Raw genomic sequence first — 436,773 nt, forward strand, 5'->3', positions numbered from 1 at the left:
AGCCACCCAAATGCCCCTTGTTCTCATTTTCTTAATCGTACCCTACAATTTATAAATTTTAAAGATAAATATAGATATTAGAATGGGATAACTTAAAGCTTTTTTTGGTCAATATTTTTCAAGCTTAGTCAAGGCAAAAGGAGGGCCCAGGCACAGCCATTTAGAGCCCTCTGCCTTGCCCAGAGCATCCTGGAGGGTACCTGGAAGGGGCTGCTATGGCTCATGAATCCAAGGCTCCCATCCATGGAGTGAGACCCAGAATGGGTGCTGATTCTAAGCAGCTGATCAGTCAGATCCTGGGTTGAGGCTGACCTGATGCTAGTTGGTGGGCTGAGCTTCTACAGAGCTGAGGGCCTAGCAGAGTAGAAGCTGTGGCTCACTGAAAAGTTAGCAGAGAGAGCAGCCTTTTCAGAGGCCTGGGTGTGGGGCTGCAGAGAGGAGATCCAAGGTTTCCCTTACCCTGACTTCCCTTCCTCTTGCACTCAAAGACCCTCTCCTTGCTTGGTGAACTTCTCCTTACATGGTCCTAACTTCAGGGCTGCTCCAAGGGAGGAACATGGTGACAGAAGAGACGAGGTGAGGGAGGAGATGGATGATGAGGGAGCAGAAGGCAAACTGAGGACAAAGCACAATCTGACACCCACACCCCCTACACCCCCAGGGGTTTTTGTGACATTCCTCAGGCACTCCTGGCTGCCCTAAAACTTAGGGAAGAGAAAAACAAATGGTTAACTCATAGAGCTCACAATCCTGCAAGACATGAGTGTACCGATGACAGTGATTTACAAGGAAAAAGCATTCTTATCAATAGCCTAACCCATGACTCAATTTCCTGGAGCTCTAACATCACCCTCCCTTCCAAGAGCGATGTGGGAAAAGAAAGGGGCAGAAGAAAACGTAAAGGAAGTTGAGTTTCTTTGTGACCCGCAGCCTATTGACAGGACTTTAATAATAGAGTACAACATTCCTCCAGGAAGCTCCCAGTTGTCTTCATGTTAATACCTTACTAGAAGCAAAAACACCTTAACTTGACGGTAGCCAAGCCTTCAGTACCCAGAAAGTCTTCTCTAGCATGTGAAAGCCCTTCTGGACACATTTCTTCTTCCTTACCGCCCTCAACTCCCAAGTATATAATCAGCCATTCCTCACACCAAAGCAGCAACTCTTACTGCCCACAGGTCCTGTCCTGGTGCCTTCTTAAAATCATCTTTTGCACCAAAGACATTTTAAGAATTCTTTCTTGGCCGTCGGCTCCAGACCTCACCAAGGATGTAGTTCCAGAACTACATCCTGGGGAACCCTCCCCCCACGGTGCCTTCCTCTCCTTTCTCCAGGTCTAGAAGGCTTCAGCCTCATCCCCTGCAGCCCACACCAGCTTCTCACTGAATCACACTGCTTCAGCTCCCAGGAGGAAATGCTGAAAACAGCTCTTCTTCAAAGACAGAGGCAGATGAAGCCAATTTGACCACATCTCCTTAGTCTCGGCCTTCTGTGCCTGCATCTGTGTCTCCAGGAGCCCAGACCTTAGGAATTACAATTCCTGCATGCAATTTGCTGCAGGGGTATATGGGTCAGGGAGGAGGCTGGGACGTCGGTCTGTTTTTCAGAGTGTCATCTTGGCCAGAACACTTTTATTAGAAGCAATTGTGGAGAGGAGGTGAAATTAAGATGGGTTCTTAACTTTTCCAGACACAAGTCAGAAAATGGCAATTATAGTAAAGAATGTTGTATTGTGTACTTGAAATTTGCTAAGAGAATAAATCCTGTCTCATCCGTGAGGGTCCACACACACAATGGTAACTATGTGGGGTGACTGATGCATTAATTAGCTTGATTATGGTAATCGGTTTACAATGTGTACCTATATCACATCATCACATTGTACACCTTTTAACAATAATATCAAACTACCTAAATATATACAATTTTTATTCGTCAATCACATCTCCACAAAGCTGGAAAAAAATGAGGCAGAAGGTGATTGGGCAGTGTCCTTGGTGTCACAGTAGCTGCAACAGCCTCTATGGTGGCTTATACTTGAGTCCTGGAGCACCGCTGCAGACCCTCAGAGGCATAGTACTGGTAGGGTCTCTCACCACCCACCCCCCAACCTAGTGAGCAGACTGGATCCCAGATCTGTGTCAGGGAGTATCTGAGTGTGTTTTGCTTTAGAAATGTTTGTGAGTCGGGGGATCCCTGGGTGGCTCAGCAGTTTAGCTCCTGCCTTTGGCCCAGGGTGTGATCCTGGAGGCCGGGGATCGAGTCCCACGTCAGGCTCCCTGCATGGAGCCTGCTTCTCCCTCTGCCTGTGCCTCTGTCTGTGTGTCTCTCTCTGTCTGTGTGTCTCTCATGAATAAATAAAATATTTAAAAAAGAAATGTTTGTGAGGAATGTCTCCGGGCTTCCTCTAGCTTAGTCCCCTGATATATCCACTTGCTGCATATTACAAATGAAAGGCCTGCACATGAACTTCAACCTCAGTCAAAACATACGTTCTTGCCCTGGGCAGTTTGTGCCCCCAAACCCCTGAGAGACCCCTCCCTGGCAGGCCTGCAGAAAGCCCCCTCTCCACCGATGGCTGCAGCATGGTCAGTCCCTAAGCGTGGTTCCTAAGCAAAAGTGTGTTCTGAACTTAAATATACACAATCAAATATTTATCATGGCTCCCATGACAGTGCTAGTCTGGCTGTGCTCACTCTTGTGTGTGTGTGCGCGCTTGCGCGCATGCGTGTGTATGTGAGTGTGTGTGAGTGTGTGTGTGTGTGTGTGTGTGTGGCCAGCTCCTTCACCCGGGGGAAGAGGCTGTGTTGGAGCAAAATCCCTGGCCTGGGCTCGGTAAGTGCTAATGAGAAAGGGCAGGGTGGGAAGACAGAGGGGGATTCACAGAAGTAAAAGCATTTAACGTGAGAGGGGGAAGGATGAACTGAGGCGGTTACCAGGGACAGCCATCCGACCCCTATGCATGGCCTTAATATGCATCTGCTTAGGGTCCCTGGGTGGCTCAGTGGTTTAGCGCCTGCCTTTGGCCCAGGGCATGATCCTGGAGTCCCAGGATCAAGTCACACATCGGGCTCCCTGCATGGAGCCTGCTTCTCCCCCTGCCTGTGTCTCTGCCTCTCTCGCTCTCTCATGAATAAATAAATAAAATCTTAAAAAAATTTTTAATAAAATGTGCATCTGCATCCTCCACATTGTAGTGGAGGAAGTTTTGACTTTGCCCTGTTAAATATAAGCGTTTTAATGAGAGGTATACTAATGTTGACCATTTTTTAAAAGATTTTATTTATTCATAGAGATGCAGAGAGAGAGAAAGAGAGAGAGGCAGAGACACAGGCAGAGGGAGAAGCAGGCTCCGTGCAGGGAGCCCAATGTGGGACTCGATCCCGGGTCTCCAGGATCACACCTTGGGATGCAGGCAGCACTAAACCGCTGTACCACCGGGGCTGCCCTGTTGACGAATTTTTATCTAGAAACGGTTTTAGGAATAAAGCCTAAAACTGATAATAGGAATGGGAAATGGGAATCAGAGTAGAGGGGGAGGCTGTATATTCTTGTTCTGTTCCAATTGCTTATAATGGGAATGTATTTTTTAAATTTATTTTTTAAAAGATTTTATTTATTTATTCATGAGAGACACACAGAGAGAGGCAGAGACACAGCCAGAGGGAGAAGCAGGCTCCATGCAGGGAGCCTGATGTGGGACTGGATCCTGGTACTCCAGGATCATGCCCTGAGCTAAAGGCAGATGAGCTCGACCGCTGAGCCACCCAGGGGGTCCTATTTTTTAAATTTAAAATAAGAGAGAAAGGGGAAAAAGTACTTTCCAGAGAAAATTCAATGAATCCAGTTGAATTTCTTTATTGATTTTCAATAAAATAACATTGTGCTGTGTTTCCACTTATTTTCAAGTCTTTTCCATGGACCATGAAATTGTATCTATTATAGTGGAGGGGAGGACAAGGTTTTTCTCGATGACTGTCTTAGGTTCTTGACTGGAACTCTGTAATAGACAAATTAACAAGAGGAAAACACAGAGAGACACAGGCAGAGGGAGAAGCAGGCTCCCTGCGGGGAGCCCAATGTAGGGACTCAATCCCTGGACCCTAGGATTAGGACCTGAGCCAAAGGCAGACACTCAACCACTGAGCCACCCAGGCATCCCAGAAAGAAGTTTTCCAACAAGAAAGCCCCCATATGGGATATAGAGGGAGAAAACCATGTAGAGAAAGGGGTTGTTAGGGGATCCCTGGGTGGCTCAGCAGTTTAGCGCCTGCATTTGGCCCAGGGTGTGATCCTGGAGGCCGGGGATTAGGCTCCCTGCATGGAGCCTGCTTCTCCCTCTGCTTGTGTCTTTGCCCCCTCACTCTCTCTCTCTCATGAATAAATACATAAAATCTGAAAGAAAAGAAAGAAAGAGAAAGAAAGAAAGAAAGAAAGAAAGAAAGAAAGAAAGAAAGAAAGAAAGAAAGAGGTTGTCGAACAGTCCAGTGATATCAAGTCAATCCATGGTGTTAAAATTAGACCCACTGGTGTTTACATTAGAATTTTTGGAATTGGCTCATGGCACATTTAACTAATTAATTGTGTAGGCAATATTGTATGTCCAGGTTTGGAGAGCAGTGGACTTACTTAATAAGCATTGCATCTACTACCCGTGGGCTCTATGATTTTAGGGAAATGAAAAAATTCACAAATAGAAACATAACACCTAATAAGGTATGTTATTGAAGTGAACAATGGTCATCTCATATTGTCTGGAGGACTGTCTTTTCTCCAATATCTATATCTATTAAGAAAGGAAAATTTGACAGAGTAATTGGGACAGTTATTGGGAAAAAATAACTATCTCCTCTTTACCCCAAAAGGAGCTGGCTATGTTTGTAAAGGGTATAGCATAGAGTTCGTGGCCGGCAGGCCCCCAGAGCACAGCAGCTGCCACTGCCCTTAGCAGTGGGCTGCTGGCACTCCGGAAGCTGGCACTCTGGAAGCTATTTTGGTTTCAGGCAACAAAAGCCCACTTCATTTGGCTCAGAAAAGACTTTATCAAAAGGAGATAATTTGTCTTCAGCCACAGAAAGAGGAAAGTAATAATCAGTTAGAATATCTCCTTACAGGTCCATAGAAAAAGTATTGGGTGACATCAGGAAAGTCACAAAAGGCTTGCTGCTTCTCCTGCAGCCTTTGGTGCCAAACGGGATGGAGCAAGCCTGTAAGAAGCTGGCATGAGGTTAGGGAAGAAGTTCCCACAGCTCCAGAACACACTACTGGCAAGCTCCCAACCTTTCTGAGCCTTGGTCACTTCATTTGTAAAACAGGGATAATAATGATGGTGCCAGCTTCAGAGAAGTGTGAGAATTGACACCTGGCAAAGAGTAGGCTGCCATCGATGTCAGTCCCTTTTCTGTCCAGTTCCCCTTAATGGAAAGTGCAGCTTCGATAACCCAGTTTATTTTTTATTTCTTTAAAGATTTTATTTATTTATCATGAAAGACACAGAGAGAGAGAGAGAGAGAGAAAGAGGGGTGGGGCAGAGGCACAGGCAGAGGGAGAGCAGGCTCCATGCAGGGAGACCAATGCGGGACTCGATCCCAGGACTCCAGGATCACACCCTGGGCTGAAGGCAGCCGCTCAACCACTGAACCCCCCAGGCGTCATGATAACCCAGTTTAATACCAGAATTGATTCATAGAACTATTACAGTTCTGTTGAGACTCCTAATATAATGATGCTTTATTTTTATTTCTTTTTAAAGATTTTATTTACTTATGAGAGAGAAAGAGAGAGGTACAGAGGGAGAGCAGGCTCCTTGCGGGAAGCCTGATGAGGAGTTCTTGATCGATGAGCAGGAAATGGGACAGAGTTTGGCTCGAGTTAAAATTTCCCTCATTCCAGAGGCCAGAATGCAGACAGAGGGAAAGGATGGTAGCTCAGGGTGGTGTGTGCCTAAAGCTGTGGTCTAGAAAAACTTTTGCACCCTGCCACCCTGGCACACCAGGCCTTAGGGAAAGTGGCTGTGCGCTGGTGCACACATCATGAGCTGAGGAACCCAGAGTGGGTCTGGACCAGGAAATTGGTGGGCAACCCCCGCCCCCCCCCTCCCCCGGGGAGTAGAGCCTGCGGGTGTGTGCTCGGAGAAGCCCCCTCAGCTTCATTTCCCAAGAGGGAGCAAAGGGGCAAACCAGAGCAGATGCTAGTGGGGTCCACGGTCAGCCTGTCCAGACCACTTAGCAGTGGGCAAGGAGGACAACCCCAGAGCAGCATCGGTACTTCACCATCAGGGCTGCAGGACCAGAGCAGGAGGCCATAGACCGAGCTGGGATTGCCCATGCTTCCACAGTGACACCATGTGGCACTGAGAGAAAAAAAAGCTGAAAATCTTCACTAAAAGGAGGTTGTCCAGTTTCCTCTCTGCAAGATTTTTTCTTTAAAGATTTTATTCATTTATTCATGAGAGACACACAGAGGCAGAGACATCACGACCTGAGCCAAAGGCGGATAGGTGCTCAATCACTGAGCCACCCAGGTGCCCCTCTCCTCAAGATTTTAACGGCCAAGACCCTCCCCCCGCCCCCATCTTTGGACCAGCAAGCATCCCTGGTGATTTTGTGGTTATCACTGATGGGAGAAATCCAGGAAGGAAAGACATTTTTTCCTTCTTAAGCAGGCTCCATATACTGGGGTTTGAACTCACAACCCTGAGATCAAGAGCTGAGCTGAGATCAAGAGTTGGATGCTTAACTGACTGAGCCACGAAGGTGCCCTCAGTAAAGACATGTTTCTAAGCTGGACTAGGTAAAGGATTGAAGTCAACTACCTTGATAATTAAAAACAATATACAGGCTCCTGAGTGGCTCAGTCAGTTAAGACTCTGCCTTCAGCTCTGGTTGTGATCCCAGGGGTCCTGGGATCAAGCCCCATGGGGGGTTCTCTGCTCCCCAGGGAGCTTGCTTCTCCCTGTCCCTCAGCCTGTCACATTTGGTTAGGCATCTGCCTTCGGCTCAGGTCATGGTCCCAGGGTGCTGGGATTGAGCCCCATGTCAGGCTCCAGCTCAGCAGGAAGCCTGCTTCTCTCTCTCTCCATGCCCCCCCTACTTGTGCTCCCTCTCTCTTTCAAATAAATTAATAAAATCTTTTTTAAAAATTTAAAAAATAAAGAATATCATCTCAGCTAGGGGAGTGATTATATGCTATCACTCTGGGCACTAATCATCACCCCTCCATAGATAAAGATCATTTAAAAAGTTAGGACAATTTCCTGACATCCAGAAGTGCTCTCATCGCCTTCCCAGAAGAGATGGACTCATGATGCTCATACTTTTTCCAGGAGAGAGTGCTCCTCCTCTTCCTGTGACCTACTCCAGTAGCTAGATGCTTTGTCACTCACCTAGTTGCTCAATGGATTAGTCAGGACTGTCTCAGTTGTAGGTATCAGGAGCAAGCTTAAGCATAAAGAGCAATTTCTTGCCTCAGCTAAGCTGGGAGAGATAACTGGATTAGCTCACAAAATTGGGAAATGAAGACCTTGGGAGGCCGAGGAAGGATAGAATGCAGGATTTGAAGCAATAGAACTCTCTGTCCTGCCTCCATGTTTTCTTCCTCTGCTTCTCTTTCCCTTTGACCTCATTCTCTCCTAATGTGGACAGTCCCCTTCCGCCTGTGGGGGATACAGTCTTGGCAGTCCAAACCTAGCAAGCCCCACATCAAGGGAGAAGTTTTTTCACCAGGCACCCTTATCCTAGGGTAGGACTCCGATCAGCCGGCCCTAGTTCAGTCTCAGCCCCTTGGCTAATCCCAGTGTCAACAAGAAGACGTACTGTGATAGGTCAGTCCTGGTTACACCTTCCATCTCGCCTGAGGCCACTGGGCAGGGGTTGTTGGCAGGGAAGTGTGGTGGGTGAGCACAATTGAAGAGTAGTACAGAGTTCGCTACACAGATGCTGGTATCCCCAGTGTTTAAAATAAACTCTCCTTTGAAGCTTTGTGTGCATACACAAAAGTGCACGAATCGTATGTGTGCAGTTCAGTGAATTTTCACTGTTGAGCGCACCTACAGAATCGGTATTCTCTTTTTTTTTTTTTTTTTTTAAAGATTTTATTTATTTATTCATGAGGGACACAGAGATAGAGAGGCAGAGACACAGGCAGAGGGAGAAGCAGGCTCCATGCAGGGAGCTCGACATGGGACTCAATGTCCGGGTCTCCAGGATCGCGCCCTGGGCTGAAGGCAGCGCTAAACCGCTGAGCCACCAGGGCTGCCCCAGAATCGGTATTCTGAGCAAGAGACAGAACATTACCAGAATCCTTGAGACCCTCCTTATGCACTGCTCTCCTGAACTCCAAAGGTACATAGTAACTTGATTTCTTTTTTTCTTTTTAAGATTTATTTATTTATTCCTGAAAGACACAGAGAAAGGCAGAGGCACAGGCAGAGGGAAAAGAAGGCTCCAGGACCCTAGGATCATGCCCTGAGCTGAAGGGCAGACACTCAACTACTGAGCCATCCAGGCATCCCAGTAATCTGATTTCTAATATCATAATTCATCTCATCTATTTTGGAACTTTATATAACTGCAGTCATTCAGTATTCTTCTTTTATGCCTGGTTTCTTACACTCAACATGATGTTGATGAAATCCATCCATATTGCTGTGTGTAAAGGCACAGTGCTCATTTTTATAGCTGCATAGTATTCCATTGCATGATGACACCCAGATTTATTTATCCATTTTATTGTTGGTGGACATCCTTAGCCATAAAGAGAGAGAGTCCAAGCGCTATTGGGTTGAGATAGTAGTTCGATGAGAGGCTTTTTTTTTTTTTTAATCACATCATCAGGTGTTATTTTCTTTTATCTGTGGGTGATAGTGATAATTGATGACAGAGGCCTATAGACTCTCTGTGGGCTCTGGCTGCCTTGTCATTGTGACTCCTTGCTACTCTTGGGCCATTTATTTATTTTTTTAAAAATTTTTTATTTATTTATGATAGTCACACACAGAGAGAGAGAGAGAGAGAGAGAGAGAGGCAGAGACATAGAGGGAGAAGCAGGCTCCATGCACCGGGAGCCCGACGTGGGATTCGATCCCGGGTCTCCAGAATCGCGCCCTGGGCCAAAGGCAGGCGCCAAACTGCTGCACCACCCAGGGATCCCTCTTGGGCCATTTAAAACCACAGCTGGTGGGGTGTCTTGTTGGCTCGGTTGGTAAAGTATGCAACTCTTGGTCTTAGTGTCATGAGTTCAAGCTCTATGTTGGGTGTGGAGCCTACTTAAAAAAAAAAAAAAAAAAAACAACAACAAATAAACCCACGGCTGGGCCTGACCTCTTTAGAACTTTGTGTTAGCATTTGTTGCTCCAGTCTTCCAGAGCATTTCCCAAGTTGAACGTTCAAAAATGCCAGACTGTGGTTCTAAGCATATTCCTCTGGCAGACAATATGATTTCCGAAGTAGCTTGCCACACAACAATTTCTCAACCAAGCCCACCACAAGGCCAGAAGTCTTTAGATAGCACCTCATCATGCTCATCACCACCATTCTTTCAGGCTACAAACTCCATCAGCCTCTTCTATAGATCTTTACTGGCCTTACATCCCTGAATCTGGTCTGTCATAATGTTTGTCACTTTCTTTCTCTAGAATGTCCCTCAGGCTTCTCTGTGGTTCTCCTTGCTTGCTCACATTGATGAAGCCAGCTGCCATGTTGGGCCCTGCCCTGTGGACAGGTCTAGTAAAAGGAAACTGGGGGTGGCCTCAGGCCAATAGCCCATGGAGACCTGAGTCCAGCCAGCAGCCACATGTGTTGCTGGGAGGCAGAGTCTTCCCCAGCTGAGCCTTGAGCTGATGCCAGTGATAGTGATGGCCCAGCTGACACCTTGACTGCAGGGGGCCAGCTACATCATGCCTGGATTCCCAGCTCAACAGAAACAGAATGAGCTTCAGGAAATGGTTACCAAGAAATGGAGATGGCAGGCATCCTGATCTTGTTCCTGAACTGTAAGGAAATGAGTCTAAGATTTCACAATTCAGAATGACAAGGCATTTTTTCTTTTTCTAATAGATACTGTATTAGCATTATTCAGAGAAACAGAACCAACAGGTGATATGTATATACATATATATGGGGGGAAGAGGAGGGCAGAGAGGGAGACAGATATTGATTGATTTACTGTGAGGAATTGCCTCATATAGTCATGGCGTCTTTGTGAATCCAAAATCTGCAGGGAAGGCTGACAGGCTGGCAACTCAGGGAAGAGTTTCAAGGTGTCCAAGAGTTTCAATGCAGTCTGCTGGAAGAATTCCCTCTTGCTAGGGGAGGTCAGTCATTGTCCTATCAAGGCTTTCAACTGATTAGACGAGACCCATCCATATTGTAGAGAGTAATCTGTTATACTCAAAGTCACCGTTAAATGTTAATCTCATCCAAAAACAACCTTCACAGAAACGTCTAGAATACTGTTTGACCAAATATCCAGGCATTGTGACTCAGCCAAGTTGACACAATTAACCATCAGATACCCTATATCAGGTTAAGTAAATGTGCTTCCATCTCTAATTTATGAAGAACTTTTCATAAATCTTGAGTTTATGTTGAATTTTAACAAGCAGTTACTTTTACATTATTATTCTCATTTGGTCTACACATTGTTAAGTAAAAGTTGACAGGAAAATGAAATATCTTTCAATTCATTCTTTGCTGTTCCCACTGCCACCACCTGTGTTGAACAGAGCAGATTGCCAGCACAGGCCCAGGAGCAGTGATGAGGGAGTTGGAGGGCCTTCCTGCCCCTCAGGCATGCAGGAAGGCCCTCCAGGTTTAGGAGGGGGCCACAGGCTGCAGGAAAAGCCTTGCACAATCTCCGTGGAGCTCGGGTGGGCCTAACAGCTGCCTGAGTTGCAGTCCCCATTCAGACCAGAATGAGACCTCAGGTTGTCAGGGAACCTGGGGATCAGCAGCTGGCTAGTCAAGGGGTTGGGGTCATGCACCAGGTGTGGCCCTGAGCCTCAGCCCTGCCCACTCTGGGGCTGCATGGAACTCCTTGGCCCTCTCTCTGGCTTTAGGGAAAGTCATAAATAGAACACATCTTTGTTTTTTTCTACTTGTGCCCTTCTCACTTCAGAGGGGCTCTGAATCAGCCAAACTGCAAAGTTGAGGGTAGAGTCCCTCCACACTGCCAAGTCTGCCCAGGACTTCTGACCCTGCTTACAAGTTGCTTATCAAACTACCGCCTGACAATAGAACCCTGGCTTCAGACATCAGCCACACCTTCAGGGTTCCCAGGACGACCCTCTCTTCAGGCCAGCTGGCTGCCATTTCTGGGGTCCCCCAGGACCTCAGATTTGATAATTGGCCAGAATAACTCACAGAATTTAGGAAAGCTCTGTACTTACGATTACTGATTAAAATTTATAGTGAAAGGATACAGAGATGCACATGGCTGTGTCCAGGAGGGTCTAAACGGGGAGCTTCTAGACATTCATTTGCAATTGATTTTCAGTGAGGGTGTCAAGACAATTCAGTGGAGAAAGAACAGCCTTTTCAACAAATGGTGCTGGAAGAGCTGGATACCCACATGCAAAAGAATGAAATTGACCCCGTATCTCACACTGTATACAAGAGTCAACTCAAAATGGATCAAAGATCTAAATGTAAGGGCAGAAGCTATAAAACTATTAAACGAGAACAGTTGTAAATCTTCATGACCTTGGATTAGACAATGTTTTTTTAAATATGACACCAAAAACACAAGTAGCAAAAGAAAATATAAATGGCACCATCAAAATAAGAAAGCTTTTGTGCAACCCACAGATTAGGAGAAAATCTGTGATCCATATATTGGATCAGGGATTTGTATGTAGAAAATATAGAGCATTCTTAACAATAAGAAAAAGACATAACCCAATGAAAATGGGCGAAAGATCTGAATAGACATTTCCCTAAAGAAGATCTATAAAAGGCCTACCATATGTGAAAAGATCCCTAACATCATTAGCCACTAGGGAAATGCAGATAAGATATCACTTTATACCCACTCCAATGATTAAAATCAAAAGACAGACAATTACAAATGTGGGCAAAGACGTGGAGAAATTGGAGCCCTCCTGCAATGCCGACAGGAATGGAGAGTGGAGCAGGAGCTTTGGAAAACAGGCTGGCAGGTTCTCAAAAGGGGAAGCAGAGAATTATTATAACCCAGCAAGTGCACTCCTAGGTAGATGTGCAAAAGGACAAAAAACATTGTCCACATACAGACTTGTACGTGAATGTTCATAGCCACACTATTTGTAACAAAGAATGGAAACAACCCAAGTGTCCATTAACCAATGACCATAAGGTAAAATGTGGGCCACCCACAACTGAATTTTATTCAGGCATAGAAAGGATGAAGTACTGATGCTTGCTACCACATGGATGATCCTTGAACACATCATGCTGAGAGAAGGAAGCCAGACACAAAAGGCTGTATGTTGTATAATTCCATTTATAGGAAATGTCCACAATAAGCAAATCTATAGAAACAGAAGGTAGATTAGTCATTGCTAAGGGCTCGGGAGGGAGGGTTGAGGCTGACAGCTAATGGGTGAAGGGTTTCTTTTTGGGGTGATGAAAATCTCAAAATGACCGTGGGGAGGTTTGCACAACTCTGTGAATACATAGTAAAAGCAATCGAGTTGTACCCTATAGATGGACGACTTCTGTGGTATGTGGATTACATGTCACTGAAGTTGCTTAAAGATAATAGAAGAGTGAGGAGAGGAGGAGGGGATGAGGAGGAGATTCTCAGGACACGGCATGATGATGCCTGATGTCTGGAGCCACCTCTCGGTCAGGCCATGCCCTGCCCTGCCTGCCCCCACTCCTGGTCTGACACCTGCAGCTTGTACCCCAAATCTGTTTTGCCTGGCAGGAAAGTAATCACATGTAAACATTTGTCTGGTCGGACCAGATATTCTACACACTGATCTGGTGAGGAGTTACTTTCAGCTCCTCCCAAGCCAGTGATGAAGGTAAGGGAGAACTTGGGGTACCAAGCAGCCCGTCTGGGCCATGAGACCCACTGCAGAAGAGGCCAAGGCCTGGACAGCCCGGGAACTCCAGCCCAGTGAGGGCTGTGGCTGTACCCAGCTGTGCTTGGGTTAAGGCCCTAGCCCCTGGAGGGTCACCAAAGCGCTGGGGTCCCTGAGCAGCCTCAATTCCTCACTGTTGGAGGCCTGGTGCCCAGGGCCCGGTGCTCCATGGCAGTCCTCAAGGCCTGCAGAATGGCGCCCTGGCTGTTCCGTACATTGTAGTCACTAAGCTGCAGTAGATGATCAAAGTCCTCCTCCTTATAGGTCATGTTGAACAGGTAGTAGGGTGAGGTGGTCCCAGTGAGATCCACCTGGCTGGCTGGGAGCTCTGCGGGGCTGCGCTGGACACCTGCCCAAGGGTGAGAGGGGTGAGGGGTAGGACCCAGAGGCTCCCCGAGCTGAATAGAAGGAAGCCTCGTGGCTGGTCGTGGGCTTGGGCTGCTCCTCCCTGAAGGGGCTCCTCACTCTCCACCACCCAGCCCTCTGTTCCTTTGCCTAGAAATATAAATGTGGATAGCAGGGTACTGTTTGGAGATATGAAGGGTTGGCTGCTCCCCACACTTCCCTGCAGCAGATGCACTTCCACTACGTGGGCGACCCCATGATCTCTCTCTGTTTCACCTTCAGGGACAAGGTGGAAACAGCTGGACAACAAAATCATTCAGGCTAGTGAATATTTCTGAAAACTCATGATGGAAACACGAGTCTGAAAGCCAAAGGGATCTTTGTTTTGTAAGAACCAGTTTTGGTCAAGAGAGAGAGACAGAGATAGAGACAGAGAATTCCAAGATGTGGGCTGAGCTTGTTAAGGGTAAAGCTGGAAGGTTTGGAATTAGAGTGGGAACCAGAAAGCCAGGAATCACGTACAAAAACAGAAAATAGGCTTTCCCACCAAAACGGCCTGAGCAGTTGGCGGGAGGTAAGGATTGGAATGCATGTGATGATGGTTTACATCTAAGGGACCCCAGAGTAGAGGCCCAGCTTCCTGAGAAAAGACCACAAGCTGGGCCAGGGTGGAAAGGTAAAAGCCAACTGCAATCCCAGGTAGCTTCAGGAGAACCTGAGAGCCAGGGGCCTGGGGCCGCTCTGCCCTGGCTGTCTAGCCCTCCAACCACACGGTGCCCGGGCAGGGGTAGAAATGTCTATAGACAGGACACAACGCAGGAGGGCCTCTGGATACAGGGTTCCCACACACCACCCCAGAACAGGAGAGCAGAGGAGCCCAGGTGTAGTTGGGGTGTGCGGGCAGGGGATCGGCAGGGGGTGGGGAGGGTGGCAAAGGAGCCTGGGGTCCTGACCCGGGCCAGCAGCACAGTGACTCTGCCAGCAGAGAGTCCCTGCAGGGATGTGGCATCCCCAACGGATGTGTCCCAACGGGGTGGGACTAGCCTGCGGACCTCCTCCCTCTGCTGGCCACAGGAGCTCTGGGAAGGGTGAGCCAGTGCCTCTGAAGGTCCAAGCTGCCAGGCTGTTAGGAGGGGAGGGGACGCCTTACCGGGGGCTGAGTGGTCCTTGAAGGAGGCGTTGACCAGCGGGAAGTGCAGCAGGACAGGGGCATCAGGGCAGGTGGGGTCTGAGAAGAGGTGGCACTCTGTCGGCTGGCGTTGGTCCTGAGGGCTGGGGTCCACTCGAGGGAATGGCAGTCCCCGGGCCCGGCAGTATAGCTCAGTCTGCTGCAGGGCCTGGTTGGGGAGAGGGGAGCCCAGAGAGAACCAGCTACTTCCTGGTCATCTCAGGTCAGTGCTCTAGGAAGTGAATATTCCTCAGCCATTAGAAACCACAAATACCCACCATTTGCTTCAACGTGGATGGAACTGGAGGGTATTATGCTGAGTGAAGTAAGTCAATCGGAGAAGGACAAACATTATATGGTCTCATTCATTTGGGGAATATAAACAATAGTGAAAGGGAATAAAGGGGAAAGGAGAAAAAATGAGTGGAAATATCAGAAAGGGAGACAGAACATGAGAGACTCCTAACTCTGGGAAACGAACTAGGGGTGGTGGAAGGGGAGGTGGGCAGGGGTGGGGATGACTGGGTGACGGGCACTGAGGGGGGCACTTGATAGGATGAGCAGTGGGTGTTATTCTGTATGTTGGCAAATTGAACACCAATAAAAAATAAATTTATATAAAAAAAAAGAAAGAAAGTGCTACGATAGCTCTAGCCCAGACTGACTGCTCAGTGTTGAGACAACGTGGTCCTGACCCGTGTGTGACCAGCTAAGATACATAGTGCCTCAGAGGGAGGTGAAGGATTCCAGTGGTCTGCAATGTTGTTTGGTCAAAATCTTTAGGTGAGGGGTACAGACTTAGCACTCCTGCTCCCATTTGGGATTCTGTTGCTAGGTTATTCAAATCCCATAGCCTAGAGGGCCTCAGTAGGGGACCCACTTCTGTACCAGGACCCTATCCTCCCCTCACTGCCCGCCCCCGCCCCACCCCCACTGCCCTGGCTCCTAAGTCCCCAGGGAAGATTTGAGGGGATGGATGTGGGCAAGCCAGGGGCTCCTCCCAGCTTCATCTAGCAGTTCTTCTTGGGGTGGGTGTGTCCTGCTTCCTCCCTGCCCACCTGTCCTGGAAGCCCAGGGCCCCAGCATTCCCACAACTCCTCCCAACCAAGGACTCTGACAGGAGCCTGTCTCCCTTCTCTCCCTGTGGGGACCCAGGAGCCCTGCAGCATGGCCTGGCCTGCAGAATGTCTGGGGTTCCCAGGGGGCAACCAGACCCACCTCAAAGGGTGCGGAGAGGGAGTAATCCAAGGAGAGTATGAGGTCCAGCCTTCGGCCTGGCCGGAACATGGAGGGACAGCTAGTGTTGAGGAAGTAGCCAACATCTACCAGGCAGAGCCGGGGCTCCTGAGGGGTCAGCTGGCCAGGGGTGGAGTCTAGCTGGCAGTCTGATGGAGGAGGCAGTGACAGTCAGGGGCAGCCACTCCGCCACAGATCATCTACGCCTCCGACTGCATTTGCTTCCATGTCTCCTTCTGACCTCTGATGTCACTCTCTGTATGCACACGCCACTCAGCCCCTCCCAAGACCCTCTGCTGGCCAACCCAGAAGGGGATGCTTTGGCACCCCCAAGTCCTCTGCCAGTCCTAACCATGGTCCATCCCCCAACCCCCACCAGGAGCCCAAGCTTGTTACCTAGGGATACAGGACAGAGGCCCTTACCTGCCCAAGTGGAGAAATCTTTGTGGCTACAATAATCCTGGTGCAGTTGGAGGCCCCGGAGGAAGTTGCAGCTGTGCTGGTGGAGTGGCCTGCTTGTCAGGAAGCCCTTAAATGCCTTGGCCAGGGCCGTTCCAGGTTCCAGCCATGAGGAGGTCGTCAAGGAGGCAGGAGACTCCTCTGGGCTCAGAGAAAGACACTGGTCCAGTGAAAGGCCCTGCAATGCCTGGGCCTGCCTCCCCTCTGATAGCGCCCCTCCCCCAAGCATCTGAAGAGGAAGTGGCTTCATTCCAGGCTCCCCTCCAGACCCACTTCTTACCCAGGTTCCTGATCTTGTCCTTGATGTGCTGCTTCCAGGTGTCACCAGAGTTGGTGAGGTCGTACCAGGCATCCAGCAAGTTCAGGGAGAAAATGTTGCTCCAGATACCTGAAGGCCAACCACCCCCGGAAGTCAACCTCAGGCCTCAGCACTCCACTTCCCATCACCCCCGAGGGCCGGGTGGAAGATGGGAGGCAGGTGGGCTGCTCCTGCAATGGCCCTTCCCCAAGGCCCAACCCCAGCAGCCCCCAGGCCCAGAGCAGGAGAGCAGGAACCGTGCGCAGTCAAGGGAGCCTGGCTCAGGACTGGCCAGAATCTCGGGAGTAACCACCACTCACCTTCCAGAAAGCAGATGCGGGACTCCGGGAGCCTCCTCATCAGCCGCCCCATGAAGAACTCGGAGCCAAAGAGCTCCGTCGGGACAAAGGCTCCATACTTCGGGAACCCGACCTCATAGGGGGAGAACTCCACCCACTCTATGGACCAGAGGCAAGAGGCAGGAATGAGAGGAGAGTGGGCTGGGGGGAGCTCCAGCTCTGACACTGCCCCCCCGCAGGCCCCAGCCTCCTCCCTGCCTGGCTGACTCCTGGGCTGACCGCTCCCCCCTAGCACCCACACCACCAGGACAGTGAGCTCTGCTGCCTGCCTCATCAGTCCATCAGAACTGCCTCCCTTCCAGAAGGCTGAGCGATCTGTCTAGGAGTTTGCTGCTTGAATTCTCTGAAAACCAGTGGGGTGCACAGGAGGCATGTATGTGTGCGTGTCCGTATGAGTATGTGTGTGTTGGAGGGTTATGTGGGCGGGACTGAAGACTATACCCTTGAAGTCGAGGGTCTCCAGATCGTTCTCTTTGACATTGAGGCTCAAGTAGAGGGGCAGAGGGTTCTGGCCCTGCTCCAGTGCTGCTCTCTGTTCCGACAGCTTCTGATCCATCACCTGGGGTGGGAGGCATGAGGCTCTAGGTGCGGTTGGGAGCACCCTAGAGGCAGCAACCCTACCAGGACTTGGGGGGGGGGGCACAGGCTGAGCGTGAGGAGGCAGCTCACCATTGGAATTTGGGTGGCATGGGTGGGTGCACCCATCCGGTTCCCACTCCCACCCCCATATTCTGACCAGATGCAGGGTCACCACGTAGGCCTACAGAGGTTGCACACTGCATATCTCAAGAGAATGCCATTCACAAGGACTACAGTGTCAACAGTGACACTCCACCTCTGCTCCTGTAGTGCATTGCCCATCTTTGGGGGCTGAAGGGTGGAGGGGATGTGGAACCTGATGCACAGCCACAAAGGCACACAACGCACACACACGTATCACTTTCCAGAAAGGACAAGAATCCCTTTAGTATACGCTATAAGCTCTGTCAGGGGATGGGCTGCCCCTTCTAGGTTCACATGAATGCAGTCCAGGTCTCAACCCCTCTGAAATGTTTTCCAGGCATCCTTGCCTCCTCCTCGCCTGCCCCCCGCTTTCCTGCTTTGCACAATATGAAGTTGTACCCCACTGTTTATTCTTGCCCCTCTTTCCAATTTTCTCTTCAATAAAACTCAAGGTTCTGCCTTGATGGCAAGAACTATGACTTGCCTTTTGGGAGAGGCTCCCAGAGTTCTAGGGGCACAGAAAGGTCTCCTTCTATCCGGACCAGAGATGCCAATTGGGTTCATTTCCAGCATCAGCAGGGTTAATGGTGGTGGCTGCCTGGAGCCCTGCCTCGGGAAGGAGCCTGCCACAGATCCTGGCTGCTTCAGATAGAGTGGGACCACACATGCACTATCCCTCTCTTGGGCTCTCTCAACTGGAAGGCACCTCACTCAGCAGCTAGACCAAGGGGGTTCCCAAACTGCCCGATCAGCCCTTATTATCTGATTTACCTAGAGAATGTGCTATAGACAGGTTACTAGGTTTCTCCTGAGAATCAGCAGAAGCCACTAAGGAATCTATTTTTTTCTTCAACCTCTCCAGGTGATTCTGATGATCAGCCAAGTGTATGTCCCGGGATTCTAGCCCCACCTTTCCAATGAGGAGTCCCCCTCCCATAGCGGTGGCAAGGCCCCAGCATCCCCCAGTGTCCTTCCTCTTCCTGCAGCCCTCTGTCACTGATGTGTCATCCTGCCCGCCAGCTCTACAGTGGTACCTACAGGAAAAATTCCCAACTGCTCAAGCCCCTGGCACCTTGTGTCAGCTACACGTCAGTCCCGCAGATATGAATGTGTGTATGTGCTAAAGAGGGAGGGAGCCTGATTAATAACTGCAATTTCTCTTCTCAAAGTCTTTTTATTCAGGAATCCTGTTTACCTGCTCTTTTGACACATATGATGAGGTTAAATGTGTCCTTTTACTCCAGATGTACCGTTTCTGACCTGGGGTAAAGGGTCAGCACACCCCTCCATCTACTGAAATAATACCCAGTTTTCTTTTTTCCTTTTAATAGTTCGCCAGTGGTGGCAGGCCTCTGGATCTCCAGCCCCAGCCCCCCGCCCTGTTTCCAAATGAGCATCCCCAACCCTGCACAATCCTGCAGAGTACCACTATGATGACTCAAGGGACTCCCTGAGGTGTAGAAGCTGAGTGCAGTGTTGGCGATGCCTTGACAAGGTCTAGGCATTGCATGGGCAGGGGGGCAAAAGGCAAAACCTTTCTGGCCAGAATTGAAGGAAAACATGTAAGACCTTCTTAATTCAGGAAAAGACAAGAGAAAAACTAGAAGTTTCTTCCTGAGGCATGATGAGCAGCTTCTAAGCAGTTTAGTACTTGCCAGCAAAAGGTTAAAGAAAAAAGTTTCAAAGACATAGTTTGAGAAGCATTGATTAGAACTGGTATATTTTACAAACAATTTTTTTTCCCAAAAACTAAAGCACTATTATAGGAGGGTGTAGACTAATAAGGTTCTGTGTAAAGTTTAAGGTATACTATTTCTCTAATAATAATATTAATAACATTGTGATTTCTTATGGAGTTATATTTTCTGACATTTAAAATGACTTTTGGAGCTGTTCAATAGCATAAAATAGAGATAATAAATGCTTTTACCTGAAAACTAATTGGAAATACTTACTAAATTTGTCTGATTTAAGAATTATTTTAAAAAGCATACAATGAATGTTAGCTTTAAGAGATAAAGCATGATAGCTTAAAGAATATTTGAAAAGCTCTAATATTGAGACAAAATTTTTAAAACCATGTGAGCATTCATCTTTAAGGATACATTATTTGTTCAATAATACAAGATTTTTTTCTTGTGAATCAAAACCACCCCAAACCTTATTGTCTTTTAAAAAATGACTATAAATCTTGTGCATAACACCATGCATTAAGTCCTACCTGAAGGATCAGATTGTAATTAAATAAAAAGTCTTCTCTATAGCCTCAGGTCAAACTGATTTTTTAGCACTTCATAAAGTAAACAGTTAAAAAGAGCTTCTCCCAACTCTATAGTAACTAATTGCCTCCGCTGGGCAGAAAAGGCGTTAACAAAACACAATATCCTCACAACTGAACATTAGCTTAAAATGTAGATCAAAAGAATACATAGGATATATTAACAAGACAAATAACATTTCAATTAGTTTAACTGGTTTTACAAATTAAATGCCATTTCAATAAAAAATCTTTTAAAAATTATTTAATCTAGAGAGAGAGCACACGAGGAGGGCAAAGGGCAGAGAGAGAGGGAGACAAGCAGATTCCTTGCTGAGCAGGGTGTTATACAAGGGGCTTGATTCTAGGGCCCTGAGATCATGACCTGAGCAGAAACCAAGAGTCTGATGCTTAACCAACTGAGCCGCCCAGGTGCCCCTGAATAAAATTTCTAACATGTCTCGTGAAACTTGACTGGTGGATTCCATTACACGTATAGAAGAACAAAGGGCCAAAAGGAACCAACATAATTCTGAGAAAAACCAAGGTGAAAGATGGGGTTAAATCTGCCCTGTCAGATACCAACATGTATTACAAATGTAGTCTCTAAACCAGTACAGTATTGGCACATGTTCAGAAAATTTGTCCCATTAGAATGGAAAAAAGCGCAGGAAAAGTCCCATGAATATATGAAACCTGACATATGACATAAGTAGTAATGTGATTTGTAGAGAAAAAAGAATAAGTGACATTTGGAAAGTTTGCTATCCATATGGAAAAAAATAAAATTGGATTTGTGTTAACATAATACTTGAAGATATATTCTGAGTGAAGTCCTGTGAAAAACAAATCTTTAAAACTTTTATAAGGATACATAGGAAGATATTTTATAACTTTAGGAGAGGAAAAGATTTCTCTAAGAGGCCCCTAAAAGCACAATCCATAAAGGAAAAGAATGATACACTGGATTATATTAAAATTATACATCGAAATCCAGAAGAACAGATAAAGGATTAATATCCAGACTCTACAAAGAGTTTCTAGAAAATATTAAAGATGAATTAATAGAAAAATGGAAAAGGATTTGAGTAGGTGATCCATGGAAGAGGAAGTCCCAATGACAAATATACTTGAAAATATGATCGGTCTCACTAAAAATCAAGGAAATGGAAAGCTACAATAAAATTTTGTATAACACCCATAAAATGAACAAAAAATTAAGTCTGAAGCATGTGTAGAGAAAAAGAAACTATGATACTCTGATGGTGGGAGTGTGAATTAATGAAACCTTTTGGAGAATAATTTGGCAACAGATAGGAAAGCTGAAGATATGTGTACCCAATGACCTAACAATTCCACTGCCAGGTATGTATCTTCAAGGCTCAGAGAATCTCTAAAAGTTGTGCACAAGCAGACTTGTACAAAACCATTTGTACAAGTAACATATTTTTCTTAAGGATGTATAATAAAAGGTATACATAATAAAATATATAATAAAGGTAAATAAAGCATGTCATATAATTATACATTATGTATTATATAATATGATAATGTATACAGACTGAAGATATGAATGTGATGATAAACCTAAATTCAGGGTAGTGGTTACTTCTGGGGATGGGAGGGAAATGGGACTGGGGAGGCATCTGCAGGAGGCCTCAATTCTTTCTGTAACATACTATTTCTTAGGCTGGTTGGTAAGATCATGCATATCCGTTACATTATTCTTTGCGCTTTATGCATTTTCTTAGATCTGAAGATTATTATAACATTTAATAATAAATATTACTTTAAAAAATATATTACTTTTATAACAAATATTTTTAAACTAATAAATAAGAAATAAGAATTGTTGGTAATTTTCAAGTAGCATTGTTCTTACCAGCAAGAATAAAATTTTTAAAAAGATTTTAAAAAATTTATCTATTTGAGAGAAAGAGAGGACATGAATGGGGGGGGTGGGGGGGCAGAGGGAGAGGAGAAGCAAGCTCCCTGCAGAGTAGGGAGCCTGATGTGGGGCTCTGTCCCAGGACCCTTAGATCATAACCTGAGCCAAAGGCAGATGCTTAACTGACTGAGCCACCCAGGTGCCTCAAGAATAAAATTTAAAGAAAAAAATTCAAAGTAAATTCAGTTTTGGTTAGTTTACATGATAATCTTTCTCGGTCAAACTCCTGACACCCAAAGATAAGGTAAGAATATTTTCTCTGCTAATATATTTGTTAATTTGTTATGCATGTTAAAGATACTTTTTTTTGCATTTTAGTTGTTCCAAACGCTTTAAAAGAAAGGTTCAGATAATTATATGTGGTAAAACAATACTAGAAAAAAATTACTGATTTTAATAATTCTATCAGTTAATATAAGATTTAGCAATTGACTTACTAAACTTTCCTTAAAGAAGCAATTTGTAAAAAATGTTTCTGCTCAGTTTGGTCTTCATCGTGTTACAATAAACAGTAAAAAAATATAATAGCTAACAATGCTAATTCTAAGCCAAAGCTCCACTGAGTGCTCATAATAAGCCTGTGAGATCAAAGTACTATTCTCACTCATTGCCACTGAACAGATGAGAAAACTGAGTCCGGAAGAGGTTAGTAGCTTGTAACTAGTCGCTTAAAGAACACATAGGTAGTAAGAGGAACTGAGATTAAATCCAGGGAATCTGGCTCCAGAGTCTGTGCTTTTTTTTTTTTTTTTTAAGATTTTATTTATTTATTCATGAGAGACAGAGAGAAGGGAGGCAGGGGGAGAGGCAGGCAGGACCCCGGGATCAGGACCTGAGCTGAAGGCAGACGCTCAACCACTGAGCCACCCAGGTGCCCCTGGAGTCTGTGCTTTTAACACTACCATGAAGATATAGAAGAAGACATTCTATATTGCAGTATTAATAAAATTAAAAATATTCAGGCAATCTCACTGACAAAATGTGAAAGTTTTGTTTACTTAACTGATTCAGGCATTGACTCATCCCTAAGCTCCTGAGAGATCCAGAAATCTCTATTTCACGGCAATGAAGTGAAAAATAGCCTGACACAAAAAGGCAGCATCCCAAAGTACAGCAGATGCTGAGACACTGTGGTCCCCATGTCCTTTCCCCACAGATCCCAGCCTCCCGCACCCTGCAGGATATGCCCACGCACAATAGCTAAGGGTGCAACTGCCTTAGCCCCGAGGCTGGTGTGCTCACATCCTGCCGTGCAAGCATCGGTGCCCTACCTGGCCATGTAGCATAGACTCCAGCACGAGAGCCCACAGGTCCACAAAAGTTGTGGGGTAGCCCTGCTTGGCCCGCAGCTCCAGCTCCTGGCGGTAGCTTGCTAGGCGCTCTGGGGAGAAGGCCTCCAGCTTGCTCTTGGCCAGGTGCTCCCTGGCATATTTGATGGGTCCTTCAAGGTCCTTCTGTGACCACTCAGGGTCCCCGTAGAGGTGGGCCATGGCCCTGGGAGAATAAAGGGACAGTATGGTGGGAGACGGAGGCCCAGCTTGGGTCACTGCAACTCCTCCTTGCCACTGTCCCTCTTCTCCCAACATAGTGCTCCTGCAGCCCAGGCCCTGTCATCTGGAAAATATGTCTTGGGGCTTTCTCTCAGATCAGCTCTGTCCAATGTAAATATAATGTGAGCCACATATGTAATTTGAAATTTCCTAGTAACCACATTTTGAAAAAGCAAGAATAGAACAATAACAATTAATTTTAATAGTATATTTTAATTCGATATATCCAAAATTCTCATTGCACCATGTAATCTACATAAAAAATTAACATAAATGTGTATTTTTTCAACCTAAGTCTTCAAATTTTATATTTGTAACACATCTCAATTTGGACTAGCCACATTTCAGTTTGTTGATAACCACATGTGACTAGCGGCTACTCCACTGTACAGAGCAGATCTAGACCCTACACCCATCTTCATGGGCCTGTCCTGAAGAAGCCTTTTAAGACTCTGCTTGTCAATAGCCATCACCTAAAGTCCCCTGAATTTACTCCTCTTTTACTACTTAAAGTCACATTTCAATAAGACTCAAAGGAATGAATCTCTAACAGTGAAAAGTCCCACCTCATTATAATCAGGGTTGGGTATAGGGAGGTAGTGTTGTCTTTGGGTAAGATAGCATCTCTTCATTGAAATTTCTTCATCTATACTATAGGGACAGTAAATAATAAACTACCCTAGAGAGTGTTATGTGGGTTTAAATGAGGTAATAATGATTAAAGAAAAAAGGAGCTACCAATTTGGGGTTCCTGGTACATGTCAGACAAGGTAGAAGTGTTTTACTTGGGCTATCCTACTACGATCCTATGGAGTATGTACTACTATCACACCTATTTTGGAGATGAGTCAACTGAGAATCAGAGGAAATAAGTTGCCCAGTAAGTGCTGTTGCAGAAACTCAAACCCTAGCTCCTTCTGAATCAGCTGCCTTACTCACACCTCTTCTGTCGTGTGGAATGGATGTCCTACAATGCCTCTCTCACGGGAGGACCTCTGTGATATATACTTCCTCCCTTTTGAGAAAGCCACTTGGCACCCATCAAACCGTACTGCTCACACCCACTTGGCTTCCACCATAGAGGGTTCCTCTAGTTTCTACCCCATCCCCTCTGAGACCTGATCTCTCTACTCTTCCAATCCCCAGGGCCCTCACCATGTAGAGCCTGAGATGCCACTGAAGTAGGTCACACAGTCCAGGAGGCCCAGCTTCTGCAGGGCCAACAGGTGGCCGTAGAGAGAGGTCATGGCCCGGGCACCTCCTCCTGTGGCCATGATGCCCACAACAGGGACCTGGACCATACACAGACATTGGTTGGCTTAAGGACCAGGATGGAGCTGCTTCCTGGCTCCAGGGAAAGGACCTTGTGGTCAGGCCTGATGGAGTCAGGGTTAGACCTAGCACCCCAACACTCCCTAGCAAGTGACAGCTCTTATCCCTGGACAGGACCTGAAAGGGAGTGAGAACCCCAAAGCTTACCCCCACCCCGCATGTCCACTCCCATCTCTGCTGACAAGAGTGTCTGGAGAGGGCAGAGGAATCAGGTACTTCCTTAAGGCCATTCCAAGGTATTGCACCCACATTCCCCTGTACCCCCAAACCTCATCTTCCTGTAGGTCTCTGTCCAGCTGCAGGGTCTGCTTGAGGGCTCTGGCCACCACCCGTTTCCTCCTGCTCAGGAAAGCTTTCTCCTCGGCACACAAATCATAGCCCAGGCGCACAGCCAGCTCCTTAGGGCTGGGACAGTAGACGATCCAAGGGTCAGGGGGCACTACAGAGCTCAGCGGCTGCCTGGCCAAGCCCATGATAGCTGCCAAATTACCTCCCTGCTCCCAACCCCAGGGGCCATCCTTTCCACAGCAGCCCCCTGCCTCGCGACCACCCTGCACTGTCCCCCACAGATAGGGATGTCCCTTACCAGCCCTCAGCCTTGAGCTGCAGCCTCACTCCTGGGGTCTGAAATCAAAGCAAGAGATCAGGTTAAAATATTCTAGACCCTGGGGGCAATGTGGGTATCCCCTGGGGGCCTGGACTCCCCATCTTTGTTCTCACTGGCACTTTCCATGCAGTTGAGGCCACTTACATTTATAACAGGAACGTTAACAGTCACCTCCTTCCCCATGGCCAAGGACCTCAGGGGCACAGTGAGGTGCCCAGCTGACTTGTCTGAATTCCAGTCATTGCTTTCAGAGCTCTGGAGGGAAATATTCATTCATTCAACCAATCCTTACTGAGTATCTAGACAGTGACCCGGACAGAGTCCTTCTCTGATAATAGAAAAATAATCACAACACTTACAATTTTTATAATTCTAATTATTATAATTGCTAATTATTAAAATACTTGCTAATATTTTTGTTCTGAGGTATGTATATGAATTTATAACAAAATAGGTAACGAATGGATGTTAGCAAAAGTCGTAAAGGAAAAAAATGTAAAGGAAATAAGCAGTGTGATATGATACAATAACCAAAGGTGGGGTGTGGGAGGTCAAGGAGGGCCCCCCTGAAGAGGCCCCCTTTGAGCTGAGATCTAAAAGAGGAGGAAGAGGAGGAAGGAGAAGAGGAGGAGGAGGAGCTGGCAGCCTTGGAAGGAGGGAGAGACAGGAGAACACAGAAAGCACTTGGCATGTTGGGAAAGAGACAAACACTGGAGCGTCGTGAAAGGGGGGGAGCATGGAATCAGACGAGGCAGCAGAGCAGAGGTGGGCAGAGGCCAGGCCATGCAAAGCCTGGCAGGCACAGAGAGGGCATTTATCCGAAGAGCATCGATGCAGGAGCCATTGAAAGGTGCAAACAGAGGCTGACGAGGCACAGCAGCCCCTGTGCCCGCTCTGGGCTCCTAGTGAGTCTCCCTGTGTGCCAAGGGCTTAGCACCTAACTTGGGGAGATGGTGCTGGCCTGAGAGGGGCCATGACAGCTGGAGCTGGCCCAAAGTAGGAGAGCTCCGGAGGCAAGACCTACCCTCAGCCGCACACTCAGTTCTGTCTCTTGGGCTGCCAGGTAATGGAAGCGGAAGGCAGAGGCCGTACCCAGGGCAGATGTCTGCGTGTCCTCATATGACCCCTTCAGCACCAGCTCCAGCTTCAGCTGCTCCTCATCTAGGTAGCATAGCAAGTGGGCAGATTAGCCCGAGGGGAATGAGAGCCAGGCATCTGAGCCCAGACCCCAGGAAACTGGCAGCACTACTCCAACAGGTTTGGGACCTAGAAGCTTGGACCATGGTAGACCTGATTCTGGAAAGGGCCCTCCCACAACCCCCAATGGACTCCCACCTCCTGCAACATACCCTCCCCCAGGTCAGGGGACCCTCCTGCCCAGAGGAGACTTGTTGCCTTTGTGCTGTGTGAGCAAGAAGAAAGAGGTTGAGCTCTGCCTCTCACATTCTGCCTGCACAGGTTTCCCAGCCACCCCATCTAGCAGAGACCGGATCTGGTTCTGAGCAGACCTCACCTGTGACCCGGGCTGTGCTCTCGGCACTGTCCAGACGGACATCCAGGCATGACAGCTCTCGGGCCTAGGGCAGACCAAATCATGGGCAAGGGGCTCTGCAGAGAAAGCTGAGGTCCTCTCAAATTCACCCTCTGAGCCCCACTGTCCCAAATCCACCACACACAGAACAGGAAGTGGGGGCCAGAGTGGGATGGGAGACAGAACTACCACCCTCCACCCCCAATCTGCTACGACTGCTAGGTCAGATGTTCTGGAGCAGCCAGGAGAACCCCTACCTCCACCCCATGCACACCCCTAGCAAATCTTTCCAAGATTTGCCAAACTTCAGGGATCTCTGAAGGCCACCCAACCCTCAGGCACCGTTTGGCCTTCCTTGCATTTCTCTGTGGACTCAGCGTGGAGGGTGCCTTTCACAACTGCTTCCAGAACAGTAACATGCAAACCATGGGTCTACGGGATGACGGAACGATTAGGGAAGCCCTTAACATTTTAGCAACGACAGTATCTCCCGCTGGCCTGCCGCTGACCAGCTTGCCAAGTGAGCCTGCTGCATGCGTTGCAATGCATGTCATCTGATGCCCGAGCGCACCCAGCTCCTCACCGACTTTTTCCCATCCACCTGCTGAGTTTATCGACCCACCACTGGTCTTCATCATCTCAGATAAAAAGCAGCTGCCATAGGTATGACGATTTTAATGTGCATTTATTGAAACTAATACTAGTTCATCAAATAGGCATGGGTACAACCCTGAGGGCAGAGGCCTCCTGCAGTTTGGGGCTCTAGGTGACTTATCTCACATTAAGACTGGCTCTGCTCCCCCAAGTCATGCCTGTGATGCTGGCCTGTGACCTCTGAGTAGAAAGCTTCTAGTGCATTCTTTATCACCCATTCCTGTCCACTGCAGCTTTGTGAGCTTGCTCTGTTTTAGAAGGGCTGACCAAGACTCTCTACCATCTCAAGGAGGAGCTGACTGACCCCCTGCCTCTTACCCAGAGTCCCCAGGCTGGAAGCACAGCACCCTGGAAACTCCCTCTGAGCCTCTGCTACTTTAGTGCTATCATCCCAGCTGGGCCGGCTTGCATGGCTTCCTCATCACCTTCTGAGTCTAAGAACTAGGAGTCCATCACAGGTGATGAAACACTATCAGGAGCACCTAAAATTGCCCCGACAGTCCCTCAGCCACTGGATCTTGGGCCAGAAGCTCCTCCCAGTAGAGACTGGGCCTCCCTCCCTCCATGTTTCTGACAGGCCCCAGCCCCAGGGAACCACCTAGCTGGGAGGCCCGGGGGTGGTCTTACCACAAAGTCCTGTCCCCGCCTATCCTTTCTGCACCGCCCACCTCAGTGGGTGCTCTGGGGCCCTGCCCCTTGCTCCCTCTCACAAGCCTGGGGAGGGTGGGGGGGGGTGGTTACCACAAGGACGTTGTTGGTGATGAGGTTTTCTGGGCAGTCTGACCTGGAAAAATAAAAACACCTGGAGCTCAGCCTGACAAAGGCAAATGCTGCTTGCACTGAGCTGCCCCCAGCACCCATAGGGCCTCCCTGGGTGATGCTGAGGGACCCTAAGATACCATTCAGGGTGAGGGAAGTACTTCTGAAGAGTGCAAGGTGAGGAGAGAGGGGGAGAGTGGGGCCAAGGAAGCAGTGACCCCCTTCTCCTCATCCCTCCAAGAGGACCCCCCAGTGGTGGAGACACAAGGGACAGAGAATCTGGGTCAAAGACATTTCCCTCAGTAAAGCCTGGGTCTTGAGACACTCCCTGGGCTGTGTGATGATTACTAACGTTTTTTCCAGCAAGAACTCCACGTCCAGCTCCTCCTGTCCCTGAAATCAAAGATGAGCAAGTCATCAACTTTTACACCTATCTTTGGAGCTGACAGTTCTTGGACTAGGCACTGTCTCATCTCGAGCAGTCCCCGGGGGAGGCGCGGTATTACGATTCTTCCCACTTCGCAGACGCGGAGATTGAGAAGTGGGGAGAAGATGGGCTACTTGCCCAAGTTACCCACAAGCTGAGAAGTCTGCAGAGAACAGGTCTCCCTTCTGGCAGGGCTGAAGGAGATGAAGAGCACAAGCCAAAAGAGGCTTTTTTTTTTTTTTTTTTTAAAGATTTGTTTATTCATGAGAGACACAGGCAGAGACACAGGCAAAGAGAGAAGCAGGCTTCCTGAGGGGAGCCTGATGTGGAACTCGATCCCAAGACCGCGGGATCACGACCTGAACTGAAGGCAGATGCTCAACCACTGAGCCACCCAGGGGCCCCCAAAAGAGGCTGAAGGATGCCCAGGGCCCATCTCTCCCATTCTTCTCGAGAGGGGACCTGACCCCAGAACCCTGCCTCCCATTCCCTAGCCTTCACCTGCTGGAGAAGGAGGAGAGACCTTCAAAGAGCAGGCCTCAGGCACTGAGGCAGGAGAGATGGAGCCACGTCCCAACTGCCCCAAGGGTTAGTTACACTGAGCTGTGTTTCGATTGACATTCAGTTCATCACCACTAGAAACCTTCCTCCCACAGTTGGCTAAAAGCTCTTGGTTGAGTGATTCAGTCCTTAACAGTCTAGTAAAGGCTTCTCCTTTCCTATTAAAATGCAAATATCTCAGGGAGGGGTTTCCCTCTTGCTGAGGATGAGTTCCAGGCTGCAGCATCCCACCAGAAGGGAGAAGCTGTGTGACTTCCTCAGCCTGGGGCCTAGAGGGGTGGGGTGCAGAGGGGTGGGACCTCCCCACTTACCTGGGGACGCAGGGAGAAGGTCTTCCGGAGCAGCTCACCTGGCTGGACTTCTGAGACGTCATAGAGAACCTTGAAGCAGGCATCATCCTCCGTGACTGAGTCCTCATCATAGACATTTAGCTCCAGAACATTCTGAGGACCCGCAAACAGCAACTTAGCTCATTTACCCATTACTATACTTCATACCTGTTGAGCCTTTACTTGATACCCAGGGTCAGAAAAGATCATTAGGCCTGCACACTTTGTACTTCAAAATAAAAATAATAGTAAAACGTAAAAGCACTGAAAGGAAATCCAGCAGAGTTCCTAATCTCCCCCCGCTAATTTTTGTTTTTATAAAAATAACATTATTTCAGCCTTTCCTCACCTCTGTACCCTACATGCTCCCAAGGCACCATATGTCCTGCGCACTGTACTAGGAGTCTTCCATGCATTATGTCATTTAACCTCATAACAACCCCATCAGGAAGGTATTCTTACTGTCTCCATTCCGCAAATGGGCACAGAGAGGACCAGGAACTTGCCAGAGGTCAGGCTCACAACCACACAGTGGGTCCCACATTCGTTCCCACATGGCACACCCAGGCTGGGAACAGAGACACTCATCCCCAGGGCCTCTAAGCTGGTGGTGGGAGGGGAGTGTGCTCCCAAAAAAGGGTACAGCCTGTCCTTGGGTGCACGGTCCTGGCCTTTACCTTGACCTGACTCTGGATTAGGAAACTGAAGGTCTCATTCCATACAGGATGGCTGGAGTTGGTGATCGTTTTGGTCTTGAACTTTATTCCAGGTGCGGTTGGCAACTGCAGGGTCACATAGGGGTCTGCCTGGCTCACTGCCAACGTCAAGAAACCAGGGGGAGAGAGAATTCCTTACACTCCTCTCCTAGGGGCCTCACCAGGTTCTTACCGCGACCCTGGCAGCCCCTGTGGGCAGCCCAGCCCAGCCTCCAGGTTCTGGTGGGCCTTTCCCATAGGACCGGGTCGTCACTATACCCTTGGAGCCCAAGAAATAGCTACTCACACAGGTCAGTCCAGCCCAGGTTCCGTGCCTCCAGGACCCTCACAGTGAGCTGCCAGCAGGCAGAGGCCTCCCCCTGGAGAGAAATAACAGACAGCTCAGTCCCTCCTGTTACTCACGACGGGGCCCACCACTCTGAGCTGAGTAACGCTGCCAGGAGCTCTGGGACCAGCCTTTGCCACCACTGTCCTCAGGGCCGTGGTTCTGGGCATGGCAGACCAATCGGGGGTAGAATTTGTGGGGCTCCCCTCCCCTGCCGGGACAGAATTGGACAGCATGGTGGTGAAAGCAGGGAAATGAGGGCCTAAGGAGTGGCCACCACACTGGACATGTCAGTTTGGGGCTGCCCACCCCCAGAGCTCCCAGGGAAGGCAGCCCTTTGGTGAAGCACAGGACTCTGCTGCACCCCCCAGCGCCCTGGAGGGAGGTGGGACTAGCAGGCAAGCTGAGCTACTCCCCCTCTCTTCGGTATGAAATAGGAAACTGCAGGAGCATCAGGCCACTAGAGGAGCATCAGGCCACTACGGTGAACAGGAGGCCATTGTGCATCTGCCCACTGACAGGCCTGACAAGGAGGAAGAAGAAACTGCGAGGTCACAGGCTCATGGGGGCAGACGGAGCAGAGGTGCTGAAGGAGAAGGAAGGCAGACGGGGAGTGCCAAGTCCTTCTGGGGACAAGCACAAAGGGCCTCTCCTCAAATCCCTACTGCTGATGCCCTTCACACTGCCTGGAACCCTGGGACCTTGGGCTTCTGTTCTTGAGGCCTAGCTATGTAGCTTTTTCTGGGCGCCCTGCGCACGTTTCTTATGGAAAACCCCTGCGATCAGAGACCAAGGTAGCACTGTGCTTGTGGGACAGACCTGTGGCCTCGTGGGGCCTCGTGGGGTTTCATTGTGATGAAACCAAAGAGCTTTTCTGCCCTGTGCCCTCCAATCACCGGTCCCCTCCGTGCCTGTGGCCCCAGAGTCTCCTGCCAGGAACCCGCCCGGGCTCTGCACAGGGCTGGCTCAGTGTGCACTACCAGCTCTCTATTCCCATAGAGAAATTTAAAGGACGATGGGCCCTAGCAGAGGCACTCAGGACTAGTGCCCTGTGGGTCCCCGCCTCACTCTCCTGCGCCTTCCTGCCGAGTGTCTTTATCATTCCTGTCAAGTTTCTGGTAGAGCACTAGTGATGCTCCAACCCTCTATGCATCCTCCCCTTGCCCCTCAAAAGTATACTTGTTTCTCCCCTCTTGGGGATTAACTCCAGTGCAATGTTTTGACTCTACAGGCCTTAAGCCAGAGCTCATAAATGGCAGAGACGGCTTCTTAGACCCCTGGTTCCATTTCCTCCCTGCACCCAGATTCCATCACTGCCTGCCACAGAGAAAGTGCTGGCCAGGATCCTGTGGCCCTGGAGGGAGGGAGAGCCCAGACGCCCCCTCCTCCGGACCATAGCCTGTGGGCTGCTCTAGAGCCACCCAGGGCTACCAAGTGCACCCGGCTGCTCCTACCCAGCCAGTCACCATGCCCAGTTTGAGCATCATTGTCCATTTCTCAGTCTGGTCACCAAAGCCTCTCAACCTTAGGAAACCCATTGTCTCCTGGCAGGATATTTTCCCCAGGGTGAAGCCCCATTTCTCATTGCCTCTAAAACCATCACTAGCACAGAGCACCACAGGATGGGCTGTGACAATAAATACAATGTCAGGTCATTACTCAGGGAGGTGGAGTGGACTGGGCAAGGCAGGCTCCCAGCCAGGATATTTGGACCTTAACCTTGGTACTCTGCTAACTTGCTGTGTGACCCTGACAAGTCACTAAACCTGTCAGTGTCTCCATTTCCTCAAATGTAGTGGGACTAGTTAATAGAGGCGAAATGTATTAATTCCTGTAGAATGCTTAGCAAAAAAAAGAAAAAAAAAGCAGTTTCTAGATAATTGCTCTTATTACTATTTATTCAGTGCTTGTCATATTTCTAGGTGCTGTACTAAGCTGATTACATATCCCAACTTAATCTATCTTCCTGACAACCTCCTAAGGTGGTACATACAAGTGGTACTCTCATTTCCTCCCATTTTACGGATGAGAGGATTGAGACTCAGAAAGGACAGCTTCATCAAGATAAGAAGCTTTTGCACAGCAAAGGATACAGTCAACAAAACTCAAAGACAACCTACAGAATGGGAGAAGGTATTTGCAAATGATGTATCAGATAAAGGGCTAGTTTCCAAGATCTATAAAGAACTTCTTAAACTCAACACCAAAGAAACAAACAATCCAATCATGAAATGGGCTAAAGACATGAAGAGAAATCTCACAGAGGAAGACATAGACATGGCCAACAAGCACATGAGAAAATGCTCTGCATCACTTGCCATCAGGGAAATACAAATCAAAACCACAATGAGATACCACCTCACACCAGTGAGAATGGGGCAAATCAACAAGGCAGGAAACCACAAATGTTGGAGAGGATGTGGAGAAAGGGGAACCCTCTTGCACTGTTGGTGGGAATGTGAACTGGTGCAGCCACTCTGGACAACTGTGTGGAGGTTCCTCAATGAGTTAAAAATAGACCTGCCCTACGACCCAGCAATTGCACTGTTGGGGATTTATCCCAAAGATACAGATGCAATGAAACGCTGGGACACCTGCACCCCGATGTTTATAGCAGCAATGGCCACGATAGCCAAACTGTGGAAGGAGCCTCGGTGTCCAACGAAAGATGAATGGATAAAGAAGCTGTGGTTTATGTATACAATGGAATATTCCTCAGCCATTAGAAACGACAAATACCCACCATTTGCTTCAACGTGGATGGAACTGGAGGGTATTATGCTGAGTGAAGTAAGTCAATCGGAGAAGGATAAACATTATATGTTCTCATTCATGTGGGGAATATAAATAATAGTGAAAGGGAATATAAGGGAAGGGAGAAGAAATGTGTGGGAAATATCAGAAAGGGAGACAGAACATAAAGACTGCTAACTCTAAAAAAAAAAATAAAATTAAAAAAAAAAAAAAGACTGCTAACTCTGGGAAACGAACTAGGGGTGGTAGAAGGGGACGAGGGCGGGGGGTGGGAGTGAATGGGTGACGGGCACTGGGGGTTATTCTGTATGTTAGTAAATTGAACACCAATAAAAAATAAATTAAAAAAAAAAAAGAAAGATTCCTTTAAAAAAAAAAAAAAAAAGAAAGGACAGCTTGCCATAGGTCACAAAGGTCAAGGCCAGAGCTCACATCTCCTATGCTGTTCTACCTTCCCAGGATTTTGCTCCTTTGTAAAAGCATGCAAATTTCCTCCAGTGCCCTGGAGATATGGAAACAGTAGAATTTCACAGCTTTGTTTTAGACCAATATGAATATTGAACTAACTAATGTGATTCTCCTGAAGGCTTTGGGGCTTCTCTTTCTCTGTTGAAATGCCCCTCCCCCATCTGAAATACTGCCTTAATTGATGACTGATCCTGAATGCTATATGCTATGGAGGGAGGGCTTTTCCAACAGGGATCCCCCCCAACGCCCTCCAACCCCCCCCACCCCCACCTCCGCTTCCTGTAGGATCCTGAGAGTACTTTCCTGCTGAGAGTCTCAGCCACTTTTCTCCCAATGCAGGGACCCCAGAGCCTCCTCTAGCCTCCTCCCTGTGTAGAGGTTCAGTGTTGGCTCTTGCCCATCACAGGGGATGGGACCCAAGCAAGTATGACAGGGCTGGAGTCCCCTTACAGGAGTCCAGACCATGGGCTCTGTACCATGGGGTCTTCACCAGGAAGAGAAAAATGAGCAAGCTGCCTTTCGGCCTGCTGGCCTCCATTGGCCCACTGTCGTAGGGGAGGTTGGAGGGAGGAGGAGTGGAAAATTCAAGAACAGCCTCAGGCCCTGTATCTCCTGAGTCATGCTGAGCTGATGGTCCTGGATCACACAGCAGGCTTGTCCCAGAGCAAGTCCTAGATGGCAGGCCTGCCCTGTCAGCCCAGCTCCAGCAGGAAAGGCCTGGGTGAAGCCACTGCTGAGGCTGCCCTAGGAACCCACTTGAAGGCTGAGGGTTAAGTCCTGATCTTGGAGACTCAACCAGTCCCAACAACATCAGCTGGAGACAAGGTACCTTCCAGGCCTATGGGCAGACTCAAGCTCCCAGGGTCACTGCACCATAGGCTTCAGTTTTGCCACTGGGCTGGGTCTAGGGCAGGCAGAGGGCAGCAGGAAAATGATGCCCAGACTTCTCCAGGAAGATGAGGATGAAGACAGATACTGCAGAATCCTCCACAGCTGGCTTCTGGGGCTCAAAGCCCTGATGGGAGGAGCAGATTGAGCCAGAGCTGTCCAGCCCCTCCACTACCCTGCTCCTGCAGCCCTGGATTCTTCCCAGAGTCCCATCAGGGCGTTTTCACTGGTGTCCACCTTGGTGGGTGGATGCCGTGCAGGGAGGGTGGGGGCATCCTCTAGACCTCAGGCTGATAGGGGCTGGGGCAGCAGGTGCTGTCCTTCAATGGAGGGGTCCCTTCTATATTTCCTAGGATTGCCTGGTACCTGGCTTGAGCCAGGCAAGTCTTCTCCAGGGACACCAGTCTGGAGCTGCTTGACTGGATTTGACGCGGGTCTGGGTTTCCAGAAGCCTGGCAAAGTCTGAGAATGAGGATAGTGAGCTTGATACACTTAGCCTCTTTCATGGCACTGTGTAGGGCACCAGGAGAGACCTGAAGAGCCAGTCCCTCTGGCCGGGGTCCATAGCAGAGGATGAGAAATCTGGGCTGAGAGGAAGCATGTGGAAGGAGTGGGGTTAGCAGTTTGTAGACTTCTTTGACCTGGTTGCAGCCTCATCTCTTGGCCCAGTAAATAATTGGCTGTGGATAGGGAATTGGCCTGGCAAAACTCTTGAGACACACAGGGTGGTTCCTTGGCCCCAGCCAGTTCCAGAAAGTCTACTACCTGCCGTGATGAACTGTGGGCCTGGTGGGGCGTCCTTGTGTGACACGCAGCCACTGTGTTCTCTGACGCGGCATGTGAGCTTTTGCAGAGAGGAGGGTGAGAGGCTCTAAGGGGGAGGCTGGCTGGTCACTCATAGAGGAGAGGGTAGGCTCTGGTCTCCCAGGCCCTCACTTCTATGGATGCTGGTCATCAACCTACCCCACCCACTCCCCCTCCCCATCCCCAAGCATAGACTCTTTTACCCCCTGCCTCCCATCTTTGACCTCTGCCTTGTCAGAGACCCCAGCTCTGGTACCCGGGCCTTCTGCAGAGGCCAGAATCACCTTGGTTTTAACTGTGTCACGCTTCCCATAATGCATCCCAGCCCCAGGCCTTGCCCTGAGTGATGCCCATGGGCTTGGCGACACTGTTACCTGGTGAGGATGGCCAGGTGGTCCCCTAGTTGTCAGTCTTTCCATACCAACCCTCTGGATCCACTCCAGGACCAGCTCCTGCCAAGATGCCAGCTCCCTGGCTGGCTGGAAGCAACTATTCCAATGGGATAGGACTGTGACTCTGCCAGCCTCCGAGGAGCCACGATCCTATAAACAGGTTAGAGCTCCACCCCTGGGTCACTCCCTTAGCCTAGCATCTTCTCCTCTTCCCCAAGAGGCTGGGCCAACCAGCATCTCCAGAAACTCCTGGCAGGGCTCCAGGACCCGCAGGTGGAGCACCCCTTTCAGACATGGGGCATCAGGACTGCAGATGCTGCAAGGAGAGGGGACAAGGCCTAGGAGCAGTGGCAGGAAGCTGGTTCCCCTGAGGCTGAAGGTCTGGGCCAGGGTAGGGGCAGAACTGTGGAAACCCTGCAGCCCAGCCCCAGCCTGAGCCAGGCAAGCCTCCTAGCGAGGAGGGCTGAGCATATGAGAGCAGACAAGAAGCCTGACCTTGGCAGCTCTCTGCAGCCAGGATCCTGGGTATCATAATAAAGGCAGTCACCGTGGCATGTCCTGAGCAGAACTTGGAGAGTACAGGGGGCTCTAGACTCTCTGGTTCTAAGCCTTTCACCCTCAACTATACCCTCACTCCTTCCCTTTGGCTCCTCTGAGGAGTTTAGAGGATTTCCATTAGACTCAAATGGCAAACTTTGTAATAAATGTAGCAGAGACCAATCAGGGAACTTTTAGACTATGAATAATACAGAAGAAAACTTTGTGAAGTTACCTGTTTAAACTATTTAGTGTCCACAACAACCTTAAGGGTTCTCCTGAAATGACATGAATTTAGTTGTGAAACAATAGGATTTGTTTTTCAAGGCAAATGAAACTGAATTAGTACAAATAGATCTAAAAAGTATTATTACAAAACTGGCCAAAAACAAAAAATTAGTAATAGTCTATGAAAAAGTGAAAAATCATTGAATGGGAAATATTTCCAATTTGCATGAACCAGCTGTAAAATCTAATGAAAAAGTCGATGTAAAGTGTAGAAAACTGTGAAGAACAGCGTATTCCAAAGTGGGGCATACATGAAGCAATGCTCAGAGTTGCACAGCTGGTGAGTGGCAAAGCCCAGGATTACGCTCTCTGGACTAAAAGTCTGTGTCCCCTTCCCTAGTTTGGGCTTAGCCTAGCCTGGAGCCTGCCCATCCTCCAAGGCCTGGGCCAGTCTCAGAGCCATCCTGGACTGCAGGAGTCCTGAGAAATACATCTTGCTGAGGAGTGAATTAACATCTCCTGAAGTGATGGGGCCTCATCTGGAACCAACCACCAGCTTGTCGGGGGGAAGCTACAGAGGCAGAGCTGCTGCATCACCTTCCATGAGGTAACCCCCAGTCCCAGCCCTTCACACATGTACAGTAGGGCCAGGCACCCCCACATCCCCAGAGGCCCAGGGCCCAGGACTCAGCTGGTTGGACTAGAAGGAGAGCTTGGGGCTCAGTTTCCCCATCTGCGCAGTGACAATGTGGTTGATCCTGAGCCTAGTAAAAACAATGACATTTCTGACTCAGAGATTCTTAATTTGGGGCAAGGGCCCATGGATGGGATTTGGAGCACTCTCAGTAGTTGCTGAAGTTATATACAAAATTATGTGGGTACGTATGCATGTGAATGCTTCTAGAAAAGGTCAGAGCAGCACTGTCTAATAGGAATGTCATGTAAGCCACAGAGCCACAGTTTAAGAAGTAAGATACAGGAGAAATTAATTTTTTATTATTTTTTAAAGATTTTATTTATTTATTCATGAGAGACACAGAGAGGCAGAGACAGGCAGAGGAGAAGCAGGCTCCATGCAGGGTGCCCGATATGGGACTCGATCCTAGGTCCCCAGGATCACACCCTGAGCCAAAAGCAGATGCTCAACTGCTGAGCCCCCCTGGTGCCCCAGGAGAAATAAATTTTAATGATGTCTTTGTTTAACCCAATAATCCAAGGTATTATCAGTTCAACATGTAGTCGACATATGAAATTATCATTATTATTATTTTAAATATTTTATTTATTTATTCATGAGAAACACAGAGAGGCAGAGACACAGGCAGAGGGAGAAGCAGGCTCCATGCAGGGAGCCCGATGTGGGACTCGATCCTGGGTCTCCAGGATCAGGCCCTGGGCTGAAGGCGGCGCTAAACCACTGAGCCACCTGGGCTGCCCAACATATGAAATTATTAAGAAATATTTTATATTACTCTGACAGTAAGTCTTCAAAATCCACTGTGTATTTTATACTTAGAGCTTATCTTTTGGTTTAGATTTCCTAGGCTATACTTTTCGTCTCCATGACTTATTTATAACTAGAAGTTCATGCCTCTCAATCCCTTTCACCCATATGCCCCTCTCCCAACCCTCCAACCACCAGTTTGCTCTCTGTATTTACAATTTTGTTTGTTTTTATTTGTTCATTCATCTGTTTTGTTTCTTAAATTCCACTTATAGGTGAAATCACATGGTATTCCTTTTTCTCTGTCTGATTTATTTTGCTTAGCACAATGTTCTCTAAGTCCATCTGTGTTTTCCCAAATGATAAGATTTCATTCTCTCTTATGGTTGGGTAATATTCCATTATATATATCTATCTATACCACATCTTCCTTACCTATTCTCTGTTGATGGACACTTAGGTTGATTCCATATCTTGGCTATTATAAATGATGCTGCAAAAAAAGATGCATCTTTTTAAATTAGTGTTTTCATTTTCTTCAGTTAAGTGTCCAAAAGTGAAATTACTAGATTGTGTGGTACTTCCATTTTTAATTTTGTGAGGACCGTCCATACTGTCTTCCACAGAGGCTGCACCAGTTAGCTTTCCCACCAACAGTGCATGAGTGAGTGTCCCTTTTCTTCACATCTTCACCAGTGCTTGCAATCTCTTGTCTTCTTGATACTAGCAGCCATTCTGACAGGTGTAAGGTGGTACCTCATTGTGGTTTGGATTTGCATTTCCCTGATGACAAGTGATGTCAAGCATCTTTTCATGTGTCTGTTGGCCATGTGAATTAACTTCTTTGGAGAAATGCCTATTCAGGTCCTCTGCCCATTTTTTAAATTGAATTGTTCATGTTTCTGGTGTTGAGTTGTATTTCTTTTTTATCTATTTTTGGATTAGCTTCTTATCAGATATATCATTTGCAAATATTTTCTCTCATTCAGTTTTGTTGATTATTTCCTCCACTGTGCCAAAGCTTTTTAGTTCAATATAGTCCTTCTTAGTAGTTTAGTTTTGCTTTTGTCGCCCTTGCTTGAGGAGACAGATTAAAAAAAAAATAGTACTAAGACCAATATCCAAGAGTTTACTGCCTATGCTTTCTTTTAGGAGTTTTACGGTTCCAGGTCTCCTATTTAGGTCTTTAATCCATTTGAGTTTATTTTTGTGTATGGTGTCAGAAAGTGGTCCTGGTTCATTCTTTTGCATATAGCCGTAAGTTTTCGCAGCACTTAGAGCATATCTTAATTCAGACTAGTTACATTTCTTTTCCTTTCTTTTCTTTTCTTTTCTTTTCATTTCGTTTCATTTTGTTTCATTTTTAAGATTTTATTTATTTATTCATAAGAGACATAGGCCGAGTTAGAAGCAGGCCGGGAGCCCGATGCAGGGAGTCAATCCCAGGACCCCAGGATTACAACCTGAGCCAAAGGCAGACGCTCAACCACTGAGCCACCCAGGTGCCTCCAGACTAGCTATATTTCAAGTGTCATAGAGCAGCCACATGTAGCTAGTGGCCACCTTACTGGAGAAGGTGTATGGAGGGGCCACAGAGTTCGGCAAGGACAAGAGGAAATGAACTGTGTGCCAAGATTTAGGATTGTACTAGGTTCACACTCAAAGTTGGAAAGGGGAGACAAAGAGCAGGAGAGCAAAGTTATTGGCCTAAGTCTTACTGATCTCCCCTACCCCCTGCCTCCCTGCAAAGGCTGTGATTAGGGAGTAGGGCCAGGGAGAGGTGGTCCACAGAGGACAAAGGTCAGGGTGAGAGGACAGAAGAGAGGCAGAGGAGATTTGGGGGCAGTCAGTCTGAAGCAGGGCTGGCAGGAATAGCAGGGTTTGGCACGTGTTGCTCACCCAGGCCAATGAGACCCTCAGAGGAGGGACATGCCTGCCTAACCTATCAGGATGGGCCCCACCCCAGCTGCCAAGCTGGAAGGGATCTTGGACATCTCTGTCATCCCTTCTCCTTTGTTGGTCTTCCCTCTTCCTTCTACTCTCTCCACGCAGAGTTTGCTCTACACCCACAGTAAATGAACATCTATTTTTTTGTTCTACATTCATAGACCCTTTAATTTTCCCCAACTCCCTCTGTGGAAGCCCCTTTCCCCACTCTCAGCCCCACGGTTTGGGTAGTGTTGTTCCATCTCTAGCCGCAGGAATGCAACCTGTGGGGCATGGTTCGTTGGACTCATGACTCAAGCTGGTATGAAGGAAATCCTGGTACATGAAGTACTGTGCTTTGTCTTTCCTGCCAGACAAGAACCCGGCAGGATGTGAAGCTGGAGTTACTGACGGTAGACGTCTTGCCACCACAAGGGGAGGGCTCTCAGAAAACAGAGCCAACAATAATAGTTAACACTTAAGCAACTCTAACTATATGCAGGCAGAGGTGGGCTTACTGTGAAGCTAATATTGCTTAAGCTTCTTGCACACGCCCTTCCAAGTCTCTGAGAGGATCCTAGCAATAGGTTCCGGGCTCGCTGGCTCCTATGTGTTAGTCAAATTTGCAAAAAAAGCAAGCTTCTTAAGCTACAACTGGTTGAGACCCCTGTCTTCCCATTCTTTCCTCTCTTCTGTTAGCACTAATGTGACTGTGTATTTTTAGGATCGGGGCTAAGGAGAAGGTGAGTCGGAGATACAATTAATTTTTATTTATTGGGACATAGTTACGTGGTTTGCACTCAGTTTCATGTATACTGATGTTACTGCTAGCCTCTATGACTTAGGAATAATTTTCAAAGATACTCCTACCTCCCACTGTGCCAACTCATCTGGCATTGTGGCACCGAGGTACAAGTCCAGAGGTTGTACAGGTGTGAGGAGAACAGATTAGAGAAAGACAAAAGAGGTCTGAAATATACAAAGCCAGAGAGTAGTCTGCAGAAAATTTGTCCAGTTAGACACATAAAGTCCTAAGTGCAAGATTTAGTTTTCACTGACACCTGATGAAAACAGAATTCTCTCCTGAAGGAGACGTTTTCAATGTCTGGAATCTCTTTTTCCTTTATTTAATGGAAATCTCAAGAGATGGAAGTTACCATATTCCTATACTGTCAGTAACTAGCACATCTACAATAGCTCAGATATGAAAGACACTTGATAGATTTGATTTTTTTCTAAAGATGGTTGCAACATCTCTCATCTCTCATGCTCTTCTAAAACCTTGCCACTCCGTAAGCAAAAGAGGGCAAATTCCCCTCCTCTTGACGATGTGGGCTGCAGACTCTGATAGGATGTGAGGGACTCATACTGCTTGGCTCCAAGGTTAGCTCATAAAATGTGAAGCAGCTCCTCCCACTGACAGCCATGTGAGATGCCCAAGTTCCCCTGTGGTTGCCTGCAGTGAGGAAGCCAACCCCTGTGGAAAGGCCATGAGTTAGGGCTGGACTCGGCAGTTCTGTCTCCAAACCCTCTCAGCCCAGGCCCAGGCTTGGGGACAAATGAGCCTTCAAATGGATCCAGCCCAACTGTTGAGTCACTCCCAGCCTGTGCCCTTTCTGGATTTCTGGCCCACAGAACCTAAGAGCTTAATAAAGTGATTGCTGTTTTATGCCATTGGTTTTTGTGGGGGGTGGGGAAGGGAGGTTGTTACAGAGCCATAGTCACTAAATCAAAGGTTTTCCCAAATTTGCAAACAATCCTAAAGTTTGACATGATACAACTGAAGAAGTGTAGTGAAGCAGAATCTACTGAAAATTAATTATACCACCAACAATTTTTTTGAAGTTTGTACTTAAATTTCTGTTAGTTGACATATGGTACATCATGTGTATTATTTTCAGGTGTACAATGTAATCATTTCACACTTCCACAAAACACATGGTGGTCCTCACAACAGGAGTACTCCTTAATCCCCACCACCTATTTAATCCATCTCCTCACCCTATGACCAACAATTTTTAAAAATCCTCAATCAACCAAGCTAGAAGGAATCCTGCTTTCTATTTGCTCTAAAGAAAACGAAATTGCAAAATTGGTGTTGAATAAAGAGGAATCAAAGATTCCTAAACAGCTAAAGGAAGACATAGGGATTAATTAATGGCAATTAATTAGCACAAATAGTTACTTTTTAAAAAGATTTTATTTATTCATGAGAGACACAGAGAGAGAGAGGCAGAGACACAGGCAGAGGGAGAAGCAGGCTCCATGCAGGGAGCCTGATGTGGGACTCAATCCCAGGACTCCAAGATCATGCTCAACCGCCAAGCCACCCAGGTGGCCCCACAAATAGTTACTTTTAAATTTTTGTGATATTTTGGCACTTATCAGCCTTTTAAAATTTGTATTTTTGTGTGATTTATCATTCCAAATAAATACTTTTGTACCTAATTTTGTATCAATATCAGGCTCCATGGATCGGGAGTGTAGGCCATATATTGCACCGTTCAAAGCACTTTATATATATATATATATATAACTTTATATATAACACACATATATATAACTTTATATAACACACACACATATGTGTGTATATATATATGTGTGTGTGTGTGTATATATATATATATACACCATACTTATTCATCCCCTAAAACTCTATGAGGCAGGTGTTATTATTATCTTCACTTGAAAATGAGAGGACAGAGGCAGGGATTGGTGAGGGACTGCCCCCAGGTCACTCTGGGGATCTAGTCCAGAGACAGTGTTCTTAACCATTACCTGCAATACATTCTCTCGCCAGCAGAAGTGCAGGCAAGGAGGAGCATGAGCTAGTCTCTGGATCCAGCCTTGCCTGGAGGAGTAGATCTAGTTCTGGGCTTTTCATTTGGGTCTCAGCTCCTCCTTCATCTACCTTAACTCCAGGAAAGAAAGGTTCAGTTACTCCTCTCCCTCTGCCTTTCCCTAGAAAAGCATTTGATGACAGTGTCATGGAGGAGAGGAGGCACCTGACAGAGGTGGAGGAGGAGACAGAGCTGATGCCTAGCTGAGTCTCAATTCTAGGCAAAAGTCCTGAAGCAGGTGGTGGGACAGGTGGCAAGATGTCTCGTGTGAGGCAGGGATGACACATGCTTCAGCATTCAGCGCTAATTACCATGTCAAGATCAAGGCAGAGGCAGGTGTGCTCTCTTGCCTCATGAGGAAGTAATTCTTTACTCTGTTGACAAGAGAGAAAGGACCACTTCCTGTCTACGACTGCTCAGGACCAAGCAGGAAAGAAGCACTGGCCCTCATTCTGGGGCTATCGGAATGGATAAGTCCCTCTCTAAGCAATGGACAGGCTACCACCCAGCCAATCTGTTCATTCATCCGACAAATATTTATTGAGTGTCTACCAAGTCCCAGAGAGAGAGAGAGAGAGCCAGGGGAATAAAAACAGGCCTGATTCCCATCTAAGGAAGCTTCTGTCAGGCATGAATCTGCTTCCACTCCATGTCTCTCAGCCAATGGAAGAGACGTTGTCTCAGAACCTAGGACATTACACTGCAGGTTCGGGAGTGCTGGGGCAGGTAGCTGACCCAGAATAGAGCCTCTGGAATTTTGAAATGAAGAGCCATGAAAGAGCTGTAAACAAACATTATTCAGCTAATTAATTTTATCTGGAGGCAGTGGTAGCAGGTACATGAGCTTCAGGATAAGTTAAGAAATAAGAGCATGTCCCAAGAACTACTGATGTAATCGGACCAGCCGGCCTTCGAGACTCCTCTGCCTCCCTCACCTGGCTGCCTTCATCTCTGGGGGGCTCTGCATGACCCCCACTCTGCCTTATTGGTCTCTTCCTCTCAGAGTCCTCTTTTCATAAACCTTCCACGCATTGGAAATGTGTGTGAGCATTTTCAGCTTATTGTATTTATAACTTTTACATTCTAGTTCGTAATTTTAAAAAAGATTAGTTAAAGCCTTTATACATTTCAAAACACAAAGCAAAACCAAACTGTCATAAGCATGAATGAGGCCCTCTATTTTTATTTTTGTGCATTAGTTTATCTTAGTAGAAAAAAAGTCTTTCTCTAAAACTCAGTGGTGACCCCCCCCCTCACCCCATATCACCAGATTTCACAGGAAATTGCTACCCAGAGTGTCCAGTGTCCAGAATTTTAGGTACCCTGCTCTGCTGCCAGGAGTTCGTATGAAATCTACTCTTCTTTCTCCACCCAGCACTGACTCATCTGAAATGTGGTAGTCTTCCTGTAAACACCCAACAACCCCAAGGGGGGGACCCTGAGACAATGGTCAGCTTGCCAGGGTTTGGGAGAGGTGTGGGGTGAACCAGTGCTACCTGCAAGTCCTGGGGCCCCAGCCAACCAGACCACTTCCTGTGACCAAGTAGAGCAGCGCCTGCGGCTCCTCTCTTGTGCCAATAAGTCTTCCCTCCCTCTTGCTCCACAGAGGCTGCAGTGAGCGATTGAGATGGAACTGAGTGCTGGGGGTCAAGCTTGGGCCCCCCATCACACTCCTCAGCCACAGCTACAGTTGATATCTTTCTCATATAGCAACATTTTTTTAAAAAGATTTTATTTATTTATTCATGAGGGACACAGAGAGAGAGGCAGAGATACAGGCAGAGGGAGAAGCAGGCTCCATGCAGGGAGCCTGATGTGGAACTCCATCCTAGGACTCTAGGATTGCGCCCTGGGCCGAAGGCAGGCGCTCAACCGCTGAGTCACTCAGGCATCCCTCATGTAGCAGGATCTTAAATATATATGTAAATGCGTTTTTGATGATTTGATCCTTTCTCCTGCTCATCTTCCTGCTCTTTGGCCAGTGGCACCTGTTGTCAAGGCTGGAGATGAGAACACAAAAGCCGCCCCCACCCCACCTTCTATTTCAAGTCTCAAAGTTAACTCCCCATAGACAAGGCCCCAGACTGGACACTGTGAAAAAAATAAAGTTGCCTTTACATATCACAAGCAAAACTTTGAAATGTGGGTCCTGTGTGCTTAGGGAACACATGCACCTAACATAAAGATGAATGGAGGGATGCCTGGGTGGCTCAGTCGGTGAAACATCTGCCTTCAGTTCAGGTCATAATCCCAGGGTCCTGGGATGGAGCCCTGCATGGGGGCGGGGGGGGGTCCCTGCTCAGCAGGGAGCCTGCTTCTCCCTCTCCCTCTACTCCACCCCCCTGCTTGTGCTCGCTCTCTCCACTCTCTCAGATAGATAAATAAAATCTTAAGGAAAAGAAAAGATGAATGGAGAAAGGTCCTGTAGTTCCAGGATGAGGAGCATGGAGAATAATAAGTCAGAGAGTCATGTATCTCATCTCTTGCCTTAGCCCCTAAGGGGGCATTATGCACAACTGTGGTCTTGGTCTTCTTTCCACAGATGCATCCTGGAAAAAGTCACATCCCCTGAGAGAAGCATCTGTTCGACCTGGTGATGCCCATGGTGTTGTTAGAAATGACTGAGAAAGGGTCTAGGTAGGGCAAGAGCCAGCAGTGGTGGCCCCCAATATCTCTAGGCCCCCTTATGGTATGGAAGAGATCTAGGAGTCTCCTGAGATCTCAGAGTGTAGAAGGTAGCTAAGCTGAGAGCCAGGCTCGTCCCTGAAAGGAGTGAGGTGTGACAGAAGCTTTTGGGAGGCCAGCCTGAGCCAAGGGATGGACAGGGTCTGGATGATGCACAGAGTGTTCTCAGCTCCCAAGAGAGCTGAGGTAGCTCCAGGTCAGTGGGGTCCTGACCCTGACCTGGCCAGCATAAAATAGGACAGTTGTCCCACTAGCTGTGGTATCAGTTATGGGGCAACCAAGAGCCCAAAGACCAGGCCAGGGAGATACCAGAAAACCCCAGGTAGATTCTGGGCTACATCCCCTCAGGCTGCTGAAGCTCCTCGTTATGCTTAGCTGCCATCTTGACTACAAGGATGCGGGTGGAGATTTCCAAAATAAGCATTTCCTAAAAGTGGTTGAGTTCATCCAGAACTAAGCCTGAAGTTAGTTTACATTAAGTGGCAGATTTTAATTCCTCCCAGCCAGCTCATTACAATCTCCCCCTTACACAACCATCCAGAAGCTTGGGGCTGGGATATAAGATGACACAAGTTATCAAAATGAAAAGAAATCTAAAAAAAAAAAAAAAAAAGAAAAAAGAAAGAAATCTAAATGCGACGTCTGGAAAAAAGCTCCACAGAGGAGGAATTCCTTAAGTGGAGACTTAGAAGATGAGGTAGTACTTATTGATCATTGCAACACCAATTTACAGTATTCTGTGCTAATTAAAAGTGAAGTACCAGTATATTTATGGTAGAAAATGCTATTTCAGAGGTCATCCACCTGCAGTGCTCAGGCTTTTGGGCTGTCTGCAGCCCCTCCCACTTCCCTGTCTACCACTTTCCAGACCCTCTCCTCACACCCCTTCTAGGCCTTCTTCATCACTCTGTTCCTACAACTTCTCCTGTCTTGCCCATATCATATTGCCAGGCCTTCCCATCCCTTCATTTTCCGAGAAGGCTGAGGAGAGGAGCCCTGTGAAGCAGATGCTTCCCACTAGACATGAGTCAGGTACCCATGAGACCCTTCCACACACCTCCCAGTGCAAAGGAGTGGCCTGGAAGCAGAAGTCCTGGGAGCCCCATTCCTGGAAGGCTCAGACAATAGGCAGGGGATGAGCTCCATCCGGGGCTACTCCTCTGAGGACACTGGGTGGGAGGGCACTGAGATCAGAGGTGGTAGAGTCACCCATTCTTTTGGTATCTAAAATATGGAAGCAGAAAATGAAATCAGTCTCTACATCTTAAAACAACTATCAATGACTTTTGTCCCATTTATACTGAGAATACTTGCTGAACACAACATTTCCCTACACAGTCTGGCACTGAAGTAAAATTCTGAATCAAACTGAAGTACATTTTGTCTAAAACATATTTATCTATACTTCCTTCATCTTTAAGAAAGGAAAATTATTAACAAAGCAAAGCTTCTACTTTTTTTAAAGTTTTTATTTATTTATTCATGAGAGACACAGAGAGAGAGAGAGGCAGAGACTCAGGCAGAGGGAGAAGCAGGCTCCATGCAGAGAGCCCAATGCAAGACTTGATCCCCGGACCCCAGGATCATGACCTGAGCCAAAGGCAGATGCTCAACCACTGAGCCATTCAGGCATCTCATTCACCTTTTATATAGTGTTTAATTTGCTACTTTAAATATTTTGATTGATTTTTTATGCTAACTATATATATATGTTTATACATATATATTTAATGTTAATATTTATGTAAATGGAGGGCAAGAGCAGTGGAAGCAGATGTACAGGTGATGCAGCAGCCTGACTATGGGCAGCTCAGCACTGAGGGGTGGACTGGGGGGAAGGGATGAGACCACTAAGTCAGAATGAGTCTCCTTTTCACCAGCCTAAAATCTGCTGACCCTGGAGAAGTTCTCAGTATTCATTGGATCAAAATGGCTTCGGAGAAATGAGAAACAGGGACAGAGAAACAGACCTGCTCAGATCAAAGGATGCATCCATGACAGAGCCAAGAATCTAGACCAGGATCTCTCACACATGTACACATACATACTCTTTCACACACATCATTTCGCTTCTGGAATAATAAGCCCATATTTGCATGGGATGGCAGCTGGACAATTGGCCCAAGTTCAAAGAGCTAACTGTGGATAATTAGGGAGGAAACTGTGCACACCCATCAGCAGGAGCCATGCCAGTATGGGTCTATCATCCCGTAGTCTTCAGGAGGCTGAAGAAGGCACTGAGTTGTGAGGGGGGATGGAAGGGGCTAGAGAGCCAAGAGAAGGAGCCAAAGGATGGTAAATCAGAAGCCAAGACCAGCAACTGAAAACAAAGTACCAGTACAGACATAATGGTGAGTGAAGGAAGCCAGACACAGAAGAGTACACACTGCATGATTCTATGATTATCAAAATTAATCTTTGGTGATAGATGTTAAAATGTGGTGACTTGTTCAGGATTATTTTCTGGGAGGAGATACAAGGGAATCTTCAGATGAGATAAAAATGATCTATGTCTTGACTGAGGTGGTGGTTACTCCAGATGTATGTTTATGTAAATATTCAACCAGCTGTATATCTATGATTTTATACCTTGCTGTATAAGTTACACTTAATTAAAAAGTTAAAAAAAATCTAGGAGTCTGCATTTGGGAGTGGCGTCAGAGAGTAAAAAAAATAAACTAATCGGTGGTTTAAAACATTAGGAAAGGGATGCTTGGGTGGTTCAGCGGTTGAGCGTCGACCTTTAGCTCAGGGTGTGATTCCGGGGTCCAGAGATTGAGTCCTGCATCAGCCTCTCTGCGAGGATCCTGCTTCTCCCTCTGCCTGTGTCTCTGACTCTCTCTGTGTGTCTTTCATGAATAAGTAAATAAAATCTTTTAAAAAACTAAAAAAAAAAAAAAAAAAGTTAGGAAAGCTCAGGTACCTCTAAAGGTAAAAGTGCAGATGAACCTGAAAATAGGATGATGGATTGGAAGCTGGTGGAAGAATCCTAGTCCCACAGATTTCCTACCAAATCCCGGCAAAAGAGAAAATTTACTGTAGGGAGAGGAGGAAGATTTGAGGACAACAGATGGCTGTGAACAGGCAGTCAGTTTGAAAGGGAGTCCGTGTACTGAGATGTGTATTACTACCTCCAGACTTCTTCCCCCAGTCAGCCCTCAGGATGCTAGCAGCCAACCATAGGCCTCTCCTGCCACCAACCATTATCATCACCACCACGTAAGAGAATAGAGAGTCCCTTGCAGGGAAACTGAACAACAAAAGAGAGAAAGCTACCAATATTAACAGGTAAGCGTTTTACTTCACAATTTTAGGTCTCTGTCTAATCAACCCTATAGTGAGGTCCCTACTCAACCAGGTCAGACTATATGCACAGGGCTTCTGAGGCCACTTTAGTGCCTCACTCTTATTTTTTTTTTTTTAAGATTTTATCTATATATTCACGAGAGACACAGAGAGAGGCAGAGACACAGGCAGAGGGAGAAGCAGGCTCCATGCAGGGAGACTTGATCCCTCGTCTCCAGGATCACTCCCTGGGCTGAAGGCGATGCTAAACTGCTGAGCCACCCGGGCTGCCCGCCTAGTGCCTCACTCTTAATGTGAACTAACAGTCAGTTGTCACCAGACATTTGAAGAAATCCTCTAAGTCTTCTACTGACGACAGAAGATAAAAACTACAAAGTAAATAAAGAGACTTAGAGGAAACAGACAATGCAGGAGGGAGAGGAAAACTTAAAAAACAAAACAAAACTATAACTTGGGGCACCTGTGTGGGTCAGTCAGGTAAGTGCCTTCGGTTCAGATCATGATCCTTGGGGTCCTGGAATGGAGCCCTGAGTAGGGCTCCCTGCTCAGTGGGGAGTCTGCTTCTCCCTTTCCTTGTCCCTCTGCTCCTCCCTCCCCTCACGTGTGTGCAAGTGCTCTCTCTCTCTCTCAAATAAATAAATAAAATCTTTTAAAAACCCTTTTATTTTTGGTGAAATAAAAAATATAATTTATCTATGCAAGAAAAAAATGGGACGTCATAAAATGGAACATTCAGAGAATATAAAGAACACATTAAAAATATGATGGCAGAAATGAAATTAATAGAAGAATTAGTAAAGTTGAGAAGAATCTTTCTAGAAGCAAAATGGAAATATGAAGAAATGAAAATAATAGATCTAAGATAAGAAAATTTAGAGAAGCAAATCAGGAAGTCCAATATCTTTCTAGGAGTTCCAGGGCAGATAATAGAGGAAACAATTGGAGAAATGATACAAGAAGATATTAAAAACCAGAGTCTTCAGATTAAAAGGGTTTGTTGAATATATAGAATGATCAACAACAACAACAAAGACTTTCACCAAAGCACATTATTATGAAATTTCAGAAACCTAGAAATAAAAGTAAACAAAAACCACAAAATGGTCACACACAAAAACCTGGAAATTGGGAGGTGTGTGGGGGGTTGGGGTGACTGGATGACGGGCACTGAGGGGGGCACTTGACAGGATGAGCACTGGGTGTTATGCTATATATTGGCAAATCAAATTCCAATAAAAAATATACAACCCCCCCCCCCAAATTACAACATAATTAAACTTAACGGCAACACTGGAAGTTAGAAGACAATGGGAAATATCTTGAAAATTCAGATAGAAAATGACTCCCAACTTAGAATTTTATTTCCAAGCTATCTGTCAAAAGTGAAAATAGAATATAGATACATACAAAAATGCAAGTTCTCAAATTATTTTTACCCCTCTTGTGAGCTCTCAGTGTACTTACTAAGCCTTAAAGTACACATGAATCACCTGGGGAACTTGTTAAAATGTAGATTCTGATTCAAGATATCTGGGGTGGAGCCTGAGATTCATCATTTCTAACAAGTTCTTGGATGATGCCATAACTGCTGGTCCATAGACCATACTTTCGGAAATAGGTACTTTAAGAAATAAGGTCCAACCAAAATGAGAGAATAAACAAAGGAAGAGGAAGGAAGAGGATCCAACATAAAAGTAAATCAAAGGAGGGAAAATCCAGAAGCATGCTGAAGGTAAGTCCCAGGACATTACCTACAGGGCAACCAGTAAATTGGGACATCAAGGAAGTATCAAAGGGGAAGGAGGTTAAAGAGGAGAAAATAATGAACTTGATAAATCACCTGACATAGCAAGAGATTTATATTTCTAGTGAAGAGTTTGAAGACAAATTAGTGACAGTAACAGAAAATGAAGTGAAAATGTAAGGCAAATACTAACGCCAAGGAAAACTAAAAGTTAAGAATAAAAGAAATATAATCATATACTATATAGTTAGAATAATATAAACAATAAATAATAACCAAAAATTATAACAATACTGAGGAGTTGAAGGAGGGTAGGATAAAAGAACTAAACCCTCATCTTCCATAGGAGAAAGTCAACAAAAATCAAGAAATAACAGCATAAGTATGTTGTTTAGAAATATAGAGGTACTGGCATCTGGGTGGCTCAGTTGATTGAGTGTCTGCTTTCAGTTCAGGTCATGGTCTTGGGGTCCTGGGATCAAGCTCCAAGTCGAGGACCCTCCTAATTTCTCTCCCTCTGCTACTCTCCCTGCTTGTGTGTCCTCTCTCTCAAATAAATAAGTAAAATCTTTAAGAAAATAGAAATATAGAGGTAGATACCTAAAAAAACAACTAAAAGAATTCAAAGCAGCTGCTGCTGGGTGGGTTGGAGTGGAGCAGGGAATTAATGCTGTTTTCATTATAAGCTTTGTAAAACTATTTGATTTTTTTAAAAAAACTAAGTACATTAATAATTTATTTTTTTAAAGATTTTTATTTATTTATTCATGAGAGACACAGAGAGAGAAGCAAAGACACAGGCAGAGGGAGAAGCAGACTCCCTGCAGGGAGCCTGATGTGGGACTGGATCGAGGACTCCAGGATCACACCCCAGGGCCGAAGGTGGGCACTAAACCACTGAGCCACCCAGGGATCCCCACATTAATTTAAATAAAAATAAAGAAAATGATTTGAATGTTTTGTCACTAATGTTTTGTCATTAATAATAAATCACTTACAATACCTGTCACAATGCATTGCCATTCCTCAGGAGCAGGAAATATTTGGGGGTACATCAATAACAAGTTCCAGAGATGGTTCTGAACCCCCTGCCATCCAGGAGGACACTGGATAAGATAATACTATACCGTTCCTACTTTTTTCCAAAGGAGAGACTTTTCGCTCTTGGGTTTCCTATTTCAGCAAGCAGCAATGTCCACCCAGTTGCCCAATGGATCAGCCAAGGTTTTTTCAGTTGCAAGTATCAGTATCCAAATTCTGACTGATTTAAGCAGAGAAGCAACCCATGGTCCTGTGAAGCCCATGGGAAACCCTGGGAGAAGCCCTGTATCCAGTCCTACCTTCAACATTTATCATTGTGCAACTTGGACAAGATACTTAAAATACCTATAAAGTGGGGGTAATAAAAGTATTGTTGTGAATATGAAATGAGTTAAGATTTTAAAGTACTTTGAATGGTGCTTGATGTATAGCTAACACTTAGTAGATACAAGCTATTATAATTACAAACTATTGTCCAGGAATCACCTCAAGTCTGGAGGACAAATAAGAATATTCATCCTTGATACATTGTAGTGTAACAGCAGAACACCAAAGATAAAGGAAAGAAGTATTGAAAGCTTTCAAGAAAAAGAGACAAGTTCCCTACAAAAAAATGGACAATTAGGCTGGAGTGGGTTTCTCAACAACAGTAATAGAAGCCAGAAGATCATAAAATAACTTTAAAAGGCTGAGAGAAAAAAAATTGCCAAATTAGAATTTTAACACAGCCAAACTATTTTTTAGGATGGAATACTAAATGAAGAAGAATTTACCAGATCAACAACGACTCATCAAGCATGTCTAAAGAATCACTCCAGGAAGAAGGAAATAGAACAAAGGATGACATGCAAGAAATATTGATGGGAAAATAAGTTAGCAAGCATATGGTCAACTAAGATTGACTATACAAATAATAATCATGATGATGACTAATATGAGGAATAAATTAAAAAGAAGGAAATAAAACAGAGAGCAATGACAAGTAAAATAGAAGTTGTGATGGGGCTGAAGAATTCTGAGGATATGGTATTGTTCTGGAGGAGAGTGAAAAATCAACTTTAAACTTTGCTCATTTAAGTAAACAGGTTAAAATTTCAGGGTACTTTTTAAGAGCATAAAAGTAGAGCATACAAAGCCCAAAATAATGAAGAAGGGTGGGATAATCAAAAAGAATTCAGGAAGAAAAAAAAAAAAAACAGAAAAAGCAGAGCCAATATAACATACAAAATAAGATGGTAGTAATGAATCCAAATACCTCAATAATTGTAATAAATATTAATGGACTAAATGCATCAGTTTAAAAACATAAATTTACTTTTCCATCTGATTGAAGTTGATCACAATAAAACATTTTTAAATGGGAGATTGTCAGCCTAGAGTTTCTAAAAATACCTGTTTTCAAGGGTACACTAAAAACATAAGAACACAAAAAAGTTGAAAACAAGTCTAGAAAAAGCTGCACTAGGCAAACTCTGATCATAAGAAAATTGGTGTACACATAGATAAAAGATACTTTAATGCAAAAGTAATTAGGGCTAAAGAGAATTGCTATGTAAAGATAAAAGGAATAATTTACCCTAAAGATATGATAAGTTCAAAATACCCTAAAGATATGATAAGTTCGGGATCCCTGGGTGGCGCAGCGGTTTGGCACCTGCCTTTGGCCCAGGGCGTGATCCTGGAGACCCGGGATCGAATCCCACATCAGGCTCCCGGTGCATGGAGCCTGCTTCTCCCTCTGCCTATGTCTCTGCCTCTCTCTCTCTGTGTGACTATCATAAAAAAAAAAAAAAAATAAGATATGATAAGTTCAAAACTTGCATGTACCTAAGTAGCATGCCTTAAAATGTTCTAAGCAAAACTTGACAAAAACTACAACTGACAAATCCACAATCACGTCTTTCACTAATAGATAAATAAAAACATACAAAATATCAGTAAGAATGTAGAAGATTTGAATAACACAGTTAACAAAGTTGTCTACGGGACAAGATATAGATCCCCTACAGCCACAACATTTGGAGAGTACGCTTTCTTCTCAAGCACAATGGAAAATTTATAACCATTGATCATAAACAAGCCTTATGGTAAGTCTCAAAAATCTTAGAGGTAGCATAAAGATAACATCATTTCACCGAGATGTAAATAAACTAGAAATCAGTTACAAAAACATGCCTTCAAAAGATCTAGGATTTAAAAAATATGAAACACATTTCCACATGGGACGTAGAATAAACTTACTTTAAAAAAAAACAAACTTGGGATGTCTGAGTGGCTCAGCACTTGAGCGTCTGCCTTTGACTCAGGGCATGATCCCAGAGTCCCAGGGTTGAGTCCCACATCAGGCTTCCTGCATGGAGCCTGCTTCTCTTTCTATATCTCTGCCTCTCTCTCTCTGTGTCTCTCATGAATAAATAAAATAAAATCTTTTTTAAAAAATTAAAAAAAATTATTTTTGAGAACAGAAGAATTGTGAAGTACAGAGTGCTCACATACCATGTGCCCAGTTTCCCTGTTACCAACATCTTACATTACTGTGATACATTTATTACAATTAATTGATATTGATACATTATTATTAACAAAATCTTTTATTATAAATATTTTATTTATTTATTCATGAAAGACCCAGAGAGAGGCAGAGACATAGGCAGAGGGAGAAGCAGGCTCCTCACAGGGAGCTAGATGTGGGACTCGATCCTGGGACTCCAGGATCATACCCTGGGCCAAAGGCAGGTGCTCAACCACTGAGCCACCCAGGCATGCCTATTAACAAAATCTTTACTTTACTCCAATTTCCTTGGTTTTTACCTAATGGCTTTTTTCTGTTCCAAGATTCCACGTGGGATATGACATCACATTTAGTAAATCTTGTCTTTTTAGCCTCCCTCTGGGCTATGACAGCTTCTCTGACCTTCCCTTGTTGTGATGACCTGACAGTTTTGAGGAGTACTGGTCAGGTATTTTGTAGAATGTCCCTTGATTGAAATCTGTGTGATTTTTTTTCATGATTGGGGTTATGGCTTTTGGGGAGGAAGACCTCACTGGTAAGTGCCATTTTCTTCACATCACATCAGGGTACATACTATCAACATGCCCTTCCTTTGTTGCAGTTGACCTTGATCACCTGGCTGAGGTAACATTTGTCAATTTTCCCTACTGTAATTTATTTTATTCCTCCTTTTCATACTGTACTCTAGTCACTGAGTGTAGCCCATACTGAAGGGATTGGGAATTATGTTCTATTTCTTTCAGCAAGGAGTAGCCACATAAATCCTTTGAAAATCTTCTGTATAGGAAATTGGTCTGTCTCTTCTCTCTGATTGATTTATTCAATCATTTATTTATATCAGTATGACTCCGTGGATGTTTATGCTTTGGATTATAAATACTGAGCTATTTTGTTATTCAAATTTATGTGTATAAAGTATGTTATATATTTAGTATATTATATATGTATATATAAACCTGTGTGTATATAACATATCAAGCCATATATAGACCTATACCTATAATTATTCCTGTATCTATCAGTATTTGTATCAAGCTAAATGTGAGTTCATATTCATCGAGTCTCTAGTTCTTTTTTTTTTAAGATTTTATTTATTTATTTGAGAGAGAAAATGAGTGAGAGAACATGAGGAGGAGGAGAGGGCAGGGGCAGAGCAAAGGGAGAGGGAGAAGCAGACTCCCTACTGAGCAGGGAGCCCAGCCCTGGGTTTGATCCCCGGACCCTGGAATGACCTGAGCCAAAAGCAGACGCCACCCAGGCATCCCACTGAGTCTCTAGTTCTAATCCCGTCCTATGTGCTTCACTCTAGTCATCTAGAAGTTCTTTTTAAACAATAAACTAGTAATTAGGGCACCTGGGTGGCTCAGTCAGTTAAGCATTTGTCTTCGGCTCAGGTCATGATTTCAGAGCCCTGGCATCAAGCCACACACTGGGCTCCCTGTTCTGTGGGGAGCCTGCTTCTCCTTCTTTTTCTGCTCCTCCCCACCACTCATGCACATGCACACTCTCTCTCAAATAAGTAAATAAAAATAATTAATAAACAAATAATAAACTAATAATTGAAAATCTAACAACAAAAAAGAAACTTAAGACCCAGATTATTTTATGGCAGGTCTTATCAAGCAAGCACTCAAGAAATGGACACAATTTTATTTTTATTTATTTATTTGTTTTGGACACAACTTTATTTTTTTTTTTTTTTTTTTTTTTTTTTTTTTAAATTTTTTATTTATTTATGATAGTCACAGAGAGAGAGAGAGGCGCAGAGACACAGGCAGAGGGAAAACAGGCTCCATGCACCGGGAGCCCGATGTGGGACTCGATCCCGGGTCTCCAGGATCGCGCCCTGGGCCAAAGGCAGGCGCCAAACCGCTGCGCCACCCAGGGATCCCTGGACACAACTTTAAATGTGTATTTGAAAGGTATTAACAAAGACCTAAAAATTGGAAAAAATATACTATGTTTCTACACAGAAAGACTTCATATCTAAAGATGTTGATTCTTTCAAAAAACAATCTATACATTTAATGTCATTCCAAATGAAGGCCCAGAACAGTTTTCAGTGAAATTTGACAAGTTGAATCTAAAACTTATATAGAGGGTCCAAAAAACAATAGCAGCCAAGAAAAGTTTAAAGAGCAACAGAAAAGAGAGTTGTCTTACTATAAATTAATTAAAGCAGCTAAGTCTCAGTGCAGTAGACACATAGAAAAATATTAGCGGAATATGGAATCCAGAAACAACTCCACCCATATTGGCACTTATTAGATGGGAAAAGTAGCCGTGTAGATCAGAACAGAAAAGATAAACTAAATAGTGCTGGGAAAAACATAATTTAGGCCCTTTATTTTAAAAGCAGGGAGGTTATTTACAGCATCAGGATAAGGAAGGATTTCTTGATCAAGAAACTCAAACCACAAAGGAAAACAATTATATACACAATTACATTAAAAGATAAAACTTGGGGCACCTGAGTGGTTCAGTGGTTGAGCATCTGCCTTTGGCTCAGGTCGTGATCTCCATGTCCTGGGATCGAGTCCCTATCAGGCTCCCTGCAGGGAGCCTGTTTCTCCCTCTGCCTGTGTCTCTGTCTCTCTTTGTGTGTCTCTCATGAATAAATAAATAAATTTTAAAAATCAAAACAATAAAACTTCTTTTTAATAAAAGACACATAAAGTTGAGAAAATAAGCCACAGACTAGGGGAAGATATTTGCAATGTATTTAGCTTTAAAAGTATTAGATAAAAAATATTCATATGTTTATATACAAGTCAGACAGACAAAGCAAAACACTGAATAGAAAAATGGACAAATATATCCACAGGCATATCACAGAAGAGCAAACCAGAATACTGAGAAACACACAAAATACATTTAATCTCACTAGTATTCAGGGAAATGCAAATTAAATCCACAGAGAGATAGTATTTCATAAACATCACACTTGCAAAAAAATCAGAAACCTTATAAGATTTTTAAATGATGCAGTAAATTCAGCATTTTCCCCTTGGAAGTCATCCAAAAGCAACAGGATAAAATAATAACAGAAACACAAACCTCACCTTTGATGAGAGTAAAAGAGATTTATTTGGATCCCAAACTACAAAATGCTTGGAAAGACTCCCCAGAGCAATAATGATGGAGCAAGAGTCAGCAGGTAGAGATGCAGGGAGGTGGGCAAATGCTGAACTCGTGGACTGGGGAGGGGGTGGGATATGCTGACGGCGTGTACCAAGGTGCAGAACATGCCCTGAATTGCAAAGCCAGATTAAGGAGTGGCTGCATGGGTTTGAGGAAAGAACTTTCTTGGAATCAGTTTAGTTATGAGAAATGTAGGAGGTAGGGCTGACTGATAAATCCTGGAAACGAGCTCCTCAAACCAGAAGCTGAATATTTCTAAAGCTGAGCAGGCCAACAGCTGCCTCTCCTTAGGCCGAGTAATGGTGTCCAGATATTGGATGGCTGGAAACACAGGCTGATTGACAACTGGATGGGCCACACTACTCATCTGGTTGTTCAGTCCTTCTTCTCCAAGTGGTAGGCACTGTCATTAGCTCACAGATGCTCACCCTTTGAGCCTGCTCCCTTAAGTCCATCTACTTCCCTCCGAATTCTCTATCCATCCTCTCCCCTAGATCTCTCTGTTCCCCATCTTCCTTCTCCCCAGGCTTTGTGTCTTGCTCATTTCCACCGCCCTGTCCAGAGGCACCCAGCTGAGGGGTGAGTGAAGGCTGATACACAGCTCCTGCTCCAATCATCAAGTTGGTGTCCTGGCATGGGGCTGGTTGAGAATTAAAGAAGAGGCACATTTTGTATTTTATCCACCCAGAAGAGATGTTTCTGCATTTGCTAGCCCAGAAAGGGAACTGCTTTGTACTTTGCTTGTCCACAGGGGGTGTTTTATGCAATTCTTCACAAAGGCTCTGTGAGCCCTTGATAGGGGACAGAATGAGAGGGTCTCATCATAGCCTATAAACTCTTCATCATTTTAATCAAAAAAGCAAAATCCTGATTCACCAGAAATAGAAAGTGTAGCAGTCTGGGTCCAATCAAGAGTAGTTCAAAATGATATAAAAAATTGTTAGAATAACTACAAGATATAAAGGAACTTTGCACAGTCCCCTAGCACTGTTGGAGAAGTCAGGTTCAACCCACCGGATGCCAGAGAAGTTCGCTGGTTCGGCCAAGCCAGAGTTGAGTCTGGACTTGCTTGGCAAGCATTAGGCACAGCTCCAGAATTTAGAAGGGGGAGCAGGTGACCAGCAACTGGTGGCGTGAGTGTGAAGTAGGGGCTGGGTACCAGAGGGGCAAGGAGTGGGTGCACCCACTGCACCCTCAGAGGTTCTGATTTGCATACTGAGAGGGTTGTGGAAAGGTTACGGCCAGGCTGAGGCTGCAAGGTTGGAGACAGCAGTCATCTGGGCCCCTGGCCTGGGCCCCACCAGGTGTTCTCACACCCACGGTTGATCCTCAGCCTTGGAAAGAGTGGGAGAGTGTCTCCTCCAGTACTTTCTGCTCAGGAGCTTAACATCATGCTCCCCCTAAAGGAGAGATGCTTAGGGGAATCCCGTTGTCAATCACAGGGCATATACAGTGAAGGGGACGTTTGGAGCTGAGGGGCAGTAGTAAGCCAATAACTGACAAATCATCCAGAACCTTCCAGCACCGGCTGTCCCCTCAACACCGCCACTCCTTTAGTGTCAGGCCCCGCTTGAGAACCATCTTGTGATTCTCCTCTCTTTTGTCTCTACCCGATGTGTCACAAATTCACATATTCTATCCCTGTAGAAAGACTCTCAGACGTGTGTGCCCTCACAACGGCCATCGTCCAGCTCTGAGCTCTCCTTCCTCATTCCCCTTCTCCACGGCTCTGGAAGAGGCTTCCGAACCCCTGCTTTATATTTCATCCCTGTCCCACTGACGCACACCCTCCATGGGGACACGTAGGCCTTCAGCCTACCATTGAGCCCAAACCCTCCTGCCGACTGGCAGGGCCTCCACCCCCTGGCCCTTGCTGCTCCCTGGACAGCCACAGGACTCCCTCCTCTCCTCACACTCCCCCCCCCACCGCCCCTTTACCCTGGTGTTCCCTACCCTCCTCCCCACTGTCCCTTGTGACCAGATTGGGCCCCTTCCTTCCAGAAGTCTTCTTGCGCAGGATGCACCCACCTCTTCCCTTTCCCCTCACACATGCAGCCGGCACCAGGCAGGTCACCCCTCAGTGACCAGCTCTGCTCCGAGCCCCGAGTGTCTTCCCACAGAAACTGGTGAATGAGTTCTCAACTTCACGGGCTGAGTTCTGACCCCGATCCTAGGACTATGGCCACGGGGGTGGCTCCGGAGTAATTATCTGCGAGACGGGAGGGTTGCTCAGCTGTGCAGCAGACTGGGGAGAAAGGGCCTGCGTGGGTGACTACCAGCCTGCTGGGCCTTGGGGCCCGGACCGAGCAGGGGATCTGCCAGCTGGCTCCGGGCCTGGCCCAGGGTGGGCCCAGGGGCTACAGGGATGCCTTATGCAACGCTCAGGGGAGCCTGTAGCTGGGCACCTGACAGCGGCCAAGTCACAGTCCTCACCCAGGGGCCGGGGACCTGGGTATAACAGCAGCTGGTCGGTCAGTATGAGACACCCCTCCCCCCACACACATTGTCCCTGGGGCTCAGCCCAACCGGCTCTGGTGGCTCAAGGGCACACCCTTCAGCGCAGCATCTGGCTTTACTGAAAGCTCCCCGGGTACAAAGTCTCTCTCCACCCCTCTCTCTCTTTTAACCTGTGCCCTGCCTAATGTTCTCCACACTCACACCCAGAGCAGGGCAGGTGAAAAAGTAAGTGCTCAAAGATGTAAGGTGGTATGGAAGTTAATTGCTTGGGTTTGGGTATTATAAAAAAAAAAAAAAAAAAAAAAGGCCCTGAGTTCAAGACCTGGTAATATTCCTGGGTAAGTGACTAACTTCTTTGGGGCTCAGTTTCTACATCTGTAAAGTGGGAATAATCATACTACCTCCCCCATAGAAATGTTGTGAGGATAAAAGAAAATATAAAATATATATGTAAAATGTGTAGCACAAAATAAGCATTTGATAGAGGAGATATAGTCTTATAATTAAAAATAAGAGCTTGTAAAAGAAAAAAAAATAAGAGCTTGTGATAAGAATGGGGAAGGCTGACAGCAAACCCAAAACAAACGCAGAAGAGAAAGAAACGGGAAATGCTGAGGACCCAGTGGCAGCCGCGTGGATGTTCAAACCATTTTCAAGAGGACCTCCTGTGGGGGGTAGAAGCACCCGCTACCTTCTGGAACACCACTGTGTTCAGGCTAAGGCCACGCTTTCTCAGGGCTGCTCCCAGCCGCTGGTGGACTCGGTGGGTACTGGTGCTGGCCCATTCCTGTGGGATGGGACTCCTCTACTAGGCAGCTTTGGTACTGGGGCTCCCTATCCACCAGGCTGGAATTTTCTTAGAACTATGCTGCAGACTCAGGCTCTTTTTATCCAATCCTCCTTCCCCCTCTCATGTCCACACAGTATTATGCTGTGAAGGCTCTTCCCAATCCCTTTCCTTTTTAATTAACAGGTGTTTTCTTAATAAATCTCTTGCCCAATAAAGCAGCGGGTTCTCAGAGGACTGAACTAACCCAGGCCCCAACCCTAAAGCTGGGCTTCCTTGGAGGGAGGGCCTTCAAAGGAGAGGCTGTCCCAAATGCCCGCTGTGCACCACATCTTAACTCTCCAATCCACCTGTTTTATTTGTTCTTTCATCCGTGACTGCTTGCTGACTTTATAATTTTCTTCAAACAAGAAAATGTATAGAAAAATCATGTCTGTGACTTCATTTTTAAACTCCTTGCTCAGGTCACCACTGCATTTCAGTTGTATTATAGTCCAGTTCTTCTTATCAACATTAAAACCTATAGCAATCATTTCAACTCTATTCTGCAAATTGTATAAGAATAAAAGTTACAATTAACAATTTATTTTATACAACAGTGGAATTTTCTGTCATGAGTAATGTGCTTGAGTCCCTATAATCTATAGACATGTGATAGCAAAAGAAACAAACCAAAGCCAGGAAAACACTCATTTTTGCCTTGAATGTGTAAATGGGATTAATTTTGTCCTGTGCCTTATGTGGAAAAGACCCTCTTTGGTTTTCCCTTTTATTTTTTTATTTGTCTGTTTTAGTGGAAGCATGTGCAGGAGACATACATATCATCCAAGTGCCCTATGGTGTCACTAAAAAGGGACAGGACCCTTTAGAGGTACCTGTGAGGAGAGGGGAGCAGGACCTCTCCCTCCTCCAGATTCCTACCTTCTACTGCCAGCTCCCTGCAAGCCTTCGTCCTAAAATGGAGCCTGGACAGATAGGGCACAGGTTGGGGGGTGCTGGGGGAAAGAGACGAGAAGGTGATCTGTGAGTCCTGTGTAAATTTGTACATTGGAATATTTATGTTTGTGTACATATCTGGTGTGTGAGTGTATGATGAGCCAGTAAACCAGACTGTGTGGAAAAACAAAACCAAAACCACCTCTCCTGGGGTGAGGGCAGCCATGGCCATGTGATGACCATGAATGGTAAGAGGGAAGTGAGTGCCCTCAGGACATGCTGTGATGCCCCAGGCCCAGTGACATTCTGTGCTTGAGTGGCCTCTGGGGCCAGGCAATCCCTGACTCTTGCTGCTCCCACGCCCTGGGCTGACTCTCAGGCCTGTGCTTCAATCTGTCCTGCGCAGACACGAGAATCACTCCTGTGAATATTGTTTCATTGACCAATATTCTACACAGGCCGGAGGAAGACTTTATTGCCAGCTCCTCTCAAACCAGCTGCGGACGTAAGGGAGGGTTTTAGCCAGGATGCAGGTCCTGGGCATTGTGAGCAGCTGCAGAGGTGGCCCAGGCCTAGGACAACTGGGAATGCTAGCCCAGGGACATGCATGGCTTTGCTCAGTGTAGATTGGGTTAAACTTCCGAACCTTTGTATGGCAGAGTGTGGCCTTCAGGGTTTCTGGGGGCCTCCTTCTGCACTCACCCCCGACAGCCCATTGTGTCAGGGAGGCCTCAGGTCTGCAGCATGTGCTGTGGCCACACAGGTGACCAGTTGTCAACATCTTTCCCTTTGGACATCATATAGGAAAAAGAACAGTGTGAGGAGAATTGAAAATGTTTTCTTGGTTGCCCTGGACATTGACCTCAGTGGGGAGAGAAGGAGGTAAGGAACAAGTCACAGAAACCCCACTTAGTTGGTAAGAGGAGGCTTCCAGGTTGAGCATAGGCTGGGCTTTCTGTGTGAAACTGGAAATACTTGGGGACTGGTCCCCCCTGAGAATTCAAAGGAGCAATTGCTGTTTAATTTCCCTTTTTCCTGGAACAATAAAAGTCATCAGTTCTATGTTCCATCTTTATAATCATTCACTGACATCCACTCTCTACCTGTTTGCCCATTGCTTGCTACATTATACCCACTTGACAACATCCAGTCCTGGTGGAATCTGACCTTTGGACTACTTGCACTCACACAGCCAAATGTCTCACTTTAACTCCATGACCATGAGCCTCAAGTGGGTTCTTGTGCTGCCTACAAGCCTAGCCCATGTTCTAGTCCCTTCTCTCTCCCACTCAAACCATTTGATCATACTTTCTCCTCTATCCATAAGCCTCCAAAACCTCCTCCAAGCTTTCAGCCAATGACCTCAATCCCTATTTCATTGAGAAATAGAAGAAATTTAGAAAAAAACTTTCCTAAGCTCCCACCACCCACCATCTGTAGCCATGTGGTGTCCCAGCTTTCCCTTCCATAACTGGAGGCCAATCATCCATCTAGTAAGACCAATCACCTGCTTGTTTACTAGGTTCCATTCCCACTCCCCTACTCAAGGACACTGGTCCAGAAAGTTTCCATTCTCTTCTTGCATCATCAGTTTTTCTCCTGTTGGATAATACCCATCAGTGACTCTTTCATTGTCAAAACACACAGTAATCTTTCATTGTCAAAACAAAAACTCTCTTGCTGCTTGCATAGCTCATCCCTTTAGCTATTTCCTCATTTCTTTGTTTTTCTTGATAGCTTAGGTCCTCAAAAAATGTATCCATACTGTCACCAATCCCTCTCCTCCCATTCTTCCCTGAACCTGTCAGGTTTCTCTCCTAGTGTTCTGCCAAACTGCTTGGTGAGGCTCTGGTGAGCCCACGAAGCTGATCCAACAATGGGTCCTCACTCTCCCCGGCCTTTCAGCAGCATGTGATGCCATCAGTGATCCTCTCCCACTTCGAGTGTACTCTCCTCACTTCCTGGACCCCTCACTAACCCAGTATCTCTCCTACCTCACCTGCTGCTCCCCTTCAGTTACTACAGCTGTTTCTTGCCTTCCTGACATCTGCATATTGGAGTCCCCGTGGCTCTGCTCTTAAACTGCTTTTTTCCCCCTCTGTCTATATTCACTCACTTAACCATTCCTTTAGGTCTCTTGGTTTTGGTGATTTCCACACTTATGTCTCCAGACCAGAGAGGGCATGTCTACTTGCTAGTGGACCATGTTCTTTGTGAAACACCAGAACTTCAGGCTGATATAGGCTGTGGTGGCAAGCCCCTGGCCATATTGTCCCTCAAAGAAAGGAGATCTCTGACCGTGGGACCTCAAGCTACCTCTCATTCTTGATTTCTTGATTTCCCGAGGGTCAGCCTGACTCCACGAGCAAGCTTCTCTGGGAGTTTCAATTGGAAGCTGTTTGTCTAGACCCAGGTCAGGCCTAGATTCCAAAGTCAGGGCTCCAGAAGCCAGACACAGTCTGGGACTGGGGCAAGGAACCTCAGGGTAGTGGCCCTGGCCACATGCAGGCCAACATATGGGACACCAGAAGACTTGAGAAGGCAGCCAGTCTGCAGTAGTTCTTGCTCAGAAGAAGAAAGCACAGATCAGGAGAGAGGTCTACTAGGGCTTCTACTGAGAATGAAATTATCTGGTGCACGTGGGAGCCCCTTGCCAGCCCGATGAGGGCAGGGAAGGGAGCCTGTGTAAAGGTTATGGCCTCAGCTATTGATCCCAGCAGGTAATTCAAGGATATTATGACAGAGGAAGCCCAGGTGGTCCTTTGGGTCCGTAACCCCCAGTCCTTCCATCTGTGGCCCTCCTGTTCAGCACTGCCACCAACCCGGTACACCAGAGTAAATGGACAAGTCCATAGGGAGCCAGAGGAGAATGGCTGAGAGGGCCCCAAGCGCCCAGGCCCTCCCAGCCGCCTAGAAGGCTGAGGGGCTCCGTGTCTCCATTCTGGAATATTGGAGAATAGCAGCCAGCGGCTAGGAGGCCCTGCCCTGGCCTGCTGGCTCACCCTGCCTGACCTTCCAGCCCTGGCTCTGACTCTGCCCCAAGCCCATCTGACAGATACCTGTTCCCTGGGTGGTGGCTGCGATGTTCCCAGCTCAGCACGACAGGGATTTGTGAGACTGGAACTCCACCCTCTGGGTGGCTCCCATGCCAAGGGCTTTTTCCTCACATCTTGGAGGTCAACCAGCACCACCAAGAACCTCTAGTACCTCTAGTAGTACAACTACTAAAAAAAAAAGATTAAGTACATACATGTGCACACGGGGACACATGTAAGTGCAACACCTTCTCCCAGGCTGGGAGGAGGGAAGGAAATGAGGCAAATTCACAAGGAGCAAGTCCTGTGAAACATCGCCGATGTTTCCCCCCGGCCCAGGGGAGGGTTTGGACCAGAAGTTTAGTCACTCTGCCCAGCATAACCAGCCCCCCACTCCCCAGGAGAGTGGCAGCAACAAGCCCAGGTCTGAGCTAGACTGCTCATATGTACCTGGCAGTGTCTGGGGAGCTGTGAGGACCGAATCACTTAGGACTGGCCAAGAGGCCACTCCTGGCAGCTCAGAGCACTCAGCACCCTGTGTAGGAGTACCGAGCATGTACTGAGGACACACAGTGTGCTGGCCACAGTCACAGCATGTCACACACTGATTCGTCTCACCCTCACAGTGCCCTGCAAGCGGCCTCGGAGAGCCCTAGGGAGGCTGGTTGCTCTCACACCAAGAGGCTCCTTACCCTTGAATGTGTCAGATCCAATGGATCCTTCAGAAGAGAGACTATTAGTTCAGATTGATGGTGCATTTGGTGATAAAAAAAAACACCTCAGATATTATTAATAAAATACAATTTTATGTAATAATAATAATAATATCTAAAATTTCTTCATTACTTAAGATATGCAACAGTTAATTTAACCTAAATTGTTTCTTTAAAAGACAAATTCATGGGGACGCCTGGGTGGCTCAGTGGTTTAGCGCTTGCCTTTGGCCCAGGGTGTGATCCTGGAGTCCCAGGATCAAGTCCCATATTGGGCTCCCTGCATGGAGCCTGCTTCTCTCTCTACCTATGTCTCTGCCTCTCTCTCTCTCTCTCTCTCTATCTGTGTCTCTCATGAATAAATTAAAAAAATAAAATCTTAAAAAAAAGACAAATTCATAAAATTTACTGTGTAATTAAAAATCATTAATTTTTTTTAGTGTTGGAAAGTAAAATTGGAAATTCTCCTTGGTAATATTTTACTTACCACCAGCACCAAATCCATCAGATTAACAGTGGAAAAGGGACACCTGGGTGGCTCAGTCAGTTAAGCATCTGCCTTGGGCTCAGGTCATGATCCTGGAGTCCTGGGATCAAGCCCCACATTGGGTTCCCGGCTCTGTGGGGAGTCTACTTCTCCCTCTCCCTCTATCTGCTGCTCCCCTGCTTGTGCCTGCTTGTGCCTATGTGTGCCTGCTTGTGCCCTTTCTCTTCCTCTCTGTCAAATAAATAAATAAAATCTTAAAAAAAAAAGATTAACAATGGAAAAGATATAAACAGATTAATACATTCAGAAGCCATGATTCAAAACAAGAAAGGTAGCTGTTTAAGAATCAGAAACCCTAAAAAGAGGGCAAATCAGAGCCTTAGCAGTATGGGGCACCATGCTTGCCTTGGCTGCAGGGCCCCCAGGGGCTGCAGCAGGGCTCCCGGCCCTCCATCCCACTCCTCTCCTAGTCCCAAACTGCCACCTGGAGGCCACCATTGCCAATTGCACAGCAAATGATGAGCAGGAGCCATCACAGCCTAGAGCGTGTATAGAACCCTCTCAGAGATGAGATTACACCCAAGAATTATCAAACATATAACACAGGCAAAGTCTATGAAGGAGGGGCAACAAAGAACTTATCTCAAGGAAAAAGTTCACAAAACATTCAGGAAAATGTTTAAAAATTCAAATGTTAACACCATCTGAGTTAAAGGAGCACATCAATACAGTGAAAACAGGTAGTTTTGAAGATCCTATTAGAGAATTTAAATGGAAAAATGTGATAGTCGAAAGTTAAAAATCCCCAACAGATGGATAAGGAGCAGATTGGATACAGAGGAACATTGTATTCTCAATTGAGAAGCATGCAAAGAAAATCTCCCCAAAACAGCACAAATGAAAAGACAGGATATGTAAAAGTTGAAGGATATAGAGACTCAAATCAGTTTGAGTTTGAAAGGAATTCCAGAAAGAGAGAATGAAGAAGAGTAGTGTTTTTGATAAAATTGGTAGACAATTTCTTAGAGCTTCAAAAAGATGTGAAGCCAGGAATTGAAAGATTCACTGGTATTTTTTTAAGGTCAGAAAAATCATAGGGATGGTTTTGAAAGTCAAAGAGGAAGCCCTAAAAGTTAAAGACAAATTACCTACAGTGGAGTGAGAATTAGACTGACATCAGATTGCCCATCAGTGATATCAAATCAAGAAAGCATTAAAATATGAGTAAAACTAAGTTTGAGTCAAGAGTTTTATATCCATCCAGACTATTATTCATAAGTCAGGTCAAGAAAAGATAATTCCAGATTTATAAGAACTCAGAAAGTTTACTACCTATACACCCTCCATTAAATACCTATTCAGTTTTGAAATCAACAGAAATAAAAATAAACCCAAAAGGAAGGAGTTATAAGAAGCAATAAGTGAATAAGTCAATAAAATATATTGTAAAGTTGAAATAAATATTTCTATTTTGAAGTGTTTTTTAAGATTTATTTATTTATTTGAGAGGGAGAGAAAGTACCCAAGTGGGGGGGCAGAGGTTAGGGGAAGAGGAAGAAGCAGACTCCCCACTGATTGCAGAGCCCAGTTCAGGACTCAATCCTGGAGGACCCTGAGATCATGACCTGAGCTGAAACCAAGAGCCAGACGCTTAATCCACAGACCTGTCCAGGCGCCCCAACTATTTTGAAGTTTTTAAAACACTGTAAATAAAATTCAGGCAAGAGCTCCAAGGTGATTTGTGGAAGGTTTGGTGGGTGGGGAGCCAGATGTAGGACAGAAATGTAGAAAATGTGTTAGCATGCTCAGGTTCTTGTCCTATTTGAGGAGAGAAAATGGAGACTGGTTTTTTAAAAGCGCTTTTAAAAAATAAAAGTTTAAGTTTAAAAGCTTAGTAAGAGCCCCAAATTGGAAATAATCCAAATTTCCATCAGCAAGTGAATGGATAAACAACCTGTGGTATATCCACAAAATTCCTACTTAGTAATAAAAATAAATGAACTACTACTAGTACGCACAACAGCATTGGTGCATCTCAAAAGCACTATGTTGAGTGGAAGAAGCCAGACCCCAAAGACTACACACTATATAATTCCATTTATATAAAACTCTGGAAAGGACACAGCTGGTCTATAATGACAAAAAGCATATCAGTAGGCACTGGGACCAAGGGTTGGAGATTGATTAGGATGAAACTCAAAAAAAAAAAAAAAAAAAGGATGAAACTCAAGAGAACATTTTGGGGTCATGGAAATGCTCCATATCTTAATTATAGTGATGGTTACATGTGTATGTAAATTTGCTAAAAGTCATTGAGTACACTTAATCTTTTTTAAAAAAAAGATTTGAGAGAGAGAGAGAGCATGCATGCAAGGGGGTGGAGAGGAGGAGGGAGAGAGGAGAGGGAGAGAATCTCAAGCAGACCTCCTGCTAAGTGTGGAGCCTGACAGAGTTCCATCTCACAACCCTGAGATCATGACCCAAAGCCGAAATCAAGAGTCAGCCACTCAACTGACTGAGGCATCCAGGTGCTCCGAACTGTACACTTAATCTTATACATTTACTACTTAGAAGAGGTGCACTATATTATTCTAAACATAGAAAATAGAACTTTCATACTAGCAGAGGGGGATAGTGGAGGAAAGAGAATTGAATCAGAAAGCAAGAAACAGGAGGCTTAGGTGGTACCAGGTGCCCCTATAAAATAAAAGTTTTTTAATATGTGTGAGTTCAGGGCTCCTGTGTGGTTCAGTTGGTTGAGCATCTGCCTTCGGCTTAGTCCATGATCCCAGGGTCCTGGGATGGAGCACTGCATTGGATTTCGGGCTCAGTGGGGAGTCTGCTTCTCCTCTCCCTCTGCCGTTCCCCATGCTTGTGCTCTCTGGCTCTATCTATCTGTCAAATAAATAAATAAAATATTAAAAAATATGTGTGGACTCTTACTTGCTTAATATTTCTTGTGCCTCACTTGTCCTAATAGAAAAAATTTAATTTCCACCCCTGAACTCTGGTGACCAGCCTCCCTGATTTGCAGGACAGCCCCAGTGTAGACTCTCTCTCTCTTGCATGGGGAAGTCCTGGACTCCCTGCCCTGTTTTGTGTTCCTGTGGCTTTTCAATTGCCATAGAGTGGGTACTGAGGGGAAAATAGGTGCATGCAGAGCAATGCAGGTAATCCTCCTTTTCTCCTTTCCAAGAATGACTCCATCTGAAATGAGGGGGCTTTCATTTAAACTCTCAACAAAAGAATGGAGTAGCAATGAGGAAATCAGCTGCAGGGACTGAGCTCTGGAGAAGGTGGGGGCACCTCTGCCAACAGCCACCTGCCAATACGGGAGGCCCCCCTCCTAGTGCTGTGCCAGCCAACGAAAGAAGAAAATGCTTCTTTCTTCTTTCTCTCTCTTTTGCTTCCTTCTCCCTTCCTTCCTTTTTTCCCTTTCCCCAACCCCACATCTGCCCTGCACCTCTTTCTTTTTTCTGCAGGAGACTTTTGTGAATGCCCAGAGATATATCTGAAGAAGCCAAGAGACCTAATATTTGAATGTGTCTGTTCTCATGCACCTTGAGCTAAGACCGTGACCCCAGGGCTGCCATGTGGTACAACTGCACCAGGAAAGTTCACATTGTCACTTCCTGTGAATGGCAGCCCCTGGAATTGTGTAGTATACAACCTGTGCAATCATACATGCAGGCTTGGTGGCCATCATTTTCTTCCTTTACCTGATGAAGGGGTCTAACAAGTTAAGGAATGACATCCCTGCTCCTGTGTTTCTGCCCAGCCTCAGAATGAATCAAGCCTGTAGCTGTGTTATTGTGGTCAAATCCCTTCAGCCTGGTCACCCTTGGAACCTTGCAACATCTTTCTGGCCATCTTGGGCCAGGGTTAGAAATGGGGCAGAAATACATTAGAAATAGACTAGATCCCTCCTGACCTAGGAGCAGGAGCCAAACTGGCCAGGTCATCTTTGACCCCCCACTCCTCACTCTGGTTGGCTCCCAGATTCAATCCTGGTGATGGTTCCTCATGCTCTAACTGAGCTCACCCCTGACCAATTTCTTGGCTAGAGAATTGGACCAGCGTCCCTATCCTAGCCCTCCACCCTTGTCTCATTACATCTTCCCGAACCTGATCTGAGCCAAGGTGGCATTTCCTACACTTCTGTATGAATCAAGGTAACTCCCAACTCTGCACAAGCCCAGGTGTTTGCTTCCTGCATAAAACTTGCTGGCCTGGGAGGGCAAACACCAGTCCCCTACCCCCTGGGGTGGTGATCACATAGTAAAACAGAAACCTTGTTGTATGCAATTTTGCATATGTACATGCATTTTTCTTGGGAGAAGATCTATGGCTTTTATCAGATTTTTTAAAAGGAGCAAATGGATTAAGAACCACTGGAATACAGTGTTGCACATCTTTTCATGGCTGGTGGGTAATGATCCACTTCTCTAGAATGTAGGATCCCATTCATTTATTTGCCAAATTTTTACTGAGCATCTACTATCTGCTAGCCATTGCTCTAAACGCTGAAAATACAGCAGCGAACAAAACAGAAATTTCTACCCTCAGGAAGCCAGAGACACCCTATGGCTATTTGAGGCATTAAAGACAGAATGACTGAAGATTCTAAGTTTTGAGCTCCACAAAGATCTAAGAACTCAGAACTCTCTGAGTTCCAAGTTCTAAGAACTCTACAAAGTTCTAAGTTGTGAACTCTGTGGAGGTCTTAATAAGTTACTGATGACATCATCACAGCAGGGGTGATGATGACAGTGACCATAGCGGGAGCTCAGGAGCCAGCCTGGGGCTACGCCAAGGGAAACCTCTCATTGCTGAGCCAAGACAGGGATGATGGTCTATGATGGACAGCAATGGTGAGGAGGCAGGAGAGAACCAAACTCTCTCCCACCCCATGCCAGTCAAAATCACTGGCCCTTCTGGGCCCTGGCTCCTTCAGTCCTCTCCGCTCTCATCCAACTGGAGGCCTGGGGGTCCCAGGCCAGGCCAGGCTGGGGGCACAAGCTAGGACCTTCTTCCAGTTGGGAGCTAGAATGAGGGTTTTCTTCTCAGAGTTGGGACAAGTGAGATTTCCTCTAAAGGAATCCCTGACTGGAAGAGCCATTGTGGCTTTGATCAGAGACAGGAAGGAGGGGGAAAGCTGCAGCCCAGGATAGCACTCTGGAGGAGATGGTAGTAGAAGCGAGTGTTCAAGAGAGGATGGCACCCGGGCCACTGAAGGGACCCAGACAGCTCCGTATAGGGTGGGATGAAGCAGCTATGGAGGCCTAGGGCTTGAGGGCTCCTAGATGACACCCAGTCAGGGTGGATCTCCTCCCCAGTCAGGGTGGATCTCCTCTCCACAGACTTAAAATCTGCCCATGCTGGAGAGGCTCCAGCTATTCAGAGGGTCTCAGCTGGTCAGGGTGGATGAAAACCAGGGAGAGAGAGGGCCAGGTTGTCCAGATCTTAGCATGTATCTGTGAAAGAGCCAGGAACCCAGGCCTCTGGGTTGCCAGCCAGGTACCCTCTACCAATGCCCATCCCTGCCAACAGACAGGTGCTCACCAGCCCCACCCTCACTAGGAACATGCACACACTTGCAGGCACACATTTACTATGCTCCCTGATAAACAGATACACCTTCTAGACACACCCATTAAGCTTCTGGGAATGGCAAGGCTATTTGCAAGAGATGGCAGCTGTACACATGACGAGAGTGTGGCCTGAGTTTAAAGAGTGATGCATTAGTAATAGGCAGACAGGAGCACACCCATCAACTGGAGCTCTGCCAGGATGAGAGTACCATCCCACAGCCTTCAGGAGGCTAAGCAGAGAAGGGTGGTGAGCAGTGAGGGAGACAGAGGAGGCCAGAGGCCAATGAGAGTCAGCAGGCTGAAGGATGAAGGTAGTGATCCAAACTGGGAACCCCCAAGATCCCCCTTTATTCTGATAGCATTGAGCACTGCATCTGGGATCCTAGCCAGAAAAGTGTGGATTAGATGGATGAATCTTTGCTTTTGGTCTCAGCTTAAGGAGAGGAACCTGTCCCTCAGTTCTCACAGCTCTCCGTCTGGTGAGGGTTTGAAGATCTGGGTCTTCTAAGATCCTTCTGGGTTTGGGGCAGGCCCTGGGGCTAGATTGTCCTCTGATCCCCTCTACACTCCAATGTAAAATGAGCACTGTCACCTCTGGCCCCCATCCCCAGGAGCCCTAGAGAGGCCTGCTGCCCCATCATCTCCCAGAAACACAAAGAAGGGTCCAGCCCCAAAGCCAAGCTGCCATTCTGCAGGAACTTTCTGGGGAGTAGAGGACCTAAAGCAGGTCTCTGTAATGTGGGAAGCAGGAGCCCCACAGCATCTATCATTCCTCCTCTCTCAATCCCTGGTCTGGAGCCCACGATGGCTCCCCTCTCTCACAGTCCTACGACTCCAGCCTGGTCGGCCTCTGGCCCTGTCCCTAGCCTGTTGCTGTTCCAGAGCCAGCCGGAGGGCATGCCTCATGGTCTCCGCGTTGTTCAGAACATTGTATCTACTCAGAGCCACCAGCCGCTCAAACTCCTCAGGCTCATAGGTGAAGTTCATCATGCCATAGGGAGTGTCTGACCCGTTCAGGACAAAGTCCCCACAGGCTATCTCCTCAGCTGTTTGTCGCTCCACACCTGTGGATGAGAAGTGGAGAAGAGACCAAGCTGGGGCACTCTGGGGGTAGGAGCCAGCCCAGAAGCTCCCCCTTGCCCTAGGACATCTGGTTGGACCCACATTTTAGCTCTCTTGACCATCAGGAGGAACTGGGCCAGTGTGAATGCTGGGGCCCCAGAAGAGGGTACCAATGGCCAGCTTGGGCCCTCCAGGAGGCACGCTTTGGTATGCTGTCCAGGAAGCCCACTCCCAGAAAAGCACCCTACCGCCATCTCTGGGCTGCGTGAGCCAGACCCTGGTCCAGGGTCTCCCCTTACCTGGGGCCAGGTGTGTGCGGAAGGTACGGTTGACAAGGGGGAAGTGCAGCACAATGGGTGAGCGGGGGTCCTCGGCCTTGGCAAACAGGTAGCACTCACGGGGTTCCTCCAAGTCCTCAGGGAGCACCTCAATCCTTGGGAAGGGGATGCCTCGGTCCAGGCAGTACTTCTCTGTCATCTGTAAGACCTGGGCAAGGAGGCCAGCTTCTGACCCTGCATCCTACCACCTGCGGTCACACAGCCCCTCTACTAGCTGAGTGACTACAGGCAAGTGACATCATCTTTCTGAGCCAGTTGCTTTATTTATAAAATAAAAATGTGGAAAACCCTATCAGCCAGATTAACGACAATTGCCAGCATTCTCATGGTGATTCTTCCCATAACCACCCACTGGTTCCCTTCTCTGATGCCTCCATGCTTCCGAGTAGGGGCTGATTTCAGTGGACATGGAATGATTACAGAAGGTCACATGGGAAGAGGCTTTATCCATCATCTAATCCCAGGCTCTTGTTGGACCCCGGAAGTTAAGGAGGATAAGAGAGAAGGGCTGGCCCAGCAGCACAACCAGAACCCTCATCCAGATGGTAGAACCTGTCCACTACCCCACAGGACATGAGGGAGCTGTCTCGAGACACTCTTTGGGGGACCTCATGGCTCTGTTGTTACTACAGTAACTAAGGGACAGTAGATCCAGATCCAGATGGGAGCAAAGAATGCTATCAGACATAGGCAGGGGCCGGTACAGGAGCCTTCTCTTCACCAGGATGGAAGACTCCTGATGACCATCTTTGGCCTCTTCTCCCAGCCCCCACTCCATCCCATAACCTCAGCAACCCCCTTCCTCCAGTTGGGGAGTCCAGTGCCACTAAAAATCTTCACAAGGCACCTGCCTGAAGATTAGAAGCCTGGTCCTCCATGAAGCACCATCCCCAAATCCCCAGCTAGGCCACCTCAACAGAGATCCTCACTTCATCCCCACTGTACACCTTACCTCAAAAGGGGCCTCCAGGGAGTAGTCAAAGGACAGAATGAGGTCCACTGCTCTCTGGGGCAGCAGGTTCAGGGGGAATGGAGAGTTGATGGCAAAGCCCCCATCCACCAGGCACAGGCGATCCCTCATGGGAGTGAGCTGGTTGGGGAAGGCGTCAGGGTGCGTAGCTGCAGCAGGGACAAATGCTTGCTCTTCTCTTCCCATTGGGAACGGAACATCCCTCTCTGTAGAGATCTCTCCTCCCCTTGTTCTGAGGGCAGCAGAGTCTCCTACCCCAACCCCTGGCCCTGCCTTCTGGCAGACATCCCAGTCCTTCCCTCTCAGCCCCTGGGTGGTAGGAGCCCACAGCCCAGCCCCCAGGAGAAAAGGCAGCACTGGCCCCAGTGAGCCCCACCCAGAGCAGCACCCACCTTTCCAGGCCACGAACTCCTGGCCAGCTACATAGTCTTTGTGTAGGCAGAGGCCCCTGGTGAAATTAAAGTTCTCTGCAGAGGTAAAGCGGGAGGTGAATATGTCCAGCACAGCCTGGGAGAAGGGGCCCTGGGGGGTGAAGAGCCTGGTTCGCAGCTGTGTGGGGTCATGTAGCTGGAGCTTCTGGCAGTCATCTAGTGGGGGTGGGAGGGGTGAAATACAGTGAGAAGTCCTTCCTTTGTCCAGTGGCCTTTATGACTCAGGGCACCCCCTCTATTTCCTCCCCACATTCATCTCTCCTTCCCCCTGGCTCCCAAGCCTCAGACCACTACTTCTCAGAACCTCTTTTAAATGATTTCTTTCTTCTTTCTTTTCTTTTCTTTTCTTTTCTTTTCTTTTCTTTTCTTTTCTTTTCTTCTTTTCTTTCTTTCTTTCTTTCTTTCTTTCTTTCTCTTTCTTTCTTTCTTTCTTTCCTTTCTTTCTTTCCTTTCTTTCTTTCTTTCTTTCTTCTTCTTTCTTTCTTCCTTCCTTCCTTCCTCCCTCCCTCCCTCCCTCCCTCCCTCCCTCCCTCCTTCCTTCCTTCCTTCCTTCCTTCCTTCCTTCCTTCCTTCCTTCCTTCCAAGATTTTATTTATTTATTCATGAAAGACAGAGAGTCAGAGACATAAGCAGAGGGAGAAGTCCCTAGGGAGCCTAACGCGAGATTCGACCCCAGGACTCCGGGATCATGACCTGAGTCAAAGGCAGATGCTCAACCACTGAGCCACCTAGGCATCCCTTAAATGACCTTTTCTTTCAGCTTATCTATATTTTGAAAGTTGCCTATGGCACTATATTTGTAAAGTGATAATTTATTTTCTCCTCTTGAAAAAAAGTTGTATATACAACTTCTGAATAGAATTTCATCCATCAAATACCCACTGAGGAGTACTGCATGCCAGACACCATGCTAGGCTTGAACGGAGATGGAAGGTGAATAGGACCCCGGCCTACTTGGGGGAGAGCCACATAAAGAGATCATAAATCATAATGATGCCCTGAGGTAAGGACAGTGGTGGAGTGTGTACATAGTCCTATGAGACTTTGGTGGTAAGACCCTTGATCAGCCCGGAGGGATGAAGGAGAATAGAGAAGGTCCCTGACAAAATGATGTCTGAGCTAAATCTTAAAAGCTGAGCAGAAGTTATCCAGAAAAGATAGGTGGATAAAGGTATTCTGTGCAGCAGGGAGCTCATACATAGGCCACGTAAGGAGCAGTGTGAAGAGGAGCCCTGAGGTGTGTGGACAGATAAGCATGAGATGCCCCATGGTCCTGGGCTGAGTTGACATAATTGGAACCCAAGCAGAGAGTTTGAAGCTATAGGCCTTACCACAGAGCACTCACAACTCCCACTGGCTTCTCTGACATGGGCTTTCCTCCAGGCCCCAGCCACACTGCCTCTGCAGACTTCTGGGCATCTAGAGACCCTAAGCTAGAAGTCATTTTCTCAGGACTTCTCTGAACCCAGTGGGACAGCCAAGTCCTTCACCACCCCCTCCCTCATCCTTCGTGCCTCAGCCATGGCACTGGTGCCGGAAAAGAGGGTCTGGGGAGGTCAGGGTGTCTACCCTCACCTGTGATGTTTACTTTCCATCTGTGCCCATCTAGGAAGCTGAGGCCTGAGCCAGCAGTCTTCAGGAAGATCTCATCCACGCTGGCTGCAAAGGCACTGCCCCACATACCTAAGGAGAAAGGCAAGGTCCTGGGCCCTCACAACTCCAGCCCATCTCAGGTCCTGGCCCAGTCCCTGCCCTGTCCCCAGCCCTCCAGCCCAGACTCACCTTGCAGGTAGCAGATCCGGGGCTCAGGCCGGGGCTGCAGCAGATGCCCCATGAAGAACTCAGAGCCAAAGAGCTCAGTGGGAACATAAGCACCATACTTGGGCAAGCCGACCTCATGGGGGGTGAACTCACACCACTCTGGGGGACCAGAGTAAAGGGGAATGTTACCAGGGCCTTTCTACCAGGATACCAGGGTTCCCCTCACACCTGAGTGCCTGAGCAGGAATCAGACTTGCCGAGAGCAGGAGGCAGCAACACCATTGTGCTCCAAGGCTCCCGTCTGTACATTACTAGCACTGGCCTCTCACACCCTCCCACCAACCACCACCTCCACCTGTTTCCCAGGTCCCCACATCCACACCGAGGCACCTGCAAAGTCTTCCCCGTTGATGTTGGTGCGGACATTAATGCTGGCATAGATAGGGTAAGGGTTCTGGCCCTGGCTGATGGCCTCTTGCTGGTCAGACAGTCTGGCGGGGTTTTCCTAGTGGGCATGAAGGGAGGTATTTGGCTTTTGGGGGAATCCCCTTACCCCATGGGGATGGCCCCATGGCCTGATACCCTGCAGGGGATGGCGTGCCCACCAGAGGCTGCAGCTGCCAAGGCCAGTACTCTAGAGACAGCTAAGGGCCTTTAAGCAGCACAGGTAAGGCCACTGTGAGTTTTGTGCAATTCCGGGGACACTGGGACTCCTCTCCTTACTTCTTTCCTGTTGAAGAAAGCAGATTAGAGCCCAGGGGAATCAGTGGACATTTGTTAAAGGAAAAACTGAAAATCCAGTTTACTTTCTTTAAAAGACAAATCATTCAATGGGATGCCTGGGTGGCTCAGCAGTTGAGTGTCTGCCTTCAGCTCAGGGTGCGATCCCGGAGTCCCAGGATCAAGTCTCACATCGGGCTTCCTGCGGGGAGCCTGTTTCTCCTTCTGCCTGTATCTCTGCTTCTCTCTCTGTGTCTCTCGTGAATAAATAAATAAAATCTTAAAAAAAAAAAAAGATAAATCATTCAAAAACATGAATCCTTTTTGTGAGAAACTACTTGTGATATACATCCACAACTGAGAACCACACCAGGGGGCCAGGTCCCCAGGGCTGAGAACCTCCCTCAGCTCTGACTCTTCTCATCTCCTGACTTGTGCTGGGCACATAGCTCTAGGAGCTGCAGGGCAGCTTGGTCAGTGGGCGGGAGTGGCATTCATCTAGGCTGCAGGTCTGAACCACTTGGAATGCTCTCAAAACACAGGTGTGCTAGGGCCTAAACCCAGATCAGCCCAAGTCAGTATGCAGAATTGGGGCCCAGGCCCAAGTGTTTTTGAAAAGCTGTGTAGGTGATTCTAAAATACAGACAGATCTGAGAATGGCAGACCAGGCTCTCCTTTCCTAGGAGTTCAGGGCCAGGAAAGATGAAGCCCTGTCAGCCCTCCCTGGGTTCTTACCTCTTGTCCTCAGCGAGCTCAGACCTAAGGGATAGTTTTGCAAATCTTAGTAACTAAGGCAGAAGTAAATGCTGGTGGGGCAGCAGTGGAAAGGAGCCAGATTTATTTATTATCTGTTCTTCTCTCACCTCCTGGTATAGGAAATATTCAATGAGGAGACCCCAGAGGTCTATGAGGGAAACACTGCGGCCACTGCTTTCCAGACTCCCCAGTTCCTGAACATAGTATTGTAGGCGCTCTGTGGACATCGCCCCCATCTTACTGCTGCAGACTCGAGCCTGAGCACGCTCGATGGGGCCCTGCAAGGACACCTGGGACCAGGCTGGGTCTTTGTAGAGTGTGGAGATGCACCTGGGCAGAGAGAGAATTAGGGGCAGTGGTGCAGGGAGCACAGCAAGGGGAGAGAGGGATGCAAGGGTCTGCGAGTGCCCCACCTCTCCATCCCTTGTCCCCACTGCCCTGCACCGCCCACTCAAGGAGGCCTGGGAACTCACTGCCTTCCTGCCTCTCCTAACCCCCTTGGAGGCAGGAACCCAGCATCCCTTCAGGGAACCCACCATTCACATTCCTGCCCCTTCAGGGCTCTCCTTTACTCTGGGCCCTGTCCCCACCTCACTTACCAGGTAGAACCAGAGACCCCACTCAGGTAGGTCACAGTGTCCAGGAGGCCAAGTTCCTGCAGCCCTGCCAGGCTGCCATATAGGGAAGACATGGCTCGGGTTCCACCTCCCGAACCCAGCACAGCTACCACAGGCACCTGAGCAGAAAGCGATCATAACGACATTGACCTAAGAGCCTTATATGTATTGTCTCACTGAATCCTCACAGCACCCCAGTGGGATCCCCATTTTACAGATTAGGAACCTGAGGCACAGGAAGGTTGGATAATGTGCTCTCAATCACACGGGTGGTAAGTGGTGGTTATGAAACTGAAGCAATATGACCCCAGAGATGACTCTTAACCAGGAAAGTGTGTAACTGGAAGGCATACTGGATTTCACTCAAAACCATTAAAGCAGGGTTTCTTAGTCTTGGAACTGTTGATAATTTTGGACTGGGTCATTTTTCGTCATGAGGAGCTGTCCTGTATGTTGTAGGATGTTCAGTAGCATTCCAGGGCTTTCCCTAGTAGAAGCCAGTAGCGGCCCTCTTCCCTGCCCCTACAATAAAGTATGTCTCTAGACATTGACAAATGCCTGGGGGTAAAATGCCCCCGTCCCCCAGTTAAGAACCACTGGGTAAAGTGGCAAAGACCACCAAGCAGCCTAGACCTGCCCCAGACATGAGAGGTGCCCAGATGTCTCTTCAGTATCAGAGGTGCCTGCTGGGATCAGACTAGAAGCTTTTTGGCTCTTCAATTTTTCCATGAAGCTTTAGCTCATTCTACCCCAACTTTTGGTTCCTTTCTCTGCCCTCCTTTCTTCTGTCTTGAAAGAAATGCTCCCTGGCCAGTGCTCAGCAAGGGCACAGCCCCTTCGGAGTGTTGAAGGAGACAGAGCTCCCTAAAAGCCAGGTCTACGTCCTCTTTACCTCCCACCTCTGGAGTGGAAACCTGGCAGAGAGCAAGCATTACCAAATGAACGGTCTGAGCTTGCTCACCCAGTCAGCACGGGGAATTGACCCCAGTTCCCGAGCACACCTGCAGCGAGGAGGAAGCCACCAACTTGCTCCTGATTTACCATCGCTCTCTCCCTTGGTACTGCCTTTCCACCTGCCCTCCCGCCCCAGGCTCCCATGGACCCTCCACCTCCAGATCCCTTTGTCTACTGTGACTGACTGAACTGTGCTCCTGCAAATTCACATGTTGAAGTCCCAGTGAGACGACATTTGTAGAAAGGGCCGGTAAGGTGGTTATATAGGTTATGGAAGGTCATAACAGTGGGGCCTTTATCTAACGGTATTGGTGTCCTTGTAAGAAGAGGAAGAGAGACATTCCCCTTACCCTCTCTTACAGGCACAGAGGAGGAGCCATGTGGGGGCACAGCCAGAAGGTGGCTGTCCACAAGTCAGGAAGAGAAGCCTCACCAGAAACCAACCCTGATGGCATCTTACTCTTGAACTTTCAGACTCCAGGTGAGAAAATGAATGTTTGTTGTCTAAGCCAACCAGTCTGTGGTGTTCTGTTACAGCAGCCCAAGGGGACTAAGACACCTCCTTTGGCCAGGGCTGTTCATCCCTCCTTACACACAGGGTCCTGACTCTCCTGATTTTGCCTATCAGCTCTGGCAAACAGGCCTGCCCCTTCCTCCTCTGTTCCTCCCCCCTCCTCAAGGCTTCCTGTCCTGACTTGGCCACACAGTCCTCTCAAAGAAAGAGGCTGGACTTGGTCCTGGTGACCCTGGGCTCCAACTCCTCCATTTCATACCTGGCTGCTGTCTGGAGCCTGGCTCAAACCCAGTGCTTGCTGCAAAGCCTTGGACACGATCTGCTTCCTCTTGTCCAGAAACTCCCATTCGCCGTCACACAGGCCAAAGCCAAGGCGCAGGTCAAGGTCTCCAGAGCTGCCTCAGGTGGGGTAGGGGTGAGGTACTGGGTGACTCTTCACCGGAGGAGAGCCTCAGACCCAGCCCATTTTTCACAGTAGTAGACCCACATTCCATGGAACCCCTTAGAATGGCCTCACTGGAACCAGACATGCCCTCCACCATCCAGGCTTAGTCAAGTAGGCAGAAGAGGCCGCCTACACTTCCTGGGTAGCCCAAGAGCCTTCCTCTGAAGTCAGCCTTCCTCACCTTATTTCTGCCTTCATATTCAGAACCACCTCCTGGTCCTGAAAGAGAAACAGCCCAGTCCCTGAGTATCTTGAGTGGGATCCTCCCACCTGCAGGCCCTGTTGCTCTGGTAGCTCTGGCCCAGATATGGACACCATGGCTGAACTCCAGGCTGGGCTGATTATGACCCCTTCCCTCTCAGGCCCCTTGACTTTCCTTTCAGGCCCCTCCCCAGCCCTCTTTTGGTGGTCACAGAGCAGGCAGGGGTTCCTCAGGCACCCAGAGAGAGTCTTACCTCCCCCAGGGCCACGGAGCGCTGTTCCTCCTGGCCTAAGGTCAAAGAAGATAGCAGGATACCCCCCTGGCCCAGCTTGCTGGTCTGGGTCTCTAGTTCAGCACTTGGGCCGCTCTGCAGAGAAGAAAACACACCCAAGGAACCTTCCATGGTGAAGGAAAACATGCCTCCGTGGTGGCCCTGGGACGCCCCTCTAGGCTGGACTGATTCTACCAGCCACACCTTCTCAGACTTGGGCCTCACTCACCTGCAGGACTGTAAGCTCCTCCTCCAGCTCCACATCCAGCCTGGAGCTGATCACTGGGTTCATGTGAAAGGTGAAGGTGGCTGGGAGGCCTCCCTCTTTGGGGCATTGCAGGGGTAAGAGCTGTGGTTTCTCGTAGGCCCCAGGCACTGTCAGCCAAATCTGCCTAGAGCCTGGGAGCAGAGGGCCCAGGTGAGGGGGTGAGAATGGAGTGCGTGTGTGGCATGTAATGGTAGCACCCTGAATGGCAATTCCCCTGTCTTTCCCCTTGGAAATGCCAAATTACCACCCTGCTCACTCTCTGGCTCTGTGACCCATAGCAAAGGCATCATGAAGGACACTCGGGTCCTTTAACCTGCCCTGGTCAGACTTGGGAACGCGGGGAGAGGGCTAGGAAACACAATGCCTGGGGAACGGGAAGAGCAGGAAGGGAGAGGGCTCCTTGCTCAGAGTTTATGGGGCTGATGATTTTGAGATTATATTAAGTATATAAAATATAATTCTATAATAATTATAATGTTATAATTGTCACACATTGTTATATTAATTACCAGTCTTCCACTGGTAGTTCCCCCATCTCTTGCCTCCATTCAAGCTCTGTGCTCATCACCTTGGGGAAGGTTTGTGGCCAGGGAGAAGACAATAGATAGCAAGTTGTCCTGCCCTTTATTTCCAAAGTGTAAGACCTTGGAAGAACAGAGGGTGTGCAGAGAAGATGAGAGGAAGTGGGTGGGTAGAGGCTTCGAAAAGCAGGGGAGAGCCAGGCTAGAAGGAGGCAGAGGGAGGCCTGTGAGCCCACATTGCTCTGAGCAGCTTTCTGGGAAGGAGGCAAAACCCTAGAGAGGAATGTGCATGACAGACAGAGGGGGCCGCAGACTGCCTTAAGCAAGTTTCTTGTTTGAGCCAAGGTTTCATAAATTATGAGGATAATAGGTGCATTTTATGGGGTTGTTATGAGAATTAAAGATAAAAGACACATGGAATGTTGAGCACAGTTGCCTGGTTCACAGTGAGTGCCAGGCGTTATGAGGACTCCCTCATCCTGTGGGCTCAGACTCTCAGCGTCAGAGGGGACCTTAGCTGTCCCACAGCCTCTGCTCTGCTGCTGCATCTGGACGTTCACCACCCCACCTCCTGCCCCCTGTCCCTGATCTTGAGCGGCTACCCTCTGCAACACACTACATCAGTGGCCTAACTGGAACCAGACATGCCCTGGTTCTTCCACTTCCACTTCTGAAATTTCCACATGTTGCCATGTGACTTCAGTTCCTCCTGCAGAGAGGCCAACTATATTGCTGCCCCCCAGCTTTAGGGTCAGCCTTGTGACTTGTCTTGGAGAGCAAAATGGCAGTTAGTGGCTGTGATGTGACCAAAGGCTTAAGACCACCTGCTCATTTTGGCCTGCTGCTGTGCCTCTGGCTGATACCTTAAGAACATGATCAGTCCCCTGGTCATAGAAGGTGAATTAGGGCCACATGGCATGAAGCCAGCTCACTCCTACCAAGCCCAGCCTAGATCAACCACATGCCAGCTGACCATCCGACTTGTGAGCTAAATAAATGCTTCCTGTTGTCTGCCACTGAGATTTAGGGCTGCTTTTTGTGGAGCGGTAGTTGGACTGGTACAACCCTCATGCTTGAACACTTCCAGGGATAGGAAATCACTACTCTCAGAGGCAATCCGTCCCATCCTTGGTCAGCTGTGAGTGGTGAAACATTGAAGAACTTTCTGCCTCAGACCCACCTTATTGATGTCTGAGGCCTCAGCCCCCAGGAGAGAAGGCAAGACCCAAGGTCGTGGACCAGACTCACCATACTCTCGATGTGGAGCTGTGCCACCTTCCCCGAGGGTGCCCTGGATTCTCAGACAGGGGGCAGCCTGAGGAAAGCAGAGGCCTGTGGGAACCCACTGTTCACAGACCAGGGTGGAATGAGGGGTTATCTGGGGCAGGGCCCAGCTAACAACTTTGCCAGGGCCTGTGCCTTGTGGGTAGGAGTTCTGTGGGAGCCCTCCTCCCAGGCCTTGGAAAGGGAAGGAGGAAAAGGCCGCTGAAAGTGGTGCCTCCAGCAGTCCCAGCAACCAGGGGCCCCAGTGCACAAGATAGGAAGGTTGGCTTCCTATCTGGTGCTTCCGACTTGAGGTAGCTTCTTGCCCCTGGTCCCTGGAGATGCCTCCCTAGCACATTTCCCCTCTCAGGAAGGCCTGAGTGTCCTTCAGAGGCAAGGGGACATGACAGTCTCAATTGTGGAATCTGTACTTCCCCCCCAGCCCTGGACAGCCCTAACCCACCTTCCCTACTCACCACCAGGACCCCATTGGTGATGACTTCAGATGCAGGCACTTGGCTGCAAAAGATGAGGAGCTCATGGGACATCTAGCTCCCCTTGAGATGACTGTTACTATAATAATATGACTAAAGCTAGGCTCCACCCAGACTTACCTGTTCTCCAGAATGAATTCCACCTGCAGCTCTTGTGAATCCTACATGAATGAAGCAAGGAAGCATTCATTTTCAAAGAGCTCTGAAAGCATCAGAGATTGTCCCTGCCCCCTACCCGGCTCAGCAACAGGGATTACAAGAGGTGACTGTTGTTGGGGCTTCCTTGGGCACAGGAGGGGTAAGTAGTATCATCTTCATGAGGAGCTTCATGCATTCAAGACTGTCTGCTGGGCAGATACGGAGGGTTCAGCAGTGACCAAGACAGACAAAGCACTCTGCCCTCAGCTCACATTTTGGCACTCAGGGAAGAAATATTGAGGGAAATCTTTGGAGGGTTAGTAGTGTAGGATAGAGGAGGGTCTGTATTGGAGGCCTGGCCTGTGCTGCCCAGGAGCCCTCACCTCAGTGCCCTGTGCCAGACCTTTCCTTGAGTTCAGTTCATTGCTGCCACAGGTAGGGTGGCTCACCTGGTGCTTGAGTTGGAAGGTATGTCTGTGGGGTTGGCCAGGCTTGAGGCTCCTCAGGTCAAACAGTAACAGGGAGAGCTGGTCACTATCCAGGATGTCCTTATCATACAGGGTGAGCTCCAGAACGTTCTGGGAATGGTGGGTAAGAGGTGGGAGCCTGAGACAGGGCAGGAGGGCAGGAAGTAGCCCTCTCCTCTCCACTGCCCTTTTCTGGCCCTCACTTTCATAGCACCATGAATCTGGTAGTGGAAGGTCTCGTTCCATTCGGGGTCACTGCAGTTGGCTATCATCCTTGTCCGGGTGGGACTGGAGGACGCAGTGGGCAGGCACAGTTGCACATAGCAATCGGCTTTGGACACTGCAGGTGGGATTGGAGAGGGGTCCTCAGCCTTTAGCTCCTATTGCTGTAAAGGTTGCCTGGGGAAGGCTGGGGCAGGAGGGGAAGGAGCTGGGGGTGGGGGGAAGGAGGCTACTTGTGCGGGGCAAGGAGATGTGGGGAGAGCCAATGTCCTTAACTCCATCTAGACCACTTATACCTCCCATTCAGCCCATACACCTCCCATTCAATCCTGCAGTGGCCAGTTGAAAAGACCACATGGCTGCACAGACCACTGCCCCTGAAAGGGCATGATTCAGGCAACAAAGTCCCCTTCCGTGACAAGCACTGGTGTGGTAAGCTGCTGGAGAACAGACCTTGATTTGTGGCAACAGTTGGCTTCACATGCTCATCCAGGCTGGCTCTGCTCCACTTGCTAGACTCAATCAAGGAGGAGTCCAAGGTCTGTACATGTCTCCCCTCCAGCCCCTCCCTGCCTGCCCTGGGGCTCCCTCACCAGGGAGGACTCCTTCATGGTCAGCATTAGCCCCTCTGCCTCACTCAAACACACACACACATTTCCAGACAGCCCTTGCTGCACTCTGGGGAGGCCCCGGGGAAAGGAAGGGGAAGAAGGGTGAAATTGGGGGTCACTCACGCAGATCTGTGCCCTGGATATTTCTGGCCCTCAGCACCTTCACCTGGAGGTCAAAGTATGGGTGGGTTTCCCGCTGAAACAGAGAACTCTGGAACTCAGTCCCAGGAAGAGCCGGGCCTGTTCTTCCCGTGGTGGTGCCCAGCTCAGGCTTCCCTTGTCCCCTCACAGAACAACAGCCTGGCCCAGGCTCACAGATGTTGCTGTGCTTGGGAACTGAGAGGCCTTGGCAGGGCCCAGCCGTTGGGACTTCAGCATGTCGGGGATGAGCCTGGACCTTGGAATCGTTCAGGCTGGGTTCAAATCTAAACTCCACTATGTACTAGCTGAATGGCCTTGGGCAAATTACTTGATTTCCCCTGTGCTTCATTCTCCCCATCTATAAATGGGGTTTTACAATCCCATAGGGGTGTGGTGATTTTTAAATGAGAAGTTGTGTAGAGTGCCTGGTATTAGTGCTTAATATATGTAGCCACTGTTACTAATTATGTTTGTGATGCACCAACTGGCAGCTCCCCTCACTTTTTCGTGCTGCTGCTATAGCTTGGGAGCCTGAGTGCAAGCCAGGGTGATGTCCCTAGGACATTAGAGATTAGAAGGGAGATTAAAGATTCGTAGAGAAAGTCATGATAGACCCCACCTGCTAGCTCAGGAGCTCACTGATGAAAGCCACACCTCCTAGGAGGCAGCAGGTGAAGGGAAACCAGGCGTCGCCCAGCTTGTACTGGTCTGGACGAGTCGTTAAAGAGATAACAACTGGGTCCAAGAGAGGTAACAGCAGCCTGCAGCCTCCTAGAAGTGGGGCTATCCCCTCAAAATCCCAGCAAGCACCCTCCTCCTTTCCCCTGGGGCACTCTACAGCCAGGCTGGTACATTCTGGGCAGAGCCAACAGCTGAAGTATCACATGACCTCACCCTCCATTCCTGATCGAGGTGAGGTGAGGATTATATCTAAAAGCCAAGATCTTGGCCAACCTCTTTACGTTCTGCCAGGTTGGCTAGAGTAAATTGGTCCTGGCCCAGATCAGAACCCAATTCCCTGCTGGCCTCTGTCCTCACAGGGGACTGTGATCCCAGGGCTCCTACACAATTCCCAAGGAAGACCATGTACTTTACCCGCCATTGCCTCCACTGAGGTCCCCTCTTCTCTCTCTTCTGCAGCAGCACTGCCCCCAGGAGGGGCAGCCCCTTGCCTGCCAGCCACCTTGGCCAGAGCACCCAGTGCATGGCCAGGCAGAGCAGCTCTCAGCTGGAAGCCCTGCCTGCTTTCCAGAGCCACCCTGCTCTCCTCCAGCTACACCTGCTGCTAGCTCAGGTCTGACAGGTAACCGAGGTAGGGAGGGTGGAGCTGGCTGCTCTCTGGAGGACTCAGAGTTGGGTGGCCTGCTGGGGCTGGAGGTGGGGTTTAATGTGCTCCAGGAAGTGACTGGAATCCAATTCCCTCAGGCAGGAGGCACTTCAGCCTGTCTCCAAGAGGATGAGGAACTGGTACTCTGGTTTCCAAACCCCACGCCTGGTTATCATTGGGCTGCTTTTGGAAAAGATATCTGAGCCTCACCCCCTGGATGATTTGCTTTAGTGGGTGTGGGTAGAGCCCACATGTCCACATTTCCAACAAGCCTTCTAGACAGTGCTGACACAGCAGGCCCAGGGGATGGAAGCCAGGAAGCGCTACATCAAGCCTTATTTTCTCCAGCTGGAAAAAAAGTTCTAAAACCATCTGCCCTTCAAGTCCCACCTGGCCCATGACTCTTAAGCAGAAGCATAGAAATCTCTGGTTCAGTTTTAGCTGGACTTGAATGTGTTTCTAATCTGTGACCCCTCTCATTTATTCTTCAAACACTGACAGCCTGTTGTGTACCAGACCAATACTGGGCTATGCAACCAAAGGTGAGGAGGATCCATCTGTATCCTGAGGAAATTCACAGCCTCAGGGCTCTGTTGGCTTTTGCCCGAGACCTCTTGCTAGATCAGTGGATATATTTGGATGCCCCAAGTAAACAGGCAAGGAAATGGTCAGGTGGCATCAATGACAGCTTTTAGCAGGTCTGTTTATCCTTAAGCTACTGGAGATAAGGCTTTGGAGAGTACTCTTTGGACCATCGTAAGCCTTAGGCTACCGATGAACGTCATGTCCCCTTTTCTGTGGACTGTGGCCATCTGGATGGCCAAGATAGGCAGTTTCCAGGAGAAAGGATCTCTGGGGCAGTAACCTATTGGGAGATAATTTCTGTTCTTCAACCAAGATTTAGTCATCTCTACTCTTCCCCCAGGCTTGAGGTGGAGATTGAAAAAAAGAACATCTACAAACAGGTGATTCAACTCCAAAATGAACCCTGTAGGCAAGTTTAGACCAGAAACTCTCAGAAAACAAAGGCAGATGATTGCCACTGGCCTGTCTCCAAGGGAAGGGCCTATTTCTGCTTAATTTGGAGCATAGAGCCAAGACACATGCTGGCGTCTGAGATGCCAGAGTGCCACACCGCTGCTGGTACCCATGCACAGCGTGTGGAGGAACTCACCTCAGAGGGGCCCGGGTGAGGGCAGGGAGCTACCTGGGGCACACAGAGTGCTCTGACATCCCATGCTCTGAGCTGGATGATACTCTCTCCTGGAAGTCACGTGCTCTGGGCTTCAATAAAGAAAACTCAAGATGACCACAGATGGCTCAAGAGGGGGACACAGAAGGACCAAACTGCCTTTTTGGAGCTGGCCAACATGAACTATCCTTTCTCCAATTCTCAAACATCCTTAGTCCCTTCAATCCCACCAATTCCATACCTTTCTTTCATGATTCTCCTAGTCATTAGGAGCTGCAGGAAGAGGCATGAGGCCCTAATATGTGAAGTGCAGGGGGAAATAGTAGGGATTAGCTGGAGTTCCAGTATGTTCAACAGAACTTGGTGATGCTGGAAATGTTCTGTACCTGCACCGTCAAACCATTAGCCACCAGCCACAGTAGCTGTGCTCTATGGCACAGATGGAGACATACATGACAGAGGTGTCATACTGACTTTTTTTGTCGTTAATTGGCTTATTCTTCTCAATTCTTAGCTAAATCATTATCTCCTCATTGTTATTTCCATCAAACTTCACAGGAAGGGAAGAAAAAGAGATGCAAATTGGCTGGCTCCTTACTTTATGATGTTTATTATAAGAGATCCTCATAAGTCATTACAGAGCTTTCCAGTCTCTAGCCTTCTCTGTACCTCCAGAGAGGGCAAAGAGAGTCCAGGGAAGGAAGAATGGAGTTTGGGAAAACTGCGCGGTTTATGTATTCCAGAAAGAAAATACACATTCTTTATTGCTTCAAACACATGTGCCACACAGGTTGTGGGAATGGAAGATACAAACACAGCAAGCCAGGAAGACGGGGTTTGAGTCGCAGGGTGGGTTTCTGCTGCAGAGGGCTGGCTTGATGACTTTACTACTGCTCACATGGGAAGCTTCTTTGAGCTTGTGCAAACAGGTCCAAGGGTAGCAATGCTTCTCGTGCCAGTTAGGATGTGGCTCTTCAGAAGCACCACTTTGCCTCCCAAACCTGAGCAGAGCCCCTATCTGCATGTGTGATGCTGAGGGCACATACTCTGTACCTTCAGACCCTCCGAGACAGTGTGCCAGGGAGAAGCCTAGTCTACAACACCGGCCAGCTGGCCTACAACACAGGCCCAACATGGCACAGAGCATCGGTTTAAAAAGAACCACAGCATGTCAAGGACAGGCTACTAAAACACTGTCAGGGCTGGGCGCCATTGCCCACCCTTCCCACCTTAAAAACACAGCAGCATCAAGGCTATGTCTGCAAATCACAGGGAAGACAGGATGCAGGGCCGCTCTGCCTGTAGATCCTCGGTCTGCAGTGCTAGCCACTCCTCCTGTGGGCCTTCAGTGCTCTGTTGGGAGGAGGGGGGTCTCCCTGCCTCCTGCTCCAGGGATCTGGCAGTGAGTTCCTTCATAAAACCATGTGCTGCCACTACTCCCACCTCCCGCAGTGCTCTCAGCTGTCCCTGGGCACCTCACAAACATGCCTGACCTCACATCCCTGTCAGTTCCCCATCTGATCGGTCTTGTGTGTAGCAGAGATCCACCTACCTGTGACATGCCAGTGCAGCCTCCAACCCCAGCAGAACAAAGCTGGAGAAGGACTGCCAGGCTGAACTGGGAGGTAAGCAGACCACACTGGCTGCAAAGAGAAAGGTGCCAAAGTATGAAGCACTTGGCTCACAGACACTCAAGCAGCAGCCTAGGAGCAGGCACCGCTGCAGGTGTCTGCCTAAGAGGTCTTATACCTAGTGCAGGCCGTCCTTAGAGCCGCTGTCACATACGGCTCCAGGGGGGATGGAGGACAGTGCTCCCCTAAGCTTCCAGGCATACAGCTCTTATCCAAGGAGGACCTATTTACAGCATACCTGACAATCAATGATCAAATCAGTGTATGCTGAAAACTGAGATGTCCTCTTGCTTCTCATTTTATCTTGTTTATATCACTTATTCCCTGCATGGGAAAAATGGGAGACAAAGTGTGTGTGGGGGGGAACAGTGAAGGGAGATAAAGGAAGACAATCGATAGCGAGGACTGAAACAGGAAGAGATAAGTGGGGAGACCCAAGGGGATGAGGGTGGGGGGGAGAGAGGGAGGTGTGCGGTTGTGACTATGGAGAAATGACTGCTGTCACCTGAGAGCCAGGGCCAGCCAGTGAAGCGAGGGGAGCCCTAGGACTGCTCTCCTCCCAGACTCCAGGCCACCATGCAGAGAGTTCCACGTCAAGTCCTGCACGTGTCTTAATAGAAAACTCTGCATAAACAATCTCGGGGGTACGGACACTTGAGACACTTTCCTTGTTCAGGTGATCGGTGTGCAAAGGCAGGAGGATGCCCTTCCCTACCTCTTTCCGTCAACGGGGGTAGTAAATTCTCTGAAACTGCCTGCAACATAATGGTATATAAGGTATAGCTAATATCTTCTTTTTCTATCAAAAAGCTGGTAACACCAGACCATAAGTCTGATAAATTCAGAGATATTCCAGGGCTCAAGGTAGCCAGTCGTGTCCAAATGGGGAGACACCTGGTGGTGGATGTAGCCAGCCCCCCAATCCTAAGGCCGGTGCTCCTTCTCCTCTCTGGGATAGCTGAACTGTCCATCTGAAGAATCCTTGGCATGCTGGGCTCAGGTGTCGGCTGGGTTTACCTCTTTGGAACAGAAGTAGTGCACGACCACTCCATTGGGGTATCTTGCAAATGCACTGTATGGAAGAAAGACTGCTCAGGAGGGAGAACAACTTCTAAAAGAAGACCACTTCCTAGAAAAGGTGTTTCACCCAGGTGTCATCCCAGAAGCAACCCACCCTAACCACAAGAAAGGACCCATCCTCAGCGTCTTCTGGATTTACATAGCAACCGTCTCTGCCAAATAATCAAACAGAGGGTGAGCTCATGCAGTTTGAAGACTGTTTGAATATGAGAATACTTCTTATTAAGTCATCAATGTGAAATCCAGGGCAGATGGAACCGGCTACCAGCCTGCCTCAGCACCAGTCTAGGGAGAGCTGACAATGCCCATCAGAATAAGTTTTAGGCTAATTCTAACAATGGACAGCAAGTTAGGTCTTTCTAAAGACAAAGATTCTTCCACCCACATAAGAAAAAGGACAAAGCACCCTTGCTTCTCAGGAAAGGGGAGACTAGAGTACATGCTTTAACAAAATGACACTGGCTTAGGATTTTACTCAAGTCATGAAGCAGCAGATGGAAAGATCTTTTTCTTCCTTAACAGGCACACCCTAAAAGATAAGAACTTTCTGCCCACATACAACTCACACACACCCACTCGCTACATCACAGCATCTAGCTGCCAGAAGGGAAGGGCTTTTCAGGCAAGAAGTCAAGAGTACATGCCATACATTTCAAGTCTTTAAATCCTCAAAGCTAACTCACAACAGACAACATGGATTGCTCTTTGGAAGCTCAGGAAGTAACCATGGCCAAGATAATCAGCAGCCATGCTTTCCCTTTAGTTAAGGGGAAGAAATCCATCCTGAGCAGGAACCACATCAGAGCTGGGGCTACACAGTTGTGGAGAAAAGGCTCACCTGTTCCCAATCTTCTTCTTACACACCATACACACCTTCTCCTCTGTGATGATGCACTTCACCTGCTGGTGTAAAATCCGCTCTTCCTGGACCTAGAAGAGGAGAGTGACTGGGACAGAAGCCCCATAGTCCAGCACACAGAAGGCAGAGGCTGGCACAGTCTCATCCTTCAGCCCCCACAGATGCCTCTCACTGAAACCCCTGCAACTAAATGTCAAGTTGGTTACTGTGTCAGTTTGAGCTATAGTGTTAAAGGAATATAAAGCTCTGCTTTTGTCTATAGGTAATGTGTGTCTCATGCTAAAAGGTACAACCTCACCCTAAAGTCTGGAAGGTTCTTACCCTCAGAAATTCTGCATGGAGGAGGTTCTTGAGCACTTGATTGAACCGTTTTTTTTGTGCATTTTCTTCCAAGACCTTTTCCAGAAAGATACGTATGTCATTAATCTGAGTGTTTGCTGGTAGAAGGTTGATGGCCTAGGGACAGGAACAGAGATGGGAACAGGATGAGCCATAACAGGAGTGAACCTGAGGAAAAGTCTGAAGCCACACAGCTCTCAAACCCCAGTGCCTTTCTCAGTGCCCTCCTCTCATTCAGCGTGCCCCCAGGTCCCTCCCATCTGCACAGAACTCCTGACCTTAGTGGTGTCCAGCTTGCTGTGGTGCAGCTCGAGGACCTGCAGGGCAGCCTGGAGGTTGGCCTGTGGCTCCAGCAGTTCCAGTTTGATGGGTCCCAGGCAATGAACACTAGGGGGCGACAGGTACATCCGGAGCAGGGACAGATACACCTGTCTCATACAAGTCACATAGGTCAGGCTGGCAGTAAGCCTCCCAGGACCCGCCAGCATGACCACACCTAAAAATAAGAGGGTTTATAAAACCTGGGCTGCTCCGTTTTTCACATTTTAAAAGATTTTGGTAAAGCCAGTCAACTGAAGATGGTAAGAATTAAGAACTGTTTTTCCTGAGGAAAAAAAAATCAAATGCCTTATGTTAATTATACATTTTGCTGCTGACAAAATGCCAACACTGCAAAATGACACAAAAAGATCTTTCCTAGGGGATCCCCGGGTGGCTCAGCGGTTTGGCGCCTGCCTTCTGCTCGGGGCGTGATCCTGGAGTCGCAGGATTGAGTTTTGTATCGGGCTCCCTGCATGGAGCCTGCTTCTCCCTCTGCCTGTATCTCTACCTCTCTCTTTCTCGGTGTTTCTCATGGATAAATAAATAAAATCTTAAAAAAAAAAAAAAAAAAAAAAGATCTCTCCTAGGAATCTGGCCTTGAGGCTGTGACCCTACCAATTTTGGCAGGTGAGGATTAACCCCAAGCTGAGATGCCATCTTTCCTACTGGTACCAGTAACACGGGGTTTCTCAACCTCAGCACCCAACATTCTGGGCTGGATAATTCTTTGTTGAGGCTGTCCTGTGCACTGTTTAGCAGCAACTCTGGCCTCTGCCACCTAGATTCCAGTTGTCCCTGTATTCCCAGACATAACAATCAAAAATGTCTCCAGACACTGATGAATCCACATGCATTCTAGACCGAGTATATAAGTGCACCTGACTGCATCCATCAGATACCCCTCAATAGGCTGACCATATAATTTATTATACAACCTGGGACTCTTTTGAAAGTAAAAGGGCAGGCATGCTACTGATAATCACATGCATGACAATAAGCCAGAACTATCCCAAGGAAACCAAGATGTATGGTCACCTTGCCTTCTTCCTCAATACACACATTCAAACCGTGATCTCAGCTACTCCCACCAGTGTCACCTGTGGCCAAACCCAAGGGCATGAGGTGTGCTACGAGGGACAGTGAAGAGCGCATGTGCTCCCTGGGGCCAGTGTCACTACTTACATCTTTGTTGCCATCTCTGTTTTGGTCGTAATGCTTGTGGCAGTACCTGCAAGGGAGAAAGTGGTGAGACTAGGCCAGAGCAGCCATGTCTAAAGAGAGGTCATCAATTCTCCCCGCGGGAGCAGCCTCATGATGGCACCACAATCAGGGGCCAGGATGGGAGGCAGAGCAGAGGGGAGGTGGCTTTCTGCCTCTGTCTCCCCCGCCTCTCCTCTGTCTGTGGAGCCTGCTGTCGGGAGTCCTTGGGTGGTGCGGTGGCAGGGTCAACGTACTCCTCAGCCATCTTTGTGTCCTTCAGGATGTGCACGTAGATGAAGAGCGCTTGCTCATGCTTTCCCATGCGCCCCAGCAGCAGTGCACGCTCTTCTAAGAGGCCTGGGAGGAGGAAGGGGTGTGAGTAATCATCACCACCACTGTGCAAGCACAGGCCAGAGGCTAGGCTGTTAGGTAAGTGGGTGAAACTATTTGTATTACTTGGGATTTTTTCAAGGAGAAAATTGCTAAAATTTAAAAGAGGGCAGAGGGAGCTATTTTTTAGGAGGTACTTTATACCATTTTGTTTGTGATTGCTTCTAATTTGGGTAAGAACTCTCATCCAACAACCAAATGCATAATAAGCGCCTGCAATGTGCCAAGCACTCCAGCTAAGGAAAGTAAACACTGGGCTTTGCTCTCCCAGAGCTTATATATCAGAGAAACGTGTGTCTTTTTCAGACAAATTATGCCAGATCACAAATATCGCTAAATAATGGACGTGGCCAAGACACGTACTGATGCCACCGATTGCCAGGTGGTTCATAGCCAAGGAGACTCCTCTCAGTTATGGAAAAAAAAGTGAGTCTTCAGATGGGACAGAAACAACTGGCCTCAAACATGTGTTTTTTTCCATTACCTTCCACTGATGTGGCTTCTGGCCAAAAGCCAGACACTCACCATCAAAAGGAAAGTCACAGATGAGCCGGCCTGGATCATAGTAGCCAGAAATTTCCAAGAATATAAGGAGCTTCCGTCGGTACTCTCCCAGCTCACCCTCTTCCTCTCCAGCAGGGACTGGAGTTTTGCCTTAAAGGGAACCAAGCTCGGTATGAAAGGATGCTGCTGGGCAGCAATGTGGGCTCATTGAGAAAAATGAAGAGGATGGGGTTCGATGACATCACCACAATGATCAGAAAGGGCCTCCAGAGTGGGTTCCAGCTGGGCTTTTCTTAGTTTATGGTCTCTACGTGACCCCAAAACATCAGCTTGAGACATAAAGAAAACCTGCACACTCTTGTATGCAAACCCATTCTCAGCACAGCTGACAAATCTGTTCCTTCCCCTTCACACAGGGGTGATGCACGGAGATGCCCAGATCCAGACAAGAGCTCTTGAGTCTCCTATGCTGGGTCACTTAGTTGCCCTGGCTGCTCAGAGGAACGTCCCACCCACCAGGGCCCATAGAGAACAGTAAGGCCTGCTTCCCTATGCCACAAGACACCCTTGGGTTCCAGGTCACCTGGCTTTCTAGGAGAACTGGTACCTGCAGGGAAGGACAGGAGATACTCCTTCATCAGACCTTGCACCTTCTCACAGTACAGCTGGATCAGGCAGTTGTGGAATCGAGAGCCCGTCTCCTCCCAAACGTGAATGACATGCTCCTGAGGCAAGACACAGGTCTACCTGGTATCCTGTAAGCTGTGACCCATCTCCGTCACCCAGTCTCCCTCACATTTTTAAGGCCTGACAGGTCCCATCCAAACCATCTCCTAATTAAGCGACAGCTCTTTTAAAACCACCAGGAAATTTTGGAATACAGCCCAGCAACATTAGGGATTATCTTCTTAGATTTGCAATCTAAGTTCCTTTATTAATTTGTCCCATAATCCTCCAAACTCTCACATCAGCCCATGTAGTTAAGGTTAAATAATAGTTGCATCCTGGTACTTAAAACCAATCTGGTTGCCCAGTGGTCACAGCTGAATCTGAATGACCATACAAATGTGGCTTTCAGATGTTTTTCTCGAACATCATTCTCTTTTATCCCTCTGTACTTTACCCAGATTTAGAAGGCATTCAACCCAAGTAATATTGCCAACTTGATCTACCAAGATCTCTTTCCTCAGAAGATGCTGAAATAATCTTCCTTACTCTTCTACCAATCCCCAAGTGACACAAACCCCAATCTGAATTGCCCGACAACTGACCCATGTGGTCCTGGTTCCCACATTGAAATGTTTTTAGTTCAGACCAAAAAAGATCTTACCAGATAAGGAATAGCTAGACCCTTAAAATTCTCCACTAAGAAGCAGAGCACTCGGTCTCGTGGCAGAGATTCCACCTCCGGGAGGTCTTCGGTAAATATCTGTGGGAACAAACCTGAGTTCCAACAGCAGAACCATCTGACTGCAATGCGGCCAACCAACCACATACACACACACATACACGGTGGAGGGTCAAGTGGACTTCTGAAGGGGGAAGGGTATACCAGATGGCACCTGTAGCAACTGTGCCAGACTAGGTGGCAGATGCCAGCTTCCAGATGTCTGCACAAGGCATTCTCCACTATACTACACTATCGGCTGTTTCCCAGGCTACTCATCTGAACACCAGAGAAACTGCATGAATCCTTCCTCCCCCTCCACCCATCACTGTCCTCAGTAGAATCAAGACCAAGCATGGTATGAGATAAATCCAAGACCCCCATGATCTACCTTCAGGCCATCCTCTGGGAAGTCTCGCAGCACCCATACCGAGTACGAAAAAATCAAATGCAGGTTTTCTGTGCCTGGAAGGGAATAGACTTGTCAGCAGGTGAAGCCTGCCCCGTCCACAGGACTGGGGAGGCGGGTGCAAAGGTTGCCCCCAAATTTGCTTTCCAGGGCAGATAGTTCTGTCCCAAGCACCAGTCACTTGGCCCTACTAGGCTGGCTGCATACCGAGGGGGTGTCATAGTTCCACTGTAGGGGGGAAACAAAGCCGAGTGAACAAGGGAGGGAGGGGACTGACTAGCTAGAATCAGAAATGGAGGGAGATCTGGTCCATGTGAATACAATCCTTTCCTACTTCCCTTTCAAAAGTTGGACTTACCCAAATGTTGCAGATACTGCACTGTCCTCTCATGGCCTTTCAGAGGGGAGTTTGCTTTCTTGGACTGGTCCACCAGCACCTGCAGAGCTGGCCATGAAGCACCCCCCCACCCCAAAAAGGTCATGAGCCTCTTCCAGAAGGCACATCCCCACGGAAGAGTTATCATACTTCAGTAGGTCTCCCCTATGACATAGAGACCCTCCCAGATCAGGGAAGCCCCTCCTCCGGCCACCTTTCTCATGGAGCCCCTTCTTCTCATACAGGATTATCAGTTCACTGTACTTGTGCGCCTTCTTCAGCACATGCTCACTCTCCTCGATGTGGCAGTGATTGTTCTCCAGGCGCAGCAGAGGCGCCACCAAGGCCACGTTCGTCTGCAGAGGAAGCAGGACTTCAGGGGACGCTGCATCATGGAGGAGCACCCCCACCCGTCCCCCACCTAGCCCAGGTTTGCTTCAGGCTGAAAGGTCAGGGATGAAACACAAGCAAGAATAGGCAAACCACCCTTCTTCAGGACTACAGGTGTGGCTTTTACAGCATTATGTATACTCTTTCACACAGCAGGTTTTAATGTTCTGGAGGGGAGTAGGAGGAGGAAGGGGATATATTCAGGAAACATTGTCTCTTTATTCTGTAGCACTAACTCCCAGTCTTAGCAGAGAAGACCAGCCTACTACACATTCTGGGGCAGTATCTTGCCTTATTTTCTTAACTGCTAGAAGCTCAGAGGTGTCAAGCAAAGACTAGGTGGTTCCCATTATCAAAGATTTCACTCTAATGGCAGGACTCCAAAGTAGCACTTTCCCGGTTTCAGGGGACTGGGCAATTGTGGGTACTGAGAGCTCAGAGAACTCACATGGAGGTAGCACTTGAGCAGGGTGGTATCAATGATTTGCAATAGCTTCTTCTTTGATTTGATGGTCGGAGTGCCTTCCATGAGAGGGGAGGTGCTAGACTGGTGATCAGAGTCATTCAGTTTCTTTACCAATTGGCTTCGTTTCTGCAAAGGCCCAAAAAAGTGGGATTAAGGCCAGGACTAAATCATCCTAATCACCTGAGCTACCAGGTAATTCCAAATATCTCCAACATGGCTCATACTTATCCACCCTGATTTCATATTAGCATATAGTCTTTATCAGGGATCAAAATAGATGAATGCCAAATTGCCACAGATACAGTAACAATTATTTATCAGGGGTTACTACATACCAGGCACTGTATCAAGAATTTTATGTCATCCTATTTTAAACCTACAACAAATGCAGGTATTATAATCCCTATTTTACAAGCCAAGAAGCCAAGGCACAGGTATTAGATCTCTCACAAGTAGCTGAGGCAAGTTTCAAACTAGGGTCTAATTCCAAAGCCCACTTTATTAAAAAAAAAAAAAATCAACTTTCTTGAGGTGTAAGTAGCATACAATAAAATGTACCCTTTTAAAGTATGAAATCCATTTTGACACATACACACATACACATAACCAAAACCCTAATCAATGAAAAGAACATTTCTAACACCCCAGAAAGTTCCCTTGTGCTCTTCTCAATTTCACCCAACTCCTACACCACAGATCTGGTTTCTATCACTAGAGATTAGTTTTTACCTATTCTAGAACTTCATATAAAGAGAATAATCCTGTTTGTACCATATTGTGCCTGGCAATGCCCTTATTCTTATATGCTCAACCATCTCTCTGACACAATGCCAATGTCAGTTAACTTCACACATTCCAAATGTCAGCGAGAAGTCCAGGGAAAAAAATGTGTGGTCAGAGTTGTAAAGCAAAGACACTGGCAATAAAGGGCATTCTTTGATGCCACAGGCTTAGGAGATATTTTACTCCCAGGAACCTTTTCCACTTGGTACGGCCATATGAGCTGTGCAAGGTGGAGACAGAGGCAGGTCTGTGTGCTCCTTGCAGGCTGCCAGCCACGGCTGGGTACTCCTGGGTCCCAATGTCAAGGAAGTGCCAAGGCTATGTATGCCAGATCAGAGCTGTGGGACATTCACTAGCCCAGAAGCAGGTGGCAGATAGCTGGCTTACAATTTCCTAGCAGTATTTCTCAGTGTCTGCCCAGGGGACCTCTTGTAGAGGTCTTCAGAACACTAATGAGGAAAAGATTTACTAAGTTATCTGACTCTGAGTGAGTGTTCAGGAAATAAAAGCCCTTGTGACAAATGGGGTGAAGAATCTTTAATGGAGACATTAGTTTTAGTGTTCACTTGAAAATTTCACTTATCTTTCCATAACAGTAAACTGAAAAAAACACTTAAATTTAAATACTCCCTCTAAAAAAAACCAGGTTATAGAAGAATATTTATTGACAGGGAGGGACTTTCTCAATATACAGCTACATTTTTAAAAAGCAAACCAGAGAACTTTAGTTTGATATCCATTGGCAATAATGACCTAATAAATAAATTTTTATTTTTAAATTTTTAAAGATTTATTTGAGAGAGGGAGGGAGAGAGAGAGATGGAGTACATGTGAGTGAGGCGAGGGGCAAAAGGAGAGGGCGAGAGAATCCTCAGACTCCCTGATGAGCACAGAGCCTGATGCAGGGCTCAATCCCAGGACCCCAAGATCATGAGCTGAGCCAAAACCAAGAGTCGGCCGCTCAACGAAATGAGCCACCCAGGGGCCCCAGTAAATTTTTAAAAAACCGAACTCACAAATGGATATCCAAGCAGAACTCAGAGACATTGTGGGTTTGGTCCAGACTATTCTGATAAAATGAGTATCTCAGTAAAGCTAGTCAAATTAACTTTTTGGTTTCACAGTATATACAAAAGTTATGCTTACATGATATGGTAGTATTCTCTAACAAAATATGGATATACTTTAATTTAAAAATACTTCATTGCTAAAAAATGCTAATTGTCATCTGAGCTTTCAGTGAATTGTGATCCTTTTTGCTAGTGGAGGGTCCTGCCTCCATGTTGATGACTCAAGGTTGGCGTGCTGTGACAATTTCTTAAAATATGACAACAAGGTTTGCCACAGAAATTGAGTCTTCAAGAATTATTTCTCTATAGTATGTGATGGTGTCAGGTAGCATTTTAGGCATAGAACTTCTTGGAGTCCATCCTTTCAAACCCTGCTGCTGCTTTATTAACAATGTTTATGGAATACTCTAAATCTTTTGTTGTCATTTTTAACAATCTTCACAGCATCTCCACCTGGAGTAGATTCCATCTCAAGAAGCTCCTTTCTTTGCTCATCCATAAGAAGCAACTCCTCATCCATTATAGTGTGATCATGAGATCACAGCAGTTCAGTCACGTCTCCAGGCTCCACTGCTTATCCTAGGTCTCTTGCTATTCCTACCACATCTGTAGGTACTTCCTCCACTGAAGTCTTGAACCCCTCCCTCAAAGTTATCCATGAGGGCTGGAATCAACTTCTACCAAATTCCTGTTCATATTGATATTCTGACCTCTTCCCATGAATCATGAGTGTTCTTAATGGCATGTAGAATAATGAATCCTTTCCAGAAGGTTTTCCATTTACTTTGCCCAGATACAGAGGAGTCATTATCTACAGAAGCTATAGGCTTGTGAAATATATTTCTTAAATAAGACTTGAAAGTTAAAATTACTTCTTGATCCACAGGCTGCAGAATTGATGCTGTTAGTATGAAAACAACATTAATCTTACTCTCATCTCCATCAGAGTGGGTGACCAGGTGCGTTGCCAATGAGCAGTCATATTTTGAAAGGAATCCTTTTTTTCTGAGATGCAGGTCTCAACAGTGGGCTTAAAATATTCCATGAACCATACTGTAAACAGATGTGCTGTCACCCTGGCTTTGTTGCTCCACTTACAAAGCACAGGCAGAACAGATGTAGCATAATTTTTAAGGACCCTAGGATTTTCAGTGGTCAAGAAAGACTGCTCCAACTTCAAGTCACCAGCTGTATTAGCCCCTAACTTGTCCTTAGAAGCTTTGAACCCAAGCATAACTTCTCTTCTCTAGCTATGAAAGTCCTAGTTAGCATTTCCTTCCAACAGAAGGCTGTTTTGTCTACACTGAAAAATCTGTTTAGTGGAGCCACCTTCATTAATGATCTTAGCCAGATCTGGATAACTTGCTGCAAACACCTACATCAGCACTTACTGCCTCACCTTTAACTTCATGTTATGGAGATGCCTTCCTTCTTAACCCTCATGAACCAAACTCTGCTAGCTTCACAACTTTTCTTTTGCAGCTTCCTCATCCTTCTCAGCCTGCATAGAGTTGAAGAGAGTTTTAGGGCCTTGCTCTGGATAAGGCTTTGGTAAAAGGGAATGCTGTGGATGGTTTGATTTCTATCCAGACCACTAAAACTTTCTACACATCAGCAATAAAGCTGCTTTCACTTTCTTATTCATGTTCACTGATGCAGCAGTTTTAATTTCCTTCAAGAGCTTTTCCTTTGCATTCACAATTTGGCTCACTGGCACAAGAGGCCTAAATCTTGGCCTATCTTGGCTTTTGACATGCTTTCCTCTAAGTTTAATTACTTTTAGTTTTTGATTTAAAGTGAGAAATAGCAATTCTTCCTTTTACTTGAATACTTAGAGGCCATTTTTTTCCCCCTAAAGATTTTATTTATTTATTCATTTATTCATGAGAGACAGAGAGAATGAGAGGCAGAGACACAGGCAGAGGGAGAAGCAGGCTCCATGCAAGGAGCCTGACGTGGGACCTGATCCTGAGTCTTCAGGATCACGCCCTGGGCTGAAGGCAGCACTAAATCGCTGAGCCACCCAGGCTGCCCCCATTGTTATTGACTTAATTTCAATATTATTATGTCTCAGGGAGTTGGGAGACCCAAAGGATAGGTGAGGCAGGGAATAGCCAGTTGGTAGGGTAGTCAGAATGCACACAACATTTATTAAGTTTCCTATCTTATATGGGCACAGGTGGTGGCATCCCAAAACAATTATAATGGTAACATAAAAGATCAGTGATCACAGATCACAATAACAAATACAATAATGAAAAAGTTTGAAATGTGAGAGTTATCAAAATGTGACACAGAGACACGAAGTGAATAAATGCTATTGGAAAAATAGTGCTGACTTGTTCAATGTGGGTTGGCACAAATCTTCAATTTGTAAAAAAAAAAAAAAAAAAAAGCAGCATCTGTGAAACACAATAAAGGAGGTATGCCTCTAGAGGTCTAAAGGACAACACTATAATGTTGGTGATTTTTCTCTGGGTGGTAGAGATATTGGTGACTTGTACTTTTGCTTTATACTTTTCTGTGTTTGCCCAGTCTCCTGCATTGAGCAAGTATTTTTCCACAAGTATGTATGTTCCAAAAAAGTGTTTCAAAAAACTTAGTATTTCTTATCAACTAAAATCTATCCTTTTTAGTTCCCATAACAGCTTAGTGTAAATTTACCAGAAATCACATACATTTCCTGGTATAAAGATTTGGCAACAAGCAGCTCACTGGTATGAGCAGGGAGATGAAGGAGAAAGAAATATGCTCAGCGCACCATCACTTTTACATCATTCATTTATGGAATGCCTGTAGAGAGAAGGCCCTCACTTCTCTGCAATAGAAAAGCAGGTGCTGGAACTCCCAGGTAAACTCTTCCATACTCCTCTGTATCATACCTACCTGTGTCAGGTAGTCAATCAGAGCTAAATGTGCCTTCTCCAATTCAGCCCCCGACAGCACTGGCAGTGGGTTAGGATACTGCAGTTGCTTTCTGTAGTCTGTGGGCAGCAGGTCTGGGTATAGGCCCATCACATGGGTAGGATCTACATAGAGGTAAACATGATTTCCCAGAAAGAAGCACAGCAATTTGAGGATCAAATAAAACAAGACTATTACTATAGCAAAATAAGTTCCAGATTGATTTTAAGGATTTTTTTTTTTAAGTTATCTCTATACCCAACACAGGCCTCAAATTCACAACTCCAAGGTCAAGAGTCGCATGCTCTACCGACTGAGCTAGCCAGGCACCCTCAGACTAATTTTTTTTTTTTTTTAAAGAATGCCTCTAAGTTCATAAAGACTCAATGAGCTCTATACTTATATAATTTGAGCACTATTTATATATACATTTCACTAAACCAGTACAAAAATGGCTTGACTCCATATTCCAAGGTATACACACATACACATATGCAGAATTAGAACTGAAAATTTACAAACTGTCTGAAAGTGGAGGAGAAAAAATTTTCTGCTAAGACATTAAAGCTGAAAAGATCAATAGCCTTAAAAAATAAAATAACTATGTCAAAAAAGGAATATGACTAAAACAAATTATTATTATTAAAACAAAGCCAGACAATAGGCTAGGGCATATATTTGCAGCATATATGACAAGAGGCTTATAATTAATTATTTAAAACATAAATTGATAAAGAGATTTCATCAGATAATACGCAAAAGACATGAACAAATGACAAGAAAATATAAATAAGTGGGAAAACATTCTGTCACATTAAGAATCAAAGTAGTACATTAGTAAAATTAGTAAAAAAATTTTTATATAGTACCCGGTGCTTGCAATATTATGAAACTGAATCACTCTTACACTGCCAAGGCAAAAAAATATTGCTACCTCAATAAGGAAAAAAGCACTTGGACCCACTAATCCCACTTCTAAGAGTTTGCCCTAGAAAACAATCTATAAGATGGAAGGGAGAAGACATCCGAATGAACAGGTCACGTAGGGAGCATTATTTGTAACAGTGCAATTCTGGAAACAATGTGGAATTCCTTCAGCAGCAGACTATAGTCTATTTAACTAAAAGACTATAATGCAATCATTATAAATTATAATTATAAAGTACACACAGCAAAATGGAAAAACACTAACAATATTAAGTAACAAAAGCTGTAACAGCATATACAGTCTTGATTATAATTATATTGAGATGTATATATGTGGAAAAAGCTTGGATGAAAAAGACAAAACGAGAATCAAGATCTAGAGTAAATTTTTCTTCCTTTAATACTTTAACAAATGTTTTGTCCTAGCATTACTTGATTTTCATTAAAAAAAAAAAAAAAAAGTTGGAGGAACAAGAGAAGGCCATGTTCCTTCTACAAGGAGCTGAGCTCCAGGCCAGCAGACCAGAAGAAAAATTCACAATCTTGCCTTGAACCCTCCAGAACCCATAGTGTTCCCAAGGAACCTGGGTCACCATATTTCTGCCAAGCCAGGAAGACTGTGTTCCTTAAAATCTGAGAATTATGATGATGTGAAAAAGACACTCATGACAAGTGCCACCTGAATGGGGCAGTTGACAGATCTATGTGATGGCCACACAGAAACACAGTCTAAGAAACGAAGATAACTGCTGGGGACCTGGAGTGAATATATGGCCCTTGCCTAGGCTTCGTCAGCCCCCCTCATCACAGAGTCTACAGATATGGCTCTAACCATATCGCTCTAATTAAAAACTTGTGATGTCTCCTGAAGCCTACAATACAATGTCCAAATTCCCTCACAGTATTCAAGGTCCTCTAAAATTTGGACCCAACATCTCTTTCTCATATGACCTATTAAGTACCACAAACCTCACACTGGACTGTGGCTCACAGACCCTCAGCCATCACTGGGTCTTCCTGTCACCCTCCTTCCTTTACGCTCTGCTTTTCCTTCTACCTTCCAGAGCCCAGTCACCTCCTCTCTCTCTTCCTCTTAAGACCTCCTAACTTACTTTTCCACAATCCTGAAGAACTCTTTTACACTTGTTTCACAATGTTTTACTGAATGGTTTTACATGCAAACTCTCTGTGGACATATAACGGGTCTTATTTATCTGTGAAGCCCAAAATTGAAGGTAGAGCTGGCACTGACAATGCTTACCTGATTTGCCTTTGGGCCACATGTTCACTGAGTGGAGGATTATATTATCATACACTGAATCCCAGTAATATAGACTAGTAATTGACAATGGGATTATATTCCTTATGCAGATCAACTGCATATTCCTTATGCTGATCAACAGATCAACTCTGCTCTAGCCACATGGATCCGGCTGCTCCTGGACCACACAAGGCAGCATTCCAACCTCACCACCGTGGCACTAGCCATTCCCTTTGCCTGTAGGGCACTTCCCCAGACTCTGCCACTTCATTAAATAGCTTCCTTGAGACCCTAATTTTTCAGATCTTATCTTTCCTGATCTTATCTTAAATTGCAATCCTAATTCCTATTTTTAGTACTCCTTTCCTGATCATCTTATCTTAAATTGCAATCCTGATCATCTTATCTTAAATTGCAATCCTAATTCCTATCTTCAGTTCTTCAGTACTCCTTATCCCTATTCCCCTGCTTTGTTTTTCTTAGGACTTACCACTTCCATATATATATATATATATATATATATATATATATATATATATATATATATATATTTATGATAGTCACAGAGAGAGAGAGAGAGAGAGAGAGAGAGAGAGGCAGAGACATAGACAGAGGGAGAAGCAGGCTCCATGCACTGGGAGCCCGACGTGGGATTCAATCCCGGGTCTCCAGGATCACGCCCTGGGCCAAAGGCAGGCGCCAAACCGCTGTGCCACCCAGGGATCCCTTTTTTAATTTGACTTCCCAATATATTATAAATTTGCTAATTTATTTTCTTGTCTGCACTCTATCAGAATATAAGCCCCATTACTTGGTACCCAGAATAGTCTTCAAGGCATGATAGAAGCTTGATAAAAATTTTTACTAAGTAATGAATATATATAGTATGTGAACCAATTCAAGAATCTAAGGCTCAATTTCAAGATCTAAATATGGATTTCAAGAAATTTAAAAACTGGGTGCCTGGGTAGCTCAGTCGGTTAAGCGTCTGCCTTTGGCTCAGGTCATGATCCTGGGATTCTGGAATCTAGTCCCATGTGGGGCTCCCTGCTCAGTGAGGAGTCTGCTTCTTCCTCTGCCTCTCTCGCCCCTATCCCTTCTCATGCTCTTTCTCTCTCAAATAAATAAAATATTAAAAAATATATAAAAACTATCTTATTCACATTCTTGCCATTCCATGCATTATGCTTGACCACCAAGAGTCCAAAGCCCCATGGCCTCAATGCAGTGTCTTATCAAACCCTAGTACAAATACCTATAGTACTTACCTTGCTATCTTGCATTAGAGCTTTTTATGCATAAGCTGTGGGCTGCCGCAAGGAAATAACTCTAAAATATTGGTTCTTAAACATTTTAAGGATCTAAAACATTGGGGGATTTGATAAAAAGTACCGATCCTCTCTTCAGAAAAACTCACATATGAAAAATATTTTACATTAAGTCTAGGGTGGTTCACAAACTTGATAAAGCCCACTTAAAGGCCGTATGTCCCCAGTGGGAACAGACAGAGCTTCTTCCTCATTCACAAGGGGTAGAAAAAGGCCCCCCTTATAAGAAGCCTATCTGTGGAACAAGTAAAGGGAGGGGCAGGAAAGCAAACCTGGGCCCAGTCCACCCTACACTATGGGGACCAAAGGACACTGGGCCTGGTAGTATATTCCAGCCATCTGGCTAGCCTCCCTCTGCTCAGAAGAAACATCCTTCCACAAAACTTTTCTGCTCCTATTCCATGCCTCCAAAACAGTTTTCTGACTTGGCATCCCAGGTACACTCTGTTCTGCTACAACTTGAGTTTCTTTCATGTGAATGAGTTCATGCACAGCTGGTAAATAGGAATGATATGAGGCATAAGTTGTGTTGAGGGGGGCACCTAGGTGGCTCAGTCGGGTAAGCATCTGCCTTTGGCTCAGGTCATGATCCTGGAGTCTTGGGATCAAGCCCCACATTGGACTTCCTGCTCAATGGGGCGTCTGCTGCTCCCTCTCCCTCTGTGCTCTCTCTCTTCCTCTCTAGTAAATAAATAAAATCTTAAAAAGTTGTGTTGGTTTGTATGCAAATTTCTCCAGCTTGTTAATGTTTTGAAGTGACCAGGCAAGCTTCTTCACAATTAAAGAGAAAGCCTTAACTACACAGGGAGACCTTAAAGAAAAGAACTGAAAGTCCTATAGAAATGACCTCTTTTGAGCTGATGAGAAGCTTCAAAAACCACTATACTTTCTATTAAGTTAAACCACCTGGAAAAGCTGAGAGTAAAAATAAAGCAAGGATGTTCCCCACATATTCATTTTCTGGGGGGTCTCACAAAGAAGTCTATATCCAAGATCAGACTTTTTATTTTGATGAAACTAGTTTTTATTAGAAGCAAATATTCTCAAAGATGTGTATCTTAAAAGAAAAAGCATAGCCTCAGGATTTAAGGCTGCAAAGCACTGACATGCTGAGTACCAAAATCAATGGGAATTTAATTTTAGTAGGATTGTTATTGTTTTCATTAGTATTCCACATAAAAAAGCATAGCCTCAGGATTTAAGGCTGCAAAGCACTGACATGCTGAGTACCAAAATCAATGGGAATTTAATTTTAGTAGGATTGTTATTGTTTTCATTAGTATTCCACATAAAAGGCTGCCTATGTCTTGAGTGGTCTGTCTCAACCTCATTTTTCCCATAAGCCCTGTTATTTCCCATGAGTATTTATTATAGAATATCAGGTTTTGCTGGACCACATTCAAGGCATCATAGCAAAAATGCCTGTACCTCGATATACATAAAAAGGAGTGCCTGGGGTGCCATGTATGAACATTCCAGCCACTGGAAAGAGACCTAGCCTCTCTACTGTAAATAAAGGGATAGTGGAAGTCTGTGTTTAATGGGTGAGACCAGATATACAAGATGAGGACTATAAATATATAACCACTGTGGCCATCCACAGGATCCTGTGAGGCACAAGGATCAACTGAGATGAGCAGAAACTTTCCCTGGTCTCAGACATCCAGCACCATTTCTCCCATGCTTTCCAGTTTCACCTCACTCCATTAGGTCCAACCAAGGCCAAACCCATGTGTTACCTGTGCCAAGCTTAGCAAAGACCTGCATGGACTCATCAAAACGCTTCTGGCAGAAGAGGTTGAAGGCATACAAGTTCTTGATGTGATGGATCTGTTGCTGCTTTTCGCTGTCCGAATCTTCTTTCATTTCCTAGTAAGAGAGTAGGATAGGTAAGAGCTCACTCATTCAACAAATATTTATTCAGTATATACTATGTATCAGACAACATCCTGGGAGGTCCACATGCCAAAGTGTACAAGACAAGCCACATGGCATGTGCCCTCATGGACTGTCCTAACATTCTAACCACAAGACTGAGAAGAAACTATGCAATTATAAGGCAACAGAGTTTCTACAAAATACCTGAGCAGTACTCCTGAAAACTGTCAAGGTCTTGAAAATACAAGGAAAGTTAAGAAACTGTTACAGATTAAAGGACACTAAGGAAACACAACAACTAAATACAACGTAATTTCTGGATCTGAAACCGTAACAGAGAAAGGGCATTAACGGGAAAACTGGTGAAAACTGAATAAAGTCTAGAGTTTAGTTTAAAACACAAAAAAATCAAAACTAAAACAAAACCAGCGTGAGGTCAGAAGCACATGGGAGGGGTACCCAATCTAGTCTGAGTGGTGGGCCTGAGAAGGAAGCCAGGAGGAATGTGACGTGAGACACAGAGCCAAGCTGGAGTTGGCCAGAGGAGGCCAGTCAGCTGATAGAAGGGAAGAGGGCAGCACATGTGTGATGCCCTAATGTGACAAAAGGAACATGGCATATTCAAGGAATGAAGGGCATTTAATGTAGCTGACACAGCTGTGAACAGTCCTGTTTGCAGTAAGAGCTAACTTAACATGGCTATTTATTATCTTTCTTTCTTCCTTATAACCTTTTGGTCCTCTTACATTCTTTTTAACCAATCTTTACTACATTTAATTTCTTCCTTCAAAATGTCTTTGCATTTTTTCCCTTCTTTTCTTCTCCTGTTCTGTAGCTGTCACTCTAGTCCAGACCACCATCACCACATGGCCACACCCAGTCTAAAGCCCTCTTGGTGCATTACAGGCTTTCAGAACCTGGCACAGCCTCCTTCTCTAGCTTATTCCCAGACACTCAAGCATCACTCTCCGCTCCAGTCAGGATGGTTCCAAATCATTTCCACACATTTTCACTTCTTCAACTTCCTCAGGCTCTTAATTTTCCCTGTTTTCCCACCTGATCCTGATACCACTTATTCAGCGGTCCACCTGTGGGATGCCTTGTCCAGACCACAGGGAACTATACTCTGGCTAAAATTTTGCTCCACATTTGGTCAATGGCGGAGTTTAATATGTATTCACCCTCTCAAAGTTTCATGTATGTTTTTTGGTTTATTTATCCCAGATAGGTTCCTCAACAGCTGAGATGTTATCAACTAACCTTCTTTCATCATAGCGTGGAACATCTAGTAAGTACAAGTCTAGAAAAGAGAAGGAAAAATGGAAACCCACTTGCACCTATTCTACCGAAGATTAAACACACAACCTGCAGCAGGAAGATCCCTGTAAAGATCCAAGGCCTTCCTGTGAAGAAAATAGATATTAAAAAAGCTATGTGCTGCATGATACCCTTTAAACTTCAAAAACTAAGTAACATATTCAAACACACATATATATGTAATGACTAGCAAGAAATCAACTTTTAAAATTTATTAACTCCAGTATAATTAACATAGTGTGATATTAGTTTCAGGTGTACAATGTAGCAATTTAATTCTTCCATACAACACTCTATGCTCATCACAACATGTGCACTCCTTAGTCCTTATCACCTCTTCCCCGCATGCCCCCCCCCCACTCACCTCCCCTCTGGTAACCATCAGTTTGTTCTCTACAGTTAAGAGGTCTGTTTTTTTGGTTTGCCTCTTTTGTCCTTTTGTTTCAGTTCCACGAGTGAAATCATATGTATTTGTCTTTCTCTGACTGATTTCACTGAGCTTTATATCTTCTAGTTCCATTTATGTCATTGTAAATGGCAGGATTTCATTCTTTTTTGGCTGAATATATATTCCACTGTATATATACACCACTCCTTCTTTATCCATTCATCTATCAGTAGACACTTACATTCCTTCCCTATCTTGGCTATTATAAATAATGCTGCAATAACCATAGGGGCGCATATATCTTTTTGAATTAGTGTTTTTGTATTCTCTGGGTAAACATGCCTAGTAGTAGAATTACTGGATCATATGGTAGTTCTGTTTTTAATTTTTTTAATATTTTATTTATTTATTCATGAGAGGCACAGAGAGAAAGAGAAGCAGAGACACAGGCAGAGGAAGAAGCAGGCTCCATGCAGGGAGCCCAATGTGGGACTCGATCCTGGGTCTCCAGGATCAGGCCCTGGGCTGAAGGCAGTGCTAAACCGCTGAGCAACCCGGGCTGCCCTGTTTTTAATTTTTTAAAGAACCTCCAGAGTTTTCCACAGTAACTGCACCAATTTGCATTCCGACCAACAGTTCACGATGGTTCCTTTTTCTCCACATCCTCACCAACACTTGTTGTTCCTTATGTTTTTTATTTTAGTGATTCTGACAGGTGTGAGGTAATATTTCATTGTGGTTTTGATTTGCATTTCCCTGATGATGAGTGATATTGAGCATTTTTTATGTGTCTCTTGGCAATCTGTACGTCCTCTTTGAAGAAATCTCTGTTCATGTTTTCTGCCCATTTTATAGTTGGGTGATTTGTTTTTTGGGTGCTGTGTTGTAGAAATTCTTTGTTTTGGATACTAATCCTTTACTGAATGTCATTCATATTCAATAAATTAATTCTCCCATTCTGTAGGTTGTCTGTTAGTTTTGTTGATGGTTTCCTTTGCTGCACAGGTTTTTATTTGGATGTAGTCCCAATAATTTATTTTTCCTTTTGTTTCCCTTGTCTGAAGGTACACATCTAGAAAAATATTGCCGTGGCCCATATCGGAGAATTTAATGCCTTTGTTCCCTTCTATGATTTTTATGGTTTTAGATTTCACATTTAGGGGACGCCTAGGTGGCTCAGTGGTTGAGCCTCTGCCTTTGACTCAGGTTATGATCCAAGGGTCAGGGACTGAGTCCTACATCAGGCTCCCTGCATGGAGCCTGCTTCTCCCTCTGCCTGTGTCTCTGCCTCTCTGCCTCTCTGTGTGTGTCTCTCATGAATAAATAAATAAAATCTTAAAAAAAAATTTTTCACATTTAGGTCTTCAGTCTACTTTATTTTTGTGTATGGTGTAAGAAAGCGATCCAGTTTCATTCAGCATGTTACTGTCCTGTTTTCCCAACACCTTTTGTTGAAGAGACTGTTTTTTACCCATTGTATATTTTTGCCTACTTTGTCGCAAAGTAATTGGTCATATGATCATGGTTTATTTCTAGGCTCTCTATTCAGTTTCATTGATCTATGTGTCCATTTTTGTGTATCATATTGTTTTGATTACTACACCTTTGCAGTGTATTTTGAAATCTGGCATTGTGATACCTCTCCTCCAGCTTTGTTTTTTTGTTTACTCAAGAGTGTTTTCACTATTTGGGTCTTTTGTGGGTTACATACAAATTTTAGTACTGTTGGGTTTTGATAAGGATTGCATTGAATCTACAGATTACTTCTGGTAGTATGGACATTTTAACAATATTAATTCTTCCATTCATGAGCATGGAATATTTTTCCATTTGTGTCATTAAAGTTTTTCATCAATGTTTTCAGAGTACGGGTCTTTCACCTCCTGGGTAAGTTTATTCCTGGGTATTTTATCCTTTTTGGTGCAATTGTAAATGGGATTGTTTTCTTAATTTCTCTTTCTGCTATTTCATTGCTAGTGTATAGTAATGCAACAGATTTCTGTAGATTGATTTTGTATCCTGCAACTTTACTGAATTCATTTATTACTTGTAGTTTTTTGGTGGAGTCTTTTGGGTTCTCTATATACAGTATCATGTCATCCGCAAATAGTGATAGTTTTACTTCTTCCTTACTGATTTGGATGCCTTTTATTTCTTTTTGTGTCTGACTGCTTTGGCTAGGACGTCCAGTACTACATTGAATAAGAGTGGACAACCTTTTCTTATTCCTGACCTTTGGGGAAAGTTTCTCAGCTTTCCCCACTTAGGATGATATTAGCTATGGGTTTTTCATACATGGCCTTTATTATGTTGACGTATATTCCCTCTAAACCTTTTTTTTTTTTTTTTAATCATGATTGGATACTGTACTTTGTCAAACGTTTTTTCTGTCTATTGAACTGATCATTATGGTTCTTATCCTATCTCATATTGATGTATCACACTGACTTATTTGCAAATCAGGAAGATTTGCAACTCAGGGAGAAATCCCACCCTCACAACCCAGGAAGAAATTCCACCTGACTGTGGTGAATGATTTTTTTTTTTTTAAATGTACTGTTGGATTCAGTGAGGTAGTATTTCACTGAGGATTTTTGCATCTATGTTCGTCAGGGGTATTGACCCAGGGATATTGTAGTTCTCTTTTTTTTTTTTTTTTGTAACATCATTATCTGGTTTTTAATATCAGAGTAATGCTGGCCTCATAGAAGGAATTGAGAAGCTTTCCTTCCTCTTCTATTTTTTGGAATAGTTTGAGGAGAATAATATTAACTTCTTGAAATGTTTGGTAGAATACATCTGTGAAGCCATCTGGTCCTGGACTTTTGTTTTCTGGAAGTTTTTTGATTACTGATTCAATTTCATTGGTGGTAATCAGTCTGTTAGAATTTTCTATTTCTTCTTGATTCACTTTTGGGAGGCTATAGTTCCTAGGAATTTATTTACATCTTCTAGGTTGTCCAATTTGTTAGTATATAATTTTTCATAATATTCTCTTATAATCCTCTTCATATTTCAGTTGTGTCAATTGTTATTTCTCCTCTTTCATTTCTAATTTTGTTTGAGTCTTCTCTTTTTTGATGAGTCTGGCAGTTTATCAATTTTGTTGATCTTTTCAAAAAATCAGCTCCTGGTTTCATTGATTTGTTCTACTTTTTTTTTTTCTTGGTTCTATTCCATTTAATTCTGCTCTAATCTTTATTATTTCATTCCTTCTGCTAGTGTGGAGTTTTGTTTGTTCTTCTTTTTCTAGCTCCTTTAGGTGTACAGTTAGGTTGTTATTTTGAGATTTTTCAGCAAGAAACACACTCTTAAAGAGCATGATAAACACAAATTTAGGAAAATGGCTGTGTCTGGAGGGGAAGCAGAAGGATGAGATGGGGAGGAACATATAGATTATATAAACTGTTTTTCTTGGGTAGGATGGTGGGTTACTGGGTATTTATTATTATCTTTTTAAAGATTTTGTTTATTTGAGAGAGAAAGTGAGAGATAGCATGAGCTGAGGGGGAGGAGCAGAGGAAGACACAGAACCAGATGCCCTGTTGAGCAGAGAGCCCAACGTGGGGTGATCCCTGGACCCTGGGGTCATGACCTGAGCTGAAGGCAGATGCTTAACCAACTGAGCCACCCAAGCACCCTGATATTTATTATTTTAAAAATGAAAATAAAGTAATTTAGGGCAATGAATGAGTGGCAAAAATAAAATAAATTAGTAAGATACTGAAATGAAATGCCTCAAGACAGAAACTATCTTTATGGCATATTAAATATGTCTAACTGTTAAGATTGGATCCAAAATGTATACATCCTACAATGGAATATCACTCAGCCATTAGAAATGACAAATACCCACCATTTGCTTCAACGTGGATGGAACTGGAGGGTATTATGCTGAGTGAAATAAGTCAATCAGAGAAGGACAAACATTATATGGTCCCATTCATTTGGGGAATATAAATAATAGTGAAAGGGAATAGAAGGGAAGGGAAAAGAAATGGGTAGGAAATATCAGAAAGGAGACAGAACATGAAGACTCCTAACTCTGGGAAACGAACTGGGGGTGGTGGAAGGGGAGGGCGGTGGGGGTGAATGGGTGACAGGCACTGAGGGGGGCACTCGACGGGATGAGCACTGGGTGTTATTCTGTATGTTGGCAAATTGAACACCAATAAAAAATAAATTTATTATTTAAAAAAAACAAAAAAACAAAAAAGAAACAAACAACAACAACAACAAAAACAAAATGTATACATCCAGGCAGCCTGGGTGGCTCAGTGGTTTAGCACCGCCTTCGGCCCAGGTTGTGATCCTGGAGACCCAGGATCAGGTCCCACGTTGGGCTCCCTGCATGGAGCCTGCTTCTCCCTCTGCCTGTGTCTCTGTCTCCATCCCTCCCTCTCTCTCTCTCCCTCTCTGGTCTCTCATGAATAAATTAATAAAAAAATCTTAAAAAAAAAAAAAAAAGAAAATGTATACATCCAAGATAAATGTTGCCCTTCAAAAGTATCTACCACATGTGACTATAAACACAAATTCCAAAATTTGTGACCACTGTTTTCCTTTCAGAAATAATTTACAATATACTCTAAAAACAATGCTTTTTAATATTATCTTCAAAAAAAATCTTCTCTTTTACTAAATTAGGACTGCCCAGTTTAATGTCTAGGATCAGAATGACCTTCGGTTGTTTCCTCAAAACAAATCCACTCTCTACAGACAATAATCACCACTGAGGATATTTAAAAGAGTAAGACAAGTATCAGAAGTCAGTCTCCAAGAAGTGTGCTGGCAATGAGAGAATCACCAACACAAAAGCATGGGCGCTACGAGGCTGTGCATATCCTTGCAAACATTCAAGGACAGTGACAGCCATAAATGTAAGAGAGCAGCCCTACTGAATGCAGCAACTTGAGGTGATTACAGAATACCTGAAGAAGGCCTGCTTATCCAAAGACAGGGATCTACTGTTGAAAGAGATTTTAAAAAGCCCTCTAGTTGTTACATTCAATCAGACCATAGTTTTACTTTCTGATTGTTATTTTAATGCTTGCACCTTCTTTAATTTTTCAAGGCTGTAACATATTTATTAAATTATTTTATTGTTTTATAAATTCTAACAGGTCCTATTTTATAATTGGCATTCATTCTACATTTGACAGATAAGCAATCTGAAAAAGCGAAATTACTTAGAGTTAAATGGATATTTAATGGCAGAGTCAAATCCTGAATCCAGGTCCTCTAATTTTCAGCTCTGTGCTTATTCTACCAGTCCAAACTAAATATAAACAACTAAATCAAAATCACCTACTATGGGGAACAATGAAGAGGTAGACTCACAGCCAAATCTCAGAAATAACACTTACTGCGAGCTGTAGAGCCAATTCAAACTGCTTGTCCTGGAGAAGCTGTTGGATTTGGGTTGCCATGGGGACAGGAATGAGTCTCCAAACAAAATGATTGCTAGCCACATAGATTATGTTTGATCTGGAGGCAGGAATAAGAATATTAGCAAAAGAGCACAGGCTTTATGATGACTTAGGTGATTTTAAAGCTTTGCAATAATATGGCAGCTACAGTAAACAAATTCCTTACCCTCCAGAGGTAATGAAGCGGGGCCTTTGCAATTCAATGCTCTGGACCAGAAGCCTTGGCTCAAATGTTCGGATCTCCACATATCGAGGCAAAACTGCAATGATGTAGGGAGGCTGGTGCTCTGCACAAGAAAGAGAACTTTGAGTTGTAGATCTGGTCTAAGGTTTATGGACTGCTTCAGCTTCCCATTTCTAAGCTGCATTCAAATGGGATCTCCAGATAGTCTACTACTCAAATAACAAGCCAGGATCCTATGCTGTGATATCCAAAGGAAAAAAATTGTTTTGTCCAAGTGACACTAAGAGAAATCTCGTGCACAAGAAGGATGCATCCAGCTTTGGTGAGAATGACCTCATCCCACTCCTACCATCTCCTCCAAAGAGCTGAAAGCTTCTGCTCCCTTTCTCATCATAGAGAGATTAAGGCCAGCTGCAGCTGCCCTTACCAACACATCAGGGGAGAAGAAGATTATGTGACCTCTTCTTTCATTTTCTTAGAAGGGCAAGAGGAAGGCAACTTCTTTTTTCCCTAAAACGAGGCTAAAGAAAGAGTTCCACATTTCTGGCCACGGTTATTTCTGCTGGAAATTTTCACAGGGAACAGATGCAAAACTCCACCTGAGCTTAATGGTTCACAGAGAAAGCAGCTGGCTGGCATTCTCAGCGTGGCAGTTCTCTACCACTTATATGAGGTCTCTGGAGTCTCAATCACAGAAACAGAAAGTAGAATGGTGGTCACCAAGGGCTACAGGAGGAAGAAGAGGGTTGTTAATAGATATGGAGTTTTATTGTTGCAAGATGAAAGTTCTGAAAATCTGCTGCATGACAACGTGAACATATGTAACTAATGAACTGTACCCTTAAAAATGGTAAAGATGATAGATTTTATGGTTTGTTTTTTTACCAAAATTAAAATTGAAAAAATTTTTAAATGCAAAAAAAAAATCAGTAAAAAATGAACCACTAGATGGCATAATTATCATACAGAAATTTAACTTCAAAGAATATATTCATAGTTTCTTAGTGTGGCTAACTTGCTATGGATTTAGTTTTCTCATTTACTTTCTTTTTTTCTTTCTTTCTTTCTTTCTTTCTTTCTTTCTTTCTTTCTTTCTTTCTTTCTTTCTGTTTCTCTCTTTCTCTCTTTCTTTCTTTCTCTTTTCTTTTCTTTTCTTTTCTTTCTTTCTTTTTTAAAGATTTTATTTATTTATCCATGAGAGACACATAGAGAAAGAGGCAGAGACACAGAAGTACAAGCAAGCTCCCTGCGAGGAGCCTGATGTGGGACTTGATCACGGCCCCCAGGATCATGCCCTGAGCCAAAGGCAGATGCTCAACCACTGAGCCACCTAGGTGTCCCTCTCATTCATTTTCTGACAAAAAGTTTTTTGTATTATATTTGCAATTTATACTCTAAATACAGTAAAAAAAAATTAAAGCTGGAAGGGAACTGGCCTAAGTAACAGTCCCATCACTTTGAATGCTATTGCTGTTATTAATGTTGGTATTTTTTATCTTACAAAAAAAATTTAAAAATGTTTTGTATTGATTTTTTTACTTTACTTTTTATGCTGGCCTCATTTTTAAAAGCTAGTATAATTCCCTTTAGTGTTAATTTGTATAAATATGTAAAATTTCTGTCTCCTTTAATCTGACCCACTTTAATATTAAAGGTCTAATTTAATTTAAAAAAGTAATCTTTAATAGAAAGGCTTTTGATTGTCATATCGTATCATTGTCCCATCTCCCCCACTCTTTGACAACAGAGATGGTCTGGATCTCTTTGTATCTTCAAAACTTGGCAGAGTGGGTGGTAAATAGCAGACATCTAATAAATGGAAGATAATGACAGTGATTCATCTATTCAGCAAGCATTTCCTAAATGGCTAGGTTTCAGGCCCTACTCCAAGTGGATCAAGACATGAGTCCAGAGGTCACAGAGCTCCTACGTGAGCAGAGGAGACAGATGACTCCTTGCATCCAGTGGGACAGTGTGGGTATCATGACAGAGAAACCTGAAGGGCTGTGGAAGCACCAAGGGGGAAGTGACTCATTCTGCCTGCGTGTCAAGAAGACTTCAGAGAGGAAGTGCCACTGAACAGGGCCTTGTCATATGAGTAGGACAGTGCTGGGCAAAGAAAGGAAGAGGCAAGAGCACGGGTGATGATGGCTAGGTGCAGGGGCGTCCAAGATGACTGGAGCCTAAGTGAGGTGGTCAAGTTGGGAGCAGAGTATAAAGGAAGTTTAAAATGCACACCGTTGAGGAAGTTTAGTCTTCATCCTGTCAGATGGTGGTTCTCCTAACCTGCCTAGAGAGAACACCCTGCCCTCTCCTTTCCTCAGTGTGTTAAGGCACAGATATATTTTTAAGAAACACTGCCAAAGGCACTGGGTGCTAACAACGCTTATAAAACAGGAACTCTAACACTAGGGAAACAGAAGCATACTTCAAGCATATTACACATATCTCATCACTTCTCGCACAACTCCTCTTCTGAAGGGAACACAAGGGCCCCCCAGAACACCATGAAGCTTCCCAAGAAGCTCTTAGCCTTTCAAACTTGTTAATAAACATAATCTTGAGCCTTATATCATCTTTTTTATTTATCTTCCTTCTGATCTGTTCATCTCTAGCCATCACCACAATAATTACCCTGGAATATGATGGTTTTACCAAAACACTCTCCCAGTTAGAATCTACGGGCCTCTCAGGCCTTTGCAGCCTCTAACAACCGGCCTACCCTCATTTCTCTGTAATTCAGACCACATGCTCTACCCAGGTCAATCTCTATAATGCTCCTTCACAAATTAGCATTTCCAATCACCTTTCAGACTATTTTTCTGCCTAAAATGACAGGGACTTTTCTTCAAGCCAGATCATAAACTCCCTACCCAGTCTAGTCCAATCTTACATATGTAATGAAACTTCTTACTGGCAAGCTGAACTCTCTGAACGACTGAATCTCAACCCATCTCTGAACAACTGATAAAGCAGTGCCTTGCTTTATCTCTTTATCCAAGATGTAATCCTTACCTCCCCAGCTAGAGTCCTTAAAGATGGCATGACTGCATGCTCCACTCCATAGCAGTAACGATTTTTAATATGCTCACTCTTTTGACTGAAAATAAATTGCTGCAAGAGTGGTCACACACCCTTTCAGCAGTACCACTGCTGAGAGCCTGAGGCAGGGGTAGGAGCAGAAATACCCAATGGGTAGGCCAGAGACTGCCTTTAGATGCAATCTGCACCTCCAAGCTACAGGACAACAGAAGCAATAAACATTACATCAAAAGCACCTCAATACTGGGTTACATGTATTATAGGAATAAATAAATAATTTCCACTAATTTCCAAATGTGGTCTATCTGGCAAAGGACACAATAAAACCATTACAAAGAGGCAAAATAAAAAGGAGCAAGAAGTAAAAATATATGGCAGTAGACAATCACTTCCTAAAACATGTAACTCTGTTTATATTTTTCCCTCTCTGGGACACAACCCAGCTTCCTAAAAAAACCAGAATATCCCATTTTTAATGATCTTAAACACTCATCTACTTATAAGAAGGGGAACAGAGTAAATGACACTGTAAACCACAGTCTGCTAACACTATGAATGGGATTCCATTCTGTTGAGGATGGCACACAACCCCAGGCCAAAGTGGGAAACAGCCGCTATGGTGGTCTCACCCATGGCCACTGGGATGTCTGTCCAGTTCAAGGCACATTTCTGTGTGCAGATCCCCTCCTCATTGAGCACCACGGTGAGATCATCCTGACCCACAGCCACTTTTCCATCTGCCAGAGGTGCAACTAACGGCTCCAGTTGTTTTCCTGTTGGAAAGAGCTCTTTGATGGACCCTTTTCCATCCACCTATAGGAAGACATAAAGTGAGTCAATCGACGTTCTCTCACCAGGGGCCTGAACATGAACATGGCCTGAAAAATCCAAACAAAACCCCAAATCTACAGAAGCCAATAATATTCCTAAGGAAATACTATACTGTGTTTTGTCATCACAACATAGAGCCAGGCTTCCTTTTCTTTAACACAGGAGACAAGCAACTAGCCTGGCAACTAACAATGTCAAGTGCTGGTGAGGGTGCAGAGTGACTGGGACTCTCACTCACTGCTGGTGAGAATACAAAATGGTATGGCCATTTTGTTTGTCGGCTTCTTATGAAGTTAAGTATATACTTACCATACAACCTAGTAATCCCATTCCTTAGGCACTTGCTCAAGAGAAATGAAAACTTATGTTTATGTAAAAATCTGTATGCAAATGTTGATAGCAGCTTTATTCATAATGACTAAAAAGAGGAAAAAACTTTGTCCTTCAACTGATGAACGGATAAACAAACCGTAGTACATTCATACCATGTACTACTTAGCCATAAAGAATATAATGACTTGCACAACAATACAGATGGATATCAAATTATGCCACGTGAAAGAAGCCATATTCAACAGGCTACATACTGTAGGATTCCATTTATATGATACTCTGGAAAAGGCAAAACTATAAGAGATGAAGAACAGATCAGTGATTACTAGAGGTTGGGGCACAGGAAGAGGGGTTGACTTCACAGGGGAGCATGAAGGCATTTTCCAGGTGATGGAACTGCTCTGAATCTTGATTTTGGTGGTGGTTAGATGACTCTAAGCTATGTTAGAACTGTATAGCAAAAAGAAAGAATTTTATTGTATGATATAAATAAGTAATTTTTTAATAGCTTGGGCCTAAACCAAGATTTCCCACCCTCAAAACACTGTACCCTCATGAAGATGGTGGCAGCATTCAAGGTAGTCAGAGGAATGAGAGCCTACTGCAGCTTCTGGCTCTATATCCCCATCCCTCACAGACTTCTTTCAGCACCTACAGGTCTAGCTGCTATTCTGCTCATCAGTCAGCTGGATAGCAGTGACTCCTTTACGAGTTTGCAACTCTGATGCTGATAAAATCAGGACATCCCAATAACGTAAAAATGGAACAAATATATTAACTAGATAAATAAAGAAGAGCTAACAAGGTAGGGAGTAGGGAAGTGGGGAGAAATGGAGATGGAGAGAAAGGCTTCTAAGAGAATTGCCAACCCTGGAATATGGGAGTGATATAAAGCTAAGAAATTTGGGTTATTCTATGAAATGAATGGTATATTAACCTTTTCTACATACAGTATGCATACTGGAGGAAAACCAACATCATGGATATTTACCACATGGGTTAAGAAACAAAAGGGTCACAAAATAATGTTTAACATGCTATTTTTAGGGATTATTTCTGAGTGAAGGGATTATGGGTAACTTGTATTTCCTTTATTTTGCTTGTCTTTATTTCCTTATTTTTTAATATTAACACATGTGGCTTTTGAAATTAAAAAAAATAAAAATAACTTTTAAAATAAATATGCTAAAAGCTTTTGGCATGCAGAAAACTCAAAGTCTTAAAAATACTTAAGTTAATACGAAAATTAGTTTATAATTCCTGAGCACTGAAGCCTTAAGATGGCAGCCCTAACTATCTGTTCTGATAATTAGATACATGATATGGATAATTAGTTATGTAGAGAATTGAGAGTTGATGCTGCTGGGCATCAGACATCTATTTGTAGAGATTCTGAGAAGCATAAAAAATAGCCAAACATACAAACACAAACCCTGTTATGCCAAAACGCTACTTAAGGCAGTCTCTTGACCTGTAATTCAGATGATCATGTGACCATCATCCCGAGGTAAACCTATGATATATGCAAAATAGTAAGTTTTACCCTTATTAGGTAGTAGTCTCTCTTGAAACCCACACAGATGGAGTTTTCACACCATGCCATAGACTTGGGCACATCTGGTACACTAAAGTCCCCCTGAAGAAAGAGAGCAAGAGTTCAAATGGAAAGATGTTAACAGGAAAACAACAACAACATGATTTTCCTGTCATTCTACCCCCATGCTGCAAAATCACCCTCACCCCTATCTAAACACAAGCCTACAAGCATACAGGTAGGAAACCACCTAACAAAAATTTAAGCCACCCATGAACTGGATTGTATTAGATATCCACTTTGAAATAAACCAATCCATTTAACGTTACAGAACTGTATCTCCCCTGCCTCCGAAGACCAGGAAACTCTGATGAGTGGCCATGAATAGGCTCTCATGTACCCGTGGCAGAGCCTTCATCTGGAGAGAGCTCCAGGTCAAGGTCCTGACCTTCAGTATTACTGAACAGGAAGTCTTTCAAGGTGGGAGTCAACATGGACCAGGTAACATGGACTTTACCTGCAATTCATGAAATTCCCTATCCTTCCAGAAATAGAGCTGCAGCTTCTTTTTCACGGCCACACACATCCGCAATACCTCCTCACCAGTCTCTGTGTGCTAGGAAGAGATACCCAGAGAAAATGAGATGTGTATACAATGACTCCATAACTGAGTGACAGCTAAATTAATTAGAGATTTTCTACCTTGAAATGGCTACTAATCTGAAAATCCCCTGTAATACAAAATCACACTGCCACACAAACTGAGTGGAAGAATGCCAGTTTTCTAAGATGTACGGAAGAGCACTTCTTCCCCAAGGGCTGCTAGTCAAAGCCCCAATCCCCATAAATCTCCTGGACATTCATAATTCACACAGGAAAATCCCAGGGCAGGCCTTCACTTATGTAACTGCTTACTCCTTTTGTTCTTAAATGTTTCTCACTCATGGCTGTCAATACATGCTGGTCAGGGATCAGCATGTGTCAGTGCTCACTTTCAATCCCTTAAGGAGTGAGGAGAAAAATGTCTAAGCATAAAACAGTGCAGCATCAATGTAGATCACGGATGCTAAAAAGTGATCAAAGCTGAGTAGAAGGGCAAGGCAGATTTTGAATAATGTAAGGATGATGAATTGGCAAAAATGAGAAATGTCTTTCCCAAAAAACAAAAAACACCCAACAGACAAAGAATACAATAATATGTTTGTGATACTGGTTAAGCCTGGTTTTTCCTACTGATGGTTTGTCCATGGCAAGGGCTTTTACTGTGTGTTAGTTGCCTCTCGCCATACAGATGTCTGGTTCTCTAATTAGTACACACACAAGGAACCCAAATCTTTCCCCTTCAGACCACATACAAAGGGAGACATTTCTCTAATACAATCCAAAATCAAACACTTTCTTTGGAGTCTCTGCTGGGTTTGGATATCAATGTTATTCTTCCCATCTAATGGTAGGAATAATATAAGAAAGACCATATTTATTAAAACATGAAGTCAAACTTCACCTTGCCTATACTTACTTGGAGGTCACATGTGAATAGTGATGCTCCCTTTGCCTTTGAAACTGTGGTGATTTGTTGAAAGGTCAATAGGTCATGAACATAAATGTTATTTTCTGTTTGGAAGGAGGTACAACAACAGTATAAATTAGCACAATTCTCTACACACAAAAAAATAACCAACAATCAGAAGAACCAAAGGGCAAATGTTGGTTGAAGATGTATCTGCGGTTTCATTAACAAGGATTTATTCTGGTCTGTTCTCAGAATCACATTACCAAATGTTTAAGAGGTCACTTCTGTTCCTTTACATTTGGACTGGTTTATGTAGAAGAGCTCTTTCACAACCCAAGCACTCTTACACTCTGTCTTTCTCAAGTCTGGAAATTTATGATGCAATATTTGTATAAGAACTGGCTTTCAAAGCTCCTTCTATTAACAAGCATCAGTAAAAGAAAGGAAATCCTCTGTGGATTTGGTACAATCCCATGGCATGGATTTATTTTTTAGCAAAGCAAGCAAAATAGTTTCACTCAGGTCTCCTATCTAGTTTTACTCATGAAGATTTAGTTACTTTAAGAGTTTTTCTTTCCTCCTCGAAACTCAGTTTAAAATGATTCTACCTTTTGGGCTCTGGGCTGACCAGTACAAAGCATGAGGCAAGTTTCTAGTCTTCTGTTAAGAAAAGGCCTCACTGGCTACCTTCAATCAAATCTATGGCTTTTCAAACAGGGCCTGAATAGTCTGGCCTTGATCTTTCTCTCCCCTATCTGTTGCCACTCTGCCACTCTCCAACAGACATCCTAAGTCTGGCCAGACCCCAGGACCTCTGCCTAAAATGCTCTGCCTTCCTTTCTCTTCCTGTCATAATCCCTAGATGATGTTGTCCCTCCCATTACTAAGATCCACACATTTTTTATAAATTGCCATTGTAACTTATCACACTGTATCATGATTACTTTCTGTCATTTCAGTCTTCACAATCAGAACACCAATCTCAAAGACAGAAGTCCTGTCTCATTCAACTTGGTATCCCTAATGCCTGGAGCAGGAGTCAGTATCTGCTCAATGACTGAATGAATGAATTACATTCCTTGGAGAACAGAGCTCAAATTTATGAGGGATGCTGTTGCCCTTAATACTTGTGTACCATGCTGTGTCTGGTTTAGAACGAGTTTCAAGGTCTATCAATTTAACCATGAAAGAGTTAATCAGGTCATAGCTTTTATTTTTCACCAGAAGAAATACAACTGCAACCCGTTTTCTTACCTAACAAGCTGACCAGAATCTTAAACTGGGAAACCACATGGATCTAGAAAAGAACAAATCATTAGACTCAATTAACATTTCTGACAAGGCTTAACAAATGTTCATTTAAGTACAGTACTAAAAAAAGGGACTAAAGAGTCTATGCCAATGGTAGGGATCTGACTTTTATGTATGTGCAATCTCAATTTCTGCTCATTCTAGGGGATCTCAGGCACATGATGGATGGACTAAGATCCCTGCATAAATGGGAGAACAGACAGCAGAAAATTCAGAATTAATAAATAATGTCATTGAAGTTCTAGTTTTGATAGGGTCTCACAGAAGTCAAATATTCTTGTAGAGACCATCACTGCCTACCTGCTGAATCTTTTTGGAGAAGTTTTTATTGGATTTCTCTAGTGTCACTTCAAACCTGTTGCAACCTATAGAAAAGAAACAAACATGTACAGTTTCAAACACAAGGATATGTGTAAAAATAACCACAACAAAAAATGCTGCTCTACACTGCTCTCCTACATGAGTCTAAAAATTCCTGAAAGACTGGAAGCCAGAGACCTACACTGGATAGCTGTCTTTACTGAGTGCAGGAAGTTGCTTTCAACTCCAAGTTTAGAACAAGGTGTTTCATACACCTAGCAGAAAAAAATCACACCACAGTGAATACTGAAGCTGCAAGGTACCTGTGAGTCTGAAAGTCTCATCCTACAAAATAGTACTTTGGCTAAGTGTTTGTAAAAAGTTACAATCAAATAAAAGAGTCCAAGCAATGAAACCCAGCCCGAAGCATCCTTAGATCTAGACCAGCTAAATCCCAGCAGCTACCATACGTCCTGCATCATGGGGATAGAGCAAACACTCAACACTAAAGCAATTTAATGCATCTATACTTACTGCCGCTTTCAGGAGATGCTACACCTGTTAACACTGCTACAAAAAGGGAAGAAATTACATACCATAAAAATAGTGATGCCAGCCTTATGCGGATGACAAAAACATTCTGTCTCAAAGGTTACCAAAGAGTCAAAAAGAGAATAATTATCATAATAATTACAGCAGCTATCACAAACTATGTCATAACTAGGTGCTAGGTTCTGGGTTTAAAAATTTACACATATTTTCTTTTTTTTTTTTTTTAAGATTTTATTTATTATTTATTCATAGACAGAGAGAGAGAGAGAGGCAGAGACACAGGCAGAGGGAGAAGCAGGCTCCATGCCGGGAGCCCGACGCGGGACTTGATCCCGGGACTCCAGGATCGCGCCCTGGGCCAAAGGCAGGCGTTAAACTGCGAAGCCACTCAGGGATTCCCCACATATTTTCTATAACCTTACAACTACCACCAAGAAGTACGTATAATTATTCCAATTTCATACTTGAGGGACCTGACCGGTCAAGCAGGTAGCAGCCAGTGAGAGACAGCCCAGAAGCAAACATGATGAACTCTCACATCTGCTTCTGCACTGAATATTTTGATAGTTTTGATTGAAGGAGAGGACAAAAATCTTCCCTCACATGGACATATAGTTGGAATACGGAGGAATATTTTTTTTTTATTTTTTCCAGAGGAATATTTTTAAAGCTTTTTCAGATAACTGTACATCATCTTTGATACTATACCAAAACTTGACAAATAGAGTTTCTTGCAATGTGAAATCTGAACCTATTAATGAAACTTTCTGTCAAATTAAAGTCAATTAGTCTTACACTTTATTTATTTATTATTTTAAAAATTTTCAGTAGGCTCCACACCCAGCATAGAGCCCAACATGGAGCCCAATATGGGGCTTGAACTCGTGACCCTGAGATCAAGATCTGAGCTGAAATCAAGAGTCAGACACTTAACTAACTAAACCACCCAGACACCTCTTGTACTTTAAGTACAGTACTAAATGGATCTTTTACTCATGCATGATTTAGAACTTTTAAATGGATCTTTTACTCATGCATGATTTAGAAACTTCAAGCACTGGAAAATACTGTTCACTGAGTTATACAGATTCTCCAGATGTTGGTACATTTTGTTATAGGACATATATATATGTAAAATCATACTCATTATCACCTCCAATGTCATCAGAAAAGTATTGAGAAGCTGTCGAGCTCATAGAGGTGGATATAATTTTTCCACAATTCTAATTTTCTATGGAAAGCCCCAGCCTTACTTTTAGCAGCATATACTTCCAGTTGTTTTCTTTGAAATGACAGACTCCTTTGTTCGTTTTAAGAAAACATGTACCAAACACCCAAATGGTCTGAAAAACCATAATCTGTCATTCTTTTAAGCAAAAATGATGTCCCACAAAAAAAAAAGTGGCCAGTTCTGCTTAAAACTCAAATAAGTACTTTTTCTCGAGCCAGCCACTGTGCTTCATACCCAGGCACACAGCACTTCTTACTACATCAGAGATTATTAAAAAGATGTGTTGTCAAAGATTAGATATAATAAAATAATTTTTACTGCCTCACAAAGAACATTCTTAAGTGAAACTTGGCTTAAAATACCAGAAACCACAGTGAGTGCGTGCTCTATAGAGAACAACACATCAACTACTAGAACAGTTATGTACCAATAAGCTCATTAACCACTATCCTGAACTTATGCTAAGGACCAGTTCTAGTACTATCACTTCTGTACCATCAGTGCAAATGTCAATACGTGTCCATGAAAAAACAGTTTGAGCTGAAGGCAACTGAGAAGAAGCAGATAAAAAAAGGCTCTCTCCTTCCCTTCAATTTGCCTAAAAACAGAATATACATTTACAAAGGTGTCCCTCCTCCCCTCTCTACCAAGGACAGAATTTAATCAGTGGAAATAGCTCTAGATTTCATTAGCCCTGAAAGGACACTAGACCAATCTACTAACAAACTTTACTTACTCATCATTATTACATTAGTTCCCCCATGTGTCTGCCTTCTAACAATTTGCCATCCTAGAAACTCAGGGTCCTTTTCCTTTGTCTTATCACTTCTCTAAAAATTTGTTGTTCATTTGTTGTTAAGATAAGCCCAAATTTCAACCACCCCTTTGAGTTACCCATCACTGAATGCTCCCATGTGTATGTATAATACACATGTTAATACATTTTTCTCCTGTTAATCTGTCTTTTGTCCAATTTATATGTTCCCACCCAATGAACCTAAAATAGGTAGAAGAAAATTCCCCCCCCATACACCCTAGAAAAATGCCCCTTTTTCCCATGTTACCCTTTCTCCAGGTTCCAAAACAAAGTATCTATTTCCATTCTAACCTTAAGCTATTTACTACAAAAAGTTTTTTAAGTTGAAAGTTATGAAATTTTTTTTCTAATATAGTCAAATAATGACAATTTCATATGGTTCAACACATTCTGGCATTAACAGCAGATTTCTACAGACTCTGTAGCTCCAACATACATTATCCAAACACATCAATTTTCCATGAAGAGAACAAAGAAATAAAATGAGGAAAAGAGAGTTGAGGTGTTTTTTCTCTCCCCAAAGAGGAAACCCTAACAAAATAAATTTCACTTTAGTTATTATTCTACATTTTAAAAATTTTATTTAAGATTATTTATTTATTTGAGAGAAGAAGTGAGCAAGAGGAGGAGCAGGTGGAGGAGGAGGAGTAGGCTTTCCACTGAGCAGGGACCCCGACCCAGGGCAAGACCCCAGGACCTTGAGTTCATGACCTAAGCTAAAGGTGGAAGCATAACTGACTGAGCCACCCAGGTGCCCCTATTATTCCACATTTATCACTGATAAAGTCACATTTGATTGGAGCTTTACTTTTCAAAGTCCTTGCATTTGACCCCAACAATTTTGTGAGACAGTTTATAGAAGAGGAAAATGACATTGGAAAGGACCTACTCAGTCATTTGGCCCAGGAGAAACCTGGGCTCAAACCCAGACCTCCTCTCTCCTAGTCCACCCCTCACAAGTTAAGAAAGGTTTTTAAATCAATAGTTCCTAACTTTGTTTCCTACTACCACATCATTCACAAAAAAACCTTATTCCCATCAGTGATATTTCCTATTTCTGACAGTCAGTCTCCAAGAAGTGAGGAGGGGAGGAACATTCAACCCCACTGATGAAATCAGGGTAGGGGAACAGAGTCTGAAAAAAAAAAAAACAAAAAAAACCTAGAGACTTTTCTCATGCTTCTCCCCACTTTCCCAACATACTGTCTCAACCCCAGTTATTTTTAATGGTCCAGGAATCACTGATTTCATAGCTGTATACTAGCTGACTATCAAAATTTTTTGCATGAGTAGTAAGTCACCTCTTTCTTGATGCTGGAGAGCTGCCACTTACCAGCATCCTTTCGGATCCTATAGAGAAGAAGATGTCCTTGTTTGGTGCCAACAAGAAGCCATTCTTCTAGAAGAGAAAACAGCGGTGAGAAAGGTCAATCAGCTTTAGTAAAACCCTATTTCTTGAGCTGGGGCTTATAATCAGAAATCAAAGGGTCAAGAAAATGAATTGTTTTTGATAGCAGCCGTTTTGCAAAGCTAAGGAATATTTATATTCATAAAGTGTCTGAGGGCAGCCCCGGTGGCCCAGCAGTTTGGCACTGCCTTCAGCCCGGGGCGTGATCCTGGAGACCCGGGATCGATTCCCACATCAGGCTGCCAGCATGGAGCCTGCTTCTTCCTCTGCCTGTGTGTCTCTGCCTCTCTCTCTCTGTGTCTGTCATGAATAAATAAATAAAATCTTTTTTAAAAAAGTATTTGAGAACCAGCCAATCAAAAAAAGTATTACTAGACATATTAGAGAATAATAAATGTTCCTGCCTTCAGTGTTTCAAAATTAAAATGACCAAAAATAGGATAAATATATATAAAATCATAAAATGGATAGTATAAACAGGAAACTAGGTAACTATCAGAAACAAAGCTAAATGGCATCATTTAAAGGTTTTATGATTTTACTTTAGGGAAAATAACTGTCATGGCATATTAAGTTCACAGAATTCACTATCTTAAAGGATGGTCTAGCAGATAAAATTAAGTGTTGACGAAGATGTGAAGAAACTGGAACCCTCACACATTGTTGGCAGGGATATAATAAAAATGGTGTGGTCACTCTGGAAAATGGTCTGGCAGTTCATCAAAAGATTATACATACAGTTGTCATATGACTCAGCAATTCTACCCTTGGGCATATACATAAGACACATGAAAACATACGTCCACACAAAAACTTGTACACAAATGTTCAGAGCAGCAGCATCTGTAACAGCCAAAAGGTAGAAACAACCCAAATATCCATCCACTGATGAATGGATAAACAAAATGTGGCAAAGCCATACAAATGGAATAGTAGCCGACTATTAAAAGGAATGAAATGCTGATACATGCTAAAATAGGGACGAATCTGACATTATGCTCAAGAAGCTAGATGAAAAAAGCTACTTATTTTATGCTTCTATTTATATAAAATGTCAGAATTGCCAAATCTGTAGAGACAAAAAGACCAGACAGGAAAATGGGGAGTACATACTAATGGATATGGGTTTTGGTTTTTTTTTAGGGTGATGAAAATGTTCTAAAATTGACTGTGGCAATACCTGCACAATTCTGTGAATGTACTGAAAAACACTTAACTGTACACTTAAAATGAGGAAATTGTAAGGTATGTGAATTACATCTCAGTAAAGCTCTTATTTAAAAAAGAAAAAAGAGGGGATCCCCGGGTGGCTCAGGGATTTAGTGCCACCTTTGGCCCAGGGTGTGATCCTGGACACCCGGGATCAAGTCCCATATCAGGCTCACTGCATGGACCTGCTTCTTCCTCTGCCTGTGTCTCAGCCTCTCTGTGTGTGTCTCTCATGAATAAATAAATAAAATCTTAAAAAAAAAAAAAAGAAAAAAGATGGTCTAGGCTAGTGACTCTTTGGTATATATCAGAATTATTTGAGGATTTGTTAAAACAGATTGGTGGGCCTTGCCCTCAGTTTCTGATTCAGTGGGTCTTGCAATAGCCTGAAAATTTCCATTTCTAACAAGTTCTCAGGTGATGCTAATGCTGTTGGTTCAAGGACTGCATTCTGAGAGACACTCGTCTATACTAAAAGAGGCTCCAAAAAGCGTTTAAATAATTACCCTGACAGATCTATACTAACTTATTAAGAGAAGTTACACATGTACAGGTACTTCCTCATCTTTTTGATACTGTGAAAGGTCATTCATTTCTTTCATAAACTCTCTTGATCCTTTGCAAGATAAAATACTGGATAATGGTACAAATAGATAAAACTTTATTGAGCATGCAATGTGTTCCAGGACATGCTAAGCACATATCATGTGTTACTTCATTAATCCTCATGACTACCATTTGAGGTATGTTCTTCTTATAAATCTCCATTTTATAGATGAGGAAGTTGAGGCCTAGGGGATAATTTGTCCAGAGACATACATATAGGAAGATGTGTGTAGAAGCATCAGGATGTAACCACAAGCTGTGATGCAATGACTAAGGTAGCCTACATCAAAAGAATGGGTGTTGGCCAGAGGTTGTCTGAAAGGCACTGGTTATATTTATAAAAACAGGTTAGAGGTCACATCAGGAACACTTCTCCAGGTTGATGTACCCAGTCTTCCAGAAAAATGTAGTGAGTCTGACTTCCTTTGTGTTTTAAAACCAAGGCAGGACACAGAGAGTAAGACAATGCATGCTCTTAATGACATAAGAGAAATCAGAAATAAAACTAGCTCTCAAGGAATGCTGGAGATTTATGTTGGAGAACATAGAAGACAAAAGAAACAAGTTCATGATGCTTGCTCTGTAAAAGATATTGTGCTTAGAATTCTACTTCTAGATATCACTGTATTGAGCAATTGATAAGTCTCAAGTTGATTTTTAGGACACTCACTGCTACTTCAGATATAAATAAAATGAAGTGGAAAAATTTTAACTCACTTATAGCATACCTAAAAATCTATAACCAAAAAACCAAAAGATTATTCACCATCTTCCCCCTCCTTCTCTCCCTACTCTGCTCCCCAAATCCCTAACAGCTCCTGTTTTTACCTAACAGCTTCATCTTACACTCGGGTCTGTAAGACCTATCAATTTTACCTCTACAAGGCACCTCGCAACAGCATATCCCAATCTCCCCAGGGACCCTAGTGATGGCCCCAACTGGTATCACTATGTGTCCTTCCATGTTTGCTGCAGGTTACCTGAGAGCAAATCTGTGATACTGTCACAATGGGGCTTAAATCCTCATGAAGCTGCACTACCAAAATATGAAGTCAAACTTATAAGCATGACATTCAGGGGTCTACTCTTCATTTTATTTTATTTTTTTTTAAAGATTTTATTTATTTATTCATAGAGATGCAGAGAGAGAGAGAGAGGCAGAGACACAGGCAGAGGGAGAAGCAGGCTCCATGCAGAGAGCCCAACGCGGGACTCGATCCAGGGTCTCCAGATCACGCCCTGGGCTACAGGCGGCGCGAAACCGCTGCGCCACCAGGGCTGCCCCTACTCTTCATTTTAATCGAGATGTTTACTTGCCAACAGATGTTTGTTATCAAACGTCTATTAGTCATAAAATTGAGAATCAGACAAATACATTAAAATAAAAAAATTTAATTGAAGTTTTATTTAACCCTTTTCACATTTTAATTTGAAGGTGCTGAGAAAAAAATGCATTGATCATACATGCAAAGTACTGTAACAACTTTCTTTAAATAGTAAAAGTACCACACACACATTCCTAATGCTCACACTCATTCAGGGAAAATAGTACATCATCTAGATGCACTTATGGCACAGAACCCCTGAGGAGGCTTGATTTGGTTAAGAGAAGTCAGTGGGGGCTCAGGTGACCAGAGGACCTGCCCCATGCTGGGCCTCCACATTTTATGGCACACCATCATATAATACAAATCGTGGATGCAAAACAGAGAATGAGAAGCTTGCAGAGCAGGCACAGAATAGGGTAGACAGTCTCTTCTGGGATCCAGTACAGCAAACCAGAAAGTGGGACACACTACATAAACGTTATAGTCTGTGGGTAACACACACGTAAACAAATGTGAACCAGCCCTAGAAAACTCCTGACAGCTTCATCCTGAGCCACAAGGTTGGACTTTATTCCTCCTGGGAAGTGAGTAAGTGCTAGGCCATCATCTCCTAATTACCCTAATGAAGCTCTGTCCAACAGTGCAACTCAGCCCAAGCTCATGTGATAAACCATTCCATTCCTGGCCCAACACTGGCCACTGCAGAAATGAAAAAGGTAGTGGTCACTTCCCCTTTTTTGGGGTCATAGGGCAAAGAATAGTGTTTCTTAAAGCATCAGCCTGATTAGCTGCATCAGAGTCACCTGAACTTATTAAAAATGCACATTCCCGAGTGCTGTTCCCAGATTCTTTTTTTTAAAGCATTTATTTATTTATTTATTTATTCATTCATTCATTCATTCATTCATTCATTTATTCATTCATGAGACACACAGAGAGAGAGGTAGAGATACAGGCTGAGGAAGATGCAGCCTCCTTACAGGAAGCCTGATGTGGGACTCGATCCCAGAACCCCAGGATCACGCCCTGAGCTGAAGGCAGATGGTCAACTGCTGAGCCACCCAGGCGTCCCCTGTTCCCAGATTCTGACACAATAACTAGGCAGTGGTGAAAATCTGTATTTTTTAATTCAATTTTTAAGTTATATGATGCAGGTATGTAGTTTTAATGCTAAAATTGTGGTAAGTGTAGCTTCCACCCTTGTCCACTCTCCCTGTTATCTCCCTCTCCTATAAGCAACCATCTAAGTCCTTTTTCTTTCTATTGTTTCTTTGGAAACTAGAAGAATGATTGTGTAAACACACATACAGATACACATACATTATACATGTCAGCATTTTTTTTTTTATAGGCTCTGAATATATATTAAAGTTTGGGAAGCAGGGGCCAGAATCAGACATTATTTACTGGATACATGACCTTGGAAAAATTAAATTCTCAGGTTATTCCTCTGCAAAATGGAGTTATTATTTCATAAAAGTTGAATAAAGATTAGTATTCAATAAGCAGAAGCTATTACTATTAATATCATTATTCATTTATCCGTTAAACAAAAAGATTTAATGAATACCATTACAAGGAACTATTCTAGAACTACAAATAAAGCAATGTATAAAACAAAGTTCCTGCTCTGAAGGAAATCATATTCTAATATGGAGAGACAATAATAATATAACATAAAATAGCATTAGGTAGCAAGCTATGATAAGAAAGATAAGGCTGAATAAGAGAATAGCACATTGTCTTTCATATAGAATAGTTAGGGAAGGTCTTGCTGATTTATGTGACATTTCAGCAGAGACCTGAAGGAAATGAGGAATGAGCCATGTAATATTTAGGGCAAGAGAGTGCCTGGAGGAGGAAAAGAACAAGTGCAGAAGCCCTAAGGTAGATATGTGTTTTGTGTGCTATGGAAATAAGAAGACTGTGTGACTAGTAGGAGAACGGATGGGGAGCGCAGATGGGGTAGGTGAGGGGAAGTAACCAGAGGCCTGATGATGTCAGATGTAGAAAGCAGAATAAGGACCCTGGAACTTATTCCAGTTGTGACAGGAAGCTACTGAAGGATTCTGAGAAGAGAGATGTGATGAGATTAAGTTTTCAAGGGCTCACTCTACCTCTGTGGATAAAAGATGGAAAGTGTGGAAGTCTGGGTGGCTCAGTGGTTAAGAGTCTGCCTTCGGCTCAGGGCGTGATCCTGAGTCCTGGGATCAAGTCCCAAATCGGGCTCCCTGTATGGAGCCTGCTTCTCCCTCTGCCTATGTCTCTGCCTCTGTGTGTGTGTGTGTGTCTCATGAATAAATAAATAAAATCTTAAAAAAAAGACTGAAAGTGGTACAATGAAAAACACAGGGTGATCACTCAGAAGACTACTACAGTAATTCAGATGAGAGAGGTGGTGCTTTCAACAGAACAGAAATAGTGCAGCTGGAGAGAAGTGATTGGATTCGAGACTTATTCTGGAGGTGGAGCAGAAAGAATTTGCAGATGGATTGGAAGTGGCATACAGAAGTGAAGAACGACTCCAAAATCATTAGCAAAATGGGTAAACAGAAATGTCATTTGCTGAGATGTGGGGTACAGGGGGACAAGCATGTTTTGGGAGAGTGAAATCAAGAACCATTACAGCCATGCTATTAGACATCCATATGAAGGTGCTGAAAAGGCAGCTGGATTCTACAACCCTGGAGTTTAGGGAGAAGTCATCATCATCAATATCCTCATTTCCATTTCCCAAGGGATGGATTATGGTGTCTCTCGATTATTGTCTGGCCCTGCATGATCTGGCTTCTGGAGGTTCCTGGATGAATTTTTGGTAAAGGGGGTAACGACTAGATAGAGTAATACTCACTGCTGCTTAAATCTGAAAACAGCTTTGAGTCAAGAGGTGGTAAGTAGCCTCCTGTAGCCCAATACCTACCACGGCACCCTAAAAGGTAATGAGCATTTCCCCTGTAGGGTGGGGGATCATGGTAGACAAAAAACTACGCAACATTTCAAAATTATTTTTCTGAAAAGTTCAAGTACAAGGAATCTTTACTGTGACAAAGTAGATTAGTGAAAGGCTGAGATACATGTACTACTCATTCCACAAGGCATCAGTCAAGGACTCTGGCAAGCTAAGTAAAGCACGGTAGGCAGCTGCATTCATCCTTTTCAGAAGCATATGTTCTAGGCTGAACTGGGTACCCCTCCTCCCTGTTTCTATAACAGGCAGCAAATGCTTCCTGTATCAATTATCTTGTATCATTATCTGTTCCTGTCACTTTGTCCCTCACTGTGTGTCCTAGGAGCACAGCCACTGCTTCTTATTCATCCTTTTATCCTTCTCTTTAGCAGAGAAACTGGTCCACGTGTGCATTTGGTACATATTTGATGTGGAGTTAGAGGAATGTGTGTCCCTTTGTAGCAGTGTCAAGTCTTTCATTTTTAAAAATTTTTTCCTCTATTTTTAATTTTTGTTGAGCATTTAACAACAGAAAATAGAGAGGATTTTTTTGGAGATATCTGGAGGAAGCAAGATTCTTTCCCTCACCCAAGGGACTAGGACAGCTTACTGTGGAGGTGGGATTTTAAAGGAACCCAGGGCTGCTAGAGGCAAAGACTGTGCACATTAACATGAAGACCTGTAGTGAAAGCACCCTACTGAAGAGGCTGTGAGAAACTCTGCAAGACTGACTGGGTGGCACTGTCCATAAATGATGCAGAAGATGCTAGCCACTACCATGATTTCCACCAGGCCTCTCTTGGGTCCCTGGCTCAGTATAAGATCTGATTAAGAGTTCTGAGTCACCTTTGTGTGGCCCTTGATTTCTAGGACCTGGACAGTAACAAGAAAGACTGAAATTATTTGTTTGGTCTTTGATGACTGTTATCAGACACAACCACTCTACAAGTATAATGTTCATAATTAAGAGTCAAGGTTTAGCCCCCTGAAACCACTTGTATTCTAGAGCATACAAGAGATGCCGGACCCTGCTTTCTATACTGGCCAACTGCAGAAGGATTACACAAGTTTTTAATAGGTTAGATTTCATGACAGCCTGGACTGACGCTCTTCTACCTACACAGTTAGGTAACTTGGGCACTTTGAATATAAGGCAATCGACTACTCGCCTGGATTGAATTTAAAACAATACGAGTTACCTACAGTAATGAGAAGCGAACGATGAATGATCACTGAGGGGAAAAAGGCATATGATGCTAAGCAGTTAGAGCCTCCCAAAATAGTGTCGTCTTTCACCTAGAAAACAACAGAATCATCTGGACAAGTTGAAAACTCCCCACTGTTTGCCCCTCCCAAACTGAAGACTTATTGGGAATCGAAAGGAGCCAAAGCCGAGCACCGTTAACAAGAAAAGCTCAACCTTCAACTCGGTACCGAAAACAAGAGTAAACGAACCTAAAACGGCCGGGTCCCTGAGGATTACCCAAACAGCGTTCACCGTCTACAATACTACGCCCTTCCCCACCCCAGGCCTCTCTCCGACAGCGTCCGACCGGAGTTCATACAGCCAGACGCCTGTCCACTTTCCTACTTTGTGAGAGGTCGGAACCGCTTCTGCGCTGACCCTGCCTCGGCCCCTTGGGCCCTCAGCTCACCCCAGGCAGCCAGACAGTCGATCTGCAGAGGCAGCTTTTCTAGGATCGGCACTGGCTCGAAGGCGTCGTGCATGGCGGCGAGCAGGGTCACCGCAGCAGTTTCACCCGGAGTGGGCCGGGCCGGGTCCTCGGCCGGGAACCAGCCCAATGAAAGGGGGTCAACCGCGACGCCGAAGCGGCACCCCAGCCACAGGCCTACGCTCCACAGCCATCAACACAGGACTTCCTGCGGGGCTAAGCCCGCCTCTTCCGCAGAAAGCCCCGCCCCTTCCGCCCTAGCTTCTAACGCACATTCGAGGAATGCGCCGGCGTTTGGGTCCCCGCCTTATTTGGGACTTGGCGCCTCTTGGTCATGGAGCCTGACTAGCGTCGGGGTTTAAGAAAAAGGGAAAAAATAACTTAAAACTGTCTCAAGTAATATAGCATGGTGGTGAATTCGAGCTTTGGCTTGTTAGCCGGGATGGAGATCTCCTTCCTATTTAGGAAACTAGCTGTGACGTTTAATCTCCGGAGGCTTTATTTTCTTATCCGCAAAAGGATGGTAGTGCTTTGCACTAACCTAGCGTCGTGGGCGCCTAGCAATTCTTGACCCCCTCTGAACACCTAGTAAATGGTGGTTTTTGCATTACCATTATAATCCCAACCAGTTTTTAAAAGGTTGTCCTAGGCCAGTGCTTTACACCAGTAGCATCAACATCACCTGGGAACTTGCTGGAAATGCAGTCTCAGGCCTCATTCTTTCCCTACTCAATCAGAAAATCCAGAGTAGGGAGATTCAGCAGTCGGTGCTTTTTAGTAAGTCCCTAAAGTGAGTCCATGCACTTTGAAGTTTGAAAACTACTGCAATAATGAAGTGAGTGAATCTGGCAACTCCATCCTGCTCCAGCAGGAAACAGAGGAGGTAGGTCATAAGAGTAATAAGCATTTGGGTCTAAAAAATGTAAATGAAAAAAAGGGTGAGTCTATGATAAGAAGTAAAAAAAAAAAACTGGCCTTGGTCACTTTATTTACTCTTTCCCCTTCACTACATTTTTATACATCAGTTCCTCACCTGTAAATTAGTATCATTGTCCCTCTTTACCAAATGCTGTATCTGATAATCTAGTGAAATATTTTCAAGGTGTTAATACACAAAAGTTGCTAAATAAATCAAGTGTTGTGGCTGACTTTCACCACAAAAAACGAACACCTTAAAAATTTAGAATTGCCAGCTGCTGTTCTGGAATAAGTCCTAATGCCTAGTAGTGTCAGGCCCAAGGACTAAGAACTAAACAGATCAATGTAATACTGTAAATTACTTCTGAACCAGTTCTAAGAAATGATACACTATAATTACAGTGACATACATCATTAAGAGAAAGAAGAATTATCAGGGGGCAGCCCTGGTGGCGCAGCGGTTTAGCGCCGCCTGCAGCCCAGGGCGTGATCCTGAAGACCCTGGATCGAGTCCCATGTCAGGCTCTTTGCATGGTGCCTGTGTCTCTGCCTCTCTCTCTCTCTCATATGAATAAATAAATAAAATCTTAAAAAAAAAAGAAGAAGAATTATCAGGTCCCAGTCTATATAATTTACTATACACAGTATGATTTTTTCTCTAGTCTTAAGTCAACATCTAACCAACCTCAAAAAATATTTGACCAACTATCTTGCTGCATTTTAACTATTTTTCACCTGCTTAGTTTCAGTATGGAAGAACAGATGCACACAATAAATAGTATCACTAGCCTTTTGCTAGTAGGTTAACCTGAGAACATAGTCAATTCTTCATATTGTTCCTTAGAGATACTGCCTACGTGACTTTTTTTGTTAAATCACCACAGCAAACAGCTATAGAGAGAGATTAAATAAATGTAAACACTTTCACTATTGTATGAGTTAGTAAAGATTGCATGATGTGATCACTGGTTTCAACAAATAGTAAGATGATGAAGAACAAAAGCCACATAAGGAAAATTCCCACAAGGGTTTGAGAGGAAGAAGGGTCTGTAGGGACAAGTTTGAAAAAAAATGAGGAAAATACATTAATTTTGTTAAAACTTTTTTATATTAAAAAGTGGCATGAACTTTCTATGTAGAACAAAAATCTTGGGAAGGCAAAATTGGACAAAACCATTAAAACAGAAATATAGTGCTTCAAATGAATCCCATCACCTTGTGATGTCTCTTATAAACAGTCTTTAAATCAACACCAGGTATAAGAACAGTCAATCCTAAAGAATGAGCAGCAGTCCAGGGCCTCCACACTACTTCATGCAGGAAAAACTGTTTCAATTAAGCCAGAAGGACCTGTTTCCTTTGTATTAGCTCCTGCTTAAGCATTACAGTTCCTTTAGCAGGGGGCTCACTCAAAAGCACTGAGATGGAGTGCCTCTCTGCATCTAGTGCAACACCCAGTGAATGGTATTGAAGGCAAACAAAGCATTGCCTAGGATTCTGCAATGCCGCCACCTTTGGAGGCTTACAAAACAGTAGTTAAAAGTTCTGGAGTGTGCACCACATTGCCAGCAATGGGATGTGTCACAATAGCAGATGTCAAGAGTTAAGCTAATATTTCTCTCTAAAGTACATCTGAAATAGAAAAATCTTTAATATACACCATTTGTAAACAAAATTGCACTTGATTTTTTTTAAATGATCTGAATCATACTGTAACAGTTTTTGTACACTCTTCTTTTTGTTTTAAATCGACAGAACCATGGCTCCTTAACTCAGGACTCTTTTTCTCCAAACCACTTCTGCGAGATGTAACCTTGGCTTCTCAGGAAACGGAAAGATAATTAACAATTTCCCCCATCACCTATGTAACTCCCTAAATAAATAAAAATTATAGGCAGTTGCTCCTGGAGATTACATATTATGGTGTTGATGTCATAGTTCTTTAAAAGATGTTAAACTTTTTAGTTGGAAAGATTAAACAATTTAAACATTATAGAAGGCTCAGGAACAACACACATAAGTTGCATAAACATCCATGTCAGGGTGTGGAAGGGAAAGGGGCATCAATGTTGTAAATAAAACACTTGTAGATTTTTCTCATCCTATGAACTTGTTTTCAGCAAGATGTTCTCCTTGTTCTGACACTTCTCACCGGCTCCAATGCACAAAGGTCAAGGAACAGATCAGGTTTCACTGCCTCCTCTAATTCCATGGAGGAGTGTAGAAGATTGACACAGAAGCTGATCTCTTCCCAGATACTGCCCATCTTCAACTGCGTATGTTCTCATTTTTTACTCCATTTTGGACCTTTCAAAGTGTGTGATCATTCGTTCCTAAGGGAAAAAGAAAAAGTTTTTTGTAAGTATTTTAAATGGTCTACATTCCAAATATCTTCTACAAAGATCACACACACACACACACACACTTCCCTCAAGTACTTTTGTTTATGTCCATTAAATATTTAGAAATGGTTCCTAACTGGGGCACCTGGTTAAGCACTCAACTCTTGATTTCAGCTCAGGTTGTGATCTCAGGGCTATGAGACTGAGCCCCAAGTCAGGCTCTGCACTGGGTGTGGAGCCTGCTTAGGATTCTCTCTCTCTCGCCCCCCACACTGCCTCTGATTACACTCTGTCTCATAAAAAAAAAAAAAAAAGGTTCCTAACTATGAAGATTTTGAAACATACAGATGCCCAGGCCTCACCCAAGATTAACTGAACCAAACTCTCCAAGTTTCTGGACATTAAACCACAGATCAAAAGGAAATGTGTATTTTTGAGACAAATAAGATGACTAAACAAATATCTACTTAAGGTTAAACTTTAATGAAAATGTGTACCTCCTCTGATACAAGAATTTAATTTGAAGAAAAAGTCAAGGATGTGAACAAAGATTTAACCAGAAACATTTCTACTGCAAAACTCAAAATCATAACAAAATAGTAGAATGTCCAAAAACGTAGGACTGTATAACAAATTATAGTATACCCTTATAATGAAATATTACATATTCATTAAAATTACATTTGATAAGCTCTAGAGATCTGTTGTACAACACTGTGCATACAGTTAACACTTTGTACTTGAGAAGATTAGGACGGTAGATTTTATGTATTTTCATAATTTTTTTTTTAAAGCATGTTAAAAGGTGGCTCAGTCTGTTGAGAATCCAATTCTTGGTTTTGGCTTAGGTCATATCTCAGGGTCGTGAGCTGAAGCCCCACATCAGGCTCTGCGCTCAGTGGGGAAGCCAAAGAAGATTCTCTCTCCCTTTCTCTCTCAGCCCCCTCTCCCCAATCACACTCTCTTTCTAAAATAAATGAATAATTCTAAAAAAATAATTGTAAAAGGCATGTTAAAAATTATATCTGATTAAAAAATAGTTTTTAGGGGTGCCTGGGTGGTTCAGTTGGTTGACTGCCTTCAGCACAAGTCATGACCCCAGAGTCCTGGGATGCAGCCCCATGTTGGGCTCCCTGGTCAGCGAGGAGCCTGCTTCTCCCTCTCCCTCTCCCCTCCTTCCCACTCATGCTCACTCAAGCACTTGTTCACTCTCAAATAAACAAACAAAATCTTAAAAAAAAATTTATAGTATACCTTTTCAATTAAGAAAATTAACATACTACTAAATTTCTTATGTAATTTTTTACCTTAGAGTTAGTATTTTTCATTTTTACTTCATTTGCTAAAAGTACGTGTATAAATTTATAGTGAACTCTGACAGAACTGTAAATACTTTTTCAATATGAACAATTGCATCAGCTAAACTATCTTTTTCACTTTTTTTCTTAGAACTACTCCTCCTGAAGCTCTCTGGTCTGCTCCATTCTGGACTGGATGCCCTCCAAGACGTTGCCCAACTATCACTCTCAGAGTTTCTTACGTTATCATCCTGGGATATTAAGATTATCCTTGCCTTTCTGGTACAGCCTTTATTTCCTGGATCCCAAGTCGTTTCTAGTTCTCTAATTTTGTAAAGAACATTTTCTATTACTTTTCTGAGAAAGCACATATAGGATGTTATTTTATTTCCTGAATGACTGAAAACATCTTTATTTAACCCTCATATTGTTTGTGTATTTATTTATGAATGAATGACGGGGGGGGGGGGGGGGGCAAAGACTCACACAGAGGAAGAAGCAGGCTCTATGCAGGGAGCCCGATGTGGGACTCAATCCCAGGTCTCCAGGATCACACCCTGGGCCAAAGGCGGCACTAAACTGCTGAGCCACCTGGGCTGCCCTCATATTGACAGTTTAGTTGAATATACAATTCTAGTTTGAAAATAATTTTCCTCACAGTTCAAAGACATGGTTCTATTATGTTCTAGCTTCCAAAGATGAGACTGAAGAGTCTGATCAGTTTTGATTTCCGGTCCTTTAAAACTTGTTTCTCCTGTAATTCACTTAAGTTCTTATTCAATTCTAGAAAAGGTTTTCACACAGGAAAATATGAACATATGGGTGCAGTCAATACCACTGAAAACACTATAAAAACCCTGCATTGCCATGAATAGCCTAACAGAGTTCCACAAAGTCAGCCTTCTCTACCTGAAATACAGCAGTGGCTGGAGAGCTTAAGTCAAAGGGAAGCCCTGAGGACAAACTATTAGCAGAAGTCTTCAAGAGGGAGATCTGGGACCTTGCAGAATACACCATAGGAAAGCAAAGTGTTACAAAGAAAGACAGATTTAATTCTGCACAGTACAGTTCTCAATTATTTTATGTCAATGCACAGAACAGCTAAGGAATTTGACATTGTGTGCTATATCACACAGCAGGTCAGTGGGAAATGAACAAATCATTCTGTAGCAGCCAATCCAAAACAATAGTTGGAATCAGGCAGATGCTTTCAAAGGGGTTTCTAAAATCAAGGGAGTCTAGAATAACCTAATACTCAGAACAAAATACATGCCCTCAAATCTGATGTATAACTTAAGAAAAGAAATAGGGGATATGTGTAGAAAGGAAATTTCTTGAATACTTGGGTTCTAATCTTAGTATTTCTATTCTCATCCTTTTTTAACTATGCCAACTATAGTTCTTCAGGGTATTACTGAGTCAAGTAAAATTCCCCTGAACAAAGGACCTATGATTCCCTATTGAATCACCAGACCCACAGTTTATGCACATGACTTGATTACTAACCTCATCTGAATCCAGAAGGGCTGGAAGTGCTCTGCAGAGAGAAAAACACCAAAATGAACAATGTAAAGTCATAAATAGTTCATAAAGGAGAGTGGAATTAGGAATACAATTTAAAGCCTTTTGTATAATTTTTTTTTAAGATTTTATTTATTTATGTATGAGAGACCAGAGAGAGAGAGAAAGAGGCAGAGACACAGGCTGAGGGAGAAGCAGGCTCCATGCAGAGAGCCCAACGTGGGACTCGATCCTGGGTCTCCAGGATCACGCCCTGGGCCAAAGGCGGCACTAAACCGCTGAGCCACGCGGGCTGCCCACCATTTTTATAATTATCTAAGATCTGCATCTTATTAATGGCCATTTCAGGGGAATAAAAGCAAATACAAAAACAGAAAGATTACTGGAGTTGTACAGAAAAAAAAAATTATGTTGCACTGTGACAGGGCCAATATTTAATTAACAATACAACCATGAGAAGGAACTAAAAAGTTCCAAAGAATTATCCCAATGATTTTGGGAAGATGTATATATAGCTAAATCTGTCTAAGCAAAAATGTTATCTGAACAAATAATCCTGATTACTTTTGGTTGTATACTATTCATAATTTTTATTTAACATCCTTTTAACATTTTTAATAGTATTTAATTTAATCTAAGCATTCTCATTAGCATGTTCTTTAGCTCATTCCCTTAAAATAATAAAAGCAATACTAACTGTAATAGGATTCTCATGGTAATGATTCAAAAACTTACACATCTGTCACAGAAGAAGGAACATTCTCTTCTACCCACTTCAAATCATCTTCCTGCTAGGAACATACAAATACAAAGTTGTTACTAAAATGCCCCAAATAATACATGACAAGTAAAGATCTACAGAGGTTTCAAAATTTTTAAATTTAATCTTTTGGGCATTCTGAAGTAGTATACTCACATAACAAATGGGACTGCTAATAATTTAAAAAAACTATACAGTCCAATACTTTAAAAAAACTATATAAGTGAAATATAAAATGCCTTTAAATGCTTTCTCCTCAATAGTCTACTACCTAAGAGTTTGCCTCATGTAAGTTTTGCCCCTTAAAAGTGATATTAAAACTCTAAAACCATTAATGTAGACTGTGTATACAGTTTTTAAAAATAAACAACAAAAAAATTTAAAAAACAGCTAAATGAAAAAAATCCTGATCTTTACTACAAAAAACATCTTAGGTTATTAAAAAAGTTATTAATTTCCACTGATGAAAACAATTAAACAGAATCATCAGACTAATCTGGTACCTTTTCCAGGACATAGTAGCAAACCATCTAGTTAAAGATTACTAGGTATTAGAATCACTGGTTGTCTCTGTTTTTAAAAATGTAAATGTAATATATATTAAAAGATCTTTTTATAAAGCAAGTTTAGTTATGCACAGATTTTAAAAATCATTAAAACAAAAAAAAATCATTAAGACCTGGACATAATTACTTACTGCTTTGTTTACTTTACTATTTCCATTTGGTTCTTGTTTAGTACTTCTCATTTTCATTCCTTCTGTAAAGGGAAAACAAAGTAGGTGGGTTAAGTATATCAGTAGACCAGCAATGATTTCCAACATGGATTCAGAACTTTAAGTTTATTGAAGCTGAATTATAAAACAAATGTTTCTCCATCTTTATGCTAGGAAGTTCAAAGCCAGATTTTTAGCTCTTCCAGTAAGCAAACTGGACATTTAATGTGCAATTATTTACTGAATTTGCCACAGCTTCACCTTAAAATTAATACCCTTATTTTTGCAGTCCCCTAACTATACCACAGACCAAACTGAGACACAGCTATAAAACGGCTGCAAAATAATAAACTGTATCCAACTATCTTGATTTGGATACTCACAATTATACTTGCTCTACTCTATTCCTAAAAACCAGAAAATAATATTTAAAGCACAAATAAAATTTTACACTACCAAAGCTTTCTTTTAGCATAGGTTCTTTTTGTTCATCCTCTTCCTCTTCCTCAGACAATGGTGAAAAGGCAAATCTGAGAAAAGAAAGAAGGAAAAAACTTAGAAAACTATAAAAAATGCTTCACTAACTCAATTTTACAGGCCTTACTACTGAAACTGCAATGAGTCATTCATAAAATTATTTCAGTGAAAACAAAGTAATTCTTCCCCTTTAGAAAGCTCTTGATTGCCTATACAAGCAAGAGAAAGCAGGACAGCATCACACTAATGAGTGCAGGCTCAGCCACGCACTATTTATGACTTGAGAAAAGTTATTCTGTGTCTCAAGTTTTCTCATCTGAAAATAGGGATGATGAAACATTACTCACAGAGGCACAGAGGGTTTTGTAAAAAGTAAACAAATTATTTCAAAAAATGCTTAGAATAATACCTTGTAAGCATTTACAAGCATATGTAATCACACAGAGGGAAGTAAATTCTCACATAATTTAAAATCTCAGTCTGTGAATTTGTACTGGAGACAGAAACCCTGACCTTATATGTACCAGGTAATTTAAAAATCTCAGTTTCCAACTGGGGAGCTGAGAAGATGAAGTCCTCATCTTAAGATAGCTTTCCTTTACAACTTTGAAAAGATTCACCAAAGCAGCTGCCAGAGAATTCTTTTTTTTTTTTACTTGAGAGAGAGAAAGCAGGGAGAGGGAGAGAGGGAATCTTTCAAACAGACTCCCTGCTGAGCGTAGAGCCTGAAAAGAGGCTAACTTCCATCATCCTGAGACTATGACTTGAGCCAAAACTGAGTCAGATGCTAAACCAACTGAGCCACCTAAGCATCTAGACAGGTAATTCTTAGAAAGCTTTAGCTTTGAACTCACTCTGTACTTACTGTTGCCTATATTTTCATTCTACCTTGTTTTTTAAATCTCCCTTTCAATTAAAAAAACAAAACAAAACTCTTTAAAATCTAGGAATAGGGGCACTTGGGTGGCTCAGTTGGTTAAGTGTCTGTCTTCAGCTCAGGTCATGATCCCAGGCTCCTAGGATCGAGCCCCAAGTTGGGTTCCCTGTTCAGTGGGGAGCCTGCTTCTTCTTCTGCCCCTCCCCTCATTTGTGTTCTCTATCTCTCTCAAATAAACAAATGAAATATTTTTTTTAAAAAAGCTAGGAATAATAGGGAATGCACCCATAACCTATTTATTAAAGGAAAACTAGCAAAAATTAATAGTAGATGACAAAGTTAATGATACTAGAGAAGCACTTATTTTAAAGTCAGAATACAATGAGGAGGCCCAGTCTCAATGTCTTGATTCAATATTATACAGGAGGGCCTAGCCAACATAAGAAACAATAATGAGGCAGCAGTAGTATTTGGAAAAGAAGGAATAACACTGTCATTACTTTTGATAATAATTAATCTACTTGGAAAACCTAAAAAATATCAGAACAAAACAATGTAGGAGAGGGTTATGGTTATAATAAATATATAAAAATCAATAGCATTCAAGGGCTTCTGGATGACTCAATCCATAGAGCATGTGACTCTTGATCTCAGGGTCATGAGTTCAAGCCCCACATCAGACATGGAGCCTACTTAAAATTAAAAAAGAAAATCATTAAGGAGGGCATGTGATGTAATGAGCACTGAGTATTATATAAGATTAATGAATCACTGTCCTGTACCTCTGAAACAATACATGTTAACTAACTGAATTTAAATAAAAAAAAAAAAAAAAAGAAATATATGCTACATTATGACCCAGTTACTGCAGGTGTTTATTTTCAATAGATATGGGTAAATAAAAGGAAAGTTTTACAAAGCAACATTTAACCTTTTGAATGCATTCTGATATTCTTTCAATTTTAGTTTTAAAAATAAATATTTGTAATCCTATACTCAGTATAAAATGTAATCAAATAACTTATATGTTCTTTTATTAGTTTCAAAAAAGAAGAAAAAATTGATAGCATTTCTACATTTTTGCCAAAGCCACATGCATTATTTTAAAAGGGTGCACCCCTAAATTTTTCAAATATTTCAATAAAAGTTATAAAACATAACTAAAGCAGAGGACTAAAAAATGGGCAAGTGATCCCATATATTCAAGGATGGGAAAAATATATGTAATTTCCCTAATTAAGCTATCAATTCAGTTCCTATCAAAATCCAATAAAGGTTTTCTTAGAATTAAACAAACAAGCTTAACATTTCATTAAAGAGCAAAGATCCAATAACAATGGGCATATTTTTTTTAAAAGAGGATTAAGGGGGAGGGCACATACCAAGACTTAACAGGAAACTAAGATAAAATAGCATACATACTAATGCAGGATCAGAGGGATAGGGGAAAAAAAATAGAGAACCCACAAACAATTCTCGATGAATAAAAGTTCAACTGTAACATTTTGAAAGAAATATAGAGTAACTTTAGACTTCACCTCAAGCCAGGAAAAAAATCTTAAACAAGACACAAAATATACAATACATAAAGAGAAAAAAAATGCCAAATTTGACCCTACACTTTCAAGTTTTTCTATGGCCAAAAACATCACTAAGATGTTCAAAGATAATTAACAAACTAGAAGAAAATATCTGGAATGCTTAAAACAAAATATTGGAATCTAAAATAGATAAGGAATTCTTACACATCAATATAAAAATGATCAATAAGCTGATAAAAAATAATTCAAAGATATAAAAAGCTGATTGACAGGAGAACTAAATGACCAGTAAACACATAAAAGACATAAAAAAGTAATTAAGCCTTAAATGCAACATTTAAAAAATGTTGCCTACACTATTTTTCTCAACTTTTTTTTCAAAGAACACAAACATTAAATGCTTAATAAAATGCTATTTTCATGGGGTAAAAAGATATCATTTATATTCTAAGTCTTTTATTGGTATGTCTGATTATAAAATTAACTGTTCAGTTATTCCACGTCATCCTTTGGTGATATGCTTGAGTAACATAAGCCCTTAACTGTCTGAAACACAAAAAGGAGGCCATGCCAAAGACATGGATATACACAAAATAAAGACAGCCAATTTTTAAATAATTGAGATTTGCCCATAGCTGAACAAAGCAAAATCCCATATAAATTTTTAATTCCAAAGTCTGTCATATAAGTTTTCATTTTCATTATGAAGTGAGCTGGGCTACCGGCTATAAAAATTGTTCTTTCCTTCCCAACACTAGACAGGTAAGATGACTCTCATTACAAGTATCACAATTACCTACTTCCCTTACCTAGTCATATACATACATATTATCAGAAGATGTCAGAACTGACATTGGACAGGAACCCATTCACTGGATTTCAGACCCAGTGAATATTCCTTACACTCCATGACATGGTCCTGACACTGTCACCCATTGAATCACCCCTAACTGATGATATGGTCATTCAATAGTTAGCAATATAAATAAGTGTCCAAGAACCTCTGGTTGTTCGCAGATGGTCGCCAGAGAACCATGATGACGAAGAGGATCATGGAGAACAGCAACCGCCAGATGGCATCATCCACCCAAAGCTCTCGCCAATCCTACCAAAAGGAGAAGTACATTTTTATACATAATGTTAACTCTTACTCCACAAAGCCCTTGGCATAGAACAAGAATCAATTATTCATTCATTCAACTTATATTTACTAGAAGCCTGCTATGTGCTAAGCCCTGTACTAAGTGCTGGGAATTAAAAATGAATGAACACTGTTTCTTCCCTGTAGTGTTTACTGTTGCTGAAGAAAAAGCACCAGCCAAATGGAGGACTTTACTAATGCTTCATTACAGTTCTGAGAATCTTTAGGGAAGAGTTTTTATACAAGGTAAGAGAAAGTAACATTGTTATTTTCTTATAGTTTTCATTTTTGTTTATTTTTAACAGCTTAGCTCTTGCTTCCAAAGAAATGCTACTGGCCAGTCTCTGTGTTCAAATCTTAAGTACATGGCTTCTGCTCAGATTAGCATTATTCATATATACTTCATGTTTAGGACTCTGGATTTGTTAAGAATTTTTTGTTAAGGAAAGACTGGGTTATGAAAAACTGTGATATCATTTATAATGTTCTCTCCCACTACTGGGATATATAGTCAGTCATTTCTCCCATTGTCTGCCAAAAAACCCGCAAGACAAACCTACCTTTACTAAGCACAGTAATAATACAGAATACTCAGGAGGAAGGAAGCATTCTAACCCTCAGAGTGGAGACCTAGCCCTAAATTCTTAAAAGGTGTGAACCTTACCACTGTCATTGACATCACTCTGTAAGTATAAAACAGTACACTATTCATAAATGCATGTGTTTATAACTCACCGACTGACAAGTCACTATCCTGAACTTCATGGTTGTCCAGATGATAAATACAATAGATGCTAACAGGAAATAGAAGACCCGGTCAGAGTATGTATGTTAGTTTATAGCCCCAATTATATTCTCTGATTCTCATCAAGTAGAATCCTACATATCCCTACCTCCCAATACATCACAATCATTTTCTCTCACTTATTTTAACATATTTATTCAACAAAAATTTACTTCACAACTGCTATAAACAAGGCCCACAATATGTACTCTTGCCAACCCTTTCTGTACTTAAACAATAGTTCTGTTTACCATCTGGCTACTTTAGCAACCCTCAGAAGTGGAAAAGAAGAAATACAGCTTTTTCCAGCATTATCAATAATATGACTGTTTTCCCTTTCTTTATCTTTAATATAATATTAATTTTTCTTTGCCTGGTCAGATGGGAAAAAAAGTTGACAAAATGATTGTAAAATAAATAGAATTATTGGTTCCAATCATAGGCTAGACCTCCCTATTCCTGGTACACAAGCCAAAAGGCAAGCAAATAAGCCTATGTGGGCTATAGTTTAGCCTAATGTTTATGTTATACATATTTAATGGCATATGTAAGGCAATATAATAGCAATGTTTACTGACCTAAAATTGTTTATTTTAATAAAACTAAATAAGCAAATATTAATGTCTTTTAAAAGAAATCTAAATGCTATAGGACACTAATGCTAACTTGCCTCAAAAAAAAGTCTCAGAAAAAGAATGGAGATAGGAGAGGGTATATCAAGAATCATTATTATATGTAATCAATTTTCAGCTATTAGAATAAGTGGTTCTCAACTTTTTTGAACCATAGACCCCTCTGAGCATCTGACAAAAGTGAAAGATCCCTTCCCTAAGTGAAACACACAAAACTTTCTATGTAATTTTAGAAAAGCCCACTTATGGCCTTTCAGGTTAAGCATCTTTGTTCTAAAGGAACTGCATTTAAACAGCAGGAAGCAAGTCCCCAGCTTACCTGCCACTGCCAAGATAAGCGTGTTGGTAAAATGTCGGTACAAAGAGAGTTTCACAATGTTCCTCCGAAGTTTTAACAGCTTCATTGTTTGAGTCAAGCTAATAAATATGTGTTTGCAGGTCAAGGAAATCAACATTCAGAAAAACAATAAGCTAGTAAATTAATCCTTATATTTCTTTATGGATCTAGGGTCATAATGACAGAGCCATAGACATTAGGCCTTAAAGCTCTCACTCTCAACCTCACAAACAACAAACACCCCACCATGATCAGTAAGAAAGTCTTCATTTTCAATGAGATTTGAAGACATAACTAGGATAAAATGAGAGTGCAAAAGATACAAAAAAAGAAGAGGAAAAATATAAAGGAGAAATAAAGATAAACTTTCTAGAGAAACAAAGAAAAAGAACCAAATGGAAGAAAATGAAATAAAAATGAGTAAGAGGCAAAGCAGTAGGGTTTAGCATCATCTTCATTCTTCCAGTAAGGTAGTGGCTGTGTTCTCACTGTCCTAGATAATCCAGGCTAGAGTCATACATTCATGACCTCTCAGAGTTCTACACTCAGTCCCCTTGTGCCATGTTAAGGAACCGGCCATCAGCTGCCTAAATTAAAAGGACCATACAATTACAACTGGTTGAGAGTCCCAGGCAGTTAGGCTCTTAAAGCAACAACTCTCTATTTTCAAATCATTCTCTCAAGTAGAAGTTGCTGCACAAAGATAGGAGAGAACTAATGACTAATGATAGGTATCTGCTCTTATGTTCAATTTTCAGAATTAGGGGCAGATATGAAAGTGAGCTGGAGCTCACTCACGTCCTTCAATAAAGCCCTAGCTGCTGCCTAATTATTGGGTCATCTTCCTGTATGGTCCAGTCCCTCTCTCAACTCCTCTCAATATGCATAGTAGAGGTTCACAATAATACTGACTTAGAAAAGCTTTGGCCAATTTGACCTAGGACATTTCAATTTCAAACATTTTTGATATATGAAAATCCCCTCAAATTCACATAATTACAATTTATTTACACTCAGCTTTATATAATAGTCACAGTCCATCAGGACAGTAATCTTGAACAATTGTACATAGAACCAAATAACGCAAAAACCAAAATAAATTTCTTAAAATCTCCCAAATGATTAAAGTCCAAAAACCTGAATCCTTCATCCAATAGGCCAAATCCCTAATAAACAAATGTTTACTCTTGAAAAGCAGGAAGAAAAGATTATTCAAATAGAAATTTATTATCTGCTGGTTGACTTTTCCTATAAATGAATCAAGATTTATTTCAAAGAGTGAAGTCTTCAAATAATCCCAAGTCAGCTTCTGAATGAGGGTATAAAACACTTACCCTGTAAAGGTTAAAATCTGCTAAACCTATTTAGAATTTTAAGAGTCAAACAACCTCATATAGTTCCTGAAACCATATTTTAAGAATCAAAATATTTACATAATTTTCAAAGCATTTAGTATTGCAGAGGCTGAAAGAAATAGTGGGACCACATCAGCCAGTGATTCTAACACTAAGTGAGGCACACAAATAAATTCAAAATTAAAGTGAAATACTCATTTAAAAAAAGGCCAGAAGCTTTTGTCTTGTTCTCAGTCTGCAGTCACCAACTCTTGATGCAATTTTTAAAATTAAAAACAAAATAACTGCTTACCTGAGCCCTCAGGTTGTTAGAGTGAAAATACCCTATTCCCCAAAGTAACAAGTAATCAACAAAACCAGCAAAAACCATTTGTAGAAAGATCAATGGAAACCCAACTCCAAGGGGAGAAAATGGACCGCCATCAAACAAGCCAATGAGAAGGATATCCACCAGCACAGGGCAGTGTCTAGGAAAGCCAAGGGGATAAAGGCCAAGGAAGCAAGATCAGTCTGGGCCTGCAGACAAAGAAAAAGAGGTGGTGAAAAAGAGATGTCTAGAGAGCACAGAGAAGAAACCACCAAAAGACTCTGTATTTACATAATCATCTGGAATGCTTTTGCATTCAAACTGAAAGAAAGTAAGGAATAATATTTTGTACCTACATCATTCTTCCCTTCTGATAAACAATCACATAAATTACTCAGCTGTAAGCATTTCATACAAACTGTTGATCACAGTCTCAATACAATAAAACACGCTACTAACTAATAAGAAGCAACCACCACAGAGTTCCTAGCATGCTAAGGTCCATGTTAAAAAGGGACCAAACCAAAAAATTGCAGTGTTAAAAGCCCCTATCCCATTCTATAATCTCCTATCACTGTGATTTCAGCTACAAGTCTAAAAAGACCTTTCTCATATTTCAAAGTACTGTATTAATATATTACAAATTACTAATTTACAGAATTATGTAATACAATATAATTCTACATATAAGAGCACATCCCAAAATAAAATGTGAACCAAATATCTGTCCCCAAAACTACGCTGCTTGTTTCACAAGTTTATATATATAAGGTGTTATTTATATGACCTGCTTATCCAATCACCAGGGCATTATTGAAAGGATATCCATAAAATAATACAGGCATCAATTGCTGAGAGGGCCAGGTTTACTATCAGAGCCAAGGGATAAGAAAAATACTACAGCAATAGAAAGAAAACGAATTGACAGAGGGTTAAAGTTGCTAAAAGTTGAAGGAAATTATATAGAGGACAGTATGATCTGAAAAACAAATATATATCCATAAAGTGTTTTATTCACGGGGGAATTTATTGCAAAACTTACTGAGCTCAGTTTTCTTGAAGGCAAAGTCAAGTTCATAGCATTTACCACCTTGAATCTAATGGGTTATTGCTGGGAGTGATTTTTTTCTTTTTTAAGATTTTATTTATTTATTCATGAGAGACACAGAGAGAGAGGCAGACACATAGGCAGAGGGAGAAGCTGGGAGCCTGATGTGGGACTCGATCCAGGGACCCTGAGATCATGCTCTGAGCCAAAGGCAGACACTTAACCACTGAGCCACCCAGGCATCTCTCTGAGAGTGATTTTTAAATAAATAACTACTGGAAGGACCAGTACTTCTTCACATTAATTCAGCTCTAACAAAATTTCTTTATCATTTTATCTCAGTGCTTTGGTTTCCCTCCCTGACAAAAGGCATGATTTATAATTCTCAAGAATGATGTGAAACAACTAGTTGCATTTTAGAAAAACCTTTGAAACTCAAGTGCTGGTTAAGCAAAGAGCACTATCACTTTAAAACAGAAAATAGGTGGCACCTGGGTGGCACAGTGAGTTGAGCATCTGACTCCAAGCTCAAGCTGTATGGGATTCTCTCTTCTTCTCCCCCTGCCCCTCCCCAACAAGCACATGCGCATGCACACTCTCCTTCTCTCAAACAAATAAATCTTAAAAAAAAAAAAATTTATCAAGCAAGTGCATGATTACAATCTTTGCCACTTCTACAAGAATGAGAGCCTATTGTCTGGGAGGAGGAACTGAGTAAGTAGCAATTTAGGGACAGGTGAGAAAGCATTCGTTTCTGGTCACAAATTAAACTTATAAAGCTCTAAGAGATTAAGAAGAAAATTTGAATTATACATACATTTTGAAAATCAGAGATCAAAAGTGATTTAGAAGAAATAGTAAAGAAGCCTACAGACACTTCAATTCACTCTCTCAAGACAAACAATATATCTGAACTGACCATAAATACTTAGACTAAGCAGTACTGACCCCAGTAACTCTGAGGACCCCTTCCATGCCAGAGAACAAAAGATAGAGGGCTCCTGCTACCACAACCTTGTGAAGAGTGACTCCAAGGCGAGGCCTAAACAGGAAGCAGAGAAAGTTGAGTACCAATGCCACAAACTGCAAAATAAGCTAAGTAACAGCAACTCATGATAATTAATATACAGGCCAACAACTTAAAAAGATGTAAGTCAGACATACTTGATTCATTAGAGGAAAAAAACCCAGAAGAACATATGGTCTTAAACCAAGATAATAAATATGAGAACTTTAAATCTGGTTTCTGATTATTGTATTAAATTTTTAAAAAACACCTTTTTATTATAGAGCATTCTGAAACATTCAATAGTATAATGAACCCCTCTATATCCATCATCCAGTCCCAATAACCACTAAGCTATGGCCAATCCTGCCTTGTGCAAACCTCCTACACTTCCTATCTTCCTCTATTATCTTCAAGCAAATCCTAGATACCGTATCTTCTATTTGTATATATTTCAGCATGTGTTTTTAACTAATAAGGACTTTTAAAAGACATAACCACAATACCATTATCAAATCTAAAAATTTTAACAATATAAGTAAATATCCTATTGCAACTCATTAGATAAACTGTACACTTGTAAACTCAGAATTCAACAAAATATGAAGTCTTTCCTTCCAGCAACTTCTGTTTGAAGGAGGAAGTCTCGAATCCTTGCCATTTAAATATCATTCAATCAGAGTCTGTATTTTAACAAGATCTCCAGGTGAATGGCATTTGAATGCTCGAGTTCTCAGAAGTGAAATGAAACACTTAACATCTTCGAGCTTTTACAAATCTACAAAATTTTAGATACCTGTCTTATTACAGAACTATTTCTTATACCAATTCTTTGAGAATTACAAGGGAACCTGCAATACTGATTCAATTTAATCAGTATTTTAATATGTCCTTCCATATAAAAAAAATTAATACTTACTTGACTATGCCATATCCCAGGCTGACTATGATGACCAGGGTTCGAGCCAGTGAACGTTTAACTGCTGAAAGCAGCTCTGCAAGGATCAGGGCACCCTGAACTAGGATAAAAAAGCAAGAGATAAAGAGTGCTATAACCTCACCTAATGTAGCTCTAGATCTCTAATGTGCTTTAGAATAAGCATTGGGATCAATACTGTTCCAAGAGAACACCTCTCCTGAAATTTTTATAATTAAGTACACAAGCTGATTTCCCTTACCTTGTTCATGTGAGCAGCAATCTGTGTGTGCTCAAATGACTTTCCCTCCCCAACTCCACTTCACTAAAACCTCAGCAGAATATCTCACCTACATGGACAGTTTGTAACACCTAGGGAATGTTCCCATTTTTAAAAACTGGGGAATATACATTGAAAATATACATATACACTGAAAAGCACAACACACACACACAGACACAGAGTTTTCAAATCATTTTCCTATCTACCATTTTCAAGCCCTTTCAAAGACAGGTAAAGCTCTAACTAGTAATCTTATAATAATCAATAATTAAACAGTCTGATGAGAAAGGACCAGAACTATCATAAAAAACCTCAGTACAAAATAATTTTTGTCATTACCTGTTTACTTTAGTAAACCATAAGTACTCTCCTATTTTCTTGGTATTACTCTATTTTACCAATTCTTAGAGGTACTTCTCCCTTGTATTTTAAAATCTTTGAAATCAAAGTAGGTCTTATCATCATTAGCAACTTACTATTAAGTTGGCAGGATTTATTTCCCTCCTTAGGTGTATAATACAATAACGGTGCCTTAAAAATCCATGGCAATTGAGATTCAATGTTAGTGATAATCTTACCCAAAATGGCCACTACTGTTTTAACTTGTGTCAATATATTTCAGTACAATCACTCTTAAATTACTGAACCCATAAGTTATGAGATTAAAAACAAAAGTTACAGTTATAGTGATTAAAGTTATTCTATTAATTAAGTAACTGAAAAGTTAAACCCACTTAACAACTGCTGACCTGAGGAAAACTGTCACATGTCTTACCTGATGGTGACTCACAAAATGGCAAACGTTTTTTTGGTCACATACCTGATTCTCCTTTGTATCGGATGTTCTGAAATTCTGCATAGAAGACAGCTTTCTCAAGCATTCCCAAGAAGATGACAGCACCAATCCAAAACTGAATTCTCAGGAGATCTCTCCAGTAGCAGGCAGACCATGCCAGCCACAGAACACCAAACAGGACATATACAATACACATCACCATGAAAAACTGTCATCCAAATGGATAAGAAAAAAAGGAGGATTAGGGCTAATAGCCAATTTAGAATTAATACATAGTCTTAAACTATAAAAGACATATCCTATCTCCTACTTTAAGAATAATTATTTTTTTCTTTGGAATTCAATACTAACACACACAAAAAGATCTCGCGTGCAGAGAGAAACTACCTAAAAACCTATCATTAAGAGTAACTGTTCTTCTGCATTAAAAGTGCCTTCTCAGCTCTGACCTAAAATTACATAAATGAAGATAACACTGAAGAGGAAAAAAGATATGGCAGGGTTAGGATACATCTGAAGGCAATGAAATACAATGTGGGAAAACTATGAAAGGGAATAGAAGAAGAAAGAAATGATGGACAAGGGAAATCTGCCAACACAGTAAGGCTATTCCCATAGACATTCACACGACAAAGCATCAGCATTTAGTTACTTTAAATGGGATCAGAAACTACAGGGCAGTAAGAAGTGCCCCCCTTTGGATTCTAGAGAGAATGTGAGATGTGAAATTATCTTTGAGGTACTTTCCAATTCTGAAATTCCACAAGTCATCAACCTCTTCATTCTACAGATGATATGAAGCACAGAGGAATTCACAGACATACACTCTCAAGGCCATATTCTAGTAAGAAGTAAATACAGAACTACAAGTATTTTCTGAACTGTTCACAGGAACAATTCTTTAAAGAAGAATATTGCCACAAAAAATGGACAATCTTTCAAGCTAAACTCCTGTAACGTTAAGGTTAAGATTATAAGTTCACTTACAATCATCAACGGATATTCTTCAAGCGTGAGATATTCATAGGGACCCTTCACTTCAACAGTCACTGCCAAAACACAGTTCTCAGAATTAATGTAAAGGATGTAGAAATCAAAAACACTGCATAATATCTGTTTGATGAAATTAATGAAAAATAAATGGTTATTTATTTTTAACCATTTTGAACCTGGTGAATATTACATTTATAGAGCACTCTGAAATTCATAAGGTGTGCTCACGGTTCATGTTGTATCCCGCACAGGCCTCTATGCTTCTGCTCCCATCAGTGTATTAAATAAAAGAGCCCTTGGTTCCCACATACACATCCTTTAAAGACTACATTAAAGGTATTTCCTCCACAAAGCCCAACAGGAACCATAACTCAGTTCCTCTAAATTCCAAACACATTTCATATGTATTTCTTCTTACAACACATCACTAATGTGCTTTGAAAAGTACAGGTTTCATTCCTTCTTTTTACTATCCTCTTGTCTTCTATCTATCCTCACCTACATTTTCCTACAGCTTTTTTTTTCCTACTTCAATTTTATGGGACTTTGCTACATTAATGCATCATTTTCAGAAAGTACTAATAAACTTTATTTTAACAAAGTATTTAATGAGAACAAGTGACAATAACAAGAATCTGAAAGATTTGCCTTACAGAATCAGAACTATGACTTTTAAAATTGTAACTGATCGAACTAGTTGGATAAATTTCAGGTCTGATAAATACTTCTGTGAGAAGTGTTAGTCTGTGACAACAAACAACTGCCTATTTAACAAAAATTTCCTGGTTTTTACCAAGCAAAAAGGACACACTTATTAAAAGTAAACCAAATAAAGAAAGTAAAACAGGTCCAACATTCATATGAACAAAAGGAGCAGCCCATAATAACAATCATAAGAATTTTAAGCAGACTGATTATTAAATCTACACCTTCTTAATTTAATAAAACAGCAAATCAAATAATTAGTCAATATTTATTGTATCCTTGCTTACTCTATGCCAAGGATCAGCAAAATATAGCACATGGACCAAATTTAGTCATCCAATTTTTATAAATAAAGTTTCATTGGGAAATAGCCACCTCCATTCATTTACATATTATCTATGGTTGCATTCACACAACAATGGCAGAGTTGCTAAGCTGTAGTAGAGAGAACATTTACTATCTGGCCCTTCAAGAAAATTTGGCTAATCCTTGCTCTATGCTGAAATATAAAATACATTTACTGATCATTTACTATGTGACACACACTACAGAAAACAGAAGAGATAAAAAGATAAGATGTTTTCCACCCACTAGTGGATTACCTGTTAGAAGGAAGAGAGAGTAGGAAAGCAAGATAAAGAATTGTCCCTCTGAGCCAAACCCAGAAGGATGAGTGTGTATTTTCCAGGACAAAGTAAAAAGCTATCTAGGCAGAGGAAATAACATGAATGAAGGCAGGTGAAAACGCATGATACATATTTAAAGAACATGTAGTCTGAGGCTGTACATGGTACCATAGATATAGTAGCATTTGGAAAGAAAACAGCAAAAGGCAAATTGGGACAAGCTGCAGAGTTTTACAAGCCTTGCTGCACAAGGTGGACATTTTACAGGCAATGGGGAGACACAGAGGTTTTAATGAAGGCAAAAAAGAAGACAGAACTATTCCAGAAAATTCTAGGGATTTCACATGGTGTAGTTAAGTCCATGCTTTAGAGTACCTTCTTCTTAGCTCCTAACAATAGATGGATAAAACAAAACAAAACAAGGACATAAGCTCAAAAACAAGATAAATATCTCTAAGTATCAAAACTGAACAAAAACTCAGACAGTTTATGATGCTAAAGCTATGTCATGTTTGACTCTGGGCTCAAAAAGCAAGCTATGGCAGCTGGGATTGCAGTTCCCATGGGATCACGAAAACTGGTAGGATTCTAAGGAAAAGGAGGACCAGAGCCAGATATGATACATGAAGAGACTGAAGTAGAATGGAACAGGCCTTCCATTCTTTTCAAAGAAAGAAGGTTGAAAGTAAATGTTGGTAACTGCTGCTTTAGACTTACTCTTTAGAAAGCTGTGGGCCTAGAAATACAGGATACACATACATCTTGGGTCCAGAAACTGTGCCAGGCCACCTGCTGGTTTACCTAAATCTGCTATATCACATCTAACTATAGAGCATAAGACTCACTTCCAGATTGGGAATTAAAAGCATTCAACACAAGAATCTATAAAAAACAAAAATTTTAAATTAAGTCAAACAAAAGAAATAATGAAACAGACAAGAAAGAAATAGTTGGGACAACTAACAAAAGTTGGTTCACTGGGATAAACATATAGTAAAATACAATTCTGCAAAGATTTATAAAATTAAAAGGAGATAAAAGCAATATTTAGATTGAAAAAAGCTACAAATACAGATTTTTTTTGGTAAATAAATACTATTAATAATTTTATGCCAAAAAAATTTGAAATTTTGAATGATATGGACAATTTCTCAAAAACAAAAATATCGATTCAAGTAAAAACAGAATAACTAAAAAGCAACCTATTACTATTTAAAGAAAATTAATCAGCTGTTTAAAATCCATATAGGTGAAGAAAAACGAACATTAGGCCGAAACACATTGTAAGTTCTACGAAACATTAAAAAAACGGATAATCCTATCCATATACAAAAACTACTCCACAGAATTTGGTAATAGGGAACATTCTCCAATTCATTATATAAGACCAGCATAACCTGGATGCCAAAACCCACAGGTGACACTACAAGAAAAGAAAATTATAGGTCAATCTTAGTATGAATAAAAATTCCAAATATAATTCTGAAAAACAGAAGCCAGCTATACACACACACACACACACACGTGTGTAAGTGTATGTGTATACGTGTGTGTATCAAGACCAAATACGGGCATCTTAGAAATTCAAGAATGGGGTTTTTTTAAAGATCTTTTTTTTTTTTTTTTTTTTTTAAGATTTTATTTATTTGAGAGAGGAGGGGGATTGAAAGGGAAAGGGGCAGAGGGAGAGGGAAAGAGAAGCAGACACTCACTGAGCAGGGAACCAAACACAACATATCCTGGGATTGTGACCTGGGACGAAACCAGATGCTTAACCCAATGAGGCACCCAGATGCCCCCAAGAATGTTTTAACATTAGAAAAATCAGTTAATGTAATGCATCACATTAACAGATTAAATGGGGGAACCTATATGATGATCATTTTAATCAATACAATCAAAGCATTTGATAAAACTGAGCATTCATTCTCCCTACTAGAAAGAAAGAAAGAAAGAAAGAAAGAAAGAAAGAAAGAAAGAGAGAGAGAGAGAGAGAGAGAGAGAGAGAGAAGAAAGAAAGAAAGAAAGAAAGAAAGAAAGAAAGAAAGAAAGAAAGAAAGAAAGAAAAGGCAGAAAAATTCACTTGGCAAATGAGGAAAAGAAAGAAACATCCTTAACCAAACACAGAATATTTCTGGAAAGTCCACAGTAAACATAATTAATGGTGTAATGTGCTAATATTGCCAATAAAGTCAGGAGCAAGATAAGGATGGTCATCATCACTGTTCCATTCAATATTCTACTTGAGAAAGGAGGGGAGGGAAGAAAACTGCAAAGAAGGAAGAAACAAAGAAAAGAAACTACAGAAAGACTGGTTAGTTAAGTGATCAGGAAACTCCAAGTAAGAGATGATGACTGCAGGAATTGGGTTAGTAAGAGTAGAAAGGAGAATACTAACAAAAACTGAGACATTAAAAAATTATCAAAGTCAATTAATTTAAAAATTTCCCAAGTTTTGCCTTAGTAACCAAGTTTGCCATGTCTAGTGCAGAATACTGAGAGCACAGTACCAAATAAGAATCTTAAAAGCAGGAGGGTCAAATGAAGGAAAATGAAATCTGGTATCTATAATAAATACATAATAAGAAAGCATAAGTGACACGCCTAAGATTGTGTCTGTTACACTATAAACATTCTTAATTACTCCCTCCCTTAGAGCAACTTCACACTACCCATTACGCATGACACCAGATAATATGAATGATAAAAAGGAACAAAATGTACTTACTGGTAAAAAGATTACTAAGTGAATTTTCTTTTGAGGATTCTTTTGAGGATGAAAAGCCAATATGTACAATAAAAATGTATGGTGCATCTTGCCAAGTTTTCAGTGGATCATGCATTGCCTGGAGAGAAAAAGAAAAAGAAAAAAGACATCAAACCTGCAAGTCTTAGAACTAAGAACACATTAATATGAAAATCTTGTTCCAGAATGTGCCCAAAAACATGGCTGAGTTCTTCACTTGTATCATTAAAACAGCAGGCACAACAAAACAAACAGGCCTATAATGCATACAAGAAAGTGTGTTAGTCTATAAATTACTAAAATCTTCTATGTTGTCTTGCACAAAGATCACATATTTAACATATTTTTTAACAAGGAAAACCTCAGCTAAAAATCACTAAACTGAATGTTATATTAAGCCATGCTAGGATACTTGGTTATATTTTACACACATAAACTAAGGAGATTTAAATTACCTTAAAACAAAACAAAAACACCCATGATGCTGACACTGAATTATAATATAAACACTAATGCCCGAATTTAATTAATTCCCTTTGTTCAATGTCCTTCTCAAGACTAGCAGAATTTTTACTGAGGACTCGCATTTTTATCAAAAATTTAATTATGGCTATTCTACATGGAAAGTCACTGTCTCTCAAAGTAAAGGAAGCGGAGATAACAGCATCCATGTTTACAAAACTAGTTACTTGGGAAGAATCTGTTCCAAGGCCAGTTTGTTTATACATAGCCCAAACAAAAAGCCTTCAAAAAAGATCTGTTGCCGTACTTGCTAGATGCACTATGGACCTTCATGAACACAAGACTAAAACACAAAGATAAAGGAGAATAAAACAAAATTATTGGCTTATTCCTTGTGTGTTAAAGGAAGTACTGCTACTTAGACTTATATTTATTATCTTCTGGTCTTAAAATTAAAAGAAATTATTATCCAGACACCTCTGGGTAAGCTTCATTGATCTATGAAACCCCTCAATATGGATAACAGATTTTCCATATGTATGTGTTTTCCTGTGGAGTCACAGGTTTTCCCAAATGCTCGAGTTATTCTACAACCCAAGAAAAGGCCAAGAGTTCAAAAATTATATTCATAATAGAAATCCAAAATGTCAAAGTAGAGTAAATGATTATATAGCTGTAATACATTTACTAGGTTATGTTAGTCACTCAAGAACATAAATGCCATGCTGAATCACAGATTGATTTATCTCTGACTGCAGGCCTCTTTCTGACAAAATTAAGGAGCAATTTATGAGAAAAATTTTAGAGCTTCAAAGTTATAAATACATCTTGTCCTATATACCCATAATTAACTGAACCTTCCCTGAACTTACTTGTTCACTAACCAATAAAACTTAGTTTTGTGTAATAAGCTGCTCTTGGTATTATTTTATACATCTTAAAACTACCTCTTACAAATTTCAAAAGGGACTCATTAACTCTCATATTCTAGGATTTGACAAAGTTTCCATTTAACTCTAGGATATACATATTTTGAGCCTGTAAAAATAACCATATGCAAGTTTTGACTTGGGAACCAAGTTCTGACAAGTCTAGTTCAGAATACTGAGAACATAAGGCCAACTAAGAATCTTAAAAGTGTGTCAGGCACCCTGTCATACACTTAACATTTATTACAGCCCTTAATCCTCATAATAACCACACAGATGTCCTTTAAGAGGTAAAAGGATAAAATAAACTGTGGTACATTCAGGTAATGGAATATTATTTAGCACTAAAAAGAAACAAATTATCAAGCTATGAGAAGGCATAAAGAAACCCTAAATTCATAATACTAAGTGAAAGGACCCAATCTGACAGGGCTATATGTCACAATTTCAACTATATGACATTCTGGAAAATGCAAAACTGGTGACAAAAAAAAAAAAACAAAAAAAACTATGGTGACAGTAAAAACAACAACAACAACAACAACAAAACAAACCAAGGGTGCCTGGGTGGTTCAGTTGGTTAAGTATCTGACTCTTGATTTCAGCTCAGGTCAAGATTTCACGGTCATGAGACCGAGCCCCTCTGTCAGACACTGCATTCAGCGGGGAGTAAATTTGAGATTTTATTACCCTCTCCTTCTACCCACCTCTTCAACTCTCTTTCTCACATAAATAAATCTTTAAAAAAAAAAAAAGAATCAATGTTTGCCAGAGGATTGAGAGGAGTGAGAGACGACTAGGCAGGTGGAGGGAGCACTGCCACTTTTTAGGGCAACAAAGCTATTTTCTATAATGGTGTACATCTGTCATTTTACATTTGTTAAAAACTAAACACTGTACTACACAAAGAACACTAATGTAACTACAGACTTTAGTTGATAACAATGTGTCAATGTTGGTTCATCAATTGTAATAAAGTGCCACAATGGCTGGTACAGGATGGTGATGAGGGGTGGGGGGGGACCTGAGTGTGTATTTGTGGAGGGTCTATGTGAGAACCCTGCCTTTTGCTCAATTTTGTTATGAATCTAAAGCTGTTCTAAAAATGAAAATCTACTAATTTAAAAAACATAATGGTAAATATATTACATTACTGCTTAAATCAAACCATAAGAATGAGCTAATAAAAACATTAAATCTTAGGGAGAAGGAATAGAAGAGGCCACTTTGTCTAAAAAACATGTTTTATCAGAGCTTTAATAAAAGGGGGTGGAGGTGCTGAACTTGTGAGTATCCTTTAAAAAGAATTATTAAAGTATTCTCCTCTTGTGCCCAATTTTCAGGAAGAATTATCAAAGGACAGAAAAATCGGACTTCTTTTTATTAGAATCTGACTAAATAGCTTTAAATATTACTTGTGATATTCAACAGGGTCATCTCAGAGGGGAGTCTGGTTCTACCTCTGCCCCTCGTCCTGCTCATCATGCTCTCTCTCTCTCAAATAAATAAATAAAAGCTTTAAAAAGATGTGCACAGAGATATAGCTACACCTTATGAATGGGACCTTACCTATAATAGTGAAAATTTGGAAACAAAACAATATACATCAACCAGGAGTTAAATATAAAAATGGTAAAATAAAATATATGAAACCATGAAAGAAGTGAAGTAGCACTCAATGTACCAATCTATTAAGTGAAAACAAAAAATTATATAGCAGTATATGTAATACGATCCCATTTTGGTCAATATGCAGGTTCTGTGTAATCACAAAAAACTACCAGAAAATAAAATTACAAGGGATTTTTACTTTTAAGTTATAGAAGTAGCATGCCTGCCAACATGGAAGTGTATTAAAACCAGAAAATAAAAGTTTTTAAAAAATCTTCAAAACTAAAAGTGCTGTTTAAAATTGCAAGATAATGAAACACATAAATGTCTAAAAGATAGTTGGCTAACAAATTGCAACATAATCATACAATAAAATACTCTGAAGGGATTTAAGTAATGATGCCATATAGTATTTACTAAACTAGAAGGATGTTTATGCTATACTGAGAAGCTAAAAAAAAAGGCCACAACATAATACATTATAGGATGCCCATTATTAAATAAATATGCTCATAGACAAAAAACTATAAATATATTTATTTTTTAAAAGATTTTATTTTATTATTTATTCATGAGAGACACACAGAGAGACAGACAGAGAGAGAGAGAGGGAGGCAGAGACACAGGCAGAGGGAGAAGCAGGCTCCATGCAGGGAGCCTGATGTGGGACTCGATCCTGGGACTCCAGGATCACATCCTGAGCTGAAGGCAGGCACTAAACCACTGAGCCACCCAGGGATCCCCTATAAATAGATTTATACTCTAGCAGTGTGTGGTAGTATTCTAGATTATTATTTTCTTCTTTGCATTTATGTATGTTTTCTAAATTTGATAGTGAATATATACATATTAGCACACACAAAAAAAATGAAGTCTGCAGTGCCAAACTCATTTTTAGGTTAAAATTCTATAAACTTTAAATCAGGGCAGGGACAGTGGGGACACTTGCAGAATAGCAGAACAAGGAGCTCTGAAAATTTACTCATCCCTAAAAGCAGTAAGAACATGGGCAAAAATGATCTAACTCAACTTTTTTGCAAGTCCAGAGATTAGCTAAAGACTTGCACCAACCCTAAAAGTATTTCCTTAAGAAAAATAGTTCAGTCTTATTAAAAACAAAAAATGAACCTGTGGTGTTTTTGTTCGTCCTAATCCCATGTCCCTCATCCAAGCACCTTAAAACTGAAGTTCTCACAACTCATAACCGCTGTGAAAAACAACAGTTTGGCAGCCACTGGAAAAAACAGAACAAGTATGGAGATGCCCTAAAACCCAGTAGCAGAGCTATTGGGCAAGTTCCTTTCTCAGGGCTCATCTTTTATATGACCTGATCCAGCCTTGTTCAGTGGAAAGGATTCTATACTCAGGGCACTGTCAAAGGCACTCAGCAGAAACTGTGAAAAAGCAGAGCTGTCCCTAGGCAAGGTTAGTAGACTGGGCTATCAAGACACTGACTAAAAACTTAACGAAAAACTGGAAATGAGATGGCCACAGGGGCTTTAAAAAGCTCCAAAATAGGGGATCCCTGGGTGGCTCAGCAGTTTAGTGCCTGCCTTTGGCCCAGGGCGTGATCCTGGAGTCCCGGGATCGAGTCCCCCGTCGGATTCCCAGCATGGAGCCTGCTTCTCCCTCCTCCTGTGTCTCTGCCTCTCTCTCTATATATATATATGTATCTATCATAAATAAATAGATAGGTCTTTAAAAAAAAAAAAAAAAGCTCCAAAATATTCCTGAAAATGTACAAGGCTAAAAGTACATGCAGATCTGTGCACATATGTGCAGGGGCTGTACACACATACCCAAGAGAGACCTGAGAAGGCACTCATCACTCACCTCTGATCTTAAAGTTCTGCACAGTAATGAAGTAAAAGTTAAGACAGTTTGAAACTGTGAAAGAAGTCAAACACATGAACACAAATTGCATGATTTGATTTATATAAAACGAATAGAACAGGAAGTCCGTAGACAGAAATAATAGTGGTTGCCTAGGGCTGGGGCAAGGGTGGAAAGAGAATTGACTGCTAATAGCTTTGTTATATTCAATATAGTGACTTTTTGGGTGATAAAGATGTTCTGGAATTAAATTGTGATCGGTAATTGCACAACTTATGAATATACTATAAAAACCACTGACTTTACAGGTTTTAAAAGGCTGAAATCTGAGATATGTATGTCTGAATAAAGTCCTTATAAATTGTAAAACTTCAGGGATCCCTGGGTGGCTCAGCGGCTTAGTGTCTGCCTTTGGCCCAGGGTGTGATCCTGGAGTCCCGGGATCGGGACCCACGTCCAGCTCCCTGCGTGGAGCCTGCTTCTCCCTCTGCCTGTGTCTCTGCCTCTCTCTGTCTTTCATGAATAAATAAATAAAAATCTTAAAAAAAAAATAACAGTAAAACTTTAGTTTTGTAAAAAGCATGATCCAACATGGTTAAGTCTTATTCCCTGTATATTTTTAAGTGATAAAGCTTTGAGGAATTAGTTATCAGGAATTAGAAAATGAAATATGAAAATAAAGGCATTTGAATTTTCCAAACGGTCTTCCAGTAATATTCTATAAGATAATTTTAGATGGGGTTTGAGATTCTTTCTTAAAAGTTTCATCCTATTTATGAGTCATATTTATGAGGTGATAACTACAAAAACAATAGATTGCTTGCAACAAATAGGGAAAACATAAGAAACACATAGAAGAAAATAAAAATCACTTAACTATCTACAACAACTATTATTAACAATTTGGGGGTTTTTTTGTTTGTTTTTTAAAGATTTTTTTATTTATTTATTCAGAGAGAGCGAGAGAGAGGCAGAGACACAGGCAGAGGGAGAAGCAGGCCCCATGCAGGAAGCCCGATGCGGGACTGGATCCCAGGTCTCCAGGATCACACCCCAGGCTGCAGGCGGCACTAAACCGCTGCACCACCGGGGCTGCCCGGGGTTTTTTTTTTTTTGAGTAATCATATCCCAATGTGAGATATGAACTGATGACCCCAAGATCAAGAGTTGCATGCTCTACTGACTGAGCCAGCCAGGCACCCCAACATTTTGGTGTTTAAACTTTCATTCTTAAATTCCTTTTTTAAATGGTATAATACCAAGATAGTTCAAAACACATAAACCTAAGAACTGACATATGTGTCCTATGCCCCAAATTCCCTACTATACTTACAGTTTTGTCCCCAGTAAGGGTAAGATTTGTTCCATTCTCCTTAGCCTTTAAACATTAAAAAAAAAAAAAAAGGAAAGGAAATTAATTCCAAATTTTTACTTTACTCTTATAAATATCTAACAATGAAAACAATTACCTCCTGTTTTTCTCCTAAGAGAGGCAATCGGTGCACAGAATCCCCAGAAAAGCTCTATGAAAGAAATATAACATTAAAGTTAAAGATGTATAATAGTAAAAATATAGTTCAAAATCCACAGAAATGGTTAAAGCAAAACTTACTGCAACAATAAATAAAATGGCATTGGCAGACAAGATTTCCAATTAAGCATAAACAAGTGAATAAACCTCTGTTGAGAACTAAAAAATAATATCAAATTCAACTGGCCATTCAATTTTTCTACTAAGAATTAAAGACTTTTAAGAATTAAAAAAACCTTAAATAGAAGGTACATGCTTAGGATAGACAGATCTTATCATTCCCTCTCCCACTACAGATAAGAAAAAATGGCTCAACGTTATAAAGCTTTAGATGCAGAAATGGGATTTAAATTTAGGCTTTTTAACTCTTAGGTCCACTGAATTAGGTTCTCCTTCCAACACAACACACTCACACTAATTACCTTTCTTATCAGTTATCAGCAAATGAGACATTCTCTTTTCTGAGTAATTAGAACACATAGCTCAACTCTGTTATATTTGACTGTTAGAGGAAAGGTAAGCTTACCAATAGGGGTATATACCAAGATCCTGGAAAGATCACAGCAGATCTGAAAGTGAACCTTGGGCAATAGTAGTATACAATAGGTAGCTTTCCATGATCAAATCGAGGAAAGGCCAACCAAACCTCCCAGGCTAGAAAACTAACAGAAAGCCCCTTACTCAAGAGTCCACTGTTTCTAGCTTATTCTCCCACCATTTTAAAGATAATCTAAATGTTTTCCTCCAAATCAATAAAATCTAAGGATTTTTCCTCCAAATCCACAAAATCTAAGCTATGACAAGCACTCAATTATCAAGTGTTATAGTTGAATTACCAGTTACTTCTTTTGCTTGTCAACTATTAATTATTAAATTAAAGCCTTCTTATCAATCAACTTTACTTCTAGTAACTGGATAGAAAGCCTAGCTTTCAATGAAATCTGCTTCTTCACAGCAATTTGCTAAATATTCCAAAGCAGTAAACACAATAAGGACAAAAAGGCTATAGCTAAAAATAACCATTTTCAATACCCATCAAACATATAATTTTTCTATGAAAAAACTGGTGTTAGATACTATTTTTAAGAAAATTTTAAATACAAATTCCACTTACACGATTACACATATGTAAGCATTAAAAATACATATTATTCGCCTCTTCTCCTTTACCTAAAAAAAAGGTGTGAAATTCAACTCTTTGAGTTCAGGTCTATAGCAATAATATCTGGAAACACTGATTTTTCGGGGACACAACAATTAGATGAGATGACAAGAGAACTGAAAATCAGATGTTTCAAATGTCCATCAGTGGGTGAATGGATAAACAATGTTGTATGTACAATGTTGTATGTACAATTCAGCCTTAAAAAAGAATTAAATACTGACACATGCCCTATGGATGAACCTTGGAAACATTTCCCTAAGAGAAAGAAGCCAAACAAATATTGTATGATTCCACTTCTTGTAAGGATCTAGAATATAGAAATTCATGGAGACAAAGTAGAATAGTTGTTACCAGGGATGGGGGGAGGGGAATATTACTGTTACTGGTTATAAAGCGACAGTTTGGGATGACCAAAGCTCTGGAGATGGCTATTAGTGACACTGTCCCAACAATGCAAATGTACTTAATATCCCTGAATGGTACACTTAAAAACTGCAACGGTAAATTTTTTTTCCACCATAATAAAAAAGTGGGGATTAGTTTTTTACACACAAAGGGAAGCAAACCCTCTTTTTGATGAGATGAACATTAAGTGGTTGACTATGCACCTTCAGAACATGCTTCTAAGTTATTTCTGTCAGAACAAAGAATTGAGAAGTAGGAAATGGGGAATCAGCAAAAATGCATATTACATATTTCACCTCTATTTCCCTCCAACCACTATCAAACATTACCTGTGCTTTAAAGAGTTCACTGCAGTTCTGGAACAACTTTGATGATGTTTGGTATTTCCCAGACAAGCCTTTCTTTTCCTTAAGGTTTTCCAAATATGTCTCCACTTCTTCTCCCTGTAAAAACAGAGAATACAAAATATACAACTTACTTTTCACAAGTAAGGTACTTAGAAGATAATAAATAGATTGTCTATAGGACAGATACAGTTTTGGATATGCTATTTTAAAAATTAACAGCATCAGATAAAAACTGTGTAATAGTACCCAAGAATCTAACAGTATTAGTGTCTGAAGTACAGAATTCTAGTCCATGGCTCACAAAGAGTAGTTCTAAAACTTCTAGAAGACTGGGAAACTATCAGAGTCCAAAAGGTTTTGTCACAAGAAATATAATCAAAAGAGTTATTTGACTAAATTGCCAATACCAACAAAAAGATATACTTGTGCTTATAAGCTAAGGCATAGCACAAAACTGCTCTAGTTGTTCATAGCCCACTGTTGACATCCTGAAAAACTCATTTCCGCGGCAGCATCCGTCAGTTCTGTGATTTTTCTCCCATACCTACATCGCTAATCTTCCCCTCTTTCTTCTAAGCTCCAGTTTTTTAAACAGTTTTTTTTTTTTTTTTTAAGTTATTTGAGAGAGTGAGCGCAAGAGAATGCACATGAGTGGGGGTAGAAGCCAAGGGAGAGCAGAAGCAGACTCTGTGCTGGGCAGGGAGCCTTACTCAGGACTCGAGGCTGGGACTCCCAAATCATGATCTGAGCCATCCAGGCGCCCTTTCTTTTATTTTTTTAAGTGTTTTTTGTTTTTTTTTTTTTAAAGTTCCAGTTTTACATCTCCAATTACATTCTTGTCATTTCCATAATTCTGTCCTGTGGCAATCCAAGATAATTTTTATATTCTTGTCTTACCTATAAAGACTAGATCTGCTAAGCTCTTGACCAGTTTATCAGAAGTTTCAAATATATGAAGTTTTCAACTATAAATTCAATTAGTGACTGATTAACAGCAAAAGATCAGTAATGCTTCAAACTATATTCTGGACATATTATCATTTCTCTCGAAATTCTTCAGTCCTTTTAGTCTTCCCCATTGTATCAATCCAATCCGATGTTGTATAACAAAGCAAAAAAAATCACCAACACTCAAAAAAGGTGTTGTGGTGCCTAATACAAGGCAGATATTCAAAACGCTTAAGGTTTAAAAAACCAACTGGATGGAAGACATTTTTTAAAGACCAATTAGACTATCTTTGGAAAGGAAAAGAGAAATAATAAATGGAGGATAGAAACAGAATGGAAATGGCCTGAAAAATCCATCTTGTACAAGTACAGTGTACTACGTCAACTCTGAAATGAGGTCTACAACTATTTCTAAACTACTACTAATAAAATAATGTTATTTGCCTTGTACTGATAACGCAAAACTAATAATGGGTAAAATTGCTGCCTCTTATCGGAAACCAAGGCAGGGCATCTAACTGTACCACTAGTCATTGCAGTAGGTCACAAACTTACAGCATTAAAAAAAAAAGAGGCCAGTTTTACAAAAGAATGACTTTGATGAAGCAGTAAAAAGTATTAATGTTATTAAATCTGGACTCTGAGGGGCACCTGGGTGGCTCAGTCAGTTAAGCGCCTGCCTTTGGCTCAGGCTGTAATCCCAGGGTCCTGGAACTGAGCCCTTCCTGGCCTCCCTGTTGGGGGGGCGTGGGAAGGGCTGCTTCTCCCTCTCCCTCTGCCTGCTGATCCCCTGGCTTGTTTGTACTCGCTCTCTGTCACTCTCTCTGTCAAATGAATAAATAAAATCTTAAAAAATCTGGACTTTGAGTACATGTATTTTTTTAATATTCTATGAGACAAAATGGGAAATATGCAAAATACTATAAATGAGATAAAACACTTAATACCTGTTTTGACTTATAACCTAAACTATCTACTTTTTCATTTACTCTAAAGAATAACTGATAAACTACAGTTATTCAGAGTTGGTTATTTGGGAGGTATTTTCTTGAAAATGGGCAAAGGAAGACTGTTGCTTCAAGGAAGAAAACGGACATTCACTGCTAATGATAAAATCTGAGCTTTCAAGCAAAAACTGGAATTTTGGAGAACTCGTGTCTTCCTCACCATGAGCCGAATAGCCTCCAATACTTAAGGAGTTTCTGATGTGACAGAAGGGTGATTTTAACAAATGTAACTTCAACTTCATCATAAAATGAATTAACATGTTAAAGATTTATAAAATTCAGTCAAACAGTATTTTCTAAATAACCGAGGTTACAAAATCAGACATGGATAAAAGACCAAAGTGTATGACACACCAACTTATTTAAAATAAAAGAGTAGGAAAAAAGTTCACTGATACGATTTTAGATTCCACATTGCCACCCATTTTAAGAAACCCACTTGTTATGTTTGGTATAGAACAAAAAACAATATCCACAATTATCTGAAAACACTATTAAAATACCATTCCTTTTGCCAACTATGTACCTATGTGAGGCCACACTTTGTGCATTTACTTCAACCAAAATAATATACCACAATAAAGTGAGTGAAGATATAAAAATCCAGCTGCCTTCTATTATATCCAATATTAAATGAAGGGCTTTCAAAAACACTAAATAATACCACTCTTCTGAGTTTTTTTTTTTGAAAAAGTTATTTTTCATTAAATAAATATTTTATTAACATGTAATGGCTTATTACAGCTATTTTAAAATGCACTAATAAAAATTTCTGTATTCTCTGTTGTAACTTCTAATACAGTGATCCACATGAACAAAAAGGTTTTTGGACACTGCAGTAATTTTTTTTTTAATATGGAATGCTTCATGAATTGCATCATCCTTGTGCAGAGGCCATGCTCATCTTCTCAACATTACTGCAATTTTAGTATATGTGCTTGTTAGAAGGTGGAGGAGGGACAATAAAGTATTCCTCAAACTAAGAAAGTATTTTGAGACCAAAAAACAAAGCAGGGAACTCTCTAGTTTATGTAGTTTTATTCAGGGTAACTTACTGATGGGGGAGGGAAATGGGCAGAGGACAATTCATGGCAGTTGCAGGGATATTCTCCACAAAATCCAGACCTTTGTCTATAGATTTTATACAGTGAGGGGATGCACAGAAGGGCACTATCGTGAGATCAAAGAATTCCCATGCACCTCCAAAGGGCTGGCATGCACCTAATTAACAGCTAATCATTAATTAGATCTTGTGGCACCACCTGTGTGCACCAGGAAGGGTAAAAACTATGTATAGATTTATGGAAGGCTAAAACAAGCCTCCCAGATCCTGGCCTTGGGAGGTTCTAAGGTTATGTGTATTAATCTCCAGGGGGACTAGAACACATAGCCCCACAAGAGAAGTAACTGAGCAAACATGAACAAGATGGAGGACCAAAGATAGGAGTCAGTACTGTCCTCACTCCTACAGTGCTGCCAAAAAGAGCATGAGTCTGCAGGAGTTTTTAAGGATTGAGACCAAAGAGTTTGAGAACTGCTAGCATGGTAGGTCTATATATTGGGAAGCCCAGGTTCTAATTTCAGCTCTTCTCCTCCTAGCTACACAACACTCCTTCCTCTATCAGGTTAGGACCCGATGATATCGAAAGTCTATTAGTTTTATTCTCCTTACCTTGAAATTGTAGATTTCATTGTAACAATCAGCACTTTTCAGATACCAGGTTATATTCAAAGATACATCACAAGGCTCTCCATCAACTATAGAAGAAGAAAACTTTGTGAATAAAGATGATTGCCAAAGTATTTTTCCTAAAATTCTATCTTTCCTGCTAAATTTAGATACTCAAGGACCATCTTTTCTCCAAGCACAAGGTAATAAAGTAATATACGTAAAAAGAACTGGATATTCTTCAGATAAAAGTACTGTTGTTCACAGAAGATGTTTTTGACCGGCTTAACTGTATCTACTTTTATGCCTTAAAACCTCAATTTCTGGTTCTCTGTTGGGAAAAAACTAGAAGTGATAGAGCAGTCCCAAGTTAAAACCAGTCTTCTATTATCATTCAAATATTTACTCAACAGGGCACTTAAGTATATGAAGCTACATGCCACTGTGTTAGGCCGTAGGAGAACGGGATCTTAAAAAAGCTACATTCTATTTGGAGAAACAAGGAATAACATTAGGGACATCACAAGGCAGTAGTCAAAATAGTTCCACTGAGAGAAAAATTAATAGCTTAGACCTTGAAAGATACCAAACTAGACAGAAAGAACTAAGGAAAAAGAAAAAAAAAATCACCTGGTTGGGGAAGGTAGGAAGAGCAAAAGAAAAAAAGGGAAGACTCTTTAAAAGAGTCTTAGCCCACCTTAAAAGAGGCCTCAAGGAACCTCACAAAAATCAGAGTGGCCTTGATCTCATTAAACATACTTTGGAACCCAATATTTAGAGGACCAAGACATTAGCTTGAAAATCTGAGAGCATAAATCTGACTATATCACTGATCATCTGTCCCACCTGGAAGTCAGTTTATCTTTGATTCCAGAAACGTTACAGAAAATATACTAGAAGATACCTGCTTCAAGCAAATGTCACAAAGATAAATATGACTGCATCTAGGAATCTATTTTTGGTTCTTAACAAAAAGTGCACACCTAAAATTATAACCTTTCCCTTTTCTTTGTTTTAAATTGTTTTCTCAAATTAATTTTCAAGTGACATACTTTTACAAGGTTCAATCAAAATACACAGAACTCTGATGTGCTAAATAGAATTTCTGAAAATTATATAAAGGGTATTTGCAATCTCACTGTAAACTACTCAGAGGAACCATACAGAGATGGAATTAACTAAATAGAAGCCAATAAGAAAATCCCCTAAACAGAAGATCTGCAGGAAAACTTGGCTGCAAAAATATTACTATTTATGTTAAAAAGACACCATCCAGAACTTTGAATGGATGGCATTAAGAGGCAAAAATGGTCCTGGCAATTTCACAGAAAGCTGTATACTATAACCCTGAAAGTATAAAATCAGAGACAAAGTAAATGTGAGAAAGCAGAGAAGTAACAAAATGAAAGAACATTTTTAGGAGCCTCAAATTCTCCAAAAAAATGAAATGTAGACACTGCAAAATATGGAGCTTGTGTGAGTTGGCAAAGCACCATTTGATCAAAATAGATGAGAAAAGACTATACACGATAGAAAGGTAGAATAGCATGCAGGCTGTCAGGCCATTCCAAAAGCCCAAATACTGCTATCCCTGTAAATTATTCTAATCCACCATACCAACCTCACAAGACAGAGCAAATTATTCTGCGTAATATGATTTAAATCAAATTTAAGTCATTAGTCAAGAGACTGAATTTTCATAGATATAGTCTATTCTTCATAGAAACTTTACTGACTCCCCTTCACTGCTGCTAGACTGTAAGCTCAGTAAGAGAGACGGCCTTTTCTATCACTTCCCTGCTGTCTAAAACATTGCCTGGCACATAGCAGGTTTTTAATAACTACTTACTAAATGATTAAGACAATAAAATCATCCAACTACAACTTATAACTTTGCAGCACTTTCATGGAAAAAGATGTTCATAGAAGCACACATGGATGATCTGAACTTTTATCCCTGATCCTGAAACAGAGCTATCCGTGATCATTTGTTCCCTAAAATAAAGCCAGTTTCAAAAATAAAAAGAAGTCTTTCTTTAATATGTAACTGGATATTTTGGATTCAGATACAGTGGTTTTCTCACTGGACAGACTGGTTTTGTTCTAATAATCCCTTTTCCCTGATAATATCTTTGAGCTTCCTCTTCCAAAGATCAAATAATAAAATACTCCTGTAAACAAAGGTTTAACTGAACATATTCATTCAGAGCCAAAGGCCTGACAAAACTAACTTTTGTGTTCGGTAAACATCTAACAAGCACACAAAAGCAGAATCAGTGGTATCTCTCTGACACAGGACAGATTAAAACACCATGAAGACAAATCAAACAATTTGTCTAATTGTATACAGTAAACACCAGAAAAACAAGAGAAGAAAATAAAGTTCACACAAGTATTCTTAAGATTACTCAGTTAAAAAACCCTTAATTACACTACCTATATTTATTTTATTTAGATAGTGCCGGACTATTAAATTTCAAAGCTTATATTTAGAGTAGATCAGAGATAGAAAATAGGTCATTTGGAAGTTTAAAGATCACTCAAAAACTCAAATAAAAATTTCATGAAATGCAAAAACTCACATTTCAGGAAGACAGTGGTATTTTTGAACAGGATCTTTCCAAAACTGAAATAATTTTTCCCCTGAGAAGATAAAGGAGAGAAAGATAATTAGCATCAGATCACTTTTAATTCCCAAGGCAGACTATAAAAAATTGTTATAAAAACCTAAACTTATAAAATGTTAATATTAGTTTTCTTAACAAAAAAATATATCAATAGCCTTTCTTTTAGTAAAATTCAACCATATCCAAATGCAGAATTTTATAGCTTGGTGCAGAGACACAATTTTACCCCCCACAGGCCATGAAGCAAGGACTCTAGGAAAAAAAAAGCGCCAGAAATCCCAACTTAAATCTTCATAGAGGGTACTCCTTCATCAGTTTACTCACTAACCACTCTTCAGAATAACCAATCATTTCTTCAAATAAACTATTCTATGAACAGATAGATTTAACTATTAACCATTTTAGCAACAGCACCTAAAATTCAGAACCTTAAATTCTTCACCAAATGAACAAAAGCTATAATGCTTGCCATATGAAAGCTTAAATAAGATTTGGACATTACAACCAGCGAGCAGAGCAGAATGGAAACAAAAAGGCCACGGTGGTTTCAATAGGACAAAACGCTTTTTTGGCATTTCCTGCGTGCGTCTGATTTGCTGGCTCACAGAACCATACAGCTCTTACTCAAATAAGGTTTAAACGAGGGGGTGGAGGGACAGAAAGGGTCAACCTACCTAGTCAATCGTCCAGCAGAAAGACTATCTTTTTACCTATCAAATTTTAGAATACGATTTCTTCCATTTCAGCCATTCTCATGTTAGAATACATTTTTAAACGCCGAGGCTTCTTAATCACACAGCAAAGCTTAGAATAACCATTCCAGAGTTCAAAAGAAACCAAACAACTTCGTAAGGAGAATCATCCAGTAACAACAACAACAACAACAACAAAGTGCAGAGGGAAAAAAAAAAAAAGAAAGAAAAATACCTATTTACAGATCTCTTTCATCCAACTCGGGGTCACTGAATTCTTAGAAACTTCGGCTGAAAGGGAAACCGTTCTCCACCTATCCTTTACCCGTCTCAAGTTAAGGCATTCAAAGTTCTGACTTGGCTGATAAGAAACCGCTCCACCATTCCTCACCGCTCCTGAAGCGGCCCTGGCATTTCCGCTAACCTACCCACCGAAGTGCACGGCTTTCCGCTCCAAGGAGGTGGATCCCTGCTAACCAGCGACACAGACGCTCCAGGCAATTCCATCCCTTTGGAAGCGGGCTTTTGCGGAGCCTTCATGGACCCCTAGGGCCACCGTAGCCCCACCCCTTGCTCCTCCAGGCTCAGTTGCTTCTGAAGTGAACACTCACCGACGGCATGGGGATGTGCCACTTGGATCGGTCGGCAGCGGCGACAGGTGCCGGTCCTACACCGAGAAGCGACAGTGGGGACGGCTGAGCCCCCAAAAGAAGAAGAATGATAGGCAGCACCTGAAGCCACGCAGCCGCCGCCATCTTCACAGCCGTGGAGCGCCTACCGAAAGCATTTCACCTTCTTCCGGTTCGCCCCGCCCTCTTCCGGCTCCGCTTTGGGGGCGGGATCATCCGGGTCCTCGAAACCTCGCGGGGCTTGTTTGTTTTGCGACCCAGCTGCCCCTCCCTAAGCCAGCCGTCACCACCTCGTGTGAGTTTCAGACCCTACGGCGCTAGCGCCCTGTCGTGGTAACCCGGTCACCTAGGAGCGTTGGGATGTTCACCAACAGCCACCTGCGCTTCGGTCGGCTCCGCCGTCGCCCGGCCCTTAAAGGGTCTGGGGACCAAGCAAGCTCCCAATGTAGCGTTTGGCTCTCTCCTCTCGTTCGCCCCAGCCTCTCATCCCTTCTAAGTCAAAGTCAAACGCGGGGGCCGGAAGTCTGGGGAAGCCGTAAGTCCCCCTGTTTGGCGTGTAGTCGTGAGTTTCGGTTTCTGGAGGTATTTAATCAAAGGTTGGAATTTGGCAGGGGTAGAGTATAAGCACTTACTAAACGGTATCTACTGTGGTAGATATGCCCTTTTATAAAGACCGTTCTGGCCCTGAAAAGTAGTTCAGTAGTTGCAGAATTTGGCCGGAGAACATCAACCCTCAGCACAGAGCCGAGCGGCGCTTTCTGTTTAAAACTAAAAAGGGAAAGAATGGGTCAGGTTTCTATATCAGTAACGTGACGGTCACTGAGATAAACCTGCAGAGGTTTGGCCTGGATCAGGCAAGGGAAGCGGTGTGGGTACTTCCTGGTTCTCACGCTCTTGACTTGGATCCTCTGGGGCTGTTGGAGTACACGCCCCCTCCACCGCGCCAAGACAGCTTTCGGTTCCTCATGAAAGCAGTTCCTTGTCGGGCACTAGTAGTCAAGAAAATTTGGCCAAATAAATCCCCGAAGAAACGCTAATTTGGGCCTGGAAAACCCGGGAATAAGTATAGATTTGTTACTCCTTAAGGGACCTGACAGTGGTGAAGTGCTGGTTGTATTGAGCAAGACGGCCCTTGGCCTTGGCCTGAGGGCTGAAAGCCAATCAGATTGACTAGGAAGCCATGGAAGCTGCTGAGAAAGAGGAAATCAGGTAAAGGCCCAGTGGTCCTCTGCAAGGACTATTGAACCCAGACAGCAGGGGATAGATAGTTGCTTTCAAAACCTGAAAGCAGCATTCTGGTTTTGAAGGTTTTACTGATTGTATGACCTCTTATTTGCATGTTTGATACTCGTGTACTTAAAAATTTTTTTTTCAGTTCCCCAGGGAATTAGTCGATTATCAATAGCCCCTCATAAAGTCCTTACTTACAAAACAGTGGAAGAGTTGTGATCAGAACTATAACACGTGAATTTCAAGCATGTAGCCTTCCATGTTCAGCTATAGCCCCATCTTCCTATGTTATTACAGAGCTCATTCTTCAAAGCTGGGAAGCAAAGACTGCAAATTTCTTTAATTGTTGCACACTTGATTAAAAGAAACAGTGACAAAGACTGCATCAGGGAAGGATTTGATGACTTCCAAGAAAATAATTTTTAAGTACAGCCAAGTGTATCTGTGTGGGCTTGTTTTCCTAATATCTTGAAATGTGTGTTCATAGTTTCCTAGATAATCATAGACTTAAAAAAAAAAAAGAAAAAGAAAAAAATCATAGACTTGCTGACTACAGCTGTATTCAGCAACACGGCTGCCTGAAGACCAGTGTGTTTCTTTCCCTCCTCCTTACAGCCTATGGTTGTTCTAATCATATGGAGGCTAATGTGTTTTTTTAAAATATTTTATTTTTAAGTAATCTCTATACCCAAAATGGGGCTCCAACTCAGAACCCCAAGATCAAGATGCTCCACGGACCAACTAATCCAGCCAGGTGCCACTTGAGGCTAATTTAAATACATATTTTTAGCAATATACATGCATCGTATTCACGTTCTATTCCAGAAACAAATGTTCTGGGAATTTGGTTTTAAAAAACATTGGTTCCAAATTTTCAGCAGCATCTTAAAAAGCAAAAGATTTTGCTTCTACGTCTGTTTCTATTATTTTAGTGCCCTTGCACATACCTCTGTGCAAGCAGAGCACAGAGCATTTGTCAGGTTGATTTGTGCTTGTTGGTTAAGCTCTTGTAGGAAGCTCAGACACAGTCCTTCATATCTTCCTCAGACCCTAGTACTCAGTAAGGATATTCTGAAAATATTTTATTGAATAAATAAGTGGATTGTTTTTGTTTGGTTTGAGTTTTTTGTGTGTTTCTGCTTCTTCTGATTTTACTGTTGTAGTTGTAGCCTTCAGTCATTATTTTATTTTTAATTATTTTTTAAAAGATTTTATTTATTTATTCATGAGAGACAGAGAGAGAGACAGAGGCAGAGGCAGAGGGAGAAGCAGGCTCAATGCAGGGAGCCCAATGTGGGACTCGATCAGGACTCCAGGATCACACCCTGGGCAGAAGGCAGATACTCAACCGCTGAGCCACCCAGGCATCCCTTCAATTATTTTAAAAGAACCCTTCCTTATGAGTAACAATACTCTTTTTCCAGTGCTTTCAGAGTAATCCTAGAATTTGATATTTTGTTGTTTACCTTGGTGATTTACAAAAGGATGTTTTTCTGCACCACACATGCTATTGTGTCATGTTATGGCCATGACACAATTTTGCATTGCAGAAGTTTTTGACCTGCATTCAGAGAAGGAACAAAAAATGGACTCACAAACCTTGTAGAAAATAAGTGTCTTAAAATGTCTTTTTTTTAGTGTTGAAGATGAAGCTGTGGATAAAAACATTTTCAAAGACTGCAGCAAGATTGCTTTCTACAGGTAAGGAGAGGAAATGTACTACCTGGATCAAAACATTTCAATATTGCAATATTTACAGGCTTTCTAAGGAAAGGGTCAACTAGGAAATGTAATCATTAAGAAATTTATCAGATAGGAGACATTTACCTTTATACACTTACTATTGTCTTATTTAAATTTCTCAATAAATATATATTTTATTTTAAAAGTGTTTATATCTTTGAATAGGTAATACCTTTACATGTTTCAAAAGTCAAATAATGTAAAAAGATATACTTTGGAAAGTGTTACTCCCATGCCTATCCTTTACCACCCTGTTCCACATCTTGTCCCTCTAAGTAACCAGATTTATTAATTTCTTATTTGTTCTCCCAGTATTTCTTTTTGTAACGCAGATATTCTTAATCACTGCCTTTGTTATACCAAGTAGCTTCCTATATACATGGTTGTATACTTTTTTCCTACTTCATAGTTTATTCTGAAGAGCTCTGCATGAGTATATAGAGATTGTACTCTCTTTTTAGAGCTGTGTAGTATTCCATTGGGAGGATGTACTATAATATATTCATTCTCCTTCCTATTGCTAGATCCTCGAGTTTTTAATCTTGTAGCTGAAGTATCATGTCTGATATATATATATTATTTCTTACACATGCAGGTGTATTCATAGGATGCATTTCCGGAAATGGTATTGCTGCATCAAAGAATAAGTACATTTAAAGTTTTACGTATTACCAGCTACCCCTCCGTAGGGATTGTACCATTTTGTACTCCCATCACCACGCTATAAGATTACCTGTTTCTCCAGAGCCTCAAAAAATATTTCTTTAAAATCTTTTTGTTTAAAAAAAAAAATCTTTTTGTTGAGTGTCTGTCTTTGTGTGATCTCGATCCCAGGACTCCAGGATCGCGCCCTGGGCCAAAGGCAGGCGCCAAACCACTGAGCCACGCAGGGATTCCCAAGATCACTTAAGTTCTGAATATGTACCTTAGAGAGAATTCAATAGAGAACGCTTGATCATTTTGTTAAATCACTGGATTGTATTGGATTTCTATTAGAATTTATTAAGTTTCTATTAAAGTGTACATTTCATGGAAAGAGAAAGGAAAATTAACAAGCTAATAAATACCATCCATGAAACCTGCCACCTTCTCAATAAAGAGGACAAATGGCATCCTTGAGCAGTTCTATGTTGAATAATTTTATTAGTATTATTAATACTAATTTTATTAGCACTCTAATAATAAGGTACTGCTGTTAGTACTTTATTGGAGTACTAATATTATCTGGGCTGAGTTCATTTACAATCATAGTGAATTTTAATGACTTCCACGTGATAATATAGTCTGTTAGATACTGACAGTCACAAATTCTCAATTATTTGTATACTCTATATTTGCAGGCGTCAGAAACATCAGCTCTCCAGGAGATCCACCTATCAGGCATTACTAGACTCAGTCACAACTGGCAAAGACAGCACCAAGTTCCACATCATCAATGAAACAACCAAGGTGAGACAGAAGTATTTTCTACAGAGAATTATTTTTTTATATTAAATTGGGCTCGAATGAAGTAAATTTCTACAAAGGCTAGTTAAAACTATGTATGCTTCAAAAATAAACTTTGTTAGAGAAGTAATGTCATCTTTTTCATATCTACATATTTTTTTAAAAGATTTTATTTATTTATTCAGGAGAGTCACAGAGAGATAGGCAGAGGGGCAGAGGGAGAAGCGGGCTCCATGCAGGGAGCCTGATGCGGGACTCGATCCCAGGACCCCGGGATCACGCCCTGAGCCAAAGGCAGACGCTTTAACCGCTGAGCCACTCAGGTGTCCCCATATCTACATATTTTAAAAGTAATGTGAATACTGACTACAAATTGCCTGTGTATCACTTTCCTAGATGTTTTACAAATGTTATTTCCTTTTAACTAGTCCTCATAATACAGAAAAGCAACTAGAAAGTCACTTGTTCAAAGTTATGCAGCTAGTAGAGTTTTCACCTGCATCTATCAAGCACCCATGTTTTGTTACTATTACACAGTGTACAGTTGAGCATGCAGCCTGAGCAAGGTACAGATTCCGTGGTGTCAAATTTCAAAATATGGGTGGGCCGAGGGAGCAAGGGACTGTATAGTTGAAAACCTAAGTTATAAATGTTCCGTCTCCTGAGCTGCTTCACTATCAGATCGCTCTAGTTATTACATACTATAGGGATTAGAACAGTATGTTAAGTACTTTTTCTCACTTGTCAAGTCCCCATGCTACTTTAGATGGACCAGTCGCAGAGGAGGAAGTACTGTATGGGTTGAGCCAAGAAGTTGTGCACAAGTACTGATGCTCCTAGCCTGACCCTCACTTCTAGATCCTTCCTGTCTTCTTAAAAGCTTCGGATGCTTCTAAGGCTTCTCAAACCAATCTGGTTTAATTGGTAGTTCATGTAACTAAAAGACATACTTACAGCCATGCAGTCTAGGTTTCCTAACAGGTGACTGAGAAGAAATCCCCTTTCACTGCAAAGCTGTGAGAGATCTCCCTTTGGTGACCATAAGTCTCACCCTGTGGTGCTGCACTGAGGAACCTCTTTAGAGAAGACAATAAAAACTGCTCCACATCAGGGGGTTCTCTATAACATTTGTAAGACCTTTAATTTAGCAAAGAATTCTAACTTTATTCCCAGACTGGAGGATCAACTGTACACTGAGGAAGTCTGCCTTCCTTACAAAGTTTTAGAAAATTTAGCTGTTTCATAGATGTGGAATTTTCTTACACACTTTTCTGGCCTGAATTCAAAATAAGGGCTAAAATCATATCAACAGTTCTATGTTCTCTATTCCTATCACCTGTCCCCAACTTCAGGTTACTTTTGGGTGTATTATGGTAGTGGTATACTTAGTTCATGCCTCTTAACTACACAGATGGGATAGTTAACCTTTCTGTGAAACCTGGTCTTGCTTTTGTACCACTTATTTTTTCCCTGAAGGAATTTGCTCCCTTGCTTGGCATTTTTGATACCTTTGAGTTCTCAGCTCATGGTACCCCCACACACAAAGTCATAGGTCCTCTACAACTGGATCCAGGAGGATACTAATCTTTTTTTTTTGGATAGGTTGAGAGCTATTCATGGGGAAACATGGAGTATCACTAATTTCCTTCCTGGAAATCCACCTGCCATTTGCACATGGCCTGACACCCAGCCAATCCTCTATATTCAGGGTCAGCAGAAACAATTGGCTCCAGGAAATGCAAGGAGTCCACTAGAAACCTTCCTGGAGTCATGGTCATTAAGCCTGCCACCAGAATGTCAGGCACCTTCCTTTCTTTATTGTTTTTTCTATTTTTTCTTTCGTGTGTGTGTATGTATATGTGTATTTGCTCATTTTCCTTCCTGTCTCCAATGTGTCTAAACCCAGAGAGTTGTAGCTATCCCATAGTCGGGGCAAGAATCACTTTCATCCTTGAGGAGCCTCAGTATATTGTCATGAAGACTCATGGTGAAGTAAAGTAAATGAGGCAAAAGCACTCTGTGGGTCAGAATGCAAATGTCTATTCATCTTGATACCAGTGCAGTTAGTGTGGATCCCCACACACTACCTTTTACAAAACTATAGATCAATTCTCTAAGCACATCCTCTTTGGAGCTTGAAAACATGAGAGACATGCTGTTCAGGTCAGGTGCCAGAACTAGAGCCCACTAGATCTAGATGCTTTCCAAAGAAAAGAAGCTACAGTCCAGGAGGACCCACAGGATCTCAGCACAAGACAGCACATGGCTTAGAAGGGAGCTGAGAAGCTCAACAAGCAAGGGCAGGTTATCCAGGATGTCAACAGCGTGGCCCCCAGGACAGAGAACTTTGAGGGCCCCATGGAACAGACTTCATGTTAGGGTATTAGAAATATTGGGGCTGCATAGAGAATCTGCAGGCTCTGCTCTCAGGCAAATGTATAGTGTCAGGGGTTACCCTGAATTTCTGGGCTGAATTCCAATTTAATGTTTTCTTTGTCACTTGGAGTTGAGATGACTAAGAGGGATTTAGGATTTTATGTCCTTTGTCAGTCCGAGAGGGACAATGAAGATCCAGACAGTAATCTCTAAAATTGTCTGAACCTTGGATCCAGCTCATTGTATAGTCAAGCAGCCTCCATTTAAAGGTTGTTTCTGGAACGAAATGGGTGTTTCATGGAGATTTCACTTAGGCTACAGTAGAGATGTGGTCTGGAGGTTTAAAACAAGCTGCACATATCTACTTACTCAGAATGATAGCTTTTTACTTCAGGTTCAGAGAGATAGAGCCCATAGTCTAAGAGGATCATATTCATCTCACAGCTGCAGTTCTCAGATTTCACTGATCCAGCAGATTCTGACAAACCCAGCATTCTTAGTGCCTGCCCCCACATCATTAAAACTCTTACAGCAGTAACTCTGTTGTCAAGATCTGTTAATTTTTAAAATCCTTCTTCCCAATATAAGCAACCAAGAAACAGAAACAAGCTTCATTCAACACTGTCTTAGCTTGGGCTCCCATAACAAATACCATATACTGGGTATCTCAAACAACAGATATTTATTTGCCATAGTTCTAGAGCCTGGGAAATCCAAAATCAAGGTGTCTTTGGGGACCCTCTTCCTGGCCTATAGACTACCATCTTACTATATTTTCATATATTGGAGGGAGAACTAATTATCTGATTTTTTCTTACAATGGTACTAAAAACATCATAACCCCACCCTCATGACCATATCTAAACCTAATCACTTCCCAAAGTCCCTATCTTCAATACCATCATATTGAGGGTTAGTGCTTCAAAATATGAATTTGGAGATGGAGAGAGACACAGTTCAGTTTGTAGCTAACATAATGTTCCTGGGACACAGTAATGTTACAGAACAAGCTGAAATGTTGCCCTGTGTGTTGTCTCCAGCTCAGGACATCTAGGCTTTGAAGAAAAGCCAGTTAAGGTTAAAATGCATACATTTTCTTCTCATACGGTCCCAGGATAATATCTTGCCTATTCCTGATGAAAAAAATAATCAAGTTAGATATTAAAGAGAATTCCAAAAGAAAAGCTAAAAAGAAAGCTAACAGTAAAATGTTGACTGCTTTTTAGAGCTGTTTTTTCTACTATCAATTTTTTACCTTCAATGAAAATTTGACCTGGATTGAGAAACAGAGATCTAGTCTTGGGATTTCAGAGCAGAGAAATTTATTCTGTCCTCTGAGTTTAGCTAAAAAACAGTGCAAGCAAGTCTCTCTAGAACAGACCTATGTCTTTGATCTACTTTATTTTTATTTGTTTTAATAAATTTATTTTTTATTGGTGTTCAATTTGCCAACATACAGAATAACACCCAGTGCTCATCCCGTCAAGTGCCCCCCTCAGTGCCCGTCGCCCATTCACCCCCACCCCCCCCCCTCCCCTTCCACCACCCCTAGTTCATTTCCCAGAGTTAGGAGTCTTTATGTTCTGTCTCCCTTTCTGATATTTCCCACACATTTCTTCTCCCTTCCCTTATATTCCCTTTCACTATTTGACCTACTTTAGATTGGCAATTTAGATGCTTTTTCATGACATGGATGACCTCTTAGCAACATATTTACTTTCCTTTGCAGCCTGTTTGCAAGTTTTCACGAGACTGCACTTCTAGCAGCATCTCCAAGGATGTAGGGATATCTCTGAGCACCTCCATGAAGTTACCCCCTTCTCTTTGCATCTAAGACTGATGAAAATGGGATTTTGCCCAACCAGCCACCTCCTCAGCAGATGAGGAAGAACTACCACTTGTTAGCCAGTACTGTTTATGCAGGGGTGGCCATGAACAGGCAGCTAATTTGGGAACTAGCCAAACAATCAGAAGCATACCTGAACAGGCTAACTGTCCTTGGGGAACCAATAGGCTAATGCTCAGCGTGAACTTGCAGATGTTCTCTGTAGAGAATCAGTGCTTGCGATAATAAACTGGCTACAACAGTGAAAGGGGCATTTAGTTCCTTATGGCAATTTGATGAGCTCTTAGTCCTCTGAATCCTGGGAGGTCTTGATCTGCAATTTACTCACACTTGTAGATCTTCTAGATGAACTGTTTTTTAGAGTATAGTGAAGACACCTGGTGCCAGAGGAAAGGCAAGGTCTGTATCCATCAAAAAGTTATAATGTCCATTATAATATATATATTATTATATGTATTATAATCAAGAGTCATAATTTCCATTCCATTCCATTTAAACATGTGTTCTAGGGCTGTTCTCTTAACTCAGTCACAGTCTCTACTAGTTGTGATTCCCAGTTCTTGGTAAATAACAAATTTTGTTTTAATATAATTGTGATCAGTCCACTATTTGAAGACAAAGACAAGGCTGTTTCTACCACCATGATTTTTACAATCTGATATTTTTGCTCATGTGGCCAAAAACAATAACAAAACAAATAACAATAAGGAGACCAGATTTATGATGACAGACTACCAGGTTTTGTTTTTAATAAGTATGAAAGAAATAAGATAGGAAAAGAGAATTAGTACCCTTTCCCAGACCATGAGAAGTGAGCCTTTAAATAAAGTTTTATGAAAAACCAAGTGGAGACTTGTACTAAAATGAACCTCTAAAATGTATTCCTTTCTCTGAAGATTTATCTCATTTTCTCTGTGTAGGTGGACATTTACTGATTTTAAATATTTTTAAGAGAGCAAAATCCGTACTGTGTCATTATTTAAAATGCTCAGTTACAGAGGGGGTGATGCTCAATGAAATGTTACTTGTTTTACATAAATCCATCTTGCTGCAATTTGAATGTAACTGCCACTATGATCTAAGTAAGTATTCACACTAACTCCTAGTTTATACATCTCGTTTCTGTAAGTTAACATATCTTTTCATTGTCATTTCCAATCATCACTAATTGGAGAAAGAGATTCAATCATTTATTTGTCTATTACTTTTTCATAAATGTCCAAACAGGAGAAGAACAGGAACATATAGAAATTCTTAATGTGTTAGAAGAATATAATGTTCATGTCCAGGTGTTTTAACATAAGCAAGGTTTTAGTGGAAGAATTAGGCAATAACCGGCAATTGAGAAATCCGGAGAAGTGGTTTTTAAACTGTCAGCCACAGAGCCCAGGTCTCCATGGACCTGTCTCAGCGCTCAGTTCAGGGAGAGACTCAGAGATAGGGCATCCGAGCCACTCCCACCGGCTTTAACCCAAGTAGCTTTATTTTTGGACTTCTGAAAATCTGTTGCTGTTAAAAAAAATTTTTAAGTCAATTAAAAACAGCATGAGCCAGATCATAGCAGCAAAGCATACTGATGTCTAAGGAGTCTATATGCTTGGAACATGAAAGCTATGTTGATAATGGTAGGAGATATGAATGAATCTGTATATTGACCTTAAAAAAGATTACCTATTGGGGAAAAAAATCACTTGTTTAATTGAGTTAAAATGAAAATATAATGGAGCTTTGATTCTGATTTGTGTGTTTGGTTGTAAAAGGTCATTATGGTAAAAGTAAAAGCAAGGTTATTAACTGCCTCCTCATATAATTAGGATTGTTTCCTGAGCTGCAACCTTAAGAACAGAACATACCAGTTTTAGTTTTAAAAAAAATTTTTTTGAAGGGAGCCATTTTACTAAAACTGGGAGGATCCCTGAGTGTAGAAACTAGGTGCAATTTGTTCATCATATGTAGGCAGGCTGTGTGTTCCCTGCTTAGGATGTTCTTGCTCATTTTGTCTGCCAAGAGTCCTGCTAGCCCTTGAATGTCTAGAGACAGCCCAGAGCCCCTCTCCTTATGGTCATTGTTAATAGTCCCTTCTCTTGTTCTCCCACAGCACTTACAGAATACTTTATGTTTCATCTCTAAATTGAGATTTCCCTCTAAGCGTTTAGTAATCTTTCTCACAGCACATCACAATATTAGATGCCAAATAAATGTTAGTTGAATTTGAGAAAGCAATGGAAATATAGGTCTCACTTAGGAGACAATACATAATCTAACAGGATTTCAGCTTTATTTGTATTTGAGCACGTTTTTAAATCTTAGAATTCTGAATGACCTGAAGTAATTAAATTTACAAAAGAACATTAAACATGTAAGGGATGATTACAGTATGATTGGGGTGGGGGATGGTTGATGCTGGCCAAACAGTATAAACTTCCAGCTGTACATAAAATGAGTAAGTTCTGGGGATTCTCCTATACAGCATAGTGATTATAACTAATAATACTTAAAGTTACTAAAAGAGTAGATCTTAAATGCTCTTATCACAAAAAAGGAAATGATAATTAAGTGATATAATGCAGTTGTTGGCTAATGCTATAGTGGTGATCATTTTTGCAATATATAAGTATCAAATCAACCTGAAATTTGTACATTTTAAATTTGTACAATGTTACATGTTAATTATATCTTTTTTATAATAAATTTATTTTTTATTGGTGTTCAGTTTGCCAACATACAGAATAACACCCAGTGCTCATCCCGTCAAGTGCCCCCCTCAGTGCCCGTCACCCATTCACCCCCACCCCCCGCTCTCCTCCCCTCCCACCACCCCTAGTTCGTTTCCCAGAGTTAGGAGTCTTTATATTCTGTCTCCCTTTCTGATATTTCCCACACATTTCTTCTCCCTTCCCTTATATATTCCCTTTCACTATTATTTATATTCCCCAAATGAATGAGAACATACACTGTTTGTCCTTCTCCGATTGACTTACTTCACTCAGCATAATACCCTCCAGTTCCATCCATGTTGAAGCAAATGGTGGGTATTTGTCATTTCTAATGGCTGAGTAATATTCCATTGTATACATAAACCACATCTTCTTTATCCATTCATCTTTCGATGGACACCGAGGCTCCTTCCACAGTTTGGCTATTGTGAACATTGCTGCTAGAAACATCGGGGTGCGGGTGTCCCGGCATTTCATTGCATCTGTATCTTTGGGGTAAATCCCCAACAGTGCAATTGCTGGGTCGTAGGGCAGGTCTATTTTTAACTCTTTGAGGAACCTCCACACAGTTTTCCAGAGTGGCTGCACCAGTTCACATTCCCACCAACAGTGTAAGAGGGTTCCCTTTTCTCCGCATCCTCTCCAACATTTGTTGTTTCCTGCCTTGTTAATTATCCCCATTCTCACTGGTGTGAGGTGTATCTCATTGTGGTTTTGATCTGTATTTCTCTGATGGCAAGTGATGCAGAGCATTTTCTCATGTGCATGTTGGCCATGTCTGTGTCTTCCTCTGTGAGATTTCTGTTCATGTCTTTTGCCCATTTCATGATTGGATTGTTTGTTTCTTTGGTGTTGAGTTTAATAAGTTCCTTATAAAAAAATAAGTTCTTTATAGATCTTGGAAACTAGCCCTTTACCTGATACGTCATTTGCAAATATCTTCTCCCATTCTGTAGGTTGTCTTTTAGTTTTGTTGACTGTATCCTTTGCTGTGCAAAAGCTTCTTTTTTTTTTAAAATGTGCAAAAGCTTCTTATCTTGATGAAGTCCCAATAGTTCATTTTTGCTTTTGTTTCTTTTGCCTTCATGGATGTATCTTGCAAGAAGTTACTGTGGCTGAGTTCAAAAAGGGTGTTGCCTGTGTTCTCCTCTAGGATTTTGATGGAATCTTGTCTCACATTTAGATCTTTCATCCATTTTGAGTTTATCTTTGTGTATGGTGAAAGTGAGTGGTCTAGTTTCATTCTTCTGCATGTGGATGTCCAATTTTCCCAGCACCATTTATTGAAGAGACTGTCTTTCTTCCAATGGATAGTATCTTAATAAAGCTAGAAAAAGGGACACCTGGGTGGCTCAGTGGTTGAGCATCTGCCTTCAGCTCAGGGTGTGATCCTGCGGTCCTGGGATCAAGTTCTACATCGGGCTCCCTCCGTGGAGCCTGCTTCTCCCTCTGCCTATGTCTCTGCTTCTCTCTATAACCCTACCTTAAGAATTATCTGTAAAAGCAGTCACAGCCACTGTACTTTTTACCTGGTCACTCTTAAGTGTCATGTCACTGCTTAAGTGCCCTGACTACTTTCATATATTTCCAAAAGGCAAAGTTCCAGTAAAATCATTATTTTAAGTGCTGTGATAGTCTCCCTGCTTCCTATCTTACTTACACCACATTGTATCCATTCTACACTATGTTACACAGCCTGCTCAGTTTACCCTTTCATTTAACAGATGTTTTTTTTTTTTTAAGATTTTATTTATTTATTCATAGAGACAGAGAGAGAGAGAGACAGAGGCAGAGACACAGGTAGAGGGAGAAGCAGGCATCATATAGAGAGCCTGACATGGGACTCGATCCAGGGTCTCCAGGATCACGCCCTGGGCTGCAGGCGGCGCTAAACCGCTGCACCACTGGGGCTGCCCATTTAACAGATGTTAAATGGGATGCCTGCGTGGCTCAGCAGTTGAGCATCTGTCTTTGGCTCTAAGGGCATGATCCAGGGTCTCAGGATGGAGTCCCGCATCAGGCTCCCTGCAGGGAGCCTGTTTTTCCCTCTGCCTATGTCTCTGCCTCTCTATATATATGTCTCTCGTGAATGAATAAATAAAATCTTTAAAAAAAAGATGTTACATAACAATTACATGTACCCAATTGTAACCAGAATTCAGCATCACATGAAGGATTTAATGAAGAATCTGGCAACAACCACTACTATATGGCACAGCATGTTGAAAACTGTCAAAATATTTCTCTGACTAAGCATTTTTTGAGAAAGACTAGCTCTGTGTTGGAATTGCTTGCTATCACTCAGAATTCTAAATAACGTGATTTGGGGAGAAAAGAGGCGCCTCGCCTAACATTGGCAGGTGATACTTCATGCTTTTGGGTCCTTTATTTGGTAGGGAGAGTTGGTAATGTGAATGATAAAGTAAGTGATATTTTTGTAAGATAAGCATGGAGGTTTGGAAGCATGGGCACATTTGACCCCTTTTTAAAACTGCTCATTAGAGTAGATCAAAGGGGAACAATAGATTAGAAAAGCAAATTCTCGGGTGTATCATACCTTAAGAATCAGTAGAGTAATAGAATGTTCTATACGCCAGGTGCCCATTGAAATTTCTAAGGAATTGGAGAAGGCACTGAAAAATGGGCAGGTTCATTAAAACACCCAAAGACTCCAGAATACCTATGAGGAGAAAATTTGTCATACTGAAACTAAGATACTACTTTTAGTATAGTGGACTTTTCCACTATTCTCAAGTAAACTGGATTTTTCTAACTACCTGACAAATGGAAGACAAAAACACTTGAGATCCTAGATACTTTTTATTAAAGATCCACATCTGATTCTAATGTGTATATGAGTTATAATAAAGATGACTGCATATTAAATAATGCATATTTCTCTGACCTAGATGCCTCATTTTGTAACCTATAGCTAACCACTTCTATTCTCTTGAGGTTTGTTTTGTTTTATTTATCAAATTCTATATTCTCTATAATTCTATGTTGTTTCCATGCCCCACTGTAGACAGAATTTTACCTAAGTTCCTCAGCTTCTTAAGAAAGCTGAGAATATCCCAACCTCTTGAGAAAGTTCCCCAGACCTTATTCCCAGGTATACAGGAAATGCCTTGATTTTGGTACAGCGAGCCACAATCATCTATCCTAGGGAACTCCAAAGACCACTATTTTTTTCTCTATTCCTTTCCATTCTATGGCTCATTATCCTTCATCTTTCATTCTGCTGGAATCCAGTTGCCCTAGTTTTAACACCAAACTCTTAAGATATCTGCAGTTTTGTCGTATATACAAGGGGCCATAGGTCCCAGCTTTCCAAAAACAGTTTCAGTTTATGCCCATCCTTCAGTACAATTATTAATAGAAACTTCTTTCATCCTTAAAGGTCCTGGTATAGACAATTATATGTTTGCCTAGCCATAGAATACATAGAAGGTATTTCTTGCTCTACCACAGGTATAGACAAGTAAGTATATACAAAGATTGGGGAGCTTTTTCTTTTTTTTTTGAGATTTTATTTATTCATGAGACACAGGCAGATTTTATTTATTCATGAGACACAGGCAGGCTCCATATAGGAAGCCCGACGTAGCACTTGATCCCAGGACTCCAGGATCACACCCTGGGCCGAAGGCAGGCGCTAAACCACTGGGCCACCCAGGGATCCCCGATTGGGGAGCTTTTTCCTTCGTGATTCCCATTGTCCTCCAGTTTGTGTGGCCTATAATAATTCAAACATAGTTTCTAATTATTGTAATTTGACTGTAGAACTGACCATCACTGGGTAATAACCTCTTGAAACTAATCTCTTGTCTGTTCCCAGGTTCCTCTACTGGCCGAAGTTTATGGTATAGAGGGAAATATTTTCAGGCTTAAAATAAATGAAGAAACTCCCCTGAAACCCAGGTATGAAGTTCCTGATGTCCTCACAATCAAGCCCAGCACTGTAAGGTAAGCCAGGGAACAAGAGATCTTCTTGCACATGCCCCCAATATGGTCTTTCATTATACTTTGAGTAGCAGATTTTATGTGTGCCTCCTGTTTTTTCTAGTCAAAGCTACCATCATTTGCAGAGTTTGTTTTCAGTTATTTGGGGATATATTTATCCATTTTGTATGTTATCCATTTTGTTTTCTCTTCCTCTACCATCTGATTTATTGGCACTTATAAATGGGGAGAGGCAGAGCTTTTGATTCCTGCTGTCCTTCTCACAAAGAAAAGGATTCATCAACCAGACTTTGGGAATAAATAGAAGCAGAGCTATTTAATTTACTCAGATTAGCAGCAGGACTCCAGAGATCTAATACACTAGCCAAACTCCCATGCTTACCATAATTTATACAGTTAGGCTGACTCACTTTTAATTAAGGGTAGTCTCAGAAGTCTAACATGTAATTTGACTTAGAGTCAGAGATAAATTAATAATCAGTGTCAAGGTGAAAAAAAATCTTTGGGGATTAAAAAGCATTTTTCATATACTTACAGCATCTTCTTTAGTTCTCAGCATATCTTTCAGTGATATTTCAACTTGGTTCTGTCTGTTAATTCTTGTTACTGTTTTATATTATTTCACTAAGGGTAGATAAGATTATGCCAGATGCTTTTATTTTCACTATATCATTATCATAGTTTTATGTAGATAATTTTTCATAAAAATTTAATAGTCAAAAGATTATAAGGAGAAACTATTTCAATTATAGTAGAATCACCATAAATTCAAAATAGGTCTCTATTCATTAAGCTGCTAGTATGCCAAGGACTTAGGAAACAAGAAATAAAAAGAGACTGTTTTCAAGGCTTTGCAGTTTGCATGCACATTTGTGTTTATGCTTGTGTGTGATGGGGGGGAGGGTGTGTACTTGGTCACAATGTATTATTATTTACTATCCTGGAGGATTCAGTTTACTGGTAGATTCTTTAACATTTTTACATCTATGTTCTTAAGTAAAATTCATCTGTACTTTTTCTGTGTTATTTTTACTGTGTTTTAGGGTCAGGGTGATAACTACTTTGTATAGTAAATATGGCATATTCTGCTTCTATTCCAACCTCTTTCTAGAGGGCCTGTGGCTACTGTAGTAACTAGAAAGCTGAAAACTACATTCTTCCATCTCCCATATTCCCATGGCATCTAGTTTCTGGTATAATTCAGGTTCTACCAATCAGGTGCACTTACAGGGATCTTGATTTAAGAACTCAGTTTCCCATTTTGCTAGTGTGGATTTGGCAAGTATAGAATGTCTCTAGAGGCACACTAGTTAGGGAAGTAATTTCCCAATCTCTGGAGCTAACGTGGCATGATCTTGGAGCCCAGCAGTTGCCTTGGTGTCTTCTTTTCCAGCTTCCTGATTCTAGCTGCAATAGAAGTTCCATTGACCATACAGTTATGTAGTGTTGTTCTAGGGGTCATTACTATTACCTCAACACTTCCCATGATGTTGTAAGCTCCCAATTCCCCCATATTAAGTTACTTATTTTCTACTTAAATAGCCAGAGTTTTTTCTTTAATCTACAGTTGACTCTTAGTTGATAGTTTTTAGTATCAGAAGTGAGTATAAGCAACAAACCCTCCAGGATGGGAATATGAGATTGGTTAGATGATTTGGCTGGATTTGAAGGTAGCAAAGACCTGGTTACCATTATAGGATGGGATATTAATGTTAAGGACTGAATTGTGCCCCCCCCCCACCTAAACTCATTTGTTGAAGCCCTAACCTCCTTTTTTTTTTTTTTTTTTTTTTTTTGGTATAGTTTTTATTGGAGTTCGATTTGCCAACATAGAGTATAACACCTAGTGCTCATAGAGTATAACACCTTGTCAAGTGCCCCCCTCAGTGCCCATCACCCAGTCACCCCATCCCCCCCCACTTCCACTACTACCCCTTGTTTGCTTCTCAGAGTTAGGAGTCCCTAATGTTTTGTTACCCTCTCTGATTTTTCCCACTCATTTTCTCTCCTTTCCCCTTTAATCCCTTTCACTATTTTTTTATATTCCCCAAATGAATGAAAGAAACCATATAATGTTTGTCCTTCTCCGATTGACTTACTTTACTCAGCACAATACCTTCCAGTTCTATCCATGTAGAAGCAGATGGTGGGTATTCATCATTTCTAATGGCTGAATAATATTCCATTGTATATAGACCACATCTTCTTTATCCATTCATCTTTCGATGGACACTGAGGGTCCTTCCACAGTTTGGCTATTGTGGACATTGCTGCTATGAATATTGGGGTGCAGGTGTCTCGGCTTTTCACTGCATCTGTATCTTTGGGGTAAATCCGCAGGAGAAGCCCTAACCTCCTGTACCTCAGAATGTGACTATATTTAGAGGTAGGGCCTTTGAAGAGGTAACTGAGTTAAAATGAGGTCATTAGGGTAGACTCTAATATTATATGACTTGTGTCCTATAAGAAGAGGAGATTAGGACACAACACAGACAGAGGGATGACTGTGTGAGGATGTAACAAGAAGATGGCCATCTGAAAGCCAAGGAGAAAGGTCTCAGAAGAAACCAAACCCACTGACACTTTGATCTGGAACTTCCAGCCTGTAGAATTTTGAGAAAATAAATTTCTGTAGTTTAAGCTACCCAGGGTGGTATTTGTTGTGGCAGACCTAGCAAACTAATACAACTAGCAGTAAACCACAGCATTCCATGGCAGAGTTATTTAAATTACTAACTGTGGTCAAGTAAAATAAAGCACGTATTGAAAGTATGGCCCCTGCAGACCAAGTAGTAGGGGCATAGAATAGCACAATTATCAAAGAACTCAAAACTCTGAAGTGGCCTATTACTAACTTCACTGAAGAACTTAAAGAAAGCAAAGTACAGTATCAGGTTTTGAATTCTTAGTTCAGGCATTCTCAGAAACCAAATACGTTTTTATGACAGTCCTAAAAGTCTCTCACATCTGTTGTAGCTATCCTTATAGCTGAAAATCAGGTACAGAGTTTGAGTCCATGATTTGCTGACTTAGACCATGAGTTTAATTCACAGCCTCATCAGTTCTGAGAATTTAGGGCACTGAGTGGAAAAAGGGAAAATTAAAAAGCAACATTTGGGAAGATTTGAATAACTGAGTACCTAAACCTCAGAATTCCACCGAGCTTCCTATTCCAGCAGAAGCAGCTCCTTTTCCTCTAATAAAGCTGATCCTACCTGACTTGGACACCCTGTGTTGACCTCACCTAAGATATATTTTGCAAGGGGATTCCAGGACTTCTTGTGCCTCAACCTACCATCCTTCATTGCTGCTAAACTCACCATCAGAAACCATCATGACTACAGAGCTAATTACAGTCAAACCTTTATACCTGAAGAATTACAAGATTTTTTTGCTGGCAAAAGTCCTGGGAATATGGATGGAAATTATTTCTGAGAGATTCCTAGACTGAAGGAAGGAACATAATTTTAGGACCACATTAAATTTATTGACATGGGTACATGTACCAGAGAATCTAGATTTGATATGCTAGCTTGGACAGCTGCAAGTGGGTCTAATTATTGCTTGGCTGGTTAATTATAATCTATATTCATCTATGGGATCTGCTGAATGAAGTTGAGATACCAGAAATTCCTTGGCACAGAGTAGAAAGACTTAGGATATCCATAGACTTAGAAAGGTAAAGATATTGACGTGGATATATCATATGCAACAGCTCATCTAGCCCCTAATTTCCCTAATTTTGTTCTCCAAGAGGATCCAAAGGATACTCCCTTCATTGAGAAATATATTGGTGAGGGAACACTTGGAAAGCACTATAGTCAATGAATGTCTTTTGTGAGCTAGAAATAATGGTGGGAAATCATGCTATCAAAATGGGCTCCCTGATTTCAGTGGAGATGATGAGACTCCACGTGGCAGAATGAAAGTAGCAGCATTTAGTTGTTAGAGACAAGGTGAAGATATTTCCATAATGTACAGCAGTGCATGTATGGTACCCAAGATGGTTTAACCCTCAAGTCAGTGAACAATGTATCCAAGGTCCCCTGGACTGGAATAGATGCACTAAAGTCCTACTTGATAGAACAATCAAAAGAATTCCATTTAGGTTTGATGAACAGTGAGATACAACCTCTCACAAAAATCCAGACAGTTTCTAGAACCCAGGCATCTTTCTTGAAGGGGAAGCCTAGAATCCATGGATAAGGACTTCATAAGGATATAATAACATAAAATATCCCCCCTCACCTTCCCTAAAGAGGCAGGTGACCATTTACCAGGGTGACTATGCACCAGAGAAAGAAATATCTAGACCTCTCAGGGAATGTAAGTGCTGCCTCTGAGCTTACATAATTCCTGGGGATCCAGAATATTCTAACAGTCTACCTGTCAAATCAAGGACTGATGAGAGTCAGGAGAGATTCCATCTCACTGTGGACTCAGTGGATCAAAATCCAACCTATGTTATTTCCTTAGTGTTTGAGTGTACGGTTGGGATGAGAGAAAAAAGCAAAGTGTTCGGTGCAACAAAGTGTTACTAGACTGTCCAGACCAGGGTAATAATGATGCTAGCTAACATTTATTGAGTGCTTATTATGTGCCAGGCACTGCCAAGCACTTTGCATATATGATCTGAGCTGAAATCAAGAGCCAGACACTTAAACTGACTGAGCCATCCAGGCACCCCATTTACACACTAATTTGAATTGCGAATCACATTGAACCATGTAAACCTGTTTTTCTCTTCTTACTTCGTTTTCTAGGCTGATTTCATGCTCAGGGGATGCAGGTAGTCTGGTATTGGCAGATGGAAAAGGAGATCTGAAGTGTCATATCACAGCAAACCCATTCAAGATAGATTTGGTGTCTGAAGAAGAGATTGTGATGAGCATAAACTCCCTGGACCAATTGTACTTTGAGCACCTGCAGATTCCTCTCAAGCAAAGGTATTTTTGCACATTACTTGACATGTAAACGACTTTAGAAAACCAGATTGTGATTACTAATTGCCTAAATAGTTGTTATATCACCATGGAAAATTGGTTCGCCGTATTTGCTGGAATATTGTTATGAGGTCTTTCGAGGTCTTTCATCTTTTCACCTGTGCAAGTAAATGCAAGCTTGATGACAAGAATAATTCCTAGACATTTGCAACTCAATACTCTTAACACATTCTGTGTCTTTAACTGATGGCATTCTCTACTCTCTATACTCTTAAAAAACATTCTGTTGAGACTTGATAAATGTTAACATGAATTGATTTGCCTTCAGAATTTCACTTTATCTCCTTGTAATAACTTGAGTTATCCTACACTTGAATAGTTGTCCAAGAGTTTTCAGAAAACAGTTTCTTATTCAAAGCTGTTTATGTGAGGACGCCTGGGTAGCTCAGCGGTTTTGCACCTGCCTTTGGCCCAGAAAGTGATCCCGCAGTCCTGGGATCGAGTCCCACATTGGAGTCCCCAAAGGGAGCCTGCTTATCTCTCTCTACCTATGTCTCTGCCTCTCTCTCTGTGTCTCTCATGAGTAAATAAATAAAATACTTTTTTAAAAAAACTGTTTATGTGGAGATGAACTGGGAGGTAGTAATAGGGGGAGGTTCTTCTTCCATTTTTACCAATATTGTTTTTAAGTCCTCCAGTCTGTAGTTCTATTTTTATCCTAATAATAAACATCTTAAGTAATCTGTAGAAAGCATTCAACATTCATTATTCCCACATAGTGATTTTCCCATATAATAAGTCAACTTATTTATATTTTATACCTAAAAATTTTCTTATTACAGAGATAATATCTCTGTAATTCATTATAGGAAAAATAGAAAATATTAAAAAGAAAAATTTAAATACCTATAATTCTGCCACTTGTTAGTACTTCATGAATATTCAATTATTTTTTAACTGAAATAACCCAAACAAATAGCATAACAAATACCTGTGTACCCAGTACCCGGGTTATTTATATTTAAGATATTTTTTCTTTTAATAAACTCCCATATTTTTGTTTAAGAGATAATATCTAAATTGGGCCTTAATATTTCTAGTTTTGGATAAGCACATGCTACACAAGGGGATACAGTGAAAAGTCTCCCTTGCCTTTCCATTTGTCCTTGAACTACCCAGTTCCATCCTTGAAAGCAATCATTGTTTCCAGTTTTTTATGTATCCTTCCAGAGACAACTTATGTTTATATAGTAAGATATATATATATGCCTTGTTTTTTTCCTTTTTTGACACATATGATATCACCTTTACACATTATTCTGTACTTTGCTATTTTTCCTTTATCAATGTGATAGTTCCTAATTTCTTTAAAGCAGCTATGTAGTTTCTATTGTATGGTTACACCATGATTCATTTAGTAAATTCTCTCTTGATTGACTTTAAAATTGTTTCTAATCTTGTTTTACAGCTACTTCATGGATAACTTTATGTGTCATTTTGCATACATGCAAGTACATCCATAGACTAGAGTCATAGAAGTACAATTGCTAACCAAATGGTTTGTGAATTTGTAATTCTGACTGATGCTGCCAAATTACCTTCCACAGAGGTTGTGTACTAGTTTATATTTCCAGCATTTACATTCGTGTTAGGTAAATCAGGCTATCCACCTAGAAAAAAAATTTAAGTTAGATCCAAACCTCACAACATTAGCAAAAATGAATTCCAGATAATAAGAGAGACAAAATCAAAATGGTGATGTAGGAAGATTTTGAGCTTGCCTCCTCGCCCACACATAAAAATCTACAATTACATATAGAAAACTAACTCTGAGGTGCACCTGGGTGGCTCAGTCAGTTAAGTATCTGGCTCTTGATTTCAGCTCAGGTCATGAGTTCAGGCCCCACATTGGGCTCCACACTAGCCCTACTACTTATAAAACCTACTTATAAAAAAAAGAAAACTATCTCTGAGAACAAACTAAAGACTAGCAGAACAGATCATACACAACTAAGGATATAAAGGAAAAAAACCTCAAGATGGGTCTGAGGAGCCCAGACATAGTTTGGTCAGGTCCCACATCCCCAGAGGCAACACTTGAAAGTTGCATGGGTTACATGTGGAGGAGATCCATTGACTAATTTTAGGATAGCGGGAATCTGTTGGAATGCCCTCTAGGGACAGATGCACTGGTGGGTACCATTTTTCTTCTTTTACCTGGTTGGCCCAGTGTTGGTGGGTGTCATTTCTGGTACTCTCTATCTCCTATGTTAGCACCACTTGCCCAGTCCAATGTTCCCATGCAGACTTGATCTACTCAAGCCATTTCTCACCCTGGAGACTCTCCCAAGTGTCTCTGTACCCTGGCATTCCTGGTGGCCACCTTTGGCTACCATCAGAGTTCCTCTTAAGCAACCTTCAACCTCAGCACTTGAAGTGGGCAGCCTCAGCTGGTATTAGAACCCCTCCTAAGCATCTCCAGCTTCAGGGGCCAGCCCTGCACACTAGAACACCTACAACAGGCACAGCTGGACCGCTCAGCAAGCCACACAGGACACATGCCCCACTCATCAGTGCACCACAGTGTCATATCCAGGCCTCACAGCAAGCCATGGCAGGGACCAACTCCACACACCAGCATATCCACATTAGTCACAACCAGGCCTCTCAGTCAGATGGGCCAGGGGCTAGTCCTACTAACCAGCATGACTATAGCAGTCACAGCCAGACCTCACAGTCATGCTGGAGGGTAGCCCCACACACCTTGGTGAGCCTGCACCAATTGCAACCCAGTCACTACAGGAAGGTATACACAGCACACACACGGAACACTCTTGGGGCACCTAACTGTGGTGAGCAGGAGGTCTGTGCTACTGGGCCCACAGGACACCTTCTGCATAAAGCCATTCCTTCAAGATCAGGAGATATAATTGATCTACCTAATATATGGAAACAAACAGAGAGTTGGGCAAAATGAGGAGACAGAAGAATATGTTCCAAATGAAAGAACAAGACAAAACATGAAGAACTAAAGAAACAGAGATAAGCAATCTACCAGATAAAGAATTTAATGGTCATAAAAATGCTCACCAAACTCAGGAAAAGAATGGATGAACACAGTAAAAACTTAGACAAGGAAGTAGAAAATACAAAAAGAACCCATCAGCTGAAGGATACAATAACTGAAGTAAAAAATACACTAGAGGGAATCAACAGTAGATTAGATGATGCAGAAGAACAGATCAGCAATCTGAAGAGAGAGTATTGTAAATCACCCAATCAGAGCAGCAGAAAGAAAAAAAAATTTTTTTAAATGAGGATAGCTTAAGGAACCTCTGGGACATCAAGCATACTAACATTCATATTATAGGGGGGTCCCAGAAGGAGAAGAGAAAGAGAGAGACAGAAAACCTATTTAAAGAAATAATGGGGGCACCTGGGTGACTCAGTCGATTAAGCATCTGACTTTAGCTCAGGTCATGATCTCAGGGTACTGGGGTCGAGCACCATGGTGGCCCTGTGCTCATTGGGGAGTCTCTTTCTCCTTCGCCCTTTGCCCCTCCCCCAGTCGTTTTCTCTCTCTCTCTCTCTCTCTCTCTCTCTCTCTCTCTTTCTCTCTCTCTCATAAATAAATAAAATCTTTTTTTAAAAAAAAGAAAAGAAACAAAGAATGGCAGAAAACTTCTCTAACCTGGTGAAAGAAATAGACATCCAAGTCCACAAAGTACAGAGCCCAAATAAGATGAACCCAAAGAGACCCACCTCAAGACACATTACAGTGGAAGAATCAATAGTTAAATATGAAAGAATCTTATAAGCAGCAAGGGAACCCCCTAAACTTGATAGGGCAGAAGGGAATGATGCTATATATTCAAAGTGCTGATAGGAGAAAAACTTAGAACTAAGAATACTTTATATGGCAAGGTTATCCCTTAGAATTGAGGGAGAAATAAGGGGTTTCCCAAATAAGCAAAAGCCAAAGGAGTTCATCAATATGAAACCAGCCTTCTGAGAAATGTTAAAGGGACTTCCTTAAATGGAAAAGAAAAGTCCATAACTAGAAATAAGAAAAATTTTTTTTTTTTTTTTTTTTTTTATTTATGATAGGCACACAGTGAGAGAGACAGGCAGAGACACAGGCAGAGGAAGAAGCAGGCTCCATGCACCGGGAGCCTGACGTGGGATTCGATCCCGGGTCTCCAGGATCACGCCCTGGGCCAAAGGCAGGCGCTAAACCGCTGCGCCACCCAGGGATCCCGAAATAAGAAAATTATAAAAGAAAAAAAATCTCACTGGTAAAGGTAAACGTAATAAAGGCAGCAGTTCAACCACCTGCACAGCTTGTACAAGGCAAAAGGACAAAAGTAATGGGGCATCTGGGTGGCTCAGTTGGTTTAAACATCTGCCTTCAGCTCAGGTCATGAACCCCATGTTGGGTTCCCTGCTCAGCAGGGAGCCTGCTTCTCACTCTCTTTCTCAAATACATAAGATCTTTAAGGAAAAAAAAACAAAAGTAGTAAAACTATCTAGATCTACAATAATTAAATCAATGGATACACAATAAGATGTAAAGTACAACATCTAAAACATAAAACATGGTGTGAGAGGAGTAAAAATGTAGTGCATTTAGAATATGCTTGAACTTAAGTGACCAAACAGACTCTAAAACAAAGACTATATCAAGAAACAAAGAAAGCCATTACATAGGATAAAGGAAAAGATCCAACAAGAAATGACACATTAGACCAGATGAACTTTTTATACCCACATACATGTACATAAACAGACATTCCATCCAAAAACAGCAGAATATAGTCTTTTCAAGTACACATAGAACATTCTCCAAATTAAATCTGGAGATCTAACCTATTAAGCCACAAGACACGTCTCAGTAAATTTAAGAAGGTTGAAATCATTATTAAGAATATTTTCCGGCTACAACGTTAGGAAGCTAGGAATAAAGTATAAGAAGAAAACTGGGGGAAAAAAACTGGAAAAAAGCACATTCCAGTTTTTAAAATCCTATTTTATTAAATTCATATAAATCAATGGATTGATAGGGCAGCTAAAGTAAAAACTTTGAGACTTCATCAGAGCATTGTCATGAGGCAGGAAAGTCTTTTCTAAAATTTTAGATTGATAAAAATTTTAAGTGTATAAGGCCCCATATTAAGAATGAGAAATGAGCACTCAAATCCAACTGTACATGAAAGAATAAGTTGTCACAATCATTTTGGAAGAGAGTGTGTTATGTTGCTCTATTCTAGGGTAACATTGGGTGAGAGCAGCTTGTTCTACTTTGCTTGCTTATATCTTGTTTAAATAGTGTATTATATATTACATGTACTACATGTATAATAAAAAACTGGTAAAGTTTTCAAAGATAAACAAGAAAATTCAAATATATCTACATTTTAATAAATCAAGCTATTAATGTTCATCATAAATGTTCAATTTCATAGTTATTTTGGTAATGACATTTTTAATAAGTTAAGATATAATTTACAGCATCTCAAAAGTTAGAAATTAAAATCTTTATCACTGAACAAAATTCTGTCAGTCTTCCCATGAGTGAAACATCTTTATTTATATTAAAACAGATCTACCAAAGAAAATAAGGAGGACACATCAGTTGATGCTTCTCAGGTAATTTAGATTGACCAATTTTTTTCTTAGTCTATTTCACCATCATTATCATGGTATGGAATGTAATGATTCTATTCTTCCCAGATGGGTACTTGATAATACTCTACTACATATAAATTGGGCCATGTATGTCTTTGCTCACCTTGCAATCTCATTAATTCTTTCATTCATCTACTCATGTGTTCATTCATTCATAAAACAGTTAATTCCTGAGTGCCTGCTTTTATTCCAGCTCAAAAAATTATGCTAGGCAAGGAGAATTGGCAGTGAATAAAACAAATCCCAGCCTATCCTCATGAATCTTAGAATCTAATGGGAAAGATGGACATTAAGTACAAGCATGAGGAGTGTTGCAAAGAGTGCTATAGGAGAATATAACAAGGAAGTTGACTAAGATGAGGGTCAGGATAGACTTCCTGAAGGAAATGATTTTCCAACTAAAACTGATGCACGAGGATACAATAGCTAGTCTAAAGGTGGGAAAAGAATATTTCAGATAGAGGAAATTTCATTTTCAAAGACCTTAAGGTAGGAAGGAACACATCTGAAGAAATTTTTTAAAACATACATACTTTTTAGCAGGTGAAAAAAAAGCAAAGAAAAAGGTATTGTATAACAAGGCCAGAGAGATAAGCAGGGCAATTCTGTGAAAAGCCTTATAATAATTCTCTTATCCAGCAACTATTGTTGAATATTTCCTATATGCCAGGCACTGTTCAAGGAATTGGTAATATATCTTGAATAAATCAAGTCCCCCATTGCTGTAGAGCTGGCATTCTTCTATGTCTTGTTAAGGTTTTTGGGCTTTAACCTAAAGGCAAAGGAAAACTATGGAAAGGCTATAATCAACAGAGATATATGTGGCCTGATGCCTGTTTTTAAAAGATTATTTTAGCTGAATTATGGATAATGGGCATTCCAGAAATCTTCTCTTCATCCAAAGCCATGTGCATCTTTGAAAGATCCCTGACAGTAGGTATGGCCACCGAATGGTGAAAAAAATATTTCCAGAGCAAGGACATGCCTCCTTCCTCTTGAAACTGACCCATGCTGATGAATATGAGAGAGAATATTTCCCCCTTTTTCAAGTAGAGAAGGACAACTAAGACATAGCCTTACAGTTTTGTGATCTGTCCAACCAGCTTTGGGGAGACCTCCAATTAGAGAGCTTAGATAGTGGTTTTTGCATCATAGATGCAAGAATCTGATGAAAGCTAATGAACCATTTCTGTAGAACAGAATTTTCACACTGTTTGAAGGAGTTCACAAACTCTAAAGCCCATCCATAGACCCCAGGATAATAGTCCCTACATTAAGAATTTAGATGTGATTTAAACACCCCGGCACATAGAGGCTGACTTTACAGAAGCTTATAATTATGAAGAAACCACCTAGAAATGAACAAGGGGCTCATTTTTTAAAAGAAACATGTATTTCATGCACACACACACAATTTCTAGAAAACATTTTCATTCTACTAGAAAGAATGAAACTAGTAAAACCAAGAAAGGAAACTTGTAAAGCTGAGAAAATTTATTAGCTCTACATCAAAGATTGTGAACCTGACCAGTCTTGACTCTGAAGTAGTTTGGCTAATTGAAGCAAGGTGAGGAAGTACCCATCTCATCCAAAATGTTTGATTTTTGACCTGAGTTATTTGATTCTAAATATTTTGCCTTACATCGTTTGCAAGAAAAAAAAAAAAGAATTTAAAAAATCTGACATATATAAAGACTGTATTTTAATTTTTTTTATTTTAAATTTTTTTTTTTTTTTGAGAGAGAGTGTATGAGAGAGAGATCATGAGCAGGGAGTAGGGGTAGAGGGAGAAGCATATACCTCACTGAGCAGGGAGCCCAATGCAGGACTCTATCCCAGGACCTTGGGACCATGACCTGAACCAAAGGCAGACACTTGACCAGTTAAGCCACCCCAGGCACCAGAATGCATTTTTCAAAGTGTTTTGAAAACACTGGACTGTTTAAAGATAGTCATTCTGGACTGTGTAAAGATAGTTATGTCAAACAGTGAGGCAGTTCCTCAAAAAATTCAACATATAGGGGATCCCTGGGTGGCGCAGCGGTTTGGCGCCTGCCTTTGGCCCAGGGCGCGATCCTGGAGACCTGGGATTGAATCCCACATCGGGCTCCTGGTGCATGGAGCCTGCTTCTCCCTCTGCCTCTCTCTCTTTCTCTCTCTCTGTGACTATCATAAATAAATAAAATTTTTTTAAAAATCAGAAGAAATGATTATTAAAAAAAATTCAACATATAATTACAATATGGTCCAGCAATTTCATTTATGGATATATATCTAAAAGGAAAAGCAGAGATTCGAACAAATATTTGTATACTTGTGTTCTTTTTTTTTTTTTTTTTTTTAAGATTTTATTTATTTATTCATGATAGTCACACAGAGAGAGAGGGGCAGAGACACAGGCAGAGGGAGAAGCAGGCTCCATGCACCGGGAGCCCGACGTGGGATTCGATCCCGGGTCTCCAGGATCACGCCCTGGGCCAAAGGCAGGCGCCAAACCGCTGCGCCACCCAGGGATCCCAGTATACTTGTGTTCTTAGCAGCATCATTCACAGTAGCCAAAAGGTAAAAGCAGTCCAGCAATCCAAGAGTCAGATGAATGTACAAACAAAATGTAGTATATACATACAGTGGAATATTATTTGACTTTTAAAAGGAAGGAAATTCTGACATATGCTACAAAATGGATGAATCATGAAGACATACGAGGTGAAATAAGCCAGTTACAAAAGGATAAATACTATATGAAATATTTGCAGTAGTCAGATTTGTACAGACAGAAAGTAGAATGATTGTTGCCATGAGCTGAGTGAGGAAGGTATGGGGAGTTATTGTTTGATGGGTATGGAGATGCAGGGGCACCTGGGTGGCTCAGTCGGTTAAGTGTCTGCCTTTGGTTCAGGTCATGATCCTGGGGTCCTGGGATCGAGCCCCACATCAGGCTCCCTGCTCCATAGGGAGTCTGCCTCTCCCTCTTTCTCTGCTGCCTGCCCCCCTTCTTGTGCTCACTTGCTCCCCCACCCTCTTTCTCTCTCTGTCAAATAAATAAAGTCATTTTTAAAAAATGGGTATGAAGATTCAGTTTGGAAAGATGTAAAAGTTCTGGAGATGGATGGTGATAATGGTTTACAACAATGTGAATGTACTTAATGTCATTTAATAATAACATTTATATAATTTTAAAATGATAAAAATGAAAAAAAAAAGGATAGGGAGCCTTTGGCTGAATCAGTCAGTAGATCATGTGACTCCTTATCTCGGAGTCATGAGTTCAAGCCCCACATTGGGCGTAGAGATTACTTCAAAAATAAATAAAATGATTAAAATGGAAGATAGTTAAAATGATAGATTTTATATTATGTCTGTTCTACCACAATAAAAAATTATTTTCATGTCAGCTACAATTCATAAGGAGGATGATTACTGGCATTTATATGGAACACAGATCAAATTTGTCAAATGTACTGACATCACAAGCAGGTCTTTTAAAAGATAGATTTATTTTCTTAGTCTAATTTTTTAACAATCAAACAAAATGTGCTATTGTAGCAACCATTCAATATTATAATGTATAAACTCAATTTGCTCCTCTTTTGTGCCACCAGGAAGACCAAGAGGATCTAGGCCTGTGGGAGGAGAAATTTGGAAAATTTGTGGATGTCAAAGTTAATGGTAACATTGAAATTGGTATAGTATTGAAGCAGATCTTGCCAAAATGGCTAAATATCAGTACCTAACATCCCTTGACCCTTGGTATCCAAACAAGTGATTTCTGTAAGGGGAACAGAAATTTCAGATTTGGGGCCTCTATTCTTCAATAATGCTTTGCTACAGAACAATAGTGAGTATGTACCTTTTGTGGGGAATGTAAGAGAAGGATAGGCCTCATGCAGTTTATGGTCTCATGCTAGAGGTATAGGGCGCAGTACCCTGCTGGTACTACTCAGTATATCAGACAGCCACACATTCCACATTTTTTTTTTTTTTTTGAGAGTCAAGTGATGAGAAATGAAGTTCTAGAGCTCATCAGCTCCAACATTGCAAGCCATTGGTTCTAAACCTTTTCTAGACCTCCTCATGAGTATCACATGCCCATCTGTGACATTTCTCACTAGACTTAGTGATGGGGGTGGGGGGTGGGGAGGTGGAGTTTGTCTCTTTAGCATATACTGTTCAGATACTTGGAGCTTAGAGAGTTGGAAAAAATATTTTCCTCTTCCCTCCTACCAGTAGGATAACAGATCCTAACTCCTTGAGAATTTCTGTTCTAGCATCTTTATCTATAGGCTAGTATAATGATCAGGACTGACAACATGTCCAAAATTTATAAGTAGAAGAGTCATCAGGCTTTCCTTTCTGTAACACCATAATCTATTTTACCTTCTCTATAGCACCCCCTTTCCATAAATTCCTTTAAATAAAGACCATTTCATGTCAAATACTCTTACCTAAGAGTATTTGCTCTTTCTCCTAGTTACTTGCATTTTTACCATATCTCTAAAATAATTGTTAAATAAAGGACGTCTTTGATTTAAAAAAAAAAAAAACTTTAAATAAAGACCATTTCATGTCAAATACTCTTACCTAAGAGTATTTGCTCTTTCTCCTAGTTACTTGCATTTTTACCATATCTCTAAAATAATTGTTAAATAAAGGACGTCTTTGATTTAAAAAAAAAACTTATATATCTACAATCACAGGGAAGAGGTATTTTGAGGAGCCCTCCTGATGCCCTTGACATTATACTCCCTATATGCAATAAGAATAAACGATCATAGAAGATACCCAGTCTTTTATCTAGTGAAGATTAAAATTGTTCAATACCCTTTATTTCCTAATGCAAAGAAATATGCCATACATTCTAGGAAAGTTTAGATTAGGAAAAAATCTAAAACCTCATAGCCATATTTTACACATAGAAAGGAGATTTACTATAAATGAGGACACAGAGAGTTTCAGCACATAGCTAAGGAAACACTAATAAGTGACCAGAACTTTACCTTTTGCATGTTTGTATCCCCACAGTACCTGAATGTCACATCTTACAGAAAGGGCACACCAATGACTTACTGATCAAGGCAAGTTGAGGTCTCTCAAGCCCTGTCTAGTCATCTTGCTATGCTTATAGGTAACTGAGTCTCCCTAATTGTCCCACAGAAAAGCAAAACTCAGTACCCTGGTCCCTACAGGTCCTGCCTCCATTGGTTTGGATTTCTCCTTGCATGGATTTGAACATCTCTACGGGATCCCACAACATGCAGAATCACACCAACTTAAAAATACTAGGTAAAGTGAAAACAAAAATTCTTATAGGACACTCTGGTTTCTGGACTAGAAGTTTGAAGGAAAAATATGTGAGATGTCTGAGCCTGGACCACTATGTGCCTGGCCTCTTCCTCCTTGATATTGTTTATAGATCTTTAAGAACTTTAAGAGCAGTGGTTTTCAATTTTTATCTTATTTTTTTTGGCAAGAATTTGAGAATTATAAAAACTGTAATGCTGACCTAAAATACACAGAGGAAGTAAAAATATGGAACTATTGTGATTGAAGTAGTTCAATCCCACCTCCCTGGGTTTTGCTTTTACCTCTCAAGGCCTCTGTGTGGAATTTAGGAGAATACTGAAAATCACTGACCTAGAAAAAGGCTTTTACCAAAAAAGGACAGTAAGCCAGAGAATGGAAAGAGGTGGCATCTCGTCACCTTTGATTTCCTCAGGGAAATCACTTCAAACTATGCTATTGACAAGTAAATGCCAGAGGCATCATTCTAAGAGGAAACAAGACCAAAGAGAAACAGAATCTGATCAAGTTTGCTGTGTTCAGATGCTGTTTACACAACATGTCAATAGGTGGGCATAGTAACAAGTGAATCACAAAACTGTACTGCTCACATACCAAGCCAAGCTTTGGGCTCTCCACCCCAATTCAGTTCCCCAGCTTTCCTTACTCAGCACTGTGAAAGCACTTTAGGACACTATCTTTCATTTTATTTTAGAAGCAGAGAAATACTCTCAAAATTTACCAATTATATTTACTGTGTACTTGCTACTCTGGAGAATTCATAGGAAACACTCCTCACCTCACTAGAGATATTCAGAAAAGATACCTAAGCTATGAGACCACACATGCCAGTTGTCACAGAAGGGGATGCCAAAGGAATCAGAAGAGAATGGTATAAACCCTGGTTGGGTTACGGAAGTGGTAAGAGTTGAGCCTTAAACATGCATCGAATTTAAGTGTTTACAGGGGAGAATGGGGCTATACTATTTACTAATAATATATTTGCGATTGTAATTGATGATAGTCCATCTTTGTGTGTTTCAGTGATGGCGATGCTTACCGTCTTTATAACCTGGATGTCTATGGATATAAAATACATGACAAAATGGGCATTTATGGTTCAGTGCCTTATCTTCTGGCCCACAAGCTAGGCAGGACTCTAGGCATTTTTTGGCTTAATGCCTCTGAAACACTAGTGGAGATCAATACAGAACCTGCAGTGAAGGTGAGCTATGGATCATGGCTGCATGTCATGCTTAGAAAGAAACAAAACCAGTGTAGTCATAATTCTGGGCTTCGTAGTGACAATTCTCTGCCACCAAAGTCTTTGCAGCATAATCCGTAAAAGTTATCATCAGTATGTACTTGTTACTTACACATGGATGATACATATTGTAGGTTTGTGGAAGATTTTTCAGATCTTCATTCCATTCTTTTTCTAGTACACACTGACCCAGATGGGCCCTGTTGCAGCTAAACAAAAGATTAGATGTCGAACTGATGTGCACTGGATGTCAGAGAGTGGAATCATTGATGTTTTTCTGCTAACAGGACCTACGCCTTCTGACATCTTCAAGCAGTACTCATACCTTACAGGTACTTGCATGTGGAAATGCCAGCCTCTCATTCCATTATATTTCTTCTATCAATGTATCAATCATTGTAAGTTAATTTGTTAACTCAAATACCGTATAGAATTTATAAATAATTTACACAAGCGTTTCAAGAAGCAAGCATTTCTCTTCCCACTTTTATCAAATTTAGCTTGGTAAAATGTTGTGTTGGGGCTAGAATTCTCTACTCTCTAATCCCTAATACTCTCCGTCTACTTTCCGTGGAGACTTTAAGCCCTGGACTTTCTCTGCCTTTATCTCAGATTAGTGTCCCAACCTGAACTTTTCTGTGTTCTCTTCTCCGTTAAAATATACCACTGACTTTAGCACTAAAGCATTTTATCTTTAAAAGATGTAAAAGAGTATCTCTGTTGATGCAGAAAAAGCATTTGACAAAATCTAACACTATTTCATGATAAAAACTCTCAGAAGGCTAGGAATAAAAGGAAGCTTCCTCAGTATGATAAAAGGCATTTATGAAAAATCAACAGCCAACACCCTGTTCAGGGGTGAAGACTACAAGCTTTCCCCTATGATCAGAAACAAGACAAGGCTGCCCATTTTCACCACTCCTATTGAACATTGTACTGGAAGTTCCAGCCAGAGAAGTTCGGCAAGAAAAAGAAAAGGCATTCAAATGGGAAAGGAAGAAGGGAAATTATTTCTTTTTTTTTTTTTTTTTTTTTTTTTTTTAGGGAAATTATTTCTATTCATAAATGATGTGATCCAACATGTGATCCAACATAGAAAATCCCAAAGAATCTGCAAAAAAAACTACCAAAGCTAATAAAGAAATTCACCAAAGTCGCAGGGTATATTATCAACACAAAATCAGTTGTGTTTCTATATACCAACAATGAACAATTTAAAAAAGAGATTGAGAAAACAATTCCATTTACAATAACATCCAAAAGAATAAGCCCCCTAGGAATAAATTTAACCAAGGAGGTGAAAGACTTGTACACTGCAAAACATTCCTGAAAGAAATTGAATAAGTCCTAAATAAATGGAAAGACATCCCATGTTCAAGGATTGGAAGTCTTAGTATTGTCAAGATAATAATATGAAAAACAATCTATGGATTGATTACAATCCCTACCAAAATTCCAGTGGTCATTTTTTTGAAGAAGTAGGAGAACTGATCTTCAAATTCATAGAATTGCAAAGGGTTCTGAATAGCCAGATGATCCTGGAAAAAAAAATGTGGAAGACTTATACCTCTCAATTTCAGAATTTCCTACAAAGTTAAAGTAATCAAAATAGTGTGGTACTGGCATAAAGATAGACATGTAAACCAAGGGAATAGAATTGAGAGTCCAGAAATAAACCTATATATCCCTGGCCAATTGATTTCAACAAAGGTTCGAGACCATTTAATAGGGAAAGAATACTCTTTTAAATACATGGTACTGTAATAACTGGATAGCCACAAGCAAAAAATGAAGTTAGAACCCTACCATAATGCCATATATGAAAAATTCAAAATGGATCAGCAACATAAATATAAGAGTTAAAGCCGTAAAACTCTTAGAAGAAAACAGGGATGAATCATCATGACCTTGGATTTGGCAACAGATACTTAGAAAAGACACCAAAATCATAAGCAACAGAAAGAAAAAATAGGTAAGTTCAACTTTGTTAAAATTGAAAACTTGTGCATCAAAAAATATGATCAAGAAACTGAAAAGGCTGGGATGCCTGAGTGGCTCAGCAGTTGAGCGTCTGCCTTTGGCTCAGGGTGTGATCCCAGTGGTCCAGAATCGAATCCTGTATCAGGCTCCCTGCGAGGAGTCTGCATCTCCCTCTGCCTGTGTCTCTGCCTCTCTCTGTCTCTCTCATGAATAAATAAATAAAATATTTTTTTAAGTAAAAAGGCAATAAGAAGAATGGGAGAAAATATTAGCAAATCATGTATTTGTTGTGGGTTTAATTTCCAGGGTATATAAAGAACTCCTACAACTCTACAACAAAAAGATAATTCTAAAATGGGCAAAGGACTTGAATAGACAGTTCCCTAAAGATATACAAATGGATTAATAGGTACATAAAAAGTTGTTCAACATCATTAGTCATTAGGAAAATGAAAATTAAAACCATGTAAGATACCACTTCATAACCACTAAGATGGCTAAATTTTTTAAAAATAGGAAGTAATAGCACCTGGGTGGTTCAGGCAGTTCAGCGACTGCTTTGGGCTCAGGTCATGATCTCATGGTCCTGGAATTGAGCCAGCATCAGGATCCCTGCTCAGCGGGGAGCCTGCTGCTCCCTCTGTCTGTCAGTCCCCCTGCTTGTGCTCTCATTCTCTCTCTCTCTCTCTTTCTGTCAAATTAATTAGTTAATTAAAAAATAAAATAGAAAATAATAAGTGTTGGTGAGGATGTGGAGAAATTGGAACTTTATACATTGCTGGTGGGAACATAAAGTAGTTCAGCTGCTCTGAAAACAGTTTGGCAATTCATCAAAAAGCTAAACATAGACTTTTATGTGTCAGTTTGCCTAGGTCATGGTACCCAGATACCTGGTTGAACACTAGTCTAGATGTCACTGTGAAGGTATTTTTTATGACATTATGCTCTCAGTACTATTTAGTTACATGAACAGACTTTGAATAAAGCACATTACTCTCCATGTGGGTGGGCTTCATCCAGTCATTTGAAAACCTTAAGAGAAAAAGACTAAAGTCTTTTGAAAAGAAAGGAATCTGTCTCCAGAGTGCCTTCATACTTGAATGCACCTTCCCTGGGTCTTTGGTCTGCCAGCCTACCTGTGGAATTCAGAGTTGCCAGCCCCCACAAACACATGAACCAGTTCTTAGAATCAGTCATTCTCTCTCTATGTGTGTGTGTGTGTATGTGTGTATACACACATACACACACACACACACCCAGTTGGTGCTTTTCCTCTGCAGAACTCTAATACACCCAACAATTCTACTAAAATTGGATGCTTGGATATTTGGATGCCAGTGATCATTGCAGCACTATTCACAGTAGCCAAAGATGGAAACAATCCAAGTACCTATCAAAGATGCATGGATTAACAAAATATGTTAAATTCATAAAATGGACTATTCAGTTATAACAAGGGGAATGACATTCAGATACATGCTGCAACATGAATGAACTGTAAAAGTATTATGCAAAATGAAATAAGCCAGACAAAAAAGGATAAATACTGTATCATTCCACTTACATGAAGTACCTACTATAGGCAAATTCATAAGAGACAAAAAGTGGATTAGCTATTACCAGAGGCTGAAGGGTGGGATGGGTAATAGAAAGTTATGGCTTACTGGTTACAGTTTCAGTCTGGGGTAATATTAAAGTTTTGGAAATAACTAGTGGTAATGTTTACACTACATTGTGAACGTAATTAATGCTACTGAATTGTAAACTTCAAAATGGTTAAAGTGGCAAATTTTGTGTTATACATGTATTTGCCACAATTTAAAAAAATGGTTATATACTCCCCACATTTAATTGTGTGCTTTAAGTGGGTGAATTTTATGGTTTGTGAGTTACATCTCAATACAGCTATTACAAGTAAAAGTAATGCAGCATCGCTTCTGCTGCATTCTGTTAAAAAGTCCTTGGGTTCAGTCCATGTTTAGGGGAAAAGGAATTTGACTCCAACTTTGATGGGAGAAACAACCAAAAATTTATGGACATGGGAAGACATCTATTTAGGAAAAAGGACTGTTAAGGCCCACATACAGGCCCTTTTAACATTTTTATTACAGAGAATAAGCCTGGTTTATAGGAAAATGCTTTAAAAATGGTGCATCTGCCACCATGTTCAAAGAAATCCAAGTTTTAAGTATATGGATTTTCTACTGACTCCTGATGAGGATTTAACTCGATCATATCCCTCCTTCTTTCCCAATATTGTGTCGTCATTTTTGGTTAAATCAATATGTATGTTTATACTTTTCATTTTTTTTTTTGTTTGTTTTTTTGTTTTGTTTTGTTTTTTTTTTGTTTATACTTTTCAAATGCTCAAGAGTGTCCGATACTTTATTCATTGCACACTTAATTTCTTGAGTTTTTTCCTACCTTTAGTCTCTTTCCCTTTAAGTCAGTCTCAACACTGCTGCCTCACTAATATTTCTAAAACATAGGTCTGCTAAGATTACATCTTGCCAAACTTTTGATTACTTCCCATAGAGAAGATTTAGAATTCCTAGCCTGAACTATAGGGCCCCTTACAAACTGACCCTCCCAGTTTCATCTTCTACTGGTCTCTCTCACAGTGTAACCAGTCTCTGTGTCTTTTCTATCCCCTGTGCCTAAGTGTTCTATCCATTTTCTTGTAGATTGCTCCCATTTGTTCTTCAAGGTCCAAACCAAATGTTACTACCTGTATAAAGCCTTTCAAGACTCCACACTTCACTGCAGGCAGAATTTATTAACCCTTCTGTATTCCTATAACACTAGGCTGAAAAACAACAACAACAACAAAAAACAAAAAACACTAGGCTGCTACCTTTAACATAGCAGTTATACCCCCCAAGCAGAGCAGTTAATTTACATGCCTGCAAATGGTCACTTTCTTGAGGGTAAGGACTATGTTTTCTTCTCCTTTATATTCTAAGTACCAAGCTTAGTGCTTAGACTCTGTAGACATTCAGGAAATGTTTATCAAATAGTAATTACCATTGTGATGATAGCTGACTCAGTTGTCATCTTCCTTTTTCAGGCACACAAGCCATGCCCCCTCTCTTCTCCTTGGGGTACCATCAATGCCGCTGGAACTATGAGGATGAGCAGGATGTAAAAGCAGTGGATGCAGGATTTGATGAACATGACATTCCTTATGATGTCATGTGGCTGGACATAGAGCATACCGAGGGCAAAAGGTACTTCACTTGGGACAAGAAAAGATTCCCAAATCCCAAAAGGATGCAAGAGCTGCTCAGAAGCAAAAAACGTAAGGTAAAATAAGCTGACACTTAGAAACCTTTTAATTATGAAGCATTTTAAAAAATTTTTCCCTCCCTCCCCTGCATTTTTTTAATTTTTAAAATTTGCCTTGGCACAGTAGTGCAAGAGAGCCATCTGATTTTTAAAAAATGGTCATGACAGTATTATCTTCAAATATAATTGTAACTGTGATAATAGGAAAGCACCTGCTTTAGGTGTCCAAGTCCCCACAAGATAACGGGGCCTTGCATTCCCATTTGTCATAACCACCCTGTAGTGATAGGATAGATACCCCAAAATCAGTCTTGAGTTTGAGGACATCAAATTGACATCACAGGGTCTGAAAAGGTTAATTAGTCACATAGTGAGGCACTCTAGAAGGAGCAAGACTGGCTCCCAGGATAGTCTGAAGATGGCTTGAGAGATCTGGGAATGGAGGCAGCTTAGCTTTTATGGTGATTAGAGGGTTGGACTGGGGTGAAGATTCCTGTGAATGCCCAGGTCTTATGTGGTTTGAGCTTCCTGCTGGCACCCAAAGAGGGAGCACTAGGGCTTTCATTGTCAGGTGTGGGCAGAAGAGTAAAGAGGGAATGGAGGGGCTTGACAGTCTTTAACAGTCAGTCAGAAATGGAATCAGGTTCTTCATCACATCATTTTTCCTGCTTGCTTTCCTGATGGACTCCACCTGCCAATCTGGCCAAGGGAAGCACTAAAATAGAAAATGGAGAAGGGGAAAGACACTGGCAAGTATGTATGGTGGTAACAACAATAACGAGTGGAGGGAGGAAGAAGAAAAAAATGGAGAGAGGAAAAGGTGGGGGACCCTATATGTTTCATGGAGATGGATCCCTGCAGCCCTCTCCTTGAGATTAAAGTTACCTTTTCAATCCATTCCTTCCAACCTCAGGCCTTTCACAGGTGGCCAGAACCAATCCTGTTAACCCCTAGTTTTCCAATTGATAAATTGACTACCATTTGACAAGTACTTACTATGGGCTAGAAAGTTTGATAGAACGCATTATTATATCTAGTCATCACAAAATTATAAGGTAGATATTGTTAACCCATTTTTCAGATGAAGAAACTGAGGCTAAGAATAGTTTTGTATTTTGTGCAAAGGCACATAGTAAGTAAGTAGTAGAGCAAGAATCTGAACTCTGATCTGCCTGACTCCAGAATCCATGTTCTTATAAGCAACTATTTATTGAAGCCATCAAATGTTCAAAATGCTGTGCTAAAGATGAGCTTTTGGGGTCTTACAATGAGTGGGAAAAAGGCAAGTATACAACAACCACAATATTGGGCAATAATGTAACAGCCAAAGAAAGATCAGGATCAGCAGTGGACTAAGAAAGAAGATTGCATCCAGCTGGACCTAAGCTGGCCTTGTGCATTTTGGGTGAGCCTGAAAGATAAGTCTCTAGCTGAGAAGTGGGGAAGGGGAGGCTGAAGCACCCAGTGGTGTTTAGAAAACAGCACAAAGGTTGGTTTGGCAAGAAAACAAGACATGTGCAAGGTTTGAGTAATGGGGAATCTGACCTTATTATAGGCTGCTTTGTATACATTTGGAGACATTAAAAGTTTTTGAGTAAGGGGTTAATATGCAGAATATATGAAGAACACCTACAACACAATAACCAAAAAACAGAAAACCCAATTAAAAATTGAAAAAATGACTTGAGAGACACTTCTTCAAAGAAGATATACAAATCGTCAGCAAACACATGGTAAGACGTTCAACATCACTAATTATCAGGGAAATGCAAATCAAAACCACAGTGAGATGCCATTTCATACTATTAGTATGGCTACTATAAAAAAAAAAAAAGAGAAAATAGCTAGTGAAGAGGGAGAGAAATTGGAACACTAACAGTGGGACTGTAAAATGGTACAGCCACTACAGAAAACAGTATGGCAGATCCTTAAAAAATTAAAAATGATCATATGACCCAGAAATCCCGCTTATGGGAATATACTCAAGGATTTGAAAGCAGGTATTTGAGTAGATATGCCCATGTTCATATCAGCACTATTCACAATAACTAAAAGGTGAAAGCAATTCAGTTGTCTATCAGCAGATGACTGGGTAAACAAAATGTGATACATACACATATAGTGGAGTATTACTCAGCATTAAAAAGGAAGGAAATTCTGATATATGCTACAAAATGGATGAACCTTGAGGACATTGTGCTAATAAGTGAAATAAGAAAGTCACCAAAAAATGAATACTATATAATTTAACTAATCTGTCATACCTAGGGTAGTCAAAAATCATAGAAGCAGAAAAACAATGGTGTTTGCCCATGACTGGGCAGAGGAGGGAATGAGAAGTTGTTTTTAATGGGTATAGAGTTTCAGTTTTACAGGATGGAAAGAGTTCTGGACATTGTACAATACTGTAAATGTACTTAACATTACTGAACTGTACACTTAAAATTGGTTTAGATGGTAAATTTTATGTTATGTATATTTTACCATGATTAAAAGTTTTTTTAAAGTTTTTGAGCAATGGACAATTAAACTTTATTATGTAGAGTAAATTTGAATAGATTTGAAGAATGATGGGAGGGTTGTTCTAACCAAAAGGATTGTGAAAGTGATGGCATTAGAAAGGTAGAGAGAAAAAAAAAAAAAAGAAAGGTAGAGAGATACTAGAGACACAAAGCTGTGATCACAGATCTTCTCAAACCTCCTTCCTAAATATGCCTATACCATTGGGTTTGGGGTTTTTATTTTGTTTTGTTTTCTTTAATGTTTGTTTTTGTCAGTTTTAGCCTCTAGATGTCTAGGAGCGGGGATGACTTAATCCTTTATGTATAGCACCCAGCAACTCAGAAAGAAGCTTAATAATTGCTATTTTGAAAACATGTATTGGTTGGGCAACAATAATTATAAAAGAGCACTGGCCTGGTTTTGATACGAGTTCAATTTCCATAAGCATGAAAAGTGATAGGATTTTACCTATGTCTTAAAATATTTCAGTACTAGTAGTTATTTCTGAGTAAAACTTAAACCCCAAAACTGTGATGAAAAAATAAAAATGTACATATAACTCCTATGACACTGATGAGCTCTTCAAACCTCTATGTCTGGACAGCTTGTGGTCATCAGTGATCCCCACATCAAGATTGATCCTGACTACTCAGTGTATTCTAAGGCCAAAGAACAGGGCTTCTTTGTGAGGAATCATGAAGGAGGAGACTTTGAAGGGGTATGCTGGCCTGGTAAGATAGCACTTTATGCACTTATTAATTCCACTTGTGGAGCCCCAGTTAATGAAGGTTGCATAGCCACTGCTCTCATTTCTTACAGATCTCCCTTGCTCTAGTGTAAGCACCTTTTAGAAAGAGATGGTATTACCTTCTTTTGTATCTTCAATAACACGTGGTACAGTGTGCTTTGTATCCATTTATCAGTCAATGAATGAATAAAAAATAAGCAAGCACTCTATTTCTCTAGGCAAATAAAAAGCCAAAGAATAAGAAAATGAGAGTAACAGAAGAAGGATTCCTGCAGTCTCTCCCTTTGAATCTTCTGTGCCTGATTGGCCCATAGTTTTGACTTTCCACACTTTCATGGGTGACCTCAGGTGCCTCCAGCAACTCTGGATTCTTCATTTCAGAAATGATTAGTTTAAAACCTTAATAGAAACCTGAGGACAAAAGGAAATCACCATTCTACCATATCCTGGCCCTCTATTACAAATCCATGTCCTGCAAAGAAACCCCATACATTCTTTTCCTCCCTTATGCCACTCATGAACACTTCTCTGTTCTCTTTAAGAACAGAAGGGTCCCTCCAGGATACTTGCTTTGCTTCCATGGGCTATCTTGGGCCATCTGAGAAGGACAGGCTCATCTGGATGCTTGTTCATTGACCTTCCCCTGGGCCTCTTGGGTTGGAAGGTCTGGTGATGATCACTGGAGTCCAGCATTGCCTTCCTTCACTTCTTGCCAGACCATGCATCTGCATCAGCTGTCTTACAGCTATAGTGCCCAGTGATGAGCCAGCTTTTACATCTTTACAGCACATCCTACCGTGAGGACCACCATTTCTCACAGTCTATTCTTCTGCCTCTACAGGTCTCTCCTCTTATCTGGATTTCACCAATCCCAAGGTCAGAGAGTGGTATTCAGGTCTTTTCACTTTCTCTGCTTACCAGGTTTGTTTTTATTCTTTTCCTCTTTCCTAATTAGTTGGAAGGATGAAAGAAAGAAAAACTTGATTGAATAGAACTACTCTGCTTCATTGAGTAGCTCTTGATAAATAATACTTGGATGAAAACTCAAGGATGGCAACCACATTCCAGACTTCAGTGGTACCAGGAGAGGTGCCATATGTATTACCAAATGCACATAAGCTGTGATTTCCACCTCCATTACAATAGACTCTGTGACATAACAAAATACTTAATAGTAGAGATTTGTATTTTCAAATTACTACATACACTTTACATAAAATAATATTCTATAGCTTATTTATAGATGGTGGTAGTGAGGGTGCCTGGGAGGCTCAGTTGGTTAAGCGTCTGCCTTTGGCTCAGGTCATGATCTCAGAGTCCTGGGATCGAGCCCAAGGTTGAGTTCCCTGCGTAGTGGGAAGCCTGCTTCTCCTTCTCCCTCTACCCCTGCCCCTCCTCATGCTTCCTCTCACTATCTCTCTGTCTCTTAAATAAATAAAATCCTTTAAAAATTAAAAAAGATGGTAGTAATATATATGATAATATCTTGCAAAGTATAATGTGACATTAAAAGTAAGGTATAATAAAACTTTTTTTAAAAGATGTAATAATAAATCAATTCTTAAAATATTATAGTACCCCAGAGAGAACTAGAGAGGCCACTTGTAGAGAACTGTTTTCAACCAATTATGAGGATGATAGAGATGCCTGGTATAAATTGAGTTATTTGCTGTGTGCCAAAGCACTATGCTAAGTTCTTTGTGTGCATTTTACCATTTCATCTTCACAAAAACTCCCTGAAGTTGGAACTATAATTAATTCTAATCCCACAGATGAGGAAATTGATATATGGACAAGTTTGAAACCCTGCTCAGTTCATCCATTTTAGTAAGTGGTGGACCTAAGATTTGAACTCAGTCTGTCTCTCACGCCCAAGTCTCAAACCACTAAGCTCTAGTTTCTGAGCATCATATATTAGGATACAGAAAACAACTTAGAGCAGGGGTAATAACACTTGGGCGAAATCTGGCCATGTTCATTCATTTCCCTACTGTCAATGGCTGCTTTCGCACTGTATCAGAGTTGAGTTATTGAGAAAGAAGCCTATGGTCAGCAGAGTTGAAAATATTATTTGGCCCTTTCTAGAAAAACTTGCCAATTACTTACTTAGAGAGTGCTACAGAAGGACAGTCAAGGTAATTACATATTTGGAAACTAAATAGCCTTGTTCGTCAAAGTATACATGTTTAGGATACATGTTAAGTAAAGAGTCAGAAGAGTACATGTAAGTCACCCTGAGGCTGGCTTGTGAGGCAGCACATGTATTCTGTGGTATCCCATAAGGCAAGCCAGGCCCAGTGAGAGAATGTTACAAGGGGCAGGACTTTTGGAAAGTAGTGGAATGAGCTTCCTGAAGGACTCCATGTCATTGTAGTTACTGAGTCAAATGCTGAGAGATCAGAGATTCTATAATAGGGATTTCAACACCATGTTAACTAGACGACTCGGCAGCCCCTTTCTACTCTAAATTGAACAATTCTGTGTAGAACACAAACTTTTGACCATGCTAAGAGGTATCTTAGCTGTCAAGTCTTTCAAAGTGTTAGAGGGAAGGCAGAACTTTATCATGGAAAGCTTTAATTGCCCTTATTTAAGAGTTGTAGCAGATGATGGATATTATAGAATCTGTCAACATTCACAACCTTTCCTGTATGTGGGTTCTCCAGGGTAGGTCTCGGAGTGGACTTGCTGGGCAGTGTGTATTTCGCAGACAATATTACAAAGCATTCTTTCATTCATTGACAAATACTTATTGGGAATCTCTGTGGTTGAGCTACTGTTCTAGGTGTTTGGGATATATCAGTAAACAAAATGAACAAAATTCCCTGCCCTGTGGACCTTTTATTTATTGTAGCTCTGGAACAGAAGACAGAGCATAGATCATAAACACTATAAATAATAAATTAAATGGAGTATGAAAGAGGAATAGCGTGGCTATCACATTAACATCATCACTATAGGAGTATTATCGTGACCAAACAAGAAATTTACTTCCTAGGGATCTACTGACATCCTCTACATATGGAACGACATGAATGAGCCTTCTGTCTTTAGAGGGCCAGAGCTAACCATGCAGAAGAATGCCGTTCATCATGGCAACTGGGAGCACAGGGAACTTCACAACATCTATGGTTTTTATCAGGTAAGATATCCATAAAGAAGCCACTTGACCCATGTGCCCTACCTTTTGGGTTGACAGTCATTTGTAATAGCCATTCTGTATTGTTCATTTCTCTTAGTGTGACTTTCCTGACAACTGCAATGGATCTTTTCAGGTTGTAGCCAATATGGGACTTATTATTTCTTCTTTTGTACCTTTTCTTTCTCTAATGAACTTGGTGAATTACAGATATTGTGAGATTAATGATAATATAGAAGCATCTTCCTTGACAGGCATCATTAATAAATGGCATTGGATACCTCAAAACTTTTTTTGGTGTAATGTATAAATACATAAATGAAGGCAGTTAAAACAAATGTTTTGAAATTTAACAAATGTCTAAATATAGCAAGTCTTACATTCATACCAGGGGAATAAGATTTAGAACACAGATACAGAATTTCAATAAATTTTTAAATGTAGAAAGCCTTAACTACTTAGCCTTCTCATTAGAAGGTAGTAGAATTGTCTTCCATTTGTCAGTCACATCCCAAACATTTGTCAGACATCCGCCCTAATTGATATCCATGGTTCTTTGTTATTTTCATCCTGTAACTATGTTCCTACGGCCTCCCACCAATTGGCATACTTTCCAGTGGGAGCTGCTGGCTACATATAGCACAGTTCAGATAGTATGTGGTTCCTTCTTTAAAAGCCTCTTGCTATAACTGCAAACTACTTTAAAGAATTTTCTATGTTGGCCAGTGACAGTCACTTGACCTCTCTGGATCTCAGTTTTTTTCATCAATGAAAACAATCCATCTCAGAGCTTGTCCTATGATTATAAGAGAAAATCTTTTTTTTTTTTTTTTTTTTTTTTTTTAGATTTTATTTATTCATAAGAGACACACAGAGAGAGGCAGAGACATAGGCAGAGGGAGAAGCAGGCTCCATGCAGGGAGCCCAATGTGGTACTCAATCCTGGGACTCGATCCCAGGACTCTGGGATCAGGCCCTGAGGCAAAGGCAGACACTGAACCACTGGGCCACCCAGGCCATAAGAGAACATCTTATAAAATGCCTAGCAATAGTAATCATTGAATATGTTAGCTTATTATTTACTATTTTCATTTCTATTTTAATCAAAGTTTTCCACTCTTATTAGGGGAATTTCATTACATCATGAAAATTATTTGGTGGATTTGGTTGATTCATTTTTCTATTTTCCATTTTACATTCCCACCACCATTTACTATTTACTTCTTACATGTCCAGTAGCTTATTAGGGACATCTGCACAATGCCCTAATCTAACCATCCCTTTGAAAATGTTCTCCTTTGCATTTTAGCACATGGCTACTGCAGAAGGACTGATACAACGATCTGAGGGGAAGGAGAGACCCTTTGTTCTTACTCGTTCTTTCTTTGCTGGATCACAAAAGTATGGTGAGGAATGACTCATATGATCAGACTTAAAAACACAAGTTAGCAACCTGCCTTTTTTTTTTTTTTTTTTAACATTTATGGTATATGTTGCTACTATGTTGATCCCTTCCTCTTCAGTGGCAGATGGGCAGGCCTTGGATTGTAGCAAGTGACATGCCCTGAAATATCCCTTTTGTCCTGTGAGACAGAATACATCAATTTTAATAAAGTTTAGTTACTTATTTCCTCTTTGAAGAAATGGCCACTTAAGTTGCTGGGAAAATGGCTTCAGAGTATCTCAGTCTGCTGGGAGGGTCATCTCTAATTCTGTTTGTTTGATTTATCTAAACCAGGGAAAATATACTTCTTAGACATTCCTTCAACCACCTGTTGAACCACTTAGCAATATGGCTTAAAATAGACCTGGCTGTTGCTTGTGGCCAGGGGTCATCTATAACTGGATTCAGTTTACTAGCTAATTCACCTTAACCACCTTCCACTGGGAAGGCTATTTTAAGTCTCCTGGCCTTGCACAAATAACTAGGAGCTTAGGTCCTAGTTTGAAGAATGCAGCCTTTACTGTATCATAGACATTATTAGGCTTCTTCAGCCCTGAAAACCAGCCTCTGTGGCATTCTACAAAAGGCCAAAATACTGTTATATCAGGCAAAGATTCATTTACAGAGATGCTCACCATAGCATTAATTCCTGAAATAAAAAAAAGAAAGAAAATCCAAATAAAGGAATATTTATAAAAGGATGGTATATCCATATGACATTATAAGACTATTTAAAATAGTAACCTCAAAAAAAAAATAAAAATAAAATAGTAATCTCAGTGATTACAAGTTGATGATGAAATCTATTTATAAGCTCTGCCATTTTATAATGGTAAAATACCATTAGGACTCTCTATTGTATTATTTGGGAATAAAAAGGCTATGTGTCCCTGTAAACACATTAGATGAGACGTACATACAGAAGAGCCAAAGAGCAAAAGTCCTAAACAAAGTGATTTCCAGCAGAGATTTTGCATGTGTTATTTTTAAATTTTTCCTCAATACATATATGTATGTAATTATTTTACTAGTAAAAAAAATTTAATAAAAAGATAAAATAGTTGTAATTGCATGAGCAAATGTTTGTGACATCATAATAAATGGGAAAAAAGCAGAATGTTTACATGTTTTTGTAGTATATTATCACAATTGTGTTTTAAACAATATAGAAAGGGATGCTTGGGTGGTTCAGTGGTTGAGCATCTGCTTTCGGCTCAGGACGTGATCCCGGTGTCTTGTGATCAAATCCCATATCAGGTTCACTCCAGGGAGTGTGCTTTTCCCTCTGCCTATGTCTCTTTCTCTCTCTCTCTGTGTCGCTCATGAATAAATAAATAAAATCTTTTTTTAAAAAATAAAAAATATAGATAGCAATCTAAATCAATAAGTTTAGTACCTTCGTGATCAGTGATTTTTAAGTTTTCTATTTACCTAAGTCTCTTTTCCATATTCTCTACAAGTGTCATTTTTAGTCACTAAAAAAGTCAAGTATTTTTAATGAAAACTTTTAAGTAGCAGCTAAAAAGAATGATAAAAAGATATGCATACTAAGTAATCTGATCCCTTAAATATCAGCCTACTGCCTAGCCTTCAGTACTCTCTGTGAAACTATCAGCCTGCCCCAAAGTGTACTAAGTGAGGCATTGCAGAGAACACTACTGTGTCAAGTCTTATGCTTAGACCCATAGGCAGAGACCGCTTGTGACTGAACAACCATATGGGAGATCAACATATCAGCATGCTTTTACATGAACTTTCTTTCTTGATGAGAATGCCACCATGTCAATTTCAAAAACCATTTTATCTCATTTGAAGTCAAGGAGAAATTATTAGAATACCTTTAAAAAAAAACAGTCCCTTGAAAAGATTTATCTTTGCTTGCCACATAACAGCCTAAAATTTCTATGGAAGATTAAAACAAAAATAGCTACCAAAGCTATTTTGGTAGAAGAGAGACAAAATGCTTCAGAACTAATCTAGATTTAGTAAAATAAGATTTTTTTCTTTTGTGGATCTCCTTAGTGGTTTATAATCTGTCCTCATAAACTCTTCCCACGTATACAATGGTCAAGAGCAGTGGCTTTCAAGTCAGACTGCCTGAGTTCAATCCTGCCTCTACCATATAGTAACTGTGTTACTTGGGGTTAAATAATGTTTACCTGTTAGGATTGTGATGATTAAGTAGGCTATTACAAGCAAAGTAGAATCACCCAGCTCAGTAAGGGCTTGATAAATGTTAACTTTTGTTCTTGCTACTGTTATTATGTCTCCTTTATAAAGTTTGTACCACTCCTCTTAAATTATAGAGGATTTTTGTTGTTGTTGTTGTTGTTGTTGTTGTTGTTGTTGTTTGGAGAAGGGATGGAGAAATAGGCATATAAATCAATGGAACAAAATAAAGAATCCAGAAAGAGTCCAACACACATATGATCAATCAATTAATAAGGAACAGAGTTGCCAAGTCAATTCAATTTTTTCAATAAATGGATTTTTTTCAATAAATGGTGTCAGAACACTGAGTATGGATGACAGAGGGGCAGCGTAGGAAAATAACCTTGACTCTTAACCTCTCACCACACACAAAAAGTAATTCAAAATGGAACATAAACCTACACTATAAAAGCTAAAACAAACAGAAAACCTCTAAAAGGGAACATAAAAAAATATTTGTGACTCAAATAGACAAGATTTCTTGGGTAGAAAACAAAAAGAATGAACCATAAAAGGGGAAAAAATGCTGACTTGGAGTTCATCAAAATTAAAAAACCTCAAAAAAAATTAAAAACCTCTACCGTTTCAAAGATATTAAAAAAGTGAAAGTCAAGCCACAGAGAAAATATCTGCAATATACATATATGTCAAAGAACTTGTATCCAAAATATATAACTTTTACAGTTATATAATAAAAAGACAAATACTTTTAAAAATAAGCAAAATATTTGAATATACACTTTACAAAAGACATATGAATAATCAATAAATATGTGAAAAGATGTTCATCATTAGTCTGTAGAGAAATACAAATTAAAACCCAGAGAGACACCACTGCACATCCATTACAGTAGCTAGAATTAAAAAGACAGACACTACCAAGTGTTGTCAAGAATGTACAGCAACTGAAATTGTCATGTATTGATAATGTAAAAGCAGTACAACCACTATGCCAAACAGTTTGGAATTTTAAAATGTTCAACATACACTGAACACAGATCCAGCAATTCCACACCCAAGAGAAATGAAAAACATATGTCATGCAAAGATTTATACACAAATATTTATAGCAGCTTCATTCATAATAGCCCAAATTTAGAAAGAATTCAAATGTCCGGGATCCCTGGGTGGCGCAGCGGTTTAGCGCCTGCCTTTGGCCCAGGGCGTGATCCTGGAGACCCAGGGTCGAATCCCATGTCAGGCTCCCGGTGCACGGAGCCTGCTTCTTCCTCTGCCTGTGTCTCTGCCTGTCTCTCTCACTGTGTGCCTATCATAAATAAATAAAAAAATAAAAAAAAAGTCCATCAATAGGTGAGTGGATAAACAACTCAATAATAGATCCATACTATGGAATACTAGTCATCAAATAAAAAGAAATAAACTACAACATTATGCTGAGCAAAAAAAGCTAAAACACAAAATAGTATGTATGTTTCCATTTATATGAAATTTTAGAAAAGACATATAGAATGACAACAAAGAAGCCCACGTAGTCTTTTACAATTATGGAAATCGTTCTGTACCCTGCTTGTGGTGCCAGTTACAGCTTTCAAAACTCATCAAACTCTTCACTTAAAATAGGTACATTTATTGTATGTAAGTTATATTTCAGTAAAGTTGATTTTTTTAATGTTTCCTAAAATCAGGCTGGAGTTATACTTCAAAAATAAATGCCATTTCAGAATATTCTCACAAAATGTTTTGTGGATTTTAAGAACTTCTTCACATTAGATTAATATATTTTCATTGTAGAAACCAGAATTTGTATATTTTAAGGTCAGAAAGAAATGCTTTCCTTAATATTAATTTGTCTATTTCAAATAAGCAATCTCTGAAATTGAGTGCATGGGCTGATTTGTGATTTTTTTTCCATACCTTGTTACTGGTGATCCAAGGTGCTGTGTGGACGGGCGACAACACAGCAGAATGGAGCTACCTGAAAATTTCTATCCCTATGTTACTCACCCTCAGCATTACTGGGATCTCTTTTTGTGGAGGTAAGATGATATCCTCAGGCTTGAAGTGAGAGAAAAATAAAAAGCAAGGGTGTTTCTCTGTCAAGGCTGGTCACAAATGTGACCTCATGAGCGGTTTGGGGCAGGGATAACTGGGAATAAGAAAATGAGGAAAGTGAAGGGACACTTCCAAGCAGTTTGTATCTTGTCTGAAATGAGGACATGAAGTAAAGTTATCAGAGAGCCCAAGTGCTTCTTTCCCTCTTTCTCTGATTCCTCCTTAGATGGTCTTGAGAATTGAGTCTCTCTTCCTGAAACATACCTTTTCTTCTTCAAAATGAGAAAAATGGAGGGTACAAAGAATTGAGCAAATCAAAAATCAGCCTCACAGAAATGCTTTTTACTCAGCAGGTTTAAGATTCTATGACATAATTTAACTTAAAAAAAAAAAAAAAAGATACACTCTCAGGAAAGATAAATTTAGTTATAATAGGATTCCCTGATGGGCTGCCTTCCCAAAATCCTAGTAATTCTCTGCAGATGAGAAATCTCAATATGGAGGGTGCACAGCATGACTAGTTCCAGCTGTTCCTTGTTTTCTGTAGGAATAGAAGTTAATGTCACTCTTTGATAGATGTGTTTCTTACAGCATTGATCCCCATACCAAGAATATGTCTCCTGCTTAAGGACTAAGCACACAATTATACCTAAATCTCTAATTCTGATCGTCTGTTTTTCTTTAGTTCTACAATTTTTATCTTGCTTGAGCTGTTGCTTTAGAAGGAAATCAATTGCCAACCGCCCTCACCCCACCACTAAACACAGAGTTATTGAGTCAGGTCAACATTTTGCAATTTCTGGGTTTGGAAACATACAGAAATGTTGATCTTGTAGTAAAACCTCTGACTTTGGCTTTGGATAAGAAAAGAGGATTCAAAGAGAATATTGTCAGATCCTCAAACAGGCTGAGTTTTCAAATGTGTGCTCCCTAATTTCAGTCCACAGTTTCATCCTGGCATTTTGAGTGCACATACAGCAAGTATATTTGTCCTGTCAGGCTACAAGCCCTTATTTTACCTGTGTGCAACATTTGTTAGAAGCCTGGTTGCCTCATTAGGCCTCTCTGACTGACTAATCAGCTGATGTAGGCGGCTTCATCGGGAATCCAGAGGCTGAGCTGCTAGTGCGATGGTACCAGGCTGGAGCCTACCAGCCCTTCTTCCGTGGCCATGCTACCATGAAGACCAAGCGGCGAGAACCCTGGCTCTTTGGGGAGGAGTACACTCGGCTCATCCGGGAAGCCATCAGGCAGCGCTATGCCCTCCTGCCCTATTGGTATTTTCTCTTCTACTGCGCACATGTGGCTGCTGAACCAGTCATGAGGTAAATAGGCTTCATGGGTTGGGGGCCCCAGCAGCTAACCTATACCAGAAAACCCCCTAGCCCTTGGGGAACAAAGTAATTACACAGTGATTTCAAGAGAAAAGCCACATGTTTAATCAAGTGTCCTCACAACTGTGAGCAGGGTCAAGAAGTTGAGGTCACAGAAAAGCCAGATTCCCTGCTACTTTGTGATTCAAGTGTTAATATTTGATAAGAGACAGAAATAGAGATTTTTCAAAGAAAAAAGAAGTGACTATAACTGAATTCACTAACTTCACAATCATCCTCTCATGAAGAACAATTTATTCTGCCTGTCTTAGACTCTATCTTACCTTTAGGGCTAAACATTCCAAGTTTGAGATGAACTTTTTTCCCAGGATATAAATTATATTCTGATTTTGTTTTGGAGGCAGGATGTGAAAAACCAACTTTCTAAGTTAGAGAATGATAGAGAGACACATATACATCAAGGCTTCCAGATCAGCAGTTCCTAAGCCTGGCTCGACTAGAATCACCTGAGGAAGCTTCTTAAAATTATAGATTCCAAGGTCACATCTCCAGACCTACTAGGCATCTCCTTGGGTAGGTCTCAGGATCTAGATTTGTTAGAAGTTTCCCTGATGATTCTAGACATCAGCCATATTGAAAGACTACTGCTTTGTTACTCTTCAGTAGGAAAAGGATATATATTATTACAAAGGCTAGTGAATAAAAATAAGTTTCTCTTACTAAATATCCTTTACTCATAAGGTTGAAAAAAATATTAGAACCATTAAGTTGAAATCCAGATGCACAGATATTGACGATTTTATTATCTTTATGAGCCCAAATACCTCCTGGATAGTTGTGTAAAACAGTATAATAAACATACAAAAACCACACAATAGTTTCTCAATACTTCAAAAATGTTTCCTGCTTGAAAACAAGTAAAACCAGTTCTTTTCATTTAAATAGATAATGATTAAGGATGCATGAAAGGCAGTGACAGCATGAAAACTGTGGCACAAATTTCACATCATTATAAAATACAGTTTTACAAACATTAAATTGGTCCATATTGAGTATGTTCGGCATTTGGACTTGCATGCATACCTCTCTGATTCTGCCTTCAGAATAGTATTTAGTACTCAACAATCAGAAGGAAAAACTGTAGGTCCTAGAATTCTCAATCTTTCATTGGAACATTTCAGCGAGTAGATAGATCCCTCACATTAGAAAAATATATAGTAATCCTAGCAATTGCTCATAAAATTTCAAATCATTAAAAGAGTCTTGGCTCTTTGGCTTTTCCAATTTGAGTAGTTATAAAGCTGAAAATATAACTGATTTAATAGTAATAAAACATCTAATGATGTAGAAGTAAGAATTTTTTTTTTTCTTTCCCCAGGCCTCTGTGGATAGAGTTCCCAGAGGAATTAGACACTTTTGGTGTAGAAGATGAATACATGCTGGGTGAGCATTTCTTGCTTAATTTTCATTATGATAAATACTCTATGTTTCTGTTTTATTTCCTGTTTAAGAGCACTAAAAAAAAAAAACTATCAAAACAAAAAAAAATAAAAGAAATTCTGGCATTAAGATTTTTAGTATATTAGTGGAATGATAGCGCTATTCTGTGGTCATGTAGCACTTCTCATATTGTTAACTTCCTATAAACCCATTCTATTTGTGAGTGCAATTCAAGATTCCTGTTCTGGATCCACTCCTGAGTCTTCTGATACCACTATAGGGAATGGAAGTACAAGACAGTGAAACAGATGGTTACAGCAGTAAAAACTCGAGCATTTACTTCATATGCAAAATAGGGTTGTTGGTTGTGTTTTTGTTGGCCTCTTCTTTAATAAAGGTTAACCAGATTATGGAAGTTTATCATTTTAGGACTAGGATTCATGAAACGAGGCTTAACAGAGAGTAGCCCAAAAGGTGCATCCTGTTTCTAACAAGCAGGAATCCTAAAATATAAAAAACCTAGTGCCTAGTGCTACATCTCCACTTATTCTTGGGTCTCAGTTTAAATAGCTACTTCCTTCCTCTTATTACATAACTTTCATTCCATTTTGTGCCTTTCCTTTTTGGTATTTGTCCTAATTTGTAATTACTTGTTTAATATCCATTTTTACTGACTGCAAACTCCACGAGGACAGGAGCATTGTTTTATATGCCACTAACTCTCCAGAGCCTAGCGTAATACCTGGCACTCATCAGGAACTCAGTAAATATTTGTACAATTAAAGAGTGAATGCATAAATGGATGAAATTTACGTATGCATAGTGACAGAGTCAAAACAAAATTAATGATCTGGATTACCTTTAAGAGAATTACAGCCTTCTTGGGGATCCCTGGGTGGCTCAGCGGTTTAGCGCCTGCCTTTGGCCCAGGGTGTGATCCTGGAGTCCCGGGATCGAGTCCTACGTTGGGCTCCCAGCATGGAGCCTGCTTCTCCCTCTGCCTGTGTCTCTGCCTCTCTCTCTAAGTCTATCATAAATAAATAAATAAATCTTTAAAAAAAGAGAGAATTACAGCCTTCCTAGTGATAACTGCCCATGGATATACTCCTATCCATTCTGACCACAGTTCTGGATAACAGTTATAGGCTTAGCATTTTCAAAGTCACAGCAAACAATGATGCACCTGGAGAAATGTGATGGCTCTTTCAGACTCTTGGCATACTAGCAGCTATGAACAAATGAGACTGTAATAGACTGTGTCAGGTTCCCTTATTGTCCTAATATGCCATAAGGAATTTAATAATAAGTAACAATATAGTCACCATTTTGAGCACCAGTCCCCTTTCTAACAATGTATCGCTATGATGAATCATTGGTTCAGCTCACCAAGGTCTCTACTTTCACCAAGATCATAGTTGAGTGGTCTCTAAAACCACAAAAGCACTCAAAGGAGAAGGATGTTGTCAGACCTCTTAGAATGATTTTCAACTTTATTTCTTCTGTTTTTCAGGAAGCGCTTTATTGGTTCATCCAGTCACAGAACCAAAAGCCACCACAGTTGATGTGTTCCTGCCAGGATCAAATGAGGTAAGCATAAATGATGAACAGCCATGTATCTTACATGTTTCATATCTTCCTCTTTCATTCTGATGAATTAGCCTGTTAGGAAATAGATTGCCTTATGTAGTTGTGAAGACAGCCTAAATGACTATAGTAACTGAAGATTCTTGTAAGTCATGACCTTGGAGGTCAAGAAACTTAATGGAACTAACAGTGAGGAGAAAGATGAATAGATGATAGCACCAAGGAGGGTCAGAATAGTTCTTTACCTTCATATTTGGACTTGTGTAAGTGATTCCTAGTAAACACACTGAAGCTTTGAGTAGGAAGAAATCTTTAGTCTACTAAGAGCTATCAGTCTCTGGGAGGAAGCATAAGTAAGAAGAGACTTTGCTCTTTGGTTCTGGCTCTAACTAAATCTTAAATTTTTGGTACCAAAAACTGGTCTCCAGACACTTGCCAAAGTGGGTAAAAAGTAACAATGGTGACTTTCCTTTATGCTCCTCTAGCCTCCCAACTTTTTTATTGGTTGTCATCATTGATTTTATTACTGGATAAAATATCATCCTGCACTGCTGGAGTCCTAGGCACTGAACCCAGGCAGGGCACAGGGAAGAGGTATGATTAGTCCACGGGCTGCAGAGCAGAGAGCCATGAGTACAGCAATAGCCTCCAGAGACAGTCCAAGGATATATTGCAAAGGGGACAGGAGAAGAGGCAGAGCAGAAATTTGGGGCACCAGACCAGGGAAAGAGGGTATGGTATGGAGATCAAGGAAGAAACAAACCCTGGAGAGAGTCCTTGAGCATGGGTGCATTACCACAGGCTTCTGCAGGCAGAGGGATGAGGGGTGACAGTTACCAAACTGACATGAGACCTCCATATCAAGATATTCCTGGACTGACTCTGGGAAACAGTATGGAGTTTCCTCAAAAAGTTAAAAATAGAACTATCCTATGACCCAGCAATGGCACTAGTAGGTATTTACCCAAAAGATACAAACACAGTGATTTGAAGGGACACATGCACCCCAATGTTTATAGCAGCAACATCCAGAATAGCCAAACTAGGGGAAAAGTCCAAATGTCCGACAACTAATGCATGGATAAAGACATGGTATATATATTCCTATATATATATAGGAATATTACTCGACCATCAAAAAGAATGAAATCTTGCCATTTGCAACAACGTGGATGGAGCCAAGGTGTATTATACTAAGTGAAATAAGTCAGAGAAAGACTATTACCATATGATTTCAATCACAGGTGCAATTAATTTAAGAGCTAAAACAGGTGAACATATGGGATAGGAAAAAAAAAGAGAGGGAAACAAACCATAAAAGACTCTTAACTATAGAGAACAAACTGAGGGTCAGTGGAGGGAGGTGGAGGGGATGATGGGCTAAATGGGTGATGGGCAGGGGACCTTGGTATATTCATATAGCACCAGAGGATTTACCCTGTACATATTACCTTTTATTCTAATTAGTTCTGGAAATGGTAAACAGGTAATCCCAAAACGTTATTTACGTCCATTTTTTTTTTCTTTTACCTTTCACTCCCACTACTCTTTATCTAAAGCTACTCGAATTTGTCAAAGAAAGACATTATAAGAGGGGCACCTGGGTAGCTCAGTAATTGAGCATCTGTCTTCGGCTCAGGTCATGATCCTGGGGTCCTGGGATCGAGTCCCACATAGGACTCCCCACAGGGTGCCTGCTTCTCCCTCTACCTGTGTCTCTGCCTCTCTCTCTGTGTCTCTCATGAATAAATAAATCTTAAAAAAAATCCTCATAAACACAGGCACAGAAATCCTTGACAAAACATTAGCAAATTGGATCCAGCTGAGGATAATACATGGAGACAAGGTAGGGTCGATCATGTTGAATCAAGGGTTCACCAGAGCAGACCATGGTCAGGTCACAGCCCTCTCACATTCACCGCCAGACAGGACAGCTCTAGAAAGGATGTGGTAATCCCAGGACGTGACCTTAAGAAATAGACTCTGTGGCTGCCAGAAATTATACAGAGCTAAAAGAGAGAAAAAGAGGTTTTTGTTTCCATACTGCTGCTGCTGGTGTCTTAAGGAGTTATCCTATCAAATTCCTTTGGAGGAACTTCTTGGTACTTCACGGACAAAACCCCCCTCAATGAGGATCCCAGATAAGAATTTAAACTTCAGGGCAGCCCGGGTGGCTCAGTGGTTTAGTGCAGCCTTCGGCCCAGGGCCTGATCCTGGAGACCTGAGATCGAGTCCCACGTCAGGCTCCCTGCATGAAGCCTGCTTCTCCCTCTGCCTGTGTCTCTGCCTCTCTCTCTCTGTGTGTGTGTGTGTGTGTGTGTGTGTGTGTGTGTGAATAAAAATAAATAAAATCTTAAAAAAAAAAAAAAAAGAATTTTAACTTCACTGGGACACCTGAGTGGCTCAGCGGTTGGGCATCTGCCTTCGGCTCAGTGCATGATCCTAGAGTCCTGGGATTGAGTCCCACATCAGGCTCCTGCGGGGAGCCTACTTCTCCCTCTGCCTCTCTCTCTCCCTGTCTCTCATGAATAAATAAATGAATCTTAAAAAAAAAAAAAAAAAAAGGATTTTGAACTTCATGCCTGAATTGCACTCTGCTAAAAGATGACACTATAGTAGCAATCCAAGTTACCATTTGTCTTTCTCCAAGATCTGTTTCCTTCTTAGACACTTTCCTTTTCTCCCACCTCATTTATAATTTAGTTGCTCACAATGTGCTTTTCTTTTTTGTTGTTGCTTTGTCTTTCTTCCATCATCTTTTTTACTCTTAACACATTAAGCTTCTAGACTGTAAAATCCAGACAGTAAAATCCATGAGGGCAGGTACTCTGTCTTTCTGTCCACTCGTGTGCCTAGCAGTGCTGGGCATGTGGTAGGCAGATGGACAAATGGACAAATGAATGGCCTTTTAGTGAACTTAATCCATCACAGTACCAGGGTAGTCCTTTGGGATCTTCTTAAAAGCATATGTTCTTGCTAACTTCCACTCAAGAATTTTTTTTAATTATACTTATTTTAGCTTCCTGGTTATTTGAAATCCAGATAAATGTTTTACTGAATAATGAAATTGTGAGCAGAGTTGTTCCTATACTCTTTTCATTAGGGTCTGTTCCTTTTCAGGTCTGGTATGACTCTAAAACATTTGCTCATTGGGAAGGAGCATGTACTGTGAAGATCCCGGTAGCCTTAGACACTGTAAGTTATTTTCAAGCTGTTATTTTTACCTGTTGTGCTGTATCAGTCTGCATAGGCTGCCATCATAAAATACCCCAGACTGGGTGGCTTACCCAACAGAAGTTTATTTCTCACGGTTCTGAGGCTAGATGTTCCAGATTAAGGTGCCAACAATTCAGTTCCTCGTGAGGACTCTTCCTGGCATATAGACAGCCACCTTCTTGCTGTGTCCTCACACAGCAGAGGAAGTGAGTGAGCTCTCTTAGGTCCCCACTTGTAGACACTAATCCTATCAGATCAGGGCCCCACTTTCTGACTTCACTTAACCTTAATTACCTCTTTACAGGCTCTATCTCCAAATACAATACAGTCACATTGGTGGTTGGGACTTCAACACATGACTTGGAGGGGGACACAAACATTCAGTCTAACACATGTGCCTACATAGAAAGAACCAATCACATTAGTGTTCTGCATAACAACACATAGGGCGAAAGACAAAAAGTAGATGAAGGGCTGCATGGGGCTGGGGCTGGGAGAGGGCTTGAGAGCAATGGTGCTCTAATGCTAACTGCTAATGAGTATGAGGATTCTTTTTGGGATGATGAAGATGTTTTAAATTGATTGTGGTGACAGGTGCATGACTCTCAATATACTAAGACATTTCATTGTACACCTTAAGTGGGTGAATTGTATGGTATATGAATTGTACAACGAAGCATGTAAAAGTGTGAGAAAAAAGTATCAACGTTTAGCCTGATTTCACAGTAGGAGACATACTGTGAAAGGATGACTTTTCCCCAAATATTTACATTTGTGTGTCTAAGAAAAATAGAAACGCTGAAAACAGAGTAAAGATGGTGGTCAGCACACACACCATACAGAATGTCCTTCTATAGGGCCAAGTCACAAAACATGATTTCCATTGTAACCCTGGCCCTCTACGTCCAGGGGAAGGCTGTCAGTTCTGATGTTAGAGTTAAGGGGGCCTGTCCAGACTGAACTCGTGAAGGGACGTTTGCTCTTGCAGCCAGATCACAACCACTACAGGCCCAAAGTGGTGCTAAAATTAATAAAGATACATTGATGTTATTTTTTAAAGCTGTTATCAGTAATATTAACTCTTAATAATAAAATGATGTCAGATGTCAACTTTCAGATCTAAAAGAGACCTGAACATTCATCTACTCCAACTCCTCATGCTTACAGGTGAAGAAACTGAGTTCAGGGAAATTCAACTACTTGTCCAGGGCTGTGGCTAGATTGTGGCAGAGCTAAGACCCCAGATCAGCTGGGCAGCATCCCACTTCTGAGCCCATTCTGTACTAATTTACTACCTCTGTCATTGGGAAAAAAGAAAAGAAGAAGCGATTGGTTGATGAGGAGGAGATAAATGTGCTTTATTCTTGCTGTCAGGCAGAGGGTGGACGTCTTAACTACTCTGCCTTCACTCCCAACTTCATTTATATTCTTGTACTTTTCTCCCTCTTGTACTTTACCTAGAGCGAAGTACAAGCCCTCATGTGATCCAAAGAGTTTCCTTACAGGGGATTGTACGGGGAGGCAGGAAATTTACTGGGCTTTCTTTGCTGGGAATGCCATTCCAGAAGAATTAGATATGGGCCATGCCTGTAACCCTGTGGTGAAAGTCACTTTAAGTGTGTTTGGTGGCTTCTATAATAAAAGTTTCACAGATTTACTCTCAAAATTTTTCCATCATCCTGGTGATCCAGGGAAGCAGGGAGCAGGAAGGGCATAGACCATATAGTAAGGACAGTCATCTCCCCAAAACCAAAAAAAAATGTAATATTTCATATGCACATGTACATACATGTGAGCCTACTTATATAGGCACAAAAACTCACTCCTTAGCAGGGCGCTAGAAATAAACACATGTATTACGTTGACAAGAAATTAAAAATACAAAATAGGAACTGCAAATAGGATAGGCAAAATAGATAATAAATTGATGAAAGGTGAGAAGTTTCCCTAATAATTTTAAAATGGACCATTTTTAGTGTTCGAACTCTTTTCCTTTTAATGCCATGACTTCCATATTTTCCATCTCTGCTCACAAATGTATTTCATCTTTGAGTCTATACTTCTAAAGCATGTGAGTCTTATACGACAAAATATTTTTAGATTCTACATTGAAATTGCCTTATACGAATACTCCTTTCCTGAGAGTATTGTTTTGTTGTAGATACCGGTATTTCAGCGAGGTGGAAGTATAGTACCAATAAAGACAACTATAGGAAAATCCACAGGCTACATGTCTGATTCCCCGTATGGACTCCGGGTGGCCCTCAGTACTAAGGTATTTGGAAAATGTTACCTTTACACATCTCATTCGTTACTACTTTTTTTTTTTTTCTATTCGTTACAACTTTATCTCTTTACAGGAATAGTGGCCTTTTGAGTATGTGACACTATGTAAAAATGATAAACCCCAATTATGGGATGAGTGCCTCTGATGTTTTTCTAGAAATCAAAGTTTTAAATCATTCCTGAGTCATTGTCCCACTTGTCTGACTTTCTTGGAATTGTTCTTAAGAGAATTCTGAGAACTAGAAATGACAGAAGTTGCCACTGGGGCACCGTGACCCTTGGTACTCTGAAGTTTGGCATTACCACCGAACTGCATGCCCATTGGGCCTAGTCAGCCTACCACATATATTAGCCCTAAAACTCAGTTGCCTGTAACTATGCAACATTTCAGGAACACCAACCCCACACAATGACTTCTGCTCTCATCAGATGGCTCAAACAACTAATATCTTCTGGGGTAAAAGCCTAGAAGGATCCAGAATTTGTATGTCCTTTTTAGAATATCTTTTGACCCAAATAAAACCTATAGCAGATTCCTTTCCTATCCATTTGCCCACCTATAATACCAACACAAATTCTTACTCTTCCACAGGACTAACCACAAATTCATACTCCTACACAAATATTATAAGATAATTAAGCTTTCTTTTCCATCTGTTTCACTTAGACATGTCTTCTTGGGCCAAACTATGAGCCTTAGATCATGGAATAAATTCAAGAGACTCAAGGCCCGTAGCACATCAAGCATTATCAATTAACAGTAAACTGCCATATAGAGTGCTGTGACATTGTCTGACATGCCAAAGGGGTCCTACTGAAAGGAAATGGGAACTAGATACCATTCTCTAAATGGAGGGTTTCTAAAGATAGCTGATCTCATCCATTATATACTAAATCTCTTTAGTTTTAGTTCCATTCTATGAACTTTTCTTTTTTATGAACTTTTCTTGACCTGTCATCACATTCTAGGTTAGTATATTCAAAGAAGCCACCTATGCCACTCACCATATTTTGTAGTTTAAATCTTTTTCAACAAGGTCTAACACTGTGTTCCTCTTATATGACTTCGTTATTCATATTATTTCACTGATGGATGATTAATATATATATTTGTATGACTACATTGTACACTTTGAATATTAAGCTTTGTTTAATAAATTTTTTCACAAATTTTTAATCCCTTTAGTGGGTGACATTCTTTTCCTAGTAAGCTATTACATAACACATCCTCTATCTATGATTCACTTCCCAGGGTTCTGCCATGGGTGAATTCTACCTTGACGATGGCCATTCATTCCAATATCTCCACCAGAAGCAATTCTTGCACAGGAAGTTTTCATTCTTGGCAGGTGTTTTGATCAACAGGTAATGACAGCTAAAAAGCTGTGTGTTTTCTTAAATAATTTATGCTATCCTCAAAAGCACAGCTGATATTTTAACATGCTAACTTCAAAATTACAGTGATCTCAGATTAAAGAAATTAAGGAGGAAGACCATTTGTGGAGTATCTTTTTTTCAGCTTCACTAAGGTATAATTGACAACTAAAATTGTAATATATCTGAAGTATACAACATTTTGATGATTTTGCTATCAGTATATGCTGTAAAAGGATTCCCACAATCAACATCAAGTTAATTAACTCATCCATCACCTCACATATTTGCTGTGTGTGTGTGTGTGTGTGTGTGTACACTTAAGTTCTACTCAGTTGACAAATTAAAGTTATACGATATAGTATTGTCAACTATGGTCACCATCTTATACATTAGATTCTCAGATTTAGGGCACCTGGGTGGCTCAGTTGGTTAGAGCTTCTGCCTTCAACTCAGGTCCCAGGGTCCTGGGGTCAAGCCCCACATCGGGCTCCCTGATCAATCAGAAGCCTGCTTCTCTCTCTCCTGCTGCCCTGCTTGTGTTCTTCCTGCCAAATACATAAATAAAATCTTAAAAATATATATATTCTCAGATTTTATTCATCTTATAACGGAAAGTTTGTCCCCTTTCACCAGCCTCTCCCTATTTCCACTTGCAAATAGAAATGAGTTTACTTCTTCCTTTCCAATTTATTTCTTTTTCTTGCCTAATTACTCTGGCTAAGATGTCCAATACTATGTTGAACAAATATGGTGAAAAGTGAACATCTTTTTCTTGTTTCTGATTTTGTTTCAGCTTTTTCCCATTGAATACAGCTGTAGGCTTATCATATACAGCTTTCATTACGTTGAGGTATATTCTTTCTTTTTTTGAGAAAGTGAGAGAAAGGACACGAGCAGGGTAGGAAGGGGCAGAGGGAGAGAGAGAATCTTTTTTTTTTTTTTTTTGAGAGAGAGAGAGAATCTTAAGCAGGCTCCATACTGAGCATAGAGCCTGATGCAGGGCTTGATCTCATGACCCTGAGATCATGACCTGAGCCAAAATCAAGAGTTGGATACTTAACTGACTGAGCCACAGGCTCCCTGAGGTACATTCTTTCTATACATAATTTGTGGAGAGTTTTTATCATGAAAGGCTGTTGAATTTTGTCAAATGCTTTTCCTATATCTACTGAAATAATATTATTTTTATCTTTTTTTGTTAATGTAATGTATCATATTTACTGATTTGCCTATGTTGAAGCATCTCTGTATCCCAGGAATAAATCCCACTTGATCATGGTGTATGATACTTTGTTGAGGAGTTCTACATCTGTGTTCATCAAAGATATTGGCCTATAATTTTCTTTTCTTATAGTGTCCTTGCTAGCTTTAGTATCAGGGTAATGCTGCCCTCATAAGATGAATTTGGAAGTGTTCTGTTTTTTGGAAGAATTCGAAAAGAATTGATATTCTTTAAATGTTTGATAGAATTCAACAGTGAAGCCATCTGGTCCTGGACTTTTCTTTGTTGGCAGTGTTTGTATTTATGAATTCAATATTCTTACTGGTAATTGGTCTATTCAGATTTTCTATTTCTTTATGATTCACTATTGGCAGATTGTATGTTCTAGCAATTTATCCATTTCTTCTAGCTTATCCCATTTATTGACGTGTAATTATTCATAGTAGTTTCCTATGATCCCTAGTATTTTTGAGGTATCAAATATAACATCTCCTCCTTCATTTCTCATTTTATTTATTTATTTATTTATTTATTTATTTATTTATTTATTTATTTATATTCCAGTGTAGTTAATATACTGGAAAATTAACATGTTAGTTTTCTGATTTTATTTATTTGAGTACTCTTTCTTTTTTTGTTGGTGAATCTAGCTAAAGATTTGCCTGTATTGTTTATTTTTTCAAAAAACTAGCTCTTGAGCAGCCTGGGTGGCTCAGTGGTTTGGCGCCTGCCTTTGGTGCAGGGCGTGATCCTGGACACCTGGGATTGAGTCCTACATCGGACTCCCTGCATGGAGCCTGCTTCTCCCTCTGCCTGTGTCTCTGCCTCTCTCTGTATCTTTCATTAATAAATAAATAAAAATATTTAAAAGAAAAAACTAGCTCTTAGTTTCATTGATCTTTCCTATTGATCATTTTAGCCTCTGTTCCATTTATTTTCACTCTGATTTTTGTTATTTCCTTCCTCCTACTAACTTTGGGCTTAGCTTGTTCTTTCTATAGTTTCTTGAGGTGTAAAATTAGGTTATTTAAAATCTTTTTCTTAATGTAGGCATTTATTGCTATAAACTCCCCTCTTAGAATTGCTTTCACTGTATCCTGTAAGTTTTGGTATATTGTGTTTCCATTTTATTCTGCCTCAGGTATTTTATTTCCCTTTTGATTTCTTGTTTGACCCATTGGTTATTTAGGAACATATTATTTAATCTCCATATATTTGTGAATTTTCCAGTTTTCTTGTAATTGATATCTACTGTTCTACCATTATGGTCAGAAAAGATGCTTGATATCATTTTAAATCTGCTAAGACTTGGTTTTATTCTAACATATGGTCTGTCTTGGAGAATGTTCCATGTATGCTTAAGAACAATATGTATCTTCTGCTGTTGAATGGAATATTCTCTATATATCTATTAAGTCTATCTGGCCTAACATGTAGTTTAAGTTCATGTTTTCCTTATTGATTTTCTGTGTGGATGATCTATCCATTGTTGGAAGTGGAGTATTAAAGTCCCCTGCTATCATTGTATTGCTGTCTATTTCAACCTTCATATCTGCTAATATTTGCTTTATATATTTAGGTGCTCTGATACTGGGTGCATAAATATTTTAAAATGTTATAACCTCTTAGTGAGTTGATCCATTATATAACAATTTTTGTTGTCTTATTACAGTTTTTGGCATAAAGTCTGTTTTGTCTGATATAAATATTAGCTACCCCTGGTTTTTTTTTTTTTTGTTTTTTGGTCTCCATTTGCATGAAATATCATTTTCCATCCCTTCACTCTCAGTCTGTATGTGTCCTTAAAGCTGAAATGGGTCTCTTATAGATAGCATATAGTTAGGTCTTGACTGTTTAACCATTCAGCAACTCGGCCTCTATTGATTAGAGTCTTTAGTTTAAATAAACTTAGAATAATTATTGAGAGGTTGTGTGGGGGCTCATACCTCAGATGGGGGCCCTAAAACTGGGGCAATAGGAGTGTGATCCAAACCTTTTACTCTTCAGGAAGAAGTTAGTAGTTCCTCTCCCAATTGTATGACACTGTCCTGGGGGTGGGGGTTATGGTGAGAGTGTTTCAGCTTTTCCTACCTGTTTTAGTGGGGTATTTCCTCAGTCACCTGATATAGAAGAGCCACTCAGCTAGTTTCTGTATCTCTAAAAGGAAATTAATTGCTCCACATGTAGCTCCACACTCTGTGGATCCATGGGAGGAAGGCAATTCAGGGGCCTCTTATGTTTCCATCTTGGTCTGGAGTTTCCCTGAAGTATTTTTCAATCACTCCATGAACCAACCTTCCTTATTGTCTCCATCTTCCTTTTCTTCCCTCTCTAAAAAATAAAAAGAATTCAATTTAAGTTATGATTAATCCCATTTATCCACCCATTAAGCAATTATCTGATTTCTTAAAATCTTATTGCAGTATCCAAGTCACATTTGAGACTTCAGTGTCCTTAGATTATTTCTCTCCAAATGGCTTGTTAAAGGAAGATTGGTTTGTCTACTGGTTAGGCTGCCCTTGGCACAGGGAATCATCTGTTTCCATCTCTTCATCATAGTAAACATGACAACCATATCGTTCATGCCTCCATAGGGAAAGATGAGAGGGAAACTCACAAGGCTGGGATGTTGACATTGTAATGAGTCCAAACCCCTCATCCTCTCCTTTTCCTAATGCCGTTTGTATCTATTCCAGTTGTGCTGACAAAAGAGGTCATTATCCTACCAAGTGTGTGGTGGAGCAGATCTTCATCCAAGGCCTCAAGAAGCAGCCATCTTCTGTGACCACCCATTCATCTGGTGAGGAAACAGGTCATTTGGTTTTATAAACATGGGAGTTTCTGCAGCAAAGAGATGATTAGTCCTAAAACTGATTGACTAATTGCACTTAGTCAGTTGCACCCTACACTTTCTTATGGAGATCAAATATACTGGTATCTAGAGGAAGCAAGGCCATCGTGCTTCTCATCAACTGGCCTTTCTGCAAACTGTAAGCTATTAATATTTTTCTAAGGGAAATTACTTGGGGCTTGAAATAACATTGTAGCTTCTCTGAATATATTTTTAACTGTAGATATCTGAAGCCCCAGAGAATCCTACCCATGTTTATGGAGTTTCCTAAAGGGATATATTCTTTCTTACCTACTGAATTTCTTGGGTAAATCACTTTGTTCCTTACAATTTCTTTTCAACCAATATTGCACTCAAAATGATGGAATGTTTAATGTTTAAAAAATTCATGGAAATCCATGGGTAAAAGTGCTACTAAATTGGATTCTCCTAAGTAGAGTTTAAGGTTTTATGATCAAGTCAGAAATATTTTAAATTCAAAGGAAAGATTTTCTCTCCTAGATATTCATCTAACTCTTCCTCTTATTGTCTTGATATTTAGATGGTAAAGAGGAGCCTGTGGCTTTTACATATTGTGCCAAAATGTCTACCCTGAGGCTAGAGAAGCTCTCACTGAACATCGGCACTGACTGGGAAGTCCACATCAGATGACAGTGAAGTGCACCCATTGATGAGCACAGGAAGCAGCCTGCACTTTTACCCTTTCCCTTGACCTTTACTGATATTTGTGCTGCATGCTAATTGACTTCTCTGGCTACAAATGATCTTTCATTAGTTACCAGTTTACTGGTAGATCTCAGGTTTTATATATTTTTTAAATATTTTATTTATTTATTCATGAGAGACATACACAGAGAGAGAGAGAGAGAGGCAGAGACATAGGCAGAGGGAGAAGCAGGCTCCATGCAGCAAGTCCTGGGTCAATGGCAGGCACTAAACCATGAACCACCCCGGGATACCCCTGGGTTTTACATTTTTAGAGGTACTAGTAATACTCTTTGTGTCAAATACTACTTCTTCTCCTAGATGCAAGTAGCCCCAAGACATTTATAGAGTTCATTGATCTGCTGCTGCTTCTTGGACCATGGCGCTGTGATACACACTGTGGCCCAATGAGTAGCTTATCTTTGAGCATAACTGGATGGGTTTATTTGTTGTTCTTTTTTTTTCTTTAAGTGAACTCTGCCCCCAATGTGAGGCTCAAACTCACAACCTTGAGATCAAGAGTCATATGCTGGGACACCTGGGTGGCTCAGCGGTTGAGCATCTGCCTTCAGCCCAGGGCGTGATCCTGGAGTCCCGGATCGAGTCCCACATCGGGCTCCCTGCATGGAGCCTGCTTCTTTCTCCCTCTGCCTCTCTCTGTCTCTCATGAATAAATAAATAAAATATTTAAAAAAAACAAAAAAAGTCATATGCTTTACCAAATGAGCCTGCCAGGCACCTCTGGATGGGTCTGTTACATGTGATATGTGGGCCAAACCCACCTTGTGTGGCCCATTTGTGGAAGCTTGCCTCAGGCCAAGCGGCAGAGTCAGGCTGACTATAGCTGCTGAATTGCTTAAGGCCTGTCTCCAATAGACAGCAACCTTTGGTACCCCCTCCCCCCCGCCAGTTATCTTTCACTCACTTAGATGTGAGTAAAACAACCCTTTTCTGCTTGCACTGCATACACTGCAGAGATAGGAAGTTAATATCCCCTAAAGATTGACTTAGAAGCACAAAGGATTCTTTTCCCTGTCATGCTCTTTGGGCTTCACAGTTCCTAATTAATCTCCTTAAAATTACAATTTATCTTAGTTATTTTCATTAAATACTGTTTACTAATCACAGAATATTTGTAACATAAGTAAGCTATAGCTTACAGTTAATATAATTAAATGAATACCCATATACCCAATACCAAACTTCAGAAATAGAACAGAAGGCTGGGATAAGGGGATCCCTGGATGGCTCAGTGGTTTAGTGCCTGCCTTTGGCCCAGGGCATGGTCCTGGAGTCCTGGGATCGAGTCCCACATCGGGGTCCCTGCATGGAGCCTGCTTCTCTCTCTGCCTGTGTCTTTGCCTCTCTCTCAATCTGTCTCTCATGAATAAATAAATAAAATCTTAAAAAAAAAAGAAAAAAAAGGCTGGGATAAGGGTAAGTGAGGTACTTGCCTTGGGCAAAAAGTTTAAGGGGGTACGGAAAAAATGCAATCATCAAAATGAATAATATTTTAATATGGTATTTTTTTAATCAAAATTAATGCAAAAAATAATTCCTGAAGAACAAAATATCAACATTTTATTTTTTTAAGATCTTATTTATTGGGATCCCTGGGTGACGCAGCGGTTTGGCACCTGCCTTTGGCCCAGGGCGCGATCCTGGAGACCCGGGATCGAGTCCCATGTCGGGCTCCCGGTGCATGGAGCCTGCTTCTCCCTCTGCCTGTGTCTCTGCCTCTCTCTCTCTCTCTCCCTCTCTCTGTGACTATCATAAATAAATAAAAAAAAAGATCTTATTTATTTATTCATGAGAGACACAGAGAGAGAGAGAGAGAGAGAGAGAGAGAGAGAGGTAGAGACACAGGCTGAGGGAGGAGCAGGCTCCATGCAGGGAGCCCAACACGGGACTCAATCCTGGGTCTCCAGGATCATGCCCGGGCTGAAGGCTGCACTAAACCGCTGAGCCACTGGGGCTGCCCAAAATATCAACATTTTAAATAAAGACATGATCAGTATTACTGAGTTTTCCTTTTCCCTCAGGCTCCGGTATGGTTTGGGCATGGTCTAGAACATTACAACACACCAGTTCCTTAGAATGCTTGCTGCTCTGGAGCTGCCTGTGACTCCCTGCTGCCTGCTACCACTGCTGTGAGGCAGCCTCATGTCCTCAGCACTCCTAAACCAATGCACATTTCCATGTTTCCTTCCCTAAGCAACTTGCCAACTGTCACCTCTGTGCCTTCTGTTCCCTGGGCCCCATATCCACTGCCTTCCCCCATCTGTGGAGATCTTACCATCCATTCAGGCCCCAGTCAAATGCCACTTTTCCATTAAGCGTTTCTAGCTAGCCCAACACCCCCATGCCAGTGCACCCATGAGCAGTGATTTTGCCCATTTCTGAAAAGTTGTTCCAGTGTGTTCTACTTAGCATTCTCAGGGATAGTCCCTTAGTATTTCAATCCTGTCTGTCTTGTCCCCCAGCTAGATTGTATGTTCCTTAAGAGCATGTTATATTTGTCTTCTGTCTGCCAGAACAGCATTACACTTAGCTTTCAGTAACTATTGGCTACAAGTGGTTAACTGATGGATTTGATTGATTAAAAAATGAGAATTGCATATATTAGTTTCGGATTTACTTTATTTATTTATTTGTTTGTTTATTTATTTATTTATTTATTTTAAGATTTTATTTATTTATTCATGAGACACTGAGAGAGAGAGGCAGAGACACAGGCAGAGGGAGAAACAGGCTCCATGCAGGAAGCCCGATGTGGGACTCGATCCCAGGTCTCCAGGATCACACCCTGGGCTAAAGGTGGCACTAAACCGCTGAGCCACCTGGGCTGCCCTGGACTTACTTTTTTAAAAAAAGATTTATTTATTTATTCATGAGAGATACAGACTGAGAGAGAGAGGCCAAGACACAAGCAGAGGAAGAAACAGGCTCCTTGCAGGGAGTCCGATGCGGGACTTAAATCCCGGATTTCTGGAGCCACCCAAGTGTCCCAGATTTACTTTTTTTGACAAGACTCTTCCCTCTAGATGTAGTAGACATTGTACATTTCCTTGTGGACATGTTTTCATTATATCAATTAAGGTTTGAGCTTTGTACCATATATAAGCTGACACAGACATTTGCAGATTCTTTGCTAACTCTGTAAGTTTTACAAATGAGGAGAAAGGAAGAAGCTGATGTTAACTGAAGCAGTATTTCCCAGCTTCAAACTTCCCTTTAGCAACCTACAGTAAGAACTTGAAAACAGGCTGCTTTTACCTAATATAAATGATTGTTTTTAATAGCATTTAAAGTTGAATAATTAAGACCTATCTTTAACATTTGTTGCATTTATTCTTTCATGTAAAATATTTTTGAAAGAAGAAATGAAATAAGAACTACTTGAGTAAATTAGGGGTACATTGCTCTACCTTGACCCAGAATGATACTGAAACATTCACCTGGAGACATTGAGTAGAGAGAAATACAGTCTGGGTGTTAATTGTTCTCTGCCCTTTACTGCTTCTCACACATTACTCACCTCCTGTTTCTGCAGCTGTGCACCAGAGCACTATGTGAGGGTGAGTTGGCCTGCAGGTGTTCAGTTACCATTTGGCTAACTTTTGACATGTTTACTCAGGAAACTGGATTTCATGTAAGAATTAGAACAATCTCCGCAGAGATTGAAACAAAGCTTTCAAATGCATAATGTGTCTACTTAAGGCTTAAATGCCAAGAAATGAAAGTTGACAAATTAGTCTAAATCAGAAACTGCCCAACAGAAAAAGAGGAAAAGGTAATTTATAAAAGAAAGTAAAACAGACAAAACAAGCATGAAGGGTGCTCAGCCTCATTAATAATCAAAGAAATGATTTTTTTTCACCCAACTAGCCAAGATGAAAAAGAGTAAAGGTGTCCAGTTGGTGTGGGGAATAGGCATTCTCATGCATCATTGGTGGAATTATAAATAAGTACAATCTTTCAGGATGAGTATCTGGCAATGGTATCAAAACTTTAAATTTGTATTCTCTAATTCATCAATTCCACTTCAGATAAATCAGATAAATTGTTCAGAGCTACTAATTTCAGTGTGATTTACACTAGGAGTAAGCTGTATTCTTTAACGGGACTGGTTAAATATAGCCCTTTCATACACCAGAATACTATGCAAGTATTGACCTATAGGACTAACTATGTTCTGGGCACAGCTCACTTCAGAACAGGTGAACTCCCATGTGTCAACATGACCAAGGCCAATCCCAGATCAAGCCATTCTCTTAAAGGCTCTCTAGAGGAGAAAGCACAGATTGTCACCAAGAGTTTGTCTTAAAGTTGTGCTGAGCCTTGTATCCTGATTAACAAAAAATAGTGAACCTGGGCACACCTGGGTGGCTCAGATGGTTAACCATCTGCCTTCAGCTCAGGTCATGATCTCAGGGTCCTGATTTCCAGGTCCTGGGATCATCCCTGCATCAGGCTCCCTGCTCAGTGGGGAGTTTACTTCTCCTTCTGCTCTGTTTCTCCCCTCTGCTCATGTTCTCTCTCTCTCTCTCTCTCTCTCTCTCTTTCTCTCTAATGAATAAATAAAAATCTTTAAAAAAAATAAAACAGTGCATCTGTTCACCATAGCCACAGAGAAGACTGCGTTTCTCTGTGTTCTGGAGTTTGGTCTGTGTGCAGGATTCTTCTACTTTTTCACATCTCTTTCAGTATCAGGGTATCATAATGATAGCAGAAACACAGTCAAAACATAAATATCTGAAGCTTAATGGTTTTTCACCCGTAACTAACCATCCTACCTCAGAGCTTTCTGGGAAATGGAATGCCTATGACAATATCAAACTTCCCACTCTGCTTTTAAGATTTCCACCTACCAAACCTTCTGAATGCCTTGTGTAAATTCCAGGGGCAGCACCCAAGACAAATAACTTTGCAGCTAAGGGCATAGAAAGCCAACAGTATCTACACTGGAAATAGATTAGCATATTAACCACAGACAATGGAGGCCATATAACTAGCATTCTAGGAGAAATAAAGGATGGCATTTGATATCAAATCTGCCTGTCTTATGACCAGCATTGCAAAAGACTGTGCGGTGCCATAGAAAGGCCAGCCAGAATTTGACAGCTGCTTCTTGACAGTTGTTTCCAGCAGGCTGTGGTATTAGATTCTTCCCCAGTCAGAGCTAAGGAAAGGGGAGCCCTCACTATTTATATGCAAGGATCCAGCAATCTTATGTCTAGCTCACATTACTGGAGTCATCGTTATGCATTTAGTATCTCCCTGGAAATCAGAAAACCTGGGGTCTAGTTTGGTTCTCCACAAACTGACTGAGGGATCTTGGCCATGTCATTTAATCTCTCCAGGCCTTGGTTTTCTCATTTGTGAGATAATTTCTAAAATTTTGTGAGCTTTCCATGACCTCGCTGTAAAATTATAGCAGATATCTCAAGTTTCCTCATGTAAAATAGGATTAATCAAACCCACAAGGTGATAATACAGATTTAAACTATTCTATGTGGGAGCGCCTGGATGGCTCAGTCAATTAAGTGTCCAACTCTTGATCTCAGTTCAGTTCTTGATCTCTGGGTCATGAGTTCAAGTGTCCAGTGTGGAGCCTACTGAAGAAAAAAAAAATAGGGGACACCTAGGTGGCTCAGTAGTTGAGTGTCTGCCTTTGGCTCAGGACATGATCCCAGAGTTCTGAGATCGAATCCCACATTGGGCTCCCTGCATGGAGCCTGCTTCTCCCTCTGCCTGTGTCTCTGCCTCTCTCTCTGTGTGTGTCTCTCATGAATAAATAAAATATTTTAAAAAATAAAAAATATATATCCTAGTGAGTAAGGGACAGATGGGGCTAGGTAGGGAGAGATAGGTAGGGGGCTAATGACTAGGCTCATGCAGGGGTTATGTGTTCAGACGCACAGAAATCCCAGGTGTGGGAAATGCTAAGGCATACAAAACCAGAGATAAGAGAATATAAGAGACAATGAGACTACCTTTTCAGAGACAAGATATCTCTCTAAGAGCTACAGCTGGACCACTGAAAATTATCAAACTTCAAAGTAAAGGTAAACGTAGTGCTCTCAGATTTAAGTCCTCTAGTCAGTTCTCAATAAAAGACTGCCAGCGAAAGCCACAGTGGCAACCCATTCAGGACCCCTCTTCACTCTAGAGAGCTTTTTTCTTTCCTTTCTGTTCTCACCTTCACTGAATAAACTCACTTCACCCTTTTGTGTCCATGAGATTCGTTCTTCAACTCTGTGAGACAAGAACCCTGCTATCCTGTAACACTATGTGTACGGAAAGGGAAAAATAGTAACTCTATTTTGCAGAAACCTGGTAGATTCCACCTTAGCCAGGTGATCAAGATTGACGTCACCTATGATAAAACACATCTATATCGTGTACTTCCAAATGAGAAGGGCATATGACCTGTGATATTCTTTCCCCAAATCCACAAGCTCAGCATAATCAAATGAAAAACATCAAACTCAAGCACTGAAGGGCATTCTACAACATACCTGCCAAGTACTCTAAACAAATACCAAATCATGAGAGACAAAACCTGAGGAACCATCAGAGATGGGAAGATACTGAGGAGACATAACAAAGAAATGCTGTGCAGGATCCTGGATCAGATCATGTAACAGGAGAGGAAGAAACAAAACCATTAGTAGAAACACTAAAGAAACAAAATATGGGGCATCTGGGTGGCTCAGTGGTTGAGCATCTGCCTTTGGCTTAGGTCATGATCCCAGATCCTGGGATCAAGTCCCACATCAGGCTCCTAGCAGGGAGCCTGCTTCTCCCTCTGCCTATGTCTCTGCCTCTCTCTGTGTGTCTCTCATGAACAAATAAAATCTTAAAAAGAAAGAAATCAAAATATGCCTTCTAATTTATTGAATAGTATTTTACCAACATTAATTTCTTAGTTTAGAATATTGTACCACAGTTACATAAGGTATAAACATTAGGGGAAGCTGGGTGAAAGGCATACAGAGACTCTCTACTATCTTGCAACTCTTTTGCAAATCTAAAATTACTTTAAAATGAAAAGTTTTGAAAACTATGTGCAGTGGCCAGCTCACAGCAGGCACTTAATGAATGATGGGTGTTATAAGCAAATGCAGTGCTTCCAATAGAATTGAATCAAAGAAATATTTATTGATGGAAAAGATAGTGATACAAACCCATAATTTGGCTTGTTGGTGCCAGAGAAACCAGTCCAATCACAGATATTGCATGATGTTGGCTGAAATATGTTATAAAAACTAGTTCTTTATCCTCAAAGAGACTTTTGGGAATCGAAATGTACAGCTGCTCACATGCTCATTAGCTGCCTTTTGTTCTTGGGCTCAGATCAGATTTCTCCCGGATAGCATGAGTTTCTACAGCTACACAGCTGAATAAACCTTGGTTTTGGAACTGCTAATCTTGAGAGGGGGCGGTTTATCCACAACAGTTGATAAAGCAAAATGCATAGCACATTGCACTCTATGTGTTTGATATTCCCATCCTGCTATGACAATAGCAGGCTCATCTTCTCACACACTCATCTCAGTTACCAAGTTACTTAGATGGCCAAGGAATGAAAAGTCAGTGGGTGTGTGGCCCAGAGATAGCTCCCCCCCACCCCAGGGACAAATCAGCCAAAATGCTTTGATTGCATTAGCAAAGCAATAAGAAGGATAAGAAATTTCTCCTCACATAGGGAAATTTTGTTCAGCAGATATACAACATGTATTTAACCAAGAGTATTTTATGTGCTTAATCCTGAGAGTAGAATGGGAACCCAAGTCCCAACTTCACCGAGCTAGTGTCTTGGAGGGCAAACAGGAAGCTCAATTAGCAGAAACAATAAAATGTGGGTGGGTGCTGTGAATTTCAAGATGGTACAGAGCAGTGGGATGGGACTCCAACGTTTAATGGTGGGGAAAGGAAGCTTCCCCCCTCTGCTTTCCATGTCACTGGGGAGTTTGAGAGTGGAAGTCAGTCTTTTTAGAGGCTTTTTTTAGTGTGGGCAGATAGGCATGCCCTGATTGGAAACACTGTGACCACAACGATCCTGAGCAGATTGCACCTATCCCAGTGCTGTACACATGGAAGATGTTCAGTACATGCTTATAGACTGAATGCTGACTTGCACCAATGAGTGACTGTCATCCAACCTGACCTAACCCCAAAGTAATGTTAAATTTAGGACACCTCTAACAACAGCATTTATTGAGTGCTTAAGAAAATCCTGGCATCATTTTAAATGTTTTACATAAATTAAGTTGCTTAATTTTTACGATAATAACAGAATGGTTATCCACATACCCACTCTATAGGTGAGAAAACTGAGACTCGGAATAAAGGAAGAAGTAACCCACCTAAAGTTACCCAGGCACAGCCAGCAAGCAGCAGGTCCAAACTTTGAACCCAGGCAGTCAGCCTTCAGGCTGCCCTCCCCTAAGAGTAGTAGTAAAGGTCCTTGGGCATTAGAGGCAGGAGGATAGGTTGATGGTACCTACAAGCAGCAGCTCCAAACACAGGGCTCCTCAAAGCTGCAACCCCAGTGATCATGAGCCCTGTAGTACTCCCTATCTCAGCTGTCACTTCCCACCTTCTCTCACAGCCTCCAGCCTTGGGCTGATGAGACCAGTCACATGGTAACAGGCAGGGCTACAGTCTAGGTCAAGCCTCTGTTGAGCCGCGCGTGGAACATCGCCATCTCCTTACCTCCCAGGTACTGGCTGCCAGGGGTACAACACTAGGTGGAGGCCAGGAAGGCAGTTCCCTTCCCCAGAGCCACTTGTGATCTTCTCTAAGAGCCCTGAAACCAACTCTTTTGGAATGACATCCCCCCGAGACTTGTCAACAGGCAACCCGATTCAGTGTCCAATTCCAGCTTCTGACTCAGATGCCTAATGGGCAGGCCTGCATAGTCAATTCAGGTGCACTTTTTGTAGCAAATTTGGTCCAGTATATTTTGGGGGTGGAGAGAGACAAGAGGTGTCTAGGTCAAGTGGGCAAGAAAGAGACAGGGATTTTTCTCAAATGGGGACTCCGCTGAGTGGCATTTTCCACCCAGACAGTTCCACTGAACGCTGACACCATAACATTCTAGAAGAGATGCCAAATCCAACTGAATCATGTTCTGATATCCTAGAGTTTTAGAAAGTGAAGATCACGTTCTCAACAATGTCTAGAACATTCTCCTAGACTTCAGTATCTCACCCTTGCTACCTTTTTTCTCAATATTGATCTCCATTCCCTTGGTGGCGGTGGCTGGCAGTCTGCATACGAGCCGACTCAACAAGGCATCAGCAGTTCTTTGCTCATTACCGGTGCTCAACCTCCTGGGCTATTCCCCTTTCGGTTTCCTGACAATACCAGCCCTTAACGACACCAGGGACACGTCGCTAGCCAGGTCCTCCTTTCTCCACCGGCCGGCTGGCTGCACACTAGCCTCCCTTGCTGTCATGCTCATCATCTTTCTTCATGTCTATTTTTAGTGTCCCTGGCTCGGGCCTCTGGGGGCCACTGAAACACAACCCTGGCTGGCCCTGCGGCTCCCTCCGGCCCGGCGGCACCCAAATCCTCCAGGGCTCCTTCCTCAGGACAACGGCCGGCTTCGGGGCACTTTGGAGATGGACAGACGCGGGGTGACCATCTGATGGGCTTCAGCTTCGAGTGTGGACGTGGACATTTTTCTCTCAGATGACACAGTCCCTCCGACCTCCCCCTTGCAGGTAGCTGTGTCTTGTTTCCCTTGAAAACCTCTTCCTTCCCAGTTGCCGGCCATGCCAACCGTCATCAGCGCATCGGTGGCCCCACGGACGAGGGCCGAGCCCAGGTCCCCGGGGCCAATTCCCCACCCTGACCAAGGCAGGACCACCGAGGCCGGGGGCGCGAACCCCAGTGGCATCTATTCCGCCATCATCAGCCGCAATTTTCCCGTCATTGGAGTGAAAGAGAAGACATTCGAGCAGCTTCGTAAGAAGTGTCTGGACAAGAAGGTTCTTTATCTGGATCCTGAGTTCCCACCGGATGAGACCTCTCTCTTTTACAGCCAGAAGTTCCCCATCCAGTTCATCTGGAAGAGGCCTCCGGTGAGTAGCCTGCAGGCTTGGGCCCTGCCGCGGCCCCAGAGCGCGGCCCCGAGGGAAGGCCCCGGGCAGCAGCCCCGCAGGGCTCCGTCCTCCGCCGTCCTCCGCCGGGCCCAGCCCATTCTCGCCCTCTTGCTCTCTTTTTTCTGAAAAAACACCTTGCTTTTTATAACAATAGGGGGAACTCGGTTTAATTCATCTTAAAAAAGTAAATATCCCTTTCCCAGAACAAATCTTTGTAAGAGCCCTTCGATTTGGGGTCAAATCCTGATGTTCTTTACTTTGTCAGTGGCCAGGACTTTCTGCCACACAGGAGCCCTGGAAAGAGGAGGGTAGCCGGCAAAGACCACCTCTTCTTGCATGAAATGTTCGGGGTTAGAAGGAGAAATCCTTAGCCATCATTTTTGTCCACATACCTCACCCCACAAACGAGAAAGACACACAGAGTGAAGAGGGCACGACAGCTGGAATTAAAACCCTTTCTCTCTAGAAAACTCTTCCTGCCTCTGGGTTTCGTTTACAGTGATCTGTCAGAAGGAAAATCCTAGCCCCCTGGCTCCCTTCTCTCATCAGATCTCCCGTATGACTCTTACTCTTAATTCAAGGAATATTTATTAGGTATCTACTAGAGCCACAAAGTGGGCAATCGACTGGGGAGACAGTGGTGGATAAGAAAGACAAAAATTAGGGCGCCTGGGTGGCTCAGTTGGTTAAATGTCCAGCTCTTGATTTCAGCTCAGGTCATGGTCTCCGGGTCGGGGGATGGAGCCCTGCTTTGTGCTCCTTGCTCAGCAGGAAGTCTGCTTGAGGATTCTCTCTCTCCCTTTGCCTCTCCCCCTGCTCACTCCCCACTCCAAATAAATAAATAAATCAAAGAAGAAAGAAAGAAAGAAAGAAAGAAAGAAAGAAAGAAAGAAAGAAAGAAAGAAAGAGAGAGAGAGAGAAAGAAAGAAAGAAGAAAGAAAGAAAGAAAGAAAGAAAGAAAGAAAGAAAGAAAGAAAGAAAGAAAGAAAGAAAGAAAAAAAAAATTTCTGCTCTCCTGGGGTCTAGAGTCCTGAAGGGAAAGCTGTTAAGAGAGAATGTTCAGATGCTATGGGATCACAAGGCAAGGGGAGCTAACGCCATCCAGGGAGAGAAACCCTCCCTGAGGAGATGGTTGAAGCTGAGGCCCAGTGCTATTCATTAGCTTAGTCAAGTTACTCTGGCACCTAGTGCCATTGATTAGCCATGTTTTCTTTCTAACCTGAGATGAAATGACCAACAACTCTGATCTCACTCTGTGGATTCCCCAGGGTTCCTTTCCTCTTCTGATAGTTCTGTTGTGAGGCCTGTGATTGCCCTGAGGACCCTCAGTTTAGAAGAAAGGACTGGCAGGAACTTCATTCTGCAGCCCAGTCGCTGCCCTGCTGCCAGAGTACTGGGACATGTCACATCCCTGCTGAAGTATCTTCAACGACACTGCTGTCCCCTCCCCACATGCCTTCAGGATAAGTACAAACTCCCCGACTGAGCTATAAGCCTTCCCAAGCTAGTCCCTGCATACCTGTCCATTTCATTTACACCCTCTCCCTCCAGACCCTGACACATTCAGCTGCTCTGTTTTTCCAAATCCTGTACTTAAAGCCTTTGCTCATGCTCTCTGTCTGGAATGACCTCCTTGTTTTTATCTGATCTGCTGTCCCTCCCACTCTCTCCACTGCTCAGTTATCACTTCCTTCAAGTGTTCACACGTCTGTTCCCCATCTGCTGAGAATATAGGAACCATTCCTGGTCACCTCTGGACTTCCAGGGAAGGGCCAGATCCACTGTGGGCTCAGCTGCTGGTGGCTGAATGCAAACCCACAGTCGAGGGCATTGAGCACCAAGAGATAAGGCAGCCCAGCACTCCAAGGTGTGAGAGATGGTTCCTAAAATCCTTTGTTGTTTTTTGTTTTTTTAAAGTAGGCTCCATGCCCAGCGTGGAAACCAACATGGGGCTTGGACTCACAACCCTGAGATCAAGATCTGAACTTGAGATCAATATTTGGACACTTAACCAACTGAGCCAGCCAGGCACCCTCTAAAAGCCTTTTCTAACACTACTACAGAGACCAAAAAAAACTTACAAATGCTGTTTTTAGTGAAATCACTGGTGGATTTTTTTTTAATTTTATTTATTTATTCATGACAGACACAGAGAGAGAGAGGCAGAAACACAGGCAGAGGGAGAAGCAGGCTCCATGCAGGGAGCCCGACATGGGACTCGATCCCAGGTCTCCAGGATTACACCCCAGGCTGAAGGCGGCGCTAAACGCTGGGCCACCAGGGCTGCCCTCACTGGTGGATTTTAGTCTTAAAAGCTAGACTTGGATATTAACAAAAACAATATAAGCTTCTGTATGCTCTAGGCACTATGTCAGTCCTAAAATTTATACTGTCACTGTCAGTGTAACATTGGAGGCACCAGAAGACCTGTCTGTTTCAAAGTGTGCTCCCACCACCAACACCCCCTCACGTAAACGTGAAGTGATTAAGGTCCAGAAAGGGCAATCACACAAAATGATTGAAATTAAAACAGTGAAATGAATCCAGAACTTTCTGGAGTGTAAAGCACTTCTTGGAGACATGTTTTCCATGCCTTCCAAAGATGTAGCAACCTTTGCAAGGTTTGAGCAGTCTGAAATGGAGACTGTCTTAGGAGAGGCCCTTCCTGCTTTTACTATCTGAGGCACGGACTCACTGAAAGCCTGTCTAAATGTGTCTTCATAATCAAGTCATACATATTACAATTGGATGGTGGCAGTAGTGATGGTAATGATGATGATGATTATGATAAGAGGAGAATTATTCTAACCAAGTATAATTTTAGTTATGATGCTGCACTTTCAGTCCTTTTTAAAAGAAGAGACATCCAGGCCACCTAGCCAGGCACACCTGTAATCTCTTCTCACTCAGTCACCAGTGCTACCTCACTGCTTTCCCTCCTCTACTAGGGAGCTTCATGCATTGAGCCTCCAGGTCAAAATGATTCCTCTTGCCCTTTCTTCTATGATCTATTTCTAGAATCAGAAAGCAAACAAACCGTGCAGCGTTTCCCAATTGTTGAGCCACATTTTCTTGATGACAGACCCCGAGACAGAAGAAAATGGTTTTTAGAAAAGGGCCTCTGGGAAACTGACTGCTCTTGCCCAATTTCATCAATGAAATATTACTTTGTCAGAACGGCTAGAATAAAAAAGACGTAGAAATAACAAATGTTGGTGAGGATGTGGAGAAAAAGGAACCCTTGTGCACTGTTGGCGGGAATGTAAATTGGTGCAGCCACTGTGGAAAATACGTTTGTCCAAAGAAAACAAACACGCTAATTTGAAAAGATATATGCACCCCTATGTTTACTGCAGCCTTATATACAATAGCCAAATTATGGAAGCAACCCAAGTGTACACACACACACACACTAGACTATTACTTGTTCATAAAAAAGAATGGAATCTTGCCATTTGCTACAACATGGATGGCTCTAGAGAGTATAATGCTAAGTGAAATAAGTCAGAGAAAGACAAATACCAAATGATTTCCCTCAAATGTGAAATCTAAGAAACAAAACAAATGAACAAATAAACAAAGAGACACATAAAAAGGCTCTTCAATACAGAGATCAAACTGGTGCTTACCAGAAGGGAAGTGGTTTGGGGGATGGGTGAAATAGATAAAGGAGATTAAGTGGTAAAGACTTCCAGTTATAAAATAAATAAGTGATGGAGATGAAAAGCACAACATGGGGATATAGTCAATAAGATTGTAATAATGTTGTTTGGTGACAGATGGTGACTACGCTTAATGAGGTGAACACTGAGTAATGTATAGAATTGTTGAATCATTATGTTGTGCACCTGAAACTAGTATAACACTGTATGTTAATTATACTTCAATAAAAAGAAAAAATCCAAAATAATAATAATAAATAGGAGCGCCTTGGCTGGTTCCGTTGAAAGAGTAAGCCGTTCTTATCTTGGGGTCATGAGTTTGAGGCCCATTTGGGTGTAGAGATTACTTAAATAAAAATTTTAACATAGTATTAATAAATAAATCATTACATTTTTCAGGTTAGGTCTTGTTACTACTACAAAATTATCTTTGATTTTTTTTTAAAGATTTTTATTTATTTTTTCATGAGAGACACAGAGAGAGAGAGAGAGAGAGAGAGAGAGAGGCAGAGACACAGGCAGAGGGAGAAGCAGGCTCCCCCTGTGGAACTAGATCCCCAGACCCCAGGATCATGACCTGAGCCAAAGGCAGATGCTCAACCACTGAGCCGCCCAGGTGTCCCTTATCCTTGATATTTTTTTACAGATATATCACCAAGTATGCTTAACAAAATACGAATGCTTAATATGGCATTAAAGACTCTAGCTTTTCTCTTCATGAGGAAAACTCATAAAGAAAAATTAGGAAGATTCTTTTAATTTCAGAAAGAATCATGTCTCTCTGGGGTGGGCATGATTGTTGTTTAGTTGGGGGGGAAATGCTAGTTTATTTACAATAGGGAGGGAGCCAGAATAGAAACCAGAGTGGGGTGGGAAGAAGCAACAGGGCAAGAGACCATATATACCAGTGTCATCCCCCCACTTGACCTAATGCCCAAAGACATCTTTACTCATGAACTTGTAAAATGCCCGAGGCAAGTAAAAAGTAACTTTTTTGGTAAAGCGGGGAAGTTAGTGTCTTCAGTTACACAGACAGGATGAGCCAGCACACCCAGAAGCCAGGGTGTGGAAAGCACAGTAGTGGGGAAAGAAAGAGGTATACAGAGGTATACAGAAGCATACTGCCAGAAACCCACTGAATATCACAGGCTCTGTCCTCTCAGAGGCTATGAGGTGGGAGTTCCAGATCTCTTAGTAACTGTGAGGCCCCCACTAACACCTGGAGTGTGCCCTGCTTAAGAGAAGCTGACACATGGTGCAGCCACGGTGAAAAACAGTATGGAGCTTACTCAAAAAGTTAAAAATAGAACTACCCTATGATCCAACAATCGCATTACTGAATATTTACCCAAAGTATACAAAAACACAAATTCAAAGGAATTATATGTACCCCTATGTTTATAACAGCATTATTTATAATATCCAAGAAATGGAAGCAGCCCGAGTGTCCATAGATGAATGGATAAATAAGATGTGACATATCTATTATATATAATATAATGAAATATTATTCAGCCACAAATAGAATGAAATCTTGCAATTTGCAATGACATGGATGGAGTTAGAGAGTATATGCTAAGCAAAATATATCAGAGAAGGACAAATACCATCTGATTTCATTCATGTGTGGAATTTAAGAAACAAATCAGCAAATGGGCAAAAGAGAAAGAGACAAATTAAGAAACAAATTTTAAATAATAAAAAACAAATAGGTGGTACCAGAGGGGAGGGAGGATGCATGAACTAGGTGATGCGGATTAAGGAGGGCACTTGTCGTGATGAGCGCCAGGTGATATATGGAAATGTTGAATCACTATATTGTACACCTGAAACTAATATTACACTGTATTTTAACTGGAATTAAAATAAAAAATTCAAAAGCCAAAACAAAAAAATAAAGAGAAGCTGACACTTGCTTTACCATTTTCATCCCAACTTCACATCTAAATAATTATCATCACAACTTTCAGAAGTTTATTATATTCCCCAGAACACCAGAAAGACAGTATTGAAGCTGCTATCAAAAACTCCTTATAATTTTTAGGATTGTTTGAGATGTTTGGGAATTTCTTTCAGCCATTCCAGGGAGATGGGTTTCTTTCCTGAATTTGAGGTTTTGAAGGGAAAACAGATGCTCTCTGCCCCTTTGATAACCTGCCTATATTAGTACCTCTCACGGTCTGGAAGTTCATCCTTATTTCTGGCCAGAACTCTTATGGCCACAATTTTTCTACCTTATCTCTAGTCTGATCCAGAAGACAGTGAAATAGAGTCAGCAGATTTCCTGTACATAGTGATTCTCCCTGTTTGTGAATAATCTCATCCTTCCTTAATTTAGGTGCTTCAGATAAAATAGTCATAAATCTCCTCTAACTTCACCCTGTAAGTGTGGTTTTTTCCAACATGGGCAATGTCAGTGCTATGATCTGTAAACAGCTGATCCTTGTTTTTTGTGGATTCTGTATTTGTAAATTCACCTACTCACTAAATTTATTTGCAACTCCAAAATCAACATCCATGGTGCTTCTGTGGTCATTTTCACACATTTTTAGGGCAGTGAAAAATCTGAGTCGCCTCCCACGCACACATTCCTAGATGAAATCAGTGTGACACTCAGCTTTCTCATCTTAGCTCTCACACTGTAAACAGGTGTTCTTTTCATAGTCTACATAGCGCCTTGTTTTTCACATTTTGCACTGCTTTTTTTTTTTTTTAAAGATATATTTATCAGAGAGAGTGCGCATGAGCACACAGAGGCAAAGGGAGAGGGAGAAGGAGGCTCCTCACTGAGCAGGGAGCCCAGTGTGGGGCTCTCTCCCGGGACCCCAGGATCATGACCTGAGCTGAAGGCAGACACTTCATTGACTGAGCCACCCAAGTACCCCAGGTTTTTGCACTTTTGTTGGTGATTTCTCCATTTATAATGTGAAGTGCTGTCTCGAGTTCCTAAGTGCAAGAAGGCCGGAGTGTGCCCTAGGGAGAAAATACATATATTAGGTAAGTATGTGCCTGAATTTTGGTGCTATTGGCTGTGAGTTCAAAGTTAAAAACTCAATAAAATATATTAACTAAGGTATCCTTGGTATCTTTAAACACAAACACACTTAAGAGTGTGTTTTGATAGGTTGATAAAAATGTGACTGGAGACAGAAATCTAATCTTGTATTTCCTCCAAGAGCAATGGTTTGTTTTTTTGGTTTTTGAAAGGCTTTATTTATTCATGAGAGACACAGAGAGAGAGAGAGAGAGGCAGAGACACAGGCAGAAGGAGAAGCAGGCTCCATGCAGGGAGCCCGATGCAAGACTCCATCCCAAGACACCAGGATAATGCCCCGCGCCGAAGGCAGACACTCAACCGCTGAGCCACCAGACACCCCAGAGCAATGGTTTAATATTCACCAATTCAGCATTCACAGCAGCAATTTTATAGAATATAACTACCACAAATACCAAGAATCAACTAATTCCTATGTTCTCTGTATTCTTAAATATCTCAGCTTAAAACAATTGAGGGTGTGATTGGCAGGAAACATTGCACCATATTTTAATCCATTACAGTCACGATTTTTTTGATGTTCAAATTGTCCCTTCTTTGGACAATGGGAGGCCCCTACAAGTTGCCTGTATTATTTGATGTGACCCCATTAATCTTCAAAGCTTCCTTGTTTCCTGGCCACAACAAAATGTCCCAGGCTCGTCTGGTATATTTCTTCCCCCAAACCTGGAATGAATCATTTTTTCAAGTAGCCTGGTTCCTCTTAGCCTGGAAGAAAGCTAATGGAAAGGGGTGAAATGTGGAGGAGAGAGGACCACCACTTCCCAAGGACCCAGTGCTGGGCCACTGCATCAGTACTCCGAAGTTGGAAGCTTCCTGACAACCAGTGGGGGCAGTAGAGGTCTCTTGCTCTCACAGCCCATTGCCTCCATCAGTAACATTCTTCCCTGTGTATCTTCCCAGCTAGGGCTGGCTCATGTTACTCAACTCTGAAAAGACGAAGTTCTAGGTTGGCATAAAAGAAAAGCTACTCCCTGCCAGTGTGGAATGAGAGGGAAGAAACAGAACTATAGGAAGACCCAGGCTGTGTGCAGTGAGCCCTCTGTTCCCAGGGCTAAGGTCCCAGTCACTGGCTATGGGGCTTTTTCTCCCAGGGATTTTTATCTTTCCTGAACCCAGCTCTGCAGGAGATCTGCTTGTAATCTGATTTAGAGTGTACTCTTTTGGCAGGCAGTTTAGAGAGAAGTGTGATCACTGGGCTAGCCACAAAGGGGACATCCTGCAGAGTGGTAAGAAAACTAAATTTAGAACCAAACAGACCTGGTCTGGACCCTGGCTGACTTTGCCACTAACAAGTCACATAAATTGAATGTTTAAAAGTTTAGATTAGGGGTACCTTGGTGGTACAGTTGTTTGGGCGTCAGACTCTTGGTTTTGGCCCAGGTGTAATCTCAGGGTCGTGGAATCAAGTCCCACATGGGGGACTGCTTAAAAGACTCTCTCCCTCTCCTGCTGCTCCTTCCCCCTCAAGTAAATAAATAAATCTTTTTTTTTTAAAGTTTAAATTAATAAATACCCTTAAGATGCCTGGGTGACTCAATCAGTTAAGCATTTGACTCTTGATCTCAGCTCAGGTCATGATCTCAAGGTTGTGAGTTCAAGCCCCACGTTGGGCTCCGTGCTGGGAGTGGAGCTTACTTAAACAAAAACCCTTAAGAGAGTGAAAAAGACAACTCATTAAGTGGGAGAAGATATTTGTAACACCTCTAATCAATAAGCAATCAATATCCAAAGATGCCTACAATTCAAGTTAAAAAAGACAAACTCAAAAGAAAAATGAGCAAAAGACAGGTATTTTGTGGACAGCAAATAACAAAAGATCCAGAAATACATAAATGTATGAAAGACATTCTGCCTATAATGGACATAGTGATATTGTCATCATGTAGCTGTTCTGAGCTAGCACCCTTAAAGTCCGAGCTCAAAGAAAGGTAGCGATTACTGTGACCAGAGACAGCAAAGGACAAGTGCATAACACAGTGATGAAGTGCACAGTCTTTAAAGCCAGACAAGCTTGACTGGAATCCAGACTCCACTTCTTAACCAGGTGACCTCGGGCAGGTTACTGACTATTTTCACTTCTCAGTTTCCTTATCTGTGAAAAGAATATGAAAATCCTTACTTTCATAAAGTTGTTGTAAGGATTAAATGATATGTTATAAATGACATACTGAGCACAATGAGTCAACAAATAATGATCATGGTAAGTCAAAGACAAAATGAGGTACCCCACTGAGAGACAGCCAGCCCTCTTTCGAGTCCATAGTCTTAATGGTGCCATAGTAGTAAGGGGTGGGAGAGGCAAATTCTGGTGAAAGGGAAAATTCAATAATTAGGACTGCCTCTCCTTATATTCCACAAGACAGCAGCTTCTCCTGAGTGTCATGATAGGGATAGAGCTCTAAACATTACAGCAAAAAAGCTGAAATAGCTCAGCAGTAAAATGCTGCAAATGGGAGGGGCAGGGACAGAAATAGCCAAGGAATGTATGAAAAGATGCATTTCCCTGATTATGAATGAGGCAGAGCATCTTTTCAACATTCATGTATCTTTTTTTTCATTCATGTGTTCCTTGACCATTTGTTGTTATCCCACTGTCCATGAAACACCTGTCTTTTCCAGTTTTTTCTATTGAGTTTGTCTTGTTCAACTTGAATTGTAGGCATGTTTGGATACTGATTGTTTATTGGCTAGATGTGCTATGAATATTTTCTTGGGGTGCCTGGGTGGCTCAGTCAGTTAATCATCTGCCTCAGGTCAGGTCATGAACTCAGGGTCCTGAGATTGAGCCCCACATTAGGCTTCCTGCCCAGCGGAGAGTCTGCTTCTCCCTCTGCCCCTCCTGCTTGTGCATTCTCTCTCTTTCTCAAATAAATAAATAAATAAAATCTTTTAAATTTTTTCTCCTATTTTGTGGCTTGCCTTTTCACTCTTTTAAGGGTTTTCTTAGTTTAAAAATTCTTAATTAAAAGCCCTTAATTAAAAGCTCTAAGTTAATGCTTAATTTATTTTTTTTCTTTCTAGCTAGTGTTTTTTATGTTATGTTAAGAAAGTTTTTCCTAGGACACCTGGGTGACTCCATCAGTTAAGCTTCCAACCCTTGACTTTGGCTCAGGTCATGATCTCAGGATCATGCAATTGTGCTCCACACTGGGCTCTGCTCTAGGTGTGGAGCCTGCTTAAGATTCTCTCTCTCTTTCTGCCCCGCCTCCGTCTAAAAAATTTTACAAAGTATTTTTTTTTCTTTCTACTGGTTCAGAAGTTATAGACTATTTCTGTTTTTTCAGTGGTTGCCCTAAATGATTAACATACATTTCATCTTGACAAAACCTGAAATTGATCAATAGCTTTATTTTCCTTATAAATAAAAGAGTATGGGACCATAAGGGACTTTGACTCCAAGCACTCCTCTCCCAACTAATCTGCTATTGTTGCTCATGATTTTAGTTCTATATTGATTTTTCAAACAACAAATAGAAAATATCATAATTTTTAAAAGTCAATAGTTTGACTTTACACACGTTTACCAATTTCTTTTTTTTACTGTTCCTTCTTGAGTCTTGGACTTTTCCTTCTAGAATAATTTTGCTTTTTCCTAAAGGACCTTGTTTAGAAATTTCTTTAGAAACTTAGGTCTATTTGTTGTAAGCATTCTCAATTTTTATTTGTACAAAATTTGCTCTCATTCATGAAATAGTCTTCCTGGGTAATCAGTCACAGGTTGATTCTCATTAATATCTTCTGGCTTCCATTTTTGTTGAAATCAGCAGTCATTCTAATTGGTGTCCCTTAAAAGACCATCTGCCTTTTCTTTCTGACTGCTTTTTAAAAGATTTTATTTATTTATTTTTTAATGAGAGACACACAGAGAGAGGCAGAGACACAGGAAGAGGGAGAAGCAGGCTCCCCACAGGAAGCTTGATGTGGGACTCAATCCCAGTACCTCAGGATCTCGCCCTGAGGACCTGAGTGGAAGACGGATGCTCAGCCACTTAGCCACCCAGGCCACCCCTCTGACTGCTTTTAAGATCTCTCTATCTATGGTATTCTGAAATATCACTATGATTTGTCTCAACATATGTTTCTGTACATCTTTCCTGCTTAAAATTCAGTGGGATTCCTGAATCTGAAGATTGGAGTCATTGATTGATCCTAGAAAATGTCTTAGAATATTAGTTCTTTTCATATTTTCTATTATCTTCCTCTGGAACTCCAATTAGATATATGCTGAACTTATTAGCTCTATCCGACATGTATCTTAACCTTTTTTCTCTTTCTTTTTTTTAAATTTCCCATCTCTTTGATTCCCTGTGTGAATTCTTCTGATTTCTTCTGATCTCCCTCTAGTTCACCAATGCTCACTTCAACATCACCTAATCCATTATTAAATTATTTAATTTCAATATGTGAAACTTAATTGGATTCTGGTTCCCAAAAAAGCAGTTATAGGGGCATCTGGGTGGCTCAGTCAGTTAGCGCCTGCCTTCAGTTCAGGTCATGATTTTGGGGTCCTGGGATCAAGCCTGTGTGTGGCTTCCTGCAAATTGGGAAGTCTGCTCTCCCTCTCCCTCTGCCCCTCCCCCCACTTCCACTCATGCTCTCTCACTTTCTCTTTCTCTAAAATAAATAAAATATTTTTAAAATATTTTTTAACTCAACTATTTAACATATAGTGTATTATTAGTTTAATTTATTTTTAAATTTTTTTATTGAAGTTCAATTTGCCAACATATAGCATATCACCCAGTGCTCACTGCTGTCAAGTGCCCCCCTCAGTGCCCATCACCCAGTCACCCCAACCCCCTGCTCACCTCCCCTTCCACTACCCATTGTTCGTTTCTCAGAGTTAGGTATCTCTCATGTTCTGTCACCCTCACTGATAATTTCACTCATTTTCTCTCCTTTCCACTTAATTCCCTTTCCTATTTTTTATATTCCCCAAATGAATGAGACCATATAATGTTTATCCTTCTCCGACTGACTTACTTCACTCAGCATAATGCCCTCCGGTTCCATCCACGTCAAAGCAAATGGTGGGTATTTGTCGTTTCTAATGGCTGAGGAATATTCCATTGTATACACAGACCACATCTTCTTTATCCATTCATCTTTCAATGGATGAATTTTCCAGGTTCCTTCCTTCCTTTTGGCTATTTTGGACATTGCTGCCATAAACATTGGGTTGCAGGTGTTCCGGCACTTCACTGCATCTGTATCTTTGGGGTAAATCCCCAGTAGTGCAGTTGCTGGGTCATAGGGTAGCTCTATATTTTAACTCTTTGAGTAACCTCCACACAGTTTACCAGAGTGGCTGCACCAGTTCACATTCCCACCAACAGTGCAAGAGGGTTCCCCTTTCTCCACATCCTCTCCAACATTTGTTGTTTCCTGTCTTCTTAATTTTCCCCATTCTCACTGGTGTGAGGTGGTATCTCACTGTGGTATTGATTTGTATTTCCCTGATGGCAAGGGATGCAGAGAATTTTCTCATGTGCTTGTTGGCCATGTCTATGTCTTCCTCTGTGAAACTTCTGTTCATGTCTTTTGCCGATTTCATGACTGGATTGTTTGTTTCTTTGCTGTTGAGTTTAATAAGTTATTTATAGATCTTGGATGCTAGCCCTTTATCTGATAGGTCATTTGCAAATATCTGAGTCAGGGTGAGGGTGGCATCAAGTGAGCAAGGTAGAGCTGGGCTCAGAAGACGGCTCTGCAAAGGCCAGGGAGCAAATGGCTGGAGCCACATATGCCACGGAGGGGCACAGGTGACACAGACGCCCCACTATGCTGGCCTGGTCCCAGGCTCAGTCACCTCTGTGACCTGGCTGGCTCCTCTCCAAAACCCATCCTTCCTGGGCCTTGCGCTGGAGGAGGAGAACAGGGGCCAGATGTCCTGAGGGCTGGGGTCTGATGGCCTCTTTCCAGGGATTGAGGTTTGAGATTTCAGCTCCCCACCTCATCCCTTATGCTTTGGGGTCCTCCTGGGTTCTGAACTCACCAGAACTCTCCATCTTCAGTGACCTGGTGCTGCAGACGCGCCTTCTCAGCTTTGTCCACAAAGCTCCAGTCCTTCCAACTGGAGAGAAAATGGAGGAATTATGGAAGGAAGAAGGGGAGGCCTGATGTAGGTCGGGACAGGGGAAATATGAAAAAGTTGAAAGAGAAGCCCACCTCCAAGTTGTAGCAAGCACAAAGCATTGAAGTGGAAATCTGATTCGATCCCCTCAGTGTAAAACCCAAGAATGCCTTCCCACCATCCACAGGAGGAAGGCCTTAAGTGGGTTTGTAAGGGCTCAATCCCTCTCTGGCTGATCTTTTTTTTTTTATATCGTTCCTCATACTTTAAAGGTTAAGAGTTGAATTCCCTTTAGTTTATTTTTTTTATTTTTATTTATTTATGATAGTCACAGAGAGAGAGAGAGAGAGAGAGAGAGAGAGAGAGAGGCAGAGACATAGGCAGAGGAAGAAGCAGGCTCCATGCACCGGGAGCCCGATGTGGGATTCGATCCCGGGTCTCCAGGATCGCGCCCTGGGCCAAAGGCAGGCGCTAAACCGCTGCACCACCCAGGGATCCCTACCTTTAGTTTAGATTTTATTTCTTAAAGTAGGCTTCATGCTTAAATTTACAACTCTGTAATTAAGACCCTCGCAGAGATGAAGAGTCAGGCATCTAACCAACTGAGCCCCCAACTCTGACCCCGGCGGCCCTCCGGATCCCATGAAATAATACCAGTACTAGCTGTGTAGCGTTGGGCATGTCACTTAACCTCTCAGCGTCTGTTTTCCCAACTGCAGAAGGAGAATGAGTATCATCATCTATTTATAGGGCTGCAATGAGCAATGAATGAAATAACACATGCAAAACTTTTAGACCAGCGCCTGCCATCTCATAAGTAGCTGTTTGAGTTACTAAGGAAAACACCAAGCATGTAAACATTTCTCTTCTCCTGCCACCCCAGGAAATTGCCTCGCTTTGTGTTTCTAAAGGCTGGCTGGTTTTCCACACTCTCCTCAAGAGGGAGGAAATAAAGTACATTTGGGGTTCAGATACACTGGAGAATAAAGCTAAACTGGATCGTCCCTGGCAAAGTAAGAGATTGAGGAAGGGCTTGGGGTCACGGAATGCTTGAAGGGAAATGGAGGTTCCGGAGAGCAGAAGGAGGGACCCGGTGCGGGGAGGGTGGTCTCCTTGAATGACACAGAGATGAGCCCCATCAGCAGCCCCTGTGATGGAGGCATTGGCCGGATGTAGGTTAAGGCTGGACACCAAACTATGGTTCTGGAGAACACAGTGAGGGTCCCTGTGGGTGGCCTGGGCCAGCAGACAATCGATGTGCCCCAAAGACCTTCCTTGAGCAGACAGCCTGTGTCACGTGCTGCTCTCTTGGGCAACCTTTCTCCACTCTTCCCATCCCACCCAAACTAGGTGACCTTTACAATAGCATTTATCTTCATTATTAGTTATTGTTGTTGTTCTTCTTCCCAGTAGGAATTTGAAGTCTACAGGAGCATGGCCTGTGTCTCTCTGTTCATTTTTTAAATTTAAATTCAATTAATCAACACATAATACATCATTAGTGTCAGTTGTAGTTTTCAATAATTTATCAGTTGCAACACCCAGTGTTCATTACATCATGTGCCCTCCTTAATGCCCATCACCCAGTTACCCCATTCCCCCACTGCTCACTCCTCCAGCAACCCTCAGTTTATTTCCTATGATAAAGAGACACTTATGGTTTGTCTCCCTCTCTATTTTGTCTTTATTTTTTCCTCTCTTCCTCTATGATTCTCTGTTTTGTTTAATAAATTCCACATAAGAGTGAGATCATATTATAATTGTCTTTCTCTAATTGACATATTTCACTTAGCATAATACCTTCTAATTCCATTCATATTGTTGCAAATGGTAAGATTTCTTTTTTTTTTTTTTTTTTTTTTGATGAGTGGTATTCCATACCATATCTTTATTCATTCGTCTGTCGATGGACATCTGGGTTTTTTCCATGGTTTGCATATTGTGGACATTGCTGCTACAAGCATTGGGGTACAGATCCCCCTTCGGATCACTACCTTTGTATCTTTGGGACAAATCCTTTGTAATGCAATTGCTGAGTCGTAGGGTAGCTCTATTTTCAACTTTTTGAGGAACCTCCCTGTTTTCTAGAGTGGCTGTACCAACTTGCATTCCCATCAACAGTGTAAGAGGGTCCCCCTTTCTCTGCATCCTTGCCAACATCTATTGTTTCCTGAGTTGTGTAGCTTTGCGCAGTGGCAGTATCGTAGCCTATGAGGTTTATCCGAGGCGCGATTATTGCTAATTGTTTCCTGAGTTGTTAATTTTAGCCATTCTGACTGATGTGAGGTGGTTTCTCGTTGTGGTTTTGATTTGTATTTCCCTGATGCCAAGTGATGTTGAACATTTTTTCATGTGTCTGTTGGCCTTCTGTATGTCTTCTTTGGAGAAATATCAGTTCATGTCTTCTGCCCATTTCTTGATTTGATGATTTGTTTTTGGGTGTTGAGTTTGATAAGTTCTTTATAGGTTTTGGGTACTAGTCCTTTATCTGATAAGACATTTACAAATATCTTCTCCCATTCTGTTGGTTGTCTTTTGGTTTTGTCGACTGTTTCCTTTGCTGTGCAGAAGCTTTTATCTTGATGAAATTCATTTTTGCCTTTGTTTCCCTTGCCTTTGGAGACATGTCTAGCAAGAAGTTGCTGCAGCCAAGGTCATAGAGGTTGCTGCCTGTGTTTTCCTCTAGGACTTTGATAGATCCCTGTCTCACAGTTAGGTCTTTCATACTTTTTAGTCTACTTTTGTGTATGGTGTAAGGAAATGGTCCAGTTTTATTCTTCTGCACGTGGCTGTCCAATTTTACCAACACTGTTGAAGAGTCTATCTACCATTGGATATTCTTTCCTGCTTTGTCAAAGAGTAGTTGACCTAGAGTGAAGGATCCATTTCTGGGTTCTCTATTCTGTTCCATTGATCTATGTATCTGTTTTTGTGCCAATACCATACTGTTTTAATGATTACAGTTTTGTAATGCAGCTTAAAGTCTGGGATTTATTTGGCAATAAATAAAATCATTTTTAAAAGAGCAGCTATAAAAGACATCTGGGGAATAACCGAAGAAATTAGCATATGGATATAGATCTTGGAAAATAGTTAATTTTCTTTTTTTTTAAGATTTATTTATTTATTATTTATGATAGACAGAGAGAGAGAGAGAGAGAGAGAGGCAGAGACACAGGCAGAGGAATAAGCAGGCTCCATGCCGGGAGCCCGGTGTGGGACTCCATCCCGGGACTCCAGGATCGCGCCCCGGGCCAAAGGCAGGCGCTAAACCGCTGAGCCACCCAGGGATCCCCAATAGTTAATTTTCTTAGTGATAATGGCATTATAGTCAGTAGGAATGTGCTCTTGTTCTTAGCAGATGCCTGCTGTATCCTAAGTATACTTGCAAATATTTAGGTGTGAAGTGTCATGATACTGGCAACATTCTTTCAAAGGGTTTAGAAAAAAAAGAAAGAAGAAGAAAGAAAGAAAGAAAGAAAAGAAAGAAAGAGTTCTATATATACATGTACAGATAGATATAACAAAGATGACAAAATGTTAACAATTGTTGAATCTAGATGTAAGCTATATGAATGTGCATTCTGTAAATTTTTCTCAGGGCACCTGGGTGGCTCAGGGATTGAGTGTCTGCCTTTGGCTTGAGTCTTGATCCCGGGATCCTGCAATCGAGTTTCACATCAGGCTCCCCGCAGGAAGCCTGCTTCTCCTTCTGCCTATGTCTCTGCCTCTCTGTGTGTCTCTCACGAATAAGTAAATAAAATCTTTAAAAAAACCCTTTTCCCTAAGTATGAAAATTTTCATAATATAAATATATAATATAAATAATACAATATAAAGTAGAAAACTATGAGAGTAGAAATTTAAATTTTTAGAATAAATTTTTAATAGCAGGATGAAAATATAAAATCAATGAAATCTAGAATGTAGAACAAAAATAAGAAAATACAATAAAATTAGAGGAAGTTTAACATATGATTTTTAGAAGTTTCAAAAAAAGAAAGAAAGGAAAAGAAGGAAGGAAATAATTGAAAGGGAGAAAAATATCAAAGAAATAATATAATAATATTCCAGAACTGAGGGCAAAAGTCTATATTGAAAGAAGTGCTCAGCACAAAGAATTAAAAAAATAAACTCATACTAAGGCACATAAATGTGGCTTTTGGAAGTGGGGGCAAGAGGAATAAGAGGGAAGGGTAGAAAACCCTACAAGATTTCAGGGGGAAAAGATAGGTCACATACAAAGGAATGTTCATCAAAATTATACCATACTTCTCAACAACACCAGATGCAAGAAGCAATGAAATCATAACTTAAAAATTCTGAAGGAAAATGCTTTTCAACTTAAAATACCTAGCCAAATTCTTAATCATGTGCAAAAGTAGAAAACAGAATTAGCTGGACAAGGACTCAGGTGATTTACCACCCAAGCACCCTTTCTTAGGAAGCTGCAAGTTGTTTGCCAATACAGTCAAGGAGCAAACCAAAGAAGAGTTAAGATCTGGGAAATGGAATTCTGCCCAGAAAGGCACAGTCCATCCCAAGTCACCACTCCTAACCTGGAGGATGGCCAGTCCAGTCTGTATGGGAGAACAAGGCTGCAGAGAAAGGCCTTTGGGGGTAGAGCAACAGAACCACTACGTTATCTGATGAGTTTAAGTTTTTGGAAAAACTCCTACTGAGGAAAAACATTGATAGATTCCTAGAAAATCAGAAAATTATAAAGAATAAGAGAAAATAAGCATTTATACAGAAAGGAAATGTAATATAGCTTAGCACTTAGCTAAGAAGTGAACAATAGGGATCCCTGGGTGGCGCAGCGGTTTGGCGCCTGCCTTTGGCCCAGGGTGCGATCCTGGAGACCCGGGATCGAATCCCACGTCGGGCTCCCAGTGCATGGAGCCTGCTTCTCCCTCTGCCTATGTCTCTGCCTCTCTCTCTCTCTCTCTCTGTGACTATCATAAATAAATAAAAATTAAAAAAAAAAAAAAAGAAGTGAACAATAGTCACCTAATCATACTCATGTAAATACTGAATTTTAATTTTTCCAAAATTTATGACATAACTATTTGGGGAAGATGGTCGGCAAAGCATGATGTGAAAAGTCTAAATCTCATTTGCCAAAAGGAACTCTGCTGATACTTTCTAAAAATGATAAATCAGAGTTGCGTGAGTGGCTCTATCAGTTGAGCCTCTGACTCTTGGTTTTCAGTTGGGTAATGATCTCAGGGTCCTGAAATCAAGGCTCACATCAGGCCCTGCACTCAGCATGGAGTCTTCTTGGGACTCTCCCTTGCTCTCCCTCGACCCTTCTCCACTGTGCTCTCACTGACTCTCAAATAAAGAAATCTTAAAAAAAAAAAAAAAAAAAAAGATAAAAGAGAGATGATGATGAAAGCCTAGACTCTCAGAAAATAATAATAATAAATTAAAAAGTAATAATATAAGGATATTATTTAGAAATATTGAGGTGAATACCAGAAGAAATTGCTAAAAGAATTAAAAGTGGGGACATCTGGGTGGCTCAGGTAGTTAAGCATCTGACTCTTGATTTCAGTTCAGGGTCGTGAGATCAAGCCCCAGGTCAGGCTCTGCACTGGGCACAGAGTCTGCTTAAGATTCCCTCCTTCTCCCTCTGCCCTGCCCCCAATCTCTCTCTCTAAATTAATTAATTAATTAAATCTTTAAAAAATAATTAAAAGTGGCTGTCTCTGTAGATGTATTTGCAGGGCAAGAGACTGCTATTTGTCTATGTAACTTTCATATTGTTTGATTTTTTAAAAAACTTTGTTCATGGGTAAATGTAACAAAAATATACTTATCTCTTATAAGAACTTATCTCAAAAATTATATTGAGCTATTATGGTACTCTGCAATGCTAATGTCATGGATTCAAACCCTAGTGGACATAAGAATCGCCTGGGATGCTTCTTCAAACTGAAGAGTTCCAGACCCCTTCCAAAAATATTTGAATCCTTAGGTCTAGGATGAATCCTGGGAATCTGCATTTTAAATGGGCATCCCAGGTGATTGTGATGCAAGTCTTCCAAAGACCACACTTGGAGGAGCCTCTAATAGATGCAGGCCGGGAAGAGTCAGTGCCTGGAAAGAAGCACTATCCCCCTAGTGGGCAGGCTGCCAGGCCCAAGGGTCCACCTGCATCAGCCCTCAGCTCTCACATCCGAGTTGCCCATCGAAGTGTGGTGAGACTTTGAAAGTGCTGGGCTTTCTTGTGAATGTAATTCTGACACATATTTATCCTTCCCTCTCCGCCCACATTCTCTGCCCCAAAGGTCCTAAGTTTGTATCTGTGGTTGTCTGTCTGTTGCCACAGGGCCTACTCTAACAGGGGCTTGCATTTGAGGTCGATTTACCCACCCTCCACAGATTAGAGTCCCTGAATGGCCAGTCAAGGTCTTTGGGGGGGTTGGGGCAGGAACATCAGGAGAATGAAGGCTTCATTAACCTCAGACAATGGCTTGGAGCAGATTCCTTCTATGCATTCAGCAGCCTGTATAGGATTAGTGTATACAGCATGTTTCGAAGGCCCCATGCTATATCCCATTGGCCGCCAGTGTCAAAGGCATGAATGCCTTTTGCTGAGGCAGGGTAAGCCTCTCGGGAACTATATTTTTTCTTTTTAAAGAAAGAATCCCAGCAAGGCTGATGGAAGTACCCTAAAGGTCTACACGCCATTGTGGACTGTCCTGGGGCTGTCCCTGGCTCTCTCGCTCCCCTTGCTGGCTCCCTCTCTGACTGGCATGGTGTTGCCCCTTGACCGTGGGCTCAGGGGCCTCTAGCCAAAGCTGCTGACTCTGACCACGGCCTCTCTCTGGGCTGTGTTCATTTGCATCGCGCTGCTGAGGGTGGAGGAGCTATATAGGCTCCGGCCCATTCACGAGAGGATTAGGCCTGACTGAGGGCGCAGCGGGAGGGAGGCCGCAGTGAAGGCCCAGCTTCACTCCCCGAGCGGTCACCATGCCCTACCTGCTGCCAGGATTCTTCTGTGACCGCGTGATTCGGGAGAGGGACAGGAGAAATGGAGAGGGCACCGTCACACAGCCCCTCAAGTTTGAGGGGCAGGATTTTGTTGTTCTCCGACGACGGTGTCTAGCTCAGAAGTGCCTCTTTGAAGACCGTGTGTTTCCAGCAGGTGTTCAGGCCCTGGGCTCCCATGAGCTGAGCCAGAAAACCAAGATGAAGGCCATCACGTGGAAAAGGCCAAAGGTAGGGATGGGAGGGACGGGGCTTCTGGAGGCAGTGGTTGGGGACAGGAGGTCAAGTGGTTCAGAGCCTGAAGCCATGACCCGAGCAAGTGGTCTACCCCTTGTGCCCATGTGCCTCCAGGAGTACCTTTCTGCTTGCTCCTGAAAGGAGCTATTCTTTTCTATTCCTGAACTAGAGGTTATTATAACCCACTAGAGATCTCTGAGCTGTAAATATTTTTGAGAGAGCTAATGTGCTGGCTGGGATCCATAGTAAGATGGTAAAGCATAATTGATGATCAAGTCTACTTGGAAGGTGGTGAACAGTTAAGAAACAGGAGGCTGTGGGTGGCTGGAGACACCGTGTGAACCGTCCTCCTCAGGCTGGTTCATCAGGGACGTGCCGCTTCCATTTAAACAGAAAGGTCTGGGCCGACCAGCCAGACTTCTTGTGATGCAATGTGGTACATCCACATTTAGGATTGTGTGTTTTCTTGGAGAACTGACTCCTTTATAATTATGTGATGCGAATCTTTAATATTCTCTATTATGCAGTCTTCCTTGTCTGAAATTAGTACAACTACTCCAGCTTTCCTTTGATCAGTGTTAGCATAGTATATCCTCTAGCTACCCCAGCCTTTATGTTTAAAGTGAATTTCTTGTAGATGACATACAGTCGGGTCTCTTTTTTTATCTGAGCTCACAATCTCTATCTTTTAATTGGTATATTTAGACCGTTCACGTTTAAGTGATTAAGATATAGCTGGATTCCTATCTACTGTGTTTATAACTGTTTTCTATTTGTTGCCATTGTTCTTTGCTTCTCTTCTCTCCTCTTTTCTGCCTTTTCTAGTAATTTAATATTTTATATGATTCCATTTTATCTCCTTTCTTAAGTGTATCAATTATATTTACTTTAATGTTAATGGTTATGCTCCAGTTTCCAACATATGTTTACAACTAATCTAATTCCACTTTCAAATTACTATGCCATTATTTATGTAGTTTAAAACTTTAAAATAGAAAATGCTCAGTAACTCCCTGCCTTCCCTTGATTCATTTCACCTGTGCATATGCTATCATTACTCAACACTTTGTTATTATTATTACCTTAAATAAAGTTTTCTTTTAGATTAATAAGAAAAATATGTTTTATTCTACCTTCATTTATTCCTTCTCTGATGCTCTTCTTTTCTTTATGTAGGTCCAGGTTTCTGACCTCTATCATTTTGCTTCTCCCTGAAGCACTTCTTTTAACATTTCTTGCAAGGCAAGTCTGTTGGCAATGAATTCTCTCTGGTTTTATTTGTCTGAGAAAGTCTTTCTTTCTCCTTCAGTTTTGAAAGACAACCGCTTGCATATAGAATTTGAGTTTTGTGGGTTTTTCTTTCATCATTTAAATATTTCAATCCAGGGGCACCCAGGTGGCTCAGTTGGGGTAAACATGCTATTCTTGATCTCAGCTCAGGTCTTTTTTTTTTTTTTTTTTTTTTGAAGATTTTATTTATTTATTCATGAGAAGCAAAGAGAGAGGCAGAATAGGCAGAGGGAGAAGTAGGCTCCATGCAGGGAGCCCAATGCAGGACTCCAGGATCATGACCTGAGCCGAAGACAGACACTCACCCACTGAGCCACCCAGGAGCCCCTCAGCTTAGGTCTTGATCTCGGATCATGAATTCAAGCCCCAGAGTGGAGCCTACTTACTTACTTCCTTAATTATTTCAATCCAGTCTTTCCTGCTTGCATGGCTTCCAAAGAGAAGTTTGCTGTAATTATTTTCTTTGCTCCTCTATAGAAAAGGTATTTTTCCCCTCTTGGCTTCTTTCAAGATTTTTCTCTCTTTGGTTATCTGCAGTATGCATATGATAGGCCTAAGTGTAGTTTTGTGTTGTTGTATTCTTTTTTTCTTTTTTTAAGATTTATTTATTTATAATAGACATAGAGAGAGAGAGAGAGAGGCAGAGACACAGGAGGAGGGAGAAGCAGGCTCCATGCCGGGAGCCCGACGGGGGACTCGATCCCGGGACTCCAGGATCACGCCCTGGGCCAAAGGCAGGCGCCAAACCACTGAGCCACCCAGGGATCCCCTGTGTTGTTGTATTCTATTGGTACTTATGTGGTTTTATGTTCTTTGAGCTTCCTGGATCTGTGGTTTGGTATCTGTCATTAATTTTGGAAAGTTCTTTTTTTTTTTTTTTAAGATTTTATTTATTTATTCATGAGCGACACAAAGAGAGGGAGAGACATAGGCAGAGGGAGGAGAAGCAGGCTCCATGCAGGAGCCCGATATGGGACTTGATCTGGGAACTCTGGGATCACATCCTGAGTCGAAGGCAGACGCTCAACCTCTGAGCCACCCAGGTGTCCCAATTTTTGAAAGTTCTTGGCCATTATTACTTCAACTATTTCTTCTGCTCTGCTGTCTATTTTCCTCTGGTATTCCAATTATGCATATGTTACACTTTTGAAATTACCCCACAGTTCTGGGATGTTCTGCTCTGGCATTTTGGTTTGAGGTTTTTTGTTTTTTGTTTTTTGTTTTTTTCATTATTTTTTCCCTTTGCATTTCACTTTGGGAAGTTCCTCTTGTCCGGCCTTCTGTCTCACTGCTTTTTCCCATTGTCTTTACCCAGTTTATGGATGGGCCTGTCAAATATATGTTATAGTGTTTTTATTCATGTCATTTTCTTTTGATTCTTTCTTAGTGTTTCCATCTCCCTGCTTATATTACCCATCTTTTCTTGCACATTATATCCTTTTTCCATTAGACTCCTTGATGCATTCATCATAGTTATTAATATTCCTGACTGATAATTTTGACAACTGTGTCATATCTGAACCTAGTTGTGATGCTTGCTTGCTTTCCAGACTTTTTTTTATTTTTTATTTTTTATTTTGCCTTTTGGGTTCCTTTGTAATTTTTTGCTGAAAGCCAGACATGTTGTTTTGGGTAATGAGAACGCAGATGGATAAGCCTTTGGCATGAGGATTTATGTTAGGCTCACTAGGAGTTGTGCGGTGTTTAATGCTGCCTATAGCCAGATATCAGAGGCTTCAAATTCCTCTGGTATTTTTGTTTTGCCCCTCTCCCCACCCTCCTCTTGCCTTTGGGCTTTCCTAAATATTCCCCCTAAGTGTTTGTACCTTGAAGCTCTTTAGCTGTAAGTGGCTGTTATAACACTGAAGCCCTGTTGACAGAGTGTTAAGGTGGGAAGGGAAGCATTCCATAATCTCATGATTTAATCTTTGTCTTTAATGGGCCTATGTAACCTTTATACACATTTCCCTATTGGTATAGCATTTTTTTCCCTTCTTAGGTGAGAAAGGAAGGCTGGAGGGGGTTTGAGAGGGTATAACGACCTTCTCCCAACTTAGTTAAGACTCTAGAAAAGCTTTTCTAGAGGTGGATCTTTCTTAGATCTTCACCATGAGAATTTGGTGGGATATTTGGAGGTAAAAACCATGAAAGTATGGGTGGGGGAGGATTGTCCCAAACCTTTGGCCTCCAGAAGTTTCTTATCCTCATGCTAGTCTACACTCAACCTCTAGAAATTCATCAAAATTACAGGTAAGTGTGATCACACCACTTCATGGCTTCAGCAGCTTCTGCTCTAGATAAGTACATCTCAGCTGTAACTTTCTAGTTTCACTTGTGTCCATATTTCAGGGTGGTAGATTGCCCTGCAACCTCAGTTCTCTGATGGGTCTGAGCAAAGACACTGATTTTCAATTTGTTCAGCTTTTTCTTGTGGTAAGGACAAGTGTGATGACTTTCAAGCTCTTTACATGTTGGAACTGAACCAGAGGTCCTCCACAGATATCTAAGTTAACCCATCCTTTTTTTTTTAATAAAGATTTTATTTATTTATTCATGAGAGACACAGAGAGAGAGGCAGAGACATAGGCAGAGGGAGAAGCAGGCTCCCTTTGGGGAGCCCGATGCGGGACTCAGTCCCAGGATCATGGGATCACAACCTGAGCCAAAGGCAGATGCTCAACCACTGAGCCACTGAGACGTCCCTTAGCCCACCCTTTTAAGTGTATGTTTTTGTTTATTTTATAATTCGCAGTATATGTTAAGAGAATCAAGATACACATATATAATTTAAAACCAATAAGAATACTTACATAGTGTTGCCTGTTCAAAGTATTTTACTGATGGAGGTAAACAATAAAATAAAAGTTTGGAGTCACTATACAAACCACAGTACCTAGGAACTGAGGAAATGGTCATCTGTTGCTCATTGCTAGGACTCCTTCATTGACAGATCCAGTCTCCAGGCTAAATTATAACCAAAGGCAGAGCTAGAAATCTTAGATCCCCAAGCTAAAATGACAGAGCTGGGACCATTTACCCTTTGTTCATATCAGGCAACATAAATAGGCCTCAAACACTCTAGAGGATATTTACACAGTATTTTTAAGTAAGAAGAGAGGGAGAAGTAGGTGGTAAGGAGGGGGTAACTAGGCAAATCAGAGCTTGTTTATTTAACCTTCATCAAGCTTGGTAACTGACCTCACCAAACAGATATCTTTTGTGAGGACAGTCTCTAGGCTGTGGGTTTCCTGGAGGACAGGCAGGGATGGTTTCCCATTTTTATTGTACTCTAAATTCCCCCAGCCCTGTACATACTTGGGGGCTCAATTAATGTTTGGTGAAAGTAGCTGAGGTGGTGTTAAGGGTAAATGTGGTATATTGGGGAATATGCTACTGTAAAAAATGTAACTCCATTCCAATATCTAGACCTCCAAACAGATGGATAAGATATCAGAATAGTTGCTTCTGCCTTTCCAAGTAGCCAGCCCTGGAATTGGTGGGCAATGGGAGGATGAAGAGTGTTTCGCAACGTGTAGTCCCAAGGAGAGGAAGCTATACCTGTAACAACTAAAAAATGTAGCTAAAAGTCTGGTATTTGAGTCACTATATAATATTATAATATATTCCTTATAATAGGGACAGAACATCCACTAGTCAAGAGTCTCAGATGACAAGAAACAGAGACCCAACTCAAACTAGCTTAAACCAAAAAAAAAAAAAAAAAAAAAAAAAAGCCCATATAATTTGAATGTTCAAGGGTGATGTTGGATTTAGACACACCTAAATCCAGCCCTCAAACTACATCATCAAGCCATAGTCCCTAATAGTATGTATCTATAGATTTATCTGTCATCTGTTTATCTGTCATCACCTCCTTCTTCTGCCCCCCATCCCCATCTGTTTCCTCTGAGTTGGCTTTATAACCAAGCAGCTAACTTTGCAAGCTGCCACTGGTAGCTTCAGGCTAACATTCTACCAGTTTAGCAACTATAGCAGAATAATGTACAGTTGACCCTTGTTTAAACTACATGGGTCCACTTATAAATGGATTTTTAAAATATAAATCCAGTATAGCACTCTAAATGTATTTTCTCTCCCTGATGATCTTCTTAATAATATTTTCTTCCTTCTAGCTTATGTTATTGTAAGAACATAGTATAGAATACATATAACATACAAAATATGTGTTAATCAACTGTTTAGGTTATAGGTAAGGCTTCCTGGCAATTAAGCATTTACAGTAAGCTACTGTAATTAAGCTTTTAGTTAACAGTAGGCTACTGGTAATTAAGCTTTTAGGGAATCAAAAGTTATATGTGGATTTTTTTTAAAATTTGGATTCCACTTTTTTTTTTTTTTAAGATTTTATTTATTCATGAGAGACACATGCACACACATTGAGAGGCAGAGACACAGGCAGAGGGAGAAGCAGGCTCCATGCAGGGAGCCCAACATGGGACGTGATCCCGGGTCTCCAGAATCAGGCCCTGGGCTGAAGGCGGCGCTAAACCGCTGAGCCACCTGAGCCCCCCGGAGTGCCCTATATGTGGATTTTTTATTGTGCAGAGGTAGATGTCTCCAATCCCAGTGTAGATCAAGGGTCAACGATATTTTTTATCTCAATAGTTACAATGAAAGCCGCTGTCTCATTGGCACACATTTGGTCATGTGCCCATCCCTGAGCCCCTACTATATGTCTAGAGGTGGGTGAAAGGGGAAGCTCGCCAGAAGGACGTGCACTGACAGTGCAGTTGTTCTCCAGTGAAAAGGTGAGGTATAATCCTAGGAGAAGTGGGTATTCTCCAAGGACACAAAATACTGGGGACACCAAGAAACATGTCCGCTATACCTTACGTGGCTTCTTTTTAAGAAGAAGTCTTGGGGTGTCTGGGTGGCTCAATCGGTTAAGCATCTGCCTTCAGCTCAGGTCACGATCCCAGGGTCCTGGGATCCAGCCCCCAGTGTGTGGGGCTCCCTGCTCAGTGGGGAGTCTGCTTGTCCCTCTCTCACTGCCCCTGCCTACCCCCACAGCTTGTGTTCACATGCTCATGTGCACGCATGTGCTTTCTCAAATAAATATTTTTTTTTAAAAGAGGAAGAAGTCTTGCCTGGAATAATAAGTTTTACCTTTTCTTCATGGGAAAAATCACCATCTGGGGGTACTTGGTAGGCTCAGTTGGTAAGGCATATATGACTCTTGATCTTGGGGTCATGGGCTAAATCTCCATATTGAGTGAGGAGCCTAATTTAAAAATAATAATAAAACCTTTAAAAACAACCCACAACAACACAATCTGAATGTTGATGTTCTCTTTATTACCAGATTGTTAATGCTTCTAGTTTGGGAGGGGGCTTTTTTTGGTGGGGGGTTGTTTATTTGTTTTTATTTTATTTTACTTTATTTTTATTTTTTTATTTTTATTTATTCATGATAGACATAGAGAGAGAGAGAGGCAGAGACATAGGCAGAGGGAGAAGCAGGCTCCATGCTAGGAGCCCAACGCGGGACTCGATCCTGGGTATCCAGGATCGCACCCTGGGCCTCCAGGATCGCACCCTGGGCCAAAGGCGGCGCCAAACCACTGAGCCACCCAGGGATCCCCTGTTTGTTTTTAATGCCAAGTAATAGGAAATATTTTCTTAGACAAAAAGTAAACCATGAGTTATATTTATATATCCAATTCAATTCTAACATTACAGGGTTGTTACTTAAATTATTTGATTTTACAATCTTACATATTTTCTTTTATGGTAAAAAACACACCTTGGTACTTAATGGCATTAATATAAGTTCTTATTTATCATATAACATATATGTAAAAGTTTTGAAATAATAACATTATTATTATTTCTTACGATTCATATTTCCTTATGGTTTGGGTTTTCAACTTTAAGCTATACCCCAAAAGAAATAAAAGTCAAAATGTTATATATTAAGTCACTTGAAATAATTCTTTTTATGTGTGTAGTCATGCCACCAACTTAATACACAATCAGGCTTCAATTGTTTTCAGCTTCAATTTGTTTTCAGCTTTTACAGGCTGCTTTTTAAAATTGTCTTTCCTTTAATTTTGGCTTTTTAAAAATTTTTTTAAAGATTTATTTATTTATTTATGATAGACATAGAGGGGGGGGGGGGAGAGGCAGAGGGAGAAGTAGGCTCCATGCAAGGAACCTGATGCAGGACTCGATCCCGGGACTCCAGGATCGCGCCCTGGGCCAAAGGCAGGCGCTAAACTGCCTGGGAGCCACCCAGGGATCCCCTAAAAACAATTTTTTTAAGTGGGGCTCCATGCTCAACATGGATGGGCCTTGAACTCACAACCCTGCGATCAAGAGTAGCATACTCTATGTACTGAGCCAGTCAGGCACCACTTGGTTTTTAATTATGTACAAATTTACTTGGTTCCTAAATCACACCTATTTTCAGTTATATTCAGGTTTCTTTCTTCCATCTCTTTTCCCGCCACCTTATTCTCTCCTTTCCCCGAGAGGTAATAACCTTTTTAAGAATTCTTGTTTTAAGAATCCTTCTGTTGCATGAAGAATTTCAGACAGGAGGTGCCTGTAGTGTGGTCTAAGCAAGACATTCTACCAAGTAGGAGGGAGAGATACTGAGTTGTGATGGGGGCCGGTGTGGGGAGAGAGAGACAGAAGCACACACAAAGGAGTGGTAGAGAGAGAGAGAGGGTTGTGTCACAGGGATAGCAAGGCTTCTTCAAGCTCTGAAGAATGGTGCTAAAATCAAAACAAAGGATCTACAGTTATTTCAAAATTGTATTAAGTTAAAAAACAAAGAAAAAAAAAAAAAAGCCTAAGACCTAGAAAGGAAAACAAGAGCACCCTCTATTGGCCTCTGTTGGGCTGCACAGAAACTGTGGTAGCTGATTGAACTGCTGGAGCCAGTGGTATTGGATTAGACGGAGTAAGGAAATATGTCGTCGGGGCACCTTGATCTCAGGTCTTGATCTCAGGGTGGTGAGTTCAAGCTCTACACAGGGCTCCAGGCTGGGAGTGAAGACCATTAAAAAAAACAAAAAAAAAAAAAAAAAAAAAAAACCGCTCAGTGGTTGAGCGTCTGCCTTTGGCTTAGGTTGTGATCCCAGGATCAAGTGATCAAGTGCTGCATTGGGTTCTCTGTGGGGAGTCTGCTTCTCCCTCGGCCTGTGTCCCTGCCTCTCTCTGTGTGTCTCTCATGAATAAGTAAATGAAATCTTTAAAAAAAAAAAAAGTACCCTCAGCCTGCAAAACCCACACCAAATTTACTCTCTGCTTTTCCCAGCTCTCAAGTCCTACAGACCCTGGGATATATACTGACTCTAAATATCTGTAGTTACCACATCTTGGCAAGAAAGATCTTTATTTTCCTTCCTACACCTATTTTCCTGGCATAGAAAGAAAAAAAATAACTATGTTTTCTGTTGTCCCTTGTCAAATCTGTGACAGTAATGACACTGCCCTAGCTCTTGAGGTATATCCTTACTCAGTGTGTCAGTGTGCAGGAACAGTGTAGAACAACAGGAAAAGAAGCCATGTTTCTGGCTTCTACCGCTTACTCTCTGTGTGTCCTTGGGCAAGTTCCTTAACCTCTCTGAGCCATGGTTTCCTAATCTGAAAAATAAAAATGATAGTATGCAATTCATGGGCTGTTTCTAGAAGCTTGACTGAGTAGTGTATACAACACTCCTGATATGGGATGTCAATACAACATTACATTATGAGCCTCAATAAACTATAGCTCTTACTTCTGTCATTACTTCCTTTCTGTTTACAGGAAATTTGTGAGAATCCCCGATTTATCATTGGTGGCGCCAACAGAACTGATATCTGTCAAGGAGATCTAGGTAGGCGAGTCCCCTGGGGTCGTATCCAGCCAAACAATCAAGGGGTGATTAAAAGGTGTGGTCCCTTTATAAGAAGTAAAGGGACAATAATCTGTTTTTGCTTTTAATGAATTTTTGGGAGGAGGTTCTTATAACATGACTTCATGCTCATGTATCTTTGTGCTGGTGATGGCTTCATTTAATTTCTGTTTCTCCTACATCTCTCATTAGTTCTTTGTCTCATGTCACGAGAGATATGGGTCATTTCACAGCATCTTCCCTAGAGTCTCCAGGACACTTGTACACCACACTCTGCAAGATAAAAACCCTGCTTTTAACGGCACACATTCCAAGCTCTGAAACTCTGCATACCAAGCCTGTCCCTTGAATGTATATTGACTCTATATGCCCACGAAAAGTGCACTTGTAGCTCAAAGTGTTGTTTAAAGCACCGCAGCATAGCTCCATATGTCTTTCAACAGACATGACTTAAAACTTGAGAGAAAAGAGCACCTGGACCAAATGAAATGAATCTGGCTTATTTGGCCCCAGAAAGAGAATCTGAGGAGGTTTTTGATAGCTGTGCCTCTGTACTCAGGGAAAGGCTGCCTGCAGAGCCCCCGGCAAGCTAATAATCTGGACCTTCTAACAGATAGTGTTTCAAAGGAAAGGCTTGCTTCTTCCGGGAGGACAGGGTGAGGAGAAGGGCTGCTGTCAGCCCTGCAGCTCCCCTCTGGGGTCTCAAGGAGACCATCACATCCACACAGCAAACCAAAGGCCTTGCAGAACTTAACCCATCCTCCTTAGGGGGCAGATCTATGTGACCAGGCATGTCTCTCGGGCATCCTCTCTCTCTCTCTCTTTCTCCCTCTCTCTCTCTTTCTCTCTCCCTCTCTCTCTCACACACACACAGCAAAATGGCTACATACCATACTCTACCAGAAATGAAATTCAAGGAATAAGAAAATATCCCCATCTCATTCCATTGTGAGTAATGTCTAAGCACCCCTATAAACTGGTTGCAGGCAGCTGCCTAACTGGCTTTCCTTCCAATATAAATGGGCTTGGCCCATGGCTCTCAGATGCTCAAGCTCCACTGAGGGGGCAATGCACTCACCTTGCCAAGGTACCAGCAGAGCAGATTTCATAGAGGTGTCAGGAAGAAGGACCCAATTTGGACGGACTGCTCCATCTTTCTTGAGGACCAAAAAGGAAGTGAGCTTATATTACAGATAGAGGAATTGCCTATGGCCTTCAGGAAAACCAGTCAGAAGGGATTAAGTAGCCTGATCGAACTGTCAAGGGACTACCAGCGAATTGCTCCAGGTTGACACCTCTGTAAAGTCAGATCTGGAAGTGGGACAGTGACCGCTCAGTGAACTCGTTGTGCAGACAAGAAGAGTCAGCTGGGACTGGATCTTTTCTTCCCTGGAAGTAATCTACGCCATGTACTTGCCTGCAGGTGACTGCTGGTTTCTTGCAGCCATTGCCTGCCTGACCCTGAACGAGCGCCTGCTTTTCCGAGTTATACCCCATGATCAGAGTTTCACCGAAAACTATGCGGGGATCTTCCACTTCCAGGTGAGATAACTGGAGTGTAGTTAAAAGGGCCAGCTGCTGTCTACCCACCACCGGTCTCTTGGTCTGGACTTCCCAGCAGCTTCAGGAAAGGTTCCACCCACCCTCCCAGCCTTGACCCCTTAAGGCCTGAGGCCTGTTAGGAAGCGGTTGTTTATCTCTGCCCCCTAAGCCTGTCCCCCTGACCCCCGCCCCTTCGCCCCTTCCGCTATGCCCCGGAAAGACATCCTGTTTGCTGGCCTGAATGGATCTATTTTTGCCTCTCCAGCTGGCTGGCTGCTGTGTTATTACTCACAGCCCTTCTCAAGTAGGTCCCTGAGATATTAGCACTGCAAATTCCAAGGGTCCTCTAGTTCATAAAGGAAACACCCTGCGTAACTATGGCACCTTTTCTAGGCCCTGGAAGGAAAGTCTGGTCAACCCAGAGACCCGGCTTCTGGTTCCGCCCATAGGTGACTCTTTTGTTTCCAGAATCAATTAAACCATTGGAAATTTTGATCCAAATTGTCCTGTCAGAGAGCCAAATCCTGGTGCTGGCTCAGAACTGAAGTGAGTTCTACATGTGGGGATCTCGCAGATGCTGGGGTTCTGAGGCATCAATCTGTTTCTAGCCCTGGAAGCTCCTAATGTCCTGGAATTGACCCAAACCTTGACTTGACTCACCTGCTGATCTTGAACCTCAGGACTGAAGGCCTCAGAATAGGTCTTCTGTTCTGGTTCAGATTCAGTCCTGCTGCCCTCTGAGCATGGATAAGGCAGCCAGGTCTTCATTTTTGTTTCTTTCCTGAGCCATCAAGCTGCTACTTTCCCCTCTGATGTTTAAAGGGTCTTGTGCCTATAGGGATAGATAGATAGATAGATAGATAGATAGATAGATAGATAGACAGATCAGATAGATTTTCACCCTCTTTTCAATAAGAGAGAAAAATGTCATTAGAAAGAAATTAAACCATATTTGGCCTTCTTCAGTTAAAACTGATTTGTTCAAAAGAGAACAACATCCAGGGGCACCTGGGTGCCTTAGTTGGTTAAGCATCTGACTCTTTGTTTCAGCTCAGGTCATGATTGTAGCAGGGTCATGGGATGGAGCCCCCACATTGGGCTATGTGCTCAGCATGGAGTCTGCTTCAGATTCTCTCCCACTCCCTCCAGCTTGTGTTCTATCTTAAATAAATAAATAATTTCATATAAAAATAAATATAAGAACAAGATCCAGAACTGAAATTATTAGACAATGCTCCTGTTACAGCCAGAGTATATTATGGGGGCACTTCCCTCTTCCCTGTCAATCTTTCTTCTTCAGCAGCAATTTCTACTTTGTCATCAAGAAATTTTTAAATCAATACATCACCTTCACCTAGACCAGTAGTTCTCAACTCTGGCTGCACATTAGAATCAGCTAAAACACCTAAAATACAATACGTAGAGCCCACTCCAGACCTTCTGAGCAGGAGACTGAAAATCTCAAGTCCTCAGGTATGCATGGAGCATGTACCATGCCCGGGACTGCGTTGGACTGTGTGGAAGAGATAAAGCGGTCTGTAACTCACTTTCTGCCCCCAAGGAACTCACAGTCCAACTAGAGAAAGATACACCCCAAACCTAAAAAAGTATGAATAAGCGCCAAGGTGCAGAATATCAGAAATGGACTGCCTTGGGGTCAAAGAGACTTCTAAGGAATATAGAGTAGGGACACATTTCTTAAAGGTAATCTGATGATGTGACTCTGTCCCTGATGTTTCTGTGCAGTTCTGGCGCTATGGAGATTGGGTGGATGTGGTTATTGATGACTGCCTGCCAACTTACAACAATCAATTGGTTTTCACCAAATCCAACCACCGCAATGAATTCTGGAGTGCTCTGCTGGAGAAAGCTTATGCTAAGTAAGGCAACACTTTAGGATGTGAGGGAAGGCAAAAGGTGGTGGACTACAAAATCCAGCTGAACTCTTGTTACAAGAAAAGGCATTTTTGTGTGCATGCATGTATGCATGTGTGCCTGTGCACATGCATGTGTGTGTGTGTGTGTTCAACTGACCCAAAGTTGGAGAGGATTGGGTCCAGGCAACGAAGGCTTTAATTAAAACACTATATCTAAAAAATAAATAAATAAATAAATAAAAAATAAAACACTATATCTAAGGGTAGAATGAAGACATGTTTAGAAAATCTTTGGATTTAGCTTATCATAGTGAGCACTTTAATTCTGCCTTCAGAATTAAAGGTTGGTATTGCAAGTCTTGGATCCGAGCATTGTATCTCTGAAGCTCACATCCCAGGGTCTTGCTTGACTCAACCTCATGATCTTGCAGTATATTAATAAAATCATGTTATCTCTCAACTTGGAAGCTGCACCACAGCTACTAATAATGGCTTTAATGGAACCCTTCCTTATGGTTTAGGGTATGGTGGGAAGAGAACTATCAGGAAGTGGGAAGAGCTAGGTTCCAGTCCCAGCACTTCTGGATCTCTGGGACCTTGGGTAAGCCACTTAGCCTCTGGAGCTCAGTTTTTCCAATGTGAAGAAAGGGAACCATAGTATCTATCCCATTAGTTGTTGGGGAATTAGATAAGAAAACATCACAGGACTTAAGAGTAAAGTTTTGGTGTCGTGGCACCTGGGTCATGTTTCCAGGTACCCTGTGACGTTGGATTGGTTTTCACTCTCTCTCCAAGGCTCCATGGTTCCTATGAGGCTCTGAAAGGTGGGAACACTACGGAGGCCATGGAGGACTTCACAGGAGGGGTGACAGAGTTTTTTGAGATCAAGGATGCTCCCAGAGACATGTACAAGATCATGAAGAAAGCCATCGAGAGAGGCTCCCTCATGGGCTGTTCCATTGATGTAAGTCCAGGGTATGGGATGCAGGGGAGGGAGCAGCCAGCTATCAGGAAGCCACTCACATGATGAAAAGCACCGTAGGGCTTTTCCTCTAGGACAGGGTGGATATTTTGTTTTAGGGAACAGGAACTGGCTCTCAACTTTGAAAATTTCTCAGGGAAAAAGTGTTCCTGGAGATTTTTTACTAAAGAGGTTAGTAAAAGGGGCAAAAGGATTCCAAGCCCTGGACTTCAGGTAGATGGTCCAGAGGCCTGTCAGCACCAGCATCTGTGGTCAGTGCTGCTTGGCCCCAGTATGTCCTAATTAAGCTGGCCACATCCGTGGTTCTGGACCTGAGCCCTTGGTCCAAGGCTAAGGGCCAGCCTAATACAGCCTCCTGGTCACCGAGCTTTGATCCTATCTCTCACTTAGGACATGGGCTTTGTGTTGTAATGTGGGAGAAGCTTGGCCTGCAGGAACAGTCTCAGTGCCACAGAATGCTGTGAACCAAGACTGGGGCCAAGGGAAAGAGATAGTAGACTGGCCAGGCCTCCTGAGTTTCAGGAGGCTCACCTGCTCTAGAGGCCGCTTAGTGTGCAATAGTCTTGGCACTTTCCATCACCGAGGAAAGGGCCCCAGCTGATTTCCTGAATTTCCTTCCTTTTCCAGTGCTCCAAGTGGGTCTGAAAGCCTGGGAGGGTCAGCTAGCATTAAACACCCATAGATGAACATTTTCTTTCTGTATCACTTTTCTCCACCTTGTCTCCATTCACACTGTTTATCTCTCCTCTTTTCCTTGTCTGTCCCCTCCCTTCTTTCCGTCTCCTTCCCTTTCTATCACCCTCCCTTGTTCGCTCTCGCTCCTTCTTCTGGACTGTCCCCGGCCCCCCCCAATCGGGCCCCAGGATGGCACAAACATGACCTATGGAACCTCTCCTTCTGGACTGAAAATGGGGGAGTTGATTGCACGGATGGTGAGGAATATGGATAACTCGCAGCTCAGGGACTCAGACCTCGTCCCCAGAGGCTCAGATGACAGACCGACCCGGGTGTGTACACCTCCAACTGTCAGGACTGACCACCCCTCCAATGGCCATGACCCAGGGCCTGTGGGTGTTAGACTCCCCTCAGCAGCCGGGGCCTTACACACTGACCTCCATGTGGGCTTCCAAGGGACTGGGTTGGAATAACTTGCCTGCCCCGAGGCTCCTGAAAAGGGTGGGAGAGGCAGGATTTGGAGGGAATCTCTGTGAAAGTTCCTTCATACCCTGTGGTCCTGGCAGTTTCTTGGATAACAAATTAACAAGCAGAAATATGAGAGACTTGGTTTATTTTTAAAATATTTCTCCTCTAATTCATTCATTTGTTCATTCAATACTATTTATTGGGCTCCTACTAAGAACCAGACACTCTTCTAGTAAACCAACAAAATAGGTTTTTTAAAAAGATTTTTATTTATTGATTTATGAGAGACACAAAGAGAGAGGCAGAGACATAGGCAGAGGGAGAAACAGGCTCCTTGCGGGGAACCCAATGCAGAACTCGATCCCAGGATCTGAGATCACGATCTGAGCCAAGGCAGACGCTCAACCACTGAGCCACCCAGGCATTCCAGACAAAATAGTTTTTGTTCACTAGAATAGTCTCTTCCCTCATGGAGCTTATATTCTAATACTTTCAGTAGTGCACATTCACTGAAGAACACTGACTGAGCCACACAGAAAAGCACAGAGGAAATATTAACCTCTATCTTCTTCCGTCTAACGGCAGTAACTCTAAGTATTTAGTATAAATCCATCTAAGATTTTGCTATGTATACAGTTCATCTAAATGTTTCCTTTTAAAATGTCATACTCAACATACCTCTTTGCAGTATGCTTTTTTTCATTTAGCTTTAGATCCTTAATGTGCCAATATGAATTATACTGTTAATGTGCCTCCTAAAACATTTTTAGTGGCTGCACAGTATGCCAACACACAGAGAAGTTTTAATTTATTAACCCAATAACCTATTATTGAAAAATTGGATGGTTTTCTCTTTCTTGGGTTGGCTATTATTCTTAAATCCTATCGTGATAGAGAGCCAAGACATACATCTTTGGGACAGACTGCCAGCAGAGCAACTGCTCGGTGTGCATAAGTAATGCCAAAGGAGTCATTTCAAGTGGTTTTCCAGGTCTAGACTTGAGGGATGTGTGGATCTCCTATCCCATCCCTTTCTATACAGCATGGTCTGGGGCATATAAGGACTGAAATGTGGAAGAGGCTAAGATGCCAAAAGCCCTGGCTCTTCCCATATCTCTGAGCTTGAAAAGACTCATAAATTGCACAGCCCTGTATGGTTCCAGGAAGCTCTTCTTAAAGGTGTTTCATTACCAGGCAATGTGAAGCCACAGAAATTTGGTCCAGGGCTCACTGGACATTGGAGATCCTACCCCTCCGCTGAGCATTTCCTGGGGCTGCCACTTGGGAATTGCTGCAAACAGAGGGGCTTCCCCTGCCACCTAGGCTGAGTCATGCCTGAGCAAGACTCGCATCTGGCCTCCTCCAAATTTCCTTCCCGGGCACTGTGACTCTTGATTTCTTGAGTATCATGTTCTCCGTGAGTCTGGAGGAGGTGAGGGGATATACAGAAAGGAGGTCAGACCTATTGTTTTGTCTAACCTCTTTTCTCAATTCCTTTCTTTTCCAGGAATAGTCAACTCTGGGTGGGATCTGGGGAAGGGGAACCTGAGCCCAGGGCAGACTCCTTTCCCTATTCTTCCTTCAAAGACCCCAAGAGATCCAGAAAGAAGGGGCAGGGTTCTTCTCACCTACCTCAACATTGTCCCAGCCTCACAGTGATCTCTGATGGTCAGAACAGACCTTTTTGGGGCAACCAGCTTGAGGGAAACCACTTGTCTGGGCTGTGTCTTTTTGACTCTCTAAAAGGGCCAGTAGTGGTCTTCACATGGCCAGGAGGCCCGTTCTCAGAGCGTGGAGGAGTCCTTGTCCTCGCAGACCCCGGAAAATATCTAATGTGCACTTTGTCTCAGGCAGCGGAACTTCTGCTGCCCACCCCCTGACAGGATGTCTGGTTTTTGCTCCACAGACAATTGTTCCGGTTCAGTATGAAACAAGAATGGCTTGCGGGCTGGTCAAAGGCCATGCCTACTCGGTCACTGGGCTGGAGGAGGTGAGGCTGGCAGGCTGGGCGGGCTTGGGAGCCACCTGGGTCGCCCCCTTAAGTCAGGACTTAGCTTCCTTGGCCTCTTCACCTCTTGCCTCCTGCAAGGGATTCTGCTCAAGGTCTGGGTGCAGTGCCTGTGGCTCCAGGGAACTCTGGGACTGGTAGGGGTGCTCTGGCAACAAGGTGGCGATCGGTTCATCTTTGCTTTTAGTGCTAAAGACGGCAGTTTTCCCAACATTTCCAGGGAGGTAATAGAAAGCGCTTTGGTGTTCTGGAATTGATTTCATGGGCTCTCGTGTTTGCTGTTCTCTGGGAATTGAGTAGTTAGGATATTTTGCTGCTTCTCCCCACCCCCACCCTGCCCAGCACATCTGGCTGGAGATAGGAAACTTGTCAGGACTCCTGTGCACAGGAATGGGCAGAGACTGGAATAAGGGACACCTTTTTTTTTTTTTTTTTGGTAGATTTTATTTATTTATTGAGAGAGAAAGAGGCAGAGACACAGGCAGAGGAAGAAGCAAGCTCCCTGAAGGGAGCCTGATGTAGGACTTAATCCCAGGACCCCAAGATCACACCCTGAGCTAAAGGCTCAACCACTGAGCCACCCAGGTGTCCTGGGGCACCTTTGAGTGGCACCTCAATCGGTCCACCTATGAGTGGCAGGGGGGAGGGGGAAGGCATTTGTCTATAGTTCCTCAGCAGCAGGGGTGTTTTTTTTCTAATTCAGAGACACCTAATGCGCTAGAGTGGCCCTACAGTGTACATCCTCCCTCCTCCCCCAAAGCTCATCATGGCTGGGAAAATCACTTCTTAGAAGATAGCCATGACCTCTGCGGACTCAGTCCTAAGGTTCTGACTCCTCCTCCTCCTATCATTCCACAGAGAGCCTCTGATTCATCTCCTTGACCAGGACCAGGCAGGACAGCCCCTGTACAGGATTCCCTCCCTATCCCCATCCTAGCCCTCAGGGCCAGACAGAAAAATCCCCTTTCCAGAAAGGCCCAGATCTAGAGAGCTTTTTTCTCTTTGCCCAAGGCCCTCTTCAAGGGTGAAAAAGTGAAGCTGGTGCGGCTGCGGAACCCCTGGGGCCAGGTGGAGTGGAACGGCTCCTGGAGTGATGGGTAGGTGACAGAGTGGGGCAGGGTGCCCGCAGAGCTCAGGGCAAGGCTGGGCTGGATACTGCACCACAAGAGTACTCCAAATATTTGGTCTAAAATTACCCTCAAAACCCATGATCGGCAGAGAGGAAGAGGGGATGTGGGCTCCAGGGAAGGGCCCACAGAGGAGCCAGGGGAGCTGGAGATCCAGAGACCTCTCTGATGGCCACTGGCTGAATAGGAAAGAATCTAGACAGCATGGGCTAGGTCCAGGTAGCAGCGAAGTTTGAATGTAGGGTTCTGGACTAGACAAGCAATTTCCCTTCTCTGTTTCCTTATCTGTCAAATGGGAATAATGTTCCCACTTAAGTGGTAGGCTAGAGAGTACCTAGCCAGTGCTAAGATTTCCCCGCCCTCGCTATCCCCATATAAAGGTGCACAGTCCCCTGAAAGATCTTGCTGCTTATCAACGGGGAAGAACCAACTGGGTGCAACAAAAATAACAAACATAGGGAAGTTATATAATGGCTCCAAAACATTAACAAAGCCTTTATAGGGCACCTAGTCACTGATTCCCAATTGCCTCACTGAGTGGTGGGTGGCCCCTTAAGCTCAGGGGTAAGACTCAGAGGCCGCATGCACTCTTCAGCTCTTGTGCTTACCTCCACCGAGGGCACCATCATTACTGGTTCCTTCAGCTACCCCTTCACTTAACAAGTATTACTGAGCTGAGCACCTACTGGACAGCAGGCCCTCTGGTCACTGAGGATAGTCTGTGACCAGGCTGCTTCCTCGGATAGCCTGAGTCATCTGCTGACTCTAGTCTTCTTCCAGCCTCTTGCAGACATTCACCTCATTCCTTCCCTCATCGGTGAGACAAATCCTCATTTCCTCTGTGCCGAGCAAGTGGTAGGCCCCATGCTATACTACCTAGGGACTTAGAACTGAACAGAAGCTGAATGGAAAGAAATCAGAGGAGGAGACAAACCATGAGAGACTCTTAATTCTGGGAAACAAACTGAGGGTTGCTGGAGGGGAGAGGGTGGGTGGATAGGGTAACTGGGTGATGGGCATTAAGGAGAGCACATGATGTAATGAACACTGGGTGTTGTAACTGATAAATTATTGAAAACTACAACTGACACTAATGATGTTGATTAATTGAATTTAAATTAAAAAAAAATGAACAGAGAGACACAGGCCGTGCTCCTGTAGACTTCAAATTCCTAGTGGGAAGAAGAACAACAACAATAACTAATAATGAAGATAAATGCTATTGTAAAGGTCACCTAGTTTGGGTGGGATGGGAAGAGTGGGGAAAGGTTGCCCAAGAGAGCAGCACGTGACACAGGCTGTCTGCTCAAGGAAGGTCTTGGGGCACATCGATTGTCTGCTGGCCCAGGCCACCCACAGGGACCCTCACTGTGTTCTCCAGAACCATAGTTTGGTGTCCAGCCTTAACCCACATCCGGCCAATGCCTCCATCACAGGGGCTGCTGATGGGGCTCATCTCTGGGTCATTCAAGGAGACCACCCTCCCCGCACCGGGTCCCTCCTTCTGCTCTCCGGAACCTCCATTTCCCTTCAAGCATTCCGTGACCCCAAGCCCTTCCTCAATCTCTTACCTTGCCAGGGACGATCCAGTTTAGCTTTATTCTCCAGTGTATCTGAACCCCAAATGTACTTTATTTCCTCCCTCTTGAGGAGAGTGTGGAAAACCAGCCAGCCTTTAGAAACACAAAGTGAGGCTATTTCCTGGGGTGGCAGGAGAAGAGAAATGTTTACATGCTTGGCGTTTTCCTTAGTAACTCAAACAGCTACTTATGAGATGGCAGGCGCTGGTCTAAAAGTTTTGCATGTGTTATTTCATTCATTGCTCATTGCAGCCCTATAAGTAGATTATGATACTCATTCTCCTTCTGCAGTTGGGAAAACAGACGCTGAGAGGTTAAGTGACATGCCCAACGCTACACAGCTAGTACTGGTATTATTTCATGGGATCCGGAGGGCCGCCGGGGTCAGAGTTGGGGGCTCAGTTGGTTAGATGTCTGACTCTTCATCTCTGCTAGGGTCTTTTTTTTTTTTTTTTTAAGATTTATTTATTTATTCATTCAGAGAGAGCAAGAGAGAGGCAGAGACACAAGCAGGCTCCATGCAGGAAGCCCGATGTGGGACTCAATCCTGGGTCTCCAGGATCACACCCCGGGCTGCAGGCGGCGCTAAACCGCTGCGCCACCGGGGCTGCCCTCTGCTAGGGTCTTAATTGCAGAGTTGTAAATTTAAGCATGAAGCCTACTTTAAAAAATAAAATCTAAACTAAAGGGAATTCAACTCTTAACCTTTAAAGTATGAGGAACGATATAAAAAAAAAGATCAGCCAGAGAAGGATTGAGCCCTTACAAACCCACTTAAGGCCTTCCTCCTGTGGATGGTGGAAAGGTATTCTTGGGTTTTACACTGAGGGGATCGAATCAGATTTCCACTTCAATGCTTTGTGCTTGCTACAACTTGGAGGTGGGCTTCTCTTTCAACTTTTTCATATTTCCCCTGTCCCGACCTACATCAGGCCTCCCCTTCTTCCTTCCATAATCCCTCCATTTTCTCTCCAGTTGGAAGGACTGGAGCTTTGTGGACAAAGCTGAGAAGGCGCGTCTGCAGCACCAGGTCACTGAAGATGGAGAGTTCTGGTGAGTTCAGAACCCAGGAGGACCCCAAAGCATAAGGGATGAGGTGGGGAGCTGAAATCTCAAACCTCAATCCCTGGAAAGAGGCCATCAGACCCCAGCCCTCAGGACATCTGGCCCCTGTTCTTCTCCTCCAGCGCAAGGCCCAGGAAGGATGGGTTTTGGAGAGGAGCCAGCCAGGTCACAGAGATGACTGAGCCTGGGACCAGGCCAGCATGGTGGGGCGTCTGTGTCACCTGTGCCCCTCCGTGGCATATATGGCTCCAGCCATTTGCTCCCTGGCCTATGCAGAGCCGTCTTCTGAGCCCAGCTCTACCTTGCTCACCTGATGCCACCCTCACTCTGACAGATAATTTCTACTCAGCCCTCGAGCCTCAGCTTAAAGGGGACTTTCTTCAGGATCCCTTTGTTTTGCCCAGGACTGGGATTCATTAGTGAGACTTGTCATCCTCAAATTGCTCACTTAGTTGTCTGTCCTCCCCTAAACTGTCTTTCTGCTGAGCCCAGCAAAGTGCCTGGGCCTGATGTGGAGGGACATGGTACCACCGGAGAATTGAATTTCTGCCAAGCTCTCCCATCAAGGATGCAGAAGTTTGAGTCATTACTGGAAGAGATGGTAGTTTAGGTGTGGAGACATAAGAACTGTCAGTGTTCACCCTAAAGAGGAGAGACAAGGTCGTCTCTGGGGCCAGGCACAAGTTCTCCTGAACTGTCCGATCGTGCTCCGCTTGACCCAGAGTCTTACCTTTCCCATCCTCCCACATGGGTCTCTCTCTTCCAACCTCTCAGGATGTCCTACGATGACTTCATCTACCATTTCACAAAACTGGAGATCTGCAACCTCACGGCCGATGCCCTGGAGTCCGACAAGCTGCAGTCGTGGACGGTGTCTGTGAACGAGGGCCGCTGGGTGAGGGGCTGCTCTGCCGGAGGCTGCCGCAACTTCCCAGGTGGGAGAGGTTCAGGGTGCGGGAGGGTCCAAGCAGAGCAAGTTCTGAGTGGAACTGAGTCTGTGCTAAGTTCCAGGTGTATCTTCTCGTATGAAACCCTCCCCATTTTACCGAGAAGGAAATGGCCACGCTGAGGAGTGTGCAGTAGGGGGCTGGTGACAACTTTTAAGCAGGACACTGTGTCAGAATGATACTGTGTCCATAATGCTGAGGATGGAACTGGAAACAGCAGCGACTGCAAGGGTGTGAGCCAGAGAGGATGAAAGCCAGAGCCAGTCGTGAGCATCGGAGATGGAGGGAAGGGGGCAGATTTAGGTGACAGAATATTGGGTGAAGTCCCTGAAGAATGACTTCAAGTTTGAGGGGGCCTGAGTGGATGGGGTCAATGTCGCAATATAAGACACAGGAGGAAAACTCTGTGTTGTTTTTCAGTGGAGTTGGTCATGGGCTTGTGGGGAGGGGAGTTGAATTTGGGACATAGGAAGTTTGAGGCACCTGTAGAATATCCAAGTGAAGTTGTGTCGTAGAGAATTGGGTGCACAGATTAGAATGGTACTTGGTTGTATGATTAGAACTCAGTATATGTTTGTGGAAGAGAGAATGGAAAGAAGAGAAGAAGGAGGGAAGGAAGGAAGGAAGGAAGGAAGGAAGGAAGGAAGGAAGGAAGGAAGGAAGGAAGGAAGGAAAGAAGGAAGGAAAGAAGGAAGGAAAATAGAAGGGAGAGAGGAAGAGAAGGAGGGAGGGAGGGAGTCAAATGAAAATGAGGGCTGGGATCTTTATCTCAGGCATCATCAGTGTGCAGGAATGGTTAAAAAGTGGATAAGACAGCCTCGGGGGGGCAGAGTAGTGGGGTGTGAGAGAGGCCTAAGAGCAAATCCCAGGCACTCAACGGCAGAGAATGAGAATCCCAGGTCAGAGAGAAAGGAGGAGCCATCCAGCTCGCAGTGGGCCTCCGTCTGTATAAAGGTATAGGCTATGCCCTGCTCCCCCCACATAATTTGACAAAGGCCTGAATCATTCCTTCTGTATTTTTTTTAAGTTTTCTTTATTTATTCATGAGAGACACAGAAACAGGCAGAGGGAGAAGCAGGCTCCTCACTGGGAGCCTGATGTGGGACTCAATCCTGGATCCTGAGATCACGCCCTGAGCTGAAGGCAGAAGCTTAAACACTGAGCCACCCAGGCATCCCATTCCTTCTGTATTTATTGAGCACCTAGATGCAGGAGATAGATCGGCTGCTTCTGTCTTATTTCTCTTCCTGCCCTTTCTCTGAGAGGCAGATCTGAATGTACATTTCCTTCCTGGGGGGCACAGACACTTTCTGGACCAACCCACAGTATCGCCTGAAACTCCTGGAGGAGGACGACGACCCTGACGACTCCGAGGTGATCTGCAGCTTCCTGGTGGCCCTAATGCAGAAGAACCGGCGGAAGGACCGCAAGCTGGGGGCCAACCTCTTCACCATTGGCTTTGCCATCTACGAGGTGTGCAGTTCCTAATGGTTGTCAGCCCAAGAAACACCCACATTCCTCAGCGGGGAGGGTCTCGGAGGGCTTCCCCAATACTCAGTGACCCCCAGAACTCCTGGTATCAGGTCCACTTGAGGCAGAATCTCTTAGATATTTTTAACAAGTAGGAAAAAACCAGGATGGGGGAGGTGGAGTGGGGCTGGGGCTGGCCAGATAGGTAGATGGGAAATCAGACTTCTGCATTCACCCCACAGTTGCTAGCATTCCCTTCCTGCAAGTTTTTCATCTCGGTTCAGATGTGAAATCCACAGGATCTGAGCATCTTTGTTTTCTGTTTCTCTTCAAGGTTCCCAAAGAGGTATAGAAGTGGCAGCGGCCAGCAGTGTGTGCAGCATTGCCCAGGGGTCCTGTGCCCATCAGTGGCACATCGGGAAGCTTCCTGGTGGGGTTTGAGGGCAGGACTGTGACGGGGGAAGGGGTCTTGCCTGTCTCACAAACTCCAGAGAGTACCTCAGGGTACTGCATGACCTCCCGACTATCACTGTCCCGGTGTGCCCTTTCCTCCTTCCCACCAGAGATGGTCACACACATGCTCTCATGAATTCCTATTCACTTCTGCTCACACACTTACTCAGATTCATATGCTCTTGCACTCACAATTTACACACTCACACACACATTCTGAGGGTGACTGGAGGAATCACCTCCCTCAAACTCCAGCCAAGGCCCCTCCTGCCTCCTTGGGGTTCTTCCCCAACCTGGAGGTGATTTGGAGCTGACCAGCAGCAGTTCTGGTAAGTGGGGGAATGATAGACTTGACCTTCACTTTTGAATCACAACAGAAAAGGAGGAGGAAATGGGGTCGGGAGCTCCAGGGATATTGAGCTATTTGAGGCCTTGGGACTCGGAAGTAGGTAGGTCATGACTGTGAACTGGGTGGCCAGGGATTCGGGAGGAGACCCCTGGAGGGGCTGTTGTGAGCAGGACGGGACATCCTTGTCAGGGAGCTCAGTCCCTTGGCCCTTCTCTCCGTCAGATGCATGGAAACAAGCAGCATCTGCAGAAGGACTTCTTCCTGTACAACGCCTCCAAGGCCAGGAGCAAAACCTACATCAACATGCGAGAGGTGTCTGAGCGCTTCCGCCTGCCTCCCAGCGAGTATGTCATTGTGCCCTCCACCTATGAGCCCCACCAGGAGGGAGAATTCATCCTCCGGGTCTTCTCTGAAAAGAGGAACCTCTCTGAGTGAGTCAGCCCCACTTTCCCCACTTGTCCCTAAAAGCCCTTGCGGCCCATCCCAGAGATTGGAGACATGAGGTAGCTGGACCAGTCCCCTCCAGGAGTCCTAGGATATGCTGACCAGCTGCCCCTCTTCCTCTGCTCCTGAGCCACTGGCCACATCTCCTCCATTCATTTAGACAGTCTGTCATCCCACAGATATTTATTGAGCACCTACTATGTTCCAGGTGCTCTTCTTCTAGGCACTGAGGACAGGGCAGTGAAATAAACAGAAATCCCTGCCCTCATGGAGCTTATCATTCAGGCGTGAGACAAGGATACATGGAGGAAAAATACACATATGTATGTTAGAGGGTGATAAGTGATAAGAAGAAAGGAAGAAAGAAAATAGGGAACAGGGATAGGAAGCATTGGGGGGGTGATAGAACTTTTAGGTAACGTGGCCAGGGAAGCCAGCAAGGCCATATTCTGCATTTTTGGTTACTGTAGATGAGTTCAGAAGCCCAACTACTCTGAACTCTGTCCCTGAAAGAAACACAAGGTGCATGGGTCTGACTTTGGGGAGCTCTGGGCAAAGCCAACAAGAACCCATGTGTGTGTCCTTGGCTGCTGGGGATGCTGCCCACATGGGCGAGTTCTGTGGTAAGAGATATTAGTTCCTGGGGTTCCTTTGAGCTCCGTCTGGACTCAGTTCTGAGAAGCTGTGTGACCTGAGCAGATCCGCTCTGTGCTTCCTGCTTGCTCCTGGTGACACTGAGACCCACCCCCCTCATGTTTGTGTTTCTCACAGGGAAGTTGAAAATACAATCTCTGTGGATCGGCCAGTGGTGAGTGGTTTGGTTCTTATATGTGAAAAGGTCCAGGGGTCACCTTCCCTGATCTAGGCAGGGGACAGAAGGGTGGTGGAGGGGAGAGTGGGTATAGGGTGACTGCTCTGGGATGAGCAGACTTCCACGTTCCTGCAATCTCTGTTCATCAGGACTGGAATAACAGGCCTCCTGGCACTGGGGCCACATAGTCCAGGGGCAAGGAAGCACAGAGGGGAGAAGCTATTTGAACAGCTAGAGGGGAGGGGACAGCAAGAGAAACTTGGATTATGAGGGCCAGGCTCAGCTATGGAAAATACACACCAGCTCTGGAGTCAGTGTCAAAACCTCCCTCCTCCACCTACCAGCTGGGTGATTTGGACAAGTTGCATAACCCCTCAGTTTCCTACTCTGTAAAATGGGGATAATATTATGGGCCTCGCCAGGCTTTTGTGAAGTTTGAATCAATGAGATCATGTATGTGAAGTGTCTGGCACGACATGGACTCTCAAATGGTGGCCATTATTTATGTGCTTTATATCTTACAAGGTACTTCTCACATGCCTTACCTCACCTGATCCTTGCAAGGTTTCTGTGATGTAATAAAGTTATTATTGCCCGTGGCATTCAAGCAAGGAAGTAGAGGCTCAGGGGGATTAAGTGGCTCCCTTGAGTTCACAGAACTCATAAGTGGCAGGGCTGGAACTGACATCCAGATTCTTGGAGCCCAGACTCGGGCTCTTTCCCCAGTCGCCATGCTGAGACCTGTTCCCACGTATGTGGATCCAGAGTTACAAGCACAGAGTTGGCATATGCAGTGTGTCTTTATATTGAGGAGGCTTGTGACTGCCTTGGGCCTTTGAGCTCTGATTTGTAAGCAGTTCTTTGTGCTCCGCATGACTTGGGTCAATAAGAAGATAGCAAATGCCCCATTGAACTGTCTTCTGGGTAGTCACACTCACGGGTTCTAATCCTGACCCTGACCAAGTGCTTTCTGAATTATCACAGGACATTGGTTTTGGTATTAAGTGCATTTGGTTCTATTCTTATCTTTTATTTTATGTTTTTTAAAGATTTTATTTGAGAGAGCACAAGCAGGGGCAGGGGCAGATGGAGAGGAAAGAGGGACAAGCAGATGGTCTGCTGAACTTGGAACCGGAGAGTGGGGCTCGATCCCAGGACCCTGAGATCATGACCCGAGCCAAAGGCAGATGCTTAACTCGCTGAGCCACCCAGGCAGCCCTGTTCTTATCTTTTAAACATTAGTCATCAGGGTAGTATATTTATCAGGAATTTCAAATTCAGAAGCTTATGGGAGCTGGTGTGCCACCTAAATAGGGCTGGCAGGTGCAGGGGTTTTGATGCCCTACACGGGCATATTTGCCTGCCATTCTCAACTGACACTTAGCTTCAGTATAAGATGGACTATACTGGAGTGGTGGTGACTGTGGCATCTGGAGGGCACAGGCGACAGCTGCTCTCAGCTCCCCAGATTTTTGCCACAGGGGGTCGCAGGCCCATGCAGCCTGACAGACCTTCTAGTTTTATTTATTTTTTAAATCCCTAAACCTAGATTTCCATATTAAGTCTCTACCTATGTTAAATATTTGCTTTAAAAAGGAACACACACACACACACACACACACACACACACACACACACAAATAAAACCCAAAACTCTGTAGGTCAGACAAAAATCATTTTCAGGCCAGTTTAGGTAAGCCACTTTTTTTGTGTTTTAGTAACTAAGTTCATTTAAAAATACAAAACATGAGCCAGAAGGTCCCTTTCCTTGACTGTGTCCAGGATATGAGTGTAAAAACAGAGCAGCCACCAGAGCAGCCGCCGGTCTCCAGGCCTAGAGAATTCTCACCTCTCTTCACCCTCCAGACTACTTTTGGCTCTATGTGGCCCAGATTTCTGGACCCCAGAACTATACCAAGTCACAGGAAGCCAAAAGCCACTGAGTTTTCTGAAAACTTGATTTTCACTTATTCTGCATTTATTGTTTCCTTTCCTTATGCAGAAAAAGAAAAAAGCCAAGGTGGGTGTAACCGGGTGAGTGGGTAGACAGCAGAGTGTGTTTGTGCGTGTGTGTGTATGTGTGTATGTGTGACAGCATGTGTACCACACTTGCCTCTTCCCTCACTGCCCCCCATCCTGCCCCACCTTCCGGACCCCCATTGCAGCTATGGGTGTGGATCAATGTTGGCTAACCCTGGCCAAGTGAAGGCTATGTACCAGGCACTCTTCCAGGTGCTTTCCATGGATATACTCAATCCTCACGACGACCCTGTGAGATTGGTACTGTTATTACCCCCACTTTCAGAGGAAGAAAAGGTACAGATTAACTCACTTCCCCAAGGCCACAGAGCCAGTAATTGGCAGAGCCAACACTTGGAGCCAGGCAGTCTGGCCCCAGAATCTGCTCTGAACCACCAAACCCACCTCTCCAACGAAGGAGGGAGAGGATGGCCAACCAGTGAAAATGGGCCTCTTGCAAAATCCATAAGGAGCACCCCTTCTTTCGCAGAGCAGTTTTGGCTCTGCTAAACAAGGCTTGATTCTTGGGGGGGAGTGGCAACTGGTTGTTTCTCAGGGCATGGTGAGATAGGTGTGTGAGGGTTTCCATGGAGAGGGTCTTGAGATGCCAGCTGCCTGTTCTGTAGACAGGACTGCTCCTTCCCTCGCTTCTCTTTTCCTTGCCCGCTCCCCACTCCTCTGTTTTTCTTAGCTTGCTGGGTTGGGGTGGAAAAGGATACCCAGAGAGGCTAAGTCACTGCCAGGGCTCTAGATAAAGCCTGTTCCAAATCCCCTTCTAGACAAGTGACCTTTCATTCCAAACACCGGCTCCTCCAAGCCATGGGACCCGATAGACTCTGCATGCTGTGTCCAGGTAGCACTGGGGAAAAGGGAGGGGATCATATCCCCATAGCCCCAGAGGAGCTCACCAACTTGAGCTCTAACTGGTTTAATGAGGGAATGAGAACTACCTGGACAACTTTCCTTCTTGGAGTCGTGGGAGGTTGCCATGATCTACTGATTCACCAGGGCCTCTAAGATCTCCTCCTAAGTGTCCTGGTTATAACCACTGTGCTATAAGGACACTATTGCTCAAAGTGACCATGCGTGCTAAGAGCATCTCAGAGGCCACAGAGCAAAGTGACCATGTGTGCTAAGAGCATCTCAGAGGCCACAGAGCAAAGCTTTCATCTGGGACGAGGGGCACTGTTCCCTTTGTGTGGTTTTAGAATTCAAGATTACAGTTGTTGAGCAATCCGTACTCCTTCCTACATCCTTGCTCCATTTGCCCCATAACTTTCCTGTGGTCACCAGGGTCTACAATGATGAATAGCCCTTTCAGAATTTTGGTTTGACCACTCAGAGTGCCATCCAGAAAGGACTACTTTGGGCATCCCCAAGCCCATGAGGTAGCAGCCATAGGCCATCAGACAAGGTTTGGTGTTACTGTTTAAGGTGGTTTCTGGAAGGATCCAACATAGAGGTCCTCTAAGTATTGATGCTGGTGCAGATAAGAGCTGACATCGATCACATCGATCAAGCACCTACCACATATTAGGCACTGTGCTAGGGGTAAGTCATACATTGTTTTCTGTTACAATAGTATCTACAAGGTAGGTGCTATTATTATTCCCCTTCTATAGATATTTTACAAATATTCAGGGAAGTGAAGAGACTTGCCGAAGGACACACAGATAAGGAGTGGGGAAACTGCTCTAAACCCATGTATCTTGCCCTCACCAATCTTGTTCAGACCCCTTTAACTCCAAGCCTGTGTTATCCAGACCCACATGTGGGCCTGGAGATGTGTACCTTGGCAGGGGTGACCCCTGGCCACACCATGTTCACAGGCATACATTCTCCCTCCAACTGTGACCCACACTTGCTGTAGGATCTCCACAAGCATCAGCTGCTTGAGCAAGACCCTTTGCTTGAAAGGCAGAGCAAGCCAGGACCTTTGGGGCCTGCCAGGAACCGAAGTTCTAGGAGCTTATTGCCATAGGTCTACTCATTTGTGCTAAGCTAGATGAATAGCACGGACAGGCAGACGGGGATTCAGAAACTGGTCGAAGTTGCTTTTCTGCCTTGAGAGACCCTGACTGCCCCATTGCTTTCTGCACTGCAGCCACAAGCCTCAACAGCTTAGCCTCTTGGGCTTTCCCTGTGGGGCGTATGGCTTCAGCTCCAATCGGCATAGCATGGCTGCTGCTCTCTACTCTTTTTTGTGTCCTCTTTACTTGCATGAGCATGTCTTGAAAATATCCCTTATATTGGTGCAGCATCTAGAATGTTTTTGCAGTATGGTTATATATTCAGCATCTCATGGGTCCCCTTCTGCCCCCACCCCACCAAGAACCCTATGGAAAGGTTAAGCAGGTTTTATCATCCACATAAATGGATGAGTAACCTGAGGCCAGAGAAGATATTTCTTGTATGTGAGGGCAAGGCTGGACCTGCAGCCTGGGGTTCTGATCTCTCACCCGCTGACCATGCTACTAAACAGAGTCCCAGTTTCACCCCATCCTCTGCAGAGTCATAGAGCTTCCTCGGAGGTACCTCCCCAGCTGCTTTGGGTGACACGGCTGTGCCGAGGAAAAAAAAAGCTCTATCCTCTTCATCGACCAGAGAAGCTTGTTTTCAGTGACTTCATATACATCGGGCTTCTGGGGAAATTTAATCTGAAGTGTTTCCATTTGAAAAAAAAGCCTACAATATATTTGAAAACTGCTTTTAACATTCTTAGCATTTTCGCATGTGCTAACTGCCTTGTTTAGCCCCCAGAGCTTTTACCATCAGGAGATAAGGAACTGAGGTTCAGAGAGACTTAGCGTCTTTCCTTAAGTCACAGACAGCGTGTTAGTGGCAGGGACAGAGCTCGGCCTGAGGTTTAGGAGCTCCTAACTCTGCTCTCTTCCTCTTCACTGGACTAAGCCGCTCCAGGAGGGAGGCTGCCTCCATGTGCCCACTCAGCCTGTAATCCCTGCTTCCTTCTTACTCCTTCCCCACTTCCCTCTTCTCTCCAGCCCATCATCTTCGTTTCGGACAGAGCAAACAGCAACAAGGAACTGGGTGTGGACCAGGAATCAGAGGAGGGCAAAGACAAAACAAGCCCTGATAAGCCAGAGAAATCCCCACAGGTTTTTGAGCATGTGGCATGAATGGGGGGCTAGCACACACCTGGGATCCTCTGGATTGGAGGGGTTGTAGGGTGGGGTATCCCTTGAACATCCGGAGGTTTGGATTTATCCCACTGACCTTTCTTCTCATCAAGTTCTCCTAAAATTTGGGATGCTGCTTGGGTGAGTGTCTTAGGAGTTGGCAGCCACCCCAAGCCAGTCCTAGGCCTGGGAAGGACAGGCTGAACCTGCCTGCTGGAGCCCCCAGCCACGACAGTCAAGGAAAAGGGAGGCAAAGCCTGAGACACAATCAGCTTAAGAGAGCCCAAGACAGAACAACTCCTATTTCTTGGTCTCCTCAAGCTCTTGCCAATGAGAGGATAAAGGATAGTAGCTGAAAGGGGGGTGGACGTCAGAAATGGAGTCCTGCGGAGCCCAGAGAAGGGTATTATATTGAAGTGAGCAGAGGAGGTCATATAAAGCTTAGTGAAGGTGAGGCTAAGGGACTAGAGTCCACAGACAAATCGAGGGCCACCTTCTCTATGCTGGAGGGTCCGTGCAGTGGAGTGGGGGTCCTCTGAGGACTTAGTCTTTTTGACAGGGGTGGGTGGAGCAATCAGAATGGTCTGGTCCCCTTTGTCCTTCTGGGACTCATTTGGTTGAGGAGGTCACATTCGAAACAGTGGGGAAGGCTCTAGCTGGTGGGGGTGGGGGAAAGGGCCAAGGGGACTGTGTCCATGTCTGCATGGCTAATGTAACTCCTCTGGCTAGGATGTCACTGGGGGTCACTGCGGTCCAGAAGGCTCTCACTCTGGCTCACTGGGCTCAACTAAGAAAGAAAAGCTTTTGTCCTGCCCCCAGCTCCTGCTGCCACCTAGGGCTGTTTTAGGCCCTTTGGCTCCTTCGGCCCTGAAGGATGGGGTCTGCCCATCTCCCTGATTGCTGTGAACCAGTTTTCTTTTGTGCTTCCACAGCCACGGCCTGGCAATACTGACCAAGAGAGTGAGGAGCAGCTGCAATTCCGGAACATTTTTAGGCAGATAGCAGGCGACGTGAGTACCGCCAACCCTGACTCCTCTCCTTGATTAACTGCTCAAATGACCAGTTATTTCATTATTGTTCAGTAGGGGTCATTTAGCTTTTGGTGGAAGCAGCATGGATGTGTAGCTCGGGAATCCCCCAATCAGGGCCTTGGGTTGTAGGCCAACATCCACTTGAGGGGCTCAGAGGTCTCTTTGCTCTGAGCTGCCCACTGCAGTCTGGACACTGAGGGCACTGTGTCTCCCTTGGAAAAGCCCCGGCTTCCCAGGACGGAATAGCAATGACAGACTTTACCAACATGGACGGTTGGGATTCGTTTTGCAACCCCTCTGCTCCATCGGGTGCTGCCTTCTTGAACTGTTGTTCTCTATTCCTTTCCACCTCAGGATATGGAGGTCTGTGCAGACGAGCTCAAGAATATCCTTAACATGGTTGTGAATAAAAGTAAGTGGCTCAAACTGTATGTGGAGGATGGGCAGGCATGAGTGGGTGTCCAATTATCTGAAGGAAGCTCCTCACTCTTCTCCATACCTCCCAGATAAGGACCTGAAGACACAAGGGTTCACGCTGGAGTCCTGCCGTAGCATGATTGCTCTCTTGGATGTATCCTTCCCGCCACCCTTCCCCACCATGTTTCTCTGTCATCCATCCCTGTGCAGCCCATGGGGGCCAAGGCAATGAGGGGTGCCCAGTCAGAAAGAGGAGCCCAAATTTGTGCCTAAGGGAGGACTTGAGGTCCTAAGCCACTGGTCTGAAGAGGGCTTTTGGAGAAGGCCTAATTGGGCAGGACATTAGGTTGTAACCAGCCCCTAACCTCTGCCCTCACCTCTGGCCTGGGATTCTGCTTAGGGCCCTGCCCAAGCCAAAATAGTCCTTAGGAGACAGGCTCCTTGGGTTTTAGAGCAGACACGAACTTTGACTGTGGAGGCGTGGAGGGGAGAGTTAAATATCAGGACAGGGTGGTTGGGGAGGCTGTCTGGGGCAGAGCCTTCCTGTGTGGTGACCTTCCCTGTAGTCGCCTAGAACCCTCTCCTCCTAGTCCAGGGGGATTTCACTATGCGTGCCCTGTAGCCCTGACCTCCTTCCTCCAGACAGACGGCTCTGGGAGGCTGAACTTGCAAGAGTTTCATCACCTCTGGAAGAAGATTAAAGCCTGGCAGGTGAGAAGAGAATGAAACATGGGAGTGAAGGGGGCGGCGGGGGAGACTTAGTTCAGGGATTTACTGCATGACCTCTGTCCTCAAATTTTTTTATTGCCAGAAAATTTTCAAACACTATGACACAGACCAATCTGGTACCATCAACAGCTATGAGATGCGAAATGCAGTCAATGACGCAGGTGCTGGGGAAGAAAGTGGGTGGTGGGGACATGGACAAGGGCTGGTGGAAGCAGCAACTGGAGGGTGGGGAGACAAAGGAAGGAGAGAGTGTTTCTCCTTTCCCCCCAGGCCACAGAGTGGCTGAGAAGCAGGAAAATAGAATGCAGGCCTGGGATGCCTGGGTGGCTCAGTGGTTGAGCATCTGCCTTTGGTTCAGGAGGCCTGATCCCTAGGTCCTGGGATCGAGTCCTGCATCGGGCTCCCTGCAGGGAGGCTGCTTCTCCCTCTGCCTGTGTCTCTGCCTCTCTCTCTGTGTCTCTCATAAGTAAATAAAATCTTTAAAAAAAATAGAATGCAGGCCTAAGGACTCAGTACTTCCTCCTCCCCCATGTTGCCCTCCACAGGGTTCCACCTCAACAGCCAGCTCTATGACATCATTACCATGAGGTATGCAGACAAGCACATGAACATCGACTTTGACAGCTTCATCTGCTGCTTCGTCAGGCTGGAGGGCATGTTCAGTAAGTGGGGGTGGGGGGCTACCCTTCCATGCTCTGGGGCCTGGCAGCCTCAGCGGTACGAATCTCAGCCTATCTCCCAGTCTACCCTATCCAAGCTAAGCAAAGACAAAGGCCCTTTGGGCTTGGAATGGGCTGGTAAAGGGAGGGTGCTTGTCGAGACTCTGCCTGGCACATTTTTGCGCTGAAGGACCGCACTTCGCACGCGGTCCTTTAGAGAGGAGTTCCGATACTGGAGGGGAAGTGAGCCTGTAACTGGCCTCTGGCCTGTGCGTTCTTCCACACAGGAGCTTTTAATGCCTTTGACAAGGATGGAGACGGTATCATCAAGCTCAACGTTCTAGAGGTAAAGCCTAATAGAAGCAGTATATTCACTCTGCACCTTAACATTCAGGGCGGAGGAGTCAATGAGGCAGACTGGAGGCACTGTGTGCTCCTCACTTCCAAATGCTGGTGGAAGGATGGGAGAGGAAAGGAACATAGACACGCTCAGCAGGGAATGTGGCTCATAAGGACTGTGTACCGGGGGAAGGCTCCAAAGGGGACTCAGAGCCTAAGAAGCTTTTATGCTGGAAAACACACTTCCTAGTAGAAATTGGGGACGCATGCCCTAACCTACTGCTTCTTAGAAAGTCTTCACAGTGTCTGGCATGCTGGGGCTGTGCCTTTACCTTTACCCCATCAGACCCTTCGGGTTGGGCTCTCTTTTCTTGGTTGCATTCTGATCTCGGGACTTCCTCTTTCAGTGGCTGCAGCTCACCATGTATGCCTGAACCAAGCTGGCCTCATCCAAGGCCATACAGATCACTCAGGATTTCAGTTTCATCCAATATAGCTAGAGCCAATTACCTCAAAGGACATAGTAGCTGCACTGCCACCGCCCCCCACCCCCCCAGCCCCAGCCAGCCTCCAGGCGTCTCATCGTCTCATCGGTCTTGTTCCTCCTCTACTTCACTCCCCACTTGGCCTCAGGGCATCTGTCCACCTGTCACACCCACACTGACCCTTCAGTTAAGCAATGAGGGAGAATAGTTTTGTCCCTTTGCCACACGGAGGCAAATGTCTGTCTGTCTGCCCAGCTAGTTGTAGCGCAGCTGAGAGGTCTGCTCAGAATCTGAGTGGCCTCAGCTCTCCTTAGCTTGCTCTAGGCTGTTCACAGAGGCATTTGCCAATGGCACTCAGCACTTCCTGTGCTGGAGTCCTACATCGCCTTCGTGTTCTCCCACCCCGGGACAGTGACCAAACTAGCACTTGGTTCTGTCTCATTGTTTCAGGATGGGCCTGCTCCGGGATAAACTAGCTCAGTGGAAGAGGGCTGGATACTTTGGGCTGTCTGACTCATAAGTTTGGCTGCATTCTGAAAAAGAGTTGATCTAAATAAAGGCATGTGTATGGCTGGTTCAGTTGTGTTTTGTTTTCTCCCATTTAGATATCAACCAGAGCAGGACTGAGTAGCTTCCTATCTTATACTCAACTGCCATGCAGAGAGCCTGAGTTTCAGAATACAATGGAAGACACGTATACATGCACAAACAAAACCTGGACCCTGTGTTAATCATGCCTATTGCTATTTCCTGAACTTAGGAATCACTCCAATACTCTCCAAGATCAACAAGGAAAGGAAGGGGAATAGTTGTTGGTGTATAGAATATAAAGAATAAATGAGTCACCCCGGAGGGGCCAGTTACCTGAGTGTAATAGAACAGAGATGTAGATGTAGTTTGTTTTTTAGGAGTATCAGAACTATAACACTAATCTGACATCTGTATACACTATAAAGCGATCACCCAAAAGTCTACTTACTATCCATAACCCTACCATGGACCCCCTTTCATGCCTATCACCCACCTCACTCCCCCACCAACCCCAAACCCCTTCCTCTCTGGTAAACAAACACTGATCTGTTTTCTGTATCTTTTTGTGTTTTTTTTTTTTAGATTGCACATATGAGCAAAACCATACAGTATTTGTGTCTTTTTCCTCTTACTTCATTTAGCTTAATACTCTCAAGGTCCAGCTTTGCTATTGCCAATAGCAAGATTTCGTTATGTTTTTATGGTTCAGTAGTATGCCATACACATATGCTATAGCTTCTTTATTCACGCATCCACTGATGGACATCTAGGTTGTTCCCGTATTTTGGTTATTGTAAATAATGCTGCAGTGAACATAGGGGTATATATATCTTTTCAAATTAGTGTTTTGGTATTCTTCAAATAAATACTCTGTAGTTCAATAGCTGGATCACATGGTCTATTCTTAATTTTTTGAGCAATCTCCATACTGTTCTCCATAGTGGCTGCACCAACTTATAATCTACCAATCTACCATGGGTTCCCTTTCCTCCACTTCCTCACCAACACTTGTTACTTATCTTTTTGATAATAGCCATTCTGACAGTTGTGAGATAATAACTCATTGTGGTTTTCGTTTACATTTCCCTAATAATTAATGATGTTGAGTATCTTCATGTACCTTTTGGCCATCTGAAGGTCTTCTTTGGAGAAATATCTATTTCTCTCCATTTTTAAATGGTTTTGTTGTTGTTGTGTAAGTTCTTCATATATTTTATAATGAACCCCCTATCAGATGTATTATTTCCAATTATGTTCTCCCAGGTAGTGGGTTGCCTTTTTATTTTAATGATGGTTTCCTTTACTGTGCAGAAACCTTTTAGCTTATCTAGCCCCACGTGTTTATTTTTGCTTTTGTTTCTGTTGCCTTTGGAATCTGATCACAAAAACTATGCTAAGAGGTGCCTGAGTGGCTCAGTTGGTTGAAGATCTGCTTCGGTTCAGGTCATGATCCCAGGGTCCTGGGATCAAGCTCCACATCAGGCTCCCTGCTTGTTGGGAAGCCTGCTTCTCCCTTTCCTTGCTGTTCCCCCTGCTTGTGCTCTGTTGAATAAATAAAAATCATCAAAACAAAACAAAACAGGGGATCCCCAGGGTGGCTCAGTGGTTTGGTGCCTGCCTTCGGCCCAGGGCATGATCCTGATCCTCCCAGGATCGAGTCCCACATCGGGCTCCCTGCATGGAGCCTGCTTCTCCCTCTGCCTGTGTCTCTGCCTCTCTCTCTCTGTGTGTCTCTCATGAAAAAATGAATAAAATGTTAAAAACAAACTAATGCTAATGATGTCATGGAGCTTACCACCTACATTTTCTTCTAGGAACTTTATGGTTTCAGGTCTCACATTCAAGTCTTTAATCCATTTTGAGTTAATATTGGTGTATGGTAAAAGATAGTGTCTAGTTTCATTCTTTTGCATGTGGCTGATCAGTTTTCCCAACACCATGTATTTAAGAGACTGTCCTTTCTTATTGTATGTTCTCAGTTTGTTAGAAATTAATTGTCCATATAGGTGTGGGTTTATTTTTAGACTCTCCATTCTGTTCCATTGATCTGTGTGCCTGTTTTTGTGCCACCATACTGTTTTGTTTTAAAGATTTTACTTATTTATTCATGAGAGACACAATGAGGCAGAGACATAGGCAGAGGGAGAAGCAGGTTCTCAATGGGAGCCTGATGCAGGACTTGATCCTAGGACCCTGGGATCATGACCTGAGCCAAAGGCAGATGCTCAATCACTGAGCCACCCAGGTGCCCCAGGACCATGTTTTGATTCCTATAGCTTTGTAGAATAGTTTGTACCCAGGTAGTAACCAGCCTGGCTCTTCTTTGTTAAGATTGCTTTGGGTTTGGGGGTTCTCTTGTGGTTCCATAAAAATTTTAGGATTGTTTTTTCTTTTCTGTGAAATAGGTCATTGGGGTTTTGATAGGGATTGCATTGAAATCTGTAGATTGCTTTGGGTAATGTCGGCATTGTAACAATATTCTTTCAATCCATGAGCACTGAATCTTTTTTCATTTATTTGTGTCTTCAGTTTCTTTCATTAATGTTTTGTAGTTTCCAGTGTATATATCTTTTATCTCCTTGGTTAAATTGATTCCTAGGCACTTTATTCTTTACGATGTAATTTTAAATGGGGTTTTTTGGATGGATTTCTTTTGGGTAGTTCATTATCAATGTTTAGCAATGTAATATATTTTTTGTATGTTGATTTTATATCCTGAACTTTATTTACTGAATTCTTTTTATTCTAAGTTTTCTTGTGGGGTCTTTAGGAGTTTCTATATATATATACATATATATATATATATCATGTTATCTGCAAATAGTGGCAGTTTTACTTCTTCCTTTCCAATCTGGATGCCTTTTATATCGTTTTCTTGCCTAACTGCTTTGGCTAGGACTTCTAATTCCTATGTTGATAAGTGGTGAGAGTGGGCATCTTTGTCTTGTTCCTGATCTTAGAGAAAAAGCTTGTACCCTCCCCGCTCAGTATGTTGTTAGCTGCGGGCTTGTCATATACGGCCTTTATTATGTTGAGGTATGTTCCCTCTATACCCACCACTTTTGAGTTACCATAAATGGCCGTTGAATTATGTCAAAGGCTTTTTCTCCATTTATTGAGATGATCATGTTTTTATCCTTTTTTGTTAATGTGAATTATATGGACTAACAGGTGTTGAACCATCCTTGTATCACTGGAATAAATCCCATTTGATTATGGGTTATAACCTTTTTATTTTTAGGGTTATAACCTTTTTAATAAACGAATTTGATTTGCTATTATTTTGTTGAAGATTTTTGAATGTATAATCATCAGGTATATTGGCTTGTAATTTTCTAGTAATTCTTGTCTGGTTTGGTATTAGGATAATGATGGCCTCATAAAATGAGTTTGGGAATGTCCCCTCTTCTGTTTTTGTTTTTGTTTTGTTTTTTGGAAGAATATGAGAAGAATTGGTATTAATTCTTCTTTGAATGTTCAGCAGAATTCACCAGTGAAGCTATCTCGTCCTGGATTTTTGTTTGTTGAGAGGTTCTTTTACCGATTCAGTTTCCTTACTAAGCAATCAGTCTGTTCAGATTTTTCTATTTCCTATTGATTCAGCATGTTTCTAGGAATATATCCATCTTTTCCAGGTTACCAAATTTGTTGGTGTATAATTGTTCATAGTGGTCTCTAATGATCCTTTGTATTTCTGTGCTATCAGTTGTAATGTATCCTCTTTCAAATCTGATTTTGGTTCTCTTTTTTTCTTGGTAACTCTAGCTAAAGGTTTGTCGGTTTTATCTTATCAAAGAAGCAGCTCTTAGTCATTTATCTTTCTACTATCTAAAATAGTCTCTTTTTTATATATGTTTCCATTCTTCTACTTACTTTGGGCTTCCTTTTTTTCTTTTTCTTTTTTTTTTTTTTTTGACAGAGAAAGAGCATGCATGAGTGGGGGGAAGGAGGTAGAGAGAGGGAGAGAGGGAATCTTAAGCAGTATCCACATCCAGCATGGAGCCCAATCAGGGCTCAATCTCACAACCCTGAGATCACGACCCGAGATGAAATCTAGAGTCGGATGCTTAACCAACTGAGACACCCAGGCACCTGTTTTTTCTTTTTGTTGTTGTTGTTATTTTAGCTATAACCATTAGACTACTTGAGATTATTTCTGTTCTCATTTGTCTCTAGGTGGGTTTTTTTTTTTTTTTGTATCTCCTTTGATTTCTTCAATGACTTACTGAGTTTTAAGTGGCATGTTGTTTAATCTCCATATTTGTGTGGTTTTTCCAGTTTTCTTACTAAAACTGATTTCTAGTTGCATACAATTGTAGTTGAAGATGCTTGATATGACTTCAATATTGAATTTATTGAAATTCGTTTTACTGCCCAGCTAACATTCCATGTATACTTGAGAAGAATGTGTATTTTGCTGCTTGAATGGAGTGTTCTCAGTATATACTGAGTCCGTCTGGTTGTGGCATAGCTGCTGCACAGAGAAGGTGAGCATGGAACATGCCTAGCCCCAGATGTGATGTACTCACTTGGCCCAGTCATGGTGCAACTGTTTACACAGGTTCAGTGGGACAAGGAACATGCTCACCAGCACTGGCAGGATAGAGAGAGGGCACCAAACATGGTGCCTACCAGCTCTGTTACCACCTAGTCAAAATGAGATTGCAAAAATGGCATCAGCCAGTGCTTCCATCCAAGAGAAAATCACTGTGGGTTCTTGCCTGCAGCAACTTTAGGATTAGCAAATGGGTCTCTCCATTGGTTACAATCTAGGCACTTTTCAAATTATTTTTGCAGTGGATTTCAGGATGAGTGCATGGGCGTGTGAGTCCTTTAAGAGAAAGTTCTTTGTTCTCTAAGAAAAAAGTTCTATGGTTCCCCTGGACTTAATTCCTGTTGACTTTCAAAACCAGGTGTTTTGGGAGCTTATCTTTCTGGTGCCAGATACAAGGGTCTGGATGCCTGAAGTGGGGCATAGTCCCTTCACTCTTCGAGGAAAAGCTCTGTATTTTTGGGATCCCTTCCTGCTAGTGGGTCATCGTAGGGTCCAGAGAAAGATTGAGTCTCTGCCTCTCCCACCTGTCTCAATGCATCTCTTATCTTTTGTTGTGGAGATTCTGTTAATCTAGTTCTTTTTGGAGGAAAATTATTCCTTATATAGCTGTAAATTTGTTATCTGTGGAAAGAGGGGAATTCAGGGTCTTCCTACACAGCCATCTTGAATCCTAAAGATGTAGTTTTAATCCTAGCTCCTCCACTAACTCCATGACCTGTTTTATGACCTTGGACAAATTCTTAAATGTAGCTGTTTGCCAAACTTATCTGGACCATGGTCTGTGGTATATCTATAACTGTTTTATGTTTTCCATCCAATTTCCTTCTTGCTGTCTATACCAACATGGAAAAAAAAAGAACTGGCTATTAACATGCAGATAAGGTAGCAAAAGTAAACAATTAGTAAAAGTACTTTATTTTCCTCTTGTATTTGCTTTATATCTTGCTTTTACAAAGTTATGAAGTTCACAGCTTTATACCAAAATGTAAGAAGGCTAAGCTATAAACATTTTTTGCAGTCAAATGTCATCTGATTTCATTCATCTAATCCATATTCAATATATAAAAAAAATTCATATACCAAGGGTACTGGAGCAGCTCTAGGACATATATTTCTCTCAAGCAGGAGAAGGATCTTCAATAGCCTTTCCTCCTTGACTTCCTCCCCCACCAATTCAACTGGGCTATGACCTTGAATGTAAAGTGAATCTAGGAAACTTCAGTTGCCATATGACCCAGCAGGGCTATATACTTGGGAGCTGGAGGTGAGGGCAGAGGTTATTGTCTAATAAGTATAATGTTTGGTTTACACCAGGATTTCACATCCACTTGCACATGGAACTCAGTATTGCCCAAGTCACCTACAATCATAGCTTCTATCCTAATCCATTAGACAGTTTCTCTGAAATCCTAAAGATTGTGATGATTTGGGGTAGGGATGAAATCATAGTTTTACCAATATGGCAGGCATGGCCTCCATAACAGGTCTAGGAGCTCTCCTTTTGGTAGCAGAAACAAAATTTGTAAGTCAGCGAATACAAATAGCGGCTATTTGCGTAAACCAGAGGGTATGTGTTGTTTAAATCCTACTTCATGATATACTTTGATCTCCCCTCCAATGAATTTTCTTCCATAGAATTGACCATACCATTCCACTAAGTGTTGTACACCTACTCCCACCATATCATCCACATACCTAGTCACTAAAGTTGTCTACTGTAGAATCTACCCCAAAACCAAAACAAAAAAGCCCCTTTGTTAGGCAAATCATCACTTAAAGAGCAATGATATTGCCTATAAATTATAGGTAGGTCAGGAGCTAAACACTCGACTGCTAACTTCTAGGGCAGGAATATATTTTCCCCCACAAAAGCAGGAGTGTAGTAGCAATGGCGTTCCCTCAAATTCAAGTAATATCAGGTCAAGATCATTCTTTGCTCTTATGTGTTTAACTGCTTTATAACTCAATAGAGGAGTGTGTCAAAAGACAGTCTGAACCTGATTAAAAACTTTAGGATAAAACTTGAAGTGACTGATACATTGTTGTAAACTGCCATTCAAACACTAGCGTATGTACAGAACAGGACTAATACTATGGTTTTCTTGGCTTCTAGCCATTAGAAGTAGGCACAGGTGATTAAGGATAACATTCTAAAAATGGCTTCCAACTCCTTATAAGAAATGAGTTGGATTTTGTCAGGTCATGTAACACTTTCCTCCCTTCATTAAGTACTAAATACACGTCAACACAAAAACCTCAGCCATAACTCTTCTCTAAAGGAAGATGGAGGGACAGAATCAGTTAAAACATTGTAAAAGACAAAACATAGCCGAAGTTCTGCATAACTTTCAAGACTCTAAAAAGCAGTAACACAACCATAAGCAGCCAAGATGCTTATGGTGCCTTTATTTCTAAATCGAGGGCTGGACAGTGCATTTAGGATAACACACTAACCTGGGGTTAAAAGAATTTTACCATTCTTAAAACAAAGACGTTATTACCACGGCTTCAAAGAAAATGTTTGTGAAATGAGGAAAAGTATTACAAATATAGGTGCCCACGCGCATACACACATACAAGGAACATGCACACCTGCACACACAAAGGCAGATACGCTGTGCACAATTCTACCAAAATTAAACTTGAATCGGTTGTTACTGATTCTAACAATCTGTTCATACCTTCAAAGGTTCCCCACGATTGCCCAATAACTCACATAACCCCTTCCTGCTGTACAAAGGCTCCACCATTCTCATCTTTTCAGAAATGCCCTCAGGCAGGACAGAAGGGCACCTATGCAACAGAGCATGCAAGTCTTTCTTAGTGCACTGCCCAGTCAACATAGAAATGCAGCTTCACTATAGCCCCAAATAAAAAGCTACATTTAGTAATAAATTTACAATAGGCTTTCCTGGGAAGTCACCCTTCCCAAACCCACACAACAGCCTGACTTTTCTGGTCATCCTTACAAGAAATGGGGAGGAGAGGTAAGAAAACTTCTTAATCTCGGACAGAAACAGCACAAATACATTTTATGCAAGAGAATCTTCTCTGTTCTCTCTCAAATATGCAACTATCAATAATGTAAAAAAAAAAAAAAAGTTTTACCGTTCATAAGGATAGAAGTAAATAGTTTGTGGGGTTATTCGTTATTTAGTAGTAGCTCCTAGATTAGCTCTTTGTTTATGGCTCCAGTAAGAACCACTGGAGCCTTTCCTGGGTGGGGTGGCGGGTGGGGGGAACCCATATACTTAGTCTTGCATATAATTTCATACCCTCTTGAAACCCATCCATGAAGCCCTGGTAAAGCCCCCAGCCCTGAGCCTGAGTGAAGACCTGTGAGTAGATGTGTGTGCACTACAGGGGTGGAGATAAACCTGCATGCTATGCAATCCTAGAAAGCGTACACATCACATCCCCCAGTCTTGAATGTGGCACAGGGCTCTTGTCCCTTCTCCTAGTTCTCTGACGAATCTTTCAGAGTTTTGAGAATCCAGAAACAAAAGGCTGGAAAGCAACACTTCTACAGCTTCTCTCTAGAGTCCAGAGAAAATCCAAAAACAAAGTAGTCTCACTAGGCTTTGTTAACCTGGCTGCTCTCCATGGACAAGCGGAGGCTTTACCTTCATCATACTCCACTCTTCTTTGTCAGCTAGAGGGGAGCTGAAGGTAAGACTTCTGTTTCAGAAATCAATCTCTAAGAAGCCCGCTTGAGCCCCTAAAGACTGTGTGCAGATACTTTATCCTAACTACCCCAACTTGGGTGCTGCAGGTGGGTGGAAAGCACCCTGGGAGCCTAGGGGAAGTATTTGATGGCGTGTGGGAGGGGAGGGATTGGCAATGGAGCAAACTAAGAGGTTCCACACCTGCAGCAGGCCTGGAGAGTCAGAACCTGGAAAGGAAGAGATAAACGCTACACTCCAGTTCGAAGAGCCTGACAACACATGCAGCTGTGATCGCCTGGGCCTAACAGCAACACGTCAAGGTAGATGTTAGGTCTGTGCACTGCCCTGAACTGAGCACTCCTATCAAAACTGGCACAGACGTTCAACAGGAAGTGCTGTCTGTGAGGACTTGTCCGTATGTGATTTGCCGAGTTCCTAAAATATAACCAGCAGAATAGTCACTTTAGCTGTTAAAAATCTACTGTGTGTCCCTTTGGCATTTAAAGCCACCTCTGTCCATCTACAAAGCAAGAGAATAGTGAAACACACTGCACATAATTGTTAAGAAAGGAAACTAGCTGCTTCTAATTTAAATACCCAGTTATTAGAACTAAAGAAATTAAAAGTGATCCTAAAAATCTAGCATTTGCACAAACTGGTACTTAAAAGTCGGACTATGGGTTTAAACCATCATAAGAACATAAACTAAAAATCGCAAACTGAAATCAATAAAAAATACATATGATTAGGGTCAAACTGGGTAGCCAATTAAGATCTGTATCTTTAATAAACATCTGGAGAATACTAGTAGCATAGATTACTATATTCCATGCTGTTCCAGAGAAGTATGGTTCCTTAAAATCTGTTTAAATCTGACAGACCTCCAGTAATAACTTAAAATGTCTTTAACATCCCATAGAGCTGCCCAGACTTATGTGAGTGGTAAGCCTGGCTAGTAACCACTTTCCCCTTCCCTGCTTCTCGGGGAGGGGAGGACTGTGGCCTCTGTGAGGGGCCGATGTAAAATTAGTTCAAGTGATAACTTCCCAACATGGGAGGCAGAAAACTTCATGAATCAATTTTGCTGTCATCCTCAGCATGTCGTTCAATGTGTCCCGCAGCATCCTAGGAATAAAGGGAAAAGGGCCCATGAGAGAAAAGTTGGTAGTTAAGAGAAAGGCAAAGCCAAGGGGAGCTTCAGGGCACATTCTAAGATCTATATAATGGAAGGCAGTCAGGACCCAGCACTTTGCTAACTCATATAAAACTATACACTTAAAGATGAGTTCTTATCTTACATAGGAGCATGGTAATAAACCTGTAGGTTCAGTTACTAGATTTGAAAACATTCTCATTAGGCTCTTTCTCAAAAACTACCTAATTCATCATCTGAAACCTCATTAAGCTATTCCCCAAATCTCTGAATAATAATAAAAAGGAAAATCCCTACACTCTCCCAATTGATTGCAATTCTGAACATTTTAACAACGGTAGAATGACCCTAGGGAGGCCTCAGGTCCCACTCACACACCTGTTTGGATCCTTTCCTAGCAGTGAAGAAAGCGTCACAGTTCTTCCAGCGGCATTTCAGAGTTTGAAAGTTTGGATTCGTATGGTCAGTGAGCAAATGTTGTTTTAAATGATCTACAACGCCAAATATCAGAGAGCAACCATGCCACTGGGTAGAAGGACAATGAAGGGTAAGTTAAAAAGAGTACAGGAAACATGCAATTGCAATTAGAACACTCCTTACTTGTATCCTGTAAGTACTAAGGAAGCAAAAAGTAAGCCCCTTATTCCTTATTCTTGGCTAGAAAACAGAACAAAGCCAGAGGCAACCACATTAATTACTAATATTCTGAGGAGCCTTGAAAAGGCTGAAAAGTCTTGACATGGTGCTCTGTTGAGAAGGCAAAGCACTAAGATAGCCCCACGTCGGGCTCCTGGCATGGAGCCTGCTTCTCCCTCTGCCTGTGTCTCTGCCTCTCTCTCTCTCTATCGTGAATAAATAAATAAAGTCTTAAAAAATATATATATATAGAGAGAGAGAATTTATTTAGTTAGTGCAGGGAGGCAGAAAAGGAGAGAGAAAGAATCTCATGCAGACTCCCCACTAAGCACGGAGCCCAACATTAGACTCAAATCTTACAACCCTGAGATCATGACCCGAGCCAAAACCAACAGTCAGATACTTAACCAATTGAGCTACCTAGGTGCCCCTCTTTTTTTAAATTTTTACTTTACCAAAAACGTGGCTCAATTCTCAATTTCACTCATTAGTCAGAAACATAAAAACTCTTGGTCTTGGTTTTTTCCCTCCAGGCTTGCTTGTCTTAAATCTTAAAATTCTAACAGGTTCATTTCTATAAAACAATGCATATTTGAGTTTTTCCTGTCAGCACTATCCCATCCCCTCTAGCTTTAATACCAGATGGTATTTTCTCCCTTTTCTCTAGATAAATTAACCCTCTATTTGTATTTTGGATCCTGTTGTACTGTATTTTGTGTCCTACACTGAGAAAAACCAAAAAGCAAACACAGTAATGTGTAAAAGCTCCAAAGTAACCAGGCTGTGGACAAGTCTAAGAACAAATCTAAAAATGGAGAGTGTTATCATTCCATTCCATCATTTCTGCAAAACAAGAGGTTAGGGGAACCGGGGTAGGGAGGCCAGAAACTTTTCTTTGATCACCACTAGTATTAGAACTGGTGAAACAACTTAAGGCCTATAAGGAATATAAAAGTGTGTAGCTCCCACTCCAAAATAAAAACCATGCAATTTAGCCCTAGCCAACAGAAGTTTAAAACTTTAAGAACACAAATTTGGGATCCCTGGGTGGCGCAGCGGTTTGGCGCCTGCCTTTGGCCCAGGGCGCGATCCTGGAGACCCGGGATCGAATCCCACGTCGGGCTCCCGGTGCATGGAGCCTGCTTCTCCCTCTGCCCGTGTCTCTGCCTCTCTCTCTCTGACTATCATAAATAAATAAAAATTAAAAAAAAAAAAAGAAAAAAAGAACACAAATTTTTATTTGCCTGTTCCTCAAAATCCAAGGAGGACAAAAATCAAACTATTAATATGTTCCCCAATGAATGAATTTAAGATAGTGGGCAGGTCCCCAAAATAAACTTCCACTTTTTATTTCCTATACTGTTGACCCTTGAACAATATAGTTTCAAATGTACAGGTCCACTCATACATGAACTTTTCTCAATAAACATAGTATAGTACTGTACATGTATTTTCATTTCCTAATGATTTTATTTTACTTTCTTTTTTTTTAGATTTTTTTTTATTTTTAATTTATTTATTTATGATAGTCACAGAGAGAGAGAGAGGCAGAGACACAGGCAGAGGGAGAAGCAGGCTCCATGCACTGGGAGCCTGATGTGGGACTCGATCCCGGGTCTCCAGGATCGCGCCCTGGGCCAAAGGCAGGCGCCAAACCGCTGCGCCACCCAGGGATCCCTTATTTTACTTTCTTATTTAAATAATCTCTATGCCCATCATGGGACTTGAACTCATGACCCTGGGGATCATGTTCTACCAACTGAGCCAGTCAGGAGCCCCTTCTTGGATTTTGGCAACATTTTCTTTTTTCTAGGTTACTATATTGTGAGGATACAGCATATAACAAATAATAAATATACAAAATACATGTTAACTGACTGTTTATGTTGTCAGTAACGCTTCCGCTCAACAGTAGGCTATTAATAGGCAAGGTTTTGGAGAGTTAAAATCCTGTTCTATGTGGATTTTCGGCTGCACAGGGTTTGGTGTCCCTAACCCCCTACACTGTTCCAGGGTCAAATGTACTTCTGTACTGTTGATATTTTTGTATGCATGACAGATTTATAATAAAACAAACAAAAACCACCATAGAGATAACCTCTGAGTAGATGATTATGTAAACATACCTCATATCTCATCTTAAAATAGACTACCCATGAACAAAGTATGAAAGCATTTTATACAAAGTTTTTAAAAATAAGCTTCTTGAGGCACCTGGGTAGTGCAGTCAGTTAAGTGTCAGACTTTTGGTTTGGTCGTGATCTCAGGGTTATGAGATCAAGCCCCAGTTTGGCTCCATGCTCAGTGTAGAGTCTGCTTGGGATTTTTTTCTCCCTCTCCTGCTCATGTTCTCTCTCAAATAATCTTTTAAAACAATAAAAATAAGCTTCCTTGTCCTATAGTGGGAGGCACGAAGTAGATGCTCAAATATAAACATGCTTAATTGATGGTAATGAAGATCTGTAAATTAGCCTAGAGTTAAGCAACATCTAGGTCTGGTTATAAGAACAGTTTCACTCCTTACCCAGCAACGGTAATTCTGCATCAGATTCAGCCTCACAGCTTGAATACTGCCATCATAACAGCCAGTATAAATCTGGAAAAAGAGGTTTCTTGTATCAGACCAAAACAACACACAAAAAAACAACTACTAACATCCTCAAAATACATCTCAAAAGCTCCTTGTGCCTGCTATAAGAAAACATAAACCTAAACCAAAGCCAGCCCTCAATGCTACAATCGGTAAGTATCTTCTAGTGTAGATACTTTGAAGCTATGCTCCACAGAGAGCCACTCTTGAGACACTGGCTGAGAGCAGAAGCAGCAGGACTCCAAAGCACCCACCTACACTGTATCTTGTGTACTTGACTACTGAGCACCGTATGCTGCATTGCGAATTACTATTAGCCATCTCTGTTTCACTGGAACAAAGGGTTCTACTGCTGAGAGTCTAAAAAACATCCATACTGGTTCAACCACGTAATATAAAAATAAAATAAATTGAGGCTTAGCAAGGTTAAGTGAATTAGCTTTTACTTTTAGGTCTGCTTTATTATATCATACTGGCCAAATCTCCTTGACTCTATTCTAATGTTCTGTTCAGATCATAATGTCTCTGGAAAAAGCACCACTCAATTTTGGGTGGGAAACATCTTAAACTTATTTTATCTTTAAAACCATTAAAGTATCAGATTTTTATTGTAATTATTTTAGCTATTAATAGCAAAGAGAATATTCAACAATCTCACTGGGTTACTTCTCGATACTATGCCAAAAGACAGAAAAGCATTCAATAATGAGGCATATCAGAAACATGTCATCCTTGGAAGTGATAAATAGGAACATTATTATCAGTTTGTAGTTTTTAGTAAACATATTCAGAAGCACTACTGTGACATGGCTAATAACACTCACCATACTTTTATGGATGGTCATACACATAATCATGTCTTTGTGTCCTCCATAAACTTGCAGTCGATCATGGGACTTAGGTAGAGGGGAATAAAAAGAAAATTCAGGTTATTTATAACATGTGTTTTTAATAAGCATAATCCCTCTGGCGGGTTTAAAACTATACCTGAGACATTATACTGAAGTACCACTGGCATTTTTACAGAAACATAATCTAATGACAATCTAATAAAGTCCTCAAGGGAGGAGCTGGTAATTGGAAATGAGAAAACTAATTTCTGTGTGGTGTCAAAGTCTCAAACCTGAAATTGCACACAAGGAGAACTAGACAGGCTTTGGAGACTACAGTTGCTATCTGGAAACCATTTCGGTATTGACCTCTGTGAACCTGACCACTTATCTCAGAGCCATGTTTCTGAAAGTGTAGTCCATGGATCATCTGCTTCATATTGTCTAAAGGGCTTGAAAAATGCAGATTTCTGGGCCCCACCCCAGCCTTACTATATTAAAAAAAAAAAAAAAATTCAACACCAAACTCAAACAGACCTTCTCCCCAAATCATTCAAGCAAAAACAGTGGATCTAAATTCTACCTGTAATTCATAGACACGAACAAATTTATCCAGGCAAGCAGTCACCATCACTTTTCCTAGGATATTCACCACAGTCACTGCATGATTGTGACCTTTATAGATCCGCACAAGCTCACCAGTCTGCACCAGAAGAGAGACAAGTCACTAGATGGACTTTCCAGATTCTTTTTGACTTTTGAGATTTATGATTTCATTATTCCAAAAGCCCTAACTCTGAAGCTATTTGCACATAATATAACTGAACTAATTTTAACAGCTGAAGTACTCACACAAGCATTTATTACAATATGTGTATTATATATGAAATGTATTCTGATGGAGAGAACCTGGTATCATAGAAAGCGAAGGCCCACAACTCTCTATATATATAGGTTTTGAAGTATTTCTACTTTTATCATTTCATTGCATCTGGACAAGTTCCTGAGGCTGCATTATCCCCAGGTTTATAGTCTAGGCACTGAGCTTCACAGAGCTGCCTCTATGACTGGAGCAGAATATCTCAGCTGTTTTTATTTGTTCTATTTTAAACTATGTAACATATCCACTTCCTTAGTGAGTCTCAGATGCTCAGTGTATCTCAAGTTCAAATGAGACAAACTAAACCTTACCTAAAGTTCACATTTGTCCCCCATTAAAAATTCTGATGAGGTCAGAATTTCTAGAGTGCTATCTTCTAAGAGCTTATGTGAGTAGGAATTATTATTAAGCTTTTCACTGGAAAAAGGGTCTTATTCAAACTGCAAGAGATCTGAGGAATCCTTTAAGCTTCCACTGAAGATTTCTTTATAACAACACAACTTACATGAATGTTATGAGCATGGACCGACTGATCACTGGAGCCACTGAACACAAGGTCATTCACCACCTTAAAGAAGACAGTTCACAGAGTTAGATTCCATATAAGGTTCTGAGTTTTCTCTGTAGCCTGCAAAGCACATTGTTGATTTCTAATTTCTAACCTATTTTGAGATGAGCATGAACTAGGGATAAAATAGTAAGTTCCTCAGACAAATTTTCTAAAGTGAAAATTTCTGTCCTTCCACCAGGACAATGTATTATTGGGTATGTTACCTATGATTGTGAAATAGACTAGAAGGACTTTAAATCTATATTCTATAATAAAATATACCTGTTTCTCTGTTAATAAAATACAGTACATCCCAGGGTTCCTGGGTGGCTCAATTGGTTAAGTGTCTGCCTTCTGCTCAGGTCATGATCTTGGGGTCTTGGGATCAAGTCCCACACCGGGCTCCCTGCTCAGTGGGAAGTCTGCTACTCTCTCTGCCCCTCCCCACCCCCCACTCATGCTGGCACTCTCTAATAAATAAATTAAATCTTAAAAAAAAAAAAAAAAAAAAAAACCCACAGTACTTCCCTTGGTGACTCAAGCCTAAAGAAAAGCACTATAGGGCCAGCCCGGGTGGCTTAGCAGTTTAGAGCCGCCGTCAGTCCAGAGCCTGATCCTGGAGACCTGGGATCGAGTCCCATGTCAGGCTCCCTGTATGGAGCCTGTTTCTCCCTCTGCCTGTGTCTCTGCCTCTCTCTCTCTCTCATGAATAAATAAATAAAATCTTTAAAAAAAAAAAAAAGAAAGAAAGAAAAGCACTGTAATTTCCTTGTTCTTTTCAAGATGATGTGTTCTAAATAAGGCATTAGATAACAAGGGAAATATTCAAATCCTTCTATTTGTGCCAGACAACCAACTCTTCTTCTCTGGCACTCTACTTGCCTTCATGCAAAGAATGGTTTTGCTGTGGCCCTCCAGAGTTCTGAGGAGGAGTCCATTCCGTGCATCACGTACACTAATGGTACAGTCATAAGACCCAACAACAAGCAGCTTTCGGGCACCTTCCTGAGCTGTGGCAAGACAGCTGACAGCCCGAGGGCCGTGGCATTCAAAAACTTCAAGTCGTTTATTGTTCTGAAAAACAAGCCACTGTTAGATGAAGTAAAAGCAACTTAGCTGGTAAATGTCAAAAATCAACTAAGCCAAATCACTACTTTGCTACAAATTCTTAAATTCTATTACCTGTGCTTAAGTTTTCACACTACATCTCTATCTTTAACTTTCCAATCTCCACCATTCCCATTCCAACTCACTTGGTGTCCATGACTCCCTCCACCCCAATTCCAGTTGGGGGCATATGGCAAACTTTTTCACGAGAAACACATTTCTAACTTCAACCTACACTATCTGATCATAATTAGCACTTTATTCTCTTTTTCAGCCTTCTCCCACTTCCCTTAAGTTAATGATAATGATTAACTTTTTTTTCATATTCTAGTACATTTTCCATGCCATAAACTCAGAAACTCTTTCCCTGTTTTTTTTTTTCTTTTTGTCATCCAAAATTTGTGCAATCAATTTGTCATGTGTTTCCAAATTTTTCCACTAAGAATTACTTACTTACTTTGGCAAGAGTTTCTCATTTACCACCTTTCTGTTATTCTCAAGTTCTTCTGATTTCTCGTTCTCTGTCATCTCTCATGTCATCATTTTGTGAATTAGAGAAGCCTTTTATATCAGTCAGAGTGGCATGGTCACATCCTGAATCCCTAAACATTCCTTTATCTCACATCTTAGACTTGGTTCCCTCATCCCCACACCAATCTTGCTCATAAAGTCTCCCACCTCCCCAATACTTCTAAAAAGGAAGTGGTGGTTGGGGCGGAGGGGGAGCTGACTGGCTGGCTGGCTTACTAGGTGGAGCATGCTACTTTTGAATTGAATTCAAGCCCTGCACTGGGGGTAGAGATTACTTAAAAAAAAAAAAAAAAAAAAAAGGTAAGTAAATAAATAAATAAATAATAAGTAAATAAATAAAGAAATAAGAACTTCAAGTGCATGCAAGCAGTGAAACTCCCAGAAACAAAGCACAAAGCAGCAGCTGGGAGCCTCCAGGGCTAAGCAATGACTCCAGCAATCTTAGGTGCTGAGGGGACAGTCTGATGGAGTTCAGGGCCCACTGGTGGACAGGCACAGATAAACAGTCCTGGCTTTCTGCTGAGACCTTAGAAGCACTGCATTCTAGGTGTACAGGCAAACAAAAAAGGGCCCAGCCCCCACAGGGCTTCAAAATTCCCATGTCTGCTGAGATTCTCAAATCTCTGTCTCAAGGTCTATCTTCTCTGGGGTCTGTCAACCAGTTAAAGATCATTTCCATTTGATATCTTGTCCTCATCCTGCCTCAAAAGTCCTGCTCCTAACTTCTAACTACCTTTGATACCATTACTCTCCCAAAAAAGAATTAAGTAATTATCAAGTTTCATCCTTTAAACTATTTTAAATTTATTCTTTCTTCTTCATTTCTGTTGCCCTAACAGAATCTAATGTAAGCTTTTAACACTTCACATATGAAATGCAACAACTTTCACTAATTACCCTTCTGTGATCTATTCATATCAAGATAACCAAATAACTTGGCACTTGATTATCTATATGTTAGATTCTTCTAACTTGTTTTTAAGCTTCTTCAAGGCAGAAACCATGACATATTTTATTGTATTCCTTTTAAGTAGTGGTTCCAGCTCATATGTGGAAGGAGAGTATTGATAGGTATTCATTAAACATATGAATGATACTATAATCCAGTATAACACAGTAAACATTGTAACACACTGTGTTGAAAGATGACCATGGGGAGCCTGGGTAGCTTAGCTGGTTAGGCGTCCAACTCTTGATTATGGTTCAGGTTGTGATCTGAGGGTCAGAAGACTGAGTTCCATATTGGGTTCCATGCTGGGCATGGAGCCTGCTTTAGATTTTTTTCTCTCCCTCTTTTCCCCTGCCCCACCCACTGCAACACTCTCAAAAGAAAAAAAATGACCTGATGACCTTGGGATACAGTGCTACAACTTATTAGTAACCAAAATGATCAACTCTACCTCTTACATCTTTTATCCATTCTCCTCTCTTCATCCTTACTCTAACCTTTCTTGTCTTCTTCTACTACAAAGCCTCCTAAATGATCTTCCTGCCTCTACTAGTACCAGTATTTTCCTATCTCATCAACTCCAGAATGACTTTTTCTAAAATATAAATTGCATCATGTCTCTCATACTTTAAAGCCCACAAGATGGAAGTTCACCTACATTAACACAGCAATATAGGGCCATCAAGAACTGGTCCCTCCTCATTTCCTAAGCTCTATCCTGAGGCCTAGCACAAAACAGATGCTCAGTAAGGTTTGCTCAACAAATGAATTTATCTGTGGGTTAGGAAAGAATGAGGCCACATGGGCAAAAGGCAAACCTATGATTTAGTTCACATTACAAAATAGGCTATCCTCATGAAACCCTAAATCAGTTCCAAACTACATCAATGTCAGACGCAAAAGAATTTGAGCTCATTTTTCATGGTGTCATTCTTAAAATGAGATAGACTAGTTTAATCTATGACTCATTATTTGGCCCCAAATCATCAGGCTTGGTTTAATTTAGTAGAGCTACCTTTTGGTTCTGGCACACTTGGGCCTGAGCAGACAGAATGAAGGATCTTGTTTCACTTATACCAGAAGGTAACAGTTTTTGAGTAGCAGCTAATTCTGCGGTTTTCTCACACAAGAAAATAGGAAAAGGTCTGCCTTCTACTTCTTTCCACACACACACACTACTTTCAAGTGACATGGGAATGCAGCCTTCTCCCCAGACACTGACCTTGATGTTGAAGGTGACCACAGTGCCATTTGCCAGTCCTGCATAGAGGATTCGCCACCTACTATGGAGGCACAGAACCCGGTCTTCCAGCTCTAACTGCTCCACACACTCTCGCGTCTAAGAAGAGTACAAGATGCCTAATTAGCAGAGGTTAGCAGCAAATAAAATGTGAAATCAATCCTTTTTAAAGCAGAGTGTGAAAGGATTTTTATGAGGAAAAAAATTTAGCATCCTCTATTTTGAAGAAGACTATCTTAGATTTGGCCAAAGACCCTCAAGCTGTAAACAAATATAAACTCCAGTAATGTTACCCATGTTTGTAATTTGGAATGTAGAGTTCTTCAAAGGGCACTAAGAATCGGGCCTTAAACTTATTAAATTAAGTAGCCAAAGGTAAAGCTGCATTTGCCATCTAAAAAGGGAAAGAAAGACTACAGTTGTGTATTTGATACTTGCATTAATCATGTATGTGCTTCCCTGTAACTGATTCTCTGTTTCAATAGCTCTCAAATACGTCCTTCAAACCAGTGCTGGGTTGGCTGAGCCATACTTAACTGAGCAGCTTTTAAAATGTATAGAACCCCAAGCTTCATCCTCAATCCCTGAGATTCTAATTCAGTGGGCTCTGGAATATGCATTTAAAAAAAAGTTCTTTAGTAATTCTAATGCATACCCAGGTTAAATAAGCACTGTTTAATCTCACCTTCAAGAAAAGATTTCCATGAATTTCTAGAACTGGGTTATACTAGCCATTTTATTATAGTTACTTAGGTAACCTGGCTGTATTGCCAGTAAGACAGTGATGCTCAAGACCTGTTACTGAATGATACTAAGCAGCTAAAGGCCCAAGTGTAGCTTTTAAGCAAGGTTGAAAACAGATGTTAAAATCGAGATGGTTAGAAGTGGGTAGGATGGGGATCCCTGGGTGGCGCAGAGGTTTAGTGCCTGCCTTTGGCCCAGGGTGCGATCCTGGAGACCTGGGATCGAATCCCACGTCGGGCTCCCGGTGCATGGAGCCTGCTTCTCCCTCTGCCTATGTCTCTGCCTCTCTCTCTCTCTATCATAAATCAACAAAAAAAAAAAAAAAAAAAAGAAGTGGGTAGGATGATAAAAGCTGTAAGCTGTCAAAGTTTTTTTTTTTTTTAATTTTTTTTTTTAAATTTATTTATGATAGTCACAGAGAGAGAGAGAGAGAGAGAGAGGCAGAGACACAGGCAGAGGGAGGAGCAGGCTCCATGCACCGGGAGCCCGAAGTGGGATTCGATCCCGGGTCTCCAGGATCGCGCCCTGGGCCAAAGACAGGCGCTAAACCGCTGCGCCACCTAGGGATCCCGCTGTCAAAGTTTTTGACCTCTTTTCCCAAACCTCTTTTATACCGCTAAGAGTCATTTTCAGAAATTATTCAATTTTCTCCCATAAAATTACAAATATAAATGCCATGTATAATATTGTGAAATAAAGAAAAAGACAATAAACATGCCCAAATGTTAAAATTCAATTGCCTCTGGTTAACCCATGTGAGATTTTTTTTTTTGTAGTTTTATAGGGGAACCAGATATATACCATAATAAAAAGGAAAAAAATATTCATTTTAAAATATGAATGCTCACTGAAAGGCACCTAGTCACTCAACAGATCTAATGGAGAAGTACAACAAGATTAATGTTGTTTTCATGCCTGCTAACACAACATCCACTCTGCAGCCCATGAATGGAGGGGTCATTTCAACTTTCAAGTCTTATTTTTTAAGAAATACATTTTGCAAGGCTATAAGATAGTGATTGCTCTGATGGGTTTGGGCAAAATAAACTGAAAACTTTCTGGAAAGGATTCACCATTCTAGATGCCATTAAGGAAAGAAGTTAAAATATCAATGTGAACAGGAGTTTAGAAGAGGTTGATTCCAGCCCTCATGGATGACTTTGAATGAGGGATTCAAGACTTTAGGGGAGGAAGTAACTGGAGATGTAGTGGGAATGCAAAAGAACTAGAATGCAAAGTGGAGCCTGAAGACAAGACTGAATGCTGCAATCTCATGATAAAATTGTAATGGAAGAGGAGGTGTTTCCTATGGATGAAAAAGAAAGTGGTTTCTTGAGATGGAATCTATTCCTCACGAAGATGCCGTGAAGGTTGTTGAAATGATAGAAAGGGTTTAGGATATTCCACAAACTTAGTTGATAAAACAGTGGCAGGGTTTGAGAACATGGGACTCCAATTTTTAAAGAAGTCTACCATGGGTAAAATGCTATCAAACAGCATTACACACTACAGAGAAATCATTCATGAAAGGAAGTCGATCCAGGTAGCAAACTTCACTTTTGTCTTATTTTAAGAAATAACTGTAGCCACCCCAGCCCTCAGCAACCACCCCTTCCTCATCAGTCAGCAGCCATCAACATAGAGGAAAGACCCTCCTCCACCAGCAAAAAGACTACAGCTCACTGAAAACTTAGATGATGATTAGCATTTGTTTAGCAATAAAGTATTATTTTTCTTTTCCTTTTTTCCTCTCTCTGTGGAGAAGAAAAAAAAGTATTTCTTAATTAAGGTACATACACTGTTTTTCTAGATATAATGCCACTGCACACCTAATAGAATACAGTATAGCATCAATATAACTTTCCATCAAGAAAACAAAAAATTCATTTGACTCATTTTACTGATATTCTAGTGGCCTGGAACCTAGCCTGCAGTATCTTTGAGGTATGCCTGTACTAAATAGGCTCAGAAGCATAAGAACGGGGACACTTGGGTGGCTCAGTGGTTGAGCATCTTCCTTCAGCTCAGGTCATGATCCTGGAGTCCCAGGATTGAGTCTCACACTGGGCTCCCTGCAGGGAGCCTGCTTCTCCCTCTCCCTGTGTTCTCTGCCTCTCTTTCTCTGTCTCTCATGAATAAATACGTAAAATCTTAAAAAAAAAAAAAAAAAAAAAAGAATAAGAATGTGGACAGAATAGAGTGTCTTAGTGTCTCCACTCTATACAGTAAATACAGTAAAGCAGTGTAAATGATCACTTTTGATTTCTCTGGCCTCACTTACCTTGACATTATAGCAGCGAATGGTATGGTCACTGGAACCAGTGTAAAGTGCAGCATTCTTCCCAGAGGTTTGGGTTACCAGGAGGCAGTTCACTTTGGAGGCATGCCCCTCAAAGACACCAATGCACTTCCGACTCTAAAGTCAAGCACATATCAGATCATTGCTTGTGGATACATTAAGCATTAGGTAACACATTTCCTCAACAACAACAAAAATGCTAAAACATACAGTTTGCTACTGTATCCTCAGTGCCTAGGTTAGTGCTTGGTATACAAAAGGTGCTCAGTAAGTATCTGTTCACTAAATGCCCAGTAAACAGTCACAGGAACTAAGTACTTCAGCTATGTTAGCTCAGCCATACCAAAAATACTTAGGTCAATCTGCTTTAAGATAGAGTAATATTTTAATTAATGCCTAGGGCAAGGCTCTCCAACATATGGACCAAAGGTCTGACAAATCCAAACTGTAGCTAACTTCCCAAATAAGTTCCTGCATTTCATCAATAACTTCGGAGAGAATGTTCCACAATATTCAAAGATGGTGTTATCACAGGCCATAGTGGTCCGGGGATGGTTTCACAAGGGAGCATCCTAAATGTTATCTTCATGCACAGAGACCCACTTCAAATGTACATACATAGATAGATTTATCTTGCAATCCAGAGTGACAACCGATCCCCTAAATGTTACACTCATACTCCCTGGTACCTCTGTTCCCTTCCTTCAGTCATCCCCATTTCCCCTTCAGATCACTAGGCTAATGAGACCTGTTGCCTAGAGAGAACACATTTTCATGGTCTATCATCTAGCCTTTTGACTTTCAAGGACTTTAGGAATTTCAAATACTTTCCTGGTGTTCAGCCTAAAGTTTCTTGGTTATCATCAATGATAAAGCAAATTAGTTTGACATACGCCAAATTCAAACCTCAAAAGTTCATCCTATGAAAATTGAGAGTAATGAGCATCAGATTATACTAAATGTGAGTATCAGATTATACTAAGTATGAATAGACAATGCTGTTCTCCTTAGTAACTTGGCACAATTAATCAACTGTGAGGAAAAATGCCTCCTCTAGCACTTCTCCAATATTCCTTCTATCCTATTTTGTAATATCTATATGACTGACCTTTTCAGCAACACCAGGGCTAGAAACTGACTGGCCAAGCCTACTGCTGTCATCTCATCTCCCTTTGCCAAGTGGTTGTCCACAATCAGGCATAGGACCATTTTTGTTTTTTATTTTTTTGGTGATGGGAGGAAGAAGAAACCCCAAGGGCTTCTGACATCTGTCTGTGAGCAAGAGGAGAATGAGCTTTAGGACAAGCTTTAGGAAGAGGTGATACCAGAGAAAGCAGAGTGGACAGCCAGAAAGAAGCTAAGTACCCAGAGATCCTGCCAAGCTACTGCAGCAACCTTATCTACAGTTAGTCTAAAACTCACCTCATCTCTGGACAGCAAATAGATTCCCCTATTATTTAAGAGAGTGTGAACTTGAGTTCCTAAAACCTGCAAAAACATTCAAATTGATTTACCAACTCACCACTAGATTATAAGCTCGGACAGTTTTATCTGCTGAACAGGTGTACAGTAAATTCCCAAATATCTGAATTGCATTCACTGCAGCTTGGTGCCCCTCAAAGGCCCCTTCTGTGGGCTCATCATCATCTCCTGGCTCGGAAGATATTTCTGGAAAACAAGAATATGTTTCAGAGACATGTCTGCTTTTGTGTGAAAAGATACTCAAAAATTAAAACTATATAGTGGTCCCTGGATTCTCCTCAAAACCTTGCTCCCCTAGCAAAACACATTTTTCATTAATGATCTTCATTATGAAGACTTCATAACAAGAGAAGGCAGAAAAGGCCTCTCACTTAGGAAAAAAAGATACTTATTTTTTGAATGAACCTGAAAGTACCAAATCTCTCTCCACATTCTCCCTTCTGCTGCCAGTTATTTTGTTGAATAAGGCATTATTCTTTAAGCAGCTCCTTCTCAAAGCAAACCCCCCAGAAGCCAATGAAACCTTAATACTCAGTAGTTGAACAGATAAGACAGATGAGAATAAGAAACTATAAAACGGCAGTATTTAGGATTTACAGATACCAAAATTGCTGGTTGAAGCAATCCTCTTGGTGATGATCATCCCACCCCACCCCATTCTACAGGCCTATTTAAACCCTGGCTCTATTATTTGTAAGCTTTTTCTGTGGCTAATTTAAATAAAGGTGAATATACCAATACCTGAAGAGTTCTTTGATCCTTTAATGGAGGAGATCACAGTCTGAGTTTCTGCCACACTACAAAATAATAGCAAACATCTTTTTAGAACCTGTGAATAGGACAGGCAGTAAAACTTATAATTTCCTGGCTCAAAGGATTGTTCTAAACAATGGGCAACACAGCAGTAACAGAAGAGATAAGTTTTTCCATCTGAAACTTCTATATGAAAAGAGATACAAGTAAATATTTACAACATAAATGAGAAAGTAGAAAATCCCCATTGCCAAGGTTTCATTCTTCCATACCCATAATCTTTATTGGATTTTCTATACATTTGATTCATTTAAAAACTGATTCATAACCAAAGGTTCTGTTTTTTAAGAAAAGAACAATGGTGTAAGCTGTTCTGATTGGACCAGCACAACATCCTCACCTTACAGGGATACCATCTTTATAACGAGTGCCAATCTCACTGGTAGAGCTAACTTCATCACAACCAGAACGAGAAGTTTCTAATGAGTTTTGCTCTGTGGAGTTCCAAATATCCTTTTTAGATGGACTGTCTGGTTTCTCTTCTCCAGATTCAGAAGATTCAATGGCCACCACTTCCAATTGAGGATTAGGGACTTCTAGGACCTCCAGAGACGAGTCACTATCTGGCTCATCCCTGACACTCTCTTGTTCTGGGCCAGTTCTACTATCTTCCCAGGTGGAGGTTGTTACCTTCCCCCCTTTAGCTGACTTTCCAGTCTTTACTTTCCTTACTGGTTTAGCAGTAAATACATCCTGTTCAGTGTCACTGTTCTCAGGAACATGAGCAGCCCGAAGTGTTTTCTTTTTCCTAAGTTTCTTCTTTTTCTTGTTTCCTCGAGTTTCAGCTGATGTCAGAGTAGACTCTGCCTGCTGTTCTAGCTGGTCAGCTGGGGAGTGGGGCTCCCTCTCTAAGGGGGTTTCGGAAACAAACGACAATCTTGGAAAAGAACTGGTACAGGCCTCAGACCCGCTGTTGCCTTTAACTGCCTCTTCATCTTCTTTATTTATGCCTGGAAGACCAGTTGGTTGGGAGGAGGGGGTATTTCCTCTGTTCCTGGTATTTCCTTGCTCTGTGGAAAACTTCAGTTCTTGGCTAGGCTCATGGAAACTTTCTGTGACCTCTGATAAGGACAACGTTGCAGTGATAACTGGATAAACTGGACAACTGTCACTGTTCTCTCCTGAATTGAGAAGAAAAGAATTATTACATCTTTTGTGTTTATTTAACATCATAAATTGCCATTGTTTATCAATGATCAAATCTCTACCAAATAACCACCTTTCAGTGGTAAGTGAGTAAAGCTATGAATGTTAAAGCAGTTGTATCACCCATCAGCTTTCCATAACCTGCAAAAATTTCTATTATAGCACTTACTACACTTTGCCCTGCGTTGATCTCACAAATAGCATGCATGTTTTATACTGTATAAAAGCTTTTTATGGGCATGGACCATTTCTACCCATCTTTTTTCTTTTTTTCTTGTTTGAAATGTCCACATATTTAACATTATGTTTTATTCTTGATAGACTTTTTTTTCCCCCCCAAGATTTTATTTATTTATTTGAGAGACAAAGCATGAGCAGGGGGAGGGACAAAGGGAGGAAAAGCAGACTTCCCGCTGAGCAGGAAGCCAGACATGGGGCTTGATCCCAGGACCCCAGGATCATGACCTGAGCAGAAGACAGGTGCTGAGCCACCCAGGTGCCCCTATTCTTGGTAGACATTTAAATATCTACTTAGCTGAAGCGCTTTCACCTTTATTTCTTAGATGTTTTCACTATGCCATTGGTAAAACTGTCAATGATACATCATCCAGTTTGGCTACATAAGAGCAGTTAAAAAGCCAGCTGACTTAAAAATGTCTATTTTCTTTGACTTAGTTATTTTATGCTGAGGAATTTAAACTGATGAAATAACCACAGACATACTCAAAGACATACACAATGTAGTGTTCTACAGAATTCTTAAAAAAAAAAAAGATAAAAACTAAATATTCAATGGAGATTATATAAATTACCACATCCATATTATGCAACTTCTCAAGTATTATTCAACTAGTAAAATTAAAATATTTCAGATGAATTATTTTTGTGACACAAGAAAATGATCAAGATATATCAAAAAGAAAAAAGTTAGGTTATAACAGACTGATTTTCTCTTTGTATAAAGTTTACAGGTAAACACACAAACATTTATAATTTAAGACTGAAATAACATATCTACATTTTTATAGTTTTCCATTTTTTACATGAGCATGAATTATTTTGCAGAGGAAAAAATTTAATAAAAGCCATTTAAAAATATTATCTTAAAAAGTCACTATAATACTTTACCATTTTTTTTAAATACTGATTACTATTTACACAAAGACAACAAAATTCAAAATGAAATATACATTTGAGATATATATCTAGGTTAGTGTTGCAACAGGTAGCAAAAGCTAAGGTAATTTTTCAGACTTTTTGCTTTTGTTCAGATCACACAATGGCAGTTTATTTTTACTTAATTTTCAGTATAGCACCATTTTGGTTATAAAAACTTCAGATAAAGTTTAAAATAGCTTAGAAGTTAGTCTCAAATGGTAACCAGGTGAATGTTATTTTATGAAGAGCAAAAACTGGCTATTTCTCAAAACCACTCAAGTTCTTACTGATGATTCCAAATCCAGTGTCCTCTGCCCTTAATCATGGCCACCTGCCTCTTAGGCTTATATTAGTCCAGCCTTGCTTTTAAATGATAAAGTTAAGTGCTGAGAAATTCAGAAGATATAGCTTATCTAGGAACTTAACTAAGTTCAACTTAATTTATCTCACAAAAAAACCCCCAAACAAACAAACAAACAAAACAAAACAAACAATTCTGCACCAATCCTCATTATGGAACCTTTGCTAATGCAAAGTCCGTTTAGTAATCCTAGATTAGGGAAAATTGAGAAAAAAGTTATTGATATTTAAATAATCCTCCTAAGGGGTGCCTGGATGGGTCAGTTAGCCAAACTTCTTGATTTCAGGTCAGATCATGATCTCAGAGTTAAGAGATCAAGCCCTGCATCAGGCTCGGCACTGGGTGTGGAGCCTGCTTAAGACTCTCTCTCTCCCTCTGCCCCTCCCCAACCACAAATGTGCAGTCTCTCTCAAAAATAACAATCCTTCTAAGTGAAGGAATTTCAAGAAAAATTAATTCTAGCAACTTTAGTTTTAATGGGCAAATATGACTACGTCACTGACCTAAAACTGCGCTAGACCCACTGCCAGGTTACCGTTAATCCTCAGAAAAGTTTACGTACTATTAGCTTGCAGTAATTCCTTGGACACATTGTCATCAGAGCCTTGTGACACAGCATTCACACTCTCGTCGTGTTCAGGAGACATGGGTTCTTGTTTAATCTGAATTGAGGAGTCTGGAGCAGGAACACTGCCATGGGCTTGGAAAGTAGGAGATGTGGTTACTTGGAGAGGGACTCCAGTGGACGATGGAGACATGTGGGAAGATGGAGGCTCCAGAAAAACTGGGAAAAAGGGAGTAGGCAGCAGTGTGGCATCAGCAGATGTCTGAGATCTACTGTTCCTTGGCTCTCGTGGAAGGCTATAAGGAACCTGGTCTGGGCGCTCAGAAGGTTCATATGTTTCTAGAATGGGAGACATACATATGTACAAATGCAAAAATGGTTTCTGAAAAGTCATTCATTTCAGAGCCAATCTGTATTTTTAAAGATTACAAAAGAATTCTGAAGTCCCTCATAATTCTTTGAAATACACTGTCATAAAATCTATATGACCAACAAGGACACAGGCAAAATAGGTATTAGCATTCCATTTTTAAATTTTAAGTGACTTACCCAAAGTCATATAGTTACTAATGGAAAAGCAAGATTTGAACCCAGGTCTTTTGATTCCTAACCCAAGGTTCTTTCTGTAACATACTGCCCCTGCTGCTAAGCATTTTGGGGGTATAGTCTCACAGGCCCTTCTATAAAAGGATGAAAGCAAGGAGACAGGAGAGAAAACATATGACCTTTTCATGACTACTTCAATTCCCCGTATAGATAACAAAGAAATAAGTTACAGAGGATCTAATCCATCAGATTCTCTCCAGAATACCTTGTAATCCCTGTAGAATCTGTATTCTATGGGTCCTCAGTGCACTCATCTCCATAGTTATCTAAAAATAAAGTAATTTGTTAAGCATTTTGAAATCCAACTTTAGAGATGATCCATTCTTGTTAAATGTTCCATCCTTGGTTACCTGCTGCTTGAGCAGAAGTAGCCTCTGAACTTCAACGTATGCTGTCTGCAGTGCTGCACGGGCTTGCAGAAGGTTGTTATCCATGCACTGCAGTGATTTGCTTAGTTCTTCCTCCCTTAAAGAAATATTCAGCAGCTGGTCAACCTGAGAACGTTCTGCCAAAAGAAACCGTAAGGCTCAGTTTGATACTGGAGAGGACTCCTTAATAATACAGCTCCAGAGATGGTGGAATTGTATCAGTTCTCTAGGATAAGCCCGTATTTGCTCTTCAACAGGTGACTGGAGACTCATCAGATCTCACAAATCATGCTGTTGTGTTGAGACTGATGTCAGAGCTAAACCAAAAGAATCGGTAAGATGGAGGTAATTCATAGGTTCAAGTGTGCTGTCATATACGGTACCATCTTACCTCATCACCATCTTCCACCACTTCCCTTCCAAGTGCAATCTTTGCCCCAGGCAGAGCAACTGTCATACATTTCAATTCTCATTTTTCCTTTATCTGCCACCCTCTTCTTTTGCTTAGATTGAGCCCCAGATGTGAACAGCTTACACTCTCTTCCCAATCCCTATTCTTCTAGTCTCTTAGTTACCATAAAATAGTTCGCTTTCTTAGAGAAAACTTCCTGAAAAAATATAGCTTCGAGATAGTACATTTAAAGTTACTTTAAATAAAATGTCCTACCACATGTATGTATTATCTTTGTCTCTTTCCCATTCAGTAAGTCAAGATGTCTTCCCTAAACTCCAGAACCACATACCCAACTACTACTTTGATATCTTTACTAAGGTGTCTCTAAGATTCATTAACTCAAAAGATCCAAAAGGGGACTCATCACTGTCCTCCTCTTATGGGAGTTTTCCAGCTCTACAAATAATACCATCATCCCCAAAGATGCCTCAGCCAGAAACTGGGGTCATCCATGACTCCTACCTTATCCATCACATCCAACCACCCAAGGTTCATTCAATCACTTCTGACCCTAGCTCTTAGAGCAGAAAGGGCTGAGTCAGGGGAAAGCAAGAATCACAGAAGTGTAGAGGGAATGACTCTAACAACTTCTCTCAATTTAAGAGAAGCAACACAGATACCTCAAAAATGAAAATTGAGAGAAATGGCTATGAACAACCAAGAGACAAAATTTTTACTAAAGAACCTATTCCTCTTCACCACTGAAAAGGCCCAATAAGACTTTCTGACTTTATGCTGAACTCAATTTGTCCAAGATATATATTAACTTTAGCTTATGGGTCTATGTGGCATCAAACATTTCTTCTATAGCTACAACTGGATATGGTAAAACAAACAAACAAACAAACTTTTCTATGCCCTTAAGACAACAAAAATGTCAAAAAATAATAATAAATGGATGATCACTATTTGATAATCACAATTATACTCTGTGTCAAGTTGTAAAAAGGCTGAATTGCTGTAAGAACAATTTCTTTTTGTTCAGAATATTTGCACTATACCTTTCTTTCCTTTAATTTTCCTTCTTTTGTTTTTTCTCTCAAGACTTGGGAGTTCAGGAGAAGATCCATCCTGAGAAGAGAAAGAAAACTGAGTAATACTAAATGTGTAAAGGCCATTACCCAGGAAAGGAAAAAAACAAACTCTAAGACCATTATACTTTGTTCTTCATTGCTGCTATCATCTCCAACAGGATACTAGGAATCCAATGCATAAGGTATGAACTTAAATATTAGTTGAATGTATCTGATTAAAAAGATAATAAAACAGGTGCTCCTGGGTGGCACAGTGGGTTAGGTGTCCAACTCTTGGTTTCAGCTCAGGTCGTGATCTTGGGGTTGTGAGCCTGAGCACCACATCAGGCTGCAAGCTCAGCATGGAGTCTGCTTGAGATTCTCCTTCCCTTTCCTCTTTCGCTCATGCTCTCTCCCCTGCTTTAAAATGAAATAAAATCTTTAAAAAAACAAACAAAAAACCCCAGAACAGAATCTAAGGTCAAGACCTTCCTAGCATCCTAGAGGTGGTGAAGCACTGGGGCTATGGCATAGCATTTCATGTTGGGAAAGTAAAGGACAGTCAGAGGTATGGACAAAGCCAGTAATGCACATACCTGATTTCATTGGGGCACAGTTTCTACTTTACTAGGAAATCTTTACAACAAAATCTTTATGACAAAAAGCTAAATTATCTATGAGACAATCCCCTAGATATCAGCTTTGTTACAGGACCAACTCTCATCCAACAATATCCACTACAATGTCCAACTCAAAGGACCAAAGTTGGAATTTGAACTCAGGTCTACAAGCCAAGGCCTCAACTACTCTGCTAAACTGCCTTGGTCTTAAAGGAAAGAGCCCATTTTCCCACAGTGTCACATTCCAGACACCAGTACCAGGAACTCTTTCTTTTCAGAAAGGCTTCCTGAGAGGGTTAGGCAATATTAGTGACAGAGATGCCAGAAGAGAAGTGGTGTCAGTGAAGGAATGGGTTCGGAAGGGGCCAAGCTGCACAACTAAGGTACAAAATACTGAATAACAGAGACTAAAACTATTTCTTTTAAGATTTTATTTGTTTATTCATGAAGACACACAGAGAGAGAGACAGAGACACAGGCAGAGGGAGAAGCAGGATCTCTGTGGAGAGCCTGATGCAGGACTCGATCTCAGGACTCTGGGACCTGAGCTGAAGACAGACGCTCAACCACTGAGCCACCCAGGTGCTCAAGACTAAAACTATTTCTAAGACTATGTTCACACAGATGTACTCTAGTAGTGTGAAAACTACCTTAGTGATAAGCTCAACAGTCCTGGGCCTAACAAGCATTCGTGCCCTAGAAATGTAACACTAGAGTGCCTTTCTTTAGCAGCAGTACAGAATGCATCATGAAAACAGAGTTACAGCTGAGGATGTGGCTTACTCCTTGGTCAGGTGATAACAAAGAATCATTGACGTAGAGACTAGTTTTAGAGATGACTTCATATTTTCCTAGTACTGTACATTCATATTCAGTTACATCTAACTTAGTAGAATTACTCAGTGAAAGAAACCAATAGGATGGGACACCTGGGTGGCTCCGTGGTTGAGCATCTTTGCCTTTGGCTCAGATCGTGATCCCAGGGTTCTGGGATTGAGTCCTGGTAACATGCTCCCTACAGGGAGCCTGCTTCTCTCTCTGCCTGTGTCTCTGCCTCTCTTTCTGTGTCTCTCACAAATAAATAAATAAAACCTTAAAAAAAAAAAAAAGAAGAAGAAGAAAGAAAGAAAGAAACCAATAGGATAAGAATATGAAAGTAAAGAGCCTCATAAACCTACTTCAGTGTAGGGAGAAGCATAATCCCAGAACCCAGAAAAAATTAAAGGGTTAAATCTTGTAATAGCCAAATCACCATGTGAAATGTCCTATGAACAAGCATGGGCAATCATACTCACTCCAGTGGCTCTTCGTTTCTTTCTCACATTCTGGCCGTCGTTTTGTTCAGTGCCAGAGGTACAGCTACTGTCTGTGGCTGCGTCTGCCAAACTGGAGATTCCAAGGGCTGAGGATGTATTTGACGATAAAGAATTTCCTTCTCCATTACTCTCCTGGGTATTCTGGTTCTCTGAAGGTGGTGTAGAACTCTCCTGACTGTTCAGGTCTTTGGCCAAGTGCATCAGAGGTATCGTTCGGTCAGAGGACAACTGTGCGCTATGTCGCCTTTGACTAGCAACATTTTCAGCCCTTTCACCTGTTCTTAAAGAGGCAGCCAGAGGTGTCACCTCCTGCTTAAGGCCCATGGTTGTTGTCTGACTCTGCGCAGCCCTCAACGAGTTACTAGGTGAAAAAATCTGTTGGGGCTCATTTTCTTTGCCTGTACCTTCCTCACTGAAGAAGCTATAAACAGAAGGAGCCCTGTCCATGATCACACTGCTCTCAGAAAGGCTTCGCTTCCTTGCCAACCCAGGAGACGAAGAAATGGAAATACCTTCCCACTGGAATCCTTCTAGACTGGACAGATCAGGCTCCCCATCCAAATCCAAGACCTCTTGTTCATTTTGAACTAGAGGCACCATTTCTATGCCAAACCTTAAGAAAAAACAAAGAAAAAAAAAACCCTATAAATCAGACATGCTTAGGGGAGAGGGGGCACCACTTAATGAAATTGATTATAAATATAAATAAGATGGTTTCTGCCCTCAAAGCTCACAGTCTAGTTAAGTGTTCCAGACACAGAATAAATGTTTGTAAGTACTATAATTTAACAAGTACTAAATTAGAGATTTGTACACAGTATGAGAATACATCTGATGAAATGAAAATTGATAGTTTTATTAGTATGGAGCTTTTCTAAACCAACAATAATAATTTTTTAACAGCATACAAACCAAAACCAACCATTACTGAGCATTCACAAGTGTCAGGAACTAGGCTAAGAACAAGAACTTTATAATCTCAATATTCAAATGATAGAAGAGGGTGCGCAATAAATACGTTGTTTCAACAAGGATACAAATTTAAGCCTAAAGGGCTATATAATTATAATACAGAAGACAGATTTTCATATAGTAGACCTATGCTGAATGCTGCTTTATCATTCAGAAAAGTTTAGTACCTCAACATAAGATGAATAGCCAAAACATAAAACAAGTATTTAAGAGAAAGTATTTTGTGATCACAAATACGATGCCCAGAGTAAAAGGGTAGCTGTTCACAGGTTGAGTAAAAGGCAGTAAGAACAGTGACACTTAAAAACTGCACTGCTCATTTAGATCTAGATACACATCTCTAGATATACTTTTTCATGTGGTCACTTTCTAGCCCCTATAACTAAAATGATGGATTTCTGATATTTTTTTCTACGTTCCCTAGAGGCTGATGTGCTTCTTTGCAACCTGAGTTCTCTGCTCAGAAACACTCTATTGCATTTATTATAGAGTAGCAGCCACTCTTTGATATTTAAAACAGACATCTACTATATATATATATTTTTTACAGACATTTAATTAAATATAACAAGCAGAATTCTCTTGATAGGGTGAAAGGGTAAGTTTAAAAGAGAAAAAGGAGGTACACACCTGGGCAAGCCTTTGCCTAGCTCTTGCTTTTTCTTGGTTACTTGCTGGATGACCTGTTCCCAGTTGACATTTCTCCGAGATGCATTTAGAATCTGCCGAAGGGTTGGCTTGAGCCCAGATTCCTTCTCTGTCTCACCCTTTCTATGGCCACTAATATTGCGAATGCGACGAGCACTATTGAGGTTTGGCTCAGGAAGGTGTGCTCCAGTTTTGCTCTTCAAACTAATGTGCCGGGTTAGATCTCTCTGGAGTGAGGCAGGAAAGCCAAGCTTACTGAGTTCAGGCAGAAGAGGGCCTGAGGACTGACCTATATCGTTTTTTTGAAGCTCTACATCCAAACTAGCACCCTCAAAGCCTTCTGTTTCATAAGATACATGAGATTTAACAGGGTCATCAACCTGTGCATCTTCTAGAGAAGTTTTCAAGTCTAGCAGTAAGCCAGAGTGTGAACTGGCTGCAGATGTCATTTGTAACTCAGGTTCCTTCTGATGAACTGTCACATTACATGTGTTAGTGGATAGTTTTCTACATGTTTTCGAGTTTTGGTCATCCTCCTCTTTTTCATCAGTGATATGAGTGCTGCAGGGTAACATTTCTGCAGTGGCAGAGCCCACGGTTCCAAGTTTTGTTCCATGCTTCTCCATGTCAGATAGCTCCCCATCACTTTCATCTTCTAATGTGTGTACCTGAAACTCTATCTTCAAAGATCCTTTTTCAGACTCTTCTACATTCCTACTTGCTTTTGCATAGTTCCTGGTCCTTTTAGAAGTGCCAAGAAGTGGATTTTGCAATGACTCATGACACTGTAGCATCTCTTTGGCTTTTTGTAATGTGTCACCTAAATTTTCATCAGATTCTCTCTGAATGCCAAATGTACTTTTATTCCCTTTTAAAACATGAGGACATGAACTTCGCAATTTGGTTATATAAGACCCATGATTCTCTTCTATAGTGGGTTTGTTCAAGGGATTTGCGTGTTCTCCAGGAAAAAAAGAATTTGTTTTGGTGTTTTTTGAGGGATTCTTTAAATCTGGCTTTTGAGGAACTGATTTGGTGACTGGAATTGGAAGGAGTCCAGATTTTAATGATGGCATCTTACTTAGGTTAAGTTCTTGTTCGTGTTTTTCTGGAATGGGGCAATCTCTCACTGCCTCATAGGAAGCAGTGCAGTCAGAAGGGGCTTTGTGACTAAGAGATCCAGTATGTGTTTCTTTTTGTGTTTTCATCGTTGGGGAATTATTTGTTTCATCGATCTGGGTCTCTGGTGTTCCTGTGGTTGTCAAGCTAAAGTCAAAGAAAGGCTTATCTATCATTTCTGACTTATTACCAGTGACTTCTTTCATTCCTGATTGTAAATCCAGAGTCTTCTGGGAAGGGTAAGGAGTCCAGCGATGGAGCTTTTCCCTCGCTGCACTGCCATTCTTCCCACCAATTTTGGAAGTTATGGTATCTGTCTGTTTAGTAGTTTTGCTTTCTAGCTGCTCAAAATTGAAGTCAAGTAAGCCTTCTGAAGGAAATTTATCACTTGTAAATCCTTCAGAAGGAACTCTGTACGTGGCAGCTGTACCAACTTTGTCGCTTTCTTGCCGCTGCCAACTATATCTCTCTTGATTATATTTGTTTGACTTAGATTTCTTGTTCCATAGCATAGTTAGGTCTTCCATTTGACAGTTAGAATTTCTGTTTCTGCCTGGTTGAAATTTGTCTCCAGGGCCACTGTAATTCCAACTATTTGTACTACGTACACTGGATTTCCAGTTTCCGTTACTGCTGTTCATATGCCAACTGGAAAAGCCACCTGTTCCCTCAGAATGCCAACTGGAATTCCTTCCTGTACCATTATGATTCCAATCTACCGTTCCGCTATTTGAATGCCAACCACCTCCAGAATTACTGTGGTTGTGAAACCAAGTTGAGGAGCCTCCTGCAACTCCCTTATGCCACCCAGAACATCCTCTTGGTCCACCATTATTCCTCAAAGAATGTGGAAAGTTGTTTTTCCTAGTATTATTAAAGCCATCTTTCTCCCACTTCCAGTCTCGCTGAGGAGGTCCACGATGATGCCATGCTGGCTGACTATAGCTCTCTCTGTCTTGGTAAGGGATTCGGTCTTCTCGTCTCCATTGGGGTCGCCTGTCATCAGAGTTTATTTCTTGGCTGCTATTGGAAGGTTCATCTTGCCTGGAAGAAACAGTTTTCCATGAGAGATTTAAAGAAATCATCATGCTTCCTTTACAAGCATAACCCATCAAACTTCCTACTATGTATCTCTTTCCTTAGAACATAGAATCTATTTTTATTTCTAATAGTGGCAGCTTTCTTATCTTTAAATGATAGAGCTCAACTTATATTTCACAATTTACTGATTTAGACATTAAACAATATCTTGTTTCTGTTATCACCTCAGAAATGTTAAAAATATAACACATTTATAGTACCCACCTGCTCCTATTTTTCTTACTATTTCCTACTCCTATTTTTCTTAGCATGTTCTGGGGCTTTTGTCCCTATCATCCAATTATTATTTTTACATTATGCAGTTGTTTAAAAAGAAGCACAATTATATTTTGTAGCTTTGGCTAGTTATAATTAATACTACTTAAGCACAGTGACTCTTAATATTGTGGATTTTTCCAGTTATAAGTTCTTTCTCCAAAACCCAGTTTCTTAACCTATTTTAAATGCTCAGATTTCACTTTGCATTATCACTTTCATTAATTAACTAAACACTTTATTAAGCACACATTCAATGACTGTTTGTGGTGAAAGAAAAATTTTATGTATAGTTCATTCCTAAAAGGCTTACAGCCTAGCTGAGAAAGTAAGATCACAAACAGGAGTAAAATAGCACACACCAAATAAGCAGTACCAGCAGTCAGTGCTATTAGGAGCTCCATGAGCTAGAGGTTTTTATAAAGCTACAGCTGTTTCAACTATTTGTGTTTGACAAGGAGCCCAAAGAACTGTGAATAAACTTAAGTAAACATCACAGGAATAGGTATAAAATCTCTTTCCTCTACAAACTGCCCATGGTATGCCTGGCCTAGTACTTAACATGAGGTAGGTGCTCAAAAAACTAATTCTAGCTAAAATGTACTGAGTACCTACTAAGTGTCAGGCATTTTAAGCACTTTATATAGAATATCTCATTTACTTTTCATGGCCCTGAAGCAATTATTCTTCTTATTCCTACTTTTTGGATGAGGACACTGAGTACCAGAAAGGCTGAGGAGCTTGCCTGAAGTAAGACAGCCAGGAAGCAGTATGTGATCCTTGGCAGTCTGACTCTAGACCCAAAATCCCCAAACTAAGTTTTTACTGTTGGGCTCCCTTCTCTTAGTGACTTAAACTCAGCAGTGACTTGAACTGGTTCTAAAAGCTTCGGTCTCCAAAATTTTGGACATAAATCGGAATTTCCTCCTTTTCCACAGATGGAATTAAAAAGTTAGTTTACCTGAAAGTTCAAACATCCACTTACATTATAAATTAAAACTATTTCTAAACAGGAGACCCTAAGTCCCCAAGTGGCAAGTGTTATTACATGCATATGCAGGATTTTTGTAACACCAAAGTGCTTTTATCTTTTGTTTCTAAGCAGTATACAACTTTTGACAACCAAAGAAATACTGACTAGGCTACGCTGATGGGATCCAGAAATGGGAGAATCAGACAATAAATCTGTCACAAGATCAAGACTTCCTAGATCACAGTAAATTAGCTAGATCGAGGGGACAGCGGCATGTAGCTAAATCCAAGGCCCAGAAAAAGCAATCTAAATTTAAAAACCCCATGAAGGAAGAAATGAAAGAAATAAGTCAATGACTATAAATAAATCACTAAGGAAGCATATCAGAATATTCAAAGAAGACTAACTATGATATGAACATCTAACTTATTGAGCTCCTTTACCTTCTGACTTAAATGTTTAATCATCTACAGATTAGCTAATGATGGCACAAGTGTGTAAGGAAAAAAAATAAGTTAGTCTTCTTAAACAAGAGTAAACTACAGCTATAGTGAAAGTATTAACAATGTCATTTGAAGGACTAAACAACTAACTAACCAGTTTAAGAACTATGCTGCTCTTAATGTTTTAAGGGCCTGTTCAAAACACTTGTAGCACATATAGTGAAAACTATTTTCTTTATACTAAACATCTAACTAAAAATGAAGTGCATACCAAGTATAACTAGTATTCAGAAAGAATTTTTACAAATTTATTTTAGAATTTATAATGTTTCTCATTATATTTTAAGACTTGAAAAAATTACCCGGCCTCTTGACGGCTCTCTCTCTTACCGAAAAGAAAGAGAAATCTGAAAATTTCTGCTTCATTAATTAAACGCTTTAGACCACAACTCAGTAATGCAAAAATACAAAAGCCTACTATTTGAATTAGAGCTGTATGTATCAAATTATACAGAATAATCTAGAAAACTTACACTGATTTTGACATTGTCAAACTTAAAATACAAATTTATTCAATAAATATTTACTGAAATACTAAATAATAAAGGATATATCAAATTTGGTAGAAACACTGTGTTAACTCATATCAGGCAAAACATTTTTTCCTAATGGATATAGTAAGAAATCTTTTATATATATAAAAGCTTATCCATTAATACCTTTCCACTAATTTTGGATACCATACAATTCACTAGTATCCCCCCACCCCCCCCAAAAAAAACAAAAACCCAGAACCAATATAAATAGTTCTAAACATAGTAAAGATTTCAGATATACTGCACCTATAGCTAACTTTTATAGAGAGGCAATACTGAGTTGGGTTTTTTTTTTCTGAGTTCATTTTTTTAAAAAACAGCTCATATTCAAGAAAGAATTCCATTGACCATTTATGTACAAGACAGCAATCTCAAGCTAATCTTTGGCGATGAAGTTTGAAAGCTACAGGCTGAAAAGTATAGAAATGGAAAATGTATTCTCTATTCTATTTCAGACAGCCTTTTTAAAAATCAAAATCATTACTTACCGACTTTGTTCTTTCCTTTGTTTTATTAACTGAACGAGTTCCTTGTCAAAATAATCTTCTTCCTCTTCTTCTCCCTTTCCATCATCTTCTCTTTCCTGGGCGTCAACATTATCTTTGTGCAACTGGCTAGAAATGTGCTTTGCATATGCAGAAAGACCCACTTCTGTGACCCCGCACACTCGGCACTCATGACTACTGTCCCTAGGGAAAGAGGGAGATGAGGGACATTCAATTCTCCCCACTGGCATGGCACGCTCAACAGATCTATTATAGTTTCCTCTGAAAAACACTGCACACTTTCGCACAGTGAAAGATTAATGCTAATCAATTTCAATGCTCCTTTCATCACTTTTAATAAGTTTGTTCATAAGTTATTTTTGAAATGATTTTAAGATTCTTTTCCAGCAATCAAGAGGCAATACACTTCAGAATAATTAGTTTAGGAGGAGAAATCTTCTTGAATTGCTGTACTTAAAATCTTGCCAGAGGAAACATGGTGAAAGGGGAGGCAGGGCAGGGGGCTCAGAGCAAACAGAAGTTGCTCTAGAGCACACCCATGATGCCAGCTGCACTCAGAAAGCCTGGTGACAGTGCTGACATTTTATCTCAGGCTCAAGAGCTTTCTCCCAGTGAAAGTGAAGGGGTGGAGAAAAGAGTAGGCAGCCTAGCCAATCCCAATGTGGTGACTAAATCGGGACAGCTGGAGCTCTGCCTGGAATGTGAAGATTCCGGACCCTAGGGCAAATGATAGGAGTCGTCTCAGCAAACTTTTTTGTCTGGATGATACATGTGACCTACATTCTGCTTCAGAGAGGCTTATTTAAAAGAGAATGGAAAGTATTTCAGTTGTAGGAAGTTAACAGCTGTGCCAGACAAATGGTTTTCTCAAGTTTCAGAAAATGCAAAAGTTTAGAGAGAAGCAAAACCAGGTTCTTAAAACTGAGCATGTTTTCTTTTTCTTTTACTTTATACAGTCAATGGTAAATCTCATACTTGGCCAGTTTAAGAAATCAAAATCTTGAATCAACACCCAAAGCTATAGTAGATGAATAATTTAACAGCTTTCTTAGCTTCCTGAAGTCCCTTGATTGGTTCACCTGTCTATGCAGCCATTGATGAGAAACATCTGAACATCATGGCCACAAGTGTAATGGACAGACAGTAAAAGCCATTCAATAATGGCCCAACAGACTTAATTCTGTATCACTTGTCTTGGGTATACATACACTAGTGATATTTTTGCACTTCCTGTGTCAATCTCTTTTATTTATTTATTTATCTATTTAACAAGTAGAAGCTTATTACCATGTATATCCCATGTATACATGAGAGACACTCAGGAAAAATGAGTAACTCTCCTAGTTAACCTAAGCCACCAACTTAAATACCATCTTCAGCTAAAGGCAAAAGAAAAGCAGGAAGGAGGAACAGTTATGGGAAATAACTGGGAAAAGCATGGAAAACAATGGTAAGGGTAGTGATGTAGATTTAAGTTGGTGTTTTCTCCACTGACAAATTATCTCCCTATGCCAATCTTAACAAATAGACATGCCTGTCTTTAATAAGACAGACACACACACCACACACACACACACACACACACGCACAACACTGTTCCATCCTCCCCTCAAATATATCTATAAAGTCATGGCAGATTTCATATCAACCAGAAGAGAACCTCAAAACTGAGCACTTCATTTACCAAAAGATGGCTTCTGTTATAGACCACCTGAACATTCATTTAAAAACAAAAATCTAGCTGACTACCTACTAAATTCTGGGCACCATGCTAACTATATGGTTATAGTTGTCCAGCATGACAAAGTAGAAATAATGCCCAGTAAATCAAATAAAACAGTTTTTCACCTTGTGAGAATCATGGAAAACACCTCAGAAAAATGGAGAAAACTCCTAAGTTTTTACCTTTTTTTGAACTGTGTAACTTCAAAAGCTCTGAATACAATGTAGTCTCTGACATTAAGATTCATTTTAATTAATTCCAACCAGGTTCCCTGAAAAATCTCATTTTCCTTATTATCTTGTATATCAATATTCTAACTCCTTACAATCCTCCAAAAAGCTTAAATCTATTATTTCCACTGAGCATTTTCCACTGAAGAATAATCCTCAAATTCCTCCAGTTTGCTGAGAATACCCCAAATTCTTCTCTCAAAATTATGGTAGCTCATATAAAGTGTTAACGTGTAACAAAAATTAAGCCTTTTCTCATGCAAACACAAAAAGAAGTTAAAAATATGTAAGTAGAGGTGCCTAGGTGGCTCAGTGGTTGAGCATCTGCCTTTGGCTCAGGTCGTGATCCTGGGATCAAGTCCCACATCGGGTTCCCCACAGGGAGCCTGCTTCTCCCTCTGCCTGTGTCTCTGCCTCTCTGTGTCTCTCATAAATAAATAAAATCTTTAAAAAAAAAAAAGTAAGTAAAAATCTGTCCAGTGTTCATAGTGTCTCAACACTGCAACTAAACTAGAATACATACTTTATAGTATCATAAAACTTTGAATCATACTTATGGTGAGCATAGAGGTGTTGTATCATTATGTCCTACACCGAAAGCAAATGTGACATTGTGTGTCAACTATATTTCAATAAAAAAAATTTTTTTTAAACTTAAATCGTAAAGTTAAAAAGAAAATTTAAATCAACTGAATTTTCTGGTTAGAAAATCTTTTCAGCTTTAAATTCTCTAAAACTACGAAAAACGTTTTAGTCTACTTTTCTACATAAAAACTTGTAGAATGCTAAACTGTATATTGTTGTACCAGGGACATCTTTCCTAAAGGTGTTCTTAAATAAAATTCCTGATTATACCCTTCTAAAATAGAGAACTTTTCCTCATGTCCAAACCATCAAAATCCCTCTCTTTACAGATACAGCTGGAAGACTGCACTGTTTAAAATATTAAGGAATGCAATACAGACAATATTTAACTTTGTTAAAAATAAATATCCATAATCATAAACCCACACACTTTGCAATCCCCAAAGCACAGGCATATGTTGGATATGTAACAAACACTCAAACACAGATTTTTAAAACCTATGTGCTTTCCTTGTAAGAAAGGATATTAACTTTAGTTCTAAAGTTATATTTAATAGAAAAACATCAAAAAGAGATCCTGCCCACAGGGGTATAGTCAATAAGTGTAAAATAAAAGCACTAAAAACAAACTGTCCGAAAACAAAAATTCCTAAGATTTTTCTTATAAATGAATTCTACTTTAAAAAAAGAGAATCCAAAAAAAAAAAAAAAAAAAAAGAGAATCTTTGCAAGAAACATCAAAATGAGAAGAGAAGGGAACGCCTGATGGCTCAGTGGTTGAGCATCTGCCTTTGGCCCAGGGTGCGATCTCAGAGTCGCAGGATCGAATCCTGCATCGGGCTCCCTGCATGGAGTCTGCTTCTCCCTCTGCCTGTCTCTGCCTCTCTCTGTGTGTCTCTCATGAATAAATAAAATCTTCAAAAAAAAAAAAGAGAGAAAAGAGAGAATCCACATTTATCTAGGGAAAGAACAGGTTAGCACCACCATATTTCTTAAAAATGCAAATGTGTCTGTATTTAGAGGAAAGCATGTTACCTGTTCTACATACAACAGGCATTCATGCTTCTACTATGATGTTAGGGAAACCACATATTTTAAAAAGTTAATGGTGAATTAATATTTTAATGACACTATTTTCCAATTCTCTATCAATAATCAGTTAAAATACTACTTTGTATGACTATATAAAGTAATTGCTGGGGGAAAGTACTGCTTTACTTCTTGACTAACAAAAGCAAAAACTGTCCTCAGGACATTCAAAGGAGGATTAACTTCATCCTGTTACCACACAATTTCCTCTCATGTGTGAAAGGCAAGGCCTTAAGATATTCTACCCATAAGCTTTTCTTTATTAAGCTTGCTCTAACTATACCACAACAGCTGGTTGATAAATAAAGGTTTGTGCCCTTTTAATAGCATTTATCTGTAGAAACAGGCCTCACATCTGAATAAGTATACTGGGGAAAAAAAAGAGAGAGATGCTTCAGATGTCCAAAATTTTGAACCAAGTAATAAAGTTTCTTCTCAAATTTGTATTCAAAATCAAAAGCAAAACATATGCTTTTTAAATTTCTTAACCAGATCACAGCCAAAAATTACAGTAACACAAATATGAAGAGAAACAAAGTTTTAACATCAGAAAGCCAGTAACTAAACATGAATTCTACAGGAAATAATCACAAACTGATGAGACAAAGGAAAAAGAATGACCAGTAACTATTTGTCTCTATAGTATGAATTAGTGATCAGAGTTTGTCACTACAGTAAATGCTCCAAAGAAGTAAGTGATTTCTGGGATTTTGTTTTTTATAGTTTTGTCAATTGTTTTTCCTTACTACCTACTTTGCCCATTTAGAGAATCAAAGGTTGACTGTATTTCATAGGTTTCCAATGATATTGAGTTAAAGATCATATTTATGATAAGAATTCTCCACACTAAATCTAAATGAAAGCCTCTTTTATATTGCTGCTAAGACAAACCCTCACATAGTAAGAAACGAAGACCATGGAAAAATTCCACAAATATCCTAAAGAGATGCTGAATGTTTACTAATATATTAATTTGCCCAATCTAAAACTGTGTTACTTAAAATACGAATAACTTCAAATGACTCAGCCTGGCATCATGATCAAAGCTTGTATTTATTTTTTATGCAATAAGATAAAATTTAATATTTCTCACTTTCCTAATGTTTTTCTGTTCCCTGTCTCCAAATCTCAAATTCAAGTCAAAAACATCAAAACAGAACCAGAGATGGAAAAAAAAAAAAACAAAACACGACATAGAATATACATATATGCTACATTTAACTTTTTAAAGGTGCTTACTTTAATTAGACTTTGTTTAAACATCTCAAGTTTTGCATCAAAAAATAGCCTTCTTAGATAGGTATTCAAGATTGTACCCTGATGAGGCCCAGTGCTTATTCAGCAGACTTTGGACTTCTCAGACTATTGCAGCAACACTACAGGTTTCTGGCATGTAAGAACTTATAACACTGCTGAGGCAACAACATAGCAATGTCTTAGTTTCAAGGCTGGTGTATTGCAATGAGAAAACATACTAATGAGATAGAACTAGCTCATCCCCACCCACCCTTGTTTCCATCTACTAGCAAGAGCTGCTGTGAATTCTACACATTTGAGATGCACAACGGTTTATCCTTTTTGAATGCCAAAAAGCTACTGTAGTTGTTAATAACTCTACAGATAGTTCCATGTCATAGGACCATATTTATTTCTGAAGGATTACTATAAAATAAGCTAACAGGCACCCTCAGCACTCAGATCCCCCGACAGTCACAAGTTGATGGAAGACAGCCGTTCCCATACCTGCCCTTCAGGTTCTCAAGTTCCCTGTGATGCAACATGCTCCGCATGTGTTCGTCCATCTCCTTCAAAATTAAAGAAAGCAGATTAAACTAAGGGGGATTGCTTTGGGAAAAAAAAATTCCTCTGTTTTTATTCAATCAACAATTGGGGTTCAAGCTCTTTGTGTCATAAGTGTCGTGGTTACCCTTCTCAATTCAATATTGAAATCAGTTCCTTATAATTCTTCAGCTATGTTTTTGAGGTTATTTCATTTTTTTTTTTAAGATTTTATTTATTTATCCATAAGAAACACACACACACACACACACACACACACACACACACACACACAGAGGCAGAGACACAGGCAGAGGGAGAAGCAGACTCCATGCAGGGACCCGATGTGGGACTTGATCCTGGGTCTCCAAGATCACACCCTGGGCTGAAGGCGGTGCTAAACCGCTGAGCCACCTGGGCTGCCCTCATTCTTAAATAATTATTAAGAAAAACCTATTTAATGGCTTTCGAAAAAGGTCAGAAAGTATATTGTCTTTAGGGAGCAAAGGATTTAAGAATAAACTATGTGGCTTAAGTTCTATCCACAAAAAAAGAATTTACTAAAGTTTTATATATATAAAAACCCAACTCAGAAATCATCTAACTTCTCAACTATTTGGTTATTTTCTCCATACTTTCCCCACTCAACTGAGAGTTTCTCAAAAATAAGTTATAACTCTTACTCAAGTCTTGGCCAGGGATTGGCACACGGTTGTCAAGATTTGCTGAATAAATAAATGGATATATCAATTTAGGCAGAACTTATGGATCTAACAGAACTTCCCTGTGGTTGATCAAATATAAATAATAGTGAATGGGAATAGAAGGGAAGGGAGAAGAAATGGGTAGGAAATATCATAAAGGGAGACAGAACATAAAGACTCCTAACTCTGGGAAACGAACTAGGGGTGGTGGAAGGGGAGGAGGGAGGGGGTGGGGGTGAATGGGTGACGGGCACTGAGGGGGGCACTTGACGGGATGAGCACTGGGTGTTATTCTGTATGTTTGCAAATTGAACACCAATAAAAAATAAATTTATTATTAAAAAAAGAAGCTATAAGCAATAATAAAATGATTATTGTTGTTTTTTTTTAAAAAAAGTTTTTAAAAACTGCTTAGAACACAGGAGCTCAATCATGCCCTCATCTTCACTGCCCATTCTCCCCCAATTGATTTGCTTGATTCTAATGAAATCTTTGAAAATCTACTAGGGTCTCCCATTCCTCCAACCCATCTTTAGTGGCAGGAAAACAAAATCTGTGGGAAGAGCTACCACTTAAAAACATGCACACACACATGCACACATATCTTAAAACTCAAAAAGCTGTAAATATCTATCCCTTTGTCATGTGGACATATATGTAGGCAACATGCCAAAATTAGAGAATGGCTGTTCGTATATATAATAATATAATAATACTATAATTGTTGAGTATTACTATTGACTGTATCCTGTGTTTAAGTGCCTCTAACATTTCCTCATATCAACTGCAAAACACTGCTGATGGAATATTATTAATTTCATAAGTATACAAGGATACATAGAAACTAACTTATTTATTCACCAACTATTTATTACTGCTTATTAAATGTCAAGTACAGAACTAGGCACTGAAGGGATAAGTGTGAAAACATTCGTTCCTGCCCTCTCAGAGTCACAGATAATCAAGTGGTCAAATGAGGACTCAGATCCTCACATATCTGACACCATGGCCAAGGTTTTATTTATTTATTCATGAGAGACACAGAGAGAGGGGGGCAGAGACACAGGCAGAGGGAAAGCAGACTCCATGTAGGGAGCCTGATGTGGGACTCGATCCCGGGACTCCAGGATCACGCCCTGGGTCAAAGGCAGGCGCTAAACTGCTTAGCCACCCAGGGATCCCCAATAGCCAAGGTTTTAAATACTATGTCACACTCCAACCATCTAGTGCATTGAGATTTTTCATTATATACAATTCATTTGTCAAAAAGAATACAACAACCCAATAACTTAGTCTTAATTTATCTACAACAGTGTGACAAACAGCTTTGTGTTCTTTTTTTTTTCTAAAGATTTTATTTATTTATTCATAGAGACACACACACACACACACAGAGACAGAGACAGAGACACAGGCAGAGGGAGAAGCAGGCTCCATACAAGGAGTCCGACATGGGACTTGATCCCGGGTCTCCAGGATCACGCCCTGGGCTGAAGGTGGCGCTAAACCACTGAGCCACCCAGGCTGCCCAGCTTTGTGATTCTAAACACTTTCTTTAAATGGCAATTATACTGGAGACAACCATCATTTCCTTCCTATCTACAAATGCTTCGGGATCCCGGGGTGGCGCAGCGGTTTGGCGCCTGCCTTTGGCCCTTTGCCTTTGGCGATCCTGGAGACTCGGGATCGAATCCCACGTCGGGCTCCCGGTGTATGGAGCCTGCTTCTCCCTCTGCCTGTGTCTCTGCCTCTCTCTCTCTCTCTCTTTCTCTCTGTGTGACTATCATAAATAAATAAAACTTAAATAAAAAATAAATACAAATGCTTCACTTGGAGGGGATAGCTTTACATGCGATCCACCCCCTTCTACCTACAATTGATTGGCCACTAACTAGAATGAACACTTACAGAGCTGAAAGCGGAGTCAAATTAGCGACACAATCAAGAATGAAAAAAAAAAAAAAAACCATGAATACACAACCCCTGCTCAAATCCCCATGTTTCCTTTTGTTCAATTTTTCCTTATATTAGATACACATGTGCCAAATCCTCTTTGAGCTAAATTTAACTTGGTTCTGTTTCTTTCTTTTACTTTTTTTAGGATTGTATTTATTTATCTGAGGGAGAGATAGTGAGAGAAAGCACGAGCAGTGGAGAGAGGGAGCAGCAGGCTCCTCCCTGAGCAGGGAGCCTGACATGGAGTTCAATCCTGGGACCCTGGTATCATGACCTGAGCCAAACACAGACACTTAACTGACTGAGCCACCCAGGTGCTCCTGTTGGTTCTGTTTCTTGCAATGAAACCATTCCTGATCAAAGCAGCATTCACTGAAATAGGTTATTTTCTGATATAAAAATCAATCCTGTATTCTATTTCAATTATAAAAATATTATCATTCAAAATTTGTTTAAACATGACTTCTGATTATCTAGAATACTTCACAAATCTTTTCCTAAATTTACATGTGAAATTCTCTCCCACCTTGCTCCAAGGAATGAATGCAAATAGTGTGACAACCTAAGCTTTCAAAATAACTAGGAAAAATCCATGAGCACAGGATTAAATAGCCCCAAATGCATACTTGCTCAGTTACCAAGCTTCTATTTAGTTCTTGCATATTAATCATTATCAGGTTTTTTAAAGAAGGGAGAAGAAGGAGTTTTTTTTGTTTGTTTGTTTGTTTGTTTGTTTGTTTGTTTTTTAAAGACTTGGCAGTTGAACAAATGTAGAAAACACTGACTAATACAAGAGAATTTTTTTAGTATTTTTTAACTCCAGGGCTTCTCTAGTGGGGAGTCTATTTCTCCGCCTCCCTTTGCCCCTCCCTCTGTTCATGCTCCCTCTCTAATAAATTAAAACCCTTGAAAAAAATAAAAATAAAAAAAATTAATGAGCATCATACTCAGGGATACAGCACACAGTTTTTTCCCATATTTAGAGCACTTTAGATTCTTTTTCTTCTCCCCGGTACATTTGAAGAAATCAGGGTTACACTAGTTTGGGATACTAGAGGAAAGCACTGCTTCAACCTAACTTGTTCATCATCTATCTAAATAAAACTAAGTATCAAACTTATCTCTTTCAATTAGCCCATTATGCTAATTTCTTAGACCACATTAATCCTAACACTTAAATCATGCAATTCCCTTGTTTAAAAACCTGTAATTGGCATTTCCTAAAACAGGAGTGGGTAATCCCAGCTTCTGATTTATTTTTTCATTATGATCCATGGAAAAATAGGAAGAGATGAAAATGTGTTTTAAACCAGAATAGAAGAAATGCCAAAAGGCTTAAAATGACAAAATTATGAGACATCAAGACAGGGCTGCTCCTCCACAAAAGTGTAACACCACATCTCTGAGTGTCTGCCTATCCCTTTCACACCTTCTCAATCTCCCATCTCCCCCTAATCTGAAAGGAGCCATAAAGAATTTTTATTTATGATAAATTTGCATAAACCCTGGTCAAAAAAATTTGAAACTAGAAGAACAGTTCTTTTACTTTTGTAAAAGGCAAATATTATTAAACATGATTTTAAAATCTCATCTGATTTTTCCATCACTAACAGAAATCCTAAAGAGGAAAAAAAATCTTCACCCCAGCCTAGGGGGTGGATCATAATGGAACCCCTTAGTCTAGCATTCAACAGTTTTATAACTGTCTGCATCTAAATTACAGATTATATTGCAGTCCCACTATCTCCAATACAAAACTGTTTTAATCAGATAAGCCTTCTCACAGACTCCTAAAACTCACACTCCATTCTACCTCTGTATCTCTGTACATGTTATTATACCGCTAAAATCTTTCTCTCTTCTATTTCTCTGAAGCCATCTTACTTCCAAACATCTTTCCAGGTTCACTTAAACCTCCCAGGCTAACCTAGCTCATGATAATCTTCTCAGTTCTCCAAATTTTGAAGGACAATCCAAAGCATCCTAAAAGCTTAGAAAAAAAGCTTAGAAAAAAATTTCTCAGTAGTTAAATCAGTACTACTTTGAAAGCAAAGGATAAAGACAAGAAAAAGCAAAACAATGAGACAAACTGCAGCCAATTTCCCTGAGGCACAGGTAAATTATTTTAGTTCTTAAAAATGCGTTTTTCTCTGAGCAACATCCCCACCTTGTGGACAGCTAGGATACTGTTAACACCATTTCTGATGTGCTGCACTTTTCTTTCACAAGCAAAGGCAGAAACAGAATCCAGGTACAGACAACAAATGCTGTATCCTTAGCTAATCAGAGTAGTATAATCTTGGGACACCTGGGTGGCTTGGCGGTTGAGCATCTGCCTTTGGCCCGCTCCCTGCAGGGAGCCTGCTTCTCCCTCTGCCTGTGTCTCTGCCTCTCTCTCTCGCTCGCTCTCTCTCTCTCTCTGTGTCTCTCACGAATAAAATCTTAAAAAAAAAAAGTAGTATAACCTCAAATAAACTGAATTTTAAGGTATTTCTCTATAATTGGTTACAGACTAAATTAGTAACGATTATCAACTTTTGAGAATCCTCAAATTCTGGGTAGAGATTTAATAATATAGTTTAATAATTCAATAATATAGTTATTGGCTCTTTTATTATGAGCTAATAAAAGAGAAACCAGTGGAATGAGACTATGATTATGAAAGAAGCATTAATAAGACACTGTTAAAAGCTTTTATCCATCTATAAATCCCATGTCTTTGGAAGAAAAAAAAGATCAGTCATAAAGCTTCAGATTCTCCCTCTTCTATTTTATTACCTTTTTTGAGCTGTACACAATGTGGCACAATATGCATTTTCGTTCTCGTACCATAGTGACCAGATCTGAAGCACTCAACGTCACACCTGCAATGAGGAAGTAACATTTAGTAACCTTTCTCCCCTGGGATGTCTTCTTCACCTTAACATAGCTAAAAATACAAGTCTTACATCTCCCTCACCTCCACCCTGCTCCTCCCAGTCCTCCCATTTTGGTAAATGAAAATTCAAGTTTTCCAGGTACCTAGGGCAAAAACTTTGAAAGTCATCCTTGACCCCTCTTTCTCACCCCATATCCACTCTCATTAGCAAATCCTGTCAGTCTTCCTTTGAAATACAACCCAAATCCAACGGTCATCTCACGAGGCACTAGCTTACTGATTTGCCTCCCTGATTCCACTCTTTCCTCTTAATAGTCTATTCTCAAAATGGAAGCCAAAGATTCTCACAACAGGATTCTTCTAAAATTTAAGTCAGATCATTTAACTCCTCTGTACAAAATCTTCCAACAGATTCCTACCTCACTCACACAACATCCAGTCCTTTGCCATGAGCTAGAAAATCTGTTTCCTTTTTTGCTGACTCCATGCCCCACCCTCATTGCCTCTATCTCTCCATTCCAGTCACACTGCCCTTGCTAGGTTTTGATCATACCAGGGATTCTCCCACCGAGGGTTTCTACATTTCCTATTCTTTCTGCCTGGAATATGCTTCCTCAAGATATTTTTATGGCTCACATGGCTCACTCTCTCACTTTCTTATTTCCATCAGTATTTGAAATGTTGCTTCACTAGGAAGGGCCTTCCCTGACATACAATGCTGTATTTTTTGCTCCCTTCTATCCTCCTATTAACCTGCTTCATTTATTTTTTTGCTTCAAAAAGCTTTGTTGTTTCCATCTAGTCCTAGACTTGGGTGAGGGCTCCAGGGTGGTAAAAAGCTGCCTAATGGCTGCAAGGGGAGGCTCAGGAAGAAGCCCTGACACCAGGGGGATGCCAGAGGGCCTCTCAGAGGCCACTGGGCTCTAGAGGCTCTTAGTCATGGTTGAGGGTGAGCCTTTGGAAGAGATACTTGCCCAGCCCAGTCCAACCAGGGGGGCAGTCAAGCTGCAGACATCAGTCAGGTGGTTGTCCATCTTCTAGATGGGAGTTTCACCTGCTCATCTAGAAAATGGCTCTCCAAGAAGTCACAGAGATGAGGGTCTGCACAGGCAAAACCCAGGCATGCACATATATAAAGGCCTGATTCAGGTTCTTCTCCAGAACCACAGCATCTCCCAAAGTGTCCAAGGTTTCATCCCACTCATCTTAGGACAGTTCTGCACCTCCTGTTAGAGGGCATGGCTACCCACTGGTTTTGTATCTTCAGGAGATACTAGGCACCTTCACCTTCTAACTTGTAGAAGAAATGCCAGAGCCACAACATCATGGTAGAAATACAAACCCTGAGAGAAGTAGGTATAGAAAGCCCACAGATATAGGTTGGCCAGGTGGTTGACAGCAGCCTCCACCTCAGTGGAATAGTTCTGATGTATCTGGGAGCTCATGTTTGATTGGCAGTAAGGAATAAGCTCAGAAAAACAGTGCTGGCTGGTCTTAGAGGCAGGGGAGCGCTTAGAAGATGGTTTGGAAAGTTGCAATTGGAAAAGAGGTTGGAGAGTGGTAGGAGACTGGAAGAAGGGGTGTCCCTGGGTCTATTCTATCCAAATACTGTTGAAAAGACAGACAGATCCATGGGACCAGTAGGTGTGCTACCCCCCCCCCCCTTTTTTTTATGTTTTAATAGCACTGTAGTAGACTGTTTCTGTAGATGGCCACAACATTATCTTCCACCCTAGGTGTTCTTTCACAATGTGATCTTGTCATTACCATCCATCAAATGGTGTGGTTCATTCTCCCTTCCTGTTTTGATCAACAAAATGTGGTAGAAGTGGGGTGCCTGGGTGGCTCAGTCAGTTGAGCATCTGACTCTTGATCTTGGCTCAGGTCACAATCAGGGTGGTGAGATGGGAGCCCCACATCAGGCTCGCTCAGCAAGGAGTCTCCTTAAGGTTCTCTCTCTCCCAAATAAATAAATAAATAAATAAATCTAAAAAAAGTGCGGTAGAAGTGACAAAGTAAGTCTCAGTAAAAAATGTGCAGCTTCTGCCTTTGCACATTTGGAATACTCCCTCTTAGAACCCAGCCACCAGCTGTGAGAAAGAAAGCCCAAGCGACAAGGAGAGGACAAAGGGAAAAGAACTGAGGCCCAGCTGAGCACCCGAACAACCAGCACCATCTGACAACCACGTTGGGAGAGTGAGCCATCTCAGTGTTCCAAGCCCACCTGCCAATGAAGGTCCCCAAGTAAGATGACTTAAAGAACTAAGCAGATGAGCCATTTTCAACCCACAGAATGTTAAGAAACAATAAAATATTTCTTTTAAGCCAGTAAATTTTGGGGTGGTTAAAGAGCAAGAGATAACTGAAGCAAGCAAATCTTATTACCTGATATAGTATAATTTCTTTTTAATTCTTTATTTCCAGGGACTTAGTGTATTTTGTTCACTAGTATAAATCTAGCACTTGGGCAGCCCAGGTAGCTCAGTGGTTTAGTGCCACCTTCCGCCCAGAGCATGATCCTAGAGACCAGGGATGGAGTCCCCCGTCGGGCTCCCTGCATGGAGCCTACTGCTCCCTCTGCCTGTGTCTCTGCCTCTCTCTCTCTCTCTGTCTCTCGTGAATAAATAAAATCAATCTTAAAAATAAATAAATAAATCTAGCACTTAAAACAGTATATGCCATAATGTAGGTACCCAGTAAGCATTTGTTGAACTGTTTCAAATGGAACTATCTTCAGTTACCAAATGTGAGACAGAGAAAGCTAAGTAAATACTGTGATTTGGATTAAGACCAGAAGGTTTTCTATTTTACCGTCCTCTAGCACTAGCCTATTTTCCTCTTGCATCTCTGCAAAGATGCCCTACATGAGAATTTAATTTCATTCCCCAAGCAACATTGTTTTTCCCTCTACACACAAAACACCAGGCTCTAATAGAGATATCTGCTTTCTTGCCTGGGTTCCTTCCTTAGGGAATTTAAAATTGTGAAGTAACAAAGTTATAAACTATCCTAATTTAATCTATAACTCCTAGACAACATGGTGGAAGGACCAGTGAGGAAGAGGCCTACGGTTCTCTACTTCTGGTCACTCAGCAGTTTCCTTGCTACTGTAACCCAGTTCATATCACTCCTGAATTTCTGAAATAATTTTACTCAGTAACAAAGAGCAAACACCAAAATAAGATTATAGGGTAAAATTTTGGCCATTTGAGGAAACTGAATATCAACTACCTAGTATAACAAAGAAACAGACCTTCAGAGATAAGCACAGTGTTATTCATGCTTCTAGTACTACTACTCTCTTGGATCTCAAAATTAACATAAATCACTGGTGCTCTGTGTCACTGTGTAATTATTCTTTTAATTCCCCTATATCTTAATGTTCACTTCAATTTTAATTACTGTTTACATGTAGTATTTTATTTCACCCAAGTGTTTATGGAGCACAAAGCATTGTTCTAAGAATTGAGGAAACAGTTATATGTCCAGAAATGTGTTTTGTTTTTGTTTTTAAAGTAGACTCCATGCCCAATGTGGGGCTCGAACTCATGACTCTGAGATCAAGAGAGGCATGCTCCACTGACTGAGCCAGTCAGGCAGCCCATGTCCAGAAATATTTTTAATAGGGCTCCAAGTTATTAACCATCACAGAAAAACAGGAACAAAAAATAAATAAATAAATAAAACTAAGAAGCAACAAAGTCAACAAAAAAATGTGACTTCTGGCATAAGCAACAATAGCTATTATGCTGTTTTTACATATTATCAACTGAGAACAGAGCACTAAAATACAAACTGTGTTTCTATTTAATAAAGCCAAAGGCATCAATTCCTAATAAGTGGATAAAAAAAGTCATATAATAAAAACATTCTCTGGGACGCCTGGGTGGCTCAGCAGTTGAGTGTCTGCCTTCAGCTCAGGTTGTGATCCCAGGGTTCTGGGATGGAGTCCCATGTCGGGCTCCCTGCGAAGAGCCTTGCTTCTCCCTCTGCCTGTGTCTCTGCCTCTCATGAATAAATAAATAAAATCTTTAGAATATATAAATTAAATAAAAACATTATCAAGGGAACCCTGGGTGGCGCAGCGGTTTAGCGCCTGCCTTTGGCCCAGGGCGCAATCCTGGAGACCTGGGATCGAATCCCACGTCGGGCTCCCGGTGCATGGAGCCTGCTTCTCCCTCTGCCTATGTCTCTGCCTCTCTCTCTCTCTCTCTCTCTGACTATCATAAATAAATAAAAAATTAAAAAAAAAATTATCAAGTTTTTAGCTGAAGACTCACTTTTTGTTTTCTCTTCACAAGCTCCATGTTTCTAACCTGCATAAATTAAGTAAATTCATTTCATTTCTGTAAAAAAACATTAAAAGTATAACTGCTAGCAAAGCAGTTAATCAATAAGGAAGACCTAGTATATAGCACTAAGCTGAAAGAATTCCAGCCAAAGACAAAGGAAATTTTAATTTCTACATCCTTGATCTGGGTTAATATAGGATTTTAATTAAGCTTTCTGAAATACTCGAATTAGCTCACAGCTTTCTAGATGGGAACCACTGCTCTCTTTAAACATCTTAACAGGGGATCCCTGGGTGGCTCAGCGGTTTAGCGCCTGCCTTTGGCCCAGGGAGCGATCCTGGAGTCCCAGGATCGAGTCCCATGTCGGGCTCCCGGCATGGAGCCTGCTTCTCCCTCCTCCTGTGTCTCTGCCTCTCTCTCTCTATGTCTATCATAAATATTAAAAAAAAAAAAAAAAAGATCTTAACAAAAAGGTGCCTGGGTGACTCAGTAGGTTAAGCATTTCTGATTCACGATTTTAGCTCACGTCATGATCTCAGGGTCTTCAGACCAAGCCCGGTGTCAGGCTCTAAGCTGAGCATGGAGCCTGCTTGGGATTCTCTCTCACCTTCTGTCCGCCCCTGCTCACTCACTCATGTGCTCTCTCTCTCATTCACTCTCTTAAAAAATAAATAAAAATAAAATAAAGGTCTTAACAAGTATTAGAAGTCAAGAAAATAGAAACCATCCAATTTTGCAATCTTGAAGTACTTGAGAGGTTACATTATACAAGTAAGCATAAAGAAACAATTCAACTACAGCTGTTCTTAACCACCTTGCATTTTCTTCCCATATCACTTAAAAATACCCATTGTGAAACCTTTCGCATGTTCTCCAAACTATGAGAAATATCTGTGACATTTCTTAGTCATAAAAGCCTTAAAAATCTTATAATAAATACCTTTTCTCAACATCCTAATTACTATTCTGTCAATACATTTACCATGTCTGTGGGCAAAACATATTATTAATTCTTTTCCTTCAGATTCTCATATTTAGTCACTAAGCCCTAATAGATTTCTATTTTTCAATTTTTCTATCTATTCATCAATGTGATAAGCCTTCAAGACCTTACATCTATTCTCCCTTCACCCAACTGCTCCACTCATTAAAGATTCCTGCCTTGACTTCTGCTCCTAATATATAAAGAAGTTCTAAACCCAAGCAGTGCATCAAAATTGTCCACACAGCTTATTAATTTAAATACAGCTGTGTTGGGACACGTGGGTGGCTCAGTGATTGAGCATCTGCCTTTGGCCCAGGGCATGATCCTGGAGTCCTGGGATGGAGCCTGCTTCTCCCTCTGCCTGTATCTATCTCTGCTTCTCTCTCTCTGTCTCTCATGAATAAATGAATAAAATCTTTAAAAAATAATAAATAAATAAATACAGTTGTGTAGGCAGAGTAGAATTATTGCACTTCATCTCCAGAGACTCCATTTTGTACTTCGTTATGCTCTCCCTATCTCTACGCAAGGGTAGTCACTCAAACATAATTTAAATGAGTCAAAAAGACACTTCCAAGTAACCACTATCTCATAATACTGTAGTTCATCTCAAATGTCAATGTTACAATATTTCTTCAAATATTTATCACATAACTCAAGGCTGGAAAACACTGTTTAGTGTCAACTTTATTTGAAACATTGTCACAGTAATGTAAGTAGAGGTTGTTTGATAGGTTATATCTGATCTCCCCAACCTTATACTATAAGGAAGGGATTTGTCTTTTTATAAACTTCCTAAGATTCATTATAGTAAACCCAGTAACACTTAAGATATTTGAGCTCTGACCTAATTAAAGCCAACTCAGACTCTCCAGGACAACAATATACTGTAAAACTGTGAAGAAAAGCTTAGGGGTGCCTGGCTGGCTTAGTCAGGGGAGCATGCGACTCTTGATCTTGGGGTCATGGGTTCGAGCCCCATGCTGGGTGTAGAGATTACTTAAATAAATAAAACTTTAAGGAAAAGGAGAAGAAAAGCTTAATTATTGGTTTGCTGAGGGAGGGGAGTGGTACTCAGATTAGAATCCCTTTTCTGAATCCCACAGGTAACTTTCTGTGCCTCTACCTCAACCCTGACAAAAAAAACAAATGGATTTCTGATAAGCAAGACAGGGCAACAGAGAGAGAGTACCAGTGACAGAACAAATTTTTGCTGCTACCCCTAGGTTGCCCAAAAGGTTATGGAGCAAAGATATAACTGGCACTTCTGGGAGAACACTTTGCTCACTGTGCCTCCCTAGAAAATTCCAAAGCTCTTTACTAAGGAGGAGTAAACTGATAACAGAGGTCAGAAAGTATTTTTGGTCACAACAACCTATAACCACAACTTCCAAAGGCTTATTCTGGGTAGCTGCTGTATTTGGTAGTTCTAAGTTCTGGCTGGCTCCTATTTCCCAAAGCAAATGATTGGTGGTTTCCTGCATCTGGGAGGCAGGGCAAGATGGCAGAAGAGTAGCATCCCCAAGTCACCTGTCCCCACCAACTTACCTAGATAACTTTCAAATCATCCTGAAAACCTACAAATTAGGCCTGAGATTTAAAGAGAGAACAGCTGGAATGCTACAGTGAGAAGAGTTCGCGCTTCTATCAAGGTAGGAAGACGGAAAAATAAATAAATAAAAAGCACCTGGGAATGAGCAGGGGCCTCACAGGATAAACAGCTCACACTGAGCCATGCACCTGGCAGGGGGCTGGGCAGCTCCCCAGGTGCACACACCTGAGAATCAGCACAGAGGCCCTCCCTCAGAAGACCAGCTAGAAGGACATGGGAAAAGCAAGTTATTGATGAAGCAGCACTGGAAAGTTCCAGGGGAAGTCGAGGGATTTACAGTATATAGAATCAGAGGATACTCTCCCTTGTTTTTTGTTTTCTGTTTGTTCCCCCCCTTTTCTCATTTCTTTTTCCAGCACAACTCGTTTTTAGCCACTCTGCACTGAGCAAAATGACTAGAAGGAAAAACTCACCACAAAGAATCAAAAACAGTCCTCTCTCCCATAGAGTTACAAAATTTGGATTACAATTCAATGTCAGAAAGCCAATTCAGAAGCACAATTAGAAAGCTACTGGTGGCTCTAGAAAAAAGTGTAAAGGATTCAAGAGACTTCATGACTGCAAAATTTAGATCTAATCAGGCTGAAATTAAAAATCAATTAAATGAGATGCAATCCAAACTGGAGGTCCTAACAACGAGGGTTAACGAGGTAGAAGAATGAGTGAGTGACATAGAAGACAAGTTGATGGCAAGGAAGGAAACAGGAAAAAGAGAAAAACAAAAGATCATGAAGAAAGGTTAAGGGAAATAAATGACAGCCTTAGAAGGAAAAAAATCTACGTTTAATTGGGGTTCTAGAGGGCGCTGAAAGGGACAGGGGTTCAGAAAGTGCATTTGAACAAATCATAGCTGAGAACTTCCCTAAGTTGGGAAGGGAAACAGGCATTTAGATCCAGGAGATAGAGAGATCCCCCCCTAAAATCAATAAAAACCGCTCAATACCTTGACATTTAATAGTGAAACTTGCAAATTGCAAAGATAAAGAGAAGATTCTTAAAGCAGTAAGGGACAAGAAATCCCTAACCTTTATGGGAAGAAGTATTAGGACAACAGTAGACCTCTCCACAGAGACCTGGAGCGCCAGAAAGGGTTGGCAAGATACATTCAGGGTCCTAAATGAGAAGAACATGCAGCCAAGGATACTTTATCCAGCAAGGCTGTCATTCAGAATAGAAAGAGAGATAAAGAGCTTCCAAGATAGGCAGAAACTGAAAGAATATGTGACCATCAAACCAGCTCTGCAAGAAATATTAAGAGGGACTCTGTAAAAGAAAGAGGAAGTTCAAGGAAACAATCCACAAAAACAGGGAGTGAATAGGTATCATGATGACACTAAATTCATATCTTTCAATAGTAACTCTGAACGTGAATGGGCTTAATGACCCCATCAAAAGGCGCAGGGTTTCAGACTGGATAAAAACGCAGGGCCCATCTACTTGCTGTCTACAAGAGACTCATTTTAGACCTAAGGACACCTACAGCCTGAAAATAAAAGGTTGGAGAACCATTTACCATTCAAATGGTCCTCAAAAGAAAGCAGGGGTAGCCATCCTTATTATCAGGTAAACTAAAGTTTATCCCAAAGACTGTACTAAGAGATGAAGAGGGACACTATATCATACTTAAAGGATCTATCCAACAAGAGGACCTAATAATCATGAATATTTATGCCCCAAATGTGGGAGCTGCCAAAGTATATCAATTAATAACCAAAGACATATTTAGATAATAATACACTTATACTTGGTGACTTGAACACAGCGCTTTCTATAATTGACAGATCTTCTAAGCACAACATCTCCAAAGAAACAAGAGCTTTAAATGATACACTGGACCGGATGAATTTCACAGATATTTACAGGACTTTACATCCAAACGCAACTGAATACACATTCTTCTCAAGTGCACATGGAACTTTCTCCAGAATAGACCACATACTGGGTCACACATCAGGTCTTAACCGATACCAAAAGATTGGGATCGTTCCCTGCATATTTTCAGACCATAATGCTTTCAAACTAGAACTAAATCACAAGAAGAAGTTTGGAAGGATTTCAAACACGTGGAGGTTAAGGACCATCCTGCTGAAAAAGATGAAAGGATCAACCAGGAAATTAGGGAAGAATTAAAAAGATTCATGGAAACTAATGAGAATGAAGATACAACCGTTCAAAATCTTTGGGATACAGCAAAAGCCTCCTGAGGGGGAAATACATCACAACACAAAGCATCAATCCAAAAACTGGAAAGAACTCAAATACAAAAGCTAACCTTGCACCTAAAGGAGCTGGAGAAAAAAACAGCAAATAGATCCTACACCCAGCAGAAGAAGAGAATTAATAAAGATTCGCGCAGAACTCAATGAAATAGAAACCAGAAGAACTGTGGAACAGATTAACAAAACCAGGAGTTGGTTCTTTGAAAAAATTAGTAAGATAGATAAACCATTAGTCAGCCTTATTAAAAAGAAGAGAGAAAAGACTCAAATTAATAAAATCATGAATGAGAAAGGAGAGATCACCACCAATACCAAGGTTTCCTGCATCCAGTATCTTTGAGCATAAGCTTAGAAGTATTTTACTCATTTGCATTCCTACTGTTTATATTATCTGCCCTAACACAACACTTAGCAAGAGTTCATGTACCAAACACTCTTTTTTAATAAGCACAGGGCTAACACAAAGACCAGAAGTTAAGGCTGTGACCAGAAAAAGGCATTAAAAGTTGAGCACCCCCAAATGAAGCTGTTCACAATGGCCATCAACCAGGCAAGGAAACGGACAGGGTGGTCATTCCTTACTCAATTCTGGAACCTGGCAAGCATTATATCTTACAGGGAAAAGTAACTGAGAAGGAACCAACCCTAACAAGGTAATAAAATATTAGCAAATGTGATCATCATATAACATACGAAGTGTTAAGCCAAAAGATAGCTTGTACAAACATCATTTTCTTTTGTTTTTAATATTTATTTATTCATGAGAGACACACAGAGAGAGGCAGAGACACTGGCACAGGGAGAAGCAGGCTCCATGCAGGGAGCCTGATGCGGGACTCGATCCCAGGACCCAGGGACCCATACCCTGAGCCAAAGGCAGACGCTCAACCACTGAGCTACCCAGGCGTCCCAACAAACATTGTTTTAAAAGTCTAACTGAGGGGATCCCTGGGTGGCTCAGCGGTTTAGCACCTGACTTTGGCCCAGGGCGTGATCCTGGAGACCTGGGATCGAGTCCTGCATCGGGCTCCCTGCATGGAGCCTGCTTCTCCCTCTGCCTGTGTCTCTGCCTCTTTCTCCCTCTATGTCTATGATGAATAAATAAATAAAATCTTAAAAAAATAAATAAAAGTCTAACTGGGTAGCTTGTCGCACTTATGTAACAACTTAAAAAGGTTTTATTCCTGTATTCAATATATATTTTACAGATTTTAAAATTTAAAATTCCATGACATGAAATTCTGTGACATGGAGATACGTTCATTACTTTCTGCCCATGGATGCCACTGAGTCTCCCCTCCCACCACAGTCATGTCTAAGTCAGAGTCTCTGAAAGAGCCTGGATAGTCACAGAAGCTTTTCATCAGAGGTTTGAGCTTTGAAACTGATGAGAGTCTGAAGAGCCATTTTGAGCAACAGGGAACACTTACAAATTGTGTAGTAATGAGCGATCCAAACATTAAGCACTCCACGGGCTTTGGGTTTGTCACATATGCCACTGTGGAGGAGATGGATGCAGCCATGAATACGAGGCCACACATGGTGAATAGAAGAGTTGTGGAACCAAAGAGGGCTGTCTCAAGAGAAGATTCTCAAAGACCTCGTACCCACTTAACCATGAGAAAGATTTTTGTTGGTGGCATTAAAGAATCACTGAAGAACATCATCTAAGAGATTATTTTGAACAATATTGGAACACTGAAGTGATGAAATCATGACTGACCAAGGTGGTGCCAAAAAGGGAGGCTTTGCTTTTGTAACATTTGATGACCATGACTCTGGAGACAAGACTGTTATTCAAAAATACCTTACTGAATGGCCAGAACTGTGAAGTAAGGAAAGCCCTATCTAAGCAAGAGATGGCTAATACTTCATCCAGCCAAAGAGGTTGAAGTGGCTCTGGAAACTGTGGAAATGGTTTTGGTGGGAATGACATCTTTGATCATGGAGGAAACTTCAGGGGCAAAGTGGCTTTGGTGGCAATCGAGGTGGTGGTGGATATGGTAGCAGTGGGGATGTTATAAGGGATCTGGTAATGACAGAAGCAACTTTGGAGGTGGTGGAAGCTATCACGATTCTGGCAATTACAATCAATCTTCAAATTTTGGACCCATGAAAGGAGGTAATCTTGGAGGCAGAAGCTCTGGCCCCTATGGTGGTGGAGGCTAATACTTTGCCAAACCACAAAACCAAGGTGGCTATGGTGGTTTCAGCAGCAGCTATGACAGTGGCAGGAGGTTTTAATTACTAATAGGAAACAAAGTTTAGCAGGAGAAGAGAGCCAGAGAAGTGACAAGGAAGCTACAGGCTACATCAGATTTGTGAACTCAGTCAAGCAAAGTGGTGGCAGGCGCACCTGCTACAAAGAAGACATGTTTTAGACAATACTCATGTGTATGGGCAAAAAACGTGATGAATTGTGTAACAGGTTATTTTAGTTTCTGTTCTGTGAAAAGTGTAAAGCATTCCAACAAAGGGTGTTAATGTAATTTTTTTGGCACCCCTGCAGTTGATTGCTAAATGTAACAGTCTGATCACAATGCTGAATAAACATCTTTAAAAAAACTGGGGGAGGGATCCCTGGGTGGCGCAGCGGTTTGGCGCCTGCCTTTGGCCCAGGGCGCGATCCTGGAGACCCGGGATCGAATCCCACGTCGGTCTCCCGGTGCATGGAGCCTGCTTCTCCCTCTGCCTGTGTCTCTGCCTCATTCTCTCTCTCTCTCTCTCTGTGACTATCACACACAAAAAACAAACAAACAAACAAAAAAAAACTGGGGGAAAAAAGTAATTAATTTAAAAAATAAAAAAATAAAAAAACTGGGGGGCACCTGGATGGCTCAGCTAGTTGGGTGTTTGACTCTTGGTTTCAAGCTCAGGTCATGATCTTGGGGTTGTGGAATCACAGACTCATGTAAGGCTCCTTGCCCAGTGGGGAGTCTGCTTGGGATTCTCTCTCTTTCTCCCCCCCTCCCTCTGCCCCTCCATCTCTGTTGCTCTCACACGCTCTCCCTCTAAAATAAAGAAATCTTAAAAAAAATAAATAAATAAAAAACAATTCTGTGGCATGAATTACAATAACTGCAAGCTAGTTAGTTTAGCTAACTGCCCAACATTCTCCTCAAAAACTTTTGCTGTTCTCCATGCATCCTGTTGCTTCAATAATCATCTACTTTTGTATATAAAGTACTTTTAGATAGGTTATTATAATAGCAATCAACTTCATTATTTCTTTGTATAGAATCTTTTAAGTTCATCACTGACAATAGTCATGGTGTAATACAATAAAGCATTTACTTTAGCAGTTCGATGTTAATAGCTTTCTAAATGCCTTTGTCCTATAGTTAAGAAAGTAAGTCTCTAAAAAGGTCACCATGTATTTTACCAGATTTTAGGGCGGAGTTTATATGCCACTAATGTAGTGGTATTTGGAAATTTTGGAATGCTCAACATCACTCTGTAAATGTCAAAAATCTAATGTTCACTAAAAGCTCACATGGGGGTGCCTGGGTGACTCAGTTGGTTAAGTGTCTGACTCTTGGTTTGGGCTCAGGTTGTTGATCTAATGGGTTGTGGCATTGAGCCATAAAGCTGTTGAGCACTTGCTCTCTAACAAATAAATGAAACTTAAAAAAAAATTTTTTTAAATTAAAGGTCACATGCATACTGTGCATGCGGCAGTGATATATCTAAATATCACAGCAAGTAAGTAGCAAAACTATGCTTAGACAAAATTTGGTACTGTTCAAAAATTCAGCATTTCAACAGCTTGGAAATTTTCCTAGGGCTCAAATTTACTTTGAAATTGCCAGCCTAAAAAGAGCAGCCATATAATATCCTCCCAAATGGTCTCAGCAACCTCTCTTAAACTACTCTCAGGTAATCCTGTACTTTCCTAATTCCTAACACTGCAGCAGAAGTAATCTCTCTCTCTCTCTCTTTGAAGGTTTTATTTATTTATTCATGAGAGACAGAGAGAGAGACAGGCAGAGACACAGGCAGAAGGAGAAGCAGGCTCCATGTAGGGAGCCTGAAGTGGGACTCAATCCCGGGACTCCAGGATTATGCCCCGCCAAAGGCAGGCGCCAAATTGCTGAGCCACTCAGGGATCCCCCCAGAAGTAATCTCTTTAAAATTCAAATCTGTTCATAATATTCCGTTTTCTCCCTGTTTTTTGTTTTTTTGTTTTTTTTTTGAAAATTTCAAACACAAAAATGCTGAAAGAATAGTGAATATCCCACACTCAGTTTCCCATACATCCCTATATCTACCACCTAGATTCTACCATTAACATTTTACTATATTTGCTTTATCAGATACATACCTATCCATTTATCCTTAATCACTTAGTCATAACATATTATGATTTGCTAATAGTTTGCCCAGAATTATTTGTGGACTATGTTCATAAGGCACACTCCTGTAATTTTCTTTTAAATCTATAATGTTTATATTAGGTTTTAATTATTGGGGTTATGCTGACTTAGTGAAATGAGTTTGGAAGTGGTTCCCCTTTGTCTATTTTCTGAAAGCCTATATAAGTTCGGTGTTATTTCTTCTTAAATACTTGATAGAATTCTTCAATGAGGGGGATCCCTGGGTGGCGCAGCGGTTTGGCGCCTGCCTTTGGCCCAGGGCGCGATCCTGGAGACCCGGGATCGAGTCCCACATCGGGCTCCCGGTGCATGGAGCCTGCTTCTTCCTCTGCCTATGTCTCTGCCTTTCTCTCTCTCTCTGTGACTATCATAAAAAAAAAAAAAAAAAAAAAAAAAACCTTCAATGAACCCATTATGGCCCTAGGTTTTCTTTGTAAGTTTTTATCATTATTCCACTTCTTACTATATGCTTATTCAGACCTAGTTTCAACTTGTGACAGCTTGAAAGAGGCAGCTGTCTTTCATGAAATGGCTCAGCATTCTAGTTTACTTCAATTTCACCTTCACCTAAACATACACTTCTATGATTCCCTCAACCATACATTGAAAAAACCAAGCCCATACACTCCTATGTTTTATGCCTCAGTCCCTGACATTTAAAAGCCCTTCAATGTATCCCATTACTTAAAATAAAAACCAAAATATTTAACAAAGCCCACTTGATAGGACCCTTGCTACTAAGTACTAGGTTTGAGCTACTTTTCCTCTAGATCTCTATACACCAGACAAAAATAGTATTCCCAGTTCTTTCCATCTACCATGTTCCTTCTCCCCCCTTTCATATGTTGGTCCCTCTTCCTAGAATGCTTTTAATTCCTTTCCATCTTGTTAACTACTCATCCTTCAAATAAATCTCAGTCCAAATGTCAGCTACCTGGGGAAGTGTTCCTTGATCTCTCAGATTAGGCCATATTCCCTCAAATACACTTCTCTCCTAAAATCATATACTTTCTTCATAACACTTATCACAACTCTGACTATTTCTAATGCTGGAACAGAATAGCAATTCTCAACCATATCAGACCCAGAGTCTTTTTTTCTAAAACATTACAAGAATTTTCATTCATACATAAATATGAGGGATTCTTATAACACTCCTCAGTGTGCTCATCAACCAGCTTCCCCAACTGTCATCACACAATCATTCTTTCAAGATATGTATACCTTCATTATAAATATTTTGTAATATCTCCTATCCTTAATGAAATGAAATTCAGACCTAATGTAACTTACACAAGTAAAATTTAAAGTATCAAAATAATGTTTAACTAAAACAGAAAAGTAATTTATCAGAAAATAGTATATATTTCAAAATATAAATGTTTGGGCATGACTAGATTAAATAATGTAAGACTATGAATGTGACAACTGCAAATATAGACTGATATAGGCACGTTATATTTTGATAAAAATACCAGGAATAGCACACTGCTGTCTGTGGTATGATTTTCCAAAATAGGGGCCAACTTTTATAAACTTTCTGAAATAAAGAAAGCACAATCTCTTTATGTACACAGTAACTGTGCTTGATGCAAAAACAAAAACAAAAAATCAGAATTAACATGTAAAACAAATTGGTTCTAGGCCATAAGATCATAAACAGATTTTTTACCTACATGAACATCTTCTGGGACATTTGAAAGTGATGCAAAATGTGTAACAATTTTTTACCGTATAGGGTAGGGATGTCCTTTACGTTGCAAGATGTCTAACAACCCTGATTTCCATCCACTAAAGTCAGTGTCATCCTCTCAATGATTTTTGAAATCAAAGAACATCCCACAAATTTCCACACCTCCCTAGGCGATAATCTCAAACTCATTAAAAACCACTGCATTAAAGAAGACAGCAAGATCTCTATAGCCAGACTGTTTATGTTTGAAACCTGGCTCTATCACTTACTAGTTGTGTGCAATCTTGACCAAGTAATTTAATATTTCTGTGCATCCATAAAATAAAAGTATTATTAGTATCAATATCATAGGGAATAAATAAAAAAGGAATGAGGAATAAATAAAAAATCCACATAAAGCATTTGGCACAAAGCAGGTAGTGAATCTTTGCTATAGTTATTAGTATAATTATTTGCTTAATGACTACTTCTCCCATTAGGAGGTAAGCTCATTGACAGCTAGCAGGAACACCTGTCTTGTTCATCATTTTATTCCTATGAGTTGCCACATCATCTAATATAGAATAGGTACTCAATACTGTTGAATGAATGAATACAAGTTAGCAAAGACATTTGGAATATAAACAATAAAAGCTGGAGTATAACCTTTAACAATATTATTTTAGGTTATGCTACTAAGATACTTCTATATAAGAATGTCAAAATTTATACTAATGGCATACACATAAACATGCAGGGTATCTCTAGTGGGATACCCAAGAAACTGGTAACAGTTACTGCCTGTGGGGAAAAAACTGAAGGTGTGCAGGTTTTCACTACAGTTCTTTTTGTACTTTTCAAAAAATTAAAACAATAATACACATATACTATTTTTTTTTATTTTTTAACTCATATTTTTATAAACCTCAAAGACTTTAGGCGCAACAACCAAGACTGCATAATGCTTCCATGTATAGAACTTTTTTGGAACTCCAGAAATCATCAAGAATTTTGACATGCATGCAGTATTTTGAAATTTCAAAATGGTTCATTATAGACTAAAACATTCAGAGATCTATCCCCATTTAATGACACTCCAAAATGTTTAATATCAATAGATACTGATTACTTGTCCAAAAGGATATAAGGGACAAGTAGCATAACTACTAGGAGTAATAACAATTTTACATTTATATACCAGTTCATAGTTTATAAAATATGGTGGCAAAGCATGAACTTGGAAGTAAATAAAAATACTTAAGTCTATTACCTTGAGTAAATTTTAATCTCTGAATTTCAAATTCCTCTTCTATAAAATGAGATACTACACCTAGTTATCAGGGATTGTTTTAAAAAGCAACAGCATGGGGCACCTGAGTGGCTCAGCTGGTTAAGCACTGGACTCTTGATTCCAGCTCAGGTCATGAATTCAGGATTCTGAGATGGAGCCCTGCATAGGGGGCTCTGAGCAAGGAGCCTGCTTAGGATCCTCTGCCTCTGCCTCCCCGACCCCAATCCCATGCTCTCTCTAATTTAAGGGAAAAAAAAAAAAAGGCAGTAACATGGAGTGCCTGGGTGGCTCAGTTGGTTAAGTGTCCAGATTCTTGATTTCCCTTTGGTCATGATTGCATTGCTGTGGGATGGAGCCTCATAGGGCGGCTGGGGATTTCTCTCCCTCTTCCTCCGCCCCTCCCCTGCTCAAGCTCACTCACTCAATGTCTAAACAAAATTAAAAAAAAAAAAAAAAAAAAAAAAAAAAAAAAAAGGAGCAGCAATATTTTCCAGTAAGCTTTGTCTTTTTAAAGGTAATTATTTATATTTTGAATTGGTAACACTAGTTTTAAATTTTAAAAACACAAAAGGGCTTACATCTGGTTTTAAGGGAAGAAATACAATTTTACAATGAAAAACTCAGATTTACCATTGAACCCACTAACTAATCACAGCATCATTAATAGGGGAAAAACAAGAGTACATAGCTTCTAGATTTGATTTAATTCAATCCCCTCACATGATCTTTAAAAAAAAAGAGTACATAGCTTAAGCTATTACCGTCCCCAAAGTGTTTAACCTGAATCCAATTAAGTGTTTACCTGTACTTTCCAGTTTAGCAGTAACCACCTAAGGAATATCACTAGAAATCAATCAGATAAATTCAGACAATTGACCAGGTCTTTTCAACAAGTCAGGATGAAAAAAAGAGAAAGGGAGAAAAAAAGGTGACTTCTAGATTTTGTTTGTTTATTTATTTAAAGATTTTTATTTATTTATTTATTCATGAGAGACCGAGAGGCAGAGACACAGGCAAAGGGAGAAGCAGGCTCCGTGCAGGGAGCCTAACGTGGGACTCAATCCCGGGTCTTCAGGATCAGGCCCAGGGCTGAAGGCAACACTAAGCCGCTGAGCCATCCGGGCTGCCGTAACTTTTAGATTTTAAAAGATTTTGAGACATAACAGCCAAATACAATGCATAGACTTTAATTGTAAATAAGATCCAAAACAGAAGGGGGGTGGGGAAGGACAATTTGGGGAAATTAAAAAATTTTTTTGGTAATCTCTACACCCAACATAGGGCTCAAACTCACAACCCCTGAGATCAAGAGTCACATGCTCCTCTGACTGAGTCAGCCAGGCGCCCCCAATATGGAGAAATTTTAAGAAACACGGGGTATTATATAATATGGAAGAATTAGTTGTTTAGTGTGATTATGTTAACAGGTTAAGCAGGAAATTGTTCTTTTTATTAGAGCCGTATATTAAAGTTATTTAGAGATGTCAGGAATAAAAGCAAATACAGCAATGTAACAACAGATTTTAAAATGATCAATTTACATGGATTCAATATTTCAAAAAAAACCAAAAAATAATATTTCCTCCCTTTTTCTGGATGCTTAAAGGTTTCATAAAAAAATTCTTAAAAACTTATACAGAAAATTATTCACTTCCCCTTGTTTCCCAGCCACATGCACCTCCAGTCACTGTTACCAGTTTCTTACATATTCTTCCAGAGATATTCTATACATATATACGCAAATACATAAACTTAAAAAAAAAAAAAGATTGCAAAACAAAACCTCTTTTGCACTTTTTTTTCACTTAATATATGTTGGTTATTACTCAGTATTAGCACACAGAGGGAGCTGGCTCATTCTAACAAATGCATAATTTATTTAACCAGTCCTCTACTGGTCAACTCCTAGGAACTCTCATTTCTTGGTAGTCTCTTTCAGATTAGATTCTAAGAGGAAAAAAACCCAACTGACTCTAAGGTTTCAATTAGAGAGTTAGCATGCTGAGTGTGCAACTGGGATATTCATATTCAAATTCTCTGCCTATGTGTTCTTATACACTGGATACACAAATTAATCTTAAACTTCCCCCTAAGATATTCCAATCACAAAATACACAATATGTATATTTCTCACAGAGCCATTCCCGGTGCCAGAACCAAGCCAGCTAGCACCTACCACTATTCCTTGTACAAGAGCCTCTTCTATAGTAGATTACATGTGCTGTGCTCTAACCTAGATAAATAATTTCCAAACCATTTCCAGTTTTTCCTTTTTAAGTATCTTCCTTTCAATCAAAGCAATTCCTTCTGAACTAACTCCATCAGATTCCTTCACACCTTCTTACCACCTTCCAAGTCATGTTGAAGTTTTCTTCAAAAACTAGCTAGTACCTTTAAAGGCACCTACTATTTTCTAGACTGAAAAGTTAATTCTAAAAACTAAAACTGTTAGGTAGTTGCTTCTCAAAAATGCTTAGAATATTTAACTTGGTGTGTCTGGAAAAAGATGAGCCTTGGCAGATATGAATTTCACCACTTACTCTAGCTAGGTTAGCTTGAGCAAATTGACATCAAACTTTTAGTGACCTAATCTGAAATATGCTTCAAACAAAACAAAACAACACTTTCCATTACGGTATCTCATCAATTTTTGTGACAAACCTCAGTGTATTTGGCACATATGTAGCAGATGCCAAATAAGTCCTAACTGAATCAAAATATTATCCTCCATTGTTTCATTCACAACTAAACTGGAGAACAGGGATTTAAACAAGTTTAGGATTTCCCCTGGGGTTTAGAATAGCAAGGGCTCTTAGTGTGCAAAAGTTCTTTCGGCTTGAGTAAATTCGATATAAACCATTCTGGTGGATAAAGCACCTATTTGCTAGGTAAGAGAACCTCCCTTAGAACGGCAGTCTAAAGTTTCTAAAAGCCATGGAAATCTCAAACTTCCCAATAAAATGGTTTACTCTGAGTCTCAAGGATGATTAAACTGAGCAGACTCAAGGGGGAGTGGGGTGCAAAGCATTTCCTCCCCGTAATTACGCACCGAGATTCGGGCTAAACATTAAGCTGACACACAGTACGCGCTCCATAATTAGTAGCTATTATTAAGACGCATCCCACCCGGAGAGAAGACGGAAGGAGGCAAAAGAACGGAGGCTGTCAGTCACTAGAGGTCGAAAGGTGTCCCTGGCCTGTGACCCGTAGGCCTCTAAGCACCTAGACCTACGAGATCCCTGCGGAACCGGGGGCCGAAAGAGGTCGGCGGCCTCCCCTAAAGGTCAAGGTTCTTGCAAGCGCGTTTCCTGCTGGGACTAGAAGCAGAGCCGGAACGCCCCCGCGAGAATCTGTACCCCGAAGCCAGAAGCACCGTCTGCCTGTAAAACGCGCGGGCTCAGGGAGCGGGGAGGACCCGGGCGCAGCGGCGCCGCAGCCTGCAGGAGCACAAGCCCGGCCGCGCGTCCTGCAGCCCGAAACCTTAGGGGCAGACCACCAGGACCCCGCCGTTCCCATACGCCCCAACGCAGCCCGGCGCCTCGATACTCACACTCACAGCCGACCCCTCTTACTCCATCGGGCCGCCAAGGTCCCAGCGAGGGAGGTCCCCTAGGCCCCTCTCAGTTTTGGGTCCGGCGGCCCACTCCGGGCCCCCTCCCCCCCGGGCACCACCGCCGCCGCCGCCGCCGCCGCCGCCGCCGCCAGCGCGCAGGCGCACACCGCCGCCGTCACGCTCCTTTTTTTTTTTTTTTTTCCTCTTTGCAGTCCGCCTTTCTCAATAATCTAGCTTTATTTGAACACACAAGAGTGAACAACGGACACAGGGTAAAGAGACTTTACTGGAAAAGAAAGATCAAAGGCAGGTCGGCTTGCAGAAGTTACTCTGCAGCCCTGAACGCACCTGTGACCAGCCTCCTTAGTTCTTTTTTCATTCGTTTTGCTCTTTCTGGGCCTCCCTGTTGCTTCTACTCTCTTCCTAAATCACCAGCATTCCCTTTATGCAGTGGCAATTGTTTAAGCTAAATTTCCAACCACTCCTGCCTTGTAAAACCTACTGATGTTTAATGGAAGGTCTAAGAGCTTGAGGACAGACAGATATGAGTTCAAATCTTGACCTAGCTTCTACTAATTTATGACTTTGGGCAAATTACAAGTTTTCTTGGAATCTCAGTTTCTGCACAGTTAAAATTGGGATAATGGTATCTCTCAGGGGGTTGCTAGGATTAAATGACATAATGCAGGTCAAGTGCCTATCTATGAATGGGTGCCTGTCATAAAGCAAAAAAAATCCATGAATACCTATGATGATATTTTTATTAATACTTACCATATTTATTTCCTTTATTAAATGTAGCCCATATTCATTCTCTCATGATCCTATTTTAGTAACTACAGCTAATCAGATAAATCAAGTTACATTAAGATTAATAATGGTGTGAAGCGTTACTCCTATATTATTGAAGTTCTAACAATGTCTGTGTTTAACAAGATCTTCAATACCTAAAACCAAAGCAAGCACCTCCCTTCAACTATGTAGAAGTCCAGATTTGTATCTAGAGGACTGAAGAACTATTCCAATTCTGTATTTGTGACATCACAAGTCCTTGAAACACTCAAGGTCTCAGGTACATGCTCATTCTACTCTCCTTCAAAAGTATGCAATGGAAGGACTACTTTACCCTAAAAGTTCAGGGCTATAGTCCAAGGAAAAGCTTGTAGAAGAGTAAGATGAGCCATTGGTGAGCATCAAGGTAATCATAGATCAGGGTTTCTTTCTTTCTTTCTTTCTTTCTTTCTTTCTTTCTTTCTTTCTTTCTTTCTTTTCTTTCTTTCTTTCTTTCTTTCTTTCTTTCTTCTTTCTCTTTCTTTTTTTAAAGATTTATTCTATTCATTTGAGAGAGAGACAAAGACAGAGAGCAGGGGGTGAAGGGAGGGCAGGGTGTGACAGAGGGAGAGAAGCAGACTCCTAGCTGAGTGTGGAGCCCAGTGTTTGACACCATAATCCCAAAATCACAACCTGAGGTGAAACCAAGAATAGGACACCCAACTGACTGACCCACCTGGGTACCCCTAGGTCAAGGCTTCTTAACCTTGGCACTATTGATACTTTGGAGATAACTTTTTTTAGAGGTGAAGAGGGGAAGAGGGAGAGAGAATCTTAAGCAGGCTCCAAGCCCAGCACAGAGCCCAACGTGGGGCTGGATCTCAAAACCCTGAGATCATGACCTGAGCTGAAATCAGGAATTGGACGCTTAACCAACTGAGCCACCCAGGTGCTATTTGGAGATAATTCTTGTGCTGTCCTGTGCATTGTAGGGTGCTTAACAGCATCCCTGGACACTAGATGCCTATAGTATCTCCCACCTTCATGTCCTTTACATGCCTTTACGTTACATCCTTTACATCCCCCACTCCAATCCCTGTCATCTTCAAAGGCCAAGATGCCTCTGGTTGAGAACCATAGCATTATCCCAACCATAAATAAACTCAACCATACATTTTGTCCACTTCTGCCCAGAAGTGGAAGAAGTGACTGCTGCTTTAGTAAGTCACACAGGAGGTTAGAAGCTGGAGAGTTCACTTTTACCAATCTTATACAGGCCCTAGACACTGCTTAACAGTCCGACTACTTGTTCAAGGTCAACTTGTTCTATCACTTCTGTAACAATATTTCAAAACTCTCCACTTGCCTTAAAACTCCTAACTCCAGGGGCACCTGGGTGGCTCAGCGGTTGAGCATCTCTGCCTTTGGCCCAGGTCATGATCCTGGAGTCCTGGGATGGAGTCCCACACTGGGCTCCCGGCATGGATGCATGGAACCTGCTTCTCCCTCTGCCTTTGTCTTTCCCTCTCTATCTGTGTCACTCATGAGTAAATAAATAAAATCTCAAAAAAAAAAAAAAAAAACCTCCCAACTTCTTTTCTATTAGATGACATCATCTCCTACTTCATAGAGAAAACAGAGGTCATCAGATGAGAACTTCTTTAACTTCCTGTTACTAAACATAAAACACCTACTTCCTCTTATAATTGAGGAGGTATCTTCTCTCTCTCCCAAAACCATTATTTCTTCTCTGAAATACTTTTTTTTTTTTTAAATTTCCAGCATTGTGCTCTATTCTTTGAGGCGCCTAGAAGAGTTCCTGAACCCGTTTAAAAATCCTTCAATGGCTCTCTGAGGTCATAGCATAAAGTCCAGGCTCACTAGTCCAAAAGTGCAAAACCTTCCAAGATCGGACCCATTGCCGACTTGACTATTTAAAGCTTATTGTCCACTTCACCCGGAGATACACAATGAGCTGTAAGCCTCTAACTAGGATGAATTACGAGGAATTTACCGAAGGCGCTATGTTCTTAATGGCACACGCTGTTCCCACGGGTTGGAAAAAACTGTGGCCCTCCACCCCAGACTTCTGGGAGAACTACTTAGCCTTCCTGATTGAAAAGCCACTTCCTCTGGGAACCCTTCCAAACATCCCTAAGAATAAGGCTCTTCTTTCATTGTGCGCCAAGCCCGCCTCGGACGTTTCCAATGCCACGCACTGTATTCTATGCACTATCATTTGTTTCCATGTCGATCTCCAATCTAGACAGATCGAAAGGCCCCGGAAGGCAGGGAAGGCGTTCTTTTCGCCTTCTTTTCTTCCAGTAAACGGTTTACCCTTAACAAATGTTTGTTGCACTTCGGGAGGGATCCGAATTATCCGGCTAACGGGTGAGTCCCCAGGCTCCCCGCCTGCGTGGCAGGGAGATGTAAACCCCTCAGACGGTGATTGGCTCCGGCGCCAGCGGTGTCCGCGCCCGCGCGGCCGAGGCAGTGCGCATGCGCGCGGGCCAGGCGCGCGCAGGCGCCGGGAGGACGCAGGTCCAGGTCCCGTCCGGGGGGTGTCCGAGCCGCTGCCGCGCGAGAGGAGTGGCCGGAACTGCTTGGTGAGCCTTCGGGAGGGGGGTTGAGGGAGCAACTCGGTTGGAGATCGGGATCCAGTTCCCAAGAAGCAAGGGGATTCCCGTGACGGTTTAAAACTTGGTGCGGTCGGTCTAAAGGGGAGGGTGGGGGGTGCTCTGGCCCGGACTGGGCAGGTCGGGCCCGAAGCAAGGACCCGCGCTGCCAGGAAACCACCGCGGGGCCGGCGGAGGAAGGGCGGCAGGATGGTGGTTGGTTGAACCCCGCCTCAAAACCTAGCGGAGGTAAACTCCCACTCCCCCACCCCTGCAGTGTTGCTGTGGTCGGGATTAATTGTATGTGACCACAGTGATCGAATGACTCTGAGCTAGAGTTTGGAGGTGTCTGAGGTGCGTGGCATCGCAGAGTCCGTGCTCTCGAGGAAAGTCCATCCGGATTCGCGGCTTTACTGTAGACGCACGAAGGATCCCTGGAACACTGGATTTTACGATTCCAGGCTGGAGTTGTTGGGGGGGGGGGAGGGGCGGGATGTCCTGGAAAGTGCTGTTTCATCGCATCCTTTTTTTTCATCTTTAGTCACCACCATTTTAGGAAAGGTAGGTAAGGGTAGAGGAAACCGAAAGACATCAAAGTTGGGAAAAGGAGATGAAAAGGGAGTATCATTTTTGCCTTGTGCTAGTCATCTTCAGGGAGCAGGGGGCAACTGAGGAGGGGTGTTTGGATACTGGCAGCTTCTGACAGCATTCCCTCAGCCGTGTGAAATAACGTAGCTTCTCAGTAACAGGTATTTCAAAGGTATTTCAAGAGCTGAGAGCAGTATTACTCCCTCTGCCTTTATGTCCTTAAGACTGGCTTTCAGATGTGCCAGTAAAAAATACAGCAGATACGACCAAATAGAAATGGTTCTCCGGCGTTCTTGCCTAGCCTGGAAAATTCATGGCACATCATTAGCTAGAATACTTTGAGACGTAAACTTAAAATAGTTCATAGTTAAGATTTCGAAAAAACTAATGTTCTTCCCCCATCACAGTTGATGCCTAATGCATCTAAGGGTCAGCTGTCATTCGTGCCTTTGGCAAGAGATAATGAGAAAGACACATTCACATAAATATTAGCAAGTATTAGGAAGAACACCTCTGTTCACATTATCATGCTTTTTTTTTTTTTTTTTTGGACAGGTCATGTGAAAGTAAATAGAATGGTCATATAACAGCCTACAGCTCAAATATTTATCTTATTACTAGGCTGTTTTGTTTTGTTAGGTGCTTGTGGTATATACAAAATTGCTGTTATTCTAGTTCCAGGATAGCAATGCCTTATTGTACCATTATTAACAGTATGGCACTCTTTCCTTTAAACAGTAGTATTTCTGTATGCATCTTAGTGTTTGTTGCTTTTATTTTAAATGAGCTTTAGCATAGTAATAGGATCACTTAACTGAAGGTCGCATCACTTCTAATCATTCAGAACACAACCTTAAGCCAAGAAGGAAGGAAGGAAGCAAGCAAACAAACAAAAAACAGGCCCTGTGGTTCATGGGACAGCTGTCAGTATTTCACTCCTCGTGAACCATACCACCATCATAAATTTTGCCTTTTAGAAGATTGTGTTATTTTGTTTCATGTTTTTAATAGATTTGTTTTCTACACTACCTTCTTCCATAGTGATAACCTGTGAAGTCATGGTTTTTATGTATACCTTTTTCTAGTATGCATTATAGTAAATATGTAACTTAAATAACTATTGCTTACGTAACAGCTGAAATGATCTAGTGTTCTTGCTCTGCACTCTGGAAAATACTGCTTTGGAACTAACCTACTCATTTTTGAAATAAAGTGAAGATTGGACTAGGCTAGTGGACTTCAAAATTCTAAGAACTCAGTGGTGGCATTCACTATTGTGACATGATTCTAGCAAACTTACTTATCTTGTTTCACCAGATGAAAGTAGATTAGAATAGCAAAAGGGAAAAAGAGGATGTTTGCTCTTCCGACATTTTTGTGAAATCAGCTGCCTTTTTTTCCCTTCTGAATTAAAGTGCTTTTTCTCACTTGCTTTGGTTCCTGTCTTAAAGCATTCTGGAAGTCTGTTTTTTTAGTTGTGTTTGTTCTTAGTGTTATGTATTTTTTAGTGTTTATAATATATGATGTTGCTTGCTTTCAGTAGTGCTGAACTTTTTTATTCTAGTGCTGTATTTGGATTCCGGTTCTGTAGATTGAGAGAAGACCAGATGACAAAGACTGGTCTTTTCTTTGTTGTGGATAGAGACTTGAAACAGATGGATCCAGTGCCTCCAACAACTGGAGGAAGTGGATTGTAGAGCCAGGAAACAGCATGTACTGTTCCTTTTGTAATATTAGTGGTGGAGGTGGTGTTCCGTTTGCACTCATTTAAATTCACTGACATTTTGATTTTGATTCCATTTTAGGTTGTATTGCTACTAATATATTTAAATCACTGATAAGTATATTTCTGTGGAATCCTCCCATTGTCTTGATTTTTGTGAGATCTGTAACTTGGATTTAAATTTATTTGAACAATGCTTTGACAATTGAGTTTACCTTTAGATGGCCTCTTAGACTTATAAAATAAAATCCAAACTTCTTGGTAGAGAATACAAGCCCTTCAAAACCTGTCTTCTGTGTCTGCCTTTTAAAGCCACCCTGCCCACTCTGTATGCATATATAATATATTCTGGCATGATTACTGAGGTCTTACATTGTGACACTTTTTTGATAGTCTAAAATCACAATTTTTTTAGGGTTGATCATGCTTGGATTTCGATTCTCAAAATCACAAGAGATGTTTAGCAATTATGAAAAATTATAATAGAAATAGATAGGAATCATAAAAATTATAATTCCTCTTTAGATGGTATTCCACTGAAATCTCCTAAATAAAACCCTCATTAAGCAGCCACAGATCAGCCTTAGGAGCCAGTGCTTCCCAGGCGATGATAGCAGCCCCGTCAGAGGTGGCAGGGGTACAGCAACAAGGGACAGAGTTTTGGGATCATCAGGGGCTTTGTGGACTTACCCTCAGCATGGAGAGCGCCACCCCGCCTCACCAAGCGTGGACGTGCTTCTACTCTGGGAGTGTGTGATTCTGCCCCCCTGACAGCTGGACACAAACCCGTGGACAGCCTAGTTGTGGAGTGACATAGCACAGGATAAGGTGTTGTTTTAAAATCTGAACTGATGTTGCTTTGTTCTTCGGATTCCACACCTGATGGTGGAATGTGTCCTCTTCAGGACACATGTTCCTTGCACACTCTTTTTCTCTCGAGATTTTCTTTCACCCCCTTCACATATCTTTTCTCCTGACCTCCTGGAACTGGATTGGGGCAATGCATGGACAGAACAGACACTGTTTGCTCTTGCACAAGAGCTCATGGGAGCTGAAAAATCTTGCTGCTATCCACTGTATCTTGTTTTCATTATTTATAAATGTTGCTTTTAAACTGGAAAAAAAAAAGAAGAAAAATAAAACTCTATCACTTTATTCAGTCTCCCTTGTCCGAGAGATTCATCCTGAGATGAAACTCCATGAGACAAGAACCTTGCTCTTCCACTTCAGCTCCAGGGGAAATAGCTATACTGTGGATTATCTGAGACCTATGAACCCATCGGGCTGTAGAGATCAATAAAGATTGAACACTACATACCAGCCAAGGTTTAAATGCTTAGGATGAATTAACTCAATCCTTAAAATGCTCAAAATAAACATTATATTCTCATCTAATGAAAAAAACCCTGAAGCACAGAGAAGTAAATTAAGCAACAGTCAGGATTTAAAAACATGTCTCCAAGTATTGGGCACTTAACCACTACACTGTATTGCCTTTTGTATGAAGAAGAATGTCACTTTTTTTTTTTTTAATTTCTTTATTTGAGAGAGGAGCATGAGCAGGGGGAGGGGCAGAGGGAGAGGGATAAGTAGACCCTGCTGAGGATGGAACCTGCCATGGGGCTTGATCCCAGGACCCTGAGATCATGATCTGAGCCAAAATCAAATGTGTCACCTACTGAGCCACCCAGCCACCCCAAGAATGCCACTATATTAACCTACCATGGAGAATATTCTTTTCCAGGGACCTGAGTTCTCTATCTCTGGTATCTGTTTCCTAGTATCATACTGTTTGAGAAGCTAACCAGAAAGGTTCTAAGTGAATTTGGAATCAGAGCCAAATACTTGGATGACTTGGGTTAATATTTCATTCAGGCAAGGTAAAGCCTTGCTAGTTGATCCTGCCTCACACTTGATGTCTTCCTTGGCATGTACCGTACCATAATTAAGTCTGCTAGATTGTATGTCTCTCCTACTTGGAGAATGAATGCTGCATTCTTGAGCCTCTTGCTTAACTCTTACAGAGCATCTCTTTTCTGTTTTCATAGCCTTTCTTTTAGATGGTGCTAATATAATTGATTATAACCACATGTAGATCTACCTTCCTAGGATTATATTCTGGTCACTTAGAGTAGAATTATGGAAATTCCAGGGTTGAGCAGGATTTGAAAACTAGGTGTTGGACTTCAGCAATTAAGTTATAAACAGTACTTCTTTAAAACTGAAGTGTAATTTTGATCTTTTTGGTTCTTGATTTTAGTGGTATTTTCTCAGCAGTATGGTTTCTGTCTTGAATCATGTGCTTCAGTACTCTTTGAAACCAAGGCATTTAATAGATATGATACAGTGGTATACTTCTTACACTTGAATAGTTTTTGAGTTTTATAAGAATGGTAACATTGTTCTCATAGAAGGAAGTAGAAAGGAAGCGAGAGAGGAAGTAAAAAGAGGAAACTAACCTTAACATAAATAAAGCTCCATCTAAATGACTTTAGAAAGAATTAAATTTCCTAATCAGAGCAGGGACTCTTTTTGGTGTAACCTAGACTATTTTGAGTATTGTACACCTGTACTTTTTGTCCATGGGCATCCTTCCTTCCTTTTGTCCTTCCTTCTTTTTGTTTTTTTAAGAAGATGTATTTATTTTATTTATTTGATGGAGAGGGAGAGACAGCAAGAGAGCATACAAGCAGGGGGAGCAGCAGAGGGAAAGGTAGAAGGGAGCCTGATGCAGAGCTTGAACCCAGGACCCCAGGAGCATGACCCAAGCTGCTGAAGGCAGATGCTTACCTGACTAAACCACCCAGGTGCCCCTCCTTCCTTCCTTCTTTATGTGTGAACATTTTTTTTTTTTTAAGGCTCCGTGCCCAGCATGGAACCCAACTTGGGGGCTTGAGTTCACGAACCTGAGATCAAGACCCAAGCTGAAATCAAGAGTCGGACGCTTAACTGACTGAGCCACCAAGGCACCCCTATGTGTGAACATTTTTAATGTTTCGTATTAAAAAGAGATCTAGGGACACCTGGGTGGCTCAGCGGTTGAGCGCATCTGCCTTCAGCTCAGGGCATGACCCTGGAGTACCAGGATCAAGTCCCACATTGGGCTCTCTGCGTGGAGCTTGCTTCTCCCTCTGCTTATGTCGCTGCCTCTCTCTGTGTCTCTCATGAATAAATAAATACAATCTTTATTTTGAAAAATGAGATCTAAGAGTAATAAACATATTCCTAAAGAAAAACTAAATTCTTTTACCCTAAAAGTGATGGCCTATGTCTGAATTTCTACTTTGTTCTCTATTGTCCTTATTTCTATTCTTTGTTTATTCTCCATTATTCATCTTTTGAGTCTTCAAGAAAGAGCTACTATTATGACATGAGATGTAGCTGTGAGGTGGGGATGACTAGCAAGGTTCACCCTGCTTGAGTAAAATATTCACTCCAACAATCCAAAGTATTTTGGCTCTGATTCTAAGTTCACCCGGTAACTTTTGGATTAGCCTCTCAAAACAGTCAGATACCACAGACAGTGAACATAAATAACATGAGTCTTTACTGGGGGCTAAACACTTCACATACATCAATTAATTTGTGAGACTACATTGGGAGATAGAACTGTTATCCTAATGTACAAGGAAACAGACTTGAATAGGTTAGGGTAAATTGCCTAGGTATCAGAGCTAGGATGAACTCAGGGTCTGTTTGACCTCAGGGTCTATGTTATTAGCCACTACATTATGCTCAATCAACACAATTTATTAAATTATCTCACCTAATCTAGAAGTAGGAAGTTTAGTTACAGGAGAATTAAAGCAAATCATTTTCAGCCCAACCTGGCCTTAACATTAGTTGATATGGTCTTAGCCTTAAGCTAGGAAGACGTTAGTATTGTAGAGAGGCAAAATTGAAAACCTGGAAACTGTATATGTTTAGATGCAATGGAGAAGATTTTCCATATCCTAAATAAAATATACATTTAAAAAGAAAGGATAGTTTTCCTGATATCAGAATATGTTCCCTTATTTAATAGCTAAATGCTTAAAAAACGTTCGTGGACTGAATTAAGAAGGAGATATTCGGGGACTAGGATCTCTTTCTGCTAAACTTTCAGGCTACACAGACTGCTGAATCTCCATAAGTATTAAGGGAACTCTCAGCTGTCTCTGGGCAGTCACCATAGCTAGATTTCACTACATTCTCTTCTGACAACCTTGCCCTTAGTTTTCTTCTTCAGGTGGGTCCTGGTCTGGTGTGCCCTCCTAAGACCACAGAACTCTGCAAACAACTGCTTTGTCCTCGGTTACCATCAAGTCGGTTCCCACCTCCCCCTCCTCCAGAACAGATTGTATATTGTGGAAAGAACCTAAGAGCTAGAAGTGCTGCATTTTATTCTCTTAACATAAAGAAGTTGGACTGGATGATCTCCAAGATTTATTTTTCAGAGACTATTTTCTGAGATAAGAATTGAGCAGAGGGCAGCCCCGGTGGTGCAGTGGTTTAGCGCCGCCTGCAGCCCAGGGTTTGATCCTGGGGACCCTGGATCGAGTCCCGCGTCGGGCTCCCTGCATGAAGCCTGCTTCTCCCTCTGCCTGTGCCTCTGCCTCTCTCTCTCTCTCTGTGTCTCTATGAATAAATAAATAAAATCTTAAAAAAAAAAAAATTGAGCAGAAACTTTGTTCCCAGATAACTGATTAATTGAGCAGAAGTTTCTGTAGGTAAGTAGTTTCCAAGTCATGTTCCATGGAACCTGGTTCTTTGGAATTAATAAAAGTATTATTTGAGGGACAGATTTTATGGTCATCTGTATTTGACTGGGAGAGCCAAAATTAAACAGATTTCTTTATTGCTTCAGGACTTCTGATTTCCACCCAAGAATTTAATTAGCCGACCAATCTATAAGGACAAATGTACAAAATAGGAGATGAAGAGGTATAAGAGCAAAATACCTTCATTGTAGAAAGTTCATGGATGATATCCACAAAGTTAGAAAATATCAAGAAACAACACTATAAACATATGATTTAGGAATTTGAAGTTAAACACTGGAACAGCTAGTACTGTTGAAAATTCTGCCTCTTGGCTCCTTGAATCAGGAATTGGTTTGGCACAAGGGGAGGCAGGGGAATTGCTATTCATTACTGCTGTAGAACTATTTGACATCTCAAACTATGTACTTATATATATTTGATTAAGATTAAATATGAGGGATCCCTGGGTGGCGCAGCGGTTTGGCGCCTGCCTTTGGCCCAGGGCGCGATCCTGGAGACCCGGGATCAAATCCCACATCGGGCTCCCGGTGCATGGAGCCTGCTTCTCCCTCTGCCTGTGTCTCTGCCTCTCTCTCTTTCTCTCTCTGTGACTATCATAAATAAAATTAAAAAAAAAAAAAAGATTAAATATGAAAGAATATAGTCTTCAAAAATAGTCTTAAATGGCTGAATAGTATTCCATCATGTAGTTGTACCATAATTATTCAGTCAAGTCCCCTGTCATTGGTTATTTAGATTGCTTCAAAATTTTTCAACGTTATAAACAATACTGGAACTAATGTATTTTTGTTTGTATCTGATTGCTGAAAGAAAAAAGCCAAAGAGTAGGAATAATTTAGGATTTTCTTGTATATATTACATCATCTATTGAGAGTTTGGATTTTTAAAATCAGCATTTTACTATCCTAAACAGTGGTTAAGAAACTTTATAATTTTATAGAAATGAGAATTGAAATACCCACAGACATCCTGGATGCTAAAAAAAAATGCTATTTATATCACTATTTCTTTTTTTCTTTTTTCTTTTTTTTTTTTTTAAGATTTTAGTTATTCATGATAGACATAGAGAGAGAGAGGCAGAGACACAGGCAGAGGGAAAAGCAGGCTCCACACCAGGAGCCCGATTTGGGACTCAATCCTGGGTCTCCAGGATCACGCCCTAGGCCAAAGGCAGGCACCAAACCGCTGATCCACCCAGGAATCCCCTTATATCACTATTTCTTGTATCATTTGGAGCTTGCAACATTTTTTATCTTCTAGAGTTTTTCATTATCACAGGCTTATAGCTATTGCATAGACTGTCCTGTACAGAAGTTGTAGAGTAATAGAGTATTCTGAAACCTATCCACAAAACCAGTGTATGAGGTTTTTTCTTTTTTAATATTTAATTTTTTTTAATTTTATTTATTTAAGATTTATTTATTTATTTATGATAGACATAGAGAGAGAGAGAGAGGCAGAGACACAGGAGGAGGGAGAAGCAGGCTCCATGCTGGGAGCCTGACGTGGGACTCTATCCCGGGACTCCAGGATTGCGCCCTGGGCCAAAGGCAGGCGCTAAACCGCTGAGCCACCTAGCGATCCCCATTTAAAAATTTTAAAGTCCTGGTCTTTTGTTCTTCCCCCCCCCCCCCAAAACATGTATTTATTTATTTATTTGAGGGCCTGTGTGCGAGTTGGGGGAGGGGCAAAGGGAGAGACTCTTCAAGCAGGCTCCCCAATGAGCCTAGAGCGGAGCTGGATCTTACCACCCATGAGATCATGACCTGAACCGAAACCAAAAGCTGGATGCTTAACCAACTGTACCACCCGGGGGCCCCAAACCAATGTATGTTTATAACTTTTTGGTAGTGGGGAGAGGGTTTGGATTAAATAGGTGATGGGGATTAGGGAGTGTATTTGTCATGATGAGCACCAGATGATTTATGGAAGTACTGAATCACTGTGTTGTATACCTGAAACTCAGCTAACACTGTATGTTAGCTGACTGGAATTAAAATAAAAACTTAAAAGAAGTAAAAAGTCCTTTTAAAGAATATGTAGAAAGTACATTATTGTGTAAAGCAAATAAAAATCCTCTAAAATTTTCTTAAACTTTGTCATTCCATCTCATCTAAGCTGGAGTGGACATTTACATTTTTGGCCTTTAGTTTTTAAGCTATACATATATTTTTTAAAAGATTTTATTTATTCATGAGAGACACAGAAAGAGAGGCAGAGACACAGGCAGAGGGAGAAGCAGGCTCCATGCAGGGAGCCCAACATGGGACTTGATCCCGGGACTCCAGGATCATGCCCTGGGCCGAAGGCAGGCGCCAAACCACTGAGCCACCCGGAAATCCCCTCGTACTTGGATCTTAATAAAGAAGTACATCGGGTGTATTTCTTAACATGGTTGTTCTATCCTTTTTGTTTTTTTTTAAAGATTTTATTTATTTATTTATGAGAGACACGGAGAGAGAGGCAGAGACATAGGCAGAGGGAGAAAGCAGACTTCCTGCATGGAGCTTGATGTGGGACTCGATCCTGGGACTCCGGGATCATACCCTGGGCTGAAGGCAGACCACTGAGCCACCCAGGCATCCCTGGTTGGTCTCTCCTTTTTCCAACCACTGATTTTCTTTTTGGAGAAGAAAGGAAGTGATCCATTGACTATAAAGTACAAGTTTTCTACTTCAGTGGTGCCTACTCTACAGCTACTATCATTTATTTTAACAATCTGTAACATATTTTATACTGTGGCAGAAAATTGTTTGGCATAGGAAAAGCTACAAAATTAATGTTTTCCTTCTCATCTTCCTTTTCATTCTTACTCATACTGTTTTTTTTTTCTTGACTGTTCTTTTAAATAATCTTTCTACAATTTTTAGAAATTGAGACATAATTCACATAATGTAAAGTTGGCCATTTAAAGTATACAATTTAGTGGCTTTTGGTATATTCATAAGGCTATGTAGCCATTACTACTAATTTCAGAACATTTCCATCATCCCCAAAACAAACCTTGTACTATTGGTAGTCAGTCTCTTTCCCCCTTTCCCCCATCCCCTGGCAATCACTAATCTACTTTTTATCTCTATGGATTTACCCATTCTGAACATTTCACATAAATGACACCATACAATATAGGGTCTTATGTATCTGGTTTTGATCAATTAGAATAATGCTTCCAAGCCTTATACATGCTGCAGCATGAAGCATTCCTTTTTATGGCTGAATGGTACTCCCTTGTATGGACATTTGGGTATTTTCTGCTTTTTGGCTGTTAGCAATAATGCTGCTTTAAACATTTGTGTACAGGTTTTTATGTGGGCATATGTTTTCATTTCTCTCTAATGTACCTGGGAATAGAATTACTGGGTCACATGTAATTCAGTGCTTAACCTATTAAAAGCTAAGTTGTTCTTGTCCTGCATTGTTAAATGGTATGTTTCTCCTCCATTAGGTACGAGAATTACAGCAGGGGTAGGATATCCTCAATTAGCTCTTGGCTATACATTAAAAACCAAACAACTTTCATCTAAAATAGTGGTTTTCAACCTTGGCTGCCCATTGGAGTTAACTGGGAAGGTTTAAAATCAAACGGCTCTCACCCTCCGAGATTCTGATTTAAGGCTTGGGCCTCTAGGTGATTATAATGTGTAACCAAGACTGGGAACCACTGTTCTAATTCTGACTGGAGTTAGACTTGCTCCTTGAAAAGGGGAAGGCAGGGATTTCATATATATACTTTTCTTGGCAAAGCTGCTACACATTTGAATGACTTGATAATGTGTCTCTCTACTCTCCTCTTTTTAACGTATGTAATTGTAATTGAAGGCACATACTCTGAATCAGTCCACCGAGGTTTGAACCTGACTATACTATGTGACCTTGCAAAAGTTGCTTAACCTCCTTGTTCCTTAGTTTGTATATATGTAAAATGTGGAATTAAATAGTGTTTACTGTGGTCTGAATGTTTGTGTCTTCCTACCAAAATTCCTATGTTGAAATCCTAATTCCTGCTGTGATGGCATTATTAGGTGGAACCTTTGGGAGGTGCTTAAGCCATGAAGGTGGAGTCCTCATGAATGAGATTAGTGCCTTATAAAAGAGGGTCCAGAGAACTCCCTAGCCCCTTCCACCATATAAGGCATCAGCAAGAGGGCCCTGATGAGAACTTAACCAATGCTAGCACCTTGAGCTCAGACTTCTGCTTCTAGAACTGTGAGAAATAAATTTCTGTTGTTAATAAATTACTAAGTCTATGTTTTTTGTTGTTGTAGCAACTTGGACAGATTAAGAGAGTATTTTAAGGATTAAATGAATGAGTGTGTGTGTGTGTATTTTTAAAAAATTTCTTAGGATAGTGTCTTGCATGGTGATGCCCAGGTGGCTCAATTGCTTAAGCATTCAACTCTTGGGACGCTTGGGTGGCTCAGTGGTTGAGCATCTGTCTTTGGCTCAGGTCATGGTCCTGGGATCCGGGATCTAGTCCCACATCAGGCTCCCCTTGGGGAGCCTGCTTCTCCCTCTGCCTATATCTCTGCCTCTCTCTGTGTCTCTCATGGATAGATAAAATCTTAAAAAAAAAAAAAAAAAAAAGCATTAGACTCTTGAGTTTTGGTTCAGGTCATGATCTTAGAGTTGTAAGATTGAGCCCCATTTTGGCTCTGTGCTGGGCATGGAACCTGCTTAAGAGTCTCTCTCTCTGTCCATCTCCCTCTGAGCCCCGCCCCCTTCTCTCAAATAAAATATTTTTTTTTAAATAGTGCCTTGCATGTATAGTGGTTTGTAAGTATTGTAGTTGTTGCTGTGATTCTTCTTAATTCCTTACTATTTAGACTTACAAAATGGTGAGTAGTGACTATTAAAAAGTTACTTGCCACTTAAAAAAACTTCTGTATATGTTGATTTCTTTCATAATAATTAACAATAAAAAGCTGAGAAAGTAGCGTGATGACACTTCATGTATTATTCACCTGCTTCAACAGTCATGATCAATCTTGTTTCCTCTGTACTCCCACCCATTTACCCACCTCTGAATTATTTTAAAGCACATCCTACATGTTACCTTTTAAATAGCTTCTAATTACATACATTGTCTTTGAATCCCTGATTATTGGTAGGAAGGTTGGAGAAAGAGAATATACTGGAGGTGAAGAGCCGTGACGGGAGATTGATTGTATTCCGGTATGGAGTTGTAAATTCTCTATTCTAGCTAAGTTCTCTGCTTCTTTGTGGGACCCTCTTTTATTCATGCCTTATTAGAATTTTGCCATGAAAGTGCTAAGAACTTATTCAGAACTCATGAGAACCCATTTCTGCCACCTGACATGAATAAAATATGATTCCCAACCAAACTTCAGCAAGGGCCTTTGCTCTAACCATTTGTTAGCAGAACCTTTAGGACAAATTGTTCTGTATTATTTCTATACCTTTGTGGTTTGAAATGGTGATCATCTGTTAATGAATAAAAATACTCCCACAAACTTTTACTGGGAATATGTGCCAACAGAAGATTCCTCTCAAGAGAGGCTAAGAATTCATAATTATGTTTATGAAATAAGATCTAAAATTAATTCCTTGTCTTTTTTCCTCCAGTCTTATGAATCTGCTTTCTTGGTTGTCATAAGCTATTTTTTTTTTAAGATTTTGTTTATTTATTTGAGAGAGGGGGAGATTGAGGGAGTACGAGTTGAGGGGGGCATATGTGAGGGAAAGGGGCATGGAGCAGAGGGAGAGGAAGAAGCAGACTCCCCACTGAACAGAGACATCCCCCGACCAGGGCTCCATCCCATTATGATGAAAATAAATGCATGAAATTTAAAATTAGCATAACTACATTGCAAACTATTTGGTCAATTGGGAAGAGAAGAAAAATCACTCTTAATTCTATCACCATAGTTATTGGTTATATTTTAATGATTCCCTTTTAGACTTTTTTCTATCCGTATTCTTTATAGCAAATATTTGATTATTTTTAAGTCTTATTTTGTTCACTTCATATACTGACCTTCACCATTTTATGTGGTTTTGTGTTTCCTCAGCCTTAGGAAAAAAAAAACACAAAACATTTTAAGCAGTCTTTAATTTTTTAAACGTGAAAAAGCTATATATATATATATATATATATATATATATATTTGTCTAGATAAGTACCTATCAGCCGGAAACTTGGCTTAATTTAAACCTGTTTAATATCTGTCTTGACATGTGCAGACTCATGGCTGGCATGAAAATAGTTCAGATGTAAAAAAAAAAAAAAAAAAGAAAAGAAAAGAAAATAGTTCAGATGTATAACTCATATAGTATTATCAACTTTAATATTTGTATTTAGCCTTATAAACAGAACAATTAATATTTAGTAGCATTTAGATTAATATCACTTATATTTAACACTGTTGTTTTGCTTTTCTTTTACCTATTTCTTTCTGCTTCCCTAAGAATTTTAAAATAATGGCTGACACTTGAATACTGGCCATGTATCAGGCATTAATAATAAGCATTTTGTATGGATCATCTTTTAATCCTCATAAAAGGTCTTATCTCTATTTTACAAATGTAGAAACTGAGTTGTAGTGGGTTTAGCTAACTTGCCTGAGGTCATACAACCAATACATTTTGGGGTCAGAATTTGAACGCTGGAATTCTTGCTACTTACCACTATGCTAGCCTGCTATGAACAGAAATTCCCACTTGCTGTCAATATATTGATTACCATGAAAGTATAATCAAAATATACCAAAGAGAATCATACATTTTTATCATACAGTAATAAACAGTATGGGTGTAACTTGTAGAGCAATTGGGATTAATTTTATGAGAAAGAATAAGTCACGAAGCTAACTTAGTAAAATATTTTATGCAAAATCTTTGCTTTCCCATATAAAATGAGTTATTTTTATAAAATCATTCCTATACGGGATCCCTGGGTGGCTCAGCGGTTTAGTGCCTGCCTTTGGCCCAGGGTGTGGTCCTGGAGTCCCGGGATCGAGTCCAGCATCAGGTTCCCTGCATGGAGCCTGCTTCTCCCTCTGCCTGTGTCTCTGCCTCTCTCTCTGTGTCTCTCATGAATAAATGAATAAAATCTTTAAAAAAAAAAGTCACTCCTATATTGGTCTAGGCAGGACACTGGAATTCATGGAGATTTATTTTTATTTTTTTTTAAAGATTTATTCATTCATTCATGAGAGACACAGAGAGGCAGAGACATAGACAGAGGGAGAAGCAGGCTCCTGACAGGGAGCCTGATGTGGGACTCGATCCTGGACCTGGGATCACGCACTGAGCAAAAGGCAAACACTCAACCACTGAGCCACCTAAGCGTCCCCTGGATGGTGATTTAAAGTGCTGTTTCTTTCATTACTTCTTATGTAGCTCTCCATTTTTATCAGGGAAGACATGGATTGCTTGTTGATTCAGTTCTTTTTTTTTTTTGGCTTTTTTTTTTTTTTTAAATTTATTTATGATAGTCACAGAGAGAGAGAGAGAGAGAGGCAGAGACACAGGCAGAGGGAGAAGCAGGCTCCATGCACCAGGAGCCCGATGTGGGATTCGATCCCGGGTCTCCAGGATCGCGCCCTGGGCCAAAGGCAGGCGCTAAACCGCTGCGCCACCCAGGGATCCCTTGATTCAGTTCTAAGACCTTTTTCTTTGCATTCCTTCTTCCCAGTAGTATTAGTTTCATTTTCTAAATTTAGATAATTTTAGATTCTACATGATATTCTTTTAAAAAATTATTTATTTGCTTCATTGCCTAGGAAAGCAGTTTTTTGTCATATTTTTGAGTTTATTTAAGTAATCTCTATACCCAACATCGGACTTGAACTCATAACCCCAAGATCAAGAGTTATGTGCTCTACAGACTGAGCCAGCCAGGGGCCCCTAAATAATATCAGATTCTAAATTAAAAAAAAAAAGATTTTATCTATTTATTCATGAGAAACACAGAGAGAGAGAGAGGCAGAGGGAGAAGCAGGCTCCATGCAGGGAGCCTGACGTGGGACTTGATCCCAGGTCTCCAGGATCATGCCCCGGGCTGCAGGCAGCACTAAACCACTGCACCCCTGGGGCTGCCCCTAAATTATTTTAAAACAGCTGAAAACCATGATTACTCTTGTCCTTGTAGTTCTTCCTTTAATTTTTTTTTGTAAGATTTTATTTTTAAGTATTCTCTTCTCCCAATGTGGGGCTTGAACTCATGACCCCAAGATCAGGAATTGCATTTTCTACTGACTGAGACAGCCAGGTCACCCCAGTTCTTCCTTTAATTTTAATTTAACTGTCTTTGAATCTGTTGAGAAGTTTTTATGTTTTTATTATAGAAAGCATCTTTGGGGCACCCAGGTGATTCAGTTGATTAGGTGTCTGACTTTCGATTTTAGCTCAGGTCATGATCTCAGGGTTGTGAGATTGAGCCCCATGTCCAGCTCTGTGCTCAGTGGGGAGTCTTCTTGAGATTCTCTTTTCCTCTGCCCTCCCACACTAAAATAAATAAATAAATCTTTAAAAAGGGGGGGGCATCTTAAATTTTGAATTGAGCTGTCAGGATGCTTAGTCTATTTTCAAATTTTCAGCTTTTCTTATATCATCTGGTATTTGTTAAGAGAAGATGCATCCAACAGTGAGACCAGTTTCTAAACCATGAGTTATCTTTGGTTCCAGAAGATCTAGACATGAGTAATAAATCTGCTCTTTACTGACTCAGACACCTTGAGCAAATTACTTGAGCCTTAGTTTCCCCAAGTATAAAGTGATATAATAAAGATAATGACATATATAAGTACTTAGTACCATATATGACACATAGTAAGTACTCAGTGAACCTTTCTTCTTCCCCACTGCCCCCAGAGTTTATAAAAAGAAGTTAAGATAAACTTGGAGGCTTCTAGAAAGCCCATAGTAAAAGATATGTTATAAAAGCATTGAGGGAAATCTTGCAGTTACCTCTCAAAGGAAGCATATACTATGCTAAAAAATTAGCATGGTATTTTAAGTTCTGGGAGCATGAAAAAATGACACAGATATTTAATCTATTAGGTTATATCTAAGAACAGTAAGTTTAATGGGATATGTATGTCAAATGATGTTTCCTTTTTCCTTCCCCTCTCCCACCTCTAATTCTCTTTACTACAACATTCTGGATAATCTTTTCCTGACTTCATAAGAAAAACTTCTGGAGATAATAAATATGAGTAAAGCTATATAGCTAATTCTTTTTTTTTTTTTTTTTATAGCTAATTCTGAGTTGCACCCTGCCTGATACTTTCGAGCAGTTTAGTAAAGGCGAATAAGAGCTTGAGGAGTATTGTTGCTTTGTCCTTCCCCCTTACAATTCAGCTTTGTTTTTCTTATTCCCATGTACTCTAACCGTGTTTTGAATAACCTCAAGAATCCAGAGTAGAGGTCTTAGGCAGCTGTTTCCTGACATCAGCTTGTCAAACATGGGAGAACTTTACATAATCTGTTTTTTGTCTTGTGTGCCCTTCAGGAGAGAAAAAAAAAAGGAAGTACTAGGAAGCACTTGGAGTTTACCAATGGGTGTGTCCCTAAAAATGAACCTGTTGCCATGCCAGGACTGATTCTTCATATTCACCTCCCAGCTGTATCTGCCTTTTTTTCTTTTCTGTTCTTTTTTTATAATTAGAAGTTAAAACCCTTGGAATCTTCTAGTTTGACAGAGGTCAGTTTTATATTCACGTCTCTCTCTGAACCTATATGGAGTTTTGCTCATTTTCACTAGGATAGGAAGATGGCAAATACTGATATGTACTTGGCAGCAATCAGGTCAGGAGTAGAATTACAAAATTATACAGTTTGAGAGATCTGGGCATCCTTATGCCCAGAATGTCTTCCTCCCCACAGGATAGCATATTGGAAAACCTGACTGTGGGTGTCACTTCCAGGGACTGTGTAATTAGCATGTATTACCTTTCTCATCACTTTCTGCTCTTTTGGGCATTGAGGAGGTATAGACAAGTGGAGCATTCTGAGAAGGGCAAGCTTTGAAAGGTATCTTGTTGGGGCTCTGAAAGTAATGGAGAAGCATAAAGTTACCTGGAATATTACAGAAAGAAAAGGTGGACAGGTAAGAGGTTACAAAAACAACTTTTCATAATTGTAACTATGAAAGATTAACAAGAGAAACCATAGCATGAACAGATCTGTGATAAACCTAATGGCTCAAAGATTAGCAAAGTAAGGCATGTGGTTCTATTTATGCTTCTATCTAATGAATGATCAGTTTATAATTAAGGAAAGACCTTTATGGGGATCCCTGGGTGGCTCAGAGGTTTAGCGCCTGCCTTCGGCCCAGAGCGTGATCCTGGAGTCCTGGGATCGAGTCCTAAGTCAGGCTCCCTGCGTGGAGCCTGCTTCTCCCTCTGCCTGTGTCTCTGCCTCTCTCTCTCTCTCTCTCTGTGTCTCTCATGAATAAATAAATAAAATCTTAAAAAAAAAGACCTTAATATCTTAATTTTATATCTTAGTATATCAACCTTTTGCCAGTCATACAATGGCAAGCAAGATATGAAATTAAATTTGCAACTTTTTGTAGTAATACTTTTTATTATTAACAATAGTAATTAATAATTTTTTTCATGAGCATTAAATAACTTTAATCAATGTTCAAAATCTTAATTAAACCTAAAACAGCCATGACAGTAGAGTTAATAAACAAGACTCCAAAGGCAATGCGTTTTTGTACTGAGAATATAATATTGTTGCTTCTTGTTTTATCGATGATTCTACAAAAAGTGATGGTTAGCTATGGATATGACTAAAAAGATTTGTGTGTGACCAGCAGGCCATTCCAGATCATACATATGTAATGGCAATTTTTGCTTTGGGTTTTTAGTGGATATTTGCAGGCTGTGTGCTACTGGTACACATAGCTTTGTTTCTAAGATCCACTTAAATATTTTGACAGTACATCTTACTTTTTTACTTATTTATTCATTCAGCACACATTTGCTGGAGTATCAGCTCTCAGATCCTATTAGGTGTTAGAGATAAAAAGATATAACAAAATCTCTGCCTTCCGAAGGTTTAATCTAGTATATTCCTGACTAACCATGTTCCCTTCTGGTCATTGAGTATATGCCATGGCAGGGTTTCTCAACCTCAGCACTTCGACATTTGGGGCCAAATAATCCTTTCTTGAGAAGGGCTGTCCGAAGAAGAATTATAGTAATATTTACAACATCCCTGGCCCCTATTTACTAGATGCCAGTAACACTACCCACTCACCCTCCCAACTCGTGACAATTGTTGTCAGATGTTCCCTGAGGGTAAATACCAGACTTCATGTATATCATTGACAAAGAACTTTAGTAAAATTGCCAAAAGAACCTTTGGTACATTTTCAAAAATGTAATACAAAAAAAAAAAGTACAAAGCTAGCAAATGTAACGAAAAGTATAGTGTCACACAGTACTTATTAACTCCATATGAGTAATTTTTTTTTTAAGACTTGATATATTTATTCATGAGAGACAGAGAGAGAGGCAGAGACTTAGGCAGAGGGAGAAGCAGGCTCCATGCAGGGAGCCTGATGTGAGACTCAATTCCAGGATCATGCCCTGAGCCAAAGGCAGACGCTCAAACACTGAGCCACCCAGGGGCCCCTCCATATGACTTTTCAAAAAGGAATACACAATCATAGTACTGAATAACACCTTCTAAATGTGTTGTATTTCATCTGAATATCTGAATCTTCTCTGAGTTATGAATTACTGAGTTACTATATATGGGAGAATAATAATTTAGTTTCTTAGGGACTTCACTAAAACAACAAACTATAATTGGAAAAGGAAAATCCTCTGAAAAATTTCAGGTTTTTTCTGAGTTTTGTGTCAACATTACCCTTTTCTTGTTAAGAATGAAAATATTTCATTTTCTCCAATGAGTAGCCTTGGACACCTGGCACATGTCTAGAATGTTTCCTGTGTTCTTCAGGTACTGAGTTTGAATTGTGTTACTTTATTAATGAAATACTACCTAACTCTTAAAGCTTGCCTTCTAGTATGTGCTCCTCAAAGAAGAGAGATTACTTTCTCTTTGAAACAGCACTTCACTAGAAGTCCTGAAACCTGAGTTTCGGGTCACTTCTGGTACTAACTAGCATTTAAACTGTCCATTTATCCTTTCTTGGTCTTAATTTCTTCACCTGTGATAGCTAGCTAGTTAAAGATATAGATAGGCTCTTTTATCCTGTTTTCCAGATAAGTATCCAGAATTCATAATGCACATTCTTTGTTCAAACTCTTTTGTATCCTTATTTTTTACAGAATATCCACGTTTCAGTGTCTTTGCTTATCAAAAGTTTTAATTCATCATGGATAATCTGTCACCAGAAGAAATTCAGCTGAGAGCCCACCAGGTTACTGATGAGGTAAACGTTTTACTTGGAATAAGTAATTCTCTTTCAGTCTCACAGTGGAAGGATAAGAGGACCTTCTTAGATGTCCATTTTGGCATCCCTCCCGTCCCTGTATGTCCAAGAATGCATTTACCTCAGAGTGCTATTGCTGGCCCCTTAGTTTTTCAGCTCACCAAAAGCTAAATAAGTGAAAGAAGCTTGTATGATTTTTTTTTAATCATTGTTTAACAGCTACTTACAACAAAGATAACTCTAGATTTGAGAAATTGGAAACATCTGTCTAATATATGTAGATTTCTGCTTACATTAAACTTTTATAAATAATGTTAACTTTACCCTCCAAATTTTCTCTTAAGGAACAACTGGTAGGAAGAAAATAACTAAAATTATAGTGATCAACTTTGTTTGTTTGTTTTAAAGGTAGGGAGGGATGGCTGGACTAACAATATTTTAAAATAGAGTAGCAGCATAACTATATGATCAATTTTTTTTTTTTGGCTACATATTTTAGAATACTAAAACCCTGTATTTTTCTCTAGTCTCTGGAAAGTACAAGGAGAATCCTGGGTTTAGCCATTGAGGTAAGAAAGTGTCTAATCATTAAGTACAGAAGTTGTATAAGCAGGATCTTGATAGCACAAGCTGGAATTTGTGTTGAATCAGAAGTATATGGTATCAGTATGCTTTATTATTTGAAACCAGTAATTGCTGAAATTGTCAAACCATGCACTGATGGGCCTTTTCTGCTTTTCCCATTACGCTATTAGAATATGATGGGGAAGATCAATTCACCATGAATTTGTGACTTAATTATATGGGGGGGTAATATTTTGAAGTATGTTGATTGCTTTGGGATAGTAGTTTTCTCTGTTCCTCTGAGAATTTAGGTTTCTAAATGATTCTCTCTTGCTATGAGGCCTTGTAGGTTTTGTTTCTGTTGCTTTTATTTTATTTTATAGTGCTATCAGCTTTTTTCCCCTTCTTTTAGTCTCAGGATGCAGGAATCAAGACTATCACTATGCTGGATGAACAAGGGGGTGAGTTGCAGTCATTGGCAGAAACTCTTGACTAATGACGCCAGAAAATCCTTTCAAATCAGCCATGTCTAAAATTAAGCCTTGAAACTCCCTTCTCTATATCAGAGGAGAGTGATATGTTTTTTTTTTTTTTTCTGATTTGAATTATATCATGTTCATTACCTATTTGAGGTGGGGGCAACAATGCCCAATTGAATACCAAGTATTTGTCAGGTAGCAGGACTTACTATGTGTATTTGTCATATGTACATTAGATACTATGATATTCTTGCATCATTTTCAGAAATCAAGTTAAGTCTTTAAATAGGTTTAGATTCAGGTGAGCTTGGAAGCATTCCATTTGAATTGGCTCTGAGCAATCTGGCCTAGGTTTTTTTTTTAAGATTGATTGATTGATTGATTGATTTAGGATAGACAGACAGAGAGAGAGAGAGAGGCAGAGACACAGGAGGAGGGAGAAGCAGGCTCCATGCCAGGAGCCCAACATGGGACTCAATCCCAGGACTCCAGGATTACGCCCTAGGCCAAAGGCAGGCGCTAAACCTCTGAGCCACCCAGGGATCCCCTGGCCTAGGTTTTATTAAACTTATGATAGCCTTCAAGTTTTGTACTTATGCAGAGAGAGAAATGCTGGGGATCCTGTCTGGTCAAAGTACACTTAATTTGGTTGCAAGGGCGATCTCTAAACAAACCCTCACATGCTCCTATTATGCAGATTTCTTTAGAACAAATCTTCCCACAATAAGAAGCCAAGTGCCTCAGGATCAATTTGTGAAAGATTGTTTTCATGTTGAACAGTATGTAGTACCTTCTGGTCCCTGATACAGTCACTGGGATGGCTTACCAGTCGATTCAAAGTTGAAGTTTTTGCTGTTTCATAATAATAGTGTCTTCTGGTTGGCACTGTGAATATAACACAGAGTGTAACTTCAACAACTTATTCTCAGAGCAACTAAACCGCATAGAAGAAGGCATGGACCAAATAAATAAAGACATGAGAGAGGCAGAGAAGACTTTAACGGAACTCAACAAGTGCTGTGGCCTTTGTGTCTGTCCATGTAATAGGTGAGTTGAGAAATCAAGACTTTTTTAAAATTAAAGTGAGAGCATCCCCCCTCACCCTCCAGAAAAGTCAAAAGTATGACTGGGCCTAAATAAGGAACTTTGTTAGATAAATTTAAGCTGTTTTTCCTTCAGGCAGATCAAGCTTTTCGTGTAAATGGGCATGTTCACCAAAAACCACGGCTTAAATTTGGTCAGTCCTTGGATCAAGTCCCAATTTCATTTTTTAATAATACAGGAAATATAGGAAATATACCTGGGTAATATACAGCAGGATGGAATTAGTGTCTTTTCCTTTCTAACAAAGAATACTAACAAAAATACATATGTGGTAGGCACATTAGGAATGGCCAAAGGGAGTAAAGGACTTGGATCCTGTCTTCAAAAGGCCTACCATGTAGTTGGATATATGAGGAAGAATAGCAAAACAGTAGAAAAATATATAAATGTAGAGCTAGGTCATATGTCAGCAAAAGCTAAGGAAACAGAACTGGTAAAATTTGGTTTGGAGAAATATTACAGGAGAGAGAGGACTTGCACTGGACTCAGATTACAAGGATTTGGATGGACATGGAAGAACCAGAGGGGCATTTCCTAATGTAAATAGAAATGACAGAGGAGCTTGACTTAACTGAGCTACATGATTCATATAGATAAGAAGTGAAAAATAGACATAAGTAGGCAGACTAAGGGGTTGATGGATTGTATTACATAACTGCACTAGTTAGGAACCTTTTGTAATCTAGGCTGGTGAGGTGAGGCATTATTATTGAGATTAGAGAAAAAGGTATAAGTCAAGGGAATTTATTTTAAAGTAACTGATAGTATGTCAAACATGAAGAAAGAATCAAAGAAGTCTCTGAAAATTTGAAGTTTCTAGTAAACTAGGAGATGAAAAGTCTTCAGACTTTTTGTGTATAGTGTATAAGATTATGATTGACAGATTTATTCTTTTTGGTGACTCCATTATGAATATTTAAATTCCCTACTTATTCTTTGATAAACCAAACTCCATGTTGTTGACAAATATTTTATGTATTTCAATCAAGATGAGGTTTGAGCTAAGGCAGTAAACCATTATCTTCCCTTCCGTCTGTTATTAACAAAATAACGGCTTTGAACTTTCCCTTTAGTTGAAGTGACAACGTCTGGAGATTGAATGACCATCCTTACTGCTAAGAGCATTCATTTTTTAAGAGCTTCATAAACATTTGTTCATATAGTTGTTGTCTCAGCTGGTATTTTATTTTATTTTTTTATTTTTTTAATTTTTATTTATTTATGATAGTCATACAGAGAGAGAGAGAGAGAGAGAGGCAGAGACATAGGCAGAGGGAGAGGGAGAAGCAGGCTCCATGCACCGGGAGCCCGACGTGGCATTCGATCCCGGGTCTCCAGGATCGCGCCCTGGGCCAAAGGCAGGCGCTAAACTGCTGCGCCACCCAGGGTTCCCTCAGCTGGTATTTTAAACCAAGAATTTGATACAAAGGTTTACATACTCTGCATTTTTACCTCTCAAAGGAGTTAGGGATAGAGGAACTTTTGCTATATTTTTATACTTTTATTTATTTATTTTTCTAAAGATTTACTTATTTATTCATTCAGAGAGAGAGCGAAGAGAGAGGCAGAGACACAGGCAGAGGGAGAAGCAGGCTCCATGCAGGAAGCCCAATGTGGGACTCGATCCCGGGTCTCCAGGATCACACCCCGGGCTGCAGGCGGCACTAAACCGCTGCGCCACCGGGGCTGCCCTATTTTTATACTTTTAGATAGGTGTTTTCATGTGACAGCATTCTCTGTGCCATATCTACAAGAGAAAATAGAACTAAGTTGCTTATTGGTCAACTCTAGTGTCTGTTTTGAGCATAACAAGTTAAAATTTGACAGTGTTCTTCCTGGTCTTGTTCACTGGCTTTCTATTCTAAGACAAATTTGTTGGCCTGTTTAGACCTTGGTTGACTCTCTGAAAGTGCATTTTTAAATGACTATGACTTGTCAATCAGGGTTTAGCAGATTACCTTAAGCAAACAAGTTAGAAATGCACAGATTTTTAAATCTAAATTCTTTAACTATGTTTTACAAACTTGTGCTTTTCTTCTGTGCTCTATGTGCCCTTTTGAAAGTGTAGAGGAGAAAAAAATCAAATGAATTTCCCTGAGATTATGTATTAGGAGATGAGCAAGGCTGAAGAAGTCCTCCCTAAAACAAAGAGCAAAAAAGAGCAAAATCACGGGTTTTTGAGTCAGGAGTTGATAAACAGGAAAAGCAGTAAATCCTCAGATGTTCTAGTATCTTAGAAAGTGGGAAATGGAACGACAGAAGTATTAATTATTAGTAAGTATTACTATTTCACTTCATATACCCCAGCCAAGCAAACGCAGGATTTTCTGGGACACTCGTGGGAGAGAAGATAGAGTATGACTCTGAGGCAGTCTGCAGCCTCTCACCTCAGCTGAACCCTTTCTCAGTAGGTAGAGAAGAAGGCACTTCTTAACAGATGGAATCAAGGGGCTTCTATAAGAGAACAGTTGTTCCCTGAAGCGAGAGTGATATTCCAGTTTCAAGATGTCAGATTTTAATGCCTTCCTTGTGCCTATCTCTTCTTTATAACATTGACTCATTGGCCTATATGGTATCCTTATCCTCAGCTCTATCTAGTATTATTCCTGCCAGTGTCTTGATCTTTCTAATTTTATCTACTAATCCAGGTTTTAGTTAGGCTTATCGTATAAATAGCCATAACATGAGCTTCTCAAAGGCAGACGCTGGATCATGTAAGGCTAGTATTAATTCTGATAGTAATAAAAACCCAGGTTTACAATCTCTTATCTGCCATTTAGAAATCTGAAAAACTCTGAAAACCAAGCATTTAGGTTTGGGGTTTTTTTTTCCCCATAATGTGCCACAACTCATTAATTAGGCTATAAAAATGTAACATGAAGTGAAGCTATTTATATATAATCTTTAGGGATCCCTGGGTGGCGCAGCAGTTTGGCGCCTGCCTTTGGCCCAGGGCGCGATCCTGGAGACCCGGGATCGAATCCCACGTCGGGCTCCCGGTGCATGGAGCCTGCTTCTCCCTCTGCCTGTGTCTCTGCCTCATTCTCTCTCTCTCTCTGTGTGACTATCACAAATAAATAAAAATTAAAAAAAAAATTTATATATAATCTTTATCACACTTAGTGTAAATGTTAGTTTGTTTCACTACAAAAATATTCATGTATTTATTGATTTTGTGGTACTGCTCAAAATGTCTTACATCTAAGGGTTTAGATGAGATTTTTGGGCCTATATATTAATGTAGACTCTTATTATTCTTAGCACTTTATTTTTTTTTAAGATTTTATTCATTTATTCATGAGAGACACAGAGAAAGAGAGAGAGGCAGAGACATAGGCAGAGGGAGAAGCAGGCTCCATGCAGACAGGCTGATGTGGGACTCGATCTCGGGACTCCAGGATCACGCCCTGGGCTCAAGGCAGTGCTAAACCGCTGAGCCACCTGGGCTGCCCTATTCTCAGCACTTTAAATGTAATCCTAATCATAACCTTAATATGAGATAGATTTTCTTCTTACCACCATTTTACATGTGGGGAAGCAGGCACAAAGAGGTTTAACTAGAAATGGAAGAGCTGAGATTCAAAAACAGGCAGAGTCTCAGCTTTTAACTAGAAGCCTCATTGCTTGACTTTGACAGGAAAAGAATTTTTTGTTGTCACTGTTGTTAGATGTATTGCTATATAGGAAATGTCTTGAGTAGATTTGTTCTTTGAGATTTCTTTTGGTTAGTAGTATTGCATTGAAGCCAAGTTAGCAAACAAAACAGACGTGGAAATTGCATTACTTAACAGAACCCTGTATGAGAAGGGAATTTTAACTATGTTGATTCTTTTTATTTTTATTTTTTATTTTTTTTTCAAAGATTTTATTTCTTTATTCATGAGAATACACAGAGAGGAGAGAGAGAAGCAGAGACACAGGCAGAGGGAGAAGCAGGCTCCATGCAGGGAGCCCGATACGGATACTACACTTGATTTTAGCCAAAAGGCCGATAGATAGACTCTATCCCGGGTCTCCAGGATCACACCCTGGGCTGAAGGCGGCGCTAAACCGCTGAGCCACCGGCGCTGCCCTAGCTGATTCTTTTTAGAGGACTATCAATTTAAACAGACTACCAGGATTAAACTTCAAGATTGTGAATAGGTGTCATTGTTAGCCTGCTACTATTTGAACCATAGCACAGATAGCACAGATCCTTTTTAAAAATTCTGTTATCTTTGACAGTAACTTTGATAAATTGTCATTCTAATTGTTAAACTAATTAACAAGAGTTTAAAAGGAAGCAGACTTAAAATGAGAAGTCTCAGAAGAGTAAACTCTCTGGTGTCCCAGTGTAACTATTCTCAGACAAGGTATTCTTCTGTCTGAACTTGCTTCTCTTTGATGTGTACTTATAATGGCAAACACATGATTTGAAGACAGATTTGTATTTCTGGACCACTTATTAGAGAAGTTCAAAATTGGTACTACAGATTTTTTCTATTCAAGTCTTATGTCATATTGAGATACAAATCAGCTCTGATTGTTAAAATAAATGATAAATTATATTTTAGTCATCATTGGAGTTCCCCCCATCCTACTCACTGGAGATACAAAGATGAGTAAGGCATGGCTCTGAAACTGTTTCATTTGTCATTACTCTATTCTTTTGTGTACGTGACATGGTACCTGATACATAGTAGGTATTCAATAAATACTTGCTGATTGAATGTTCTTAAGAAACTTGTTGACTGATGAGAGAGTTAGACGTGTAAAAATATTTTTCTTAATTAAATGTAAATAAAGTATATAACAAATAATTAGGAGAATTCTGTAATCACCAGGAAAGAATGAAGAAATTTTAGAATCTCTCCATTAGTTTTTACCTTCTCTTCATACTAATTTTCATAATTTTAGGAAAGAATATCATCATCCAGACATTTTTAGGAAAAATGAAGTGTGCTGTGGTTTAAATCACTTTCCTATTGTTCTTTTTATCTAGATTCTCAGATGTTCGTTTCTATGAAACTGGGCAGGAATTTAAATGCATTATGTTTTTAGAATTCTAAACTTCTGTTTGACTGGCATTCACTCTTTTCTGCATTTCATTTTCTTAATTAATCTCTTCCTTTCTAATCTGCTTACTAAAAATGAAGATTTAACGTCAGGAGCCGAGCTCAATAACTGATCAAAGGGAACTTTAAGATGCAGTCTTGTGGCGCAGTTTGGGCTGTTAATCTGCTATCTAAAGGTGATGCTTCAAAGGCTTTTCTGTGCATGTGCATGGATTTTGTGAATGGTGGAAACTGTCTTTAATATTGTGCTGTGGTGTGTAATGTAAAGTGAGTTTGTTCTGGGTGCCGTATGCCAAAAGATGGACTTGACAGAATGTTCTTAATTTATAATGCCACCCTTTGACTGATAGCTCTGACAACTAAGTTTTTGCTAAATAACATTTAAGATTATAAAAATGAAAACACCCCTGAAGTTTCTTAAGAAGTTTTAATTAAGTTGATCTTTATAGAGAATTGCTTCATCCTAGTTCTGATCAAAGGTAAGGGAATTCAGGCTAAATCTATATCTCTCCATAGGACTTCGATTGCAGCATCCTATCTTCTGTTATTTCCCTGTGCCTTTCTGGTTCCAGAATCAAGGTTTTTCCTATTAAAGAGTTGCTTCTAATGATTTGGATTCTCCATAACTTAGGCCACTACCAAATTGGAATTAATTGCCAAGCTAGTCATCTTGAATACCATTTGGAACAATGTGGGATATAAACTTAAAACGTTACTTTATTCTTGCTTTCAAATACCTTATCTGAGTTTCCCTCTTAATCTGCTCTGTAATTCCTATTATCATGTGTTAGCTTGCTCTGGTTTCATGTTGAATTAATACAGAGCTAACTAATCTTAATATTTTATGAAAATTAACCCTGTAGTCTGCCTACTGTTTAGTATAATGTTCGACTCCTTAATTTTGGATCATAATAGGAACTGTGAAGACCACGGTAAAGGTTAGAAAATTAAACATTTGATTTTTTACCCTTTGTTTCTTGCCCTCTTTTTTCTTCTCTCATGTAGCATAATCACCCAACACACACATACACACACACACACTCGTGCTCATTCTCCCTGTTACGAAAGAATTATAGCTAATATTGGGTTTTCTTTTTACTATTTTTATTCAGTTATTATTAATGTTGACAACCAAAGCTCAATAAATTATTAAAATTACCATGATCATATCTGTTTTTAATTTTTTAAACTGTTTTCCATTTTAATTTATTTTTTAAGTAAGCTGGGCATGGAACTCGGTGCAGGTCTTGAATTTAAGACCCTGAGATCAGACCTGAGCTGAGATCAAGAATCGGATGCTTATCCAACTGAGCCACCCAGGCACCCTGTGATCATATCTTAATACTCGTTTTCTGCTTTTCAGCAGCTTCTTGATTAAACGATATTTCAAATTCTTATTTCAATCTTGCCATTTTTGAATGAGATATTTATATTGAAAAATGGTAATGATTATTAGACTCCTCAAAATTGACAGGATAAATCTAACTTTCCAAGTGGCATTCTTTTTTTTTTTTTTTTTTTAATTTTTATTTATTTATGACAGTCACAGAGAGAGAGAGAGAGAGAGGCAGAGACACAGGCAGAGGGAGAAGCAGGCTCATGCACCGGGAGCCCGACGTGGGATTTGATCCCGGGTCTCTAGGATCGCGCTCTGGGCCAAAGGCAGGCGCTAAACCGTTGCGCCACCCAGGGATCCCATCCAGGTGGCATTCTTTTTTTTTTTTTTCCAGGTGGCATTCTTAATAACAATTCAATCACAAATTTGCTTAAGCATTTTATCATGAAGTCTAATTTCTTCCAGAAGGGCTGTAAATTTCATTAAGCAAAAGAGTTCAGTCGCAGGTCAGAGTCATTTCTTTCTTATTGTAGGCCAAAACAACCTGGGCTTAGATGTCTTTTTATGTAGCCATCTTCCAAATGTATTCAGCTACCTGTAGATCTCAAAGCTAGTGAGCGTTAATGGGCCAGAAGAGTAAACATGCCATTTGGTAATCCCTGCACTAAGAGACATGAACTGTTAAGGATCAGGTTGAGGTTAAAACCAAAGAATAAAAATATTTGACTAATGCTTTTCAAAGCAATTTATACCCATTATCAGTAGAATTTTTTCACAGCCCTGTAAAGTAAAATAGCCCTGTAAAATATTAGAACAGTATTGTTATTTTATCTTAGTTTTACATATAAGAAAAAGGATGCTCAGTGATAGAAGTCTGCTTAAGGTTCTACAGCTATGGAATGACAGGTCTAGGATTGGGATTTAAGTCAATATACTACAAATCTTGTGGCCTTTGTGAAAAAGGAAATGTTGGTGTGTAGTTTTGCTTCCTTCAGATTAATAGCTCAGTGTCCCAATATAGAAATACTAAGGTAGACTATTGGAGGGGGTGGGGCTGGGGAATCAAAAAAAAAAAAAAAAAGTAGACTATTGGAGTAATAACTAAAATACTCCTACAAGAGATTGGAAGTCTCTAGACAGTTTCTTTTTCCTGGCTGGGAAGCTAAATGAGCTTTTGAATTTAAATAAGACAATAACAGCAATAAAAGATTCCCAGACTCTACTCCATACATACTAAAGCAGAATTTTCAGAGTGTAACTTTTATGCATCTGTGTGTGTGTTCAAAGGCCTCCAGGTTGCCCTGCGTCCAGTCAGGTTTGGGAAATGTTACCTTTAAAGCTTTTAAGACCCTTGAAAGAAGACAAGATTAAAACCATCATCATCATCATTATTAGATAGGCAGCTACTTGATAATTTCTTACCAAGAAACTTTCAAAGGTATTCCCTTGTTGGTGGACAAACTCCAGGGTAATGACAAGTGGCAGGATAAACTGGAAGGGATTACCTAGAGTACAGGTGCTAAAAGAGACATGAAGCTGTCGTGTGGATGAAGATACAAAATCAACACCATTTAAAAAGCGTCTCGGGATCCCTGGGTGGCACAGCGGTTTGGCGCCTGCCTTTGGCCCAGGGCGCGATCCTGGAGACCCGGGATCGAATCCCACGTCGGGCTCCCGGTGCATGGAGCCTGCTTCTCCTTCTGCCTGTGTCTCTGCCTCTCTCTCTCTCTCTGTGTGACTATCATAAATAATAAAAAAAAAAAGCGTCTCTTCATAAACATGCAGAGCATGTTATAACTGCACAAAGAAAGTGCAGGTTTTTTACCCAACTCATTTGAAAGTAAACATGACAACCCAATGCAAAGCTGTAAAAAGAAAAATTCAAAGCCAGCTTTTTGTACATTTCTCCTTGATATTAGAAAACATCTAGGATTCAGGCCTCTTAAAGGGAGGATTTGATAATCAGTCTGATTCTTTGTTTATAACACAAACCATGCTTTATTTTTTTATTTTATTTTTTTAAGATTTTATTTATTTATTCATGAGAGACAGAGAGAGTGAGAGAGAGAGAGAGAGGCAGAGACACAAGCAGAGGGAGAAGCAGGCTCTACACAGGGAGCCTGACATGGGTCAGGAGTCCCGGGACTCCAGAATCAGGCCCTGGGTTGAAGGCGGCGCTAAACTGCTGAGCCACCCGGGCTGCCCACAGACCATGCTTTAATTGAAACTCATTCATAATATCATGTTAAGACAATTTATTTGCATCCTAAGCTCCCTATAACTAATTCTAGCAGAAAGAATTCTAAAAACTTAAAGGAATTTCAAATCTTATCTCTTAAGGTTGAGAAGGAGGTTGGAGCATATATATATTACTTGATAGACCAGGAGCTGGCAAGTCCTGTCCCAGTCTACTCTTTATGTCTATGGCTTTCAGAAACATAGTATCTTTTATTTAGTGACTTTTGAATTCCAGCCCTCACTCTTTCACCTGTTGTACAATCTGACATCCTGATAAAAGCTGCACTTACCGGGGCACCTGAGTGGTTAAGCCTTCGCTCAGGTCATGATCTCTGGGTCCTAGGATCAAGCCCCCACATCGGGCTTTGCTCAGCAGGGAGTCTGCTTCTTCCTCTCCCTCTCCTTCTGTTCTCTCTGTCTCTCAAATAAATAATTTTTTTTTTAGAAAAACTGCATTTACATTACTTTTTTTTTTTTTAAGATTTTATTTATTTAGTCATGAGAGACACAGAGAGCCAGAGACATAGGCAGAGGGAAGAGAAGCAGGCTCAATACAGGAGCCCAATGTGGGACTTGATTCCGGAACTCCGGGATCACACCCTGAGCCAGAGGCAGACACTCAACCACTGAGCACCCAGGCGTCCCTATTACTTCTATTAATACATCTGGTTATTAACTTTCTGATAAACTAATATGCTGTTTATTTTATTCACTTGGGATTCTTCTGCTTTAGAATTTTGTCTGAGACTTAACCTTATATACATGAAAATGGGTTTCATCAAACTAACAGATAATTATATATAAATATTCATTTAAAAAAGGTATATCCTACCTTGTTCCAAGACAGATTTAACATGGCTTATTAATAAATTGATTAATTAATTAAACATAGTAGCCCAAGTAGGAAATTGATTTTGAGCACTTAAAGTGGAACCAAGAAAGGCACTTTGATTAGCTCTTCAGTGTTCATAGACGTATTTACCTTTTCAGTACCTCTTATAAAAAAAAAAGGTAGTAATATCCTTTCTGTAATCTGATTAAGGTTTAAGATCTGATTATAGGTTTGCTAAAAAGGAATCCTTATGTCTATTAAGAAAGGAGCTACCGTTTTCATAAAAATCTTTCCTCTGTTTTTGTAGTTTGGAAACTTCCTCATTAACATGTGGAATAAATCAGAGACCAATATTATAGCTATATACTTTTTGTTTATAGAAAAGTAAAAAATTAAAATTGTGTAAGTGAAAAGTGTACCTAGCCAAATAATCAGTAAAAAAGTTTTGTGTTATTTTTTTGTAACAGTCATTTAAAAGTTGCTTCACAAGGCCTTCCCCGCCCCCCTCCCCCCCCCCCGCCCTTGCCATTATTACCAGTTTGAATGGTAAATCCCTATGTTAAGCTCTGGTTTTGTCTATATCAGTTACACCTAAAGTATATGTTTTTATTTTTAAGAGGTCTGGATTTAGGATCATTTTTTTAAAAGGAGGAAAAGTAAACTCTTAAATGAAGAAGCCCTAAATCAAAGAATTTATAACTGGTGCCAGAGTGTCTCAGATAGTTATCATTGGCTGTTCAATTTGGAAATAATTCTTATGCCTTTCCTTCATGATGTTTGTTTTTTAATTTAATGCAAAATTCTAACTTTAAAAACTGAATCAGCTGGATCTACTCTGGTTCAAATAAATGGGCACCTGGGATCTGAGTGTTGCGTACTCAGCCTTTTTTCTCTTTCATCCCTCATCAACTTGTGAGATCTCTCCAGGAACCTCATCAGGCATCACGGAACACCTTTCCTGAGGAATTTTTTCCACTGTTTCCTTTTCTGAAGACTGTCAAAGGCTAGGGGAACCTGGAAAATCAGATAATTGCAGTTCACTACTTGCTAACTACTTAGTGAACATTTCATGGAAATAGTTGAACCTTTAAAAGAATTTTTAATGTCATTGGGCTTACACAATTCATTTTTTTCCATATATTGTATTGCAACAGAGCACAGTATAGCTAATCTAGATCTAGCTGTAGGTAGCTTTTATGCTAAGGTTGCTAGGGTCATCCTCTAGGTAAAAAGAACTAATAATTACAATTTTTCCCTCTTGCTTTTTCATATCTTTCTACACTCCTGACTCTTATATAGGACAAAGAACTTTGAGTCCAGTAAGGCCTACAAGGCAACATGGGGAGATGGTGAAGACAACTCTCCTAGCAATGTAGTATCTAAGCAGCCAGGCCGAGTGACAAATGGGCAGCCTCAACAACCAGCCACTGGAGCAGTTAGCGGTGGATACATTAAACGGTATGCCAGCTCCTCCTGATGTTTTTACCCCTTTCCTAAATGAATGGCTCAGGAGGGTGGGTGTTGTTAAACACGAACCCTAACTCATCAATCAGAAATAGTGTTTATTCCATTTGAAAATGTATTTTAAAATCTGCCTTCTAACAAAATGTTGACTGTGGTTATTGACTTTCATTGATGGATTAATGTTTCTTTATATTTTTCAGTACTTTCAAAATTACCCAAGTAAGCATGTTTTAGTTCTATAAATAGGAAAATGTGTTTTAAAATGTATCATGGGGATCCCTGGGTGGCGCAGCGGTTTAGCGCCTGTCTTTGGCCCAGGGCGCGATCCTGGAGACCCAGGATCGAATCCCACATCGGGCTCCCGGTGCATGGAGCCTGCTTCTCCCTCTGCCTGTGTCTTTGCCTCTCTCTCTCTCTCTCTCTCTCTCTCTCAGTCTGTGACTATCATAAATAAATGAAAATTAAAAAAAATTAAAAATAAATAAAATCTTAACAAAATAAAATAAAATAAAATGTATCATGTATGGGATACCTGGGTGGCTCAGCATTAGAGCAACTGCCTTTGGCCCAGGATGTGATCCTGGAGTCTTGGGATCAAGTCCCGCATCGGGCTTCCTGCATGGAGCCTGCTTCTTCCTCTGCCTATGTCTCTGCCTCTCTCTCTTTCTCTGTGTCTCTCATGAATAAATTCATAAATAAAAAAAATAATGTATCATATAGGAGTGCCTGGATGGCTCAGTGAGTTAGGCATCTGACTCTTGATCGCAGCTCAGGTTTTGATCTCAGGGTCATGAGTTCAAGCCCCGTGTTGGGCTCCATGCTGGCACCCCCCCCCCCCCCAAAAAAAAAAAAAATCTAGAGTTAGGGATTGGCTAGATACCTATAAGGATAACAGTAAAGGGCTAGACGGTAAATATTTTAGACTGCAGCCTGGTCTCTGTTGCCAACTACTCAACTCTGATTTATGGTGAAAGCAGCAATAAATAATACGTAAGCAAATGAGTATGGCTGTATTTAAGTAAAACCTTATTTACAGAATCAGGTAGAATGCCAGTTTTTTGCCTTTGAGCCAGAATTTTACAGCCTGTTTTACAGCAGTGATACTTTAGACTTAAGGTGCATGAGTCACTTGGGGGTTTATTTAAACATTGAATGCTGGGATCCACTTCCAGTTTCTGATTCAGTAGATCTGTAGTAGAGAGTGAGAATTAGCATGTTTTCATGTCTAATAAGTTCCCAGGTTATATTGTGATCACTCTTTGAGAACCATTGTTCTAGAGTTGTTTCTTCTCCTATACGGCTTTAAGACATTTTGTTCTCTTTGGTTATTCTTTTCAGTTTCTACCACAGGATGTTTTTCAAGAATGGTAACCTGCATTGCTGTGGGTCTAACGCTTGCTGAGGTCATTTTGGTTATTTATATAAAAACTAAATCCAGATTTAGTCTGTTTATAATTTACCAGAAGTACTGAATTTACTGTATTTTTTGTGACAGTATAACTAATGATGCTAGAGAAGATGAGATGGAAGAGAACCTGACTCAAGTGGGCAGTATCCTAGGAAACCTAAAAAACATGGCCCTGGAAATGGGCAATGAGATCGAGGCTCAAAATCGAAAAATAGACCGGATCACAGAAAAGGTAAATGCTCCCTCATGCCACAGGAATTTGAGATACCCACCATTTTTCAGTAATGTACATCTGTGCTTGATATTTTGGGGGGAGAACAATAAGAGATGATCCTGTCCGTACAGGTCTTATACTTTTGATGAGGTGGCAATTCTAACACATTGAAAAATTACAGCTAGGTCCTCCTATCTTTTGCTCATGGCAGTCGGTTCATTTTGAAAGCAAGACCTTAGAATGAAGTGGTTTTATTTAAAATTTCACATATGAAGCTTACAGTCTACTCTGACCTTTGGGAGGGCTATGTAAGTTCCTAAATCCTCATCTCATAAATCAGTAAGTGAAAATCAGTTCTACACAATGGTTCTTGTGGAGTGGACACACAAAACAGGGTCCTATGAGTAAAGAAAAAATGGAATTTTCTTTTTTTTTTTAATTTTACTTCACATGATATAAAAGATACCAAAAGTGAAATTATGTTCGCTTTTTGGATGTGTTGTGCCTAAAAGCCATTCTTGTTATTGTTATTTCATTAAAAACCTCAGTGTGCTTTAAAGGATGGGGTGAGTTTTTAAACTTAGTTCTGTTGAATTACTTAACAGTGTACTTCATTGAGGCAAAGAGTGGTTCATAAGGTGCTTTCAAAGCTGTCTTGTGGGTTTACATATTACCCATCTTTTAAATTCAGATATTGATGCAGGTGGTAATGTATCTATTAAAAAATCTTGAAGAATGTTCTTTCAGATTCTCTGGGTTAGACCTAGAGTAGTCTCAGATAAGATTCTATGATTCAGTTCAGGAAGATTTCCAGTGTCCAAATCTGTAACAAAAAGCATTCTTAATTTCACTGCATCAAAAATGCCATTGATTATAACATACATCCCAGTTAAACTATGAAAAAATGTTACAGAATTCATGAAATACGGTCAAGTTCTTCTGTTATATTTTTGTTATGTTTATATACCCAGTTTTCCCAAATGAATTTCATGTTCTGTTTCTTCTTGCCCAAAATGAATTTTGTGACTTTGTGTTTCCTGAATTTTCTCAGTGTGTCAGTTACTCCAAGTGTATGAAATTTAACTTTTATTAGAGCAGCTTACCTTGTAACATAATGCTGATATATTTTTCTTTTTTTCAGGCTGACACCAACAAAGATCGTATTGATATTGCCAATGCCAGAGCAAAGAAACTCATTGACAGCTAAAGCTGCTGCTGTACTTCTTTATCATGTATTCACTTCTCTAGCTCCTCCTTCAAAGCCATTACCTTTTCAGAGTTTGACGTTTTGGTTCCATGCTCTTCTAAATCAGGAGATAATGTGCAAGAAGGGCCAGGAGTACAGATCCCCTATTTTTTTTTTAATGTTCTCTTTCCTTTGAGGGTACACTATTGCTTGTCTGTCCTTGTATATTTTTTTTTCCTTGATTCATAGTTTTAGATTGGTTTTTATACATCTTATATCGTGTTATTTTTCATCCTTCTCATTTACTTTAGCAGGTTCTTTTGCTTTCAAGATTTGGAAGCATTGCCAAAGACAGCCATGAAGAAGGAAACTGGGGGCAAGGGGAGCATAAGGAGGAGAGGCAAGAGATAAGAGGTTGTTACCTCAGTAAAACTTGCATGCCACAAAGCAAAAATTGCATAGCCACAGTAAAGATCTAGCTGGGTTTAATTTTTAATTTAAGCTGCAGTTATTGCCAGTTTAGGCTAATCCTTGGTAACGGAGCTTTTATACACAATATTTTTGTTATACATCATAACTTGGTAACCTCTGCTCCAAAAAAAATAGAATTTTTTCAAAGTGAGCTTAGTTGCTGAACTTCTGGTGATTTGTGTATGTACATAGTGATCCCATTTCATATTGCACCTTACAGGAACACTTTGTATAAATGAATGGCTTTTTATTTTCACGTTATTAGTATCATGGTCCCATTACATGCTTGTTAACCTCATAAATTTGTCATTAGTCTTTGAAGAAAAAAAATATGTAAATATGTATGTGTAACATGAGAATTTCTCTCTAAAGCAGGGCTTAAATTTTTTTGGAGAAGTTTGACAAAGTATATCACGTGAATTCAGATTTACCTCAAAGCCAAGAATTATGTTTTGTTTTGTTTTGTTTTTTAAGAATTATGTTTAGATAGGCTAAAAGAAACTTGTTTTGATCTCAGGTAGAAAAATAGTTAGATTGCTTTGAATTTTTTTGTAGCTTTAGACTTTAAAACTAGAATTTATTGTTTAACTAAAAAGTGATTTGGAAAATTATGCCTTTGGTTTAATTATTGATGACTGCACTATCATTCAGTTAGCCTTGTGGATTGAATTATGTCCAGAATCACATTTATTTAGATCTTGAACAGTGTTAGAAGAATCTGTTTGGTATTTGTCACCCTTATTTAAGAACTAGTGTCTGCATACTTCAAAGCTATTAATGTGGATTGGTTTGACCAATAACCACTGCTTGATCTTTACAATTAAATTTTATAACTAACTAATGGAATTGTTCTTTCAAATAGGTAATGTGGGTTTTTTTTTACTAGTTGGTGGGAACCAGGGGAAGGTGAATAATTTCACTAGCTTGTAACAAATTGAATAAAGCAAAGGTCCATAAATCAAGAAGCACTCTGATGGAAAGCTGTCTTTGGCACCTTTCCCATTTTTTTTTTTAATTTTTTTTTTTTATTTATTTATGATAGTCACACAGAAAGAGAGAGAGAGGCAGAGACATAGGCAGAGGGAGAAGCAGGCTCCATGCACTGGGAGCCCGACGTGGGATTCGATCCTGGGTCTCCAGGATCGCGCCCTGGGCCAAAGGCAGGCGCCAAACCGCTGCGCCACCCAGGGATCCCCCTTTCCCATTTTTTATTGGAAATACTGACAGGACTTTTCCTACAATTTGTTATGAGGTTCATTTTAATTATTCTAAGTCTCTTATTCATTTGAGCTTTAATACACTAATGATTGAAAGGATGTTTATGAGCAACAACTACAACCCATCTACTGAAGCTACTGTTAACATGAGGACTTTCATAGGCTGAAGAGGAAAATATTTAGAGTGAGATTCATTCAGGCCCTCTGGAATAGAAATGCTCCATGCCATGGACAGTAGCCCGGGTAGCTCAGCAGTTTAGTGTTGCCTTTAGCCCAGGGCCTGATCCTTGAGACCTGGGATCAAGTCCCATATCAGGCTCCCAGCATGGAACCTGCTTCTCCCTCTGCCTGTGTCTCTGCCCCTCTCTCTCTCTCTGTCTGTGTGTGTCTGATGAATAAATAAAATCTTAAAAAAAAAAAAAAAAGAAAAGAAAAGAAAAGAAATGCTCAATGCCAAAAGCAGTAGTTTGGCAGGTAATGGTATATGTAAAGGAAGAAAGTATAAAACATTGGGGATTGTGGTACACATAAATGCCCATAGAACATTAAAAAATTTTTTTTTAAAGATTTTATTTTTTTATTCATGAGAGACACGGAGAGAGGCTGAGACACAGGCAAAGGGAGAGGCAGGCTCCATGCAGGGAGCCCAGTGTGGGACTCGATCTTGGGGTTCTGGGACCACACCCCAAGACGAAGGCAGGCACTCAACTGCTAAGCCACCCAGGCGTCCCCCGCCCCGCCCCCAAAATTTTTCTTACGTTACGGCTAAAGACAATAGTTCGTAGGATACCAAAATGCTGCCCCCACAATAAAATTGGTTAGAAGTGTAAGCTAAGGCACTCAACTGTCTGAATTTATACTCTGCCACTTACTGAGACTGTAAGCCCATTTCTGTGCCTCAGTTTCCTTGTCTATAGATGAGGTTAATATTCCTCCTCCATAGAGTTGTCACAAAAAGTAAGTGTGGGGCAGCCCCAGTAGCCCAGCAGTTTAGCACTGCCTTCAGCCCGGGTCATAGGTCCTGGAGACCCGGGATCGAGTCCCACGTTGGGCTCCCTGCATGGAGCCTGCCTCTCCCTCTGCCTGTGTCTCTCCCTCTTTCTCTCTCTGTGTCTCTCATGAATAAATAAAATCTTAAAAAAGTCAGTGTGGTGATGCATGTAAAGGACTGAGAGCAGCACCCAACAAATATAAGAGCTTAATATAGTTGCTATTCTCTTGGGTGGAGCTCTTTTTGGGTCAGGAATCTCTGTGGATTTGATGAAAGACAACATGGCCTATCTCCCCAAAGAAGTAGATAAACAAAAACTTGAATCATGCATAAGTAAAAATCATGCATCAGTGGGTCTTGAAAGGGACGCCTGGGTGGTTCAGTGGTTTAGAGTTTGCCTTTGGTCCAGGGCGTGATCGTGGAGTCCCTGCCCAGGATCGAGTCCCACGTCGGGCTCCCTACATGGAGCCTGCTTCTCCCTTTGCCTATGTCTCTGCCTCTGTATCTCTCATGAATAAATAAGTAAAATCTTTAAAAAAAAAAAAAAAAGAAAGCCCTTCTTTGGATCCCAGGTTACAAACTCTTCCAAACCTTTTGCTACTGAGAAAGAAGAGGGATGAGGCCTTAGAAATTAGGCCCATAATATGCTAGAGAGAGAAGCTGTTGACTTAAAGCCTTTTCTGATTTTCTCCTGTAACGCTATCTAGAAACTTGATTCCATTACTTTTGAAAGGTAGTACCTGAAAGTGGTTAACACAAGCTCTAGAGTCTGACCACCTGGTTTCAAATTTTGCTTTAGTCATTTACTTGTCGTGTGACCTTCACGTAATTTTGACCTGTAGGGATCCCTGGGAGGCGCAGCGGTTTGGCGCCTGCCTTTGGCCTAGGGCGCGATCCTGGAGACCCGGGATTGAATCCCACGTCGGGCTCCCGGTGCATGGAGCCAGCTTCTCCCTCTGCCTAGGTCTCTGCCTCTCTCTCTCTCTCTCTGTGTGTGTGACTATCATAAGTAAAAAAAAAAAAAACAAAAACAAAACAAAAAAAAAACCTTTGACCTTGTAACTAAAGAGTTCAAAAATAGTATGCCCCCAAATTTAATTTTTTTTTTTTTAACAATAAGCACTTTCAGGTTTCGTCTTAACAATGATGATATTTATCCCCAATAGTTATGCCTGTTTCTTTCTTCCTTCACACTTCCTTCATCTTTTATACCACACTTCAACTCTAGGTCTTTTCCTGTCATGTTTGAATTATAAATCTCTTAATCCAGACATTCTATACTCAGTTGTACTTTATTAGTGTTTTTAATGTTATTTTCTTTAGGTCACTCAACAAAATTCTAGGTTATTCCAATTATATTCCTAATCAGATTTGCATTTCTCAGATTGATACTCAAGTTCCTTATTCTCTAGTTCTTTGTTTTCATCCTTTTAAATGTAGTATTTGCTTCAAGCCTTCTGTTTCTGTACAACTTGCTAACTTCTGTTTTAACGCCTTACAGATTAAATAAATGGCACCATTTACTGATTGCTTACTCTATTATGGGCACTCTGCTAAGTGCCTTTATGTATCTTTTCACCATATCATCCTAACAGACCGGAGAGGTTGGAGGTCTTTGCCATATTACAGATGAGAAGAAATTGCTCAAATTCATAAATGACAGATTGTGGATTCTAACCGAGATATTTTTGACTCCAAGGCCCATGGTCTTAATATACTACACTCACTTCCAACCAAACTCTAAAAGAATATGGATGACTTAGGGCTGGTGGCCAAACTAGAATATGGGTCTCCAAACCACACACAGGTTAACCAACTTCATTATGTTAGCTCATAGGTAAGTCTAAACACTTGTGCATTAGAAATCTGGGTATGGGACAGCCTGGGTGGCTCAATGGTTTAGCGCCACCTTCCGCCCAGGACCTGATCCTGGAGACCCAGGATCGAGTCCCACGTCGGGCTCCCTGCATGGAGCCTGCTTCTCCCTCTGTCTGTGTCTCTGCCTCTCTCTGTGTGTGTCTCTTACAAATAAATAAATAAAATCTTAAAAAAAAAAAGAAATCTGGATATGTTACTTTACATAGTTCCTGCCCACAAGTAGCTCATTCTAGCAAGAGACAGATGAATATAGAATGTGAGAAGTGCTGTCATAACAGATGGGAGAGCAATTAATTTGGCTTAGACTTAAAATGGGTTTTAGATAGAAGGAGCACATTAGGGAGAGAGGGCATTCCTGACTGAGCAAACAATGTAAAGGCAGTTACAGGGGACACAATGCACTGTGGGTTTAAAGAGCAGAATAACACTATGACTGGGCAGGAAAATAAGAGTGAATAAAGGGTACTGGAAATAAGGATAAGTCCAAGTTGTGAAAGCAGTCACTGATTCTTAGAGATGGGGGACTTTTTTTTTTTTAACTCCAATTAATAAATGTCTGGGGACATTTAAGTTGTTTAATTTAAACTTCTGATTTATTAGATGTTAAGCACTGATTTAAAAATTAGAGATTAAGCACTGATGTTTACAAAAAGCAAAACTCAGTTGCTAACAATAAACTGGCAACCCAACCCTCCCAATGTTAAGAACAGAAAATAACATGGGAAATAGAGAATGCTCAGATCAGATTTAAAGTCAGAGAAACTTCCTCATATAGATTAAATACTAAGCTGTTGTGATCTATTGACTTAATGGTTAAACTAGGTTTATAAAACAAGAACTGACAATACATGCTAAATTGCCCTGGCAAAGACAAACCTCAGAACATTAGAGTGGTAGTTCCCTAAATGTTCATGTCAGTAACAACCTGAGGTCATGTATCTTTGTATTAGTTTCTCTTAATTAGTATGGTTCCAATACTGCAAAATGCTTATCAGTCACATGAAGGCATTTCAGTACTCCAGCACCTTAACAGGAACATGAAACATTTCTTCCTAATCAGTTTACTTTCAAACAAAGGGCCACATACAGGTTAAAGTTCTCCTGTCTTCTCCCTTTGAAGGATTAACCCTTTTTCCAGCCGAAGTTCATTAAAAATTCTTTATTTAGTATATTCTCTCATCCAGAGAATAAACTTTATAAACATAAGTTATTTTAGAATATTGTAGCAGTTTTTTGATAGGTAATTCGATTAGTAGAATTATAAAAAGGGAAAAGGATTACCAGAAATACATTAATTCTAACAAAGCTTCAGGAAAATCTTGATTATTAAAACCCTTTGTATCTTACAAGTTTTGCATATATAGTTTTAGCTCTTCAGAGCCCTCTACTAATAAGGCACATGCAATAGTAAAAAGTTTGCTACTGCAGCCTTGGGGAACATCTCTTAGTGTTGTGTTGGTGCTTCTCTGACAGAATATACTTTTAATTGAGACAGTCACATACTTATATACATTATAAATTCCAAGTATAAACACTGCAATTAAATGATGAACTGAAATAAAATCATAAATCCTCATATAGTAGCCTCTCACAAATTATTTAAATTTCATAAAAATATGAAATGTTAACACAAGTGGAATGGCAACTGACTTTATGAAAGCTCATACACTGAAACTAAACATGAAATTTCGAGCCTGTGATATGGAGTGATTCTGTTACCAAGGAGCATCCCCTCATTGTATAAATAGCTACTGCTTTTCTTCAAGCCAGACTTAGGATGGTTTTGATGATCAACATTGTCCTTTACCCTATCCATGACTCAAAATGGAGGACTCTTACTATCTCTTGATTTTTTTTAGCTTACTTAAGATGAGCCCTGAAAAGGAAAAAGATCACTAAAATGATTATCTTCAGAAGTATCATCTCCTTACTGCAGATAATCCTTGACAACAGGAGCCTCTGATTCAGCCAGATTGCAACAGATTCCATGTTGGTATCCTGTAAGGTTTCCATGTTCCTGGAGAACATCATGCAAACTTCTTCTTAGTGGCCGTGAACCTCTCCATGTACTAAAAATCATGAAAGAAGAATATGTGGTATTTTGGCACAAGCAAATATTAGCCTATTTTTTAATTAGGATTTTGTGATTTTTTTTCATTTAGGTTTTTATTGGGTAAGGTCTTTTTCATTTCCTACAAAATTGACCTAACTGCAAATTTAAAGCATATAGTTTAGGGTTTTTTTCCCCCTTGTATTTTAATAGGACACCCATCAAAAGACAAAGATGCTTTACAATAAGCTATCTGGAGAAAAAGTTATCTTGGCACAATACCATTTGGCTAATTCTTAGACTCCACCTCCAAAATGGGGAACAAATCTGTTGACATAAACAGGATTATGCATATGTCCTATAGCTATCAATGTTCATGTAGGTTATTTCACTGTTGTCACTTCTGGAACAGTGATGAAGTACACTAACTAATACATACCTTATCATATCCTTCCAGTTCTCGAAGTTTCTTTATTTCAAAAAGGTTGCCTTCCACAGCAAGCAGACAGATCTGGGAATCACTGAGGATACTCTGTGGAAGCATGCTGAGCTCAAGACAATTCTCTTCCAAGCGAAGAACTTTAAGGCGAGGACAGCAAGATATCTTTACTGAGATCTGAGATATCTATTGAATGACAACAAAAAAGAATCATAGGAAAAAGCAAAAGTGCGATTAAGATTTTTTTTTTTTTTTTACTAAATTAAAACAAAAACTTGACCATTTGTCCTAGTTCTTTCTTTTACCGCCTCCATTTTCTCACTACCTACTCATTCCCAAAGGCTGTGTTATCTGGCTTCTGTTATTCCTCCTCCACTGTTTGGAAAAAGATGCTGTTTGAAGGTCACCAGTGGCTTTTTAGAAACAAAAGTGTTCTAATAAAAGCACTATTACAGAAAATTTGAGAATCACATAAGTTTAAAGAAAAAAGTTACCTCTGATCTGCCACCGTGAACATTTTGGTGCATTTACTGCCAATCTTTTATGTGTACGTTGATACCATTATACTGCCAAAGTCAAAGATTCACTGTCCTCATTCCTTACTGGATTTGACTACCATCTCCCACTTCTTTCTGCTTCTCCTGACCTTCCCCCGCACCCTGCCTTGTGCTCTCCCTCTCTCACTCACCTCCCTTAAAATCTTTTTAAAAAAATCGAACTTAAATGAATTTGAACAGCAATGTATGGCTATTGTATTAGACTATGCAAATACAAATCCAAGGCGCTAAAAAATTAAAGGTCACCTAGTCTCACTGTTTTATGTTTAATCATTTAAGCCTTATGTCTAGATGATTTCTCCAGTCGGATACATATTAAGCAAGGAGTTTCCAAAGTAATGGAAACAAATTTCAAATATTTCAATTAAAGCTGTCCAACAATGAAACAGGCTATTGCCAGAAAGCCTGTCACTTAAAAATTTTCAGTAAAAGCAGGACACACTTGACAAAGATGTCAAAAAAGGGACAATAAATTATTCTGTCCAACTCCAAGAACTTAGGAGTTAAAGCCTCTTTTCCACTCTGACATAGCTCCTTGCTAGATGACTAGAGGCATATTTGAGGAGGATCTGAATTCTTCAAGATTTGTGAGACAGTTTAACTTTTGAAATTATCTCACCCCATTATCCATCCCACTCTCCTAAAAAAAACCTACATAATACACACACCCAGTATCTCAACTAATAGCCCTTTGAGCTTGGAAATTAGTCCAGCCCATAGAATGTACTGCTCATCTAGCCTCTGATACCCAGCTCCATGGTTATGGTTTAGAAAAGTATTATACAGGAGACTAAACCCAGGTGATGCAGGGGAAAAAAAATCCCTTAAACTCTAGACCTGGTTCTGGTTGAGATTGAGTTCGATGACCTGCAGCTCCCCCACTGTGTCAGGTATGCTCCGAATCTGATTCTTGGAGAGATCCACCACATCCAGGTGTCTTAGGCTACAGAGTTGTGGTGGTAGTGCTTGCAGCTGGTTCCCAGAGAGGCTCAGGGTCTTGAGGGCTGCCAGCTGCCCAAAGGTAGACGGTAGCTCTCTCAAGTGATTGTTGTTTAAGCTTAGCATCTCTAGTTTTTTCAGATTGCATAACTCCTCGGGAAGAACAGCTGGCAAAGAAAAATAAAAACCTGAATCTGATACAGCTGAGAAACACCTTTAAGTTTAGAAAAACTACATGGCTACATGATAAGCCTCCTATCAATACATATAAAATTCTCACATGTGCCATTTATAAGTATTGCATTTTACCAACATAGTCTTCAGGAAATGTGGGTGCTGTCAAAATACAGGAAAGCACTTATGTATATATTGGGCTCCTTTTGTAAAAGGACCTTGGCAGAATCCGACAGCAATTTTGTGGGATTTGTTAGGCCCTCCCCTTCCCATTCCATCTCCTTTCTAAGTTCGCTGGCTGTGCACTACATCCCAAAGATGGTCTTCACTTTCAAGTCCAAATTAAACCAGTACCAATCATACCACCAGAGGAAGCGTATAGATGTAATTACAAGATAGCTTCAAGGACTCTGACATCCTCCTGCATCTTGAGCTCTCAAAAGTTTCTCTCTTTTTTTTTAGATTTTATTTATTTATTCATGAGAGACACAGAGAGAGAGAGACAGAGACAGAGAGACAGAGAGGCAGAGGAAGAAGCAGGCTCCATGCAGGGAGCCCAATGCGGGACTCGATCCCTGATCTCCAGGATCACGCCCTGGGCTGAAGGCCGCGCTAAACCGCTGAACCACCCAGGCTGCCCTCAAAACAGTTTCATAACAAAAACAAGCTTGTAAGAGAAAACCACCCTTCTTAACAGCTGATCACTAGCAAAAGCTTCCCAAGTGCAAAAGCCATACTGAGTTTGTTGTTGTTCAAGGAGAGGCTCTTCAGCAGAGTGAACTTCCCTATAATCACAGGCGGTAGGCTCTCGATCTTGTTGTTGGACAAGTCGATGGTCCTTAGATTGCTGGTCAGCTTCTGCAACTCGGGGGGGAACTGGAGAAAGGGGTTCAGAGTGCGGAGAATTCCTCACCGATTAACTTCACCACCCCGCCGTCCCTCTCCCTTTGATTTCCCTGGTCGGTCCCCTCCCGGTCTCACCTCGGTCAGCCCACGGTCCTTCAGCTGAAAGACACCAGTTTTCTGCGCGGTTTCCACATGAGCGCGGAGGGCACTGTTTCCCATTCTAGGGCCGCGGCTCAGGTCCCTGCGGGAGGGAAGCGCAGCTGTCACCGCTCAGCCAGGCATCCGGCCACCCCCTCCGCCTCTCGGCTGGGTCTCGTGCCCAAGCTGTCACCTCCTGCCGACTCCTAGATCTTGGGGGCCAACTAAAAGCGGCAAAGAAGAAAGGGGAGAACAGCCCGACCACCAGGCCCAGCAGCTTTTGCAGGTGTTCCGAGGCTGGACGCCGCTGGAGCCTACGAACGATCAGGGAGCTCCGGACTCATCTTCTACCCCTCAGCTCACAGCCGGCTTAGCTAGAGAAGACCCACGGCCCGCGCTCCCCCGGGATGCGCTCCCCGGGCTTCCGCCCGGGAAGAAACGCCCTGTGACGTCATCTATCGGCGCGGCGCGTCCGCCTGGCGTTCCACTCACTCTCGGCGCCCGCCCGGGACTTGGGTCCCAGCCATGGCCGCTGCGCACCCCTGGGACCCCGCGTGCGAGCCAAGTGCTGCCGGGCTCCTGCTGAGCCACTTCGTAGCGTCGGGGATGGTCACTCAGGTGCGTGGGCGGCGATGGCGTCATTAAGGGGGTGCCGACGGAGGCGACAGAAGATCGCTGTGAGGTGGTGGTGCCGGGCAGCGGGCGGGTGTGCGAGGGTGCTGGGTGGCGGCTGTGCTGTGGTAGAGGCCGATGGAGCCTCTTCCAGGCAACAGTAGTGACGGTTCTGCCGTGGTTGCGCGAAAGCGGGTTCGAGTAGAGAGAGGATTTTTTTTTTTTAAGATTTATTTATTTATCATGAGAGACACACAGAGAGAGGCAGAGACACAGGCAGAGGGAGAAGCAGGCTCCCTGCAGGGACCCCGATGTGGAACTCGATCCCAGGACTCCAGGATCACGCCCTGGGCTGAAGGCGGCGCTAAACCGCGGAGCCACCTGGGCTGCCGGAGAGAGGATGTTTTGAGTGTCTGCGAGCGAGTTATCCGGTCAGTTCGTGAGAGATCATAAAGATCCATCTTCCTCCCGCTTTTTCGCACCCGATGATACCGCCTCTATATTGTAATGGGTGCTGGGGTTGGGAAATAGGGGTAAGTAATTAAAACACAAACATTCTCAAACAAGCCTGTTTGTGTGAGGTACTGAAGCGTATTTGGGGCGGGAGACGCTGGGTACATGAGAGGGTCAGGAAAAGCACGTGATGTTAATAGGCAAAAAAATGAATGAAAAAAAAAATAGCAAAGACCCGAAAGACCTTGGAACGTGAATGGAGGAGGGGAGTATTAGAAGAGAAGAGGAAGATTAGCCCAAGCGGTGGTAGTTTTAGGTTCCACAAGAAGAACATGCTCATATGCCAAAGGAAACGAGCCAGTGGATGGGAGAAATTAAATATGTGAGGCAATAATAGAATCCAGGTGGCCGAAGTGACAAGGGAATGGGAAAAGTGAGGTAAGGGAAAGAAATTTTGAGATAACGAGCAAGTTGAGGATTTTCGCTGAAAGAAGCTGGAAAGTAGGAAGGTAAAATCATCTGCAGAGATTAACAGTATGAACATGATGGAAGATTTATGGAAAATACACAACTTTGTATACCTAGAAGAGTCATTAGAGTCTTGTACCTTACACTTTTTTTTTTTAAGGTTTATTATTAGAAAGAGGGGAGGAGGGGCAGAAGGAAAGAATTTCAAACAAACTCCTCTCTTAGCTAAGTAGGAAATGGGACACCCTGCTACAGCCCTGAGATTAGGACCTGAGCTGAGATCAAGAGTGGCTTAACCCGAGGACTCACCCACGTGCCCTTACCTTACAGTATTTTTAAGATAAACGAAAGCCCTTAGGTGGCTCAGGTGGTTAAGCCTCTCACTCTTGATTTCTGCTCAGGTCCTGATCTCAGGGTCCTGGGATGGAGCCCTACCTGTGGCTCCATGCTGAGTGGGGAGACTACTTTAGGATTCTCTCTCCTCTCCCTCTGCCCCTCCTCCTCCATGCTTGCTTGCTGTCACTTGCTCTCTCTCTCTAAAATAAATAAATAAATAAATCTAGAAGAAGAAGAAGAAGAAAGAAGAAGAAAGGAGGAGGAGGAACAACAACTAAGGTCTAAGGAGACCCAAGAAATTTAGGCAAGGTCACTTAACTAGTGAAATAGATCACAGAGCGCTCCCTGCTCTTAACTTCTCTGCTATACTGCCTCCCTTTTAATGTTCCTCAGCTAGAATTCAGTATGAAGTGGAAAGAATGAAAAAGAAGAAAGGATGTCCACAGACACAAGTTTATCTGTATATATTATGTACACACGGTGTTATCAGGATTTTTATATTACACATAAAGTCCTGGATTTCAGCTTCTTGTGCCTAGCAACAGAATGAACAGAAATGCCTCAAGCAGATTCCCTTTTTCAGGATCCTTTCATTTTCAGTGTCCCTTTACCCTACTGGCATATAAAGCATATAATATAAAATGGCAATGATCAACAGAAAAGACTTTTCTGTATTCCCCAATCCTTGCCCTTTTTTTTTTTTTAAGTAAGATATAGAGCTAAGTCACTGTCCTCAAATAGTTAGAATTTCTATTAGAGAAATTTGACAACTCTCTTTTTCCTTTCTCCTTTTGGCTCTCCCTTGAATACTCTTCTTTTTCCATTGGTTTCCCTTGCATATTGTTGGCTAAGCTCCATTACCCTGCTGTTGAGCCCAGAAGTTCACTAGTTTGCATGTGTGCAGTTAAGATTAGTGTATACACAGGGCGGGATGAAGAGATACCAGAGAATGAGTAAATTACAGTGAGAAATGGGAGATGTTTTACTTTCATTTACCTTATACCTAAGAGAAAGCAGAAAGAAGAGTAAAGGTTATGCTGATATGATGGAAATGCAGTAAATTAGATTTGTCCTCATTTAAGCCATGATACATATTTATGGAATGAAGTTGAACTAATACTTTACTCCTTCAACCCTCAGTTTTGCTGTATTTTGTCTTATATTCCTCATTGAATGGCATGTCTATCTGTCCAGTCACTGGAGCTAGGATCCTTGGAGTTAATATTGACTGACTTTATCCCTGGTATCCCATATCAACCAAGATTTTTCAGTTTCATCTCTCCAGGGAATCACATCTCTGTCTTCCTTTCCTTTTTAACTGCTACTGACCTAGTCCACGTTCTCATCTTCTCACCTGGAATGCTATAGTAACTGCTTGTCTAAATATTCAACCTTCAGTCCCATCTCTCACCTAGCTTTTTTGGTTTTTAGTGGTAGGTCTTTTTGTGGTAAAATACTCCTAATATAAAATTTACCATTTTAACATCAGTGTATAATTCAGTGGCATGAAGTATAGTCACAATGTTGTGAATCTATTTTCAAAACTTTTTTTTATCAACCTGATGGAAACCCCATACCCATTAAGTAGTCACTCTATTCCTTACTGCCCCCCCAGCCTCATAAGTTCTATTTTCCATATTATCCTTTTTAAATTTCTAAAATATGTATTATATATGAACATGTTACCTCGTCACCAGAAAACTTTGAATTACTCTCATTTTCTGCATTATAATTGTTTGTCATAGTTATCAAGATCTTTCATGATTAAGTAGGAAACTACATTCTCAGATTCATCTTCCCTTTCTTTTCACATATATATCAATACTAGAATATCTTTTCCTTCCCATCCATCCTGAATCTTCAATTGCCTAACTTAATAAATGCTAATAAAGTGTGTTATCATTGGTCAGCAAATTTTTACTATTAAGGGCCAGAGAATAAGTATCTGAGGCTTTTAGGTCCATATAATTGCATCTGGTGTATAGTGTGAAAGAAGCCAGAGATAATAAGTAAATAAATGGGTGCAGTTGAGTTTATTCTGAATCCTGAAATTTGAATTTCATATAATTTTCATGTGTCACAAAATACTATTTTTCTTTTAATTTTTTTCTTCCCAGCATTTAAAAAATATAAAAACCATTCTTAGCTTATGGCCTATACAAAAACAGGCAGTGAGTGGGGTGCATTTAGTTCCTGGACTATCATTTTCTAACCCTTTTCCTATAAGATATGTAAAGATCTAAATATGCTAATATTCTTGAAAAGAAGAAAAGAGCGACGCCTGGGTGGCTCAGCGGTTGGGCGGCTGCCTTCGGCTCAAGTCATGATCCCGGGGATTCGGGATGGAGTCCCCGCATCAGGCTCCTGTGAAGAGCCTGCTTCTCCCGCTGCCTGTGTCTGTGCCTCTCTCTCTCTGTGTCTCTCATGAATAAATAAATCTTAAAAAAAAAAAAAAAAGAAGAAGAAGAAAAGAATACAGAGAAAATTACGGATGGACTCGGGATGAACAATATTCTTATTCTGAAGCAACCTGCAATTTAAGGAGGCAATATATGCAAGCAATATTTTGCATGAAATGAAAGGATAAAAAGGAGGATATAAGCTTTTTAGAAGAAGAATTCCACCTGGACAGAAGATTCCTTTAAGAGAGTGAGAATGTGGGGCACCTGTGTGGCTCAGTGGTTGAGTGTCTGCCTTTGGCTCCGATCGTGATCCCAGGGGTCCTGGGATCAAGTCCCACATCAGGCTCCCTGCATGGAGCCTGCTTCTCCCTCTGCCTGTGTCTCTGCCTCTTTCTCTCTGTCTCTAATGAATAAATAAAATCTTTTTAAAAAAAAAAGTGAGAATGTGAAAAGAGGCAGCCAATAAAGATCATTTAATGAATCAGATAAATGATTCCATGGTGGGAAACTATTTGATTTTAGCCCTCAGAAAGTCAGAGACTAGGTCTTGGTGATTTGTATAGAGGTGATTCTCCACCAATCTAAGCCTCAGCCTTCTTAACCTTACCAGCCTTCTCTGGTAAGCTGTCACTAATGTAAATATATTGTGCATAGTGCTTTAGGAAATAGAACACAGTGATTAAGTGTTTTTTGTTTTTCTTATTTTTTAAATATTTGGCCAAAGGACTTGTGATAGTGAATATTTAGTTTTTTGTTTGTTTTGTTTTTTGTTTTGTTTTTTTTAAGATTTATTTATTTGAGAGGGAGGGAAAAAGAGAGAGTATCTATGGGTGCACAGAGGGGATGGGCGGAGGGGAGTAAAAGGAAGAGGGTAAGCATACCAGGCCAACTCCTCACTGAGCATGGAGCCCAAAGTGGTGCTCAGTCTCATGACCCCAAGATCATGACCTGAGCTGAAACGGAGAATCAGATGCTTAACCCACTGAGCTACTCAGGCGCCCAGATGGTATTTTGCAAACAGGAAATATACATTGCTACTGTTACACTCTGTACTTCTTTTTCCCCGGGGGCAGTGTTGGACATAATAAATCCTCATGTTTTAAGTCTGTGGGTTTGCTATTCCAGTGCACATAGAAACTTTTTGTGACTTACGACTGCTTTCTCTGTTCACTTACCAATAGGAGATGTTAAATATATCTAAGAAATCAGCACCTTACTTTGTGAACTTCTCCAGACTACAGCAGATCTCAAATATTCAAGCTGAAATCTACCAGGTAAATTATGTTGGACTTTTTACTTTCTAGTACAGGGAAAAAAAATCTTGATTCCAATAGCAGTTCTTTTGCACTTAGAACATTGTCTAGCACATAGCCAGATAAGTGTTTACTTATAAGTGATAGTAGGAGTTAGTAGTAGCAGTAGCAGCAATAGGGCTTGAACACCAAAATGAAAATCTTCAGTAAATCCCCTGGGCTATCATAACAAATCTTTCTCCCTCCCCACAAATATTCCTGGGTTAAAGACTATGCCTTTTTTACTAAAGTATAAGCCTTCAGGCACCATTCTACATGAGCTAAATGTTATTTTTCTTATTAATGTAGAAAAACTTGGAAATTGAACTTTTAAAACTAGAAAAAGATACAGCAGATGTTGTTCATCCTTTCTTTTTGGGTAAGTAGTTTGATGAAATAGTAATCATTGGAATTTCAACTTTTTCTTGAATAACCTTATATAAGCACCAGGCAATAAAATTATGATATACCGTAATTTTTCCAGGTATTTCCCCAAAGCTAATGAAGTCTTCTATTCCGTGCTCAAATAGAAGTCTTATTCATTTGACTAGTACAAATAGCATAAAATGTAACCAAGGTAGGAGCTCCTCAAATTCAGGAAAGCTTGAAAGACCAAGAAGGGCTGAGAAACTTTCCAGATTAAAGGAGACTAAAGGGACTCAATAGCCAAAGCATAGTATGGTCATGGACTGAATACTTGATTAGAAATTTCTTTTGCTATAAGGTACATTATTGAATTAATTGGTGATGTGTCTATATGGACTGTATTAAATATTGGTAGTATTGTACCAATTTTAAATTTTATGAATTTGATACTTGTAATATAGTTACATAAGAGAATTTTCCCATTTATGGAAATACATGCTCAGGTTTTAGGGGTAAGAATTTCATGTTATGTACAACTTAAGTGGATCAGCAAAAATACATGTACTGAGTATGTGGAGAAAGAAGAAATAAAAATGTAGCTAAATGTTAATAGTTGGTGAGTTTAGGTGAAATGTATATGGGAATATAATGAAACTTTTCTGTAAGTTTGACATTTTTTTCAAAATAAAATTTAAAAGTGGCAATTGGCAGCCAGTAACTGAATTCTGGGCAAAATATTAAAATGATCAGAAATAGTTTGTAAGACAAATGCTTATTTTTTTTTTTTTTAATTTATTTATGATAGGCACACAGAGAGAGAGAGAGAGAGGCAGAGACATAGGCAGAGGGAGAAGCAGGCTCCATGCACCAGGAGCCCGACGTGGAACTCGATCCTGGGTCTCCAGGATTACACCCTGGGCCAAAGGCAGGCGCTAAACCGCTGCACCACCCAGCGTTCCCCAAATGCTTATTTTTTAATGTCCATGTAGAATGTTAGAGGCAGATAGATTTTATGTGAAGAATATGGCTCTGGCTTATAAAAACTGAACTAGGAGTAGAGTTGAATAATGCAAAGAATTTACTTTTTTTTTAATTGGAGTTTTTGTTGCCTGGTGCTTATATAAGGTTATCCATAACACCCCGTGCTCATCCCGCCAAGTGCCCCCCCTCAGTGCGCATCACCCAGTCATCCTAACCCCCTGCCCACCTCCCCTTCCACTACCCCTTGTTCATTTCCCAGAGTTAGGTGTCTCTCATGTTTTGTCACCCTCACTTATATTTTTACTCATTTTCTCTCCTTTCCCTTTATTCCCTTTCACTAATTTTTATATTCCCCAAATGAATGAGACCATATAATGTTTGTCCTTTTCCGATTGACTTATTTCGCTCAGCATAATACCCTCCAGGTCCATCCACGTCAAAGCAAATGGTGGGTATTTGTCGTTTCTAATGGCTGAGTAATATTCCATTGTATACATAGACCACATCTTCTTTATCCATTCATCTTTCGATGGACACCGAGGCTCCTTCCACAGTTTGGCTATTGTGGACATTGCTGCTATAAATATTGGGGTGCAGGTGTCCCGGCGTTTCACAGTGCAAAGAATTTAGCACTGGATTTTGTTGTCAGCAGGCAAACTAAGAAAATTGTTGAAAGTAAACTGGTTTGATATTAAAGATAGCAAAGGGCAGATACTTAGGAGAGAAATATATTAATTTTTGACATTGGTAACATCAAAGCAAAAAGAAATTATTAGTGATTTTAAAACTTGTCATATTGTTGGGATGTGTGGGTGGCTCAGTGGGTGAGCATCTGCCTTTGGCTCAAGTCATAATCCCAGGGTCCTGGGATTGAGTCCCACATCTGGCTCCCTGCAGGGAGCCTGCTTCTCCCTATGCCTATGTCTCTGCCTCTCTCTGTGTCTCTCGTGAATAAATAAATAAATGAAATATTTTTAAAAAATAAAAATAAAACTTGTCATATTGCTAACTATAATTCCTGTTTCTGGTTTGTATAGCTCAGAAGTGTCATACTCTGCAAAGCATGAATAATCATTTGGAGGCAGTGTTAAAAGAGAAGAGGTCCCTCAGGCAAAGACTGTTGAAAACCACTTGCGAGGAAAACTTGCCTATTGAAGCTGTTTATCACAGGTTAAATTAAAAAGTAGAAGTTAATGATTACGCATGTTTCCTAAGGGTATTTTTTGTTTAGACTGATAGTTATTTCATAGCATAATTCATTAAACAATATATTAGTGATTATGTCTGTTAACAGTACTATTAATGCTGATACATAAAACCAGAAAGAAAATCTTTTACTTTTAAAGAGTTAAGCTGTGGTGAAGAGAAAGGCATTCCTTTTGCCAACTGTGTTTTGGGAATGATGTAATGACTTCAGTGAAAGAAATTAGATCAATAATGTATAGTAAGATGGGTAAAAATTATTTTATTACATACAGACCATTTTTTATGAAGTAAACTTACTGTTCTGTTAATGTTGCCTATATGTAAAAATTCTCTTAGGGAGTTTAAGTAGGGAGAGGTGAAAACAATGCCAGCTAAAGGGGGAAAAAGACTGAGTCCTAGACTTATTTGTGCTTTTTGTAGGCTTCAAAACCTTAGGCAAATGGTTCGTGTAGGTAAATAGTTTTTGTAGGCTTCAAAACCTTAGGTAAATGGTTAGCCTTAGTTTCCCAATCCATAGAATGGGCATACTCTGTTGCTCTTTTCCTTGTATGAGTATTGCAAGTATAATAATGAACAGTAAAGAAGCAAACATCTAGGGATCTGATTGCTAACCTTCTCCACCAATGCCTCACTAGCTGACCCTGAGCAAATCAGTACCTTTCTTAAGTGTCAGATATTTTATCTTTTAGTAAAAGAATAAATATAAAAATCTCATTCTTGTGGATATATTCAGTTATCTGTTCAGTACAGTAAAATACCATTAATGTATATATTATACATTATATATCAGAAGAACTGAGTAATGATATTAAAGCATTTTGCAAATACGAAGGTTCAAAGTGGTTTTGGCTATAGGCAGTTTCAGTCAAGTACATTTATCCTTACTGTCTTCACCCTTCGAGAATGAGTAGATTGAAATGTAATGAGATTTAATCTGGGAAAATTACTTATAGGATAAAATTATTAACATTAAGTTTTGTCTAATATTAGGTTGGGTACCAGATATTATTAGTGTTATCGCTCTTTTTCTTTTTGGATGACAAGTTAATTTCTGCCTAAAGTGAAGGAAAATGACGTTTTTATCAGTGGTATTTCCATGAATTCAGAAAGGTTATTATTGGCTCACTGGGTTGATTGTAATTCTCTTTTCTTATACTAAAAGTCCAAATTAAAAATAAAAAAGAACACAAAATAACTTAAAAAAATAGTTGACTTTTTTCTCCCTCTTTCAGATACATGGTACATTTACTGGAATTGGCAGTAACTTTCATCGAAAGATTAGAAAACCATCTTGAAACAATCAGAAATATCCCTCATTTAGATGAAAATCTAAGGAAAATGGTGAGTATTAACAATTTAAGTATCGCAACTACTTCACATTACATTGGCTCTATTTAGTTCCTTTATACTAGAATCTCAACTGTGTGAGCTCTTTGTTTAAATTTTTTTTTTTTTTTTTTCTTTTTAAAAGAGGGAGAAGTGAGGAAGAGGCAGAGGAAGAAAGAAAGAGAATCTTGGGTAGGCTCTATGCCCAGTGCAGAGCCTGACTGCAGGGCTTGATCTCACAACCCTGAGATCATGACCTGAGCCAAAATCAAGAGTGACTTAACCAACTGAGCCACCCAGGCACCCCTTTGTTTAACTTTTTGATGGCTAATATTCTGAATAAATTATTTCTTAAAATTAAGATGGATTTTGTTAGAGCTTTTTTAGAAGTCATTTTACATTGTTTTATTCTAATATTTAATAAATAAATCTTCTTTTTTATATTGTGCAAGGGGCAATGCTATAGGTATCAGGAGAGAGAAACAAATATGACCAATCCCTGCTCTCAAATTCTCAAGGTTTAGTGAGAGAGCTGTAAGATACTCTCTATCTTGGCTTAGTTGGTTGAGCACCTGCCTTCAGCTCAGGTAATGATCCTAGAGTACCAAGAATGAGTCCTGGGAATTGAGCCCCTCTTTTGGCTCTGCACTCAGTGGGGAGCCTCCTTCTCCCTCTCCTTCAGCCCTTCCCCACTCATTCTCTCTCTCTCACTCTCTCTCTCTCAAATTAAATACAATCTTAAAAAAAGAAGAAGAAGAAAATTAGCACTGGCAGTTTGGGGGAAGAGTGGTACTTCCCCTTTGTTTTTTTTAAATTTTTATTTATTTATGATAGTCACACACAGAGAGAGAGAGAGAGAGAGGCAGAGACACAGGCAGAGGGAGAAGCAGGTTCCATGCACCGGGAGCCCGACGTGGGATTCAATCCCGGGTCTTCAGGATCGCGCCCTGGGCCAAAGGCAAGCGCCAAACCGCTGCGCCACCCAGGGATCCCCAGGTACTTCCCCTTTGGCTGATACTTAAAGATATTGAAAGGGAGATTAAATCAGAGTTAGTTTATGGAATGCCTTGAAAAGCAGACCAGGAAGCAGACTTTACTCTCCAAGTATTGGGGAACATTCAACAGTTCAAATGGATTTTTGGTTTGATTTTTATTTTAGAGCAGGGTAAAGAGGATGACTTACACTGTAATGGAGAAAATATTGGATAGAGTAGACCGAGTCAGGGGCTCCCTGGATGGCTCAGCGGTTTAGCGCCTGCCTTTGGTCAAGGGTGTGATCCTGGAGTCCCGGGATCGAGTCCACGTGGGGCTCCCTGCATGGAGCCCGCTTCTCCCTGTGTCTCTGCCCCCTTCTCATAAATAAAATCTTAAAAAAAAAAAAAAAAAAAGGAGATTAAGTCACTCAAAGTATGGACAGACTGCTCAGCATCACCTGGAAGCTTGTTAGAAATGCAGAATTGCAGACTTAATTCACCTTAGACCTTCAGAATCCGAATCTGTAGTTTAACAATTTCCTCAGGTGATTCCTACACACATTAAGGTTTGATAAGCTGTAGGCTAGAGAACTAGGCAAATGAAGCAAAGGCAGAGAAACTTAGAAAATAAATACAAGCATTCAGATACAAGATTTAAAGCATAGGAAAACAAAAGATTATGTAGATTTTTATTTGGGATGGCAAATTTCTAGAATATGTCTACTTTTTGGACAAGGGACACACCCATGATCATGAAGTATCTAGCCTTGGTGACTTGAAGGTGAGTAGGATCAAGAAATCAAAAAAGCTAATGACTTTGTTTTCTGACATGCCTTGCACAGATAGTAAATCTTCTGTCATTGTTGAATTGCAACTGAATTGAGTTTGAGATACTGAAAGTACATTCAGTTAGAGATTTTCAATAGACAAATATGGGACTGAATTTTAGGAAAGAAGTAGTTTTACAATATATGTGTCATCTGCTTTGAGGTGATAATTGAAGACAAAGGGAGGTGAACTTATAAAGAAAAAGCGTGTACTATAATAAGTGGGGAGAACACAATTTTAAGATGCCTTTGTATTAAGGGGCTAGAAAAGGTTGGGTGTGAACTTTTGGTATCATAACCATTTATGATATAATAATGATGTATTAATGACAGACGTAATTTCTCCTGTTTTCTCCTTCTTTCAAATACTACAGAGCATGGCTTTAGCAAAAATGGATATGTTGGTGACTGAGACAGAAGAATTGGCAGAGAATATACTCAAGTGGCGAGAACAGCAAAAGGAAATTTCCTCTTGTATTCCCAAAATACTAGCAGAAGAAAATTATCTTCATAAACATGATGTTATAATGCCTTCTTTACCTTTTACTTCTAAAGTTCATGTCCAAACCATTAATTCCAAGTGATCATCAACTGTTTATTTTTGCCTAATTATATGTAGTCATTGAAGTCTATTTCTAGCCAATTGTAATATGGGCATTTATAGGCTCTGCTGCTAGCATTACTGAAAGAGCTCTCTTTATATTGAAATACTAAGATTCCAAGTTCATTAAGACCAAATTGAATTTTCTTTTGTTTTTTTCATGTATTTTCATTCTACTTTTCAGTAAAACTCTTGAAGATCAAATATGACAGTATCTCAGAGAGGAGACTCTTATGTCATCTTTTTTTTTTTTTTTTTTTTTTTTTTTTTTTGTCTTTTTAAATGCTTGTTTCTGAATTAAAAGAGTCTCCTTGGAAATGAAAGTATGTTGAGTTTCGCTGTGAGACAGTTGCTAAGTATATACGAAAGAACAAATGTAGTAGGCCTGGCTGCTGTCCTTTGAAAGGCCTGCTTACAAAGTTGGCTCTTGTCTGGCTTCTTGGAATTTAGATTTCATCAGGGCTCCTTCCACTATCACTGGTGATTAGAGTTGTTCATAGTGACTCAAGTGTTTCTGCAGTGTGGTTCTAGTCTCCCATTCCTTCTGGGAGTCTATAATTTTGATGTATATTAGACAGAAGGTACCTGTGTGGCTAGCCCATGATCATAACCCTGGGCACTGCGTTTCTAATGAGCTTTCATGAAAGACGTTTGACACATTACACCTTAGTTACTGTGGGAATTAAGCATATCCTGTGTGAGACTCCACTAGCAGAGGGCTCTGGAAGCTTGTGTCTGGTTTCACCTGGGCTTTGCCTCGTGTACCTTTTCCCTTTGCTGTTTTACTGTGTATGCTTTTGTTAATATCATGCCCCTGGATACAGTGATACGCTGAACCCTGTGAATTCTCCAACCATCAAACCTGGGGGGAGGGAATATTCAAAACCCTGAGACGTGGGGGGGAGGGGGTAAAAAAAAAATAAAAAGACACTGAGACATGAAGAAATTTCTGAGGGTGTTCATGGGCAGGCTTATGAGCAGGCAAAGAAGAAAGGTAGAATAAAGAACAGAAAAAGCCATATTATAGTAAAACTTTAAGTGGTTTGCCTTACAAAATGCTCAGATATTTTACCTGAGACTATTGTACATATAAAAGAGAGCTGTATATTGGGGCGCCTGAACAGCCCAGTCAGTTAAGTGTCCCAACTCTTGATTTCATTTTAGCCCATGATCTCAGGGTCTTGGGATCAAGCTCTGGGTCAGGTCTCACTCTCAGCAGGGAGTCCATTTGAGATTCTCTTCCTCTGATCCTCCACCTGTGCTTTCATGCACTCTCAAATAATTTTTTTTTTTTTTTTACGTGGTGTAACACTAAGCCTTACTTAGGGTGTATTCATTTGTATGAATACTATAACTACCTCTGGGTTATTTTTCAGACTTGGTATTTTCTTTTGCTTTTAAAAAATAGAAGCATCAGTATTTTTATGCTTTTGCATTCTCTGTCAGCAAGGTTCTCTGATCCTTTTCATCGTACTCCTTAACACAAGAAGACCTCAACACAGTGACTGAGTAAAGTAGTTCTTCATAAGGAAGCGGGATCATTATTGAAAAACTGCCAGAACAATCAGGGATCATATTTTGAAGCCTACTTTGTGACTTTGTAAATGGGATATAGAAGAGTGGTTGTAACATCTTGAACATTGCCTAAGATTGTCTAGTCATTTGAACAAAGTTTTAGTTGTATTTCATTAGAGGTTTGTTCAAGCCCAGCCTTGGTTTCAAACATCTTACTCTTTTTTTTCTTCATGTAATTTCATATATTTTTGTGTGTGTATATATATTTATATTTATATATATACTATGTCACAAAAATTGATAATGCCTGGCTTTATCTTTTTATCTAGTATGTCTTTCTCAAAATTAAAAAAAAATAATAAACCTGTAATTTGTAACTAAAATTTTGTGGCCCTTGTCTGAATCCTATGTGATAGATGCTCTATGTAGTGTCTGCAGTTCAAGTATAGTTGCATAGGCCTATAGGTTACCTGACTCAAAAGCTTGAGGTAAGTTAAGACTGAGGCCTACTTTGGGTTATTGGCTGGGTTGATTGAGCATTCCAACTTGATTTCAGCTCAGGTTGTGATCTCGATGTTATGGGATTTATTCCTGTATCAGGCTCTGCACTCAAGAGGGGAGTCTGCTTCTCTCCCTCTCTGACCCTCCAACACCCATCCTCTCTCTCAAATAAATCTTTTTTTTTTTTTTTTTTTTTTTACCTTTTTTTACCAGTGATTCAAATAAATCTTTAAAATAAGAAAGGTCTACCTTAAAGAAAAATTTGGGCAGCCCCAGTGGCTCAGCAGTTTAGCACTGCCTTCAGCCTAGGGCCTGATCGTGGACACCCGGGATCAAGTCCAGCATCTGGCTCCCTGCATGAAGCCTGCTTCTTCCTCTGCCTATGTGTCTGCCTCGCTCTCTCTGTGTATCTCTCATTAATAAATAAAAAAATCTTTGAAAAAAAATTTAGTAGTATGGTAGTGTATCATTACACAGGTTTTAGGGATACTAAAGAATGCTCTGTACTGTCTAGGTGGGAGAGGTCATCAAGAAAATGTGACTACCAGTTAATCTGTGAGCT

General features: G+C 41.3%; 10 protein-coding genes, 4 long non-coding RNA genes and 2 pseudogenes across 39 annotated transcripts; 7 read left to right on the forward strand and 9 right to left on the reverse strand.

Moving 5' to 3' along the window:
• Nucleotides 1-10,124: 10,124 nt before the first annotated feature.
• On the reverse strand, nucleotides 10,125-35,980 carry PLA2G4D (phospholipase A2 group IVD). Its single transcript, XM_072809524.1, has 20 exons — nucleotides 35,936-35,980; nucleotides 30,609-30,681; nucleotides 30,284-30,420; nucleotides 29,589-29,720; nucleotides 28,642-28,682; nucleotides 28,272-28,314; nucleotides 26,859-26,922; nucleotides 26,370-26,506; nucleotides 25,490-25,600; nucleotides 25,325-25,362; nucleotides 25,008-25,143; nucleotides 24,562-24,698; nucleotides 23,128-23,350; nucleotides 17,370-17,487; nucleotides 16,890-17,027; nucleotides 16,552-16,659; nucleotides 16,236-16,412; nucleotides 15,795-15,961; nucleotides 14,559-14,745; nucleotides 10,125-13,412 (listed from the first exon to the last, which is right to left on the reverse strand). Exons 1-20 carry the CDS (start codon nucleotides 35,978-35,980, stop codon nucleotides 13,186-13,188), a joined length of 2,439 nt encoding a protein of 812 aa, XP_072665625.1. The 3' UTR covers nucleotides 10,125-13,185.
• Nucleotides 35,981-65,442: 29,462 nt separating this feature from the next.
• Nucleotides 65,443-85,839, reverse strand: PLA2G4F (phospholipase A2 group IVF). The gene is made up of 20 exons (XM_072808715.1): nucleotides 85,628-85,839; nucleotides 84,515-84,587; nucleotides 83,762-83,898; nucleotides 83,541-83,669; nucleotides 83,074-83,114; nucleotides 82,936-82,978; nucleotides 82,445-82,511; nucleotides 80,637-80,806; nucleotides 80,390-80,503; nucleotides 80,116-80,153; nucleotides 79,749-79,884; nucleotides 78,004-78,140; nucleotides 77,512-77,734; nucleotides 76,319-76,433; nucleotides 75,950-76,087; nucleotides 75,743-75,850; nucleotides 74,129-74,323; nucleotides 73,719-73,885; nucleotides 72,728-72,914; nucleotides 65,443-72,430 (listed from the first exon to the last, which is right to left on the reverse strand). The coding sequence occupies exons 1-20, from the start codon at nucleotides 85,736-85,738 to the stop codon at nucleotides 72,147-72,149; spliced, it is 2,613 nt and encodes an 870-aa protein (XP_072664816.1). The 5' UTR covers nucleotides 85,739-85,839; the 3' UTR covers nucleotides 65,443-72,146.
• On the forward strand, nucleotides 70,517-76,986 carry LOC140622921 (uncharacterized). The gene is made up of 3 exons (XR_012022578.1): nucleotides 70,517-70,646; nucleotides 75,004-75,170; nucleotides 75,777-76,986. It is a non-coding gene; the product is annotated as an uncharacterized lncRNA (long non-coding RNA).
• A 1,799-nt stretch (nucleotides 85,840-87,638) lies between the features above and the next one.
• On the reverse strand, nucleotides 87,639-134,743 carry VPS39 (VPS39 subunit of HOPS complex). Of its 2 annotated transcripts, XM_072808693.1 has the most exons (26): nucleotides 134,490-134,743; nucleotides 126,670-126,735; nucleotides 123,271-123,303; nucleotides 122,737-122,801; nucleotides 122,380-122,422; nucleotides 121,132-121,226; nucleotides 120,130-120,228; nucleotides 119,622-119,714; nucleotides 117,544-117,727; nucleotides 113,855-113,975; nucleotides 113,626-113,746; nucleotides 106,416-106,545; nucleotides 101,143-101,285; nucleotides 96,386-96,529; nucleotides 95,762-95,903; nucleotides 95,530-95,616; nucleotides 95,154-95,227; nucleotides 94,706-94,804; nucleotides 93,983-94,100; nucleotides 93,397-93,525; nucleotides 92,736-92,838; nucleotides 92,464-92,509; nucleotides 91,239-91,388; nucleotides 90,943-91,077; nucleotides 90,601-90,692; nucleotides 87,639-89,754 (listed from the first exon to the last, which is right to left on the reverse strand). In XM_072808693.1, the coding sequence occupies exons 1-26, from the start codon at nucleotides 134,560-134,562 to the stop codon at nucleotides 89,679-89,681; spliced, it is 2,661 nt and encodes an 886-aa protein (XP_072664794.1). In that variant the 5' UTR covers nucleotides 134,563-134,743; the 3' UTR covers nucleotides 87,639-89,678. The 2 variants fall into 2 exon arrangements, with proteins under 2 accessions (XP_072664794.1, XP_072664792.1); XM_072808691.1 differs by lacking the exon at nucleotides 123,271-123,303 and having other exon boundaries at nucleotides 134,490-134,742.
• A 1,771-nt stretch (nucleotides 134,744-136,514) lies between these two features.
• On the reverse strand, nucleotides 136,515-174,689 carry TMEM87A (transmembrane protein 87A). Of its 6 annotated transcripts, none has more exons than XM_072808704.1 (20): nucleotides 174,469-174,689; nucleotides 173,121-173,181; nucleotides 170,542-170,627; nucleotides 166,897-167,010; nucleotides 164,936-164,989; nucleotides 164,800-164,844; nucleotides 158,614-158,731; nucleotides 154,549-154,610; nucleotides 153,586-153,769; nucleotides 152,486-152,585; nucleotides 151,509-151,602; nucleotides 149,653-149,721; nucleotides 147,833-147,941; nucleotides 146,833-146,891; nucleotides 145,958-146,061; nucleotides 142,518-142,591; nucleotides 142,044-142,105; nucleotides 141,322-141,374; nucleotides 140,572-140,602; nucleotides 136,515-137,758 (listed from the first exon to the last, which is right to left on the reverse strand). In XM_072808704.1, the coding sequence occupies exons 1-20, from the start codon at nucleotides 174,610-174,612 to the stop codon at nucleotides 137,717-137,719; spliced, it is 1,665 nt and encodes a 554-aa protein (XP_072664805.1). In that variant the 5' UTR covers nucleotides 174,613-174,689; the 3' UTR covers nucleotides 136,515-137,716. The 6 variants fall into 6 exon arrangements, with proteins under 6 accessions (XP_072664805.1, XP_072664804.1, XP_072664800.1 ...); XM_072808703.1 differs by lacking the exon at nucleotides 149,653-149,721 and adding an exon at nucleotides 150,334-150,409 and having other exon boundaries at nucleotides 147,833-147,937; XM_072808699.1 differs by lacking the exon at nucleotides 149,653-149,721 and adding an exon at nucleotides 150,334-150,409 and having other exon boundaries at nucleotides 141,322-141,377; nucleotides 147,833-147,937.
• LOC140622920 (uncharacterized) lies at nucleotides 137,144-139,484 on the forward strand. The gene is made up of 2 exons (XR_012022577.1): nucleotides 137,144-137,783; nucleotides 139,217-139,484. It is a non-coding gene; the product is annotated as an uncharacterized lncRNA (long non-coding RNA).
• On the reverse strand, nucleotides 169,719-169,817 carry LOC140623406 (U6 spliceosomal RNA; annotated as a pseudogene).
• On the forward strand, nucleotides 174,470-249,952 carry GANC (glucosidase alpha, neutral C). 7 transcript variants are annotated; one of them, XM_072808686.1, is made up of 26 exons: nucleotides 174,488-174,781; nucleotides 175,573-175,695; nucleotides 177,355-177,417; nucleotides 178,055-178,106; nucleotides 178,800-178,908; nucleotides 189,683-189,810; nucleotides 194,571-194,753; nucleotides 200,351-200,396; nucleotides 204,038-204,104; nucleotides 205,622-205,718; nucleotides 206,760-206,940; nucleotides 207,158-207,311; nucleotides 212,027-212,262; nucleotides 215,351-215,477; nucleotides 216,336-216,415; nucleotides 218,493-218,636; nucleotides 219,943-220,039; nucleotides 224,184-224,285; nucleotides 225,383-225,626; nucleotides 227,014-227,078; nucleotides 228,586-228,662; nucleotides 231,780-231,854; nucleotides 234,037-234,150; nucleotides 235,414-235,526; nucleotides 239,457-239,560; nucleotides 240,153-242,936. In XM_072808686.1, the coding sequence occupies exons 3-26, from the start codon at nucleotides 177,363-177,365 to the stop codon at nucleotides 240,260-240,262; spliced, it is 2,760 nt and encodes a 919-aa protein (XP_072664787.1). In that variant the 5' UTR covers nucleotides 174,488-174,781; nucleotides 175,573-175,695; nucleotides 177,355-177,362; the 3' UTR covers nucleotides 240,263-242,936. The 7 variants fall into 7 exon arrangements, with proteins under 7 accessions (XP_072664789.1, XP_072664787.1, XP_072664791.1 ...); XM_072808687.1 differs by having other exon boundaries at nucleotides 174,766-175,021; XM_072808688.1 differs by lacking the exon at nucleotides 178,055-178,106 and having other exon boundaries at nucleotides 174,470-174,781.
• A 139-nt stretch (nucleotides 249,953-250,091) lies between these two features.
• Nucleotides 250,092-305,091, forward strand: CAPN3 (calpain 3). Of its 6 annotated transcripts, none has more exons than XM_072808694.1 (24): nucleotides 250,092-250,410; nucleotides 279,522-279,591; nucleotides 281,033-281,151; nucleotides 282,898-283,031; nucleotides 283,824-283,992; nucleotides 284,874-285,017; nucleotides 287,060-287,143; nucleotides 288,173-288,258; nucleotides 290,844-290,921; nucleotides 291,708-291,868; nucleotides 293,184-293,353; nucleotides 293,685-293,696; nucleotides 294,375-294,583; nucleotides 295,368-295,404; nucleotides 297,410-297,427; nucleotides 300,429-300,542; nucleotides 301,496-301,573; nucleotides 301,949-302,006; nucleotides 302,101-302,165; nucleotides 302,654-302,722; nucleotides 302,823-302,901; nucleotides 303,286-303,402; nucleotides 303,687-303,745; nucleotides 304,829-305,091. In XM_072808694.1, exons 1-24 carry the CDS (start codon nucleotides 250,102-250,104, stop codon nucleotides 304,952-304,954), a joined length of 2,565 nt encoding a protein of 854 aa, XP_072664795.1. In that variant the 5' UTR covers nucleotides 250,092-250,101; the 3' UTR covers nucleotides 304,955-305,091. The 6 variants fall into 6 exon arrangements, 5 of the variants coding, with proteins under 5 accessions (XP_072664795.1, XP_072664796.1, XP_072664797.1 ...); XM_072808695.1 differs by lacking the exon at nucleotides 304,829-305,091 and adding an exon at nucleotides 304,146-304,802; XM_072808696.1 differs by lacking the exon at nucleotides 304,829-305,091 and adding an exon at nucleotides 304,674-304,802.
• On the forward strand, nucleotides 265,406-265,470 carry LOC140623407 (U4 spliceosomal RNA; annotated as a pseudogene).
• LOC140622922 (uncharacterized) lies at nucleotides 279,682-281,186 on the reverse strand. The gene is made up of 2 exons (XR_012022579.1): nucleotides 280,688-281,186; nucleotides 279,682-279,882 (listed from the first exon to the last, which is right to left on the reverse strand). It is a non-coding gene; the product is annotated as an uncharacterized lncRNA (long non-coding RNA).
• Nucleotides 305,092-310,201: 5,110 nt separating the features above from the next.
• On the reverse strand, nucleotides 310,202-374,100 carry ZNF106 (zinc finger protein 106). 3 transcript variants are annotated; one of them, XM_072808680.1, is made up of 22 exons: nucleotides 373,937-374,100; nucleotides 353,843-353,928; nucleotides 348,369-348,430; nucleotides 342,981-343,181; nucleotides 337,988-340,168; nucleotides 336,365-336,998; nucleotides 334,438-334,507; nucleotides 332,965-333,119; nucleotides 332,820-332,880; nucleotides 332,006-332,347; nucleotides 329,119-329,899; nucleotides 328,707-328,762; nucleotides 328,006-328,151; nucleotides 326,466-326,600; nucleotides 323,423-323,539; nucleotides 320,496-320,687; nucleotides 319,569-319,631; nucleotides 318,767-318,886; nucleotides 318,178-318,249; nucleotides 317,288-317,359; nucleotides 314,506-314,652; nucleotides 310,202-314,099 (listed from the first exon to the last, which is right to left on the reverse strand). In XM_072808680.1, the coding sequence occupies exons 2-22, from the start codon at nucleotides 353,894-353,896 to the stop codon at nucleotides 314,043-314,045; spliced, it is 5,718 nt and encodes a 1,905-aa protein (XP_072664781.1). In that variant the 5' UTR covers nucleotides 353,897-353,928; nucleotides 373,937-374,100; the 3' UTR covers nucleotides 310,202-314,042. The 3 variants fall into 3 exon arrangements, with proteins under 3 accessions (XP_072664781.1, XP_072664782.1, XP_072664784.1); XM_072808681.1 differs by lacking the exons at nucleotides 348,369-348,430; nucleotides 353,843-353,928 and having other exon boundaries at nucleotides 373,937-374,066; XM_072808683.1 differs by lacking the exons at nucleotides 348,369-348,430; nucleotides 373,937-374,100.
• Nucleotides 374,101-374,997: 897 nt separating this feature from the next.
• SNAP23 (synaptosome associated protein 23) lies at nucleotides 374,998-413,959 on the forward strand. 5 transcript variants are annotated; one of them, XM_072808712.1, is made up of 9 exons: nucleotides 374,998-375,137; nucleotides 376,493-376,687; nucleotides 396,669-396,772; nucleotides 397,300-397,341; nucleotides 397,749-397,797; nucleotides 398,745-398,862; nucleotides 409,679-409,837; nucleotides 411,339-411,483; nucleotides 412,607-413,959. In XM_072808712.1, the coding sequence occupies exons 3-9, from the start codon at nucleotides 396,716-396,718 to the stop codon at nucleotides 412,670-412,672; spliced, it is 636 nt and encodes a 211-aa protein (XP_072664813.1). In that variant the 5' UTR covers nucleotides 374,998-375,137; nucleotides 376,493-376,687; nucleotides 396,669-396,715; the 3' UTR covers nucleotides 412,673-413,959. The 5 variants fall into 5 exon arrangements, with proteins under 5 accessions (XP_072664813.1, XP_072664814.1, XP_072664815.1 ...); XM_072808713.1 differs by lacking the exon at nucleotides 376,493-376,687 and having other exon boundaries at nucleotides 375,098-375,137; XM_072808714.1 differs by lacking the exons at nucleotides 374,998-375,137; nucleotides 376,493-376,687 and adding an exon at nucleotides 377,078-377,101.
• On the reverse strand, nucleotides 392,313-398,694 carry LOC140622923 (uncharacterized). Its single transcript, XR_012022580.1, has 2 exons — nucleotides 398,642-398,694; nucleotides 392,313-394,408 (listed from the first exon to the last, which is right to left on the reverse strand). It is a non-coding gene; the product is annotated as an uncharacterized lncRNA (long non-coding RNA).
• Nucleotides 413,960-417,779: 3,820 nt separating the features above from the next.
• LRRC57 (leucine rich repeat containing 57) lies at nucleotides 417,780-422,868 on the reverse strand. 2 transcript variants are annotated; one of them, XM_072808708.1, is made up of 6 exons: nucleotides 422,844-422,868; nucleotides 422,349-422,454; nucleotides 422,105-422,243; nucleotides 421,092-421,360; nucleotides 419,698-419,883; nucleotides 417,780-419,277 (listed from the first exon to the last, which is right to left on the reverse strand). In XM_072808708.1, the coding sequence occupies exons 2-6, from the start codon at nucleotides 422,430-422,432 to the stop codon at nucleotides 419,236-419,238; spliced, it is 720 nt and encodes a 239-aa protein (XP_072664809.1). In that variant the 5' UTR covers nucleotides 422,433-422,454; nucleotides 422,844-422,868; the 3' UTR covers nucleotides 417,780-419,235. The 2 variants fall into 2 exon arrangements, with proteins under 2 accessions (XP_072664809.1, XP_072664810.1); XM_072808709.1 differs by lacking the exon at nucleotides 422,844-422,868 and adding an exon at nucleotides 422,545-422,828.
• Nucleotides 422,808-436,093, forward strand: HAUS2 (HAUS augmin like complex subunit 2). Of its 2 annotated transcripts, XM_072808706.1 has the most exons (7): nucleotides 422,808-422,969; nucleotides 427,804-427,896; nucleotides 428,224-428,293; nucleotides 430,299-430,431; nucleotides 431,700-431,808; nucleotides 432,628-432,789; nucleotides 433,969-436,093. In XM_072808706.1, exons 1-7 carry the CDS (start codon nucleotides 422,877-422,879, stop codon nucleotides 434,176-434,178), a joined length of 870 nt encoding a protein of 289 aa, XP_072664807.1. In that variant the 5' UTR covers nucleotides 422,808-422,876; the 3' UTR covers nucleotides 434,179-436,093. The 2 variants fall into 2 exon arrangements, with proteins under 2 accessions (XP_072664807.1, XP_072664808.1); XM_072808707.1 differs by lacking the exon at nucleotides 432,628-432,789 and having other exon boundaries at nucleotides 422,810-422,969.
• Nucleotides 436,094-436,773: the final 680 nt, after the last annotated feature.

Source organism: Canis lupus, chromosome 32 (genome assembly GCF_048164855.1).
Source record: "Canis lupus baileyi chromosome 32, mCanLup2.hap1, whole genome shotgun sequence".
In the NCBI taxonomy this organism is placed as follows: domain Eukaryota; kingdom Metazoa; phylum Chordata; class Mammalia; order Carnivora; family Canidae; genus Canis; species Canis lupus.

What these genes read in the sequence shown, in the direction of transcription:
- PLA2G4D (XM_072809524.1), bottom strand. Translation starts at nt 35,980, where the DNA reads ATGGAAAGACTGACAACTAGGGGACCACCTGGCCATCCTCACCAG. An exon ending in CCTGGGCTGGACTGACCTGT is followed by an intron (nt 30,421 to 30,608) that starts GTGAGTAGCTAT and finishes TGACGTTGGCAG; the next exon opens with TGAGCCAGGCAGACCCCTAT. An exon ending in CAAGGACCACTCAGCCCCCG is followed by an intron (nt 13,413 to 14,558) that starts GTAAGGCGTCCC and finishes ACCCTTGGGCAG; the next exon opens with GTGTCCAGCGCAGCCCCGCA.
- PLA2G4F (XM_072808715.1), bottom strand. Translation starts at nt 85,738, where the DNA reads ATGCACTGGGTGCTCTGGCCAAGGTGGCTGGCAGGCAAGGGGCTGCCC. An exon ending in AGATTCATGGTGCTATGAAA is followed by an intron (nt 83,670 to 83,761) that starts GTGAGGGCCAGA and finishes CACCATTCCCAG; the next exon opens with AACGTTCTGGAGCTCACCCT. An exon ending in CCTTCCAACTCAAGCACCAG is followed by an intron (nt 83,115 to 83,540) that starts GTGAGCCACCCT and finishes TCATTCATGTAG; the next exon opens with GATTCACAAGAGCTGCAGGT.
- VPS39 (XM_072808693.1), bottom strand. Translation starts at nt 134,562, where the DNA reads ATGCACGACGCCTTCGAGCCAGTGCCGATCCTAGAAAAGCTGCCTCTG. An exon ending in GGGAATTTCATGAATTGCAG is followed by an intron (nt 119,715 to 120,129) that starts GTAAAGTCCATG and finishes CTCTTTCTTCAG; the next exon opens with GGGGACTTTAGTGTACCAGA. An exon ending in CTTTGCTAAGCTTGGCACAG is followed by an intron (nt 101,286 to 106,415) that starts GTAACACATGGG and finishes ACCTCTATGTAG; the next exon opens with ATCCTACCCATGTGATGGGC.
- TMEM87A (XM_072808699.1), bottom strand. Translation starts at nt 174,612, where the DNA reads ATGGCGGCGGCTGCGTGGCTTCAGGTGCTGCCTATCATTCTTCTTCTT. An exon ending in GGGTCCTCAGAGTTACTGGG is followed by an intron (nt 150,410 to 151,508) that starts GTCAGTACTGCT and finishes CTATTGCTGTAG; the next exon opens with TATTTTTCTTATCCCTTGGC. An exon ending in CCTTCTTCTGTGACAGATGT is followed by an intron (nt 140,603 to 141,321) that starts GTAAGTTTTTGA and finishes TTCTCTCTGCAG; the next exon opens with AGCACTTCCAGCCCTTCTGG.
- GANC (XM_072808684.1), top strand. Translation starts at nt 174,847, where the DNA reads ATGTTCACCAACAGCCACCTGCGCTTCGGTCGGCTCCGCCGTCGCCCG. An exon ending in TGTGGATGTCAAAGTTAATG is followed by an intron (nt 204,105 to 205,621) that starts GTAACATTGAAA and finishes TGGTCCCTACAG; the next exon opens with GTCCTGCCTCCATTGGTTTG. An exon ending in AGAAGATGAATACATGCTGG is followed by an intron (nt 227,079 to 228,585) that starts GTGAGCATTTCT and finishes TCTGTTTTTCAG; the next exon opens with GAAGCGCTTTATTGGTTCAT.
- CAPN3 (XM_072808694.1), top strand. Translation starts at nt 250,102, where the DNA reads ATGCCAACCGTCATCAGCGCATCGGTGGCCCCACGGACGAGGGCCGAG. An exon ending in AGGCTGCCGCAACTTCCCAG is followed by an intron (nt 291,869 to 293,183) that starts GTGGGAGAGGTT and finishes TGGGGGGCACAG; the next exon opens with ACACTTTCTGGACCAACCCA. An exon ending in GCATGATTGCTCTCTTGGAT is followed by an intron (nt 302,166 to 302,653) that starts GTATCCTTCCCG and finishes TCCTTCCTCCAG; the next exon opens with ACAGACGGCTCTGGGAGGCT.
- ZNF106 (XM_072808680.1), bottom strand. Translation starts at nt 353,896, where the DNA reads ATGGTACGAGAACGAAAATGCATATTGTGCCACATTGTGTACAGCTCA. An exon ending in TTGTGTACAGCTCAAAAAAG is followed by an intron (nt 348,431 to 353,842) that starts GTAATAAAATAG and finishes TTAATTTTGAAG; the next exon opens with GAGATGGACGAACACATGCG. An exon ending in CTAGGAAAGGATCCAAACAG is followed by an intron (nt 314,100 to 314,505) that starts GTGTGTGAGTGG and finishes CTTTATTCCTAG; the next exon opens with GATGCTGCGGGACACATTGA.
- SNAP23 (XM_072808712.1), top strand. Translation starts at nt 396,716, where the DNA reads ATGGATAATCTGTCACCAGAAGAAATTCAGCTGAGAGCCCACCAGGTT. An exon ending in TATGCTGGATGAACAAGGGG is followed by an intron (nt 397,798 to 398,744) that starts GTGAGTTGCAGT and finishes ACTTATTCTCAG; the next exon opens with AGCAACTAAACCGCATAGAA. An exon ending in AGCGGTGGATACATTAAACG is followed by an intron (nt 409,838 to 411,338) that starts GTATGCCAGCTC and finishes TTTTTGTGACAG; the next exon opens with TATAACTAATGATGCTAGAG.
- LRRC57 (XM_072808708.1), bottom strand. Translation starts at nt 422,432, where the DNA reads ATGGGAAACAGTGCCCTCCGCGCTCATGTGGAAACCGCGCAGAAAACT. An exon ending in AGGACCGTGGGCTGACCGAG is followed by an intron (nt 422,244 to 422,348) that starts GTGAGACCGGGA and finishes CCCTTTCTCCAG; the next exon opens with TTCCCCCCCGAGTTGCAGAA. An exon ending in TCAATCTCAACCAGAACCAG is followed by an intron (nt 419,884 to 421,091) that starts GTCTAGAGTTTA and finishes GTCATTCAATAG; the next exon opens with ATATCTCAGATCTCAGTAAA.
- HAUS2 (XM_072808706.1), top strand. Translation starts at nt 422,877, where the DNA reads ATGGCCGCTGCGCACCCCTGGGACCCCGCGTGCGAGCCAAGTGCTGCC. An exon ending in TTCAAGCTGAAATCTACCAG is followed by an intron (nt 427,897 to 428,223) that starts GTAAATTATGTT and finishes TTATTAATGTAG; the next exon opens with AAAAACTTGGAAATTGAACT. An exon ending in TGTTCATCCTTTCTTTTTGG is followed by an intron (nt 428,294 to 430,298) that starts GTAAGTAGTTTG and finishes TGGTTTGTATAG; the next exon opens with CTCAGAAGTGTCATACTCTG.